Source organism: Equus asinus, chromosome 15 (assembly GCF_041296235.1).
Source record: "Equus asinus isolate D_3611 breed Donkey chromosome 15, EquAss-T2T_v2, whole genome shotgun sequence".
Classification (NCBI taxonomy): Eukaryota; Metazoa; Chordata; class Mammalia; order Perissodactyla; family Equidae; genus Equus; species Equus asinus.
In genome coordinates, this window is record NC_091804.1 from 16,939,531 (window position 1) to 17,516,246 (window position 576,716).

The window sequence follows — 576,716 nt, forward strand, 5'->3', positions numbered from 1 at the left end:
TTAGAAGAGCCTAAAATACATACTTTCCTCCAGGAGATCCTTAAATTTCTGTGCTTTTCTTAGCAGTTTTATTTCCCAGTAAGCCTCCCAGTCTGAAGTCTAACCTTCAAAGATTTACTCCCAATATCTAAATGACACTTTTAAACCACTGTCATACGAGTACCGGAGAATCACGAAGCCAACAGGCATTTAATGGGCACTTAATCTTTTCATAGTAGTGATCGATAATAAACGAAGCTTTGTTTTTTTAGGTTTCATCATCTAAAGTATGTTTTTTCTAAATAATATTGTTGAAATATAGAAAGGTTTGGTGATTTGTGCTATTAATTATCCATTCTGACAGAATATTACAAGATATATTTAGAAACCTCATACTATGCAAAACAATATGTGGAACTCATAATATGCAAAACAATAATATGAAGTAAAAAATCAAACACAAAATGATACAGATAATGTGAAATGTAGCAGTAGAAGAAAGACAGGAAAGAAACATTAAAACATTAACAGTGCTCATTTTTGAGCTGTAGGGTCAATGTTTTTCTTTTTCACACTTTTTATAAATTTACATGTTTTCCAAAATAGGGCATATATTATTTGAAAGTGGAAAAAATCATAAACGTCATTTTAAAATTACATGGTACAGGGTGATGAGGAACTGCCAGCAAAGATATGTATGTATTTTTACCTCCTATTTAACAAGTATCTTTGGTCAAATCATCAGAGGCCATTAAGAAACGGAAAACATAAAAAAAAGTTAGTCTTTATAATAATGTGGCACATTTTATAACTTTACCGTGTACCAATTCCTTGAGCCTCAATAAGGCAAATATGGAAAAATTTGATGAATATGCAAAACACTCTCCTTTGCATAATATCATAGGCTGTTATATACTTAATATATAATGTGAATATATATTCAGTGACGGCTACTAGTAAGTCTTCAATTAAGACCTTACTAGTTAAAATTCTATCCATGGGCACAATATTTGTTTATTCTGATTAAATATTCCTAATAAATCACCTTGCAACCTTATTCTACTGCATTGATTTTCCCTCTAAAGTTCACAAAACATCTTATAAACTTTGAAACCAAACTCATTTATTCCCCAAGTTCTAGAAATATGTTGGTAAATGGCAAGACACAAAAGCCCAAACTCGTCAAATAAATCAAAATGTTGAGCTATCCTGACTAGGACTTCATGACAGTTGTGAATGTCCACCTGTTTACAGGCCCATTCTCTCATTCCCGCGGTGAGTAGTTCTATGAGACAGCGTGAATGTTTCCAAAAGCCCAGGGGGTCCTCTCTTCATTTGCTAGTAGACAAAAATGACTACAGAGGTAGAGCAGAAGATCTGGTTTTGAAAATGATCCTTGTAGTGACTACACAATTCCACACGCCGCAAGAATCCTCTTTAATATTAGCTGTCACTGTGTTTAGTTTTAAGTCGAAGGTGATTTTCCTTCATGATTCTTTTTACCTGCTCTATTCTGCTATTTAATCTCCTTCAGATGATTCTGTTATCTGGGTCTGAGAAAAAATATATAATTTTGCCAATCGTCGCCACGTGTTCAGCTATTTCTCACCGCAATCCAGAATGTGGAGGTGAAACTAGGAGCTAAGACATTGCCAAGGTTAGCAAACTCCCTCGACATTCCCTTGCTTTTGATCAATTTGAAAGAGTTAAAGGATCACAATTAGGACTTCAAGTCGTCATTGAAGGCCAGCCTGGTGGCGTAGTGGTTGAATTTGTGCCTTCCGCTTTGGTGGCCCGGGGTTCGTGGGTTCGGACCTGGGCATGGACCTACACACCACTCATCAAGCCATGCTGCAGCGGCATCCCACACACAAAAAATAGAGGAAGATTGGCACAGATGTTAGCTCAGGGACAATCTTCCTCAAGCAAAAAGAAAAAGATTGGCAACAGATGTTAGCTCAGGGCCAATCTTCCTCACTAAAAACAAAAAAAGAGACTTAAAGTCATCATTACTGACAACACAGCAGCTGTCTGGTGTAGATACGTGCACTCCACCTGCCTCACAGTTGTTCACATATGTCCAAAGATTTGGACTTGATTCTTGGCTGGATTTCATAGTATTTGGACAGGTTCTTGGTCAACCTGTACTTCAGCATTATCGTCCCTAGAATAGTAGAAGCAATGATCAGGCTCGGGGATGCTTTGCGGACCCATGATGTCAATAAAAATGTCTACAATCAGACCTGAAAGAGAGAAACAGTGGTAACACGGTGCCCACGTAGACATCACCATAAAAAGTCATGTGCCTCATTTTCAGTTGGTGTATGTCTCCAAGTTGCCTAGACAGAAGTCTCGGCAAAGCAAATTCTTTTTCCTTTTCCCTTTGACTCTCTAACATTCAGAGAAGATTTCTTCCTGGAGGTGTAAAGTACAAGATCACATTTAAGAATGAGGTCAACCTCAAAAAATGATGATGTGAACTATTGTGTATGTGCATAAATGCTCACTTTCTTAAAAAAATATTAAGTGGACTATTTGGTCTGGAGAAGTAAAAAGTAAGGCATCATGTCACTCTCGGCTTTCTTGAGAAAAGGATCTTGACATGTAAGAGAAGAAAGAGGTAGATAGGACATTATTACACCATTAGATCTACCGCCAATGGGGACAATCCCAAAGAGTCAAATTTTAGCTGTATATGAGGAAGGACTTTCTAATATCTGTAACTATGCAATCACATAACGCCCCGTTTTGGAAAATAGTAAGGCCTGCAAGAGTGTTCCAACCAAGACCAGGTGGTCACTCTGAGGCAGCTGCAGAGACACAGACCCTAGAATCTCTTACTCCAAACAAAGGAAGACACGAGTACCCAGTGAATGTAGCTAGGCTTCGTTGATGCAATGCCCCAAAAATAAATTGAGAAAACTAAACCTAATATCAGGTGAACTAAATAGAGCTGACAAGTCACCCCTCATCTCTACCACTGATATTCCTTTGCCAACAAAACAAAACCCACATTCTTGTGGCTTAACCATTTTCTGAATGCCGTATTTGGAAGAATTCTGGAGAAATAAATGTGAATATGAGTAGGCCAAAAGTAACCATCCAAACAAATCACCGGATCTTTATTTTATGGAGTAACACTTTTTTAAGAGAAAAGGAATATCATTAATTAAGACACTTTGTGATTTATAATTTGTGACAATTCAAATATAACTTTGTCTATTATCTACATCTCTATGGTTTGCTTTCCTACCATCTATAAAAAATAGATTTAAAGTGCCCATCAATTGATGAGTGGATAAAGAAGATGTGGTAAATATACACAATGGAATACTACTAAGCCTTAAAAAAGACAAAATCATCCCTTTTGCAACAACATGGATGGACCTTGAGGGTATCATGTTAGGCGAAATAAGCCAAACAGAGAAAGACAAACACCACATGATTTCACTCATATGTGGAAGATAAACTAACACACGGACAAAGAGAACAGATTAGTGGCTACCAGAAAGGAAGGGGGTTAGGGAGGTGGGCATAAGGGGTAAAGGGGCACATTTATATGGTAACTGACAAATAATAATGTACAACTGAAATTTCACAATGTTGTAAACTCTTATGACATCAATAAAATCTAAAAAAATAGATTGGTTAAACAAATAATGCAAGTGGAATAAAAAAGTGGAAGTAGGAAGTGTTCAAATTTACCTAAGGGAACAAATTGTTTTCAAACACATTTACCACTACTCAACTGCATACAAACAGTGTGTTAATTATGAATGACCCTTATCTATTCGTTCAACCAGGTCAAGCAGAGTGGTTATTTGGAACAGCTTAGTCGCCTGCTTGCTATTACTTTATATACTGAAAATATTAAAACTGCACTTCTCTTAAAAGATTCCTAGATTCTGATTTTTCATAGTCATATTGACATCTCATAGTTATTTCATATTAGAAAGATAATATTCTCTAAAAAAATACCTGCATAATGATGCATATCTCTTCTGTAATAGAAAAAGATTTTCTTTTATAAAAATAGTTCCAGAAAAAAAAAGTTAGCAGACTCACTTAAATGCGTATTTAAGTAGTTTTAATTGTGCTATCTTTGTAGTAGGAATGAAAAATAAGTTATTAACCAACTTCATCAAGATTTAAAATAAATCTAAATCCTTTATGTGAGTGTGTGTGAGTGTGTATGGATGTGAGAGTTAGTGAGAGATGTGTGTGAGTATGCGGATTTGTGAGTATGTGTGTGTGTGTATAAGATTGTGTGTGGTGTGTACCTAATTGTAGGACTTGTTGTATTGTCATTCATTTACCAAATACTAAATTGAATGACTTTGTATGTCAGACACCTTCAAGGTACTTGAGATACCCCACTGAGAAAAAATCAAGCAAAAATTCTTGTACTTATAGAACTGATGTTCTAGTTGGGGGAGACGAGACAGACAATAAACTGTAATCATAATTAATAGGTAAATGCTTTGGAATACAGAAAAAGGAGAGCCAGTCATGAGTTATCAATAATGTTAAGAGTGTGGGTAGGGGGCACGTTGCAATTTTAAAAAGTGTGGTCCAGGTAGACTTCCTCGTGAAGGTGGCATTTGAACAAAGAAGGGGAAGAGGTGAGAAATTTCACCATGTGCGTCTCCGGAGGAAGAGCAGTCCAGGCAGAGGGAAGAGGCAAGACAAAGACCCTGTAGCAATGGGGCCAGTGTGGTGACAAGAATGAGTGAAAGCAGAGCGGGAGGACAGGAGGTCGGAGGTAAAGGAGTGGGATCATGTAGGGCCCTGGAGGTGGTGGTAGGACTTGGGCTTGTCTTTGAGATAGGCGGGTGAGGTGCCAAGCCACATGGTCTAGCAATTAGCACGTAAATGAGCGATAGTCCTAATTAGTCATTATCGTTATATATTCTGTAGAGTCTCCAAGGCAGGATGATTACCCTCTTTGACAGATGATTAAATGGAAAGGCAAAAATTTTATAACTTGCCAGAAGTTAAAATGTCAGTGACAGGCAAGCCTAAAGCCATAGCCTGACCTCCTACAATGAGATTTTTTTAGATGGTGAGATAAGTACAGTTTCCACCCTTTTAAAAATATGACAAGTCACTGGTCTTAGAGAGCCAGTGAAGTAGGAAGAGGCCTCATGGATGACTGGAACTGCATCTCAGGAAGCCACTAACAGTTCAGATTCTGAGTGGACTGGGAGGCAAGAGGTCTCTGCACAATGCTCACACGCTTGTTTTCAGAGGAATGTGAAGGGATCATTTCTAGAGTTGCCCCACTAAGGCTGTGCCTGCAAGCATGGCCTCACATTTTTGGGTTTATTTCCCTTGACACATTGTTATCACTGAGGCCTAACTAACTCATTGAGTCTATAAGGTATTTTCTAGCTCAGAGTAGACCCAACCACAGTGGCAGTTCATCCTCACTCATTTAGGCCTTGTTGCATCCACGGCCATCAAAGGATACCTTCCAAGGGTCTGTATCCCTATGGAGCAGATGTTCCCTTAAGCACACTCACTCCCGGTTGACCTTCCTCAAATAACCTTGCTCCTTGGACCTGAAAGAGAGCTTGAGACCCTCACTGCACATGCAATAAACCCAAACATGTCCACTCTGCCATGTCATGTCTGTCATGACACTAGTTCTGAAATCACAGCGAGGCCACTGCAGGGGGACAATTGTCTCTCTCTGAGATGGCATCCACAAAGAAAGGGGACTCTTCAACAACCAGCTGGAGTCGATGCCAGTGAGCTCCTCTGACCACAGCTGCTGCCAGCCTTAAAACTCGAGTTCTGTGGTTCTTGTGTGTTGGCAAATAACCCAGTCATCCCTTTCTTGCTTTCTGATACCCCATTTAACAGGGGCAAATTAGTTGGCTCTTGCTAAGTCTTCTAAGTAATAAATTATTCTTTGCCACTTGCTTTCAGAGTTTTTTAAGAGGCCCATAGGGGCAGGCAAGTCAGAAAATAAGAATTCTTTAACAAATGCTGGCAAACCACCCGCTCCTTGATGGAGAGGAAAAGATCTACAGGCTGTTAAAGGACCTCCCTCTGGTTAATAGAGTACTGACCAGTGGTCCTAATCAATGTTGGTGGAAGAAAGAAAACAGGCTTTTGGAGAAGTGGGATAGAAGGGTGAAGCACATTTCTTTCTAAATAATAGTAGTTGCTTCCCTTCTCTGTACACTGGCATGCCACCTTTCCTAATTATCCACACAGATCCTGACCTGGGGTTTTTCATTCTGTTGCACTCATTGTTGCCACCTGCTGGTGACATATCATGATCGAAGCACAGGGCATGGTGGTGGGGGTGTTCTCAGGGGAAGCACACATTGCAAATTTAAGGCCAAATCAAAAGTCTTCATTCTCTGGGGACACAGTATTCCTTGACATAGGAAAAGAACAGTCCAGAAAGCAAAATGGAAGGATCCTATTCACACTCAACTTTCAAGAGGTTCTGGTATGTTTCATATCAGAAACATATCATTATCCTATTATTTCACCAATACAAGAGATTCCAACTGCCATTCTCTTTCTCTTGACGGGGTATGTTGGACATGCTTCCTGTTGACCACTAGAAGCACAGTACATGTATTAATTTAGTATCTTGAAGACCAAAAGTTTTCAACATAATGGAACTTGACCTCAAATGGAAGATGCTTTTAGTTTTCCCTAAGCAAACTCTCAAGGTAAAAGATAACCTCTTCTGCCTTTTTACAAGGAGCCTAGGGGGTCACAAGTTTCTGGCACACCACAGCATTTATAAAAGACCCCTCAGAACAGTATGTACCGACACTTCTGGAAAAACTCAGGGTAAGCAAGTTGTTTGAAGTAAAGCAAATCTATTTTGTAAAGGCTCACACCAGGCTGTTGTTTGCCAGGGAGTATGAAATAGAAGTACACTGCCCTTGATTTCTCCACACTCATGAAGAGCTAATACCATGGTACATGTTTCCTTGGAAATTCAGACACATTGGAAGACACCGTGCATAGTTATACACATGTAACTTGTAAATTTATGGTCATACAATAGGAAGGTTTCAAGTGTAAGTATACCAAGTGTCAGGAAGTTGAAGAGTTAAGGTGCCATAGCAATCTTTAAACACACCCACGGTGCACAAATGCCACATCATAAAGAGCTTTAAAAGGTTTCTTCAGTAGGAATGACCAGTATTGAATAGGCCCAGCATGGACAGCTGAACACTTACATGTATTTTGAGTTTCAATTTGTAAAATGAGCTGTGTTTTAATACAGCTACTCAGTTTTCATTTCTGAGTCAATGTTCACAATAAGAACAGTAATGTTTAGGGGCCCACAGCCATGCCCTGTGCCTTTCTCATCTCTATACCTTCACTCTAGAAGGTTATCTCATCCAGTTCCACTGCCTTTAAATCTACCTCTAGAGATTGTTTTATTTTATTTTATTTTTTGCAGGGGAAGTTTCGCCCTACACTAACATCTGTTGCCAATCTTCCTCCTTTTTCCTACCCCACTCCTCTGACAAAGCCCCAGTACATAGTTGTGTATAGTTGTAAGTTCTTCTATGTGAGCCACCACCACAGCATGGCTACTGACAGATGAGTGGTGTGGTTCTGCACCTGGGAACTGAAGTCAGGCCACCCAAGTGGAAGGCACTGAAGTTTAACCACTAGGCCATCAGGCTGGCTCTAGAGATTCCTAAACCTATTTCTCAATTTTTGATTTCTCTCCAGAACTCCAGATTCATAGCCAATTGCCCACCTGAGAAATAATCAGCATCTCAAACATAACACTCCCCAAAGTGAAACTCTTCATTATGTTACCCAAATATGCTCTTCTCTAAATTTCCTCCTCTCAGTAAATGGCACTAAAATCCCCCCAGTTGCTCAAGCAAAAATTCTTGGAGCTAACTTTGATCAGACTCTTTTCTCTCACTGCTTATATATAATACGTCAGGAATTCTTGCTGAATCCATAGGCACATGTTCTCTAAAATTCTAATTCTCTCCATATCCACTGATACCATGTATATGAGTCATCTTTTTTGGCACAATAAATGATTCCAGAACATAGTGCTGTAAAATAACAAGGATTTATTATCACACATAGTTTCTGAGGGTCAGGAAACTGGGAGGGACTTTGCTGGGTGGTTCTGGCTCAGGATGTCTCATAAAATTACAAGCTGTCAGCCAGAGCTACAGTCATGTCAACTGGGGCAGGATTCACCTCCTAGGTCATGCAGGTAGTTGTTGGCATGCCTTAGTTCCTTGTTGGCTGTTGGTTGGAGGGTTCATTTCCTTGCCTCATGAGCTTCTCCTTAGGGTAGCTCATAAGATGGTAGTTTGTTTCTCCCAGAGTGACAGATTCAGGAAGGAGAGAGACCAAGATGGAAGCCATAGTCTTTTATAACCTAATCTCAGAAGCAGCAGAACATCACTTCTGCTGTATTTTACTGGTAACATTGACTAACCCTGGTAAAATGTGGGAAGTGACTACACAAGGGTATAATACCAGGAGGACGGAATCATTGGTGCAAGCGTGGAGGCTGGTTACCATATCATCCTAGCCCAAGCCTCTAGCCTCAATTGCCTAGGGGCCTGAAATATTCTCCTAATCCATCTCGCTGCTTCTCTTCTTGCCATCTCCATTCATTAACCACTCAGAAGTCAGAAGTATCGTTTTGAAAACATAAACTATACCTTGTCTTTCTTGTACTTAAAACCCTCCAGTGGCTTCCCATTTTACTTACAGTAAGATCCAAATTCTTAACCAGGCCCTGCCTACCTGTCAGCCTCATTTCCCATCACACCCAGCCACTGTGGATATATTCTGGTTCTCCAACATGCCAGGTTGGGTTCCTCCTTCTTGGGGGGATTCAGATCACTGCTTAAATTTCACTTCCAGAAAAGTCAGTATACACTACCCTATCTAAAGTACTCATTCAGACACTCCCCTGCCCAATTCATCCCTGCCCCCGGCCCCACGCACAAACACATGGGCGCATCTTACCTGCTCCAAGAATCCTGATTTTGTGCTCAAGAGCAGGCAAAGAGATCTTGTTCTTGGGGGACGCAGGATCCTCTCATCTACAGATAATGACTCATGATTGTTCTACAGTAAGCATGGCAATCCTTTCCCTTCAATGACGAAGCAAAAGGGTCTGGAGGCATCACACGGTCCCACACTAACTAATGAGGGGTGAGAGAACGTCTATTGGAGACTCCCCTTCTAAGACAAAAGGAACAAGTCTGGTGAGAACAGCATCTTTTTCTCGGGCCACTACTTTTCTGAATGTGACTACCATGAGGATACAATAATGTCTGGAGCTATGAGATAAGCAACCATCTTGTGACTATGAGATAAGCAGCATGATAATGAAAACCCAAAACACCAAGAATGGTAAAATATGAAGATACAAAAAGCTCAGGACTCTGATCTTTGAACCATTACAACACTAGTCCTGGTCTACCGGCCTCTAGACTCCTTGGCATGTAAAATAATGATATATCCTTATTACTTAAGACCCTGCTGGTCATATCTTCCTGTTACATGCAGCTGAAAGCATTCCTAATTGATATATTCATTCACAAAGAACCTTCCTGCTAAGTGATGATGAGTCATTCATTAAAAACCTTAGACTCTATAATGTAGCATACACTTAAAAATACCTGATGACACAGAACCAACAGAATTACTGAGGCCTATAATTTTCTTGCTAAACTTTCTTGAAGCTCATAAGTAGTAACCAATGAAAACTGAAGTATAAAAGTGACTTGTTTTATAAGCATTTCCATGGAAAGCTTGCTTTAATAAACTTAAGAATAATAAAAATTAATCTTTAATGAGTCTGACTACTACTGAGAAATGGTAGCATTTTGCCTCAATGATCTGAACTTGTGAATGATCTGACCTAATGAAGGAGTCGGTATTATTAACCCCATTTCACGGATGAGGAAACTGAGGCTCTGAGAAGTGAATTTGCCCAAAGTCTTTCAGCTTCCGAGAGAGAGATGAAATTCAAACTCAGGTCCATGGAGCTTGCATTCACAAATTTATCTCCAGCACCACTTTCCAGCCTCCAGCCTTCAGCAGGGATGCTCGGGGGTGATCAAATCTCTTCCTTCCTTTCTCTTTTGGTCCTCAGAGTCAGTATCTTACAACGTATCTTGCCTGAGTGACCTATACATCCACACCTAAGATACAGCTCACCCCTGGGGCATCTCTAGGCATCTGTATCTTAAAGTGTGCACATGGGAGAAAATTTAGAAATGGTTGCTGTTGCTCACCAGAAGAAATGTTTTGAACCCTTCTGAAGCTTATTAAACACCTGGCATGACAAGGAAAAAGGCTTGTGCCTTGAAGATGGAAGGTAATGCCAGAGCTCTTCAGTTTGTGACAGCTTTTCCTATTCCCTGCTATTTATCTTGGTCAATATTCAATTTTAGCATAATTGCTTGCCCACCTAATGGGCCTATTTGCACATGCCCCCTGCACACCTCTGATTGCTCTCCACATAACAGCCTGAGTGATCCTTCTCAAATGTAAGTCACATTACGTCACTCCTCTGCCCAATTCATCTCATGGTTCTGCATGTCAGTCAGGATAAAAGCTTAAGTCCTTACAGTGGCTGACCACATCCTCTAAAATAGTGCCCCTTTTGCATTCTGATCTCATTGCCTAAGATTCTTCTTGTTGCTTGCTTCTCTTGGGTAAATTGGCCTCATCACTGTTCTTCAAACAAGCTAGCACTCTTCTGCCTCAGGGCTTCTGCATATGCTGTTCCCTTTGCTTGGAAAGTTCTTCCTCCAGCTACCTGGCTCCCTCAATCCTCTACCCAAATGTTTTATTATCAGTGAGACATTTATTGCACACCATCTATAACGTGGCCACACCTCCCCTCCAACACACACACATTTCCTCTTCCCTTTTGGGGGGCTTTTGTTTTTTTAAAACATTTATTACAACCTGATAGAATATAAAATTTATTTATGTACTTATTTATTGACTACCTTCCTCCCATTGTCATACAAGCTTCTCAAAAACAGGGACTTTGTTTTGTTTAGTGTGTGTCTAGAATTTAAGCGTGCTTGTCACGCAATAGGTGCTCAAATGAATATTTGTTGAGTGGATGAATGAATGAATGAATGAACAAATTCATCTTGGGTAGAGAGGTCACATCACTTCTCTGTGACATAGTTTCCTCATCTATGGAACAAAAGAGTGAAGATTAGAGGATCTCCACATTTCCTCCTTGTTCTCTTAAAGCACATAAACCAAAATGCAGGCCTGCCTCCAGCTTGAGAACCAAGGGGATGAGCGTCGGCCCGGAGCCGAGAATGGGTAGCTTCTCTGGACCTTCTGCCCCTTGGCTTCCTGGGTGGCCCTGGGCAAGTCACTGAACTCTACTCTTTAAGCTCTCCATTTATGAAACAAGGCTAACACTTACCTACCGCACTGGAGAGTTGGGAGCATTAATTAATGCTTGTAAAGTGCCCTGGCATTTCTCGATTAAAAGATTCAATTAGAGTAAATTGTTACTATTAGGTAAATGAAAATGAAATAACAAGACTGTTCTAGGCACTATAATTCATACATGAAATCCAGCTTTAAAAAATAAGAAGAAACCATCATCTACTTTCTAAAACAATCCACAGAATGCTCACTTCGAAAGACAGTTTTCCCAAAATTTTAATTGTGTAAGAAGAAATTCTGTTTTGAAGAAGTAACAGGTCGTCTTTTACTAACCTAAAATGTTCTCTGGTGGCCAAATCTAGTTCTATATATGTGACTAAGGTTACAGTCCAAAATCTACCATTCAAGAACATGGAATATATTTTAGCACATTGCCTACTTTACCTATTTTATCCTTAAAGACAAAAAGGAAAATATATATTTTAAAGCACAAAGTATTTCAAAGAAAAATACATTACACTTGCTCATGTTTGTGAAAACATCCAGGATTATTCAAGAAAAAGAGAAAGCAAGAGCTGTATTTTGAAATACCAAGACTACAAAATACAGCCAGAGCTCTACTCACTGGGTAACTTTAGGTGTGTTGAGGCTCCTTATTTAAAGAGCTTTATTAAATTAAACCTCAAATCATTTTTAATTCACTTTGTCCAAAGAGAAAGTTTGCCCGCATCTTAGCTGCATTTTAAACAAACTTTCTTTATTCGATTGAATTCCCCTAAGACTACCCATGAAAGTCAGTGTCAGAGTGTTTCATCTTCCTTCACACCTTCCTTCTAAACTAACTTCTTTCCTTCCCTCTTGCTTTTCCTTTCTTCCTTTTCTCAGGGTCATGAAGGTCCTCAGAGTGGATCTACTCTGCCTACACTACAGGAAACCTAGGAGACTGCTTCTTTTATGAGGACCCAGTTAGCCCCTTGGGATGCTGGGGTTGACTGGTGATGCCCAGCGAGGACTAAGACTGGGAGTCAGAACACCTCCATGGGGACAGCTGTGAATGTGGTAGATGTGGGGTATGGAGGAGAGGGCCCCCTCAAGGGTTTATCGGCTCAAAAGGCAAGGAATGGTATTGAGTGTGAAGCTGAGCTAATTCACTTGCATTTCTTTAGACTTCATGCCGAAATCTCCAGTTTACCCATTCTAGTGAGTTCCTAAGGATAACACATGTGAAGGATTTTCTAAGCAATAAAAATCTATGTAAACCTTCAAAATTATTATTATCTACTCCACCTGCTTTTGATGAAATGGACTTCTTTGGTAACCGGATTAATATTATGGTTCCTCTTCCCAGAAAAATATAAATAAACATAGAATTTTATATATGATTTCGTGGGGATGGGATATCACCAAGATTCACGAATCCCGGACACTGTGACCAAAATGGACCAGATTAGGAAAACTATCTGATGAGGTCTACAGAGAGTTCTTGTGGTACCATGAATTCCCCATATTAAAAGAAAATTTTCCGTAGACAATTTACTGAACTCGTAAGCTTTTATTCAGTGATTTATGAATCGGGCAGCATCCAATCTAGCAGACAGAAAGGAGCTCCAAAGAGTTGTACAAGCCGAGTGATCCTTTTATAGACCGAAGTGCTCAGGATCAAGGAAGCGATACTGGGCATCTGCTGATTGGTTAAAGCAGGGTTACTTTCCTGAGATGCAGCAAAGAGAAGTCTTGGAACCAGATCAGGTAACGTGCTGAGCAGGCAAGTGCCAATTGGTTGACGTAGGCCTTCCTTTTCTGGGAGAGCCAAGCAAAGAATTTAAAAATTTAAGTTTTGGTTTGCTGACATAAGGCTTAGACTCCATCTTGGGCCTAATCTAGTTCCTTTAACATTCAAAATCGTGGACATTTTCCTGAGGGAGTTTCCTTAGCTTCCATCATGCTATCAAGTATCCTTGAAACGCTAATTTTGCTCCCCCAGCCAAAGTTTGAATTTCTCAAGAAGAGGGGCATGTCTTCAACATCTTTTTATTATGCTTGGTACATAGATTGTTTAATACAGATTTATAGAATGAAAAACCAATTCAATTAACCAATCAAAAGCCAAGCTGGTTCAGAAGAACAGTTGTTGGCATAAAAATAGAGGTAAAAGAATCATCAAGTAGGGATATAGAAAGCCGTATACAGTCCGCCCTCTGTATCTGCAGGGGATTGGTTCCTGGACCCCCGCGGACACCAATGACAACGGAGGCTCAGATCCCTTAGTTGGCCCACCCTCCGTATCCGCGGGTTCCGCGTATCTGCGGACTCAAGCAATCTCAGGTCGCGCTGGTTGGATACCGAGGGCCAACCGGACGCGCAGATAATCTCCTTCATTTTATTTCCCGGATGTGTCCAGATATTTCCCAGAGTCCGCACTTAAGTCCTATCAGGTATGTTTTAGACTATCGGCTTCATAATCAACATTTCCATATTAAGAAGTGCTATATAGCTCACCGCAGCTTCTCAAACCTTGATGTGGGTACAATTCACCCACAGCTCTTTTAAAATAGTTGGTTCTGATTCAGCAGCTCCCAGGTGATGCTGATGTTACCAACTTCCAGATCACACTTGGCGGAGCAGACATAGGAACAGAGGAAGTGGATGTTAAGGGTTCTAGTCTCTACTCACCCATTCACTACCTTTGGGACCAGGATATAATGGCCACTTATGGATGGATTTAAGGTATGAAAAAGATCCATAACAGGGTAATTGAATAGACTCTCATGCAGAAATGCCAAGTCTCCTCTCCAATCCAGTTGAAAGCACCATTAGAGTAAACCTAAAGTGAGACGTTGATTGAGTTTTCCCTCTCTCCATCTAATTATATTGGTGTAGAATAAGCAAAGATATGTCACTTGTATTTAGGTTTTTATTGACCAGAAACACAAAGGTTATTTAAAACATTTTATCAAACTGTCCAGTCTGATCAGATTGTCAGGGAAGGTAAAAGTTCTTAGCCAAAATAAGAATTTCAGGGCAGAATTTTATGTACATCATTTAACAACGAGTTGCCCTTCTTTCTTTCTTTCTTTCTCTTTTTTTTTTTTTTTTTTTTTAGCTCTGGGCCATTTTGCCCCATCTTCTCATCTGGGGAGAATTCCTAGGTGAGGCTCTATTACCCTCAATGTTCTCTACATGGTTTTTCCATGCTCCTGGAATACATTTGCCAAGGGAAGGTATTCATTGTCATCTGATGTACTTGTAACTCGCTGCATTAACTTTTCAAAGTTCTTGAAAGGGCAGATTGAAAGAGTTTCATACTCTTGCTTCAAGTACACATGTTAATGGGCATCAATAAAACCAGAGATTCAGGGGTTTTCTTCTGCTTGCCAGATCTTTTATTGAAAATAAATTCCAAGGGCTCTCCTTCCTCTTAGCCTGTGGTGAACTACTTTTCTGCTGTACTTTAAATTGGCAGCAGTTTATATCAAGTGAAAGAAAAATTTTAATTTTTCTATTGACAGGGTTATCCCAATTGCATTCTTATATATTGACCCATTTTCTTCCAAAGAGGTTTGGAATGGAATGTTTCAGAAGGACGATAGAGTGACATTGTAGCAGACAGGAAGGAGCAATATGGAGTCAGAAATTCTAAGATCTAGTCCCAGCCCTACTTTGGAGGAGTGGCACACACGTGGATAGGGAGCAGCTACCCCTCTCAGTTTCTGGAAATGGTGGTAACAGTTTAGAGTTAACACAAAATATGGGTGAGACCTTGGTTCTAGCTCCTACTCTGGCCCATGAGACTAAGAGGATTTATCTCTCCTCCGTAACTTTAGTTTCTTCCTTTAAAGAGGGAATGTGCTAGTCGGTCTCTATTGATGATTACAGCTCTAAATGTTGCTTCTATTGAAATCTGCCTGGAGGCACTTAGAGAACCCAGATCAGCAGACCAACTCAATGCTCAGTGGGTGCATTCCCATAACAAAGGTGTAGGGAGCTTTAGTTTTGCTACCCAATTTTATCAATTATTAGCTGAAAGTGCTACTGATAAATTTTGTAACACACGTTCCAATGCCTTTCTGATAATTATAGAAAACTTAACACAAACAAACAAAACACTCTTGCATCTAGCTTAAATTGAGTTTGCATAAAGGTAGAGGTCAAAGACAGAGTATTCAGAATTTATACAGATGCTTCATTTCTGGTACATCATGTGAGAGGTCTGTTGTTGTTTTTGTCTGCGGCCAAGTGTAAATGCCCGGGAGCAGCACATCGAGGAAGAAACATTACCATCTCGATGTAATTGTCTAACTCGTGTCCATTTGTCTCAAAAGAAGGGGGATATTCTTACTTATGAGATAAAGTATAAGATAAACAAACAGCAATAAAATGATGCTCATAGTTTTTCATGGTTTGTTTCAGTTCAAAAAGTATTTATTCAATTCCTGGTAAATCTATCAGAAGGACTCTGATCCATCCACTCTTTAATAAAGATTCGTTTGAGGTCGACACAAAACAAATGAGTATTTTATTTTCACAAAACCCTCTCAACTTCCAAATGATCAAATCTGTTTGGAAACTGTAACCCAAGTTTGTAGCTTGATAGATTGAAGAGGAGTTAACAGATACAAAGAAAAAAAAAAAACTAGACCATGCATAAAAAAATCTCCTAATCTGGGGCTGGCCCCGTGGCCGAGTGGTTAAGTTCGCCCGCTCCGCTGCAGGCGGCCCAGTGTTTCGTTGGTTCGAATCCTGGGCGCGGACATGGCACTGCTCATCAGACCACGCTGAGGCAGCGTCCCACATGCCACAACTAGAAGGACCCACAACGAAGAATACACAACTATGTACCGGGGGGGCTTTGGGGAGAAAAAGGAAAAAATAAAATCTTAAAAAAAAAAAAAAAACTCCTAATCTAAATATAAGTAAAACTTATTATCTTGATGAGAAAAACACTTAGAATAACAAAGATAAGCTTCAACATTGTGACTTCTAGCTTTAATATCTAAAGATATATGTTTTTTCTCTTTTTGCTCTTCTAGTAGCTGAAACTACCCATTGCTACACTGTAACTATAATGGAGGAAGCTTTTCAACAAGCCTCTTTCTACAGTGTTTAACTTTATTATCCTATTACAGTATATTGGGCACAAGGGGGCACTGAAGGAGTGAACAATTCCATCTACCATACTGGAACTGAGACACCTAAGTGTTCACCTTTCACTCTGCCACATTGTAGAAGCTGCTTGCTTTCTTACTTTCTTTTATTTTCTTCCTTTTTTCTTTTTTTAATCTCTGTAAGGAATATGTCCAGCCACTCTGGTTACATGAGGGAGAATTCATCCAGGCCACGGACAACATCTTGAATGGCCTTTTCTAAGAGTAAACATGTCATATCATCATGAAACAGCATCATATTTCACTAAAATGCCAAACATTTGTGGCAAGTCTACCAGTTCCCTACTCCATATTCATAATATCCTTCCTTCTTACTAATGAAATCCCTATGTTGGTGGAGGCAGCTACAAACTACATTTCCCAGCTTCCCTAGATCAGTGTGGATACTGAGAGGAAGAGGAAGTCATCCTTGTGTGAGACAGCTGGGAGAGTTATCCAAAGGGGGCTTGTTGAATTGGTGGGAGTCCTTTTCCCCTTCCTCCTTCTTCCTGCCCAGAGAGTGAATGCCGTAGCTGGTATGGTAGCAGACGTCTTTCAATTCTAAAAAGATGGCAGAACAAAGAAAGGACAAGCTAAGCCCTTGGTAGGGCTATGGAATTTCCACTTCGTCCCTGCACTGCCTGTTTCCAAACTTCATGATTTGTGAAAGAAAAAAAATTCTTATCTCATTTCATTCTCTATGATTTGGGTCTCTGAAGCATTAAAATAAAGGTATTTGAAAACTGCAGTTCCTAAATGATACATCCTGAAAGTATCACGGTTAGCAATGGAGATTCTTTCATTATTATCTAGCAAAGGAATTGGACCCAAGGAAATATTTCACTGAGCTTTCACCCAGTCCCACGAAAATTAATGCATGATTGTGAAAAGTCATGAGCTAAAATGTATATTTAAACATCTTTTTAATTTAATTGGACAAATATAAAATATCAACTAGTGTTCCCGACAGGAAAGTCTTGCACTGATTACAATAAATTTCAGTTCTCCTTGAAATTACTGCTGTTTCACCCACAAAAGCAACTGCTCCTGTTAAGTCATCCACTGGACTCCACACTGGACACCCCATTGGGAAGAGCCACAGTGTCAGTGCAAAGCTTTGTCCACCTCCATTGCTCCCTGGAATGGGCAGGCAGCTGCACTTTTAACAATTTCCTCTCAGCACCCTGGTCAGCGGCCTCACCCTGAACTCTCACAGCTCCCAACACCCTTAGCTCTCACCTCATCCTCACCAGGGACCCTGTCTCCAATCCTTCTGGTAAAAGAAGCCTGGAGAAGCCAAATATCTAAAAGCAGCTCCTTCTAGAGAGATATCCTGGGCTTCTGAGTTTATTTTACCCATGAAATAATTATTTTTATCATATTCATTCATCAAAATTTTAAACTTCCCCTACCGTTTATATTATTATTTCCCATGTTATCTCAGTAGGTGGAAAATTCAGTCAAGAATTTTCTTTAATGAGTGTAAATATTTTAAAAATGTGAACCTTTGAATTATCAAAGTTTGATGATCTGCTTTTAGAGAGTCCAGTCGAAGGACATTGTTATTGCAAAGTATTAGTCACTGTTTTACAGAATAAAAAGGGGGATGCTCTAATTATTAGATGAGTTCCAATGGAATGCCCTGTAACAGAAAAATAGCAATGCTTAGGATTATAGGCCATAATATTTTGATGCAGAGTTTGCATCATTAAAAAAATTCATCTTTTAACTCCCAAATGCCTTGATATATTGAAAGAAAATCACATGGCTTAGGGGAAATAAATCATACCCCACTGGGATTTCTTTAAATGGATAGTGGATTTGTATTTTCTAACTCAGCTGAGTCCAGGGACAAAAATCTTTTAAACTGCAAAGTTTAAATTAGACACAGGAACTGGTTTTTCATTGAAAAGATAATTAAATACTGAGCAGGATTTATTAAACAAGGTTCTAAAATTTCAGGTTGGGGGAGCTCTTTTAAAGTTCTAAAGCTATCAGTCATAAAAGAGCCAACCAGGAGCTGACTTCCTCACTAGTGATGCTCTCACCTGTCTTAGTTTCATCTTCGAAGTCTGCAGCTCCGACCTCAAACCTTGATATAAACAGTTTCAGTATTGCGTGTTTTTAATGTTAAACTGAAAATATACGTGCATGTATTATAAAGAGTAACATAAATGTTTTCACATTAAAAGTATTTTGTACATCTCTTCCAACGAGCTTAAACATCTATTTGTTGAAGAGACTTATTGACTTAGACTTTGTTTTCCCCCTAACACTTTGTTTTTGGGGGAAGAAACTGGAATAAATGCATTTTCAGCTATTAGCACAAAAAGGCAGAGGTGCAAGTAGACATCAGGACTACTCTTTTCTCAGTTCTCAATCCTTACTCCATTACACTCTGGCTACTGCTATGTAGTCTGCAGACCGACAGTAGCAGCATGACTTGGGAACCTGGAAATGCAGAATCTCAGGTCCCCATTCAGACCTACTATATTTACATGATTCCCCAGGGCATCCAGTCTCGCTGAAGATTGAGAAGCACCACTTTAGGCTACACCACCACCTAACTGAATCACCACTTCTTCCAGAAGTTGGATGAGAACGCAGTCAGAATGTCTTTCCTCTCTGAGTATGAATGTTACAAAAATGCAAGTTAATGCAAGAAGTATAAATTCACACCACTAATTTAACTCAGGTCTTGACTTTAAAACCTCACTGTGTGTAAGAGGAGGCTCTCCCATTTCTCTTAATCCTCATGAGCAAGAAATCAATTAACATAAATTAATATTGGAGATGCCTAATATTAAAACAGAAAGAAGTAAACTGATGGGCGCGAAGGACACTTTCACCTTCTCCATCCATTCCCCTTTCGCCACTAGGGATGTTTTAGAACACAGATGGTTTGGCTGTCCAGTTGTCTGCATAAAGACTCTTCTTTAATATCTTCTTTTGGTCTGGCTTAGTTGTTCTTTAATTTTAGCTTTAATAAGGATTATTGTTATATTAAACACACATGAACATGTATTCTTGAAGAATGATGTAAGAGATTTTCAATGGCCATTTTTACCATTCTCTATTTTTACTTTAAATACAAACTTGAGCACCTATTCCGAAGTAAGCTCTTATCCACTTACATTTTTGGAAAATTGTATTGTATAAATACTGTTAGGTTCACCAGTATTTCCTTATTACATGTCTTGTCTTATATTGATTTGTGTCACTAAGCAATAGTTCGGAAACATTTAAGCAACAATTAAGCCCCATGAGAGATGGCACTAATGCATTATAAATCAATCATATAACTCAAGTACAGAAGGAAAGATGAGTTTGAATGTTTAAATAGCTTTTATATGAGCTGGAGAGGAGATGGAGATGTTGAAGAAGAAAGAAAGAATAAAAAAGAATGTGTGTGGGAAAGGAAATATCAATGGAATGTTGAAATTGCAAATGAAACCCACAGAAGTCAGGAAATTCAAGAGTTAAGGCTCCCACTGCTCCCTTAATTCTGCCCCTGGTGTTGGGCAAATGCATTGTGTATGTATCTTTCATTACCAGATCCCATAACACTTAGCAACAGAGCCCATTTAGGATGGTGATGAAGAAGCATATGGCTCCTTATGAAATGAGCTTTAAATACATCGAAAGGTTAACAACTGGTATAACAAGATACTTTTTCCCATAAAAGTTTAATGTTAATTATAAAATCGGATAACATCGTTATGGCGTGAAATATGAAATACACAAAGCAGCACTCCCCTGGGGCACAGCTGATGTGCACTGTGTTCACAATGGAATTTTCCCACCTTCAGAGTATAAAAGTGGAAACAATTCTTTCTCCTCGGAAAACATATGAAAATTAGCTAATGAAGCAAAATTTCAGAATCTCTACTTTGCTTTACATATGAAGAATAAATTTCAGGGGCCGGCCCCATGGCTCAGTGGTTAAGTTTGCGCTCTCTGCTGCACAGCCCAGGGTTTCCCCGGTTCGGATCCTGGGCGCGGACATAGCACCACTCATCAAACCACGTTGAGGCGGCGTCCCGCATACCACAACTAGAAGGATCCACAACTAAAATATACAACTATATACTGGGGGAGATTTGTGGAGAAAAAGCAGAAAAAACAAAGAATATTGGCAACAGTTGTTAGCTCACGTGCCAATCTTTAAAAAGAAAATAAATAAATAAATAAATTTCTGAGGCTGCAAACTATAGTTAACAATATACTAACAAACCAATGTGGGGCAGGAGATGGGAAATAATAAATAATTTCTCCCTCTCCCCTTAAAAAACGTCTCTGGCTGATTTTGGCAAGCTGTGTAAAGCATTAATCTCCCTTCAGATTTATCTTCCTAATGGTGTTTATTCTTGACAAATCATTGCCTCTTTGAACACATTCAACTAGAAAAAGTATCCCAGGAGTGTGTCCACTTGGAGATTAAAACCAAAGCAGTGTAGGGTAAAAATTTCCACAAATCATTTGTAAAATGTTCCCCCTGGAAGGTACATCAGTGAGCGAACAGTGAAGAGCGAACTGTGTAGACGCATCAGTTTAGTGGTTATCAAGGCATTGCAGAAGCTTTTGAAGAATAAATTAACCCTTCTAGGAGTAGCTATATCATTGTGGGACCCAGTGCAAAATGAAAATATGGGGTCCTTCTTAAAAAATTTGTTGAGAATTTCAAGATGGTGACAGCAGAGCATTAAACCAAGCACAAGCACTTCTAAGCGTGGGACCCAGTGGGACTACATAGGGTACACGTCCTGACCACTTCTTTGATTAAACCAACTTCTCTCCTCTGCCTTTCTTATGGCACCTATCACTTTCTATTAATCTTAGTCCTTTGCAGCTCATCTTTAATTCTCCCACTAGCCTGTAAATTCCTTGTAGGCAGGGACTCTGAAAACAACATGGTTCTCTGGAATCTGACAAATCCGCCTTTACATTTCCAGTCTCCATCACTTATTAGTTGTATGAACTTAATCACATTAATGTCTCTGAGACTCAGTTTTCTCATCTGTAAAATGGGGATGATAGTAATACCTTCAGGACAGGGTTGCTGTAAGGATAAACTAATTCACAGTGTTTGGCTCATAGTGAGTACCTAAAAATAGTGGTTGTTCGTATTACTGCAGCATACGGCTGTTGTGAGGATTATGATGAGAAAATGGAAAGAACTTCACAATGACCAAGGACGTGGGGCTGGTTGGAAACAGTATGATAAGTTCATACAACGGTGTACCATGCTGCTGAAGTGCATCTCTGCATTTGCCTGGAGCTCTCTACCACAGCACTATCCAAAGGATGGTGCGCCAACTGGCACCGTCAGCGGCACCTGAGAGCTAGTTAGGAATGCAAATTCTCGGCCCCCAGCCCAGACCTACTAAATCAGGAACTCTGGGGCTGGCATCCAGTCATGGGGGGGGGGGGGGGGGGAGGGTGCAGTGTCAAACCATCCAGGTGATTCTGATATGCTCTCAAGTTTGAGAACCACTCATCTACTACATGAGTTAGATCTGTGAACTGATGAAGCAAGCCCTTTAAACTGTATTTTTACTAAATTACAAAGCAAGGTGGAGTCCCCAAATTGATTTAAGGCCAGAAACTTTCCAAAATTGAGGCTCATTTCTCCACCTGGCAGATACTAATAAGGGTGTTCCTCTAGCCAGGACTGGAGGAATCACACTCCTATGACCTGTACCCATTTTGCTTTTGGGGAGAGATTTTCCTTTTTGACTCTCTATACTGTTAGAATTTTTTTAACCATATGTATATACACAGATAGGCATACATATTACTCTTCTCATGTGGTTCTTTAAAAATATATCTGTTTATTTTTTAACAAATATTTTAAAGTAAATAGGCACACATCCTAAATCTGAAAAAAAAAAAGTATGGCTCTGGTTAACTAGAATGAAGCCAGATTAAAAGGTGTTTGAAAGTTAGGCCAGGTGGTGAGGGCTGTTCTTCTAGAAGCAGAGAACCAGCCCTAATCTGTGGACTTCCAACCAATAGAGCTGAGCGAACCCTCCTTGCCTGGGGAAATCCTGACAGCAGGGCCTCTAATTTCATGAAACAAGGCAGGTTGACCTCGAAAACTGTTAGCAAGGAAATTACACAGGAGCCAGGGCACTTCACACAATTCTCTTCGGGTTTTCATTCTTTTAGGGTTAGTTTCCATGGAAATCTGCACCTGCCAGTTCCCTTGGGTCTCTAAGCCTGAGGACCTTGAGGAAACAGGGAGGAGAAAAGTGGGGACAATGCAGATTTTATAGGCTTTTTGCACTGAGCATTCTTGCTTATGGTGTTCTCAGAAGCCTAACTGTGAGGCTGCAGAGAAATACCATTTGTAATATCCCCTTTATTTACCACTTTCTTGCTTTCTGGAACCTTGAAAACATAAGATAGTAAGGGTTCAGAGCTTAGTTATTTTGTGTAAAGATATGAAATTGGGTCAAGTGCCAGGAACAGCATTGTTTTCAGAATATTTTGGTAATGATAAGAATCCTTTATATTTATAGTGAGAAATTCTTATCCAAAGAATCCAGGGCCTTTAAAACCTTTAAAGTTTGCCTACAGCCAGAGAAGTAAGAGCACATATTTTTACTATTCTGAATCCAGAGTGTTAAAGTCATCAGGACAGGTGGTCACCAGCTGGGAAGTGGTGAGCTCAGCCAGGTGACCTCTGAAAGCCCCTTTTGGAGTAAGAATGTGTGACAATTGTAGTTACAGACCAGAATCGTCTCTGCTGGCCCATATATGAAGCTCCATCCTGATCAGCTACATGGCTCTGTGCCCTCCCTCCCCTCCCACAAGAATTTGGGTTGAGAAAGGATCACACGAAGTTCTGCTCCCACTGGGAGGGGACAACAGTCTCTTTCAGGGGCATCAGTCAACAATGACTGAGCTCTGTTTGTGGATTTCTGGGGGGCCATAGGAAGGTGACAGTAAGTAAATAGAAGAAATGAGTCCCTAGAGAAGCTTACAACTGTTCAGGAATACACAGTATGCGACGCACCTAACATTTTCGAAGGGTAGTGCACTTGTGTTCATTTTTACTCAGCAAGATTAGCCTTGTTTCTCAGACGCTATTTCAAAATTAACCAATAGGTTCAAGGCAAGGCTGGAATTTTAAAAAATTTTGTGTATAATATGTATTTGGCTTGCTTGCTTGTTGGTTGATTGGTTTTACTGAGAATATTTCTTTACATTTTTAACAGTTTTATTGATGTATAGCTCACATACCACAAACTGCCCATTTTAAATAATTCAATGAATTTGAGTAAATTTGTAGAGCTATACAACCATCACAAGCCAGTGTTAGAACACTTCCATCACCCCAAAAAGATCCCTCGGGCCCATTTGTGGTCGCTGTCTACTCCAGACAGCCACTGACGTGCTTTCCATCCCTATAGATTCCCCTTTGCTGAGTATTTCATATAAAGAAAATCATATAACATATGCTGTATTTTGGCTCTGGATTCTTTCATTTAGCATAATTTATTTATTTATTATTTACATATTGCTGAGGAAGATTCACCCCGAGGTAACATCTTTGCCAGTGTTCCATTATTTTTTTTTACATGTGGGTTGCCACCACAACATGGCCACTGATGAGTGGTGTAGGTCTGCACCCAGGAACTGAACCTGGCCCACCAAAGCAGAGAGCACCAAACTTAACCACTAGGCCATGGGGCCGACCATTAGCATAATATTTTTTTAAATTCATCCATGTTGTCACATGTATCAGTATTATTATTGCTGAATAGGGTTCCATTGTATGAATATACCACATTTTGTTTGTCCATTCAATAGTTGATGGGCACTTGGGTGGTTTCCACTTTGGGGCTATTATACATAAAGCTATTATAAACATTCACATAAAAGTCTTTGAGAGAACATATGTTTTCATTTATCTTCAGTAGACACATAGGAGTGGAATTACTGGGTTGTATGATAAACATGTTAAACTTTTTCCTTTTTTTTCTTTTTTTTCTTTTTTGTTTTTTTGAAGAAGATTAGCCCCAAGCTAACATCTGCCACCAATTCTCCTCTTCTTTTGCTGAGGAAGACTGGCCCTGAGCTAACATCCATGCCCATCTTCCTCTACTTTATATGTGGGACACCTGCCACAGCATGGCTTGACAAGCAGTACGTAGGTCGGTACCCGGGATCCAAATCGGCAAAACCTGGGCTGCTGAAATAGAACATGTGAACTTAACAGCTGCGTCACTGGGCGGGCCCCTATGTTAAATTTTTAAGAAACTGTCGAATTGTTTTCCAAAGTCACTGCACCAGTTTACATTCTTATCAGCAATGTATGTGGGTCGCAGTTTATCTACATAATTGTCACTATTTGCTATAGTCTTTTTTATTATTATTATAGCCTTTCCAGTAGTATCTCATTGTGGTTTTAATTTGAATTTCATAAGTGACTAATGATGGTGAACATCTTTTCATGTGCTTATTTCCTATTCGTATATCTTCTTGGTAAGATACCTACTTAACCTAAATACCTACTTTGTTTGTTGTTGTTAGTATTGAATTGTACGAGTTCTTTATATGTTATGGATACAAATCCTTTATCTCTGATATGCAAATATTTTTATCCAGCTTGTGGCTTGTCTTTCCATTTTCTTAGTGTGTCTTTTGAAGCGCAAAAGTTTTAATTTAGAGGAAGTCCACTTTATGAAATTATTTTTTGGATCTTGATTTTGGTGTCATAGCTAAGACATCTTTGCCTATCCCAAGGTCAAGAAGATGTTCTCCTGTGTTTTCACCTGGAAGGTTTATAGCTTTTTACATTTAGATGGTGTGTTACATTTATTTTCAAGTATTAAAGTAATCTTACTTTCCTGGGAAAAATGTAACTTGATCACAGAATATAATCCTTTATATATGTTGAGGGATTTGGTTTGCTAATATTTTGGAAATTTTCATATATATTCTCAAGGGATATTGGTCTATAGATTTCTTCTCTTGTGATGCCTTTGTCTGGCTTTAGTATCAGTAAGAGTGGCCTCATAGAATGAGTTGAAAAGTATTCCCTCTTCGATTTTCTAGAAGAGTTGGTAAGGGATTGGTAATATTGTTCTTTAAATATTTGATAGAATTCACCAGTGAAGCCATCTGAGTGTGAGCTTTTCTATGTAGGAAGACTTTTAATTACTAATTCCATTTCTCTACTTGCTAGAGGTCAAATTTGATTTTCTATTACTTCTTGAGTCAGTTCTGGTAATTTCTGTCTTTCTAGGATATGTTCATCTAAGTTATCCAATTTGTTGATCTAAAATTCTTTGTAATATTTCCTTATAAACCTTTTAATTTCTTCAAGGTTAGTGCTAATGTCCTCTCTTTCATTCCTGATTTTGGTAAATAGTGTCTTCTCTCTTCTCTATCAGTCTAGCTAAATAATTGTCAATTTTATTGATTTTTCAACTTTTGGTTTAAATTCCCTATTGCTTTTCTGTTTTCTATGTCATTGATTTCTACTTCATTCTTTATCAATTATTCTGCTTGCTTTGCATTTAGTTTGCTGTTCTTTTCCTAGTTTTTTAAGGTAGAAGCCTAGGTTATTGATTTGAGATCTTTCTTCACTTTAATATAGGTGTTTAAAGTTTTAAATTTCCTTCTAAGCACAGCTGTGGCTGCATCCCACAAATTTTGATATGTTGTGTTTTGGTTTTCATTCATTTAAATATTCATGAATTTCATTCATTTAAAATATTTTCTGATATCCATGTGATTCTTCTTGACCTGTGGACTCTTTGAAAATGTATTGATTTCCACATAGGGGATTTCCTAAATTTGTTTTTGTTGTTTATTTCTAATTTGTATTGTGTCCAGAAAACATAATTTGTATGATTTCAATTGTTTTAAATTTACTCAGTCTTTTTTTATGGCTTAAGATACAGTCTACTCTGGAAAATGTTCCATGTGTGCTGTTGTTGGGTGCAGTATTCTAACGATTGTTAGTTGAAGTTGGCTGATAGTATTATTCAAGTCTTCTTTATGTCTGTGGACTTTCTGTCATATAGAACACCATTTTGCAAATTATTGAGAGTATAATATGGAAGTTTCCAACTATTGCTGTTGAGTGGTCCATTTTTCCTTTCAATTCTTCCAATTTTTGCTTCATGTATTTTGTGGACCCATTATTAAGTGTTTATACATTGATAAGTGTTATTCTTCCTGATTAATTGGCCCTTTTACATTACAAAATGCCCCACTTTGTCTCTAGCAACATATGTTGTCTTAAAGTCAATTTTTTCTGATATTGGTAGAGCTATTCCAACTCTCTTAAGGTTATTATTTGCATGCATATAATTGTCATGCTTTTTTTAATTTTAACTTGTTTGGATCAAAAGTGTATCTCTTATAGAGAGCATATAGGTGGAGCTTGAAGTTTTATCCAGTGTGGCAATTTATGCCTTTGATTAGAGTTTTTAATCCATTCACATTTAATGTATTTATCTCTATGTTTTGATTTACAGCTGCCATTTTGCTCTTTGTTTTCTCTGTTTCATGTCTCCTTTGTGCCTCTGACCCTCCGTTACTACTTTCTTCAGTGGTTAACAGATGTTTTCGTATGCACCATTTTATTTCCTTTGTTAGTTTTTTCTCAAATATTTTGGAGTTTTTTTAAGTGGTTGGTTTAGGACTTGCACTGCAGGGCTTAACTTATTACAACCTAGTTAAGATTAATACTAACAATTCTTGTAAAATATACAAACTTATTCCAATTTAGCTCCATTTCTTCTTCCCTCCTTTTTGCTATTACTTTCTTTCGTATATATTACACCTTCATATGTTATAAGCTCAGTAATGCAGTTTTATAGGTATTGTTTTATGCAATTTTATGTATTTTCAACCAGTTAAGGGGGTAAAAGAGAAAAAAATATTTATACAGTCATATATTTTCCTGTATATTTACCTTTTGCAATGTTCTCTATTTATTCATGTGGATTCTAGTTACTGTCTAGTATAATTTCCTTTCAGCCTGAAGGAATTCCTTCAGTATTTGTTGCAAGGCAAGTCTGCTAGCAACAAATTCATTCTTTGTTTATCTGGGAATGTCTTTAATTTTTGGAATGTCAATTTTGAAGGATAATTTTAATAGATTAGAATTCTTGGTTGACAGTCAGATTCTTTCAGCATTTTGAATATGTCTTCCCACTGCCTTCTGGTCTCCTTTGTTTTAAATGAGAAGTCAGCTGTTAATCATATCGTTGTTCCTCTGTATGTGATGAGTCATTTTCCTCTTGTTCTTTTCAAGAATTTCTTTGTCATTGGTTTTCGACAGTTTGACTGTGATGTGTCTAGGGTCTAGGTGTGGCTCTCTTTGTATTTATCTTACTTGGAAGTCATTGAATTTGTTGGATCTGTAATTTTCTTTCTTTCTTTCTTTCTTTTTTTTGGTGGGGAAGATTGGTCCTGAGCTAACATCTGTTGCCAATCTTCCTCTTTTTGCTTGAAGAAGATTGTCACTGAGCTAACATCTGTGCCAATCCTCCTCTATTTGTATGTGGGACACTGCCACAGGATGGTTTGATAAGTGGTGTATAGGTCCGCACCCAAGATACAAACCTGAAAACCCCACACCGCCAAAGTGGAGCACATGAACTCAATCACTATGCCACTGCGCCAGCCTCTGATGATTAATTTTTAATTCAATTTGCAAAGTGTTTGGCCATTGTCTCTTCAAATATTTTTTCTGACCTTTTATCTCTCTCCTCTTCTTCTGAGACTCCAATAAGCATGTGTTGGTATGGTTGCTTGTATCCCATGGGTGTCTGAGGCTCTCCTCATTTTTCCTTATTTTTTTTCTTTCTGTTTTCCAGCTTCAATAATTTCTATTGATTTATCTTCAAATTTGCTGATTCTTTCCTCTGCAACCTCAAGTCTGCTGTAGACACCCTATCATAATTCTTTATTTCAGTTATTTTACTTTTCAACTGCATAATTTCCACGTAGTTATTTTGTAGAATATGTATTAAGATTAATCATTGTTATCATACTGTTTGTTAATTCCTTGAAAGTTACCTTTAGTTGTTTGAATGCATTTACAATAGCTGCTTTGAAGTCTTTGTCTACTGAGTCCAACAACTGGACAGCTCAGAAATAACAGGCATTCACTTTTTTTTCCTGAGCGTGGGTCACAGTTTCTTACTTCTTTGTATATATTGCAATTTTTTGTTGTTGAAAACTAAACACTTTGTTAAAAACAGGACGTTTTAGATAATATACTCATGCAACTCAGAATTTCTATTTTATCTTCTTGGGGGTTATTATTGTTGCTGCTTTTTTGTTTCTTTATTTGTTTAGTAATTTGCTTGAACTAATTCTGTGGAGTTTGCCTCCCCCATGGTGTGTGACCACTAATATCTTTGCTTAGATTTTTCTTTATTCTTGTTTTTATTTGTTGAGTCTGGCTTCCTAGGGGTTGCTCTTGTGCTAGCATAGCTTAGCAGTAAGCCAATAATTGGTCAGAGGTTGTTCTGAAATACCTTGAGCCATTCTACCACTTGAGGTTAGAGCTATGTGTAGACTAGGAAATGCATTTAAAGTTCAGGTGGTTTAAAAGACTGCCCTGACTTCCTTGCTGTGTGTGCAAAGCCTCTCAATCAGCCAGGATAAATATATAGCCAGGGACCTCTCCAGGCTCTCCTCAGTATGTGTACAGCCTTACCATGCACAGCCTTCCAGATAACCAGAGATATCTTGCAGCTTATCAAGGTCAACTATGGCTATCTCATTCCCTGGCTCTCCTTGTTAATTTTGTTTCTCCAATCGGGATCACAGCTTCAGGCTAGTTGCAATGTCAGTCTTCCTTGTTTGTTTGCCACTGAGATCATACTATTTTCAATAACACTCAGAGATGTGATTTTTTTTTTTTTTTTTTTTTTTTTTTGTACTCTGTTCCCAAGTCATCCCCTCCAGCAGTGAAGCTGCTGGTTTTTTAACTTGCCATGCCTTAACAGAATTCTGCACTGCCCCCAATGGGTCTTGGGGATGGGGTGAATGGAAGCATCCCTAGGCTAAAATGCCATAGATTTTCACAGTTCTAACCCAAGGTTCAGTAGATTTAAAAAAAAAAAATAATAATGCTTCTAAATTTGCTTTTATATCTTTGGTGGATTTATTTCAAGGATTCTAAATGAGTGTTTTCACAATTTTGTCCAGTTTTGTCATTTCCTTTTCTGGAGAGGATTTGCTGTGTTCCTCATTTCTATTTGGAAGCCCTGCCCTCTAGAATAAAATTGTGTGTCTTTGGAATCCCAGAAAAGAGATTATTGAGGGGAATAAATCTAGCAAATATCACTTTATTACAAAATAAAAGATAAATCAGCAATTAACTTGGAGTTTGGAAAATCTGAATAGCAGCAACAAGGAACAGTCAAAAAAAGTGTTTTCATCTAGGAATTAAGATGACTGGGTTCTGGTTCTGATGCTGCTGTCTACGAGCTGCAAATCCTAGTGTGTTGCTTCATCTAGCGGATCCTCGCATTCCTTGGCTAGCAGAAAAAACAGCTGGAATTAAATTCCACTTAAGGGTCTTTCTAGGTCTCATATCTGAACTTCTGATGAAAACAGCAAAATGTGACTGAAAGTTCTATAAGGACCGTGGCAATAGTGACAGTAAGGCAAGTCTGCTGCACTAAGACATGCGGAGTCACTTTCCTGGTCACAGCAGCTGGTGAGCATGCACTTGGCTCAACACACACTCAGAGAACGTGAATGTGTCACTAGAGCCAAGCACCCATAGCCCTTTGACGTGCTCATATAATCAAAATGTACAAACAATGGCCCGCTTGCGAATAGAGATAATAACTAGATAACCAGGGCCTAAATATCTGTCCATCTAAAGACAAGGTTTCCAGTCTCTGCTCCCCACTTAGTAACTGTGGGTAAGAATCCCTAACCATTCTAGCCCTCAAGTTCCTCATCTGAAAAATGAGTATACAATCATTTATTACTTTGACAGCTAAGAGGATTAAAACAGATGTGGCATTTCAAGTTCACAGCACAGAGTGTGGCACATAAATGCTCTATACATGGTAGTATTATAATCATTTCATATCTCCAGGGATGACCTATGGGTTGGCAATGGAGGCGGCCGTGTGTATGAAGGTGGGAATCCACACCAGATCTCTCTCCCCTTTACTAGATTGATGCTAGGATAAGCCATGCTAAGAAAGCCCTCCTTAAAACAAATATCAGTGCCCCTTATAGCCTCACGGCCCTCTGATGTGGAATTGGGAAAGTGCAATAGGATGATGTGGGAGGGGAAGTTGGAAAGATAAGAAAGGAGGGTACTAAACAGAAGGCCGCAGAGGGCCACTGATTTGCTTTGGGTGGTGGAAGAAACAAGGTGAGAGCAAGTGAGTGTGGCAAGCAGCAGACAGGGAGCACAGAAGACTGATTCCGCCTGAGGCCACCTCACAGATCCCATTTCAGGAATCCAAGGGCTTCTCCTTTCCCTCTTTCACAACAACCCCAAGCATCTGTATATCTCTATGACTCACTGCTCTCTCTTCTCTATCAGCAAAACATGCAGTTTCACTCCTCCACCTTGCCTCCCAAATTGGTCCCAAGCCCAGAGATTTCCCAAAACTGTGTCTTATTTATCCCCCTTGGCAGGCGGCACTAAGGGTGCTCTCCAGGCTGACGTGTTGCTGGCCAAGTTTACCCACTCTGGTGTATGTTGTTTTCTGACATATGGGCCTTTCTACCAAGGCTCTAGGAAATAGCCTCTCCAAGTGAATCAGTTGGGATGTTAGAAGATATACTGGCTCCTGTAACTGACAAAGCCCAGGGGTAGGGCGGGGAGCAGGCATGGTTCAATCAGATTTCTACTCCTTGTTCCCATGATACTCTCACCTCTGCTCATCCTCATCTTCACTGTGAGGCTGCAGCACTTCAAGAATCATTCCTAGAGCACATAGCAGACGGAGGGATAGAGCGACTACTCCTTCTGACTCTCTGGAAAAAAAGAACTTCCTTTACCAGCGTCTGCTTGAAAACACACCCATTTCTGAGCCAATTTCTGTGGTCAGAGGAATGCCATACACTTGTTGGCGATAGCCAGGGTTCTTACACTGACCCTTGGCAAACTTTTCAGACTTTCACGTCCACATGAACCCTCTGGGAATCTTGTTAAAATGCAGATTCTGAATCAGGAGATTTGGAGTGGAGTCTGAGATTCTGCATTACTAGCATCCCAGGTAACACGGACAGTCTGCACTTCGAGTACAAAGGAACAGTGGCTATATGGACTAGATGTGGAAGGGCTATAAGCTTCCTGAAAACGGTGACTTAGTTTTTATTCACCATTGAATTCCAAGCACCTGTAATACCACCCGGTACATAACAGCTATCCTACAAATTTTTGCGAATTTTTGAAGAATTATCTTCCAAAAAATTGGGAAATTGATGGATAGTCAGGTAACATCTTTCTAATCCATTATCCTTCTCCGGGAACAACGGTCAACCTTTGAGCCTTTCCAGTATTATTTGAAACACTCAGTAGATTCTGATAGCTAAAAGTGAATCAGTGAATCAACACTTGCACTTTGAAGCTGGGAAGTTACAGAAGTCTCCTTCTCTTGGGAACATTGGTTAAGAGATCAGCTCAATCCCCCTGCTGAGACATCAATATTTAGACATGGGGATCTTCTTTCTAGGTGCACAAAATTTTGCAATTAGAAGTACTGTATACAATATTACTGAATGTTTGAACCTCAAAGTAAACTTCATTATTCTTTGCAAACTTTTTAGCTCACCTTCTCACATGGGACAAGGTTAAGTGGCACGTGAAAAAAATTAAAAGGACACAAAGCATCTAAATTCAAACTGAGATACAGAAGTGAATGCTGCAATGAGACACTCTTTTGTTAACACAAAATCCTCTGATTCATTAGAAAACATAAGTGCATGTGATTTTTTTAGATGTGAAAGAACTTGGAATTGTTTCTAAGAAGTTTTTCTGAAAGATTTTTACATCTTTCTAAGTGTGTCTTACTGTTCACAGCAGTCAGAGTGGTTCTGTGTTCTGGAGAGGGAATGGACACACCCGGATAGACGCCTTCCTGAATTTCATACCTTCACCCAGAATGATGGATCTTGAGAGAAACCGTTATCACCAAATGAAAGACTTCAAATGGAAGATAATAAAACATAAAACAAAACAAAAAAGCACTCAGACTTGTGCCTCCTGGCACTTGCCAACTCTGATACCCTAATGAAGCAACTTTTCTGGAGTTAGAGAGAACGACAACCATCCTCACAGCAATCAATGCCAACGTTAACTCTCCAAGGACTCCTCTCTCATTTGCCTGCTGGGTAGCAGGTCTCAGATGACTGACAGAGGCCCCGTCTGCTCCTGTGAAAGGATTAATCCTCAATCCTCATTTCCTCCTCTCCTTTCCCTTATCAGGGGGAAATGCATTTATCCCTTCTGGCCTGATTTCTGGAGGTGACAATTGGCCCCAAGGAAATGACCGCAAACTTGTAACTGAAATTTCTCAGCTGCCAATAAACTCCAAGCCTGCCTCCTGCCAAGCTCACAGGACAGAAGTTTCCTCTTTGGCCAGGCAGTTTATGTGTGGCTGTCATTCTTCATAAGAGGAGGATACCTGGGGAAAAGAAAACAGAAAGCAGGACACAGAGAGCATCATCAATTCTTCCTTTCCCTAAGCAGAAAATGTTCTATGCCTTAAACTGAGGAATTGTAGGGAGCAAGACTTACTGATTTCCTGGCAGTGAAAGTAACAAAAGAGCGTCTGCACTACCTGAGACAACTTTGAAAGCACCAACGGAGCCAGGTGTACAACTGAGGGGCTGCAACACACCATGGGAAACTTAGAAGAAAAATTTTTGCAACTAAAATGTCTACAAAAGCCTAGAGGTTGCTGCCTTCAAAGAGACATTTTTCCCATCAAGCTCTGAGGGAACACCAAGGGACAGGATCGAAGACAGAGGCACTCCAGGAGATTCCTGAACAGCAGGTAGCTGAGGTGGAACCCCAAATCCCTAGGTAAAACCAGACTGTCATAACCCTTGACTCTTCCTGGAAGCAAAGAGAATTTTCCATAGGAATGACTATACCCTTACCTCATTCTACCCTGCCAACCGCCCTCTGCTGTGCCCCCATGTCCTTTTTAAGAACATACACAGTTTTGCCCACCCTCTCTCCCTGGAATATATGCCAGGGCCGAACCCCGAAGAACTGGATGAACCAAAATGGCCACAAAAGGATCAAGTGGATAGGCCAGCTCCCTTGTTCCTAAAAGGTCTTTCCTGTCTCCCATCCCCTCTTGATTTTAGAATCAGCAAGTTTTGAAGAGTGGTGTTAGTGATCGAAACCAAAATAGGGAAGGAGGGTCTGTGAATGCTCTATCTATTCGGAAACATATTAGAATGAGGAAAATTTGCTTGGGGAAGTTAATTCTCTGAGCTCATCATTGCCTTTGCAATTCTGGAAACCTTTCAAGGACTCTAGACAATGGGTTTTAAGAGAGCAGTCTAAAATCATTTTTTTTATTTGGAAATACAAAGCCATCTAGAGAAGTCATAGGACCAAAAGTGTTCACATGAAAATTTTACAAACTTTCATCACTGTGGCGTGATGAGGCATTTTCCCCATCCTTCCCATTGCTATGCAAATCTTTAACCAAGGAAGTGGCAGTGATTACTAAACGCGTACCCTACCACCAATGTTTCAGGACACAGTATAAATAAATGAAGTCATTCATTTACAAGACAGGACATAAACGAGGAACTATGAAGATCATATAGTCAATTTGTGGAAATTAACATTTCAAAGTTCAATAAAATCCTCCTGAAAAGTCCTAGTTTTGTAATTCTAAACAGTTGCTGCTTCCAAGCCAAAAAGTAATCCTTTAGTCCTCTCTTTGGTACCTATTCCTTCCTCCCCCAGGCCCAGCACCTCTACTCCCAGTTTTTTCCTTTCTAATAAACATAGAAAGAAAAAGGAAAAGCAAAATAATAACTGCTTAAAATTCCAAGGTTTTACTTCAGACCAAGGCCACATTTCTAAGCAACTTTGATCAGGGAAATTACCCCTAAGTGTCTCAATTTTTCCCTCTGGAAAATTGAAATAATTTATCACCTTTGATCTGCAAATTTGTAAGGGCATTTAGAGATTGAATGAAACCTACCTGCTGGGCTTTCTATTTCTAGGAAGATGGGGTAGACAGACTTTTCCCTATGCCTCCTGCTAAGTTCAATTAAAAACCCTGGACATTATATATAAAACAAACATAAAAAGATGTGAGAGGTGATAAGAGAAAGGCAGGCGAGCTAGGGATCTTGGGACCTGAAGAACATAGACGGTGAGCTCCTCGGAGTTTCTTTTTCACTTCTTGTATTCCAGTCTGGATACTAGAGAAATGGCACCCCAACAACAACGTCAGAGACCAAAAAAGAAAAAAAAAACACAAAGGAAAATCAGCTCTCCTTGGCCAAAGGACAAGCAGAAGGGTAGCCTAGAAAGAAAAAATTTGAGATAATAACCAGTCTACCCCAGCCAAACAATGCAGAAAAAACTGCAGCCCAATCCTTACTTCTTCCAGCAAAAGCCACGTGCAGAGCCTAGCATCCATCCCTGGCAGGTTGAAACAAGGCTCTCCCCCTCCCCCTCCCCCAGGGTCTGTCAGAGGAGGTCTGATGGAGAGTCAGGATCTTCACCAGTATTCAGTGGTAACAAGAACGACCCAAACCACAGTGCCAGTGGAAGCCAGAAGGGGACCCTGAAATCCCACCCCCTCCAGCAGTAACAAAGAGCCTCTCACCCGCTGGGTGTCAATGGAGGCAGAATGGAGACCCTGGTCTTCCATCCCCATCTGGCAGTAAGGAGGGGGCACCCTCTCACTTCGACCACCAAATCAGTGTGAGAGGAGGCCTGCTCAAGCACAGCATTTAAATAAGATCTACAATCTTATAATACCCAAACTGTCCAAGTTTCACTTAAAAAATCACTTTATTATACCAAGGACCAGGAAGAAACTCAAACTAAATGAGAAAAGATAATCATCAGACACTGCCTCAAGATGATACAGATGTTAAAATTATGTGACAAGGATTTTACAGCAGCCATCATAAAACTGCTCCAATGAACAATTATAAACATATCTGAAATAAATGAATAAATAGAAAGAGACATGATGTGGTCCATATAGAAGTTGAAATATAATGTACACATGAAGTTTATATAACGTTATAAACAAATGTTAACTCAACCAAAAAAGAAAGAAAGAAAGAAATTATTCCATCTAAACAACAGAGAGAAAACACACTGAAAAAAATGAAGAGAGTCTCAGGGACATGTGGAACTTAAAAGATCTTGTCATCAAAGTCCTAGAAGGGAAGGAGAAAGAAGATGAGGCTGAAAAAGTATTCAAAGAAATAATAGCCAAATATTTCCTAAATTTGCTCCAAACAGAGGGGTGGGGATGAACAGATTCAAGAAGCTGAGCAAACCTCAAATAAACAAACAAAAAGCCCAAGAAATCCATCTTAAAACACAGGGTAGTCAAACTTCTGAAAACTAAAGACAAAGACAGTCTTGAAGGCAGCCAGAGAGAAAGGACACATTGCTGATAGGGGAAAAAACAAACCAAATGGCAGCGTGTTTCTTACCAGAAACCACAGAAACCAGAAGGAAGGGACACAATGTTTTGTAAGTGCTGAAGGAAAAAAACCATCACCCCGGAATCCTATACCCAGTGAAACTACCCTTCAAGAACAAAGGGGAAACCAAGACATTCTCAGGTGAAGAAAACCTAAGAGAATTTGTTGCCACTTGACCTACCTTAAAAGAAGACCTGAACAATAGCATACCACTCACTGGGGATGAGCTGAGCACTGCCCTGGCCACCCGGCTCTAAGATGGTGGAGGCACTGCCATGGCTGCTGCTGCAGCTGAGCTCTCCCTCCTTCTGCTCCTGCAGCTGCCACCTCCCCAGGTGCACGTGCATCCAGTCTTCTCCGACCCCACTGCTGTCAACAGAAGGGAAATGATTTAAGAAGGACTCTTGGAACATCAGTAAGGAAGAAAGTCCACAGAAAGAGTGAATATATGGCTTAAGCACAATAGACTTCTTCTCTTGTTTTTTCTAAATTATGTTTGATGATTGAAGCAAAAATTATACCATTGTCTTATGTGGTTGCCAATTAATGTAGAGGAAATGTTTAAAACATCTGTACTATAATTGGGGTTGAGTAAAAAGACGTAAAAGGAGGTAAGATTTCTTCACTTTAGTCTCTCCATTTTAGTATATATGTATATACACTAAAAATGCTTTACAAAGAGATGCACTATTAAAAAAAGAAACTATAGATAAATCAAAATAGGATTCTAAAAGATGTTCAAGTAAGACAGGCAGGAAAAAGAAAACAAAAATAAAAGGCAGTGAGCACAAACATAAATAATAAAATGGCAGACTTAAATTATCAGTAATGTATTACATGTCATTAAAAAGACATTGGAGCAATTAAAAGACAGAGTTTGGCAGAGTGGATTAAGAAACATGATCCAATCGTAGGCTGCCTACAAGAGAGTAACTTCAGATATAATGATTTAGGAGGGTTGAAAGTAAAACAATAGAAAAAGATACATGAGGCAGTATATTTTATGCATATGATATATATGTGAAGCAAACCCTGATAGAACTGAAAGGAAAAATGACAAATCCACAATTATAGTTGAATACTTCAACACCCTTCTCTCAACAGTTGACAGAATAACTAGGTAGAAAGTCAGCAAGGATATAAAAGAATTCAACAACACCATCAACCAACAAGGGCTAAAGAAATTTACAGAACACTCCACACAACAGCAGAATTCACATTCTCTTCAAGCACACATATAACGTAGACAGGAGAGAATAAACCTTGGCTATTAGAACAAATGCTAAAAAATTTAAAAGATTTGAAATCATATAGAAATATTCTCCAACCACAATGCAATCAAACTAGAAATCAATAGCAGAAAGGCAAAAGGAAAATATTCAAACATTTGGAAACTAAACAGTACACTTCTAAATAATCCACGGGTCAAAGAGAAAATCTCGTTGAGAAACAAATGAAAATAAAACATATCAAAATTTGTGAGACATAGATAAAGCAGTGTTGAGAGGAAATTTGTAGCACATGAAGAAAGAGGAAAAGTCTCATATCAATATACTAAGCTCTTACCTCAGGAACGTAGAAAATGCAGAGCAAAAACAAACCCAAATAAGCAGAAGGAAGGAAATAACAAAGAGCAGAAGTTACTGAAGTTGAAAAAGATAGAGAAAATCAATGAATGAACAAAAAGTTTGGTTCTTTGAAAAGATCAATAAAATCTACAAACCTCTAGCAAGATTGACACAGAAAAAAAAGAGAAGACACAATTAATAACATCTGGGATGAAACAGAAGATGTCACTACAGACCCTGCAGACATCAAAAGGATAAGAAAGGAATATTATAAACAACTCTACACATAAATTTGAAAACAAAAAAATGGACCAATTCTTTGAGAAGTGCAAACTATCATAAATCACCCCATATGTAAAAGATAATTTGAATAATCCTATTATTATTTTAAAAAATTGAAATTGAATTCATAATTAAAAACCTCTCCAGAAAAGAAATCTTTAGTCCAGATGGATGCACTGAAGAAGTGTACCTAATTCTCAAAGAATTAATGTCAATTTTATACAGTCTCTTCTAGAAAATTCAAGAGAAGGGAACACTTCTTAACTCATTCAATAAAGCTAGTATTACCCTCATAAAAAAAACAGACAAAAAATAGTGCCAAAAAAATAAGAAGAAAACTGCAGAATATCCTTCATGAATATGGATGCACAAATCCCCAGTAATAAATTAACACATAGAATTCAGCAATGTATAAAAAGTATACCATGACCAAGTAGGGATTATTCCAGTGATGCAAGGCTGGCTGAATATTTGAAAATCAATGTAATCTACCACATTAGCAGAGAAAAGAAGAAAAATCATAGCATCACAGCAATTGAAGCATAAAATGTATTTTTCATGCATATTAAAAACTCTCGAAATACAGGAATAGAGGGGAATTTCTTCAACTCGATAAGGAAACATCTTTTTAAAAATACCTACAGCTAACATCCTATCTAGCGGTGAAAGGAATTCAAGATAAGGGAAACATTCATATGAAACAGGCTGTCGGACAGTCAGTCAACATCATTGAGAAGATCAGCTCCAGTAGAGACACGAGTGGGAGCGAGGAGGGGCAAGGTGGGAGAAATGCCCCTCCTCCTTTTTCTTCTTTTTTTAAATAAAGCAATAGTGTATCTTCTGTTTCAGAGGGGAAAAATGTATTCCACCCAGTGAATGTTTTAAGTTCCTAAAAAGTAAATAACTGTTTCAGCCTTTCAAATTGCATCTGAAATTATCAATGAGTCATGAGAAAAATGCTAACATCAAAATTAAAATCAAATGAATCACTGTTTCTGGCTGCAAAGCAGAAGTACTTTTCTCTGTCCTTACACTCTGCGGAAGGCCAATTGACTGCCAGCTCCCTCCCACACCACCCCACCACTACCCGCTGGAGCGGCCCTTCTCTCCAGCATCCCAGAGGCTCGGTTATGGATGAGAGGAGAGCAATTTCTCCCCAGCTGTGTGCATTTTCCACGAGGGAAGTCAGTGAAATTACTCCTCTCTCCAAACAGTCCCATCACCATGGAATAGGGAAATCACAATAGGATCTTGTTCCTTGTCCAAGTTGACATCTCAGAGGAGACCTTCAGCATAGTTTCAGTTGGGTTCAACAAACCCTCAGGTTTGTGATGACATAGGACCAAATTCCTTTCCCTTTGTATCAACTCAGGTTGGCTTCCCAGGTACTCTTTCCCTAATGCATTTTCTTATCTCCACAGAAGGTCCTGAGACCCAGAGGAAGGGAGAGACAGACAGACAGAAAGAGAGCTGAATGCAAAATAGAAATATAGGAAAATTCTAATTGGTTTTTTGAGGATTAGGTAAGTGATGGGGACAAGATTAAAGGTACCAATTTCTACTCCTACCAAACAAGGACCACCATTTATTTATTTAATTTTTTTTTCTGCTTTATTTCCCAACCCCCCCCGATACACAGTTGTATATCTTAGTTGCAGGTCCTTCTAGTTGTGAGGACCACCATTTAACTTACCTCATCACTGGAGCTTTGTGGGTCCCAACTCCTAGACAGGAGCCCTCCATAAAGTTGTGTTTTGACAATAGCTGCTATGTAGAGAAGTTCTTATTTCTATCCCACTGGGGCTGAAACACCACTATCCCCCTGAACTTCCTAGAAATGGTATATAATACATGGACTTGTCCCTCATCCTGAAAGTTTCCTTAATTAACTTCCTTAAGATCAACAGCAGTGTTACAGTTTTCAATGTGCTAACTTTAATAGTTCTTGGAAAGGGAGCGCCTTGAGACACCGCCCACCATTCTCTGAGAATGCACCTGTATTTTAGGACTGTCTGGCACACCCTCTCTGCGCCTTCACGCCATGTTCTTAAAAGCACCTTCGTGAACTGGTGAGTCCACCAAGGGGTGAGGTTAAAATAAGGTACAAAAGGGACCCTCCTCCTGACATCCAGAACTCAACCTGGCCCTGTCAGTGAAAGTGATCTTCAGGCATGAACGGTGCTCACAAAAGAGAGAGAGGATCTGGAATTTACTTATATGTTACCTAATCTGACAATCTCCCAGAGATGTATTTCCCCAACAAGGCAGGAATATATTTTCCTTTGGGTTGCTATTGTTGATAAGAGGATTCCAGAATTCTTAGCCTTCGGCTCTCTTTCAGCCAAGAGTTGTTCTTCTTTCTCCATGGTTCAATAAAAAGGGAGCCCTCAAACGTAACTACTGAGCCCTTCTCTATAAGGGAGAAGGCTCCGTAGCCTCACCAAGGAAGAGTTATTGTGCCCTGATAGTACTGATAGCATTTAAAGATCACGACTTTGCTCATGAAAGCTGCATTGATCTCACGCATGTATACATTTTTTAACCACAGACAATCCCTACCTTGTCCCATTCTCCCCATTTTCTTCTATTCAGCCAAGCTATCTTCAGGCAGTAAATACATACTGAATCCTATGAGATGAGAAAATATTGGAATATTCTCCTGGGCCTATTCTCCCATTTCTATTTGGCTCACCTATTGATTGTCATGAGGTTTGCCGTCTGATTCGTTTCCGGGCCTTGGTGTTTCAGCATCATTATTGTCGTGCCTTATCATATTGACAATACTAATGAGCTGGTGAGGACTGTAGGCTTACTGGTTAAACCATGTGACTTAGCAATTTTTAGGTCAGTCGTAAGGTTTCTTTACAGGGGAACATTTTGTCAAATTTATACGTGCAGGCCAGATGGGCTTCAGAAGATCCTAATTTCCAAGACAGTCTATGATGAACAAATTTCAGGGCTCCCCGTTTGATCCCCATGCCAGGAAATCCTGCCTGTGGAAGCATCAGTAAAGTGGATCAAGTTTTCCATGGATTTGACTGAATTCCAGCCTGGGGAACCCTGCGAAGAGGAGAGACAGAGGCAGCAGCTCAGAGGAGGAACCGGGGAAAGGGCAGACCCGGAGTGAGAAGGCATGTCGGCTACAAATCGTGTACACATGCAAGAAGAACTTGTGAACACACGTCTGACTTGGCAGATGTATAAAGATCATGTATTCATAACACGCTCCTCAAACATCTTACTGAAATGAGCAATTTAAATGACTTTGATTTAAAAATGAGGCTTTCAAGATTTTTTTTTTTTAACCTTTCCAATACTATCTACCGAAAAAGCAAATGCAGCTCCCTGGGAGACAGCGTTCTCCGCAGACTGAAGTCTTGTGTTTTTGATTGTTGCCTCCAAAAGCAATCTTTTCTCTCCATTTTTGCCCTGCAACAATCGAAGCAGCTGGGAGCTGGAGCTCAACTTTATTAGTGATTTAAAACACACCCTTGGAAACTAAGCTGGCTTTTTTTGTCCATCCAGGTGGGAAGCATGTTCCAGCAAATGGGAACAACACTTAAGAAAGTTCTCAAACAGATAATGCCCTGAGAGCTCCACTTCAAAAACTCTTCTACCAGTCATCTACCCAACAAAGGCCAGGGTCACCTGTGAGAAACTAAGCTTCCATATAAAGACAAAGATAAAATAGTTCAGCTGCCAAGATTCGACATCTTTAAAAATGCCTTTTCAATCTTTAACTTTTGTCTGCTCGGTTGTCTAGCAACCAAGTGCAGAAAAGACACTCCACCCAAAACAAAGCGAAACAATACAGACACTTCGCTGCAGGAGTGTGTGTGCGTGTGTGCTAAGATTCTCAGCGTGCAAGGATAGAAACTCGCCTTTACACAATTAAAACAGAAAAGGTCCCCATCGTAGATGGCAGGGAAGGAAGTCCGGAGTGAGTAAAAAGCAACTTGAAAATGCATAATGCGGGCTGAGGGTATAGTTTCCACACACCGGGCTAAAGCAAGGTTTACACTCTTAAGTAATAAAAACAAACCATTAAGCTCAGCCCAGCACTGTCAGGAAGTATAAAACAGTTCTTGAAACTTTGCAGTTACTATACAAAAGCTTTTCATAAACTCTGTTTCCTGATCTTCATTAAACGTTCACATCACGTTGCCATGGGGCAATTAGCTTGCCTCCTGAAATCAATAAAAAATCAACAATTTGGAAATAGTTGTACAGTAAAATAGTTCAATAATTATTCTCTCATAGTGTTGTGGCCAAGCAGTTCCAGTGTAAATGCAGTCCAGATGAGATCCTGCTCCTTACGAGGGAAGCTTGAAGCAAATCGCTGCTTTGCAGAGAGATCTCCTTGTCAGAACCCGCTGCAGCTAGGGGGCAGGGGGGCCCAGGGCGCGGGGCGGACGCAGGCTTCAAGTGGTGCTCAAGGCAGGGTCTGGCGTCCTGCTTAAGCACCTCAGAGGGACTCGATTCAAAAGTTAGAGACCTAAACGAAATGATGAACCCAACAGATAAAAAATTAGGCGCCCCACACTCAGCATTTGGATCCCAGACAGGAAGAAATCAAATTTTTTTTCCCTGGGGTATATATATATATATCTTCAAGGGAAAATATATGTATGTGTATATATATATATGTGTGTGTGTGTTTGTGTATATATATATATGTGTCTATATTATATATAAAAATATAAGGGGTGTGTTTCAGATTATGAATTCACTCACTCCGGCATTTCTTCAACAAATATTCAAATCTGAGTTGCTTGTAAGCAACCTTCATAGTGCTATCCTAAAAAGTAAAATCGGGCACTAAACGGATGACCCTCCTAGGACATTTTGCTAAAAAAGAGTGGTGCCAACACCAAGCTCTTTCTTTGCCGGCCCCCTTTGCAGAGGGAAACCAATCCTCCGGGCTTTTTCTGGCCTGAGCCCTTTCTCCCCAGCCCCTCCATCAAAGCCAACCTCAGCCTCACCAATTCCGATATCCATTAAGTCAACCTGCAAACAGCAGCTTGGGCAGCTTTCTATCACCCTCTGGGCTCAATGGTGTTGTACACTGAACTGTCTTAGAACTTTAAAAAAAAACCTCAAGCATCATTTTTAGTATAAACAAATGCTGCAAATGTATGACATCTATTTGCTGCCTTCAAAGGGAAAACTTGTAACTCAGACGCTTGGCACTAAGATCACACGGGCTCAACTCCGTGGACTGACTTAAGTGTTAAACTTTTTAAAAGTACGTTCAGGGCTTGCACCTGCTCCCCCATGCACATAGATGTACTGACACGTATTTGACTAAACTGACTGCGTACATGCCCAAGCAAGCAAGCCGAGCCGATTTTACAAGATAAGCAACCAAGTGTTTTCATGTCTGAGGGTGGCTAGAACACAAAATTGCCAGTCATCTTGCGGGGGAAAAGAATGCCTTTGAAAAAAATATGTAGGGCACCATTTCAGAGATGGTGAAATGTCTTCAGATGCCTCCTGTACACGCGTTTTGTTTTGCCATTAAGTACTGCTTCTTACAGAGGGGCCTAAACTTTGCCCAGCTTCCTGCTGCTGTGATCCAGGAGATATTTAATATTAGAGCTTTGCCACTCGAAGGATAGTCCTTGGGCCAGCGGTGAACAGCTTCACCTGGGAGCATGTTAGAAATGCAGAGGCTCAGGCCCCACCCCTGACTCATTGAAACAGAACCTATATTCGAACATGATGCCAAGGGGTCTGTCCACACGTTAACGCTGCATTCTCCTTAGGCAGTACTGGGGACTTGTATGCACACTAAACTCTAAGAAGTTTAATTTAGAGCATCGGTCCCTCAATTTAGTAGAAATTCACTTTGAAGTTTACAGGGTAGGGAGATGGCCAGAAAACTCTGCGCTGGAGAATGCCATAAGGCTGTAATTTATGTCAGCAGAGTGGAGGAAAGAGGAAGAGTAATTTCCCTGAGAGAAGCAGACTTGCATTGTACCCCCTATCTTTATCCAGCCTACCCGCCCCCTGCAAAAAATCAATCATGTCACACTTACTCTACACCTTACTTCATACTGCGAGGCTGTGTTCTCTCTGCCTTATAACAGACTGGGGAGCTATGGCATATACACATTCAGCGCAGCGATATGCTAGTAAAATAGAAATATGCAATTTTTAAAAGTTCTTTGAATTGCACATTTTTCCACCTCTAATAAAATATGGAGGGAAAAAATATGGGACATTTAGATTATCTAGTGATTATATAGCTTGCAACATAGACCAGATTTACAGATCATCCCTCCACTTGGCCTCTGGAAGTACAATTTAAAGTAGTGATTGGGTAGGAATTATGAAAAGATGGCAGCACAGATAAATTTGTAAACCACTCCTCCTCCCCTCCCCAATTTTGTAGGCAAAAAATGAGCAGAACAATCTGGACCCCGCCATACATATTAAAGCCGTGCCAAGGAGGCCGTCATGCAGTCCAGAAAAGCACAAAACCAGATGATACAATTTAATCAATTTAGAAAGGTGATCCCCCCAATTGAGAAACTACTATTCTTTTTAAAGCCGAGTCTAAAAGGATTCGAAGGTTCCTACAGAATAGTGACTGAAGATTCAAGATTCAGTGTCATGGGTTATTCATGATACTTTTTTTCTCAGAATGAAGATGGTGAGTCAAAATGTCTATAAGATGGTAGAATGTATGTAAGCAGACTGTTTCTCAAATGAGCCGCCAAGAGGGTCAGAGTCCTCAATGATTACAAAATCTCTGGAACTAAACTGAAACTGAAAATGCCATCATCTATCCATGTGTAATATATATTACATATATCTTCAATGTATATTTACACATATTACATATGTATATATATTTACACATATATATTTGTGTGTATATTACATATATATAAAAAACATGCAAGAGAACACATTTGAGTTGATACCATTGAAAACAATTTTAACCAAGAAAATCAGAACCAGTGAAGCAGAGAAATCAAGAATGGATACAACTGCCAAATGGATGGAAGTTCTTGTGCTATACTCTCCCACTCTCATTTAGAGTCTTTAGAGATGGGAAAACATGGATTACTATTTTCTAAGATGTCAAGACTGTGCAGTCTGTCCCACATTTACATGGCAAGAGAGTGTAGAATGGCTGGAGGACAGATGATTTTGCCCTCCAAAGTTGGGTCTCATACTGATTCTCCCCTATGCCAGAGCAACAGGGACAAGGATAAAAAGAGACTAAAGATTTTTAAACTGGGAGGAGTAAAAGATAACTAGTATCCATTTAAAAATAGGATCTACATAATCTCAAGGCAAGGGTTAAACCTATCACACCCAAAATGTAACTACATTCACGGTCATCCCGTTAATCCCTGCGCAGAATCTGATTATAACAGTCTGTTCCTTTACTGACACAGTATCTTTGCAGCCAATTCCAAGGCAGGGCTAGGAAAGGAGATTAGAACTAGGCCTCACCAAGCATAGCAGGGTCAAAGGTGACACAAAGTCCTAGAAACTGACCTAAAATACTCCCAGTAAAATAGCGGGGAGTTGTGAGTTCCCTGGCTGTCCAAACATACCTACTGAACTCTTCTTTGGGTCTGATTTCAGCCCAGAGCCCAGAAGCCCTGCCACTGGTAAGCATTCGTTCTGAGCAGCCTAATTTGACTTCATTGTGCTTGGGCGTCAGTCCAACTGGCAGATGTCCTTGTAGAGGCTGATCTCAGACACTCTCCCTTTCTAATTTTTTGGCACCATCGCCTCTGTTGCATGGGATATCATCTCTGAAACTTTGAGTTCCCCAGGTTTTGCTTGTTTTGTAGCTTTGGTTTCTCTTAAATCTTTCTGCCCCAAAGAGGCTCATGTGAAATGCTAAATCACTGGTAATTCCTTTGGTGCAAATATGAATTACCAAAGGACTTGCTTGCAAATTTCCAACCACTCCTTGCCTTTTCCCCACCTCCCTCCGAAATAACTTCAGAAGCAAAAATGCAAACACAAGGTGATCATTGTGAACGCTGTACAAACGCACCATTTTCTCTTATAGGTTGGATTTTATAGAATGAAATGCCAGAGCTTTGATATTTATTATCTGAAATAGGTTTAACATTTGGAGAAATGTGTTCAAACACACAACCTTGGAAAGAAAAGCAAGCCGATCGAACAGAGAACAGGGGGTGGGCGGAAAACATGATGGGCACAATTTCGCTATGTGTTGGGCAAAGTTAGAAAATTAGGTCCTTCTGAGCATAAAGAGCTCCCAGATGAGGTAAAAGTTAAATCCAAATCAATTTCCAACCCTCCATGAGGGCCACTAGATATCAGTTTTAAATATACATGACCACGATATCAATAATGAAGAAATCTTATGTTTTATTTAATACTTTGGCCAGACCAGCCCCTTTGAAGGGATCGCTAGAGTTGAGGAAAGAAGAACAAACCATCATTCACTTTCCTGCAGGTTCGTCATTTGCCGAATTATTTCTATTGGTCCTGCTTGATTCTTTCTGCAAATTAAGGCGTGGGGAGAGGGTTTCTATGTTAGATTAGCAATGGCTGGTTCTTACCCAAATATTCCGCCTAACAAGGACGTAAGTTCTCATGGACTGGACAACCACTCCGCAGCATTCCTGAGAATTGAATAATATAATAATCTTGAAAGTCAGCAGAGTGGATTATCCACTTTTTTTTTTCTGGACTTGAACTTGTGACCTTAACAGTAGCACTGCAAAAAAGCAAATGTGCTAAGCACTTTGCCAGAGTAACCTTCCATGTAGACTTTTCATCTTAAATACACACAACTGAAAAACAACTACAATTTTTGGAAAATTATGTACAAACCCAATACTTCTTTTGATTACATATAAATACAAATTAGCTATTTTTCCTAAAAAGTGGTTATAATAGTAAATAAATACAAAATAAATCTGACCATTATACTTCATGTGCTGGGGTTGAACCCATATAAAATGTACAACTAAATACATTTTAAAATCTTTAAGGAATAATTCTCTGATTAAAATATTTGTTTTCCCAACTTCTTTTCGTAGATATAAATATATTTTCAAAATAGCTGTGTTTTTTTTTTCTCCATTCCATTCCATAAATAAAGTCTTCATTGGGAAATATTAAAGTGTCAACTTGGTTTTGCTTTTTTTTTTGCTTTTTTCTAAAATATATATATATATATATATTTATTTTATTTTGCTGTGCTAACGACACCCACAACCCTCCACAACCATGTCCTGATAGTTCTTTAGTACGACCTTTTCATTTTCGTCAAGGTACAGCATGGAGATGGCGCTGAGCTCTGTTGGGACACAGCACGCCTTGGGAATCTTAGAGTTAACTGAGTTGACCAACGTCTGAACAATGGCGTGGTTAGTGGAGTTCAGGTGATCGGCCAGGGGAAAAGGACACTCCCCATGGCAGTAAAAGGCATGATAGCCCGGGGGGGCTACGATCCAGTCATTCCACCCCACGTCACTGAAGTCCACGTACAAAGGGTGTCTCTTACAGCTGGATTTAAGGCGTTTCCGCTGTTTATGCTTTGCTTGACGCTTCTCTCGTTTGTGGAGAGGATGTCCTTTCCCATCGTGGCCAAAAGTTACCAGCAATGGCCTTATTTGTGACCAGCTATGCTCATCTTGGTGCAAAGACCTGCTAATCCTAACGTGTCTCTTGGAGGCACCTCGGTTCTCCTCTAAGTGGGCCACTTCCACCACAAATCCATGGTTGGCGAGGCCCTGGGCAGTCCACCTCATCACAGCAGGGGTGACGTCAAATCTCTCCCACCTGCTTGCGTTCTGGTTCACCAGCCTGGTGTCCAAAAGTCTGGTCACCGGGAACTTCGAGTTGGCTGTTGCAGGTTTTATAATTTCATAAATATTAATTCGGTGATGGAAATTGCTATTGTTTTCCCAAGGGTCTTGCATCTGTTCCCGAAAAACCTGAAGTTCTGCTGAGGTGATAAACTCCTCAGTGGGGATAGAAGTCAAATTAAAGAAGAATCGCCGGGTTGTTTTTCCACTCATTTCTGGCAGTTCTTCCAAAGATTCTAATTTGATATAAAAAGGTGGAAAAAAGAAGGAAAATCATTCAGTGAGATCAGTAAAGACAATCTGATTATATATTAGAATTTGGAAACCTCACTTCAGGGTTTGACTTCACCCATGTTAAAATCTGCAACTGGAAAATAAAACTTTCCCCTTTAGATAAAAAAAGGATTCTCTCCTTTCTGTACGTTTATGGGAACATGCAACATGAAACAAAATTTCACAGTTTATTGTTATGTTTCCAATCCGATCCACGTACAGTGCAACCAGGTGGCTGTAATAATGGGGGAAATGGTGAAGCACTTCTTTGGAATTCACAGACTTTAGGGCAAAAGAAAAAAAAGTCAGCACTATAGTTAGTAGAGGTCTAATGAGTGAGGATTTGAGGAAATTATTGCATTTCTTAAAAAGAAAAAGGCTTTAATGTCAATCCCTTAAGCGGTATTCTAAAACATTACTCTGCAATTTAGATGATTTACAAATCTCGATATACAGATTTCAGGTTCCTAATTAAAGACTCCGAAACTCAACATCAACGATGACATTTTGCAAAGCACACCCTACTATTTTACTCAAAGGTCCAGAGACAAAGGCATTTACAGGGATCTGCTTCTTTGGGAACGTAAGAGTGGTCCTAGGACACTGCAGTAATTAAGGCGAGACAATTTCAAAAGAAATAACTTCCAAATTTTGCCTGTTCTCTCACCTCCTTATGACCTCAAAAATCAAAATCTCATTTTAGATGCTTTTGGGAGAAAAAAAAATGACTCTCTTCTGTTTGTAATTCCTTTATATTTTTTTTAAAAATATACAACTATCCAATAATAGGCTGCAAAATAGATTCAAAACCAAAAAACAATTTTTGTAAAAATCTACAAAAATACTGTTATGATATTCATGATGTAAGGGATAATCTCATCATTCTATACCTATTATCATTATTTCAAAACAGTCATTGAAGTGGGCTGCGCATAAAAGTTCCTTCTGACTGAAGATTCCTTAATTTCAATTTTAAGGAGTCCTGCTTCCCAAGCAAACGAAAACATGACATAGCACCTTGAATGTTGTAGTCTGCAAATCATTAAAGGTACATGCATTATTAAATCGATGGAAAACAGCACTAGGATTTGAGATTCGGGGGTTTATTTTCTTCTAGCTTTACCACATCCTGTCCTTTTCCTCTCCAAAAAATTTACCTGCTTCATTCAGGATCTAACCTAAGTGCTAACAAAATCTATTTGGCCACAGTTCCACCTCCTCACCAAAAGGGGAAACCATATTTTTGTTAATTTTATGATTGTATTTCCCCTAAATCAAACAGCTATACTTTGTTCACAGTATGAGATGCCTCAGCAGAGGAGAATCACCTCAGATCACTCCGTCGACGCTTCCACCTGTGTAAACCTTCATCATCAAAGCCACAGTCATCATTGTAAGCTTCGTGGAAGCACCGAGTTCAACCAGGGCACTTTAAACCAAATTATAGAGTGATGCTTTAAGGTGATGCTTCTCAAACTTTAACCTCCACACAAAACACCCAGAACACCTTAAATCTGCAAATGCAGATTCTGATTCAGTGGGTCTGGAGTGGGGCCGGAGAGTCAGAATTTTTAGCAAGCTCCCCGGTGAGGCGATGCTGGGAGCTGGGGGACTGCCCTTGGAGTGTAAAGGTTTTAAAGGATGCTTTGCATATTCAAGTATAGATTGCCAGGAGCATATTTTAAAGTGCTTTTTTGTCAAATAACTTAAACATGAGTAGAAGACCCATTAGCGCTGGCCAAGGAATGAGAGTTGAGGCCACGGGCGGGCAGCCAGGGACGCAGAAGAGATCTAAAGCTCATCTACTTGGATATCAAGACTCTTGGGCCAAAAAGTGAGCCCTCCATGGTCCCCTCGTGCCTGCTAATCCACACCTGTTGGGGACACCTTTCGGGAGTCATCCACATTCTAAACTTCACTGTAAGCTAAGGTACTTCAGCTGAGGCACTATTTTTAAAATAACCCTCCCACCAGTGGAACCAGGCCCCTCACTGGCTCCAGCAAGCAGCAAGGATTGTATTTAGCTCCTTCTTTCCTCTTCTCCCTGCAATTCAGGAGTCCTCTGATGTTTCCACCAAAGGCATTCTTTCAGCAGAGAAGCCAACAGCTACCAGGGCAAAAAGCAGCGAGGTAAAAATCAGCAGCATCTCCCAGACTCAATGACACAAAGCCAGACCTGGGCCTGAGTGACTGACTTCTCTGATACCAGCACACCTAAGAACACTCTCTTCTCTTTTAAAGAAGGGGAAGGATAGGAAAATTATCCAGAGCATTCGCTGAACAGCTATACTAATGAAGGTGCCCAGAGAAATCACAATGGCAACAAAAACCCTGAACTCAAATCCATAAATAAAAAAAAGAAATTATAAACACACAGACACAGGGACACATACAGACAGCCAGAGGATGACAATGAAGGGACAGTCTCCAAGGAAGGATGGGAGACAGGTAAATGAAGCGAAGAAAATGGGTATAAAAGAGGCATAAAATAGAACAACAACCCTCCAAAAGATAAGTATGAAGATGATATTGAATGATATAAAATTGCCACCGTTTAACCAGATTTGACCCATAAAAACAGCAATTGCATGGGCTTCAAAATCTTAATGGAAGTAGCTGAAAGGATAATCATTTAGCAACCTTAGAGAAGGAGGAAAATTGCACATTAAATAATAACAAGTAACGGGAAGACCTTTCTCCAACTTCCCAGCTGCATCTCAGTCAACCTGTTCCTTGAAGGATCCTTATCCCTCCTTAAGAAAAGGGCCTCCATGACCAATGGCACCCCTGACTGCAGACTCAGGTCACAGAGGGAAGTCAGAAGTTCACAGAAAGCCCCAAACCCAGGAAAACAACCGCCCGAGGTTAGACGGCCATCTTTCCCTTTGATCTCCAAGGAGGCAGCGTGAATCTTTTCTTGAGGGTAGAAGAAACAAAGTCTATTTGATATAAAGTAAATTAAAGAAAAACCTTCTGCAAATTATCACAGCAAGCCTGGGGATTCTGATAATACAGAGCATCTACCTAAGTAGGTAATGGATGCTTTTCTGGAGGTTTACACAGTTGTCTATTCTCTATAAAGAACCCTCGTTGAATAATTTGAACCTGACAATGGATTTGAGGAGTCCAGCCTATTTTAGAACTGAGTTCCTGAACCCCTAAGTTCTCAGCCAAACAAAGGTAGGCATGGATGCAAAAATGTGGGGTAGTTAAGAAAAACAAGGCAACAATGACATTTGACCTCTCCTCCCAAAGTCAAGTTCTAACTTAATCATCTACATCTTGTCAATTATTCATCTGTATCAAAATTATCCAAAAGATGAGACTGACTTCCTTCAGCCAGCCCAGGTCCAACCCTTCCCTAGACGAGGGGAGAACACGACATAAAAGAAGGAAGTCATCGTGATCATGACAGCTAGTGTGCTGAACACTTTTTTGTGCCACGTCTGGCACTGACAGCTTTATATAAATTATCTCAGAACAAATTGATTAAGAGGAAGGAACTGTTATCATCTCTGCTTTGTAAATGAAACAGTTGGAGCTCAGAGAGGTTATGTGACTTTCCTAAGGTCACAGAGCTGGGAAATGAAGAGCAGAACTATGAACTAGAGTCTACTGCAGTTCCCAAGTTTCTGGCCACTAGACGGCACTACATAACATACAGGAGGAGTCAAAAACTCAAACAAGTCAAAACCATGAGGGACACATCGATGTTTAATACAACGATACTCATAGGGTGAGTTCTTCCCCAACTAAAGGGATGGAAATATACTACTCAAATTTGGTGGAGAGCAGACAAAACTACAAGAGCAGGAGAGCAGAGTGGCAGGGCCCGCTGGTACACGCAGATCTTGTTTGGAACCACTGATATTTTGTGGCTGCATTTCTGTCCTACATTATGGCAATTTTTGGCAAAAAAGTGAGTTATTTCTATGTTTTGAGAATTTTGCCACACTCTGGGCAAAAAAAGATCCACTAAGGAAACAACCTCAAGGGGGGTTGTTCTAGAAAATCAGTAAGGTTGGAAATCACTGCCCTGAAATAAAATGAAATGAAAGTGACTTAGAATAATGAACAGTATTTTCTAGAATACAAAATAATGGTTATAGAATTGATACATCAAGGAGAAAAAAGATAAAATACGAAAGGTTAAAAGGAATCCGTTCTGTTTTTGTTCTTTAAAGACACTAAAGGAGATGGCAGCTAAAGGGAAGAGGATGGTCATCATCACTACCCCCGATTTGTCTCTGCCCACCCTTGGCCCCAATGCCTTGGAATGAGGGCATGCTCTCTTATTGTCTTCTGAGTACTTAGTGAAATACACAAAGGGCAAGTTTAAAAAAAGAGACAAAACAGCTCAATGAGAAGGGATCAAGAGAGAATGCAGAGGAACCACGCAAAAAGAGGCAGAACAGAAAATGTTAGTGCATGAACCATCATTGGGCACCAAAGCCACAATCTCTATGAGCATTTCCAAATAGCAGGCTGCTCTATTTAACGGGGCCCTTCGTAATCACTCTCAAATGTAGGGGAATGCCAGGGAAACACACCAGGTAGGTACTGGTTTTGGGGGTGCATGTGTCCAAACGCTTTGGCTGCACTGGGAATTTGTGATACAAGTTCTCCTTCACGGGGCAATGGTTGTTTCTTGAACTTTCCTATTATGTGGATATTTTCACGATAATTACATTGGTGGGAACAGGGTTAATCTCCATTTCAAAGCTTTAGTCATAGAGGCAAATAATTCAGTTATTTCATGCAAAAAGAAGACTGTGTCCTTAAGAGCCTGGAGAGCAAGCACGTGATCCTTCTATATTCCGATCTGACAGGAAAGCATAAAGACTTTTTTGCAGGGCTGATGAAGTCAACCAATTTCATGTGTTTTTAACTAAGGGAAAGCACAAAACACTCTTTCCAGTCGGAGAAGTGATTTTTCTATGCTCAGTGGCAGTTTTCAAGGACCTATGTGACTGAAGTACTTTTTAATGACTGAAAAAAGAAAATTTTCACAGCACTCGGACTCTGGCGGATGAAAGCCATTGTAGAAAGAAGACAGTTTCACAAGAGAAATGACAACTGCTAATTTTGTCTCAGATCGCCTACCAGGTGGTCACATTATCTTCACACATGGGTTGAAAGAACTCCATCATGATGTCTCTTGTCTCATAATTTCACCAAACCATCCAGAACCTACCCACCAATAAAACCAACAGGTATTTCTTGTAATGAGGTCTTGTGGTCCTTTAGCAAATAAATGCCCGTTAATGCTGTAGGAACCAAATTCTGCTCTTAAGCCAGCAGCTTAGTCACATGGTTTACTAAAAGATTTTTAGTGCCATGCATGCCACACAGATATTTATAAAAACCAAATCCTGCCTTACACAAAAAAAGAAATGGTCTTCAAAAAGTGTAATATGTGACCTAATGATGATACACAGTCATAACAAGAAAAGAAATGGATTTGTTGAAATTTGGGGCAAAAATTACATAGCTTTTCTCTATCATCTAATTGCATTAAGACCTGAAGTTACCGCAAGTTGATTTTAAGGAAGCTGGTAACTTCTGTACTATTTTGCACATAACATTTACACTTTTAAAGATATAAATTCTGACTTACAAATTCAAGCATGCTATTTAAGTTAAAATAAGACACTCAAATAATTTGCAGCCTGTTCAGTTTTGATCAAGCCACTTCTAGAGGAAGAAACGTGCAGACTCCACGGAAGGAGTCCTCACGCAGCTGAATGGTGTAGGTGTCAAATGACTTAAAAGTTCTTCCCTTTAAGTTATCAGAGACACACAGTAGCTTCCCGGCCTTCAAAATAAAGTTAAGAATGGTTTCCATGCTAAATTTCCAGGAAAGGTGGCTAACACAGCCATTCCTGTTACTTTTCTCTCCAGAAAAACCATTCTCATCAGCATGAGCTGGGAACGACGAGCTAGGTCTCAAATCATCCCAGCACTACGCTGACAGGATGTACACGACGAAAAGTTCTCTACATATGACAACTTCTGCTTTCCCTCGATGAGGCCTAAAGGAGTAAAATGAGATCTTACTGCCTTTCAAATCTGACTCTCCCAGCAGAGAGCACATCACTTAGAAATGTGCTGGAGAATTTATTGATTATCAGTTCTGTGTCCCCTTCATAACGTATGGCTTCCTTGATGAAGCAGTACCTTTTGTTATGTGACCTGCCTTTGGGACTACCTCTCACTATCAAGTGCTGTTCTCACAAGGCTAGGTCATCTTACACACCGGGAGAAAAATGTCTGGCTGTGACATTTCTGATTTGTGTACATCAGAGCGCAGATTTCCACTTGAAATTTACCAGCTCATCAGGGCAAGGCAAGAGAAAGGGAACCTCACTCCCATCTCCCCAATATCCTACAAGTGGTTGCCCTGTGATATACAGCTCTGTGCCCTTCTCTAGAACTTGAAGGAAACCTGTGCTCTTATTTATAATGTATTAAGCCAAAGGGGCATATAAAAGTATAGAAAAAGAATTGAGATGGAACATGTTTTTAACTAATTGCTCTAACAACTTGGGTACAACAGATTTCAATAGCTGCTCTAAGACATTTCAAATCCACTAAATGCCTTTCTGATGAAACAAGCAGAAATATCCTACCTTAGAAAAACCACATCCAGTATCATAAAAGAAAAAAAAAGTCCACAATGCACATGAAGGAAAACAGGCAGCTGCTGCAAAAGCTTTTATCTGAAGGCTTGCCTTGTCTGTACTGGGGAGTTCATCTCAGATTTAAGCACAAGACAAGAAAGTCATTGTGGAAACAGTAAGATTGATTGTGGAATTGATCTCCCACGGGGATTAGATAGGGATTCAAAATCTTCCCAACCAGGCCCAGATCAACTGTAAATTAGAAAGACTTTGGGGCCCTGGGCTTTGATTTTTCAATACTATCTCTGAAAATTCTGCCCTTGGCTCTGTCTAGTCTGAAAGCCCAGCCGAAGCAGGAGCAGCAGATTTATAGAGTGAAGGTTTCCAAACAGACTTCAAGAGATCCCAATCGCCCCCTCCTTCTCTTCTTCCCCTGTGGAATTCTTGCACGGTTAGCTGACTAGGGGCAGGCCTTTCGCCCTCATCCTCCCCATCACTTGATTTCTCTCCAGTTCCTGGAGGAGGAGTCGCTCTTCTGGCTGCAAGCCAGGAAAAGGGTGAGGATTTACCAAAGGGGAATCCCTGGCTCCCCCGCCACACAGGCAGCGCGTGAAAGCCAGGTTCCAAAAGGTTCTTCCAGAGGCAAGCATGGAAATGTCTCTGGCGCCCTGGCCAGGCTGCCCTTCCAGGGATGCCTGCCGTCCGCCCAGGCGGGCGCTCCGCGGGCTGCCTCCCCGCCCCGTCTCCGCCCCCCTCCCTGCCCCTCGCCTCACCTTCGTGGTGGAAGCTGCGCACCGTGTTGGCGAGGCTGGCCGCCCTCTCCAGCCGGTGGTCCGGGGCAGGCGCATCCGGCTGGCCCGAGTGCCTGCGGTACAGGTCCAGCATGTAGGGGGGCACCACGGCGTCCCTGCTGGGGGTGGGTCTCTGCTTCAGGCCGAACATGCTGAGCAGCCGCAACTCGAACTCGCTCAGGACGTCGTCCGAGGGCTGCGACGAGGAGTGGCCCGTCGACGCCGCGAACTTCCTCCGGCCCAGCTCGGGAATGAGGCCGGCCGCGCCGCCCAGGAGGACCTGGGGAAGCAGCAACGCTAGAAGACAGTGGGTCCCGGCCACCATGGTCGACCTGCGGACAGGGCCGACGTGAGTCACCGAGCTCCCCGCCCAGCCCTCCCCCTTCCGCCCCCGCGGCCCCGGCTCCCGCTCGGTCCGCTTGCTTCCTCCTCCAGGGTTCCCACCTGGCCTGCAACAGTTGCGGGGCTACTTCGGAGGAGCTGAAGCCCGAACGTTTCTGAACCAGAAGGCTTCCCCTTTCCATCCCACTCTCAATCCGTCTGACATGATTTGCACACCTCCCCCCCACCCCCACCAGCGCACCAGCGTCAATGGCTGTCACCTTTTTTTCTGTGACACTCGCGCCGACAGCCAGTTAAGGGAACCTGAGGAAACCACCGCTTGGTCTGACACCCCACCGTCCTCTAAACAAACCCAGACACACACTGCCCAGCTCTCGCTTGCACAGAAAGACGCACGAATGGTGCATGTGACTTCCTCAGAGGCACCGTATAGAACTTCCTGATACACACAGTCTGTAACTTCCAGACCCAGGAAACTCAAGGCCACAACTTCCGAAGCCACTTGCAACTCGTGGCCCACGCCTCTAACTTCAGGGGTGTCAGGACGGGCCACTCCATCCCTCAACCCCTCCTAATGAAGTCAAGATACACATGTATCTTCCTGGGATTACGTAAATGGCTAATAACTATTAATTCACGTGTCAGTAACAAGGTGGCACTGAAGTACTGCCCCCCTCACATTCCTGGAAACAAACTTCCAGTATTTTCCCAAATGGGACGTGGCGCTGAGTAGAGAGCAGGTCTCACGGAGAAAACCGAATGGAGAAAGGATCGCATCGCCATGGCAGGGCGTACAGGTTGGCAGCTAACGGGTAAAATCCAGGGGCCACCCTCTGGAAGGGATTTGACCTTTTTTTAAAATCATCTAAGTGTTAACAGCCCTAATAAAATGCCGAAAAGAGGGGAGGGAGGGGGGCGGAAGAGCGCGAGCCGGGAGGGCGAGGCTGACGGGTCGCCGGGGGCGGTAGGACTGGGGCATCCCCGCAGGGGCTCGGCTGCACGTGGACCCGAAGCGGGGTCTGTTTACGTCCGGCCTGGCCGGGCCCCGGGAGGGGCTCAGCCGCCGCGGCCGTCCGGGCCCCGCCACCACCCCTCAGCCCAGCCCGGGGCCCACGTCCTCTACCTTTAGGAGACCGCAGCCCGTCTAAGAAGCACGCGGGGACACGTCCATTGAGAGAGCCTCCACATGGAAAAAGCTCTGGCCGAAGGTGCTGGCGCGGGGACCGGTTCCCTTCCCTCGCCTCCTCCTCCTCCTCCTCCCGGCGGCAGGCCGGGCAGTGCCTCTCTTCACGCCGGGAACGGCGTCTCGGGCCCGGGCCCAGCCGCGGAGTGGAGGGGCGGCGGGCTTCGGAGGCGGCGAGGCTGCGGCCGCTGGGGCGACGGCACCGGCGCAAAGTGGGGAGCGCAAGTTATTCTCCCTGCAAGTTCAAGAAGTCTCCAGCCAAGTGCTGACACACAACAACAGCGAGCAGGGGGAGGAGTGCGGGGCAGGGAAGGGAAGGGAGAAAGGAAAAGCTGCTGTGCTCGTCGTCCTTAGGAACCAGCGCCCGCGGGACGCGGGGCCCGGCGCGGGGCCGGCTCCGGGACTCGGGGGGCGAGGGTCGGGCGCTCCGCGCTAGCTCCGCCGCGGCCCATGGCTCGGGGCTGCCATCCTGGGCGACGCTGGGTCCGGGGAAGGGCGCAGCGGCGATCTCGGTGCCGGGCGAGCCGCCCCCCCGCATCACTCTGCCTTCCTCCAGCGCGCCCCCATTAGCGCTAGCCAGTTGAAACCACCGCGGCTCCGGCGCTCCGGCGTCCTCGGGCGCATTCTCCGGCGAGTCGAGCTGAGTCCCAGGCCGCCGAGGCGGGTGGCCGCGCTCTCCCCTCGCTCGCCTAGCCCCCAGGCCAAGCTGTGGTGCCCTTTGTGGCCAGTCTGGAGTCCGATCACACCTCGGCCGGCGCGTCCCAGGCCCCCGAGCTCCGGCGGGAGGGCATCGGCATCGCGGCGCTCGCGCTCGGCTCCCGGCTCCCCGTCGCTCTGCGCGCCGGTCCTCGGCTCTGGCGCGGCCCGGGCAGCCGAGGCCACGGCGCAGCGGCGCGCACGGCCGGGCGCTCCAGCCCGCGCGGGGTGTGCGGCGCGCGGGTGCCTCGGAGCCCCCGTAATCCGCGAGGCGCTCGCCCCGGGGTCGCTGCGGCGGCTGATGTCCGGCGGCGGCCAATCCCCAGCGGGTGTGGGAAGCGGAGCGGCGGGCGCAGCGCGAGCCGGGCGCAGCGGCGCGGCGGGGCGAGGACTCCGGCGGCGGCGGCGGCGCCGTGGCGCGGCGCTCGCGGCTTTTAAAGGGGACGCCGCCTGCCGTCTCCCTCCCGGCAGGCAGAACACCTCCCCCTCGGCGGCGCGGCTTGCCGGGGATCCCCGAGCGGGCGGGAGCGGCGCGCAGGGGTGTGGACCGAGCGCCGGGGCAGCCGCGGCGGGGTGGGGCCGAGGGCGGGGACGCGCGGCCGCCGTTGGGGGCGCTCGCGCCTCCAGCCCCTGCACTCCAAGGGGAGGAAAACTGGAGCGCCGGACCCTCGCTGGGACTCCGGGGGCGAAATCCCAGACAAACACCGGGTAGAGCCTTTATTTCCTCACCCGGCCCGTTATTCAACTTTCAGTTTGAAGTTTTTCGGTCATAGACGATTAAAAAAAAAAATGAACTTAGCCAAGTTCCAGGGCATCTTGGCATAGACTTGGGTAGACACTTCTGTGTTTCCCCGGGGTGGGAGGAGGATTAAAAGAAAACTAGAGATTGGAAACTGGGTGTTAAACTTTAACACACAGATATACGTATTACATATGCAAATATATGCATACGCACTTACATTTAGAGAAATATATGTATACATTTATATTTATATAAATACGCACGTATTTATATTCAGATATTTATGTAATATACTAATATACCCGTGTATGTTTCTATAAATATATCCGTATATAAATATACGCTAATGAAGGCACACATTTCTATACATATATGTCTATATATGTGAAATTGACGTCATCCTGCCGCACATGACTCGCACAATGTGCACTGTGTGTCTGCGGCAGCGTGAAGAGAGGATGTGAGGGGTTTTATTTCTTTTTATGGTAGCTATCACTTCATGCCTTGTGATATTTATCTCGCCCAGCTCAGAGGCAGGCGATTAGCAGCTCAGGGGAAGGCAAAATAATGCGGCGTGAGCCAAGCATACAACAATTCCGCTTTGAGGCCTCAGCACTCTCCGCCCCACCCCCTTCCACCAGGCCCCAGCCTCAGCTCTAGGACTCGTGGTCAAGTCACTTGTCTTCCTCAACTGAAATAGTCCCCAAATCTGCGCCATGAGTTTTGAGGCCAAGGCTTTCCATTCCTCCTAGGATTCCAGAATCCTCCGTGCATAGCAGAACAAGGTTGCCTAAATGATCCCAGAAGCTACCGGCAGAAGATTTTCGGAAAAGCCAAATCGGCAAAATCAAATTTGCCTGCACAGAACCTTCAGCCTGCAAAGCAGAAGGAGAAAAGTCTGAATCGGGAGCTCATAACAATCTATTATACATGTGTATTATTTTTTCAGTTGGGAAACTAAAATAATTCTAGGTTCCGCTCACGTAAATCGGATTAGCAACCCACAGAGGGGAATTAGGCACTGCTGTTTCTGAAAGTATAAAGGTCAAATAAGGTATTTCGGAGGAAGCCTGCCTACTAGGAAAATAAATTGGGGGCGGGGGGCAAAATATTCAGGAACATGCTACTTTATTCACTGAAAATGAAGCGCTGTGGAAGTTGATTGTCACTCTGAATCACTGGACACCAAACTGGCGGACATTAGAACATATTCTACTCATAGACATTGTCAAAAAGTGTTTATTGTGCTTTTGAAACTATTTTCTTCTCTCAAGTTTAACTGAGAAGTTAACAATTGTTTCTGTCATCAGTGAGATTTAAGAAAAAACTTATATAAGACAAAAATCAGTATGTAACCTTTAAAGAGGAGAAAGTTGATAGCTGTTGGATGCTCTTCAAGTAAACATGGAAAATAAACCTCTGGGGCTGATATCAAGGATGCCTTGCAGCTTTAGGCCTTCATAACTTGTGAAATGGCAACCTTGTCAGTTTATCCAACAATCTTTGACAGTCAACAAGCTAAGCGGATATTGGCTCCTCTGCACACTCTATGTCATTTTAGTGTCTCCCATCACCGTACCTCGTTTATGTAGGATACGTGATTCCTGAGGGGCAGACAGTTGCCTTTCCCAAGCGAAACGTCCTAAATTTTGATCCTATTTCTCTCTTAAGATGCAGGCTCTCTAGTTGTTTTTTAGAGATGGCTGCCCTCTTGTGGTGGAAATGAGTTCAAACGCTTGGGAGAAAGAAGTCAATAAATACAGAAGTAAATAAGTAAATAAATAAACAAACTCCAAAGACTGGTTTGGGGTACAAACTACAGGAAGACCATACCTACCCACTTTCCAGGCAATAGGAATGATTAAAAATGATACATTTAAGTGGAGATGACCTCTTTTTATTCTCTTTGCTAATAGCCACGTTCCCCCTGCAACTCAAAAAGCAGGGTTGTTACTCTGAGCATATGTTTGCCTTGAAAATATCACTTACTGCTAGTCATGGTCAACTCTACTTTTTCCAAAGGTTCATTAAAAGTTTTTCAACCCATAAGGTGAGATTCATTCTTTTTGGGTGTATCAAATTTGGTCTATCTGCCAGATGTGGGGAGTGGCGAGAGTGGGGATGGGGGGTTGTTTAGGGGAGGGGTGATGGTAATGGCAAATTCAGCTACCTCAGAGGGGACAGGCAAGTGACGTAAAAGAGCAAAGCGTCCCAGGTAAGGATTCTATCTAAAGGAGGTTGCTGCTGTTCCCTTCTAGTGAATTCTTGCCAGTTTTCCAAGGGATACCGGAAATCCACATTTGATTATGTGTGGACACGACCTGAGATGAAATTAAGTGCTTAAAGAGTCATACTTTGGCAACTTTTCCTTTAGCAGTTCAGCCCAGATAATGTTTAATTTTATTGCATCCTGCAGCTATTAGCATTCACCATTGTTCCTGGTAGGCTAACCATTATGCAAATTAACATTAAAATGATGATCCTCACATATTGTAAAGGTCACAGTGGGCATTAACTGATCCATCTACTTTACAATTGTCATTCCACTGAAACCTGTGGCAACTCCCCTGAGAAACCTCTTAGCTTTTTGGGTATCCATCACTTTGTTACTAGTGTGACACCCAAGGCTAATTCTGCTTACTTCACGGATGAAGTTCTTTTGCAGGAACCAGGAGCCACAGCAAAAAAGCAGCACCTAGTCAATCACCCTTGTACCTGTTTGATATATGATTAGATGTGGTAGGAAGGACGGGCAGGGCGGAAGGACGTATTTGTAAAACTAGCCCTAGCAGGCCAGGTCAGGGTTATTAATTTTAGGCAAATATTAACTACATCTTAACAATAAAGAGAGAATGAATTTTGCGAATTGACTAGATTTTAGGATGCACACAGTGGCATTCCATAAACATGTTGATCACAGCCCAACACATAGTTGAATGACTTAGACTCCAATTCTGGCTTGGCTGGCTGGTTGGATTTAGAAGTCATCTCATGGCCTCATCTGTCGATCAGGTTACATGCATGTTCTGCTGCGTCAGACGGCATGATGAAGATCCAGAGCATAATGTGTGCGGACTTGGAGAATTTTAAAATGCTGTACAAACACAGAATCCTGACTGCTACTTACTCTATGTACCTTTAAATTTATTTTTCAGCTTTCTGCCTAAAATACTATGGCCTGATTTTGAGAGATGGGACTTTGTATGCCGTTCTTTTTTTTTTTTTCTAACAGCTTTTATCACATTGCCAAACAATGGGTATTTCTCGTCAGAAAGGTCACCACTTGGGTTGATCTAAGGCAATAACAAATTCTTATAGACTCAGCTCCCTCCCTCATGAATGATATGTAGAGATGAATAGCCAATCTCACAGAGCTGTTGTGAAAAATAAATGAGAAGATATGTTTCAAGACAAAAAAAAGTTGCAAAATTTGAATTCAGTACACATGCAAATTAAGATCATTGGTTCTTGGAAGACGGATTTTATGTTATTTTCTTTTGCATTTGGTGGATGCCAAAAATGAAAGTTAAATGAACACATGCTTCTGAAAAATAATTATGGTCTTCCAATAAACAGTTTTAGATATCCATTAAATATTATCTCATTATCACGTATCAATATATTTGCATATCTTGTCAATGATATTTAAATGTTTTGATCTTGTATTAATGAGATTGTGAAGAGTCAATGATAGAATTTCTCTTTACATATCCAGTCTCCAAATATTCAATGAGTGGCTATTATGCCCATGGAACTATGTCACTTAGGTCCCAGGAAATACAAAGATACATAATCTCTGCATATAATGCATTTAGAATTTGGCAGAAGAGATGTGACATATTCGCAGGTAAATAAAGACATACAAGAGGAGAACTTTACCAGAAGTGAGAAACAAGTCCTGCAGATTTAATGGAGAGCAATCTCACTTCTGAAATGTGAACTCACTAAATCCATAAAAGGGAGAGAATTTGAGAGGGCTACTCAGGGTCAGTAGAATTTCCATAGGATCAGTAGGCATCTTTATGAACATCAGCATTAGTAGCAGCAGAATTTCCTCTAACACCTTTAGTTACTGAGTTTCATGTACTACCTTTCATGTAGTAAAAGTGTTTACTGTTTCATTTAACCCTCAGAAGAACCTTGCTCAGTGGGTGTTATTTACCCCCATTTTACAGATGAAGAAACTGTGCTACAGAGCTATTTTCCCAAAGTCACACAAGAAAGTAGTACGGTCAGTAGTCTATTCTAGAACTTATGTTTTTGTTCCTTTGGGTCCCCCCCGCCACCACCACCACTACCACCACATGCCAATGGTCTCTCACTTCCAGACAGTAGGAGCAACCCAAAGCCAAGACATCACATGGGAAAATGTAGAATTGTGTTTTGAGGAGCATGGGCGGTAGCTCAGATTTGGAGGTGGGTTTAGTTAGGGATAAGTCTATTCTTCAGGTAGGGTCCCAGCAGGAAAGCGATGGCACATTCTTTAACAAAGAATTTAACAAAGTTTAACAAGGGGACATTGTACAAAGGTGTAGGCAGAGTGGAGGGAAAATGACAAGGGATAGTGAAGTACCCTGGCCCTACATTGGGAAGCCAAGCAAGGAGGCTTTACAGCCTGAGGTCTGCAGTGGCACAGGAGGAACAGTTGCTGGAGCCCTGAGAAAGCCTTGGCTGTAGAAGACAGCCATTGGCAGAAGTGTGTGTGTGGGGAGGGAGCGCTGGTACTGTGTCAGCTGGGAAGGAGCAGGCAGAGTGAACAAATATCTCAACCTTTCTTTTCGCCTACTCTCTGGACATCTGTTGATATCTCCCATTGGGCTCATTTGACTAGAAGGACAAGTGTATTAGTTATCTATTGCTGTGTAACAAATTACCACTTAGGGGTTACTGCCCATTTATTATCTCACAGTTTCTGTGGGTCAAGAATCCATGCCTAGCTTAGCTGGTTCTCTACTCAGGCTCTCGCAAGGCTGAAGTAAAGGAGTTGGCTAGGGCTGCAGACTCATTTAAGGCTCAGGGTACTCTTCCAAGTTTATGGGGTTGTTGGCAGAATTCATTTCCTTGCATCTGTAGAACTCACTCGTTCATCATGATCACTGGATCACTTCCTTCATCAACTCCAGCAGGAGAACATCTTGCTGACTACCAGACCCTCTTCCGTAAGACTCACCCAATTATATTAGGCCCACTCAGGATCTCCCTTTTGATTAACTCAAAATTCACTTGGTTAGGGATCTTAATTACAACTGCAAAAATCCCGTCACCCGTTGCCTTATAACATGGGAGTAATATCCCATCATATTCATAGATCCAGATTATACTCAAGGCGAGGGGATTATGTAGAGGCTGGGGATCTCAGTCTATGCAGCCCATAGAGAGTCACCTCTCAGGCAGAGAGCAAGGTAAAGAGTGGATCTGGGGTACAAAGAGAGAATATCCAACCTAGTAAGTTTTGAAAGGTAAGCAAATTCCAGGACCTTGAGACTCTGAACTGCTACTCTAAGGAATTTGGACTCGATCCTGTATAAATGGGTCACTGTGAAACAGTTTCCCAGAAGAATGGCATATTTGGAGATGCATGTTAGGAAAAAAAAAAATCTCACGTTTGGTAGGGTGTAGTGGTAGGGAGTAGAGAGTATAGAGAGAGAATGGAGATGAAGAGACTGGATAGCAGCTTTTGTAATTATACACCCAAGTGGTAATGGGAGCCTGAAGTCCACATGAAAAAGAAGCCAATGTGAAAGTTATAAGGCGATCAGATGGCCAGGTGTGGCATGGAGATGGGTAGTAGAGCTTTGGGGTGGGGAAGGATCAACAATATCTATAGATTTTGGAGCACAGGTGACAAAAAACTAGTGGTGCCATTAACAGAGAGGAGTGTGAGCAGGAGCTGGATTGGAGAAGGAGGCGTGGTCCTTTCTGGAAGTACCTATGAGGTTCTGGTTAAATGTCCTCACGGAAGTGCAGAGCAGGTAATGAAGCACTGGTGTGGAGTTCAGGAAAAGGATTAGGGGACTGGGGTGCAGATTTCTGAGCCAAAGCTTAACTATTTGGAGAAGAAAAGATTGACCAGGAAGGACATAGATGTCACAGAAAAAGTTTCAGAGAATTGAAAAACAGACAATGCTCATTTGTTTTAGAATTCATAAGGGGGATTTTTCCAGAAGAAGAGGGTGGCCCTCAGTCTTAAATATTGGTGAGGACAGGACTGATAGACTAAGAGTCAACAACAGCTCCTTGGTGATGTTTCCAGATCGCAGATACAGAAGAAGAATGAAGTGACAGCATAAATGAGTGAAAGAGCATAAAGAGAAAGAATTATCAGCATGTGAAAAGTATCTCCAAATAGTTCATGAAATAGTTGAAGTCATCTGAAGGCCTTTAACAAAATCAATGAAGAGTTTGTACACTGGATTTGTGGGAGAATTTCTGTGTGGTCATTTACTTTTTACAAGAAGACTCCAGGAGAATAGTATATTTGTAAGTTCTCATTGACACCTGGGGATTCTTCATCTACTTAAAACTTGATTCGCATGTTTCTGCTCCTTTCACAATTTGCTGGATCACACGAAGCTTAGTAAGCCTGGAACAGTTACCTCGAAACTGTCAGTCATGTTCATCTCTCCACAGGGCCCTCCTGGGACCGATTGCAAATTCTTTTCATCTCGGTTATCTATGAATTCAGTAAGAGAATTTCGCAAAGGCAAGAGGGGTTTGAGGGCAGCGACTTTAGAATTAAGATAAAGATACTCAGATTGAACAACAGCAATACAAATGAATCACTTTGACCAGTAATATTCTCACCCCGGGCATATTTCACAAATTGGAAACAAAAGATTTTGCTTTCTGCCCTAATTAATGTAGAACTTGCTCATTGAGCAAATAACATGAGGTTTACGTGACCTGAGAGATTTTGAGAAATATCATATTTCATCCTCTCATATTTACTGTACAATGACCACTCAATGGCACTGAAGACCACACGTAGCAGACATGTCAATGTCATCCCAGCCCGCTAGGCCTGACCACTCCCTTACACACGATTGCCGACTAAGACCTGCTCCCATCTGGGGGAGTTTGCTCTGCCCACATGTGCGGCTGGCCAGACGTGCTAGGGAATTAATACCTTCCAGAAGCAGCCCTCAACCACTGACCAATGGCAGTTAGCATATCAGTACCCCCCCCCCCCTTTCTCATGCTTCTGGGCTAACTTTGGGGTGGGCTAATTAGGAGGTGCATGATCAAAGCTCTGGTCACCCACAGTGATAACTGGCTTGATAAATGCATCCTTTATTGGCTGCCTTCCCTTCCCTGCCTCACTTCTCCACTCCCGGAACTGTGTTTTCTCCACCTCCCTGTAACCTACTTGTACTCAAATCCTTGTCGTAGAGTCAGCTTCTGGAGGAGCCCAAGATAAACACTGGATATTCTACCGATTGAGATGGTGCCTTTCTGAAGTGCCTCAAATTTAAGTCGTACTCTGCCAAGAATTAAATAAAATTGTTGTCTTTGGAGACCTATTTCCTGGGCTTTGTTCATTTATTCATTGAATGACTCTTACTTTTCCAGGCATTGCTAAGTTTCTGGGGCTACAAAGATGAATATGGCAAGTTACACAAATCAATCAAATAGAAGTTTACACAAGATACAAAGATTAAATCACGAATAGAGTCACTACCTCCCCCAGGAGGTCAGAGAAGGTTTCCTAGGAGGATATAATACTTGAGTTGAATCATGAAAACAGAGCAGGTGTTGGGCAGATAGGCAAGGGGGAAGGGAATTCTAGGCAGGAGGAACAGCAGGGGTAAAGGCAGGAAAGCATGAAACATCAAGATGCATTAAAGAAATGGCTGGCAATTTAGTGTGACTGGACAGGAGAGGAAGGGGGTGCCAGGATTTTGCTGGGCAAAGGAATTTGGACTTTTCCCCATAGGATCTACTATGAGAAAAACCTGTTTGGTAGAAGTGAGCATGATGGCTTGGAATAGTGCCAGATTGGAGGCAGAAGGACAAATTAAAAGGTGGTTGTAATTATTTAAGCAAGAGATGAGAGTCCTTGAACTCAGAAGAAGCAGAGGGTGACAGAGAAGGCTATAAGAGATCAAAAAGATAAGATCTAATGGCACTTAAGGGCCCAAAGAGGATAACAAAGGAGTTGGAATGACATTAACCAGTGTAGAAAGTGCAGGAGGAGGAAGATGCTTAATTTACAAACATACAGAGATTGAGAAAATTCTTGAAAAAACTCATGTGGCTTCCAGAGTCTAAAATTTCAATTCCCAGCTATCAATGATTATGTGTTCAAGATTATTCCCCCAAGGTCATCCATGCCAGTAAGTATATATCCAGGTGTCACCTAAGTCTACCTACAATGGGAAACGAATCATTTTAAGCTTAGGGTGCTGTTTGTGTTTGAACAATTAATTAATAAAAAAACCAATTCGCATGCATAAAGTAGCGAACAGATGGGCAATAGCTGGTCTAATCCAGAGTAGAAAAAGTTATGACAGCTAAGGAAAACAGCTATCATTACACTAAATGCCTCAAAAATTAATGTTAACAATAGACCTCCTGCTTTTCCAACAATTAATTTTTGCTAACTTGGTATTGATTGAGCAACTTACTGTTTCAGTGTCTTATCAGACAAGTACACTCCTGTGTAGAAAAGAAGGAGACTTAGGGGAATCAGTTATTTTAATATGCTGATGAATAGAACTATCACAGGTACCATTTCAAAGGTGAAATCAAAATGCCATTTTACATTTTCCTTATTTATACATTATGCATAATTATAAGAAAATGTCACTGAACACAATTTAATCTATTTTTGAATATTTTAAGTTTGGTTAGGTTCCTATAATGAAAACCTCAGGACCATGTTTATGACCAAGTATTATCCTTGTACCAGCTATTAATCTAAAAATATACAGAAGTTGTGTCATATTTGTCCCAACCATTTGAGATAATACGCATCGCGGAGTATAGTTGTTGGAAAAAAGGAAGGAAGCAAAGAAGGAAGGAATAGGTTCTACTTGTTTTTGTTTATTTGTCTTAAAAGTAGTAAAAGGAGTAAAGATCTTTGATTATTGGAGTGGTGTTGTTATTTGAATTCAGAGTAAGTCTGAGTTTGCTTGACTTTAGCTAGAGAGTTAACTGTGTCCCAAAGTGCCAAACATAGAGTCAGACAGAACCAGAACTATTTGGCTATTTTCAGGATAAGTACTTTTGCTGTATTTTACCTCGTTTATGTATTTGAAGTGATTTTCATCATGGAGCTACTGGGAGATGTCAGAATTGCATTCCCACACGTCCTCGTCCTCTTCGTTTTCAGCAACCAACCAATGAAGCCCTTTTAAATGGGAAGTAACTTTCAGATCAATCAACTCTTGTTTCATGTCCTACATCAGCAGTTAAAAATTGACACTGGCTGCTCCCTCCATTTTACTAATTTCGCTCCTATCTGCAATTAAGCCACAAAAAGATTTGAATGGTAGCAGCTCACTTGTCTTTCCACTTCCTTTTGAAATAACTTGAGCAAGGTGGACTAAGCTTAAAAACGGATGACTAATTCTTCCATGAAATCCTGCTTTAAAGAACATTTTCAGAACTGTACTCTAAGTTCCTTTTCCTCTTGTGCTTCATACTGTTTTCTGAGCTCTGTGGTCTCTCCTCAAAGTCTACTGAATAGGAAAGCCTCCAGGGAGAGCTGTTTTTAACAAAGTTTAAAGATCTCACTTTGGAGAAGGCAGGTTCGGAGTTGAGGAAGTAGAACTAGTGGAGGAGGCCATTGTCCTGTCATCTGGACCAGGCTGCCATCAGCAAAGAAAGAGCATGCAGATGGGAAATATTTGCCTTCCTTAGTCCTCAGAACACCGCTCACAGAGTAAACCACAAGCATTGCTCCCACTTTACTGAATACGTTAGGAAATTCACTTCCATTTTAAAGTAAGAGAAATTTATAAACTATTAAAAATTGAATAATTATATCATATTTTATTTTAAATAATATCTTGAAACATTTTAATAGAGGAAAGTAAAGAAAGAACATTATAATGACTCATGATTCTCTCACCCAGATAATGTCTGCTAACTTTAAAAATAATAATCCACACATATGTTAAAAAAGTTTAAATAGTATCAAATCGTATAAAATGAAAACAAAGGTCTCTTTCCTTTTTTTCTACCTTGAATGACTTTTCCTAAAGGTAACCAGGGTTAAGGGATACACACGTAACACTATGGAAATCAAGACATTACACATATGCTAGCACACGTACATACGCGTGTGTATGCAAATATTTTGCATAAAGAAGTGACGTCACATACCGATATACATATGTTCCTAGTTTTTTTTATTTTTTAATAAATGTATCTTGGAGATTTTTCCACGCAGATCTGTCTTATTGTTTTTAAGGGTAGTATTATTGCCATGATTTGTTTAATTTGTCCTTCCTGATGGACATTCGGATATTTCTAGTTTTTCGTTCTCTTATAAGAATGTTTCAATAATAAATTTATATAAAATTTTGCAAGTATATCCAGAGGTTACATTTCTAACAATAGATTTTCTGGGTTACAGTGTGTGTATTAAAAAATTTTTTTCAAGGATTGTAGATGAACTGTCCTTCAAAACAGTGTACACTGGGGGGCCAGCCCTGTGGCCAAGTGGTTAAGCTCATGCGCTCCACTTCGGCGGCCCAGGGTTTCACCAGTTCGGATCCTGGGCGTGGACAAGGCACCGCTCATCAGGCTATGCTGAGGCAGCATCCCACATAGCACAACCAAAGGCACTCACTAGAATGTACAACTATGTACTGGAGGGCTTTGAGGGGAAGACAAAGGAGGAAAGAAAGTGTACACTGATTTATTCTACCAACAGAATCCTCATCAACCTTGGGTGTCATCAAACGTTGGAAAATGATTTAAGGTAAAAATAGCATCTCACTTTAATTTGCACTTCTTTTTATTATGAATGAAGTTGAAAAACCTTACCTTATACTTACGGAACCATTATATTTCAGGTTTTGATCAGATCTTTTACCCCTTTTTCTAGACTGCTTGCCTTTTTCTTAATGACTTAAAAGCAAGCAAACAAAATCATTACAATACTATTATCACACCTAAATTATTCTTATTAATTTTTACAGGTTATTTACATATTAAAGAAATTAGTCCTTTGTCAGAAATGTATTATAAATATTTCTCCATCTATTGACTGTCTTATGACTTTATGATGTATTTTTTCTGTATAAAAATTTCAAATATTTTAATAATTAAATGTATTAATCTTTAATTTTGTGACTTCTGTGCTGTATGTCTTACCTCAAAAGGACTTTTCATACTCCAAGATTATAAATTCACTAATGCTTTTTTACAATATTTTAATGGATTCATTATTTATCTTTAAATCTTTGACTCACTGGAATCTATTTGGGCTCGCTAGTTTCCCATTACATTTACTGAATTATCCATGTATTATTACTGATTTGAAATGACATCTTTATCATGTAATCTCCCATTTATATTTGGGATTCTCTCATTGATCTGTCCATCTATTTTTTTTTTCTTATCTAATTGCTTGGACTAATCTCTTCCTACTAGCATACAGGGTATATAGGAGCAAGAATCTCAGATGCTTTGTTTGAATTTTTTCATATAATTCAGTTACCATTAAATCTATATGCCCTCTTGGCTTGGTTTAGGATTTTTATGTCACCTCCCCTTTATCCTACCTCCATCCCAAATAACTTGAAGACATTAATTCACTAATTCTGACAATAAGATGTTGACATGGAGAAGTCTGAGGCCAGCTTGACTTTTACCTTTATACTCAACTTGCTTCTTCTACTTGTATTCCTGAAGAAAATCATTTTAATCCTTGAAGTTGAAATTTTAGCATAATGTGTCTGTGTTTGTCATTATTTATTAGTTTATTCTAGAACACATTTCATAACAAATTTAATAGATTTGTTAATTTAAATAATTTTCATTCAGGTAATATTTTCTTGTATTATATAGTTTAGTCCTCTTTTCTCTCCCATTTGTTAGGATTATTTGTCAGGTTCTTTATGAGAAGTTTTCTTTGCATTTTCCCTGGGCTGCCTTCATATCCTCTGAATGCACACTTCTCCAATTGGAGACAGGTGTCCACTTGCAATCTTTCCTCCATCTGTTTGACGTAGAGTAGGTGTGAGGGGTGCTTTTGGCAGATGGGAGGGTCATCAGAGTCTCTAGTTTCTCTGACTGTCACATCTCAAAGACATTGATGTGAGCAGGGTGCCCTTTCCTTTATTTGATCCTTGGTGATATATTTCTTTCTTTCCCTCTTTTTTTCTTATTCTTATCCTTTAAAAAAAAACCTTATTGCTCTGTTTCACTCTTCTATTTCACTTTAGACTAAGTATATTGACTATTTATTTACTGGGGGCTATTGCACATGCGTTCTGTAGCTTGGTTTAAAAGCAGATGCCACCATGAAAGAATAGCCTTATAATCCCCAAAAGCCTCAGAACCTCACTGACAATAAACGACTTCCCCAAGACCACTAGACATTATGTTGAAGGTAGGATGCATCCCACTTTCTCAGTTGTGGTAGCTAGAGAAATTATGTTGATAAACCGGTGAGAATACCAGAAGCAGACAATAGCATAAGTGATAACCATGTTTATTGAGCACTTACAATGTGTCAGTGATGCTTCTAAACACTGAGCATAAATGAACTCATTTGATCCACACAACACTCTAAAGTATATACTTTTATTATCCCCATTTTATAGAGGGAAAATAAAAAGCACAGAGAGGTAATCTGTCCAGAGCCACCCAGCTCCAAGTAGTAGAAACAGGATTTAAATCTCCCAGGTCCAATCCCAGAAAAGGGGGTCTTAACCCTCACCTTATGCTGCCTAAACCCCAGTCCAAGTCACAGGAAACTTTCTATACTGCACATGTGGCTTCAAAAGGAGTTTGATTGTCCTAGGAAGGCTGACACAGCTTTCCAATTAAGTCAACCTCATCAACTCCATCCATTCATTCAGATACTCCATGTACAATGCTCATGATGCCTGGGTTTATTCAAGTTCTTGCAGAATTGACTGGATGATTTAATTCATACTGGCCCATCCTTAATCAATAAAAACAACTGATAGCCTCTTTAACATTTTTGTCTGCACGTTTAGGAGTTGCCATAATAATGTAGCAGTGAACTGTTCTGTCGCAGCAGGCCGTCTTTTGTCTGCTTACACCTTGGTGAAAAAGAAAAGGACAGATTTGGCAGCCAGCCACATAACAAGAATTAACCTTGGCCAAGAAGGAGCAACAGATGAACCAGCCTCATCCTTCCAACATTTGCCCGTCTGCATGTGGAATTCCTGTCTTAGACCATGGCACAGAAGGAAATGCTCCACTTTTACAATTTTTCTCTATGTACCAATCAAATTGTTCCCTCAGGACACATCATAAAGAAATGTCATTGAATACCCTAATTGTGGGATTCACCAGAGCTATTTTTTAAAAAGCACATTGGTCACAAACTCAGATTTTAATCAAAAACAGAATTCTGGTGAGTTGAGTGGTTTTTTCAATATTTTTCAGCTTAAATTTTTTGATAGTCAGTGGCCCCATAAATTGAACCTGTATTCAAAGATTTGAGCTAAATTAGTTCAGCATTTTACAGTTAAGTTAAAATAGAAAACCTGCATTTTTCTCTGAGGGCACACGCGCGCGCACACACACACACACACCCCCCAACATCACCTTACCAAAATACTTTTTTTCTTTCTCTCCACTGAGTATTACTCAAAAGTATCTGAAAGTTTAAAATTCAAAGTTGGCAGTTGTATAATCCTCCCAGGGGAGGAAATTCAGGAGAATTTGAAGAAAATTGGCTTAGCAATGTGTTTTGAATATAGGCAACAGAACATTTTCTATTTGGGTACAACTACATCAATGAAACTTGAGTCAGTGGAAGTCTTGTCCGATGCCATTTAGAAAGCTGTCAGAGCTAAGGGAGGCGTTAGAAGAATACCAGTTGGAACAGAGAACTGCCTTACGGAAAGACTCTATTTCCTTCCATTTCCTGCTGTAGATAAATGAGGACCAAATATAGGAAACCATAGGGTCATTTCAGCAAGTAAAAACCAACCCACTATTCTGGGTATCATATACTGTGGTTATTGCTGCTGAAACTTTGCTCACTGGGATGGCTTCAAAGCATGGCTGCAAATCTTTGACGCTTTGACACTCCCGTCACACTCCCGAATCTGAGTGGGCTTGTCACTGCTTCAACCAAGAGAGTACAGAGGAAGCTACACTAGGTGACTTCTGAGGCCAAATCATAAAAGGCCAGGTAGCTTCTACCCTGTTCACTGAAACACTCACTTCTGGAGCCCTGAGGTGCCAGGCAATAACTCTGACTACCCTGAGGTTGCCATATTGGAGAGGATGGCATAACTTACTGGTTAAGAACACAGATTCTAGAACCAGACTGTGTGGGTTCAAATCCTGGCTCTACCAGCTATATAGCCTTTCATCAGTTACTTAATATCTCTGTGTCTCAGTTTCCCCATTTATAAAATAGGGAGAAATAATAATCTAGTGCATATCACCAGTTGTCTTCCCTGTGCCTTATACAGCTGTTTAACATGCAACAACATCAAATGTGTTAATAGTTTAGAACAGTGCTAGCGAATAACAGACACTATGGAAGTATTTGTTAAATAAAACATGCATGTCCTTTCAGATGTGTCTTGCAGGTTTAGAAGCAGACTGCACACAATGCAATTCAAAAGCAAATCATTCTGCATTTTGGATCTCAGAGAACAGGTCCTCACGGCAGGCAGCACAGCAAGCGAAAAGGTTGTTTAAAGCTCTGATGAACTTGAGCAATTCAGACCAAAGAAAATGCTAGTGTCTAAAAAGCAGGGATGCTTCTGCAAAACCTCTTTTGATTGCATTTCGCTTCCTACATTCCGGGCTGATGTTTGCTGTGTTTACATCATTGAACCAGGCACTTCCTTACTCATGTCCTTGCACTGAGTAAGATACTTGAACTTATAAAATTTACAAGTCTAAAATAGTTACCAGCATGTACTCCCCCACTCCACAGCTTGCCTCACCCTGTGAGGGATTAGGTTATAAAAATGAATGAAATCATCACTTCTGTTTACTGGATAATCCCAAAGCTAAAATAAAAAAAGCAAAGGAGACAGAAAAAAACATTTAAGGAAAAATGAAGACATATGGGTACAGAGAGACGTCACTAGATATCTTGCAGGGTAAATTACTGGCAAACACATCACAGCCTGATCGTCTGTGGTTTTTCTTCATTCATTTTTTAAATGAAAATAAATTAAAAAGGAGGTAAAATTTGCTCATCAAAGTCCACTTAAAATATAAAGTCAATTAGCTAATGCAAATAAATAAATATACATGTTTTCAGAAATACCTAACATGCTAGTCATTTGCCAGTCTGCAATACTTCCCACGTACTGTCTGGAAACTACAATTCCCAGGCTCTCTTGCACCTTGACTTCTTGGTAGATTCAGTCAAAGGGAGGCTCTGATGGAAGACTGGGGGATGGGAGATGGGAGAAGCTAGGATATTTCTTCCCTGCTCTCTCTCCTTCAGACTGCATCTCTGGTGATGGCTATAGTCTCTATGATTTCAACTTTCACTGGGAAGACCTTGTCATGGTTGTAGCTTCCAATAGATGCACCCAGATTCTGGTCCTGGCAACATTTCCTTCTGCTAACTTTAAGGGTGGTATCTGCTTCTTGCTACTATGAATCTCTGGATTGCTTCACCATCCCCTGTAGAGTTTCTTATCTCCTCATCTCTGTCATCAAGTCCCTCTGTTAAATCCCTTCTGTTTGAGACACCTAGAGTGATTCCAGTTTTCCAGACTGGACCCTCATAAAGACCCATAAGCAGTTTGTTTGTTTCCGATCTAAAAAGTACAAGAGGAGTATTATCTTATTGACCTGATTTTTCGTAGACAACCTATACCAGTTACCTATATTAAAAATGTTATGACACTCATACTAATTTTTATTTTCTCTTAGGCTAACTTAGTTATGTTTGTGATATACATAGGAGTAATTCTAGTTGCTGACATGAGAGTTGAGTTGCGCAAGAGAATTATCTATTCAGATGCAATCAAATCCTTTTTAATTCACCTTCCTACGGACTCCTCATTGCACATTCTCTGTTTTTGTCATACCAGCTATGCAGTATGTCAAACTTATGAATGGCATATGATGCATAAAAACTCGTTACCCATTTGAAAAAGCTACTCTCACTACCATGATTTGGCAGGTAATAAATCTTTAACACTGATGTTTCTTTTCCTCAAGTAATATTTTTATTAACCTCAGGACCACCAAGACCTGGTAGGAATCCTTTCCCATAAACCAGTTTATCCACTTGCATGGTATCAATTTACAGGCCTGGATATAGAATTTGGGTGCCAGGCTCCACCGGGAAATGCCGCTGCACCCTCAGGGCTCAGAGCGTCAGTAGAGAAGCTGGGATCTGCAGTTAGAGCTGACTGTTTGCACGGAGGCTTTATTGCAGCTGCAGACTTAGCACATATGAAAAGGTTTTCTGTGCTCAGTTTCTGGATGAGGCAGATTGCATCACCAGGAATTCCTGTCCTCTAACACATAGTGACCAACACGCCTTAATAAGCATTTGCCTTTTTATTTTCAGGTCAATAACGTCATGCTTTCTGTTCATTATGGAATTATTTTTTTAAATCTTTTTTTTTAAACTAGAGGGAAAGACATAAAATAATAATTCCAGTGCTGTGGCTCTGGTATGCCCTGTGCACCAGTGGTCAGCCAGTGTAACTCAATGATGGGCAATGCTCAGGTTTAAACAAGGCAGGGTTTCCAAGGCACAGCATCTGGCAAGACGGGTTGTTGTCAGGGGAAGGAGCTTGTGTATCCTTCCATGAGGTAGATGCTCTTGGAGGGGGTGGGAAATTGGCCCCATGCTGTCAAATACAGCATCCTCTTAGCAAAGGAGTCAAGGGTTCAAAGTTAATGCACTTTGGTTGGAAACACTGACAGCAGAGCCTGAGGGAAGCAGATGCAGCAAACAGGATGCAGACCATCTCAGAAAGCCAGAGGATGTGAGTGTAGCCAGCAGGCCAACGCCAGAACAATAACAGCCTCAATCAGACAGTGCCAAGGTAGAAGGAGGGGAGATAGAGACAGCAGACTAGCTCACAGGCTATAAGTGAGGTGGGCCAAGAGGGAGCTAAGCTCAGGGGAAGGCTGCTTCTGGAATATCGTTCTCCCCCGACCCCAACCTAACTTCAGAGTTATCCTGTTTCCTTAAGGCACTCAGACACCAGAAGGTTGGGAAATGTCCCTTCCAGGAGCAGGAGCCACAGGGCTGCTCTGAAATGCCTTAAAGTACTGAAGGTTGTCTTCTGGTGTATCCAGTTCTTCATGCAGATCTCTTATTGGAGAAGCCTTTATCTGTACAATGAAAAACAATAATTTAGGTGGGTTTTCTCAGCCGGCCAATGGATTGTGCGATTTTCCTTAGTGTTTAGTACACGTTATGTTGTTCTCAATGAATCTAGATGAGTGCTTACAAATCAGCAATCAACTCACACTACTAGTAAAGAGGCACCTGGGAAATGCTTAGAGATCACAGGAGCCAGAGGTTTTCCATCGCTGTGCCAAGATGACTGAGAATCAAAGATAAGTTAAGAGTTTTGTGAACTGGCAATACAATTATAGAGATTTTTTCACACTCTAATAGCAAAATGCACAAGAAGGGAGTTAAGTCATCTAAACAGAGACTGGATGTCAAAAAAGGGCATTCCTGGGTAACTATCAGTGTGTGCGTATGTGTCTGGGGGTGTGTAAGAGTGGAAGTGTCTGTGCGTAGGGGTGATGAGGAAGAGGTGAGCCTGAGGGGTAGGAAGAAGGTGATTAGGAGCCAAGATTGCCCCAGAAAGTACTTAAGTACCTTCTTAGTGGCTTCTAGAACATTCTACAGTTTCTGTACTTTTATCATTGTAGAAGGACATCAGAGGAGCCATCTCTCTTCTCCTTATTCCATGTAAAACTCTGCCCAGTGGCCTTTCATTCATGGACTCGTTGAATCTAGCAGCTGCTAACTTGCAGTTAGTAGGTGATATCTAGCTTAAAAGATATTAGATTTGGCCTATGAAGTACTTTTTAACTTTTGCAAATTTGTTGCCAGTATCTAAACTTTTGAAAATCTCCCATAAAAACCCAGAATTTTGGCTTTTTGAAAGAGAGAGAAAGTTTGACAACACCAGGTTTTCATTTCCACATAGCATCAATGTGCTGGGCCCAAACAGTGGAGTATTCCTCTAAACAGAATACATGGTTCCCAGTTTTACACAGAGGCCACTACTCCCCATTGTCTCCTTGGCTTCTGTTGCCATTTATCATCACACTCACAACATTGTTTTTCTTAATAAAGAATAAAATAAAGGTAAAATATGTTTTGTATGAATATCTCTACCAAATGTAGGAAACGGAGATAGACGTAGAGCATCTATGCACGCCAAGAGATGTTTCCTTACACCTGTTTTACTTCAGTCATGTACGTTACCTGCATGGCTGCTGATGGCATTTGAGTTTGAAAGCCTGAATTAGACTTATGTATAATAGAAGGGTACAAACGACAGTGAGCTTGACAGTGGTCAATCTGTGGTACAAACATGATCACTTAGGAGAGCATCATTACTTCTGTCCTTGTTCTATAGACAGTACGTGGATATAGACATCAAAAATCTATGAGATGACTGGGCTCAAGAATCTATCTGCTCAGATCATTAGGATTTATTTGAACCATCAACCCTCCTCCTGAATTTTTGTAAGAAATTATTCCTGGAAATAGCTCTTAAAGGCTAAATGATACTATCCTTACTGAACTGTGTGAATGACAACAGAATTTTGTAATAAACAGTGAGTTGAGGAAAGAGTCAATGACCTCAGAATCTAACAGGTTTATAGAGACCCAGGTGAGAGAAGAAGCTGTTCCTGTCAGTCAAGACTTCTCAGCATATGGGGGCACGTGCTGCCTCAGTAGATGAGATTGTGTTTAAGTGGCTTTCCCAGAGCTATAAAATGTCTCTTTTTGAAAACAGATGGAAACCTTGTACTGGGGAACTCTGAGAACTTTAATACATTTCAGGTCCTGCAGATTTTTTTTAATAGACTACAGAAGTAGTTCAAAGGGGAGGAGAACGCTATTAGAATGGACAATTAAAGACCCCTAAAATATGAAACACACACATGCACAGACAAAGGCAATGACATCTACCAAAAGAAACATTTTCATAGAGAGGGAAAGTAAAGCAAAGGCAAGCACTGCATAAGACCAATACAAATCAATCAGGTAACAAGGGACCTTTCTCCCTGGGTAGTTTGGGGGACTACAAAATCATAGGATAATAGGCATTCTGCCAATCTCAGGTCTAAGCATTTTTTTCAATGCATTACATCAAATTTAAAGCATAATGAAGCCCAAGAACCAAACACACCTGTTCACACTGAGATCTTTCCCCCACTCTTGACAATTACATTTTTGAATAATTTCTTAGTCTGGATCTTCTACAGAAAAGAGAGGCCAAGAGGTGGATTCAACAGACTTAACATAAGCTTGAAAATTCAAATGCTGGTTCGTTATTCTCCGTTTGTTTCCACCAGCTGCTTCCTACCCTCTGAATTCATATTCCTCTTGGCTCTATCTTGCTTTGTGTCCCATAAGGTGATGTCTATGGCTGGAATCATCCCATTCCTTGTGTCCTCTGGCTTCTGGGCAGAATGGCAGAAGGCTCGCGGGCAGGAGAGAGATGCAGAGGCTGCTATTTATTTCCCCACACTCTCCCGGCTGGGCCTCACGTTTGAGGGTGGGTCCTACACCTATGGTGCAGTTCCCCTGGGGCTGCCCTTCTTGGTGTTACTGCTTCCTTCCCTTGCACCTTCAGAACCCAGGTGGTAAGGTTCCTTCCTGTTGGTGAATCCTGGGTATCTCAATATCCCTTATCTGTTCCCTTAACTATCCAGCTATCTTTACTCTCTCTGTAATCAAACCTTCTGTACGGCCTACCTGCTCTTGCTGGGACCCTGACAGGTGTAATTTCATTTGCTAGAAGTCCTGGACAACTTCCTAAGTGTTTGTGGCTTTATGATCAACAATAATGATCATTCTGATAATAGTTGACAATAGTTCAAGTTAGTTGAGAACTTTCTGTGGGCCAGGCAGTGTATTTTATATGCACTGTCCCATTTAAGCCTCACATTGACCCAAGAGGTAAGATACTATTTTTATCATCTCTATTTGCATATAGGAAAATTGAAGCTAAGAGAGAATAAATGATTTGTTTATGGTTCCACAGCAACTAAGGGACTGACCTGAGGCTCAAACTCAGGTTTCTCTGAAGCTGTCATAGAAAGACAAAGTGGACAAAAGAGTTGTCCTGAAATCTCTGAGAGGCTGCTATGAAGGAAGATTTGGACTTTTCCTATGTAAGGTCAAAGGGCAGAATGACCCCCAAAGGGTAGAAGGACTGGTGTGCTGATGAATGTTTAACAATCGGCTCTCAGTGCAGAGGGCAGGGAGAGAAGGCCTGATTTGCAGCTTTTGGAAATTTCTGTGGTGCAAACACACCCACCATAGCTGATTTCATTTCTGGAGGTAACCAGAAGCTCAATGAGCTGTCGTGGACCTCATAGAGGGAATTCCTGAACTTGATAGGCCCTGAGTTAACCTCTTAGGTCATGTCTAACTCTCACATTGATAGATTTGTGTCAAGGTTATGGGATTCTACATGGGAGGGCAGGAAGAAAGAGTTCAGGATTTGGAGCTACACAAACCCAGGATTCTTATCCCAACTTCAAAGAGCTGGGTTGACCTTGAATAAGATATTAAACTACTCTGAGCCTTTGTTTTCTCATCTGTGTAGAATGGAGATAATAATACCTCTTCCTCTCAGTACATGATTAAATGACAGAGCCTTGGAAAAGCCATCAAATGCATTTTTCATGTCTCTCCCTCTTAACATTCATTCCTCGCCGATTGGGGTAAAGAGCAAACATCTACTATATGGCAATTACTTTATAAACAATCTTGTTACAGGATTAACATCCAAGATTCCTACTTCATGGTTTGACCTTTGGTATTGAAAAATGTATATAATACATTGAGCTGAATTATAATGTAGGTCTGCTAAAATTGGCTGAAAATTAAAAAAAGAGAGAGAAAAAAAGGAAGTCTCCCAGAACCTTGACCGCTAAATCTAACTAAGGGCTGCGGAACCTTTTCGAGATACTCCTATCAGAAGTCCAGCCAGCTGGAATGTGTTTGTAACCCTGCCGCCAGTGTACCATTATCAGAGGAAATAAACGAATAACCTGCCAAATTGGTTTTGGACACATCAACCCACATGGGCACACCACAGTAATGTTCAAGAAGAAGAAAAATAGAGGCCACCATTCCAAGCCCTGAGTCACTTTAAGGGGCAAAGTCAGTACGTGACCTCAGAGCATGCCTGTCCATTGAAAATGGCTGCAGAAAACCTCCAGGTAAGAGCAAGAAAGCCCTAAGACAAATCCCTTCCCTTATTCACTCTTCTCAGAGCCCTTCTGGAAGCAGAAATTTCTGAACTTTAATCACAACTTAAGAGCCAACAGGGATGCCCCTTGCATCATCTGCACTCAAGGTACCTCCCTTGGTCATAGTGGGCTAAACAGATAGAGAGACGGAGATTACACAGAAGGCTGTGGATTAGCTTTGCCTCAAAGAAGAGTTTGCTGTCAAGGGAGCTAGTTAGGCTTCAAAAAAGACATTATTCTTAATCTTATTTCAAAAAAGCTATTTTTTTTTAAAAAGTTATTAAATGTACTTCAAAAGTCACCACCTAATTTAGGATACTGCTTGATTTCAGAGAGGCTGATGAGGAACGACTGGCCAATCCTAGACCAAATTAAAGGTCTACAAAGCTGTTTGAGCTTTATCTTCTTACAAGACGAAGAGATTGAGACTGCTCCGAAGAAGAAGGGCATGGAGAAAGGAATGGGCTTTTTCAGCACCTACAATGTGCCAGGCACTTTGCTATGTTCTTGTTGAGTCTTCACTACAAGTCTATTCTTCTTTTCCTGTATATGTGGAAATTGAGGCTCAGAATCATAAAGTAACTTCTTAAGATTACAAACAACCATATTGGTAGGTACGAGATTCAAATCCAGCTCTAACTTCATTTCATTTCAATCCAGCTCTTTTTTTTTTTTTTTTTTTTACCACATTACTCAATTTCCTGCCCTATTTAACTTCTTGAGTCTTGAGTGGTATTAATCAGTATCAGGCAACTAGGCTAAAGCTCTTGGACATCAGAACGATTGGGCAAAAAGTTCAAAGTCCAGTCCAATCAGGGCATAGCCCATGTCCATCTGAACTCAGCCCTGTGAGTTTGTGTGGGTACACATGGCCTGCTGAGCTGGACTCTGTTCTCAAGGGACTCTGCCTCCAGTTGACAAGACAGAATAACACAGAGAAATACTTAGAGCATAACACTACCCAGTAGCTACACAGGTGTACATGGGGTGGCTCCATATATAAGTTCAACAAGAGCTCAACAAAAGGAAAAGTCCATGTGGGTGGGTAGAGGAGGAGATGTGGGAACATCAGTATAGAAAACACAGGCTTTGTAGAGGGAAGACTTGATGGTCAGGTTGGCTCTTGTTAGGTTAAAGGATGATTAAAAATCAAAGCACAGAAATGAAAATGAATGGGTGTGGGACATGCAAAGTAAAATCACACTGTAATAGCACTACATACCCCCCAGAAGAGCTAAAATAAACACTGAAAATATCAAGTACTGACAAGGATGTGGAGCAACAGGAACTCTCATGCATTGCTAGCGGGAGTATCAATTGGTTACAGCCACTTTGGAAATCTGACAATTTATACTAAGATTAATCACAAGCACACCCAAATACAGCAATTCCTCTCTTCAGAATAAGTCCAGCAAAGATGTGGACATATATTCACCAAAAGATATGCAGTAGAATGTTCACAGTAGCACTCTTCATAATAGCCCTACTGGAAATTGCCCTAATACCTAGCAGTAGAATGGATATATAATTTTTAGTGCACTCACATCATGGAATATCAATGGCAAAGAGACTGGACAATCTACAACACAATATTGAGTGAAAGAAACCAGACACACAAAAATATATTCTATATGATTCTATTTATAGGAATTTTTAAAAATATTAAACTCCCTATGGCATTAGAATTGAAGAGAGTGGTTACCCTTGGGGAGACAGTGACTGGAAGCAGGTGTAAGGGGGGCTTCTAGTGTGCTATTGATGTTTCATTTCACAATCTGGATGCTTCCTACATAGGTGTGTTCAGTTTGTGAAAATTCACCAAACTCTATAATTATGATAACTGCAATCCTATGTAGATGATATGTCAATAAAAGGTTAAAAATATTAATACGTGTGTAGGTGACAATCCAGACTAGAATGGATTGTGCTCTAATTCCTATCATTGTCTAGATGCTCTTGTTAACTGGGAAGGGAGGCTAGCCTTGAAGAAAGATGTTCGTCATCTTTGTAGTCCCCACAGTCATGATGTTGCTCCTGGTGAGTTACTGAAAATCTAGCAATACAACCAGATAAGTGTGTATATGTTTCTACAAGAAGAAAAGTCACTTCCTCTTCTACTCCCCCTACCTTCTTCCTCCCACATTTTGAGTCCCCAATCAGCCTCCCACTGAGTATTCCTTAACCTCCTAAATCAATACATCTTGATCTAAACCTAATAGGAAGGAATGTTTGCTTTTGTATCTAGGTTCAAAGTACAGGCTACAGTAGTTGGCTTTAAGTTTATGTTATAGGCTTAATTTTCTTGCTCAAAACGGAATGAGGAATACATTAAGACTGGGAAAGGGAAAAAAAACATGATTGATGAACTGGCTTATATGACTACAGTTCTTTTAACAACAAAAATATTTGGTACGTTCCCTTATTATTGAGATCAAGCAATAGGCCTGGATCTAAATGACACAAAAATGGTTTGAATTAGAGTCAAATAATTGCCATTCTGAGTGAATATAAACTTTTTTGAGGGGGGTGGGGAATGGGAATAAAAAATAACTAATAAACTCTGAAGCAAAGCTCACTTCTGAGACTTAAGCTTCAAAGCTTTTAAAAAAGAGGCTTTTTTTCCCCCTTAAGAGAGAGAGAGTGAGATGCACGCAGCAGGAGGAGTGGTTTTCCCAAGCTGATTTTTTCTTACGGGGTGACCCGGCCTGGGTCGGAATGTTACCATGTGATCAGCGCAGACCATGGCAGCAACACAGGCTCAGCACAGAAGTCAGGACTTTCTGCAGCATCATTAAAATAATTGGGAGAGAAAAAAAATGTTAAGCTCCACAAGCTTGAATCACAAGCCTCTTGGAAAGGTTAATAAGCTTGCTGCTCTGCACCCTCCTCCCCTCTCTTCAATGCCTTGCCTCCCCCACCCTTCCCACTTGCAGTGACAGACTGGTTATCAGTTGGGAAAGGAAGATTCAGAATAAAGCCTTTGTTTTCAATAGCTGAATGGCTCCCATTCCACCACTGATGTTGCAGCGTTCTTGTTTATGACTACGCCATGGAGAGGAGATCCAAAAGGAAATCTGTTTTTGTTCTCATGACTGGCAGACTCCTGGGGTCTAAAAGGAAGTCAGGGCTGCAGTACGAAGGTGTATTTGACAAGAGGAAAGGAGAGGAACTGGGTGAGTGGGGTGGAGGCAATACACAGACTGAGGTTGGACTCTATTAATGAGAGGCAAGCAGCATAGATCCAGCAACGGGGGACAAGAACCTCCTTTAACTAGAGAAGCAGAAGCAATTGTAGTACAACTCACAGAGAAAGTGTTGAAAGTAAACTCAACTGCTGTGGGTGGTATGCCAGCTGGAGGAGGGAAGCAACTGGATAACTGGATTTGTGTCAGGAAAAAGAGAGACAGAACAGAGAAAGAGAGAGAGAGACAGGGAAAGGGAGAATAGCAAGGGATTGCTCTTTCTTCTTCCTCACTCCGATCTGGTCCTGGAATACTCTGCAGTCAAAGGTAGATAGCCTTTGGCAGCATACTCTGGCCTAGGCTACCATTATCCCCTCTCTTCCACCAAAGCCCTAAGCTTGAGACTGGGGTCAAGGTATGGTTAGTAACAAGGGAACAGTTCCCCGTTCCTCTTCATCATCAATGAGCTTAAGTAAGTATAGTTGGTGCCAATGCCAGTTACTAACAGAGGCCAAGAAGGAAGTGTGCCTTCCCCAGAGAGACAATGGGTTTTCCAATTTTGTTGAAACTGGTTGATTTTGGTGAGCAGAGCCCCTAAAGGAAAGAAAGAGAGACTTAGTCCTTAAGAAAGCTATTTCAGAGACCATGTTCAGGGGAGCAACAGGTCCACAAAGGAAATTCTTACTTTCCTATGTTAAATGAAAGCTCTCCTTAATGAGTGAGAATCGAAATGTTGACAACTGTTTGGAGTTGGAGCTCATCTTTCACAAAGGCCATGCTCCCTGACAGTTACAGTTGACTTCTTCCTGAACTCAGCCTTCTCAGCTAAGCATAGTATCAAGGAAGCCATCACAGGGAGGCACATTTGGACCTCTCCAACCGAAGTGTTTGCTCAGTTGATTAGCCTCTTATGCTTTGCTCCATTCCACATCCTAATCTCAATGACCACATGCCATCATCCCCTTTTGGGGGCAATTATTCTCTTCCAATCCTGCAGAATGACAGTCTTTGTTAACTGATATAAAAACAACCCCAAAATATTAATCCTTGAATGTTTATTTCTCATTCACAGGAAGCCTTCCAGGTGATCAGTCAGTGACCCAGGCTCTTTCCACCTTGTGGCTCTGCCCTTATTTGGGGTCTTGGAGTCCTCCTCGTTTAAGTACTGAATGGGAAGATAGCCCATTTAGTAGAAAAGGCACCAGTGTGTTACCCCCTTTGGAAGTGATACACATAATCTCTACTGTATTCCATTGGGGAAACTTAGTCACATGGCCCAACCTAGACACAAGAGGGACTGGGAAATGTGGCCCCTCTCTAGGAAGGGACCTTCCAGTCTAACAGCAGCTTTGCTCTAAAACCATGACTCTTTGGTAGACAACTAGCCATGCTTCCTAGAGGAAGTTATGTTATGTATGACTTCCCATCAGCCATGGCTGATTGAACCAGAGGTATGCACTTGCCCTGATCACAGACTAGTCACAGGCACCAGTTGTGGCCCATTGCAAAAATATATGCCCCAACTGGCAGAATGACTTCTAGCTGAGTCAATAGATGACGTATTTGAGGAATTTGAACTGCCAAATATGGAAAGCAGAGAGTCAAGTGGAGAAACAGACAAGCAAAAAGAAATGGACTCCCAATCATGGAAGAGTACAGGGAGAGATATCTACAAAGTCCTACTGATAAACACTTTTCCAGTTCTAGCATTCACAAGACTGCCTGTTGTTGAAGTCACATAATCAAACATTTTTTTGACTATTGATTTCTTTTTTACCTTATTATTACTACTTCCCTAGTCAATGTTTTAAACAGAAAATAATAGTATTTTTGGTAAATTGGTTCACTGTTCTCAATTCCCATGTCCTTCCTGTTTCAGAACTATATGTTTACACTCTTTGCCATGTAACTTTCTATTTCACCTCCCTAGAGTTGAGCTCGATTTCCGTGTCCATTGATGGTGGAGTGACCATGTGACTAACTTTAATCAATGAAACAGTGGATGACTGTGTGCCAGGTCTCAGAAAAGGCTGTTTCACTCACCCCCTTCCACTCCTGTGATCTCAATGAGAAAAGCACTACCCATGTAGCAACAGCCCCATCAGCCTGAGCCCTAAAATATGACACGTGGAGTAGATTTGAACCAAATCCAAAGCTTGAGCCAAGCCTAGTCAACCCACAGCCCAAAGGAAAACAGTCCCAGCTGACCCAGAGACCCATGAGTAAGAGACAAATGCTGTTGTAAGCCCCTGAGATTTGGAGTGGTTTGTTATGCAGCTTTATTGTGGCAAGAGATGATTAATACAGTGCTGAAAAGCAAATGTTTTTGCTACTTAACTCAACTGTATACATCTGCACTTTGTGAGCAACTACTATGAACGTTTCATATACCATATTATTATTTTTGATCCCACGTAAATAAATAATCCTTGCTTTAGCCCAAAGAGCAACCTCTATCTCTATGGCTAGCAAAATTGAGGTTCTTATCACAGATGAGGAAAAAAGTCACTGCTTACCACTAACAAAACGGATTCGTTTTTTTCAGACCAACAACCACATTTATTAAAGTTTAAAGATTTAAGACTTGTCCAAGGACTTTTCATACAGGTCATGCACTCATCAATTATGTATTGCAAAAGAGGGGTCACCATTTCTCTTTTGTCTCACTAACTAGACTTGATTTCTCAGTCCTGGCCAAGACCAAAGATCTCTTTGCTCAATTCTCTATCTGGTTTCTAGGTAAACAAGAGAAACAATTCAACAGTTGTAAAAGAATGACACCATCATTTCCTCAGATGCCTCTCATTCTCTGAGCGTCAGTCACAACTTCTGTTTGTGACACACAAGGAACATGGCACTAGAAAGAATGCTGAAGGGAGTAGGAGGATGGGCGGTATGTTGATGGTATTTACGTTAAAAGGACTTGCAATTCCTGAAGCAAATTATAAATGTGTTTCCATTGTTTAAGCATTAAACTAGAAGACAGTGTTCGAGTCCTTTATTTCTGTGTCACGGTAAAAATATGATTACACAGATGAGGAATCTTTGGGTTAGAAGTGTGCTGAGATGTATTTTGATCCAGGTACGTCCTCAAAATGAAATGCTCAGGTCTCTATTCAATTTAATCAGTTACTACAGAACTCCACCTGACATTTTAGCTGAACATTTTGCCAAGACCAGAAATGGCAAATACATAATGTCGGAGCTGACACTCCACTGCCCATCCCCTTCCCCACTCAGTACAAAAGCACCCACCATGGCAGACATTACTAATCAACTCCTGGCCCTCTTTCCTGCTAAGCCTGAAAGTGGCATCAGGTTCCTTGTTAGTACTAAACTGCCAGCAGTCACTACTAATCGCTGGAGTCGGTACCTGAGATGATAACTAGTTACCTTGCTTGACCTAGATATTTTGTGCATTTCTAATATCATCATCTGTGCTATCTACATTCTACCTTCTGTCAATCTCCAGTTTGTAAACCAATTTTAATATAAAAGTAACGCAGCCATAAAAGGACAAATTAGAAAACAGATAATACTCTGAATACACATTCCTTTTTTTTTTTTTTGACCTGAGACTGTCTAAAGATGGCAATACCACATGATAAACAAAGGGTCAGGGAGAATCAAAATTAGTGATTAAAGAGAACCAAGGAAATTAACAGGACACAGATCTCCTTGGTCTGTTAGAAAAATTCCTTAAGAAACAGGTCGATTCACTGCAGCTTCACAGAAAGTAGTGGAAAGGCCGTAACTGCGGCAGAAATGGTCTCCCTGATTTAGCTACACATTGGGGGAATCTGGCCCAAAAACAAGTGGCTCTGCTCTTTGGGCAGAAAAACAAATTTTGTGTTGTGACTGTGTGAAATTACTCATAGTAGACACAGTATAGTTTCAGACCAACTGGGGAAAATGTGTTAAAGAGAAAATACATATTAGCATAAGTGACTCATAGGTGTTTTCAGACTGAGCGAAATACACAAATCTGGATTTATCAGTTCAGGGCTCCCTATGATTTCCTTCGCCTCTTCCCCCCTGCCAGGCACCCCCTCCAATGTTCCCTTTTCTCCTATTCTGAATGCATCAGTGTCCTGGAAATTCTGGCAACCCTCCTAGGCCAGCTGCTGCCTCTGACCTGACATTCCCGGCCTTCTGCAAGGTCACAGGACATGCTGTATTCTGGGATTCTTCTAATGGAAGATGGGAAGGGCTTGAAACTACGTGTCCCCATGACCCTATGAGTCCCTGGCTGGCAGGCCCAGTTTACAAACGCAGGCTTTAACTTCCAGCCCTACAACAGAGGCTCCTGGATTTGAATTAAACATAATTCGTAATTGATAAATTTAGTACTCCATTCAGCTCAACCGACAAAATAGCTCATGGAATAAATATTAACATTCTTACTTCCTAAAGGAGAAAAATATAGACAGGAATCTTGGATAGGAGTGTTTGAGTTTAGATAAAATGAATTTAATGCATTATTCTCATATTCCACAAACAGGAATTGTTGCCTCAAATGAAGAATGTGCACATATGTCTCACACCTTCTTAAAGCTCCTCTTCAGCTTTCCTACAGCCCTGACTACTTGGTCTTAAGAGGACTAATGTTAGAGTGATGTTGGCAGTCCTCTGCCAATTATATCTATTGGCCTTCTAAGGAAAGGCCTCATCCTTTACTCACCCACAAATTCACTGGGCACCCCCAGAAGTGTGGTTGTGGGCACATAGCCAGTGTCCAGTCATTCTTTTCTGGCTACATCAATAATTGGAGCCTGATCACAATTCTGTTTGGCACAGGGCACATCAACAGTGAGAGATGGCATGCCTGATGGTGAGAGACCAGCAGGGAACTCATACTCCCCACCCCATTTCCTTCCTTTTCTTCTTTTGGAGAGAAAAGTGGCAAAAGAGTTGGAGAGTATCCCCAGGTCAATAAGAAGAAAAAAGTAAAGAAGACAAAAATAAATAAATAAGTGAATAGGGGAAAATGGGGGAGATTGGAGTTGTCAGAAAGGAGGAACTCTCAAGTCTGGCACAGACTCAAACCTGGAAACCCAGTGAGGTTTGCCCATCACTAATGATCACATAATAATATGTTCCCAGGGGAGGGGCTGGGAGAGGCTATTAAAATACCACAACTCTGGTGCTCTATGGGAGAGGAGCTTTCTGAAACGTGGTCCCTGTCAGGCTTCCCTTGGGAGTCAAAGGGAAAAAAACAACTGTAGTTTGGCTCCTGCAAGGTGAAGGGTTGGGAAAACGAGCTGAGAAGGCTTCTCTCCCCAGCCCAGGGTTGGACATGCCTGTGTTCTCCTTGTATAATTTAGATGTGGTGATGGGCCAGCTTGTTAAGTGTGCTGGCTGGCTCACTGGGTGACTGGCAGGCAGCCGTAAGTGAGCGGAAACTAAACCATTTGTGGGGTATGAGGTGGCCAAAGTAGCCAGAATCAGGCTTTTGTGATGTCTTCAATCAAAACAGTTATTTCAAAAGATGTTGGCGACTCTGCGTTTCCTTCTAGGGAGATACGACTCTCCAGTGAAGTACACGTGGGTCTTCGGGCATCTTGACTGGTCACTGCGGCCGAAGGAAAGCCCTAATTTGACCATATCCTATGGGTTACATGTGGTAGGGCTCAGTAAAACTTTCCTTTTTAATCAACTTTACTGAAGTATAATTTAATACAATTAAATTACCCATTTTAAGTGTACAGTTCAAAGAGTTTTGACAAATGTATACACCCATGTAACCACAAGTGAAATCAAGACAGAACATTTCCATCACCCTAAAACATTCCTGCGTGAGTTTTTTCAGTCAACGCTGTCCTCCAACCCCAAGAAACGGATGATCTCTCCTGTCACTATAAATTAGTTTTGCCTCCTCCAGAATTTCATACCAATAGAATCATATAGTATGTATCCTTTTGTATTTGGCTTCTTTTGCTTAGGACAATGTTTTTGAGTTTCATTGATATTATAGGTATCTAGACACCTTTTATTTTGATTGCTTGGTAGTATTTCAGTGTATGAATATACCTGTTGCTGGACATTTGGGGTTTTTTTAATGGAAGTAAGATACAGTCTTACAAGAGGTCAAGAGAGTAGAGAAAACAGAAAAAGAGGTTAAGACAGTTATAGAAATATGGGTAAAAGAATTAAACTGACACTTCACAAAGACAATATCCAAATATCCAACATTTTCAAATTAAAACTAAAATGAGTTACCATCATACCCTCACCAGAATGGCTGAAACGAAAAACACTGACATACCTAGTGTTGGCAAGGATGTAGGGCAAACAAAACTCTCACACTGTGCTTCGAGTACTGTAAACTGATACCGCCATTTCTGAAAACGGTTTGGCATTATCTACTAAAACATAACACACGTAAACCTGAGATCTGGCAGTTCCACTCCTAGATTTAGGTACAATACTACAGAAATACACATATATGTGCACCAAGGGACATATGCTAGAATGTTCATAGCAGCACTATTCAAAATAACCCCAAACTGAAAATTATTTCAGTATCCATCAACACTAGAATGTACAAATTTATATCATAGACTACTATGTGGGGAGGAGAGTGAACAGAATCCATACAAAAACACATACACCACATAAAAGTACACATATTTCATAAACATGTTGAGCAAAAGAAGCTAGACACAAAACAGTACATACTGTATGATCTGTTTGCATACAGTTCCAAAACTCATCTATAGTGTTAGAAGTTAAGGTAATGCTAACCCTCAGTAAGGACAGTGACAGGAAGGGAGTACAGCAGGAACTCCCATGAGGCTGGTAATGGTCTGTTTATTGATCTGGCTACACAGGTGTGATCAGTTTATGAAAATTCATCAATTTCTGCACTTAATAATTTGTGTACTCTTTCTGTATGTTATTCAATAAAGGGTATCAAAATGTAGGAAAGCTTTCATATTCTTAATATTCCACCCTCATTTACACACACACACATACACACACAAATATGCACACACACATCACAGGAACTGAGAAATCGTTGGCCAGGCATGCTGCCAACTGTGGTTCATAAAATGGGGTCATGGGGCAGGAGCAGGAGCCTAGCAGTCCAAGTCACTGTCAAGGAGGCCAAAAAGTTGTCACACTAGATTGAGGTGTGCTAGGTAAGCCATCGAGACCTACTTGTAAGTGGAGATCCTGTGATAACTAAATAATCATGTATCATAAAAACTGGTGTGATCTTTGGAAATGTCCATGAGGGTTCCAGTCCTCATTTCAGCAGGACAAAAAAGGAGACAAGGCAAATTGAACTCATCAGCTCATGATCTCCACTAATCCCTCACACCAGTTAGTCTTTGGTCCTGGTTTTTCAGAAAGTTAATTAAGCGGGGTCAAGAAAACTAATGGAAAGTTTGCAGTCATGGTTGTAAGCCAAATGGAGCAATCTGAATGGTCATATAAAGTACTCATTCCTTAAAATATCTCCTCCAATATTGTCTGAAACAGTACTATTGTAGATAAACTCATTTTGGTTAAGGCTTTTCATCTGTGAAAAAAATGGCTCATTTTTGAAAAGAATTACCGGTCGTAACTAGCCAACATTCCCACTCCTTATTCCAATGGTGCCAAATTTTACCTAGTCTCCAGGCCAGACGGCAGGACACGAGGTAAAACTTGCAACTATGGTTGTTTCTAGAGGCACTCAACTCTCCTAGACCTGCAGGCCTGGGTGGGTGTAAAGCAGACAAACACACAACATTTTTCTGTCCCTTTTTTTCCTCAATATATGCAAGACACTTTGGAATCCTTCAAAGGAACTGTAAAATTAAAGAAATTACAAAAAAAAAAATTTTAATGATAAGTATACAAAATACTCATGTCTGATTCTTAAATACCTAAGGGATGCCTGGTTTCTCTCTTTGTTTTGCTTCTACTCCAGTAAACAGCTTTAGATCGGTGAAATGAATCCTTGAGTTTGCATCAAAAGACGTGGATCTGAAGCCTCGGTCTTAGGTTAGTGTTGTGTGAGCTTAGACAAGACCCTCAGTCCTCACCAGCCTCAGTTCTCTCATCTGCTAATGATGGGTGACGGGAGACTTAAACGAGCTAAGCTGTGTGCAGGTGTCCTCTGAATTGTAAAATGTACTGCATCAGGGCTCTCATAGTGTGGCCTCTGGAACAGCAATGTCACTATTATCTGGCGTTTTTTAGAAATGCAATTTCTCAGCCCTACTGAATTGGAAACTCAGGTGAGGGGGCCCAAGAATCTGTGTTTTAACAAGCCCTCTAGGTGATTCCGATGCTCCATCAAGTTTGAGAGCCACTGTACTCCTCAGCCACATGCCTGCTTTTAACTAGAAAATTTCTCTTGTCTCCTGAGGTCTTGTCTCAGACCCTAACTAGACTACTTTGTCTTCCCAGAAAGTAGGGGAAGGAAGCTTTTGCCTTTCTCCCCTGGTTCTTCCCTAATTCCTCCATTGAGGGTGGCGAGTGACTTACTTCATGGTGAGATGGGGCAGAGTCTGTTCTCCACATGGACTGGGCTCTTGGCTCTGTCTCTGGCAGTTCCCTGCTCACAGCAGCTCAATGAATTTATTTTGCTTCCCTAGAGCAAGCACGCCAGGTGCAGGTCAGCTGCGGCTGGCCTTTTCCGACAGGCCTAGAAATTTGGGGGCTTATCCCTGGGATGTGAGCCAGGCAGGCAGTAACCACCAGTGCATCTGCCCAGCTGGTGTCTGCTCCATGAACCCAGGCTTCCTGCAGGTGAGTTCTCAATGAGGAAGTGAAGGAGCAAGGGGGCAGCTCACCTTTGCCTTCGGGCCCAAGCCATGCCTTCCTCAAATACAAAATACCAGAAATCCTCCATTTGGAGGTCAAAACTCTGATACTGGATTGAATTCTTGTCTCTTGGATCTGTTCTCAATTGACTCAAACGAAGAGAGAAAGAGAGGCAGGATTAATTGGCACCTCAAACCCCAAAGTTCATCTACTACAACAGACCAGCCCTGGGGACTAACTTTGAGGTTGGCTCTAACGGTGAGCACCATCTTTTCTGATAACCTCTGCAGGGTTCTGTCCCACTTTATCAGTCCAGTCTTACATGTTCTCACTTTGTTCCATATTCTCGTCTGTTGGACCAAAAAGCTACTTTTTGCTTCTCTTGTATTGTGGAAAAGATGAACACATGTCAAGTCCACTGAATGCTCCCCAGTCTACTCAAGCCCCTTTCCAACTCCACTTCTCAACTCTTCCCACGTTGCAAAAAATCTCATCTCTGGTCTTGGTCCCTACTCTAGTAGAAGTTTCTGCCATCAAAACCTGTTATCTATAGCTGTAAAACAAATCACCCCAGAGCTTAATGGCTTAAAACAACAACAATAATATTCTTTGCTTACACATTTGTAATTTGAGCAGGACTTGATGGGGCAGGCCATTTCTTCTCCATGTGTCTTTAGTTGAGTGGCTTGACTAGGCCTGGAAGATGTACTCATAAGATGGTTCACTCACATGGCTGGCAAATTGGTGCTGGCTGTCAGCAGGGAGCTCAGCTGGGGATATGAGCCAGGAAACTTTCTTCCTTTCCACAGAGCCTTTCCATGAGCTACTTGGATTTCATCACAGCATGTGGCTAGGTTCCAAGAGTGAGCATCCTAAGAGAACATGCATTTTTCAGTTCACAGCATTTTTCAGACCTGTCTTTGGAAATCACGTAGCATCATTTCTACCATATTCTATTGGTCAAGAGTTGCAACAAAATTTGTCCAGATACAAGGGGGAGGGTACACAGACTCTTGATGGAGGGTGGCAAGGTTCTAGAAAAGCATGGGGGATGGGAGACATTGTTGGGGTCATCTTTAGAAAATTAAATCTGCCACTGAATTCTCTCACAGCATCTTTAATATAATTTCAGTAAAATGCAAATATTCCTGGAAATGTAATATGAAAAACTATTACTGGTCATTAATGTGCTACTGAAGATGTATTTATTAGGCATTCAGCTAAAAGGAAAAAAGATATACACTGATTAAAGGTAATGACAATAGCTTTCAGTTCTGAGTACTTACCAGATGTCAAGGACTGTGCTACACAATTTACATGTGCTATCTTACTATATGCTTGTAACAAACCTATGAGGTAGTTATTACTATTCTCAACTGACAACTGAGAATTCTAAACTTAGAGAGGTTTGGGAAACTGGTCTGAGGCCACACAGTTTGGAAGAGGTAGAGCTGGGATTCCAGCTCAACTAGTCTGTTTTCAACTCCTCAATCTGATTTTGAGCCCTCTCTCTACCTGCCAAGCAGAACTTAAAAAAAAAAAAACTTCCATTTTGAAGTAATTTCACGGTTACAGAAAAGTTGCAAAAATAGTACAAAGAGTTCCTGTATATCCTTCACCCAGCCGCCCCTAATGTTAACTCTTTATATGACCATGATACAATGATTAAAACAGGGGAGTTGACATTGGCACAACAGTAACTCAACCATAGATGTTTTCGAATTTCACCAATTTTCCCAATAATGTCCCCTTTATGTCCCAGGATCGAATCTAAGATCCCACATTGCATTTAGTTGTTATGTCTCCTTGGTTTCCCCCAATCTGTGACAGTTCTTCAGTCTTCCGTTGCCTTTCATATTTTCACTTTTGAAAAGTACTGCCCAATTATTTTGCAGAATGTCTCTCCATTTGAGTTTGTCTGATTTTTTTCTTGTGATTAGATTGAAGTTATGAATTTTTGTCAGAAATACCGAAAAAGTGATGTTGTATCCTCCTTAGTACACCATGTCAGAGGGTACATCGTGATAATGTCTTATTACTAATGTGAACTTTGAGCACTTACCAAAGAGCATTTTTAAAGAAAGAGGTGAGAGAAAATGAAACATATGAATTTGACATGGCAGTAGGCAATTCTATGCAGAAATGCTGTTACGAATAGGGGGATGAATAATTATAATGAGCCTTCACGTGCCAAGCATGAAATGTATCACTTTATTAAAATTTACTAATTGAATATCCAGAAGAACTGCCTAAGATGTGGACGACTTCTTTGGGCACTGGTCTCCGTGGCCTTGTAGGGAATCTGGTGACAGAGGAAACTTGTGAGTGTCAATACCCATTCTTGCGGGGCTCAGGGAAGTCAAAGTGGAAAGAGGGTACGTCTAGAGAGAATCTGGATGTTATAAAAGCAGATCATTGTTTCAGGCCACTAGCTGAACCCTAGCTACTGAAATTTCAGTCCTTTGTGCACATAGCTTCCCCTCCATTGTTCCACTGAGAAACAGCCTGGCAGGAAAGGAAGGAGGCCAGGGTTTGTGGCCTGGAGACCTGGCTCCGCACACTAGCATCCTCACTTACTACCATGAAAAGGATCTCTCCAGCCCCATCTCCATTTGTAAAATGCTGATGCCTGCCTTCCAGCAGGAAGGCTGTGAGCACAGTGCTGCAAGGACAATGCTGAGCACTTTCTATTCTGCTAATACTCAATACATGGAAGCTGGTTTTCATAGAGCAGCAACGTGGTATTAAAAAAAACCCAGAATTTTAGAGTTGGACACTCCTATCTCTCAGACTCAGCTCCACTTCTTTCTAACTAGATGACTTAGTAAGTTATGAAACTCATAACATCAATTTCTGGAAAATGTTGAGAATCCCTAGTTCGTAGGGTATGGTAATAATAGTGTTAAAAATGTTCCTGGTATATAACAGGTGTCCAAAGCCAGTAATCTATATTTTTATTATTGTTGATTACATCTTTAGCTAGTTAGTTCTAATCTTGGCCTCTTTCCACGCAAAATCCTCCCTTTAGGGTGCCCTCGTGACCAGGAACCCAACTATGTGGGTTCTTGGCTCTTGAATTGGGTTCCTAAGAGGAACTGAAGGATTCAAGGGAAATCCACGGATCTCCCTGCTATCAGGATACAGCAACAATGAGATTTTCTTTGAAAAGGCAGAACCCTTAGCACCAGGGCAAGGAAGGGAACTTTCTTATGACTCAGCAGTGATTTGCCTCCAAATTCTCAAAATGTTTGCAAACTTTTATACTCTCTATGGATACACAGGTCTTGATACGTTTCTAAAGGAAGTATCGATACCGAATGTAGGCAGTTTGGAAATGGCTACTTGCCGAGATGATTAAAGTTTTATGACAACAGTTCAACTGGAATGGATTTTCTTCCTAGTCATATAATTGCTGGTGGCATTTCGAACTGGAAGGGAAGTCTTGGATTAAAATGAAACAAAGCTGTTGAGGAGAACATCTTCAGCCAGACTGGAATTTGGGTTGAGGATTACTCGTGTGAGAGTGAGGGGGGTACAAGTTGTACAAATTGATGTCTCTTTTACACAAATGGATATGAAAACGAACCATGGTGTTCATATTTTTTTTGATTGTAGGGTAAGCATAAGTCACCAAGAAGGACCAGACTTGGGTTCCAGACCCCTTTCTGCCATTTACTTGTTATATGACACTGGAAAGGTTGGACTACCTCTCTTTGACTTGCTTTTCTCATCGAGAAATTTGTGAGGCCAGTCCAGTGGCGTAGTGGTTAAGTTCACGCACTCTGTTTCAGTGGCCTGGGGTTTGCAGGTTCAGATCCCAGGCACAGACCTAGCACTGCCTGTCAAGCCATGCTGTGGCAGTGTCCCACATAAAATAGGGGAAGATTGGCTTAGATGTTAGCTCAGCAGCAGTCTTCTTCAAGCAAAAAGAGAAAGATTGGCAATAGATGTTAACTCAGGGCCAATCTTCCTTACCCCCAACCCCCCCAAAAAAGTTACATAGAAATCTGTGAGAACAATACCTATGTACTTGAACACTGTGAATATATCATCTGTAACCTCAAGGTGACTGTGGCCAATAGATGCACATGGTGGGTGCTTAAGAAGCACTTGATGAGTTTGGGAGAATTCAAACCTAGTCCCTGCTTGGTCTGGTTGGCCTTGGGCACATCTCTGGGCCTTCCCTGTAAGAGAAAGGTATTGAGCATTAAAGTCTGCAAGGGCTGCTCTGTCTCCAGATATCTCTGTATCTTGGTCTTCATGGCTGTGCCCACATATGTACTTCTGTGAGCATTCCACTATAGCTGCCAAGTACGCATTCTGCAGTACCAATCACTTGTCTCGAAGATACATCCTTTCGGCCAGATTGAAAGCCTAATGTCCTTTGCTTTGTAACCTTCAGAAGCCAAGCGCTTCCCAGGAAAATGCAAATAATGGAACATAAGGTTTCCACTGCAGCTGTGTTTAACACAACAAGCAAAAGCATTTTATTCAATCAAATGAGAATCTGTAATTTCTCTCTCTCCTTAAAGCAGTTATAACTACTACATATCTCAAGGGAGTTTCCTTAGAATTTCCAGAAATATTTACCTCAAAGTAGAGCTCAAATCTTTAAAACAAGTAAGATTTGCAATGTATACCAGACCAGCAAGGACAATTCTTACAAGTTAGTTTCACGAAGTGCATTCTTAGAGGCATGTTCCTTCATTCAAGACAAGTTATAGGAAGGGAGATGTTACTACAGTGAATACACATTTCCTGCATCTTCATAAGTGGCAGAATTCTGCTAATCTCTCAAACTGATGGAGATTTGCAGCCAGGAGAAAAAGAATCCTATTCTAACTAAAGTTACAACAAAGAAAGCGCACCTTTCAAAAACTACGTTTTTGCTTTTCAAAATGTCTTTCAGTGTATTAGTCTCCTAGAGCTGCTGGAACAAGGTACCATAGACTGGGTGGATTAAAAACAACAGAAATTTATTCTCTCACAGTTCTGGAGTTAGAATTCCAAAATGAAGATGTTGGCAGGGCCATGCTCCCTCTGAAACCTGTGGGGGACAATCCTTTGTTGCTTCCTAGCTTCCGGCAGTTGCCAGCAATCCTTGGCATTCCTTGGCTTGCAGCTGCAGCACTTGAATCTCTGCCTGCACCATCTCCTGGCTTTCTGTGTGTGTGTGTCTCTTCTCTTCTTATAAGGACAAAGTGTTACTGGATTAAGGGCCAATGTTACTCCAGTATGACCGGATCTTAACCACATCTGCAAAGAATCTATTTCCAAAGGTCACATGCTGAGGTACTGGGGATAAGGATTTCAACATAACTTTTTAGGGCACACAATTGAAACCATAACATTCACATAACTGAAAACACCTATTCAATTGGGAAAATAAAGTTGGGCACATTTGCAAGGAGTTGGAGAAACAAAAACAGTAAACAATGGATATATGCTAGCCAACATATTTCATATGATGATCATACAACTATACAATTTACTCTTTAAAGGGACAGTGAAGATCTATTGGCTTAAATTTTTATCCAGTGTATGTACTTTTCCATAGGGTTTTTGTTGGGTGATCATTTAGATTCTGCTTGAAACCTTCAACAGTGTTGAAAGTTGGTTGTTTCATGAAGACTATTATTCTGTTGTTGAACTTTCTACATTGTAAAAGATTCTTTTCTTAAGTGAGCAAAAATCTGCCTCTTAGGATCATCCAGCTACTGTTAGGAATCTCGCTCTCTAGACTAATCCAGGGCCTGGAGATGTCACCCGACCCCCTCATGAGAATCTCGCTAATATTTGATGAGAGTTAGGAGTGCTGTGTTGTGTGCTCTTAGTTTCTTATCTTCTGGTCCACATGACTTAGCTGCAGTGGGACGTAGTATCCAGAACCATTCTAGGCACTCTCCTATTCGTGTCACCCTAAACCTAGATTAGCCAAGTATAACCTGACCCGAATCTGGGCAGAAATGGGCTCAGCATAGGTAATGGATCCCTTCTCTCAAACATCTCCATTTTCCTTCTCAAAGTCACAAGGTGTTCTCATTTTCAACGATATCTGCAGTACTGGACAATGTGTCCACCTCTCTTTGGAATGTCTTCTCCTTTGACTTGCACTATAACTGGTTGATTTCTCTGGTTCTCCTCTTTACCTCTCTGAGACTACCATTAAGCTACTTCTTTACTTCCTTCTTTGGTTTCTCTTTCCCCTCCAATTAGAAATTGAGTGTGTTATCTGATCTTCATACATAATCTCAACTATTCCCACTGTGCTAAAACGCATTATTTGTTTGTAATGTCTTATTCCCTCCCATGCCCTTGCCATGCTTCCCCACACTGTAGACTTCAGGCTTGGCCATGTGACTTGCTTTGGCCAATGGAATGTGAGTGGTTATTACATATATCACATCTGAGCACAGGCTTTAAATGTGCTTGTGTGGTTGGCTCCATGCCTCCTCTTATTCTGACCTTTCACCATGAGAACAGAATGTATCAGATCCACATGTAGCCTGGAACAGAGCAGCAGAATCACAGAGCTACAGCTGACTTGCAGGTGACATGTTCAGTGAGCAACAATCGGCTTTTATTTGTTATAAGCCATTGAGACTTGGGGAATGTTTGTTATGCAGCATAATCTAGTGAAGTATGACAAACCCAATCACTCTCAAATCTACCATGGCTTCTTTCCAGCACCACACAGCCCATATTTCTAACTGTATGTTTTGTTGGCATCTCAAACCTAGTTTGTTTAAAAATTAACTCATCAGGGTTTTGCTTTTTTTTCTTTTCCCTCAAAGAAGTTCCTCCTTCTGACTTCCCTATTTCTATAAATATGACCTTGATCCTTGTAGTAACTTGGACTTCAAACTTTGGAATCAGCTTCCAATCTCTCTCTTTCTCACTACTTCCACATTTAGTTAACTGCCAAGCCTGCTGAATTTTTCCCTTTATTTCAATAAATGTTTATGAAAACCTACTATAGATCTATCATGGTCTTTGTCTCTGTGGGATTTAAAGATGAATAAGACACAGCCCTTGCCCTCCAGAAGTCTTCAGTGGGTCTGGAAGTAGGATCATAAAGATGACTTCAGCACTATACAATTCATGCTGTGATAAAATTATCTTGTAGGTGGAGAGGAGAGGCACTTAGCTCAACCTGGACATTCACGGAAGGCTGCCCGGGGGAAACGATGCCTAAGCTAGCGTTTCAGGAATGAGTAAGCAGTATTGAAGAAAGGAGGATGGGCACATGGCAAGCAGACAGACTATTCTGAGGAGAATCAGGAAGGCATGATTGAGTACGGTGGATTTGGGGAGCTACATGTAGATCAATATTATCTGAGCTTAAATTGTGAGGTTAAGGGTGGTAGGAGATGAGATGGGAGAATTCAGCAGGGTCTAGGCCACAGAGAAGTTTGTACACCATGTCACGCAGCTTAGAGTTCAGCCTACAGAGTTTGGGAAGAGAGGCACGGTCAGCTCTTGCCTCCGTAGTAGGGAGGGTAGATTATTTTTTATTTTGATTAAAACAGTAAACATTCTATAGCACCTATTACATGCCAGATGCCATTCTAAGTGCTGTATAAACATTAGCTCATTTAGTTCTCCTAACGGCCTTAGTAGAAATGCACTATGATGATTTACCATTTTATATATTAAGCAAGACAGGGAGAAAGAAATGAAGAAACTTGTCCCTGGCCGTACTGCTAAGAAGTGTGAGAGCCCAGGCAATTTGTCATCAAAGTTCAAATGCTGAACCACTACGCTGTTAGTTACGACCGGATGTGGAGAGACAAGTTGGAAGGTGATTGCAAAATGTTAGATGAACTAGGTAGGAATAGTTTGGACGTCACAAGGATTAGATTTAGGATGTTTTTACGTGGGTAGATAAGAAGGACTTGAGGTTGATTGGATGAAGGAGGGCTCAGAAGAGGAAGGAGTCAGTCTCAACTTGGAAGTTTCTGGTTTGGCTGGTACTGTAGGTAGTGTCTAAGTGAGATGTGGACTATAGGGGGAGGAGCAGGTTTGTAAGAAAGACAATAAATTCTGTTTGGGATATGTTGAGTAGAGCAAGCCAGATGACAGTAGGTTGAGAAATGACTTAGAGGAAAGAAGATGGAGATGGCAAGCTCCCATTATCACCACGTTAGTTCAGGTACTTTTATCTCACACCTGAAATGCATGACAATAGCCTCCTAACAGGTTCGTCTAATCACTGTTCCTCCCTACTCCAATAAATTCTACACTCCACATTAATCTTCTGAATGTGCATTTCGATTACACCTTTCTCTACCTCATCAAGGCTCCCCACTACCCTCCCAATACCTTTCACCTCCCCAGTCTGGCTTCAAAGTCTCAAAAAAATCAACCTCCACCTACATTTCTAGTCTTTTTTTTCCTCCATTTCTCCATGCAAAGCCCATCATCTAGCTTTATGCTCCCAGACATTCTTTGTTTTCCTATGGTTTTGTATTTTTTGTATGTCACCTCCCTCTCCCAATGTCTAACTAATACAAACCCTGCCTTATTTCAAGACTCATATAAAACACCCTTCTTTCATAAATCTTCCCTAATTACTCCAGCCAGAAGTGGCCTTTCCTATCTCTGCCCCAGCCATCTCACCTTGAACAGGCCAATGCACAATGGCCATGTAACTGAAGGATTCGTTTCCTATTATAAGACTGAAGCATTTTGTGCACATTTTATATTCTATCTATAAATATGTATAAAATTAATACATTCATCAAGATAAAGGTTAAAAATCATGTCTTTGGGTGTACCAAACTTAAAAACAGCTTACCTTGGGGCTTCACAGACCAATAGCCATCTTTTCCCTACACAATCTTATTGAAAGGTACATCAGTTGACCTTGCTTCTATCTTTATTATCTCAAACATAATATGGAAGGGATGGGTGGGGGTGGGGGGGACTCATGCCTCTTGAGTAGAAGAGGTTCCATAAATTCCACAAAATTTTGAAAGCAGTATGTTAACAGGATGGTTTCTCAGACTATGAAGAAAAGATTTACAAGAAGCAATATGATAGCAGACGTAAGAAGGAGTGAGAAGGGTCATTAACTTCCACCCAAGTTTTCCAGCTCAGATCAGCCTCAAGTTCCTTCCTTCCTGCAAAATCACAGAACCCATTTTGGCAGTACCAGTCACTGGAAGCCAAGATGCACATTGCTTGAAATGTTGCATGCGTGATTGTTTTGCACGGTGATTTCAGTTTTCCAATGTGCATGCATAGTCTCCCAGAGTAGATCCTAAGAGATGTGGGAACAGAGATTTACCTCCAGGCTGTGGGCTCCCTGTAGGACCTAGAGAAGGAAGACTTAGAGGAGGTGCTTTATGGAGGTTTACCGTACGAATCCCAGTCATCCCTAACATCCCAGGCATGTTTCTCAGGATCAGAATCTTCCGTGAGAAGAAAATAGTATTCCTAGTGAAATAATCATCTTTCAGTTATGTATTTTAAAGAAATTGTGATCCATGTTTTTAAAAAAGTAGTATATTATTTATTTTCATCCTGGGCCATTCCTGGGGAAGTTGTATGTGTGTGTGTGATTCAGCTCCAGTTTTCTACACAGCCATGCATGCCTTGTCTCTAGCAGTCCTAAAGAAATTCCCTTCCCCACATCTGTATTTAAATGAGGCACTGGCTAAAATCGGATATCATTATCCTAAGCTTCAGCTCACACTTAATGAAAGATCCAGTATAAATTATTTACTGAATGTCATACTTCAGGTTTTAAATTCAATATATTGTGATACATACACTACATAATTTAAGAGGTGGACAAATTACAATATGGCACCTGCCCATGCTTCTCCATTGGGTCATTTCTGCCGCCTCTGTTAAAGTCTCCCTCCCATTAATAATTTAGCAGAGACCCTCCAATTCTCTCCTTAAAAATAAGCCAGTATCCAAAAACCTGCAAGGCAAAGCGATCTGTTTAACTTGGGACAAATCTCATATGCTGAATGATTTAACAGTCCAGTTCTAAGCGTCAGTAAGTCACTGAAATGTTGTGAGCAGAGGATCAAATGTGAGAACAGAAGGCTTCCCCAACAAGCTGTACTGTGCGTCTTTTGGTCACTGCTTTGGGTGTATGAGATTTTTTTGACTGCACTTAACCCCCAGTCTGTTCCCCTCTTGTGGGCCAGAATCCATTCTGCCTGTCTTGCCTGCTACTTTGCTTTTTCTCTTTCCTCTGTTTTCTTTCCCATTAGTAATTATTTATTAGTCTCTGAGGTGCAGCCCAGGATTTTGCACGGTATTTCTCCCACTTCCTCCAGCCCATTTGGTCACTGCTGAATGTTCAGAGAGGAGGGTAGGCTTTGACATGTCCGTTATGTGGAGCTGGAGCCGTACACTGGAAAAGCTATACAATTACCGGTTCCTTGGCATCATTTCTTCTCAGCTCTTTGGCCAGGAGGGACTGACTGGCTGAGGAGGAAGTGTGGTTCGATGCTTAGAACACACAGTGGTGGAGAAGTCTGAGTTCTGGCTCTGTCTCCTGGCTCCCCCACCAACTCCAGGTCTGAAAGCAATGCACCCCTTAGGAAATTTTTTGTTGTTGCTCTCTGTCTCTGAAGTCAAGGTAAGGAAGCTGTTGGTCACCAACACTCTTTCACCTCACATAAACGAATGTAAGACAAGAACCGATTCACTGAGCCTCCAAGGAATTAAAACTGATATTTTTATGATACTGTTTTGAGAGTACCATTTTATTACTCCCTGGAGAAGTTTAATTTCTCAAGTGGGCATAGACAGAGAACTAGGATCATCGGAAACAACTTATATTCACCCTTCCCTTTCCCCTCTGTAATCACCCTGACTATTTTTACAGTAGAGCTTCTAGAATTCTAATTGGCACACAAATTACCTGGCGATCTCATTAATGTGCTGATTTTGATTCAGTAGGCCTGGGCTGGGGCCTGAGATCCTGCATTTCTAACAAGTTCCCAGGCGATGCCCATGCTGCTGGTCTTAGACCACACTTAGAGTAACTAGGTGTTCGAGAATTCTCCAGCGCCCCAGCTGTTTCCTTCCCCACCACATCTAGACTGTCTTCTCTGGCCAGTGCTCCTTTTCTCTCCACTCTCCATCAAAATGTAACCATCCTATGTCCCATTGTCTCAGATCCTCTTTGCTATGGTATCATGATAGTAACTTTTTCATGGCTCCAAAACATTTTCACTCTCGAATAAAAAAGCTCCTCTCTCTCTGAAGCTCAAGCCACATAACTATATCACCACCTCCCTGCCTTTGTCATTGTCATTTGTGATCTGATCTATCCCCTCATTTGGTAGAGATTGGCACTTGAATCATACCATTGCCTCCAGTCTACCTCTTGTGATCAGTCTGCAATATCCAGATAGCCAGCCCCTCCAAAACCTGCCCTCCCAATTTCCTTACTTATTTTTTAAAAATAAAAACGAACTGTACTTCCACTCCACTGCAGCAACCTATTCTAAGACTTGGCCAGAACTGCTACGTATCAGAGAATTTAAACCCTGATATCCCACTCCCTGACCTGCTGTCCTTCCAAGTCTCTTCTGCTCTCCCTCTGGTGATCTTTGATCTTTCATGCCTCTATCCTGGATGTCTGCATTGTCTCCTGACCTCTTGTCCCTGTGTCCATAGCCTGGGTCTGCTATATGATTGTCCCAACTCTTCTATGACAAGCACACTCAAGTTTCTTGTGTTCCTATTTTTTCCATGTTGCATCTGGAGCAATACCATCATTTGCCCTTATTTTCGCCAAACCTGGGAAACTGAACATGGCTGGAGGAAACTGCCCAGTTGCGCCAACTACTGTCACTCAAAACACATTGTCTTAACCTCCACTGGGCCTTTATACAACTTGACAATTCATTCATTCACAGGTGTTCAGTTCCTTAAACCACTCTTCCAGACTTTCACCCCCTCCTCAGATCTCCAGTTCAGTCCATGTCCATGTTCCTAATCTCAGTGAATAGCCTTGCTTCTATTACATTAAAATTAGAGAAGCTCCCCTAGGGGAACTCCTTCTATCGTCTACTGTCTATAAGCTTATCTTCACCCACACCCATCTTTACTTCCTCTTTCCTCTACATTCTCACATGATGAGGTGTCTCTCCTTCTGTTAAGGCCAGAGCTAATCACCTCTACAGTGATCACTTCTCCTCTTCTCCTTGTCTCATCCCATTTTTTCCATCACATCAATATTCCCACCACCTTCCTCATTCTCAAACTCTGCCTCCCTCCGCCCACCTCTTCCCACACCTGAAACTTATTATATGTAATTCTCTCATGTAATTCTCCAGCCTCGTCTCCCACAGTTCCCTGCCCCGCACATTCTGATTTCCACTCTTTTCACACTATGCTGTTTCACGCCTTGGTAATTTTGCAGAAGCTGTCCCTTTAACTGGAATATTCTTTCTCTGCTTTCCAGTCTAGAAAACTTCTACTCATCTTATAAGACTCAAATTGGGTGCTGCCTTCAGCACTCAACTTCATGACTCCCATAACCTGAGTCAGTTTTGCTTCCAGGTTGCCATCCACACTTTAAGGTTGCCATAGCAACCTTATTTTACTTCCTATATTTTATCATAAATTATTTATGTGGCTGTCTCCCTTATAGACTAGGAGCTCCTTGAGGGCAAGAACTCCTGCTCTATTCATTTTTGTATTCCGAATGACTGGAACAGTCCTGGAACAATGTGGTTGAGAAATAAATACTGGTTAACTGAGTGAATTAATGAATAGGAATTCCTCATAAAATGAACATATTAGCATTCATCACCTTGGTTTCAATGGCTTCATTTCACAGACCTCTTTTGGGGCATATATACATTTCATCACAGGGCTAGTTTTAAAGCTCACTCAACAATAATAACAATAAAATTTTCAACACAACACCAACTAAGCACTATGCTAGATGACTTAGACACGTTATGCCATTAATCCTTGTGGACAGCACTCTGAAGGCAGTACTATTATCATAAGTTTAGAGGTGAGGAGCTGAGAATCAGAGAGGTTCAGCAACATACCCAATGTCACATAACCAGGAGGTTGCAGAGCTGGTCTTTGAACCTCAGCCAGGCTGGCGGAAAGATTCATGCCCTGAGGCCCACATGTTACTTCCCTCCTAGGCCCTGGCTGCTCTTTCCGAGGCAAGGGGAATGAAAGTCTCCTTTGCCTGGTGACAATGGGATGGCTTACCTTAGCCATTCATTTCAGAGGCTGCTTTATATGTTGACTTTCTAGACTCTGGAACCAAGAGAAAATAGAGTTAAAAAGACTTAATTAAGGGATACCGGCTGATTGTTGTTTTTCTGTCAGTTAAATTGAGTAATATTTGCTTAAAGCACAGAATTACAATACAATTCTTACTGAAGTCTACTTGACTTGATGCTAAATATTTACCTCATGTCCTTTTATAGGACCACTACTATTTCCAAACCTTGTCCAGCTGTCCCTGGTCTTCAATGTTAAGGCATTATCGTGCCTGTTGGAATGTTAACAACATAATTCTTCAGGTGATAATACTTAAATCTGAATTTTACTTCCTACTCAACCCACATGTGAAGCCTGTATTCACTTGTCACAAGTATCTCACTTATTTAAATTGAAAAACAAAATCTGTGTACCTAATAAGTAAAAGCATACATGTATATGTGCATTTTAATAGAAATAAAACCTGAACAGAAAAGATGAAGTATAGATCATTTTGAATTGTCTGAATATTCATTAGGGGTCTAGGTTAAATTACTCTTGAATGTATATCTTCTGTATGTACTACCATAAATGTTATATTTGTCTTATTGTTGGTAGGGTTTTTAAATCTCTAATATGAGAGTGAATCATCCTGTGGAATTTTACATGTCCTCCCAAAGGGCTAATTTATCACTGAGGAACATCCTCTGGTTTGTTAAACGTCAAGTGCTTCCAGGATGCAATTGAGACCATCTCAATGGATAATTCACTTTTAAACCTTTTGACTTTAGCTTTCTCATTTCCTGAAATTAAGGTGTATACAGGAACAAGTCCTTTACTGGCTCATTTCAGAGAGTTATCACCTTCTCAGGAATACGTATGAAACAAGCTTCCCAGCCCGTGCTAAGCAGAGCACTCCTAAACCTCTGCAGGCAAAGCAGAGGACCAGCTGCTCTTTTCAGGTTACTTCTAGATCTGGGGTTCTAGAATTCAGTGGAGGAGATGGCTATAAGGAATACGGACATGAGGGAAAAGCAACTCTTGAGATCACTGATCTTGAGGATCCCTGGATGTTTGTCTCCATGATAGCACTTTGATAACAGTTGGTGTTTGAATTAAATCTAGAATGCCTTACTCTTTACCTGTATTGCTAAATCCTATTTCTTAGTGTAAACAGGGTCTATCTGCGAGTGTTCTTTTTCCATTTGAGGTAAAAATATTCCAATTGCGACATCACCATTGGTTGCTGAGGAAAGGATTAGGTTATCACAAATACAGTCTTATCGCCCTGGAATGAAATGATGGAGCAAATGAAAGCACAAGGAACAAAATGCTTGTTTCCTTCATAAATTCTTAGCCTTCCAGGTGGAGTGCAATAAAGATGACCTATGGAAAAGGAGGCTTCAGTTCAAGTTCTCTGGGAGAGGCTAGAAAAGTAGCAAATTAACCTGTCTGATACCTTATCAGGCAGTTTTGAGTAATCAGCTAAGTTAACATTCTTGCCTTCTACAAATCATTAAATCATACACTGTGGACCCGGAAATCTCCTAGTTCCTCCACTATAAGGTATGGCTGGAATGTGAGGAAACGTCAGATTAGGAAGACTTTTCCCAACAAAAGAGAGTTAGTGATTCTCTTGGAACTTTAACCCTTTTTAATCTGAGTAAAGTCCGTCCCAGTTAGAGGAAGAAGGCAAATTGCTCCCAATCTACGGTACTGTTTGATGGGTTAAATTGGGACCTAATGGAATTGCACTAAGAGCTCTAAAGGGAACAATGGTTTACACAATGCCAACACCTTTATAACCCCGGAATGTCATGCGTAGAAAAACACGATACCGGACATGGAAAGTGTGTTAAGCTTGGGCTCATTCTTCATGGTTTCAGTTAAAGAGCAGCAGGAGGGATTGGCTTGTAGAAAACCTATTCCCGCTCGCCCCTCCCCCACCCTGCCCCTTACCAAGATCCTGCTTTTTAGGGAATTAATTGATGATATAAATTTTAACTCTTGCCACAACTCCTCCATACCTCTGAGAAATCCAATACAAAGCCTGGAGATACCAAAACCTATTAGACATAGCACAAACAACAACAGCAAATTAAGAACTACCAAATGGTGCCCAGGCAAACACATCAAGAAGACCTCTATCCTTCCACAACTGGCTCAGCTTGGGGCTCTTGTAAAATAGACTCGATAAGTTCTTGCTGAATAGTTAAGTATTTCTCTATCCACTGAGTTGCTGAGGATAAATCTTCTGCTTGTAAAAAAAATGGGTATCTGAATTACATACAAAAACCATGCAGCTTTGTGCCCACTTATGTTGGGCACTCAGGCTTGAGTTCCCGTCCCAGAGGCTAGCAGAGCCTGGAATGGCTCTCCCAGAAGACATCCATCTCCCGGGCACGCTTTGGCTGGGGGAGATCTGATTAAAATTAATACCAAGGGTAGCTTTCAAAGGAAGACAAATAATAAAAGTATAACCCAAGATGGTGGACTTTTAGCAAATAGGGACTATGTCTTATTTATCTTTCTGTCTCTTTTAAGGTGATGATAGCCAAATGTCTGGCTCAAAACCTCCCTTAGTGTCTGGTTGGCAGGGATGGGCAGCTCTTCTGCTTTCCACTGGGCAGTGAGCACATGAGCTGGCGGTATGAACAGCTAATAGCTGAGATATGAGCTGTTAGTTAGGGTTAGTTGAGATAACTCCACCAGCTACTCCAGCATCCAGTCTACAGAGCCACCCACACCAGTTCCGTCCAAGACAGATGGGCTATTACAAGTCACAGCAGCAGCAGAGTGGGGAATGAATGCATCAGCCTCCTTAAGCTCTACACACTCTGTACTGAGGGCTTCTGCCTTTACACTCTTAATTTTGCCAGTCTTCACCCCAAAGAGCTGTGCTTTAGGAACTCTGGAGTTCCATTCTAAACCAGAAAGACCACAATGCTGGCACTTTTCTCCCTAAATGTCCCATTTCCAAACCTCACTTAGCACATTTGAGAGGTTACAATCTTCAATCCTGCCTGAGTTTCCCAGGGCCATTCAGACACAGTTGCAGTTATCTATGGCTGTGTGGTTCATATTGCCTGGGTACAGAGTGGCTTAAAATAAGCATCATTTTATTGCTCATGATTCTTTGGGTCAGGAATTTGGGCAGGGATGAATGGGATAGCTTGTCTCTGCTTCATGGGGACTTGGCTGGACTCATCCATGCAGCTGTGCTCAGCTGTCAGCTGGGCTAGGCTGGAGGATCCAAGATGGCCCCAGTGCTGGCTGCCTACTGGAACACCCTGGTTCTCCTCCTCCTGGCCTCTTCTCAAGAGACCTCTACATGGTCTCTCATCCTTCAGGGCCTCTCTCTCCACGTGACCTCTCTCTCAGCAGGATAGCTTAGAGTTTTTCATGTGGTGCTGCAGAGCTACAAGAGTTAAAGCAGAAGTTACAAGGTCTCTTAAGGCCTGAGTTTGGCGATCCCAGAACGTTCCCCTCTGCAGCATTCAACTGGTCAGAGCAAATCCCTAGGTCAGCCCAGATTTAAGAGTTGAGGAAGCAGACTCCCCCTCTTGACGGGAAGAGCAGCATGCATGTGCAGACTTGGGAGGAGTTGTGGGCTGTCATCTTTATAGGCAATCTACCACAGACCCTGTGGTTTGGACTGCTGCTTTCTGTAGCCAGGCTGATATGTAAGGTAGCCCCTAAATTCTTGCCTTGCCCAATCTCAGTTTCTCTCTTCACCAGACTAGGTACCTAATATGCCTTAGCTGAAACCTAGCGCACTCAAGACACGGCCTGGGGCAGACCCTGGGTATACACGCTCATGGGACATTCACTATTCACGTGGTGGAAAGGGAGCTCAGAGCTTATGTCTTCCAAAGACATCCAGACCATTTCCCAGAACTGTGGTGGGGAGTGATCCCCACTCTCCCTCCCTATCTCCAGTCATGATCTTCAGTCTGGGTCACTCTGCAGACATTGGTATGGACATGGGCCATTGAGTGTTCTCCACCCTTACTCTCTCAACTCAGAGTTTAAGTGTCCTTTTCAGTTGCTCTGTATGTCCCAGCCCCGTTCCAGGATCTACAGTGTCAGCCCGTACCACCTGTCCTTTCCCTAAAGTCTGTCCCTTGGGTAAAAATGCCTGTGTGGCAAGTTATACGAGGTGGAGAAGGGGAAATGCAAACTGATTAGAATGTATGGGTTCAGCTCCACCTCGACACTGACCCTTTGTCCCCACCTCCTCCTCCTGCAACCTTAAGTCAAATTCCAAGAGATGATCTTTACTCTCTACAGAGAAGGCCTATGATGGACACATCCCTTAGGATGCTTTTTTGTACATACAAGTGGATAAAAGGACCCATGCTTTGAATGTAACTTCAGACTTTGAGCAGGATTGTGACTGAGGAGGATTATAGGACAATAAAAAAATCAGGATGTGGCATCAAGGAAAACACATTGAAATAGTATCTGAAAATAACATGTCTGATGTGCATGTAGAGATAAATCTATACTGGACATAAATTTCACTCACATTTTTGCTCAAATACACATGCTTCCTCTACACTAGTTCACATGGCACAGTCGTTCCTAAGGGTCACAGACCATGTTAGAAATATAGTGAAAGGAGGATAAACTATCTCCCCAGAAAAAAATGCACAAGTGGATAACATTCATTTTCAAGACCTTTGCAGATCCCCTGAGTTTTATCATCCATGAACTTCTTGTAAAGAATTCTAGATGAAATGAGATGTGGCTTTTTGGAAAATCTCAAGGAAGATGGCAATAACTTAGGTAATTTTATTGGAGATTACGTAGTCAGGACACATGTATCTTCCTTCAGCATTCCATTTTAATTAATGTCTCACGTGGATCTTATTAAATAGGTGACCTCCTGCCCTTTGGTCATCTCCACCTTTCTTTCGAAAGATCTGATGGAAGTGTCCTGTAATAACTATGCAAGCTTTCAGGCCAGTGCCCCTTCCTTGGGGGGGAGAAAGCCGTCTTAATCTATGCCTCACATGCATCATAGTTCTGAGTTTTGTAAGAGGAGGATCCTATCCTGGAGGGATTTGGTGACTATCCAATTTTCACATGAGCATAATAAACTGAAATTACCAGTTACTAGACATCCTGTCTATTGTCCAGAGAGATACACAATATTCTAGGGGAAGAGAGACAAATCTGCAAAAGGTCATGTGTAGTGTGGGCATTTCTGAAGTCAGGTACTAAGTCCATTTTGATGGGTAATGTGTGCAGATGCTCTGCTCGTAATGATTCACCATTTCTGTGGAGGTCTAAGTAGAGTCATGAAATGTAACGTGATGGTTAAATCGGAAAGCAATTGAGATTTCCCAAGCATTGCTCAGCAACTCTTCTTATGTATATATTTCAAGGGCAATGTCCAGTCCAAAGGAAATCCAATTGTTAAAGTGGCCTTCACACCACACATTTTACAAATTTGTCTCACTTCTAAATTATCTCTGGCTTGATCCTGACTATGGAGAGGAAAATAAAATAATGTAATAACACCCTGGGCAGGTAGAGTGTCTTTTATCAGTGATCTCATAACACCTCATAAGCATTAATTACTTCTCCAAACATGCTGGGAGGGAGATGTGGTTATGACCATCGTGCTGATGAGGAAGCAGATGCTGGGTCAGGGATCGGTGACTTATGATAAACCACACATTCTTGACCAGGTCTGGATAAGGAAGGAGGAAAAACAGCCAACTCCAAGACAGAGTGTTCAAACTACTTGATCAGGTGTGCTCATCAATTGCCGGTCAACCCTACCCTGGCCCATCCACCATCACCACTTCCTGTTTCTTCCTTATCTGATCATCTTCAGTCTCATCAGCAGGTAATATAAGTTCCTCACTGAAGCAGATGTTGTCCAAGATGTTGTCATAAACTGGGTTTCCTGCAAACCAAATAAAAAGGAATCAGGGAAAATTGAGTATAACACATTTCTCAGGCCTTCCAGAGGATTCATTTTAAGGAGAGGCTGAGCTGTAAATATCAGACTATAATCATACCCGCTGTAGCCCTTGAAGACTCAGTTTTCAATGAGTTGCTCTTCCTGTGGGCACTAATGAGAAGATGCTATCTGGCCCCATGATGTTCCCATACGTTGAGTGAAGTGCAGCTAATTTTAGCCTTTCTTGTGGCACATTCCACACCATAACCTAGGTAGGCACTAGGTTAAGAAAGGAACTTCTGCTCACAGGGTATGCTTGCTACAGTTTTCCCCTTTTTCTCATTCATCCTCATTAATCCTCTAGTTTTCCAAACTTTCTCAGTAAAACACACTCAAGCCTCAGTTGGGGATTAACATCAGAGCTAGGACAAGGCCACATCAATGCTCACAAGGACCATTTTATCAAGGAAAATTCCAGAAGCTCCCTAACCTGTTAGAGCCCTTCAGTGGACAACACCTCTCTTTTTGGTATTAATATATCAAACCTTTGATAAAGCCAAAAAATATGCATCATTCTGGATATTTCTGTTTCCTTCACATCTTTTTGTGCCTTCTACAAAATAGGCAATAGGCAAGAGATTAGACTTAAACAACGATAACCACTGTGGAATGAAATGTGGATGACAAAATAAAATCATGATAAGTTAGTTCCATGTCACGTCACTAGAGAGAAAGGTTACACATAACTGGGAAAAAAATCTTTTTTCCATTGACCCACTCAAAACAAGCCATGACTTCACCGGGGCTGGATATCTGGTAAATTCCACTAGAATATCATGCTCTGGAATTTAGGAATTAGAGGAAGGGGTCAGAGGAAATTTTAAAATAGACCAAGAGGGTGGCGAAGCCTGGTTCACAGATCTGCTGCACTGTGTAACCCACAGCCCTCTGGGAGCTGTCGCAGTGATGTGTTCTACTTTTCTATTTCGAGCCTGTGACTCACATTACAAATATTGACTTCTGTTTCTCTATTAGCATCAGATTTTTTCTTGAATCCTCCAAATTGACTTTGACTATAACTTTGGTTAATATTAAACCTCTTGGGTCAACACATTTTTATAGCTGTGAGCTGCTCCAACCACATGGAGTGGGGATTGGCAAAGAAGCCTTACAACCAGGAGTAGGACACGGAGAAGGCTCCTTGCAGGCCCCCCGCCCCCCACCCCTCATCCTCCAACTACCCCAAACACTTCTTCTGGCAGATTCATCTTCCTCAAAGCATGGGTGGGGTCATGGTTTCCCAGCGTAATAGCCTTCCATGACACCCCATTGCCAAGAGAGGAAGGTCTGAATTCCATATCCCAGCACTCATGGGTACAGAAAGACCCTACCTTGTCAAAACCCAAAGACTTCACCAAACACATCACCTCCACACACATACATAATCTCTCCCTGGCTTTAATCTTCTAAGCACTTTGGGTCTTTCATATGATACATAAGTAAACTTGTACATAAGTAAATTCTCACTCAGCTTCTCCTGTCTCCTCCATCATAAGCTCTGACATACTCATCTTTGTAACCTCTATACACCTAACACAAGAACCAAGCAGATGGCAGATGATAAATAAACATTTGCCAAGCTGAACTGTCTCAAGCTTTATCTATTTCCTTTAGGCACATGGTTAATAGTCACATGAAGTAGTTAAAATAGCCACATTGCAAGGTGGCTGGAGCAAGATGTCTTAGGGATAATCAGGTAGTTTTTGCTAATGTCCAGCTAAAAGAACAAGTAATAGTATTACTCTTCACCTTATCTGGGATAATAAATTATAGCCAAACTTGCAAAAAACATGAAAATATAAGTCAGAGAGAGCAATAAAAATAGAAACCCACAGGGAACATAACATCCTAACAGTATTTCTACAATGAGGTCTTTTGGGGATACACTAAAGAACAGAATTAGGGCATGAGGGTATTTTTCCCTTGCCTTCGCCTATTTTCTGGTGGGTAACTATACAGAGAAAACAGCAGAAAAGCTGAAAGAACAGGAGAAAAATTAAAAAGAAGGAAAGCAACCTAAAAACCGGTATCTTGTACAGAAAAAAAGGAACCCCTTGACAACATAAAGTGAATTTGACTTCTCTCTTTCACTGAACTGGAAATAACCAGACAAAGCCCAAGCCCTTTGTTTGCAGAGGAGGCAATAAGGGCCAGGGGGACCAAATTATTTCAATTCCTCAGTGTACAAGAACTTCAGCTGAAGGCAGGCATCTTGACCATGACATCCGGGCATCTTAATCAAGTTCATTTAAAAAATAATTGGGCATCCGTGCTGCTGGGGTCCCTCCAGCCCACAAGTGTTTATCACGTCTTTATTCAACATCAGGCAGCATTATAGGTGCTGGGGATACAGAAGGGAATTTTTTATTTTGTCAAAATATAGCCAAAGACCTAGATATGCCCTTTCTATGCTAAGGAGCCAAAGAAAAGGCTGAATGATTCTAAAAGTTGGTTTGTATGTAGCATTCTCAGCAAAGTTGGGCAAGACCTCTAATTTCCCAAAGGTTTGATGAATATCTTTAACTCATAAGTTACTGCCCACGCCCAATCATTAACTTGCTTTTGCACAAATGTGGCTACGGTTTAAGAAAAGGCAAGGAGGGATTTCCAATCAATTGCCAGTAATATCAGCCTCTTCGGCCATGTAGGCCAAAAAGCGTGTGCAGGTGTAGGCAGGCTCCTGTGCACAGTGATTCATCTCTCATCCACTCTCTAGTGTTTCTGCAATAAAAATAACTGACCCAATGCAATGTGGGCCTTCCATCAGCTGCTTTTTATCAAACTTGCTTTTTTGAAACTCTAATACCCATTTCGTTTTAGAAAAATAAAGGGAGCAGGAGGCTTTTTGACAATCAACCTTTCCAGAAGGTCTGTGAGTGATTTGTGTGTTTTCTCATGGTTTCTAATAATGGACAAACAAGGGACGTATGTTTCCATTTTATCATATCGCTGAGGATGTTGAAAATCCATATTTTCCTGTTGCTAAAACTTAACACACACAAAAAAACCTAAAACCCCCTCAAAAGGAAAGCAGCAACACTTCTTTTATGATTCATTTACAATGTCAATTGAAAGACTTGTTTCTTCAGAAGGTATACTTTAAAAAGGAAAAACAACTGAAGATTCTAAAACAAAATAAATATCTTGCCACACATTTTAAGAGCAAGAGCATATCATTATAAGACCAAGAGAAAATGTTGCTCACCAAAATAAATCCATTCATTTGTTGGTACGTTCTCACTCTCCTTCTTTCTCTCAAAGCAAAAAACTGTACCGTCTTCGTCTTTCAATATGGGCGCGTGCAGAAGGTTTGTGACAAAACTGAAAACCGAATATTCACTTAGGTTTGTCAGCAATCTAGTCTGAAGTGTGAATACACTCGTCTACCAGGAATAAGTAAATCTTCCTAAAAGGAGTTAACCTTTCTTCAGACATTCGACAATAGGCCCTTATCCGATACAATTTTGGACCATTTTAAATAGTATCATCAACAATAACAATAGTTAACATTTACTGAGTGCTTACTAAGTGTCAGGCACTTTAAGTACTTCTGATGCACTGTTTCACGGACCCTCACATGCTCTCACTGAGCATGAACCATGAGCTTCCATCATTTCACAGATGAGAAAATAATATTTCCTCAGTGTTAATTCAAAGTGGAGCAGGTGGCAGGACAAATTTAGAGGCAAAACATAAAGTCTGCATCCTTAGCAAAGAAACTCCTATCCCCAGCACCTTGGATTTGAATTTACTTTGCTTCCTAGAGTATAAGGGAGAAAAACAGAAGGAGTTTGAGGAGTCATGATGGCCAGCTCTGAAGAGTCCTGAGAAAGCCAGACAACAGCTGTGAGTGACGGGAGGACACGCTCTGGGCCTCACCCCTCACCACTGCACCCCCAGTGCAAGGCGTATCCCTGGCATTTAGTGTATTTAATATAGATTTACTTGGTGGAGGAAAGATTGCCTCTCTCTTGCATGCTAAAGTGACTTCTGCAAGATTCAAAACCTCTGCTTCTAACGGTAGATGCCCCTCAGGACGAGAGAGAGAAACTGATCACTGGTGGAGAGAACAGGGAGAGATTGAGAAGATACTAAATTAGAGCACTGTTATGAGTACTTCTGTTTAACCTGGTTCTTCCTGGGAGTATTAAAGAAGTGGGAGCGTGCCATGGGAGCGTGGGACTCTGCCTTTAGGCAGAGTCAGGTGATGGACATGCCTCCCTCTGGGCTCAGGCCATCTATCCACTAACGCCTGTGACTTCAAGGCTGTCGAAAAGCCTTCACAACTTCTCACTTACAAGCACTAAATCGGTGCGATTAGCCCATGATCTATGTGGGATTAAATGCTCAGCTTCCCTTTCCTGATTTCTCCCTGCTCGTGAGATCCGCAGGCCAAAAATACACTGTCCCTGCTGCCAACAAGGCCGCGGAGCCCCTTCGTGGTTACTGCCCTCCCAATGCCCTTCCCGTTTTTGAAGATTTGCTATCAGAAGTTTCTTTCCTGTTGAGCCTTCTAACTCATCAGTTAGCACGGGAAAAAGGTCCAGCAACCAGCTGTGTCCCTCGTGCTTCCTGTGGGCCCCACCCCTGGCCTTAAGCTCCCATCTTGCATACTGGCCAGACTCCCTGTCTCGTTTTGCCCTCTCTGCACCTAGCACTGTATTCCCCAAGAGAAGACACACCCTCTGGCTTCCCAGGGTCCCTACTCTGGCTGCCCATTGGACCAAAAGCATCCCTTACATCAAGTCTTTCTACACTTTTCATCACACACATCTCATCGAAAGAAAGTATGATCATCCAGTGTGCAGTTTCTAGATCCTGCTTCCAGATATGGGACCACAGGTGATAACTAATCAGACAGGAGCACCTGTATTAATGTGATACTTGCCTTTTAGGCAACTTTGCCCTAACTTGGTGGGAAACCACACATTTCCAAAGGTTCTTCAAGAGCTAATATAACAGTGGGAATTTGGGCACAGCGAAAAGTCAAGGGCCAAGAGTCTTCTGAATGCCTCCCAGTCACATCAGTGGTGAGGGTTAGTGCTCTAAACTGTCGTTATACTTCCCGCAGCCTCAGCCTTCACTGCTGCCTCTCTGCCCTTAGAAGCCTGGCCTCCCTGTGGCCCTCAGTGACAACTTGATAAACCACTGACCTCAATTATTAAGTGTGGAGCAGAAACAATATTAAACCTGACTCTCCATTCCCTGGTGGCTATCATGTGTCTCTCAGTAACTTGGCAGGAACCTTTTTCTCACCCCATGTCCTTCCTATTACCCTGCAGTATGTCCTGAACCCTCCCAAGCAACCCCAGAAACTCAACCCCAGCTTCTCAACAGTGAAATGTTGGACATCTGCGCTGGTGCTTTTTGCAGGTCAGCACTTACTCAACAAGCTCCTTCCTTCCCCAGCAATCTGAGGATCACCCAGGGTCAACAGGGTCATTCCTTCTATCAATAATCACTGTTGATTCCTGGGAAGCAGAGTTGTGCTTTCCTAAAGGGAAGCTGAGTCATTCCTAAGCAAAGAGTGGCTTTCGTGTTTTTCTTTGTCTTAGAAACCTGAGTCTTAGAAGAGTCTAGATAAGGATTTGGAAGGGACTTCATCACTCTCAGCCAGCACAGCCTGCAATTTCTAGAATACCTGGTTGCTGTATCACTAGCCAAAAGAATCCCAAGGAGAAATTCCACTGACTATTACAACCATGTGCCTCATAATGATGTGTGGGTCAACAACGGACCGCATATACCACAGTGGTCCATAAGATTAGTACCATAGAGCCTAGGTGTGTAGTAGGCTGTACCATCTAGGTTTGTGTAAGTGCACTCTATGATGTTTGCATGATGAAATCACCTAATGGCACATTTCTCAGAAAGTAGCCCCGTTGATATGTGGCACATGACTATACAATAATCACAATAGCAGATCATATATATTTAGCAAAAGCCATGTGACACGTATGTCTTCAATATCATTTAGTCCTCACAGCAATCCAATGAAGTAGCTACTGTTTAGTTCTATTCTTCTTCTAGTTACTGCCATCGAGTTGCCTCTGTCTCCTAGCGATCCTGTGGACAGCAGAGCAGCACCCTTCCCCTCTTTTTGCACCATCCTCTCACCTTCCAGCGCTATAACAGACAATGCTCCACTGCTATTCATAGGGTTTTCATGGCCAATTTTTTCAGAAGTGGGTGGCCAGGTCCTTTTTTCTAGTCTGTCTTACTCTGGAAGCTCTGTTGAAACCATGGGTGACCGTGCTGGTATTTGACATATTGGTGGCATCACCGCCAGTAAATACTTTCAGCATCACAGCAACATGCAGCCTCCACAGTGTGACAACCGACAGATGGGTGGTGTGGTTCCCTGACCAGGAAATGAGCCCGGGCTGCCACAGTGAGAGCATCGAATCTTAACCACTAGACCACCAGAGTTGGCTAGTTTTATCCTAGAGGCCAAAGAAATACAGAGAAACAGGCAGCAGTGTGCCGGCAAATGTTAACAACTGATTCTCCAGGCAAAAGAGCCCCCATGTGTAACATCTGCCAATGTCTGTGGGCTAAATCTTCACTATGATACGGGAGAATTTAAACCACCAATCTGACGTCGGCGAATGCAGAGCTGGGAAGAGTTACACACACTTGAGTTTCTCAGGTTGGCCCCAGTACACACTGGACGGAGAGGTTAAGTTTCCTTCTCAAAGTCATGAAGCAAGTACGTGGTAGAGCTGAATTTTAAATGCAGGGCAGACTGGCTCCAAAATCCACACTCTTCACTACTAACAAAGCATAGCCAGAACCAACTAGAAGGGCCCTCTCTGATTAGCAGGTTGTTTGTAATGTTTATCTTAATTAATTAGGTAATTTCACAGATAACCACAATAGTACTTGTTGGCACAGATGAAATAACGACATCTTGATCATTTTTGTCTTCCCCGCACCTAAGGTAGCCCCTGCAGGTTCTAAGTATCCATACGTGTTAGTGGGACTTTACTGACTGACATTAAAGTGGTGTGAGGTGATCTTCAGTGGAGTCCTTGAAGCCTGAGGGTCAGAATTCTGGAGATGGGGAAGGTGGTAGTGGGGACTGCGAAGAGGCACATGTCACAGGGCGGAGACTGGCAGAGTGGAGTGAGGACTGTGGAGCAGGGCCCTTAGAGCAGCCTGTCCTATCTGTCTTTCCCTGAGGCCGGTCCTGGTGCTGTGCTCAGAACTCGAAAGTGGAGCGTGGCCGGGGCCACCCTGCGTGTTGAGAACTTGTTTCCCTTCTTTGCTGCATTAGGGCCCAGTGAGTCACTCTCGCTTGGCTTTCAAGTAAAAGGCGGAGGCAGGAGAGGCAGGGCATCCTTTGCAGATCAATGCAAGCAGCTGCCTGAGATATAAAGCTGGAATGTGGGATGTCTTACTGTTTTGCACCCAGGTCGAGGAATCGGTTTGCAATTTCACTGCCTTCAAAATGAAAACTGGAAGACTCAGCCATGAGGTATCAATTTAGCTGACCTGAGGGATGGAGAAGGATGGTTGGGGTGCTACTGTCAGATGTCAGCATGAAAACTAGGTAAAGCATAGCCGTGGGTGGGCCAAGTCTCTGTCATGACTGCTGGTTAAAATGAGCGCTCATCTGGGCCAGACACGGCAGGTTTACATACATGATCCTCATCAAAACCCGAGTAGACAGTTTTTATCCCCATTTCTCAAAGGGAAAACTCTGCCCTCAGTGTATGCTTCTAGCCTAGCAGGGAGCCCCCAGTGTGCTCAGATGGTTTAACTGAACAGAAGTACGGACAGCATGAAGGAAGAGAGCTGGGTGAGCCATCCAGGTGCAGGCAACAGTGGGGAGCCTTTGCTACCCCAGACTTAGAACAGAAGGAGGGAGCACAGTGTCGGGAATCGCCCAGGAACCGCAGCTGTGGGGAGGGAGGCCACCTCACTGGAGCTATGGCCATTCCTGAGGAGCACAGCCACTATGAAAACCATAACCTGACCTGAAGGAATGTGGAGAAAAATACCCCAACCTTTCTTCAGCATCAGCTAGAAGCTAGGAGGTGAAGGAAGTGACCCCAGCTTCCTGGACACAGAGCAGGGCAAGAAGGACAAAGGACACACTGAGAAAAATCAGCACGTATGTGGCTTTCCCAAGCGCACAGAGATTCTGCTGGTAGGGCCTGAGACAAGAACACAAGCATCCCAGTACAGAAGAGAGACCCCAGGAGACAGGCAGACCAGAGTCTGTGGGGCCTTGAACAAGCTACTTCAGTTGCCTGGGCCTCGGTTTTTTCACCTCTAAAATGGGACAGTGGACTTAACTGGAAGACACTGCCACTCAAATACTTACAATTCTTAGCCTTCCCCAAGTGATACTATTCACACCATGCCTTGCTGCTGAAATTGGAATTGATTTCTCTCCTGTCTTCTTTTCTCTCTTTGACTATAAAATGCTTACGGGCATACTAACATGAAACAACAAAACAGCACCACAGCATGAAAGCTTCTAAGCAACCATTTGGCAGCCCAAGGAACAGAACGGGTGAGACAGAGAGAATTCCTGCTCAGGAGTGACTGCACAGCTGTGGGATCCTGCCATGGGCAGCAAAGCCCTGGCCTCAATGCTTAATGCAGAGCATGGGGGCTTCCAAGGGGTTCACTGGGCTGGCAATTCCTGCGGGGCTAATATGCAAATGGTGGAAGGATCTAGATGCATAAACACACATGCATGCATACAAACACATGCACATCCATCACCACACACTAAATCTATGCAACATTCCCAGACGTATTTTTAGAACGCTCAGTGTGTCACGTTGTCATTCATTAATACTACAAAACAGACACAGGTGGCAAGGAAGCCTTGGATGCAGTGCTGGAAGCTCAGGAAGTTCTTGTCTGTCTTTAACCACCAGGCAACTTACTTCATGTTGAATAAATTCAGAGAAATGGAAAAGGCTGGTAAAACTTTTATATGCAGTAGAATATAAAATATTCATATTCTAAAATGGAATTATTCATTACTGAGAATTCATGTAATGATATAAAATGATGACCCTGTGTCTGGAACACGGTCAGACACCCAGCCTTCCGGAATTAATCTTTTGCCATTTACTCTCCTTTCAAAGGCAGGATAATTGACATTTTTATGATCATTTTAGTTACTGAAAGAGGAACAGTTGAAAGACAGATGTCCAATGAACCAAATCATGTCTGTATGCAGATAAGCCCCCTTCCAGAGTATTCTGGCTCTCAAGCCCGCCAATGACCCCTTGGTCCACCTGAGGTCACCAGCAGGCAGCTTCCAAAGACAGAGGTGGCCTCCTGTATGTCTCTCTGCCTGAGGTTGCTCTGTGGCCACAGGACTGTGCTCGACCCATGTGCTAAGGTATTAATGCCCCAGGAGCATCCCTTCCCTCGTGAGGGATGGGAGTTGGTAAAGAAATACTCAGGGTCTTGCCCCCCATTAGGACAGTTCTGAAGCATATGCCACACAGTCTGTCAGAGGGTCCCTGATGGGATTAAACCTCAGTTGCTCATAAGGGGAACCACTCATCAACCCACCCTTTCTTGGCCTTCCTTCCTTCCTTTTCTCACCTCACTTCCCCACCATGCTTCCTGGAATTACCTCCCAATAAATGGCCTGCCTCCAAATCTTTGCCCAAGGGCTGCTTTGGGGGAACCCAAACTAATATAATGCCTTTGTGCAAACCAAAAAAAAGATATGTCTTCCTCTAGGCTGACTCACAGCATGTTGGGCAGAACACAGGCTGGGTTCCAACACCCTCACCTCTCCCCGTGCCCCTTGTGCGGTGAACAACCTACACTACTGTACACAGATGCTCTCTGTGCATAGACCTCACTGGGTTACTGTAAAAATCGAATAAGATACACATGTGAAAATGTGTGACGCATAGTAGGTGTGCTCCATGTAGTAGTTTCCTTCCTCTACTTTTGACATTTTCGTGCTATTTTTCTCAACATTTCTGTATTACTTTCTAGCTTTCTCTTTGTCCCTGTCCTTTAGATGCTACAGCAAATGTCCTCCTACTGTTTTTTTCTTGGGGGGTGGGGGGTTGTCTAGTTTTAAAAGATCACATGTCAAAAATAAGAAAAGAAACAAGAGAAAGCTCAGGTCTTTGCATTCTCTTTCTAGCATCCAAGCATGACAAGGCAAAACTTGCTTGGGGCTGGGTTGAAGGTGGTCTGAAAAGGGGTTCAAAGGTCTACTGGGAATGGTAAAGAATAAGCTGCGGAGAGAAAATGTTGCCTTGAGCCCAAGGCAGTTCCTTTAGGATCGCCCTGAGAGCCGACCCTCCCTGTAATGAAGGCAGGAGAGATCATCCCAGGACACGCAGCTCTGCCTACTCGGCCACTGGCTCGCCTACTCCACCTGAACTGATTCGTTAATTCAGTGAAACAAATGGTTTGACTAATATTTTTTTCCTTGAATCAACCACTTATTTGGGCATATTGCAAACACAGGCTTTCTGTGCAATAAGATCAGGTAATGTCAGCCTGGCCCTGGCAGACACTTGCAGTCTGGGTGCAAAGCACATTTTGAGAGTAAAGGGAAAAAGGTAATTTAAAGTTTATTACTGTTTTGGAAAAAAAAAAAAAAGAGAGAGAGAGAATTAAGCATTTATTTGAGCTTGAGAAGGGAAGTCTCCTTTGCCTAGGAGTGGGTAACATCAACCTGAAATGTGTGGTTATTTGTGTGTCTGTACAAAACTGAGAAAGATCTGAATGCCCGGTGCTGGGATGACGAAGCACAGGTTCGCTTTTCATCTACTCGTTAAAGCGTGTGGTTAACAGACTTATCTGCTTGGGTTCTGTCCCTACCAGGATCGCCTGACATGGATTCTAAAAAGCAAAAGGGCAGTAGCTGGATGTGATCGTTAGCTGGGTACCACACTCTGTGCAGAAGGGAGAACCCGAAAGTGGCCTCTGCTGTGGTGCCGCGGAGCCTCCGGGGGTGGCATTACTGAACTCCAGCAGCGCCTGAGCTGTGACGCCGACGAGCGTGTTCTTCTGAGGATGGGTGATTGATGTGCAAGAGCTCCGAGGCCCAGGAGTAAATGAGTCAGCAGCAGGGAGCAGGAGCAATGAAACAGGGGTATTCTCTGGAATTCTTGCTTATTTTGGGACAGTATGATGCTCTTCTCAGAGGAAGCAAATAAAGTGTTAGTGGAGGGAGTTGGGCTTATGTAACTCATTTCTAAAACAAGTGGGCGACGTCACTGAAGGAATCAACACCTTCATTAAAGAAGGTGAACAGAATTGAGGTAAACACAGCTGGCCTCCTTTCAATGTAGACTGATACTATTCTTAGCTCTACCACTAATTAGCTGTGTGAATTTAGGCAAGCATTCTGGGCCTCGGTTTCCTCAAATATAAAGTGATGGGGCTGTCCTTGGCAATGTTCCAGGTACTTACCAGCTCTGACATCCCTCAATTCTATTGAATATTAATAAGAAGAGCAATTTTAGTGATACTTGCAATGACAATAGTAGCTAATATTTATTAAAAGCCTTCTGTGTGTCAGGAACCGTGCTAGATGCTTTAAAAACATTATATCAAAACACATGATCTCATCATTTCCTCCAAATAACTTTATGAGGTAGGAAACACTATTATTCTGATTTTGCAAATAGGGAATCTGAGACTCCAAGAGGTTAAGGTCCTTGGACAAAGTCATGTACAACTAGTAGATACTTGATTGGGTCAGGATCCCAGCAGAAAAGAGATGACATGTTCAAAAGGATCTAACTGAGAACCATTTAACAAAGGGGCTCTTTTTGGAGGTGTGGGCAGAGCTAAAGGAACCAACAGGGTATGGCCAGGCACTGGGACTGGCAACAGTAGGGAGCTGAAGGGGCACAGGGAGGAAATGGATGTCACTGGAGCCTGATAAGGCAGGAGGAGAGAAGAGGGGTCCCCTGGCAGGAGCTGTGGCCACTGAGAAGCACAGCCACCACCAGTACCACAGAGAAGCTGGGAAGAAGAGAGAGGAATAGTCCAACCTCTCTCTCTTCTTGCCTTCCTACATCCTGCTAGACGCTCCCACTGCCTTAACCCAACCAAAGCCAGAGGGTGAAGGAGCCTGAGAGTGCAGTCCATGGGGATCAGGCCCCTGATGTAGGTGCAGGGAAGAAAAGAAGAGAGAATGGGTCTGGGGATCAAAGGGAGAAGCAGCAGAGAGAGGATTACAGCATAGCAGTTGCTGAGTCCAAGACCTCAAACTTTCTCACTGGGTCCAGCTGGGTGATAGATGAAAAAGAAGCAACAGTGCATATTCTAGACAATAATAGGATCATTGGAGCTTGAGGAGACCTAAATTCATGGCCACTGCCCAGGTGGCCCTGCTTGTCAATGTTAATGGCATCATATCAACTCATACCATAGTAGACTGACTGCATTTGAGAGTTTCCCCTGGAGGCATATTAGTGGGTTACTAACATTACAGGACTGGGCATGCGGGGGGTGGAGAGACACTACTTATAAGTCTTTTCATAAATAACATAATAATGTTCAAATTTGGAATTTAAGTTCCCAGAAAGAAGGAGGCTCAGATATCCACAAACACATGGAAATGTACTCTTTACTACTCTTTGCATGGAATCGTATGTGCCTCCGACCCACCACTCACCCATATCTCTTTCCCTTCCATCCACCACACTCCGGACCCTGTGGCACATCACTATCAGCCTGTTTCTGTGCTGTCGTCTTTCGCCCGCAGAGACTTCTCCTTTCTTCACTTGATGAAACCAGATTTCTTCTCCAGAAAATGGATCAAAGTTCACCTCTCCTCTGTGAAGCCTTCCTCACCTCCCTGTTCACTCTCTTATCTACATTTCTTTGCACTAACTTCTATTGCAGCACTTATCGTTATGTTGTAAAGATTTCTGTTTGCTTCTGCGCTGGACTGTGAACCCGTAAGAGAGCATGTTAGTTAAAAACAAAAAAGGAGTAACACTAGCCAACATTTATTTAGCATTTACTATATACATCAGGCACATGTATCACCTCAGTTAAGCCCCACAACCACCCTGGGAGATAGGTACGATTTTTATTGTCATTTTATAAATGAAGAAACAGGCCTAGAAAGATTAACTTGCCTGAAAAGTCACATGATTATACATGAACTTACAGATGTTTCCGGAAGTCATGTAAGTCTGGAATCCCTCTCAAAAAACACACTATGACCCATTTCCTACAAAAACATAGGAAGTGAAAGGAATTTAACTCTACGAGCAACGTTTATTTATTTTGACACATACATTATTTTTTTTAAGAAAATATAATAAAAATGTTAACGTTTATTAATTCTGGAGTCTTATTCTATGGGTGTTTGTTATATTAGTCTCTGTATTTTTCTGAATTAAAAAGTTTCCCAAATTGAACAGAAGCACAGAATACTTACATGGTGTTTTACATGTAGTAGATAGGAAATAAATATTTATCAGTAATGATGACAATGAGAAGGCAAGCTATTAACATGCACAAAAAATTAACACAAAGCAAGTGAAAATTCAGACAATAAAAGCTACATGAATTTCAAAGAGCTGTTATAGAATATGAAAGGATGTCTAGTATCTGAAGTAAATCTTAAACAAAGTTCTCAGAATACCAAAAAACAAAAAAAAAAGCTGCACCTGGCTCTTGAAAAATATTCACTGATTAAATCACAATTCCATGAAAAATCCACAGTTGTTCAATTGAAAATCATTAAACATGATATAACCGTGTATTGATTATTTCATGACAAAAAGAAATAGTAACAACAACCACACCAAATCACACGCACAGTAGGTTGCTGGTAGCTTCTACCTAGTCCTGAAATCTTTAGGTGGCCACACTCCCTTGAATCTGATTTCACTCTTATTTTGTAAGAGAATGTGTATGTCTCTGACTTAGTAAACAAACACAGGGTGAAAACCGAAGTAGAAATTCTAGATATCAAAAACAAGCAAGATTTGGCTCCAAACTGCGATGAAATTGCAACATTCTTACCAAGTGTATATGAAAGCTGATTTGCAGGTCCCACCCCACTACGCGCACATAAAGAGTGGAAAGACTGCCACCCTCACCTTGCATTCTGTCCCTATGATGCCCCTGGTCTTCAAAAGGAATAAAAGGGAGGTTCGCTTCTGGTTTTAGACTGGGCAAGTTACATATGGGTTGACCTAAGTGAAAAATAGCCATTTAGAATATTTGTACACATTTTGCAGTTTACCATATATGAGTGGGACAGGGTGAAATTAAACCTGACAGAAACGTGAGTAGAGGGAAATGAGAAGGGTAACGAAGTAGTATTTAATAGTCTCTTAAGAATCTCTGTCTCAGGATTCTTTGCATTCTATCTCCTCATTGGATCTCCCAACCCATTCCCTTGGAGAGCCAAGGGTTATTACATATTTATAAAAAGCTTTTCAGGTAGTTTTGATCTTCCACCAATATCCCCCACTCCCAACGGGAACTGCCACTGAAATCCATTCTCCATAAGCCTACCAGAGTTACCTTTACATATCACTCAACCAACAGGAAATTTTCCTTGCCCAACTCCTCTGAAGGTTCCAAAGATCAATCCTTCACAATTTGGGTTCTGCCCACATTTCAATCTTCATCTTCCAAAAACTCCACCACTCTATCCATAGCTAACTATGAGGTCCCTGGATGCCCCTACAGGGAGATTTAGCATTCTTAGTAACAACAACAAAAGCAACATTCTTTTGAAGAAATTTGAGGTTTAACTTTTCAAAACAAAGCGTCAAATCCAGTTGTTAAAGGTCAATCAGAAATGTGACTCATTCTTACTTTATGGTTTAACACTGATTGATATCACATTACATTTGGGAGGGGCTTCATACCGTGGTCCTATCACTCCTTAGGTCCTCCAAGGGTCTTACTCCAGTCTTAACTCAAACGTATCAGGCTCTTTCCCACCTACAACCCTTTTCAGATCCTTCTCCCTCTGTCTGAAACATTCTCCCAGCCCCACAAGCAGGTACTCTGTGTCTACCGGGCCTGTGCTTACATTTCTTTGAAGACAGCTTAAATATCCCTGCTGCTTTGAAGCCTCCAGCCCCCTCCCATGAAATCACTGTCATGGCTAACACTTACGACCACCTACTATGTACTGGGCACTGTTCAAAACGCTTTGCATAAATTTCTCATTTAATCCTCAAACATTTTTGGGTGATGCTATTATTATTTCATATATTATTATGAAACACTTGAGGCTCAGAGAGCTTAAGTAGTTTGTTCAAAGCCACACAGCTAGCAAGCGATAGAGCCAGAGACAAACAGGGCGTGTCTGTCTCCACTACAGTTGGCCTCCTGGCCTCTGCCCCTTGGTGGCAGCTCTCATCTCACTTTGTCATGACCTCACTGGTTCACCTCTCTATCCATCTGTCTGTCTCTCTGTCCCACTAGATTGTAAGCTTCTTGGGTGCAGGCCCCACTGACAATACACTGTTAGTGTTCCAGCTCAGGGATCCTGAAAGCTACCTGGAGGAAAGACGGGAAAGGAAAAAAGAGTTCCTCCAATAACCCTGGAACCATTTGTCAGACCGTGGGCTGACGTTTTCCAGGGCTCTTCATATTTTCCATGGTAGCCTAACCCAGTTTCCCACTTTTCCTCATTAGTGTTCAATTCCACTGCAAGGAAACATCCTGACCCCACGCCTGAGCAGCCTGCGTGCGCTATGGTACATAAAAAAAGAAGCCTTACAAATAGCAAGTGTTTTGAAAACCCTTTACTATAGTCCCATTTCCCCTACCTACCTCCACCCAAAAAAAGCTGGAGTTATGAAACGCATGCTAAATATTGAGCCATTAAACTTAGGAATATTGAGAGAACTGTTTTCTTAAAAGCTTATTTTTTTCAGCTCTCCTTGTTTTGCCCTGAGTGTTTTTAGCAGTTCAAACAGGTTGGGTTGCCCACAAGGAGCAGGGCACAGGTTTTTTCCACCCCGTAGGTTGAGGTATTCATTCCCACTTTAAACCTCTCTAAATTTATGTGCCAGTATTTTCCAAGTAGATGTATTTGTAGGTATGTTCGGGATAGAGCTGGACATTCACAGTATTGACTGAGACTGGGAGATGACAGCTGGACAAATTCGAGGTTTCGAGCTTCATCCTCAGCCCGACCTTTGGCAGCAATGGAAATGTTTGCACTTTGCAAAGCTTGTCATTCTCTGTGTATGTGTGTGTGTGTGCACGCGCATGCGTGTGTGTGTGTGTGTGTGTGTGAAAGACTTTGCTTTTCAGAAAATATAATAATATTATAATAATTGCTAGAATGGGTCAAGCACAAGTTTCTGGGCTCCTGGGCTCCTGCTGTCCACGGTTTTGGCTCTGAGAGAGATATCATGACATAGTATTATATTATGGTTGTAGCTCTATATGTCTCTTATGATATTTCTCTCTTTCCAATCCTCTCCCCTATGTCACCACCACTTTTGTGACCTAGCATGCATTTACAATTTTTTCTTTCTTGGGGGGGGGGGGTGTCAGGTTTACTGAAGTATAATTTATTTACCTTTTTTAGTGTACAATTCCATGAATTTTGACAAATGCCTGTAGTCATGTAACCATTGCTATAATCAAGATAAAGAACAGTTCTCTCACCCAAAACACTCCTCGTGCTGCTCCTTGGGACTGAACTTCCCTAATCCCCAGGTCCTGGCAACCACTGATCTGTTTTCTGTCTTATAATTTTGCTTTTTCTAGAATATCAAATAAATTGAATTATACAGTGTGTAGCCTTTTGCGTCTGGCTCCTTTCGTGTAATATAACGTATTAGAGACTCACCCACGCTGTTGCATGTATCAGTAGTCCGTTATTTTTTTTTTTCTTCTGAATAGTATCCTACTGATTGGATGCACCACAGTACATTATTAGTATACCAATTATTCATTCACCAGCTGATTGTTTCTAGCTTTTAGCAATTGTGAGTAAAGCTGCTAGAGACAGTTACATTTGGCTTTTGTGTGAAACTAAGTTTTCATTTCTTTCAGATAAATACCCAGGAGTGGGATTTCTGGGTCATACGGTAAGTGTACGAATATATAAGAAATTATAAGAAACTGCCAAATATTTTCCAAATTAATCCACCATTTCTTCACTCATCTAAACATTTCAAGAGACCTTAGCAGGGTTTCTGATCCTGTCCATTAATGCCAAAAGAAAGTCAATGACATGAGTATAAAATGGATCAGACAACTCATGATCCCAGTTCAGTGAACACAGGAATAATGTATGCACTATTACCATTTCCCAGGGCTTTCAGGCTGGCCTTTGTCATGGGATGATGCCTACAAGAGTTAACTTACCTCCCGTGGATGACTCTGTCCCCACGTTGTGAATAAGTCATTCTGGCACATGGGAAGACCAGGCCTATTATTAACATCCATTTCCAGGAGGAGCTGGTGAGGCCTGGGGAGCTGAAGAATGCCCTGGAATTTAGATGTTCTAGCACCTAATTCCTACTGTGACAGTGACTCACTGGGTGATTCTGGTACATCCACTTGATGCTCCAGACTCAGTTTCCTAAAGTCTGAGATAAGATTGCCCTGCTGACTCAATTCATTGCTTGGGATAAAGTTGGTTACAAATAAGAAGAGTGTCATACAGGGGCATTGAAGCTCTGAGTTTCATGTCATCATAGGCCTGGGCACCCTTCTTCCCCAGAATGATAAAGCCTATTGTTATACCATTCCCTAGATGGAGACTCTCTCATAAAGAGAGGTCACATGGTTGGTCCTATGAGACACAGTGAGTCAGAGTTGTTTAAAGAGTCCCCAGGACTCTTCACAATCTTTCTGAAGGTATTCACTGACTCGCTGAATCCCTTCCTTCTAGAATAATTTTACAAGTTGAAAATATTGTTGGGCATATAACTTGGCCCTTCTCAAAGATGTTAATAGGTGAAGTCATCTCCAAATTGGCCTTCTTACCTTTAGTTGTCCATTTCCCCACAATCAGAATTCTTTAAGAAACTGGTCCAGGACGGCCTGTAGGCGATCAAACAAAAAAGAGATCCTGATATATCTATAGCAAACTCTACGTAACCATACTCTCTTGAGTGCTTTACCATTGCTGTGCACACCAGCTTGACTTCCCATGGCCAACACCTGCATCTCTGTCATGGGACTGCCCTTGGGCTGCCAGAACCCACTTTGCCCTGCACACTGCCAACAGATGTGCTGTGAATTCAGGTTCTACTGGGGGCAGCCCTAACCAATGCCTGATGAGCGCTGGAGTCTTTGGCTGGGATAATACTGAGGTGTGTGTTTTCAGAGTTCTCCATGGGTTTAAGCTTCAGTGACCTTTGTAGAAAGTGCCTTAATAATATACCCTTTATTGCCTGCCTGTTCTCCCCCATGTCAACCTCAGTACAAGTCCTTGTTCTGTCCAAATAAACTACTTTTTGCCCTCAAATCCTTGCCCTGGCTCTGGTTCTGGGGGAATCCAAACTAAGACGGTCATCAACATTTGATATTTACATACATGCATATGCATTTTGTGCTGAGGAAGGATCTGTAGTCTTTCTCAGACTCTGAAAGGAGTCTGTGACTCTTCTCAAATGATTAGGAACACTGCTAACACATTCTTTTACTTTTTTGAAAATCCCCTCTCCCTTTCTCCTTGCACTTCACTTCTCCCACAAACCTTTCAAGTATTAGCCCCTTGCTATTAAGCCAATCTATAGGAGAGAATCTTAAATTTATCCACATTAATATTTAACTGACAACAACTAATGGCAAATAATTACCAGGGACATTTGACTTGAAGTTTTATTGAAGCACAAAATAGAAGAAATAGATTTTGTATCTATAAGGAATCCAAATAATTCTGAACACCTTAGAGGAAAATTTTAGTCAAAGCAGTAAGGGAAAAGAGTCGGGTCAATTGTTGAGCATTCTGCTAATAAAACATTGCTTAATACATTTTCCTCACATACACGAGGCTCTGACGGTTGAATTTATATATGAACACATAGTCTCATATACACACCAAAGACAATTATAAATCTTATAAGCATATAGGACAGACACAATTGCTTTTAACTGTCTATAAAAGTCAAGGTGTGTACCTTTCTAGAAAAGGTTAGCAGCTAGGGGATGTCATTCAAGTCTTTTTACTTGCTGACTTATGACCTGTGATTCTTTTAGTGGTTCTTCGTCCTCAAGTTACTTCTAATGTACTAACCGCACACACATACACTGCTCTCAAATCAAATGCATAATATTCTTTCACATCCAGGATCAACATCAAGGAGTATCAAACACAGCGGCTGACAGTCCAAGGCTTCCTTTTTGCTTTCAAGGAGCTGCCAAAACATACAAAATGAAACACTCCGATTCACAGCAGGGCTCTTTGTCAGTTTACCCGATCTGAAATTCAACACTATCATAACTCCTAAAATTCTCACTTACTTGCCTTAGGAAAAGGAAAAAAAGTCATTTTCCCCAGCAGAGGACTACCGTCTGTTTGACAAAGCTTGCGTTTGATCTTCATGTGTCTACTCTACCCAACAAACACAGATCAAATCCTGCTTCTGTGACATGGGGAAGAAAAACAGCCTTGTGACTTACTACAGAAAAGGTATGAATGTGACCATTGCAATGTGAGTATTGTCAGACTGAACCACTGCCTTGTGAATAGAATCCAGTCATTGTAAAGTAGCAGGAGGTATGTGCACCTATCATTTCCACCATCTGCAAAGGGAGAGATGTCTATACCTAATCACATCCACTTCCTTCAAGCACAACTGACAATCAGGAATCCCGTGGCAAGCTAAATACAAGTACAGTTTAAGCTGAATGAGTTAGAATTGCCCATATGCTCCCTGGAAGCCATGTGGATGCTCAGAAGGAAATGTCCATTCTGAGAGGGCCACCTTGGGATTTACAAACATGGGGAATTCACTTGGATAAAATTTTAGCTACAAAACAAGGCTTGGTAAAATTCCCCAGCCAACTAAATAGGATTTTGTGCCAACTTGGATGCAGTTCTTGTGGTTCTGAACAAAGAGCTGAAGTAAATTGTAGGAGTTGGGAGTTCATAAAAATGCAGAACTTTTTTTTATTAACCTCACTTATTCATAAAATTTCTCTCTCTCTCTTTCTCCTTCTCTCATTCATGCCTCTTCCTTTCCTCTTATACTCTCTATCTCCACTTTTTATTGAAGTACAAAACGAACACAGAAAAGGATGACATCTTGATTAATTTTCACAAAGTGAACATAGTTGTATAACCAGCTTCCAGGTTAAGACCAAAAGATTACCCCCCTTGTGTCCCCTTCTAGTCACTACTTCTTCCACTAACCGTAACTACTCTCCAGACTTCTAACTCCACAGATTTGTTTTGCCAGTTTTTAAACTTTACACAAATGGAGTCATACAGATGGACTCCTTTGTGTTGGCTTGTCGTTGTTGTTGTTTGCAACATTCATCCATGTTATCCAAGTTCTAATTTGTTCACTCTTGTTGCTGTATAATATTCCCTGGTATGCCTGTACCACAATTTATCTATGCCTTCTACTATTAATAGGTATGTGAGTGATTTCTAGTCTTTGGCTATTACAAACAGTGCTACCATAAGCTTCTTAAACAAGTCTTTTGATGATCACACACACCCATCTCTTTAGTATACATACTCAGGAATAGAATTGCTGAGTCACATGGTATGTCCAGCTTCAGTAGCTACAGCCAGGGAGTCTTCCAAAGAGCTTGTATATTTGGTGTTTTTCATCTTTACATGTTAGCTGTTCTGGTGTGTGCATTCTTCTACTTTTAGCAAGTGTTTTGTTTGTTTGTTTTTGAGAATATAGCATGTTCCAAAGCAAATCCTAAGCACTGGGACAGGCACAAAAACCAGACCCTAATCTTAAAAATTTGTCTGATAAGAGAGACAGAGAAAGAAATCCTCACATAGAATTTACAATAGTGAGAGATATAATTAAGGCAAATATCAAACGCAGCAGATGCAGCAAGGGGGACTCAACCAGCTCCTCAGAGGAGGTGATAAAGAGTCTATGAGCTGGTGCGAGAAGGACAAGTAGAACCCAGAGAAGATGAAGAAGCAGAGAGAGAAAGAATCAAGATGTGTTTAGCGCCCAGCAAAAGGCTATGGATAGCTGGAGCACTGTGCTCTTGTCAGGGGACAATGGGAAAAGTGTGCTGGGGAGAAGAGCGTGATTGCTACAACAGGGAGCTAAGAATTTGTTCACGAGATCTTCATGAGGCCAGAGAGGCTTTTAAAAAGGGTAGTAACCTAATCAGATTTTTAAAATAAAATATTGGCAACCATACAGAGTCTGCAAGGGTAGAGGGGATATTGGTGGCATTTATATTAAACTTGCTGTAAGGTTAAGAGTGAAGGCTCTGCCATCTATGACTGGGTTCAAATCTTGCCCCCAGGATTGACTGACGGTGTGATGCTGGGCAATTCAGGTTCGATTTTGTCAAGTGTACAGTAATAGTTCCAACACCTCCTACTTCCTGGAGCAGTTGTGAGGGAGATTAGCCAAGCAAAGGCCTCCGCTGCAGTCTGGCAAAACAGAAGCACTCTAAAGGTGCTAATTACCAGGTTAAACAAGGAGATAAAAAAAGAACCAGACTGATGACTTATGCCTTTCCTGTGGAACATCATGGGTGTTTTATGTACAATGTGAAAAGGTGATAAAGTTGATACGTTTGAAAATATTCTCTGATTCTAATTATGCATTCATGTGTTCAACAAACAGGTATCATGGGTGTTTTATGTACAATGTGAAAGGTAAAAAAGTTGATGTTTTGCAAACATTCTAATTACACATTCATGTATTCAACAAATAGGCCTTAAGGCTCTCAAGGAGGTAAGCCCTATGCCAGATGCTCTACATACTAAAGGAAATCGGACTGCTCTTCCTCTGGGAACATAAGTACTCAGTGTGAATAAGCATAGAAGAAGCACTCGATCCTTTCTGGATGGCCAAGAGGGATGACGGAGATAATAAGTAGATGGAGTTTTGAAGGGCAAGCTGGACAAAGGGAATGTGTGGGGATAGCAGAGGATAGGGGACAACATGACATGCAAAGAGAACAGAATTTATTTGAAGTAGAGATAAAAAGAGGCTCTCTGAGGCCACTGATTCTGGTTATACTATGCTAATAATATGATAATAATAATCTGCTACTTCATTCAATAAATCTTTATTGAATGATGACTTTGTGCCAGGAAGTGTTTCAAGTACTGAGGATATAGCCATTTATCTAAGATGTCCTGCCATCTTGGAATTTATGTTCTGCTTTTTGAAAGAGACAACAAACAAATAAGGGAGTAAATAAATAAGAAAATGACAGATAGTATCAGACGCTGGAAAGGAAATAGAACAGGTGATGTGATGACATAAATGGTTTAGATAGGAGGGATGGGGATGAGAAAGTATCTCCAAAGAGGTGAGATTGGAGCTGTGGTTTCAAAAGATTGGGGACAGAACATTGCAAGGAGAAGGAATTATAAACCCAAGCCCTCAAGGTGAGATTGAGCTGGAGGGACTGAGTATAACATAACGACCAGGTCATACAGAATCTGGAGGGCAACGTCAGGCGCGGATTTTATTCTAACCACGGTGGGAAGTCTTTGAGTGAAATGGATGCAGGAAGATTAAGCAGAGAAATGGCATGGCCAAAAAGCATACTGGTGGCAAGTGAGGTCAGAGCAGGGCATCAGAGAAGAAAAGACTGTCCACTAGCTTGAAGAGCCCTTCACGGGGAAGTCCAGGGTCCCTCTTTCACGTCAGAGTCTAGACATAAATAACATCTATGTAGCCTCCAATTTATTTAGTCACAGGAGAGGGAGACCCATTTTTATCTTGGAAGATACCAGATCCTTCTGAAAACCTCCTAGGAATGTGTTGGTTTGAATCCCTGAAAAAAATGTATCCAATCAAAAATATCTGTTGCTACTTCCCTGTCAGCCTCCAGGTGGGAGCCGATGGCTCTATTTTTTTTTTTTTTTTAAGATTTTATTTTTTCCTTTTTCTCCCCAAAGCCCCCCGGTACATAGTTGAGTATTCTTCGTTGTGGGTTCTTCTAGTTGTGGCATGTGGGACGCTGCCTCAGCGTGGTCTGATGAGCGGTGCCATGTCCGCGCCCAGGATTCGAACTGACGAAACACTGGGCCGCCTGCAGCGGAGCGCGCGAACTTAACCACTCGGCCACGGGGCCAGCCCCGATGGCTCTATTTTTTTAATCAGTCCAAAAATAAATAAAAGAACATAAAATGTTAATCAAAAGTAAACAAAGGGATAGAATCAAAGGAACCAGGCACGAACAGTGACTTTATGGCCTTTGCTGTGGGGCCAGCAAGGGAATTTTAGATGAAATTCCCCCTTCAGCCTCCAGGAAACGGTGACTTTGTTCAAGGGAAGCAGCGTCCCTGCCCTGTGGCTCTGTGTGGTCCACTGTGACAGGGGCTGGCTTGTTCTCATCCTGTTAGAACAGTGTCAGAATAAGTGACCCCCCTCCTGCCTCCTTGATTTCTCAGTAGAAAAGAGACATTCACATGAACCCTCCACAGGACAGGCCCCAGGAAGTGGGCATAAGAAGCAGAGCTTAGGAATAAGGGTTCGTTTGGAAGACAGAGGTATTTCATCCTGGCTGTCTCTAGCATTTACCCCACAGGTGAGTCAAAAGATTTCTGTTAGTAGAATCTCCAACTGTCCAGGAAAGTAAGCTTCAGAGGGATTGCCGGAGGATGGGAGTCACTGTAAAAAAGCGATGTGATCTTATTTCTTTGGATTTATCTTATGGACCTTTGACCACACAGAGGAAGTAAATAACTCCTCATTTGAAGATGTCTTAGAACACTGGTGTCACTGAAGATAAAATGAGGACCAACTATAATTTTGATCTGAAAATACACACATGTCTTCCTGCCTTGGGTGTTTCTAATACTCAGCAGTTGATCCGGCATATTGAATTAGTTACCAGCTATGAATGCACTATCTAGCAACATTATGCTGCCTGCCCTTTGTCCCTCCACATAATTCTGGAAATCTGCCATTCACTGATCACTGAGGCTTGAAAAAATTTAAGTATTAAACAAAAGGTAATTTTACTGAAAAAAAAAATGATACAATAAATTCCAAAGCCAAAGATGACTAGATTCATAGAACATGCTCGCTGCTCAACTCCCCACTGACGTAGCTTAATAGTGTTTTAATTTATTCCTAAGAACCAAAGCTATGGAAACACCTATTAAAGTTTCTAAAATACAACCTGTTTTCAATATGAATGTTGATGCAGTTAAAGTTCTGTTTCTTCTCTGTGATGTTCTTATTCAAAAGAATGACTATTTTTCCTGATCTACCAAAACCTCAGGTCAGGGCTTCCACCCAAAGTAATCAGGGTCTTTTCTGTCTCAAACATTTTACCACTTTTTGTTTTGCGGAAGTGATGCATTCAGAGCTATGAAATATTTATCAACATAATAGCACTTGACAATTTTATCTGTAATGGTTAAAATTAGCTAATTCCTAGAGGAATAAATTCCATTCTCATTGCTCAGAAGGAAGCTTCTTTCGTTGATTTCAGTCGTGATGACAGTAACTGTAAATCTGATTTTGTGCTAAGAACATGGTTGTCCAAATCATTTATAAGTAACATCAACCTGGAGTTAGATGTGAAAGCAATACCTTACTACTTTCTTCGCTGCCTTCCAATTTCCTTTAACTTATGCCTCCCTACTTTTTAGCAATCCTGCATTTTTACTCTAATATTCTTTTAGATACCTTTTCATCTTATATTCAGAGATAATAGATCATCAGGCTGAATGTTATTGACATTAAATTAATAAGGGACCAGAAACGTGCTTTATCCAGAATCTATAGTAAGGTTGTCATGAAAACAGCTCAGAAATTCACTAGCCCTGCAGCCCCCAGGAATTTCTTAATAATATCCATTATTATGTCACTAAATCATTAGGCGAAGTTTCTCCTCTCCATAGTCTTCACTTCCCATTTCTCTCCCCTATCCCCACCCTCCCAAAAAACCACCATGAAGAAAAACTAGATCTTTCTTTTTGTGAAGCTTCCCCTGTTGGCTAACAAATAACGATAGACCTGTAGGGTTTTGTTTGTTTGTTTTTAGGTAAGAAATAAACACACATCCTTTATATTTTTTCTCTTAGAATTTGTGTTTGATATGGTCAGTAAAACCTTAAAATTTGCTGGTTATTTAAAAAAAGTTTCTCAAACTGAAATGTTTTATTGATTAATTTGATGTCTCACAAAGAATATTATTGATAAATTTGATGTACCATATATAGGCCACACAGGACATTTGTTTATTTACATGCACTTATTCATTTATACATTTATATGCTTAATCATCCTTAGAACTGAATCAATGTCTTGTTTTTACAATTTCTAGTGTGGAGGAAGTGTTTATAATTGAGACCATCTTATTGACTTCACTCATGATTTTAAATCAAGTTATTTATGCTCTTCCATGGGAAGTTTCCACGTCTATTGCTTTTAAGCATTGACTGAATTAAGCTATTCTTAATTCCTGGACAATCCTGCCTTGATTCATGTAAGCTTAAAGCATTAGCGTCAAGAAAATAATCTGTCCACCTTCACTTAACGCAAGCCTTTCATTTTATAATTGAGAAAAGTGAGAGGTGGGAAAGATAAATGATTTTCTTACAGTCTTTGTTAGTGATTCATTCTACATCTCATAAACACGGATTTAAAGTAACTTACAGATAGAAGACGAGAAAACAGAAAACAAATACCGTAGCATCTAAGCAGTGGCTCAGCTTGGCCACAAATATGCTTCTAGGTACGCAAGTGGCAAAAACAGAACACAACCTTCACAAAATCCAGGATGCCTCTGAGCTGCCATCAGATTAATTTACTTAGGTGAAGCTTTGAGTTCCTACAGAGAGCTAAGAACCATGCTTCAATCTGCTACATTCTTAATTAGAAAGCAAGCAGTTGACTTCCAACCTGGTTTCTTTCCTCCATGTTCCCGGTGAGTTATGGGAGAAAGATTATTTAAAATGAAACACCCCTCCCATTTGTTAGCATATCTTTTTCTTTGGAAATGACTGCTGTGTTACTCATTTGTCCTTCACGAAACTATCGCCTGTCTGGTTAGCACACACCTGCATCTCATCACTTCAACCACAGTCTGAGCTCTAAGGGAGCAGGGAACAACTTTAATGCGAACCGTCTTCCATGGTCACGGCAGAGCGTCCCACAAGTAGCACGTGTCAAAATGCTAAACATGGAGAAGGAGAAGGATGAAAAGAAAGAGTAAAAAATATATCTGTGGACTCATCATCGGTCTATGGACCATTTGCTAAGGGTTGGTGGATTGTGCATTTGTGTTTAACCTAGAATGTTTCATGCCCTTAAAGGCCCATGAATAAAATAAACGCTTATTTCAAATGTCAAAACACAAAGAGAAAATACTTATTTTTAAGGGTAACGTCTAGTGGTATTTTTATTTTGCTTTGTTTCAAACAAAATGTTTCAACAATCTTTTGAGCACTTACTCTATGCTGAGTGATTTGCATATACAGATATATTAATGACTAAAATCTTATAAGGCTTCATCCAATGCCCTCATCTGATCTGCTGCAACACTGCCCAGAGTTTCACAAAGCCCCTTCTTTGCCCTCTTACACCTTTCCCTCTGATGCTTCAAAATGTTCTCCATATTTTTCCTCTCCTTACTACTTCCTGTACCACTTCTGATATGACATTGCCAATTTTTATGCACCTTTGAGTGAGTTCTGATGAGAATATTTGGTAACTATATTGATGATTAAGGAGCCACATTTGCAGCATTGGTTTGATACCTAGAATCCCCTCAGTAAATGGCAATTAAGATGATGTCCTATTGAAATGAATGCCAATAGTTGTTCTATTGCAATTTAGAAAAAAACTAAAGGTTCACAACAGAAAATGTGTTGCATTGATAATTTGCTATTGGATAGTCTAACCCACAGCATTATAGTCACTGAAACATACTGAATACAACACAATGACCTAGACCTAGCAGAAGGCTAGGTAAATAATACCCCAGCTTCCTAAGGCAAATAATTAAAACCTCTTCTAAATAAATAAAACCTCTTCTAAAATCACTGAGGTATAAATGTATACTACCTACCAGGAAGGATCTTATAAACATACAGGTTACTATCTTGGGAAAATATATTATTTTAATTTTTTAAGATTCATGATACTGTATAGCTATCACCTGTAGAAAGAAACGAAATATATAATTAAAGTTTTTGAGGCTTAGACATATACATACATACATTTTCTATCTAGGTATACACATATACATGTATGTATCATATTGTATCAATTTTCTATTGTCACAATATTTCTACATAACAAGTTACAATAAAACTCAACGGATTAAAACATGTCTACAGGGGCTAGCCCCGTGGCCGAGTGGTTAAGTTCATGTGCTCCGCTTCCGAGGCCCAGGGTTTCACCGGTTCAAATCCTGGGCACGGACATGGCACCACTCATCAGGCCATGCTGAGGCGGCATCCCACATACCATAACTAGAAGGACCCACAACTAAGAATACATAACTATGTACCAGGGTGTTTTGGGGAGAAAAAGGAAAAATAAAATCTTTAAAAAAAAAAAAAAAACATGTCTACAGGCTGATGGAGTATTGGCTGATCTAGACTGCACTTGGCTGGGTAGTCCTTTTGGTCTCCCCTGGGTTATGGGGGTGGGGGGTGGCTCTGTTCCAGGTGACCCATCCTCCTCCTGGGAACTTCTGGGCTGGCCTGGCATCTTCTTCTCATGACGATGACAGAAGGGAAAGAGCAAGCAAACCCAAACACACTAGCACTTTTCAAGACCCTGCTTATGTCATAAATGCCACCAATCCCACTGGCCATGATATATCTCAAGAGTGGAAAACTCCAGGCATCCCACAATAGGAGGGCACTGAATATGTGGTAAAGAGCATGGATACAGAAAAGCGTAGAGAATTGGAACTAACAATGCAATTTATTATACATATATGTTTATGTATACAGATATCACCTCATTTACCTCCACAGACATCCATACTTTGTCTAAACATGATTGAAAGCTCACTCTTCTTTATCAATAATAAATGTGCTAGCTTCCTGAGTGATAATGTTAATAATAGCCATAATTTATTAGAAGTTTTACCAAGTATTAGACAGCATGCAAAGGGTTTTCCATTCATGACCTAATTTAATTTTTACCACTTAGAAATGTTAATTCTCACAACAGTGAAACGTAGGTAATATTAATTAATCTCATTTTAAAGACCAGAAACTGAGGATCAACCAGGTAACCTAGCCAGTATGTGGAAAGGTCTGGATTCAAATTCAGTTCTATATGCTTCCCAAGTGCGTGCTATTGTTTCTATGTACGTTACCTCATATTACACTGAAAGCCCTCTGCCACTGGTCCCAGCTACCCTTTCCAACACCACTCACCACTCCTTCCCTTCTTGCCCAGTAATTTCTAAACAGGTGCCACATTATAGTGTATCCTTTGTCCAAAGGTACTTCAAATTCTATCTTCTGATATCCCAGTGGGAAAAAGCTTTCTCACTTCTGGTCTACCCCAGCTATGATCTGTACCTATCCTGTAGACATCTCATCATATTCTCACTTAGGCTGAATGAACTATGCCAGCTGACAAGCTCTTTGAGAAAAGGAGACCAATCTTTATATTTCTTTCTGGCATGTAAATTGCAATCAGTAATTTTTAAATAAATGCATTAATAGACATCAATTTTCTCCTTGCAAATTTGGGCTGAACACCAAACAGTTCATGGGGAAGATACCTGTACTCAGAAGGTAATTTGTCTTGCACACAAGAGCCTTTCAGAATGGGAAGACAACTGCTGGAAAATTCTTTTGAAGAAGAAATTTCTTGCATATAAAGGGTGGTTTATAACCAAAGACCTAAGAAAAAGGGAAACAACGAGAGGCAAAAAGGGTGAAGGAAAAGGAGGAGAGAGTCTACAGTGGGAGAAGAAAGTGAAGAAAAAAGGTAGTGACAAGTATTGGCAAAAGAAAGAGGAGGAGAAAGAAGAGGAGGAGAAAAAAAAAGCAATCAAGTAGGGAGTAGGAAATTAGAAGAGAGATGACAGTCAGAGCAATACAGAACTAGGATGTTGAAAGTAAGTCATTTAGAGTTGATCCAGAGAAGGAAAAAGTGAGCAGTCTTATTATTTCAGTGTTTGGGTAGGTTTTCTAATTAATGCTAGAAACTTTACAGGTGTTATTTAAGATCCTGATTGCAGTGAAGATTAACCCAAATCCGAAACTTTTGCCTAAGTGTAAATAGCTTTTGTTTAATATATTCCATTCCTTAAACACATTTTTTTCTTATCTGACTGAAAGAAGGAAGAACACCATTTAACAATCATTTTGCTATGAAATAACATATGGTATCTCATCTTTTCCAAGCTTCCTTGCCAGTGTCAGGAAGGATTCATGGTTTTTGAAAGATCATTAAACACTCCAGTACTGGCTAATCTGAAGTGTCTGGAGGCAGGATGTGTTCAAGCAGTCCACGAGAGGCCTCGTATAAAATTCAATGCATCTTGAGGATGGAGTGTCTTCTCTGGTCTCTGGTTGAAATTCCACACTCTCCAAGAGCGATAATCTCCTTCCTTCCTTGGTTGTTCCAATCTTCATACACTTGTGGGCAGGAACATTTCCCTTGGAACCTTCCAGGGTTTTCAGAGTCTTCCTGAATGTGTCCTAAGATGATCACTGAGAGTTAAGATGCTCAGAAGGCCAAAAGGATTTGATTTACTTATCAGCGCACCCAGGCCCAAAGGCATTCCCTTGGGTCTTGTAATTTTAGCGGGGCCACGTGGTCCTCTACCATAACAAGGTGCCAAATACAAAGATGGTATTCCAGGTGAGGCCTTACCAGGATCCCAATGAGCAAAACTGTTCCTTTCATAGTGTGTAAAATGGAGATTTTCTTCCTGCTGCTGAAGGCAAACCAAGCTGCTTTCCACTCAAATATCATGTTGCAAACCCCTATGAAATTTGCCCTCTGTCATGTCCCTCTAGATCTTTTCTTGGCCTCACTAATTTCCAGGTTCTGAACTCCCATGGAATATCTGTATTTCTCATTAATTTCCACAAATGTATTTCCCTTTTCTCTGAGTGGAATCTTGGCATCTTGAGGTCGGTCTAGACTTCTAACCTACAGTCCTTATGTAGGTTTCTGTGGTCTTGGAGGACGTTCTCCTTTGCCTCATTTCATTACTCTCAAGTAATGAACTTGGTCAAATGAGGCAGTGTGAAGTGGAGCTCAGTCAGCAGCATATGTTGGTCCTCATTCACTGGCTTGGCTTCCTACTGTTGATCACATCCTGAGTCATTTGTAGATGAACCAGCCTTTCTCCTGAAAAGTTACATCAGAGGCAATCCCTTGAAGCACTCATACTAATGGGCTCTGGTTTTGAATTCTGGTGTACCAGAAACAACATATTTATTGAACACTCTCAGCCCAGCTATTTCATTCAGGTGCCACATTCAGGTACAACATTCTGCCAACCAGAGTGGAAAGGCAGACATTACATTCCTTTCACAGCTTCAGCCTAGAAGAGAAGAATTTTTCCATCCCCTCATAAATCCATGAAACATCCCACTCTGTGGGTCTACTATAACCTCTCTTAGGACAAACTGGCTAAATGGAATTTCCTAAATGGTTCCATAAGCTGTTCGAGGATTGCAGGCAAAAAGGGCTCCATGGGCAAACAAGATGGGGAAAAATTTCTACTGTGCCTCTCTCCTAAAGAATGTATATACACATATTAAAGTTTCTAAGAAGATACGAAATATAGAAAACTGTTTTACTTTCTGTAAACCAAAGTTTTCTAAACTTATTTGATAATGACTCATTTTAATTTAATACCTATCAGATACACAGGACAAAGACTACTAATAAACGAGTCTCTAGGCTTTCCTATCTGGCTGCTCACCAATGAGGATTTTGGGTTTTACCATTCACTTTCTTACATTTCTCCACTCTCTGCAGTTGCCTAATATGCTCTTTTGGGCTTCTGTTATGTAGAAACAAGAGACAGGTAGAAAAATAGAAGGACAGGAAGCTCACAGGATAGAGATTTATGGATGCTTATATTTTCCAACGAGTGGCTGCACTGGAGTATTGCATCCCACATGCCCTTCATGCACCTACACTGTGATTTCCAATGAGATGGGACCTATGTTCCCTTCCCTTGAATCTGGACAAGCTCTACTACTGCTATGACTGAAGAGTATTGCTGAAGTGATGTGATGTGTCTTCTGAAGCTGGCTCATCAAAATAATACAGCTTTCACCTGGCTCTCTCTCAGGATGCTTGCTAGCCTTCATACTATAAGAAAGCCCAGCCCCTTCAGAAAGGCTACATGTAGATTTTCTGGCCAACAGCACTAGCTAGGATCTCAGTTAAGAGCTAGTGCCAATCGCCAGACATGTAATGAGAAAGCCTGTGGATGATTCTAGGCCTGCTCTTTGAGCTTCCCTAGTTAACGGCAAGTCAAGCAGAGGTGAACTATTCCCACAGAGCCCTGCCCCAATTACAGAATCATGAGCAAAGTAAGTGTTGCATTGTTTTAAGCCACTAAGTTTTAGGGTAATTTGTTATGCAGCCATAGTGACTGGAACAAGTTGAGAGCGCCCTGGAGTGAGGCAGATGGGTCAACGTGATTTAGCTTGGTTTTAGAGATATATTATGATGGTGATAATTACCAATCAATATGAAATGACTACTAACAAGAGAGCAATTCTTTCTTTTCTAGATCTTGGGGTGCCCACAAATACTGTTAGAATGCTGAGTTCCTTTTCTCTCATCAAGAAAAATCATTCAAACACTTACCACATTTCTTCTTGGGACACTGTTTATTCAGTAGTTTCACTAATTCCTGAGGGGCTGAGGGCTGAACCTTCAAGATTTCACATGACTGTCTCCCTGTCCTCTTCAGAATTAGCTATCATCTCCTGAGAGAAGCCCTGCTTCTCTCCTATCCAGGGATTTTCTGTTATACTCTTCATAGCATTCACCATTATAGGAATTACTTTACTGATTTGATGACTTGTTTATTGGTTGTCTCTTCCCACTAGAATAGAATTTTCTTTCTCGCTTAGTCACCACTGTATTTTCAATACAGTGCCTAGCTGGAGTAGGTGTTTGCTAAATGAATGGATAATATTGAAGGGTAATGGGAAGGTCCCTGTCCTGTAAGTCAGAAAACTGGCTTTTGGGGCTGCCTTGTAGCTCTATAGGTATAGAAGCAAGGCCCCTGTGCTCCATGCCACCCTCACAGGGAAGGCAGTGCAGCCATGACCTCCAAGAGCCCCACAGCACGACTCTATGGTTCAAGTGCGTGAGGATCTCACATGGCCTGAGGTTCAACTTTAGCAAATCTTTATACTATTTAAGCTGATTTTTCACCACAGAAATTGCATTCAATCATTTTAAGATCTAGGTTATAGTTTCATCTGATAAAGCCATTTGTTTTTAGAACATTTGGTCCTTGCAGACATACCTTTGTTCTCAGTCTTGTCTATTTGTTCCAGACGTTGTCCAAACAGACAAAATGGGGTAAATATGACTCGACTCCGTTCATGGTACTTTGTAACTCCTCTTCTCTCTCAAGAAAAGGCTTAAAGGTACAACAATATAATTTATTGGCCAAACTAGAACATTTTTGAGAGTAAAATGGAGTTGTGTTAATAATTACATACAGGAAAACAGGTCTAAATCAGGACTGTCCCAGGCAAACCTGAATGTTTGTTCACTCTTTATTTTCTAAAGCCCAGATGTTATCAAGGAAACAAAGACATATGTCCCTGTTAATTAAATTTTCAGCATTGGTAAAATGAAGAGCCACCAAGGTTTTGATAACGTCATCACGTTATCTGTTTTCCTTATTTTCACAATGGCTTTTTGATGCAAGTGACAATAGTCAGGGACTGGGCAGGAAAGAGAATTTCCCTGGAAAGTGTTTAACTGAAGAGAAATTAGTATGGGGCTGTGCACAGAGATGTGGTAGAGTTTTTTTCTTATTTACATAGATATATATGTGTAGATATTGTTTAATATATATTCACCGTACTACACATATATGTGTATATATAAATATATTTAAGTAATATACTTTTAATTAATAGACTTCACTTTTTTTTTTTGAGGAAGATTTGCCCTGAGCTAACCGCTGCCAATCCTCTTTTGCTGAGGAAGACTGGCCCTGAGCTAACATACATGCCCATCTTTCTCTAATTTATATGTGGGAGACCTACCACAGATGGCTTGCCAAGTGCTGCCATGTCGGCACCCGGGATCCGAACTGACGAACCCCGGGCCCCTGAAGCGGAACATGCGCACTTAACTGCTGCGCCACTGGGCCAGCCCTGGACTTCACTTTTTAGATCAGTTTTAGGTTTACTGAAAACTTGAGATGAGAGTATAGAGTTTCCATAAAGCTCCTCTACCCACAGTTTCCCCTATTATTAACATCGTGCATTAGTGTGGTCCATTTGTTACAACTGATGAACCTATATATATTTTGTTGTTGTTTTGCTTTTTTTCAGGGAAGGATTCACCCTGAGCTAACATCTGTTGCCAATTTTCCTCTTTTTTTTTCCTTCTCCCGAAAGCCCCAGTACGTGGTTGTATATCCTAGTTGTAAGTCCTTCTAGTTCTTCTATGTGAGCAGCCGCCACAGCATGGCAACTGAGAGACATGTGGTGTGGTTCCATGACCAGGAAACAAACCCAGGCTGCCGAAGCAGAGAGCATAGAACTTTAACCACTAGACCATCAGGGCTGGCCCCTGATGAACCAATGCTGATACATCATTATTAGCTAGAGTCCAAAGTTAACACTAGAGTTCACCCTTCGTGTTGTAGATTCTATGGTTTTTGACAAACACGTAATGACATGCACCCACCACTGCAGTATCATACAGAATAGTTCCCTGCTCTAAAAATCACCTGTGCTCCACCTCTTCATCCCTCCTCTCTCTCCCCTACCTCTGGCAACCACTGATCTTCTTCCTGTCAGTATAGTTTGGCCTTTTCCAGAATGTCACATAATCAGCAGCACAGAATATGTAGCCTTATAAGATGGGTTTCTTTCACTAGCTAATATATATTTAAGTTTCCTCCACGTCTTCCCATGATTTGATAGCTCTTTTTTTTAATCATTGAATAATACTTCGTTGTCTGGATGTACCAGAGTTTGTTTACCCATTCACCCATAAAGGACATCTTGGTTATGTCCAATATTTGGCAATTAGGATTAAACCTGCTGTAACATTTGTGTGCAGGTTTTTGTGTGGACATCAGTTTTCAACTCACTTGAGTAAATACCTAGAAGCACAACTGCTGAATCATATGGTAAGATTATGTTTAACTTTGTAAGACACCGCCTGTCTTCCAGAGTGGCTGTACCACTTTGTATTCCCACCAGCAATGTGAGGGTTCCTGTTGCTCTATGAGATGTGGGTTGTTTTAATGGAAGCAACGAAAGATGTTGAGGAAGTCTGACACTAGCAACAGCTAGAAGCCGTTACCACTCCTAGACCCGAAGGGTAAAAGAAGGAAAGCAGAGTTGGCAGAGCCCAGGGAGAACCAGAACCATGCAGCAGCCATAATTATGGAGGCCTGGAGCCACCACCAGGAAACAGGTGCTAAGGCCACTTGGCGGCAGTGGAATAAGTATCCTGATGTCTTTCTCCTCCTAGAGGCTGTTCTCCTGCCAGTGCCTCCCATTAGCTGAGCCAGGTAGAAGCTAGAGAACAAGAGAATCCCCATGATTTGATCAGTAAGGGTCAACCCCTAGGACACAGAGCAAGGCAACAAAGAGGGGCTGATGGATCTGCAAAGGGGAGGGGTACACACAAGGATTACAAAGCATGGTCAAGGTGGTAAAGTAAACAATAATGTTATGAGCAGTGTTATTTTAGGAGTTTTTAAATGGTGCATCACTATTTTTCTGTAGAGCGCATTATTGAGTCATTTCTATAATGTTTTGAAACACAGAATCTGAAGCTGTAAGTCACCAGTGGAGTGGAGGAGCAGTACATCTCTCCAGGACTTCCTGTCCTGCCTACTCACTCTGGTGGACATGGCCCTAAGCATCCAGGAAGATTGGTCTCCGTGCGACTTCAGATATTTAGGAATGAGGGAGTCTTGTCCTCGTCTATCAGTCATAGTGCTTAATAATACTGCATTTGCATGATTATTTCCAGGTGAAATTCTATTAAAACCCAATGTCTGTTCTCTCAATCTAAACAAGTGTTACAGCCAGTAGCACTGTTGGCGATTACTTGTTAACTTCTCGTCTGAAACTCCCTTTTGTTCAATCAACTGAAGAACTTTCTTATGAATGTGGGGAAAACAAAACCAAAAATATTCATTGTCTTTGTTTTTGTTTTTTGTTTTTTTGAGGAAGATTAGCCCTGAGCTAACATCTGCTGCCAATCATCCTCTTTTTGCTGAGGAAGACTGGCCCTGAGCTAACATCCATGCCCATCTTCCTCCACTTTATATGTGGGATGCCTACCACAGCATGGCTTGCTAAGTGGTACCGTGCCCGCACCCGGGATCCGAACCGGCGAACCCCGGGCCACCGAAGTGGAACGTGCAAACTTAACCACTGTGCCACCGGGCCGGCCCTGTCTTTGTCTTTTAATCTTTGATGTGCAAGGTCCTCCAGGGCACAGGGATGGGAAGAAAGAGTGGGGAGAAATGCACCTCTTTCCCTAGTTTAGAGTTTCTCAACCTCAGCACTATTAACGTTTTGGGCCAGATAATGCTTTGTTGTTGAGAGCTGTCCTGTGCATTGTAGGATGCTTAGCAACATCCCTGGCCTCTATCCAGTAGATACCAACAGCATCCTCCCTGGTTCTGGCAAATCAAAAATATCTCCAGACATTGCTAAGTGTCAAAATCTCTCCCAGTTGAAAACTACTGTCCTAGTCTAGGGGAGGCACTAACTCCTGCCTGCCTTGTTGCCGTAACAGTGACCTCCATTACTTGACACAGACATGGTTTTCTTCTTTGTAACCAAAAGGTTTTAAAACTGGATCCCAACTTGTTATCAAATGTCAATTTCCAGAAAATTCTCCTGTGGGCAGGAGATGCCTTTACTAACCCAAACCATCCTCCCTACTTCACTCCCCTTTTACTCACACGCACATGATTCCAGGTTTGATCTTAGCTCTCCTTAGCAGATCCCACCACCCTTCGTGGCCAGATGGGTCGGGCCATTGACGATACACACGACTGTTGTGAAATTTCAAAAGGCAGTTAGAATAAAAAACTGGATGTTCTGGGATTTCTATGATGCACACAATTAGAAAAAAAAATAGAAGTAATGATTTGTGCCTTCATCCAATCACAAGTCACCAAATAATGACCCCTTGTAATTTACCATATGTACCCAATGGTCCTTGTTTGTTCTCTGTTCTTGTTTATACCTAGAACACAGCAGCTTTTCTCTTTTCTATCTTCATGTTCCTTCAAGTGTTTGAGAGGGAAGAAATCCTCAAACAACCCAATCTCCTTTTACATTGGATTTATTTATTTTTTAATATCCTGCCTCATTCCAAAAAAGGTTTTGAAGAGAATGAAGACATTGGATGGCACGGGTCAGTGAAAGAGCAACTGGAAACGACATTCCCCAATTTAACACTATTTTCTGAAACAATGTCAAGCCCTTACAAGGATGGGAAAATAACAAAGTCACATACCGTGAAAGTCAAGGATTCTCTCTTAGGGAATAAGTGTCCTCGAGCTACTGTCCTCCCAGTACATTTGTGAGCTTAACAGTTTGGAATGTCAACAAGAAGGGTGATTGGGGGCAGAGGCCAGCAAGAGGCTTCATGGCTCACTCATTGATCAATGTGAGGAAAGGAGTTAAAGCTAGAAGCTGTTGGGAAAAAGTGTGCAGACTAACCACTTTGAATCAACATGCAAGAGAGATTTATCTTCCCCAGACATGGACAAATTACAACCAAGAATCCTGAGCAAGCAGACCTCCTGAATACAATACACTACACTGGATGGGCTGAAAATCTGTTCAATAAAGGGCGAGACCCTGCAGTGTTTGTCTTTCAACATCCCTCACTAACCAACCTTCCAAATGTTCGGTTCAGCCAGAGAGATGCAATTGGTCACTTTATTTACAACAGTGTTCAAGGCCAAATCTAGGCTTGAACTTTTCTCTGCTGACTCATTGTTAAAGAAAAAAAAAAGAAAGGAAAAAGAAAGAAAGGAGTGAAGGAACAGTATGTAGTCGGTCCAGTTTGGGTTACTTAGTCTGCCATGTTCTTTCAAAAGAGGAAGTGGAACTTTGGAAGCCAGCTTTTGGGTGGAAGTTCAATCCTCAGGCAAGGTTTCGAGCTCGCTAGACCATAGATGTTATCAGAAACCCTTGCCACAAGTTGCCCAGGATGCTCTCAGTTATTAACATGCTTCAGAAGAATCTAAAAGAGCAGACTTATAAAATCACAGGCAACCACTCTGCAGAGTCAGCAGTCACTTCAGCTGGGAAAGCAGGGGCCTTGCAGCAGCCTATGTTGCGGTGACCCAATCACCTTGGCCAGAAACAGTACCAGAAGCATAGGTACAACCCTGACAGCCCAAAGATGTGGAGAATGAGGATGTTGGTTTGGTTAGTCTCAAGAAGCACTGTGCAACAGAAATACAATGCAAGCCATATACGTAATTTCAAATTTTTTAGTAGCCACATTATGAAAAGTAAAATGAAACAGGGAAAATAAATTTTAATGATATATTTTATTTAACCAAATATATCCAAAATATTATCACTTCAACATGTAATCAATACAGAAATACTTAATGAAATAGTTTACATTCTTTTATTCATACTAAGTCTTGGAAATCTGATGTATATTTTACATCATATGTCACTTACAACACATGTGGCTATTGGCATATTGGTCAATGCAAATCTAAAGCAGCCACATAGAAGTTCTAATCTCTTGATACCCTCAGACATCAGGACATGCCACAGTGTATCAATGGAGTAACTCCATCAACATGACTTGGAAACAAGGTACAGTTGCATATAACAACAACAGGAGAGTTGGATCCTGTCTCTGTGGCCAGCTAGTTGTGTGACCTTGGACAAGTCACTAGATTCCTCTTTCCTCATTATCTATCAACCGAGGCAGCCATGCTAGTTGATTTCCCAAGTACATTTAAACTCTCCAATTTCCAAGGTCTCTGGGATTGTGAAAGACACTGATGATGGTTTTAAATACCTGTTCACAACTTTTTTCGATACTTGTCCCCACAAGAGGTAGAGCCGAATTCTCTATCCCTTCAGTATGGGCTGGACTTAGTGACACGTTTCTAACGAACAGAATATGGCAGAAAGTATAGGATGTTACTTCTGGTATTAGGTTATAAAACGATCGCAGGTTTTTTGTTGGATTCTCTCTCTTTTCTCTCATTACTTGCTCTGGGGCAAGCCAGCTGCCACGCCATGAGGATGTTCAGACAGCCTATGGAGAGGCCCACATTGTGAGGAACTGAGGCCTGCCAACATCCACATGAATGAGCTTGGAAATAGATTATCCTACAGTCAAGCCCTGAGGTGACTGCAACCAAGAGAATAGCTTTACCACAACTTCATGAGACACCCAAAATCATAACCATTCAGTCAAGCTACTTGTGGATTTCTGACCTAGAAAAGCTGTGACATAAAAAATATGTGCTGTTTTCGGCTCAGCCCTGTGGGGTAGTGGTCAAGTTTGTTGTGCTCTGCTTCGGCGGCCTGGGTTCGCAAGTTCAGGTCCTGGGCGCAGACCTACACCACTTGTCGGCCACGGTGTGGTGGCAACCCACATCTAAAGTGGAGGAAGATTGGCACAGATGTTAGCTCAGGACTAATCTTCATCAAGCAAAAAAAGAGGAAGACTGGCAAGAGATGTTAGCTCAGGGTGAATCTTCCTCAGAAAAAAAAAGCGTTGTTTTAAACTGCTAAATTTGGGGAAATTTGTTACATGGACACAGCTAGCTAATCTATTATTATAACCTGGAATACAAAAGACAAGCTGAAGGAACTGAAAAACAGGTTGACTACCAGCAGGACAGCACAAAGCCATCCTTTCCATCATTCATGGGCACTTCCAGGAAGCAGCAGTGGAAAGCAGACCCACCAAGTGTAATAAATAACGTTAATTGAGCACTTCTGTGTGCTAGGCACTGTTCTGAGCACTTTGTACATCTTAACTCACTTAATCCTTGCAAGGACTTATGAGGTGGGCAGTACTAATACCGCCATTTGACAGAAAGAAAACACAAGCACAGAGAGGTTAAGTATTTTGTCCAGAATTATAGAGGTTGTAAAAGACAAAACCACAATTTGAACACTGACTGTCTCTACCCCTATGCTATAATGCCTCATCCAAGAAATTAGATGGATGTTCTCCCCAAGGCCTAGTTGACAGAAGAGATACACAGACACACAGGGAAAAACCCTGAAATAATGACTTCCCCTGGGAACAGCGTGCAGGGCTCAGGGCTAAACCATGTACAGCTTGGATATGTACATGTAGGGATCCCGGCAGCAGAAACAATTACATTTCTGGGGTGCTCTGAGACGGGAAGACCGACTAGGGCATGGGCCCAAATTTTCTTAAAAATAAGATCTAATATTATAAATGCTGATACAGCAATTAGCTACGAAGGCCTGATGTCATGTGAATTTGGAGGACTTGTTATTTTGGGGAATCGGTTTTTCAGGTAGCAACAATGAGGAATTGAGATGTTTTAAGAGCACGACATACAACGGACAGTGAGCAGAGCTGCTCTTTTAAATGGAACTGAAAAAATGATGTTAAATCATAGCAGATGACCCTAAAGGTCAAGGTTAGTGAAGATTTCCTGTCAGGGAAGGCTGTGAAATTGGAGCCTGTGGAGTTTCCTTCCCCAGAATTTCCCCTCTCAGGTTTTTAGACTATGACACTGGAAGAGGGGAGAGGTGAACTCTATTAGAGAGGTTAGAAGTATGACTTTGGGGTCAGAGTTGATCTGGAGCCCTTTAACTTTGTCATGTGTGAGCTTCAGAAACTCAGAAGACCACCCTGCCTACGCTCCAAATTCCTCAACTGTAAAAGGAGGATTTATAGCAGTATCCATATGTTACGAATGGTATTAATGATTGATACCTCAAACTGACCTAAGTCAATCTGATCTTTCACAATTACTGGTTCCTTTTTAATTAATATAGGTGGTATTCAGTAATTAGAGGTAGATGAGGCCACCTCCCCCTAACTTCCCCACTTGGTACTAAGTAACAATAAAAGCAATTCTCAAAGAAAACTTTGCCCCAAGTACAAATATTCATTTGCAAGCAGATACTAAGTGCTAGGAATTCTTGACTTGATTCTTGTTCTGCTAAGTATTTCTACAGAGCCTTGTCCAGAAGGTTCACTTGAAATACATCAAAAAATACTCCAGTGGCAGAATTCAGGCCAAGTCAGGTAACAAATTCCTTCTAAAGACAGCTAGAGTCAGGACCATTTCATATTCCTAAGCTAAAGATGTTATTCAAAAGTTTGCAGACTCTTGGACTCATACACCCTGTTCGTGCACAGTGGGAAGCCCTGCATAGCATCCACCCACAACCCACATGACTTGAATAACTCCAATTTCATTAATGAAAAACTATTTATGATATCTATTATGATAATCTACCAGGCCTCTGATGTTCACCAAAAATAAAGAGAGCTCCACAGCTTATAGTAGGGCTTTGGAAGTGCACTGCTGTGGTGGTAAACTGTATCTCAAAATGGTACTGTTTGCTGGTTTCCACTGAACAAATACTGCCACCCAACTGATTTCAAGTATTAACATAACATCCCTAAATGCCGTTAGGAAGAGATGCATACAACCAGCTCTCATAAGCTTGTTCAAGTCAGCTCCTCAGTACCACTGAGTGTGGTCTTATGATTTGAGTTTTCCTAATGCTGACTACACTATGAAACAGCAAATGTTAACAATAGCTTTGTGTTAGTTATCTCATGTTGCATAAAGAATTATCCCAAAACTTAGCAGATTAAAACAGCATACATTTATCATCTCACTTTCTGTGGCTCAGGAATCTCGGTATGACTCAACTGGTATTCCTTTGCTTCAGGGTCTCTTAGAGAGCTGCGATCAAGGTACTGGCCTCAGTCATGGTCTCACTGGAGGGCCTGACTGGAGAAGGATCCACTTCTAAGCTCAATCTAGAGGGTCTCGGCCTCAGTTCCTGCTGGCAGTTAGCTAGAGGCTGCCCATAGTTCCTTGCCATATGGATCTCTCCCGCTTCATCATTACAGCCAACCTGGAAGAAAAGCCAATGAGAGAAAGGGAGTGCCAGCAAGAAAGAGAGTGAAAGCAAGATGGAAGTCACAGTGTTTTTATAATCTAATCTTAAAAGTGATATCCCATCACTTTTGCCATATTCCATTTGTTGGAAGCAAGTCCCTTGGTTCAGCCCACACTGAAAGGTAGGGTTTTACACAAGGGTGTGAATATCAGGACGTGCGAATCATGGGGAGCTATTTCAAAAACAACATACCCAAGCTCCTATAGATGAAAATTAACTCCCAAGTATATGTCACATTGTCCATACTGAAAGCGTTTCGAATTAGATTATAAGCAATATAAACTAAGGCAATGTAAGTTCAGCAATAAGCCCAGTAAACGTTCAATAACTCCTTCTCCTTCTCGTCCCTATAGTATGGGAGTATAGGAAAGGCACAATTAGAGAGTGCAAAGTGGTAGCTCAAGAGCCCAAATTTGACCAATAAAATGTTTAAAACATTTCAAGTTCTTTAAGACATTTGCCCTCTTCTGTTTGCCACAGACTTCAGCATTCCCTCTTGCCTTCCATACAGCAGATTCACATTGTTACACAGTCTGGTCCTTGAACAATTTGCATTAGGGATCCTTTGACCTTGATGATTGTAACCTGTAGATAAACCTCATTTAAACACTATTTTTAATCTTCTCCTTTCCACTAAGCCTATCTGTCATTCAGCAAATACTTCTCAAGTGTTTCTTGTGTTTAAGAAACAGTACTAGGCAAGTCACAAGACACAGAGCTGGGTAAAATGTATCCCCTTGACCTGACCAAATGAGCTAGGTCTCATTTTATTTTCTCATTTCAAACTCTAGTGTTCCAAAGATGGTCAATCTGGTGGGAGAAGCAACAGCAAAGGGCTGGGAAAATTCAGGAAACAAAACTCCACTGAGCAAAGTCTTCCTCCTCACACTATGCTGAAGCTATGTAAGGTGGCCTGGGAAGTCTCCAACGCATAGCCAGGCATCATAGACTAGAACAGTGGTTGTCAAAGTGTAGTCCTAAACCAGCAGCTTAGCCACACTTGAGAACTTGTTAGAAACGCAAACTCTCAGACTCCACCCCGGAACTTCTGAATCAGTAACTCTGGGGGTGGGGTCCAGAAATTTGTGTTTTGCCAAGCTTGCCAAATGATTCTGATGGTTCCTCTAGTTTGAGAACTACTGCACTACAGCATGTCAGACCTGAAAAGTATCTTAAGGATCATATGCTCAAATCCCTCACTATACAGATGAGGAAACTGAAGTGCCAAAAAGTGACATGACTGGTTAATTTCACTTAAATAATGAGCAGCTGCCTCCCTCAGGCACATGCATTTTGAGTCCCGAGATTTCAAGCAGGCCAGGGGCTGGGCTCCCTGTCAGCCCTGGGCTCCCGCCTAAACCCATTCCTTGGCTCCGAGTGTACCAAGCACCTCCGTCCAGTCATGCACGGCACGTCCCGCCAGGTCTGCAGGTGTGGTCCATGTACTCAGAGGTGTGCCACTGGAAGAGTTAAACAATTACCAACCTTTGCTGGCCTTCCTGCTCTTTAATGCCACATACCTGCCCCATTACCTGCTAAGGTGAGCTCAGACAGAGGCTGGGCTCACTCACCTCCCTGGACACGTGCCAATGCTGAGGGGGCTGGGGTTGGGCTGCTGGGGCTGCTACCTTGTTCATGCAACTAACATTTGGACAGTAAACCCGAATTTCCCCAACATATGGCAGCCTGGAACACAGGATCATGGTGAAAAGCACAGAATTCCTGGTAGATTTCAGGTATAACCTTCTGAATCACCCTATGCAATGACCAGACCTCACATAGGTGTGAGTTGGTGACCAGGTTATAAATAAAATAACAACAAGCAGCAGTATTTATCAGAGCAAAAGCCCCGTTATTAAGTAAGAAGAGGGACAGAGATTTTTAGCTCCATCCTTCCACATACATGGGGCTGGGGAGAAAGAGATAAGAAAGAGGCCCTCTAGAATTTTTCCAAGGTCACTATTTCTATGATTGGGACTGGAGAACGATAATAGAACTATAAAGCACATGTCCTCATCTGGGCTACTGGATAGCTTTTAAGTTATTTTTGAATCTTCATGTCAATTTCTAAACATATTTAGAGGTCTTGATCATGAGGGATGAAGAGAGGTGCAGAATGGGTTATTCTGGTCTAGAGCCACATGTATTTACAAGCAAATGAAGAATGGGGGGTCCTTTTTCCAGGTTATTCTGATATACAGTGGCATCTAATCTCAGCACAGCCCTACCAACTCCCCTCCAACTCCAACAAAAGAACAAAAAACGTGAACATGTAATTCATAAAAATTCTAAAAATCCACAATACCAGACTCTGTTCCTGAAAGAGAGGAGCCAAATCGTAATCATTTCTTTTTTTTTTTTTAAGATTTTATTTTTTTGCTTTTTCTCCCCAAAGCCCCCAGGTACATAGTTGTGTATTCTTAGTTGTGGGTCCTTCTAGTTGTGGTATGTGGGACGCCGCCTCAGCGTGGCTCGATGAGCGGTGCCATGTCCGCGCCCAGGATTCGAACTGACGAAACCCTGGGCCGCCTGCAGCGGAGCATGTGAACTTAACCACTCAGCCACGGGGCCGGCCCCCCAAATCTTAATCATTTCTGAACTCTTACACCCTAAGACAGAGGTCTAAAATTAGTGGCCTTTTACTATGTTTAGCCTACAGACATGCCTTATACAGTGTTGTATACACAACGTTTAATTCACTTTTAAAATAAAGTTTTGAATTAGCTACTGTGGCAGATTATATTTTTCAAAGGTTATTGCAACACTATTTCCCGGCCCACATGCTCTTCTAGAATGTAACCTTGTCGCTACCCCAAGCAGAGCCTTCAATCTGGTGGGCATGTGACTGCTTTGGCCAATATAGCATGGCTGAAGTGATGATACTGCATGACTTCTAAGAGTGGGTCATAAAAGGCCACACAGCTTTCTCCGTTTGTGGGACCATGGTGCTTGTAGCTCTGAGCCACCATAGAAGAAGTCCCACTACCCTGAGGCAGCCACGATTTGGGGAAGTCAGGCTACATGGGAAAGCCACATGTAGTTGCTCCAATTGGCAGTCCTGGTCAGTGAGTCCTCCCAGTCCAAGAACTGGACATGTAAGTAAATGAGCCTTCAGATGATTCCAGCCCCAGCCTTTGAGTCTTCCCAACTGAGGCTTCAGACATGGTGGAGCCAAAACAAGACATTCCCACTTTCCCCATGAATTCCAACCCAAAGAATGCATGGGAACAATAAAATGGTTGTTTGTAAGTGGATAAGTTTTAAGTTAATTCGTTACGCAGAAAACAGTAACCAGAACAGTTTCCAACATTTATTCATACAGAGATTTCCCATCACATTTCAGAATTTCTTGAAAAATTGGCGGCTATGGCAGATGGACACCATGTGTCCCCAAAGCAAGGAGCCAGGTAGCCAACCTGGTGGCTAGTAGTTGGAAAACATACTCAATGGACACGTGCTCTCCAGTTTTGCAGAGTGGCCATCCCTGCCACTATGAACGAAGGTCCAATGGCATGAATTGCTAACACTTAGCTTGTTGTTTTACTTACACAGCGGAACTATGTGCTTCAAAGTGGGTAAAGAGAAGACAGAGAGGGCTCTGACTCTTTCAGATCAGCACCTTCTTGCCCGGTTCCTGTATGTTCTTTGAGTTTACAACCCCTGCCCTGGAACATAGTAAGCACACAATAAATATTTGTTGAATTTCTAAATCAATCCATCCTTCTTGCTGATTTTACATTTATCTCTGGATCCTGCTGATAAAAATTTCTTTTCCATTAGCTTTAATGGCACTTAAGACATCTTTTTCTCTTCCTTCCCCCCTCCCTCTCTTTTCCTCTCTCTCCTTCCGCCTGTCCTTCTTTCCTTACATTCTTCCTTCCTTCTTCACTTTTGCAGCTACAGCCTTGTCTGTATATCATACCACTGCACACTGGCTGTCCATTCACCTCTCACTCAGAATACAGAATAATTAAATAATAGTTTTCTAGCTGGAAAAGGCTTGTTCCTTAGCAGAAGTACCATTTAGTTCAAGGAGCACCTGCCTCAGAATCATTTAGGGAGTTCTTTAAAACATAGAAACCAATGTCCCTCCTTGCCTTCAGTAACTCAGACTGAGAGTGCCAAGACAGAAATATGGACCTCAGCAAGTGCTTCACATGATTTTGGTGCACACTGAAGCTTCAGAAATCAGTCCAGCCTCAAGTGGCTAAAATGGAAGATAGGTTCTGCCATCAAATGGGGGGATTCCGAAGACAAATCTGATGTGACCAGGGTGAATGGCCCGGGGGTATTAAGTGAAGGTTGGAGAGCACGCAGAGGTTGTACTGGAGACCATGGTGAAAATGAGGTGGCAGGACAATGTGAAATTAGGGCGTGGTCCTCCAATAGCACAGAGGCTAGGAGATCAGCTGAGCAAGGTGGGCTCAAGCAGGGTTCCATGTCATGGGGTCTGTGAACCTGGACAGGAAGAAAATTCCACCTTGTTTGTACTAATCCCTAAATGAAATGTAGCATACTTCCTTTGATTCTGAATGTAGGCAACAACTCAAAGTAGCATTAGTAGGACCGATGACTTTGTCCTAATAGAAATCACAGGTGTTTTTATATCACAGAGATACCTTATGATATCATTTTCACTCAGCTCTTCTTCAAAATTATGACCGTTTTTAGCTCCCTGCTAGATCTTGCTATTTAACGGACTATTACTGAAACACATCTATTATATATGGCAATTCAAAAAATTTTTGATATATGGTTTCCTTTGGAACCCAAATATTGTATTTTATGGATTTAAAACGTTCCTCAGGAAGGAGTTCACAGGATTCACCAGACTGCCAAAGATTCATGCACCTGAAGCCCTGGATTAAAGGAACAGGGAAACTAAGGAGAAGCCAGCCCAGTCCTTACAAGTCTACTAGAAAGATCCAGGCTACCACCTTCCACCTGTGCCTCTCCCCAAGGCAGGAGAGAGCTAAGGAAGGTGACAGGGAGAGGAGGGCCCCCAGGTGCACTCAGCATCCAGGCCACTCCTCCTAGGTACCTAGTGGCATATACTGCAGCTTCTACCCTTGGGTCCACTGGTCTGCCAGGCAGAATCCATGGTGCTGGGCCTGAATTGGGACATGAAAGGCTGAAGGTTCATCTTCTCCTGGATACTGGACTGACCATCCAGCCTCACGCCTGCATGTCTTCAGGCCCAAGACCCACCTCTGATGTCACTTAACCAGCCATCCTTTTTGGGCAGCATTGAAAGTGCCACATTTCCACAGGCTGGAATGAGACAGCCACACTGCTGACAAGCAAAGGATGTATTCCTCCACAGAGAGCCTGAGAAGGACATATGAACCTCACATTAAAAAAAGCGATCCTTTGTTACAAGCTGATGTACCAGCACTGTGCGAAGCCATTTATTCGTCTTCACAAAAGACGTTTTTTCCCAATGTCCATGTTAATATCTCTGCTTTCTAGATGAAGAAAAAGAGGCTCTGCAAGATTAACCACTGTATAATACTAATGTCTATTATTATGATTAATAGCCATTGTTATTAATAATAATTAATTATGGATTATGTTTTACTCTGTATTCTGATTTTACATCAATACTACTTAATATAATGTTGATCAATTAATTATAATTAATTACAAATAACATTCATAATAGCTGACAGTAATAATAATAATATTGCACCTCGCTGTGTACCAGCCCATAGGCTGTGCACTGTTTTTTCATTTCCTCATATAATCTTTCTACAACTCTCTAAGATGGATACTATTATTATTGCTGTTTTGTAGATGAAGAAATAAGGGGCTGAAGAACTTGCCCAAGGGCCCAGAGCAGGGAACTATTTCCTGGAGAACTGGAATTTGAACCCAGGCTTCTCCAACAGAAGGTCCACGTTCTCTCCCTTACATCCAGGGCTTCTGGTCCTCACTGTACCACTTATGTTAATACCCCACTCAACCTACACGTTCTTGGCTAGTAGGCATCATGGAAGCTTCCAGGGAAAGGGTGGGGCAGGGGTTTGAATGTCTCAGAAGTGCGAAGCCAGTAGGGCTGTTTCCTCAGGCCGGCATCTTGTAGCCCTCTCCCCACGATCCCCTATGTCTTCTGTAACTTGAATCAGCAGCTGAGCAAAAGCCACAAAAACAGTTCCAGGAGGTGTGGTGTGACCAGGAATAAACACAGGCAGGGAACATTTGAACCAAAACGCACTGAAACTTGACAACCAGGACATGCTAGGACACGCCAGCTCATGGCTCATAAAGGTTGCAACTTTTATTGTGAATGTTCACAGTCACTGGTTAAAATAATACTAATAATAACACTACCTGCTGACACTATGAGGGTTCTCTGGGATTTGCGGGTACAGCACTATGGCAGCTCAACTGCAGGGAAAGGCTGTGAAACCCAGGCAAATGGACCTTTTCTTGCCCTTGAAGAGAGGAGATGCCGGGTAGGGTTAAGGGGTGGAATTTCCCTGGCTCATTCCATGACGCCAAGACCAAGGTTAGAAATGAACTGAACCACCTTGTAAAAAGCATTATATATAAAGTCATCTGTTTACCTCAGCCGCTGCTGTCACAGCCCCATGTTCCTATCAAGGGTTTAAAGCAAACACTGTGAGCAGCTAAAAGAACAACATCGTTTCTGATTCTCTCCTAAGACCTGATTCACTTACAAAATGGTCTTATGAACTCAAAATTACGGGAGGGGAGGAGGGTAGGGAAAGACAAGAACCCTTTTATTTAGCATCTTATTCACAATGAAAATTGGCACAGAAGCCAACCACATACATTAACATAGCTCGGGCAAGTTTAAAGCTTATGAATACATTTCTGTGGAAAAATGTGAATATGGAAAATCCCCTCTCTTATTTTGCCCTTTCCAAAAAAGCAATGAGTTCTGGGCTCAAAGTGTATCCGTAACCTCACTTAGAAACAGGGAAATGCCAAGTGAGACGAAACTGGGGGAGTCCGGGTCTGAAGGGAGCCAAGGGTCTGCTACTTTGGAAACCAAAGGAGAGAGGAGAGAAAGGGAGGAGGCCCCAAGACTCACTTGCAAGGAAGATTTCATCCTAAATAGCAGAGGGACGCCCAGGTAGAAGAGACTGAGGTTCTCAGCATCACTCTGGTGTCTGTTGGAGAAGATATATACAATTAGAAGAGAGGGAGAGAGATTTGTTTCTAGTCTTGCTCAAAATACACCAATTAAAAGGGTACTTACAGTTAAAGGACTATACACAGCAATAACCAGGAGTCTGGGATGATGATCTTGTCACTGAGTTTTATTCACAGAGTTTTTCCTTGAGGAACCTTTAAGGATTGAGAAACACAAAGTAATTCATCCTCCTAAAAAGTGCCTTGAGGATAAAGTCTTCTGCGGATATTTCTTCTTGTTTTAGTTACTTTGTAGGCATTAGTGAATGCGTTGCCTGACAGTTGCCCTGGAGAATAGGGATTTAACTATCCATTCACAGACAGGGGAAATCAGTTTAGAGATAAACAGGCTGAGGAAAGTATCCACAACGGCAGAGCACCATCCATTAGTATATCTGCCTTCCACCCATCCATCCTTCCATCCATCCTCCATCCATCCATCCAACAACTATTTATTCGGAGCCCAAAGGACACTCAGCTATGCACATGCAAAAGTCTACAGAAGCCCTGGGGAAATACAATTCCTGAACTGAAACTCATCTTCACGGCTTCGCCTGAAGAGGTAGAGCAGTGTTGGTCCTAGAGGAGAAGACACAGCATGCAAAGGTTGAGAAGATGAAAAGGGATACTTTAAGAACCAAGCGAAATTCTAAGTAAATATATAAACCACCACTTTGCTAGAAATGATCAAATAAGGACATCTAACAATCAACAACTGACACATTTCTAGAAAGCACTCAGCAAGTAATTATTGAGCACCTACTACGTGGCCAACTCTGTACTAGACCCCGGGAACACAGACAAGCTCTTCCTCTGCTCACAGCACTCCCAGTCCAGCGGCAAAGGCAGACATGAAACAACGTCCCCACATTGTGGTAAGCGCTGCAGGCTTTGTGAGAGCTGATGGCAGAGCACATGGCTGGCCTGCAGGCTCAGGGAGGAAGCAGCCAGTACCAAGGCCTCATGGTAGGAACTGACTTCTGAGGAAATGTCTGAGTCTGGTGTGGCCGGAGAGGCTGGTCATCTAAGCCCTGCAGGCTATGCTGAAGGCAATGTAAAGCCACGTACGGCTTAAAACAGGGAAGACACTATCATGTTTGCTTTTTAAACTATGACTCTGGCTTTTGGGAGTAGAATGGCCCGCAGTGGCAAGTAGTGGAAGCAGAGAGACCATTGGGGCAATCACTCAGGCAAGATGCTGGTGGCACACAAATTAGGACCTTTCAGGTAGAGATGGAAAGAATGAGAGGTGGGCTTAAAAGTTATAAAAAGGAAAAAGCACTGGAGGAGAGAGTCAGAACCTCTTCCTGGGGAGCAAAGGAATGGGAAAGGAAGAAAATGCTTCCCCTGCATAGTTAATGGAGGTGTGGTGGGTACTGCAGGGGTCCGATGGGAATGCGGCAGAGGGCAGGCTCCAAGTCTGGCAGGCACACGAGGTGGCTGTTCAGAGAGCAGCTCCTCATCTAGCTCAGCTATGGGAGGAGAAGATTTGAATTGAACTAGTTTCCAGAATGTCAGATACGTCTCCACTCATTCTCAATTCTCATCTATCTGGTAGGCTAGATTTTTCCGTTCTTTCTGCAAAGTGACATTTCTAGGCCTGACATCCAAAAATGGAAGAAAGAAATGGCAAGTCTTTGATATTTAGGATTACGGTTTCTCAGATATATTTAGAATGAAATTCAGCAGTCATGGAAATGGATTGACATTAAAATATTAAATTTAAAAAATAATATTAAAATATTATAATTATTTTCAACTTAACTTTTGAAAATCACAAAAGAGCATTGGCAGCTTGAAATCGTAGTGCTGTTCCTTGTGGCCCAAACCACATACGCCTTACCTTTTCAGAGATTGTAATTTCCTTGTACGCACATGGGAATATGATGTGACAGCCACCACTGCCCACACTAGAGGTGTCACTCTGCCTTGCGAGTCACCCATCACTGCATTTATAGCAGTAAGTCAACAATTACCTTGGACTTCTTGTTAATGAGTTTCATAAACTACTAATCAGAGTCCCTTAAATGATTAGGAAGTTGGGCCTGGATATCACATCAGATGAATGTGTCACAACTTTATTAAATTTAGTGTATAAATTTGGCAAGTGATTTTTTTAAATTAAGAGAAAGCATCATTTTGTCAATCTTTTGTTCAAAGGATAACTTTGACCACCACTTCAAACAGCAAAATGGACCAAGATCTCTAAAAGTAGATAATGATAATAATGTTTATATATTTCATAAACGCTTCCCAATATCCTAAGTTGCTTTTGTGTGTGGGGAGGTTATGGAAAGAAGGTAGATATGCAGAGAATAGAAGGTGGTTCTTGTTATTTTTCAAAACCAGTTCATCCTTTCAAATGAGTCATATCCCTATGTCTAAGCCAAGTTCTTCCATGTCCCCACTGGCCTTGGCTTTGGGAATCCTGGGTGTGACTCATGGGTCATGATCCTAAAGACAGAGCCTTATACTTCTCCAAAAACAATTTAGGCCCCTCCACCTGTGATGCAATGATACAACTCCATATAAATCAGAGGGAGCTTTTACGGGTTGACTAATATGTTAACACCCTGTGATCCAGAAATGAAGTTGCCTAAGCTTTTTTTAGGCTGGGTCATATAAATTGTGTCTCAGGCAGTGTTCTAGAGTTTTCAGTGTCATCCAAGATGATGTGGCAGAATGGGACAACAAATGGAAGATTAATATGCATGACTTTGTGCAACTCTTAACCATTTTTTGTTGGAAAGAGACCAATTCCTGTGCGTTTATGTTGGCTCTCAACCTATGCCACCATTCTTGGAACTGCAAGAACTTCCCCTAGTTTCCAGAATAGGATCTGGAATTCATAATATTTGACCCTTATGACTTGTGAACATAATACCATTCAGCCTCATTTGAAGAACTGAATGAAATCCCTATTTATACCTTTTTCCTAACCCTTAAATTTAGCTTTGCAAAATTTGTTACCCAGAGAGTCTATAGGCTACAAGAACCACTTTTTGCTGTCTTAATAAGTTCTTCCAGAGGCCAACCAAAATCATTCAGTATAATAAAGACAGACAAGAAAACACTATTTGTAAGAAAAATAGAAACAAACAAAATCTTTTTTAAAAAACCAAAAGCTCTTTTTCAATTCAATGTAATTGTTACTAAAGGGATATGCTTTTCAAACTAACCCTGGATAGCAAATGTGTGTATACTACAATCAATTAGCTGCTGCCTGGAGCATTGAATTGAAAAAGATACTGGTTCTGAGGAGAAATGATCAGCTTGATTAGTAATATCTGCCATAGACTCACAATTTGGGGATAGTGGTTTTAGTGCCATCTATTTGCCATCCACATCCCACTTGCTAAACCAGAATATTAAAATTATTTTATTGTAAGTAAGACAGAACACAATATTAAGATAATGCATTATCTAATATATTCCCAATGCCATAAGTACTGTGTAGCACCTTCCTCACTCAAGAAAGCTCTATTACAAAAATCAGAGGCTGACCAGCGAAGAACGTCTTGACCTAAGCTCTCAGCCCCTCCCCCATGGCTTTGACATTCCATATATGCCAATGACTTCCTAATGTTTATTCTTCAGATTCAGAATCTTCCCTGAGCTTTGGATTATAGTTCAACTGTTTATTAGACATCTTCATCTCAAACATAGCAAACTCAAGAAAAACCTTCTTACTCTAAAAAGATTCCTTTTTGCATATTTTCTATTCCATTAATGGCATCATTATGAACCCAGACTAGAACCTTAAAGTCATTTCTCCTTTTCTTTCAACCACTCCACACAATTAGCCACCAAATCCTAGCAAGTTTAACACTTGACTTCTATCTGTATATTAAACTAATACCTTTCTTTTGGTATTAGTTTTCTACAGCTGCATAACAAATTGCAAAAAAATTTAGCAGTTTAAAATAACACAATCTATTTACTTTTAAGATTGGTACCTGAGCTAACACCTGTTGCCAATCATTCTTTTTTTTTTTCTTTTTCTCCCAAAGCCCCCAAGTACATAGTTGTAGATTCTAGTTGTGAGTGCCTCTGGTTGTGCTGTGTGGGACGCCACCTCAGCATGGCCTGATGAGCGGTGCCATGTCCGCACCCAGGATCTGAACAGGCGAGAAACCCTGGGCCGCCGAAGTGGAGTGTGCAAACTTAACCACTCAGCCATGGGGCCGGCCCCAGTATTAGTTTTCTACAGTTGCACAAAAAACTACCAAAAAATTTAGAAGTTTAAAATAACACAATTTATTCTCTCACAATTTCCTTGGTAAGAAGTCTGGGAATGGGTTAGCTGTGTCCTCTGATCAGGGTCTCACTGGCTGTGTTCTCCTCTGAAGGCTCTGGGAAAGCACCTGCTTCCAAGCTCTTTCATGTTCTGGACAGAATCCAGTTCCTCACAGTTGTAGGACTGAGATCCCATTTCCCTGCTGGCGGTCAGCTGGGGCTGCTCTCCACTCTCAGAGGCCCACACTCCATGCCACGTCGCCCCTCCGTCTTCAAAGCTAGCCATGGAGAATCTCCCTCATATCAAACTCCTCTCACTTTGAATCTCTCGCACCAGGAAGACCCCAGTCCCTTTTTAGGAATCATTTGAGTAGGTCAGTTCACTCAAGATAGTCTCCCTTTCTTAAAGTCAACTAATTTGAGGCCTTCATTATTTCTGCAAAATCCCTTCACAGAAGTACCACAATAAACACTTGATGAAACAACTGGGAGAAGGCATGTGTACATCAGGGCGAGTGCTGGAGGGATTACGGGCGGAATGCCATGGTCACTATTTTACTTGAGACTCTAACCATCTCTGTACAGACCACTACAATGACCATCTGACTCTGTCTTGAATTGGATTCTCCCAAAAGCAGAACGAGATAATGATGCAAGTGAGGGCAGTCTATTTGCAAGAAAAGCCCAGGAAACACTCATGAGGAAGCAAGGAAGTGAAACAGAAAAGGAAGGAAACCAATACAGGGTATTTTAGTGAATATGTTACCACTGCGAGCAACAGAGGTTCATCACTGCTGAGGAGCACAAGGAAGCTGGGGTATTTATCTCCCACCTCCCACTATTATTCCTTGACAGCTGCTCCCACTTGCTACATAAATGCTCTCCAAAATTTTCTTTTCTTGTCTAACTAAATAAAACACACATCTGATCCTGTCATTTCTCCTTCTAAAAGTACCTATCTGTTCATATAATCAACAAACATTTATTGAGCACCTATGATGTGCAATGCCCCATGATAATCACTGTGGATTCAACAGTTACATACACAGCTTATAATTGGAGTGGCCCCCCAAAATAAACCACAAATCCCTTAGCATAGCCCATAGGACCTTCAAAATCTGATGTGAACCTATTTTTGCAGCATCATCTCTCCGTCTCCATTAAAATCATCTTCCATTCAGGTCACCCAAAGTTCTCAGTGTTCTTGGAAAATGTTGTGCTCTTGCATACTTTCATTAACTTTGCTCAACCTAAAATGTTTTTCCCTACCTACCTTCCAGGGAGACTCCTATTAAATACCTGATTCAAAATCTACTTCTTCTGTGCACCATACTGACAACTCTGCCTCAATAGCATTTATCACTCTCATTGCTCACATCTCAGCATCTGCTGCACAGGAGGTCCTTCTAGAATAAATGCATTTGAAAATCATGACAAAATGCAACAATATTAGATTGTAGCCTTTCTGATATGAAGAACTGTTTTAAGATTTCTTTTTGTTTTAGATTTCCATATATGGTGTTGTTATTGGTTTCAGATATGTATCTATGTAGATAAACAGAAAGAGAGAGAGAGACAAAAGTTGAGATACATAGATATGGATATAAAGATAAGGCAAAAATAGTTAGTAAATATTTAGTTGATTTTTGATATTCTGGGATTCAACACAAGAGTCAGCTGGTCAATGTGTCCTTGGGGCTATTTTTTGGGTTATTTTGGTGAGGAAGACTGGCCCTGAGCTAACATCTGTTGCTAATCTTCCTCTTTTTTGCTTGAGGAAGATTGTCACTGAGCTAACATCTGTGCCAATCTTTCTCCATTTTATATGTGGGACGCTGCCACAGCATGGCTTGATGAGTGGTGTATAGGCCCACACACAGGATCAAACCCACCAACCCCAAGATGTTGAAGCAGAGCACACCAAAGCTAACCACTAAGCCACAAGGCCAGCCCCTTGTTTTTGTTTTTGTAGCTCTATTGAGGTATAATCAACAAATAAAAATGTATATATTTAAGGTGCACAACTTGATGTTTTGATATATGTACATTGTAAAATGATCATCACAATCAAGCTAATTAACATATCTATCGCCTCACATAGCTTTTTTTAAATGTGCGAGAACATTTAAAATCTACCCTTTTAGCAAACTTTAGGTGTGAATATATATGTACCTAAAATATATATAATATAATAATATATATGTCTAATATATATATAATACAGTATTGTTAACTGGAGTCACCATGCTGTACACTAGATTTCCAGAACTTCTTCATCTTGCATAACTGAACTTTTGTATCGTTTGCCCAAGATCACCCCATTTCCCCCACCCCTCAACCCCTGGCAACATGACTCTACTCTGTGCTTCTATAACTACTTTAGATTCCATATATAAGCAAATATATGCAATATTTGTCTTTCTGTGCCCAGCTTATTTCACTTGACATAATATCCTCTAAGTTCATCCATTTTGTCACAAATAGGAGGATTCTCTTCTTTTTAAGGTTGAATAATATTTCAATGCATGTACCACATTTCCTTTATCCATTATTGCTCAGTTGACACTTGGGTTGTTTCCATATCTTGGCTTTTGTGAATAATGCTGCAATGAACATGGGAATGCAGATATCTCTGAGATTACGATTCCATTTTCTTTAGATATATACCCAAAAGATGGATCACTGGATCATACGGTAGTTCTATTTTTAATTTTTTGAGGAATCTCAATACTGTTTTCTATAATGTCTGTACCAATTTACATTCCCACCAACAGTGTACAAAGGTTCCTTTCTTGCCACATCCTCACCAACACTTATCTTTTGCCTTTTGGATAACAGCCATCCTAACAGGTGTGAGGTGATATCTAATTGCAGTTTTGATTTGTAGTTCTTTAATGATTAGTGAGGTTGAGCATCTTTTCATACACCTGTTGGATTTCTGTATTTCTTCCTTTGTGAAATATCTATTCAGTTCTTTACCATTTTTAAATCAGGTTGTTTTTTTGCCATTGAGTTGTCTGAGTTCCTTATATGTTTTGAATATTAATCCCTTATCAGATATATGGTTTGCAAATATTTCTCCCATTCCAGACATTCCTTTTCACTTCGCTGATTGTTTCCTTTGCTGTGCAGAAGCTTGTTAGCTTGATGCAATCCCATTTGCCTTTTTTTGCTTTTGTTGCCTGTTCTTTTGGGGTCTTTTCCAAAAAATCACTGCCCTGACCAATATCAAGAAGCAAGCTTTTCCCTATGTTTTCTTCTAGTAGTTTTACCGTTTCAGGTCTTATGTTTATGTCTTTAATCCATTTTGAAGTGAGTTTTGTATGTTGTGTGAGATAAGGGTTCAACTGCATTCTTCTGCATATGGATAACCAGTTTTCCCAGTACCATTTATTGAAGAGCTATCCTTTCCCCATTGTGTGTTCTTGTTGAAGATGCATGGATTTATTTCTGGACTCTTTATTCTGTCTCATTGTTCTATATGTCTGTTTTTATGCCAGTATCATCCTATTTTGATTACTATAGCTTTGTAATATAATTTGAAATAGGAAGTGTGATGTCTCCAGCTTTGTTCTTCCTGCTCAGGATTGCTTTGGTTATTTAGGGCCGTTTGTGGTTCCATGTGAATTTTAGAATTGCTTTTTCTACTACTGTAAAGAATGCCATTGGGATGTTGGTAGAGTTGCACTGAATCTGTAGATTGCTTTGGGTTGTATGAACGTTTTGAACAATGCTAATCCTTTCAATCCATAAATATGGAATGTCATTCCATTTATGTGTCTCTTTTAATTTCCTTCATCAATGCTTTATAATTTCCTTCATCAATGCTTTATAATTTTCAGTGTATAAGTCTTTTACCTCTTTGGTTAAGTTTATTTCTAAGTTTTTATTCTTTTTGTTGCTATTGTCAATGTTTTTTTTTTCTTAATTTCTTTTTCAGAGTGTTCATTGTTTGTATATAGAAACACTGCTGATTTTTGTATGTTGATTTTGTATCCTGCAACTTGGAGCTGGTTTTAAGGCTGAAGGTCTTACAGACATCAAGGATGGATAAGCTATGCCAAATTTTCGAATTTGTGTAAACAATATCCCCTTTCTTTTGAGAAAGACTGTTATTCAACATATCTTCACGTGTTTTCTTTTTTATTTTTCTTCCTGGACCAAGTATTTGGAAGTATATTGATAAATGTATCTGTCTTACTGAAAAGACTACATTATCTAAAAATTCAGCTTTATTCCTTGAAACCCAGTGCATATTGTAAAGCAGACAGAAAGACCGTACTTTCAGGGATCATTTGTATACTTCATAGAGCAGATATAAGTAATTTCTATTAAGCAGTATAAAGACATTTAAAATCACAGAGAGCCTATAAAGTAAAAGATATATTTTAACCAAAAAAGTCCCACACTCATACTGCCACTAAAAATGAACTTGTGGACTGAGAAATTTGAGGTACATAGTTGGGATTCCTTTTGTTTCCCTTGAGTCCTTCTTGGTTCAAGAAAACTGTCAGTTCTAGAATACATTTCTCTTACTTGAAACTTTCCTTTTAATAACTGTTATTGAGCTCCTGTTATATACGAAGCATTGTGCCATGTATTGAGATTTCAGGAATAACAAGACTGAAAGAAATACATCAAGGAAGAAATGTTATTTGTCTCAGTAACTATTATACCCAACAGGCCCAGAGTTTTTGAACTTCAAATAGAAAAAGCCTGACTTAGTGAGATTTTACACTTACCTGCTAACAGTTACCCTTTTAGATTTCAGATAATCAGGAGGCCTATGTTCATAATACCAAAAGAATACCTTCCTGGATGAAACAGACAAGAGTAAGGTCTCCCAAAGGTGAAGAAAAGCTTATGACACATCCTTCTTTTTAAGTTCCTATAATATTAAAAAATGAAGAAATGTTATCATTTGATTACAAAAATTGCAAAATATTTTAGATATTTACCCTGAACGTGGTAACATTTTTATTTTTAAAATACAATGACTATAATTGTGATATTCATAAAATTAGGACATGTATTCATAAATAATATTCCTTCATTAGAGATTGCATGGCTCAGTCAACAGCATACAAGTTAAAAGCAGTAGAGTGGACATCCTTGGATTCACCTTTGACCTCTATAGCTGTACGCTTGGGTATACAACCTCACTTGGAGAAAATGTCAAAAGTCTTATTTATAAACTCATTTGAATGCAGAAAGTGTAAGTGTGAGATCACAGTGAAGGGCCCAGAGACACACCCTGCTCAAAAAGGGGAAAGTGGCTGACATTCTAGAGTTTTTGTCACCCAAAACCCTGGCATACATGAGGAGTATTGTATCAGAAATACTCCCCATCTCTCAAAGTTAAGACAAACCTCCCTCTCTGCATTCCCTCTCCTCATCTACAAAGCAAAATCTTTCCTGCCATTAATCATGACAACCCCTTTTGATGTAAATATAAAATATTTTATTATCACCTAAAAAACAATATACTTGGCCTATGACCCATAATGGTGATTCCCAATCAGAGCAGAATGTAACACCAGGGCTAGTGGAAATTAGGCAGACAGCCAGAAATAAAATCAGAAAGGAAAAGAGGGAGGGAAGAAAAATGAGGAAGAGAGGAAAGAAGAAAAGAAGGAAGGACGAAAGGAAGGGGAGGAGGGAGGAAGAAGAGACAGAGGAAGGGATGGAGGGAGGAAGAAAACAACCATATTTTGCAAGGAAGAAAGGATGGGAGATCTTGTCTAACAGGGCAGAGGTAGAAAGGTGCAAAATCTCCCGGGCCTTTCCAACACAGACATTGCATCTCTGGCTCTAGACCTTCCCGACAATGAAACGATAGGAGAATTCAGGGCTGGGCACTGCTCCGGCATAACTGTGGACAGATTTTCCCCCATATGTTTACAGAATTCCGAAAGTACAGAAATAGCTGTTGAGCTCTAAGCAGTTTTTGTAAAATTACCCTAGCTCGGAGATGTTTTCATTCTACCCTGGGGACTCTTTGGTGAAATCTAAATAAGTGGAAAGGTTCAGCTATTTTGGAGTTTTCCTTGTGCTAAATAATATTCTGTAGATTGGATTAAAAGCAGAAAAAAAATGTAGATATTTTCACATTCACATAAATCAAAATGGCTGAATGTTTAAAAACAAACAAAAAAGTGCCCTCAGGCTGAAACCAATTATGGAAATTCTTAGCCGAAAGGGATAATTTATTAGATCATTTATAATGAGCACAACGTGCAAATGAAAACTGGTGTCCCTGACCTCAGCTACCACAAACACTCTGATGTTTTCTATTTATAAAAATGATCACAATAAGGTTTGTGGAGGGCCTGTGGGTAGGAAGATCAGGCTGAGGGTCCACAGAAATCTTACCTGGTCAGCACCAAGTAGCATCTCGATTCTGGGGACAGTTGGCTGCATAGTGTAACAACTGTGGGTGACTTTTCTTTCTCCTGTGATTCTATTCATTGACTTCATTGGTTCTTAGGGGATTTTTTTTTTAAATGATTCTATTGAGGTCATTTTGGTTTATAACATTGTGTAAATTTCAGATGTACATTATTATCCATCAATTTCTGTATAGACTGCATTGTGTTCACCACCAATAGTCTAGTTTTTATCCGTCACCATACATATGTGCTCCTTTACCCTTTTCACCCTAGTCTCACCCTCTTCCCCACTGGTAACCACCAATCTGTTCTCCTCACCCATATGTTAGTTAATCTTCCACAAATGAGTGAAATCATCTGATGTTTGCCTTTCTCTGTTTGGCTTATTTAACTTAGCATAATACCCTCAAAGTCTATCCATGTTGTCGCAAATGGCATGATTTTTGTCTTTTTTATGGCTGAGTAGTATTCCTTTGTATATATTTATACCATATCTTCTTTATCCATTCATGGGATTATTTTTTTAATTAACTAATTTTCAAAAGTACAATCAGAACAACTCTCTTCACCTGGTTGGTTCCCACTCATTCTTCAGATAGCAGCTCAAACATCACTTCCTCCAAGAAGCCTTCTCGGACCACAAACCCCCAAAAACATCCTAACTATTATGTATTACAGCCCCTAATCAGTGTCTGTCTCTCCCTTACACTGGAATTCCCAGAAGTGCACAAACAATGTCTGTTATGCTCACCATGACGGACCCAGTGCCCAACCTTTAGTAGATATTCAGGAAACATTTGTTGAATGAATGAGTGAAAGAAAGAAAGCTACGCCTAATTTCTAGATAACATAATTGCATTGTTAGGAAGATTCTGACTGCAAGTAACAGAATACTCAACGGAACTTAGTAAGATGTCCAGAGTCACATGTTTCCAGAGTGGGTTAACTGAGCAGCTCCACTAGGTCTGGGCACTGAGTTTATTTCACTCTAAGTCTCTGGGTTTTCTCCTACAATTATGAGCACATATTCTCACACAGCTGGGTTTATAGCCAGTAAATATACAGGGAAGAGATCACTTGTCAAACATCAGTCTCTTATTAAGGAAGAAAATCTTTCCTCAGAGATCTTCTGAGCAAATTTCTCCTTCAGTTCCCATTGGCCAGGATATGGTCATATGCCCTTAGCCTACCTGTAAGGAAGGCTAGGAAAATAAGTGTCTGGCATTTTCCATATCTATAATAGGGGGAGGGCTCTGTGAGCAAGAAGAAAGGGTGGGCAAGTGGCTATTGGGTAGCAACCAAGAGTCCGCCAGAGGAGCCTATGATTGTATTCTTTACTCACCATTATTTTTTAAAATACGTAATTAAAGTATGAGTCCTGCTGTGCCATAAGAACATGGGAAGAACATATCCTGCATAAAGCTTCCCTTGGTCCAAAGAGGCAGATAAGCAGGTGAATCCAAAAAATGCTTCATGAATAATTACATCCAACATCTGATAAGAAAAGAACCTTGTCAACATGATGACCTTGAAGATTATTCTGAACTCCTATTAGATCAGAGAAATGTACCAGAAACGTATCCTGTTTCATCTTGCCATCCATTGGCTGATGTGATTCAACTGACGGCTGCTGTACATTCGTGGCTGTCATTATAGCAAAATGGTTTTGTTGGACCTAAAGAAGTGGTACATCATGCCCTTGTGAATTCTTTTTTTCCTAATAAATGTAAAAGCCTCTTTCAAGTACCTACCAGATCAACCAAAACACTCAGCAAGCACCATTAAATAGATGCTGTTTGGGAAACCAAAAGGATCACATACTGCACGATGTTAGGTACAGCATCTGTCGTGTCTTTGCAAGTGTACTCAAAGATTATTGAGAAGTCAAAAGATGCAGACTCAACCCATTTTATTACTGGAATATGGGCTTTTATTTAGTGCAGATGCTAGAGACAGATCTTCCATCTTTTACTTCTGCTGTCCTGATTAGGTCCACTTCTAAACCTAGTTTAAAAATTCCTCAATTAGCTACAAAGTACCGAAATTCCCCTTTCAGTTTTGTTGGCAGGAATTTGACATAGCTGGGAATAGAAGCCAGCCTGTGCAACTGACTTGGAGATGAAGGATGAGTTCCTTCTTCGACTCAGAAAGATAGGAACACGAAAGCCCCACTCAAGGTTTTCCCAGATCTGGAAGATCGGTGACTCCACCGTTCCTCTGAACCGTTAATCAGATCTGGCAAATCCATTCACTGGTTGAAGCTCAAATTAGTATTGTCAGAGAGCTGCAATTATGAGCTCTCCTCATCATGGGACATCTTTACAAACCGTGTCTGTTGGGATCACCTGAAATTTTGAGCAGGTATGAGGAGCAACCCCCTGGAAAAATCTGCCCAGTGGTTTGGTATTACAGGAAATTCCTGGTCTATTCTGTGGCTGTTTCACAGGAGAAAATTGTTGGCTGTATTATTTAGGCTTTTTTCCTGGCCACATCATTACCTACTATACTTCCTCTTCTCTTAAACCCATTTCTTGTATTTACACATTTTGCTATTTTCAAAAGTTTAAAACCATACCTCTGAAAGAATACCCCTGCCTTTTCCCTCCATCCTGCAAGGCTCCCTACAGATGGCCCCTCCCTCATTTGCAGTGATTTGCATGTTGCTCTAGGACTGTCATGTGATAAGCCTCTCAGAAGACTTAAATCAATACCAATGGAGGTTGGTTTGTTCATGTGTGTAAATATTAGAGATGGCAGCATTCCTTTAGCGAAATTTGGAAAAGGTTTAATATTAAAGATCTGACATTTCCCTAAGTCATTCAAAATGTTTGATAGAATTGAAATGTATTTAGGACACACTAAAAAAAGCAAAAGAAAGGTATGCAATATGTTTCCTCATGTTGTCCAAAGCCCACCTGCAACAAACTTAACTGAGGAGTTTGTTTCAAAAAAGCAGAAGAGGGGCCGGGCTGCTGGCATAGTGGTTAAGTTCGTGTGCTCCACTTCAGCAGCCCAGGGTTGAGGGTTGAGATCCCAGGCACAGACTAGCACGCTCATCAAGCCATGCTGTGGTGGCATCCCACATAAAATAGAGGAGGACTGGCACAGATATTAGCTCAGCAACAATCTTCCTCCAGCAAAAAGAGAAAGATTGGCAACAGATGTTAGCTCAGGGCTAATCTTCCTCTCACACACACACACACATACAAAATGCAGATTCTTGGTCTTTTTCTTAAATGCACTAAATCAGGATCACACAGGGTAGAACTTCAAAATATGGGCTTTTGAAATCTGTCATTTTGCCTCTTTCATATTGTTGGAGAACTGCTGCGTAAGGCATTTTAGGTCTATCAATTTCCCTGATTGATCAGTCAATCTAAAGCAGAGGAGGCAGGAATGGGTGATCAAAAGGAGGCAGAAGAAAGGCAGCAGTTTCTATAGTACCCTTCTCAGAGTAATGTTTTTAAAAGCATAAAACAAAATACGTATGATTATGAAGAAAATAAATTATATTAAAGTATAATTCTATCTATGGACACTTTGGGGATCTGTAAACACGAGATTAAGAATCCCTGAACCAAGAGACAAAGTAACCCAACTATCAGAACCTGCTAAGTGGAAATGACAGATCAGATTTGGTTAGGCACTATCTGATGCTTGCAGTCTAACTTAGGATTAGTTTCAGCAGGAGAATCAAAAAATGCTTCAGAGATAAGAGTCACTGAAGATAATAAAGAAGTGTTTAAAGATAGAACCTACAGCAAATGGGTAAACCATATACCCCCTCTCCTCTGTCTTCCACCTCTCCCTTTCACTAGATACTTCCTCTCAGCCTATACAAACAAAAAAATCTCTTCCATTTTAAAAGTCAAACCTTGGTCCTGCCTCTCCTCTAGCTACCATCATACCTCTGTCCTTTTTTTCTTATTGAAGCTTCTAGAAAAAGTCATCTCAACGTCATTTCTCTCTCCCCTATAATCTGCTGTCTTTCCTCATTTCACCAATGCTGTTGTTTCTGCCAAAGTCACCAACATCTGACACTACTGACCACTCCCTCTGTTTACAGTTTACTCACTCAACTTTCCTAGCTCCTCTCTTCCTGGTTTTCTCACTACTTCAGAGGTTCCTTTTCAGTCTGTCCTCCTACTTCTTGATCATCCCTAAAGTGTACATCATTACCAGTCTCTGTCCTCAATGCCTTTCCCTTCAAACTTTACCTGCCCCTCCTCTCCATTCCCACACGCTGCCTTATTTTAGGCCTCCACCTCTATCACGCGATCTAACTCACCTCCCTGTCTTCAGCTTCCTTTCTGATCCATTCTCTACCCATTCCCAAAGTGGAGGCATTTCTCCTCCTTGGAGTTGACCCTTTCTTTGGTTTTCATAGCACTGTTTGCCCTAGTTTTCCTCCCAAACATCCTCTTTGAAGCTGCTCCTGTCTAGGTGAGGTAACTCTCTGTGTGTCCCCAGAGTACCCTGAAATCTGCATGATGCTCTCAAAATTGCTTCATCAATGATCTTCCCTTCTACACTATGAGCGCCTAGAGGGTTCACAGGACTTAGATTGGGCCTTTTATGTCTCTCCTCCCACCATACAGAGTGGCTCAAAAATTCCCTATCAAATTAGGAAAACTGCCTTAAAGAAAAGCCGAAGGATTGATTTAAAAAAATGAGAGCATAAACAAACAAATGAAACAAACTAGGATAACCACAAACTACTACCACTAAGGCTCTGCCTCTCTGGACAATAAATGCTGTAAGAACGTTTATGCAACGACATAAAATAATAAAGGAAATGGTATAGAGAAGGAGATAGTTAATCATGTCTCCCATTTAAACATGGCCAAATAAAAATCCCTGAACCCCCTACCAACTGCTAACTGCCATACTAGATTCATTTCATTCATTCACCTTTGTATTCAGTCAACACACAATTTAATGCCCACCACATGCCAGTATGCAAGGCATTGGGAATTCAGTGGTGAACAAATATTCATAGTTACATCCTCATGGAACCACAAGTATAATGGAGAGGAAGACAATTAAATACATACTTACAAGATGTGATCAGTACATGAAGGAAAAATTTCTTGAAGGATCTATGGGACAAAGGACAAATATACATTCTATTTCTAGGAGGTCTCTAGGTCCCTGGAGAATTGAACTGACCCTTGTGTGAGTCTTGAAGATGTCTTTTGTCCTCTTAACTGAAGGCTTAAGCTGGAAGTAACTTAAGAAGTTTACTCCTTCTCTCCCCTTCAAACATTGGTCTTGATCCCCCCAAACAGAACACTCTCATGGCATGAGGAATGCCCTTCTCCCCTGAAAGTCTGGTGTGAGCCTGGCCCCCTTCACAGGCTATATTTCCTTTACCTGAATCCAACATGGCCTTCCACAATCAAGCGCAGTTACTGACAACATGGCAGGGGAACAAAAAAGGGCTGCTTCTAGAAAAAGCCTTTTTCATGGCCCAATTTTATTTCCATTCCCTGTACTCATCACTCTGAAAATGTTATCACCTCTTCAGGCCAAGTGGCCTCAATAACATCAACCTGGTTTTCTTGAGATTCATAGCAGAGCTCCTTCTCTGTGAGGTTGGCAGTGCAGTGGAGGAGAAAGATTTGTGCTCCCCTAGTCATTCTCTGGGACAAATAGTTAAGGAAACTATGACAGTCTTCTTCTTCTCCTTCCTCCTTCTCTGGAAGCATTTTACTTCCATCTCAACCTCCTAGAGTTAGCATATATCACACCAAGGATATCAGAGAAAGGGAAAAAGGAGTATAAAGAACAAGAAAGCGAGGAACAAAAATTCAAATAGCAAGAGACTGGTAAGTACAAAGGAACATTTTACATTGGCCTTCTCATGAAAAAGAATAAAGTGAAACATTGACATTGAGATGGAAGGTGTCACCAGCCCACTTCATCCCCTATTCTCACTCAACTGAATAAATGTTTGTTGAGCACCTACTATGTACCAGGCATTATGCTTAAGTCCTGATGTTGTACAAAGAATTCTGCAATTGTTAAGCACATTCTGTGAGCTTGGGAGGGGGTTATTGGCATATATGACCCCTATCTGCTATCATTGGTCTAGGCCAGTGACTCTCAACCTTGGCAGCATATTAAAGTCACCAGAAGACATTTTTAAAAAATATCAACGCCCAGGCTCCACCCTCAGAGATTCGATATACTGATCTTGGATGAGCCCAAGGCATCAGTAATTTTTTAAAAGCTTATTTTAAGGTATAGCCAGGGCTGAGAGCCATTGACCTAGGCAATAGTTCAAACCATCTGACAGGTAATCAGTCTAGATCTTCCAAAGTCGGAAGGACCTCCTTTCCTATACTCAACCTGCCTTCTCAAAACACTCTGACGGAGAATTTGGGGGAATTGCTCTGTCTCCAAAATCCTCTCCTCAAGCACTAATCTTGACTCTCATCATCTCAACCAGTCTAAGCTCTCGTGTGGATGCAATGCATGGACATTGTCCTCTGTTTAATAACGGGGTTCTCCACTGGCTGCATTCCCAATCAATAATCCTGCCCTTCTTCTCTAGAAGCCCCTCCCTTCACAAATAACGCACATCTAGGACAAGATGAAATCTCAGTTTCTGTTGGTAATCTATATAATTATATTACTCAGCTACCAAACCTACTCCTGTAAAAAAGACTTAAGAGATATTTTTTTCTGAGCCAGAAAGGTGGGACCGTGACACTCCCTCACAGTTACAGCCTGGTTTTGGAAGGAGCCTTTATTTGCATGACAATGCCTCTGCAAATAATATTCCCACCTCCTTGCTGGGCCTTCCTTCTTGGCTGAGCAGGTACTCATCAGGAAACAAAATCTCATCTTCATTGAAGGAACTGGCAGTACCTTCTAAGTAGGCCAAAGAATTTGGAGCTTGTCTAACCAGAAATTCTTACCCACTCCCAAAAAATGCATATCCTGTTCATGCAAAGGATGATAATTAGCACCTGCTTCCACCACTGAACTCCTGTAGGATCTGGCATGTTGCTCTCATAGTTCCTCTGATCCGTCTTGGCCACTGCTCCCTAATGAACCACGTCAGTCACATGATGTGCCACCTAATCTACCAGAGAGGGTGTTGCAGGACTCCTTAGACCTAGGTGTGACTGTCCCAACAAAACCATTAGAGAGCAAGTAAGAAAGGATGTAGCTGGAACTTGGCCAGGGACTTAATTCAATTAACTTGACAGCCATGGATTCCTCCCCAGAAAAATTATAGTATCATAGAATACTGAACCTAGAGGAGACCTTAGAAATTACCTAATCCAGACGCTGTTTACATTTTGGGACTCACAGCCTCTCATTAGAATCTGCTGAAATCAACAGACCTTCTTCCCAGAAAAATGTGTGTACACAGCTTTTCATAAGACTTCAGGAGGATGGATCACAAACTCCATGGACTGGGCCCAGGAGCCCCTGTTGAAGAACCTCATACACTCTAAACCCTCCCCAGCTCCAACACACACATTTTATAGATGAGGACACTGCGGCCCAGAGAAGCATGCGATTACCCAAAGGAGTCACAATTTAGTGGCAGAGACACAAGCTCCAACATCCTGATTCTAGTCCCAAAGGACTTACCCAAAACCACTGTTCTGACATTTCCTTAGAAAATGTGTTGGAACTGACTTTTTCTGAGACCGCTGTCCTTTATCTGCAGATTCCTGTTCATGGACTTTCCTGTCTGCAGGCTGTGTTCAACTGGCAAGATGGGCAACCATTTCCCTTTGATTGGGCAGCCTCTTTCTCAGGAGTAACAACTTAACCTACTCAAAATATTTCTAAGCATAAAGCCTTGGGGTTGGAGAGCTTTAGAGCGCCATGTCTTCACTAGAGCACCACCTGGTGGAGCATTGCAATAAGTCCTGCCTAAGCAAGGGGCAGATAGCTACGATGCAGCGAGCAGCATTTACCATTTCTTCCAAATTTGACGCCAAGAGAGCAGTTTTATCCATATTTTTTGCCTAACAGTTCTTTGAAATATCATCAACTAAAATCAGATTCACAGATTAAGTGATCACTCCAAAAAATCAAGTTTTTATTTCCTAGCTCTTTATATTAAGTTGATACTCTCGTCCTCCCTTTTAACAACAGATAAATCCAAATGCAATGGTAAAAAGTTTTTCTCTTGGAATAATAATTGCCAACCAAATTTGGCAAATAGAAATAACCTCAAGTTGGTGGGTTTTTCTTACATTGCCTCATTATCTAAAGGTACTGGGATCCTGTTTCTATCTCTGCCATCTAGGGGCTGCCTAATCTTGGGTAAATCATTTAATTGCTCTCATCTGTGACACAGAGATAATCTGAGGCAATGACCGCATTACTTACTAGCTACATGACTTGGACACATCATCACTTAACTTCCTGTGCCTCAATTTCCTCTTCCCTAAAATAAGGAAGACAATAATGTCACTCATCTCTTAAGGTTGTTGTAAGGATTTAATTATATATATAGTTCAGTTTTATGACATTTTATGTCTAATGGCATGAGATGAACTTTGTAGAACGAGCTTATCACAGTAACTGAGACATCTGAAGTGACCAACACGTTTTCCCAAAGACACTGGTTGTTGGGGAATTATATGAGATTATATGTGTCAAGCCTTCAGTATAGTACCAGCTTCATAGTACATACTTAATAGCTTTTGTTTATTGATTCAGTGGAAATTCCTTAATGGTTAGAACATAACCTCACAGACTGAAAGATCACATATGAAACTCGCATAATATTAACACCTAGAAAAATCAGATGTTAGTGAAGGAAGGGAACAAAGAGACTATCAACTTCTCTTTCTTTATAGATGGTGACTCTGAGGCTCAGAGGTGTTAAAGGATCACTCAAGGACACACAGCTAGGACAGGTAGACCAGAACAAAAATCCAGGATCCAAGCTTTTAGTTCTGTCTTGTAGCAAGACAATCAAATGAGAAAAAAAGAAAACACTTTGAGGAGTTAATTGCACAGTATAAGGCTTCTTAATAGTCCATTTAAATGGGTCTCTCAACTTCAAACACTGGGCACGATGTCTCAGGCTTCACACATGGGCTGAAAGGACCAAATACCCAAAGCCCCAACCTCACTGGCCATCAGTCACCTCTTCTATCCCAGGACCAATACTCACCTCTGTGTGTGGTCAGACCTATCTGCCCTGGCAGCATCTGGGCTCCAGGATACATGGCAATTCCCACCTGAGGGCTGGGACCACTTCAGTGACTGGAAGCTTCACACTCCTGAGATTGGAAGAGCAGCGGACAGGGCACCAAGCCTGGCACCGACAGCATGAATGGAGGAAGACTTGCCAGGAAGTTTAAGTGTCAGGGCCCTCACTCCTAAGGCCTCTTCAACCTCTGGAGTAGATCTCAAAAATGGTTCCTACTATCTTTTGCTTTTGCAAATTTTTCAAAAGAAAAAATAGACTAATCATAATCAATTAAGACTGCTATCTCTTTCTACTCCAACTTCTGCTCCATCACACTTCCCTTTGTGTTAGATGATGCTGAGTGGGTGTGAGTGTTTTGATGATCTGCATAAGGGAAAGTTGAATGGGGATATATTTAGTTTTCATTTTAGCAAGAAATAGTTAAGCGATTCACAGTTACTTGTATAATGTACAATATGTTACTGTTTTCCACCCCAGCATAGGAATGGTCCCCTGAAATACTCCCACTGCCCACTGTGTAAACTTGTCCAGTGTCATGACAAAAAAGTCCAGGATCTAGGTCACATGATAGCCTCCTATGGTGTACAGTACTTGGCACAGGAGCGATATGGGCAGTGGAGCAGAAATAGGGCTTGAATGGAGGGAGCCAGAAGCTAGTCTGTAACTTGTGAAGTGCTAAGTGGAGGACACCATTCTCCGTGAGAATCCACCAAAAGTGCAGGAAGACAAGTTCTTTCCTATCAGAACACACTGTTTTCCAGCATATACAATGACAAATGCACCTATATAATTTTTTCTTCTTTTTTGATGGGAAACAATGAAACAGAATTTATCAGAATTCCTGTGTTTGTAGGGCACAAACTTGGTGCAGTACTAAAAAGCATGGATTTATCTGTGGGTGAAGTGGCACGTTCTACGGATTTCATCGAAAACAAAACATAAGTTTTGATCAACCTAAAGATTAAATTATCTTTCTGTTCTCTATAGGAAAAAATATTACCAAATCCACTGCCATATGAGAAAGGAATAAAGAGAATGCAGCCAAATGTGTAGTGGAAAAAAGTGTAAAGCAGTTAATTAAAAACCATTGTATTATTTTTTGTGACTGTATGATGTTTGAGGTATTTTCAGCTTTCTAGAATTTGTAATTTCTGGGATCCAGTTTTTATTTTAAATAAACATTTACTTTATAACTCTTTTTGTAATCATTTCTTCCCTCCCACCCCCCGGCCCCTGAAAAAGACAGTATATGAACTTCAGTTCCACAAAATCTGTATCTGTACACTGGGTGGGGGCAAAGAGAAAGAGAGAGAGCAGGAGGGAAACGGAGGAGGGGCAGACAAAGAAGGACAGAGACAGAAGGAAAGGAAAAAACCCACAAGGATGAGAGTCAGTTTTGATGGGATCAACCAGTTCAAACGTGCCTTAACCTCTGAGTACGTCTCTTATCCCCCAGAAGACGAACGACCATTTACTTTTTCCCTGTCTCGTCTTTACATTTGATTTTCCCTAGAAGGAAAGGCAGAGAATTCTGGCTGCGAGTTTGTTTTGCCAATTTGTGCCTGGACACTTGAAGACATTGAATAACATCCATTTTCTTTGACCCATGGGCTGGATAGTCCATCAGTTACTCTACTGCAGGCATTTTCTTTGATTGATTTTCTCAGGGGTAAACACCCCAAGGTTAGAGAATGTCCCCATTGCCAGGCAAGAGTCAATAGGATTACAAGGCATCCCATGAGGAGAGCTGCAGCAGGACAAAGGAGATTAAGCTGGCAAACTAACACACAGGCCTTCAAAACTATGGTTCTATAGAATATTAAGAAAAACACATAGTGGCAATACCATGCCTCAGTTTCTACTGTCTCTGGTAACATCAACCCATCTTTCAGATTTATTCTAAAGAATAATTTACTTAGTGTCATTTTATTGAACTATAAAACGTACCCTCCTGAATTCTCCTGTGCTCTTTAAGACGTTATTTGGGTGGGAAAGCAGGATGTAGTTACATAATATAAGTGCGCACCCCCCACACTATTCTACTCTTACCAAGCAGAATTGTGTATCTGAAAGCACATGCCTACTGGGAAGAATTTTGCCTAAATCATAGTGGCTTCACCTGCTCCCTTATCTCAACTCAAATTTATCAACTAATTACGAAAAAAGAGAAAAGATACCTTGATTCTACAGTGGCTACAAGCCTGGAAACGGTGAACAGGCAATGAACGGTTTGTTGGTATTACAAGAAAACACATAAAAAGATAATATGTCTCTCTCCTGACTTTATGGCATTAGTACTTTAGAGTACTGCAAGAAAACGGCCATTCTGCAGCTCAGCACTACAGCATGCAAAGTGTTAACACCACATGGCACTGGGCTGAGGGAAGATTGCAGAGTGTAAGATTTTCAGATATGAGCAGTCACAGGGTAAAGACATAGGAAAGGAGAGAGGACCTGTCATCCTTTGGCCTGGTGCCAGGATCTAAGACAGTTGCCATATGGAACTCTGAACCCACTCAGCAAAACTCGGTGTTGTTCTGAAGTTCATTGGTTATGAAAGGAATGTCCCAGCTTGATGAGGGAAGGACAGGAAAGGCCTCCTCGGGGACTTCTTATTCCATGCCTGTGGTTTCTCTGGGAAGGACAGTTTCATGCCTCATTATCTTTCTTAGTCATGGCTCGCTTGATTGCAAGAAATAGAAATCCATTCAAACCAGCCAAAGCAATGGAGTAACATCCAGCAAAGAGAATGAACGAACTATGGCTGTACATAACTACTAGGCGAATTCCACAAGCGTAATGTTGAGCAAAAGATTCCAGAGACAAAACTGTTTGTACTTTGGGCTCCCGTTTACATGAAAATGCAAAACTAATCTACAGTGTGACAACTCAGAGAAGGCCATTGCAGTTGTCCGAGTGGCTTGGACAAGAGTGGGAGCAACAGAGATGGAAACAAGTTGATCGTTCTAACAGTTCTCAAAAAACAGGTCGTGGGCCAGGAAGGCATTGCAAGAGCTGCTCCTTGCACCTTCACATTTCCTTCCTGAGCAAAAGTAGGAAGTGGGAGTGGTGCCAGGTAGCGCCTGCTGCTCTGGGGTGGAGAGTCTTTTTATCAGCACTAACTCCTGCCACTCCTGCCATCCCTGCCCCTTTCCCCTCGTTTGTCAATCAAGTTATGAGCTCTGAAAAAGCTGTTTTGTCTCATAGCCCACCAAATGCAGTGTTCTGTACTGAGGGAGTGGGGACCCTCAGAGAAACTCACAATCCAGTTAGAGACAAAAGAACACTAAAAAGACCACAATGGAAGCAAAATAATTAATAACTCCTCCTGATTAAGAAAGAATCAACCTGGGAAAGTTACACCATATTGAAGGAAATGAAGGACACACACTCAGAGAGAGATATAGACAAGTATGTATCAAGAATCTAGCAGGGATGTTAATAATTCATGAACATTTAATAAGTTTTCATGGTAAATATAAATCACTTACATAGCCACATCTGCTCTTCACACATGGCTTAGAACCAGCAAGGAAGCAAAAAAGTTTCCATGAAGGTGAACAATAGAAAAGATAAAGGGATCATGGAAGGGAGAGTGGGGAGGCAAGAGGGGTCTACCAGTTATGGAAGTACTTTGGTGGACCAGGCAGTGACTGAAAGTGAAAGGTACACCAATGATTTACACCATCTTTGCTATCAATTGCAGGCACGCTCTGTTAACAGTCAACATTTGCACCAATGTGCCCTCCCACATATTATGGCCATAAATAGCTAGCTATATTTGGGTGGGGAATGGCAGGCCAGGGGTAAGGGTTGGAGGGTAGGGTTTACAACAGATTGTTAAATTGTGACTTGACCTTGGATAAGAAACTAGAGCAACGCTCTAGACCCATGCCTGTAACATTCCGCACCTGCACATCTTTTAAACCATTAGCAGAAAGAGGCTGGGGAATAAAGAGTGGACTCGGAGCAATAAAGGTTTTGTGGTAGACAGCAGAAATCTCAGAGCAACCAGAAAGTGTAAAGCTCAAGAATGAATGTAACAACCAGTACGCTGGGTCATTTGCTTGTTTGCTCTTAAATCTTTTCCTTGTCCTTCCTCTGCAAACTTCATTTCCTGGACTCTCTTGTCAACTAGCTTCCGGCTTGGTTTAGTCAACGAAAGGCACTGGGGAGACTGGAGAGCAGGAGGAAGGGGAAGCCAGGGTGTATTTTCCCTTTTCTCTCAGTTTCAGCCAGGGTCTCTGACAGTGGCTGTCTCCTCCTTGGTTCCTCTCCTACCGTGAAGCCTCTGTTATCAACTAGCTCCTGTGTGTGGCTCTGATTCTTGGGCTCTGATGACTCCACTTCTTCCCTTCATTCTCCTGGTCCTACTAAGAGTAGTAGCAGCTTCAAGCTGTTGCTTCACTGGCCTTTGTTTGGTTTTCCAGTTCTTCCAACACAGTTTTAACTAGTTCCCCATAGTAAATTCCTTCTACTGGAATGTCTTGCACGGCCTCTGTGCTCATGACTGAACCATGTCTGACATAAGCAGAGAGCCCTTCTTCTGCCATATAATGTATGATTATCAGGCTATTTCCCCACGGGAATTTCCATCAGGAGGTACTGGAGAAAGGGGTCACAGAGAATGGATTAGAATTCTATAATAACTGTTTTCATATTTTTTTTAAAAGTTAGACAGTATCAGAAGACACATCAAAGATCATTGGGAAAAATGACAGAAGAGCTGGTGAGAGGACCAAGGGACTCTGGATCTCACTGCCCACAATGAGAAGAGGGACAGACACCCTGTAACAAGCAACCTCTGCTGAACACCATCAGGTACCAAAGATGTATGGTTTCATAAGGGGTGTAAAAGCAAGTGGTACAGGGCCAAATAAACTGAACTGTGACTCTGAACACACTAGGCAGATGTTGTGAGAATAGAATGTCTCACCTGAGGGAACACAGGAGGATTACAGATAGCTTACAGGGCCTTTTCTTTAAAGTGGCCCAGGGAGGAAGGTTGAGAATTTGAAGGCACTTTTGGGAAGCTCTCCCAAACTGTAGAGTCACTCTCATGGATGCCATTGTAGCTGTTGCAGATGACAGAGGATTACCCAACCTGATTACAAATCCTCTGCTAAAGGGAGGAAGAGGCCAAAGATCAGGTCTAATAACTCCTTTTTTTGGGGTCAGTCTCAGACTGATCAGCCTGGTCCTACGCCTGTTTTCCCACAGATTCCTTCTTCACTCTTTCCTTGATCTGCTCTTTATCTTGGAAGGAGTGGGTTGATGCTATCAAGTTGAATTTTCCAGTATCCCACATCAGCTGGCTTCTAGATGGATTTAGCCATTACTAGGAGATTAGAGGGAGAGAGAAAGAAAAATCAGCGCATTTCTCCCCCTCCTTCTCAGCCTTGGGCAGCATCCCTGCCAATGGCTGCATCTTCCTGGTGGGCCCAGCTCTTTCTATGTAGCCTGCTGTGGTTCTGTCTTCCACTATGTGATCCCAATCCTTGGGTGCCAGTAAAACCACCTCTTCCCTCTGTCCTTCCAGCCTAGGGGTGGTAGATTCCAACTGTTGCTAATTTCTAGGTTGCCTCATTGCTCCTTGTTTGGCTTTTCCAGCTTCCATCACTTGTATAACTGATTTCTTGCACTGTATTCTTTATGTTTTAAATAATCAACTGGGTTCTGATCCCTAGTTAGACCCTGACTGATACCCTAGCCCTATTCAGATACTACACAGGCCAGAAAGAATTAAGACAAGCAAAGTGTTACTAGGCAACCATAGCTCTTGATGCCAGATCCAAAAAGCCAGGTTCATATACTTTCCCTGAGGTCAGCTGCATGGCTAATTCTCCTTCAGCCCTCCAAACCAGAAAGCATCAAAACAAGTTCTTAAAAAATTTCACATTTGAGGGCTTTTTCTTCCCATCTGAGAACCCCAAACAGTTGCCTTGAAATGAATCTTTTATATCTTCTATTTTATGAGTAAGGGCATGGTGGAACTTCAAGGCTCAGAACATTTAGGCAACGGTAAGTCTGTATGGCCCACCAGGTCAGATTTTAATATTATTAGGCACTGACTTTAATTTTTAATTAATTCAAGCTTTAAAAATTTAATTTTTAAAATTAATATGCAGTAAAATTGACTTTTTTTCTTTTGGTATACAGTTCTATGAATTGTAACACATAGATAGATTAATGTAACCATCACCACAACCAGGATTCAGGAAAGTTCCATCAGCCCAGAAAACTGTCACGCCACCCCTCTGTAGTTACACTCTCCACCTACCCCTAATTTCTGGCAGCCGCTGATCTGTTCTTCCATCTCCATAGTTTTCTCTTTTGGATAATTTCATAGACATAGAATCATAACAATATGTGATCTTTAGAGACTGCTTTCTGTCACTCAGCAAAATGCCTTTGAGATACACTCACTTTGTTGCACATACACTAATTTGTTCCTTTTTATTACTGAGTAGTATTCTATTTTAAGGATGCACCACAGTTTGTTTATCCATTCATTTGCTGAGGGATAGTTGGGTTGCTTATAGTTTGAGGCAATTATGAATAAAGCCACGATAAGTATTCACATACAGATATTTGTGTAAACATAAATTTTCATTCCTCTCAGGTAAACACCGAGGAGTATGAGGGCTGGGTCATGTCATAAGTGTACATTTAATTATAGAAGAAAATACCAAACTATCTTCTACACTTGCTGCACCATTTTGCATCCCCACCAGCAATGCATGACAGTTGCAGTTGCTCCACATCTTCGTCAGCACCTGATATCGCCAGCATTTTTTTTTAAATCTTTGCCATTCTAATAGGTATGTAGTAGTATCTCATGACAGCTTTAATTTGCATTTCCCTAATGGCTAATAGTGTTAAGCATCTTTTCATGTGTTTATTTGCCATCCCTATATCCTCTGAAGTGTCTGTTCAAGTTTTTTGTCTATTGTTTTGTAATGCAGTATTTGTTTGGTGAGTTTTGAGAGTTCTTTCTAGATTCTGGAAACAAGTTCTTCGTCCAATATATGATTTGCATCTATTTTTCCAATCCATGGCTTTTTTCATTTTTGCAATGGTGTCTATTGAAGCAAAAAAGTTTTTGACAAAGTCCAATTTATTTTTTTCTTTGATGAACTGTGCTTATGGTTTCATGCTTAAAAATTCTCCGTCTACTTTGCTCCAGGTTGCAAAGATTTTCTCCTACGTTTTCTTCTAAAAGTTCATAGTTGACTAAGATATAAGAGTTTAGTAAAAATTACCAAAAGCACTCTGTGATAGTCAATTGGTTATATGGAATTATAATAAAGGTTATCATATATTTTAATTATTTTAACTTGTATGCTACATATCCCTTATAATAAATATATGTGTGTGTGTGTGTATACATTTTTTTTTTTTTTCTGAATTGCTGGTTGTTAAACATTTACCAGCACAGCACCGCCCCGAGAGCACCGCTGTAAGGTACACACTGGTGGCTTTAATTGCGGAGTTTGCATTCTGACACACCTGCATACGAGGTGTTCTATCTGTACCATTTACTGGTTAACTTCATGAAAGTTACTTAAACTTTCTAGACCTCAGTTTAATTATATGTAAAATAGGTAAACGGGCAAAACACTGACTTTGCAAGGTTGTTTTGTAGATTACATCATCTAAGTTTTGTATAGCACTTAACACCATTCCCGGCCCACAACAAACTTTCAACAAGTGGTAATTCTTGTATATTGGACTATATTTCAAAACCTAATGTTCATAATGATCACACTAGATTATTTAGGAATGAACCTGTTTTGCTCCATATATTTTATTTAAAAAGATAAGAAAGTAAGCAATACGTTTTAGGTGGATTTTCATCCAAAGCGGTTCAATAAAAATTTAACTGTTTAGGCACTTTTAAAGGGACACTGTATACAGAAGTGGCCTAGAAATTCCCTTGTTTAATAATCACAAATTATTTCTATAGAGCTTTATGGCTCCCAAAGTGCGTTCAAACACACCAGCCTCATCAGGTCTCTGCGACCAGAAAATCCCTGGTGACCAGAAGCATTTCTGCAGCTGTCACCTGATTCAACCAGGAGCTCTTTTTATTTTATGGCAAACGAGAAGCAGCTTTTTCTTGTCTTCAAAAATCAATTAAAGCTGCCCTAGGACTTTTTGACCTCAAGGGAACTGACCAGCCCAAGGGCGGTCTGAGGAAGTCCTCTGCTGTCCTTATTAACCTGTAACCAGAAGGCTGGTTGCTTTTCCTGTTTGCCAATTGTCTTGGTATCAGAACACTCCCTCCCCTCAGACACCCTCTGAGCTTCACTCTAAAATGGGAGCAAGATAACAGGAAGTGAGGAAAACTGGTTTGTGCTGTAGTCAACAGCACGGAGGTTAATGTGTCACTGAAGGAAGGTTCAGAAAGAACATCTAAGATAACACTATCCTTCCCCATGGTTTAGAACAGTCCCAGTGCTTTTGTGCTAGTTATTCTTATGCAGAAATACTTTCCTAACAGTCCTGCTAAACGAATGCACAAATGTATACATCGGTTTGTATTTGTGTTTGTATTTGTATATATTTGTAAATGTATTCACAGCCACATTCATCCACATACATATAATGTGCAAGTATGTGTTAAAAAGACATTTAATAACTAGTTTCTCTTGCAACAAGGCCAGAAGGATTATCTATTTGATATGTGCGCTTACCAGAGTATGTATTTAAAGAATCGCTTTGCTTTTGGGCAATAAAGACTTAGCCAAGGTGTACTTTGCTTTTGCTTATACCAAGTATCTAAGAAGAAACTAGATAAACCAGTGGATAATGTATATACTCTTTAGACATGATATAGTCAACCGACTTGTATGTGTAATAAGGAGGATGTGAATTAAGAAGAAAATGTTTTCTATTGGTCTTTGGAATATATTATGTGAGAAATTTCCTCGGCAATAAAGTGTCTGTCCTTATGGGCACCCTCCTCTGGTTGTGTAGTCTGTCATTGTCAATGCCCAGAATTGAACATAGACACCCACAAATGACTCAAGCAGTGCATGGTACAATATGATCATAATCACTGGGACAATTTAGCTTTCATAAAGCAGACTAGAATTACATTAGCTTTTTAGATGGTTAAGAAATAACTGAATTTGTAGACAACTAAAACTTTCATGGTTTACTATTGAAGCAAATCACCCCATCATTACTTAGGTAACTGAGATTTTGGTGCCAATGTTGGAGTTTCCATCTATTCTGATTTAATTTAACTGTGTTAATTTAAGTCTACTCCACTAGCCCACTGAAATCTTTTGAACCTCCATTCTCTTAACATTAGCTATTTCTCTCGATTTTGTGCTTTAAAAGACATTGGTGTTTTAAAAGATGTCCATTGTTTTAGTCTGCTCAGAATCTCCTCCTTTTTTAATAACAAAATCTTTTTTTTTTCTTTTGAGAACCATTCTTCTCTATTCTCTATCCAGGTAGTTAGGGTGGAGCTGAGCGAAGATCCTGGCTCCATGGGTGGGTATGTGATTTTGGCCTGGCTAATCAGAATACTCCATCACCCTGGCACTGTTACTGATTTAGGATTAGATATGTGACTAAATCAGGCCATGAGAGTCCTCTCAGGGCTTCTGCTGGGAATTACTGTCCTCTGAAGTTGCTAACCTGACAAGAACGTAAGAATGGAGTCATGTGGCCATCTTTAACATCATATGGAAAAGACTATATATCATGAAGCCAACAGAGAGTAAGCAGAGCCATGAGATGGTGAGAAAAAGACAATATTTTATCACATTAGTCAAGTTTCATAATCCAAGCTTGCTTGTAGCCTCACTCCTGAAGTTTTCTGGATGAGTTTGTCACTTGCAACTAAAACAGTCAACTCTCCCCACCCCCACAAATGCCTTATTATCATGTTGAACTAGAAAAATGTCCAGCACTCTCTGTCCAGAGCTCAATTTTTGTTGAGGTTCAGTGATAGTTTGGATATTATTCTACCACCCATGAACATATTATCTGTCAGCTTCTATTTTTCTGTTTTGTTCTAAGGATACCTTGAGACTCTCCAAAGCATCTTGATGAAAGAATCACCTACATGATATTTAGTAGTCCAAAAATACTTTTAAAAAATGAAAGAGGCAAGCAAGTCATGAATCCAATCTGTTTTTCAATTGTAGAAGACAATTGCCAATTTTTCATAGTTAAGAATTTTGTTTTCTTTCCAAAAAGCACACTGATTTCCTTTTAGAGAATGAACTATAACCCTCTGTGTCTGTAGCCTTGGCAGACAGGCAAACCTAGCTTCCTGCCTCAGACCATGATCGCCCAAGGGTCCAGATCCTCTCTTTATCTGCCTTTATAAGTCAAGGGGGCAGGCATTGACTAAGCTTAGCCAATTGAAGCTTCTCTCTCGATCCTTAGAATTCTGAGTAGTTTACACCAGGATGAAGGCATGGTTGTGTGCTCTTTTGAATTAGGGAGCACAGATCAGACTTTCCCTTCTGTAAAATGGGCCTTCCAACCTTCTGTTGCCTACAAACTAACCAATACACAAATGATCACGACTTGTTTTTCTAAGAGCTCACCAATCTTCTGTTTAATAATCAAATCTGTAAATTTTTCCAGGAATTTCTTTGACTGATTGCTCTAACCTATCTTTTTCTCTCCTTAAAAATGTGTAGACATTTGATCTTTCCTGTAGAAAATCTCTTTCATGTAGGAACCTCTTTCATTATCCATGATTTCCCCAAGGCAGATGAGAGAGATTCTGCATACCACATACGGTTTTAATACCCCTGGATGGATTTCACTCAAAGATTTGAGTTTGTATAAAGAAATTTGATAATTTCTTCCTAGGTTCTTCTCTAACTTGGCTTCGACTGACTTAGGTTAGTTTTCTAAACCCTTTTGACTTCAGAGGTTATTATTTTTGTCAAGAAAAAAAAGGAAAAAGAGGAGAAAGAAGAGTAGAAAGCTTAGCTGTTGCTCCAATCTGAAATAAAAGTTCTGCCTCAATCACAGTGAGTTCACCACTTATTTGTTGCTTAATCTTGAGCATGTTGGTTTAATCATGGTAAGGTTCAAGTTGTTAATCCATGAATTGGAGATAGTGAACTCTACTTTTTACAACTTCCTAAAGATATTGCATAGAGTAGAAATTCACTCAAGGTAAGTTTCTATTCTCCTGTCCTGCAAGAAATTTCTGCCCTTTTGTCCTTGCTACATACATAGTTCTGGAAGCCCTTCTCTTATATTTGGCTTTTCCTTCAAGACATAAGACATTCCGGGATTCAGGTTTCCCTTGTTTAAGCTTGGACCAGAAATATGTTATCTCCTTGGTGTTTGCTCTGAGTTGTGAGCTCTGATTTCAGTGAGGAGTTTCCTAAGAACTTGGACATAAGAGGAATAAGCTTGCCATTCATAGCCTATACTATATAAATTTACGAATACAGGATCAAAGCAGAGATCAGCAAAGTCATCTCATACTGCTATAATGTCACTTGAGTCAGTGGTTCCCATACTTTGGGATTTCATAGAAAGGTAAAATTTAAAAATGAAATAAAATCCAGGGTTGCCAGATTATAAATTTGCAAAGGACATTAGAACTACAAATAATAAAATATCATGAAGGATGAAATCCCTCCTGCCAGGGACCAGGGAGTAAAATGGCCCGTGCACAGTGTTTAATCAAACCCTAACAAGCTGTTATGTCAGAGTTCTGCCTAGTCTTTGTGTTTCTGGAAGAGCAATAATGGGATATGGCTGAGCATGGCCACTTTCTTATTTAAGGAGGTTCGAGCAGTCACAATTTAAAGATGGGTGTGGGCAGAAGGCTGAGGTGCAGGTGACATAAAGGAAATGACCCTGCTCCACATAATAAAGGGAAGATCTAGTGACCCAGCTTGTTTGTAAAGAGGCAGCGTTACTCATTATGGGGTGGCGGAGGAATGCTTTTCTTCATCCTTATGGACTTAGTTCATAAGTTATAAACTGGTTGTCTACAGGTCTAATCTGGTGTGAAAATGTATTTTGTTGGCCTATATATTATTTTAAAAATTGAATGCTTTCAGACAGGTATGTACTTTTCAGCTCAACAAAATTTATATTGCTTTGTATATTACAGCTTTTTCACTTTATTCATCAACATTGCCTTTTTGGCTCCTTAGGCATATGACTCTTCTACCCTTTGTTTACACCAGGGATCAATAAACTATGTCCAGAATGGGCCAGATAATAAATATATTAGACTTTGTGGGCCATGTGTTCTCTGTTGAAAATATTTTGCTTTTGTAGCACAAAAATAGCCATAGCAATAGGCCAATTAATGGGTGGCTATGTTCTGATAAAACTTTATTTACAAAAATAGGCAGTGAGCCTGGTTTGGCCCAAGGGCCATAGTTCACCAAATCCCTGGTTTAGACTATAGTGCTTCTGAGATTTAATATTTGATCTTAGGAGATGTTATGTATCTTTGAAGATGTATGGGAATATGTGTGACATCAGTCCGATTGGTCAATCAGGAAGAACAAATGGATGTATCTCTAAGTCATCTGATTTAGAGAGTCAAAGGGAGGCCGGCCCGGTGGCGCAGCAGTTAAGTGCACATGTTCTGTTTCAGCAGCCTGGGGTTCACCGGTTCAGATTCTGCGTGCGGACATGGCACCACTTGGCACGCCATTCTGTGGTAGGCGTCCCACATACAAAGCAGAGGAAGATGGGCATGGATGTTAGCTCTGGGCCAGTCTTCCTCAGCAAAAAGAGGAGAATTGGTGGCAGATGTTAGCTCAGAGCTAATCTTCCTCAAAAAAAAAAAAAAAGAGAGAGTCAAAGGGCACCTTGGACACTTGACTATGGCCCTTACCTCAGAGTGGTATTCTAAACTGAATAAATCAGACCCATGAAAGTGCTACACTTTCGGTGGAGATCATACTGAAGAAGAATTCATAAGAAACAGAATTTAGAAAAAGTAGTATTTTGACGAAAGGCCTCAATTTCAAATCAGGAGAGTGATGCTACGTGATTCATTAAGTCTTTAAGAAGATATCACACAAAGAATTGAATTTACAACAGCTTTTCCCTTGAGGCCTACAGATAATCATACTTAGTGTGCAATTTTATCTTGGTTTTTTGTTGTTGTTGTTATTACTTTTAGAAATCTCAACTTCTTAAGAAAGCTCAGTTGGAGTTCACCAATATCAATTTTTCTCCTCTTTTGGCACATGGCTAAATTACAATCTCCTTGTAGTAAAGACTCCCTTGTAGTCAGGTGAGGGCCACATGATTGAGCTCATATCATTGGAATGTGGGTGAAGTGAGGTATGCCCTTCCCAGGACAGGCTAATAAAACATCTTCCATTTATGATCCTTCCTCATTTTCCCCTTCGGTAGCACCCTCAGAGGCCACGTGCTGAAGATGGCAGAGCTAAAAGATGGAAGAAGCCTGCATCCCTGAGGTACTTCATGAAAGGATCCAACCAACAGAGCTGCCCAGGACTTTACATGAGTGAGAAATAACTTTTTATTGTGTTAAGCTGTGGATATTTGAGATGGGTTGTTAGGCTGCTAACCTATCCAAACTAATAAATGGATAAACAACTACAACCTAGCGATGATGGGATAGGGAATAAGAGAACAAATGAAGGAGGAGAGGGAACTGTGATCTGTGCAAAGAGAGAGGTAGCCCAAGGATCCATGATCCACCTGCATCATGATCCACGTGGATATGGGAGCTGGGCAAGGCACAGGAGCAACGGACAGGTGGACATCTCAGCACAGACACACAAGAAAAGTAATTCTTGAAGGCAAGAAGCTGATGTATGATATGCTTATATATAAAGAATCAAGTGGGATACATGTGGTGGAGTTTGTGTGTATGTGTCCTTATTTTTCTTATTTTGGCACAGACCATTAAAAACTTTATCAGGAATCAATTTCTGTTCAGAGGACCACTTGAAAATCAACACCCCAGGATGACTAAATGGGTTTGTCAAAAAGGTGTTGTCAGTCATGGAAACATAGACTAAAAAGAGACCATCACTGGTTACGTCCACCACCAGCACCACTCAGGGAAGAAAGGGTCATAATCAGTCATCTTTGGCTATATCCCATCCCACTAGCAAGAGTATCCTTAACATGAAAATAAATGCAGGGGATGGCTTGTCATTGTTCTTTTGATGGTCTGATCCTGTTGACAAAAACATTCTCACTGTAGAGTGGATGAATCAGGCTATCTTAGCTAACTAATAATTTAATAATTAAATAATAATAATTTAATTAAATATTTAATTCATCCAGTTCCTCTTGTTCTGATTCCAGAATGTGCAGGTCATGATGATCTCAAAGTTTCTCACTTCGATATTTATAAGATTCATTGTAATTTGTAATTGGCATTTTACTTTAATGCCATCTTACAAATTTCGATAACTCATAAGAAGGCATAAAAGTTTTATGCATCCATCTTGTGAGGTTAGATCACAGAAATCTGCTTCTGAAAGGTGACTGTTTCTGGTGATTTAGCAAGTTCAAGTTTGTTAGTTTGCAAAGTTGAGTGCTAGATTCTAAACTGTGGTACTTTCATGAAGAAAGCAAATGTTGCCCAATGGGGATCTTTAGCAGACAGTCTTTCCTCTCATTTCTTATGTAAAGCATATATCACACAGAGCTGAAATGAGCACTCTTCTTATTTGCATTTCTACTGTTCTATCTTTCCACACAGTCTTCATCATTAAGAATGCTTCAGCTGAAGGTAACAGAAAACTCAACTTTAAAAATTAAGGAACTCCAGAATTAGGAGGCTATCAGAGACAGACAATCCCTGTGGGTCTTTTGGCTCTGTCCTCCTCTCTGTTTTGGCTTTATCCTCATGGTTACAAGAAGAGATAGCAGGACTCATGAACAAACAGACCCAGCAATATCTAGAGACCAAAAAGACTAAGTTCTCCTTATAACACCTTTAAGAGCTACAAAACCTTTTCCAGAAACTTCTCAGCAGGCTTCTCAAATTTCAGTGGTCAGAATTTTATCACTTGTCTATATCTAAATTTGCATTAAAAATGATACTACTTTATGTGGCTTAGAACAATCGCAGCCTACCTTTCCAGGGTTAGAGATGCAGCCAACCTCACCTGAAGCCCTTGACCACAAGGAAGAAGGTAGACACCTAAGCAAAATCAGAGTTCTGCTATTAGGGAGAAAAGTTATGAAAACCAATGGTTGATAATCAGGTAGATGTCTACAAATACGCCACAGAAAACTCTCTGTATGTGATCTTCACTTCTCTCATCAAGAAATGACTTCATTTCCCCTCTTGTTGAATCTGGCCTGGCCTTATGATGTGTGTTGACCAACCGAATGCGATGAAGTAACAGTCTGTGACTTTTAAGAATCCTGGAAGCTTCCTTTTTTGAACCCTTTCGGCAGCTTTATGTTACAGCTGCCATGTAAATAAGCTTGGAGAGAACTTGTGGAGAAAGAAAGGTCCAGCCAGCCCTCAGTTATTCTGGATACTCAAGCTGAGTGAAGTCACCTTCAGATGTGTGAGCGGAGCCATCTTGTATTTTCTGGTCCAAGCCAAACTCCTACTTGAATTTATTTGCTAAGTGAGCCCAGGTGACCCATATGGAGCACAAGAAGCACAAAGAGATGAGTCCAGCCAACATCCTGAATTGTGAGAAATAATGTTGATTTTTAAGCTAGTAAGTTTTGGAGTGGTTTTTTTTTTTTACATAGTAATAGGTAACTGTCTTCAAGCTGCTATAACAAAATATCATAGACTGTGTGGCTTATAAACAACAGATATGTATTTCTCACAATTCTGGAGGCTGGAGGTCTGAGATCAGAGTGCCAGGATGGTCGGGTGAGAGGCCTCTTCTGGGTTGCAGATTCCTCATTGTGTTTGCAAATGGCAGAAGGGAGCAATGGAGCTCTCTCGGGCCTCTTTTCTAAGGGCACTAATCCCACTCATGAGGACTCTACCCTCATGACCTAATCACCTCCCAAAGGCCCCACCTCCTAAAATCATCATCTTGGGGGTTAAATTTCAACATATGAATTTGGGGGTAGACTCCTTCAGACCATAGCAGCAACCTTGTAAATGTCCCACATATTTCTATATTCATAGGGGACTTACCTGTGCTATCACTTTTTAATATATGTAGGTCTTCTGTCGTTCTTTTTAAGGTTAATATCACTGAGAACATTAGTCACAGATTTAAAAATTTTCGTCAAAATGTCTTTGATTTCTCTCAGCCATATTCTTTTAGATTTGTGCCTATTTTCAGCCTCAGAGAAAGAAACGAAATTATGTTTTTTGAGGGGCATATATTTCTGGGGACTCTTTGCATTTGAGAAGAGCTCAGCTATGTTATTTGGAAAGGAATCCAAGTCAACCACAGCCCTGGACAAAAGCAACCAGCAACATGTCTGCACATAGGAGGCATTCACTCATGTCAAAAATACCAGCTGAGGAGCTGGCCCGGTGGCACAGCAGTTAAGTTGGCACACTCCACTTCAGCAGCCTGTGGTTCGCCAGTTCAGATCCCAGGCACGGACCTATACACCACTTATCAAACCATGCTGTGGCAGGTGTCCCACATATAAAGTAGAGGAAGATGGGCACAGATGTTAGCTCAGAGCTAATCTCCCTCAAAAGAAAAAAAATAAAAAGAAAATTTAAAAAAACCTAACTGAACTGAAATAGCCATGATGCACTGCCCCCTCCCTGCTATAGCCCTATTTCACCTCTGGGTGAGCATGAGGTGACAGATATCCTTATGCTGTCCTTGGGCAGTGTGATGGATACACAAACCTCCTAAAAAGCATTTTGAGGGGCTGGCCCTGTGGCCGAGTGGTTAAGTTCGCGTGCTCCACTTTGCGGCCCAGGGTTTTGCTGGTTCGGCTCCTGGGCACAGACAGGGCACCACTCGTCAGGCCACATTGAGGCGGTGTCCCACATGCCACAACTAGAAGGACCCACAACTAAAAATATACAACTTTGTGCTGGGGGTATTTGGGGAGAAAAAAGCAGAAAAAAAAGAAGAAGATTAGCAACAGTTGTTAGCTCAGGTGCCAATTTTTAAAAAAAATTTAAAAATAAAAAGCATTTTGATGTTTGGGACATATTCCTGATGATGAACAGTAACGGTTTGTAAATTTAGGATAAGTTTTACCAAGAAAGATTAATTTATGCAAATTTAGAGGCTATTTAGGTTTCTGTCTCACTTTACAGAAAGTTGCAGAATGAAAGATGGCCAACAGACCTGGCTTATCAATTCAGAGGACTAGAAGACCCCTGGATAAACAATGATCTTTACAATTAGGAAGATCAAAATCTAAACCATTTAACAAGAGCAGTCTCCCCTTTGGAGAATTCCAGAGAAGGAGACACCATCATTTCTCCATGTAACACAAAGACGTGTTAAAGGAGACACTATTCCACTCCATCCCCATTTATTCAAACTCCCAGTACAAACCCAGGCACACGTAAATGCACGCACATACACAGACAAGTTTAACTCAAATCTTTAGTGCCGTAATTTCAACCCATTCCATCTTTCTCTGGACTTTATAAACAAAAGAGCAACCTCCCTACTTTCTTGCACTACCTGTAAAGAGGTGATAGACAAGGGAATTCTACGGTAGTGAAAATGGCTGCAGCCTAACACTGAGTGACTTGTTACACAATGTTTTGTAAAATGCAAAAGATTACCCACAAACTCAGCTCCTCTCTAAACCACTGACTTATTACGTGACTTATAGCCTCTCGGAAGTTCCTCTTCCATAAGGAAGAGGCAAAGCTCAATTTAACAGTGAGCGTCTTAAAGGTGAAAATGTACAAGAAACAAATGGTAAGTGGGAAAAGAAAATTCTAGAATGGTCTATCCCTTGTGCCATCCTGGGTCCCAAGTCACAAAGAAAAGAACCATAGGCATAAACCAGACTCTTTTACAAAATTCATTGCACCCACAGTCCTAGCAAAACAGCTCCCTTTTGATAACAGGCACTAATATATTCAGTTGAAATGCTAATTTAGTTATTAAATCATTTTTCACTATTCCTGCTTGAGCTGAGAACAGACCCTCTAAATTATGACTGTCAAACAGCTTATGTAATTTTGGTTAAATGAATCCATTTAATTCAGGAAAGCAATTTCATTCATCTTTCTTTAAGGCCTGAGCATGAAGCTCTGAAGAAAAGCATGTGCCTCTAAATCCATAGGTATAGAGCCCCTGAAACTGATGGTTCTCCATAACTGTGAGTGCCAGCTAAACACATGATCCTATTTGACAATTATGCCCAAGCGATACGAACTAAAGTCTTGCTTTTCAAACTTGAATGTGCAGACAAATCTGCTGGGGATCTTGTTAAAAAGCAGATTCTGATACAGTATGTCTGAGATAGGGTCTGTGAAAAATCTTGCTAACAAGCTCCCATTGAAATGTACCAAGCTCTCTCTGAAAAAACTTCAACTACTCTATTGAAAAGTGAAATCTTTAGTCAAACCACTACTCAGTAAGATATATTTTTCACGACTTCAAGTTTCACTGTTCCATTCATCTGGGCCTACAGAATTAATACCCATTTGTTCATTAATCTTTCACATTTAATCACGTAGTTGAAAGTAACATTGCCGAAGAATTTGCAACATCAAAAATAATTGTAATGATGTAAAGGTAAGTGAAAAAATCTCCCAGAAACAAATACTATCTAAGGTATATAGACAGTATTTTTAAACCATATATGTAGAAATAAAACTGGAGGGAAATTCAGTGAAATACAATAAGGGTTATATATGGATAGGAGTATTGCGTGTGTGTGTGTAACTTTTGCATTTTCTTCTAACTTTACTGTATTTTCAAAAAAAATTTTTAAGATAGGCCATTTTTCATGAGCGCTCCTTTTTGATAACAGGCATTAATTATTCAGTTGAAATGCTAATTTAGTTATTAAATCAAGAGAGATTTAGTTATCAAATCAAGAGAGGCAAAAGCCTCTCTTTCTAGAAAGACAGATCAAACTAGCTTTATGACAGAGGTGCAGTGGTTGTTCTGAGAATTTTGCAGTAATGGATAAAGTTGTTTTGATACCTGTCAAACAAGAGGCCACAGATCCAAGAGAGAAGAAAAAGAAAAAAAAATGGAACAAGAAATTTCACAGTATTTCAAAAATTACTGGAGACATTATTCCCTTAAATCTGGAAAGTTTTACTTGAATGACCTGGAGAGAAAATACAATGTAAAAGGAAAATTAACTGCACCTGCTCGATTTTTAGCACTCTCTTTGGAGAAAATCAGCTTCACTGTGACCTTCAGCATCAACGCCAGCACCCAGGCAGGTGGTGGGAGGGGCAGTGAAGAGCGCAGCCTCTGCAGTCTGATGGCCTCGCTTTACTCCCAGCTCTGCTACTTTCAAGGTTTTCATTATATTATCACATAACATAATGAAAGTGATAATATCACATAGTATTATCACAGAAGATGCTTTATCTTCTGTGAGGCTCAGTTTTTTAATCTGTTAAAGCGTTTGTCTCATAATGTTGTTGTGAGAATTGTCAATATATGTAAAAAACTTAGTATAATTTTTGCTTCATAACTGTTACTATAAAACAAACCTTTGGGGCTAGCCCAGTGGTGTAGTGGTTAAGTTCACATGCTCCACTTCAGTCGCCTGGGGTCAAAGGTTTGGATCCCCAGAGCAGACCTACAAACCGCTCATCAAGCCATGCTGTGGTGGCATCCCACATACAAAATAGAGGAAGATTGGCACAGATGTTAGCTCAGGGCAAATCTTCCTCACAAAAAAAAAGAAAGAAAGAAAAAGCCTTTATCCAAGCATGATTAATGGAATACTGTTTGCAGTGGGTAAATTACAAGAGAAAAAAGAAACATGTTTGAGTAGAATATTTCATAGAGTTCCAGGACATACACAACTTTAACCTTTTAAGGATAAATATATTAAATGTTTAATGCCATACCTAACCTGTGAATTTCAGGGCAAATTTATAATATAATAGAATCATCATTTTTATGGTCACTGTGAGTACTTCACAATGTTTTGAGGTCCCCTGGTAATAAACATAATTTTATGTTTCTTTTGTTTTCCAAACAGATTTTGAAGATCTTACTGATGCACTGGTAAGTATTTTACAACTGGCCCTTTACAGGGAAACACAGCCCTGATTCGAACTGTTTGCCAAATTCCATGGGATAAACACTCTGACCATGGCTAATTTCAACCTACCAATGTGATGTGACTGAACCAAGAGTTAGGAAGAAACGCACAGTAGAACACCATTATACAGTCTTTCTACCCTACAGATAGAATAGACTTAATTCATCTCAAGAGTATAAATTACAGTAAAATGTAGTAAAAATTTAAATGATAGGATTTTTTAGAATTTGTTAACTTTTTTAATATAACTAACTTAATTGTAAGTTTATATGATTTAGTTTTTTAGTAATGGCTGTGTTTAACAATCAGCTCTCAAAATTCCTGAAGATGTAGCAATTGGCTCTCTTGAGCCATTGTGGGCTGGCTGCAGCACACCATCCTGTGCTAAGTATTGTACTGGATATGAAGATAAATGACTAAAGAAAGGAATATTCAAGCATTTACTGAGTGCCCATTCTATGGAAGTCACGTCCACAAACAGTACTTCTCTTCTATATACATGTGAGGATGAGTTAGGTCATTACCTCATTTCACTGAAGAGGAAACTGAGGCCCAGAGATGTTAATCAACCAACCAAAGTCAGGGTTACAAAGGGATAGAGCAGAAATCACAAACTGAGTTTCCAAAAGGGACCAAGCAGGTAACTCAACCAATTGAAATGAGCGATGTTGAGTGTAAGAAAAATCTGAGCCTGAGCATCTGGCGGTGGGTGGGAGCTATGCCAAGCAACATTAACAGCTAGAATTTTTAAAGCACTTACTAAGCGCTAAGTACTATGCTGAGTCTTTGCATGTATTAACTCATTTAATCTTCAGAACAACTATGAGGTGGGTATTTTATTACCCACACTGTCTAGATGAGGAGGTTGAGATTCAGATGGTTGCTAAAGTCACAAAGTTATTAAACGGTAGAGATGGAATAGCCCATCTGTGACCCCAGCCCACATTCCCATCGTCTATGAACGCCTCATTTAAAGGGAGCAGCTGCTAGTCAGTTTGGGTGGCCAGTGTTGCCAGTCCTTTCAATTTACCAAGAAAAAGGTGTGAATCTTGACTTTTATGCATAACTGACTGATCTTTACTTAGTTCTGAAAAATTCTTGGTCAAGTCTTTGACTATTTCCTTCCCTCCATTATTTTCTTCCTCTCCTTTGGAAATCCCATTACATGGATGTTGACCCTTCTACTTCTATCCACCATGGCTGTTAACATTAACATACATATTTCCATTTCCTTATCCATTCCTGATACTTTCTGATAGGGTTTTTTGACTTCCTCTTCTGGCTCAATTAGTCATTCTTTGGCTCTAACTATTCTGTAATTTGGTTCTCTACAGCAGTGATTCTCAAACTGGAATGCCTCAGAATCATCTAGGGGTGCGTCTTGAAACACAGATGCCTGGGCCCCACTCCCAGAGTTTCTGATTCAGTAGACCTTGGGTGGCTACAAGAATTTGTATTTCTAACAAGTTTCCAGGTGATGCTGATGCTGTTGGTCTGCGGATGGCAGTTTTACGAACCACTGCTTTACTGCAACTCTTCTATCTTTCATACTTTCTATTTACACTTTGATTTTCCTTATAACTGCCTATTTCTGTTCCATGATACCAAACCCTGCCATATTGTTTTGAATATATTCATTTTACTTATTTTAAATTCTTGTTCCGTCTAATACATTAATTCTATTTTGTTTCCTATAAGGTGTTCAGGAGTTTTGTTATTCTGCTTTTCTTTTTTCATACATACAGCCTCCCTATATACATATACATATATTTAAATATTTAGAGTTAAATATAAATATACATTTATAAATATACATATGTATACCCCCTCTTCTGTGATCTATTTCCCTGGGGAATATCAACAATGTGTACCTAGGAGAGGGGATAAAGGCAGGCCTAGCTGTGCTCTTCCTAGTGATTTTAGGGAATAGAGTGGGGGATGCATCTCAGAAGAGAGCCTGAAGCTCTGAGATGGACCACTCTTCATTTGCCACCTCACCACCAGGTGATCCTGCCACCAGTATCCGTGCTCTCTTTTCCAAGGTGCTTGTAAACACCTGTCACCGAGGTATTGGGGGTGGGGGGGGGGCACAAAGAAAGAATGCTCAGGTCTGGAGGTCTGCTTCAGCCTGATGTTAGTCATCGTTCGTCATTAGTCACATCAAGATTAGGATGAGGAGTTATTTGTCAGTTTTTAAATTTTCTTTGGTAAGTGAAGATTTTGGATTTTTTGGTGACTTGGTAATATTTTAGCAGAAAATTTGGAGAGTTTGCTTTAGGTGATTTAGTCAGAAACCAGAATTCCAGGAACTTGGGATTTTCAACCACTTTATAAAATTTGAAATCTGGACAATGGTTCTGCATATCTAGGCTATTTAAATCAGAGCTTTAGAATCTAGGAAAACATTGACTATTCAATCTTTTTCCATTAGAAAGAATCTTATGGGGTGTCAAAGATTTTCAAAACAGTAAATTATTGCTCATAAATCTAGATTTCTTATACACATCCAGGATAAGGAAATCAGTGGGTGGGGAACTCCTGTTCATGAAGGTGACAGAATGGAGTGGTGGTTATCAGAGAAATCAAAGAATAAAGATATGCTGGCATTATTCTCAGCCCTACTCCATGAGTATATGGCTAATCAGTTAACACCACTTCCCCCTACAATGAAGCAAGACAAATGTAATTTGCCACCTCACACAGCCTCACACTGTTGTAGTAGTCTTGATGACCCCTGGGAAGGCAGTGGAAATTGCGTGCCATTGTTAGTAAAGGGCTGATGCACATTTGATTCCCACATGTAGGACTTACAAATCACAGAAATCCAAGTAGCAGAGTTTCCTAATGGAGAACTGTGAAATGTTGCCAGATACACAGACCATGATAGCTATGCAAGGGTGAATTCTCTGGGGCAAGCGCTCACGGCACCACATGCTCTCTGTTTAAACAGTTTCCTGATATGATGTTTTTTCTACATGAAGGGCTATGTGTGTTTTGTTTGTGGTAGATTGCAAAAATCTTCTTCCACTTTGTGGTAGATTGCAAAAATCGCCACAAATTCCTCCCTGCTCTGCGTCCACATGTTTTGCAAAGCGACTTTGTGGCTCCTGCCATCAAGAATTGGAGCCTTTCTGCAGCCCCAACACTGGGTTGGCTTCGTCACTTTCTTTGGCCTATAAAGTAGTGGCAAACAAGATGCAAGCAGGGGCTTGAAAAGCACTTCTGCATTGAAGGTTGCTCTCTAGATTGTCTTGGGAACTCTTATCACCATGGGAACAAGGTTTGGGTAGCCTGCTAGAGAATGACCGGCCACATGGGAGAACTGACGCACCCCAGCCAACAATCAACAGGGCATTTGATGCATAAATGAGCTCTGCCAAGATCAGCCAAACCTCACCCAGATCAACAGAACCACTCAGCTGAACCCATCACGAATTGGTGACCTGCAGAATCATGAGCTAAAAATCTAGTTGTTGTTTGAAGCCACTTTGTTTGGAGTTATTTATTATGCAGCAAAAACTAACTGGGGACAGAAAAGCTCACTCAGATATAGAAATGTGCCTGTGAGAAATGTTTGAGATTTTTCTCCTTAGGTGACTCCTGAGAGCTCTTAGGTCTTCTGAGAATGTTGGATTAATATTCAATAAACACATGTCAACTACAATGACATCTCTATGAGGGTAAGAACTGGATACTTGTGTAGTGCAAGGCATATGAGAGATATAAATACTTACATCCTCTTTAAGTATTTATTGAATGTATGTTTATGCAGGAATCTGTGTGGATTTTGTCTCTTCCTCTACATTGTGTAGAAGTTTCTGTCAGTCAACCCCCTCCCTTTTATCTCCTTGGCATTTAATATTTCTGGGCACACCAGCCTAACTTCCAGCTGTGAATACGTCAATTCTTTGCCTTAAGCTCTCTCTGTCTTGCCTCCAAAAGCTGTTCTGCCCACATACAGGGAGCCAGAACTGCTGGGTAACCAGAGACCCCTAGAGCCATCCCTCTACAAATGATGAATGAGTGTGGGCAGGTAGATATCCGACCTCCCTCACAGAATAACTCTGAGCTAAGTGTTCTACACTGTCTCCCAGAATTCCCCAGGGTTTTACTCTCCAGTTGCCCACAGCGTACCTTGCTTGACAATGTTTACTTTATTGTCTTTTTTTTTTTCCATTGCCAGTGTTTCCCAGGACCATCTTCCAAATAAATTATTTGCACTTCAAACTTTTCTTCTGGGGTAAACTGAACTAGAAACACGAAGATTCCTAGAGCTCCAGGTTTGTTCTTTCCTATATTAAGAAGAATGGAAGGCTGAAGAAGACTCCCTTATCCCTTGGAGATAGATGGTACCTTAGGCATCTGCTATTCATGGAAACGTTACATGCCACAAGCATAATGACGACATGTACAAAGGCCCCTCTGTGACCCCAGGAAATCAACAGTGCCAAGACTATTTAATAACTATTAAAGTTTTAAAGGACCTTCGAGGGTAAAAAAAGACACATTGATGTTACCTAATGTTTTCTAAAGAATATAAATCTCATTATGAGAAAACAAGGGGAAAGAATATAACTTTACTGTGTACTAAGGTCAATGCAACAAAAGGCACCTGATTTTTTTTTCTCTGAAAAGAACTGCTTATATGCTTCTTATTTAATAATAAACAGAACTTTCACACTTCTGTTTGGTGCTTTTGTTTATCTTGTGGTAGAAATTTCACAACAGATCTCTAAGGAAACACAAAGATATGATAAGATACACCCACCATATGTAATAAGAACAAAAGCCAATTATAAGATTTGATTAACTATGAATGAATTTGACGTGAGATCTACTTTTTCATTATCGCCCTATAAAATATAATCACCTGTCTTTCAACATCTTTCATTTGTCCTATATATCTAAAGTCCTCATACTTTTTAATTGACCAGCTTCTGAGATTAATTCAATGTTTAAAGTCTCAGTTACTAAAGGAAGAAACAAATTGATGACTCTAACTTCATTGCAATTGCTAAATCTAACATTCCCTAAACGTCATTCAACAATGGGGAAGCCAAGCTGGACTTCGACTACGTAGTGAGCTTCGTGGATCCACCCACATTGGTTTAGACAGAGGGGGTTGGAGACAGTAGACAAGCTTTGATAGACCTTAACTCCAAGGTCTCAACTCTCAAATGGCATTATTTTTCGCCAAATTGGCTATAATTAATTATTACCAACATGAGCGATGAACATACTTTTCTTTCAAGGTATAATCCCTTTATAAAATATAACTGATCTCTGTATTCTCTAACTTCCCATCCTCAGGCCCCACTAGAATTAATTTTCTACACACTCGTTTGAGGAGATAATCACTCATTACTTTATGTTGTTACCCAATTCTTGCAGGTCTAGCCTTACCTAATGACATTTAAAGGTACTTAACTGAAAGACTATATTATACACATTTTTTAAAGTATCCCCTAATTGTAACATGAACAGTGCTGAATGTACTGTGGGGACTCAAATTTTTTTTCAATTGAATTAAATAAGGTTTTCCATAATTCCCTGGTCAAGCATGAAATATATATTAGGAGAAAAATTACATTGATATTAAAATACTGATATCATCTTCAAGTATTAGCCTCATCATAATTTTTATCCTAGTGGCATTTGTTCTAATTATAACACCTTTCTGGATAATGGAAATGCCATCCCCACTTTGGAAGTAATTCCAGCATAGCTGCATTAACTGCTGCTCCTTAAAAGCATGACAAAGCTTGTGTTGATCAAATAAAGAATGGCCCACATGGACACGACAAAGCAGCATGAAAAATCTACTGAGAAACACAAGTCAGTTACCAAATGCTAGAAACTTGGTGAAGGTGAACAGATGTTATGAGGTTGTATACGTACGTTTCGATTTGCAATCAATTTCCTTTTCAAATTCCCCTATAAAGTGTTCAATGTAGAGTGGAAATTCTCTGTTTTTGTAAGTGTGTCTCAAGGGAACCTGGGAGGTGGAATGGACAGTATCGACGGCAGCCTACTTCTGAAATCTTTTGGAATTTCAAACTACAAAAAGAAAATTGAATAAACTGGCATCATTATGCATCAGCATTAAGTCTCATTAAAAATACACAAATTTACCACTTTAATTAGAATAACGACACTCAGAAGCAGAAGATAATACTGCTCTCTTAAACAAAAAACAAAATTATTATCTAAACATTCAAGAAATAACAATCTAATATATAACTTACATTTCATACAAATGATTATACATGTAATTATAAAGCAATTTAGCCTTTCCAGATTAAGAACTGTCCAATAGTATTCTCTTTATTCCAAGTACTGGTATTCTCTTTATTCAAACCACTAAATGTTATTTTTATATTATAACAATATGAACAAACATTATACACTTATTAGGCAACAAGCTTTATTCTAACTATTCTATAATGTATTTTATTTTATTTTGAGGTGGAGTGGAGATTAGTCCTGAGCTAACATCCACTGCCAATCCTCCTCTTTTTTGCTGAGGAATATTGGCCCTGAGCTAACATCTATGCCCATCTTCCTCCACTTTATACATGGGATGCCCACCACAGCATGGCTTGAGAAGTGGTATGTACGTCCGTGCCTAGATCCAAAGCGGCAAACCCCGGTAGCCAAAGATGAGCACGTAACTCAACCACTCCATCACCAAGCCAGCCCCCTCTAAAATGTATTTTAAATGAACATATACAGATGAAGACCCAGTGAGGTAGAAACTATTATTTTTCTCATTTTATAAATGAGGGAACTGAGGCACGGACAGGTTGAGTAACTGGCCCAAAGTCATTCAGCTGGTAGATGTTAGAACCTCGGGGATACAACCAGGAGTCTGATTCACGCATCAGGTCTATAAGCACTGCACAATTCAGAAACCAAGGTCTGAGATCCAGTGGAAAGCACTGAGCAGACCGATGTGTAAACTAGGACAAGTCAACAATCTTCCTGAAATTCAGTCATTCACACATGTACAAATTGAGAGTGGGAACTCCAAGGTCCATGTAGCACTAACATAAGATAAACCTCTATGTACACTGTCCACCTTCACTAAAAGTGAGAGAATCTACACTGGCAATAGCCACTGCCCAGACTTGGCAATCTTGAAAATACAGATCTGCACTATCCAACATGGCAGCCACTAGCCACATGTGCAACTGAGCACTGGAAATGTGGCTAGTGTGATTGAGATATGCGGTAAGTGTAAACTACCACCAGATTTCAGACATACTACCAAAAAAATGTAAAACCACTAATATTTTTATATTGATTATGTTGAAATAATTTGTTGATAAATTGAGTTAAATAAAATATATTACTAAAATTAATTTCTTGTGTTTCTTTGACTTTATTTTTAATTTATTTACCATAAAATTTAACTGCATATGTGGCCCACATTAAATTTCTATTGGGCAGTACTGGCCTAGATGGTGAATGGGGACGTAGAGGAGGGTCTGATGTGTAAATTTTACCGCCAAGCCCAGATTTTACTTATGCTAATTTAGTTCAAGGTAAAATAAAGGGTATTTCTGAACTTAAGAAATTCTGAGTATTTTCTTTTTCAAAAATGGCTTTATTTGTAATACATTTACCTCTAAACAGATTTGAAACAATGTTGAGAAGTGATAAAATATTGAGAAAGTATCAAAGTCTCCAGGGCAATAATTTTCTTTTATTCTTTTCTTTCCTCCTTTCTTTCTCTGCTTCCTTCCCTTCCTCTCTCCTCTGTCTGCCTCTCTCTTTTTCTTTCTTCCCTGTAGGTGTGCTGGTAATTGTTTAACACTTGGCTCTGGGAAAAAACTGATAGAATCTGCCAATTTCAAAGGTGTAAATACTCCCACCATGGTAGATTTCAAACTACTAATGCAACGTCAGTGGATGCGGAGCTGGGAAGAGATGTGCAGGACTGCGCCATTAGATTCTACTTCCACCATCCAGACACAATAGATGGAAATAACCTTCAAAGTATATACAAAAGTAAAACGTAGTAAAATAATTGGGAAGGGGTGAGTTATATGTATTTTGTACCTTTGTTTTAAACACAATGTATTCAAGTATAAATTTGCATAATTTAAAGTTTAATAACAGCTGTGTTTAACAATTGACTTGCTGAAAAAAATCTAAACATTCAACAACTGACTCTCTCAGGAGCCGTGCAAGCTGACTCCAGCCCATCACTGCTGCAGCATTTACCTGAAAATCAGGTATAAAGGAACAAAACTTCTTCCTAGACTCAAAGAAAAACCTCAGAAATATTCTTACTCCCAATCACTCGCCTATCTACAAAGGCACAGCCCCGGTCGATGGTTATCATTTATAGAGATACAGCACTGAAAGGAACAGGGACAAGTTGTGTAGCTGAGTCTAACGCTATTAATCTTGGTCTCATATAACGCACCCCAGAGAGAAACAACAGAACTCTTAAGCGCCCTCCAGGGAAAAGTCCCAGCCTCCCTTGGTAACTCTCTCGGGAAGTTCCTTCTTACAACTAACCTAAATCCCTTTTGCTGCAGGAGAGGCTCACTCCCGTTTGCTTCTTCTGTAGTGAAGGTGGAAACAGCTGGTTACTATCCCCTGCATTATAACTCTTCATGTAAGGAAATGAAACACCCAAAACCAGCTTCCAAATCTGTTCAGCTGTAAAAACAGCCTCTTCTTGAGCAAAAACAAACAATAAATTAAATGGAATTGGGAGTTGAGAAGTGCTGCATATTTCACTCCAGGGAAACACCTCGGGCCAGGTTATACCCTAGTCAGCACCTAGTGATCAAAGGCACATTTTCCCTGGAAACAAATTCAAGGAGTGAAACAGATGGGATTATTAATCAAGATGCTGTTAGCATTTTGGGCCATCTTACAGAACATCCTTAAGCAGAAGGCGTCCTGGGCTTTATCTTGTACTAAGCTTATAAGATCTTGGCAAAACCATGTTGCCTCGCATGCTGATGCCTTGCTTGCTATGTCTAAGACAATAATTCAAAGTAGCTGCAGAAGCTACATCTTAGGTGCTACAAGCAGGCCAGGAGAAGCTAAAATGCCACTATATTCAAAGCTATGCCATCACATTTTTAACGCTAGGATTCTTCTCTCTCTGAAGAGACTTAAAAAGGAGAGGATGAGGAACTGATTCCCCAGTGTAGGGCTGGCCTAGCATGTAGCAAAGGGGGAGCGTTTGGAAAAGGAAGGAAAGAAACCATGGCCCAAGTTCTTGTCAATTCATGCTTGTGGCATAGCATCAGGGAGAAAACAGAACCGTGAAGTCACAAAACCAATGGACATTCAGGAGATGGTTTGGCGTTCGTTGTACCTGCACTCCACTCTCTCTCTGATGGCTGCTTTTGAGTTAACTGGTTCAACCTAAGGTTGCAGTTAGGATATTAGTGCCTGATTTACTCGCAAGTTCTCAAGGAGAAATGGGCCTCTTTATTTTGTGTAGTTCAAAGGGGTCATTGCTTTTCCATCTCCATCTCTCAACCTATCTCATCATTCCTCTTCTGCTTTGAGTCTGAAAGCCCAGATTTCAAAGCTGAATTCAGTTCAGACTGCCTCATCTGCCCTCGGGCTATGTCAAATCCCCAGAAAAGAATGGACTGAGTTTCTTTTTATTGGATCCCCAAGCTAGACATCGTTGGGGCTTGTTTCCTGCAATTGAAGCTCAGCCCTGCTTCCACCCAAGGAGCCTGAGAAATTCTGTGATCCTGACCCACAGCTAAGAACTGATGTCACCTCCTCTGGACACTGACTTGCCCTGCATTTCTTGAGGAAAGGTTTCTGATGTGCTAGGAGGAGGAAAAGGGTGGAAACATCCTTCTCTAGGGTCACATAATTTAATGCCCGCCCAGCCACTAGGCAGATCTATGATGAGCTGGTGTGCCCTGCAACAATTCCCACTGAAGCTCAAATACACACCTTTCATAAGCTTTAGGAGAAGACAAAAAATGGCAGCCCACAGCCCAAATTCAGCCTGCATGATGTGTTGGATGGTCCTCACAGTACCTTTTTTAAAATTTAAGTTTGTTGAAACAACATTTTAAAACTGGGAAATTTCACTTATAAATCTACATTTCTAGCTTCTCCAGAGGATCTTGCCACACTGTGCCACATGGCAACAAGTGGTCACAGCCAAGTGAGATTGCCCTCTCTAGACAGTATCTGCCTCTGGTCCATCACAGTCCCCACTGCTCCCTAGTATCAAAGTGTCCACTGCTATTTATCATTGCATCTGTTCTGTCAGGTCCCTATTTCCAGATCTTCTTTAGTCTTATGCCTTTCCTACATGCTACTGGCCTGGCATATTTTAAGAAATGAGAGGCAAAGCCATTTTGAGACTAAAGACATTTTACAAAGCAGACAAAGAAAGGGAATGTCCTGGAAACACTGCTGCTGCTTGGCTGTTGGCTTTCTTGTTATCCTCTGGACTGGCGATGGGCAGAATCTACTGATCGTGAAGGTTTGAGGACTATGCAAGGAACTAAACTAACAGACTTGTCAATAGTCTTCCTACGCCAGCCCAAAGATGGCCTTTAGCAGTTTGGTTTTTAATATTAATATTTCTTTTCCATCATTATTACAATGTAAATATGTTACAGAAGTTTGGGGAAAGAAAAGAAGTCTCCCTCTCAGCACAGTCCCACTGCCCTGGGCCCTCTTCTTAAGCAACCACTGTTTCTGTTATTGGTGAATCCTTCCAGAAAACGTCTAGTCATCTATATATATTTATATCCATTGTTTCATACAAATAGGGTTGTATCATGCTAATTTTTCTTAATAATATTAGCACATAGATTTCTTCATCATTCTCCTTGAAAGTTATCTTTATAGTTTTTGTAAAAATGATCCACATCCATAGTAAATCATTCAAGTAATTAAAAAAAGATTACAAATAAAATTTTAAATTATTTAAAATCATTTCACCTGGAAACAATGGTTATTAACATTTGAACATCTTCATCACAGACATCCTTCTATACATACAGACAAAAAGATAGATGGATGGATGAATAGAAGCGTGGATAGGAGGGAGGGAGGGAGGGAGGGAGGAAGGATGGACAACAGATTGATAAATCAATTGATAGATAGGAAAGTGGGATCATGTTATGATGGCATTTTGAAACAAAAGCTTTAACTATAATTCTTCTTGAATTTAAAAATGAAGAAAAAGAAAGCTAAGAAACAACTTAACTTCAGAAAAGAATGTTTCTTCACAAAATGGATCAGTTCCTAAACTTTCTCTCTTTAAAGAAATAATGTGAAAAACATTGTTAGAGAATATCTATTGACTGTCTTTTGTGAAAAATGTGGAAACTAGCATTCCTAATTTTATTATATATATATTTTATATTTGAGTTTTATGACACTTACATTCTGTTCCATAGCAGTAATTTCAATAGTTGTTTGGTTTTATTTCTATAATTTAAATAGCACAAATGCACATCACCACCAACCTTTTATCATGGCTGCTCCATTTCTGAATTTTTTTTTATTGGTTCATTGATTTATTCACTGGACCAAATAATCCAATAGTTGGTTTGGTCTTTTTTTTTCAAGAAGGGCTCTTGGGTTAGTATATGAATTACTGCTTATTTGAAAATGTTCATGTGTTGACTTTATACTTGAAGGACAAGTTGGCTGGACCTATAATTCTCAGCTCACATTTTTTCTCAGAATCCTTTGGATTTTGTTCTACTGTCTTCTGGCATTGAGTATTTTCTGTGTAGATTTTTTAGAACAATCTGACATCTCCCCAGTTAGTAATTGCTTTTTCTGTCTAGACACCTATGAAAGTCTTTTCTTACATTTGTGTTTTAATAACTTCACTAGGATTTATCTTAGTGTTGATTATTATATCATTTTTGTTTTGGACAACATGTATCCATTACGTCTCTTCAAGTCTTACGGAAACTTTCAGGAAACTGAAGACACACAGAAGTTAAGTAACTTGCTCAAGATCACATAGCTAATAAATGGCAGGCTCTGGGTTTAAATCTGGCTAGCTGATTCCAGAACCCAATCCCCCAGTAACTACAGTACAGTTTGTCCTGATGAAGAAGTGTGCTGTATACCTCCTGTCTAAGCCAGACTTCCGGAAGAAGAGAAAGGAGGTAAAGGAAAGAAATGGAAAGACAACAGTAATAAATCAAAGGAAGCAGAGGGGCCGGCCCCGTGGCTGAATGGTTGAGTTCATGCACTCCGCTTCAGCGGCCCAGGGTTTCACCGGTTCGGATCGTGGGCGTGGACATGGCACTGCTTGTCAAGCCATGCTGGGGCGGCATCCCACATGCCACAACTGGAAGGACCCACAACTAAAAATACACAACTATATGCTGGGGGGCTTTGGGGAGAAAAAGGAAAAATAAAATCTTTTTTAAAAAAAAAGGAAGCAGAAAAAATAAGCAGAGGGTGCTGATGCAGGCTGATGGAAGCAGATATGGTTCTTGCTACTACACATGCCAAGGGCAGCAGAACAGAACTGGCTTCATCCCCTGACATCCCCTCCTCTCATCACAACCTTCCGTAATGATACCAGGTTTCCTTCATTTCTGGACTCAGTACAGCAGCACCAAGAAGAGAACAGATGGTACACAGGTGCCTGGCAAGGCGAGCCCCTAGAAAATCAGCTTAGGTGGCAATTCACAAGGTGTGACTGAGCAGCACTGACCAGGTTTCAAACCCTAGCTCTCCCCTGACCTGACCGGTCGGATGCCCTGAAACCTCCACCTTGAGAATCACTCATTTGAGTTGACATTCTCTCTACAAAAGGCCATTTGTTATCAGGAAAGGATAAACTTTTGCCAGCATTTGACCTATCAGAACACAATAGCTTCACGAAGCTGGAAGGGGCTTCAGAGAGCAGGGAGTCTACTCTCTCATTTTAGAGGCACAGCAGCTGGTGCATGATTTTTAGATTAATGGACTGTGAATTTAAAGCAAGGGACATAGAGGCATGGGCCATAAGGCCCTGAAAAAAAATGAGCACGAGTAGAGGAATAACTGGAGCAGGGTAGCGGGTGTTGTGGGTGCCCTGCCCTGGCCCCTTTTACTGAGCAGGTGCATGCATCTCCCAGCTGCTGTGAGTGTTGGCTGGTAATCGCTCACCCTCTACCCTCGCCCCACCGTCTCCAAAGAGTCATAATGAAGCCCAAGGAGCCACCTTGCCTGGGAGATTCTGCCTCCTACCTAGGGTAGCCCACAGCTAATGACTGACTGAGACAAGAATACAAAAGAAAGGTTTCCTTACATCAAGGTGGGACCACTTCCACGGTGTAATTCATAAGCCTGTGCTCCCCATGGATCAGGCTGAAGCTGGATGACAGCTGGCTCATATCTTTGCTCATCTCCTATGATTGTTCACCCTGCTTCCCTTGCTTTCTTCCTCTTCAGAGCACTCCCTCAATAAATCAAATCTAGCTGAATTTTTGTTTTGGACTCTGCTTCTAGGGAAGCCAACCTAAGACAAGCAGGACACTCACTAGGGAGGGGAGCAACTAAGCTCCTGACCTGTTAACAACTGACCTCAAAGAGACTGTTTCCAGAATAACCAAAGATTTCCCTATTCTTTCCTTCCCTCTCTCCAGTGTTTCAGCCAGGAAAGACCTACAGAGTCTGAAATTCAACCCTTAATATATAAGCTGGGTGTGTGCTTAAGTCCAAAGAAGGGTTTGCATTTCTGTTGGGTGACACAGTGACCATTCACTGAGTCTCCAGGACAAAAGGATTTAGGTGATGCCTCTGGTGGGAGGCATCCCAGGACCTTCCAAGACTAAACATACAGCCCATTAGCCACGCTGCCTCATCAGAGGAAAATGATTCATTCATCTTCTGCTTTATTGATTAAGGCCCTGGATGGAAACTCGTCAACAGGTTCAGATGAGACACAGGAATTGAAATACCTAGAGACAATAAGTATTTTATTTAGAAGTAAAACAATCACAGGACCATGTTTGGGAACTGCAGAATGGAGTCTCTGAGTGAGGGGCGTCATCCTCAAGCTCAGGACGTGTCTAGTCCTGCCAAGTGACCAGGTTAGCTTAAAGCTTTTCACTGGTTGCCTGAGGACACCTTACTGGGATTGCTGTCTTCCTCCTCACTTCTGCCCTCCTCAGGCGCCCCTCATTCACACAGCTTCACTCAGGACACCCCAGCGGCAGTGCAACGTCCTTGTTAAGTCAGCTCAGCGGGGTAAGGCAGGGAGCACAATCAGTTCTCAAAAGCAGCGACTGAAGGAATCACACGATCCAACAAACATCCATCGGTGCCAGTCAGAGAGAACTACACAGTGTCCTTTAAAATGTGCTGCTTCATGTTCAGTTGCCTCCTCTGCTCAAAGGGGAAGCTACCTGGAGCAGTTTGATTGGCATTCTTAACTCATTACTGTTATTGAAGATTCAATTAACGTTCTAATAACAGACACTCTGACTGCAGACATTGTAACCAAAGATCACCACTGATTCAAGAGATGAAAATAGTATTATCCTCTTTTTTTTGGGGGGGGGTGGTGTTACCAAGAATAAACATTAGTAAAATATAAAGTTTACAAAGCTAGAGCCACATCATGAGAACCAACCTATAGTCAAATAGCCATGCTCTATCTGTCACCAGGGGCAAACATGCGCAGCAAGTCAGAGGCGAGTCAGCAGCATGTTATTGCTGCCATGACAAAGAACCCCTGAACTTCTGGCTGAAAAAACCAACGGATTATTCACTGCTCAGTCTACACGTCTATTACAGGTCAGCTGGGAACAAAGCTAACAGGAACAGTCTCTGTAAGGAAGATAATTAATCACTACGGTAGAGAATAAAAGACTGCTCTGGAAATTAATTTCAGGCACACCTCGGAGATATTGTAGGTTTAGTTCCAGATCACCGCAATAAAGTGAATATTGCAATAAAGCAAGTCACACGAATTTTTTGGTTTTCCAGTGCATATAAAAGTAATGTTTATACTATACCATAGTGTATTAAGTGTCCAATAGCACTATGTCTAAAAAAATGTACATACCTAATTAAAAAGCACTTTATTGCTAAAAAATGACAATCATCTGAGCCTTCAGCGAGTTGTAATCTTTTTGCTGGTGGAGAGTCTTGCCTTGATGGTGATGACTGCTGACTGATCAGGGTGGCGGTTGCTGAAGGCTGGGGCAGCTGTGGCGATTTCTTAAAATAATAAGACAACAATGAAGTTTGCTGCATCCACTGACTCCTCGTTTCATGAACAATTTCTCCGTAGCACGCAATGCTATTTGATAGCATTTTACCCACAGCAGACGTTCCTTCAAAACTGAAGTCAATCCTTTCAAACCCTGCTGCTGTTTTATCAACTAAGTTTATGTCATATTCTAAATCCTTTCTTGTCACTTCAACAATCTTCACAGCATCTTCACCAGTAGATTCCCTCTCAAGAAATCACTTTCTTGGCTCATAAGAAGCAGCTCCTCATCCGTTAAAGTTTTATCACGAGATTGCAGCAATTCAGCACATCTTCAGGCTCCACTTCTAATTCTAGTTCTCTTGCTATTTCCACCTAATCTGCAATGATTTCCTGCAGTGAAGTCTTTTTTTTTTTTTAAGGCTTTGTCTATTTATTTATTATTTATTTTTTTTTTGAGGAAGACCAGCCCTGAGCTAACATCTGCCGCCAATCCTCCTCTTTTTGCTGAGGAAGAGTGGGCCTCAGCTAACATCTGTGCCCATCTTCCTCTGCTTTATATCTGGGACCCCTGCCACAGCATGGCTTGACAGGCAGCACATAGATCGACACCTGGGATCCAAACCAGCGAATCCCAGGCCACCAAAGCAGAACCTGCAAACTTAACCACTGCGCCACCAGGCCAGCCCCTCTGATGAAGTCTTGAACCCCTCAAAGTCATCCACGATGGTGGGAATCAACTTCTTCCAAATTCCGTTAATGTTGATATTTTGACCTCTTCCTATGACCTATAATTGTTCTTAATGGCATGTAGAATGGTGAATCCTTTCCAGAAGGTTTTCAATTGACTTTGCCCAGATCCAACAGAAATCACTATCTATGGCAGCTACAGCCTCACAAAATGTATTTCTTAAATAATAAGACTTGAAAGTTCAAAATTACACCTTGATCTGTGGGCTGCAGAATGGATGCTGTGTTAGCAGGCATACAAACAACATTAATCTTGTACATCTCCATTAGAGTTCTTGGGTGATCAGGTGCATCGTCAATAAGCAGTAATATTTTGAAAGGAATCTTTTTTTATGAGCAGTAGGTCTCAACAGTAGGCCTAAAATACTCAGCAAACCATGTGGTAAACAGATGCGCTGCCATCCAGGCTTTGTTTTTCCTTTCATGGAACAGAGGCAGAGTAGATACAGCATAATTTTTAAGGGCCCTAGGACGTTCAGAACAGTAAATGAGCACTGGCTTCAACCTAAAGTCACCAGCTGCACTAGCGCCTAACAAGAGAGTTTGCCTGTCCTTTGAAACTTTGAAATCAGGCAGTCTCCTCTCTAGCAATGGAAGTCCTAGACGGCATCTTCTTCCAATTTAAGGCTGTTGCATCTAGATTGAAAATCTGTTGTTAGTGTGGCCACCTTCATTCATGATCTTAGCTGGATCTTCTGGAGAACTTGCTGCAGCTTCTCCATCAGCACTTGCTGCTTCCCCTTGCACTTTTGTGTTATGGAGATAGCCTCTCTCCTTAAACCTCATGAACCAACCTCTGTTAGCTTCACACTTTTCTTCTGCAGCTTCCTCACCTCTCTCAGCCTTCCTAGAATTGAAGAGAATTTGGTCCTTCCTCTGGATCAAGCTTCACCTTACGGGAATATTGTGGCTGGTTTGATCTTCTGTCCAGACCACTAAAACTTTCTCCATATCAGCAATAAGACTTTTTTGCTTTCTTACCATTAGTGTGTTCACTGCAGTGGCACTTTCAATTTCCTTCAAGAACTTTTCCTTTGCATCCACAATTTGGCTAACTGTTTGGTGCAAGAGGACTAGCTTTCAGCCTATATCAGTTTTTGACATGCCTTCCTCACTAAGCTTAATCATTTCTAGCTTTTGATTTAAAGTGAGAGACGCGCGACTCTTCCTTTCACGTGAACACTTAGAGGTCATTATAGGGTCACTAAGGGCCTAATTTCAATATTGTTGAGTCTCAGGGGATAGGGAGGCCTGAGGGGAGAGAGAGAGAAATGGGGAATGGCCTGTTAGTGGAGTAGTCAGAACACACACAACATTTATCAGTTAAGTTCGCCACCTTATATGAGCACGATTTGTGGTGGCCCAAAACAACTACCATAGTAACATCAAGGATCACTGATCACAGATCACCATAACAAATATGACGACAATGAAAAAGTCTGAAATATTGCCAGCATTACCAAAATGTGACAGAAAGACATGGAGTGAGTGAATTTTGTTGGAAAAATGGCACTGACAGACTTGCTCAATGTAGGGTTGCCATAAACCTTCAATTTGTAAAAAACACAATATCTGCAAAGCACAATAAAGTGAAGCACAATAAAATGAGGTATGTGTGTACTCAGCTCAGAAATGACACACGTGACTTTACTCACAACTCATTGGCCAGAACTGGTCTCAAAGATAGCCGGACATATTCAGTCAGGAGATTTACTAGCTGTACCAAATCTGCATTCTGACCCTTAGACTGGCCCAAAAAGAAGTCTATCCATCTAGAAAATTTCCTACCACTGAGTTGTACTCCACTAAATCTCTATCATGTGTCCAGCACTTTTTTAAATATAATATGCATAACAGAATAAGTTTAAAACATTTTATTTGTCTTCTAGAAGCTCCCAATATAACTAGAAAATGAATCAAGAAACAATAAAAAACATATACTAATCCAAGGTAGGGCAAAATTATATGCCAAATCATGTGATACCCAAATCAAAGCTATCACACTTCTCCTTTTTCTCTACCTGGACGTGGAAAACTTCATCTGCTACCCCAGCACTGTCCAACAGAAAGACAACATGAGCCACATTTGTCATTTTAAATTCTCAAACAGCCACTTTATAAAAAGCAAAAAGAACAAGAGAAATCAAATTTAAGCTTACCTTTTATTTAACCCAAAATATCCAAAATATTATTTCAACATGTAATAACATGCAAATTACTGAGACACTTTACATTACTTTCTTCATATTAAAGCTTCAAAATCCAGTGTGTCTTTCACACTTACAGCAGCTCTCAGTTCAGACTAGCCCTGAAGTGCTCACAGAGCTAACGGCTATTGTATTGGACAGAGCACTTCTATACAATAACCAAAATTAACATACGTATTGCTAACCTGCTTGGCCAAGATTTTTTTTAAACTGTCGGTACATGTCTGAAGATTTTTCTGGATGTTTTAAAATGATGCTTTTTCTTTATAGCCAGTATACAGCTTACTTTTACTCTGCAAAGTGATACAGCTCCAGGAACTTTAAGTAGTTAAGACTGCATAGAGTGTACGGGGAAGGGAACATTAATCCACCCCAGGTTAAGGAATTCAAGAAACAAACCAAAAACAAGTTCTACCAGGGCTGCAGGTGGGGAAAGGGGTTAAGAAGAGGGGCCGGAGTGTTGAGGATGTGCCTAATAAAAGGCTGCTTGTTGAGACTTGTGGGAGTGGAGCCCTTTCCTTAAAAGGTTAAATGAAAAGCAGAGCCACTGTATTTCAGCAGCCTAACTACCAAGAGTGACTCTGACCTTTTCCATTTCTGGAGATTTATGATAGAACATTTTCCCTTGACATGGCGCAGGACTCTTTGAATCCAGGTTCAGTGTGATCGCGTGTGCTTCTAGGGGAACCCTTTCATTGAATCAAGGCATACCCGTGTTTCCAAGCATACTCAGGAAGAGTCACACAACGGAAGACCCAACCCCAGGGTCCTGTCCATCAATTCCTTCGCAACAGCCTCACCCTTCTGAGAAGCACATTTACCTTTTGAGTTGAAGAAACACAAAAACAGACTATTTTCACAACGGGAACTTTTGTTGACCGTGAGGGCTGTGGAACCCGAGCCTTGAAAACGCTACCAGAGGCTAGTTAATCTAATAAAGCTCTTGACATTAATGGGCTTAGCTAGTGGGAAAGTTTGAAATTCCTTCTCAGAGTCAGCAGGGTCCCTTGGTGAGCCAGAGTCTTTCAGGTGGTTTTTTCTTTGGGCCTCGACATGCCAATTTCACACTAGATGTCTCGCCACTTCAGGACAGTCATTTACACTTCAGTTTTGCTTAATTCTGATCAGCTCACCCTTCCAAGCCAGGTGCACAAACTCACTGACCTTAGCTGTTGGCTGGCTCAGTTTCTTGGTGCTAATGAAGTAAAAGGTATCTTTCTAATCCCCAGGTGGGTTTGCTAACTGACTGACTCCAGTCACCTTGTAATGCTTGCAAGCCTAACAAAGAAGAGGAATCTGGTAGAGACAGGTCAATTGACCCAAACACTTTTCCAGTCCCAGAAATATAACTTGAAAAGTAGATACTAGTTGTAAATGGGCCATGGGTGTATCTCTATAACCAAAAGGCCGTGCTATTAAACTTAAAACCTTGCTTGCATCTGCCACTACAAATGCCAGACCTTCTTTTCTCTGAAAATTCCCCTTTCAGATGGAGCCAGCAGATTTTATTTTACCCTCATATACCTACAAACCATGGGTCAGTCTTGCCCCTTATTCCCACATTCTGAAACCTGGACTCAGGTTAATTGGTTTGTATTAATAATTTTGCTTAACCATAGTGAGAAAGATGAAAAATGTTTATTTGGAAAACCAGCTGGTGTCAGAGGTCACCAGTGGTTGGGCTAATGGAGGCATCAGTGATTTAGGATTCTTTTGACTCCCCCCCTTACTTTTATTTTCCTGAAATTTTGGAGTGAACACAGAGTATTAAATACAGCTAACTCCTTAATCATCCATGGACAAAGGACAATCAAACCTGGTGATAGGAAAAAAGCAGGAACTTCCATCTCTGATTCTGACTTTCAACATATCCAAGCTCTTGGAAAGATAAATGGAAGCAATGTTACTTTGCTACTAATTCCATTTTTCAGATCCACTTCTAACATGCTATTGAAAAGAAACTTTTAATCCAAACAAGAACCGAACAATGTTGCCTACATCCCCTCGGGCAGAGAAGCAGGGCATACGGCTATTTATAATAATGACAACTGACAGCAAGGGCTTTAAAAAATGCTTTCCCTCCTGTTGTCAGTTTTGGAATGGAGTTGGAGGCGAGCGAAGTCCTGATAACATTGGTGTATTGTTGCTGTAGGTCCTAACCTCTGCAGGCTACATCAGTATCTTCTGTCTGAAGAAGTCGCTCTCTTTTCATCAAACACATTCCAGAAGTCAGCAGTAAAAGCACTGACGGGGGAGAGCAGATTGATCCATTAACTCTCACCCAGTTCCTTGGCTGAACCCTCACTTCACATTCCAGTTATAAAGATTTGGTGAGTTATCAAACAGGAAATAAGCTCGGAAAGGAACTGCGTCTTTAGAGGTTCTCACCAACGCTCCCTGTTGCCTGTACATCCTGGGGAGGATGAGAGACCCACTTCCCTAACAGTTCTCTGAACTTCTCAAACTTTGTGCACCTAAGTTACGTGGGGACCTTGTTAAAATGCATATTCTGACTATGGAGTGGCAGAGCCTGAGAGTCTGCATTTCTGTGCTTCTCATAAACTCCCAGATGACGCTCATGCTTCTGGTCCATGGGCCAAATTTTGAGGAGCAAGGAGCTAAAAATGACTTTGGGAATCTGACAGAAGTCAAGATAACTGTATTTCCACTCATTCAAGTTTTGGCCTCAAAAGTTATCCAACCACTCATCGTATGTGCTTGCCCAGTGACATCGGGTTGGGTGCAGTGGGAAAAAATACACAAGAAACTACAAAGCGGGCAGTTATTCAAACACCTACTGCTCAGTGCTGAGATGAACAAAACACTATAGTTTTAAATCGACAGGCATAATGAGAAGGAGGAATCCAGGCAAGAAAGGTGCATGTCTCCAAGGTGAGAAGACAGAGGAAGATAACTTTCACATTAGCTGTACTCAAATTCAAAATTTAAAAAGGAACAATGATCCTTTCCCCTTTGCTAAGCTCTGCTCCAGGGTGACTTAAAGCACAGGAGGCATTACCGGTCCATTTCAGGGAAAACCCCCAACTGGGGTGTAGCCTTGTAAGGTGCCACTCCCTTGACTAAAACGAAGATCAAGGGTGAGATGTGAAGCACAAGAAAGCCCTGCCTTAACAGATCCGAGCTTGTGGCAAGCTACAGCTCCTCACCAGAGGCCAGGTTTTGCTTCTCTCTCGATTGAAGGGCCTGGGGTGACCGGTGAACTGAGTTTTAGTTTTCTCCAAGTAGAGTGACCCCCCCCCACCTTAAATTCACTAAGAAGGTTTGATGTTAGACCCTGTACTCTGGCATACCAGCCATGTCATCTTGAACATCATACTTACCTTCTACAAATGTCATTTTATCTTCTGTAAAATTGGAATGATGAAAACCTACCCCACAGCATTGCTGTGAATCCTAAATAAGCTAATGTATAGATTAAGCATGTGTAGTATAAATAAGTAAACCAATGAATGCACCTGTCCTTCCAATTGCTGAAAAAAACAAAATATCTTTGTCTCCAGAGCAGCTTGAAATTCTATTTGCAGTCCATTGCTACTAGGAGTAGAGCAAGCATTAGAAATGCTGAAGGACTTCCTTGAGTGGCTAATTTGACAGCTGGGAAATATTTTAGGAGAGAGAAACCCATAATTTAAAGTATCTTGACATCAATAAATATTTCCTTAGCATTTAGCTGTAAGAGTTCTGAATCCTCCATCTGTTCAGAAATTTCTAAATTCAAAATAATATGGTGCTTTGGGAGTTTGTGAATCCACACAAACGTCAGAAAGACCAGGTGCCATCGCAGTTTTCCACGCTTAGGGAGAAGTGTACACTACTCTTATTTCTTTGTAGAAGGAGGAATGAGGAAGAAAGACAAGTTGATCTCCACTACCCACTTTTAGCCCCATGTCCCTTTGATTATATCTGGAAGAGGCTCAGAAAGAACACTAATTCTGACCACGGGGTGAGGCTGGCATTAAGATGGGCCACTGCCCAACTATCCAGATGACGCCTTCCATATTCACTTGGTTGCATTCCTAAGCAACTGCAATGCACTTCCACCTCAACCAATTATTTTCAAGCTCAGATGATCGTGAGATTGTAGAACTGAACTAAGAGCTTGTTGCCAAATATGTGTTGAAGTGGTTAAAAACTCCTCAAATAAGTTCCAGATAAGTACTGAATTGAAAATAAATTTTCTCTTTTCTGTTCACTTCTGACTCTGGCCTAGACACAAATCCCTTGTGTAGATAGATGCTTTTCAGGACCATTACAGAAGGCTGCGTTCTTCTCACTCTACTTTCCTATGCCCATTCCAGACTTTGTACACTGAGATGACCAGGGTGACATCTGGTTGTCTAGGAAAAGGCCACTAAGATGATTTGCAAGTAAACATCTTAAAATGACAGTAGCCTTGCCTTTCTTCCACATAACCAGTCTCCTTACCTCCACTCCATTCCATCCTCCACCCTGCAACCAAATTAATATTTTCAAGAAACAATGCTGATTGTGTCACTCTCCTACTTAAAACCTTTCATTGGCACCCTGCTGACCCTGCAATAAAGTCTGAATGGCACACAAAGTTCTTCATGATCTGGCTTCTGGTTCTCTCTCCAGTCTTGTCTCTCAAACACTTCTTACCCTTCCCCCTTCCTTTCTCAGCACCCAATTCTCCACTGGTAAGCCAAGATGCACCCTGGACTGCCCTCAACATACACGCACGCTCTTCTGCCTGACAAAGTCTTTCCTGTCCCACCCCTCTCCCCCAGCATGGACTTACCCTGTGGTTAATTCTGACTCATCATTAAGGTATCCACTTGGACATCATTTCCTGGGATCAGTGGTTCTCCTATGTATTTCTGAATGTGTCCAGTGCTACCTGCTTACTAGCTGTATATTCCCTTTTTAAGCTACTAAGGATCATGTCTTATTCACTGTTGTATTCCCAGCATCTAGAATGCTGCACGTTACATAGTAAGAGGTTTGAAAACATCTGCTGAATGAATGGATGCATGAATGAGAGAAGAACTTTCTATATACTAAAGCAGTGATTCTTAAAGTATGGTCCACAGACCAGCAGCATCAGTTTCACCTGGGTACTTGCTAGAAATGCAAATTCTCAGGCCCCTCTGCCGATCTGCTAAATCAGAAATTTTGGGGTGGGATCCAGCATTCTTTATTTTAACAAGCCCTCTGGGTGATTCTGAGGCATGCTAAACTTGGAGAACCACTGTTTTAGAGCAGTAGTATTATCTGCACATAACAATCACCTGGGGTGTTTTTAACACTGCTTGAACTATCTTCCCTCAAATTTTTTATTCGGTTCAGTTACTGTGGATTCTAGAGTACCTTTTTAAAACTCATCAAATGATTCTGATATGCAGCTGGGATTGAAATGATCCCTGTCCTAGATTTTCCATATCCTTTCCCCAACTCCAACACACACACACAAAGTTACCTCTAAAACAGGCATTGGTCTAGCACCACTGCGCCAGTGCCTCTGGCCTCCCTTAGGACAATGGGGTAGGGTTTTGCATCAGATTCAGCCTAGCAGCCAAAATCTCACTATTCAAAGTGTAGTCCATGGAACAAAGTTTGCATGCCATGGTAGCTTGTTAGAAATACAGAGTCTCGAGCTCCACCCAGATCTAGTGCATCAGAATCTGCATTTTAACAAGATCCTCTGGTGAATTACGTCCACCTTGAAGTTTGAGAGGCACCAGCCTAGGAGTGCACAGTTTTACAGAGCACAGAAGTAAAATCATTTTTTGCAGGTATGTATAGTTTGGGTATACAACAGCATATAGTCATAGACTTTCAATAAAATTTCTGATCAGGGCCCGAAATGTAACTGTCAAGGTCAAAAGGCTTCATCAGTTAATAGCATAGAATGGACTTCATGAGTCGTGGCTTCTGGTGACTGTTGAGTAGAGAAGGTCATTTGTCCATAACAGCATTTGAGAAACCGGGCCATCCAGGAAGAGCCACACTACACAACTCAAAGTAACGAATTATGGGCGCTTCTAAGCCAATCACACTTATTGAGTGCTTACTATGCACCAGGAATCATGCTAAGTACTCAAGACATATTAACATTTAATCTTCCCTACAACACCCTGAAGCAGGTGCTATTAATTATCCCCATTATGGAAATGAAGGAAGCAGAGGCAGGGAGAAGTCAGGCACAGCTGAGAAGTATGACCCAGAACTGAAATCTAAACCCATCTTTCTTTGGAACCTGTGTTATTAACCACAACACTATGTTCAACAATTACTCTAAAGGAGAAGGAACAATGACCCCAAACAACTGTTTTTTTAAACATTAGTTTAAAAGCCCCTGACTGTTCCTCCAACAATTAGAAGAGCCAGAATTAAATAGAATGGTTGCTGTGCCAACCCACAGAAGTCAAATATAACTAGGCAGCAAATTAGGGTAAACATTTAGGAATCCCTTGCATGTGGCACACGACTCCACCCACCCTTCTTGGCACAAGCCAGGACGTTGATTATATGGATCCCGCTGGCATTTCATGTCCTCATTCGAGTCATACAGAGTATCCTCCTTACTGCTGTGAACATGACCAGACTTATTTGAGTAATTTGGCACATTATGGTGATGACTCAATAGTGCAGACAAGGGCAAGAGCTCCAGCTTTTGCATTCTCCCATCCCCCCTTACCCTTGCCATTCAATCACCTGGCGTAAATGGATGGAGGCAAGATGTTTGGCATCATGGTCAGAGCTGAAGCTCATTTTCAAAGAACTGGAATTTCTTGAGGATAAAAGTAACCAATTGGCCTGGAGCCATTAACTGCAACTGGTTAATAAGCTCTGAGAAAAATCTAAACAGTTTTTGCCATGGTAAGATAGGGCAGAGAAGAGAGGTAAAGGCACCTAGGTGGCCATATTTGGAGCAGAATTTATGCCCCCCCCCATGCCAATCAATCTGGTTTGGGGATCCAGGGGGTTCTGCAGACCCCACCTATTCATGCAGAGCTCCAGGATTAGAGCATACAACTAAAGCTAATGCAGTCAGTCCTTTCCCTACCCTGGCCACAGTGACTGGTTCAGAGGTAGTCCTGAGGCTAGGACAGACCAATCAGAGCAAGTCACAAGACTTTTTTGGACAGGGGAGGGGGATGTGGAATTCAGGAACAAAATGCTTTCTCTTTTGCGCTGGACGTGAATGATGAAGCATGTAGAGCTTCGAGAGCTGCTGGAAACCATATTGAGACCGTAGGACGAGCAAAATAGCAAAACATAATTGAATTTAGATTAGTAGGAATTTTAACTTTTAAAACCCCTTTATTTGGCCAGATGCATTGTCATTTATTCTCTCTTACATCCTATCATCTATCTATCCATCTATCTATCTAAACTATTCAAGAGTAGGTTATAGACATGATGTCCCTTTACCTTAAAATACTTCATCACATATCTCCTAAGAAAAAGGACATTCTCTTATTCCCTTACATAACCACAGTACAATTAATAAAATCAAGAAGTTTAACATTAATACAATACTATTATCTAAAACCACAGCTCATAATCAAGTTTTGTCAACTGTCCAAATAGCATTTTTTATAGATACTTTATTTTTCCTGCTCCAGGACCCAGTCCAGGATCATTGCATTTCACTGTCACCTCCTTTCATACTCTTTTAGTCTGAAACCATGGAGTCTTTTCATTATGACGTTGACATTTCTGAAGAGTCTAGGCTAGTTTTTATTAGAATGTCTCTCAATTGACATTTGAGGTACAGATTATTTTAAACATCCATATGCTTAATGGAGCTCCATGTATTTGTGTATATGCATGAGGGTTATAGATATAGGTATATTCTTCATGCATACTTTGATTATAGTATACAGTTTGTAAAAGTGGGAATACATTTGAAAAATATTATGTGAAAGAGAAATAAATTTGCCATTTTGGAAACAATGCAGTTTGACAGCCTATTCCCTACATTTTCCCCTAAATACCAACAAAATGAGGAAGACCAGAAACTGGTCTTATTTAACTCCTATAATTAAGGTGAATATGATGCACATTTATATGCAAATAAACAAGAAGCAGCTATATTTCGCCGTACTCTCCAATGAAAGGTACAGGATCAAAATATTAGAAACAGGATTTTACAACCAAGATGAGAGATCAGCAAAAATTATGAAACACAGGCAACAACGTAATATCTGAGTGGCGAAGTGGGAAGAATTTAAAACTAGGAGTCGAGAAGCCAGGATCCTAGTCCTAACCTGGCCATTCACTCTCTGAGTGATCTTTGGCGAGATGCCCTCACTCTCTGGAGCACAGTTTCTTTATCTATGAACTGAGGGGGTTGGACTCGATGCTCAGTCATGCCCCTTTCAGCTCAGTGGGTCTCTGAAAGGTTCATACCTATATCATTCAAACTCTGATCAAATGCCAAACTGGGCAGCAGTTCAGAGAAGGGGACTATCAACACACAGGGCAATAATTGGAGGTTCCCTGTGAGAGCTGGAGTGGGAGGTGGACTCATGAAGAACAGGAAGGAATCTGGTAAGTGGAGGGAGAAAGAGAGCATGCTAAAATGGAAAGCAGCTCAAGTGAATGCACAGATTCAAGCAAATGAGCAAAAAATGGGCTTGAAACAGACCTGATTAGCATAGAGGTGTGAACTGGGGACTTGAATGAACAGACAGCTCATGTGTGACAGCCTGCCTCTCTATTGTGGCCACTTTTAGGCCACTTGCATTGATGCACTTGTGACGACAAATAAGTACATAAAAGAGTCAATGGATACTATATAACCATTAGCTTGCAGTGGCTTCATGAGAAACATTTTTACTCTTCTTTGTGCCTTTATCTATGTGGAAAGTTGCTTATCTATAGATAGCAACATTTTCTCCACCTTAATTATCTGTCTTTTCACAGATAAGGAACACAGCACTGTCCAGACAATTCTGGCTCATGCACTGAGTGTCACTGCTGCTCGTGGTTTTCTCAGCAGTAGAGATTATGCCCTTTGTTGAAAACTGATCATAGGTACATTAGCTCATTTAATCTTCATTAGTACCTTGGGAGGAGTTATTATTTCCCCAGTTTTACACATGGTAAAACTGGGCTCAAAAAGAGTTTATGAACTTGTCTGGAGCTGGAATACCAATCTATGAAACTATGCCTTTAACCTCTGTGTCGATTTATGCACAGTATTTTCCTTGATCCTTATAAATCATGCTCTGCTTTGCTGAGATGAGCGATGGGGCTTGGGAGCTGAGGGCACAATCAGCTCTTCTCCAGGATCCTCCTCCAAGCAGGCCCATCCAGCTCTCATCAGACGGTTGGTGCCAACTTTAGTCAAAGGCTGTGAGGGTGATTTACATAAGCAGAAAAAGTGCTAATTAGAGAATGTCAATGATCTGGGTACAAATGTTGCCAGCTAAATATTATTGAAAACTATTTGTAGTTGGTTTGAGATGCCTTGACATGCATTTGGGACCAGAAAGGTTATTTTTATGTATCTTGGCAAAAAAAATTAAAAAGGTCAATTCTATTTTACACATAGATCATGAACCAAGGTTATGTACAGCCAGAAAAAAATATGAAGAAAAGGAAATTACTTAAAGGGGATGGGTGATAAATCCCACATGCCCCCTGGGGTAGTTTTTGAATGAGTAATATTTAATGGTAGCAGTGGTTATGGGCATGTGTGTACTTGGAGAATGTGCATGCATGTGCATACACTTTGAGGGCTTTTTTTTAATGTTTCATATCCTTTGTAGTGTTTTAAACTTCTATAGACTTAATGGAAGAAGATTATAAGTCTCCATGTATTTTGGGGTAGAGTTGTAAATTGTTAGTGATGGTTGTTAAATTTGTTCTTACTTGTAAACAGGGTTCCCTTCCCTCCTTTCCTTCCTTTCTTCCCTCCCTCCCTCCTTCCCTCTTTCTTCCTTTCTTTTTGTTACTGATTCAACTCCATTTTCCACATGGAGAGAAAGCTAGTGGGAAGATAAACACTATGATATGGACCATAACACAATTATCTACAAAATGCTAGGAATGCTTGACAGGGGTACATATTCCTTAAGGAAAGTTTTAGAGCCATATTTTCTAGAAGGAGTAGGAGTGTTGAGGGGCATGGCTTCTTAAAGAATATGCCAGGAGCACAGTATGCCCTCCAGGGATGGAGGGGTTAAATGTGGAGAGATTATGAAGTTCCTTTATCTATACTAACAAGTTGGAACTTGAGCCTATTGGCAATTAAGAACCATAAAAAGTTTTTAAATTGGAGTACAACAGCACTCACCCTAATATGACCAACACCTAAACAGCTTCTGCTACCCCACAAAAATTTTTCCACATGTCCATCATATTCTGCTCCCTGAAAAATGTTCCCAAGGCAGTTGAAGAAAAACCGGTGTCAGGGATCCCAGAATTCCTCGATTAAGACAGGTCAGAGCACAGCAACTGAAGGTTCGAAGTACCATCACCAGGGCTGTCACTTCCTCTATCCTAGTAGATTTTGCCCTGCTCCTTGTAGTCTTGGGAGCCAAGAGGGCTCAAGACTCTACCTTCCTTCAACCAAAGCAACTTGCTTTGATTAGTTACACATATTGGTTTTCCTCTATGAGATTTCTTCTGGGAAGAAAAGAAACTTGACTGCTAAAATAGACATTCTCACACCATCCTCTGTCAGTGGCGAGATGAAGCACCCACTAGAGACCTGGCTTCTGGTTCTCAGTCTGCCACTAATTAACACTGCATCCCTTGTCAAGTGGTTTGAAAGCTACATGTAGATCATTTTTTTTCATGGTTCCATAGAATCCTAGAGCAGGGAGAGTGCAGATGCCAGAGAAATTGAGAGTCTTACCCAAGATTAGTGCATAGCAGTGCAGGAGGATACTCTGGGTCTCCAGGGAACAAGCCCAGAGCTCATTCTACCACCCTCCATCTCCACAACTCCTCCCCACCTCCACACTTACAGGCCTGTAGCCACCATCTGGTCCCTAGACTACTGCAACAGCTTCCTAACTGGTCTGCCTGTTTCTTACCCTGACTGTTCTCAACAATGGCAGCCAAAGTCATCCCATCGCAACTTCTGGGCCCAAGACCTGAGATCAATGAGACCTATATTATGTACCTCACAGGATCGAAGGATCAAATGAGTTGGGACAACTTTTTGAAATATGGAAGACAGGCGTTGTTTTATCTCTAACCCAAAAGTTAAAAAACAAAATAAACTTGCTTGAGAAGCAAGGGAGGCTACTCGGCCTCCCCAAATGTTTGAGGGGGCCCTCTCATCACTCATTATTAACTCCTCCCTTAATTTCGTCTTCCACGATCACTTCTAGGGGAAAAAGCCCACAAGCTTTACAGAAAGGGTAGCTAGGCAAGGCCCTCCAAGCAGGGGAAAGAAGTACCACTGGGATACAAAATTGAAGACTGCCATCTACTGGGAGAAAAAGGCACATAGTGGAGAAAGCTCATGAAGCAGGCGAGGATGAGAAGAAAGGGAAGAGACAAAAGATAATTACTTAAGCTGAGCTGCTACGAGGGAATTGACTGGAGAGAAGAAAGTAAATAAAAAAGGTACAGGTGGCACAGCAGAAGCAGAAAGTGCAATGGATAAACTTGAATGGCCTTTAGGGGGCACCTTTCCCACTTCTTTCTTTTTGCGGGGGAGAAAGTAGAAGTCTAAGAGATTTGAGCAACTTGCTTGTAGTTACTCAACTAGTAAGTAACAACACCAAGACTAAATCCTTTGCTGAATTCTGGGTGCACTCTTTGATACTACACTTCCAACTACGCAAACACACAAATAAATGCAGAGACCACTGTATCCACAGTTTTGGTTACCTGGGAATCTCCGCATCTATCTATTAGGAATGTAGGTAATTACTCATATTCCAGTTTGTTGCATAAGGTATGCATAGTGGCTAAATGAGAACAATGTGGTGACTGGCACCAAAATCATTTATGGATGACGTGTATGGAGAGGAACTGGGCATACAGAAAGCGTGAGTCCTGATAAGGAAAGGCCACCGAGGACTGGCAGGTAAAGGCAGAGAGGAAGACCTGTACCTCACACTAACCTCTTAGCAACAGCATTCACTGGTTTCCATCAGTTATTCTTTGTTCTCTGATGAGTTCCAGTGACTTAGACTAACCCTGGAGTGAAAGCATTATCCCCAAATGGAGAAAGCCAGACAATCCCATTGAACCAATGTTTAAAATATATCCAGATTCAAGCCACTTCTTCCCACCTACATTATTATGGCCCTGGCCTGTGCCACCACTATCCCTTGCCTGGACATCTGCAACAGCCTCCTAACTGGTCTTCCTGCTTCTAATCTTGAGTGCTCTCAGCAATGGCAACCAGAGTTACCCCGTTACAACTACGGGGCTTAAAGACCTTCCAAAGCCCGTCTCCTCCCACCTCATTCACGAGCGAGAAAGTTAAAGTCCTACCAATGCCCCGCAAAGCCCCACACAATCCGGGTACCATCTCATCCTCTATCCTCTCCCCATTGCTTACTTGGTTCTATACACTGACCCTCCTGCTCTTTCTCTAATCAGACAAGCCCCCACCTTAGGGATTTTGCACTGGCTATTCCCTCTGTATGGAAGATTCTTCCCATAGATATCTACACAGACAACTACCTAACTTCCTTCAAGTCTTTGCTATGTTATTTTCTCAATAAAGCCTACCCACATTTAAAATTACAAACTCGCAATCTCTTGTACTATGCTTATTTATAGATTTTTATGGCACTTTCAAATATATTATATAATTACTTATTATTCTGCTTATTGTTCATTATCTGTCTCCCCCAGCTATAATGGCAGATTCTTGAGGGGAGGGCTCTTCATCACTTTTTTGACTAATGTGTCATGTGCGTAGAAGAGCACTGGCACATATTAGGCACTCAAAAAAGTTTTGTTGAATAAATGAAATATAACAATAATACTTGTATCAAGGTTAAACTTGCGAATGCTTGTCATCTATATCATTTTCCTCAGAGCTAAACTACCTAAGAGGTCATTTGATCTAGTCCTTTCATTTTATAGAGAAGAAAACAGAGGCTCGGGAAAGCTAAAATGACTATGGTTTGATGAGATGCCTTTGGACCCAACACCATGTTTTACTCCATCTACAGTTCTTGTCTCTCCAATGATGACGTCAACTTTTATAACAGCAAAGATCACACATTTTTCTTTTGGTCTCCATGATATATACCAAATTCAATAACTTAGTCAGTAATAAGCTCTGATTGGTGAATACTCAGAAAAATTTAAACTGCTTCATGTAATATTCCCATCGTCCAAAAGCAATATGCGAGCAGAGTTCTTCGTGTTGCTCCCCCATCCACTTGCCTGTCTCCTCAGAGGAAGTGCTTCCTTCTTCAAACCAAAATAATTAAACCTCAACCCAAACTCATAGGGCTGCTCTAGCTCCGGGGTTCACTGTCCTCTCCACACCAGGCCATTTGGGGTTTACTGGGGTAATCTTCAACAGGACATTTCCCAAAGTCTGAGTTATTCAGTCAGAGACAGGGTGGAGGGGGTAGTGAGGCTGGAGATTGAAGTCCAGGATGGACACTGGGATTCCATGACTGGTCACCTTCAGGATCTCTCCACCGATCAGAGAAGCCAAATAAGAATTCCTCCTGGTCATTCCTCCTCCAAGATCAAATATCTCCCAAACCAATATCTCACAGATAGTAAAGTTAGATCTAATTAAAGAAGAAACACATTTCCCTAAATATAATGTAATTGGTCCAGATGCCGCTCGCAATGGAAAGAAGCCTCCACCTGAAGACCAGTAGACTCCATTTGTCCAGCCTCTGGCTTCTAGGCTGTGATCTGCATGATGATGACTCCAGAGTCAGACTGCGTGGGTTTAAGTCCTGCCCTTGAATCTTACAGCTGTGTGACGTTGGGCAAGATGTTTAACCCCTCTGTGCTTTGATACCTTCATTCTTTAGTGAGAATAATAATGGCACTACCCCATAGAGTTGTTGGGTGGATTAAATAAATTAATGCATGTCGAGTTCTTATGAAAGCACCTGGTCATTGCTAAATTCTCAATAAATGTAGCCATTATTATCACTTGCATTAAAAATGGCAACCAGGGGCCAGTCTGGTGGCATAGTGGTTAAGTTTGTGTGCTCTGCTTCAGTGGCCCGGGTCTGCAGGCTCAGATCCCAGGCGCAGACCTAGCACCACTTGGCAAACCACGCTGTGGCAGCATCCCACATAAAATAGAGGAGACTGGCACAGATGTTAGCTCAGAGCCAATCTTCCCCCACAAAAAAAAAAAAAAAAAGGAAAAAGAAATGGCAACCAATTTCAGCACTGGTTCCTCATTCTCAGAAGACACAGCAGCCACTTAATTCATGTTCCTTTGCTCCTAGGCCTTCTCTTTTAAGATTCCGTTTGCTGATCACAGAACGTTCAGGCATGGGAAGGAAAGGATTTCGGAAGTCAGGTCAGGTTCAGGTTGCAGATGGCCTGGTATAGAAGCTGTGTTTATTTCAGAGGACAATGGGAGCCATAAACAGCCTTGATCTGAACCAGCACGGACAACTCCAGTGGGAAGAAGGAAGACACGAGAAGCCAGTAAACCCCTCAGTAAGCCGATGCCACAAGTAAGTGCAGATCAGGAAATGGGTGCCTCTGCCTGGGTCCCCCCTTTTAGAGAACTTAACTCTGGCCTTTCTCTGACTGTACCCTTCCCCACAGGGCAAAGAATCTGCAAAGCCCAGTGGACATACCTTCTGGGGCCCCAGGCCCCTCCTTCTACACCACACCCTGAGAATTCCCTGACCGAACAGACCTGAGCCTGCATTCAGGACCTGCAGGAGTCTCTTTCCCAGTTCTGTGCCCCTGAGGGGTGACTGGTTTGCACAGGTACAGGCCCAAGGGGTGGCAAGGGGCTGCTGTTTGGGTGTGGGGACGGAAAAGTGGGGTGGGGTGTGTACACACATGCGTGAGCCTTCACATGTGGACAGACCAGGGAGTAGGGAGAAAAGAGGCCAGGCCACAGGCTGACGGTTTCCATCTATCTTGTGCTCTGGACCCAAAAGTGTGAAGGGTAGGCCTGGCTGGTACAGCCCCTGGGTGGGAGATAATGAAAGGCTAACTCAGGATAGCCCCAGTGAAGGGATGTTGTAGAAAGAAAATCTTACAGCTTGACTGCTTGCTGGGGGCTGCCCTGCCCCTGTGTGGTATCTCTGAGGCTGCTTTTCAGGTCCAGTAATTACAGGTCTGGCCAAGGGATGGGATAGGGTGGGGCTGAGGTAAAGTGGGCGAGGTCCTTTCGGAAAAGGTGGTTAAGTGTCTGAGGCTGCAAAACCCAAGCACTGACCAGGTACAAGGAACAATGTTTGGCAGAGAACAAGGGGCGGGGCCGCTCCAGGCTGCCAGGCCTGGCCAGGTGCTGGGTCTCCTACAGACATGTGGGCATGGGTCCCCGCACTTTCCCTGTGATGAGCCATTCTGTGGCTCTCTGCGGGTGAGGACTGAGGTAAGAACACATCTGGGGACGCAGCTGACCTTTAGGGAGATGACCTCATCTCTGCCTCCTACTACATGTGTTCAAAGTGGCTTTGGGAATCGCAGCCCTTTGCTCAGTAGCTATTTTAATAACGTGATTCTTAGAAGCATCCTTGGAGGACAGCAACCCACACGACCACAGGCAAAATTTCCCCTGCCTTTGAGAAACACAAAATGCTTAATTCCAAGAGAATGTAGGCTGGACTGTCTGCCCTTGAGATCCCTTCCAAGGCTGAGATGCCAGGATGTTGCTCTCCTGTCCTTCCCTACCCAACTGTTCAACATCTTCATCAGTGTTTGTGATGGCTTAGCATGTCTTAGAAAGAGGAAGAGAAATCCCATGAGTCACTGTGTTGCTCCTGAAGAGGCACCCTGATAAATTCTGTAATCAGAGGTGGATGTTGATAAAGTAAGACTTGAGGCATTTTTGTGGGTTCCAATTAGGCTAATTAGTCCATTTAGATCATTCTTTTTATTCACAACTGTGTATAATTATAAGCCATCTTCATTCTAGGTTGTGTTAAGATGCTGCACAAGGAGAAAAGTTAAATACTGAAAAATTCAGATCAGTGAAGATTCTTTCTTTTGGAGAGATTATTGTAGATTTGGCATAAAACCATTATTGAAACATGCCAATGTCTTCATGGGAGAATTCCTTTGGAACTCTCTGGTTCCACATGTGGCATAGGGTTCAAAAGCAGAAGGGCTAACTGTGTAGACCAAGATAGAGACTCTGGTGAAGAGGGCACAAGAATAATATGCAGATTCACTGTGGGAAGTCCAACTTTAGGGGAGAGAAGGAAGGAGACAAAACTTCTCAGAAGAGGTGAGTAGCCACAGGAGCCTTCGGCTACTACCAAGTGGATGGGAAGTTTTTTGGTCAAGCAGAGATGCAGGGAGAGACAGCAGGAGGCCTTAGTCCATGGAAGATAGCAAGAATGTTTCTTTCTGGGTCCACTGGATCTTCTTGGTACAAGAAAAAGGAGCAAAGTGACGGGGCCATTGCTCAGGTAGCAGAGGAACAAGTGTCCCACTCCTCACACCTGGCGCAAAAAAGGGAAACAGGCTGCATGGTGGGTCTGGGCAGTGGCCAAGAGAAGTCTTTTAAGAGCAGTAGGCATAGTGTAGGATCCTCAGCAGCATGGTGATGACCACAGTGTTCAAAAGCAGGCAACCATGGTGGTTCTAGTTGCAAGAATTTCCCAGAAAAAACAACTAAGAGTGCACTATGAGTTGTGCAAAGGCAAAGACCGTCTGAGTTTAGATTCACTCACAAACTAGTGAGATGAGACAAGGATCTGAGTATAAGTAATTTATTTGGAAGGTGATCTCAGAAAACGCTGGTAAAGGAGAGGAAAGTGATACAGAGAAGGGAAGGCAGTCAATTTGGGTGTGCTGTCAAGCAAATTGCCTCTGCAGGCAACTGGAGCTCCGTTCCACTGGGCATCTCTGAGACAGTGCAGAACAGGCGCCTCAGCATTACCCTGCTCAAGGGCCAAGGGAGTTGAGGACCCACCAACTCCCATCAGTCATTGGTTGAGGGATTCTCTTAGAGAGTTCTAGTTTCTCAGCAATTTTGGCCTGCCCTGCACGTGAGGCATTTTTATCAAGTTCCAATGACGCCAGGCCATCCATCAGACAGAGTTCCCAGTCATGGTGGCATGCCTTCTTCTTCGCCCAACTCTTTCTCTCTCTCTTCTAAAAAAACACCTGATTTGATTTCTTAGGGATATCCACTCTACCAAGTGAGTAACCATGATATTTCTGTTACTCAAAAGGAATGCAGTCACAGAGACAGGGGACTTGGAAAGGCTATTTGAAATTTATTTTAGATACACAACGTTTATTCTTGGCCATTGGGCCACCCTATCTCCACCAGGACCCTGCAGCTACGGGTTAAGTACTTCAGAGGGGCCCCTCAATCACTAATCCTCACGCAATTCTACAAATTAGCTGCTACTGTAACGATCACCCTCACTTCGGAGATGAGGAAAATGCAGCTTGGCTTAAGGAGCTTCCCAAAGCCACACAGCAGTACTACTAGACCTGTCTACTCCCTGATCTAAGATTCTTAATGACCACTTTCTCTGCTTCCAGCTACTTGGGTGCCTCCATGGGACAGCATAGACACATTGATGGGCTTACTCCAAACAAAGCTGACAGAGAAAGAATACAAGAGATATTCTTCTTGACACATTTTTTAAAGAGTTTTTATAAAACTGCAAAATATACAAGGAAAACTGACCAAATCACAAGTGTCCAGTTAGCTCAACTGGCACAAAGCAAACACACAGTGCAGACTTCAGCAATGAGGACACGGCCAGAATCCAGTAGGACCCCCTCATCCCCTCTCCCATTTCCCACTACCCTCAAAGGCAACCACTTTCTTGACTTCTAACAACATAGATTATCTTTGCATAATTTTGAACTTTATATAAATGGGATATATCGTGCTATAGTTTGAGATTTATCCATGTTGCTGCATGCAGCTGTAATTAGTTCCTTCTCATCGTCTCAAGTATGAATATACCACAATCTACTCATCTGCTCTGTGGTTCATGGATGTTTGGGTAATTTTCATTTGGGGCCTACTGCAAATGGCTAATTGGTGAAATGTCTCGTACATATCTTTTAGAGCACGCATGTCTGCATTTCTGTTGGGAATGTATGTACCAGCGGAATTGTGAGATCATAGGGTATGTTCACCTTCAGGGCAAATTTGGATGCAAAAGTTAAGCATCCCTCAATGAGCTCTCCTTTACAGAATCTGACTGCTTAGACAGTTCTTGAAGGCCTTCAAACACACGGGTTTTATATTTTATTCAGCTTTTCTAGTTTTTCTCAGCAGGAGTACTTGCCTGCTATAAGTTACTCTCTCATACAGGAAGCAAATGTGTACTCAATACATTTTAATAATTGACTTACATGCATGTATTTAATTTCATACCCTGTTTATTAATGTGAAAATAATTACATGGACTAAGTCTTAAAAGAAAAAGAATTTAAGTACAAGTGATATTACTGTTACTGTTACTCTGTGACCAACATCTTTCCCAACTCTGGCTTGTTTTGTTTGGTTTGTATTTTTCACTGTCCTTCAAAGCTGTTTATAATCCATCCTTTAATTTCAGATTCAGAAACAGATGCATGTTGGAGTTCAGGTGTTAAATACCTGATTAGCACCCTTCGTGGTCGCTTTTGATCGCTATACAACCCCAAATCACTCCTCTCTGGCCTCTGGCCTTTCAAAGTTCCCTCCCTATTGCTACTCTTTCCCATGGTCTAGGTCTCATTTTTAGCCCCTTCTTGTGCTATCAGAATCCGTTGTTGAGCTGTCAAAACACAGATTGCAGGGCTCTAGCCCCAGAATTTCTAATTCAGTAGTTCAAGTGAAGCCCAAGAATTTGCATTTCGGACAAGTTCTCAGATAATGCTGATGCTGCTGGTCCAGAAACCACATTTTTGAGATGTGCTGTTCTAGTGCCATCCTTATGTTTCTCCAGTAATCGTGAACTGTCTTTTCAAAAGAAGTTGCTGTGTCTACGCCAGCTGTTTCTAATTTCCTCATGCTGGATTGCACCCATCAACTGGAGAGTAATCAAACATAAGACTGTAAAGGGGCTGGACCCATGTTCCTTCTGCATCAATTTTAAGAAAACAAAGCAATGGTATAAATAGTTAAACAGGTCTTTCCCCAATAACCAGGAATCAAAAGCTCCTTTTTAACTGAGAGTTATATTTAGAGGAGCTTTCTTTATCTTCTGGACATATTTGGGAGGAGGGGAGTTAAACGGAAGGTTCCTGTGCAACTCAAATCTCCCCCCTTCCATCATTTAAAAAAATGTCATTTATGACTGCAGGCCTGTGAAGCCAAATTTATTTATAATTCTCAGTAGCCCCTAGGTTCTGGGGCAATCTAAAGACACAAACCTTTCTTTGTTTTTAAGTGAAATATCTGTTGAATACACATTTTATGCATATTTGTCCAGATTTAGTCAAAACAACACAAACTCAGCTATCAGGAAGCGTACTGTGACGTACAGTAGGTAAAACAAACACAAGGTTGGCTTCACACAATGGCATTCATGGCATTTTGTCAACTTTGAAACCTTTACAGGATGGAGTGTACAACAGCAGCCTGAAGTTTTCACGTGCTGCCCTGTAATCAATGCCCCATCTACCCAGGGTGGAAAGGGGCGGGGGATTTCTCCCATGCGTCTGAGATGAAACAGGCGGGACCGTTCCTCCATCTCCCCGCACATACCCAGGGCGTGAGAGCTTCCATGTAAGGGAAAACTACTGCTTTTAACACAAGATAAATTAAGCCCTTGGGTTACAGTGAAACCTTTCAGGTCAGAATTCAGATGATAAAAGAAAACGGAGGTTTCCCCAGTTGTGTTAGAGGGCTAAGTAAGAGGTGAGGTTTATCGGCTTTCCTGCAAACGTGCTAATGAGTGATAAGGAGCTCTAATTTGAAGACACCCTGGAGCTGTTAAAGTGTGTGTGAAACGCAGACAATTCATCAGCAGAGCAAGAATCTCCCCCACAAATGGAAAAGTCAGTTTGGTGTCTCTGGGTTTCTGATTAAAGCCTGAGGGGAATAAATGGGAAACGGAAACTAAATTTTAGAACGTGTACAATGTGCCAGGCAATAGTCTAGTGCTTCAGCAAGGGTCAGTCATCCGATATAATCCCTATAATTACTTTCAAAACATGCTGCCATATTTTGAGGTGAGGAAATGAGACACAGAGTAGAGAGATGACACAAAGTCTGTGCCTTGGTTTCCTCATCTGTATACAAAGCTGATCAATGAAGAAATAGATGTTCAAACCCACAGCTGCCTGACTCCAAGCCAATTCTTCCCCTACTAGCCTTGTGTATATATATACACATACATATATAAATGTATACATATAAATATATTTTATACATATTTTATATATTTATAAATACAACTATTCTATATTTATACATATATAATAAAATATACTATTTTATGCATATTAAAATATCATATATTTTATACATATACCTATTTTTTTAAACTTAACAGAAACACACACAAAACAAGGTTATGTATTGATTGCTTGACAAAAAATGTGACCAGAGGCTCACAAGAAACTACCTCGGTATTTCCCCAGGAGTCCAGTGTTCCCTAATTCAGTTTTCACGGAGACTTTACAGAACTGAACAACCAGGACCAACGAGAATCACTTGTATGCATCCACAGCACAGAGGAGGAAAGGGCACTTGCAGGACAGCTTGATGGTTAAGAGAACGGGATCTGGATTCCAATCCCAGCTGTGACTTATCCTCCCCTCCCTCAGTTTCCCTATCTGTAAATGGCAACAAAACCATGGTTTCCCACTGAGGTGTGGGAAAACTAAATGAGAAACAGTGCATGAGGTGTTAGGGAGATTGAGATATATATCTATATATCACCTAATTAGTGATGTTTTTGTCAGGGAGTGGATTTCAGAACTTCTGAGCTAAGCCTATACAGGTTGAAAAAGACCCAAGGTGATTCTGAACCATGCCCCCGATCCGAGTCATGCCCTATTGCTTTCTTCTCCCCTGGACCAACTTAAAAGTCATTGGATAAATGACAAAGGTATTTCAGTCTAGTGGAAAATCATTGGAGAGGGAATTCGGAAACGTGGGTCAGCTCTGCCACTGATAACTATCACTTTAGGAAGCTGACCGAACACATGTGCTTCATTCAGTCAATATTCATTTACTGAGCAAACATTTAGTGATATTTCAAATGTTGCAGATTCTCTGCAGACGGAAGTTTGTATAAGCCATGCCCTGCACTTGCAAGTTGCCCATGGTCTAGGAAGGAATCCAGACATGTAAACATGTCTGGCATTTATAATGAAGTCCGATGACACAAATTCCTACGGGGGGTTGTGAGAACCTGGTTCCAAAATCACTTGCTCATGCCTGGACAAGCAGAGGAGTCAGGAAAGCTTCAACAAGAAAGCAGAGGGTTGAAGGACTTTACCAGGCTGACATGATGAAGCAGAGAGCGGAGATTCCAGGGTAAGCAAATGACATGTGCAAAGACACGGGGTCATGTTCATAGATCTAAGAGTCATTGGCTAGGGCTGAATCATAAAGGACATGGCATGCCATGCTACAGAGTTTGAACTTGATCTTGTAAGTGATGGTGAGACATGAAAGTTTTTGTGGGGTCATCAGGTGGTTAAATTTGTGTTTTAGGAAGAACACACAGTGGTGTGACAAATGAACTGGAGCAAGATGAGACTAGAGGTAAGGAAATCAATTAGAAAGCTGTTACAAAGGTTCCAATAAGAGATGACGTCAGCTTGATCTAGAAAAGGGTTGTGTGTGTGAGAGAGAGTGAGCAAGAAAGGTGCTGGTTCAAGAGACATTCTTAAAGTAGAATGAACAGACAAGTTTTAGTGGTCAACATAATGAGAGTCACGAAAAAGACAGTAGAATGAACGCCATGAGGACATGGATTATGTGTTTGCTTACCATTATGCATGCTGTGCTTCACATAGCATGGGCCATATACTAGTGGCTTTATGAACAAATGAATGTCTGGGTGAATGAATGAATGACGACTTCCAGGTCTTGGGCTTGGGTGACTTGGTAAATGCTTGGGCCATTAACCAAAACAGGTGGGTAATGATAGGCCAATTTGGAGTGTAAAAGAAACTGAAGTTAGTTTTGGATATTTGAGGTGCACATGAGACCCACACTTGTAAATCTGAATCTTGAGCTCCAGGGATAAAAATTCAAGACTGAAGATTATGGTTTGGAAGTCAGAAATAGAGACGGCATTTCAATCCACTAAAAAAAAGTATAATTACCTGGGTAAAATAGCCAATCACTCAAGCATTCATTTACGCATCTACTCATTTATTCCACATAGACTTAGTGAGAGCCTACTCTGCATCATGCTTTGGGTAACGTTTAGAGAATGAATAGGTCCGATTCAGTCTCTGCCTTCAGGAAGTACATCACAGTTGAGGAGACAGATAAAAAATAAGAAAACAAACAAATGAGACAATTTCTACTTATAGGTACTATGAAGGAAACAAGTGGTTGAAACAGAGAAGAAAGAAAGGAAGGCTTCTCAGAGGAGGTGACATTTAAATTGAGCCATGTATTAGTCCGGGTTCTCCAGATAAACAGAATCACAGGATTTATACACACAGAGAGAAACAGAGTGAGAGAGAGAGAGAGAAAGAGAGAGAAAGAGAGAGGGAGGGAGGGAGGGAGGGATGGGGAGAGAAAGAGAGAGAGATTTATTATAAGGAATTGGCTCACATGGTTATGGAGGCTGAGCACCCCTGCACCCCTGGCCCAGTCCAGCTGACACATAAAACCAACCATCACCAGTCTAAAGAAAGAGAAGAGTTCAAAATCCGCAATAAAGAGTGTTCTAGGGAGATGAAACAGCGTGTGCAAATGCCTTAGGTGAAAAAGAATTTGCTGTGCCAAGACACTCAAAGGCAACGCAAATGGCTGGAGTTTAGAGAGTGAGGTGGAAAACAAGGTGCAAAGAAGTTGATCAGATGAGCAAGACACAGATTATCCACAAGCTTTAAGGCCATGGTAGGGATTTGGGGCATTATTCTAAAAGTAATGGAAAACCAGTGAAGAGCTTTAAGTAGGAGATAATTAGATTTTGCTATAGGATTGTATTTTTAAGAACAGACTGTATGGGTCAGGAATGAGAAGATAAGACTGAGGATGGTTTCTTACCCTTTACTTTCTAGGAAGGTTTGGAGAATGAAATAACGCGAAAGATACGAATATATTCCGCAAAACAAAACAAAAAGTGATAAACATGTATGTGTAAAATGTAAAAACTCAAACACACAGAGAATATTATTTTAAGAAGGTACAGTTGTTCCACAGAAATCAGTTCAAGTGAGGTTGGGGGTAAAGAAACAATGCTAATCTTAGTAAGTACTGAATTCCTTTATAGTTTAGAATTTTTTAAATGATTATCCATCTTGTTAATATCTAAACGCTACTTTTTTTAACCTTTCTGAGTTGCATTTTGAGTGTGTATCTTAAGGAGCTTGGATTTTTACAACTACTATCTGTAAATGTAGAGCCTTTTAAGAGGTGAATTAATCTGTTTATATTTATTTTAATTACTGATATATTTGGATTTAGTTAAACTATCATACTGTTTTTATACTTACAAGATTTGTCTGCCTATTTTTTTCTCTTTTCATGCCTTCAAATATGAACGTATTTTTTTTAGTTTTCCCTATACTAGTTTGGAAGCTGCATATTATATAGCTAGTCTGTTTATTAACATACACAGTTAGCTTTATATATTTTTTTTAATTCTATAGTTAATCAGTATCTCTGTCCTTCTTCTAACAAGATAAGAAATGTCTTCTGTGTATGTCACAGTCCATGTTGATATTGACTATAATGTGCTGCTGAATAATAAAGCATTTTGACCAAACTCTAATTAAGGACCTCCAACATCCTTCCTTTGTCTTCCATGTTGATATTGCATAATATTTTATTTCCACTTGGTTTTAAGCACAATCAGTTATTACTGTTATCATTAACATTACTAACTGCAATGGATTTACCAAGATATTTCACAATTTCTGTGCTCATAACTGTGTCTTGCATCCTATTTCTTCCCTATGAAATCTTTTCTTTCTTACAAAATGCATCCTTTCCGTTTGTTCAGGAAGGGCTATGGATTTTTATGAACGTTAGTCTCTACTTCACCCTCATCTTGAGTGAGAGTGGTGAGCCAAGTAGAATCCAAGGTTAACAGCTAATTTTCTTGGGGCCAGCCCAGTGGCATAGTTAAGTTAAGCATGGTTAACTTCGCACACTGTTTCAGCAGCCCGGGGTTCACGGGTTCAGATCCCGGGCACAGCCCTAGACACTGCTCATCAAGCCATGCTGTGGGGGCGTCCCACATACAAACTAGAGGAAGACTGGCACAGATGTTAGCTCAGGGACAATCTTCCTCATCAAAAAAAACCCAGTTAATTTTCTTTAGTACTTGGAATATACTACCCCATTTTGCTCTAGCACCATTTGTCGCTGATGAGAAATGCCTCTTAATTCCCTTTTTTTCTTTTCAAAACTAGAAACAAAAGTAAATAATTAAAATGCTTTTGAAGGTTATCACACTGGACAGCCATATCTTCTCTGAGGAAAGAAACAGTGATAATGAGTTTCAAAATTTAATGGGCTACTTTGCTCAATCCACCTGCTGAGGGACAGCCCATGATTGCCTAAGATGCCTCTCCATGCCGCTCAAAAGTCTTGGCAGGTGGTAGAACACGAATCTAGAGGCTTCCTCCCATAGCACTGTACTCATGTCTTTTCAAATGGCAGGAAAGGATATCGTGTTCTGTAAGTTTTCTATAGTTTTCCAGACTTTTACAGAGCTAGGGAAAGATAATCAACAAGTCACAGAAAGGTGGAACTCGAAGGAATTCTACAGTTATTTTATAGAGATTCAGCAATGTCTTCAGTTGATGCTAGCACTAGTAGACCCAGCCTTACAACCCAATTTCTCAGCTTCCAGTTATGTATTTTTTCTACAACCCCACAATACTCCTCATGACTGAGAAAGAACTGCTGCAGGAGACTCCCCTCCCACTATGGGTAGACACTTTGCCCTTCTGGAACGGGCAAGTTCATACAGTCTTTCCCTGTCTCTCTGCTTTGGCAGTGGTATTCAGAGTGGACACATTATATCCATTTTCCTAATTATAAGAACCCACTAAAACTAACAAAAAAAATTATAGTAAGCCAGAGTTCTTGTCATTTTAATTAAAATTGTGTTTTCATAATAGGTGCATTGCCAGTAGATAATGACAACTTAATCCAGTGCAGGTGACCTGGCACAGAACTGGAATTGGACTTCTAGCACCCTGAAATTCTCTCATCTCTACTTACTTTACATTTGAGACTTTGCCAATAAGCCACCAAAATAGCCAGGTCGAAAATGAAAAAGCTCAAGGCTATGCATGTGTGGGGGCAGAGGGTATATGGGAAATCTCTGTGCATTCCTCTCAGTTTTGCTGTGAACCTAAGACTACTCTAAAAAAATAGTCTTTAGATTAAAAAATAAAAAATCTCAAGGATTCAGTTTTTAACGTATTTCAGTTTTTGAGATACATTAGAAAACACAAAAATATCTTGCCAAAGCATTTAATGCTGATATTTGGTATTCCATGTGCAGAATATTCACACCCACGGCATTCCCTGTGGAATTTTTGGCATGGAAGAGGTGGTTTACAGATCATTTTTATCAAAAGTATTGATGTAATACCACAAACTATTGCTATATCAAATAGTTATTATCAAAAATAAAATTATGATTTATCTATCTTGTATCTTTTTCAAACTCTAAATAATTATTATTACCTAAAATCTACCCACTTGTCATTAACTTTAGTGGCACCATCCCAGTTTTAGCCACCATCTTCTCTCTCCTATATTACTGCAGCAGCCTGCAAATTGGGTTCTTGCCTCCTTTCACTCTCTTCTCAACCAGCAGCCAGAGTGATGCTAGTAAAACATAAGTCAATCAACTGCACAAAATGTTCCACATGGTTTCCCATCTCAGCAGAGAAAAAAACCTACTTTAATGGCCCACAGGACTCTATTTGCTCCAACTCCCCATCACCTTGCTCGTCTAACCTTCTCTTCTCCTTGCTAAGCCCTCTCCAACCATACTGGCCTTCAGGGTGTTCTTCAAACTTATTAAACACATTCCAACTCCAGGGCCTTCGCATTGGCTGTTTCCTCTACCTGAAACTCTCTTTCCTCATCTTTGTACAAGGCTACCTCCCTCACCCCCTTCAGGTGTCTCACCAAATTTACATTATCACTGAGGCCTGCACAAAACAATCCCATTCCAGAATTCCCCATCCCCTCCCCAGCTTTAGTCTTCTCCACAGAACATGGAGAACAAACTATATACTTTATTTAAATTGCCTCTTCCTACTAGAATGTAAGCTGACACAACAGTAGTTACAAGATAAACATTTGTTAAATGAATGGATAAACAACTGGGTTTTTTTTTGCCAAGCACTGTGCCAGGTGGTTAATAGACATCTCATTTAATGCTCAAAACAGTTCTCACATATAGATACTAACTTCTTCATTGTACAGATGAGGAAACTGAATAGCAAATCAAATAACACCCTAAAATTCACTCAGCTAGCAACAGCTGGAGACTGATGCCATGGCCCATGGCCTTCAAGCCTCTTCACTCCCTTTGCACTGAAAGGCTGAAAGTCAAGGTTGCCCTCAGAAACAGGGTGACACATAAAGCAAAGCCAAATGAAGCACATTTCTAGAGCAGTATGTGAGTCTACAGAACACGAATCACAGCTCAGCATAAAGAAAAGCGGATGTCTTTCTCCTAGTTCTCACTGTTAGACTGCATAAACTCCAAATATGCATCAAACATCTACAGTGACATAAATATATATTTATCATCTTAGAAGTGGACTACTTCATGGTATGTGCTTCCTTAGAAAATAAATCAAATATATACATCTTTCCACATGTAACAACACACACTGTATATTTGTGTGTGTTTTCTCTCATACCCACACATTATCTGTGCTCCAATTGACACTTAATGGGGTCTTGCTCCTTGTTGAGGGAAAGATATCACAGACCTTTTCTAAGGTAGGAATGACCCTTCCGTCTGACCTGAATATAGACATTCTCTTGCCAACAATGTCTAAAGCTGTCTCTAGGCAGGATGTGTTGGGAGAGGGGGGCAAGAGAGTGAATTCCTTTCCACACTTGGCTCTACAACACCCTTGGGTCACACTGGGTCAAGGAAGTGAGCTGAGGGACCGTATGACATTCCTGACCTCCTTTCATCTCAGAGACCCAGTAATGACGGTGTTGAGGAAAATGAGGTACCCATTCATCCACACATTCAAAAGTGTATTAAGCACCTACTGTATACTCAGCTGTGTGCTAGACACAATGAGGGTTACACCACAGTGTATGAAACATCATCTATGTCCTATACAGTAAGCTGTCAGAGAAGTGTTATGACCTAGAGAAGCTTATCAACTTAGAACTTAAAAGATAACTTGAATATAATCCAACAACAAACTGCACAACCAAGACACACTTTAGTTATTCAGAAGATGATAACATAATTGCAGCCTAGAGTTTCTGGAAAAGTTTTCATAGTGAACTTTTGGCTCAAAACACAGATAAGTATGTGGATTTTCAAAATGACAGACTCAAGTTATTGCAAGTAGAAGCAACAGTTTAAGTAAAGTTAGATAAAAGTTAGTATAACTTGATTAGAAGAGAGAAATCCATTTTCCTGCTAATGGAGACACTATAGAGATTAGAGTTTTAACGTCTACACAAGAAGCTGAGTGCTTACATTTATGCATCAATCTAGAAAATTATGAGAATTTTATCCCCACTAGAGGCAAAAGACTCATACTTCACCATCAGGGAAGTTCTAAAATACGTTTCTAAATGCTGCACCTCAAGACATACTTCCCTGTAGATGATATCTGCAGGAATTCATTAGAACACACCGATGATGTCATGTCTGATCCTTATTAAATATATTAACGACGCATTACTTCATTCCAGAACCTAAAGTGCTCTCACTGTCATCAGCCAAACATGAACATTATAAAAACCAAGTAGAGGTTCCCTTGCTGACCGCACCCTGGGAATTTCTGTAGCAAATTTTGGGGACATTCAAACCAAATCAATGGCATCCCAAATTGCTGCTGTAGAGTGTAATGATTTGAAGCTGACTCTGATTTTTTTCAATCTTACTTCTGAGAAATGGGGCCAATTATGGTTCTCCCTTCCTATCTCAGGGGTTTTAAGGAAACAACAAAATCACAGTGGGAATACTTCTCAATGAAAGTAAGGAGAGCAAGATTAAACAGTCATGACTACTTTGCTATGTCCCAGGTACTATGCTAAGCTGCTGCATTAACAAGTATTTTATTTTATCTTCAGTTCAACTTGTATTAACTGCTCATGGAATGCAATATTATGGTTCGTTTGCATTTTTTCATTAAAGGGAGCTTCTCTGATGGTTAAATACATAAAATATTTCCACCCATCTTCCTGTTTAGTATATGGAGATAAAAACTTTCCTCAGACAATGGAAAATCACAAAAGGCCCCTCGATCATTCTCAGTGTAAAGTCCTGAAATATAGAGGATTTGGGAAATTAAGGAGAGCATTCACTAATGTGGGGAAAACTCTGGAATTAGATTTTTTTATCAAATTGAAATTATGGCCCTATTTTCTAAAGGTTTGCCTCACCTCTGAAAAAATGAAGTGAAGTAGAAGGGAATGCATGATGATTACATACAGTCTCACAACTTTAGAAAGTAAGGTGGCTCATGGTCTTAGGCCTGATTCTCTAGAAGCAGAATCTAAAACAAGGATTCCAGTGCACATGGTTTATTGCAGAGGTAGAGAAGTGCTCTCAAGAAAGGGAGAATGAGAGAAGCAGGATGGGCAAGCAAGGAGTTGAGCTAGGGTTTAGACTCAGACTAATCCCACGGGGAACTCTGGAGTGTGAACTGAAGCACAGAGTTCACCCCACCTTGGAAATGGCCTCTTTTACTCATATGTCAGTCAGTCATTGGCTATCAGTTGTCCCCAGGGTGGGGAGAAGGTCATTTAGCCTCCAAGGCAAAGTGGCTTCAATTTGGTCAAGGGCAATTTTCCAGAGAAGAGAGCAGCCTTTAGCAGCTGACTTCCATAGCGGCTGGGGGACAGGTGCACCAGCCTGGTGAATGTGATCTGAGTGGGGAATCAATCAACAGCACCCACATATTCAATATTCTCTAACAGGTTGTATGAGATGTACTTGATAGGGACTAGAGAAGGCACCATGGAAAAAGTAACACTTAAAACTGAGCCTTGAAGGATAAATAAAACTTCAGTATAGGCAGAAATCTATTGGGAGTTTCTTGTTCTTTTGGTATTAGATGATGACACCACAGATATTGCCCACAAAATTCTGGTATTTCCAATTTCTCCCGTGGCAGTGGCTAGTTGCCCACTTCCATCTTTCTCCTTTCCCATAGAACACAGTTGTAACCAGGAGGCGGGTGCCCAGCCACAGGCTACATTCCCCACTTCTTGCAGCTGGGTCTGGCTATGTGATGAACTCTCACCAGTGGGAAATAGGTGGCAGGGATGAGTGACATTTCCAGGCCAAGGCTGTCAGAAGCAAATGTGTCTCTTCCATGCTCTCTTTGCCATTTCCATCAACTGCCCTATGGAATGGCAGAGCCATAAAATAGAGGGAGACGAGCCCTCTTTTCCCTGTGTTAAGAAGGACCATCTGCTAATTAGAACCTTAGATATGAACCTTATACATTCTATTGAAGTAAAGCTTCTAACTGTCACAGCAATATCTTAACTAATAATCCTCATTATTAAGAAATTAACAAAAATTATTTTGCCAGATGAAGCTAGAAAATAATCTCTCTTCTGATGTAATAGGTATTTCATTTCTAGTAGTGTCTTGGATGTTTGCTCAAATTTTTCTGTGTACTTTCATATTGTTTTGCCATGGTCTGGTCACTTTCTTGTATCAGGACACATTTTAAGTTGTAGAAAATTCTGTTTCCCATTTACATTTGTTCAAAATTTGCACTAAGAGTTCATCAATGGAATGTTAAGGGGGCTTCACTTTCTCTGATACCCCACAAATTCCTGTTGCCAGTGTTGAGTCTTGCCAGGCGTACATCTCTTTATTTGTAAAGGCTTGTACTGCTTTGTGATATCAAGACAGTGTCTTCTACATTCTGATTCCAAGCTATCTCAAATAAGAAAAGGATATTGGGGCATTGGCATTGGGAGGGAGGGTGTTATCCTCTGGCATCTTGGAAAGAAATGTTACTTCCCATTTGTGGATCCTACTAAAAATGCATGACTGTTTAGAGATATGCATTAGGTCCATGATACTTCCAGAGAAAGGAGTAACTCAAGGATTTGACTGTTTATCAATTTCACACTCAATGTAGCACTGTGTTGGCACACAATGAATACTATCATTCAGTCAGATTTGATATAGAGTTTTAAAGTTTCTTTCAAATTAACAGCGATTTCATCACTACTGTCAGAGAAAGGACAACAAGATTGCCTTCAAACTTGGGTACAAGCTAAGTAAACAGCATGCATGAAATCATTAGAAATATCTTAGGATGACGAATCTTTTACACTTATAAAGCTTGTGAGTAATTAAATGATAATGTCAACATATCTATAAACAGTTTTAAATAGTAGACTATACCTGGAACAATGATTACAGGCATTCAGATACGTGCTCTCTCTAATAAAACAACATTTAATGGAGGTGGCATCTATTTTCCAGGTTTAGCTCAGACAGAAATTGAGTCAGAACATACTATGTAACACATATCATAATTTTTGGAGATATGATTTAATATTTTATATTCAATCCTCAAATGAATTTAATATATCATCCAGAAAGAAACAGGCATGGAGAAAGAAAATAAATCAAAGAAACCAGGCCAATCCATACAGCAGAAATATGAAATATGCCCATGAAACCTCAGTCCAAAGGGTCTCTAATATATACATTATTTTAAATATTTCTATGGGATTCTAAAATTTATCAATAAAATAAGTTACTATTACCAAATATGGATTAGGAAAAAAAACTCACAATCTTTTTGTCTTCCAGGTTAGAAATTCTCAGTAAAACTGATTAAATTAGAGTGACTTCTTTTGAAGTTCTGGAAAAGAATTCTTTAACTAGAAACAGATACTGTATTTTCTGTCTCATGAAGGATGTTTTTATAGTAACAATTTGCATTTCATAAGACACTGGAGTTTTGTCACAGTTTAACTTAACCATGATTCACTAAAAACAGGTAACTTCTCCCCCTAGCCTCCACCCCTGCTTGTCACACAACTATTCCTTCAGACCACATTTGAAAAACACGTTTCCTAACACACAGCTTGTCTTCATAAAAGTCTATCTGGGTAATCCGTAGTGTCTGAGAAATGTCCTATGACCGCTTTTTGACCCATTGATACAGCTGTAGGTTTTACCATTTTCCTTACTACAATGCCCTGGATAGCATTTCAAATACATAGAGTTACAACCTTTATTGTTTGCCAGATGGGCTGTGAAACGTATGCTAATGTTCATAATAGGATTAAACAAGGATGTTTATTGTCTGAAAAATAATATGAGCATTATCCTCTATTTTTCCCCCAATGGGTTTTCCCTTTAACAGGTATTAGGAAGTCTAATTTTGATTAAGTAAATATCGGCTTTCAGCTTTACAAATGATGGTTCATTTAGGCACATACTTTAATGGTATTAAGGGTGGAAAACAAGAATTAGCCAGGTAAACTGAAGTACAAAGAACATATTATCATTTAGAACCACGCATGGCAACCTGCAGCACGTACATACTTCATGCTAGAACTGAGCACGGTGATTCAACTTCATTCAAATATGGGACAAAGGACTGTATGCATGCTATGCAAGCGACACTTAAAAATACAGAAAACAGGGTGTAACTATAGCGCCACTGTCCTCAAACCTTTGGCTTTTTGCTTTGTATATACTTGTTCAGGTGTGACCCAATCTCTTTTCTTAGTCTGGGTCCCCACCAAAAACAGATGCTCAGTTTAGAATTTCAGTTCAAGCAGTTTATTTGGGAGGAGATCACAGGTCACACAGCTGAAAGAGTGAGGAAATGAGATGGGTAAGAAAGAACACCAATAAAGGGTGTGTTATGGAGTAGGACACTGCTGTGGACAACTGAGGCTCAAGCCCACTGGGGATACGTGAGAGGCTCCGTGGAACATTCCTCCAATGAGGGGCAAGGTAAGTCAGGTATTTATTCCCCAATAACCTTCCCTCATTGGAAAATGAGGGCTTACTTCGGAGCCTTTCCTTCCCTATGTGCAAGCCAAACATGCCCAAACTGTCAGAGAGCACAGTCAGGTAGAGAAATGCAAGAAGACATAGGCACACCCAGCAACTCTTGGCAGTGAACTCCAGTACAGGTTGAGGGGATGTGGGCAGAGATCCCAGAGACTCTGCTACCCATGCCATGGCCAATGTGTCCCTGTGAATGTGGCTACATCTTTGTTGTGGTATGCTGCAGCCAGGGCTTGGGATCTGAGAGAACCCAGCTTGAATCTTGTTCTACCATTCATTTATGGCAAATGGTTTTTGTATGCCTGGAGCTTTGGGCCATATTTTATCAATCTGACTTCTTGGGGGCTGCAGACTGAACATCCATTTCCTCTTCTGTAAAACTGATATGGTATGGCCCAAGGCTACGGGCATACAAAAAGCATTCACCACAAATCACATCATTACCACAAACTATTTGGAATGGTCCAAAGACTCAGATATACAAAGACATTCTTAAGAGGCAGGATATTCCAGGGGCTCAGAGGTTGTCTCCCAAGAGCTTATGAAGGGCCAATAGGCCCTTTGGACCTTTGGAACATGGAGGGTTTGGGCAATCCAAGCCCGCTGAGTTAACCCATTTCTGTGTAAGCCATCACACCCTCTCTCTGGCTCCATGACATAACTCCTTATTCCAGAGTCCATTAGTGCAGAGCCTTCCAGATGCCCAGTGGTTTCTGCAAAAACCACTGCCTGATGCCACTGGAGTCATCCTAAGTCCTGTCTCCAAAATGACCAGGAGTATCTCAGTCCAGAAGGCCCTCATCAAGGCTCAGCGCTGCTCACTGGTCCGCCCTGCTCCACATCAAAAGCAGCCAGCCTAGGCCGTCCTGGGATATGAAAGACTGACAGATCACCCATGGACACACACATGCTTCTAGGTCTGCTCTGTCCAATACGGCATCACTAGTTATGTCACTATTGCACACTTGAAATGTCACTAAACTGAGATGTGCTGTAAGTGGAAAAGACATACCAGATTTTCAAGACTTAACACAAAAAAAAGAGAAAAGAATGTAAAACATCTTAATAATATTTTAAAAGTAATTACATGCTGAAATATTTTAAATAAATCAATTAAAACACATCATTAAAATTAATTTCACCTTTCTTTTCCCTTTTCTTAATGTAGCTGTGAGAAAATTTAAAATTACATATGGTTCACATTATATTTCTATTGGACAATGCTGTTCTCCATGGAAATATGAAGCATGGGATATGAGACTCTAAATACACTCATCACATCTTTTGATTGCCTCTCTGGACAATGTGACATGTAGCATGACTGTTTTATTAATATATCATGGAAAATTATAGATGGAAACAAATAGTTTACAGCTAATGACCCTCAAAGTTGTCACCACAGAAGAACAGCAGTTTTATAGATCTGAGAGCAGCTGATGTGGAATTTTTTAGGCACACATATGAGTTAGAATGATTCAAATCTTTGGCCCAACTATGGTACTTTTAATGGTTTCACAGTAATTTCCACCAGGTATTTATAAGTAGGTTGTGCATCATGCCCCCCCCAACACACACCGTGACATCTGCTTCTATTATTCTGTAGCCTTGAAGAGCTCCGAAGTGTGGAGCCATCATCAGAAAAACACGACGTCAGCAAGATCCAGATGGACTTCAGAACTCCACTTCCAAACAGCTATTTGTGCTCTGCCTGGTGCCATTTTCCCCAAGTAACATTAGATTGTTGCCATCCCGGCTGCAGTCATCTGAAGCCCACAGGACACGGAACTGCTTCCCCTCCCTCAAATATCCAATATATAGGAGGAAGGGTAAGACAGGAACTACAGGTAATATCTCAAATGATCCAGCGATTGAGGGTCTTTAAAAATTGTCTTCAGTGAAAGAAGAAAAAAATGGGAGAAGAAAAGAATCTATCCTGTGAGAAAACTGGCAATGATATTGTTCACAACAAAGAGAAGTTTTATTTTATGAAAGACCCATAATGGTCTTTATTCAAGGATGCTTAATTTCTAAAGACCCAAACCAACAAAGTTATAAGATGGAAGGACTCTAAGAGTAGAATCTCACATTACAATGTAACCAGGGCAAATGTACAAAAAAGCAAAAGATAGGAAGTTTTCCAGAGACACGTAATCATTATGAGGTTTATTGATTTTCCTATTAAACCGTACTGGTCCAAGACGAAGCTCTAAAACAGTGCTGTCAAATAGAAAAATAAAACAAGCCACAAATGTGAAATACATCTGGAATTTAAAATTTTCTATTAGCCACATTTTGTTTAAAAAAAAGTAAAAGGGGGCCTACCCAGTGGCATAGTGGGTTAAGTTCGCGTGCTCTGCTACGGCAGCCCAGGGTTCACAGGTTCGGATCCCAGGCACAGACCTAGCACTGCTCATCAAGCCACGCTGTGGCAGCATCCCACATAAAATAGAGGAAGATTGGCACAGGTGTTAGCTCAGGGACAATCTTCCTCAAGCAAAAAGGGGAAGATTGGCAACAGATGTTAGCTCAGGGCCAATTTTCCTCAAGCACATACAAAAAAAGTAAACGACTACATCAAACTAAAAAGCTTCTACACAGCAAAGGATCATCAACAAAATGAAAAGCCAACCTACCAAATGGGAGAAAATATTTGCAAATCATATATCTGATAAGGGGTTAACATCCAAAAAATATAAAGGTCTCATACAACTCAACAGCAAAAAAACAAACAATCCAATTAAAAAATAGGCAGAGATCCGAACAGACATTTTCCCAAAGAAGACATACAGTTGGCTAACAGGTACATGAAAAGAAGCTCAATATCACTAACCATCAGGGAAATGCAAATCAAAACCACAGCGAACTATCACCTCACACGTGAGAATGGCTACTATCAAAAAGACAAGAAATAACAAGTGTTGGCGAGGATGTGGAGAAAAGGGATCCCTTGTGCACTGTTGGTGGGAATGTAAACTGGTGCAGCCACTATGGAAAACAGTGTGGAGGTTCCTCAGAAAATTAAAAATAGAACCACCATAGGATCCAGCAACTCCACTTCTGGATATTTATCCTAAAGAAACGAAATTACTATCTCAAAGAGATATCTGCATCCCCATGTTCATTGCAGCATTATTTACAATAGCCAAGATGAGAAAACAACCTGAGTGCCCATCGATGGGTGAATAAAGAAAATGTGATATACACACACACATACATACAATGGAAAATTACTCAGCCATAAAAAAGAAGGGACCCACAACTAGAAGATACAACTATGTACTGGGGGGATTTGGGGAGAAAAAGTAGACAGGAAAAAAAAGAGAAGAAGAAGAAGAAGACTGGCAACAGTTGTTAGCTCAGGTGCCAATCTTTAAAAAAAAAAAAAAGAATGAAATCTTGCCATTTGTGACAACTGGGATGGACCTTGCGGGCATTACGCTAAGTGAAATAAGTCAGACAGAGAAAGGCAAATACCACGTCACTTACATGTGGAATCTAAAAAAATAAAACAGAAACACCAAACTCATAGAAACAGAGAAGAGACTGGTGGTTGCCAGAGGTAGGGGATGGGTGAAATGACTAAAGTGGTCAAAAGGTACAAATTTTCAGTTATAAAATAAGTCTTGGGAATGTAATGTACAGGATGGTGACTACAGTTAAAAATACTGTATTGTATATTTGAAAGTTGCTAAAAGGGTAGATCTTAAAAGTTCTCATCACATGGGGCCAGCCCGGTGGCGCAGCGGTTAAGTTTGCACATTCCACTTCTCGGCAGCCCAAGGTTCGCCAGTTTGGATCCCGGGTGCGGACATGGCACCTCTTGGCAAAAGCTATGCTGTGGTAGGTGTCCCATATGTAAAGTGGAGGAAGATGGGCACGGATGTTAGCTCAGGGCCAGTCTTCCTCAGCAAAGAGAGGAGGATTGGCAGCCGTTAGCTCAGGGATAATCTTCCTCAAAAGAAAAAGTTCTCATCACAAGAAAAAAAATTTCTAACTATGCGTGGTGAATGATGTGAACTAGACTTATTGTGACGATCATTTCACAATATATACAAATAGTGAATCATTATATTGAACACCTGAAACTAATATAATGCTACATGTCAATTATATCTCAATAAAACAAAAAAGACAGGTAAAATTAATTTTAACAATATATTTAACATGTCCAAAAAAAATCATGTAATCAACATTAAATTATTAATGATATTTTATAGTCTTCACATTCTTAGAAATCCAGTATTTACCTGCAGCACATCATAATTCAGGCTAGTCTTTGAAGTGGAGAGTGACTTCCATATTGCATAGAACTGAAAAACAAGCATCTAGTCAGTAGATCTGCTAAGGGCCTCCTATCTGCACATTTCACTAAACACTGTCAAATGTTCAGTGGAACAAAAACTTACAAAAACTCTAGTTATCCTATTGGGTACCATCGTTCTCTTTCCCTTAATTGTGTTTGCTCAATATTTTATCAAATTCTCTCACATACAACTACTTGAATATGTAGCATCTTATTAAATATTTTAATGATTATTAGCCCCACATTAAACATCAGGAAATAGGTTCAGAGAAATGTTCAGACAAAATGCTCAATATTTTATCAACTTCTTTCACATACAACTACTTGAATATATAGTATCTTATTAAATATTTTAGTGATAGATTATTATCCCCACATTAAACTTTAGGAAATAGGTTCAGAGAAACATGGCAACCTGTTCAGGATCTCCAAGCTAGGAACAGGCCTAAGGGTCAAAACCTTAGTCTGTTTCTCAGCTGAGCCTTCCTATGCATCCCCACTAAAAGTACAGAGGTAAAAAGAGGAATGGCTTATAGCCAAGGTGAACTGTGGGACCTACAGTGATTCAGAAAGGCCTGGAAATAAGGGGGCAGAGCTATAAGCTTTTCAGAGCTCTTTCCTCCAAAGGGAACAGAATGAAAGCCCTTGGAAAGATTTGCAATTCCATTTGGGCCTTAATTTTTTGATAAGATCTAAGGCCACCACCTTACACTGGTAAAGAATGAAACTATTATTTACAAGTCATTTGCAAACACATTTCAATTCATAAGACACATTTCATGTTAATTCCTGGGAACTTCAACCAAGTCTCCAGTCATTTTGGGGAACTGCAGTGTTGGAACCCAGAACATCTCCTGAATCAGCCTAGTGTTTCCAGATATGTAAGGCCGTCAACCCCGCAGAATGTTTTTCACCCTTCACCAACCTGAACTTCTGAGACAAACTACTGAGGAAAGTAACTTGGTCACATGTTTTGACCCCTGAAAAGTATGAGCAATTGGTTGACTTCTTTGTAAACTAGAGATAACTAAATCCTTCACTAATTTACCACAGAGCATATTGGTTTTGGTCACTCCTGGGCCCACTTTGCTGACTTCAGTTATTTAATCAATTTCCAATAATACTAGCACTTTAGATATCTATGCTATATAAGTTGACTGCAACTCAGCAATTATCAAAGGTCCATTGAGAAAAAGTGATATTTAAAATGAGCAGACTAATGAACACAGTAACTACTCGGTCCTTTACATCAGTGATTCTCAACTTTGCCTTCATTTTGGAATCGCCCAGGGAGCTTTAAAAAAATGCCTGGTCTCCCAGCAGAGATCCTGATTCACTTGGTCCAGGATGTGGTGTGGCATCAGGAACTTTAAAGCTCCCTCAATGATTCTAATGTACAGCCAGGGTTGAGAATCACTGCTCTATATTCTCTAAACATTAACCCTTAGTTATGTTAGCAGTGTAAGCTTAAGCAAAGTAAATGGACCATATTTCCTAAGATTCACATAAAAATGCCTTTAGATAATAAATATGCAATGTTATGCCCTCTGTTTTAATGGAGAGTAAATAAAAACATCCAGTCAAATAATATTTCTGCTATGGGAATTTTGCAACAAACTGATGATATGTGATAAATTCTTCCTTAGATTAAATCCCAGGAAAAATAAGTTTATTTTTTTTCTACAAATTGGTAGACTTTATTAATCAGATGAGATAAAATGAGCTTTTCATTTTGGGCACCTGAATACTTATACTTTTGCTACTTGAAATTTTCTTCCTTTAGAAAAAAATGTCTTTGCCATGTGTTGTGCTCAAATCATAAACCACATCCACTTATTTTTGCAAGTGGACAGAATATAATAAAGAATAATAATTTGTGTTTCTCTCCATTGAATAGAATCACATTAACCTTCCCCATCCATTTGTTTTCCTCCTGACCTTTCCTGTGACCCTATCTTTGTTACATTTTCTCCATTGTGCTTCAAGGTCACAAGGCTCAGTCCTTCTTAGTCGGCATGCCATGCTCTGGATCTTTTTCTGTTTATTTACCGTGCCATCCATTAGATTTTAATTGTCCCGGATGTCAATTTCCTCCCTAATAACATGCTACACACTAAACCTCATGTCAGTCTGCTTCTTCCGGAATCCCATCTGGAGCAAACCCATGAGGTTGGTACAAATACTATACCCATTTTACAAATGAGTAAACTGACACCTAGTGAGATTAAGTTACCTTCCCAAGCTACTACAGTAAATAGATGAGAAAATCAGGATTTGAACCCAGGAAGTTTGACTTCAGAGCCTACAGCCACAAGAGCATCACTACCAAACCAAGGCTACCAGATGGGGTGTTTTCGGATACTTTAAAAATAAGCATAGGCATTTTGCTTCTGCCTCTAAGAAACCTTTGTATAGCTCTTGGGAGCCACACCTGTAGAAGGGAGGGGAGGGAAGCAGGACTGGAAAGAAAAAGAAACTGAGCTGCAATGAAGCTCTAACAGAGGTCTCAGCCCTCGGGGATCTCAGGACCTAAGGCAGCGCTTTCGTCGGAATGAGGGGACTGGGCCCTTATAACCCCCACAGTGATCAGTCATTGGATGCAGGCTGCCCTTGGAAGGAGATTTGACCTTGGGAGAGATACCGAAGGGCCCTTTTCTACAACATTTTGGTAGCTGTGGAATAAGTTCTCCATTCTTGAAGGGGGATCTTTGGGGAGCACCACAGCATACACCCCAGGGTTGTTCTAAGGAAACCACATCCCAGTGGTTAACCTAGGGACGCTTGCCCCTAAAGAGTACTCACCAGGCTTAACATGATGGAGCCAGGTAAACAGAACCCACAGCAAAACAGAGCAATCCTTTTTCTAGCAGTGAGCTTGGTAGCAGTGATTAGGAGTACCCGGGCATGCCCAAGATCCCAGAGAACCCTGCAACCTGACTGTGCCCACTAGCTGCAGGGCTCTCAAGAAACAACTCCTACCAAAGTACATTCTAACTGTTTGTGATCTAACCTCTCCCTAAATAATACCCAAATACTCAAATAAGCAAAATATTCAAATGAACAGTAAAATTTAAAATATATACATCCTATTTTTTTTTCCACCATCAGCTCTCAATTAGTCTTACCAATGAACTATAAACTAATGCAGTGTGTGCTTTGGAGGTTCAGCCTCAGGCTCCATGTCCCAGGCTCCCTGACCTCCTTTTGTAAATAAGTAAGCAACCATATCCAAGCAAATTCTCCTGTATTTGAAATAGCAGTTTAAATATAAAATAAAATTTTACTTACATATTTATTTTCCTTACTTTCCAGGAACCTTTTCAACATCTGACTCCTGCTGCTACTGGGAACAAGAGTTCCAGCTAACAGAGCAGAATTTTGTGAACACACATTTGATTTATGGTGAAAGCAGATTTGGGAGGCCTGGAGGACCATATCCCAGTGGGCATTAAACTTATCATTTATTAAATGGAATTAGGTTATAGGCTGCACATTGCTTCTGGACATAAAAGCATATGGAGCCCCAATTCCTTACACAGGAGCCCCAGCACAGGTGGGCTTCTGCAGGGATAAGTAATGGCCATAACTTTTGGGGTAAGGGATGTGTATGGTTGTGGGGCAGCAGAATGATACACTGATGAGGGAATGTGTGACCACAAGAAGAGATACTAGATGGGGGTGGCCTCTGGAGTCACTGCTACTATTCTTAGAATTATGGTCAGATTGATATTTTGGGAGGATAAAGTTAAACCAATATGACAAAGCAAATGAAGATTATAAATAGATGTATTAAAAACAAAATTTATAAAACGTTTATAATCTGCTGCAGTAGACATCATGACCCCTCTTCAAGGAAGGACTTGCTCTCTTGCTTCTGGGAGTGTGGGATGGTCTTCAGCTCTCAGCACCTTCAGGGATTGCCTTAGTCACACAGAACTGTCCTGTCCAAGGTCACAGTCCTTCTGGACAGCCCAAATCCAATGAACGATCCATATGGCGGAATAAAGGGCTGGCCAACTTGGCCCAATTTGGTACAACTCTGAAGGGCCCCTCTAGCTCCAGAGTTCCCCGTAGGGATGGCCAAGGCTGTTGTTGGGTCTGCATTACTCTTAACTTCTCCCTCCACTCTTGCTTCCTTCCCCTCACAATCACAGTGTCTGCTTCCCAGGAAACCCAACCTGTGACAGGAGCTAAGACAAGGAGCACTCAGGAAAGGATAACTTCCTTTGGGTCATTTTCCAACCAATCTCAGAATGCCTTTTACACACTACTTTTAGGTAAAACGATCTCCATTTACCATTCCATCTTTGGACCACTGTGACAGAGAGTAAATGCTCCCTGGCAAGCTGAAATTGATATCCCTGTCACTTTCAGCCTTTACGACCTCTTCCTCTTGCAGTGATAAAGAACCAGTTGAATTTTACTTTCCAAGCAGTACTTCCCCACACCTGTTATGTAGGTTTTTTCAATCTAAACATCTCCATATCTTTTAACTCTTCCTCAGATGTCAGGCTTTGGAAATCTTTCAACATCCTGGATGCTCTTTCCTGAACAGACATTAGTTGTTCCAAACCTTTCATATGATGTGATGCTCAAAAAGAAATGAACTTCTCTTTGTAAGGTATCAATATCATAGAGAGGAGCAGGACTGTCACTCACTTTGTAATAATACTTTTAGTAAGGATGCCTTGAACAGCATTAGCTATTTTAGCAACCACATAAAAATATTTACTCATATTGAGCTCATGAAATTATGAGTATAGAAAAAATTAATAAATGAGACTGCATTAAAATTTAACACTTCTGCTTATCAAAAGACTTTATTAAGAGAATGAAAAAGAAAGCAAGAGAAGGGTACAAGATAGACACAAAACATAAATCCATATCCACTATATATATATATATAACTCCTACCAATCAATAAGAAAAAGACCAATTTCCAAAAACAAATATGAGTGAAGGACTTGAGCAGACATATCACAAAAGATTATACCAAAACAGTCAATAAACATATGAAAAGTAGCTCAACTTCATTAGTAATAAGGGAAATGAAAGTTAAAACCCCACAATGAGATAGAACTATATACCTACCCGAATAGCTAAAATGAAAATGACAGGAAATACCCTGTGTCATCGAGCAACTGGAATGTTTGTGTACTCCTGGTATGGTACATGGTACAAACATCATTCAGGAAAGCTGAACATATATATGTCCTATTATCTATCAACTCCACTGCAAGGTATGCATTCAACAGAAATGCATACATATATTCACCAAAAGATATACAGAAGAATGTTTATAGAAGCACCATTCATAATGGCCAAAATATGAAAACAACCGAATACCTATGAATAGTTGATTAGATAAAATGTATAATCATACAATGGAATGCCATACAGCAATGAAAATGAATAAACAATTGCTACACAGGACAGCATCGATGAATCTTACAAGACTGGATGAGAAAAGCCAGATTTTTTAAAAGCATACACTGTATGATTCCAGTTACATAAAATTCAAAATTAGGCAAAACTAATTTACAGTGGTAGAAGTCAGGGTGACCCTTGGAAAGGGATAATTCCTGGAAGGAAGTGCAAAAGGAGCTTCTAGAATGGTAATAATATTCTGTTTCTTGATCTGGTATGCTGGTAACATAGGTGTGCTCACTTTGTGAAAATTCAGTGAGCTATATTTTTTTTATTACTTATGCATTTTTCTGTAATAAGTAAATAGAAAGGATTACTTTAAAATGAAATTGTAGGGTAAATATTTGATAATTGCAGTGAATCTAGGTTTATTTTAGAAAGCAACTGCTATTTCATAGCATTGGCTGTACCATGCTGTGCCTCATTTGTGTTTCTTTCACATAAATACTGATTTCATGAACAGTCAGGTGTTAATGGCAACAAAAGTAAAGCACACAGAGGGCTCCTAGTAATAAGGAAAAGTGTTATCTATTTACCTATGCAGTCATCATTTCTGGTGCTCTTCACTCCTTTGTGTAGATTCAGATTTCCATCTGGTATCATTTTCCTTCTCATTGAAGGACTTTATTTACCATTTTTGTAGTGATGGGTCTGCTGTGATAAACTATTTCAGCTTCTATATGTCTGAAAAAGTCTATTTCACCTTCATTCTTGAAAGGTATTTTCATTGGGTTTACTATTCTAGATTAACAGGGTTTTTTTAATCTTTAAAAACACTGTCTTCTTGCTTCTATTGCTTCTGATGAGAAGTCAAATGTCATCTTTATCTTTGTCCCTCTATACATAACGTGAGCATTTACTCTGGTTGTTTTTAAGATTTCTCATTATCACTAGAGTTGAGCAATTTGATTATGACATGCTTTGGCGTAGTTTTCTTCATATTGTTTGTGCTTGGAGTTTGTTAACCTTCTTGGGTCTGTGGATTTATAGTTTTCATAAAATTTACAAAATTTAGGCTGTTATTTATCCAAATTTTTTTCTGTCCCATTCCTCACTACTTTCCTTTGCAGACTCCAATTACACATATATTAGACCACATGAGGTTGTCTCACAGTTCCCTGATGCTTTTTTCCTTTTTTTAAAATTAATTTTCTCTATTTGCTTTCAGATAGTATCTATTGCTATGTCTTCAAGTTTACTACTCTTTTCTTTTTCAATGGCTAATCTGTAATTAACCAAATCCAGTGTATTTTTCACCTCAGACATTGTAGTTTCATCTCTAGTAGTTTGATTTGGGCCCTTTTTACACCTTTCCTGTGTCTACTTAACTTTTTCAACTTATATATTAACAGTTACACCTTCAATGTCTGTCTGCTAATTCTAACATCTGTATCAGTTCTGGGTCAGTTTCCAATGACTGATTCTTCTCCACATCAGGGGTCATATTTTCCTGCCTCTTGCATGCCTGTGATCATTGATGTGGATACCAGACATTGTGAATGCCACCTTGCTGGATAGTGGATATTGTTGTGTTTCTATAAATACTTTTTAGCTTTGCTCGGAATGCAGTTAAATCTCTTGAAAATAGTTTGATCTTGTCAGGTCTTAAGATTCATTAGCTGGGACCAGAGCCATGTTTACTCTGCTGCTAATTATTCTCTCACTATTGAGACAAGATCTTTCTGAATAATTTACCGCAATACCCTGTGTGGCTGGTGGGAACAGGCACTATTTCTTGTCCTATATGAGTGCCAGACACTATTCCCTCTCATCCTTTCAGATAAGTAGTTTCCTCACGTACATGCATTGATGAGTATTGAGTTGAGGAATACTGATAAGAATTGCTGCATACTCATGGTGGACCCTGCGTGGATTTCTGGTTCTTCTTCCATGCAGCTGTTGCCTCTCTGATGCTCTGTCCTGTAACTCTAGCTGCCTTTGGTCCCCGTGGTCTCTCAGCTCTGTTTCCTCACCTCAGAGAGTCTGCCAGGCTTTCCCTGGGTTCCTCCTACTGTGCTACGGCTGGAAACTCTCTCGAGTAGTGGGCTGAGTCAGTAGCAGGGTTTACCTCACTTGTTTCTCACCCCTCAAAGATCACAGTCCTCTGATGCCAATGTCCAGTGTATTTGAAAAGTGTTGTTTCAAATGTTTTATTTGGCATGGGGCAGAGAAAGAGGAGGGTTGTTTCAGTTGTGAAGATAAATGCAATTCCGGTTACTCCACCTTGGCCAAAAGCAAATCCACTATTTTGTGTGAATAGTATCTCTCTGAAAAACAGCTCCAGAGAATATATACATGCAGTTTGTTTTAATAAGAAAAAACTCAAAATGGGATAAACCCTGGCTAAGAACTTAGGGACCAAGTACTAGCCTATTTTCATCAACTAAAAACTATGCTGAATACACAAGTGAGTTTTTGAGGAGAATTTCATTTTATTTGACCTGACAGATTACATGTGAAGCTTACACAGGTCAGTGTTCAAATTGGTAACAGTGGTTGCCCCTGGTTACAAGAACTGAAGGACTAGGATCAGGGGTGAGAGCAAACTTGCAGTTCACCATATAACTTTTGCTTTGTTGGAATTAATTTTACCATGTACTTGTAAAATCTCTTCCAAAGCAAAGTCAAATTTTAAGAAAGACGCATAACTATAGGTATGATATGGAATAATCTCCAAGATATTTTATTAAATGAAAAAAGCAAGGATCAGAACAATATGTTGTATATGTAACCACTTATGTGAAATAGTGAGTAAATATTTTAAAAGAGAGTATCCTTGTACACTGATACACGTGTAAGCAGGCAAAATTTCAAAAGGATATGCTGAAAAGTATAGAAAAGGGTTTTCTTTGGGATTGGGATGGTAGGAAATTCAATTTTGAGTTCAAAAGTATTAACTTTGATCTGTTTGAATTCTTGGCCATGTGCTTATTTTTAATAATAAAAATTATCAGGAAAAAGCAGTGTCTGTTCTTCCATTGTCTCATAACAATATACATGCAACATACATTTTGCTATAACTCATGCTAGTTTATTAAGTTATATTTATGTCACCATCTCAAGTGGCATTAGCTGCTTAATTCTATTCTTATTATGTCTGTTTTTCACTTGCCCAGACGTATGCAAAAGAGCCTCTCTTAGAGGACAAAGCCCCAAGTTTATCAGGAAGAACACATACAGTTCCTGAATCATTATTAATGCTGGCCTATGGCCACGTTTCTGATTTGAGTAGCTGCAGAATAATACAGCTTAAGTGAAGGGACTAGGAATTTCTTCAGTACCCCTTTGTATGTCATCCTCCTTTTGGATTAGTATGCTAGCACTGTGATTAGCTACCCATGGAACATACGTCCTTTGAATTTCAAAACTCTTAGGTGAAAATGAAGATCTTTAAGGTGGTTTAGATATCTGGTACCTGTTTGATTCCTGTAAACACTTAGGCCTCACAGGCCTGCCCTGAAACAAAAAGAATTAAGACAGCACTTGTGGACAAAGGGTAGCCCCAAGGATCAGGTCAAGATAAATTTTTCACATATGGTGAATCACAGCTCTTAGTAATTTTTTTTTTTTCCCTGAGGCAGATTCATCCTGAGCTAACATCTGTGCCAATCTTCTATTTTGTATGTGGGTCACTGCCACAGCATGGCTGCTGCCAAGTGATGTAGGTCTGCGCTCAGCAACTGAACCCAGGCCACCAAAGCAGAGCATGCCAAACTTAACCTCTAGACCACAGGGCCAGCCTCCTTAGTAATCTTTATTACACAATTTGACACTGAATTCTCTCTCCCTTCTATTGCTCTCTAGCTGTTTCATGGATGCGTGCCTCACTGTCACCTGGAGCAGAGAAATCTTATTTCATAATTCTCTAGTGTCTCTCCTTACAACTCTCTGCCAAATAGTAAACACTGAATATATGCCATCAATCTTGACTTAGTGACAAAAATATAGAAGTGTCACTGGGCACTTTTAGCCAAAAAAATGCTCTGAGAGGCAAAAGCTACTAATATCTCTAGGTATGACTGGCTTGGTCTGCTGGAAAAACCTAAAAGAGAGAAGCTATAAATCAATTAATCACAATAGAAATAAGAAAAAAGTGAAAAAAAGAAAAGTAAGGGAATGCCTTTTGTGTCAAGGGTAGTATGTTACTAGCAATTGCCTCAGTGCCTAAGACCAAGAGTCCAGCCTAGCTGGGCCCACAGTGGCACAGGCATCCTCCAGCAGGATGGAGACCTTCCACGACCTTCAATTATAGGCAGAATTTGTTGGAGGCAGAAAAGTGCTGGTGACTATGAAAGCTATCAGGGACCCTCTCACTGTCATTTACATTTTTCAATCCTATATATTAAACTTTTAGCCAAAAGAAAGTCAAATGTAAGAAATCAGTGCACAGATGTAAAAGGCGACTTCAGGGTTGGGAGAAACCCGGTTTATGACAACCACCACCACAAAAAGCCACCCAAGACCACGAGGATGAAGTCCACCTCTTTCTCTTTGGAATAAGTGGCCCTTTCCACTTAGCTTTCCAAGAGGGCACTCTTCTGCCTGGTGATTATCTGATTAGCTTTCTTCGGGAAAAGTATCTAAGAAAGCATATTTTCTACTGACTAACAGCCTCGTAGTAAATACATTTTCCTGCAGAAAGCTGGGGATGTCTCCTTTATAGTAAAGTATAAGTGCAGAGGCATCTGTGGGGCGAAAGTGTCTAACACTGATTCTGCCTGTTTTCAAGTTCCATATTCCCTAGAAAAGTAAGTAGTCCATTCCCTCTTCTTATTAATTTTTTCAACTTTAATTTTTATTTAAATTTTAGTAAAAATAATCTCCTTTCTCTCCCACAGCATTTTATCCCAAATTTCTGAATAAAACAGAAAGTAGGCATTGACAAAAGAAGACTGGGCAATACTTAAAATGCCTTCTTTAAATAAGCAGGGATCATGCGATGAGTGACCTGGAATTTCCCCAGGTTTTCATACTTGCTGACTGACTACAAAGTAATTGTGCAACAGCTTCATAAGTCAGGAAGATGTAGTGGCTGTGCCTCTAGACCCAGGCCTAGCTCATCGTAACCTCCAGCTGCTGGATGATGCACGTGGAGAGCTTCAAGGGAAGGAGAGAGCTCCATCCAGGAGTCCACACAGCTGGGTACCCTAGTCTGTGGGCAGAAATGACTCAAAGTTATTTTAAGCAGAAAGGGAGGATGGAAAAGATAATGAAGTGGATGCTAGGATCTCTCTGCAGACTGGGAGAGACTGTGGTCAACCAGGAGATTGGGTCTACAACTTCATGTGCAAAATGCTGATGACCACCAGTAGAAGTTATCACTCAGGGGAATAGAGCATAGGGCAAATTACATAGTATGGGATTCACAGGATATTTTTATACAAATGAAATCCAGTTAAAATCAACAGCAATGACGATCTTCACAGGAAAAAGGGGTAACACAAAATTAGCCTGAAAGATGTCTTTTATCTGATTACAGTGAAAGAAATGTGTCTGTTCCTAACCAAGAGGAAAGCCTCTGTCAGTCCTCTGGATCTCATCCCATCCCTCTACAGTCTATATTTTCCGTTTTAACAGCTCGTGATATAATTCACATACCTAAAAACCTCTCCATTTAAAGTATACAAGTAAATGCTTTTTAATATTTGAAACATTGATATTTGCACAACTCTGTACTATACAAAGTTGTGCAATCTAATTTCATATACATGCAATCTAATACAATCTAATTTTACAATACTTTACCACTCCAAAAAAGAAACCCCATACCCTCGGCTATCATTCCCCATTTCCCCCTTCCCCAGCCTCTAGCAACAACTAACTTTCTGTCTCTATGGATTCAACTACTCTAGACTTTCATATAAAATGGAATTATACAATATGTGGTGTTTTTTGACTAGCTTCCTTCATTTAACATCATGTTTTCAAGATTCATCCATATTGTATATACGAATACATATATCTCACTCTTTGCTCATATATGCATACTTTGTGATGAGGCATATATGATATATATATATGTACATCAAATATATGATGATATATGATACAAATATGATACACATGATATATATACTATATACTACAGATATAGATTTATATGTACATATCTCACTCTTAGCTGACACAATGTATCCTGTATGTATATATGTAAATACATATATTTAACCTGTCATACCATATCCTGATAGGATGACAGGCTGAGTATACATATTCATCTCCCCATCACTGCCACTCTTCAGGGAAATAACAGAATACACATGTAATGTAGAACAAATCTAAAACAGTAAGGAGAAATGAGAATGTAAGTGAGGCAAATTTCTGGAAAGAGAGCAGATGAAAACAAGTTTAAGACAAATAAGAATGACAGCAACTTAACGAAGGAAGCAAAAGACTTGAATACTGAAAACTACAAAATACTGCTGAAAGACATTAAAGACACAAATAAGTGTCACCAAAGCACAGGCAACAAAAGTAAAAATAGATCAACAGGACTACAACCAAATTTTAAACTTCTGTGCAACACAGGATATGATCAACAGAGTGAAAAGGCAGCCTACAGAATGGGAGAAAAATTTGTAAATAATACATCTGATAAGGGGACAATATCCCGAATACATAAAGAACTCCACCACTGAACAACAAAAAATCAAATAACTACTAAAAAATGAGCAAAGGGCTTGAATAGCTATTTCTTCAAAGATGATATACAAACGGCCAACAAGCATATGAAAAGGTGTTCAACATCACTAACCAGCAGAGAAATGCAAATCAAAACCACAATGAGGTATCACCTCACACCCATCAGAATAACTACTATAAGAAAGAGGGTGGGGGGGTAGAAAGGAGGGGGAGAGGGAGAGGGAGGGAGAGGCAGGGAGGGAGAGGAAGAGAAAAAGTGTTGGCAAGGACGTGGAAAAATTAGAAGTCTCGTGCACTGTTGGTGAGAATGTAAAATGGAATTACAGGGCCTGGCTCCATGGCCAAGTGGTTAAAGTTCCTCATGCTCTGCTTCAGCAGCCCGGGATCATGGGTTCAGATCCCAGGCACAGACCTACTCCACTAACCAGCCACACTATGGAGGTGTCTCACATATGAAAAATAGAGGAAGACTGACAGATGTTAGCTCAGGGCTAATCTTCCTCAATCAAAAAAAGAGGAGGATTGGCAATGGATGTTAGGTCAGAGTGAATCTTCCTCAGGTGAAAAAAAAATGGAATTACATATGATCCAGCAATTCCACCTCTTGGTATATATTCAAAAGAATTGAAAGCAGGGTCTCAATGAGATATTTGCAAACCCATGTTTATACCAGCATTATACACAATAGCCAAAAGGTGGAAGCAACCCAAGTTTCCATCAACAGATGAATGAATATACAAAAGGTGGTAGATACATACAATAGAATATTATTTCAGCCTTAGAAAGAAGGAAATTCTGACATATGCTACAACATGAATGAACTTGAGGACATTACGATAAGTGAAATAAACCAGTCACAAAAAGACAATACTGTATGATTCCACACATATGAGGTACCTGGAGTAATCAAATTCATAGAAACAGAAAGTAGAATGGTGGTTTCCAGGGGTTGGGGGGAAGGAGAAATGGGGAGTTGTTTAATGGGTACAGAGTTTTAGTTTTGCAAGATGAAAAAGTTCTGGAAATTGTTTACACAACAATGTGAATGTACTTGACACTACTGAGCTGTATACTTTAAAATGGTTACGGTGGTAAATTTTATGTCATGTATATTTTACCATAATTAAATTTTTTTTTAATTACAATGGTGACAAATAGAAATGGCAAGCAACAGGATATATTGCAGTATATGAGGAAGCCATTTGGTGTAAACCTAATTCAGCCTGACCTTGTTTTTCCAAAAGGGCCTGAGCGTGACCGTGGCCATTGAGCATGCATTGTATATCTGCGTTAGACATTCCCTACGGCAAGAACAAAGGCCCTTGAGATAAAGGTGCAACTTCCTTACCCCTCCCAACGTTGGCATTTCCTTAAGGATTAAGCATCTTTCCTTAGGCTAGGAACTGATTACTGCGCTCACCTGTGACCACCCAGCTCCAGACAACAGACTTGCTTCCTGCTGTGTCCTCCGAGATAACAGACCCACTACCTGCTGTGTCCATCAGGGCAATCTTGTGACTATCGTGGGAGGGACATTTCAATCATATGTGAAACATCCTGTTTGGGGGTATATAACCACTCTGTATACCTCACTTCTTTGGTGCCCTTTCTTCCTTCAGGAAGAAAGGCCCCAGGCCATGGTCCTCAGATTTTAGCTCAGAATAAACTCTCCCAAATTTTCATTTATAGATTGGTTATGGATTATTTTTGTCAACAATGGGAACAAGCGGTACAGGATGATGTGGATTAAGGCTGCCCCAGCTAGAGAAGCCCAAGGTGACCTGACCTACATGCCAAACTATACGACCCAATGGACTTTTTTTATGGTATGAATTAGGACCGCCCCAGGGAGAGAAGCCCAGGGCATCCTCACCTACGTGCCGATCTATATGGCCAGATTCGTATCTAAAGTTATACGACTGCACAATAACCAGACCCCATCTGCACTGAAATCATTTAATGACTTTTTACATCATCTTTTCTTTTCTCCAGTAAAAATAAGTCACGTACCCATGCCTTATAAAATTAGCCCTAACCCTCAACTCGGGGCAGCAGCACCAGCTCTGCCTGCCCATGGGTCCTGTCCCCATGCCAGCGGGGGCAGCAGAAGCGGCAGCAGCAGGAGCTCTGACTGCCCGTGGGTCTTGTCCCCACGCACCAGCTCTGCCTGCCCATGGGTCCTGTCCGCATGCCAGCAGGGGCAGCAGCAGGAGCTCTGACTGCCCGTGGGTCCTGTCCCCACGCACCAGCTCTGCCTGCCCATGGGCCCTGTCCGCATGCCAGCGGGGGCAGCAGAAGCTCTGACTGCCCATGGGTCCTGTCCCCATGCTATTCCACACTATTCTCTAAATAAAAGAGCACTACTGCCAGATCTTGAGAGTCTAAGAAATCTTTCTTTCGACTCCTCGGCTCACCGACCCCACATCATTTCTGGTGGCCCGTATGGGGATCTTGCTTCATCGGCTTGTGAGCTTGAGTTCTGAAAGTGCCCTTTTATTCTCTAAATAAAAGAGCACTACTGCCAGATCTTGAGAGTCTAAGAAATCTTTCTTTCGACTCCTCGGCTCACCGACCCCGCATCACAGGACAGGCTATGATGAGGCTGCATGGAAGTGGAAGCCAATCCATCAAGGAAACCCAGAGAAACTTCAAATGCAGAATCAGTAACCGGGTCAAGAAGAGAGGCTGAAAATAAGGGAAATAACATGATGAACATGATTCTGTATGCATAAAGCTGCACATATTGTCAGCCTATCACAGACAGAAGATCTAGTATTTAGCCCCATGCAAAAAACAGGGAAAGGTTCTCTGTAGAAATTGAACAGGTCACCTGGGAAGAATTTCATCTTCTCTTGTAGATGTTGTTGCCCAAGAGGAAAGAAGCTTCCACACACTTACTCTGGCATTTGGGTTATTGGGAGCTTGAGAGCTGGCTGGCCCCCTCACACCAAGACAGAACCACATAGTTAACACAACCTATGGATGTATAATGTTCCTATGTAGTCTCATCAATCAAGGAAGATGTGTACTGGAAACAGATCTACCTATATGACAGCAGGGCAATCTTATAATCACTCTGTAGAATCATAAACCACGACTTTCACTTTTCAAAGTGAAAACAACAGCATGAATAACAAAGACCAAGACAAAACACAATATCCAACCCTGGAGAATCAGATGTTATTCTAAGAACAAAGGTGAATTTATCAACAACATTTGAATCAATATTAATAGACAGATACATAGATAGTTCATCTATGAGAACAAAAGGCTATGAAGAATAAACAATCAAAGAACAAGAAAGAAGCTTAAAAATAAAATTGTGATTTTATAAAACAGAAACCATAGAAGAACTTTAAGATAAGTCTAAAGAAATTTCAAAGAACATAGAGCAAAATAAAAGTAGAAATTATGAGTGAAAGCAAATGAGATACAGAGGCCCAACGGCCAACAAATTTGTCCCATAGGAATAGGACAAAGAAAACTGTAAAAGGAAATTTTCAAATAAACAATGGGAAATTCCCCTGGGTTAAAGAAAAATTGAAGATTGAGAGATCCCAAGCCTCCAGGAACACAAATAAGCAAAAACCCACAATAAAGCCCTGACTTGGATATATCTTCAAGAAATTTCAGCACATCAATGACAAAAAGAAGATCCTAAAAGCTTCCAAGTAGGAGAAAAACACCCAGATCACCTATAATGGAACTAAACATCCTGAGCAATAAGAAACTTTGGGGCAACGTCCTTGAGCCCCAAGGTAAAATGATTTTTGATCTGGAATTCTACAGCCAACCTTTTTATCAATTGAGTCTGAGAGCAGAATAAAGACATTTTAAAAGCATGCAAAGACTCAGAAAGCAAAAGCTTCCATGGTCCTTTCTTAGGAAGTTACCTAAGAGCCAGAAAACCCAGAAAGAGAACATGGGATGCAAAAAAACTATGTGACAATCCTGGAGAGCAGACAAGAGAGGTAACATGTTGAAATCTCTGAGCAGATCTAAATGTGTTCTTTTGAAAAAGGAGGAGGGAAAAAACAGAAAGGAAGGAGGGAAGAGAGGAGGACAAAAGGAGGGAGAGAGAGGGAGAAACCCTGTAATATTCAGACATCCTATGTGAATGAAAGCTTGCATTAACTTGGAGATACTATAAAGACGTTCTCAATAAATATAAAGGAACTTATAAAATATAAGAAAAACAAAACACTGAACAATAAAACAATTATTATAATATTAAAACAACTTTAAATGGGTTATTTTAATTAAAGGAAAGAAAATATATTTGATCTTGATGTTAAGAATATTCTCCTTCAGTATCCTCAGAAAATTAAGAATAGATCTACCATATGATCCAGCTATTCCACTGCTGCGACAAATAAAATAAAGTGGGATAAAAAAAATAAAGTGTTCATTGATTTTATCCAATATTAAGAAAAACAACCAAAAGGTCCATGTGTCAAAATGGAGAACAATCATAAGCAGAACCTAAAGCTACGTCCTATGGCACAGAGAAATGCAGAAAGTGAGCACTTAAGTTTTACTGATTTAAAGGTCCTGTGCAATTCACTCATCATTTTTTATTCATTTATTCAATAAACATTGCCAAAAAGGTGAATCTTTATGAAGAAGCAGCCAGATATAATGCAACATGTCTCAAAAGTTTATATAGATTTACCCTGAACGAAAAGAGATTGAACTCCTTGCTCTTTAGTCCCCAGAAGCATCTGAATACTCAAATCCCATGAAGACAATTTCCTTTGAAGCATTCCAATTTTTAGCTCAAAAACTAATGGAAGAGTCCTAAGTATGTAGCCTGATGCAGTTGATGAGAATCATTAAAGAAGCACATTAGATGCAGTAGAATCCAATCTCAGAATAGCTGCCTGTGAGGTTGGCTCCAAGAAAGATCTAGATTCTAACTACTAGATGAGGGTAAAATCTTAAGGGATGAACGAATAATGGAAGATTGCTAGAGGCCTTGTCTCTTCAGAGGGTAATTAATATTGATTAACACCAAGATCAATAGGAAAAGTGTTAACCAATTTAAGAGTAACGTCTAAGACAAAAGAAACAGATATATAAATCCCAAATATTAAACAAAACACTGCAGCAGTCCTGTTAAAAACAGTATATAAAAAGAAACAAGGAAATATCGAGAGAGTAAATTTAAAAATTGCAAATAAGATCTTAGAAAAATGATCAAATATATCAGTTATCAAGATAGATGTGAACAAAACTGATATCTGATTAAATAGGGAGGCTAAAAGGCATTTTTGCTTCTTGATAAATGCTGAAAAGAAGGAAAAATAACAAAATTTAAAAACCAATTTCATCTTCAATGTCAGACACTACCAGAAATGAAAACTACAAAGCAGATATACCCACAAACAATGATATTTGGATGCTAAGGTAGAACATTGGTGAATGGGACACAGAACCCCTGAGATACATGAAGAATCTTGTGATTCGTTGTTAGTAAGGAAATCAAAGTCTGTGGACTGAGCATGGGAAAAGGCAGATAATGGCCCTAAAGAGACTCCACTGAGCCCAAAGAACAGCAAGAGAGGTGAAGCCGAAGGAGAAAAAGACATGCCATTTCAAATTGTGTATGCCCTATCCTGGGCGCCTGGGGAGACTTCTGGAGGTGAGGCACAGCCAAGGAGGAGGAGAGAAAGTCATCCCCAGGTTACAGCACAGGGAGTGTGACTAGATGGGCACTGCTATGATCTACACAGAAATTGAGAGAGACGTGCTCCCCAGCAAAGAATTTTCAAAAAGAGATTTGGTTAGGAGACGTTCAAGAATATAAATCCAAATGGAAATGTAGAGCTGCTCCACTTTCAAAACACACTTGAAAATAGTCTAACTCCTTTAAAGGGAAGTAATAATGAGAAAGGGACCAGCTATGAACTTATTAATAGAAACTGCAAAGGAAAAAGAGGGAAGGAATATAAGTAAACGACAGATGAAGCACGTACAGGCTAAGAGAAACTATTGAAGGAATTGGACACGCAGATCCCCATACTCAAGCAGATTATGAACGTGATTTCAAAAAATTAAGAAGGGCACAAAATATAGATACAGGTATTCAAGTAATAGGAGGAAGTAAGAAGCAAGCCCTCCAAGAAGAAGATAAAAAGAAAAGAAACAGAGAAGAGAGAATAAAATAGAGCTGCTCCTTAGCTCCATATAACTATAACTGTGAAAAATATTTCTTTAAAAACTAAATTCTTCAGAAACTATCCTAAGGGTATACAGCAAATGGAGAAACACCTAAGAAAATCTATTATCTTGGTAACAACAGTGAGAATGTGTGTCACTTGAGCCATGACCTGCCACCTCGCTACCCACCCCCAGTTCAGGGTGACAGAAGCTCCACTCCAGCTCACAGTCAAGGGCGACAATATCTCTCCACTAGGGCCAGCCCGTCAGCATTTCTCATCCCATCCCAATTTCACACTGCAGAAGCCAACTTGCAGCTGAGTTCAGTCAAGGAGTCAGGAGCTCCCTCCTCCACCCAGCCACCAGTCATAGGATAGAGGCTCTACACCAGGCAAGCAGGCTGAGAGGACTGGAGCGCTCACCCCAGTTCACTCACAGCATGGAGGTTCCAGACCAGGAGAAGCAAGCTGAGAAGACAAGAGCCTATTGCTTCTACATAGTTCCCTGCTCACAGATCAGGAATGTCACTCTAAGAAAAAAAAGACATTGTCCCCACCACCTGCTTTACAGCTGTGGCTCAGAGATTTTGTCCTGGGGAGAGACAGGCCATAATAATAGAGAGGTACCTGACTTTATTTGAAACAGAGTATGGGGAAGTTCAAGCCTAAGGGAGCTCTCAAAAACAGTGGAGATTTGGGTAGTAAACAGTGAGGAAGAGACTGACAGGTCCATAAGACCAACAAGCTAAACTATAGGTCAGCTAGGTTACCTGGGAGAACCAGGGCAAGAGTGAGCTAAAAAGAGCCCTCCTGTGGTCAGCACAAACCTCAAAGACTGACCTAAAAACTCCCCCTCAAAAGGGGTGTAAAATTAATTAGATGATATTTAAGTGCAATTTATGCCCCAGGGCATTGTCAAAAATAAGAGCCTAACAGCCATGTGCGCTCAATCGCAGTAGGGGCAGGTAGTTCAACAGAGATCAAGGAGAGACATAGTTGAAAACAGCCCTGCTAAAACCACCTGTCATCAAAGGGTGACTGTGTGTGTGCTGAAGGCTGTGCCCTCTGAGGAGCAACACTAGGAGGAGGCGGAACAGACTTCACTAAAATAGTCCCAACCAAGTCACTAAACAAATACACAAGCAAACAACAACTCTGGAGGGGGGGATCAATATCCACAGTTGCTAAAATACATGTCTAAATATATTATCTAAAATGCCCGGTTTTCAACAAAACAATTATGAAACAGGAAAGTTTCTTTGTATGTACCCCATACACAGGAGGAAAAAAAGCAAGGACCAGAAACTGCATGTAAAAGGGCCCAGATGTCAGACTTAACAAAGACTTCAAAAAAGTCACTATAAATGTGTTTATACACACACACACACACATAAACACATCATAATGTTGAAAGGCACCGTTGAGGCAAGCAAATATTCCAAAAAAATTTTTTTTAAAAAAACCTATGGACATACAGGACAGACTGATGAAATCACACAAAATGAAGAGGAAAATAACAACTATTAAAAGATAATAGAGGCAGAGATCTCGTCAAGATGGCAGCGTAAGCAGACTCTCAACTCATCCCCTCCCATGAACACAACCAGGTTACAACTAATTTTGGAAAAATTACCCTGGATAGAAAACCGAAAACTGGATAAAAAGAACCCTTACAATGGGGCCGGCCCAGAGGAACAGCAGTTAAGTTTGCACATTCCGCTTCTCAGCAGCCCAGGGTTCAGAGGTTCCGATCCCGGGTGCAGACACGGCACCGTTTGGCAAAAGCCATGCTGTGGTAGGTATCCCACTTATAAAATAGAGGAAGATGGGCATGGATGTTAGCTCAGGGCCAGTCTTCCTCAGCAAAAAGAGGAGGACTGGTGGCAGTAGTTAGCTTAGAGCTAATCTTCCTCAAAAGAACAAAACAAAGAACCCCCACAACAAAGGACAGTCCTGACTAAGGTGGAAGAGGCAGAAATTCCTGCTGGAGAGGAAAAAAGCTACCTTTGAGAGCAGCAGAGCTTCTCAGCTGGTCAGGCGGGAGCCACCCTAAGGTACGCAGCCCTCCCTTGAGGGGTGAGGTCCGGAGCCGGGGCGATACTGCTATAAGCATCCTTCAGACTCAGCCCAAGTGAGATGGCGTCTTAATGTCTGGCTTCTCTGGATTTTAACTGCAGCGAGGATACCCCCAGAAAAGCTATCAGCCGAAAGCCCAAGAGACCCAGGTCTTAAAAGGGCCCACGCACAAACTCACTCATTGCAGCAACCGAAAATCACCAGAGAGAAGGCTGACAGTCCTTTGGTGAAACGAGACTCACTGGTAGGCTCTGGGGGCATCTTGGTGAGAGGAGGGACCTCTCAAGAGACTAAGACATTGGTGGGGGCCATTGTTCTGACCTGGTCCAGGCGTGCTGGCACAGACCCCGGTGGGTGCCATTGAGGTTCTTCCCTTGGCCTGTTAGCCCAGGGGTCTGCCACACCCACTAGAGCACAGATTTAATCCAGTTCAGCCAGGGCAGGCAGCCTGCCCTAGGGACCAGCCCCACCTAACAGCAAGCCCTCAGGATACTTTTCAGACTGCACTGACTCAGTGCCTTGATCCTCTACAGGCAGGCGAATGTGTCCCCCTCTGTGAGGCAGGGCCTGTGTGAGGACCAGGTGAACTGTGGGGGGCATTGGTGGAGAGGTGGAGGCCTCTGCAGCGCGGCATCAGGATGCACTCCAGGGAGATGGGAAGTGTGCACAGACCGGGACTGTGTTGATGGTGTGTGTGGTCCTGTGGGGGGTGAGGCTTATCAGTGCCATAAGACCTATGCTTCACAAATAGCCATAAAAAGGATCAGCCCCACCTTCCAAGGCCTAAAACAGTTGAGTGCTGCCATGCCTAGGGCCAGCCCCACTCAGCTGCACTCCTGAGAGAACTGACAACAGCCTTGTGGGTCTGAGGCCTATAGCAACTGTAAGGCCTTGAGCCTAGCAACTAGCTACACTGGGTACCAACCCAATTAAGAAGAAAACTGCAATAGGAGTGTGCTGATAGATGTTACAGCCAACGGCACTGAGGCTCCCCAAATCGGGTTTACAAACAGCTGGCTAGGGAACGAAAGACTAGACTCCCTGGGTACCTGGAGTAAGAGCAACCCTGCCACAGCAGAAGGACACAAGTAGCCCACAAAGGGGTCACTCCTGGATCATTTGGACTGGTGACGAGAGGGAAGTTCACTGCTGGGCCTCATAAGGCATCTCATACATAAGGCCACTTCTCCAAGATCAGGAGACATAGCCAACTCACCTAATATGTAGAAATAAGCACAGAGAAAGAGGCATAATGAGGAGACAAAGGATACTTTCCAAGCAAGGGAATAGGACAAAACCCCAGAAAAAGGACTAAATGAAACAGAAACAAGAGACCTACTTGACAAAGAGTTCAAACAAAATATCATAAGGATGATCACAGATATTGGGAGAAGACTGGATGAACACAGTGAGTTCATCAGCAAAGAACTGGAAGATAAAAAAAAGAATCAATCAGAAATGAAGAATACAATACTGGAAATGAAAAATTCACTATAGGGACTCAACAGCAGAGCAGAGGATGCAGAAGAACGGATCAGCGAGCTAGAGGAAAGACTAGAGAAAACCACCCAAGCTGAACAGAAAAAAGAAAAAGAATTAGACAGAATGAGAACAGTCTAAGGGAACTCTGGCACAATATCAAGTATGCTAACATTCAGATTATAGGTGTCCAGAAGGAGAAGAGAGAGACAAAGGGGCAGAAAATTTATTTGAAGAAATAATAGATGAAAATTTTCCTAACCTAAGGAAGGAAACAGACATCCAAGTACAGGAAGCACAGAGGGCTCCAAACAAGATAAGCCCAAAGAGTACCACACTAAGACATATTATAATTAAAATGTCCAAAATTAAAGATAAAGAGAGAATCCTAAAAGCAGCAAGAGAAAGGCCACAGGTGACATACAGAGGAAAGCCCATAAAGCTATCAGCGGACTTCTCAGCTGAGACCCTAGAGGCAAGAAGAGAATGGCAAGATGTATTTAAAGTGCTAAAAGGAAAAAATCTACAGCAAAGAATACTCTATCCATCAAGGCTGTCATTCAGAATAGAAGGAGAGATAAACAGCTTCCCAGACAAACAAAAATTAAAGGAGTTTATCACCAAGAAACCAGTTCTACAAGAAATGCTGAAGGGACTTATTTAAGTGGGAAAGCGATGACCACAAATAGAGATTAAAAAAAATTATCAAAAAACAACAAAAAAACAGGCAATAAAATTACCTGTAAAGGTAAAAATATAGTAAAGGCAACAGATCAACTACCTGTGAAGATAATATGAAGGTTAAAAGACAAATGTACTAAAATCACCTATTTCAATGATAAGAGGGTAATGGATAGACACACACTAAACAAGAGACTATATACGATTTGAAAAACATAAAATGTGGGAGGAGGGGAGTGAAAAAGTAGAGCTTTTAGAAAGAGGTCAAGCTATAGAGTCTATCAACTCGATATAGATTGTCACATACATAGAATATTAAATAGGATCCTCATGGTAATCACAAATCAGAAACCTATAAAAAGCAAGAAAAAAAGTAAGACAAAAGAAATCAAACATACTACTAAGGATAACCATCAAACCACAAGCATAGAGAGCAAGAGAAAAAGAAAGGAACAGAGAAGAACTACTAAAACACCCAGAAAAAAAGTAACAAAATGGCAATAAATACATATTTATCAATAGCTACTTTAAACATCAATGGACTAAATGCACCAATCAAATGCCATAGGGTGGCCAATTGGATTAAAAAAACAAGACCCATGTAAACGCTGCATACAAGAGACACACTTCAGACTTAAAGACACTCACAAACTGAAAGTGAAAGGATGGAAAAAGATATTCCATTAAAATAGCAAAGAAAAGAAAGCGGGGGTAGCAATACTTATATCAACCAAAGTAGACTTTAAAACAAAACTTAACAAGAGACAAAGACGGGCACTACATAATGATAAAGGGAACATTCCAACAAGAAAATATAACACTAGTAAATATCTATGCACCCAACATAGGAGCACCTAAATATATAAAGCAATTATTAACAGACATAAAAGGAGAAATAGTAACACAATAATAGTAGGGGACTTTAACACTCCACTTACACCAACGGATAGATCATCCAAACAGAAGATCAATAAGGAAACACTGGCCTTAAAGGACACATTAGACGAGATGGACTTAGCAGATACATATAGAACGTTTCATCCAAAAACCACAGAACACACATTCTTTTCAAATGCACATGGAACATTCTCCAGGATTGATCACATATTAGGCCACAAAACAAGTCTCAATAAATTTAAGAAGATCAAAACAATAGCATGCATCTTTTAAACTAGAAATCAAACTACAGGAAGAAAACCAGAAAAGCCACAAAAATGTGGAAATTAAACAAAATGCTACTGAACAACAAGTGGGTCAATGAAGAAATGAAAGGAGAAATCAAAAACTTCCTGGAGACGAATGAAAATGAAAATACGACATGCCAAAATCTGTGGGATACAGCAAAAGCAGTTCTAAGAGGGAAGTTTATAGCAATTCAGGCCTACCTCAACAAAGAACAAAAATCCCAAGTAAACAATCTAAAAGCACATCTAAAGGTACTGGAAAAAGAACAACAAACAAAGCCCAAAATCAGCAGAAGGAAGGAAATGATAAAAATCAGAGCAGAAATAAACGACATAGAGACTAAAAAAACAATAGAAAAAATTAATGAAACCAAGAGCAGATTCTTTGAAAAGATAAACAAAATTGACAAACCCTTATTAGCTAGACTCACCAAGAAAAAAAGAGAGGAGGCTCAAACCAAAAAAATCAGAAATGAAACAGAAGAGATTACAATGGACACCTCAGAAATACAAAAGATAATAAGAGGATACTATGAAAAGCTATATGACAATAAATTGGATAATCTAGAAGAAATGGATAAATTCTTAGAAACATACAACCTTCCAAAACTGGACCAAGAAGAAGTAGAGAATTTGAATAGACCAATCACCAGCAAGGAGATCAAAACAGCAATCAAAACCTCCCAAAAAATAAAAGTCCAGGACCAGACAGCTTTCCTGGTGAATTCTACCAAACATTCAAAGAAGACTTAATACCTATCCTTCTCAAACTCTTCCAAAAAATTGAAGAGGAGGGGAGGCTTCCTAACTCATTCTACAAAGCTAATGTTATCCTGATACCAAAACCAGACAAGGACAACACAAAAAAAGAAAATTACAGGCCACTGTAATGAACATTGACACAAAAATCCTCAGCAAAAATACTAGCAAATCGAATACGACAATACATTAAAAAGATCAAACATCATGATCAAGTGGGTTTCATTCCAGGGATGCAGGGATGGTTCAACATCTGCAAATCTATCAACGTGATACACCACATTAACAAAATGAAGACTGAAAATCACATGATCATCTCAATAGATGCAGAGAAAGCATTTGACAAGATACAGCATCCATTTATGATAAAAACTCTAAATAAAATGGGTATAGAAGGAAAATACCTCAACATTAAATTAAGGCCATATATGACAAACCCACAGCAAATATCATTCTCAATGGAGAAAAACTGAAAGCTATCCCTCTAAGAATAGGAACCAGACAAGGATGCCCACTGTCACCACTCTTATTTAACATATTATTGGAAGTCCTAGCCAGAGCAATCAGGCAAGAAAAAGAAATAAAAGGGATCTACATTGGAAAAGAAGAAGTGAAACTGTCACTCTTTGCAGATGACATGATTTTATATCTAGAAAACTGTAAAGAATCCACTAAAAAACTTTTAGAAACAATAAAGGAATACAGTCAAGTCGCGGTATGCAAAATCAATGTACAAAAATCGGTTGCGTTTCTATACACTAACAACGAAGTAGCAGAAAGAGAAATTAAGAATACAATCCCATTTACAATTGCAACAAAAAAAATAAAACACCTAGGAATAAACTTAACCAAAGAGGTGAAAGATCTGTACACTGAAAACTATAAAACATTGTTGAAAGAAATTGAAGACGACACAAAGAAATGGAAAGATATTCTGTGCTCTTGGATTGGAAGAATTAACATTGTTAAAATGTCCATACTTCCCAAAGCAACCTGCAGACTCAATCCAACCCCCATCAAAGTTCCAACAATATTTTTCACAGAAATAGAACACAGAATCCTAAAATTTATATGGAATAACAAAAGACCCCGAATAGCCAAAGGATTCCTAAGAAAAAAGAACAAAGCTGGAGGTATCATACTCCCTGATTTCAAAATATACTACAAAGGCATAGTAACCGAAACAGCAAGGTATTGACACACAGATCAATGGAACAGAATCGAGAGCCCAGAAATAGACCCACACATTTTTGGACAGCTAATATTCGACAAGAGAGCCAAGAGCATACAATGGAGAAGGGAGAGTCTCTTCAATAAACGGTGTTGGGAAAACTGGACTGCCACATGCAAAAGAACAAAAGTAGACCATTACCTTACACCATGCACAAAAATCAACTCAAAATGGATTAAAAAATTGAATGTAAGACCCGAAACCATGAGACTTCTAGAAGAAAACATAGGCAGTATGCTCTTTGACATCAGTCTTAGCAGCATATTTTCAAGTACTATGTCTGACTGGGCAAGGGAAACAATAGGACTACATCAAACTAAAAAGCTTCTGCACAGCAAAGGAAACCATCAACAAAACGAAAAGACAACCTAACAATTGGGAGAAGATATTTGCAAACCATATATCAGGTAAGGGGTTAATATGCAAAATATACAAAGATCTCATACATCTCAATAACAAAAAAACCAACAACGCAATTAAAAAATGGGCAAAAGATCTGAACAGAGATTTCTCCAAAGAAGATATACAGATGGCAAACAGGAATATGAAAAGATGCTCAACATCATTAGCTATCAGGGAAATGCAAATCAAATCTACAATGAGGTATCACCTCACTCTGCTCAGAATGGCTATAATTAACAAGACAGGAAACAACAAATGCTGGAGAGGACAGGCAGAGAATGGAACCCTATTACACTGCTGGTAGGAGTGCAAACTGGTGCGGCCACTATGGAAAGCAGTATGGAGTATCCTCAGAAAATTAAGAATAGATCTACCATATGATCCAGCTATCCCACTGCTGGGTATTTACCCAAAAAACTTGAAAATGCAAAGGCATAAAGATACTTGCACCCCAGTGTTCACTGCATTATACACAATAGCCAAGACTTGGAAGCAACCCATCAAGGGGCGAATAGATAAAGAAGATGTGGTATTTATACACAATGGAATACTACTCAGCTATAAGAAATGATGAAATCTGGCCATTTGTGACAACATGGATGGTCCTTGAAGGTATTATGCTGAGTGAAATTAGTCAGAGGGAGAAAGTCAAATACTGTATGATCTCACTCATAAGTAGAAGATAAAAATGACAAACACACACATAGCAATGGGGATTGGATTGGTGGTTACCATGGGGAAGGGAGGGGAGGGCAAAAGGGGTGATTATGTGAGGGGATGGACTATAATTAGTTTTTGGGTGGTGAACATTATGTAATCTACACAGAATTCGAAGTATATTACAATGTTCATCTGAAAGCTACATAATGTTATAATCCAATGTTACTGCAATTAGAAAAGCAGAAGACAGACAAGGTTTATCACACATATATAATTGAATTCTCTGAAAAAGAGAACAGTAAAAAATCAAACAAAAAATGAACATAGAAATAATAGAAGAAAACTTGCCTGAAACAAAGTAGATGTGGATCTACTGCTTAAAAAAGACACATCATGTTCCAAGAAAAACAGATGGAAGCAATACCAGTCATACCCGGTGCAGTTAATGAACTTCAAGGAAAATGAAATTATATAGACATCCACATTCTCTAAATCCAGTGAAAGAAAAATATAGTTTAACAATAAAGGTATTATTCATAAAACCCTTCAATTAAAAATTTTCAAAATAATTTGTAAATAACTTAGGATAAAGAGGAACTTATAACTGAATTTCTAGGTACCGGAATAAGGATAGACAATGATCAATGGAATGGAGATTCCAGAAATAAACCCAAATAGCTATGGTCAACTAATTTTCTATAAGGATGCCACAACCATTCAATGCAGGAAAGAACAGTCTCTTCAACAAATAGTGCTGGGACAACTAGATCTCCAAACGCAAAAGAATGAAGTCTTTACCTTACACTCTATACAAAAATTAACTCAAAATGGATCAAAGACCTAAACATAAGAGCTAAAATTATAAAACTCTTAGAAGATAACATAGAGTCAATCTTGTAGACTTTGGATTTGGCAATGGTTTCTTAGATATGACACCAAAAGCACAGGCAAAAAAATAAAAACAAATTGGACTTCATAAAAATTAAAACTTGTGTATCAAAAGTCATTATCAAGAAAGTAAAAAGACAACTTACAGAATGAGAGAAAATATTTAAAACATATCTAATAAGGGTCTAGTACCAGAGAACATAAAGAACTCTTACAACCCAGCAATAACAAAAAAAGTCAAAGAACCTAACTTAAAAATGGGCAAAGGACTTGAATAGACATTTCTCTAAAGAAGATATACAAATGGCCAATGAGCACATGAGAAAATGTTCAATATTATTAGTCATAAGGAAAATGCAAATCAAACCCACAATGAGAAACCACTTCACACATATTAGGATGGGGCTAGAACAAAAAAGACAGACAATAACAAGTGTTGGTGAGCATGTGGGGAAATTGGAACCCTCATACATTTGCTACTGGGAATGTAAAATGGTGTACTTGCTGTGAAAACAGTTTGGTGGTTTCTCAATAAAAACACAATTATCATATGACAACAATTCTACTTCAAAAGAACTGAAAACAGATGTTCAAACAAAAACCTGTATGTGAATATTAATAGAAACATTATTCACAATAGTCAAAATGTGGAAACAATCCAAATGTCCATCAATTGATGAATTGATAAACAAAATGTAATATTCATACAATGAAATATTATTCAGCCATAAAAGGGAATGAACTATAGATACATGCTACAACACGGATGAACCTTGAAAACATTATGCTAAGTGAAAGAAGCCAGACACAAAAGGACACATATTGTATGATTCCGTTCATATGAAATATCCAGAATTAAGGAATATCCATTGAGGTCAGAGGGAAAGCGAGAGGAGGCTAGGCAAGTTTCTTTGTTCCATTTTCTTTGTCTACAAGATCAGACATTTAGAGTAGTTTATACAAAAGGTCCGTTCCACGACTAGCATTTGTCATCATTCTGCAAGTGAGTACCACTGCCATTAACAAGTCTTTTTTCTTTCTTTCTTTTAAGAAAGTAGGACTGCCTCACACAAGGGTTCCATTTTTATGTCCTAACCTGAAAGAAACATTGGAGGTGTGGGCAGACTGGAAATATGAATCTCATCCATTGTTAGGTAATCACTAGGCAGAGTAGTCCATAATTTTTCTCATATGGTTTCCTCTTCTTCCCTCGTACAAGCACTTCAATCTATCTCTTTCTCTCTCTCTCTCCCTGTCTCTCTCTCTCTCTCTCTCTCTCTCTCTCTCGATGTAGATAGATAGATTTCAAATCTAGGCTCTAAGCACTCTATCAGCACTTTATAACAACTAATTTAAGACCTCAGGTATTATATGAGAAACTTGCCTTCTCTCTCTTCTTAATACTTTTCCTTACTCTCTAATTGCTTTACTATAAAGGGAATATGAGCTCTGACTTGATGCTGAAAAAAAGCCACTGTTGTCTGGTTTATGCACTGACAGCAAAGAAATACAAAAGGGGAGATCGATAAGGTAACACATCTTAGCTAAATCAGAAAGTCCATTCACCAATTCCACTTTCATGATGTTTCTCTCCAAGGGCTGCAAATCTTTGAATCCAACAAATACCTAGCCTGGTACAAAGACAGCTCTGGACTGAGGCAAAGGAGACCATGTGCCTCTATTTCATGCCCAAATTATCAAAATCTCAACCAAATGTTGTCTTTGGTCAAACACAGAATGTTCACTTTTGCTACCTCCTGGGAAAATGACCTAGTTTGTATTTGTGATGAAGCTGTGGAAAGAGCTGTGGCTTCCCCTCTTTCACTTTTCAAAGACTCGCTGACACTCACCAAGCTCCACAATAGCTCTCAGTTCCAACCCGTTAGTTCTGAGACAACTTTACAAAGCCACATGCTGAAGACAGAAAACAACAGGCCAAGTCCCCCCTTTGCTCTGCAGACAAAATAAAATAGAATCATCTCAGAGGGCAGAAAAAACTACATGAACTCAGACTGCTCAAATGATCCAGTGCATCCCAGATGACCTGAAACCAACAGGCATCAAGCAACACTAGTTATTTATAAGACACTGTCGGAAAAAAAGCAACCTAGAGTCAGGAAGAAAGCCTGCAGCACCACTGGTCCCAGCCCCGCGCACTGCTCCACAATGCTCTCGTGCTGTTGTTTTGTGCTGAATGCGCACAGTTCGCGGAGCCTTTCATCGGCTCTTAAATCCACTGCTGCTCAAGCATGAAATATCTTTGGGTTCCATTAAAAAAAAATAAATGTGCTAACAAGCTGTTAAACCACATTTTACAACAAACGCATCAAACTGATGACTTAGTTTCAAAAATATGAACTAACCGGAATAATAAAGGCTTTGTGGAACTTGGATAAATGAAGTGATTACCTCACAGTGAGGGAAATCTGTGGGGCACATCCATGTAATCAAAAAAATAAGTTCCCGGTTCTCAGAGGGGAATTCAAAATGCTCTGCCTTGCCTCCCAACAGTCCTGAGCCCAAAGGGTTTGGACAGGAGGAAAAACAACACAGGTACAAAAACAGCAGCGGGCAGGGGTGGGAGAAAGAAAGAAATTCAGTCAGTTCTTTGATTAACAAGACTTTTTGCAGGACTTAAGTACAAACAGCTGCCTGGACTCCAACAGCCAAGCCTAAATCTAAACACTCCACTGTTTACATAACCCAAACTTAATCAAGCGACCATATAATCCACCAATTTAAAGTATCCCTAAGAGTTTCAATGTAATGTTGGTTTTCTCACAAGCCAGTCCGTCAACAAGCTGTTTAAAACGCCAGCTCTTTCAGCTTCATCTCTGGTCTTGCAGCATCTCCTGCCTGGTCACACTGCAGGGCTGTTCAAGGAAGAATCCTTAGATGATCTGGGATTACAAACTATTTCCTGTTATTCTTCTGTTGGCATAGTATACAATATTTGCTTAATATCCAGAATCCAGATTGTATTTTTTTAAAGTTTGGATTTGATAGGATTTAATATTACAAGCAACAGTGTTACTAATAAGAAGATAAAGAAAACTTTTTTATTCTTCTATGGTATTAAACACTATAAAAGATGTGCTCTGAGATAGAGAGATAAACGTGATTTTCATGAGGAAAGGGATGCGAAAAGGGAACTTACCAAGAGAAAGAGACTAGAAAAAGTAAACTGCTCATGAGCATTAAACCGAAGCTCAAAAATCAAATGCCAACAGAGACCAGTGACATAACAAAAATGAGAGAAGCCAGCTGGGTCCCAGTGTGGTGGAATCAGTACAGAATGAGAGAGACTATGGCAAACCAGAGTTCACGTACCCCATCTAAAGAAGGTATATGGTACCTGGCTCCAAACCATTTTTTAAAATAACAACTATATTTAGAGGTGAGATATAATTCACATACTACGTAATTCACACATTTGAAGTATACAATGATTTTTTTAGTATATTCACAGATTTATGCAACCATTACCGCAATAGTTTTCTGAACATTTTCATCCCCCAAAAGAAACTCTGTACCCTTTAGAACCACTCCCCATTTTCCATCAACCTCCCTAGCCCTGGAAATGCACTAATCAACTTTCTGTCTCTCCAGATTTGCCTATTCTGGACACTTCATATAAATGGGATCAAACAATATGTAGCCTTTTGTGACTGGTTTCTTCCACTTAGCACAATGTTTCTAAGGACTCCAATCCATTTTGCCTCAAGTACAGGCCCAGTGTGGCCAGAACTGTCAAATTTTAAGAGAAGTTGGAAATCTGGATTCTTGACCAAAATTTCCCAATGTTTAAATACTGGCCTCTAATTCAAATTAAATGCAAACTGTACAAGCTTCCCCACAGGGCAGGCCAAACAAATATGCCTGCACACTAGATTCACACATGGGCCACCATTTTGTTTCCTCTGGGGTTCCTGAGACAGAGGGAGGAAAAAATAAAGAGTGAGGCAAAAGTAAAGAAAACCAAGAAACGGTCAAACTCACCTAGGCAAGGAAGGAAGAGAGGAAGGTGTGGAGAGAAGAAATTGGGGACTTCTCATAGAGCAGGGAGTCTGAATCTGAATCTGCTATGCAGCCCAGCAAAAGCTCACAGTCTCCTCAACCTGCCACAGCCTCAGCCAGGCTTGCTCTGGCTCTGCCCTGGGAGCTCGCCATCTGGGATGTCAGAGAGTGAGCTCATTTTGTCTGTCGCACACACAGGCCCTGAAAGAACTAATTCAGATTGTCTCTAGAAAGAATGAGAAAATCCAGCACCTTTAACAGGATAATTCATTGAAATACTTATTTGTGTTTCCCATCCTCTTTCTCTTTCTCTCTCTCTCTCATAACACGTGCACACGCCCCTCAAGTTGGCCAGGCCCTTTCTGCTCTCTTGCCTTCAGGGATGTTTAGGCTTATGTGCCAGCTGAAAAGGGAAGTCCTTCCAGATCATCTTTCTAATTATCCTTGTAAAACCTAAATTCTTGAGGTAATAATGCAGATGTTCAGTACACAGGGAAGAGAAGAGAGTTCCTAAATAAGGGAGAAGCCAAAGGAGTGGTGCAGGAAAGACTCCTAGACTGGGAAAAGCAGGACTAGTCAGTGGATCCCAGGAGCAGCCCATTTCATCCACACACTGAGAGCACCACAGGAAGACCTCAGAGGAGAATGACTGCTTACCTGGGAAGGCTAAAGCTCGATATTGGAGTTTCTAACGTGGGTAAAGAATTCTATGCTTAAATTTATCACGAAGGGTGTTTTTCAAGTCCCATGAGCGCTACCCAAGTGAGGAGATCAGCAGTCCTCTTTAAGGCCTACAGTCAAGAGGGCTCTTGACTGAACTTCTAGATTAACGTACTATATCCTGGGAAGAAGGTTATTTCAATAGCACGATACTTGATTTGATGGACAGCTATTTTTTTAGAAATAGTAATCTCCTATCTCAGGCTCACCAAATTCAACCCAATGTCAAGACTGAGTTCTTCATAGGACAACCTTATGGGGTAGACAGAAAATCTGTACATATTTGGGGAGAGAAACAGTGACTGGAACCATATCTGAAGGCCTGTCACTTTCTCTTGATGACCATAAGTCTGGCATCAAGGACACAATGATTTTCTTTACTATTTCTGGGATTTACTCTCTTTGGGAATTTCCTCTTGCAGGTTTGCACTAAGTTGAGTGCAATTCAACTGCATTTTCAAAGTGTTTATTGTCTACAAATCATGTGCCAGGATAAGGTCAAGGAAGGCATGAACTTTACCCCCAGAGAAGTCACAGTGAGGCAACAACTGTAGACATTTCACTATAATTTGATTAGTGAACACCATTAACACGAGCCAAGTGCTAATAAGACAGATAACACTAGAAAGAACCTGGGATATTATCCCCAAATGAAAATCTTACAAGTAATATTTTAAAGTTTATTAAACTTAACCATTTTTAATAAGAATTAGAATTATCATAGATAAGTTAAACAATAAAACAGAATTGAATGAATAGTTGTATATCTTTGTATCGTGTAGGTATAATATATACTTTCATTCTAAGAACATATTAAACATTAACTAAAGCTAAGTTCATATTGAGTTATAATGGAAAACTTAACAAATGACAAAACACAGAAATTGCAGAGGCCATAGTCTCTGGATGCAACAAGTTTTTTATTAAAGATTGGAAATTTAAAAGCACCCTCCTAAATAAATCTCAGCCAAAGAAGCAAATCAAAACTATAATTTCCACTATGATAAAAGTGGCAATTTAAATCAGTGGGCAAAATTAACATCAGTCAATGGTTTGGGGACATTAACTGTTTGGAAACATACAAATTTGGATCACTACCTTATAATATATATTAAAACATTTCAGAGTGATAAAAGGTTTAAATGCAGAATTGATATCATAAAAGAAATAGAGAAAGATATCAGTGAATATTAACTCATCACAAGTTGGGTAAGATTTCTCCAAGCAGGAAAGAAAAAGGGAGAAACCATTTAAATATTGATATTTTTATTATATAAAACTTAAAATTTCTGTATATCAAACAAAATTTTAAAAAAGAACTCTTTTGAAAATATATTTGTACATAATGACAAAGAGTTTAACATCCTTTATATATAAAATATCATATAACCTGCTAGAAAAAGATGAATGCCCCAAAAGAAAGTACATAAAAGATAGGCAAGGACTTAAAAAGAAACACCAACAAGCATAAGAAAAACATATTAAAACTCACTGACACTAGAAAACAAATTCAAACCAAGACAAGGAGGTACCACATACCACTATCCAAGCTGGCAAAGAGTTCCTTTCAACTGTTCACCTTGATAGGAAATGCACATTCTTACATGGACAGCTGGTGGCTGCATAATTTATACAACTTTTCTATAGGACAACTTAATATATATCAAAAGCCTTAAAAATGTTCATCTCATTTTGCTCGACAATCTGTGTCTGGAAATTCATTTTAAGGAAATAATCCTAATCCACTCTAAAATTTATGTACAAAGACATATATTATTTGTAATTTATAATAGCAAAACATAGAAACAATCTAAATAACTGAAAAGAGGGGGGTGACTAAGTAAAATATATGCACATGATGGACTGATACATAGTTAATAATACTGTTTTCTAGAAGAACATATGACAACATACAAAAATACTCATGATGTAACTTAAGATAGAAAACCTTACATATAATAGGATCTCAATTTTGTTTAAAATAAACATAAAAGTTTGTGCCTTCTGGGAAAAAAGACTAGAAGGATATACATAAGAATGTCAATGGTAGTTCTCACAGTAGAGGGAGAGCTGGGGTAATAATTAATGTTTATTTTCATATTTACTTAAATATATTTATATTTATCTATATATACCAAATATTACGGTATGTGCTTTTTCATATTTATGTATACCAGTTTCCAAATGCATATACTTTTATAATTATTTTATCATGTAAAAACTTACAAATAAATACTATTTAGAAAAGACAAAAGTCATTATAGTACTATCAAAACTTCTAAGAAGCAGCCAAAGTTTGATTTGGAAAAAAATAGGTAACATTTTATTATTTTGTTAATAAATTTTAAAAAATGAAAATCAGTGAAATACAAACTCGAAATATTTATAGAAAGAATAAACCATGGAGCCGGCCTGGTGACACAGCAGTTAAGTTCACGTACTCCACTTCAGTGGCCCAGGGTTCGCCAATTCAGATCCCAGGTACAGACCTACACATCGCTTATCAAGCCATGCTGCAGCAGGCATCCCACATGTAAAATAGAGAAGATGAGCACAGATGTTAGCTCAGGGCCAATTTTCCTCACCCCCCCCCAAAAAAAGCATATCTTTAAAAAAAATACAAAGCAGAAATCAACAAATGAAACACAGAAGAGCAGCAGAATTAATAACTACAATGAGTCCTTCTTTGGAAAAGAAAGCAAGGGGCCAGCCCCATGGCCTAAAGGTTAAGTTCGGCATGCTTCACTTCAGCAGCGCAGGCCCAGTCACTGGGTGCAGACCTACACCACGCAGCAGCAGCTGCGCTGTGGCAGCAACCCACACTCAAAAATAGATGAAGACTGGCACAGATGTTAGCTCAGGATGAATCTTCCTCAAGCAAAAAGAAGACTGGAAGCAAAAAGAGGAAGATTGGCAACAGATGTTAGCTCAGGTCAAATCTTCCTCAGCAAAAAAAAGAAAGACAGAAAAGAAAAAGAAAGATTGTTCCTAATCTATAAAACAGCCATGTCTATATTTACTTTTAGTTGAGGGATGTCTACATTTTATCATGTTTTAAAAAAAATTAATTTAATTATATTTTCTCCAACTTTTTATTTGAAAATTATCGAACCTACAGTAAAGTTGAAAGAACAGTACATGAAAGCATGAACCCAGAGACATACCGACAGCTTCCCTGAGGGCATCTTCCAATCAGGTCTCTGCTTCTCTGGTTTTGGTTTTGCGCACTTTGGGAAAGAAGGTAAAGACAATGGCCACTACAATGTGGTAAGTCAAACGGAGAACTCTGAACGGAGCTGGTACTCCAAGAGGCATCAAGAATTTCCATAAAGAGAGTTTCAAGTGTCATGAGATCACAATTTAAAATCACAAAACACATGAAGAAATGAACCACCCCAAGCTCAGAGTTAGCAAGGAAAACACACACACAATCTGGCCCATAAAGATGAAGGATGTTGGGATTATCAGAGTATATATCATTCCCAGAAAAATATAAGGGTGTATCAAAATTATGATCTGGAGCAAGTGACCAGTTAAAGTTGAAAACGAAACAAAAGTTGTAAAAATAAAAAATATTATCACTCAAATTAGAAAATCAATGGACACACTGACTGAACAGAAAATAAATTAACTAAAAGATAGATCTAAAAAAGAAGATCACCAAGAATGCAGTACAGAGAGATAAATGGTCAGAAAATGGAAAGAACTGCTAGGACACAGGGAAACTAGAATGAAAAAGTCTAACATACATTTGATCCAAGCTCCAGAAAGACATGATAGAAAGACTGAGAAAGAAGTAAAATCTAAAACATTTTCAAAATAAATGAAAGACACATGTCCTCAGATTCATGAAGCTGAGGGTATCCTAAAAAGGATAATTAAATGAAATACACACCCAGGGCTATCATAGTTAAATTACAGGTCACTAAAATTAAAGACTTTAAAAGCAACTGGGGATGGGTGGGGTGTACTGCGGGTAGGAAAGAGATCATCTACGAAGAGATGACAATTACACTCCTACCTGGTTTCTCAACAGCAACAATGGAAACGTAAAGCGGAAGACTTTTATCTTCAGACTTCTGTCTGCTGAGACAAAATATCTGCCAACCTAAAACTACTTTCAAATAAGTCATTTTCAAAAACGCCTCCACGTGCAGCAGCAGTCCTGGAGAGTCACCGACTCACACTGGACTTTGCAAGACAAAGAATAAGCCTTGTGTTAAACAACTGAAATTTGCAGGTTTCTTCCTACTGTGGCATAGCCTAACCTATCTTAACTGATACATAAAACATTTACTACCAACAGATCCTTCATCCTATAGAAGACAGAGAACAAATCCAGAAGAAAAGACTGCAAAAAATACGAGGAAAATGAAGATAAAACTTTTTTCATAAATATGAGGCAACATTTGAAGGAGGAGGAGGAGGAAAATTGGTAGTGGTGGAATTGGTCTATAAGATATTAAAAATGTATTATAAAGCTATAAATAATGGTTTATAATATAAATGTATTATAAAGCTATAAATAATGGTAACAGTTTTCAGTACAGATCAAATGTGTTGAATATTCTCTCTTTGCCTTTCCAGATCGACTCACCGCCCTTCTCCCTCTTGCTGAGGGTCCCAAGAGGCTAATCCTTACGCATCACATCAACGGCTCCCTTTGCCTCTAGTTTCTGGTTAAGTTCAAACAATGGGAGGCACCATTGGAGATTCAGGTTGGGGAATTTTTTCTCCCAGCTTCCTCCCTACCAGATTGTGAGTGGCCAATAGATCTGTCCTTTTATGGAAGGCACAGCTCCCGTCAGGTGGTCCTCTCTTATACTCTCTCTGTGTTCTGTAACTACTCCCACCCCTTGCCCTTTGGGCCCAGATATGATCATCTTCCCCACTCTTACCAGCCCAGAGGGGCTTCATCACCCCTTACTGAATTCCCTTATGACTGTCCATATCTTTGTAAACAGTTCTCTCATTACACTCTCCTCACTTACCCCATTTAAGTACACCATCTGCTTTCTATCAGGACCCTAACTGATGCAATGACTTACTGGTTCTTAACTGAGGCCTCAGGGGACATTTGGCAATGTCTGGAGACACCTTTGATTATTACAATTCAGGGGATGCTATTGGTATCCAGTGGGTAGAGCCCATGGAAGCTGCTTAACATCCTACAATGCACGACAAAAAATTATCCAGTCTAAAATGTCAATAATGCCAAGGTTGAGAAAACGTGCAATACCTGAATATACGAGTATATATAAGAAACAGCATAAATTCATGATATATAAATGGCCTCTTTAACAAAAGATATTAGGGACAACTAGAGCTTAACCATTTTAAAACAAATATCACTTTATATCATATACCAAAATAAATTTCACAGAGATTCAAAAGGTCAAAGACTCAGCAGATATGACAACTCTAAGCATACTAGCATTTTATTGCAAAACTCAAATTTCAGTTTTAGTTACTATAACTTATTATTAATTTACTTTTATCTTAAATTACAGGTACGTCAACTTAGCATCAATTTTGTTTACGAAAATCAGATATTCTGTGCAAACAAGTATTTAAATAGTAAAAATATACGTTAATGTCAACTTGAAACCCCCAAGCATGGCAAAACATAGTTAAAATGCCTATAAGTAACAAACTATTGTGTTATGATGTAAATGCTTAAAACATAGCTTCCCACTCTCAGAACAATTAATGTGGTTGTAACAAACAGTTGCTGTGAATGGAGAGTAGCATGGCCCCTCCTAGCTCAGCACCTCCGTCGCCTCGACATCTGGCGCAGTTTCCCAAACGCCCACATGTGCTTCTGGCATTCTACCAGTTGCATCTAGAATATACCTCAAACTTTTCCTGTCTCATGTATTGCTAATGTTGTATTCAGCTTTGGCGATGTAAATATAATTTTTTCTATAAGTAGCCACCTGAAAAATATTGTATTAAAAGATTTGTACATCCTGTGACATCTGGCTGTTAAAAAACAGGAAACCATTAACTAGGTAGATATTCTGAGGATGATAATTTTTCACCTCCTGGTTCAGTATCCCATTGTTGGCGGAGGCAATCAGCTCTAACAGACTCGAAGCAAGCAACACAAGGAGTCTCTCTGGATGGCAGGATATAGTATCCTCACACAATTAGGATTGCAATACACTTTGATAATTTGCTTGGCTTTTCACTGGAAAGAAACAAGAGCCCAAGTACAACGTGCATTATATTCATGGCCAGTTCATCAAAGCAACAATGAAGGGGACTGTTAGTGGGGCTACATAGGGAAACACCAGCACATGCAATTAATTCCTACTTTTCTCTTAATGAAGGTGTTTCCCTTGTCTGTTGTCTTTTTTGATTAATCTTTGCATTCTGAAATGATGATAGCCACCAAGAACTATTATAAGAGAGGAGGCAAAGAACAACAATATTGCAAGGGGAGCAGAATCCATTTGAGGACATCTGATAATCTAGTTAAACGTGAAATTTCTGGATTGTTAGCATACTGCAACCAAAGCACCAATGTTCAAATGTTACCACTAAAAACCAATGGATTATTAATCTTTACTTGTGTCCCAATATTTTCTCCATAATCACATAATTTCATCTTCCTTTCACCTGTTTTGATTAGTGCTATATTCAATTTTGATGATTTCTGTTATGACTTCAATGCCCATATTCACCTAATTAGTGGTGAGAGGCCAGGAGTTACATTAGAAACCTTGGTTCCTGTGGTTTACTGACTAATGCAGCTTTTAATTACCCCTGCTTGCACTTGACGCGCAGCTCATCAAAACCTGAGTCCAAATATTCCCCTTAGTCAACCTGAGGCGATCTACAGCTGTCAGGTGAATTTCTCCTCCAAGGAAGGTCCTTGCTAGCTGAATAGAATAAACGTTTATCGAAAAAGAACAGTTCTTCAGTACATGCTTGTTACCTGAGTGACGATTCTTAGCTTCTCTGTATCAGATTGCCACTCATTCATGAGTTTTGAAATAAACTTAAAGAATTGCTTACCAGTGTTTGCAGCATTTTTTTAATGAAATAATATAGAATAGGACAGAATAGAAAACATCAGATTGTATCCAAGGAGTAAGATGAACATCAACTCAAGAAACTTGTTTTAGATAGACAGAGAGATAAATAGATAAAATATCTCCATATAAAATGTATATATTTATAAATATGCATTTTTTAAATTCTATATCACAATAACAGAAATTTTCAAAGTCACTTTTAAAATTTTCTCCTACACTATATTATAATAAATACCACGATATCTGATACATTTCCCCAAATTTTCAACTGACCACAGCTTCATCCACTGAACATGCACCCCATTGCTGACAGACATTGTCAGCGGCCAGAACATTGTCTGGCACATACTATGTACTCAATAAATATTTGTCAAAGGAATTCACAGCTGGGTGGGGGTTGCAAATCCAGCCAGGCAAAGACTTGGGGGAAATTCTTGACTTCAAAGGTTAGTATTTTACTGACATGAAACATTTTCTCGCTGTTCCTAGTCTTGGATAAAAAGAGAACTAATAATAGTAAAACCTGGATTAACTAGTACCCAACTGGTTCTGGGCCCCTACCAGGATTCTACATTATTATCTGCTTTCATCAGGAGCAGACAAGCACAAGGCTAAAAGCCCCTATTGAAATTTTAGTTGAGAAATAGTTCATGGCTCTGGAATACAAGAGTCATTAGAGATATCTGCCGAATAATCCACATCTACAACACTATAAGGATTATCATCTGTTGCTCAAAGTAATCACGCTGGGCACAGCAAGAGATCCTTACTTATCAGAGAAATATTTATTTGTGTTTAGCACACTCAACTGTAAGGTAAGAAGGTGGACCAACATACTCTATAACGGTTTCAGCAAAAAATGTCAAAACACAAAAGGTTTTCCATGCCACATTAAGTTAATCAGAATCTGTCATCCCTCCAGTGGCAAGGATTAGAAGTCAGTACAGATGCTATGTTTATGAAGCACCTACCCACTGGGCAGACAAGAACTGTTCAGGAGCTTTCCACATTTCAATTTAGTCTTCAAAAAAAGTATGAAACATGGGTATTTTTATAGTCATAGCAAAAATGGGAAAATGAGGTTCAATGAAGTTAGGTAACTGCCTAAGGTCACACACTTAACAGGTGACATATCCTGGATTTAAAGTTTCCCTTGAGCCCATTTTCTTTAAACCATACCATGACGCCCACAGACATAAGAAAACTGGCTGGTCCAAGCAGTACTGTAAGAGGGTTAAAAGCTTTGGCCAGGCTGATATTATTTTCTCCAAACATGCCTTTTCATACATTTGTGCCTTGGCCCTGCCATTCCCTCTGCCTTAGAAGACTGCCCATTTCTGAATTTCCTCTATTCCACCCACTTCTGTGATATTAGTCAACCCCTACAGAACCTTTCTTAATTGTCCAAGTAGAATTAATTATTATATATTCCAAGAATTTCTTGATTGCAAGCAATCAAAAACCTAACTCATGCTAGCTTAAGCATAGAAGTATTAACAGCTAGAAATTTTAGGGTCATCAGGACCTAGTCTCTCCATTTGTCTGCTCCATGGCACTCTGTGCTGTTTCTACTGACCAAGAGAATATTTTCTCATCATGGCAATATAGAGGCTAATAGTGTCAGGCTTCCATCCTCACAATTCCAAGTCTAGGAAGGAATGAAAATAATCTGTCCCAGAAGTTTAAACCAAGTCCTATCCCTGATTTTCACAGTTATATGTCCTCCTCTGAAACAAGTACTATAGTGAATAGGACACAATGCTCTGATTGGCTAGGCCAGAATTAAGTACCCAACTTTGGAGTCAAAAGTAAAGTCAAGATCACCTAAGGGTGGTTCCCCAGAGGAAGATATGGGCACTATTCCAAAACATAAGTCTCAAAAATTATGGATATCCACAATTATCACTGGGCATCCCAGCCGCTTGTTCATACCTCTAAGATCGCCCCTATCTTATTACATTGTAATGTTTTATGTGTTTGTCTCTCCTCTACTGTCTTTAATTATAATTTTATTTAGATAGATAAAATAGAAATTGGAAAACATTTTTTCTCAGGTTACCTTATAAGCATTCAAACTTTAATTCAATTACCTTCTACCATAGTTGATAAATGTCAACTCATACTACTGAAAAACCCTGGGGTCCCACATCAATAATAATAATAGTAGCGGTAACTATTATTATTATTGTAGGTAGTATATTTAACACTTACTATATGCCAGATACTACGTATGCTAAGTGTTTTGTACATATTCTCCTTTTTAAACCTCACTACAACCTCTGAGGTAAGTACTACCATTATCCCCAAGATACAGATAGGATAACAGACTTAAAGGTTCAACACACCTGGGGCCAGCCCCACAGCCTAGTGGGTAAGTTTGACACAGCCTGCTTCAGCAGCCCAGGTTCACGGGTTCAGATCCCAGGTGCAGACTGACACCACTTGTCAGCCACGCCGTGGTGGCAACCCACATACAAAGTAGAGGAAGACTGGCAACAGATGTTAGCTCAGGGCGAATCTTCCTCAGCCAAAAAAAAGTTCAACATACCTAAGGTCACTAAACCAAGACATGGTGGAGTCAGATTCTAACTGAAGTCTGAGTCTAGGGAGCCCTCCTGTTAACTAGTATATGATAGTGCCTCAACCAATATGTAAACTTCCTTTGACCTATTCCTTTGTTACTGTCATCAATTAAATCTAAATAGTCCCTTCTTCTCAAAGATCTCCAAATACCCCCACAGGCATCGTGTTATTAATTTCACAACATCAATAAAGAGTTACCTTCTTTGACTTATAAATGTTGATACTGAGGCTTTTATTTTTTTTTCTTTTAAAGATTGGCACCTGAATTAACAACTGTTGTCAATCTTTTTTTTTTTCTGGTTTTTCCTCCCCAATTCCCCCCAGTACATAGTTGCATATTTTAGGTGTGGGTCGCTCTAGCTGTGGCATGTGGGATGCCACCTCAGCATGGCCTGATGAGCGGTGCCATGTCCATGCCCAGGATCTGAGGCTTTTAGATAGAAAGAATTAGACTTCATCTGAACCAAATCCCATGTTTTCTGCCTCCCATTTCTGTACTCTTCACTGGAACATTAAACATACAATATTTATATACTTATGTGCTTAAGAGAGACATTACACATATAATGTTATGGAGAGCAAAACACTAATAGGGTAAAAGTGCATTTAATATACTAATTTTGAAAATGTTTTGACTTTCAGGCCATCTATAAAGTGTTTCTTACTGTGAAACCTCACTCCTTCAGAAGAGCAAATGCTACTAATGGAAAAAATGATTCAATTAAAATAAGAACATTGTACAGGAGAAAACAAATCTGGGATCAATAGGGGGAGGGTTTTTTACAGTATTTCAAAGATCCCTGGTAATTACCAAATGTTTCAGTAGCAACAGAAGTTAGGTAAACAAAGGATAGAAGTGTACCTTACTCTCAAAATAATCTGAACAATTATGACTCAGAAAAGAGTCATACTGCAGACTTTAAGAAATCAGCACAATGTGCTCTTGTGGCTGAGAAGGCTACAGAATCCTGAGCATCATCAGAAAGAGTATTGGAAAGAGAGCAGGAAACTTTATCCATCCCATCTATGGAAACGTGGTTTACCCACACCTGGAGCATGAGTATCATTTGGTTATTACAGCTCAAGAAAACCAAGAACTAGCATGGAGACGACCAGAAAAGAGCTACTAAACTGAACAAGGAGCTTCTTTATGAGAACAGACTGAAAACAGTATTCTTCAGTTTATAAAGACAAAGACTCAAAGAATATAGTAGAGTCTAAAACCATAATGTGTTTGGCTAACAAGAATACAAAGTTTACCCTCAACATTGAAAAAAGTCAAATTTAAGAGTATTAGAGAAAAATTCTCTGTGATTAATAAGGATATCAAGTTTATTATCCCAAGAGATGTCATGGGTCACAAAAATAAGTAATTTCAAAAGATTATTTCATTGGTAACACCACGAGTTTAGTCAGAGGCCAAGAAGCAATTAATGTGTGGATGGTAGATTTATGATGTTACTAAGTGGACTGGAGATTATTAGCCCAGGTTTTTAGTTCTAACAGTGACATGAAAAGCAATTGTGAAATTGCTTCCACGACTCATTCTTACTATTGATAAAAACAGAAAATGATACTCTTAGGCTAGCAGACTAAGTCAACTAAAATTAAATTAAGAAACTCTAAGACTCTGTCAGGGACCCTCTGAGGACTTAAGTCCCTCTACCATATCAGTACGATCTGTCCCTAACTAAACTCAGCTCTGGATGCTCCTTTTTCCAGCTCTCATTCAGAATAACATTAATGCAGGCCCTTCATTTTAGTACTAAGCTTGGTGAGCAATTACACAGAACGCATACTAAAAGGCCATCTAACTAGTTGACCAAGTGGAATGACCCATGATTCCCAAAGATGTCTCCTTATTTCTGTGCATGTTCTCTTCATTCCACTGCTCATCTCCTGGTGGAGGTATGAGAACTGTAACAAGGATATTCAGAGCCCTTCCATAACATTATACAAGTTATCCCAAAAGAAAACTCATAAAAGAGGCCAACCAAGTAAATCACATTCTTGATGGTCAGTTATCCAAGCGTCACTATGTCTTGGCCCTATGGGCTAATGCTTCTTTTCACAGCAGAGACAGAGGTAGGAGGGAGAATCTTGAAGGGCAGATCCAATCATCAATTTATATTTGTCTTCCTCTGTCACCTGAAATGCTATTGTGCCAGTAGACATTTGATGAATTGAATTAAGCAAGGTCAGAAGTGAAGCCAGTCAGAAGGTGTGAAAGGAAAAGAATCACAGAGAAGCTGCGATAAAGGAGCAGTCAGAGACAGAAGCAAGGAGACCAGAATGGACGTACATAAGAGCATGAATTTTTTAGCTTTGCATGCTATTTTATTTTAATTGAGTCCCCTTTTCTTTTGAAGATCACCTGGTGACAATTTAAGGAAATAATGAAGCAATCGTTTAGTTCCAAACATTCCTCAATAAAACAAACTCCAGGTTTCAGGAGTGTGTTAGCCACTGTCATTAAATAGAAGGAACAAGCCTGTTATAAGGAGAAATCATGTGTTTGGCTAACATCTACATGTTCTCTTTAGTATGCTGTGATTAAAATGATATCTCTAGAGGTGGACTTGTTTGTTTGTAAGACTGTTGCTTTAATTTGGCCATTACTTCTAAAGTTTCCAGGGAAAAAGCCCAAAGGGTAGTTTTCCCCTTAAACATAATGTGTTTCATTCTTTTAAACATTTATTACTTCTAGCCCTAGAATCTAGCTTCTCTATTATTTGGGGGATGGTTGGCTGTTTCCCAAGAATGCAGTTTGATGACTCCAGGACACCAAGCACCCAGAATGGTTCTACTGGGTAATTCAGTAAGTGCCAGGCACTCTCCCTCAAGACTATTAAATGTGAACGTTACATTCTAATGTAAATGGACAGAAGCTATTTTAATAGCGGACTTTTAACAGTGAAAATTGCAGCCACACAAATGGAAGAGACTGACAATCCAATAACCAATTACATTTAGTTTTGAAACAAGTTACACATTCATTTCAAGTAAACTGGCCTTTCTGATTATGATTGCTTGGGAATGGGGCCATAGAAAGGTAGAAAGTAAAAGATCTCAGGAGGATTCCAGGCAATGAAACCAGATTGCAATCCACTAATTGTGCTGTTAGAGGAGGGAGCACAAATGCAATAGCACTACATTCCCAGATATTTCAATCCTTTTGTATGTATGGCCATTATTTCCAGTGTTTTTGCCCATCAGCTTACCATGAAAGGTTTCTGCTAAGGAATAACACTAGCTGATTAGATTTCACTGCCTTTCCATTTGTCAATCTGCCCTACAAAGAAATGATGCTACTAAAGAGTGACAAGCCCACTTAAAGAAAGTCAAGGCAGCCATCTTGCCTTAATGAGGCTCTGGGACCTTGAAATAATCTCATCTGGAAAATTCCAAATTGACTCTAAAACCCTTGCCAGTTTCCTTAAGACTCTTGGGTAAATTTTCTCCAGCTTCAAGTTAAATTACCAAAAACTTACAACTCAAGTAAAACTTTCATTTCTACATCACCTCAAGGTAGCAGCTAAGATTTGTATTTACTTTGTACCAAACAACTCCATGAGGCAAGCATTAATCATAATTTTATGAACATTGACTAGGAAGCAACAGCCAGTATTATTATTCCTTAGCAGAAAGCTTTCATGGTAAGTTGATGGGCAAAAATACTGGAAATAATGGCCATACATACACAAGGATCAAAATATCTGGGAATGTAATGTTGGTGCATTTGCACTCATATTCCATAGGGTAAGAATTATTCATAATTTTATGAATATTGAATATGAAGCAACTGAGACATTAAATAACTTGTCCAGGGTCATACAGCTAATTAACAGCACATCTAGAATTTGATTCCATAGTTACATGCTCACCATCAGAAGGAGAATCACTGATTTTTGTCAATAAAGACCTTGGTATGAAGAGCATTCCCAACATTTTAGGGTTCCTTTTGACAAAGGCTGGCTTATCCAAAGTCAATTACATTTGAGTGCCCTTGACAATAATAAACAATACAGTCGTGCATGGTATAATGACGTCTCGGTCAATATGGACTGCATATCCGACAGTGGTCCCATAAGATTAGTACCATATAGCCTAGATGTGTAGTAAGCTATCCCATCTAGGTTTGTGTAAGTACCCTCTACGGTGTTCACACGACAAGGAAATCACTTAAGGACACATTTGTTAGAATGCATCCCATGGTTAAGTGATGCATGACTGTATTTCAAAAAAATTTCAGATGTTTACTGAGTACGTGCTACATTTAAGGTACCATTCAAGACAGTGACTTGAGCACCATGTAATATACTCTCTGGACTTTACAACTTAAAGGGACCACGAAAATTATCAAATTCGAACATCACATTTTCATATTAGAATATTTAAAATTCAAGACACTAAATTGCTGGCTTGTAGTTACAAAGCCAGTTAGCTGTAGAAGTGAGACTAGAACTCTGATTCCTGAAATCTAGAACAGTGCTTCTTCCATGACACAATTCTGAGATGTACAAGGTAAGTCTATGCCCTGAAGGAGCTTCCAGTCTAAGTAGGAAGATAGAATGCAAAACCATTAAATGATAAATAATGGCACAAAATTCAAATTCCAACAAAGATAGTAAGTCAAGTTTTCACAAGAGTACATTATGCCCTAATAAGGGTTACAGTTCAGGAATGAGGGCTTAGCATAATAGGCAGGAAAGGAATCCTCTAGGAGAAGATAAATGGCCATGTGGAAAGTCACTGGTGGAAGATACATGGGAAATTACTTACGTGGTGGGAATTATATATTAATAAGTAAAAGTACAGCAGCAGGAAGACTAAGAAACAATGGGGATACAAGTAGGGCTTCTATGAGCCTCCTATCCTTGCTAACAGCATGTATCACTCTGATTGACCCGCGTTTCTACAGACTCCATCCACCAGTGAACTCTAAGTCATTACAGTACCTGGTACATACTAGGAGTTCTACAATATCGCAGATGACTGACTGACTGAATAAACGAATAGCTGTGATTAGAATTACAGATTGAATAACACCAGAAAAGATAAGAAAATAGTCCCCTTGGGATTAAAAATACATAAAGGACTTCACTCACTCTCTGCTCATACTCAAAGTTAAGTTATCAACAGTCCCAAAAAAGCATAGCTAGAGGCTGCTATCAGCACAGTACTAATAACAGCACACTTATCAGCCCACTGACATCGTCTAATAATGGTTAATTCCTTCAGACTGTGGAGGGCATTCACCAGCTGAAGGCCCTTTCCAATCTGAGGTAGCGAAGAGGTGTTTAAGAGAAGGCAGGAAGGAGTTTGAGGATGTGTGTTAATGAGGGATTTTTCAAACATCTATACACACTTCATGATAAAATGCTTCTAAGCTAGGGTCACTTCCTGTACAGACAATGTAGCTTTTCTTTAGACTCATGCCAAACTGCTGCCTGGCTGAATATCTAAACTAATATAAGGCGGTATCCCCTCAGCAGGTGAGGGACAAGCTGAGCACCAGTTAATCAGGCATAATGGAAGGCTGAGCCTATGAAGTGGGGCATGATTAATCATTTGGAGGCATCCTGCCAAGGCCACACGCTAGTGGTATAGCTGTGACTCCACACTCAATGCAAATGCAATTCACTAGTAGGTACTTAGTGCTAAACTGTGCTGAAAAGACAGTCTTGGTGCTGCACTATGCTGAAAAGTTGATGACGTTTGGCACTAAATGATTCATTTTATCTTACATTATTTTGGAAGACCAAAATAATCACCCTTCTTTTAACAGGGATACGGGGTTAAAATTCTTCAGTTCAAATGCAGATGGTTTGAGAAATCTTCACGGGATTTCTAGCTAAAGTGGGAATGAGACAGAGTCCCTCTGAGACTTCTGGTTAAATAGATATTGGGGTAAGCAACACCCAGTTATCATACCTGTCTGGGGACACATTCAGATTGGAGCCCAGACAAAGTCTCTTAAGAAGTCTTGGTACCCCTAAGCTGAAGTCCAGCAGCGACATGGAGCGCTGTCCATGTATTTCTCAAGGGATGCCGTCAGCAGCCCAGGGAATCAGAGAGGAAAGTGCGAATGTTGGGGTTGAACAGGTCAAGACAATCATAAAGTGGAGAGCAGCAGACCAATCAGAGGTAGCGGGAATAATTGTGCATGAAGATAACTGCATGTTTTTTCTTAGAAGTGAATTTATGAACTCCAGATGGATGAAGCAGGCTGAAATAGTGACCCCTAAATCCAGTTAAATCCGGCAATGCCCTGGAAGCTTGGGAGTCCTTGCTGAAAACCATTTTTTTTTTTTGAGGAAGATTAGCCCTGAGCTAACATCTGCCACCAATCCTCCTCTTTTTGCTGAGGAAGACGGGCCCTGAGCTAACATCTGTGCCCATCTTCCTCTACTTTATATGAGGGACGCCTGCCACAGCATGGCTTGACAAGCAGTGCGTAGGTCCACACCCAGGATCCGAACCTGTGAACCCCAGGCCACCAAAGCAGAACGTGTGAATTTAACCACTGCGCCACTGGGCCGGCCCCCTGAAAACTTTTTAATGAAACTGCTTTCTTAATGAAATTGCTAAAAGAGTGTGTGGGGAGGAGTAATTTATTTTAGGAGGATAGCGCCTTTCATCCACAGCTAAAAACTTGTGGCTTGTTTCTCTGATACTGGCCAGGGATTGTGTTACACAGAGTTTCCCTGGAGAAATACTGAGCAGTCACTTGCAAACTCTAAGGCAGAGCCAATCAGCACTGTATGAAAAGAAAATAAATGTGGCCTTAGTTGAAGAACACTCATGTAACCTGTGCACATAGATCTCCTCAGCATTGCCGGCTGGTAGGTCTTTGCCCCAGAACTCAATTTGCTTTCCTCCTTTATGCATAGAAGCTGCCTGTATCTTCAAAAGTACATAGAGTCACCAACCCCTGGCTCAGGAAACAAATGCCTTTTCAGCTACAGAGACCCTCCCTCTTCTCCCATACCCTTAGAAAGCAGAAGGGATTATAAAAAATAAAAATCTTGTCCCCTCTTTGCACAAAGATTTAACTTGAGGACATCTGCTGAGTCAGCACATGGTCTGTGAGGATGTCCTGGTGTCCTCATTAGAGGCTGGACTTCATGCACAGTCAGGGAGGAGGAAAGCACACTAAGCGTATAGGCAGTCCACAGGTGACAAACCTCTGAAAGACGGCGCTTAGTTAGAATAAATTCTTGCGTACATCATTATAATACCTTAGCTATAATTAATACCAACCACTCCTCTCCTCCTGGGGAGATTTCCTCTGGTGTGACACATATCCAGATCTACCACCAGAGGGGCCCCATGCCAGCCTCATGCATAGAGCAAAACCCCATAAAGATCTTTTAATCCAACAAGAAAAGTTTTCGGCACATTCTCCCAGGTATCCAAGAGATCATTTACAAGGATTTCCTTCTTTTAGATTCTAAACCCAAAGCAGAGAACTGTTCATCTTCTTTAGTAATTCCCCGCAGGCCTTTGACTATCAGGGGTAGGTCCTGTGCATCTACTGAATTTCCAGGTTGATTATTCAGGTTCATGCTGCCCTTAGAGTCAGGTAAGAAATGCACTGGTTTTTTTGGGGGGTGAGAGGGAGGGTCAATATATCTATATTTTTTTCTTTTTTTCAAACTTTTCCTATTTTAAATGATTTCAAATTTACAGAAAAATTTCAAGAATAGAACCAAAAAGTTCTATATACCTTTTACCCACATATACCATTATCAATATTTGGCTACAGTTGCTTTATAATTCTCTCTCAGTACACACATACACTGTAATTGTTTTCCGAACCATCTGACAATAAGTTGTAGACATTATGCATCTTTACCCCTAAATACTTCAGTGTGTATTTCCTAACAACAGGGACATGTTCTTACATAACCACAATATAATTATCAAAATTAGGACATTTAACATTGATATAATAGTATCATCTAATCCACAATCCATATTCAAATTTCAGCAACTGACCCAATAATGCCCAACAGTCTCTCCCTCCCCGCCTTACAGAGTCCAGTCCAGGGTCACCTGGTGCATTTAGTTGTCATGTCATTTTAGTCTCCTTTAAGAGACTAAACACGAAGAGCTCCTCAGTCTTTTTTCGCCTACATGACATTAACATCTTGAATGAACAGAGGACTGTCATCTATAGCTTGTCACTCAGTTTGAATTGATCAGTTTCTTAGGATTAGGTCAGTTTCTGAAAATTTGGCAGGAATACTCCACAAACGATGTAGACTTCTCATCAGATTCCTTCTGACATATCTATTGCTAGTTTGTTCCATTGCTAGTGATGTCAGCTTTGAACACTTAGTTACCATGGTGCCGATCAGGTTTTTCCATTGATAAATGACTGTTTCCTTTTATAATTAATACATAAAATCTAGGGATTATTTGAGACTACATAAATGTCCTCTTTCTCATCAAGCTTTCACTTTTTTTAAGTATCCATTGATGAGTCTCATAAAATCGTGATTGTCAAACTCCCTCATTCTGGAGAAGGGACAGCTCTTCCTTACAATAGAATGCCACCTAGCAAATTCACTTTTAAATGTTAGGGTTAGCAAACCACCTGGCATCTGCTTTAGTAGCTAATCTGTTATACCAAGATTTTCTGGCTGGCCTCTGTTATTTTTCTAGAATCATAATTGGGCCTTTTGTTGAGGATTCTTCAGGGTACAGCAGATTCCTTTTGTATAGCAGTGTTGTGCTACAACGGGGATACCAATATATGTATTTATCTATTTATTTTAATTTGACAATACTTATGCAGCATATGCTACATGCTGGTCACTCTTTTAAATACTTTACAAATATTAACCATTTTAAGACATTATTTTAACCCAGAGGTAGATACTATTATTATTCCCATTTTACAGATGAGGAAATGGAAGCAGTGGGCTTGAGCAATGTGTTCAAGTTCAAGCAGCTTATAAGATCAATGTTTTGAACCAAACTAGTCTGGCTCCAGAAACGTGTACTCTTAAACCATTATAACATGCTGCACCTCAGCACAGGTGCACAAATTCTTTCTTCCCAAATTCTACAATGCTTTAACTTCATATCAGTGAAAAGAAACTACCTACTTTCAACAGCAAATAAGTGGCATGGCATTTTTTAACTAAATGATACTAAATAATGTTGTCAATGCTACCCCAAAAGGCAAGGATCATAAAGACAGAGCTAACCCAGAAAATTCAGTTGCTGGAGGGAGTTAAGGATTGATAATGGGGCTGGGTCAGGAAGGTGGCAGCACATCTGTCCTGGAGATTTGAGAAGGAATAGCTTCCACATGGCCTCAGGACACCTACCTTGATCCCTCCAGAAGTGGAAGGAGATTCTGAGTTTCTGAGGGAGTCTGCTGGTGTGCTGAGGCTTGGGGAAGAGACGATGCCAATTTGGGCAGTTCATCCTCAGAGACAGGGATGCACCCAATGACAGGAGAAATGTACAGTCAGGGAAGGTGGCAATGGACGAGGGGAGGGACATGAGACAAGAATGTCGGTGGCGAGAGCACCAGTGTGCCATCTGGATCACTGGTAACCTGCTCCTCAGTCTTGTCAGCCATAAATGACTGCTGGTGTCAGATGGGATTCCAACAATTTTGCTAACGGAACTCAGGAAGAAATGAGACCTCTCCTAGCCCATGGGTAGGGATGCTCACGTACATCTTCCCTTGCCTTTCCCCCAACAACGTAACAGCTATTACAATCAGATCAGACAGGTTGTATTCACTCAGGGCAAGTGGTTTAAAATGCTGTGGAGCACAGGTTTACAAACCGTGCTCAGTGCTCTCACTAGACATTGTGAGTTTGAAGGCTTAGGAGAGGCAAGGTATCATGCCACTTCAACCACCCAGCTCGACTTTTAATTGCTTTATATTCTGAACTTCTCTGGAGACTTTTATTGAAAGAAAAAGAGGTGGAGTAGGACTTTTTAAAAAACACTGTAAAGCAACTAAAATATCGCCATCATGCTTTGCATTAGAATGTATTTAATAGAGTAAAACACAAAGCACAGAGAAGAATTTGAGAACGTTGTGTTCTAATTATTTGTGGCCTCTCCCAAGGTGAAAGATGACAGATAAATGGAAAATTCCCTCTGGGCCTCCACCATATGCAGCCAACTCTCTAAGTTGTAAATATTTGGTGTGGTAGATATAATAAAGGTCACCAAATTGTCCAAAATGCTCCCTGATAATCTCCAGCCCCATTGTATTCGGGAATGGCCATGGGGCTAGATATAAGAGAGGAGTGTCACTTCTGGGCCAAAGCATGTAAGAGCCGGTGTGAGTTCTCTGTATTCTTTCTTAATACATTTCCGTAACCACAGAAGCCTCGTGTTGTGATGGTGGAACCCACTGGAAGCAGATTGGGCCATTCAATCACTACATGGGGGACAGCTCCCTTGGAACAAGAAATACATTTGTTCCATTAAGCCACTGGCATGTGGAGTTTGCTACTGCAACTCTACCTATCCCACCCCGCCTAATACAACTGAAAAACACATTGATTTGGGGCAGAGAGAAGCATTAGACTCAAATTACCACATACATGTGCCCAAAGCAGTGGTTCTCAACCAGGTAGTGTATTTATTTGCCCCTCTACCCCAGGGGACATTTGGCAATGTCTAAAGACATTTTTGGTAGTCACAACTGTGGGGGGAGGGAAGATGTGCTACTGATGTCTAGTGGGTAGAGGTGAGGAATGCTGTCAATATCCTACAAAGCATAAGACAGCCTCCACAACAAAGAATTATCTGGCCCAAAATATCAATAGTGCCAAGGTTTTAAGAACCCCTGGCTAGTGCCAAGGTTTTAAGAACCCCTGGCCTAAAGAAAAAGGCTAGCATCTTCATTTTATGCAGGGAATTATTTACTTGCTACATAAAAATCTACCAAAAAAAGATATACTTATGCCTATAATGTTTTAAAGCTTAGTCAAAAATCATATATTTAATAGAATTTTAAAATTTATCCTAAATACAAAATTTCTATTTCTTTAAAAAATTCACTACTCTTTTTTCCCACTTTGATAAAACAAGAAAACATCAAACAGCAGTTTAAATAGGTCCATATTGTATACTTGTCTTCACTTCTGCCTTTTCATATATCTAGAAATTCTTGTTCAAGAGAGGTTTCTTAATCCAATTCCCTGATTTTTTTAGAAAAATAAACTGTAGTCCAGAAGGGTTAAGTTGCTTCCTAAAGAGTGTATATACTAGAAGCAGAAACTACAAGGGTTAATGAGTGTGTATATGAGACCCAGAATCTACATTTCTCAGTTCTCATCTCACTGTTCTTTCCACTACGTCACACTGTTCTCCTTCATTAAAAAATGCTAGGTAGAGGTCTGAGGAGGGTAAACAGCTGCTCAAGCCATAGGCAGTGCTGGAAGGGTGGTGGAGCATCATGCTGGAGAATGATGCATAGTTTCCAGGTGAGAGTGTTTGGTTTCGACGGGAAGGGCCGAATAGGAAAGGCAGAAAGCAAGCCTCCCCCGTGAGCTCACCGACACAGCATGTCCCCATTCAACCACTGCTCCACAGACCCATTTGGCCACGTCTGTCTGCATCTTCTTATCTCCCAGGTAAGCATACAGACGTACAAGGGAGAAGTGAACCGCAGCTTGGCAAGAGCTGTGAGAAACTTCACAATGTAATTGAATGAAAGCTGGCTTCAGAGTTGAGATATGTAATGCCAGCTCTAATTCTAACTAATTAACTATATGTCCTTGTTTAAGCCAACAGGAGCCTAAATTTTCTCACCTTGAAATAAGAGGCATGAATTAAATAATAACAATTACATTATCAATAATAAAATAACAGCTACTATTGTTGAGTGCTTTCTATAAGCCAGGAACTGTGCCAAATGCATTTCGTTACATTCACAAGACCAACCCGGACATTATTACCCCTCTTTATAGGTGAGGAAACTGGGACTTGCAGAGGTTAAGCAACATGACAAACACGATTAATAAGAACCAGGATTTGAACCAAGATCTTCTTGACTACAAAGCCAACATTTTTAATGACTATACTTGCTGCCTCTCACCCCCAATTCTCCAACCCTGCATTTCTAGGATTCCTCCCCAAATTGTCTAAGTTTTGGTGAGTGACTTGTGGGATCTTAATCAATTTGAAGCATAAGCTGGGGTCCTTTGCCTGGGGTTAACCAGCTCAGACATTTTTATTACTCATCCACAAACCCCAAAGATGAAACAGGTTGTTCATAAACCTCATTGGGTTTAGTTCTCATGCTGTCTAATAAACAAAACGCAAATAAAAAATTTAGCAGCCAGAAGCCCATAGGATCCAAACTTAAGTGAAAATTTTGCAGAATATCCAGGTGAGCTGGAAATACAAAGGGTAATTGAATTACCAAAAATAGTTCTAGTCGATGGTCTTTGTTTGCAGAACAGACAATAGGGTTTATATTCTATTGTGCTCTAAGTGCGCATTCTACTGTGCCTTTAAAAATAAAGAAAACGATGGTTCAGCACAAAAATACAGCAGATACGACCTCTTGGATATCCACTAACTTTGCCAGACAGCAAGTGACGCCCTGTAGCACGACATTTAAAAAGGATGTCCAAACCCACAGCATTTAAAAGGATATCCCAAACTCAAATTCCTTTACCTACACCTTCCAGATATTTGGGATTCCTCCATGGCAGTGGGGGATAAGGGAGGAGGTGGTACGGGTTATCCTTCTCCTACTCATCTTTTGTTCCCATATTCTTCTTCTGACGTATTCTCAAACTCTCACATCTCATAGCCCCTGGCTGGCATTCACTTCCCTCCATCCCATGTTAACCCAAATGTTAACCTACTTAACTAATTTCCTAAATATGTCACTCATATAAAAGGCAAGATTTATGCAATAGAATTGTATTAAAGAGTGAGGAAAATGGTGGGGAGGGGGAAACACAAACAGAAAACATCTTTAACATTAGTATAAGCCAGTAGTGTTCTTAAAAATACATAAGCCAGACTTACACCCTGGAATTGGCCATTGTTTGTCCTTGGGGCTTCAGGCTCCTCTAATTGCCCCGCCTTTCCCCCATTTCATGAACCTTGCCCCGCCCCCTTCCTTCTTGGGCTGCCTGTGAAAACTATAAAAATTCCTTTTATTATATGGTGCAATTTTGTTCTTTCAGTCTCAATCTAACCCATCTTGAGCAAGTCTGAGGTTGTGAACTTTGTTTAAAAGGTTCGAGGTTGTGAAATAGGTCACCAGACCAGGTTGGCAGAGCCCAGAGAATCACCTTTCTCGGAAAAGTTGGGCTTCTTGACTGGAGGATGTTTGTGGTTAAGGTGACATATGTTATTACAAAGCCTTGCAGAGATAAGCGTGACAGAGGGGCTCTGTGGGACACCAGGCAGCCTCTCACTGCTCGGGAAGTTCCCTGTTTTCATCTAATGCTTTCAGCACTTCCCTGGTGTTCAAATGCCATAAAGCATCTCCCAGCATTAGATTCTGGTGGGAAGGACTCGACTTCAGCAAATAAAAGCAATCCAACAATAGGAACATACAAGGTCTATACCAAACACCAACTGGATTCACTTTCATCATTTAGCAGAGAGTGTATATTTTGGTTTTTACTTACTGACTCATAAATATAATTGGAAGTAGGTGAGAAGCAAAATAAGATAAATAATTAAATAATAAGACAGAGCAATTATTGGAATTATTTTATTCTGAATTAAGGTGAATTAAAAAGTAGATATATATATGTGCATATACACAAATGCAATCTGAGCCCAACTCAGGAAATCCTTTGTTTCAGCAAGAACTGTTTGGCTGGGATAAATGAACATGTGCACCATACCCTTTCATCCATTCTACTTCTGATGACTTCCAACTTTTGGCATCTTATCTTCTGAGCAAAAACAGGGGGGAAAGAAACTAGTTTTCCGGTAAGAGGTTAAACCTTTTGGAGGCGTGGAAGAGAAGAGCCCCTGAGAGGCACTGGATTACCTGGTGCCATCTCCCTCAGGGATGCTCTCTGTAACTCTTCTCTTCATCTACTCCCCCTTTTTCAGCCAGCTCCTGACATGCAAACTCACTGATAAGGAGAGGGGAAGCCAGCCAATTTTCTTTTATCCAAGTCAGTGACTGTGAGCCACTCATCATTTACAGCAGTTCTCTTGAGACCTGAGAGCTGACCTCATGCTTATAATCTGTTGGAAGGTTCCTGACCTCATTTTGGTCTCCATTCCAGCATAGTTTCCCCAGCGATAACTAGCAATGGCTGAGATAACTCATATTCCATAGCCGGTAAAGTCTGAGTTGAAAAGTCCCTTCTCTATCTTCTCCCCAATTCCCAAACTACTAGCTTCTCTCTCTTAGTTAGGGGTCCCAACCAGGCACTGGTGCAAACAGCCCTCATGGCCCATTCAGAGGTCACTTCCAGAAGGTGTTCTGGGAACCAAAAGAAAGAATAACCCACCCTCTCTTTCTGTTCTGGTTCCAAGCAAATACACAGTAGAGTGTGCGCCAAGAGTCCTCTAATAATGAGATGGGGCTTGGATTCCAGGCCAAACTCTGCCCTTTATTTGATGTGTCACTGTGACCAGGTCACTTAACTTCTCTAGACTTTAGATTCTTAATTTTTAAATCAGCAAATCAGAGTAGAAGACCTAGAAAGGACTGACCAGGGCCACAAGCACATATAATAAGAGCATCTACAGCTGTCACAAACAACTACCCTCACAGTGAGTCAGTTCCGTTCCTTATCATGGGCAGTGGGAAGCACTTCAATAGTCTCAAGTCTAAATCAGAATAAACAACTATGATTTACCAGAAAACTACACTAAACCCTCAAAGCCCTCAGCCATGGACAACTGGAAAGACTGTTGGACTGCTGATATGAAATGCAATGGTTTATCGATTCTCTGTGACTTTACTCACACTGTTAATCACTGAACCATGCTTCACTTGTGCTCAAGAGTTTGGCAAAGAATGGCAGGACAAGGAAGGATGTTTTCTTCCTCTGCCCCAGGATTCTGAATCATCAGGTGTCTTTCCAGGCCCATTTGTCTCCTAGGAAAGACTGTGCTCTCTGGTGTATGAAGCCCTATTATTTGGAGCATGTTAATAAAATTGGCCTTTCAGGGACCAATTACTGGACCCATCTGAAAAGTTCAGGATGAGCTAGGTTATGCTGCAGTAACAAAAACAAAGAAAGCTCAGTGGCCTAAAACATCAAAAGTTTAATTTATTGTTCATGCTACACAGCCATCATGGGTCAGCTGGGGGCTATGTTCAGCATTGTCCTCATGCTGGGAACCAGGCTGACAAAAGAGCCTCTATTTGGAATATTACTGGTCACCATGGCAAATGCAAAGACAGAGTATGCGGAATTATACACTGACTCTTAAAGCTTTCTCCAAAAGGTAATGTGCAATCACTTCTGCTCACATCATTGGCTAAAACAAATCACATGACTATATCTGACATGAAGACCTGAAAGGGAACGAGAAACATTTACAAATAGCACTAATGATGACCTCAGGGATTTTTCTCTGTTTCATCAGACTCAGGAGCCCTGATCTCGTGGGGACAAACCTGTGCAGACAGTGCCCACATTATGTCCATGTTACTCAGCTGAAAAGACCCAAAAGATTTTCCATACCCTTACATAGTCCTCCATAGCCCTCAGTAGACCTAAAGACCATGTCTCTGGCAAACAAGAAGAAAAATATTAACGGATTACATTTGAGTTCCTAAAAAGGTACACCTAGAAACAGCTTGGGGAAAATGAAGCTGACAAAGTTGCTTCAACAAAGACGGATAATCACATATCTCGAAAAAACTTTCTACTGCCTTTGAAAATCAAGTTCCTAGAAGCTTATGCTCAAAGATGAAGACTTCCACCTATTAAAAATTCACCAGATACTAACTGGTCCTGCTTTTATTATTTAGCAGTGTGCATATTTTGGGTTTTACTCACTAAACCATACATATAATTGGAAATAGGTGGGAAGGGATGTAACATAAATAAGACCAAAAAAAGTGGAATTATTTTATTCTGAATCAAGGTGAATTAAAAAGTAAATACAGGGGCCAGCCCAGTGGTGCAGTGGTTAAGCGCCCACATTCCACTTCAGTGGCCCCGGTTTCACCAGTTCAGATCCCAGGTGCAGACATGGCACCGCTTGGCACACCATGCTATGGTAGGCATCCCATATGTAAAGTAGAGGAAGATGGGCATGGATGTTAGCTCAGGGCCAGTCTTCCTCAGCAAAAAGAGGAGGATTGGCAGCAGTTAGCTCAGGACTAATCTTCCTCAAAAAAAAAAAAAAAGTAAATACATACACATACACAAATGAAAAGCAACTAACAAAACAAGGCATTTGCAGCAGGAATGTATGAGAGTTCCAGGTGCTTCACAACATTGGGACTACTTGATGTTGTCAGCGTTTTACATTTTGGTCATTTATAGTTTTCTCTTCCATTTCTCTGGCAGCTAAAAAAGTTCAGTAATCTTTTGTTGAATGAACTGAAGAAGGATAGAGCAGGAGATTCCTGGAGGATGAAAGGACCAGCAAAGTCTTCTCAAAGGTGGGGGATGTCATTTCAAATTTGGGACTCTCAGAGCTACCTTCAGATTTCACTTCAGAGCCGGGCAGTTCTTTGCAATATTTGTGCTGAAGCTTTTCCTAATCCAGAAAGAGGTGGAGAGAAGTGGGAAGAGCGTGACTGTCCCAAGTCCCATCTATAGACTCCTAGGAATGGCCTGATTCCTGCCACCACCATGAAAACACAGAAGAGCTTGATAAGAAGTAAAGGCAATGTCAGCAGCTGAAACAAGAGCTGATGGTGCCAGCACCTTCCTTTTTGCCCCCTCTCACTCCTGGTCTGCCTCTGTACTCTGTCACAGGTGAAGTAGGACAGGCTGGTCCAAACAGAGGACCAGAACTTATTTAAAAATCCTGGACTACAAAAAGATCATGATTTTCAAGTTGGACCAGAATTTTGAAGTCAAAGGAGCTTTCATAAAACAATAACAAAGAATCTTATTTTCAGAGTAGTGATTCCTCCTGGAAATGATAGAGTTGGGGAAAGTTCACTGACAAAATTGATACTCATTTTTTCTATGAGTAATAGGTATGGAATTTTAAAACAAAGACTATGTTAAAGAGAAAACCACAGGCCCAAAATGGCATCACTTGTGCTAAAGCCCCTGATACCAAACCTAGATCTAATACCCAATTGCAATTTCAACCTTCCCCAGAAATGTAATCTTAATCAACCAGTCTGGAGTTTTCTAGTCCATACTAATGAGGTAATCTGTCACTTGGGCCGCCTCCATCCTCCAGAGGAAGAGGAGTCAATCTGCGTGATGAAAGCATTGCCATTCCCCTCCCCATAAAGAGATGTCCTAGCCCAAAATAATATTTTATTTTCTTTTGCTAGTAACTTCCTTGCCCCAACCTCCTTCCTATAAAAACTCTGCATTTTGTATAACTCCTCAGAGTCTCTCTCTGCTTGCTACACGAGTTGCTGCCCAACTCACGAATCACTGAATAAAGCCAATTACATCTTCAGATTCACTTGGTGAAATTTTGTTTTCAACAATCGAAATGTATGTGGATATTTTATTACTGTGCATATTTGAGAAACAGCCAATTACGAGTGATTCAAAGAGCCAGCCCTGATGGCCTAGTGGTTAAAGTTCAGCACGCTCCACTTTCGTGGCCCCAGTTCAGTTCCCAGGTGTGGAACCACACAACTCCGTCAGCAGCCATGCTGTGGTGGCAGCTCACATAGAAGAACTAGAAGGACTTACAACTAGAATACACAACTATGTACTGGGGCTTCGGGTAAGAAAAGAAAAAGAGAGAGGAAGATCAGCAAGAGATGTTAGCTCAGGGAGACTCCTTCCCAGCAAAAAAAATGTAATTAAAGAAATGTTCCTTATTTACAAAAAAAAGAAGAGTGATTCAAAGAAAACTGGATTTTTTTTCATTTTTTTTAAAAAAATGTATTTTTTATTGAAATATAATTGATATGTAACATTATATTAGTTTCAGGCATACAACATAAGTTTATATACATATACATTACAAAATGTGGATACCATTTTATAGACAGTCTAACGATTGCCTGTTAACTTCCACTGTGAATGACTCTCAAAATTTGTAGAATTTGGGCAACTTGAAGAAAGAATTACCTTGTTATGCAAAGGTGAAGAATTTTGTAATTTTGAGTGACAATGTTAACACAAAAAAGACACATCTCTGTAAGCTTAATGTAGGGAAAAGTTACCTATCTTCATTCTGAAACAAATGCAAAGTGGCCACTGCTGTGAGTTCAGGCTTTAGGGAAACAGTCTGGAGTGTTCTTGCTGTCTATAATAAGTTGGAACAATATTTAAGCATTTCCAAAACCTAAGACTAGCTCATCTTTCACGTGACTGCTAAAGAATTCACCAAGATAGATCTAACCAACTCACCTAAAACATTAACTATTCAAGGAAAAGGAGTTTGTCTTATAACGCTAATAAATAAGCAAGTATTTCCATTTTTAGAAAAAGTAATCTCATGTAAATATAGAAACAGACATAACTATGGCTATGGATACAGATTTATTGCTGCTTCATTAAAACATAAGAAAAATGAAACATCAACTGAGAAATCTATGTATTGCATGAAGGCACATTACATTTGTGAAATTAGAAAAGAGTCTAATAACAATATATATTTAATGTAAATAATGTAAAAGAACAACTACTAAATAAGACTTTATTTTACTTAAAAGGCTTTTTAACTAAAATCAAATTTTTGGATGTTATAAAAAACGTAATTTATAAACAAAAATTAGAATTTAGGTCGGATTTATATAGCTAGTCCCCCATCCATTCTTTCCTCTGGTTAAGTCCTAAAATATCTTATTAGTTTTGCATTTTCCAATGCTCCTTACTGTACTAATAATGGTTGGTAGACCAGATGACCCATTATTTCATGCTCCGCAAATGTAAGGTAATAGATAAATATTAAGGCCAAATAAAACTGAAACAGGTAATAATGTTGGGAGAAGAAAGCAGAGGGTAGAAGAAGACAATGGGCCCTTGAGAAGGTCAGGCGCCTCTGCCCATATCCAAGAGCACCACCCAGAGGGCAGAGAAAGGCCAAGTGGTCCTTAAATACTCTTTAAAGTGCCACTTTCTAGGCTGACCCACTCATCCAAAGGGCAAGGCACTGCTGAGCATTATCTGCTGAGATGCCCTCCTCAATGAGCTACGTGTCAGGAAATATCATCAGGCAGTTTCTAAACTAGTCCATAATCACTATTCCCTTGAACTCTGAGGCCCAAGCAATCTCCATCACTGAACAATGTTAAGCATCACCATAAGATACCAAGCAAACAAACACAACAATGCCTTTTGAGATATCCTAACTCATCTTGGGTCAGTGAGTTAGTGGCCTCTGGAATTGGGACTATGTAGGCAAGGAGTGATGATGAATTCTCTTGGTTTGGTCCCAATGGCTGCCCAAAGGATGTTTTAATATTTGGGAAAATTTAGGATCCAGAGATTCAGGTTGTAGAGAAGATTCTCATTAGAAGTAGAAGTAAGGGACAGAGCAGGAGGCAAAGGCAGAGGAGAAAAAATGGGATGAAATGGAGGTCTCGAGAGCAGAGAGAGGGTAAATTTATCAGCACTTAGCAAAGTGAGTGAGTCTAACTTTTCTTCACTATCTTACAGAGTATGGAAAAAAGAAGAGCAGTTGTTCTCGTAAGAATCAAGAGATTACAGGAACAATGAAACATACCTTCTTAACAGTTGGCTTACCACCTCATAATAAAGGATGAGTGGTTACACTTAAGCTGTTCTGAATTATTTTCAATGTGCTACAATACCAATGAATTTCTAGGTCTAAGTGATATCCACAATGGAGAAATAAAGGAATAGAACGGAGTAGAAACCCAGCTCTGGCCAAAGTTCTTTCTGAGATGGAATAGTAGGTACTAGAGGGGTTTTGTCCTGCATGTACACATGGGGATTTGGACAAGAGAGACTGGGAACAACCACCCTGACAAATGGAGGTTTCAGGTGCAAGCAGATGAAGGGAATCTTGAGGGTCCAGCTCAAGTGACATCCATTATAAAACTGTTCAGAGCATGTTCTAGGGACTCAAGTAAATATTTTGTTATTGGGGTTATATTAAGCTTTATACACATTTGGAACTCAATCTTGGTTACTTACTAAAAAGATTACCTTGGGTAAGTCTCCTGTCCTTTCTAAGCCGCCACTTCATTATCTAGAAGTTGAAGTAATAGCAGGGCCAACTCCATAGGGTTTTTCTAAGGATAATGTGTGATAACATGCTAAAGGTTTAGCATATACAGTCCTCTGAATTATTCCTAATGCTTCACCTCTTTCTGTATCCACACTTTTTCCCATGTGACTTGGAAATTCTTCCCACAAAAGGCATAGTTTATTTCCCTCTACCATTGATGCTGGGCTTGGCTGTGTGGTTTATTTGACCAATGGAATGTGGGTAGAAGTTTCCACCATATGCCTTCAGCGGAATCCCCTATATAAGTTTTTAACCTCTGCCTTGAGAAGAATATGCCCCCAGTGACTGCTGCCTCTTTGGTCTGGGTCTCAGAATGAACACACAGGAAGCATACCGGAACAAAACGTGCAGAACTTTGAATGTGTGAATAAATGCTCATTGTTGTATGCTATTGAGTTTGGGGCTGGTTTGTTAAGTAGCAATAGGTGACTAATACAACAGAGTCCTGGGACATAGCCTGGGAATTTGCATTTATAGGTTATGCACAATAATAGATCTTGTGAATTACTTCAATATCCTTACTGTTCTAAAACTACATCACTTTTAAAAGAATCACTTGAAACTAACCTTTGAAAAGTACAAATTCACTGCCAGTTGACTTTGTGGGAAAATTATCCTTTCTTTTAAAGAGTTCTTGAATTTCCTCGCGTATGTTTTTGCTCAAAGCTTATCCTATCCCTTCTTTCTCCAAAGACCTCTTATAAATAGACTTCCCCTTTTTCCTCTCACCTAGATTCCTCCGTATCCTTCAATACCAGCTTTAAACCTGACTGCTTCACAAGCCTTACTTGACTACCTCAGCCCATACTGATTGCCCTTTTCTCTGCACACCTGCTGTTTCTGTCATCAATGCTGTATGGTTAAGACTACCTCCATAATGATTTCATGAGTTTCTTTCCTCCTCTGGGCTAAACTGATAACTGCTCCAGGCAGGGGCTGTCTTCGCTCCTCCGTATCTCCCACGATCTCTAACATAAAGAGAGATATACAGTCAAGGCTTTCATATCAAGTCAATAGATATTACTCTATTGACTTCATGGATTTTTTAAAACTGAATGAAATTCCTGATGAAACTGAATGTTTCGTTTACAAGAGAGGTTAGATTTATTCCTTGAGAAAACACATGAAATTACATCTCAAAACTGCAGAAAAGCACCTTTCCTCTTCCTTTTTTTAAGGCATTCCAACCTCAAGTTTTGTGTTCTTCTCACTTGCCAGCAGGGTTTGTGAGTTTCACAGAAACATAGTAATTGTTTCCAAGTTGGAAAAAGGCTTCTGTTTCCAAAGTCTCACTTATCCCAAATAAATCTGCCCCACCTCATCTTCTTTACCTTGAATGATGCAGAGCTGCGTGATCCTTAGTAGGATTCAAACCTTCAGTTTCAGGGAGTAGTGGTATTTCACGCCTCTGCCAACATCTTAAAATGCATGGAGATAATGAAGTTGAAAGTTATGAATCAGAATCAGCTGTATGACTTTTATCTCCCTTGTAATCACATGGACAACTATTTATGAAAAATGGCATTCAGTCATCATCTAATTTGCTAGCTGTGATTTTTTAGATTGCTTGGGAATAAATACTGAGAGTGGAAATTTCCTCTAGTCTAATATTGCGAGTAAGCTAAATGTTTTAAATCTATCATTTCGTATGTCTAGATTAAATTTACATTAATAACTTCTTAAAAGAACATTGAACTGTTAGGCAATATCTCCTAAAACTAAACATATGTGCCCGCCCTACAACTCAGCACTTCTGAAACTCTTGGGTATATCCAACAGAAATAATTGTATATTTCCACCAAAAGACTTGTATAAGAATTCTCACTGAAGTTCCAAACTGGCAACAATCCAATGTCTATCAACAGTAGAATGGATAAATAAATTATAGCATATTCATACAACAAAATATTACACAACTATTTCAAAAATAATTCAACAGCATGGATGAATCTCATAGACATAATTGTGAATGAAAGAAGCCAAAGCCAAAGGAATAAATTCTGTATTATTCCATTTATATGAAGTTCAAGAAGAGGTAAAATTGATCTATGAGAATAGAAGTTAGAATAGAGTTTCTTGGGGCAGGGGTGGGTCTTGACTGGGAAGTGGTAGAAGGCAGCCTTTTGCACTGTTAGAAATGTTCTACATCTTAATTTGGATGGTGGTTACATGGCTGTATATATTATAAAAATTCACCAAGCTATAGATTACCAATAGATGTACTATATATACGATACCTCAATTAAAAATAAACACATAAAAAAGAAAATCTCACCTGGAATTAGGGAAAAAAAAGCGCATGTTCAAAATGCCAGTATTCATAACTTACCACATTTAATTTATCAAATCTTTAGCATGGCATGATATTAAGACAAATAGATATAACTAGTCAATGAAGGATTAAGCTGGACATCATGAAACATGGTGTCTGATAAATGTTTCAGTTACTTATATACCTAAGTCCAGGAATGTACAAAGATACATATCAACAAGGACAAGCCATTTGGTACGCTGACTGGCTAAATATCCATCAGTGGTTATGTCCTATGCCAACCTGTCTCCAGACGGACAAGATAGTGTTAATGCTGAAGCAAGGGAAACAGAAACAAAGGCAGGTGCTGATGCTGCCTTAACAATGAGGGCCTATTCTCTCCCCTGCACCTGAGAACACCAGTGAACTTGGTCATTGTTCAGCAGCAGAAACCTTGTGGTTTCTCTCATCCTTGGCTCCTCATCATGTGACCACATTATTTCCTTACGGGTGATCCTGCCCTGTGCTCTTGACAATGGAATCCTCCAAACTCATAAACTGTGTCATCCTGATTGACCAATCAGAGGTCATCGTTCCTCACCCCCCTCTTATCCCAAGCTGTTTGCTCTTATTGTTCATCAGAAAAAGAATGAAAGGGAAGGAAATACAGCAATCCAAGTCCAGTAACAAGCAGCACAAAAGATTCATTTGTGAAGGGCAAAGATTAACAGGACTAATAGCTCTAGGGGTTTGGGGAAAGCCTGTCTGCTTCAGAGCACCAACAGGGAAAAGTTGAGTGCAGACAAATTGCTTGCTCCAAAGGGAATACTATGTGGGTGGGTATGGAAATAACTATGTTCTGAGAGCCTGTTTTACTTTCTGTGGTGCTTCACCAACATGAGATGCAAGGACAGCCAGAGTAACAGAATAATACACCTGTGATAAAAGCAGTTGTCTCCTTTCCTCCAGACACTGGAAGTTTGGCTTTTGCTTCAGATCTATATATGGTGAAGCCTCAATTTACCAGACTTGTTAAGTAACAAGTCTTTATAAAATTGTTTTTCTTTTTTTTCCCCCAAAGATTGGCACCTAGGCTAACAACTGTTGCCAATCTTCCTTTTTTTTTCTTTTTTTTTTTAAGGATTGGCACCTGGGCTAGCAACTGTTGCCAATCTTTTGGGTTTTTTTTTTTCTGCTTTATCTCCCCAAATCCCCCCCTCCGCTTCACCCCGTACACAGTTGTATATCTTAGCTGCCGGTCCTTCTAGTTGTGGGATGTGGGACGCCGCCTCAACGTGGCCTGACGAGCGGTGCCATGTCCGCGCCCAGGATCCAAACCCTGGGCTGCCGCAGCGGAGCGCGCGAACTTAACCACTCTGCCACGGAACCAGCCCCTCAAATTGTTTTTCATGTTGTACTTTCATTTAAATAGGAAAAAAAAGAAAAACTTTCTTGAGAGGTTACACAGATATTTTCTTCAACCGTAACCTGAGTTCTAGCATTTTATGAGAATTTATTCTCCATAAAGTGACCTAAAGACATCATAAAAACCTCACTAAGGCTTTCTAGATCAATGCTTTGGAGAAATGCCTAATAGCTAGGGCTAGAACAAGAAGGGTTTGCTGATATTTAGTTAATTTTAATATCTCCATTCACACAGCTCTCTGGATAATAAAGAGGAGATGATTATTTTTACTCTTTTGTTGTTATTGTGTTTAAAATACTAAATAAGCAGAACTGCACAGAGATAAAAGTAAACAACATACGAAATGACAATAGGATCAAGTCATCTTTTCGCTAGTTTGGGGGAGAAAAGACTCCCAAAACTAAATCTTTTCATTATTTTTCTCCAGATAAATTATTTTCATAGATAAGCGTGGATATCCTTCCTGGCACAGTTAAAACAACACATTCTTCTAATCAAAGCAGAGGGACATGTTTTATCTTTACTGATCTCACTTAGAATTACCATTTGGCCCTCTAGAAAAGTGATCTTCAAACTTTGGTATGAGTTAGAATAACTGGAAGTGCTTATTAAATGTACAGACCCTTCAGGCCTCATCCCAATATTGTGAATCAGCAGGTCTGGGGTGGGCCTTGGAAATTTTATTTCTGTGAAACATTCCAGGTAATTCTCATGCAGGAAGCTCACAGATTGCACTTTGAGACTCCATAACTCATTCCTACACTCCACTGGTTCTGAACTGCTAAGTCTTAGTCCCAATGCCATTGATTTTAACAGTTCCAAAGTTAAGATGGAAGTTTGAAAACTGCAAGACACATAAACCTGGTCCCATTGTTTCTAACACTAAGCTAAGGAATGCTCCAGTGCACAAACAGGGACATGCTCATCTAGAAGGCCACTCACATAAATCAGCCACCATCCTGCTTGCCGACTGGAGTTGACGCAAACCTTACCCCAGCTGCCATTTAGTAAGTATCTCATTGAGAACACGCAAGTAACTTAATCGCATGGGGATAGTGAAAGGGTTTGAGAATTATCAAGAAAAGCTAAGAACCTTTTTATTCCAGTGCATTTTGCCCCAGGGTTAGAAACATCCCACAAATACCCATAAGTTTAACAGAAGCAGCAAGTGTAAGAGGCCACCATCATCTGATTTAGAACACTCCATCTTCCCAGCAAAGACTGGGTTTCCACAATTCACCTTTGCTTTGTACCAAAGAAAGTCCAATTCTACAGTGAATGCTCTCAAGATAGGAATGTGAAACTATGATCCAGGGAAGAACTCCCTATCAGTAAAAGCTCTATCAGGGTATCAATTAAACCGTATTGAACTGAATGCAGTGGTTTGGTTTTGTTTTCCCTCCAGCTCTTCTACTTGTCCTGTGCAAATTGTTCCTACAGGCTTCTCCAGTGAAAGGACTTCAGAAACAGGAGCCGTCTTCAGGGGAGGAAGAGTGAACTGTTGATATGCTGACCCACGGGACACAAAAGCCCACTGACAGATGGGAAGAAAAAAAGGAAAGTGCTGAGAGGATTAAACACAAAAGAATTTTATAAGCAGTAAAGGCAATAATGAGTCCCTCTGGAAAGAGGCCACTACATATTAACAGGGGTCATCTGATCTGTTAGAGGGCACAGACAATGAAAGGGGTAAACAAAATGCCCAAAACACATTTGGGTAAATAGGGGAGACAATGGTCATATGAACAGCCAAGTACAAGTGCTGCCAGCACGTCTGTTGGGCCTCTGGAGGTAGGATTTTGAAAGCCTAAGAGGGTTATGCCGATTTCAACATACGTTCTTATCCTTGGGATCTGGAAGGCAATTATAAAGTCAGCTTTCATGAGCGGGCTATCCCACAAACATTACTTGGCTGCTATTATGCCTGACAGTTGGGCCAACTTCTGGTTCAAAAATAGACCATTTGTCAGTTTCCTCTACTCCCTGCTATTGTGAAAGAGGCAGAATTAGAAGGTATTGCTGGGACACCAGTTGAATCACTTTGAAATTGTGGCATTGGTTTGTCAGAAGAAAGAGCGGACTTCGGGCCCCAGGGGCCAGGAAAGGATAGTGGGTTGCGCGAAAGGAAATGCCCACTTTGGGCAAGCTGTCTGCGGAATTCCCTGAAATGAGCTGCACGTTGGAGCTACACAAATACTTCAGAGATCTTCTAGATTCAAAGCCCCCTACTCTGTCTTGTTTTGCCAGGCCTCACTCTCTCTTCTCTTACACTCTATTTAAATAGAGTGATGAAAAACCAATAAACAAAATAGGAATTTGCACCATGCCCTCAGGAGCAGCACAACAGCCACTGATAAGTGCTCATGGAGCTTCACATAGCCTGTTATGAGCTCACCATGTGCCTGTACTGATGCCGTACTCAATGGCTTCTGAATCACTCCCCATAAAGAAAACTCAAACATGCCTTTCTCCTTTTAGACTGAGAGAGCCCAGTGGGGAAATGCACACAAGTAGTCAAACACAGACAGTTGCCTTTCTAAGAGACAGCCACTCTACACAAAAACAGCATGACAGCCCCATAATAGTGGCAATTACCAGGGGCTTCAAATCTTTAAAGGAACTCCTCAAAAGGTCTGTGTTTCCTCTCCTCGTCTAGATATAGAGGGGTCTTTAAGTCAAGCCTTTGCTCTGGAACATGCTCACTATGGACCTCTGAAGACACTTCGGGTCACAATCACAGCAGCAGGACGACAAAGCAATCACACATCCATGATGGGAAAACACTGCAGTGGCAAAAGGCATGATGCAAAAATATTTCAGTTATCATAGAGGTTCATGATAAATGCACCTTATTGATAGGTTGAGATTAGATAGATAGATTGTACCTCATTTGGAGAAGGTTACCAGCTTCCTCTGACCTAATTAAGTATGGAAATGGCTCCCTCCACCTTAAATATCTGTTTGATTATATGTGTATGTATATATACATTTATAAGGTATGAAAATTTATAAACACATGAAATATATTTTAATTATATTTAAATATATTTTAATATAATATGTAAGTCTGAACCATACAAAATTGCCTTCTTTTGTAGATTAAAAAGTATTTTAGTGGGGCATCAGCAATTTTACATGGTTCAGTAAATACGTAAACATGGCAGTCATTAAGCCAGTGTTGTTTCATCTCCAAACCCACCTTCTAAATGCTGGTTTGGATGCTGAGGTTGGGACTCAGCACACCACGTTTCTGTGCTGCCACTTGCTCTCTGCTGGACTGGTCAGTAAGGGGCGCTAGAGGGAGACTGCAAGATGGGAAGAGAGAGGAAGTCTTGCCTCGTCCTGTTGGCTTGCTATTCCAACGAGCATCTCCCGAGCCTTGCTTGTTCACCTCTTTTGAGTCCGGCCTCCAATCCTATGGTTTCACGTATTTATTTTTGTCTTACGTGCTAAGTACTACACTCATTGCATCCCCTCAGATCCAGCTCTGCAAGGTCCCTTCTCTAAGCTTCTCATAACCCTAGCTCCTTCTTTTTTCCTGTAGCCTGAGAGGTAGTAGCTGCTTACAATATCTATTATTTCTTTAGCAAATTTCAGGCTTCCAATATCCGTTTAACAAATTTATATATGAAATTTTCTCTGTTAAAATAACTGGCATGGTTTCTCCTTTCTTGACTGGCTCTTGACTGATACAGTATGTACACATATTTAAAATGTCTTTTATGTATATATGCTTATTTTATATAGAGAGAAACAGGGACACAGAGAATCAGAAAAGCTTAAAAATGACAGTGATGCCATACACATTTTAATATATTCAGACAATATTGGCTATCAGAATTATGTATTTCCTCAAGCCCAATCTCCCCGCAAGCCCACAGAAAATGCATCCAAGAGGCAAGAAACAATGTATAGCCTCTATACCAACACAGTTTAAAAATCATTAGGCTGTCAACCTGCCAAACCAGAAAGACTCTGATGACGAACAGTGAAAAACGATGAGTCCGTTTTTTGCCTACGGGTCATCTGAAAAAGTGGACTTGTTGGCTGATTCATTCGGATATTTCACCCATATTTTTCAAAAGTCTTCCCAGTTTTGACACAGACAGCTTCCTAGGATGCCCGCCCTGATTAATGGGGCTGTTATCTTCAACATTAGGCCCTGCTGGGTTGTCTGCCCTTCCCTCGGTCACGTGGGGCAGAGGGGGCGACTTTAACACAGTTGTCCACATCAGCTTTCACTCCTCATCACCATTACCAAGGGCCTCAGATTTCCACAATGCAGGAAGGCCTTTGGTGTGGTTAACCTTTCTGTTCCTAATTTTAACACACAGACCACTCAGTAAGAAATAGGGTTTTTAAAAAGGCGCGAGAAAAGCACACGGTTACCATGGAGTGGCAACTAACCTCAGCCTCATTTCAAAAAAATTTTTTAAATATTATACATATCACACTGGGTAGAAGGGCAACTTTCTAATCAAGATGTTTCACTATTTTCTCAAAAGTTCACATGCTTACAATAAGCATGGTGTTTTATATTACATACGCATTGACATGTACAAATGGTCTTCCCTCAGTAACTAAGACTTATGCATACTGACAAGCATGCAAGCACACACACCCTCCCACACAACACACACTATAGCCTCCCAATCATGCAAACCAATTTTAAAGTATTAAATAAGCTCAAGGGCTTTTTTAATTAGCATATAAAAATTTTCCAATGCCAATATCATCCATTAATAATGGGAGTCATTTGCAGTGTACAAATATTTGGGCAAGCTGAGTATCCCACCATGCTCAACTCTGTAGTGAGCAAAGTAGCTAAGCTGTCCACCCACCTAGCATATCAGAGGCACATCTAGGATTAAATTCTATGCCCTAAGGACTTCCCAATGATATTCTTAGCAGATGCCTTCCACCCACCCTGGAAGGCACCTGAAGCTCCCAGAGTTCTCATACAAAAAACAGCACAGGCATCTCTCTGCTTGAGGGTGCAATAAGGGACGAGACTTGGGAGTTAAATAACCCAACTTTGTCCCTTGGTTGAGCAATTCAGAGGGTCCCCAACAGAAGTGAACCCCATTGCCCAGCCTAGTAACCCACTCATGAACATATCCTATATTGGCTTTCCTGTCTTACTCTCCCACTCCCACACCATCCTTCCTGGCATCACCTCCCAAAGAAATATTTGGACCCAAATTCCTGTCTCAGAGTCTACTTTTGGAAAATGCAAAGTGAGATAGCCACTCAACCCCGAGCACCGCCCCTGGCCCAAGCACTGCACCATCACACATTAACTAGTCCTTCTCAGGCCAGGACACAGCAAAAGCCCAAAGGTCTCCTCCTTTCCCCTGAGCAGACAGTCTTGACTCTGCCACAATCACCTCAAATTTTAGGTGAAGCAGTTTAGGTTCCTAGTGTGTTCTTCGCCTGTAAGTTCTGGGATGTAATGTACAACACAGTGACTACAGTAACAATACTGTATTGTACTCATGAAAGTTGCTAAGAGAGTGGATCTTAAAAGTTCCCATCACAAGGAAAAAATCTGTAACTATGTGAGGTGATGGCTGTTAACTAATCTTATTGTGGTAACCTTTTTACATTATATACATATATCAAATCATTATGTTGTACACTTTAAACTTACATAAAGTTTATCTCAATAAAACTGGAAGAAAAACTTAAAAATATTTTTTAAATGCATAGCTGTGACAAACAAAGAGAAATAGACAGTGGTAACCCGGGCAAGAACATTTGCTTCCCTATACCATACTGAGAATCAAATATAAGAACTGCAGCCCCAGCCAAAGGAAAATGCCCATGTGTCAGATGGACACTTGATCCCATCTTTCTAATAAAATGAACAAAATTCACACAAAAAATTATACGTGGTATATATACACCACTCAAGTAACTGCAAGCATTAACCAGACTTTGACCTACCTTCTTTATTTCCAAAATGTGCAATGAACCAATACAGCGAGAGTTCAGACAGTGTCCATATGTTTACTATACTTTGTAACAAGCTTCATTAAACTACCTACATAAGGAATGACAGTAGGTACTCATAATCTCAATCTGAAGCAAGCCAATGGCCTCTATCTTGTGCTGGTATCCAGATATATTTCCTACAAGAGCCACCAACTCAAAGTGTCATTTTTTTTGTCACCTCCAAATATCTCAAAGAGTGTCAGGGTCCTCCTGTTTCCTTAGCAGATGACAGTTAACATCTACTTCACACAACCCATTTTAAACTTTATCTTCCAGGATCATTCTTATCTGTGTGGCCAAGCTGGTGCTGTGCTCTTAAGAAGGTGAATTTGACAACGTGCTGCCCAGCACTGATAAATGAAGCCAAGTCAACGGCATACGCTTTGGGGAGGAGGGTCTCAACCCTGCGTACACAAGAGAAAATCCCAGGTGCTCAAATTTCACTCAAGACTCAACATCAGAGAATCTCTGGGTGTCAGTCTGACCCTGTGATTTCGAGATTCTGAAAACTCTCCATGGGAAATTCTCCACACATCACAGCTTCCATGTACTGCAGAGAACTATAAGAAAGAGACCATTTAACTGCATTGCAATTTGATCCTCATAGAAACCACTCACACGCCTTTAGATAAATCTTTGTCTTTATCCCTTAGACTCTCCATCTGTAAAATAGATATAATACCACCCACCCTACCTACCTCATAGGAAGGGAGCAAAAATCTTACACAATCTCATTTTAAAATAGAAAAAAAAAGAAATCATTGTTTGGAGTACAAGGATCCTGTGGTGCAGAAATGCCATAGAGCTTAAATAAAACATTTTTAGAGGTCCTTTCCAGAAGAACAAACATTCAAGAAAAAAAAAAGGAAGCAAGGGAGAAACACAAGACAGAATAAGAATGAATATGTGAGTATATTTTGTTTATGAGAAAGACAGAAAAGATTGAATAGGAAGTTTTAAATTTTTTTCCATAATTAGGAAATCATTGAAATTTTGCAAAACTCAGTGAAATAGAATAATGAGCATAATGCTCTAGTACATTTAGAAACATGAAAGATGCTGTGTGAACATTATCACACATCACACTATAAAACTGATACTGTTTGACATTTGCTGGTGCTTTGATTAAATTATTCTTGAGAATACTGGAATATTTATCGGACAATAACAATAGAATCAGAAATATCAATTGAGCACACATTTAAATTTAATTTTGTCTTTATATTGATTTCTAACAAGCAATGAAAGAGGTGACCACCAGGCATTTAGTTTAGTGTAAACTGATGACCGCAAATTTCTCAGGTGTAGTCATGGAACCCGTCTCAAAGTTGAGCCCCTCTACTAGTGCCCAGGCCAAATCCTGGCCACAGTCTTTTTGAGCACAAGAGGCCTTAGTTTTGCAGTAAGTATCTTTAGTATGCTACTTGGCTTTTACTTGTTCTGCAAGCACTTGCAACTGTTTTAATTCCAGTGCTGCTGGGATCACGATCCCAGCCTCAGCTCTCTGTCCAATCCTTTCCCAGAACTGGAATTCCAAGCTTGAAACTCAGGTCTCACAGCTTGGTCCTCATCATGTGACAGCAGATCTTTCTGATGAGGACAGGCTTTCTGCTAGCCCCTACTGCTGGCCACAAAACAAGTTTCACTGCTCTTCTCTCACACTGACCCGTGCCTCCCTCTGCCATGGGATCCCTCTACTGCCCTCCTATCAAGCCACCTATGCATCAACTGCTGCCTTGATTTCCTCTGTCACCTTCTTCATTGTTGCACATTTATCTGGAATATTGAGCCCAGTTGTGTTCACAAGAGGGCTCTCAGTACTGACTTTGACAACATACTGGGCACCAAAATAACCAGACTCCTACGAGTGGCATCAACAAGCCCTTTGTAAAGCCACTGACCTTTATGTTCCCAATCTAGACACAGCAAGATTGAAGCCAAACCTGTATTCTCGTGTCTTCAAACACTCAATGACAGAGGATTTTGTCCAGAGCATAGGAGCCAGGTTTCTAGGCGGAATTCGAGTAAACCTTTGAGTATAACCATGGACACAGTTTCCATGTGAATGTCTTCTGACATATTTCTATTAAAAAAAAAAAAAAAACAGGTGAGCATCATCACACTAGCCAATCAGTAACCCTTGAAATTTAAAGCTGAGAAAATGCCAGGAAAAAAAATTTCATCTTCTCCCTCCAAGCGTTTCCTACCCGGGCTTTAATGATATTGCTAAAGACCTGTGGCCAGAGCCCACTCACGTGATCAAGCCCTGTCCCAGCATTTCAATATCCACACAGCTCCAGAGGCGCCAGCTTATTCTAAAAGTGCTTTCCCTTTTTGGTCTACCTGGACACTAAAATTTGGAGCCAGCATAGATCAGCCAACTAGCCACCATATGTGTCAATCCCATGATTTCCTAAAACAATTCAATGCACTCTCAATAAGTATTTAAACAACAAACATTTTTCTGTGGCCAAGTATCTTGAGGAAACAGGTTAAACAAAACCGAACCAGTTTATCTATTGCAAGCTTTCAATACATTTTCAGATGATAATATGTCTCTCCATGAGAGAATAAAATGAAACTTTTTTTTTGAGGGGCAGTTCACAAGATTAGTCCTCCATGAAACACACTTAACGGAACTCCTCGTGAGCCAACAGTTCGCCTATTCATCTTTGGACCACGCCACTAGCACAGCTGTAGCTCTGAACAGAAACGAAATAAACTGGAATGGAACGACGTGGAGTGGAGAGGAACCAAATCAGACGAAGCAGAGGGGAACGCCGAAGAATACCGGCAGCTTGCCAAAAGAATACAGCAGAACCCCAGCTGTAATCTAATTTCAGCTTCTAGGCCAAATTATACAAAAATTTCTATCTATTCCCTGTCCTCGCTATCAAAGCAGGCTATATCCTACCTGGCTGAGCAGACAAATGTTTGGTAAACAAATGCACTAATGAAGCACGATACCCAACAAATACAACAATGTGTGCTGGATACACAATAAGCAGATTTTGCTAGAATCATGGAAGCCTTCAGAGATCTGCTTCCATAGAAACAGGGAGACCTAGCCTTGCTTTGTCCCCAGTTCCTCCAGGTTTTTCTCAGTCTCCCCTGAGTGTTCAAATCCTGTGCCAATCTTCTCTGAAGCCTGACCACATCCTCCAAACCAGCCAATGCTGTCTCTTCAGAGCCCTTGTGCTGCCCCAACCGGTCCTCTTCATCCTTGGATTCCTACTCTTTTGTTCTCACTGGAGCTACACTAAGAGGCCCTTAGTACAGTTCAAGTTCTAGAAACTTCTCTCTTACCAGCTGTATCCAGTTTCAGCCAGTTCTCTGACTTGTCCAGGGCTAGATCCAGCTACCCATTCCAGACCAGGCCAACAGCCAACCATTTCCGCTCTATCAAAGGAACTTTCATTTGTTTATTCCAGAAGGCAGGAGGCCAGGGGAAGAGGCAAATCTTTGGAATCCAAGAAAGTTCTTCACTAAGGTAAGTCTCCCTGAGGCTACCCCTTGACCCTGCAACTTTTCAGGACAGTAGGCCTGAGCCAATCTGTTTTCAACATCCTGGAAATAGACACACTTGCTAGAATCCAAGAATCAAGGCTATCCTGCAAGAATTCATGATTGGATCTAGTTGCATCCTCTAAGTTCAAGAGGTTTTTTTTAGCAGTTCCTTTTTGCCTGTAAAAAACAGTACCTGCCAGGGCTGGCCCAGTGGTGTAGTGGTTAAGTTCACTCCCTCCATTGAAGAGGCCCTGGGTTTGCAGGTTAAGATCCCAGGCACAGACCTATGCATTGCTTGTAAAGCCATGCTGTGGAGGCATCCCACATACAAGATTGGCAGAGATGTTAGCTCAGGGCCATCTTCCTCACAAAAAAAACACAGTACCTGCCATATACCTGGTTACTCAGAAGATAGCTAAAATGACATTGCTCTGGCACCTAAAGGGTGGAAGAATGCTTATACTGAAATCCTTGGGTCCATGCAATCAGCTCTGGTCGCTAGGCTTTATTCCTTTCTGAACAAACCTTTCCCACTGCATTCACCATTCTAGTAAACAAAACTTTCTCTGGCCCCCATATCTGAGTCCCAGAGTTGACTGATGTCTTCTATCTTTTACCAACCCCCAGCATTTCTAGGAAATATAGTTTACTCATCAACTCCATCCAGTCCCTACATAGGGAAATATAGCAGTTCCTTATTCTGGGCTCTGTCTACCTTCTGAGGCCTCAGATTTTGCCTCCTGCCAGAGGCCCCTGATCCTCACTGATCATCAATTTCCTTGGACCCACTATGCTTCCAGGTGCTGGTAGAACCTCCCCAGACAATCTCCCGAGGCTGCTGCTCAGCCTGGACCCAAGCCTTGGCCTACTGCACTTTTGATTAAGCCCTGCTTTCCCCACATCTCACTCCACTCTGGGCATATGTGCAGCAAAGCAGGTAGGTTTTGAAAGGGAAGACAATTAAATCCAGATTCTAGAAAACCCAGCTCATATTGTATATGTGCACAACTTCTAAAGTGGTCAATTCTTCAATGTCACAGACACACCCACCAACTAGCCAACAGATTCCAGCTCCAGAGAATTTGGTTTCACAACAAGAAAGGCTTTTCATGGGAATGATTTATGTTCACAAAGCACGAGCACTCTCTGTTGAGATCTGAATTTCCAGGGTGAAATGTATCTCTTGGCTGCTTAGAAGTCTCCATGTCTCTAATTGTGCTCCTAGCTTGGAAGCTGTTGGGGTGCTTGGACCAGCAGAGAATTCCTGATGTGTGATGCTTCCATGGGAAGTACCATTTCAATAGCAGAAGTCTAACACATCTGATGGGCAGACTGCCCACTGGGCCATCTTGTCTGCCAACACTCCCACATTTATTAAGGTTCTTTTGTGAGATAAAGAGGTTGGACACCTGGATCCTTCCAAAAACAAAACAAAATTAAAGCTGCAATTACCTGTCTGTCCTGTGGAAGGCAATCTACCCTGCTGTCCTTTTGGTTTCACTGGTGACAAGCAGATGTCACCCAGAGCAATTTGGAAACCTGAGCAAAGAGAATTCAGATAAGACTCAAAAGAAGAACTTAATCCAAAAGCACAACCCACCCGCCAGACAGTGAATGTAGGAGCTAATAGACAGGGAACTGGCAACAAGTAAAGAGGCATCATAATGACCCTGCCGGGCCCCTCCCCTCCAGTACTCCTCCTAGCTGAGGCTGACTGGGTCCCAAGCTGCACGCTAGTCCTGCTCCAGATTCTGGGATCTTGATGGGAGTTTAAGGTACTCTATAAACTCCTGGAATTAATTTTAGGTAAAATTTGCTGCTTCAAGTTTAACAATTAATCTTCTGTTTTGTCCCTACAATCAAGCCATCATCTTGGGTCCCTGTCTTGAGATCCATGCCTGATTTTCCTGTTTTGCTCAGAGCATAGAGACCTGAAGAAGTACTGCTATATCTCCTTGATATGAGCCGACACTTTGTCAGCTTGAGCCCCATATAATGACCTCTTTGTCAATCAACCTCTGTACTCTGCTCACTTGATGAGAAACACCTATATCTCCAGAGACTTCACTGAGTTTAACCATAGAACAAACAATCAGTTATTGCCCGTACTCTAGGCATTCTGCTGGGCCTGGCTGTTGATCCCATCGCCCACATCTGGGTCTGCTCCCAAAGGTCTCCCCAATTCCTGGCTCAATCTTCTCCGAGATTGCTTCTTCTGTTTTCAACAACACGCGTAGTTTCCATCTTCCTGAGAGAGCTACAGTACTCCATTCTGCCTTGCATTCCAGTGAGTAGTTTACCAGGCTGTCTCGTCCATTCTTTTTTTAAGATCCTTAAAGAAGGAAGCCAAATCTTACTCTTCATTACAGTTGCTACAATGTTTTAAAAGGTTTTTTTACATAGTAGATGCTTCGTAAGAGTTTGTTGAACAAATGAATGAATGAAAACATAACTATCAAAAAGAAGTATCCAACGTGGCTTTTGATATGCTCAAGTACACTGTGAAATATGGACTACATGCAGTACTACAAATACATGTCCAATAGAGTAGAAGGTCATCAACACTGGCTCAGGAAATCTAAGATAGGCAGGTCATCCAAAATGGCCTAGAAGCTTATCCTATTTTCTAAAGGATCATAGTGAAAGCAAATAGACTCTGTACAGAAAGAACAATGAGCACTAAATTGGAGAGAAAGAGATTTAAGTCTAAGAAGCATAAAATTTGAGAGTGAGACTGTTCTGATTATGATTCCATTCTAACACTTGGCCACACCTTAGGTATGAGATTGGTCATCTATAACAGAGAAAGTAAAAATGGCTAAAAGTGCCAGATACTGCTCTAACTGCTTTACATGGAATAACTCATTCTACCCTTCCAAACTTCCATGTGAGGTTTGTCTTATTCTAAAATGCAACTTAAAGCCTTGGAAGTTGATGCATAGCAACAAAAACAAAAATTGGGGTGGAGAATTACCAGTAAGGAGTAGAATCTTCATGTTATAAACCTTGACCTTAAAAATGACATAATTCACAAGTATCTGGAGGAAAAAGACAGTGGAAATGGAGGAAGTATAATTTTTTTTAAATATTTCATAGTAGATATGGATAGAGTCTCAAACTGAAATATTAGTTTAAAAATTTTTTAATTCCAACCCCTTAATATTTTTCACATTTTTTCCTGAGAGGATTATTTTATGAACTAACATCTGTTATTAAAAATGTTTTTCTCAGTGTTCAATGCAGAATTATTTACGATAGCTAAGATGTGGAAGGAACCTAAGTGCCCGTCAACTGATGATTGGATAAAGAAGATATGGTATATATATATACAATGGAATACTACTCAGCCATAAAAAAGAATAAAATCATCCCATTCACAACAACATGGATGAACCTTGAGGGTATTATGTTAAGTGAAATAAGCCAGACAGAGAAAGACAATCTCTGTATGACTCCACTCATATGTGGAAGTTAAACATGTAGATAAAGAGAACAGATTAGTGGCTACCAGGAGAAAGAGGTGGTGGGGGGTGGGCACAAAGAGTGAGGTGGTGCACCTACGACACGATTGACAAACATTAACGTACGACTGAAATTTCACAAGGTTGTAAACTATCATAATCTCAATAAAAACTGTTTAAAAAAATGTTTTTCTGAGGTTCAATAACTCACTTTCACCTTAATTACTATTTCTTTTTTTATTTTTTTTACTTTTTAAAGATTGGCACCTGAGCTAACAACTGCCGCCAATCTTTTTCTTCTTCTTCTTCTTCTCCCGGAAGCCCCCCAGTACATAGTTGTATATTCTAGTTGTGAGTGCCTCTGGTTGTGCTATGTGGGACGCTGCCTCAGCATGGCCCAACGAGCAGTGCCATGTCTGCACCCTGGATCAGAACAAGTGAAACCCTGGGCCGCCGAAGCAGAGCGCACAAACTTAACCACTCGGTCACGGGGTGGCCCCATTAATTACTGTTTCTTCTGATAAATTCAAGGAAACACTTTTAGTTCACACAATACATGTTGTAGTAACTAACCTCTGGCCCACTCGCTCATGCTCCTTTCCTCTTGAAGTCAAGTACAGTCAGTATTTTCTTATTCTATGTGTTCTATACTAGGTGAGGTGAGTTCAAAAGAAATATAAGATGGATGCACACTCTACAGATAAGGCCTATGTCTGGAGAAAAAGTGATGTCTTACATTTCATTGTTTAAAGAAAGCAGCTGGAGAGTGGAAACAGCAACTTTCAGAGTTCTAGCTGGAATTCTTCCCCGCTTTGTGAAGGGTGTTCTGTATATGTACAAGCTTTCATACCCCTCTCAGGGAAAGTCAGGTTAAGCACTAAAAATATGATTTTATACAGTAGCCCCCTTATCCACAGTTTTGGTTTCCCCAGTTTTAGTTACTCTCAGTAAACTGTGGTTTGAAAATACTAAATGGAAAATTCCAGAAATAAACAATTCATAAATTTTAAATTGCACACTGTTTTGAGTAGCATGATGAAGTCTCGCACCATCCAGCTCTGTCTCACCCAGGACGTGAATCATCCCTTTATCCAGTGCATCCACACTGTGTACACTACCCGTCCATTAGTTACTTAGTAGCCGTCTCAGTTATCAGACGGAATGTCACAGTATCGCAGTGCTTGCGTTCAGGTAACCCTTATTTTACTAAACAATGGCCCCAAAGTGCAAGAGCAGTGATGCTGGCAATTTGGATATGCCAAAGAGAAGCCATAAAGTGTTTCCTTTAAGTGAAAAGGTGAAAGTTCTCAATTCAATAAAAAAAGAAACAGAATTGTAAGCTGTCTTTGCCAAGATCTACGGTAGGAGTCATTTTGCAGCAGTGTCTGTTCACCTGTTCCCTTCTGACCCAGTTCACAAGACAACATGTAAGGTTTCCTTGTCTTGGACACAGAGGTTTCAAATTTGAGAAGAAAGTGTTTAGCAGGCACCCCACTGTCCCAAAGTTAAGGCATCAAGAACTGTGGAATACTGCCATTTCTGAGACTAAGATGAGGGGAGCAAGACGAAGACTGAGGTCTGAGACTTGAAGAAAAATGAGAGTCACTGAGGATCAACACAGAGATACACACAACACCACACACACACACACACACACAGAACAGTCTCATTTTAAAGTTCAAGGCTCATGTCTTCCATCACTGCATGACAGAAATGAAACAAGGCTTTGCCCCTATGCCATGGAGAGTTATCACCCAGCCAACAGGCCCGTTTGGGAAGAGAATGGAGCACATTTACAGTGGAGTCCATGGGGCGTACATTACTCACTGATTTTCTAACAAGACTTCAAATTATTGATAACGTAAAAAAAAAAAAAGGCAAGACAAATCATCATTGGGTCTTTCCTTCACCATCATCTGTTCTTCAGAAGCCCTTGGGTTATCATTTTCAATAAAAATTGATTTCATCTACACATAAAGTAACAAAATATAGAAAATTTACATTGTATAAAAATCACTATAAAACCTATGGTTTATTTTTGGAGCTATATTATAATAAGAGATCATTCTTTAAATTATATTCTGCCATTCCTTCATGTAAGGAATTCAATTTGGATTTATGAAAATAAATAGTAATTTACAAGATGGATCAGATTCAAAATTTTAAACATGAGGAGATCACCTAAGACACTACATTGAGTAAGAACCAGGGTATTGTCAAAGGGTATGAAAAAAAGACTATGAGGGCATAAAGGCTAAAATAATAAGAAATTATGTGTGTCTGGAGATGGGTTAAAGAAAACTCAGGAGTTACTGCCCGGATATACTCATATGCTTTTATGTCTCTTACAAAAGGAACTGCCCAAACACAAAGTTCTCTGGATATTTCGGTTCCCAGCTAAACACCAACGGGTCACAGCAAAAAGCCTCCAATGCAATGCATCGCAAACATTTTTCATCAGGACATACATGAAAGATATGCAAGACACAGCATTTCCCAGGCAGCAACGCAGGTAAGATGAGCTGAGGGAGGAGTAAAAGTCGGTCCAGTAGCTGGCCAACAATTCCTTTCTTTCCTTTACCCTATGTATCACTATATCTGGTGGGATGCCACAGCCCAGTGAGTTTGTCTTCATGAATCAGACTGGGTGGACAGCATGTCAGGTTGGGACCATTATCACCATGCTCTAAAACCACTTTGAGTTCCTAATATATGTGGGACAAAGGGAAGCTGCTGGACACTCTGTCAACAATTCAAGTGCTACAATCTAAGGTGGTCACATTGGACATCAGATGTCAGGGGATGAAAATGTTACACCACAACATCAAGGAACAAGGAAGCACTCCACCAACTTCAGAGTGAGAAAAAGTATTAGATACATGGCCTAGAGCAGTCATAGAGAGAAGCGGACACCTGACAAGGCAAAATCAATGCTGATCCATATGTGAAGCAAACTGGAGGATCTGGTTGGTCTTTTAAGAATTCTTCCCTTTGGACACAAAGCTACTTATTCCTTGGTCTAGACGGCCAAGGAAGGTCACGCAGCATGATGTATGGAACCAGGGCTGAAAGTTACACCTGAGCTCTGTTCTTGATTCTGTTGTTACCCTGTCCTGTCATTTTAAACAAGGTTTGTGCCTCAGTTTACCAATGTGTTCAATGAAAGGATTGAGCCAGAACAGACATTTCCAAATTGCTCTGCAAGGCACTACTGAGGCTCATATGAAGTCCACCTAGGGCTGGACTAAATACAAGGAAGGAGACAAGGCCTAGGGGAGAAGAAAGAGAGGAGGGAAGGGAAGAGGAGATGCTAGAAGGTTATGATTCCATCCTCACCTCAGCCTAAGCTTCTTTTTTCTATTTCAAGGAAATGTAGAAAGAAAATAAAATTTAGTGAAGTTTTAAGCCATTGTGCTAAGTGAAAAAAGCCAGTCACAAAGGACCACATATTGTATGACTCCATTTATACTAAACGTCCAAGATAGGCAAATCCATCGAGTCAGGAAGGAGACTAGTGGTTGCCAAAGGCTGGAGTTAAGGGATAAGGGAGTTGGGGTTAGCACAGTGTGTGAAAGCTAATAGATGCAAGGTTTCTTTGTGGGGTAACGAAAATATTTTAATATTAATTGTAGTGATAGATGCACAACTCTGAACATGCTGAACGTCAATGAACTGTGTACCTTGAGTGAATTGTACAGTATGTGTATTGTATCTCAATAAAGCTGCTTAAAAAATTCAGTTAGTTTTACTTCATGCATATTCTCTCTAAAGAAAGACATTTTAAAAGTTACAGGAAATGACTCAAGCATGATGTTTCCCACAATATTTCTTTTACACTCTCCATCCCTCTGCAGAGAACTTACGTAAACATGGAAGTAAGCGACGGGCATATCATTCAATAAATATTAGTCCCTGCAAGCATGGCTCTTTCAATGCAGAAGTGTAGACAGATGTTAAGCAAATAAACACTCAAATAAAAATGAGAGTACAATATTGTGTTGAATGATAATGGCACAGATGAATTACTGGGCATTTGGTCAACTCTGCCTCTTCATACTGAATTTCCACTCCATGCCTCTGTGGCCGTCCTTATCATATTTTATCACTGACACTCCAAGTGCCTTGAAGGTAGAAACTGTGTTTTATCCATCCCTGGGCACAGCACTCAGAACAGCAGCACGCACAAAATAAATTCGTAACATATATTATTGACTGAATAACCCAATAAAAAAATCTATCACTACCAGAAATACACAGACTTTGGCTGAAAATAGTGAAAAGATCTACCTTTATCAACTGCATTCCTCAACTAATTGACTATATATACCAAAACAGAGAATACGTACTTCTTCAATAGGCCACTTTCAAAATTTCTTGCTAGCTATTACTATTGCGGATGTCTATGACTTCTGGAATATTCTTTTTTCCTCTCCATATAAGTAGACAAATTACAGCTGCTGCATTTAGAGTCTGATTTTTTTTCCCCTCAAGAGGCAAACTCAAGCAAAGCTTCTCAAACTTTAACGTGTATATGAATCACCTGGATATCTTTTTATAAAGCAGTTTTGAATCAGTGGTTCTGGATGGGCCTGGGAATCTGTGTCTCTAAGGAGTTCCAGGGCGATGCTGATACAGCTGGCCAGAGACCACCCTTTAAATAGCCCAGGGTGAGCAGAGATATCTGATGGTGCTTCCTTTACAAAAGATTCCTTTCTTTTATTAGGATTTCAAAGTAGCCTTGAGTCTCTAAAATACAGGTTGGAAACTAGTGACCAAAGTGTGAAATCAAGCTCCAGGATGGAGATTTTTCTCACACAGTGATTTTAAAACATTGCAATTGGTTAGCCATATTAAATAGAAGGAAATTTCACATGAAAATCCAGATTCTTGGTTTCTCCTAACAAGTCAGAAACCCTCCTTCACTCCCCAAGACACACTCCCCAAGACGCCAAGAACATACACGCTCTTGTTGTCCATAGTCCCCCCAGGACCACTGGCCACAGCAGATGTTGGGTTTTTAGCCCCCTCTCTAAACATGAAGGAAATAAGAGACTGGCCCAAAAGCCCACTGACCCTCTCCATATAACAAGGTTAATAAGAGGAGACAAAATGATGGGGATCATTTATATCCCAGGTGTCGGTCATGCTAATAATAAAACACTGGGTGACCTTACAGAAATTTGGCTCTGAAGTTTAAATCTGAGTTCTTGGAAACTCTGTTTGATATGTTACATTATCAAAAAGAAAATATTCTGAATTTCAAAAAGAAGAGTAAAGGGAAACACAGACTCGTCCAAGAAACACTAAACAACTTCTAGAAGGACCAAAATGTATTCAAATTCCCCTGGTTCATACTCCCCTGGCTGGGAATCTAATTCTTCACACTCTGGGGGCTTTGCTCAGCCATGTTGATTTACTCACGGTTTCACTTTGATAAAATTTCAGTGTGGTTCGAATCATGGTAAATAAATTCCTTCTCCCCCTATCACTTCCTGTTTTTCCTTTGCTTACAACCTTGTTCTTTGTTTACGGAAGGTTTTGAAACACTCTGACTCTAACGATGCATTCTGCTTCCCCTTTCACAGGGGCCCTTCACCCAGAGACTTTCTCCATCATCACTCCTCGTTAGCAGAATTTAGAACTACATCAAAAAACCTTCTAACAACTTCCTCAGATGCTCAAATTAACAAGCATGTAGTGAGTCCTTACTGTGTGATCATTATTTAAACAACATATACAACATATGTTATTCTATCTTTTCCCTGAAAGAAACAGAATTAAATAAAAAGCACACCGATGGAATGTGTAATGTGGCGGGAAAATACTATGACACCATAAACCAAGGCAGTAAACTCCTGGTGACTTTCAGACAGTAAGTACAATTTGAGTATCAATACTTGAGCATTTATTCATTCATTTAATGAGGACTGTCTGAGATTGGATGTCCCAAAGCAAGGGGATTTGAGAAAAGGATCCAAGCACAAGTAGGGTGGCTGGGCAGTAATCTCAGGAAACACTCCTGGGGGTGAAGAAGTGAGGTAGGAAAAGAAAGGAAGAAAATTAAGACTATATGACACCCTCACCTGCCTAGTGCATCGGCTAGCTAAAGGTGCAGGGCACCTCTGCTCTGCAATTGCCTGGGCACACACAGATCTAGCACCGACAAGGGATGGCAGGACTCCACCCCGACACCGAGAGAAAGGCTCCCTGAAACTGTCTCCACAGCCCGCAGGGTGCCTACATTTCACAGGCACACACAAAGGCTGGAGACCACACTCACCCCCCCGACTATGGAACTCTGGCACAGCAGATGTTCCTACAACTAGACCTGGGCGCCCTCTCAAAACAGCTTGGGTCCAAGAGAAAATCCAGCCCATACTCCCAGAACCCAAGGTATACCCAGGAGTACACAGGCTACAGCTGGTTCTAAGGCTCCTGGGCTACCCATCTCGAACACTGCTATCCAGAACTTAGTCAATTTAGCGCCCTTCACGCAGTGGGATTTAGAAAAACAGAAACAAACATACGAAAACATACACGCGCTCACAAACACACCCAGGCAGTCACCCACATCCTCCTGGCCAGCAGCGGCGAGGTGTCTTGAAGTGGACCCAGGAAACCATCGCTGCCTGCTCCTCCAGCCTTCCCCCGAAGAACGGCCTCAGCACATGGCTCTCTCTTTCCGACCACTCCAACCGCCAGCACCTACCTAGAGAGCTGGCCCCTTCACCCAAGCCCCTCGGTCAGGATACGTCCTCTTTGAACACCAGGAAGGACTGTCGAGCCAGGCCGGGATGGGCCAGGCCTGGAGGGGGCGGGGATGGGGGGAGTGGAGTTCGGGGTTTCCCAGGAAGGCAAATAGAAGCCCGCAGGGTACACTGCATAGCTTAAGGTATATGCAGGGGAGTGAGTGCGAGTCCTGATGGAGAGCAGGGAGAGGATGGGCTGAGATGCGCCCGGCATCAACCGAGGCTCGGGTAATGGTGGCTACAGGCCCACAGCACGGCTGCCTCCATCACTCTTTCCACAGGAAGCCGGATCTCGCGGGATCTCGGGAGACCTATGGGGGCCGGCAGGGCATCGCTGGGATGAGAAATCCCAGAGTGCCCGCGGGTGCGGTGCCCGACGCCCCTCGTCCCAGACTCCTCCTTAAAGAATCTGGCTCACGCAACCTGTCAAGGAAACCCTAGTTCTCACCGACGCCTTGTCCCTCACCCTCCCCCTTAGAGTCATGGGGCGGCATTGACTCGCCCCAGGGGCCAGGCCAAGGCGGCAACCACCCAAACGCGCCTTTCCATTCTGAAGTCAGAAAATAAGGTGTCAGGCTAGCAGAGGACCTGAACGGGAGCCCTCGTGATAATCCCAGGTTTCATCCACCGCCTGTCGTCCACAGCCATCCTCATCTTTCTCCTCTTCCTGCAGACCTGAGTATGGAGCCCTCCTATCAACATGCTCCCATGTCCCCGCATGTCCAGGTGAAGAGGACGTTCATCATGGCTTCAACCGTTTATTCTAGTTCATTGCTGGCTGTTGCTTGAACGGTATAGTTCATGTTCCTCCAAAAGCACAGCCTGAGATAAAGATCCCAACCGAGAGAGAAAGTGAGGACAGTGACACAGGAAAGGAGGACCACCAATATAAGGGGCATTATTGAGGTCACTGCTACGGGCAATGGAGGTTTGATTTTGACATTCAGAGGAGGTGCTTAGCAAACATATGTTTAGTGAATGAATGGGCCCACCGAACTGGCAATGGAGATAGAAATTCTTTGACCTTCCTAATCCAGTCCTTTATTTAAGTACAGATGCCACAGGGTTACAAGTAAAGCCAATGGAAGGGAATGAGAACCAAACAGTATGCATGTCAGAGTATTTATACGCAAAGGGAAACCTAACTGTGAGTGGCTTTTCATGGGCAAGGATTCTGTCATCTGAGACCGATGTTAGCAGGTTCCAACTTGCAGGGATTTATGTCCATGAATGTCTAGGTGATGAAAAGTAACAGCTACCACAGCTGTTGTTCGTTGAGCCTCCTGCTGAAAGAAACATCTCCACATGGATGTTTTGCAGACATCTTAAACTTGTGTCCGAAACCAGACTCCTAATTTCCATCCCACACTTCAAATATTCTTCCCTGAGTCTTTCCCATCTCAGCCAATGGAGACGTCCTTCACTCCCCTCTCTCACACGCATCATTAAATCCTATCATCTCTTCCCTCAGGCTATAGCTGAAGTCAAACCACTTCCCCTGACTGAGGCCCTCCGTTCTCCATTCCAAGACACCATCATCACTAGCCTAGATTTTTGCAATAGCTTTCTGCTATTCCCATCGGAATAATCATATCCCACCAAGATCACTTTCCCAGAAGCTTTCTCTGACCCATACCTTTATGACAATATCAAAGGTCATGATTCCAAGTAAATGGTCTCTAATTAAGGCATAAACTCTATTTATAGCACCGCTTGGGCCCTTCTTCATTTTACTCCCAGCTCTGTTCCTGGCTCTTGGTTTCCACTTGGCTCTGAGTTTCACCTCCTAATTCCAGATTTGCTCATGCCTCTTGGACGTGTTGACTGAGCCTGGTTTCCTTGGGTGGATCTTTGCCATTTTGGAATACTAAATTTAGCCCACACTGATCTTCCTGGGTCATCATTCCTTAAGTCCCCTAGAGTAGACTAGTCCGTCTTTGCTCCTGTTCTCTGTATACAAACTAGATGCCACCCAGATTAACAAACATCCGGGCACATTCTGATTCCCTGGGAGAAAATCACATGCACAGGAATGAGGACCAAGGTGAGGGTTTTCTTGAGATAAAAGGCGATTAAGACACTTGGTGGTATGCCGTTCTCAACTTTAAATGGGAACTCTGGTATGTCAGGAACCAAATGTTTGGGCATTTCATGCCCTAGAAGACCTCTCCAGCCACCAGGAATTACTAGAATTACAATCTTTTTGAGGGAGGTCTGTAAAAAGACTATTACCGCCAAGACTGGAAAATCGAGCATCAACAATTAGAAACTCTTAAACCTGCTAAATATCATTCATGTTCTGAGGGACCCTCCATTATAACATTGCATCATTCTCAATTGGAAGCACCTAAATTGCCTAACATGAGATGTTGGACTCTAAAATTCAGGAAGAGTGCAAGCAATGTACTTAATTTTGCACCCAGGTAACTCAAAATTAAAGAAGGAAGAATTAGGTATTTTGTGTGGATACTTAATGGTACCCACAATCCAGTATATCATGGAGAACAGCATTCCAAATTTCTCAATCTGTAATGATAAAGGAACTCATGCATGTTCAAAACTGTTTTTCCTCAAAATGAGTACAAATGAGTAGAAAATTCCTGAGTCAAACTTCTTTTCTTTGAAGATTTTGTAGGTTTTATTCTCCTGAATTACACTGTATTTCTTATGATTTACTCCTTTATTCAAGATTATGTTTGAAAGGCTTATCCATTCTGCTGTAAGTAGCTAGGATTCATTATTCATTTTCATGTTCCACAGTGTTCCAGAGTATCAATAGTCAAGGTTGATTTAGCCATTCTACTATTAATGGACATTTGGGGTATTTTTCTTTGGCGGCCAGTGCAATACAAATAATGCTGCTGTGAATATTCATATTATCTTCTGGGGTAAACATGCAAAAGTTTCCCTAGCATCAATGCCTAGCAATAGAATGGCTAGGTCGTAGGATGTGCCCATTTTGGACTACATCAGATGATGCCAAAGTGTTTTGCAAAGTGGGTATAAAAATTCCCAATCCTGGGTCCATCCCACGATGTAGTGCTTAAGTTCGGCATGTTCCACTTTGGCGGACTGGGTTTGCAGGTTCGGATGCCAGGCGTGGACCTACACCACTTGTATGTGATAGCCCCACCCACGTATAAAGTGTAGGAAGATTGGCATAGATGTTAGCTCAGGGCTAATCTTCCTCAAAAAAAAAAAAAATTCCCAATCCCACCTATGGTGTAAAAGAGTTGCCATTGCCCAATTTTTGGCAGCACTTCATATTATCTGATCTACGTGTCTGTTATATATGTGATCTAGTTTATATATAGAAGGGTAACTCATTATTTTCATTAGTATTTCCCTGGTTATTTATGAGGGTCTTCTTTTTGGATTTCATCTTTTATGAAGTGCTTGTTTAAGTCCTATGCCCACTTTTCTTATTTTCTTTTCATTGCAATTATGTTTGTCTATAATGGCGATCCTCCTGAAACCCCCACACACTTACCAAACTCACAGTGGCCTTGTGTGTGCACCTTCGACTTCAGAAGATGCTCTCAGCCAGTGGGGGAAAATGGAATTTTATCAACCTCTGCCACTTTTCAAGTATCCATATAAGCGTGGGTCTGTGGGAGGGCTCTCTATTCTTAATATATTTGGTAGAGCAGGTATGTTTGTCTATTCCTGCACCAAATCACACCACCTTAATTGCCATAGCTTTATGAGCCTTGATACCTTGTTTTTCTCAAAAGTACATTATGAATTCTTGTCTTTTTGCCTTTCTGAATAAATTTTAGAATTAGCTTATAAAATTCCACAGTTTTAAACTGGACTACGATGATTTTTTAAGACCTTATTTTTTAAGAGCAGTTTTAAGTTCATAGCAAAACCAAGAGGAAGGTACAGAGATGTCCCATACAGCCTCTGCCCTCCAACGCATGCATAGCCTCCCCCATTGTCAGCATCCCCCACCAGAGTGGTACATTTGTTACCATTGATGAACCTACATTGACATGTCCTTATCACCCTAAGACCATAGTTTACATTAGGGGTCACTCTTGGTATTGTACGTTCTGCAAGTTTGGACAAATGTATAATGACATGTATCCTTCATTACAGTATCATATGGAGTAGTTTCACTGCCCTAAAAACCTTCCGTGCTCTGCTTACTCATCCCTCCCACTCTACCCCAACCCCTGGCAACCACTGATCTTTCTACTATCTCCATAGTTTTTTCATTTCCAGAATGTCATATAGTTGGAATCAGAGTATGTAGCCTTTTCAGATTGGCTTCTTTCACTCAGTAATATAAATTTTTTTCCTCCATGCCTTCTCATGGCTTGATATCTCATTTCTGTTTAGTGCTGAATAATATTCCATTGTCTGAATGTACCACAGTTTATTTATCCATTCATCTATTGAAAAAATCTTGGTTGCTTTCAAGTTTTGGATATTATGAATAATGCTGCTATAAATATCCATGTGCAGGTATTTGTGTGAACATAAGTTTTCAGTTCCTTTGGGTAAATACCAAGGAGCAGGACTGCTGGATCGTATGGTAAAGAGTATGTTTAGTTTTGTAAGAAACTGCCAAACTGTCTTCCAAAGTAACTGTACCATTTTGCATTCTCACCAGCAATGATTGAAAGTTCCTTTTACTCCACATCCTTGTTGACATTTGGTGTTGTCACTGTTCCAGATTTTGGCCTACTAATAGGCTGGTAGTGGTATATCATTGTTGTTTTAATTTGCATTTTCCTGATGACATATGATGTAGAACATCTTTTCATATGCTTATTCGCCATCTATACATCTTTGGTGAAGTGTGTGTTAAGGACTTTGGCCCATTTTTTAATCAGATCGTTTGTCTTCTTACTGTTGAGTTTTAAGAGTTCTTTGTATATTTTGAATAACAGTTCTTTATCAGATGTATCTTTTGTATATATATTCTCCCAGTCTGTAGCTTGCCTTCTCATTTTATTGACGTTACCTTTCACAGAGCAGTAATTTTTAATTTTAATGAAGTCCAGCTTATCAATTATCCCTTTCATGGATTGTGCCTTTGGTGTTATATCTACTACAATGAATTTTTAGATTAATTTGGAAGAAATTTATGCATTTATCTACTCAGTCATCCAACTTATGAATATGGTACATCTAAAAAGATGTCTTTAACATCTCTGAATTAATTTTTATAACTTTAGCCACCAAGATCTTTCACATCTTTTGTTAGATCTCTCCCTAGTTACTTTATATCCTAAATATATTGTCTAATTTCTTTTTCTTTTTATTGTAATTGATTTTTATACACCGATTTTGTATCTGGCAACTTTGTTACACTCTTACTGGGATATGGTTGTGTATTTCAAAACAGGGGTTTTTCTTGCCAATTTCAACCATTTAGGTTGTCTGTTACCTCCATTGTGAGGTTGCCAAATACCCGTTGGAAATTAACATGATACTCTCCCACTGCTCAAAAAGGAAGTTCTGTTGAAGTACATAGTTACCTACTCTAGCTTACAAGCCCTTAATTAGAAATTAATACAGAAACTGCTAGCCTTCATGTAAACTGGCATTCTCAAACTTTAGTGGGCATCAGAATCACCTAAGGGGCGTGTTAAAACATGGTTGTTGAACCCCACATCCAGAATTTCTTATTCAGAGGATCTGGGGTAGGAATTTGCATTTCTAACAAGTCTCAGGTGAGGCTGATGTTGCTATTCTGGGGACCACACTTTGAGAGCCACTTGTGTCGACTCTCAGCTGAACCAGAATCCCCATCAAATTGAAATAAAAGGAGGATTCACTGCCAGAGTAGGCAAGATTGGCATATCTTGTACTCAGGACTTGGTTTTCATCCTCACCTGTTAGAACCAGTTCCTGCCACAAGGATAAATGTTCAGTAAGCAGAAAAGGGAGATACTTTACACTCTTTATGTTTCCTGGAAGTGGGAAAGGTTTGGCAGAATAATGTCATGACTGGCTTTACAAAAGGATGTAAAGAGAGGGGAAAAAAATTCCACGGCCCATAGGACAGCAGGAAATCAGTCACAGGACAGGTTCAGTTTATAATCTGAGGGCATTAAAGTGAATCCAGAGAAATATCAGAGATGAGAGACAGTGACCTTTCAACCCAATGATTTGAGTCCAAAAAGGTATTAAGAGATGAGAAAAAAGAATTGGTTTGACAGGAGTTTTCTTACCTAGTGCTACTCTTAGCAGGCTGTCCACACACCTGGCTAGAGAAGTTTCTTATCTGTTCTAAGTGGACATATCAGAGGAGCTCCATGGTGAATGTTGGGCTCCAGATAGCTCTTGAAGAATCAGGAGGATTTCCCTGACCAGAGAGCTCTGGGTGGGGCAGAATGGGGTTATATGGCTGTCAGACAACTCACACTCAAGAAGACCACCAGACACTTTGGCTGGAAAAGGCTATTTGATTGGAGACTTCATAGGAAGTAAGGCAAGAGGATAGGCTGAGCTGGCATTTGGGATGGATTTAAATGCTATGAGACTAAGGAGTTTTGAAATTATCCTACATTTTGGCAGCATTAAAAGTTCTTGAATAATGATTAAAACAACCCAAAGGGTAACATTTGTAGACCACTGTGGCAGAATTGTGTATGCTGTTGAAAGAGGGAAGCCTGAGAGGAGGCTGTTGAAATAGCCTAGGGATAATAGACAGTGAGGACTTAAACTCAATTTCATCTATTTCATCAAGTGTTTATTGATGAAATAGACATTGATGATGGGCATGGGGCATTTGCTGGATAGTGTTGCCGGTGGATAGACTCTTAGGAGGAGAAACAGTCAAGACACTATGTCCTGGAGTCCTAGACACTGAGCAGCTTACAAAATAAACATCTCGAGAGTAACACCTTTATGGAACCTTTACATTTTTTCTGGCAGGAACATTCACCAAGGAAGTTTGATTTATTCCAGAAGTTGCTCTCTTCCTAAGAACACTTCAGTAGATTTTTCCTTTTTGAGTATCTATCTCCCCTGGAATTCCTGAAGACGGTGATGCAGAATGGATTCTTTCTTATAAATACTCAAGTCCTACTTCCTAGAAATATCCTAGGGAAATATATTTTTTTGCTGAGTTGACAACAGAGATCCACATGGAAGAGAGAACAGAAGAGCTAGAAGTCAATGTAAGATCTAAAACGACACATGGCATTTTTATTTGTAAGTGGCATAGAGGCAGGCTCCTGGGTACATTAAGAGAATTAGAACCAGCAACTCTGTTTCGGTGGGTGAGTTACAGTATATTGACATGACAAATGGGGACTGAGGGAGCATTCGGAGTTTCAGCTAACAGTCTGTGGGCCAAACAGTGAACTGATACCCACCACCCTGGGTTCTTAACAAGGCCCCGCACTGTATACTGACTCTATTATCCCAAGGTTCAGACCAATCAGATGTTAGACTGCAGTACAGACTAAAAGGCAGGCATATGGATGGCATAGCACTGTTAAACAGACCTGAACTCCAGAACATTTTAATAAACTGAGTTACCCACATGCTTGGGCACGGAATGAACCACTTAACAGGAGATTAAATAGGTTCTTCTTACCTCCTGGTTTCCTGAAAAAGCCAAACCTAATCAAATTCCAGTGGCACAAACAGGGCCACATGGATAATTTGAGGGTAAAGAATGCTTTTATATCAAAGGCAGTGTTTGTCTCTAGCATTCTATTACCTACAAACCAACATGGTTTCAATTTAAGCTTCTGTTAATCCTGACCATTTCTTTCAAGTGTTTCTTATTTAAAATAGAAATTCCACGTTGAACATTTTAATAACATTAACTGTCAAAGGCAGCTGTGATCAGTTTTCCTTTCAATCCTCTGCCAGATGTAGATATTTGTAATCATTGATGCCTTTTGTTTTCCTCCTTCTCCCTTATTAAATATATCATTAGTAAAATGCAAGTCTAAGGGAAATCACTTTTCACTGAGACTCGGCTACGAAGAGGTGAGGAAACAATACCCAGAGAAACTGAAGGATCACTACAGCCAGCCATCACCCACAGAGATGGATGCCAAGAGGGTTACATTATTGTGCTAGTAATTTAATGAGTTACTACTTTATGGTTCCTTCCATTGTCAGAGCAGATGTTTTTGCCACATAGGCCACAAAAGACAGGATAAGAAAAATGAAAGTCAGCTTACTGCCTCAAAATAAACCACATGCTTCAATGTATGTTTAAAGTGTATTAAAACATATGAACTTCAAAGTGTTCCCATAGAAAAGCCAATAATTAGGTGGGCCATGTTAGAAGGAATGCTGGAGAAATCATTTTCAATGAGAAATGAGCATACCTCCCAAAAGAAATCCTAAGACTGTCTTATTATAAAGAGAAAGCCAGATATTTTCCAAACAGTATGCTAGGAGGTGCAACTGCTTACAAACTTCGTCTTTCTGATGGATACTTAGAGTAACTGAAACTGATGAAGACAAGTCTGGAGACAGCAAGTATGCAGGAACCTTCAGCCTCTTCACTTACAAGCATGGGTGGATTCCTTTGGCCAGAGAACAGTTGCTCCTTTTGAGAACACTGCCTCTAATATTAGCATCACACAGGGTACACTGATCCACGTTTCTGATTTCATCATCAACACTCTCCTACACACAAGCTTTGTTCCTGGAAGTTCGTCTATATACCATCACCAAATGTGACCCTGCTGTTCCTGTCTCTTCAACCCAGACTACATGACCCTCTCAAATGCATGCCCCCCTTCCCTCTATCTCACCCAACTCCAGGCAACCTTCCAGACCTGCCTGACTCAAATTCCACCACTTCTATGAAGACTTCAGCAACCACCCACTTCTGGGCTTGTAGGTCATGTATTGTCTGAACTCTTTACATGGCATATAAAGCACACTCTTGGGATATTATCTATTTTTTTTCTTATACATATTTTGAAAGATTGTTATGACTTTCAGATTAGTTTCAAATGGAGACATTGAAATCAAACATCACATGGACACCATGTATGATAGTGGCATAGTTTCCAAACTAGTAAATGACTTATCAACTGATTGGCAGTGTAATGTTATTCTTGTATCTTCTTTAGCCAAGACTATTTATCTACTGATCCATGGTATGATAGCATTGCTCCAACTAATACTAGTAGTAAAATAGATCGGTTACAAGAAAAAATGCCACCAAGAAGCTAGAATGTTGGATCAAATCTAAGAAGATGAAATTTCACATGAAAAATATTTAGTCCTGCGAATAGTCCAAAAAGCAAGTGTAAGTTACATATGTTAATAGTAGCAGGGGTGAAAAAGACCTAGAGATCATAAATTACTGTAAACTCCTTACAAGTCAAGCAATGGTGTGGCTGCCAAAGTCTTTGAGTCTTGGATTGCATTAAAACAGTGTGTCCAATACAGAAGAGATTGTCACATTCTCTTGGGCCCTATCCCATTCCATGCTGTTCATATATTGAGTATGAAGTTTGGTTCTTTAAAAAGAAACAAAAGCATGTCCACAGTACAGTCACCATAAAAGTAACAAAGAACAGTGTGGGGACCGTTGAGGTTTTAGTCAAATGAAAAGAGGCAATGGGATAAAACTATCTTCAAATACTTAAAGGGTTGTCATGGGAGTGAAAGATTAGACTCGTTTCAACTGGTTTCATAGGAAGTAACTATAAATAATTGCAGAAGACATGATAAGACAGATCTAAGTTCAAAATAAATCTTATGTAACTTTTAAATCGTCTCCAAACTAACGAAGTTATATGAAGCTCCTCATTGCTGCAGGCAGTCAAGACAAAGGCATCTAGCCATAAGATGGGGTTATAATAGAGGACATATAGATGGAAGATCTCATCCAACCCTGAAACTCTCCTTTATGAGTATGGATGGGGGGAAACCATATAAGAAATTGCTATGATCTGAATGTGTCCCTCCAAAATTCACCTATTGAAATCATAATCCCCAAAGATGATGGGATTAGGAGTTGGGGCCTTTGGGAGGTGCTTAAGCCATGAGGGTAGACCCCTCATGAGTGGGATTAGTGCCCTTATAAAAGAGTTTCCAAACAGATCCCTAGCCCCTTCCACCATGTTAAGATACAGCAAGAAGTCGCCAGCCATGAGCCAGGAAGAAAGCCCTCACCAAAACAGGACCATGCTGGCACCTTGCTCTTGGACTTCCGAGCCTGCAGAACTGGGAGCAATAAATTTTTGTCATTTATAAGCTACCCAATCTGTGGTATGATCCTCACAGTGCTCCTATAAGGTAGAGACTATCACAGGAGAGTGTAGCATAGGAGGTTCTTAAACTCAAGGATACACAGACTCCTCTCAAGGGTTTCATGAAAACTGATTTGAGGGATTTTCTTATTCAGTAGGTCTGGAGTGCAGCCTGAGCATTTGCTTCTCTAACTACTTCCTAGGCAATGCCGCAGCTGCATGAAATGTGTATGATAATAGTACCTGTGCTCTAGGGTTTTGAGGAGGCTCTCCTGAGCTAGACGATGACATTCATGGCATATAGCAGGTACTAAGCAGATGTTTACCAAATTATTTTACAGATGAGAAAACTAAAGCATCTAGAGATTAAGTTGCCCCCATTTCACAAGTAGTAACTATAGAGTCTGTACTTGAACCTGAGTCTATCTTCAAGGTGTTTTTTACTGTAGTAAACTCTCTCTCAAATAATGTGTTAAAAAAAAATCTTTTCTAAGTACCTTAACAAAAATATCTGGTATGCTAGGAAGCTTTGAAGAACCCTGATGCCCAGAGCGCACCTGTCAATTATGTCAGCATCTCTGGGAGTGGGATCCAGGCATTGAGAGGCTTAACATCCCTCCCAGGTGATTCCAGTGTGAGCAGTGGTGCTTTGGCTTTGACTCACAATGAGGTTCTTTGACTCACTGGGCATGGGGCGTGGGGGGGGGGGGGAGGATTTAAAAGGTCCCTAGATGATTCTAATGCACAATAAGGCTGTGAACTAATGATATTCTAGAGACATACGTTTGTTTCACTGCCTAGAAGGATGTTTCAAAATAATGAAAATGGAAGTCCCTGACTTGAAGTTATTTCAATCGGATATCAAAGCACCAGTGAATTTCAATTCCATTTTAGAATATTTTAATGAGAGAAATGCTCCTGTAAATATATATGCACATGAACAGAGCAAAATGAAATTAGCCCAAACCATCAAAGGCATCCTGATATATATGTTTGTACCAATATTACTATTCCAAGTTTCTAGTTCAAGGACATCACTGCTTATAAATTTCTCTCTGTAACTGTTTATGTTATGCTTCTACCGTAATTTATGTTCTTCAACATTTGTAATGTTTGATATTCCTAGCAGTATCTTCTAGTATGGGACTTAGTCTGCTTTTGCCATTAACGTTTGGTTTTGTATTATTGTTTTACCATAGGCAAAATTGTGGCAATAAGGTTTAGATTGACTTATAGCCCACCTATAATTTCTAGATATATATTAGCAAATTATTAAAAATTCAGTTTCCTTAAACTGAAAGAACAATTACCTCTTACAAAAACCTAAAATCAATGCTCTTTCCATGGTCCTTATATGCCAGGACATACAGAATTAAGAAAATGGACTAAAGATAAAGTTGGTTTGTGGACATACAGCTGGAGAGTCCGGTCTACCTACTGTCAAAATAGAATATTTATTAAAAAGTTACTTATACAAAGACAGAGTAAGTCATGTCACCATCCCTTTAGGCTTTGCATCTAATATTTTCTTTTAAAAATAGATTTGATTTTTTTGGCTTTAATATAAAAGACTACAAATACATTGCAACTTCCGTCACATCTCAAAAGAGATGGCAGGAAAAACGATGTGCGTGTGCATGAACACACGCACACACACGCACATAGTTGTGCTCAAAAGAGGAAAGATATAAAATAAATAAAAATAAAATATATATTTTTAATTTGGGTAATTCAACTATTTGTTAAGAGAAAAAAGTAGACATGCATATACTTATTTGGAATAAAATCCAAAAGATAGAAAGTTTAAAAGGCAAATTGATAGAAAAATACAGCATGAAAATATAATATGTTCCCATAAAAAAACCAACCTCTTAGTTTATACATTAGTAAAAACATAAAGGGATATAAAATACTATAAGGGATATATACCAAACTATTAGTACTAGCTATCTGGGTTTGTGCAAGAATGGCGATGGGAGGGGTGGAATTCTAGGAAAAAAGAGGTCTTTTTAATTTATATACTTCTGAGTCATTTGAATTCGCAAAACAGGCACATATTGTACAATCTTTAAAATAACAATAAAAACTTTTTAAAACATGAGGCTATGAAGAGTTAGCTACATGAAAATTTGGGAAACATACTATAATGGAAATAAAGATCATTGAAACTGGAAGCAAAAGACTTAACCTCCCGTTTGTGCCCATTGCTTTATTAGTTAAGCAGCAGTGGGCAGGCCCCTTAACTTCTCCAGGCCAGAGTCTACATTTATGAAAATTTGTGTGATTGACACAGGATTACTGTCAGGAAGAAATGATAGCATGGTTATACTATCTGAAAGCTGCAACGTACACAATGTGAGACACTGTAATTGTTGCTGAGTTTAGGATATCTTACCACTCCACGGAGACAAAGTATTTCAGAGACATAGAACTCATGATTAATAACCAATGCAAGATAGAGTTATAAGTTGCTACAAGAGATACAGAGAAAGTACCAGATGAGCTCCTGTAGAAATTCTCAAATTGGTCTGTCAGTAGAGATCTTGGCCTGTTTGAGATGACAGTACCTACATAATTCGCAATGGAAGGTGGGAATGTGCTGGGCCTCCTCAAACTGGATTCATGAGCTTTGAGCACAGGAGTTCCCATGAAAGCCTTTAAGAGCATCAGCTGTATACTAGCCGATCTGAATCTATCTTAAGATAGATTAAATCTCTTAAATCTTAAGAGATTTTCAAATCTCTACTGTACCATGCCTATCCATGGTACACAGTAAATATTTGTGGATGAGTGAAGACTAGAATCTAATAGGGAAGAGAGACTAGAAAAGAGGCCATTATATTCAATAAAGATAAATGTCACAATAAGTTGCCTTGGAAGGTTTTGCAAGTGGATTAAATTGTTGGTGTTTGGTAAAATACATTTGTTTGAAGTTCTAATTAATTGTTTTCTGAATTCTCATCCATTTCTTCTCCTGTCTCCCTTTTTTTCAATCTATAGATTTGCTGTGGATTCCAAAGTCATCCAGAAGAGTGCCAGAAAGCAAAGCAGAACCAGCATTGATGCTTACTTGCTGCATCTGTTTTATGATATACTGGAAAATGGGAAAAGAGGTTTAACACAATCCCTACAACCTCCATTACCAACCTTATTTCCCCAATATTTACTTCATTTATATTAATTGCTCAGAGGAAAAAAAAGAGTTCAAGTTAAAAATACTGCTTAAACCTGTTAATGTAAGTCAGGAGGGAAGGATAAATAAGAGAATATTCTCAGGGAATATGAATTAAGGAAGGGAATAACATGAATATTTACTGAGAGTAGTCACCAAACCACCAAACACTGAACATGGGGTGGCTGCTGAGCAGAGATATTATTTAATATTCATTAACTGCCCTGTTAGGCATTTTTATCCCCATTTTACATACGAGAAGACTAAGGCTCGCAGAAGTTCAATAACTTATCCAAAGGAGACTATTTGGACCCACCCTATGTTGACTTCCGAGTCCATTCTCTTTTCAGGCTGGCTTTCATTCTCCAATTCTCTATACAACACCGTCATTCCACTTAACTCATCTGGATTTACCTTATGCAAACGAAGGGATACCCATGTTTCCAGGTCCTAAATTAACAACTCAAACGTACTCAGGTGCAACAGAGATGTATAAGGTTTTAACATTCTTTATTCTTCTACGACTAAATTCTACTCATTCCTGATCCCTATTCTAGTTGCCCTGGGTCCAAAATTTATGTCCACCTGGAACTTCATAATGTGACCTTATTCGGAAATAGGGTATTTGAAGATGCAATCAAGTTAATTTGAGTTCATCCTGGATTAGAGTGGGACCCAGCCCAATGGCCGATGTCCTTATAAGAAGAGAAAACAGACACACACACACACAGAGAAGACCATATGACGATGGTGGCAGAGATTGGAGTGATGCGTCTACCGGCTAAGAATGCCAAGGATTGCTGGTAACCACCAGAAGCTAGGAAGATGCAAAGAAGGATCCTCCCCTAGAGCCTTCAGAGAGAATGCAGCCCTGCTGACATCTTGATTGCAGACTTCTAGCCTCCAGAACTGTGAAAGAATAAAATTCTTTTGTTTTAAGTACTATCCAGTTTGGGGTAGTACTTTGTTATGGCAACCCTAGGAAACTAGTCAAAGTGGAAAATCTTGATTTTGCTAAGATAAGGAAGCTTAGTAACTTCTAGTTCAAAACTGGTTCTTTTGGAGTGAATATTCACTCGGGCTTGGGGTTTTCTCTGCCCCTTCTTTCTCCTTCACTCCTGAGTGTGATCTAAGTTGCCCGTTGGGGTGTCTAGTCCTCACATTTCCCTGGCCTCAGCTGAAGTCTCTCCTTCCCTTGGTGTCTGAATTCAACCTCTGCCCTACTGCTTCCACTGCTAATTCAATTTTCTTAGCTTGTGGAATGTGAGGGCTCTCTTCAGAGACTCAGGGACATTCCCTCATCCATCCCACATTGATGATAACTCAGGACCAGATAGAGAGGATCAAACCAGCCAGTGATAAGAAGAAGAAAGCCTAAGAAAAATGTGTGCAATGCTCAGAGCACTGTAGATGACCTCAAGTCAAGTAAGCGACCCTACAAGCTTACCTCCACACTCACAGCAGAGAGGGGAGCCAAAGGGAGCCTCACGTGTGCAAGCCTAAACCTTCATACCTTGCTGGACAGAGAGAAAGCTCCCCACCAGTCAAGAGTTGAACTCAATCCATCCCTTGGTGGGTCAGGATGGGCACCAGAGATGATGGGAGCCTATACTCCAGCTTGAGATCAGCAATCACCATGCATAGAAAGACTTCTAGTGTCCCTTCCTCTTTATCACAGTACACACACACTCAGCATCATAAGATTTTCTCAGGGTCCCAGCTGCCTCCACTACTGTATCAGCAAAATTCACATTGGTGTTAGTGTACGTAGAATAATGACAACTTGTATCATTTTGACTTAAACTCTTCAATATGTAGGGACTGATGCTGGGATGTTAGTTCTTCAGTCAATCTGCTTTCATTGTTTTGGTAGTTTCACATCATGGGACTGTAAAGGGTTGAAATGCGTTTCCCACCTTGTGTGTCAAATATATGTTTGATCAAATACACACACCCAGCAAAAGGAACTTTTCGACGACAAAACCAAGCAATATATGCTTCCCTGGCTTTGAAACTTCAAATGCAACATGATATTCTCTCAAAAAAATAGCCAAGATAATGCCAAATTATTACTTTTAAAAGTACCTGTATTCAATCCTAAAACAAATAGCAAGCAAACTAGAAGAGAGAGAGAAAGAAGGGTGAGGGGAGGCAGGGGAGAGGAAGGGAGGGAGGAAAGGAAGAATTACAACTCAACATTCCATTCTTTGATATGCTGTATGATACTTTTATTCGAGGCAAGCATATTTTGGACATGATCAAGCCTTCTTCCTTGATTTCCTATCCTGGGAACATTGATAGGATAAGACAATTATTTAGTTACGATAAATTATTTCCCTCAAGATGCTTGTTCCTAGACACCACCACGAGCAATGTGAAACAGCTTTGGTGTACTTGCCAGGTGGTGCAATTGAAATATTGTATTGCATATGCAATTTCTGATCTTTGCACTTACTCGTCAAAGCAAAAAATGAAACCAAATCTTTGAAATGACACTGCAAAGCCCATTTTTGAATCAGGGCTATCCCCAAATGGAAACAAGCTGGCTCTACCCCTTACTACAATTTCATTCCTGATTTCCATCTAGCCTGCCTTAAAGTTTGGAATATTTTATGGCACAAGTTTGGAATGAGGGAAGAGGGAGCCAGACAGTTCAGTAAACAACAGTAAGTGTCTAATCCTCAAAGAAATTAGCTTCTTTAAAAATGACCAGTTTTTCTGTCAGATTTCATCTTCTTAAGTCTCCCAGGAGACAATTCTAGCTAAATAAATCTCAAGGCCCTCCTTAATTATAGAAGTTCACTCATGTGCCCAAGGAGCAGTGCTGTCATAGTGGAGAACCTTGAAAACTTTGAGGGAAATGCAACTTTCCATTAAAGATCCGAAAACAACCTCCCAGCTAATAATTTCAGGGAGTAGAGACTAGAGACTGCCCTTGATCTTTCTTTTCTAAGGTGGGAGGGGAGTGCCAATATCAACATGGCTGGGCTTTTTTTTTTTTTTTGGTTAAATTCATGAATTCTTATGAATTTAATCTCATTAGGGTGAGCCATTGCTCCCTGGAGCTTCTCAATGGGGCCAGCTCTCAGGGAACAGTGCCCTATTAAAACCTGCAGGCCTAGTTGGTTCAGGAGCCAGACATCAGGTTTATATTTCCAACTAGATTCATGGACCCAGATGTCACCTTACATGATTCACTGTCCTTTGGTTTTCTATGTGTAGGAGAGATGACACATGATTTAAAGAGAAAAAGAGCTCCCGGTATTCATAGCCAGTCTAGGATATGCTCACTGAGAAATGTTCATCTTACTTACATAAGCTTTAAGCGAAATCAGGAACATATAAAAATGTAGTGAAAATAATACAAACTTTGGATTTAGATAGAAAAGAGTAAAATACCAATCTCAGCAGATTTTTTATTTACCAAGTTGGGATTATAATAATTTGGGTGGCAGGAAGGGTTAACATTTTATGTAATGTCTGACAAAAAGAAGGTCTTTAATAAGTGACAACTATTGTTATTGTTACTATGATTATTAAAATGTAAAATTTGAATATTTTCTCTAACTTTTCCTTTAAGAAAAACATGAATCTCTTTCCTCATGTAAGGTTTTGCCAAAATTAGCTGCTGGTTACATAGATTCAAAGCTAAGTCTTAAGTCATGTTCTGTGTAGAAATGCATTTGAATTGCTACTTTAAGAGATTCCACAAATATGACTTTAATGGTGCAGATTGCTTAGGATTCATTATGTCTGTTCTACTATATCCCATCGCTGTTCTTTACTGCAACTTCTTTGAAAACTTTCCTGTAGGGTGTTTTGACATGGTAGTCTGCCCTTCTCTTGGCACCAATATATTATATACAAATTTAGTTGTCTCTGTGTTTTTTTCTCTTGAGGATGGAACAATTATAATAGTACTACTTTCCTTTATCCCAATTATTCAAATTGGTAATAGTTACTCAGAAAACATTGTGGGTTGAATTGTGTCCCCCTAAAAGATGTTGTAGTCCTAACCCCAGTGACCATGACTGTGACCTCATTTGGAAATAGAGTCTTTGCCGATGATCAAGTTAAGATGAAGTTATTGGAGTGGTCTAATTCAATATGACTGATGTCCTTATAGAAAGGAGAAATTTGGACAGACACACATACAAGGAAAATGCCATGTGAACGTGACTACCGAGATCTTTGGCATCTGCAAGCAAAGAAATACCAGAGATTGCCAGCAAACCACCAGACGCTAGGAAAGAGGAATGAAATAGCCCTGCCAACACCTTGATCTTGGACTTCTAGCCTCCACAACTATGAGACAATAAATTTCTGTTGCTTAAGCCACCCAGTCTAAGCACTAGCAAACTAGTACAGAAGATGACCATCTATCAAGCTTTGAATGTGTTCGTGTAAATTTTTCTTCTATCATCCTTAAAATTTGAAAAAAAAATATAAGAGCTCTTGTGTCTCTCTGAAAATATGTCCATAGGCCACAGGGATCTATAGTTTCCAGCTTGAGGAACAATGTAAACCAGAACTTAATAATATTAATACCACATGTTACATATGCACCGCCCCATCTCACTGGCAGCATAATCCAAAGGCAAAAGACTTGCATTAGAAGCTCTTTGGCATTATGCCAGATCCATGCAGAAAATATTCTAAAGGGCAGAGTTCAGAGAAAAAAAATTCTAATGATGTGCTTTTTCCAAGCAGTCACATCCATTTCACTGTAGCCCTTGCCCATGGTCCGGCAAGACCACACACTGGTTGCCATTTACCAAGATAGCAATGAGTTACTGTACCATCACAGGCTGACTTCGGTTTTACAGTCTTAAAGAAAAAAGAAATGTTTTTAAAAACCACCAAAAGATTTGAGAAGAAAATCTGATATTCATCAGTTTGTTTCCTGCATTTAGCAGAAACCTGCTTATTTGTTTAGTTCTGGGCAGGAGATATTACTTCCCTGTAATTTTTTTTTTTTTTAATATTCCAAAATCTTTGGTCTGAAGCCCTCAGGCTCTACTGCATTCTGTTTAGCCTATATTTAGAACAAAGCAAACACATGTGATTCTTTAGAGCTAAGCACTTCTGCCAGTGGGTCCTGGAAAATTGCTAACCCCAAAATAAAACAATACTGCTTTCTTTAAATACTTCTGCTTACACTTACAGTGAGGAGATATTGACAGCAAGCGTCAGTTTGAGTGACTGAAAATAAACAGGAGTGAAGAAAACAGGGACTTTGGGTATTGAAGCCAGATTTATTTAGAGGAAATAGATGACAAGTATCATTATTTTCTCAAATAGCAATCTCAGGATCTCTCACCCATGAAGAAAAGTTATGATGTCACTTTCATGACTCCTAAAGGCTTATTGAGAGCTCTCCCCAATCTGATTCTAAATTGGGGCCAATATGGAAAAGCAAGGAAGATAGCTTGGTTCACCCAGAGAGACAACCCCAATAAGAGGAAAAGACAACATAAGTTAAAGTGACCCTGTCACTGCAAAGATCTAACTTTACACAAGTAGCCACATCTACAGACATCGGGCATGCCCACTATGAGGTAACCCGTGCAAGAACAGTGGGAAATTCCATTGACTGGCCTTCGTGTTTTTCCTACAACTCGGAACCTACCCCAAGTTCAAAGTTAAGAACGTGGGCAGAGAGTGAGGTGTGTATTTTTCACTCTGATCGCATCCTTGTGTGAGCTTTGAAAACTCACGAGCTTTCCAGGCCTCAGTTTTTCCATCTGTAACATGACTGCATTGGATCAAAAACTCTCTAAAGTTCATTCTAGGGTTACAATTTTAGGGGGAAATTTAATTATCCAACTCATAGTTGCCAATTAAATTTGCTGTGACACTCTGTTTTTATTCCTTTCAACACTTCCATTCTTTCAAAGTTTGGGTTCAACCGTCATATTTATTTAATTAACACTTTGATATATAAAATCATATAATTCTTAATGATTTCCTCAAGGCACACAAAAGATGAAAACTTCCTATTAGCTTCGTGAAAATTACAAAAGTTTCTATACATTTAAAACCTGCTATAGAACAGAAAAAAAAACCCCTGGAAATATATATACTGAGTGTTAATAATGGTCATCCTGGGTAGGGAGAGTATAGATCATTTTTATGCCCTTCATTGTACATATCTAAATTGTCTAAAATTTTCGCAATAGACATGTATTACATTTGTAATCAAGAAAAATAAGTAGCATGTTTTAAAAGTCTGTTTTAAACAGTGCCACAGATCCCACCATTACTCAAATTCTCTCTTCTTAGAGCAGTTGGTTTTTATATTTACTTTATCTATACTACTAACAGTACTATAAAAGTTTTATGTGAAATTATTTTTTTACATTCACCCTATTTGTTCTTTAACTTTATTGAGGTATATTTTTATATATCATAAAATTCATCTGTTTCAAGTGTATAATTCAGCAATTTTTAGTAACCTTACTGAGTGGTGCAATCTTCACCACAAATCAGTTTTAGACCATTTCATCTCCCAAATAAGATCCCATTTAATCCTGATAAGCTCATGCCAATTTGCAGTTAATACCTATTCCCACCCCAGCCTCAGGCAACCACTAATATGCTTGTTGTCTTCATAAATTTGCCTTTTCTGGACATTTCACATAAATGGAATCACACAGTATGATGATTGTGCCTGGCTTCTTTTATACCACATGATGTTTTAGAGTTTCATCCTTAATGTAACATATGTCAACAGCCCATTCTTTTTCATTGGTGAATAGTATTCTGTTATATGGATAGACAACATTTTGTCTCTGCATTTACCTTCCAGTTGTTGTTATGATTGTTTACTCGTTTTTAGATAATATTTATTTTTAACAACATTTTTACTTCCACTGTACTGCTTTCCCTCTCCCGCTCTCAGTTTTCATTGTTTATTAACATTATCACTCCTAGCATATAATGTCAAAAGTGATTCTTTTCCAGAGTTTTTGGAGGGGAACTGAGGCTTCCTGCCAATAACTAGAACCAGCTTGCCAGCCACATGAATGAGCCATCTTGGAAATAAATCTCCCAGCTCCAGTTAATTCCAAGTTGACATCTTGGCTGCAGCTTCATGACAGACCCTGAGCCAGAGCCACCCAGCTAAGCTGCCTTCAAATTCCTCACCCCTAGAAAATCTGTGAGATAATAAACACTTATTATTGTTTTAAGCCACTTAAGTTTGGGATAATTTATTATGCAGCAATAGATAACAAATATAGACACCAGATGGTCTGTCACCCAGAAATTAATCAAAAACTTTGGTTTGCTTATGTCTTTCTACATCCTTCCCCCATCTACTCTCAGCAACTTTATGAATTTATTCCTTTAATTTTTAACTGCCATTTTAATAGCTTTGAGGAAAGAGACAGGAATATTTGTACGCAGTCCATCATCTTGTACCAGACCTCAGACAATTTTGTTTGAAATGATGCACATTTTTCTAAATGAAGTCTGAAAATAAACTTCTAGGAGGGGCTGGCCCCATTGCCAAGTGGTTATGTTCGCATGTGCTTTGGCAGCCCGGGGTTTCACCAGTTCACATCCTGGGTGCAGACACAGAACCACTCTTCACGCCATGCTGAGGTGGTGTCCCACATGGCACAACCAGAAGGACCCACAACTAGAATATATATAACTACGTATTGGGAGGCTTTGGCAGAAGAATTAAAAAAAAAGAAGAAGATTGGCAACAGATGTTAGCTAAGGAGCCAATCTTTAAAAAAAAAAAACTTCCAGGAGAGCTGAGGACCACCATTCTCCCCATACCATAGCTGTTGATCACAATCCATCCTTTTGTACTTGTTGACAGGCTACTTTCTGTGGGTGACAAGGAAGTTTGTTAAAATTCCTGAAGAAATTTGAAAGGAACAACTATGTGGGAATAAAAATCACCTGGAGAACTTATCTAAAATGCAGATTTCCAGACTACCCACAAAGATTTTCGAATGGGGCATTTTTTAAAGGAACACCATAGACAATGGAAAACAGCAATGTAATGGACTAAAGAGTCCAGAAATAGATCAAAGGAACCATAGAGCTTTACCTAGTGATGAAGACAGCATCTTAAATCACTAGGGCCAAGATGAACTTTTGATAAATGGTGCTAGGACAACTGATTTGCCATTTGAAAAGACATAAAATTAAATCCCTACCTCACACCATACATAAGAATAAACTAATAGTAAATGGAGAATCTAATATAAAAAATAAAATCACATAAGTTTAAGAAATAAACATAGGTGAATTATTCTATAATCTGGCCATAGGGAAGGTTTTCTGATTATGACTAAAATCCAGATGCAACAAAAAACACACCAGATAATTCTGCTGCAGGTTCTCCCCAGAAGTGATGCAGAAAGATATTATAGATATAAGAGGCTGAGAAAATATCTTTGTGTATCATGTCTATTAGCTTATATGAAAACCTGCAAGGACTTCTATAATATATATTGTGTACTTTATTTGTACAAACGGTTTTTCTTTCCTAAAAAGACAAGGTCTGTCCATTACTTAACTCTTGTCTAGACCACTTATTAAAATCCTCTAACCTTAGCTAAATGGAACCCAGAAGGACAGGGCCTGTCCTACATTTGCCAGGGTCAAGATTGTGGCCCTCCCTCCCTTTGAGTGTGTCCACCAACTCTGTGAAATTGTCTCCTTCACGCCATAAATGGCTTGTTCTATAGTTAAAAACATCTGAGTTTTGCTGTGTAGCTTAGGTTAAAATTTCTTACCTCCTCTTAGAAAACATCAGCCTCCAACAAAACATAAAACCTACCACTTGAATTCATCAACCAGGCCAGAAAAAAAACCCTCCTCCAATTCCAGTCAATACTTATTACATGGCTTTGTAGCTAGGTATTACTTTCAAAGCAGTGAATTGTATAGCTTTACATTAAGAATTTAATTACAGTTTACGTATGTACTTGTAAGAGTTGCCTTATTTCACTTGGCAAATGGCAACAACATTAGCACTTAACCTTTCCTTAAAGGAAAGGAAATGTACTTAGAAGTGACTAGGGTTCCAAAATGTTAGTTAGAAGCACCAGGGAATTGAATTCAGTGTTTATTTGTATATGCCCTTTATAGGACAACCAACTGCTGAATTGCTGAAGAACTAAATCAGCTTGCCACCGCTTGGTAGCTCCTAGAATTTTCTCTATTTAGGGATTTCCCACCACGAATCTCTAGAGAAACCCCTTGTCGTGTAGAATAAAAGTAATGACATTTGCCATCGTCCCAGTGGTCATTGTGACAGAAGAAAGCCCCTCAGAAGCATTGAGGTCAATAAGACAAGCAAGTTGTGCATGGTGTGAGGCAAGGATACAATTTCATTTTCTTTTTCCTTATGGATAACCAATTGCCTCAGCACCATTCAGTGAATAATCAATCCTTTTCCCATTGATATCCATTGCCAGCTGTGTTACATAGAGGACCTTGCATGAATTGTTCTCCATTATCTTCATTTTTTCTCTCTGTTTATCCTTGTACCATACCCCTCTAAATTATGTAGTTCTATAATGTCTTCATAGATTAAGGAGCCATTCCCCACTCCATCCCACTCACATATACCTTATTTATATTCTTCAGGAGTCTCAGGTACTTTTGGTCCTTTTTTCTTCCATATAAAGTTTAGAAACAGCTTGTAAAGTTTCACAAAATATCTTTTTCTGTTTTAATTGGAAGTATACAGTATCTGCAGATAATTTGGGGGACACTTTACATCTTAAAAATATTAAATATTCTCTTCCAAGAACATGGTATTTCTCTAGTTATTTTGTTCTTCTTAATGTGTTTCAATAAAATTTTATAATTTTCTTCAAAAAAATCCCACTTTAGATTTAACTATAGATATTATAGATAGAGTTAGGTAGATAATAGATAGGTAGGTAGGTAGAATTACTGTGATAAAAGTCACCTTTTGCATTTTATTTTTTATTTTCTGCAAAATATATAGAAGCAAATTATTATATATCAACTTAATATCCAATATCTTTGTTAAGCTTTTATTCATTCTAATCATCTTCCTATGCTTTCTTTTGGATTTCCTTGTAGACAATCATATAATCTATGGATAATGATAGATTTGGTCTTTCTTTCCAATCTTTATACCACTTATTTATTTTCTTCTGTTAACTGTTTGCCCAGCTGATTTTGCTTTGTATTTGCCTAACAGGTCTTTTTGTATCCAAATGCCCTTTAATTTTAACGATGTTACATGTAAGCCATATATTGCTGTATTCCGTTTTTTTATACAGTCTACTATTTTTGAAATGGTTACTGATATATTTGGGCTCATCACTACTATCTCATTTTGTGCTCTATGTTTTCTTTTTACTCTCTGTTTTCTGACCTTCTTTACTATTAACTTTTCCTCACTCTATTTTTTTCCTCTCTTACTTTTTCTCTTCCTTAGTTGTTTCCCCAGAAAATTTGAATAAGGATATTTAACTCAACACAATTTAAGTTAAATCAATATAAAAACAAGGGCTTAGAACTTACCATTCCTCTCTTGATTATGTTTCTTATTCAATATTTTACCTTTGTCTTGTTTTTCTAACCTATAAGTTACATATTATGTATCTTCTAAGATCATCAATTTTAAGTCGACAGTAATTTTCTCTCAGAAAGTTGAAGATACTGTTTATTGTCTCCTGTTTTATATTGTTGCTGTCAAGAAGTCAGTTTTAATCTTATTTTTGGGATTTGTAAACAGCTTCCTTTTTTCCTCTGGCTGCTTTTAAAATAATGTTTTTGTCTTTCATCCTACAATTTTACAACGATTTGTCTAAGTATATCTTCCGTTTTATTTATCCTGACTTCCTAAAACTGAAGATTTATGCCTTGCATCAATTCTGGAAAATTCTTAGCCATTATCTCTTCAAATATTGCCTTTCCTACATTTTTTGTATTCTTTTCTTCCAGAATTCCATTTATAAGTATGCTAAATATTCTTTTTCTTTGCTCCATTTTTCAAATCTTTTATATATTTATTATATAAATTTATATATTTTCTATATGTTTTATGTGATCTATATATATATAGCATGTGCATAATTTACTCATTTTTACATTCTAGTTTATTAATTTTTTCTATGCATGACTAACAATGCATGACTTGTTGCTTATCAATACATTGAGTTTCCATTTTTAATTATTATATTTTTCAGTAAAATGAGTCTAGTTGAAAAACTTGCCTGGTCATTTTGATAGTCTCTTACTCTTGTTCTTATTCCTTAATTATACTTATAATACCCTATCTTATTTATTTAAACATCGTCATGGTCTATTCAGGCTGCTGTAACAAAAATACCATAAACTGGATGGCTTATCACAACAAACATTTATTTGTCACAGTTCTGGAGGCTGGGAAGTCCAAGATTGTGGCATTGACAGATTCAATGGCTGGTAAGGGCCTGAGTTTTAGACCACAGTCTTTTCACTGTAACTACACATAGCACAAGGGATAAGCTATCTCTCTGGGTCTTTTTTATAAAGGTGCTAATCCCATTCATGAGACTTCCTCCCTCATGACCTAATCACCTCCCAATGGCCCTGCCTCCTAATACAGTCACCTTGGGGGTTAGCTTTCAGCATAAGAATTTGGCAGGGACACAAACATTCAGACCATAGCAAACATATTAAGTACTTATGTTATATTCCATACCTGATTATTGCCGTGATTCTAGCATTTAAACATGTGATTCTGTAGTTGCTCCTCTGACCTCCATCATGGTGGCTTTTTCCCTCATGTGTTTGGTGATTTTTGATGCAAAATTCGAGCTCCTAGGAACTTCATATTAGGAAGTATTTACCTGGAGGACCTGGTAAATCGCCATTCTTCCAGAAAAGACTTGAGTTTGTTTCCACCAGATATGTGGGAGCAACACCAATCTGAGCCCACTATAAATTTTTTTAAAAATTTGAATAAATAATGCCTGAGAATTTCCAAAACTAACATGACATCAAACAACAGATCCAATAAGTTCAAAGAACATCAAGCAAGATAAATACCTACACACACACACACGCATACACAGAGCTAGACAAATCATATTTAAACTTCTAAAAACCATAAATAGAAAATCTTAAAGGCAGACACAGAAAAAAGATGCATTATCTACAGAGGAATACAGATAAGATTTCTCATCAGAAACCATGCAAGCAAGAAGTCAATAGAGTAGTATCTTTAAAGTGCTGAAAGAAAAAACTGACAAGCCAGAATTCTATAGCCAGCAAAAATATCTTTAAAAAAAGCAAAGGAGGAAAAACACACTTTGTCAGACAAAGAAAAACTAAGGGAATTCATTGCTATCAGAACCACTTTACAATAAATATTACAGGAAGTTCTTCAAGCAGATTAATATGATATCAGTTAAAACCTATATCTGAACAAAGAAAGGAAAAATGCTGAAAATGGAATGAATGAAGGTAAAATCATTTTTTCTTATTTTTAATTACTATAAAAAATTTATTTATGCAAAAATACTGACAATGTAGTGTGCATTTTTCACATATGCAAAAGTAAAATATATGACAGTAATAGCACGAAGAATGGGAGAGAGGAATTGGGAATATACTGCTTTTAGGTCCTCACACTACATGTGAAGTGGCATAATATTATTTGAAGATAGACTCAGATCGATTTAAAATGTATGTTGTAAACCCTAGGGCAACCACTAAAAGTGTAAAAAGAGTTAAAAATAAGGTCAATAGAGGAGACAGAGTGGAATAATAAAAAATGCTCAATTAACCCAAAAGAAAGGAAAAAAACCAGGAAATTAAAAAACAGCAGAATTTAGATTAGAATATTAGATTTTAATGGAATCATATTGGTAATGATTTTGAATATGGCTGATCTAAACTCCCAGTTATAAGACACAGATTGTCAGGGGCCGGCCCTGCGGCATATCGGTTAAGTTTGCATGCTCTGCTTTGGCAGCCCAGGGTTTGCTGGTTTGGATCCCGGGTGTGGACCTATGCACTGCTCATCAAACCGTGCTGTGGTAGGCATCCCACATATAAAATAGAGGAAGATGGGCACAGATATTAGCCCAGGGCCCAGTCTTCCTCAGCAAAAAGAGGAGGATTGGCAGCCAATGTTAGCTCAGGGCTAATCTTCCTCAAAAAACAAAAGACGCATTGTCAGAATGGATACAAAAGAAGATTCATTTATATTCTTCTTACAAGAATGAATGGGCCCATTCTAGCCTCTGAAGGCCATTCCTTTGTAAGATCTACTCCCATAATGATTAAAGAAGACAGAGAAATCAGATGGTATTGCACAAGAGGTTGATGCAAGACTTTGGTATTTCTTCCTAACTTCTGTAGTTCTCCATGTTCCACCCAATTCTGAAGATAACAAGACAATAGAGATCTTGTCAAAAATGAAAAATAGTTAAGAAATTACTTTGATTCATATACTTCCTCTCTTCCATCACTGGCTTACAATTCAGTAGGATATTACTAGATATTTATTTCATTTCCTTTCAACAGAATTTATGTCAAGGTTTATTAAGGGTTAAGACAAGACCTTAAAAAAAATATCTCTTTGCTCAAACTCCTAAACCCTAAAGAGTAGACTATAAATAGCTGACACAAGAGAAGGAAATTAACAAAGACTCAAAAATTTCATGTGAAAGAGGGAAATGCAAACTCTTGACCAATTATGTCACACAGAATTGAAGAATTATCCATTCAGAGGAATATAAGCATATAATGACTTGTTAAACAAGGAAGATGGGTTCCACATTTTTTGTCAGAAACAATAACTAAAGGTAGAAAACCTAAAACCTCACGATGGGACTTGAGTTAAGGGGAATCATAGCATAAAAATTATTAAGCTCAAACTAAAGTAACATCAAATGTTTCACACAAGTTAAAAATACTTGTGTGTGCAAAAGTAGGGGAATGGAGACCAAGAATGTAAAGTTTCTGAGAGCTGAAAGAAGGGGCCAAATTGTGTTCAGGAAGAAAATAATTAGAAAAATTAATAGCAAACATTTATGATGTACCATTCAGTTATATGAACTTATTTAAGGGAAGAAAATGACTGCTGAGTAATGCCCAGAGCCCCCTGACACTATTAGAATATTCATCACTCTTTATCTTAATGACTTGTTTTAATTGCCCATCTCCCCTACTAAGCTGTGAGATCTATCTGAGAAGAGCTGTATCTTTGATATCCCCAAGGTATTCCCTGGCTTTGTTAAAGAGAACACTTGTGGGATAGGAAAGACATGGTACCTATCTTCTGCCTCTTCATTACTATGGTCAAGTCATTCTAAAAGAATTGAATCAGAATAACCATCAAGGCCACCTAAGCAAAACTAGTGGGAGACACTCATTGCTTCAACAGATTCTCACAAGACATACTCAGCCCAAGTTCTGCATCTGCTGGCCATGCCTAAAATTCCTTCAACAAGTAAAAAATTCAAAGACTGGTTGAGAATATTTTGATATATAATTAGCCAATCAACCAGTGAGAATAAAGAACAACCCTCTGTATTAGTCAGGTTTCTACTGCAATTATGCTGCATAATGTATAACCCAAAAAGCACAGTGGCTTATAAAAAAACATTTCATCTCTTTCACTCTAATGTCTGTGGTTTAGACTAATGGATTAGATGGATTAGCCCACCAGGATGGCTGGTACCAATCTGATTTCATCTTTGATTAACAGTATTTAGCTTAGGCTACCAGTTGGGTTTAAGTCTCTACCTCATGGTTAAGCAGGAGCTATATAGACCAGATTCTCTTCAAGGAGGATGGCAGAAGTATTAGAGATAAAGTCAAATAATAAAAGTACATTCATACTCTCTGCTCACATCACATTGACTCCCATTCCTTTAGCCAAAATAAATTACATAGCCAAGTCCTGTAACAATGGGGTAGAGAAATAGACTCCACGTACTCTGGGGCGCAATAATACAATGTCCCATGGCAAAGGGTGTGAGCATATAATTCTATGACAGGGGGGCAGTGAAGAATTGGGAGCAGTCATTCCATGTATCACTCAAAACTTACCTGTTTTAATAAGAAGAAAGGAAAGAAGAGAACAAGAGGGAGCTGTGTGTCTAAGGGTCGTTACACCCAAACAGGGCAAAGTTTCAGATTGTGAAGAAATCATTCATACACACACATTTGTCTCCACTTCATTCCCTAGAGAAAAATACAAGTTGTGCACATCCCAAAGCCCTTCTTCCAGTTCCTTAGACACAGCAAGCTTTTGGACACATCAAGGCTGCTCTCTGCTAGAACACTCCTACCTTTACTCTTTCCTTTGCTAATCCCTATTATTGGCCTTTTTCTGCCACCTCCCCACCATTCCCAACCTGAGTCAGACATCATTACAATCTTTTGAAGAAGCTTTATCCCGCTTTATTGTGTCCATCTCAATTTGCAATTGTGTGATTTTCTTTTAATTACATCACTCATTGTGAGCCACTTGAGGACAGGACCACGACTGTGTTTCCACCAGTGTGGCTAACACTAACCCCAGAAGAGAATAGGTAATAAATAAACATGTGTTGATGCAATGAATGGACAATTTTTTCCCAGATGACAATTTTTGTTAATAAAGACAGTTCAGAATTCAATCACATAAGCTAAAGCAAACATTTTCCCCAAACGAATTAGCCACATGTTCAGGATGTTGACTTAGAGATCCTTTAGTGTTGCCTTGTCCGATATGGTAGCCACTAGTCATGTGAGACTACTTAAATTTAAGTTTAAATCAATTTATATTAATTAAATTTAAAATTCTGTTCCTCAGTTACACTAACCATGTTTCAAGTGCTCGAAAGCCACATGGGTAGATACCCAGAAGTAGGATTGCTGGTTCCTATGGTAATTCTATTTTTAATTTTTAAGGAAACTCCATACTGTTTTCCCAGCAGGTACACCAATCCCACCAACAGTATACAAGGGTTCCATTTTCTCCACATCTTCACCAATACTTGTTGCCTTTTGTTCTTTGGTAACAGCCATCCTAACAGGTATGTGTTGATATCTCATTGTGGTTTTGATTAGCATTTTCCTGATGATTAGTGATGTTGAGTATCTTTTTATATACCTCTTGGCCCTTTGTATTTCTTCTTTGGACAAGAGTCTATTCAAGCCCTTTACCAATTTTTAAATTGGGTTATTAGTTTTCTGCTCTTGATTGTGGGAGTTCCTTCCATATTTTGGAGATAAACCCCTTATCTGATATATGGTTTGCAAATATTTTCTCCCACACTATAGGCTGCCTCATCACTCTGTAAATTGTTTCCTTTGCTGTGCAGAAGACTTTTAGTTTGATGTAGTTAAACTTGTCTAGTTTTGCTTTTGTTACCTGTGCTCTTGATGTTATATCCATGAAATCATTGCCAATTTTAGCACTCCCATGTTCATTGCAATATTATTCACAAGAGCCAAAATATGGAAACAACCTAAACATCCATCAGCAGATGAATGGATAAAGATAATACATACATACAGTGGAATAGTATTTTCAGCCTTTAAAAAGAAGGAAATTCTGCAGTGTGTGACGACATGGATGAATCTTGAGGACATTATGCTAAGTGAAATAAACCAGTCACAGAAAGACAAATACTGTATCATTCCACTTATATGAGGTATCTAAAGTAGTCAAACTCAGAATCAGAGAATGGAATGGTGGTTGCCAGGGGCTGGGAAAGGGGGAAATGGGGCATTGTTAATCAACAGACTTAAAGTTATAGTTATGCAAGATAAATAAGTTCTGGAGAGTTCTACAGGCACAACATTGTACCTATAGGTAACAATACTATATTGTACACAAAAATTTATTGAGGGTAGATCCAATGTTAAGTGTTCTTATCACTATAAAATAAAATAAAATATTTTAAGAAGCCATATGGGATTGGTAGAGAACATACTTAACAGCACAGATAAAGAACATTTAAAAAGTTCTTTTGGACAGGGATGCTTTGGAGGAAACATTCAATCCCATAACCAAATTCTTCTCTTTTAAGATGCTCTAAAGCTGCGTGAAGCTTCCCAAAATGTCTGATTTCTAAGGACTCATTTATAGACCCCAAGATTCTGACTCTGCTTTCCCAAAGCACACTTGCTCAGCATGTCACTGACTAGTTACCCCAAGGAACTCAAGGCTGGGTTTGGATATTTTAACTGTTTTACCAAACTGTTCTTTTTCCTTTTGTTGTGTTAAGGAGATGCAGTCACCAACCTCCCTGAACCAGACTAAGCCTCACCATGAGAGCTATGCCTGTGACCTTTGCCTTATGTTGAATGCTAAGATCTCTCCAGGAGGAGCTGAGGCCTTATTACCGTAACCTGCAGTGTATGTGGAAGCATGTTTTCCAACTGAGTCTGCACAGGTGAATACCCTCCTCTCCCTTTTGAATATTCATTCCCCATCTGAAATAAATGTCCCTGCTTCCGTTTGTTCGGGGATGTGCCATAACTCTGGAAATGAGTCCTCATGGTCTCCTATTTGCTGCAACTATATCTTACTTTGTGAAACAACTACTTCTGGTGGAGAGTCTGATTTAACTCACCAGGAGGGAACCCCCTTCAGTTTTGGTAGCAAGCGTACAACTCCTTAAAAGGTGTTTACACTTGAACTGGGTAACCTTCTTAAGTTTCAAAAAAGTATTTTCCACTAATGTTTGCAAAAGGACATTGTAGTTCACCAAGTCAAACTAATTATCTGTCCTTGCTAAAATCAGTTCACCCAGGTTTGCAAACTCCACAGTTGATTATGATTCTCTGTCCTCTTTTTTGTCCATTGTATCCTGGTAATAACCCAGATCTGTTAACTATTCTCTCCTTAATCCTCTTTGTGTGTCTCTTTTCTTCCACACGTGCTGTGGTAGACATAGGTCAGACTCTTGGAAGCCCTTGCTTGGATGATTTGCAGTTGATCTTGCTTCTAGACAATCCCCTGCTATTCCATTCCATAGTCAGTTGCCAATCAAATATAATCTTATTGTGTCACTTTCCTGCTCACGTAACTTTCAAAGACACTTATCAGCCACTATTTAAGACTCTCAACAGGCTATGCTGTACTTCCCTTTCTAACAATATTCCCCACCACTCTCAATTGCTGCAGCCAGATTCATCCACTCACCTTCCAAGCACACCAAAGGCATTTCTGCCTCAGCACATTTCCTCTCACCGATGCTCCCACTGACAGTTCCTTTTCTTCCTTTGTAACTTCCTCAAATTTCTCTATTTCCCACTGTTTCCTCTTTTTAATAACTTTCAAAAATGTTCTTACTTATATTGCTATTTTAGCTTTGAATCATATATGGCCTGTATTATCACTTGTATTACAGCATAATCACAAATTATTATCATTTGTTTAAATAGCAGTATGTCGATATGTCTTTTTCTCTCTTACTATAAAGTGAGCTCTTGAGATCATGGATTTTGTATTACTTCTTTTATTTCCCACAGAATTGAGTACTATCAGGAGAGAGAGAGAGGAAGGCAGAGAGAGTGAGAGCTCTGTGTGTGAGTTTGTAATGCACATTTAACAAATGTGTATATATATTGTATATGTATGCATGCATGTGTGTGCATATATATATAAATCCCTGATGAATGAATGAATAAATGAATGAGCCCTACTGCAATCTCATAGGTTTGCCTTGACTTCTTCGCATGTGTCTTTAATTTTTCTGGTAAATATTCAGGATGTCATACAGGAAAATCATGTATCATGCCAGAAACCGCTTAATAATGTGGGTTCAAAACTGCCAAGCAAAGGCAATTACTTCCTTTAAAATATTGCCTTATTTGGTCTCTTCCTTTTTCTGTAATAGTTGTTCACAGACCTACTGCTCTGTCTTCATTTAAAAAAAGAAAATCTTAAAACCCGAACTCTGTGGTCTGAAACCTATTTTGTAAGAAATGTATTTCTTTTGGCAATCAGAGATTAAGGAAAAGTGCAAAAAAAGAATTTGAGACTATATCAGTATTCAACTGTGTATATATGGCCAAAAAAAAAAAAAAAAAAAAGAAAAACTTAAGCCCTACATTCACATAATTCAAAGATAAACTTTCATGCAGCTTAAAGATGGATAAGACAGCAAAATACATGCAGTCGTGCTGGGGCCACCTTTGGGCATAATGAATCCCTTCTTTCACCGTGTTGACATCTCTCTTCTAAACTTTCCAATCTTAAGTTCTTTGGAGAAAAGCACTACAGTCAATTCTCAAGTATTCATATTGAGGAAAAAAATAAGAAGTTTGGATGACCTCAAGTTATAAATAAGCTAAAATTATTAAATTTGATACTAAAATATGTTCTGACATTTTAATATGTGTTCACCAAGCTTTCTAGGAATTCTACATCATACGAAACCCCAGCACCACATTGTGAAGGCTCCAGAGGGTTTAAAAGTTGTCCAGAATCTTTCATACTTGCTCTTTTCTGACCCTTTCCTTCCACTCTCCTCTCCCTGATTGGGAATAAGCTGATAAAAAAAAATCTGTCTTTTCTCAAATCTCCCTTGCTTAAGAGAAAGTAGAAATGATCAAGTATTTAAATTTCAAGGGACTTTTCTCAATAAAAGCAAATAGATATTTGAGATGTCAACAACATTATATTTGAGTATATTGGGTTCAATCACCTGAGTAGCTCTCCTCTATAATTCTCTCTCCCATCCTCCTTATCATTTTTATCCAGAATTTTAGTTCCATCTTTAAGAAAATTAGTGACTACTTTTCTTACAGTCAATATTTTCCAATGCAGTTTATGCATTTTCTTATTCATAGTGGCTTTTAAACAAAATTCTTCTCCTTAGATAGTATTTTCAGCAAAGAATTGGGAATGATAAACTCTCTTAGTTTTTGCATATCTGGAAATTTGTTCGTTTGACACTCATTTTCAAGGGATAGTTTAGCTTGGTATAGAATTCCTAGGTAGTAACTTCAGTGAAGGAATGTGACGGGTACACTCCTGGTTTTTGCACATCTGAAAATGTGTTCATTTCATACTCACTGTCAAATGACAGTTTAGCTTGATATGGAATTCTAGCTTCTTTCCCTTTGCACTTTGATGATACTACCCCACTGTTTTTAAGCATTTATTTTTGAAGCTGAGACATCTCCCATCACTCTCAGTGTCATTTCATTGTAGGTAATCTGTTTCTTCTCTCTGGCAATTCAAAAATTTTTTCAATTTATCCTTGATGTTCTGCAACTTCACTTCAATTGATCTTTCTGAATTTATGTCACTTAATCTGATCAGCATTTGGTGTGCACTTTCAGTCTGAAAACTCATGTCTTTTCTGGCAATATTAAAAGCATCAGCCATAATCCATTTTAATATTTCCTCTCAACCATCCCTCTCTTCTCTCTTTACAAAAATCATGTGTATATATGTATTAAGAGTCTCTCAATCTATCTTCCATTACCCTAATTTCTCTTCTAAGATTTTACTCTAACTCATAATTTGCAGCACTATGAGTAAATTCCTCAGTAACATCATCCAATTCACAAATTCTGCTTTTACTGTGAAGAACCAACTGGATTATTTTTAAATTTCACTGATTATGCATCTCTTTCATATCCAGGATTTCTAACAGATTATCCACTTGCTTTAATGCATAGCTGACTGTATTTGTATTATAATCTTTTGTTACTTTCCTTAAACTTATTTACTATAAAGTCATTTTGCATTTTATCAGGAGTTAATTTGTGTTCTGATTGTTGATCTTGTTGGCTACCTTTTTTGGTGCTGGCTAGGCACATGTGCTTTAGCATTTCAGTTTCCAGGTTTATTTTAAGGGTGGGAGTGGGTAGAGTTATTGACTGTCCTGATTTTCCCAGCACTGATGGTGTTCCTGGAGCATGGGAACATCAGTACTAAAACTGGAAAAACCCTGGGAAAACCAAGAACACTTGGTGATCCTTGAGGCGATTTGCTTCCCTCTCTCTGGCAGATGGTTTTGACTTTGCCTCCCTCCAGTCCCTGAGGACTGGTACATCCAGAACTAAGTCTTCTGTTGGCAGCAGAGCACTCTTATCCTACAAAACGGTACATTTTCTGAACCAGCAAAAGGCTTAGCCCAGTCCTGGTTGCAGAGACGTCTCTTTCCAGGAGCTTTATAAAAACCTGAGATGCAAGCACTGATCCTGGCTCTTTTGAGCCTTTTTTGTGACATAGGAATACCAATGCCACCTCCAACTTCATGTAAGGAGAAAAACTCAGTCCCCAAACATAAGTTGATGCTACAACCATCCACCCTCAGAAGTCAAACTCCTGGCCACCTCTACCTGTCCCCAGACCAAGAGCTCAGTGAGCCTATCACTTCCGCTCACCTTGCCAGTTTCCCTGCTCTCCCTCTGTTCACAGTGTGCCTACATCTTGTTAATTCATAGGAAATATTGTCTACTTTATCTTTTTCTGGAACAGAGGATGGAGTTCAAAGTTCAATTTCACAGAACCATTTTGTCTGAAAATCTCTGTCATAAACCTGGAACATTTAAACACCATGCCAGTAGAAGGCCTCGTAGTCTTCCAAACCCTGCATGGCCACCAACTCCTCTCAGCGTTTTCTCTGCTCATCCTATTATGCAATGGCCATTAATATGTAAAAGGAATTTGTCAACTCCTGGAAGTTTAGATATTCACCAGCTTCAAGTGGTGAAAATGCAGATGGGAATCAGAAATTTAGAAAGAATCCTTGACAAATAATGAAAACAGGTGTCTCAAAGTTTACAGAAGAAATTACAGGCCTATTAGCCACGGGAAAGTTTATACTTCACCAGCATGCAGGGTCCTTGGGACTAGAGGTTTCATTCATCTTTATATCCTGAGCATTTAGCACAATGCCTATCACATATTAAGCACTCAACACATTTTGAGTGAAGTTGTTTGAACTATAAGGAGAATTCCTTGGGCTTCTACTCAGAGCCTAGTTACTTTTACTTTATAGATGTTTGTAACAGGTTGACAGCACATCAGAAGACAAATAAAAGCAAGAGAGAAAGCAGAATAAAACTTTAAAGGCAGACACGGGATTCAAACAGACGAACACAAACAGACGGTTATATGTTAATAGATCCCAAGAGCATCCTATATTATGACATGATATAAAAACTAAAATGTATAATGATTCTCTTGATTCAGGGAGAAAAGATTAAATTACATAAGTCTGTTTTGCTTAAAAAGACAGAGTAACAAAATGTGTATTTTAGAATAATTCCCATATACAATGGGTAAATTTTTTAAGGAGGTGTTTATGCTCGAAGGTATTAAACCCTCAACTTTTTGGAACATGCAGCTGCTGCAGACAATGCCCTCCTTGAAAGCTGAAAACAGTTGAAATCTTTCTGCATAATGAAATCTCAGTTACCCACCATGATTATAGAATGACCAGTTCCAGAAAAGCATTTTCTTCCCATGAATAAGAGTTTAACTCCTTCAAGCAAACCACATGCTACCCTTGGTGGTACTTGAGCCATAAGTAACTTTTTGGTGCTGCACACCTCTCTCAGAACCACAGCTGTGCCTTGAGGATTACAGAAGTAGAGGGAGCTTTTTGCCTCTGCAAAAGTGTTTGGTTTCACTTTTCATCATGGAATTTCTTCTGGGTTGCTTGCCCATCTCAGTAGCCTTTTCGATTTCCAAGTGTCCTGCCAGCCACTTGTCTCCACGGCTGCCACCACTTAAATCTCATCCAATCTTTTCCTGAATTAGGAGGACTAATTAAATGAGACCCCCTATATGACATAGCTAATATGGTGGCTGGCTCATGACAGACCCTGAACTGGAGTGAGAGGATTATTATGATAATTCTCATACCATCATTTCATAGATGGAGAAACAGAAACTGAGAGGTCAGTAACAAGTCCATTTAGATAGAAAGTGACAGGGTGAGAATTTAGCCCACTTCTGAGTGATTCCAAGAACTCCAGGTGTCTTTGCCTCAGCATAACGTCGCTTCTATCCATCACCAGATCTGCCTCCTTTGAAGTAAGCAGGAGAATATTTATTGTGGGCTGCTGACAGGAAAAGCAAGTGTGAACAGAGTAGGAGAAGAGAGAGAAATAAAGATGGGTAGCTATAACCATGGGTACATGAGCTTTGATTTTCAATATCCAGAAGATATAAAAGGACTTTAATCAAAAACATCCATACTTTTGTGAACTGCCTAATTGATAAGACGATTTTGTTTTTCAGGTGAGAATTCTACACCACTTTCTATACTTCTCTAAAAGTTAGATTTTGTAGTCTGTGGGCCCAAAAAGGACCTCCAGCTGAAGAAAAGAATATTAGGGTAAACGTTTTTTTTGAATTATCAGTTCTATTTCTAGGTGGGGAAAAAAAGACATTCTAGGAAGGTAAAATGGTAACACCAGTTGGCCTTTTACAATCACCCATAGGACTGTTTCTAAGACTCTAATAGCTGTCTGGGTTCTTCTCTACATTCTTCAAAAAAAAAAAAGATAGTTTTCACAGTTTAGATTTCATACCTATGAAATATCCTCAAGTCACCTTAGAATTTTAAACTTTTGATAAGATTTTCATCATGTTCATGTTAATAACTTGCCACTAAACATGAATGAAGTTCACTTGGGTAAATAAATAAAATACTTTAATACACATATTCATAAAATTACAATAAATTGGTCCAAAGACCTCTCCAAATCAATAAGGAAAGATAAATAACAAGCACAAAGGATTTGGAGGCATTTCACAGAAAGAGAAATCCAAGTGATCAATATAATGATCTCCAACCTCACCAGAAATCAGTGAAAGAGTGAAATACAAATTAAAACAATGATGAGATGCTACTTTATACCCACCAAATTAACCAACTTTAAAAGTCTGAAAATGCCAATTCTTGGTGAAAACAAGGTAAAAATGAGACTCATATGGCTGATAGCAGTGCAAATTAGTCCAATTACTTGGAAGAGTAATTTGGCAATAGCTAATATATTTGAAGATGTTCCTATAATACAGTCCATCAATCTAGATATCTACCCTAAAACAATTCTCAGACATATTTGTAAAGCAACATGTACAGGATGTTTGTTACAAAATCATCATAATCGTAAAAATTATGGAAACAACTAACATATTGCAGGCAATAGGTTAGGTAACTGTGGATGTTCATAAATGGCATGCCATATAAGAGTTAAAATGGATGAACTAGACATATATGTACCAATGTGCATGCATTTCAAATACTTTATAATGAATTAAAAATGCAAGCTGTAATGACAACATTTATGTACATTTTAAACACACAATACTATAAATTGTGGAATCATATATTTGTAAGAAAAAGTAGGAAAGCATGGATGGGAATAGAGAACTATTTCAGGAAGGAAAGAGAAGGAAGGTATAGAATGAAATTTGGTGCTATATTCGCAACATTTTATTGTTTAAAAACAAAAATATCTGAAACAAATATGTCAAAACTTATCTCTGAAATCTGAGTGATAAATCCATGATGTGTCTTAGATTATTTTCTATACTTTTCTGGAGGTCTGAAATGTTTCATAATTTATCATTAAAAATCTAAGTAACATATTGATATTACGCACACTGCATAGTTAAAATCATAATACATAAAAAGGAACATACACAGAAAAACCGCATCAAAATATTAACCATAGTGCTATTAGTGAGGGAAGCGATTGGTGACCTTTTCTCCTCTTTTCTCTAGTGTCCAAATTTTGTTTACTGTATATATACTACTTTTAAGTTTTAAAAATGTATTGATTTGATTATAAAGCACAATTAGTAGATTTTCTTATCTTTTACTAGGAGAAATTTTGTCTTTTTAAAGAGATAAAATAAGTGACTCATACTCCTTTTGAGGCTACACATTAGTAATGAATGCCTTTAAATTTAGCATTGTAAATATTGAATTCAGTAGTTACAATAACTTAAATGAGTCAGTGTTTGTTTACACAGTCAAGCCAATGCTTCTAAAATAGTGCTAGCTGCCGTTTAAAAAAGAAATGCTACTGCAAGTTTTGGTCATCATGAATTCTTTTTTCAAGTAATTGCATCCTCCTCAGTTTGTCAGTTTCTAAGTTATACCCAACCTGAAGCTGTATCAGACTGGAAAATCCTTCATACTGATGAGTGGACAACTAAAGAAATGCATTTTCTAAATAAAGTTGGATTAAATGGCTCTGGTTTTTAAAAGGCCAACAAGTATCCTAATACATATCTACAATGTCAGCACTAAAAGGGAGTTTAGAAATTAGCTTATTTAACCCCACAATTTTACGAAGGTAGAACTGACATGCAAGGAGGTTAAGAGGTTAATGTCACACAGTTTATGAGAGGCAGAGCCACTATCACATGCCAGCTGTTCAATCTTATCATAGAACACCCTCTCCAAGCTACCAACCTGCTGGGAATGACTTTTAACATCTCCTCAGAGTTCCAGACTATAATGCTCCTTAAAAAACACTCAACTGTATCATGTCTGAAAGCTCGGACAATATAAGAGAGCAGAGACCCTGGAGAGAGAGGGTTAACAAATTTTTAAACTGAGGTTTGGTCCTCCAAAATCTTTGATGTGAGTTACTGCTTTTAATTCATTATTATAGAGCAGCAAATAACTTCTCCACCCCAAGAGGTACACCACCCTTCCAAATTCTCAGCCAAAGATTTGCCTACTTGTGAGATTGCACCATCTTTCCTCCCTCCCACCTCTCTCCCTTCCTGCCTTCCTTCCTACAACAAATATTTCTTGATTTTACTATTATTTGGGCTGACCTATACGGTCCCTACCATTACAAAGCATATGGTCTAGAACTCTAAGGTCCAATATGGTAGCAACTAGCCACAAGTGGCTATTCAAATTTAAATTAAAATTAAGTGAAATTAAAATTTCAGGCCCTCAGTCACACTAGCCACATTTCTAGTGCTCAATACCCACAGTGCAGATGTAGAATATTTCCATCATTACAGAAAGTACTATTGGAAGTGTTGGTCTAGAAAGAGGAGAACGTGGGGCTGGCCCCGTGGCCGAGTGGTTAAGTTCGCGCGCTCCGTTGCAGGCGGCCCAGTGTTTCGTCGGTTCGAATCCTGGGCACGGACATGGCACTGCTCGTCAGACCACGCTGAGGCAGCGTCCCACATGCCACAACTAGAGGAACCCACAACGAAGAATACACAACTATGTACCGGGGGGCTTTGGGGAGAAAAAGGAAAAGATAAAATCTTAAAAAAAAAAAAAAGAAAGAGGAGAACGTAAATTAAGCAATCACAGTGCAAGTTGTTTGTACTATGATAGGGGAAGTTCAGGAAGCAATAGGAGCACCAAAAAAAAAAAAAGAGTTAAAGATGGTGATGGGAAAGTATCGGCTCCACCTCTATTAGAATTTCTGGCTGTCTCTCTGGCCTTCTCTCTTTACCTTACCTCTTCTTGTCCTTTATCCTATTTGTTATCCTGGCTGGTGGGAGCATGAGGTTCAATCCTAGTAGACAAAATAAAACACCACCTCCTCAATCCTGTCCAATCCACTCCTCAAGTCTTCTCTAGTGACTAAATCCGCCAGCTTAATACTTGCCCATTCAAAACAAAATACTCCCAACAAAGGTTCTAGAGGAAGCTTTTTGTCCTGTGCATGACCCCGTGGTCTCTGGTGCCAAATGACCAGGTCAGGCCTGAAAAGGTGGGAGTCCATTAGGTTCTCAAAAGGGGTGCTTCCTTTGAGCTCCTGTAACAATACAAGAATCTCTTCTGTCAGGCTACACAGGCAGTCAACTAATTATGAGATCTGTTTACTCACTGCTTTTTAAATATTCTAATCGTCCCCCAATGTTCTCGGAGCCAAGAGTTAACTCAAACACAGGTGCAGAAGAGCTAACAAAAGGAAAAGAAATAATACACAGATCAAGTGAGAAATCAGACCCTCAATGGTTTGCTTATGTAATGGCTGTTGTCATGTCCCTAATGGACACACATGTGACTGCAGAAAATCCCTGCCAGACAGGTTGGTTTGGGGAAGCCAAGTGGATAGTAAAAAGTGCATTCAAAGAATGCTTTTTAAAGCAAGACATATCACATTGATATCTAGACAAGCAAAGAAGGATTCACAGGTCTCTGGGGGCATGTTTGCTTTTTTAAAAAAACGGACAATAGTTATTTAAAATGCCAAATCAATTATTATCATGTAAATACCTTCAAAGTCCTTTCTTCTTTTTATCAAGAAGTTTCAGCGACACCATCCCACCTCAAAGCAATTTTATTTATGCTATTCAGTTACACAGAGCAAACCTTTCTCTTTTTTTTTTTTAAAGATTTTATTTTTTTTCCCTTTTTCTCCCCAAAGCCCCCCGGTACATAGTTGTATATTCTTCGTTGTGGCATGTGGGACGCTGCCTCAGCATGGTTTGATGAACAGTGCCATGTCCGCACCCAGGATTCGAACCAACGAAACACTGGGCCGCCTGCAGCAGAGCGCGCGAACTTAACCACTCAGCCACGGGGCCAGTCCCAAACCTTTCTCTTTTTAACAGAACAAAGTTCAGCCTAATTCTGGCTTATTTCTGAAGGATCACAAATTCAAAATTATTTTGATTGTTGGAGGCATTATTGTTAATATAAAATTAGTGTTGCTAAAGGTAATTATGACCTGGAAATTCTCCTTTTGCCCCTCTAGATCCATCGGGCCCCTTTTTCCACTCTGCTCTGTACTCCTGAGGCCTACTTTTATGAACTACAACAACGGGCTCCTTTGCCTTCTGGTTTCTAGTTGGGTTTGGCCATCTCCTCTGACTCTGACACTCCGGCCTCCTTCTTTCACTTATAAGGACCCTTGTGATTACATGGGGCCCACCCAGATAATTTAGGATAATATCCCTATCTCAGTGCTCTTAACCTAACCTCATCTGCAAAGTCCCTCTTTCCATGTAAGCTAACATATTTACAAGTTCCAGGCATTAGGACATGAACATCTTTAGGGGATCATTTTTCTGCCTACCACAGTCCACACTCTGGCCTGAAAAGATTCACATCTATCCCATATGCAGAATTAATTCACCTCAACACAACAGCGCCAAAGTCTCAACCTGCTATGGCATCGCCTCAAAGTCCCAAATCTCATCTAAATCTCATCAGCTCAAATGTGCCATATCTCATCATCTAAATAGGATATGAGTGAAACTCTGAGTATGATCCATCCTGGGACAAAATTCTTCTCCCTCTGTGGACCTATGAAACTAGAAACCAAGTTATCTGCTCCCAACATACAACAGTGAAACAGACATAGGATAGCAGCTATACACATTCCTGTTCAAAAAAGGAGAAAATGGAAGGAAAAACATGAGTCACTGATGCCAAACTATTTCAAAAGCCAGCCAGGCTTTTTGTTGGAAGGCCTCGGAATAATCCTCTGTGCCTCTGACCACTGAGTCATCCTTCCCTTTTCATGAAAGGTAGCACAGGTTTTCAGCTGAGTAGTTTTATTAGTCTTTTTCTTGCCTATAGAATTATGGGGGTCCAACAGCCTTCTTTCATTTTATCTTCTGTCAGCACCTTTTAGTCCAAGCTGGCAGTGTTTCTGCTGGTACCAAATTCTCAAGAATCTTGTGGATCTCCTGTGTATGTCACTAGGATTCACTCCATAGACGCACAGCTCCTCTACATATCTTTCCTGGATAATCCCGTCTCTATTCCTGGCTTCTACTGGGACAGCTGAGATGATCCATGAGTCACACGTCTAATCTCTTCAAAAAGTCCTCCATATGACTTAATACTCTGAACTTTTCATCCTTCTGAGGCACTAACATAAGGCTGTTTAGCCACTTGCTTGGCCTTCTCTCCAAAGCACACTTTCTTGACACTGAATCTTTTAATAGCAGCAATTTTTTTTGCAATCTGTATAGGCTGAGAATTTCCCAAGTCCTGGTTCTTTTTTGCTTAACAGCTCTTTCAACCCATCTCCTTCCTCTTGTGTTTCACTATAAGCAGCAAGAGGAAACCAGCTTGCACCTTCAACATTTTTCTTGGAAATCTCTTCAGCTAAATCTCCAAAGGAATCATTTACAAGTTTTGCTTTCCACATAACTTCAGGACACAATTCAGCCAAGTTTTCTGTCACTATACAAAAAAGGATTTCCTTTCTTCCAGTTTCCAAAAGCTTGTTCTTCTTTCCTTCTGAACCCTTTCTAACAAAACCTTTAACATCTGTATTTCTACTTATTCATGACAATTTAGGTATCATCTACCATGCTTCTCACTTCCTTCGAAGTCCTAACAGAGTCACTAACATCCATATTTCTACTAAAAGTCTGTTCAAGGCAATGTACGATTTTCCTATTTTACTACTCAATTTTCCTCCAGCCTCTGCCTACTGCTCAGTTTCAAAGCCAAATCTACATATTTGTTACAGCAGCACCCCACTTCTGGTACCAAAATCTGTATTAATTTCCCATCTTCTGTAACAAATTACCACAAATTTAGTAGCTTAAGCAAATGCATGCTTAATATCATATAATTCGGGAAGTCAGAAGTCCAAAATGGGTCTCATTGCGCTGAAATCAAGGGGTTAGCAGGGCTCCATTCCTTTCTGGAGGCTCTAAGGAAGAATTCGTTTTCTTACTTTCTTCACCTTCTAGAGGCTTCCCACATTCCTTAGCTTATGGCCCACTTTTATTTTCAAAGCCAGCAATAGACAGTCAAGTCTTTCTCACATGGCATCTTGCAATTACATTGGGCCCAACTGAATAATTCAGGATAATCTCCGCTTGTCAAGATCCGCAACTTAATCACCTCTGCAATGTCAATTTTTCCATATAATGTATCGTCTTCACAAGTTCCAGGGATTCAGATGTGGACATCTTTGGTGGGGAGGGGAGCATTATCCTGTCTACCACATCCTCATCCTGGGATCAGCCCCTAATAAATTACTGGCATGAATTGGTATATAAATAGTCCCATCCCTTCAGATCCTATGCCCCTCAGATAGGGTAAGTTTGAGATGCATGTTTTACACTGGCTTAAATTTCCTTAAGTTCCCTAGTAGGCTTAAATTTAAGTTCAATCACTGGTGAATTGTTTAATGTATTGATTGCCTACCTTTCATTTTTTGCTTTCACAACTGAAGTTTCCTGAGACCATCTCCCAAACAAACTGCTTGCACTAAGATCCATGTCCCAGGATCTTCTTCTGGGGGAACCCAAACTAAGACATTACGTGATTTGAACCCCACTTTTCCTCTGTCTCAGTTTCCTTGGGAAAGAGATATAATACCATCTCCCTGATTTTCTCCCAAGGAATGTATATGAATATGAAAGGAATAATGCTTCTGAAAGTGTTTTGGGAAAATCTTAAACAAGGGTGCGCAGATGAGTGCTATCTTGATTTAAATCTAGCCAACATTTTTTTCTTGATATAGTGAATGGGTAAATTTCAGTCAATGCTTCTAAAGCAGTGTTTCTCCACTGGACGCAATTTTGCCCACTGGGAACATTTATCAATGTCTGAAGACATTTTTGATTGTCACAACTTTGGGAGATGGGTTAGCTACTGGCATCCAGCTGCACATCCTACAGGGCAGAGGACAACTCCCCACAACAAAGAATTACTCAGTTTAAATGTCAATAGTGCCACTGTTGGGAAACCTTGCTCTTAAGTCAGAAGATTAAACTGATTTATGTCATTCTTAGGTCTGTTTACAATAATTTTCTGCCTCCTCAAAGTTTATGATTGCTCAGTTCATTCTTTGAGAATTAATTTTACTCCAACTATTGGCTAGAGAAGCCATTATGTAAACAAGCTAATGTCACTCTTCATAAACACCTTATTTTTTTTTTGGTGGCATTTGCTAATGTTTTTGTCACAGAACCATAGCAAACCACGTTGTAGATGAATCCCAAAGCCATTCTAACTACATCGTAAAAGTCGTCGCTACTGTATAGTAAACAGAGGCCAATTCACCATCAAAACCAGGTTCTGCCCAACCCAATGGAATAGAGCAGAGTTGAACTTGCTTAAAATATTTCCTTTCCTTTTTTCCCTGAACCATTTACTTTAATATAACACAAAGGAATTACAACTGAAGCATTCGTTACTAGAAAATCTGAGCTTCTTTGCAAGTCTTTCCTTATTTTTCATTGTTGTTTCCATATTCCATTTTCATTTTCCTTCTTTCCTCGGTTCATTTTACTTCTTCATCTTCTCCCATTGCCAACTTCAGCATCTTTTCATTTTACTGTTCCTCTTTTCCTTTCTCTCCTTCTTTTCCTTCCCACCTGTCCTGTCCCAACCCTTTTCAAGTTTTTCTTGCCCTCAGAACTGAAACTCTTCTCATTAACTGAGTGGCACTTGCAGGATTTAACTGCCTTTCCCAGCTCCTCTTTAAACATGTCAAGTTGAGCCATCTGGGCTTTTGAATGTTTCCTGTAAAGCCTGTCACTGCTTCCATCGCCTATTTTGAGGGGCTGCACAAGAAGTCATTGTAAGTTAATTTTTCCCTAGGGCACTCCAGTCACTTTATTAATTGTTTTCTTCCTCACGAATGTCTTTTAGTCAATAATAGCCTGATTTTTTTCTTAAACACAATCCAAATTCCCTCCTAATTGTTTACTTGTTTTTTTAAAACCATGCCCTCATAGCTTAGAATTACAGAAATCTTAACAAGGAAAGGATCTTCTATTTAAAGAAAATGGCTTAAAAATCAGAGGATGAAACAATCTCTAGAAGATTCCCACCCTGTCAAAGAATTCAGAAATATTTTTTTTAAAAAACACACAAGGTAAAGATCTAAGAGGACCATGACTTTGATTTTCTATGATCCTCCCCTTATTCTCACAGATAAGTATTATTTTTGTATTATTTATTTATTTATGGTGTTCACCTTGGAATTATTTTTAATGAAGGTAAGAAGTCTAAGCAATCTCTCTTTAAAAGTAAACATTTAAATAATGCTTACCTTGCAAGAATAATTTGAAAGTAGATAAATAGTTTAGTGCAAAAATATCCCATAGTTGCAGTCATTTGGACAAATTATGTGTTTCAATCTATGACTCCACATAGAAACATAATTACAATAACAGTAACAGCAACACCAATTTATTAAGTATCTCCTTCAAGCCAGAAATAGTACTTTTCATATAGTATCCCCAATTGTCACAAACTTTTTTCTACCTCATCACTTCTAACTTTGTTTTTATCTTTCTTCTTATCTCTTCCTTCTTCTTTTTCTCTAGATTAACTTTTCTTCTTTATTTTCTTCATCATCTTTGTTGCCATGATCTTCTTCTTCTTCAAGTAACTATTATAATCAATAGTCTTTTGACATGGAATAAAAAGCTTTGGCATTCAGAGAAGGGAAATAACTTGTCTAGAATCATGCACATTTTAGGTGAAACCCAGGTCTGTCTGATTCCAAAATCTGTAATCCTATTATAAGAATGCTTTTAAAGGATCATGCACCTCACTTTAAAATCTTTGCTTTGCTTACTTTAGGCATTCATGCAATATCCTTCTTTTCCGAACACATAAATACTCACAATCCTCCCCCTATCCCATTTAATTGGTTTTCTTGAAATATTCCTCAGTCTGTCTTTTAATTGTCCACATTGAACAAGGTGAAGAATGCTCTCCAAGAGTAGAAGATAGATCCACGCAGCGTAGAAAAAAACTGAGGCTAAACTTAATCTCAAAGGTACACCTGCTACCTTCCATTTACAGACGCCCTGGAGAAGGCAGTGGGCCTGAGATCACTATGATCAACCAAGAGGATTAATGACCAACAAAACCATTCTTTAAATTATTGGAAGCTTTTTAACAATATAATTATGTGTGTGTATATAAACATATATACACAAAATATCTAATATCTGATGACATCAAACTACAAAATATATCTTACTTTTTGTTGATAAGCTTTCCCAATTTTGAGTGTAGTTTTATTTGTGTTTCTGACTAATTCATATTCTAATGTGGTTACAGGGGAGGAAGACATTTCCTCTACTCACTCTAGGTTCTTCTGGCCGGGCTATGAATTAAATTGACATGAGACAGAATAACACGAGAAAATCAAACAAAGCTTTATAAAATGTATCCATGGGAGAGACTCAGGAAAACTGAGTAGCCCACCAAAATGGCAGAGGTTCTCATCTTAAATACCATCTTCAGCTAAAGACAAAGGAGGATGTTGGGGGTGGTGCTTTGGGTCTTCAAAGGGGAGGAAGGCAATTCACATGGAGATGGAAAAGCAAATGTTTGATAAATAGAACTTTGATGAGAGTGGGCTTAGCAAGGGTCCTCCCAGTCTACCAGATACCCAGAGTTATCTATGGTGACACCCTGTCCTGGGGACAGGCCTTTATTTTAAATTTCTTTTAGGCATTTAGGGGTAAGGTCAAAGTTTCTTTCAGAGTCTTTTGTTATTAAAAATAATCAAGGCAAGGCAAAGAGATAGCTTTTGGGGTAGCCAATTCTGATCCCCCACATGCTGTTCTCCTCAAAGTAAGTAATTTTTTGAACCCCTATTAAATCCACTTTTTAAAGACAAAATCTCTCTCTGATACACAAGCATTGTGTCCTCCAGCCCACCTCTCTGCAATAACTGTGAACTCTGAGAAGCTGCAAGAAAGATCAGGAAGTACTTAAAACACTGATATGACTCAACTTCCCTAAGTGAATCTGGCCCAAGCACCAGATTCATGTTCTTTGAAGCAGCTGATAGCAAGAATTTCAGCTGACAATAGAAGCAAACCGAGGAAAGAGCAAAAAAATTAAAAATTTTCAAGACAGAAAGAACACAAAAGAATCTCTTTGAAATAATAATACTCAACTGCAATAAACAATTTGAATCCAGGAAGCAGTGCCAGGAGTACGTGCACTTGGCAAAGATTTCATTTGTTCTTTCCCAAAGGGGGTTTTTAGCCAACATTGAGTTCTGATCCCCATCTAATATAAAGCACCAATAAAAAAAGAATGGTAATGCATGAGTGTGCCAATAGAAAGAATTGACATAGAGGTGGAGGTGAGTATACTATGTTGGCTAAAACGAGTTAAATAAAACTCACATAGAATATCCTATTATTTCCTCTTTCCTTGTCATTCCACTAAACACATCCAAATGAGAAGACGAGGAAATAAGAGTCTTTTCACTTCTAAAAATTTAATTTCACTTCATAAATGATCAAACTTTTAGAGAGGTATATAAGACGAGGAGCATTCAGAGTAAGTGGTCACCAACTTTGAATATAGGACATTCTGGGCCACCACAACAAATAACATGCTTTGTTAAGCAACCCAAGCTGGGTTTGATTTATTTTCTCTCTCCTTGTTTCTATAGTACCCTTTCATTTTTTTCCCTAATAAAAACAATTTAGAATAAGAAACACTGGTTCTTTGAAGTTAGTTTATGTAATTAATGCCAGGACTCCAAAGTACAAACAAACTAGACAGAAGTTGTCAACAGCTGCATGGTTCAGTCAAAGGCTTTGCATCTTCCCTCTCCCAGTCCTCGTGTGTTCATGAAGGCAGCCTGCCCACATTCCACCCAGGTCTGTTAGGTTCTCCATGTGGACCCCAAAATACATAAAAATGAAGGATTAATTTCTGTAACCCTATGGCAGTAATAAAGGTTTGGTCATTATTGTATTCTAGAAGAGGGAAATCTTTAGCATCTGAAAACTAAGGTTCCACTGCAGGGTTCTATTCTCAACTGTCTAGCTCTTCTCCCTGGGTGGCCTCAGGCAAGCACTATACTCCACATCTTCCTCATTTAGAAAATCAGCTACTCCCTATTCCAAAAGATTTTGTGAAACTAAACAAGATTAAAGTGCTTATGACACTTGCCAGATATTCATGAGTGAATGAACCCATCAAATGTTCTCTTATAAATTTGAAACAGAAATATGAAGAAATATGAAGATGATTTAAGATATGAATAAAACATTTTTTTTCAAGAAGCTCAGAAGTCTAAGGTCAAGAAAGCCATGTAAACAATGAGATTTATGACTGACTTATTGGCAGAAACAATGGAAGCCAGAAGATAGTGGAATATATTATTTGAAGAGCTAAAAGAAAACTGCAAGCCTACGGGCCAGCCCAGTGGCACAGCGGTTAAGTTTACATGTTCCACTTTGGCGGCCTGGGGTTTGCCGGTTCAAATCCCAGGTGCAGACATGGTACCGCTTGGCACACCATGCTGTGATAGGTGTCCCAGATATAAGGTAGAGGAAGATGGACATGGATGTTAGCTCAGGGCCAGTCTTCCTCAGCAAAAAGAGGAGGATTGGCAGCAGTTAGCTCAGGGCTAATCTTCCTCAAAAAGAAGAAAGGAAAAAAAATGCAAGCCTAGATTTGCATATTCAGGGAAAATATCCTATAACAATGAAATAAATACATCTCCAGACAACTAAAAACAGAGAATTTGTCACCAGAAGCTTTGTACTAAGAGAAGTCCTACAGAGGGTTGTTCAAGTAGAAGGAAGATAATCCCAGATGGAAACACAGAAAAATGAGAAGGAATGAGGAGCAATGGAAATTGTAAAATTAACATTAGTTTTATTAATATTATACAAAACAGTAATGTCTTGTGGGATTATTTTACTAAAATGAATGAAAGTAAACTGGTTGTACCATTTTGCACTCCTAGCAGCAATATAAGAGAGTTCCAGTTCCTGCACATCCTTGTAAGAACTTGGTTTTGTTGTTTTTATTTTTTAATTTTAGCCATTCAAATAGTGTGTAGCAGTATCTCATTGTGGTTTTAATTCACAGTTTTCTAATAACTATTAATATTGAATATCTTTTCATGTGCTTATTTCCATCCATGTATTTTCTTTGAAATGCCTGTTCAAAACATTCTCCCATTTTCAAATTGAGTTGTTCATTTTCTTATTATCAAGTAGTGAGAGTGCTTTATTTCTTCTGGACACAAGATCTTTATCAGATATGTGTTTTGCAAGAGGAATGAAAACATATGTCTATACGTAGCCCTCTACAGAATGTTTATAGCAACTTTATTCAAATCGCTAAAAACTTTAAACACTGTGGACCAACCAGTGAATGGATAAGCAAACTGTGGTGGATCCACACAGTGGAATACTCCTCATTCATAAAAAGGCCTGAACTATTGATACAAGCAACAACATGCATGAATCTCAAAAGCATTATGCCATGTGAAAGAAGCCATACACAAAATATTCTACTGTGTAGCTGTATAATTCAGTCTGGGTGACATTCTGGAAAACATAAAACTATTAAAAACCAAAATCACATCAGTGGTTGCTAGGGGCTGGGGTGAGAACATTAATCATAAGAAAGCACAGAGAAATATTTAAGATATTTGTGGTGATGGCAATATTCTGTGTCTTGATTGTGGGTGTTTAAATGACTGTATTTGTTTGCCAAAAACGTAGAACTGTATCCCTAAAAAGGGTGAATTTTGCTGCATGTAAACCATATTTCAATAAATCTGGCACTAAGAAAACCAATAATATAAAACATGGGAGTGATAAATGTTCTGGGAAGTCATAAAAATATGAATATGTATTATAAATAATGTATACAAATATATAATTTATATTAAATGGAAATAAGTCATAGATATATGTTGCAAACTCTCAGATAACTACAAAATATTACTGAGAGAAATTAAATGCCCAAAAAAGGAGAGGAATAGATTTTATTCACGGACTAGAAGACCCAATATAGTAAGATATAAATTCTCTCCAAATGATCTATAGTCAGTACAATTCCAATTATCCTTTTCCTAAAGTTTTTTGTGGAAATTGACACGCCGATTCTAAAATAAAGATGGGAATGCAAAAGACCCAGAATAGCCAAGAACTGAAGAGGAACAAGGTTGGAGGACTTATACAACCAGATATCAGGTAGAACCTAGACCTAAATGCGAAAGGGAAAACAATAATGTTCCTGGGAGTTAGTAGAAGAATATGTTTATTCCCTTGGGGTGGGCACAAAAAGCTCAAACAATAAGGGTAGAGATTGACAAATTGGATTTCACTAATATCAAGAACTTGTGTCACCAAAGGATAACATTAAGATAGGGAAAGTAAAGACACTGAATGGAAGAAGATATTGTCAATACAAACACATGAAAAAATACTCCTCCATAATATACAAAGAACTCCTAGCAATCAACAAGGAAAAGAGACAGTATGATTTCTAAAATGGGTAACAGACTTGAACAGATATTTTATAAAAGAGAATATCCAAATGACCAATATTCATATAAAGATTTTCTAGGCATCACTGATCAGAGAAGTACAAATTAAAGCCACAGTGAAATATCATTTCATACCCACCAGCATAACTAACATTACCCAGCGTTAGTGAGGATGTGAAGCAACAGGAACCCTTACACACTGCAGGAGGAACTGTAAATGGAAATGATCACTTTGGAAATCTCTTTTGCTTAATTACTAAAGGTGAACATGTGCCTGCTCTATGATCTAAAAGTTCCATTCCTGGGTGTATGCTCAACAGAAATGAGTACTCTGTCTAACTAAAGACATGTACAAGAATGTTAATTAGCCAAATGTTGGAAACAATTCAGACATTCATCAGCAGTAGAATGGATAAATTATGATATATTGATACAATGGAATACTACACGGCAATGAAAAAGTATGAACTATTGATACATGCAACATCATGGATGACTCTCACAAATACGATCAGAATCCAAACACAAAAGAATATGTACTATATGGTTCCGTTTATATGAGTTCAAAACATGGCAAAACTAGTCTATGTGGATGTATGTCAGAACAGTGGTCACCTTTCCTCAAGGTAAAGGCTGAGGTGGGGCACAGGGAAGTCTGACAGGGACCTAGCAATGCTTTTTGTCTTGATAATGGGTATTGTTTTCATGGGAGTTTCCACTTTGCAGAAATTTATGAAGATGTGCACTTAGGACTTGTACTCTTTTTGCGTGTATCTTATATTTCAGCAATAATAACTTTACTAGAAAAGAAAATACTGTGGGTTTCTGGAAGATAAATCGAAGTACTGTGAAGAATGACCATTGGCCAAGCCAGTTTCCTAAAGGGACACAGAGTTCCAAATATGATACTTATCAAAGTAACATTTTTGTACAGTAACTCATTTTCCCTACAACTGTGTGTGGCAACCTCAGAAACAGTGTCTGCTCAAGTGTGGAGGGACTTTAGTTAGTATTCCTCCTCACTGTATTATTTCACAAAGGGACTGAAACTTCTAGAGAGATTGATTTTAGTAGGGGAATCCTCACCAGTAGAATAATCATTTACTGGTAGTTCCTGAAGCCTACCCCACAGATTTTCACACTTGTTGCTCTTTTTCTCTCTATGCAATCCTCCCTGCCTAGTTTACTGGAATTCCCACCCAGAAGGGAAGTGCACGCGACAGAGACAGTTACCCCTTCTATATTTAGTATTTCACCACTAGCCCTTATTCCTGCTTACCACCCATTTCTTGGAGATTACGCAGATTTAGGGAATTGAAAAGTTTGCATTCACAAATTAAATCACTTACGGTTTTCCTTCGATGGGTGTCTAGATCACCTACCATCACATGACACTAGTGAAAAGGCTAAAGGGTTGTCATTTTGCGATTGCAGAAGCCTCACAACATTGGTCACTTTTCTTCATTTACTGGATTCAGTCATCCTGCAGGCAAGTGATTCATCCCAAAATATTTTGATCAGTAGATAAATCCACCAATGAAAACCTTTCCTTAAAATACGGTCCATTCCAACTGCCAAAGGAGATACAAGCTGCATAATTTCTAAAGTTTACCATTTCTTCCCATCATATAGAACTTCTACCTCCGTTTTTCTTTGTAAAGGGAAAAATGGAGGCTTTCTGCCTGTTGTACATTTACCAGAATCATACAATCATAAAAGTATTCACACACACACACACACACGAAAATTGTACACAACATCATTGCCTTGGGCCGGCCCCGTGGCCGAATGGTTAAGTTTGCGTGCTCCGTTTTGGTGGTCTGGGGTTCGGATCCTGGGCGTGGACATGGCATCGCTCATTAGGCCGTGCTGAGGCAGCGTCCCACATGCCACAACTAGAAGGACCCACAACTAAAATGTACAACTATGTACTGGGGGGATGTGGGGAGAAAAAAGAAGGGGAAAAAAAAGAGATTGGCAACAGTTGTTAGCTCAGGTGCCAATCTTTAAAAAAAAAAAAATCATTGCCTTATACTTCTTGAAGTGTTTCATCCAGGAAAAATATAAATAAAGAGAGGTTATTGGGCCTATCAGAAAGATAAACAGAGAGCTGAGAAAGCCAAGAAGGGAATTCTTTAGCAATAGCTTGGACTACATTATTTACCGGATGACCTGACTCCATTGCAAGGCTCACCTACCCACCATCTCTGATGTGAAGGACTCTTACCCGACCAAACGTTCATTAAGGACCTGCCACCCATCCTGGGTAGATTGGGAAACAAACATGGTACAAGACTTCTTTATAAATACGTATAAATTATGTAATCTACTCGAATGGAGAATGCAGACTTGCATGTCAGCACCTTACAAAACCCAGGTATAAACTAAAACATGAGCTGTGCAGGTTGGTGTATCTGCTAGGTCTCTGCTGGTTATTTCTGGATTGACATGTATCTTAACTTCTTCCCCAGAGATTCCACGACTATAGATGAGCCCAGGTATAAATTCCACTTTATCAGCTGCGGTAGTTGCAACCAGCTGCCACACCTAAAAGATTAGGTAGATCAAACTCGGGCACATCACCAGCCCTCCTCTTTTATCCCTGGCGTGCATCTCTGGAGACCCTGAGGGGATCCTTTGGAAAGGAGGTATTCTTAGCCACTGAGCTAGTTTTCCTCGTCACTACCTCTTAACCCAGGATACCTTGTTATAGTGGTTACAGGCATCAGATATATGAGCTCCAAACCCCAATTTCTGAGTGTTTCTTTACATCAAGTCGCCAAACATATAGATCACAGCTACATATCCTTGTGGGTGTACAAACCACGGGAAGAACTGACTGGAGTACTGGTAAAGGGACAAACGAAACAAAACAGCAACAACAAATAGCATAAGAAGTAAGATACAGGACAGCTATTACTTTCGTTTGTTCATTTGCTTTGTTTTAAAGTGGCTAACTGGTTTTTTTATTTGTTGGCCATTCTCATTGACCTTTTTTTTTTTTTAAGATTTTATTTTTCCTTTTTCTCCCCAAAGTCCCCCAGTACATAGTTGTGTATTTTTAGTGGGACACCGCCTCAGCATGGCTTGATGAGCGGTGCCATGTCCACACCCGGGATCTGAACTGGTGAAACCCTGGGCCACTAAAGCAGAGCACGTGAACTTAACCACAGGGCCGGCCCCCTCATTGACCTTTTGATGTTTGGCCATTACTTAAGATTGACTTTGTGTCTCACTTACTTGCAAATATACCTCTTTACAGATCAGGAAGAGGCACCCAACAACAGACAGGCAATGTCTCTCAAAGCCAGCTCCCTAGGCTGGGCCTCTGGATGCTCCAGTCAAATCATTCACCCATCTGGATCCAGGACAGTACAAAAGGTGAAGATCAAGCCACGGGTCATCCCGTAGTAGTTCACACCTGTTTCTGTGGTTTGCAAAGTCAACTCTTAAAGGAACTGTTGCAATCTTTAAGATTCCGAATGCACACTTTATGAGCAGAACTTGCTAAAAACTACTATTAGAAAAAAAAAATGGGGGGGCTGGCCCAGTGGCGTAGTGGTTAACTTCAGCAAGCTCCACTTTGGTGACCCGGGGTCTGTGGGTTTGGATCCCAGGCAAGGACCTACACACTGCTCATCAAGCTGTGCTGTGGTAGCATCCCACATAAAAAATAGAGGAAGATTGGCACAGATGTTAGCTCAGGGCCAATCTTCTTCACCAAAAAGAAAAAAGAAAGAAGAAAAAATTTTGACTGAGTAGGGATTTGTAGAGACCACTCAAGTCAGAGGTTCCTAATCTCTTGGGATCATGTAGCCTTTGAAAATCCATGGAAAGCTATGGATCCTTTTTCCTCCAAACTGCATTTAAGATCTTGCATAGAACTTTAAGGAATTTTAGATTTAAGAAAAATCTATATATATTATGAATCTCATCCATGAATCTTCTCAAAGTCCATGGGCTCCCCATTAAAAATCCCTGATTTAACCCAAGTAGGAATAGGAGGTCTGGAAAGGTTAAGTAGTTTACCTAAAGTGACAAGAGTGATGAGAGCAGAACAGAGACTAAAACATGGGCACCCTGGCTCAGAGTCTACTGCCCACACCACTGCTCTGGAATAAAGAAAAATCCAAATTTAAAAAAATACAATTATTCTGGGGCAGGTTGGACTTTCTTGAAACATATATTGATTGATATAGGAAGTTGCAGTGGAGACAAATGGTCTTGAATATAAGTGAAAGTCAGCTTTCCTATTTCAGGTCTAAATTAATTACCTTTCTTTTTCTTTTCTAGACCAGCTTTAAAGCTAGGTGATCAGGTGATTGGAAACATAAATTCCTAGGAACAGGCATTATGCTGGTGTTTTCCTCCAGTATATCCAGGCTGACATGCAGGAGAAGAGGGTCCCAAATTTTGAAACCACCGTTATTTATTCCAAAGTCTGTAATACAAACAGAGAGTAAGAGCCTGTTTTATTTATTTATTCATTTCAGGAAGTTAGACCACTATGTATTTCTTGCAACTTTAAGCATCATGCTCTTTCTATTTCTAACAAAATTTTGGAGATGCTCACTCCCAGAGTTGCTGGAAATGTCTGGCTTTGATACCCCACAATGAAGTAGCAACCTGTTAGTTATAGTGGAACTGCCCTTCTATGGGATCTATGAGACACCCTGTCCTGGGTGCTCCCTCTTCCCTCTGTTCACACAGAAATTGATCCTATTAGCAAGAGCAGCCTGGCAAGGATGCCGCATTGCCTATGTTTAAAGTGGTTCTGATTCTTCCTAACTGTGTGACTCTAAGCAAGTCTTTTAACCTCTCCGAAACTTGATGTCCTCATGAGTGAAGCAGGAATAACAATCAAACTGGATTACAACGTCACTGAAGGTAAAAGGCAACCAGGCATGCAAAACAATTAACCCAGTGCCTGGAGCACAGAAGGCCGGCTGCACATTAGTGAGTGTTGCTGTTATTAACTTCTCAGATTAAGGCACAGAGCCAGGAGAGGAAGGGCCAGAACGGAGCGCTAACCAATGCCTGAAATTGAAGAAGACATTATAAAGCAGAATGGCTTGGCCTTGATTAAAAATACAGAATCAAGGGGCCCGCCCAGTGGGGTAATGGTTAAGTTCACGCACTGTGCAGTGGCCTGGGATTCGTGGGTTCAGATCCCAGGTGCCGACCTATGCACTGCTCATCAAGCCATGCTGTGGTGGCATCTCACATACAAAATAGCGGGAGATTGGCACAGAGGTTAGCTCAGGGACAATCTTACTCAAGCAAAAAGAGGAAGATTGGCAACACATGTTAGCTCAGGGCCAATCTTCCCCACAAAAACACCCCCCCTAAAAAACCCAGAAACAATTGAAGCCGGTCTAACCCTAGTTACTTTCAAACAGAATACATGAAAAGGTTTCTACCAAAGGGTCTTAATTAAATACAGTATCAAAAGGACCTCATTAAAAAGATTCTATTATAAACTGCAGCCCCAGGGGTAGTAACAAGGCAAGATTCCAGTGTCCTTGAACCCCCGGGATAATGATTTTCTGGTCTGTTGTGGGAAGTGATTCCTCCTGGGTTCTGCCTGTGGCCACAGAGCACAGCTGAAGCTCAGCTACTAGTCAGCTTCCAGCTTCTGAGAAGAGAGGCGGAAGCTTGTGACTGAAGAGTCCACATATTACAAGCAGAGAGCACAGGGGCTTTCTCTGCAGAGATTCTGTTTTTCTTTTGTGGCAGTCATTTTTGGTTTTAATATGCATTATTTCTCATTCGTGCAGAGGATGTCAATCTTTCTAATCAGAGCTTAGGCTGATTTTTTTTTTTTACTATAATGGAGACTCAATAAGCACCTATTGTCTTCCTATTATTTAAAAAAATAAAACACGAACTGTCAATCTTCTGTGTGTCTTTTTGCTGCTTACCCTTGTGCTGCAAGAAATCTACGGGGGCAGAGCTTAAATGTCAGAAACCTGGTTGGCTCCCTAGAGACATCTGGAGGCCACCTCTCCTTCTGGCTTCTCAGCGCTCCAATGGTGATCCAGATGGTGAAGCGAACTCTGCAGATTGGGCCACAAAATTCCATTTCAAAAATAAACAAAGACATCTTGCTTCCTACCTTGAGGTTGTGGCTCCAATCGCTTCAAACAGCCTGTTTACATAACAGCAGGGATCTAGCCTGAGCTGAGATCCCTTCCCTGATAAGAACCTCAGCATGTTCTGTGTCCAAGCTGTTTGGGTTCAAGTATAGGGCAAGGCCCAGAAGGGGAAAGCTCACTGGGTCCCTGTAAGCACGGCAAAGAAGTTGGGCCTGTTTTTTCAGGAGCTGCCACCCAGCAACCCCATCCAACAGCCCCCGATTGCCCAGCACCGCTAGACAAAAACATACACCAGATCAACAGGCAGGAGATAATTTTCACGCTTCCAACTCCAGGAAACAACTCATCAGTTGTCGTTAACCTTCCTTCCACCTCTTAACTTACAAAAATATTTTAAGATACTCTCATCCTAAAACAAAGTTGTTAAATTTTAAAACTTTAAACCTTTACCTAAATTCTGCAAACGTCACAAACTACTCCGTGTTCTTCCTCCCTTCTCCACCTCTGCAAAGGGCAGTCATCTATCGGCAGAGAAATATACTTCGAACCTCAGGAAATTGTCAATACTCAACTGTCGTTGACCCACAGAATCTTTCATATGGTTCAAACTAATGCCCTCAATCTGTTGACAGTGTTTATTACGGAGGGATCTTAAGTGATCATTATTTTCTGCTTTATACTTTTCTATATTTTCCAAATTTCTTCAACCAGCATTTATCAGTTTTAAACTCACAATTGAAAAGAAGTGGTCGAAGTCTCCATCTCCGCTTTCTCAAGACACGTTGATTCCACAGCCTCTTGACATCTGCTCTTTGCAGTTGCCCTCTTTCTTCTCTCACTGAGGACAGCAAAGTGACCCAGTGACTAAATTCAGCCAAGGCCCCAGATGAACCTACTGTGACATTTGACATTTTCTCATTTCTACACTCTCTCCTTCACATGGCCCTGGTTTTCTTGGTTCTCCAGCCTTCTGTCCACTCCGTCACAGTCTCCTTCTCTGGATCACTCATTGGACAAATATTTACTGAGTATTACTATGTGCCAGGCACTCCCTAGAGGCTAGTAAAATGACATGAACACAACACAGTTTTTACCTCTGCTCCCCCCTAAAATGTTGGCATTCTCCAAGGTTCTGTCCACTTCTCTTATTTATTTTTATTTTTATTTTTTTGCTGAGGAAGATTCGTCCTGAGCTAACATCTGCTGCCAATCTTCCTCTATTTTGTATGTGGGTTGCTGCGACAGCATGGGCGACGAGTCGTATAGGTCCACGCCTGGGAACCAAACCTAGGACACCAAAACATAGCACACTGAACTTAACCACTAGGCCATTAAGGCTGGCCCCACTTCTCTTATTTTTTATCTTCTCCCTGGACCATCTCTTCACTTGCATGGTTTCATTCTCTTCCTTGACTTTTGTGCTGATGACTCACAAACCCCCCATTTCTCCCCACCATACCTCTTCCGATGAATAGTCCAAAGGCACCTCAAATGCAATGCATCCTGAACCAAAATTTAACTGCCACTTTGTTCTTTTTCCAGCACTTCCTAGGTAGGTCCTGGTTTCCTATTCATCCAGCCATGCATTCTAGAGTTTTCCTTTATTACTCCCTGTCTTCAACTAGGTCCCACTAAAAGCAGAACCTAGGACCAGGAATTGAGTACAAAGAATTTATTTGGAAAGTGAACCTAGGAAGCAGGAGTGAGAGACCAGGGAGTGTGAGGCCGGGAAGGAGAAAGGACCAGTGACGGGTGCATTACTGAGTGGGCTCTTGTGGTTCTTGTGGTGGGCAACTAGAGTACCTTCCATATGGGACTTTCTGAGAACCATGTGGAATAAGCATCCAGTTTTTCCCATTGAAGGATGAGAGGCTGCAGCGTTTTTACAAATTCTCATTTCCTAGTGGTTAAGGGTTGTTGGGAGTGGACATGGGTTGGGTGTTCCCTGTGCCTCCAGTGTACGTAAGAATCATCTACCACAGCCGTAGTTGAAATCAGAAGTGAGGCAAAGAGATATTGCAAGAGGCATGCATACATCTGCCACCCTCCTTCTGTCCCCACATCCAGTTTCCAACTCCTAGTACTTTACCCTCTTAAATATTGTTTAATTTGTCTCTTTTTCTCCATCATCACTTAGTTCAGACTCTCACATCTTATTAGCACAAATGCAACCATCTGACAGCTATCTTTACCCACAGTCTCTCCTCCATACTGCTGCCAAATGTATCTAAAAATATTCCTGATCATATAGATTCTTTGTTTAGAAATTCAAGATGACCCCCACCCCCACCCCGCCAAAGCCTACATATCAAGTACCTATACAAATGGAACCTAAATTTCTTTTGATGGCATAGCTGGCCCTTCACATTCTGTCTCCAGAATGTTCACCTCATACAATGTAGCTGGCCTACCCCACCCAGCTATATTAACTTCTCACTCTTTCTCAAATTTGTCAGGCCTCATAATTTGAACATTCTACTTCTTCATGATGCTTAGAAGGCACTGTGTTTATGAAATGCTACAAGTTCAAGTCACATAAATTTGAAAATGTTGAAATAATATTTTAATGTTTAATGGAATAGAATTCAATTTTTTTTAGAGCTCAATTATGTTTAAGTGTCCTTGAGTAGAACCCATTATTACTCTCATATTCTAGATAAATAAGCATTTCCCTACTTTGTCTTATACATTTGTTTCCAACGGTTACAAATTTTGACTAAGTAAATGAGCAATAGAAAAAACAGAAACAGATGAAAGATGATAACTGATGTCACAGAGTTGAGAAAATCACAACCTAAATGTCTGCAAGAAGGGAGAGAAGAAAGAAGTGAGGCGATTTGCCGCTGCTGAACCCTAAGAGACACAGCACTCGGCAACACGGAAGTCTCTGCTCAGATGTAGGTCCGGACGAAGAAGGTATGGGTTACTTGTTTATAGAAGGTTGGAATTTTCCCACATGCCTGATCCCCTCCTTCATTCAAGGCAGCTAAGGAGTCTACCTTCCTCCTACATCTCCTGGAGGACAAAGCGTAATGTTCTGGATAAACAGAAGCCTGAAAGGAGAAGTGGGAAGAGGAGCTGGGCTTGAACATAAGAGCATGAAAGCAAACGTCCACTTGCTGAGCTGTGTGCCCTTGGCCCCTGTCCTCCCCTCTGCTCGCAGAACACCAGCAACCAAGTGTTTACACCACCAACACTATTCCTAGCCTCAGGACAGAGGATTGAAACTCTTATCTGGAGAAGCTGAACAGCACCCAGGAGAAATACTTCACACAGAGATAATTGGGGACCACCTGATGGAAAATCTAGGTCACCTGATTACCTTAAATGGCATTTCACTAGCCAACAAGGCTGCCTCCACCCCTCACCTACAGACAAAGCCACCAATCAGTTTGTTAGAGCCTCACTGAAATATGACTAGACATTCAGGAGTCACAAGAAATTGAGAAAATCTTCTAATATAAATGAAGGATTCTAAAAAATAAACTGAAAACGAAAGACAGAAACAATATAGGATATAGAAGAAAGCTACCCAAAAACCATACTTAATATCTTCAGAGGGATAGGAAAATATTGTATCCATGAAAGAAGAATAAGATGTGATAATAAAGGAATGATCAGAAAACAAGAAAGATATCTTGATTTTTTTTAAAAGATTTTATTTTTTCCTTTTTCTCCCCAAAGCCCCCCAGTACATAGTTGTATATTCTTCGTTGTGGGTCCTTCTAGTTGTGGCATGTGGGACGCCGCCTCAGCGTGGTTTGATGAGCAGTGCCATGTCCGCGCCCAGGATTCTAACGAACGAAACACTGGGCCGCCTGCAGCGGAGCGCACGAACTTAACCACTCAGCCACGGGGCCAGCCCCAATATCTTGATTTTTTAATGCTAATTGAAGAAATGAAATAAAAATATCATAACAAGGAAATCTCCTAGAAAACAGTTTTTAAAAAGTCAAAGATACAAGAAAAGGGAGAATATATAAGCAAATAAGATCAGTCTAGAACATTGCTACTCAAAGTATGGTCCACAGACCAAGCACTGGCATCCCTTGGCAACTTGTAGAAATACAGATTCTCAGGCCCCACCCCAGATCTATTAAGTCAGAATCTGCGTTTTTATAAGATCCCCCAGGTGATTTGTGTGCACACTAAAGTTTGAGAAATTTATAGATGAGATCCAATATATTAGCCAGGATGCTTCGGGTTTCAAGTAAGAGAAACCCATCTCAAACCAGCTTTAAAAATAAGGACGGTTTTTATCTAAAAGTTGGACTAGAGATAGGGTGGGCTCCAATTTTTATTGATTGGGGTATTTATCCCTGTCGTTAAGGTCCCATATTCTCTTAGCCTCTTGATTCTGTCAACCACAGCCCCATCATGACCATCTGTCTGGTTCCTCAGGTGCCATAAGACTGGAAAAATGTAAATAAATAGATAAAACATTAAATAGCATGCAAAATAGTAAAAAAGAGTAGACAGAGGCTTTCTCTGTGGACTAGGTCTGGAAGTAAGGGTAATGGCGAAGTCTGATGTTTTTCAAAATCAGACTTTCAGAATTCAGGTATCGTTTTACTATTAACATAAATTTTAATTAGATCAAAGCATAGTACTTTGATTATTTAGAACCAGATGATTCAGATGATTTCACTATTGTTAAAAGAAAAAACTTAACAGGTATAGAGTTACCAAGCTTCCTACTTAGTCACTAAAAATTCTCTGGCTGCTAGAACCTACTTATATTGTTGTTTAGCAACCAGCTCAATAAGCTAGTACCTTGGATGGTGCAGGAAGGCAGAAATGTGTTCTGTTTTGTTATTGACATGGATGTAGGTTAAGAAGAAAGACTAGAAGAGAAATACTGTGTTGATTCATTCAACAAATATTTTTGTTGAACTCTGAGGGTAAACCACAAAACATAATGCAAGATCTCTGCTTTCAAGGAACTCGTATTCAATTTCAGAACTCATATTCAATCTCAAATTCAGTTACATACTGAATAGTAGGCTACTAAAATACACACCACCATCAGAGATATTATCTTGAGTGGAAAATGCCAGACACAGAAACACGTACTAAATGATTATTTTTATATCAAGTTCAAAACTAGACAAATCTAATCTATGGTGAAGGAAGTCAGAATTTAGGTTACCCTTGGAGACAGGGGTATGAGTGGACATTCTTTCCCTCTTCCAGCCTCATTAAGTTAGAGTGAGCAAAAAGATAGTAATCAATAAGACCAAACTGTGCCATGTAGGCAAGGGTAACTCGTACGTCACAGGTATTCTCAAACTCTTTCCCATATCAATAGGCATTTGAATAAGAACTCTCTCACAACACGAGAAATTGTGGGGTAGGTCCACCCCCAGATAAGATAAGCTTGAGTTATTTCTACTTCCCTGAGCAAAAGCTATAACTCAACTTCCTTCCCATAAGTAATCATAACATATTAGCATGTCAGATACGTGGTTGAGGGTGTTCAGAGAAACACTGCACAACCCATCCTCATCTTTCCAACTGTGTAATGAAAAGGTGACTTTTTCAAAAATGATTTATTCCATGACTTTGTCTTCCATAGCAGCAACAAAGGAAACTCTATTGCAAGCCTTTAGTTTCAATTAGTCAGCTGAAACTGAGCTGATGCTTTTGTTGCTTAAAGATAATATTGTATGGCCAAAAGCCATGTAGAAAATGCCCAAACCCTGCCTCTGGTACTCTTTCCCCAAATTCAAATTAGAACCAGCCCGAATAGACTATCACCATACTGTCCAGATATCCTCTTATATCTAATCAATTCCGTCTTGCCCTGGTAATACCAAGATGCTTTTTTTAAATAGAGAAAACTGACTTTTTATTAAGTTCAGAAGATTGTTCTCATTTTGGCCTCCAATTTCTGAGCAATCCAAGAAGTGAAGAAATTCACTCAACAGAGTTTTTAGCTAGCGCTCTAGAGGGTGACCTGGGCTCACCTCCACCATCCCAGATGAGGTGTGAATAACACTATCTACACATCGTGTCACTTGGGATTCCTCACAGCATGGTGGCCTCAGGGCAGCAGGACTCCAAGAGAGTGTTTCCAGCAATCAAAATGGAAGTTTCATGGACTTTTGTGATCTGGCCTCAGAAGTCACATATCGTTACTTCTTCAGTACTCCTTTGGTCAAAGAAGTCACAAGCCTGCCCAGATTCAAGGAAAGGGGAAATAGTTTTCTCTCTTGCTGGGAGAAATGTCAAAGAACTTGTAATTTAACGCTGCTGCATGGAGGGGAGAGAAAGTGTCAAGTGGGCCACATTTGGAAAGCACAGCTCATTCACATAAGTTATCCTATCTCTTTGCTGCCAAATCTGAGGTTACCAAAAACTCAGCCTTGGTGATTCTCCTACTTCTGCCACTGAGACTCTTTGCGCAGCTGAAAAATTAAGGAAAGAAGGCAAAAGAGATCTGTTTAAGTGGCACTGTTATTTACCTGATGGGAGTGATTTTAGAGGCAGACGAAAGGACCTGAATCTCCAAAAAGATATTTCCCCCAACATTCAGGTGGAACCTGAAGTAGTCTTCTGAAAGCTTAAACTTCTTAATTCGAGCCCCCTCTGCCCCCTCACCTCCCTACCCAGAGAGGTGGTGGTCAACCTTTCTTACTTTAGTATGAATTAAGAATTAACTGAGCCGTGCAAAAAGGTGTGATAAAAGGCTTAGGCCACAGGGTCCTCTGCCTAAAGTGGGGCCCAGAAGCAGAGAGAACCAGAAATACTGTATCTTCTTCTAGGTTTTGTCCATGGTAGTTCTGAGGAAAGAAATAACGCAATGAAGTAGGATAATATAACCATGTGTTTCAACCTTGTTGCTTCATACCACTTCCAATGATTTGCAGTGGCTTGTCATAATCTAAATTTTAAAATAAGCTTCTGTTAAGAGTAAAATTTCCTCTTAGAATAGAAGAATCTGGAGATCTTTTTGTATTGAGCTTTTCTGAATTATGAAAGGTGGGTTAAAGACATATAAATCAAGCCTAAACTATAGCCTGAAAAATGCTTTTCTCCCTAAAAATGGAATTCAGGGGGAAAATTGGCTTTACAATAAAATTTTCTTTTCCTGGTTGCTTCTTTAGAAAGAGCCAGAAGCATGAGTCTAGGTAGAGAGAGGAGGGCCAAGGGGAGGTCAAAAATATTGGTCTCCTAAGTCGTGGCCAAGCACGAGATGGAATCCCATAAACACTAAGAGTCGCTTTCTTTTTTCTAAGTATGTCAAGTTTCCTGATGCTGAAACAACACCATCTGATGGTCGCATGCCTACGGTTTGGGACAGTGAATTGATGCATATGTGGAGAGGGAAAGGAAAAAAGTAACAGGGAAAGTTTTCTCCTTTTCTCTTCCTGTCTATCTCCATTTACATCAATACAACAAAAAAGGAGAGGGAGGGGCAGAGAAAGAAAAAGAAACAACTTTGCAGACAGCATCTGCCTTTTGGAAGTTTCTAGATCCTAGATGCAATTCAGTGAAGAAGTTGTATTCCTCCATTGCTTCAGAATTCCTGAGTCTTAAGGTTTGTTTGCAGAGTGGCTCCTCCCAGGGTTGGTTTGCATAAAGTGCCTCTTGGTGGAACCAGCTGCTCATTCAGATCCAAATACTTGAGTGTCCTAAATCACCAATGGCTACTGGGTGCTTGACAATTGCAAAATCCCTTGGGTAAATTCCCCGTGGATTGATGCCAACCAGAGAACCTACAAGTGATCCCCCTGCCTAGGAATCATGAATTGAGGTATATATCAGCCAGTAGTTAATTAAAGAAGTAGAACCACCAGGAGGTAGCTAATAAGAGATTTATTAAGGGATTTGACCTTACACAATTGTGTGAGTTGGTTAAACAGCCTACATGAGGCTATACCTTCTGTGTCTGGTGCTGAGGCCTAAAGTCAGCAGGGCCAGCAGGAAGAAAGGAAACATGGGTATCAAGTGGAGAAAATAAGGACAAAGTGGAACCTGTAATGATGGGCTGGAGTCCTCAAGAACAGATTAGAATCTATGTTGTTCTCTCACCTCCTCGAAGCCTCCACCTTCAATGAAAGAGTGTCCTGCAGCAGGTGATGATGTTATTCATCATGGAAGTACACTCTGAGCTGGCCCAGGAGGCAGAGCAGCTGAAGGAGGATCCAGCAGGAGCAGCAGCAGCAGCCGGAGCTGCAGGACCAGCTCTCAGGATGAGCCTGCTGATAACTGACGGCATACGTGAGCAGCAATAGTGCCTTGGGCCATGTGCAGACCTTCCAAGCATAAAAAGAACACGGCTGTTGCTTCACTTCCACCTCCTAGATTTTTCACAAAATGTCTCTTGTGGCCTATTTTAACCCAGAACTATGCAAGGAAGGGAATTCTGGGAATGCAGTTCCAGCGAGCTAAGTTGACACAACACATCCCAAAACGATTGGTTTTCTAGCACCCACTTACCACCCACCAAGCTGGCTTCACTCAACTGTCTTCTCTGCCATATGACAAGCAAGGGAGAGCGGAAGAGGACAGAGGAAGGAAGGGGAGAGAGAAATGAGAGAAGGGGTAAGGTGCACTATCCAGAGTGACTGAAACAAGAAGAAAGAGGAAGTGCCTCTTGGCTTCTTGTGATACAAAGAAGAGATGGACAATCATAGCTAATTAATTGTCTAGGCAAGGAACAAAGTTCATTGCACTGCAACATCTTAACTAAAAGGCTGCTGTGATACCTACCAATCTCCACCCTCCAATCTACTACGGCAATGCCTATTGAGCTAAAGCCATCCAGCGGGAAATAGAGGGTCTGGCATCTCTGCTACCTGACACAGCATATGTATTGAGACTGAAGTCCTTGAAATGTCATCCAAAACCACATGCAAGGTGAGTATATAACAAATCTTTCATCCTGGGCTCGAGGAGGACTTTTGAAATCATTAAACTGAAAAATAAAAACCTTCTCTAATATTTTGAAGTATTTTCAAGGATAGTCACCAGCTGGATCTACTCCAGTCCTCCAAGTCCACCACTCCCATAATGGATCCCACAGTTCAAGGCTTCCTGGATTCCCTGGGGATCTGAGCCAGTTCCCCAGGAAGCCCAAAAGATAACAGGGGGAAAGCACCAATGACCGCGTTTAGGCTGCATACACCAACCACTTGGTCCTCATTAGCCTGGGTCCAATTACTCTCAGGACATGGGTCACAGCTTATTTTCATATGTCCATGGTGCTGTGACTCATACTCTCATTGAACTTTTAGGCAGGAAATCTCTACTGGGGGTAAATTACAACCAAGTGTCCTTCACTTTATTACCTCCTGGCAAAAGTAGGCAGAAGAAGAGCACTGTTGTTCATGTTTACTGGGTATGGTGGAAAAACGGAATCAAAGAAATGTGAAGGAAAACAAACGTGGAGCTCCCTCTTCCAAAAGAAATATGGCTTCCCACAAAAGCTAGTAAATTCTGCACACAATGTGAAATTTAGGCCTCAGGGTATGTGTAATTATGTGTAGGGAATGTCGGAGAACAAGAGATGGTCTAAAATGTGTGACAAAGGGCTTGAGAATGCCCAACACCCTTAGGAAGATTGGTGGACTGGGAGTAATTTCAAGGATGTAGGTCTAAGGTGCCACTGTAACATAGTCAAGAGAAGCTAATCAGTTATATTGACTCTTACATGGAGGTTTGGAGAAAGACAATGGAATGCAAGTTAGTAAGTCTTAGATCACATGAAAAAAAAAAATAATCTAAAGCCGGCAGGGTCCATCAGGAAGGCCCAGAGGAGACAGGATGATATTGGCTTTGTAAACACAAGCACTTGTTTCCTATAATGGTTGAAAGCAGTATTTCTCAAAGTGTGACCTCAGACCAGCAGTGTCAGCATCATCTGGGGACTTATTACAAATGCAAATTCTTACCCTTTTGTGTGCACACATGAAACTCTAGGGGAAGTGGAAGTCAGATTAAGGCAATTCTGATACATACGAAAGTTTGAATCACTGGTTTAGCGCGTATGGATTTATTTTGGCTCAGGAATACTGCTAGGATGAAATGACTTTTGGTTCTGTTTCCACGGTCTCCAAACACCCAGGAGATAATTTGGTTCCCAGGTAGCTAGCCTGCTTTCAGGGAGTGAGTGCCCTACCCAGGCTGACTAAGGCATTCCAGTCCTCTTGGTGCTACATTTCCCAAGCTAAATTAATAAACTAGTACTGATTTTAAAAGATCAGTCACCTCTAGGGTGCTTTTGACCTGAGCCAGCACTCCAGTCTGAAATCTGATGCTAAGGAGCCCCACTGACAACACCACCCTCTGGAGTTTAACCACTATCCAAATGGAAAATGTGAAGCTTTTTTGAAGCAGAATCCCTATATATTAAAAAAGAAAAAGAAAAGTAGAACTGCTCTAGAGGAGGCTAGACTGAAAAGCAAGAACCCCCTGTGTCTCCCCTTCACAGCTTCCTGGTATGCACTCTCCAGAGATCTCAGACTTCAGGTTCATTGGAAAACCAAGTACCAGAGAAAGAAATCTCCTGGGGGAGGCTTCCCAGACCAAATAGGACTAGGGTTAGGACTGGAAGGATGGGGAGGATAGAGAGAGGCAGAGAAGAGCATTGGACACTTGAATGAAGGAAGCCATGTGAACAAGGGTCTGCAGAGGAAGTAGGGAAATAGTAACACCACAGTTTGGAGAATCTTCAACTCTGGATGAGAGAGCTTGTATTTGATTCAAAAGTCAAGAGGAGCCAGTATAAATGGCTGAGTGGACAGGTGAGATGGCAGGCAGGTCTCATCACTTAGTAATCACTGATTACTAAGAGTTTTGAGGAGGCCCTGATGTTGGTTGGCTAAGAAATCTCACCAAGCGATTCCAGGAGGTTCTTGGGAAATCTTGAATCCTGAGCGTTCCCCCTAAAAATTGACTCAATACTTCACCACTAACATGGCCTCAAGTTAACACAAACCACCCAAAAAGCAGTGATTTTCTTTGTAAAAATCTAAAAAGGGGAGTTAGAAACTTTGAATGAGCTATGACTAGCCTCTGGTAGTTGCCTCCTTCACAGGTCACGTGGACGGGTAGGGGAAACATCAAGAAGACTTGGTTTTCAGTTCCCCCTCCACCTCAGGTTGTTTGGCCTTGGGCAAGTTACTGAAACTTTCTCAGTCTGTTTCTTCATCAATAAAGTGGAAACAACAATATCTTATCACAAAGTTGTTGTGAAGATTAAATGAGAAAGCAAACCCAAAACATCTAGCACAGGGCTTGATATGTAATGGGTGCTCAATAAACATCATCAGAATCTAATTATGAAAATTCTGGAGGCGAAGTGCTACAAATATCATACCTGAAATCTTCAAAATTCTGAAGAGAACAAAAAGGTCAGCATTCATTGTGTAAACCCACATTTCAGCATGAATATTATAACGCCCTTAACCACAGATATTGAAAAACACTTGGGGAGCCTGGTCAACACGCCAAATGTTATCATTTTATGCGCATTTTCAGCCAAACCCAAAAGAAGAACAATGTCTACAGCAGAGCAGTGATGACTTTGCATCCACGTGAGCTGGGTGTGTCCACAATGGACAAATGTCGTCCTGTGCCACGTCCATACAAAGCTCAATCACACAGGAGCATGATTGTTGCCTTCAGGTTCCCATGGCAATTATCTGTGATTGGCTCTCTGGGATGGCTCACTTTGTACTGCCAGGATGAGCTCATGGAAGAGGCAGGTGATTTGAATGCACCCATCACCCCTAGATAATTAAAATCCAAAGCAGATGAGAGAGCTCCATTCCACAGACATGAGTCAGCAAACCGTGGCTTCAGCAAGGAGTTCCTAGTTTTTTTCTGGAAATATTTGCTGGAAGACCAACAAAACTGAGCAGTCTTCTCAAAGCATCCAAAGCCATCTTGACCTAAGTGATGACCAAGAGAAATGCAAACATATGACAAAATCAAATAGAAATGGGGCCAACAGCAGCCTAGTGGGATACCTGAAATGAAATAGTAGCTCTGCTGGGCAGAACCATACAAGAGGCAGCCACTGTTTGGGGCACGTTTAAAGAATGCAGACATCATTCCTGTAAACATCATCAGGTCAGAGCTAGGCGTGGCTCCAGAGATCTCAGGAAACTACTGCTTAGCTCTTCAAAGCCCATCTTCTCTGCATGTACTTTCACTCTGTCTGTTCCTCTCTTCTCTGTTTGTTTAAATCACAAAAAACATCAAAAAATTACTTCCTTTAGGTACTGAGATTATATGTATTCCTTCCTTCTTCTCTGAGTTTTTAAAATTTCTACATATTACTTTTACAATGAACAAAAACAGTTTTTAAACTCCAATCTTATAGTCAGAGATAGTTATCCCCTTTGTTTTAGAAAAATTTATTTTTTTTCACTTTTCCACCAATAACTCTGGACCAATATTGTTCCCCATCTGGAATGTCCACTTCCTTCTTTGCTGCTAGATTCTCCCCTCTGTCAATGCCCACTGAAGTTCCACGCTCAACAAGAAGGCTTTGCTGACTGCTCAGCCCGGCGTGTCACGCCCATCCCAGAATTCCTACTACCACATTTCCCAAAGTGTGTTCCACATGAATTTTAATTCTTCAGTTTAATTTTTCAGTTTAACTTTCTAGAAGAGGTCCATGAATAAATAAGTTTGATAAATGTTCCCTATGATATCCACTTTTTTAGAAAGTCACAATTCACAGTTGTACATTAAAGGCTCTGAGAAGTCCTGCAGCAAGGCAACATTTTCTGCTTTTCCCCACCTTACCTTTTTGTTTCTTTTTCACGCACAAACATACACAATACTTATTACCATCTAAGAGTTAAATCCACAAAACTCTCTTTGGAGAACACTTTTCCATAGCAATGCATTTGAAACTCATCCGTCTAATAAATCCACTTTGACAAATACATTTGTCAGAAATTAGCTGATCTTCGACTTATTGAAGAATCTAGCAGAATAAAGAGGATGTTAGAGCAGAATAAAATCTTGGAAAATTACAAATTCTTTGAACTCTCTCTGTAAAGACATCAAGAACTCTGGGTAATGTTGTTATATGAGGACAGACTTCATCATTGCCCTCTTTTCAGAGGATAATCACATACTACCTTATATTGCAAAAGATATTGATAACTGTCTTTTCATAGATGGGTTAGAAGAAACCATTTCCTCCGCATCTCTGCATTTTCACCTTGACTAATAAAATAGGAACTTCAGGTTTGGAGGAGGTATCGGAAAACCGGGTATTATTCCCTTCCTCTGCCCACCTCGCTCCTCTCCCAAAGGAAATGGAATCACCCATCTCTCAGGGATATTAAAAGATATTTTGACCCTTGCTGAGATCTTCCTTCTGGGACCAGCCAACTTGTAGCACACCTTCTCCCTGGGGGAGAGTAAGTTCAGTGAGACAGGCCTTCTGCACCTTCAGCTGGCGGATGGGCGCGTGTCTACTGGGTAAGCAGGTGAGTATGTTAGGAAGCTAGATTGCAGCTACATGTCACCGTGTTCCCCAGTCCAGGTTGACCAGCAACAAGACTGATATATTTTATCCTACACTGAGTTCTGCATCTATTTCTCAACTAGTTCAGGATCCCAAGAAGGAGTTTGGAGAGTTGGAATCTGCAAAATAGACCCCAACAAATATGAGCACACAGGCCACTTTATATCTCTCTAACTCTCATAGGATATGTACCAGTGCCTTCCACCAAGATGATGCCTAATAAATATTAATTCAGCCAATGAATACGTAGTAAGGAATTAGTATTTCTGATTAATGCCCATATCTCATCACATCTGACAAATGATATGAACATCTGTTTCTGAGTGCCCCCAAAACGTCATGGACAAAGGCACAATTCTAGGTATTTTTGAACACAACAAGGTAGAGAGAAGTTCACAGTAAGACCTAAAAAGAATTTTCAATTTTGTATGGATTGTATTTATTCTCTAACTCTCTTCATCCGGCTGGATCTCTAAATAAGTCACAGATCTGCTAATGACTGATAAACGTATGTTGGATCAATTGGAGGACTCGGACAGCTTTGCCACTCATAGAATCCCAGGTCTGTAATTCAGTTCCTCATGTTAGTCCAAACAGCTTCATGAGCAGGTGGCCCAGGACAAGTTGAGACTTGAAGACACTGAAAGAACTGTTTTTCCCTAAAACATCTAATCCACTGGAACACAATGGTGCCTGAGATTCCCACCACTGGGGACATGGTACTAGATTAAAGTACCTTGGTCATTCACATAGATTACAGATACATTAGCCAGCACTTAGCAGGGGCAGGCTCTGAAAGAACAGAACGGAACTGACAACAGGGAAGCTTTCCAGGGCATAGGAAGAGTAAGCATTAGATACAATATGATGCTAGAGACTGTGGCAGACGACTTGATTTCAAAGCCCAGCTCACCACTTACTGGCTCTGTGACATTAAGCAAGCCACTCACCTCTCTGTTCTTTGTTTTCCCATCTGTTAAATGGGGCTTGGTGAGAAATAAGTGCACCAGAAGAGAACATGCAGGTGCTCTACATTATTAGAAAGGGAGGAATGAAGCATGAGTTTCTTTTTAGGAAGAGCAGGGCAGGGTAGCATCCTAAGACTGAAAGTTAGGAGAGGAGGCAGGTGGCTCTTGGAGAATTCATCAGGAAGAAGAAAATCATAATCAGAGAACAACAGTGATTTCTGCCACCTTTGTGTCACTCACAAGCTGTTGAAGCTTTTATGGTGTTGTCAGAAAATAAAAGCAAAACTGGGGACCAGGCCAATGGCTCTTAACTTTATTTCAGCTTATTTGTTATAGACAAGAATTTGGATGAATCATGCACTCCATCCAAAGAGACTTGATTCTTAAGTAAACAGCATGACTCTTTTATGATACAGTGCCATTCAATAAAAATTTGAGTACTTCACATGTGCGAGACAGTTTGCTAGTTCACGTTTAAGAGACACAAGACATATCCCGCATCAGTAATAAGTAGATCGTCAGTGAGGTCAGGGAAAGAGTAAAGAAAATATATTCAAAAACAAAAAGAGAACATGGTAATGACAGCAAAAAGTAGGAGAAACATCTAAGTGAAGAAATAAAATAATTTTGCAAGAGTTGACAACTCAAAAAAAAGAGTGTGTATTTCCTAGAGGCATGATATGCTTTCTTGCAAAGGATATGTCTAGCTCTCAAACAGCACAAGTAATGGAATAGTGTCACAAGGCTAAATGAACAAAAAGCAAATCCCAGTGCCAAGCACAGTGCCTGGTACAGAAGGTACTCAATAAACCTTTGCTCAAATTGGCATACATAATATACATTTGTGTTTGTGTGTTAACTGTTAAATAACATTTAGCTTTCAATGATTAGACACAGTGTCATAAGATCTTGGACTTCCAGGGAGACAGTGGCTGGCCTTTGGAGTAAGATCTAGTCTGTGCTTCAATGAATAAAATAAAAACAATCCAAAGATAAAAATTGATACTTGGATTTTTTTTTTTCTGGAAGTGAAAAAGATTTGCAGAAATTCTTATTCATATTACCTTAGTTTGGCTTCGCCTGAAAGCAGACCCTGAGACAAAGACTTGGGTTTAGGTGGTTTATCTGGGAGATGACTCCAGGAAGTGGAAGTGAGGGGGTGGGGAGAAGGAAAGAGGAAAGAGCGAAGCCAACAGAAGGAGGCATTATGGAAGTCACCGCAGTACGGAAGTGGAAGTGACTCCACTAGGCCTTCCTGAGAAGCGTTCAGAATGCTTCCTCTGATTGTCCATCTAAGAAATGGAAAGATGGGGCTTTAATCCTCCTGCTACCCTCCCCACTGGCTAGGATTTGACCCCAAGTACAGTAACTCATTGCTCGGGCTTCCCTTGGAGCTCCCAGGTGTAGGAGAATGTCCCAGGATAGAAATCGGCTCACACCAGGAGGTGCTTGAAGAAGGATGCTGATTGCTGGAGGAACTGTCTACCCCAGCTGCAGCCAAAACTCAGGGTAGGCTGAAGGAGTGTGATGCGGGAGCCAAGGGGGGTCTCCTACAGTACCTTTACTGTATAGCTTTATGAATAATATAAATTACTCCATAGATGATAATCAAAGCCTGTCGGATCCTTGACATAAAAAATAGCAGCAAAACTATTCCTCTCTCTGCAAATACCGCTCTTCCTCCTCACTATAACAGTCTCTTTCCTTCTTCAATATGCTGTTTACAATTCACAGAGCAACCTCCCTACACCAGGACATCTCTTCATCTACTGTCTATATGTTGTAGCTTATTTAAATAATATGAGTTTATATTACTAGTTTGAATTTAGCAGGGTCAAAATATGTCCTCCAAAACAATTGTCTATAATAAAAGGTTGTTCCAGCAATGTCAGCTAACAGACAGATTTTAGGACAATTTCCTTATACTATTATATTAGTTAGGGTAGCCTTAGCTGGTGTAACAAACAAATGCTAACATATATAATGGCTTAAACATGACAGAAGTTTATTCCTTGCTCATGTTAAGAACAAAATGCGTGTCTCTGATTGGCAGGTTGTATACTTCCAAGGTGTGCTGAGGTCTAGTCAATCAGAGACCCAGGCTCCTTCTATTGTGTTGCTCTGCCATCTTCAACATGTGGCCTCCAAGGTCACTGGGCTCCTCTGCATCAAAGCCAGTAGAAGGCAAAAGAATCCAAGAGGGGCACGTGGAGGAGTTATTTATGCACCTAGAATTTAGTCACATGGCCACACCAAACTGCAAAGGAAACTGAGAAATGTAGAGGAAATGGACTTGATGAACAATGGTTTGTGGTCAGTCTCAGTCCCAGTCAGTATTATAGAGCCGTTTTCTGACTTTCTGTCAAAATTCAATATATATTTTCTTTGTATATTTGGTTTTGCTTGATCTGAATGCAACAATTTGAGACTAGAATTAAGCCTCTCTAGACTTCTCCACAGTTAAGGATTATATGGATCTTGTTAAAAACTCCTGTTGGAATACTTTTCACACCATGTGGTGCTCTGTATGTGTGACTGTCCTACGGGACCGTGAGTTCTTTAGTGACTTGTACTGTACATCATTTTCATTTTTGAAAATTTAACCATGCCTGGTATAAAGGAGTGCTTATTAAACATTTATGAATAAATGAATGAAAGAATTTTATCTGTCATTCTCCAGAGTTACTTGTGCTATTATCCATATATATTAAATATCATTACTTGTTCTGAGTAAGACATTGTCATATAGGCATTATTATTTAGAAGCAGGGTAACTGAAGGGAAGACCACATTCTGTGGTCCTCCTCTTGGCCTCTAAATATTGGTGTGCCCCAGGGTTCCAGTTCAGGCCATATTTTTGTCTCTGCGTGTGCTGTCTCCCTATGTGATCTCATCTAGCCTTTTATCAGTTATCTATTGCCACAATAATGCTGTGTAACAACTACCACAAAGCCTCAATGTCAGGCAATGATAAACATTTATTTTTGCTAACAAATCTAGAGGTTGTCTGGGCATTTCTACCAATCCGGGCCAGGTTTAGCTATTATCTGACGCACTTACTTCTGTGCCTGTGGTCAGCCGGAAAGTCAGCTGGGCCTAGGTGGTCTCAGATGCTCACAGCTGGGGCGACTCGGCTCTGCTCCGTTCGGTCTCTCGTCCTCCCACGGACCAGCTTAGGTCTGGCTTTGCTCTTGTGACAGAGACAGGGGTTTGAGAAAGAGAGGAAGCACCAAAGCCTGTTTAAAACTATACGAGCTAATTCTCATCATGAAATAAGAAATGAAAAAAGCAAGAACAGCCAGGAAAATCCATTCTAAAACAGAAAAGTGATAAGAGGAAACTAGCCCTCTCAGAAAATAAAACATATTGTAAAGCTAGAATCGTTAAAACAGCAAGGATCAAGTGAAGAAAATAAAACAGTCAGAAACAGCCCAAAGAGTGGAATTTAGTTCATGACAAAGATGGTGTTTCTAATCAGTTTCCCCAAGAGGAATTATTCAGTAAATGTACTTCAGGCAACTGACTAGCCTTCGGGGAAAAAAAAACAAAACAGTAAGGTTGCATTACAACAGCATATCTTACAGTAAAACTCTAAATGGATCAAATGTATAAACATTAAAAGGTAAAGAATAAAAGAACAGTGGGTAAGATGTTTATAAATATGAGAGAAAATCTAAAAGCACAAAAGAAAAGATCTAAATCCTCATTACATAAAAATCAAACATTTCTGCACACAAAAAATAAACACCATAACCAAAATTTGAAGAAACGCAACAAACGGGAGAATATATTTGCTACTCACATCACTGAAAAAAAGCTAATTTTTTCAAGAGAAAAACAGGCAAAAAATATACATACAAAAATATATAAGATTTTCAGAAAAGAAGATAGAAAAAAATTTCCAACCTCACTCATAAAATGAGAGAGACAAATCTATAATTTTCTCTTACATCAGATTGTCAAGGATCAAAAAGTTCGATCTCCTTCTGTGTTGACAGGGTATGGAGCAGGGATTGGCAAACTTTTTCTGTAAAGGACTGGAGAGTAATTTTCAGCTTTGTGAATCATGTGCTTTCTGTTGTATCCACTCAACCCTGCTGTTTGAAAGAGGCCATAGACAATGGGCATAGTTGTGCTCCAACTAAATTTTATTTACAAAAGCAAGCAGCCATAGTTTGTCTACACCTGTGCAGATAAACAAGCATTCATGTATAGCACCATAGGACTGTGAGCTGGTACCACCTTCATGGGGGCAGGCTGGTATTATATACCATCAATTAAAGGACACATTTTTGGGTTTTTTTGGTGAGGAAGATTGGCCCTGAGCTAACATTTGTTGCAAATCTTCCTCTTTTTGCTTGAGGAAGATTGTTGCTGAGCTAATATCTGTGCCAATCTTCTATTTTATGTGGGACACCACCACAGCACGGCTTGACAAGCGATGCTAGGTCTGTGCCCAGGATCTGAACCTGCGAACACTGGGCTGCCAAGCAGAGTACACAAACTTAACCACTATGCCACTGGGCCTGCCCTGGGTGCATAATTTTTGATCCAGCAATTTTAATTCTAGGCCTGCAGCTCATAGGTATACTCACACATATGTGAAATAATATAACAACAAGGATTTTCACTGCAGCCAAAAATTAGAAACAATTTAAAGGTATCTATCCTGTGGACTAATATTCAACTGTTAAAAATAGGGAAGCCTCACTTACTAATAGGAATGAACTTCAAGGTACAATGTTAAGTGAAAAAAGCAAGATGCAGGACAGGACATAAAAGAGACCATCATTTTGGCAGGAACGCATATACATGCGTGCGCACACACACACACACACACACATTTACAAATGCATGAAATATCTTATCTCTGGAAGGATACCCAGGAAATTATAGGAAAGCTTCCTTCTAAGAAGATGAACTGAGTGACTGGGGACAGAGTAAGAATGAGACTAACTTTTCACAGCATGAATACTTTCGAACTCAGAATTTTGAGCTATGTTCTCATATGACTTGTATAAAAATTAAAGTTAAATATAAATGCACATCAGCTCACCCAGGCCCATTTAACAGTGGGTAAGCAAGACATGAGGTGAAAAGGAATCTCTGGATTCAAGAAAATGTACCCAAGAAACCTATATTTCAGATTGTTCTTGCCCAGACTTTTTCCTTGGATTTTGTTGTTCTTTCATCTTCCATCTTAAGGGTCTCATACCACCTTTGTTAAATCTCAAATGTTCCATCTCTCCTTTAACCTATGTGCACAGTGTGTCTGAGTCACCCAGCCCTGCTTCCTCCGCTTTTTCTCTGCTGAGGGTTCACCTAAGGTAAGGAGGTCACCAAGGATTCCTTTGTCAAATTGAGTGGGTCTTGCTCGTGAGTGTCAATGCCAAAAGAATAGGGCAGACGAGGCCACTTCTGACGGGCAAACCCTGGCCAGACCAGCTTCCATCACTCACCTGATTGAGAAAGGGCGTTCACAAGTCTTCTCACACACCTGGCCCCAGTTTGGAAAGTTCTGGATGGAATCAATGAGAAGATGTCTACGGGAACAAGGTCAATACACCCCTCGTGACCACAGAGGCAGACACGCTTGTTGGCTGACTACTATAAGGGCAGCAGATGAAAGAGAGTTAGTGCACAGGTCAACTCTGTGACCTCAAAGATTCAGGTTGCCACACCTTAGCACTTGGCCTCACTCAACCATGGCCCTACCTGCACCATGTCTTCCTTCCCCTTTGTCTCCTGTGTTAAGTGGGATGGCTCTGCTCTTTCCAATTTATCCAGGAAAGAGGCCTGAAAGGTCTAAGGTCTAAGGTCGAGTTCCCCCAGGAGCAGAGCCTGTGTCAGGGACTTAGTGAGGGTGCACTCTCAGAAGGGCAGCGAGGGAAGCAGGACAGGTCGGGGGAGGAGCTGAGCATGGACGTGGGCTCAGAGGGAGTCTAATTTCATCGTGATCCTATGGGCAGCTCTGAAGCACAAATGACATCACAAAGTTAGACCGCCTTAAGGCTGCAGACTAGAAGGGGAAGGGAAAGGCATAGCTTGCCTGATCAGGGGGCTTCTATGGCTCGGAGCAAGCCTCCGGAACAGCCAACAACACACACAGCAGCTGGGAAATAAGTTCCCCAGCCTGGTAAAGAATCTCAGGCAGGGCACTAAAAGCATCCACTTTTGCACGACTGGTGAACCTCTGCACAGCAGAGGGCAGCTGTTCTGACTAGAATGAATTTCCCAGGGGAAGTCATGGTTTCACCATCCACAGTCTTTCTCCATCAAGAAACAAACATTCCCGTGTTTGGTTAACACCATAGCATGCATTACCCAAATGTCAGCAGCCTTCGGGTGATGTAGCAGTTTGCTACAGCTGCTGTAACACAAGTACCACAAACTGAGTGGCTTAACCAACCGAAATGTATTGTCTCACATCTCTGGAGGCTAGAAGTCTCAGCTCAAGGTGTCGGCAGGGCCATGCTCCCTCTGAAACCTGTACAGGATCCTCCCTTGCCTCTTCCAGCTTCTGGTAACCCCAGATGTCCCTTGGCTTATGGCAGCACAACTCAACGCTTCTCATGGCATGCTCCTTATATGTGTGCCTATCTCCAAATTTCCCCTTTTAATAAGGATATCAGTCCTATTGGATCAGGGGCCCACTCTACTCCAATATGACCTTACCATAACTAATTATATCTTCAACAAGTCTATTTCCAAATAAGGTCACATTCTGAGGTACTAGAGGTTAGGACTTCAGTATATGGATTTAAGGGGCAGAGAGACACAATTCAACCCATAACAGCTAAGTTTGCAATCATATTAGCATTTTCACCTAAAGGTTTTAGCTTCCAGTCTGGGGCTGCTCCAATTATACCATACTTCTGCCTCGAGCCTGGTCATGACAACTCGGCCTTGCGTGACCCATTATTTGATTGTAACCCCATATTTAACCTTAATTATAATTAACTTAGCCATGGCAATTCCAATGGTAATTCCTGTGTGATGGCAGGCCTACCCCTGACATGGACACAATGCAATGATTCCTCTCATTTGTAGTTTCCATCTTGATCTGGCCACTGTCTAGTCACACCACAGAGCAGAGAAACTATCTCCACGTAGATAAAAAAATTTTCATTCTTGGAGGTGGGGGAGCAGAGGCAATGGGCTATATGTAAAACTTTGTGGGCAAAATGTTTGTTCTAACATTAACCATGAGGTACATGCGTTTGTTGTTAAGAAAAGTTCTGAATTTTTAGAGACAACACAGAGGAGTTAGGTTCTTGTGCCAATAGATTGGATATCAGGAGAAAGGGACCATAGACATGAATCATAATTGTTCCTGGATGCTAATTAAAAGGTCACATGAAGTCACTGGAGGCACACCTGTGCAGAGGTGCACCATTAAAACTTCCATTCTAGAGAGAAATGCTAGGGAGGTGCGACATCATCAACAAAACTCTTAGGAATGTGGGTGGCAAATTTCGCATGGATCACCAGCGGATAAACAAGGAGGCTGAAGATAACGTGTGCACGTGATAGTCATTAAAGAACAAGGCAAGAGTTACATGTATGAGAGAAAAGATGAAGTGGCCCCCGCACCAAATGTTGTCTATGTCTACTCTCAGCAGCCTTCACATACCCCTCTCTCCAGCCAAGTGCTTTGCTGACCCCAGGTTTAGGTTCGGAACATCCCACGCTGCCGTCTGGGGCAGGGACTTGCTTCATTATCAAGGTGATGTCACGGGCTCCTGGCAATCAGCTCACCTGTTAACTTCTCCCACTTGTCTTGAACTTCCTGACCCATCACTTGGCCCTGCTCTCTGGAAACAGAGCACACCTTGCTCCCACTTGCTTGCCCAACCTACTGTTGCCTGAGCTAACCTATGCCCTTTGATCTTCCATACAGTGTTCTTGCAACTATCAAATATCTTGTGTGGCCCACAACTTCTACCTGTTGTCAAGTTTTCTAGGCCCTTTGAATCAAGCAGTTTTCTTTCAACCAATGGCTGTATCCCAGCTATGCTGCTTGGGATTGAATAACATTGGGCTAGGACATTTCTTTTAAATTTTGTTTTCAAAACTTGTGTTATGGCAGAAAATACATGCATGTAGAAATAAGTGTCACATACTACTTCTTTATGACTTCACATAACTGTCCTGAGAAGTAACTTCTTATGTTTGCAGCCACACCTGCAAATAGTCAGTGCACCAAATTATGTTTTACAGGTGGGGTAGCTTTGTTGCATGAATGGTCCCAATTCTTTACTCTTTCCCGTATACATGTCCTTTGTAACCTTGCAGTGTCCTCCCACTGTGACTCTGGGCTGGCCAAGTGTCTTTTTTTTTTAAAGATTGGCACCTGGGCTAACATCTATTGCCAATCTTCCTTTTTTTTCCTTCTTCTTCTTCTTCCCAAAGCCCCCCAGTACATAGTTGTATATTCTAGTTGTAGGTCCCTCTAGTTCTGCTGTGTGGGACGCACCTCAGCATGGCTTGATGAGTGGTGCTAGGTCCACACTCAGGACTCAAACCAGCAAAATCCTGGGCCATTGAAGCGGGGCACTCGAACTTAACCACTCAGCGCCGGGGCCAGCCCCTGGCCAAGTGTCTCGATGTGGCCAGTAGGATGTTGGCAGACATGCTACAGAGGCTTGAAAAAAGCACTTGTGTGTCTACTCTCCCTCTTATTCCTCTATCACTGCTATTAGAACATTCCTGGGGCTAAGCTGGAGGGTGAGACACAGAGAGAGGATCTGAGATGTCATGCCTACTGAGGCCATCCTAGATCAGACACAGCCCACAAATCCCCCAACATGTGGGCAAGTCCAGCCCAAACCAGAAGAACCACCCAGTCAATATGCAGACTGAATGCATCTTATTTGGGGCCACAAGTTTTAGACGGTTTGGTACTGACACAATAGCTTGCAAAGTATCTTATCATATGTAATCCCATTCCATAGCAATAATTTTACTAGAATATAAATTCCATGAGAGCACAGATCTTATCTATTTGGGTCATGAGGTTTCCTAGGTATCTAAGAAAGTGCCTGATATATAGTAGTTTTCAATAGACAGTTATTGAATGAATGAATGAATGAAAATAATAATAGTAATAGTAATAACAATAATAGGCACAATTTATTTAAATTCTATTATGTTCTAAGCACACTACTAGGTGCTAAAGCAACTGCTTCATTTGATTATTTTCTCAACTCTGTAAAGTGACTATTATTTATCTCATTTTCAAGATGAGAGAATTGAGGTTCAAAGCAACTGAGCAACGTATTCAAGACCACACATCTCCAAAGTGGTACATTCAAGACTAAAATGCAAACCCATGTTATCCATAGAAAATACAGGGTATTGAATTATTAAAACTATTAAATAGATATGTCTTAGAGAATTTGAATGGCTTGACTGAGTTTTAAAACAAGTAAATTACAGAGTTGACCCTGGAACCTTCTTCCAAGCCCAGCTGCTTTCCAATAATCATAAATTTGGAGCCAAGTGAGCACAATCCTAAGGTCCCTGTATGAGAATATGGAGTCATCCTCTGAGAATATGATGGTAAAATCGGAAGCAAAATTAATAAAATAAGAAACATACAAAGAGGTCTTAATAAAATTACTACACACTCGAGCAAGACATGGACATAAAACCTAATTGATATTGTTAATAAAAGTAACGAAAGAGAGATGAGGGGCTGGACCCATGTGGAAGTGAGAACACATGTCTATTTTCCTTCTTAAATTAACAATAAAGAGATTTTAAAGAATGTAAATTAATAACAGGAGTAGAAGTTTAAAAAAAAGATCAAGGAGTGTATCAATCAGGGTTCTCCAAGGAAACAGAACCAATAGGGTGTGTGTGTGTATGTGTGTGTGTGTGCATCTCAGATAAGGAATTGGCTCATACGATTACAGAATCTGGCGAGTCCAAAATCTGCAGTGTGGGCCAGCAGGCATACAGAACCTCCAGGAGAAAATGAAAATTTCACCTCATTTCAAAATATTTTAGTATACCTCCCTCAGTAAATGATAGACCTACAAAAAAAGCAAAAAACTACATTTGGACAGCATAATTAATGTTTCATCTAATGGATATAGAGAAAATATTGTTTTCAAAAATGAGAGAATACACATTTTTCCAAACACACAAGGAACATTTATGAAAACTGATCGCATGATAGACCTTTCTGTAAAGGACCAGATAGTAAATATTTTAGGCTTTGCATGCCATACAGTCTTTATCACAACTGTCAACTCTGCCACTGGAGTGAAAGAAGATATAGACAATATATAAAGGAGTCAACATGGCTGTGTTCTGATCAAATTTTATTTACAAATAGAGGTGGTATGGATCTTGTTCTAAAAAAGAAAAAAGGAGGGGAAAGTATTAACTTATTTTATGTGACTAACTCAACCTTGACAACAAGTAGAAAACCAGACAGGAACAATACAAGAAACAAGTCAATTTCACTGAAGATCCTAATGCTGAAAAAACCTGATTATCCATTAGAAAAAGATAAAATTGTATCCGACCTCACTCTGTACACAAAAATAAATCTCTGATAGATTATAGACCTAAATGTCTATAATAAAGACATTCAGGAGGGAATATGAGAGAATATCTTTATGATTTCATGAGAGAATATTATTTCTTAAATAAGATGCAAAAATATGCAACTCATAAGAGAAAATTTTGAAATATTCAGCTACATTTACGTCAAGAGCTTCTGTTCAACAGAAGATATTGTAAAGAGAGGAAAAAATAAGCCACAAACTGGGAAAAGACATTTGCAGCACGTACAATTGAAAAAGAACAGATTTTTATGATATATAAGGAATTTCCACAAATGAATGCAAGAAAAGATAACAATAGAAACGTAAGAAAATGACTCAAATAGGTCTTTCATAGGAGCGGAAATATCGATGACCCATAAACACAAAAGTTAATCAACCTTATTAGTAAGTAGTGAAGTAAGCACTAAAAGCAAACAAAGACATCATTTAATACCTATAACATTGGCAAAATCTTACTCTTGGAAAATACCAAGTGCTGGAAAGGATATGGAGCAAAAGAAAATGCCATAAACTGCTGGCCAAGTGTAAGTGAATAGAATCTCTTTGAAAACAATTTGTCATTACCTAGTAAAATTGGACATTTTATTCTCTACAGCCCAGTGTATTGGTCAGGATGAGTTAAATTTGTAATAATCAACCCCAACTTTCAGAAACTTAATATAATTAAAGTTCATTTTTGCTCACAACGTAGTCATGTGAACAGCATGGGGGTGGGCGGTAACTAATCCACACAGCCATATGGGGGAAGAGTTTAAGGATTGCTGCCTGGAGGTTTTCACCGGCCAGGCCCAGAAGTAACAAATATCACTCGTTTACATTCTTTTAGCCAGAAGTCAGTCAAAGGCTTTATCTAACTGCAAGAGAATTTGAAATAACATAGTTTGTATTCCCAAGAAGAACCAAAGAACACAAATATTTGGGAGCACTAGCAAATTCTGCTACCCCCAGCAGCTCCATTTCTAGCTATTTACCTTGCCTGACAAACTTTTGCATAGGTGCACTATTATATGTATAATGGAAGTTCATAGTATCATTGTTCTTGATGACAAAAACCCCACAAAACTGGAAACAATCCAAATGACTATCAATAACAGAATGGGACAAACTCATAATGAAGGAGAGAGTAGGAATAATTTAAGGAGCAAGCTGCTTGATAAGGCAAGAGGATGGAACAGAGGGTGGTCTAAGATAAGAGCAGGAATACCTTACACATCAGAGTCTGTTAGTAGGGAAGCAAGAAGATTGGCAAATTTCATATTTAGAAGATGTCATTCTCATTAGATTGCCTCCACTTTTTCTGTAAAATATGAGGCAACTTTACAAGCTGAGATGCAGTGAGATGGGGAGGTTGAAAAGAAGGTGTGGAATAGTCATCTCTGAGAATTGGAAACTAAATTTACTAGGGATATATGGTAGAATTGTCTGGAAGAATTTGAGTGCCCATTTGAGATTTGTGGTCATAAGTTGAAGGGAGTTCAGATGACAATGCCACTTGATTTTTCTCTAGCCATGTTCAGCTGCTTGAGTGTGAGGAGGCAGTGAATGGATAACTGAGCTTAACTAGGGTGAAGTTTTGCTGAGGAGTATCGTGGAGAAGTGAGAACAAGAACATCAAGGCTGTTTTCCTGAGAACAACTGTAATTCTATACCATGAGATCTAAGTTAGATGAAGAGAGAAGTGAGAACCTGAAAGGGGTAATAGAGGATAAAAAATGGCAGATGGAAAGAAGCCCTAAGGAAAGACGAGATGGAAATTAAAAGCTGATGCTTAGAGTAAGCAAGATTTGAAACTGAGATTTCAAAGGGCTGCAGTTGCTGTTGATGACAAGGTCCAGGTAATAACCATGGTGAGGTGGCTGAGACGGGATGAAAGAAAGGACCATTGCGTGAGGAGGCATCAAGGAATTGAGGAAGCAGGGTGTCAGAGTGATCACCTATGTCAATACTGGAGCTTTCAAGATTAATAACGAGTAATTATAGAGAGGGAGACAGCGATCCAGGTGCTAAAATAAAAAATTATCAAAGTAGTGTGACCTCAAGGAAGATATTGCTACATATATAGCAGATAAATGCTTAACATCCAGAATATATAAACAACTTCTATACATCAATTTAGAAACAAAAAAATGAGCCAATATAAAAATGAGCAAAGGCTGAGAACAGGCAATTCACAAAAGAAGAAATGGCCCCATTCAATAAAGATGTGGAAAAGATGTTATGCTCACTTGCAATAGGAAAATGCAAATTAAAATGACATTACTTTTTTTTTTTAATTTTATTTTTTTTTCCCTTTTTCTCCCCAAAGCCCCCGGGTACACAGTTGTATATTCATCGTTGTGGGTCCTTCTAGTTGTGGCATGTGGGACGCTGCCTCAGCGTGGTTTGATGAGCGGTGCCATGTCCGCGCCCAGGATTCGAACCAATGAAACACTGGGCCGCCTGCAGCGGAGCGCGCGAACTTAACCACTCGGCCACGGGGCCAGCCCCAAAATGACATTACCTTTTAAACTCCTTACCAAAAAAAAAAAAAAGATTAAGAGATTGGCTATATACAGTATTGAACTTGGGGTGAAGAAATGGGTACTCACAGTTCTGGAGGTTGAGAAGTACAAGACCAGGGTGCCGGCAGATTCGATTCTTGGTGTGGGTCTGCTTCCTGGCGTGCAGACAGCCACCTTCTCACTGTGTCCTCATAGGGCTGAGAGTGAAGGAGCTCTGGTCTCTCCCTTTTCTTAGAAGGGCAGTAATCCCATCCCGGAAGAACCAGCAAAGGAGACTGAGAAGGAGCAAAAACAAAGTAGGAGATCAGAGCATAGTGTCTGGATAATTGAGTGAAGAATGACGCTGATAGACCTAGTAAGATGAAGACTGAAAATTGACCATCAGCTTTTTAGCAATTGTTGTCATTGGTGACTTTGCTTGTCACTTATGATCTTGACAAGAGCAGTTTTTGTGGAATAGTGAAGGTGATAACCTGATTGAAGTATATTTAAGAATGAATAGGAAGAATGAATCAGAGACATCAAATGTAGACAACTCAAAAGAATTTTTCTGCAAAGAGAAAAAAAAGTATTTAATGGGAGAAGTGGAAACAAGAAAAATGCTTCTTCTTAGGATGGAAAAAAATAGTAGGATAATTATATGCTAATGAAAATGATTCAGTAAACTGATGAGTCGGGAGAGAGTTGGGAAACTTTTAAGAGCAATGGACTGGGATTTGGTGTTTCAAATGAAGTGTTTGGTTTCAGATAGGAGCGTGGATAATACATACAGAAATGTACAGAAAGAAATGAATGCAAAAGCTACTAGTAGTGAGAGAAACATGGTGGTAGTAGGCTGTGGAGTTCTAATGTCTCTTGGGAATTGAGGTCCAAGCCAATTTCATTTAAATCTCAAAGGACAAGATGGTCTGAACAGACTTCTTCATTACTTCATACATCTGATTACCAAGTAAGTGTAAAAATGGTGGCATATGAATATTGTCAAATAACTAGAAAATAAGGTCCCCTCTGCTCTGTGCACAATCCTGATTCCTCAGATATCGGTGCCTTCCCTTACAATAAAAATCTGCACTGATCTCATCTTTTCTAGTGAGAACTTCAATCAAAATAAGTCTGCTCATGCTTTTCACCATCATGTCCTGTTTAGTTCTTTAAACAGGGCAAAGTTCACACTTAATTGGTATAATTAGAGAAAGGCATTGAGTAGATAGGAACTTCAAGAGGTCATGGTGTCCATCCCTGTGTCTCAGGAGGGATGATACCCAAACCGTGCCAGAAACAGTCTGTTTCAAAAGTAAAGAGTGCACAATTAGGCAAGGAAAAGAAATAAAAGGTATCCAAATTGGAAAGGAAGAAGTAAAACTCACTATTTGCAGATGACATGATTATATATAGAGAGAAAACCTAAAGAATCCACCAAAAAACTGTTAGAAATAATAAAATATGGTAAAGCTGCAGGATGCAAAATCGACATACAAAAATCAGTTGCATTTCTACATACCAATGATGAACCAGAATAAAGAGAAATGAAGGACACAATCACATTTAAAATTGCAACAAAAAGAACAAAATTTATCTAGGAATAAATTTAACCAAGGACGTGAAAGACCTGTACACTGAAAACTATGAGATATTGCTGAAAGAAATCAAAGAAGGCACAAAGCAATGGAAAGATATTCTGTGATCATGGTTTGGAAGAATTAACATAGTTAAAATGTCCATGTTGCCTAAAGCAATCTACAGACTCAATGCAATCCCTATCAGAATCCCAACAACATTTTTCACAGAAATAGAACAAAGAATCCTAAAACATATATGGAATCACAAAAGACCCCAAATAGCCAAAGGAATCCTGAGAAAAAAAACAAAGCTGGAGATATCACACTCCCTGATTTCAAAATATACTACAAAGCCATAGTAATCAAAACAGCATGCTACTGGCAGAACAACAAACACACGGATCAATGCAACAGAACTGAGAGCCCAGAAATAAACCCACACATCCATGGACAGCTAATTTTCAACAAAGGTGCTAAGAACATACAATGGAGAAAAGAAAGCCTCTTCAACAAATGGTGTTGGGTAAACTGGACAGCCACTTGCAAAAGAATAAAAGTAGATGATATCTTATACCATACACAAAAACTAACTCAAAATGGATTTAAGCTTAAATGTAAGACCTGAAACCACAAAACTCCTAGAAGAAAATATAGGCAGTACGCTCTTTGACATCAGTCTAAACAATATGTTTTTAGATGTGTTTCCTCAGGCAAAGAAACAAAAGAAAAGCAAACAGGACTACATCAAACTAAAAAAGCTTCTGCACAGCACAAAAGACTATCAACAAAACCAAAGACAATCTACCAATTGGGGGAAGATATTTGCAAATCATATAGTCGATAACGGGTTAGTATCCAGAATATATAAAGAACTCATACAAATCAACAGCAAAAAGACAAACAATCCAATTAAAAAATGGGAAGAGGACCTGAACAGACGTTTTACCAAAGAAGATCTACATATGGCCACAGGCACATGAAAAGATGTTCAACATCACCAATTATTAGGGAAATGCAAATCAAAACCATAATGAGATATCACCTCACGCCCTTCAGAATGGCTATTATTAAAAAGACAAGAAATAACGAGTGTTGGAGAGGATGTGGAGAAAGGAGAACCCTCATACACTGCTGGTGGGAATGTAAACTGGTCCAACCACTATAGGAAACAGTATAGAGATTCCTCTAAAAATGGCAAATTGAACTACCATACAATCCACCTATTCCACTTCTGGGTTTTTATCCAAAGAACATGAAAACATTAATTCAAAAAGATATATGCACCTCTATGTTCATTGCAATGTTATACATGATAGCCAAGACTTGGAAACAACCTAAGGGCCCACCAGTGGCGGAATGGATAAAGAAGACATGGTATATATACACAATGGAATACTACTCAGCCATAAAAAATGAAATCTTGCCTTTTGCGACAACATGGATGGACCTTGAGGGTATTATGCTAAGTGAAATAAGTCAGATGGAGAAAGACAATTACCATATGATTTCATATGATTTCATTCGTATGTGGAAGATAAACAATCAAACAAACATAGATACAGAGAACAGATTGGTGGTTAGCAGAGGGGAAGGGAACAGGGGGAGGGTGAAAGGGATAAAGGGGCACATGTGTACAGTGACAGATGGCAACTAGACTTTTGGTAAGGAACATGATGCAGTCTATATAGAAGTTGAAATATAATGATGTATATCTGAAATTTATATAATGCTGTAAACCAATGTGACCTCAATTAAAAAATAAAAGAGAAAGAGAGTAAGGAGTACAGGAGACAAACCTTCTGTATAGTGAGCTGCACGATGCACTTCAGTTTAGGTAATGGGGGATTATCTGCTGTTTAGGGAGTTAATCTACAATTAACTTCAACTGGATCTCCTTCCTCCACCACCCCCCTTCCCCACCATTGGGCTCTAAGAACTACGAGAGCAGGGAACATGTCTGTTTTGTTCATTATTGTACCTTCATCATCTGGCATATGCCTGGCACAGAGCTGGCATGTAATTAATATCTGTTGGATAAATAAGTATTGTTAGGATCACAGTCCCTTAATTAGTTGTGTCCAAAATAATATATCCATTGATTCTATACATTGTAATTACACTGCGCTAGGCACTATGCTGCTTAATGGGAACACTGTGATAATTAGGACTTAAACTGTCCTCAAGGAGTGTTCAAGTCAAGTTAGTGAGAAGCAGTGATGACAGTGCTTGATGAATAATGAGCTTGAGAGAAGAACTGGGTGCCATAAAACTCCTAAGAGGAGCACCTAACCCAGCTTGGGCTCCAGAAGATGGGAACGTTTAACAGAGACACAAAGCACACGTAAGAATTAACCAGAAAATGAGAACAAAGTGAGACCGAGAGAACAGCATAGTACAAAGACCGGGAGGCAAGGGTATCCTCATTCCCTTTGTAGCGAGCTTTTATTGAATATGCTTTGACTCATGATGTGGTAGGAACAGCAGCAAACAGGGCAGATAGTCTTTGCTTTAATGGAGCTTATCCTATACTAGAAGAAAGAGGCAAGGAAGAATTATAGTGCATACTCCACTGGGGAACAAATGGATGTTCTGGGATGCCCACAGCTCCTAATCCAGACTTGGGAGGACATGGCAGGCTTCCAGTATGGAGCTGAGACACAGAGGATGAGCAAGATTATCCAAGAGAACGGAGTAAAGACTTTTGCAAGAACCAGGCTCAGAGGAAGAGACATCACGGAAGATTTTGTAGACTATGTAGCATTCACTACGGCTGGAGCAAAGCATTGAAGGAAGTGGGAAATATGGAAAGGCTGGACAGGTTTGAGATGAATCCATTGTGAAGGCCTTGGAGAGCCAGCTAAGGATTCAGACTGTATCTGTCTACGTTATTATTCGAACTGGATTATAACCTAAGGGACAGAGGACTGTGGTGTTGTTATGAAAAGATTATGTTAAATCCTTGCGCCACCACTCCCTAGCTGTTTGTGATATCTGTCTTTGGAAAAGTTTATTAATCTTTCCATTCTCAGTTTTCTCACCTGCAAATTGAAGATAATGATAACAATTATTTCATAAAATAGTTTTGAGTACTAAATGAAATGATTAAGTAAAGCACTTGGTGTGATGCCTGGTATACGGTCAGTGCTCAATAAATGTAAGTCTCCTTCCTCCTACTTGCTGTTTGCTCCATGACCTCCTGCTTCCTAGCCTCTCAGTTGGTAATTTATCAGCTCAACTTTTTTCTTCCCAGCACTCTGGAGAACCCAGTGACTTCCTCACCCTCAGCACTACACAGCAGCCACAGGGACACGTGCTAGGAATATTGTTAAACCTGAGATGAGCTCTTACCTATAAAATCGTTTGCAAAGACTGAGGGGAAAATAACAAACACAGGGTTGTCAGATATGGATCATGAACACACTTTCACAGGACTTCATTTTCCCCTGCTGTAGTTGAGAAAGAGACAGAGGGACAGAGGCCTGAAACGGCATTCCATCCAGGGCAAGGGGTCTTGCTCTCCTCTCAGCATCTAGCATGTCTTTATTAGTCACAAAGCACAGAAGTCCTCACCATGAAAATGAAGGCAGAGACAAGGAGCAGAGCTTCATCTTCATTAAAAGCGCCCACAGATGTGGTCAGCCAATCCTGCTGAAAGATTGGGAGGGGACAAATCCATAGGTCTGTGTCTGGTAGAATAAATATGTAGGAACAGGAGGGATCTGGAGGCAGGCAGGGATTGACTCTCGCCTCTATCACTTCCAAGCTGTTTAGCCTCAGGCAAGTTCCTGAAACTCTCTAACACACATTCTTCAGGATAAAATATGATGACTAACAGAAACTCTTTGCTGGGTCATGGTGAGAATTAATTGAAATAATGTAAATATAAGACTATACAAATGGTAAAACTCTGAACAAATAATAGGAGTTGCTGCTGTTTATATTCTTAAGAGGTTGGATTGGAAAGTGAGAAGGGAAGGTACAAGAAGATCCTACGTGGTTCTCAGTGACACAAAACGCAACCCAATGTACTTGATTATAAAATCAATGTATCAGAAAAAGCAAATGAAATTCCATGAACTGTCACTCCATCTTTCCTTCTCTAGTTGGGAAGAATGACTTCAAAATGCAAAGGTACTCCACAGCCATATGTATATGACAAAACTCTTTCCAAAGAATTTTTTTTAAACTGATTCAAACAGTAGAACTTTTAAAAACCATGTAGACTCCAGGGAATAAAATAATATCCAGGTTTCATTCAGAGGGAATCATAGAAAGAGTGTTTCTGTTTTTATGTGACAGTTTTTAATGTGATCCTAACACACACCCATCGTTAGTTAGGGCACAATCACTTACTACTTAATGAAACGTTCCTGGTTGGTTCCTGAGAATGAGTTATCTGAAAAATTCATTCAGCCCATGGGGAAAGATCCATGCTCTGTCCACTTACAAGTTCTGAAATAATGGCTTCCCTGCTCAGGTAGGAGAAACCACATTTCCTTCTCAACACTATAGCGCACATTTTATGGAGTGAAAACCACCCATGAGACTTCTCCAGCACCAGAGAGGTGGGGAAGTTTCATTTTCTCTCAGAATTTTGGCACAGTTGACGTCAGACTTGGAACTTGCAGCCGCAAGAGGTACTTCATCATTATCTAGAATGAAGTTATGGATGCTCTGTTAATACATCTCTCAATGGACAATACATAGTGGGGATAGAAGTGTGTTGAAAATGTGGTCTTAGCCCTACCAAAAAATGTGGGCAAGAATAGCTTTTCAAAATCAATTATCTCCCTACCTCCGCATTCTTTAGTCTGGTCCTGTTGGAAATAAATTTGCCAAAACGCTAATGATTCTTTCTATATTTTCAGAGTAAGTGTAGAAATAAGAATGCAGAAGAGAACATGCTTTAAAAGAAAAAGGAAAACTTTCTTATTTGCAAACTCACTCCTGTCTGCTCAATGTCTTCTCAATTTCTCTCAATATCTTTTGACCTTTTCCAATCAACAGGATTCCATCTTCTTCTTCCCAACTCAGTCACCTCCAGCCAAACCCACACTCCTGAGACACAGGACTCAAATTTGAGTCCTTGGCCTCGTACTTGTGGAAATTTCCCGAAGTTAATTTAAAACAAATCTCCCCTCAGAGATTCTATTTCCAGATTTCCTTTCCTCTCTGATGTTCACAATGTTGCTAAGTAGTCAAAAGTCATGAAGGGACAGAACTGTCAAAAAAGGAAGGAGGCACATGACGTCTGTGGTTCCTACTGTTTGGGAAACAGAATCTGGGGAGTGGCCACGCCTTGATCCGTACACATACACTGGTCCAGGGTACTGACTAACTGCCCTTTCTCTCATTCACATTTCAGTCCTAGCCCCACGCCCTACCACTCATTTCTCAGCCTCATCTATAACTTGCCTGGTTAACCGCTACTTACCTGTGTCAGGCTGAGTCCCACCATAAAACGAAATGCTACTCAGACAGTTCAACTCAGTAGTATGCTCGAGCCAACTTACACTGACCCACATGTGCTGATTGTTAATTCTCAGGAACTTTGCAAGCGGGTTGCTAAACAAAGTCATTATTAAAAACTAAATTAACTTACAATTACTTAAATTATATTAAAAACAAATGTATTCAATATTCAAACCCATGCCTTCCTCATTATTTTACTCTTATGTACAATCTTGACATTACTTACATCTAATGTATCTGCAGGGTGGAGCTATTTAGCATCTTTTTCAATTCTGTGTTCAATGGCGTCACATTGGGCCCTGGTGGGCATATTCACCCCACAGAAATTGTCAAATGCTACAAGTCAGAGCTTTTTTGTTTTTTGACAGGGACCCACTTGTTAAATATTTACCAGCATAGCACTGCTTCAACTGAAGGATGAACCAAAGGATCTATTTGGTTTAAGAAATAGCATTAAGGAAACCATCTAGGGATGTTGAAGCCTCTGGAGATTAACAGCAGAGGGAAACATCACCACTCCTAGCCTGAATGAGGGAAGGGAGGAAATAGTGAGAGCTGTTACCAGGGAAGAGCCATAGTCCCAGGGGACCAGCTACTGCAGAGAACAGCATGGAAGCTGGGAGGATGCATGGAGTAAACAGTTCTCTCTCCTCCCCACCTCTGATCATATGCTACTGGTTGAATCCATCAAGAATCCAGCCAGCTCAGAAGCTTGGGCACTGCAGTCCACAGACATCATGGGTTAGGTTCACCAGAGATGGAGGTGACCATGAACGACATTTATTAGGCTGTGCTCTTAGTATAATCATCTGTGCAAAGGAAGGGAAGGAAATGAGATTGGGCAGAGGACAAGGTGGCCTGTGAGGCATTCCCAACACAGGCTTCAGATGAGTCCCTGTGAGCTCTGGAGCTGGGATGAGCCTTCAAGTTTCTTTCAATTTGGAGCAAGGGGGGCTGGATTTTCTATCTTGGTAATGATCAGTCATTAACCGCGGGCTGTCTCTGGAAGACAGCCATGACCTTAGGGGAAGCAGTTTTCTTCAGGAGATGCAATCCCCAAAGAGGGCTGATGCCTGAGGTTTGTCTTCCAGCCACCGAGAGAACAAGTCCTTCATTCCTGACATGAGGGCCTGGTGGCAGATGACAGTATCCCCCACTGCAGGGATCAGCTTCCTGGCCAAAGAAGGGAAGAGAATGGCTCCGGGAGTGGTAGAGAGGGGAATGAGTGATGACCACACATTACTCTTCAAAACCCAGCTCGTGAGTCAGCCCCTCTCCGAAGCAGTGCCCACTGTCCTGCTCCATGTACCCCCATAGTCCTTATGCAAACTTATACTTCTCAGCAGACAATATGAGATGAGTCTGTTCATTAGTCTGTCCCACTGTGAGCTCCATGGCCACAGGAATTGTACCTTCTCTATCCTTACCCTCATTCTGGCCCAGCCTGGAACTCCACAGACGCTCAATAAAATTACTTGTTAAGTTGGTAAACAATTAACAAAGTTTAACAGGCCCATCCTTCATAATTACCAAGACATCTTGGATGAAAAAAAAAAGTGATCTAGGGAAGGAGAAACCAAGCTACTCCAAGAAAAAAAAAAACCACAACAAAAACATTATCCTATGACAATACTCCATGGCATGTTGCTGTCTAAGTCATCATTGCTGATACAACCCTAAAAGGTTTCCAACAACCTAGCAAGGCTGATTTGTATCTCCAGCCACCAACTGATTGATTTGTCAAGGCATGTCGGGGGAGGGAGGGAATAAATTCAGTGGAAATAATTGTATTTTTAGGGTGAAGTCGGTGGAGGGAGGGAGAGTCAAGGGTGGGCAGTGCTGCCCTGTGGCACCAACATGACAAAGATTAGTTTGAGCGCAGCCATCACATCGTCAAAGGCTTCCTCTGAGCTTCCCCTTTAAGGAGACAGATAAGAAACAAGACATCAAGCAGCTGACGGGGTCGCCTGTGAGTGCCTCTCTTGTCCAGTCGGCTTGTCAGTTCTGGCATCCTCAGAAGACGTGTGCCACCGCAGTCAGCTTTGTGTCACCACGCTCCTCTGTCTTTCATCACCTTCTGGAGCATGAATGGTGCTTTTCTTTCTTTCTTTCTTTCTTTTTTTTTTTTTTTATTTTCTTGGCTTAACGTAAGGGACAACACTGTTTTCCCCTGGAGTCACGTGTTTGAAAAAATACATTTGGCTGGCTTTGGGCACTGCTGAAGGCTCTGGAGAATTAAGCTGACTATTCCAGGCAATGGTGGAATCTATTAAGTTGCTTGGACCCTATATTTTCGAGGAAAGAAAGGAGTTGGAGGAGGAGCAAAGTGAAAACTTGAATGGATTGATGAAATGAATAGAGAATAGTTGAAACAGAAAAATCCACGCTGATGAGTGTTTCCTGCATATGTGTGATTAATCTGTGCATATATCAGGTTTTATTAAGTTGTTAAATACTTCGTGTGCAGCAACTTTACAAGTCATTTAATCTTCATGACAACACTGAGAAGTAAAACCATTCCTATCACTACCTACAGATTAAAAAACAGAAGCTTTGAGAAGCTGAGAGATTTGCCCAAGATAAGGAATAGAGCTGAGATTCAAACTTGTATTTGATCTGACTCAGAGTCATGCAGGGGAGTGAATGAGAGGACAATTAGGATAATTGGTGACAAACAGTGACTCCTTTCCGTGACTGGCACTGGAGGACCAAGGAGGCTTGGCTGAAGGATATATCACCTAAACCAAAGATACTGTCATAGTCCAGAATAGTGTCTCCTCCCTTAGCCCAATCAGGTTAAGAGGAAGCTCTAAAAAAGCCAGAAAAAAAACCCCTGCAGTCCTTGGCTTGATGGCTCTTGGTTTTAATGGCATTTAAGAGAAACCCAGAGAGGAGGACACAGGGAAAGTCATCACCACACACTAAGTGTGATGAGACATTCTCCATAGAAGAGAGGACTCTGCCCCTTTTCCCATTAGGAGGACAATTCCAGTCCCTGAAGGGGAGGAGCTTTCCTTCCCAGTGCATTCCCTGATCAGAGATTGGAAGTTTCTTGAGCCATGGTAGGGTTGCTCTGCTTAAAAACACCATCTGCCTGCCCATTCCTTCTTTCACCCCCTGCTTTCTGGTTGAACCTTTTGGAAGGATACTTTTAGAACAGAATGAGGATTTTAAGATGCAACTTATAATGGAAAGAGAGCCAAAGGAACTTCTGAACAAGATAGCTCAAGTCAACCCAGGTTGGTGTCAGTCAATCGGCCAATGATTCTGAATATATAACGGCTAATAATATTATACAATTATGTGCATCAGATACTATGCTAAGCATATTACAGACATGATCTCACTGAGTCCCCATAACAACCCTATTTATAGATAAAGAAATAGAATATCAGAGAGGATATGCAACGTGCCCAAGGTTACATATCTATTATTTTGAGGAATCATTGTAATTCTGAAGCCCATATTCATAATCAGTAGGTGTATGGTCTCCTAGAATCTAAGAGAACTTCCAGAAGCAAGAAAAGTGGAAGAAACAATGACTCCACAGAGCAAGACATGGCAATAAAAAGCAAGTTTCTGGCCCATGCAGTAAAAGACCTCTGTGCCTTTGAAATGTCAAAGTCAGTTGTTTTCTTTTCATACAGCCATATGTCATGCTGGCCAGTTGTTGGTACTTCCAATATTTAGAACTTCAGTTAGAGGAAAATAATAGCCAACTGGTCTAGCACCTTCCAGGGTGATGACTTCAACCAAACAAGTGTCATAAACTCCTAAAATTATTCCACCAAGGTGCGCCAATCACAATTTGTTATAGATGTGAAGTTTATCACTACCCAAACAGTAATTTGACTAGACAGGAACCTGAATAAATATTGTCACTCAAAAAATCGCTTTGGCAGTGGTGTGCTGAAGCCAGTTCATACTAGCTCACAAGAGCCAATGGCTAAATTTTCAGGAATTTTTGTGAGCTGATTATTAAATATAACCACCTATTAAAAGTTAAATTATACGAGCTTACCATTAAATAAACTGTATTAAAAATAAGAGTAATAAATATTCAAACCTTGTCACTCCCCAATTATTTTACTACCTTTTCCTATTATCTATGTTATTGAGGTTGTTTACAACTATTGTATCTCTATGGTGGAAATTCTATGTAATTGTGTGTTACTCTGCTTCTCTTCCCAATTCCATGTTTAGTGACGTCACACTGATAGCTTGAAATCAGCCATGGTGGGAATATTTACACCGTGGAAATTGGCAAATACTGGAAGTCAAGGCTTTGTCTGTTTTGGAGAGAGCTGATTGTTAAACATCTACCAGGACACCACTACCTGTTTGTGTTGAGAACACTCTGAACTAGGAAGAACCATATCAGACTGCTCCGCATCCCCAGGAAGGCATAAATTGCTGGCGAAGAGCATTAATCTTCTATTGCTGTGTAACAAATTTCCCCCAAAGTTAGCGGCTGAAAACAATAAACATTTATTGTCTCTCACAGTTTCTACATGTCAGGAATTTGGAGGTGCTTAGCTGGGTAGTTGTGGCTTGGAGTCCCTAATGAGATTACGTTCAAAATGTCTGCCAGGGCTGCAGTCAAAGGAAGTCTTGAAGTCTTGCCAGAGCCTTGTCTTGCGGATCTATTTCCAAGTTGCCTCACTCACATGGCTGGCAAGTTGTGCTGGTATTAGTGGAAGGCTTTAGTTCTTTCCCACACAGGCCTCTCCACAGGGCTGCTTGAGTTTCCTGACAACTTGGTGACTGGTTCCCCTACATCAAGCAGTCTAAGAGATCAAGACAGAAACCTCAATGCTTTTTGTGGCTTCACCATGAAAATCTCACACCATCATCTCTGCCATATGCGATTGCTCACGTGGAGCAGATCTGACACCCGTAGAAGGAGACTTCACAAGGGCATAAATAGCAGGAGGAGAGCATCATTGTGAGCTGTTTTGGAGACTGACCACCACATGAGGTTATTCAGAAGGAAGGACAATGACATCACTCCTCTAACCCAGTTTTTGATGAATGTGGAGATTTTGACTGAGGGTACAGCTATGCCTTGTGCAGGGAGAACCTAAGTGTGCCTTACATCAGATACTGAGGGTTTAAAAGATGATGATGTTGCTGTGTCAACAGAATGAAGCACATTAGCTACCGTTATGATCCCCAGGACTTCAAGATGCATGCCTGACATTACAGTCCTGAGGAAGCCCGTCGAGTACTACCTGTTACCCAGCTTTCTATGTCATCATAAGAAGGCGACTGATAAACAATTGTAAAAAGCCATCCCACACATCATCACGTCAGCAAACAATGCAGAAGGAATAGACATTGTATTAGGGAGCTCGGGCTGCCCTAACACAATACCACAAACAGCATGGCTGTTTACAACAGCAATTTATTTTCTCACAGTTCTGGAGGCTAGAAGAACAAGACCAGGATGCCAGCACCCTGGTGAGAGCTCTCTTCCTGGCTGCCTTCTCACTGTGTCCTCACATGGCTGGGAGAGAGAGAGAGAGCAAGCTCTCCAGTTTCTTTTCTTATAAAGACACTAATCCTCTCAGATCAGGGTCCCACCATTAGGGAACCCATGTCCAAATATAGTTACTTTGGGGGTTATGGTTTCAACATACAAATCTTGGGGGACATAAACATTCAGACCATAACAGATATTGCTATAATGAAGGCTCATTTTGAAAATGAGAAAACCAAGACAGAGACACTTGACGTCACGTAATAAGTGGTAGGGTCCTTTCTAAAAACCAGGGCCTGTGGTTCTGAACCCCAGGATCCTCTTCAATAATATTCAAACCTCACACATTGCACATTTGGTACAGTTTGCCCTTCTTCCACTCCCGTGGTGGTGGCATGAACAAACATTACACAAGATCATATACGGATAAAGATCTTACAAGTGGTGGCATTTACATAGGGCAAGGTTTAGGGACTAAACATACATACCCATTACTCTCTAGCTTCATGATTTAAGGCACATTGATTAACCTCACTAAACTGTTTTCTCATCCGTAAAATGGGAATGATAGTACCTACCTCAGAGGAGCTTTATGAAGTCTAACACAAGGTAAAGCTTGGTAGGGTGCCTGCACATTCTAAGCTCTCAATACTTGATAGCTGCTGCTGTTTATTTGCTAATAAAATGATGACAAGGCCCTGAATATGAAAGCAAAATGGGTGAGCATGAAAGTTGAGATTGTACTGCCCACTTAGTAGGTAATAAAGGGATCCCACTAAGTGCCTAATTTCATTGTTTTTCGTATTTAACTGATGCCAGGCAGAAAACACCCAGAGAGCATATGATAAACAGGATAATCCATCAGCAAATATCTATTTAGTGACAACTATATTTATGGCACTGTGCTAAACATTGAGTAATTGTCCCAGTTGTCCAGAAAGTAGATATTGACTTGGGAAGACAACGCATAAAAATGCAAAAAAAAGAAAAACAAAACAACAGCACAACCCCACCAGATAACATCAGGCAATAATGATAAAGGCATATGAGCAGCTATTGCGGCATCTGTATCACTTACAAGCATTTGAGGGTCAATCTGCCTATTCCTTATCTGAACAATATTACCTACTCTCCTAACCTTCCATGGCTGGAAGTTCTAAAGCAATAAGGAGCTCACCTAAAGTCACACGGTAAAATTTTTCACCTTGGCTGATGTCAATTCTACATTCCTCACAGTTTCTACAAAATCATCTCTCAAATGTTAGAGTTGCAAGAATTTCCGAGCTGTTCTAAGCCAACTCATCTTTAGGAAAATAGGACCAAGATGGGTAAGTGATTTCACCAATAAAGCAAAGGTAGAAAACGATAGCATCAAATTTAGAGCTAAAATCACTTTCTAGATCTCCATATATTTTTCTTATTAGGGAAAACCCTGGAAAAAACCTACTTCCTATTCAATGAAGACTTATGATGATTCCCAAATACTATCAAAGTTCTGTAACCAAAGACCACCAAGAACCACATCACAGCAAAGCATGGAGGGTCCCAGTAAGAGAGTGTTCAAAAGAACTTCCAGGGTTTGGGCTCCTGAGAGGTGATTTTGGAAAGGATTCAAAGAAGTGGGACTTTGCTCTAGGTTGCATGCTGTCAGTCAGTGGAGTAACTAAACAAATCTTATCTAGGAAGAGAGAGGAGTGAAGCTACATCTGTGATTGGTAGAGAAGCAGCAGTCACTTGCATCAACCAGAATAGGGGGATGTTTGTCTTTCTTGTGGTTGGAACCATGTTGTTTTTGTCTGTGCTCTGGCATGCTATGAAGTGGTCTTGATTTGGCTTGCTTCATCAGGGCCCCAGAGTGGCTTTGTCTGATGTCTGTGCTCCGTAAAATTATTTATGTTCAACAGGAGAATACCAAGGCCGAGTTATGAGGCCCAGGCCTGCTCCTGGCTGTTAGGGGTTAGTTTTCCCTTCCTCAGTACACAAGTAGAAAGGAAACAAAGGAAGGAAGGGAGGAAGTTGATTGAATCCTACTATATCCCGTAGACTTTATCTTATTTCATTTTCATCCTCTAACTGAGGAAATGTAGAGTGCAAGGAGTTAACAGATTTTCTGAGGGTCACACAGAATAAAGTTGTAATAATTAAGGCAGAAACTAGTAATTTCCCACTAATATTTTTAATTTCTAAACAAACCAGAGAAATGAGTTTGGTAGACGGTCATATAAGCTTCTGAATCTCTAATTCTTTGCTTTAGGATCAGACACAAACAAACTCTGTGTGGGCTTACCTGTCTGTTTGCTTACAAGTATTTCTCAACACTGGTGTTCAAAATCCTCCAATCAATTGGTCCAAAACCCACATACCATTGTTGATAGCACCGTATTTGGAACATTTTCTCCCAAAGTAGTCAACTCTCACCATAAAGGGAGAAATTGCACACGTAAATTAACACATCAGAGAATCTTCAAAACAAAAGTCCATTCTCACTTTGGAACATGGACTTGTCACTGAAAATTCCAAATGATGTTGGTCTTCAGTTAATTCCAAGGAAAGTTTGAGCCCACGGGAACTCTCCAACACCTAGCAAAGGAAAGCAGCCTAGAGACATTGCAACAGGAAGTCAGATAAGATTAAGACTTGCCTTAATCTGCAAAATGAATGAACCACATATAGTTTAAAGTGAAGCTAAAAATAGAAAATCCCACACTCTTGGCTTTGTCAAGACACATATGGTAACTCAATATTTTGTCATTATGTCCACATTCATCTCACATTTATAACATCAAGGTGAGAATAGTGCATCTATCTGGATTGCATGCACTGTTTTAGGTTTTCAATGCTTAATAATAAATAATCAAAATGATTCATGACTGTTAATATTCTGAGACTGATATATCAATTAATAAATTAATATATCTACATCCTATAATAGATCCATGGGAACATTCCAGTTCTACAGCAAAAGTTATGGCAGAGCATAAATCCCGTAATTTACTACATAACCTCAATACATTTATTGCTGTGTATTAATGACGTTCTTTTTAGTTAAGGAAAAATGAACTCTTTACTCAGAAATAAATTAATAAAATGCTAGTGTTTAATGACTTTAATTCAGAAGCTAATCTGGGTACTTTTTATTTTTAAAAAAAATCAAACCAGCATTTGAGTTTAATGAACCCAAATCCAGACTCCTCCTATAAAGTCAAACAGTTAACCTGTAGCCAAACTAAACTCTTTATTTAAAAGAACATAGTAAATTTGCTAAAACATTCTCTTTAAAGCAATTCTAACACACCTTCTAAGTTTTAGCAAGAATTCCAGCATGTAAACTATAAAACAGAATCATTTCAAGAGCTGCTTCTTTTGTACGGGTTGGTAATAACATCTTCTCCTTGCAGAATCTCACCACACACGATTTCAAAGGCAGGAAGAAAAAGGGAATACCTAAAAGGCTAATTACAGAGCTGGATAGATAGACGATAAAGCATTAAAATAAATGAGATAGATGAATTATCAGAGGGCAGAGCTGAAGACTGATGAACCATATTTAGTACACTAATCTCAAGTGTTTATTTTGCATTCTTCTGGCCTTTAAAGATGACAGGTTGTGATCAATTGCTTCCCTTGAAGGCTGGCTGTTTTCCTGCCCCAGCGTTTAATTTCTGTTTGATGTTCTTCACTTTGTGTCAATGTATGAACTACTGTTAAGATATATAGCAGCAATTAAAATAATTCATCCATCTGCTTATAATTAAAGACCAAGTTAAACGTAATGACAACTTTATCTAGCGAGCTCGCTATCATTTAAAAAGGAGGTTGGTCCCTCAACAATTTCTCCAGCAGATGAATTATTCTAGTGAACAGTAGTTCAAAATTTTTCCTTCAAAGAATGGAGATTTTCATCAGTGATGTCACTGGATAAGCGAAATGGGAGAAAATATAGAAATATCTTTAATTTCTTTTTTGGATTAACAACAAAAAACTAATCAAATATCTTAGTAGCTAGCTCAAAGATTGGAGGATAAGAGTGGCTTTTGAATTAATAGTTTTAAATTAATCTGTCACAAAGATGAGAAGCCACTAGAAGAAAGCACACTAAATTAATTTAAAAAAAAAGAATGAGACCTGCTTTATCATGAAGTGATTGCTGAATATACTGCTATTTTAGATAAAGAACAAATCTCTTAGAGTATTGTTTTAACTTATTGCCATTCTAGAGTAAACAGAATACTCTAGTTATATTTTTAAATAAATTTTTAGACACAAAACTCAGGAGAGAGGGAAACTAAAATATTCACTCACATTCCTCACTACCCTGAAAATAACTGAAATTACTGATTCATATCTTACTTAATAGTCTTTCTGTCTTTTCTTAACTAGATATATACACATATACGCGCACAGATCTGTTACAAAATTGGAGTCATATCATCACACGCTGTTTTGAAAGTTGCTTTTTTCACATAACAATATATTGTGACTATTTTTAATATATTTAAAGGATTTTAAAAACCAAGCTAGCAATTTTATATTTAATAGAATACAGAAACCAAAATCTGGTCTCAAATATTCTTTGATCATTCTCTGATAAGCACAATTTGACTAACTAGCAAAAGAGCCAAAGACCAAAATGAAAATGCTATAAAAATATATCTAGAAGAGTATTCTGGCATTTTTTTCATAGTCATAATTGACCATCATAAATTTAATAGAATTGCACACCAGTAAATCACTCATAAGTGACCTCATTCAAATGGCTTTGCCAAGTCACGTGAGCAAGTTGTTTTAGATTTTAAAATTACTATTCCTTTTGAGATGATGTTTCAAAGTATATCTTCTGGTGACCAAGAAATCCAAACCTGAGACCCCCTAGAAAATATTCTAGTTTAGTACGCCAAAGGGATTAATATGAAGGTGTTTTATTTAGAAGAGCAACAGTTAAAATTACTTAGTATAAAATAATTATGCTAAAAATCTTGCCTAATATACTGTATCAAACATGATAGATAATTAAGAAATGTTTAGTGAAGATTGAAAATCTGCATTCTTTTTTTGCTTTCTTAGGTGTTAATAACTGTGTGCTAAAGTAATGTGGCTCCAAGAACTTAAACAAAACCAGTCTTCTTTGGAGATAAATACATATAAGAACAGTAGAGATAAATACATATAAGAACAGCCTACCATGAGACAGTGCATAGTTAAATCAAGTTACCTGATTGGCTCTCAGGCCAATAGCCTTCACTATAACCAGATGGACACATTACTACATTCAAAAAATGAATGAATATGTCAATCAAAGTAGGAACTGATTAGACAGGAAAGTTTCTTGCTAGTGCCCAGCAAAGCACAGTCTAAGAGAGAGGACAGTCTAGCCACTGGAGCTGTGTTTCTAATCTCAGTGGTAAAGTTACTTCTCGGATAGAAAGGGATGCAGCATGAAGTCAACAGACTTGGTTATATCTGGTCCAATGACAAGGCCACTTGAGCCGTGAACTGGAGGCATCAGACTACCTTGGCCCACTGCTGTTAGCTGTTTGTTCTTCCAACTCTCCTTGTCCTCATGACTTGCTCCCCAGACAACCTGCAAACTCCCAAGTCAGTCAGTCACAGAGAAACAGAACATTTCTGGTCTATACAGCAGTGATTTCCTATGGTAAATGAACAAAATGAGGAACCACATAGCTTGATGATAGGGAAAAAATGAGCTGATCATAAATCTTCATTATCCTGGCGCATGTGACAGCTCTATTCCTCATTGTAGATTAATACATTATCATTCTTAACTTCATGAGTTTTTAGTAATGAAGAGGCAGTGTCTTGAGGCCTCATGTTCTCTGAATAGATAAGATATCAGGTCATTCAGAGGCCTGGGTAGCCTTCCCTTGGAGGCCTCTCCTCACTTCAGCTTCTCTCATCTGATATAGACACCCGTAAATAACACATGGAGACCATCTGGCAGTGAAGAGATGAGCTTCTTTTCGAGATGACACAAACAGGTCTGGAATTAGGACATTTTAAGAGACCTCTACTGTTAAAACTGGAGCATTTTTATCACGTATACGGTGTTCTCCCTTACAATTTCATGATGGAGGGATAAAAATAAGTTCATGATAAATTTTAGATTTTGAATTCTGTAAACTACCAATATGTAGTGGCACCGAGAGTACCAGCAGGTTCTCTCATCCTCCCAGATAAAGTTTGTACCTGACTCACACAAGGGAGTTACTCAGGGCTCCATCCAAGAAGCTGAAGTCTCCCTGAGAAGCTAGATGCTTATTGGCTGCGGCGACACTGAGGGGCAGTTGCTACAGTCGCATGGAGGAAAGGGGAGGGCACAGCAAACTGGACCACCATAAGAAGTGTCGGGGCATTGCTGGGGACCTTGTTAGGAGCAGATAAAGGACACTCTGGGAGTGCACAGAGACCTGAGCCCAAAACAAAGGACAGCAATCATTCTGTAAGTTATTACAACTAAGAAGGACACACAGGATGCTCAGTGCCCTTTGAGGAAAAAGACAGTAGAATGAGTTGAGTTGGTAAAAATGACACTTTGCTGTTCTCAGTATCCTCTTCATCCACACCCAAAAATACTAGTTCCAGTGTGAATTCTGTAAGATGCAAAGGCTCCCTAAAGACAGTGCACTTCACTCCTTCTGTCTACCAAAACTTCCCACTCTTGGGCTTCATTCTTAGGCTATGAATCCTACTAAAATATAAATGTTCTAAGGCAGGATTCAAACTTAAACTGGTGTCTTCAACATGGAACCCCAAGGGAATGACGGTCAGCAGCTTACTAGAGTGGGATTTGACAAGGGATAAAGAAAAGACTTTCTGTGGGTTGAGGAACTGAGGGATAGGGAATTGCTCTCTAAGATCCCCAGACATCCATCTCTGCTTTACAACTTTGTGAAAAACATCATACTTAACACTCTGATTTCATTTTTCAAGATAGCTTATACCAGAACCTACAGCAGTTAGACATTTTTCTTCTGATTAAGGCTACAATGTGATGATTTTCAATAAAAATATTAATCTTCTCTGGTTATACAATAAAGTATTTTGTTCCTGTTCTTCATGTAGTAGAACGAACTGCAAAAATATTTTGGAGTGGTTTCAATTTGTTATAATTATTGCTCACCCTAAAAGCTTGAAGAGGTGCAGCTGACAAGCTCAAACTTGTTTCTGCTTAAACTGAGCTAGGTTCAAACCAAAGGCCCCAAAGATGAAAGGCTAATGCCTAAAAGCCTTGTTCAGTTTCAAAGACCAATATATGTTTAATCATTTTTTAAATGCAAAAGCAATGTTTAAATGAAAATAATTTTAAATTGTGAGTAATGTGAGAAATGTACATAAAGAAGGAGGCACCTTTTCTTGTCCAAAACGATCATTTCAACAAGAAGAACAAAAATGCCAGTCCAATAGAAGGTGGATCTCCCCATCAGAGTTTTCAACGTAACAGATTTTGCCTCCTTTCTCCTCTCAAAAAAGTTGTTTCACTCACCAAAAATAGCGACTAACTCAGAAGTTTTTAAAAAGATACTAAACCTTAATCCAATAAATATCTGTTTTAAGTGGGTTTTTAATGACCGTCAGTCCTGTATTCTTGATAATGTTAAACTGAAGTTTGGCTAATGTCCAGAGCTGGGAGAAACAGTGGGCACACCCAATGGGCATGAGTTATGCTTCTGTTTATATTCCCATCCCAAAGCTATGATTTAAGCAGGAGGTTCTGCCTTAATCACAGACACTTAGTAAATGAAAGTTGCTTATATTTCTCAAGTCTGTTTGAATCTCTTTGGTTTGGCAGAAAGTCAAACTTACCAAATATTTTCATATCGAACCATCTCAAATCAAACAAAAGGTATAATTAGACAATCAAATAAAGGTCTCCGTGAATGCATAAAGAACATCTGGGTAATTTGTTAACTACTTGATATTTAGTCTTTCAGTTATAACATAGATTTTATGCGGTATACATTTTATATCTAGTGCATGTAATATTACACTATAGCATGTAATATTAAGAATTTTAAAGATAAATAATAAAGATTGCATACCCTTATATTCTTTCCTCACTAAAAAAGCTTCATACTAAGAAAATACATCAACAAACTGTCCTCATTATTGTTCCCTATCTGGAAAAAAGAAACATTGTAAAATTTCTCTTCCAAAATTAAGCCAAACAGTACTAGATAGGTTTGGGTTAGTTTTCAGATAAGCATCTAGGTCTGAATCTCAAACTTAATCATTTCAACCATTTTTGTGAGGTTGTTGCTACATTCAGATACTCAAATAAAATACGGTCTCCTGATGCTTGCACACAAGATACATAGATGCAGAAAATAAGAAGAAAAAGTCACCAAGAAATGACACAGATCATAACAGAAACTGACCCATGAGTTTGGATCCATGAAAAGTTGAAGATGGTTTATATTTTTAAAGACCGGATGATTAGAAATAGAGGGCAAATTTATTTATGCACATTCACTAGCATTTCCTGAATAATGTAAACTTTACATTCCAAGTTAGAAAGGCAGCTATATAGGGAGACTTTTGATTCTCAAGAAGAGATTTGAAAATCTGTTTTGGCCCTAGCGATAGAATCAAGGCAATACTGTGCTAGATCATGCCCTCCTGCTACAGCAATTGAGCCTGGCCTGCGTCCAGTTGTAAAACACAGACTAGGATCAACCAATTCAGAGGCAAACACAAAGCAATGATGGTTTCCTCAAGAGATCCAAGACGGTAAATGCAGCATCACTGAAGCCTCCTTCAGAGCCAGCTTTATGGACACGTGACATTTGAAGTCACATAGAGTCCCATATGCAGAAGGGCCCTGCTCTTGGTTTACTGCTGTGTTGTCACCATCATGAAATTCATAATTTTTAGTTTAACCTTGTGTCTTGTAAGTGAAGTCTGATGGGACAATGGAGCGTGCATGTGAGCAGAGGAAATAGACCTGGTAGCCACGCACGCATATGCAGAATCAAGCCCTGGAGTACGGCAGGCAGCAGCGTGCTGCACGTTGGCCTGGCCCCCTGGTGCACACACACATGCCCAGGGCAGTCTGTGATCCTGCAGAGCCCCCAGAGGGCAGCCGGGCCAGGACCTGGGCCCAGACTGGGGTGGCAGAGGCAGCAGCAGCAGAGGCAATGGTGGCAGAGGCCGTAATCTGGAGACAGAAGAGAGAATATACATGGAGTAGTGCTGCGACCCTTGCTGGGAGGCCAGCTTGTGGGTCCCCTTCAGAGGACAACCCTGAGGCATCAGTGCGATTACTGCCTCTCCAGCCCGAGGCCAAGCCGAAATGGCCGGTTACCTGGTCAGTAAACAATTACAAAAAGGTATACATGGACATTACACAATACAGTACTAGGTAGTTAGATCTGCAAGAGATATCACTAATTTTGGAAATTGCGGCAACATTGTAAAATGAATATCCACGGACTTAGAAATTAAATGTAAAGATTGCCACATTTCATGGAAAAGAACACTATTTTCATAAGAAGCTTCAGACAACAAATTTTTAACAGGAAAGGCAATTTTCTAATTTTTCCTTGAAATTGAAGATACAGTGATAAGAAGGCAAAAAAAAGGCCTTTTGAATTATAAACAAATCACTAAGCCACTTTCAGTTTCTTGTACAGCCTCCACAAGTTCAGGAAATAGCAGAGGAAACATTAAAAGGCCATTGTATAAACTTACATTTAAAGTTAAATTCAAAGTTACACAAAACTGATTTGTACAAAGAGTTAAATCTATTTAGAAAAATTGTTCCTTAAGATCTTTTTGAATATACTGTCTACTCAGACAAGGGAAAGGAAACAAAAGAAAAAATAAACAAGTGGGACTTCATCAGACTAAAGATCTTGGAAGGCAAAGGAAACCAAGATCAAAATGAAAAAACAACCCACCAACTGGGAGAAAATATTTGCAAATCATATATCCGATGAGGGGTTAATCTCCATAATGTATAAAGAACTCGCACAAATGAACTACAAAAAAATAAACAACCCAATCAAAAAGTGGGCAGATGATATGAACAGACATTTTTCCAAAGAAGATATATAGATGGCCAATAGACACATGAAAAGATGCTCAGCATCTCTAATCATCAGGGAGATGCAAATCAAAACTACGCTTAGATACCATCTTACACCCATTAGAATGGCTGTAATCAATCAAGACAAAAAACAGCAAATGTTGGAGAGGATGTAGAGAAAAGGGACCCTCATCTACTGCTGATGGGAATGCAAACTGGGGCAGCCCCTGTGGAAAATAGTATGGAGAGTTCTCAAAAAACTAAAAATAGACATACCATATGACCCAGCTATCCCACTAATGGGTATTTATCCAAACAACTTGAAATCAACAATTCAAAGAGACTTATGCATCTCTGTGTTCATTGCAGCATTATTCACAATAGCCAAGACGTAGAAGGGGGGTGGAGGGTGGGCACAAAGGGTGAAGGGGCATACTTACATGGTGTATGACAAATAACAATGTACAACTGAAATTTCACTACGTTATAAGCTATCACGACCACAATAAAAAAAAATGTTCCTTAAGAATCATCAGTTATACGTACACAAAAAATTATATTTCAAAGTAACTTATCAGAAGCTATTCCAATGTTGTCATAGCGTTAAAATACTCTTAACAGGTCCAGTGACAGTTACATTAACAAATTATCCTCCTCCAAATGAAAAATTATTTCTGATCTTGCGTTTGTCAAGAGCAACTAATGTTACTTTCAATTATACCAACTGAAATTGAAATTTTTAAAAGTATAAATTTTGATGACAATAAATTAATTTGCAGAAAAGTGAATGAGAAAAATTTTATGTGCAATAAAGATGTCACATTAATAAAGTATTAGTATTTATTGTATTACATAAAAGTATGACACCTATATTAGTTTCCTAGGGCTGCCATAAAAAATTTCCCTGGAAGTAGTCTGTTGGCATTTTATATTAAGCTTCCTTACCCAACTCGAGAAGCCTCATTACTCTCCCACATTCACATTGTGAGTTTGGCTCCTGCCTTCACTTCTTTCTTAAGGTATTTTAGTCCCTAAGCCAATGCCAGGAAGTGGAAATTAGCTACTGAAATGTTACAACCTCCAAAAGTGCGTTATTCTCTAAGTCCATGCGAGATATGGTCAGGGATAATACTGGCTAAGACAGATGCTCCCAGCGGACAGGACTAGACACCCTGGAGGACAAGGGACAAGAAGAATCTTTTTACGGCCTGTCTTACTGGCTGGCTGACCAAGAAAGTCACTCCAATGTCAGAGCAGGGATCCATGCTATTCCTGAAAAGCAGGTGAGAATATATGTAATGGACCAGTGGCCGCTTCATTGTTTCCCATCCTTCCCTTTTCTCAATGGGAGTTTTTACCGTAGTTATGTTGTTCTCTCTACATCACTGTTTGCATTGGGATGGATGTCTCATCATTAACTATAGATCTTCAGGCCGCTAGAAGCTGCATATGGGCCTGATGTAGGACACTGCACATCAGTTAGAGATCCTGAAATGCAGATAGTGGAGTTAATGGAATAGATTTGTATTGTTTTCCTTTAGGAATGGGTTGAGTTCATTTTATGTAGTCTTAAGAACTTTGAAACTATATATGAGAAGAAGGGCACAAATAGATGTTGGGTAACCAAAAGGGTAGACTATAATGAGAACCTTTTGGTTGCCTCCCCCAAATCCCTAACTCTCCCTTTCCTTCGGGGATGCATGTGATTCAGGGTAAGTTCATTCTGCCCGCAGCACCAGGTGTGGAGGGCATGCCCTAACCTAAGCCATTCAGAACATTCCATCTCCCCAGTCACAGTGCTTAGTTGACAGGTTGGCATGTGGCCTAACCCAGTCTAAGTGGAGTGAATCTCAGGACGTTCACAGGGAATTCTAGGACACAGACACCCTCTCTTCCTCTAAATGGCATGGTTTCCAGATACGGGGCTTGAAAACACTGAAACTATTTTGCTAGCACAAGAGAATTCAGCCTGAAAATATAGCCAACACACAGGGGAGAGCGTTACTGAGAGAATTTCAAATACAAGGAGCTGAATCTCTCATCAAACTGTGCCTGAATCCTGCCTTGCTTCTGCACTTTTTAATTATACGAGTTAATAATTTCCTTTTATTGTTTAAGGCAGATACAATCCAAAGGCAGGGTTGTCAGGTTTGCAAATAAAAATGCAGGATTCCCAGTTAAATTTGAATTTCACTTAAATAATAATAAATAGATATTTGAGATGTACTTAAAAAAATACTCACCGTTTATTTGAAATTCGAATTTAATTGGGTGCCCTGTACTTTTATCTGGCAAACTCATCTTTTAGAGTTATCTAGTTCAAGCTTTGTGAGTGATATAAACTCCAATGTTCCTCAATAGAGAAATGGATAAGTAACTCACAGTACAATTAAACTATCAAATATTATGTTGTGGCTAAAAAGGATGACGTGGATCTCTATGCATTAATCTTAACATGGTAAGATCCATAAGGTATGTGTGTGAGTAAAAAAACAAGTTGCAGAACAACATTTATGGGAAAACATTTTATGCTAAAAAAACTCCCACAAAATAGTATATTTTTGTATTTACAGGTATTGGGATATAGATACATGAAAGTTTTCTAGAAGGAATGAAACTAAACCCAGAAATTCTGAAAACACGTTTTCATCTCAAAGCCTTTGTTTTTGCTCATCCCTATACCGGAAACTCGTATGGCTGAATCCCACATTTCCTTTGGGTGTGCTCCCTCCCCACACCCTGCGTTCACAACTCCTCCCACACTTCATAAGGGTGTGCTCCTCGCTTTGTACAGGCCTGCTCCCTCACTTCGTTTGGCAGGGGCTCAATGCTCTGCCCAGAGAGACTCGTGACTGCCCTATCTCAAATGCTATCTCCTTTCCTTCATTTACTTCTCTTCATACTGTCACTTTCTTAAATTATATTGTGTGTTTATCTGTTATTATTTACTGTTAATCTCCGCAAGATGACCTCCACTCATATTTAAGTGTGCACCTACATCCCTCATATTTTTAATACACGTGCACAAATAGCAATGACACGGAGCTCAGTGATTAATATTTGGGCCTCTGATGCAGAGATGCCTGTGGCTATAGTCAGAATTGCCATCCGCTCGATGTAAGTTAAAAGGCAGAACGAGACAGCGCTACTCACACACACTCAGTGAAACCAGCAGAGTATCTACCGGACACGTGTTAAAAAGATCACCTTCATCATCCTGAAGGCTCCATGCCTAGGCTTCCTTTGGCTGAAAATATTGGCCCTTAAAGAAATTCAGATACTTCTCAGAGAGGCAGATCTTGAAACTTCCTAATTAACATCCAAGTTTTAACAAAGGACCCTAGCAAAGGATGGGAGGAGAAGAAGTTTTAGTGGTGTGTGGGGAAGGAAATTCTCATGAAGGAAGAACAAGGAAGGTAGAAAATAAAGATAGACTGTCAAGATTGCAATTTGTCCAGGAACTGCCATGTTCTAATGACGTATTTCTTTTAAAACAGTATAATACAATGTTAATCACGCCAATGGCACTGTGTTTCCTGCAAAGAACCAAGCAGGCCCATGACGCATGCTGTGATGCCACAGTTCAGGGTTCAGTATTCATTATCTAATCATCTTCATGAAGAAATTAGTTCTCAGCTAATACTTTCCTCAAGCTTTGCTATCTGACTTTCACTGGAAACTGTAAAATCTTAGATGAAGTTTTGCCCTCTATAGAACCTGAATGATAGTCTATTTCTCTCTCTCCAAGAATATGATAGTAGATTTAACGCCCCAATGGCTACAAGAAGACTTTCACTACACACACAAAAAAAACCCCACAAAAGAATCATGAAGCTGATTTTCAACTTTTATTAATGGATTCCATCAAATCCAGGAAACTCACCTACTTAGGCCCCTGCAATCTAGCTATTTAATATATTTCTCAAACATATATCTCTGGGATGAACACACAGACTATGTGTGTCCACAGATAGACGGCACTCATATTCATGGATATCTCAGAAGCATAAGAAGTACTACCACTATTGGCAACAAAAACAAGAGATGACACAAAGAGTTTGTTGCATTAGTTGCTAGTCAAAGACACAAATAAATGCCAAAGTGAGAATTTTAGATCTTAAATATACAGAGTCAAAATCCATGGGACCGTTGAAAAGGAACCAAGTGGTGTCCCTGAAATGACTAGATCTTTTTAACGTCTGCACAGTCGTAAACATTTTGAAACTCTGTTTCAGGTCTTCCGACAGATAATAATACATCTTTAAGACCAACTAAGTTGTTTCCTGATAAGAAATAGTATGAAATGAGATCATTTTTAAAAATCTTTAATATAGCTATCCTTTTTTGAAAGTTCACTAAGCTAAAAGAAAAAGTCAAGGGTGAGAAAAGCATAAGAAAAACTGATTTCTTTATATAAATTGATGCTAAACTTTGTTAGTGCCTTGAATAGTGACCCACAAATAGATGCTCTATGTGCTTAAATAGAATTTCACATCCTTTAATGAATTTGGGGAATTTGCTTTAAGAAAAAAATAACACTTTGACCACTAATTGATTAAAAATTACTATGCAATTTTAAGCATAATTAGAAATGTCACTATTGACCCTCCTGTGGTGGCCTTGTGTTTCCATATCCAGCAAAGTTTAGAAATAGGAAAAAGATGAACTGTACATAATTCCTTTTAAACTTCGAAAGGGAAAGCTCAGATCCTTTTTTTACTTGAATTGTTTCCATTTCCTTGAAACAGATTTATTTATCTTTAATGTGAAAATTTACAGAAGATAGATCTTTAGTCCAGCTAAATGAAACCCAGAGCAAATTGCTGGCAAGAGAAAACTATCAGAAGAGCACCCACTGGCCCCGTGATTGACTTATTATGGTATTTCCCTTAAACTTTCAGAATCACAATTTCCACACCATTGAGAAGAAGAAAAACAATTAAGAAATTACTATAATAGGGCTTTGTTTTTTAAACAGTACTTATGTTTAATGCCTGGACTGTTTGATAATTCTCTTAAAGCAAACTCAACTGATAAGATGATCAAAGTGAGCATTTCATTCAGAAAACTCCAAAAATAATTTGCTGACCCAAAATCCTAAGTTTTGACCCTAGAATAATATCAGAGTAATCTATCATTTCAATGTAATATGTTTTCTGATATAAAAGTAACTCCTAAGTTGTTTTGGAAATGCCTACCTGCAAAAAATTTATTCTTCAACTGTTCCCTAGCCTCTCCTTAATCAGAAACAAAGGAAGTTGTACAAGAAAGAAATAGTGCCGACAAAGGAGATGACACCCAAGAGAGATGAAGCTTACGTCCACAAAACAACCTGTATAAGAATGTTCACAACAGCTTATTCATAATAGCCCCATACTAGAAACAACTCAAATTCATCAGCAGGAGAATGGATAAGCAAACTGCGATTTATCCATACAATGGAATACTACTTGGCAATCAAAAAAAGAACACCGGGGCTGGCCCCGTGGCCGAGTGGTTAAGTTCGCGTGCTCCGCTGCAGGCGGCCCAGTGTTTCGTTGCTTCAAATCCTGGGCGCGGACATGGCACTGCTCATCAAACCACGCTGAGGCAGCGTCCCACATGCCACAACTAGAAGGACCCACAACGAAGAATATATGACTATGTACCGGGGGGCTTTGGGGAGAAAAAGGAAAAAGAATAAAAAAAAAAATCTTTAAAAAAAAAAAAACAAAAAAGAACACACTATTGATATACCCAGCAGCATGGATACATCTAAAAAGAAATTGAGGCTAAGCAAAAGAAGCAAGACAGAAAAGAGGACACACTATATGATCCCATTTATAAGTTTAAAAACAGCCAAGATTAATCTGTGGTAATAGAAATCAGAATCTTGGTTGCCTGATTTGGGGACACAGGGCAGAAATTAACCAGGAAGGAGCACCAGGGGACTTTCCAGGGTTATAGAAATGTTCTAAATCTTGGTTGTCATGGTGGCTACACTTGTCAAAATTCATCAAGCTATTCACTAAGATGTGTGCATTTTACTATCTGTAAATTAGGCCTTAATAAAAATAATCTTTAAATTTAAATAAAATTTACATGAATAAAATTAAATTAGCATCGGGGTCTGGCCTGGTGGCATAGTGGTTAAGTTCTCGTGCTCTGCTTTGGTGGCTTGGGGTTCGCCAGTTCAGATCCTGGGCACGGACCTACACACCACTTATCAAGCCATGCTGTGGTAGCATCCCACATAGAAGAAGTAGAAGAACTTACAGCTAGGTTTTACAACTATGTACTGGGGCCTTGGGGAGAAAAAAAAAAAGAGGAAGATTGGCTACTGATGTTAGCTCAGGGCCAATCTTAAAAAAAGAAAAAAATTAAATTAGCTTCAAACATCCATGGCAAAAGAGGGGCTAGATTAAACAAGTAACATGGGAAGTTGACAGTTGTTGGAGCTAGATTTGAATGTATAAGGTATATTATTTACCATTTATGGTGAATTTTAAAACTCACTATTTTTGTAATCTTATAATAATGTTACAATAAAATAATAAAGTATAATAAAATAATTATAGAATTACTTTATCCAAAGTCCAACCCACTTTAATTTAAGCCCCTGCTCCATTGTTCTATCTTCTCTTGGGAGGGATCTCAAAAACCTAAGATTTTGCTTAGATAAATAAATTATGGTAAATTCAAATAATTAATACTGCTCAATACTCTGTCAATTTACTGTTATAGGAGAATATTTAACAACATGGAAAAGCAATCATAATATAATGCTAGTGGAAAAGCAAGTCAAAAATCAGCAGACCCCCAAAATTCTGTTTTTATAATTATAAAATACATAGGGCATATGTGTAATACAATATGTCTGATATATGATTTCTAGAGTAAAACAGCATGGAAGATATAAAATAAATGCTAACAGTGATTATCTCTGAGTTAAAATATTATAGGTAGCTTTTGTTTTCTCCTTTTAGCTTTTTTGCATTTGCTAAAATTTCTGCAATAAACTTGTTAGTTTTGAAATTTAAAAAATACATTTAAAGCATAGAATAAGTGACCAAGTACGAGAAGGAGATGCCTCTATTAGTCTTTGAAATCAAAGAAGTTCTAAAGGAAACAAAGATAATTTTTACATTTTAGGATGATACAAACTCTAGCAAATAAACCACTAGTCAATGTTATGTGTAAACCTATTATGGGAGGATTTAGAAATGCTAACTCTATTAGTACTTACTTTTTAAATTTCTTACATTCATATTATCCATAGCATAATCACATAATTTGTCACCTACAAGGGAGAGGAGATGCTATCAATAATAACACTGGGACAATAAGCGTAAATCAGGACTGTCTCAGGCAAACCAAGGCATATGGTCACCCTAGTTATCAACAACAGCTGTTGGGGAACAGCACTGCCCCTTTGCTGGTAATGTTAAATATTTCCTTTTGAGAAATTAGGAAGCATTTTTTAAATGTAGGCCACACATTCGTTTCTTAGACCTCAGTAGGAGACTGGCTTTTGAGCAAACTAAGAGAAATAATATTCTAATTATAAAATTTGCTTCCATAGAAGAGGGATCTTTTTCCAAAAATCAGAAAATAAATTTCAAGCAGTGAGGTTAACAATATCCAAACAAGATCAAACAAGGTGCACATCCCAACGGAGAAGCCCAGAGCCAAGGGCAAAAGAGGGAGATCCCCATAAAAAGAGAAAAGGAGAAAAATCAAACAGAAATATGCAAGCAAATTCTGTCGAACTGGAAAGGAAATCCCAGAGGGGGTTATTTATTCAAAAACATGTTAAACTACAAGACAGAATTCCTGAGCTTTGATAAGACAACGATTTTTCCAGTGGCTTCCCCCTTTGTCTCAGTGAGTTAGCAGCCAGGGAAGCCAGGGTGTAGGAGTTAGTATGTTGAGCAATGTGTCTTCCAGGTCGTTAGTCTCCTGGAGGATTCCCCTTCTCCCCCTGCCTTACTGAGAGCCATTTAATCAGTTTTACCTGGCCTCAATCTAGTTACCCCAAACTTAACTCATATGACATATCAATTAATTCTCATATGCTTAATTAATAGCTAATTTTGTTCAACGTCATACCACTTGAATTTTTAATGAGAGCAATCTACATTTTAATTCAAAGGGATTCATGACTTAAGGTCAGAAAGTGAAGAGGGGCAGGGTTTCTGGGCATTTCTCAAATTATTGGTTCCCTTTCCTCTACCAGAGTACCCAGGATATGGAAATCAGGCCCAGTACAAGCCCCTGACAGAGAAGAGAAGAAAGTTCCACCTGCTTGGAAGCCTGAAAAACCACTGGACCACACATCTGGGGATCTGGGGTCTAGTCTTGGCTTTGTTATGGACGAGCTGTAAAACCTATTACCAATCTCTGAATGGCCCACTTATCTCATTTGCTTTAAAAGACAGGTAAGTGGGACCAGAGGATTGCTATTAGAATTATGTAAAACCAAAAATATGATGTCATCAGTGTAGAGGCAAGAATATTGACATTTATCAGTGACTTACCAATCATAACAGTACAGTCGATCTTCACTATTCACAGATTCCATATTTTGAAATTCACCTACTCACTAGAATTTATTTGCAACTCAAAAATCAATACTCACATTTTCACCATCATTTGTGGACATGTACAGAACGGCAACATATTTGAGTTGCCCAGCTCCCAAGTTCCCAGCTGAGGTGGAAAAAAGCAGCACTCGATCTTCTTGTTTCAGCTCTGGTACTGTAACTCTGCACTTTTCACGCTCTACTGAGTGCCACATTTTTTTATTTTTGTGCTTTTATTGGAGATTCTTCTATTTAAGATGGCCTCCAAACATAGTGCTGAAGTGTTGTCTCCTAGTCCTAATTGCAAGGAGGCTGTGATGTGCCTTCCGGAAAAAATATGTGTGTTAGCTAAGCTTTCTTCCAACATGACTTATAGCACTGTTGGTCATGAGTTCAATGTCAGTGGATCAACAATGTATATCAAACAAATATCTTCAAACGGAAACACATGAAACAAAGTTATGTGCTGATGAGTTGATGAAAATATGACCAGAGGTTCACAGGAACCTAACCTTGTATTTTACCTCAGGGTAATAGTTCAGTTTGCCAATCCAGTGTTTGTGGAGACTTTTAGAGAACAAACTACCACGAGTGAAAATCAGTTGGGCTTTATGGAGAGAAAACTAGAGAAAGAATGTTGATATCACAGTGGAGAAGAAAGTAGGAAAAAGCTTTTAATTTTCTTGCTCAAAAACAGCTGGCTTCTAAACATTTACCACTCTTGTTGTTATTGCTAGTTCAGTTATTTTTCAAGGGTGTGGTTTCCCTTGAAGCTAAAAGAACCAGATTTGAGGAGGTTTTCATATTGTCATTTGGGCAAAGAGAATGCAGGAGATGACAGGTCTTCACTTGCCTTTGAGGGGCAGAAGACTAGGAATCATATTCAGGTAACAGTAAAAAAGAAAGGAAGGAAGGTAGTAAGGAAGGAAGAATAACAGAGCTGATAGGTCATGCTTTAAATAAGCAGGTATACCCCAAAAACCAACTGAAAAACATATGACTCAACTGGCAAAGTTGCCGTTAGAAACACTTGCAATATTGCGTTTTGTCACCTCCCCTCAAATCTTGACCAGCTCTTTGTGGACTGGACTTGGTGGCAATCAGCCCCTCCCCACATAACATCTTTCAAAAGCTCAGACACTCAAAGACACAGTATCCATTGAATACCAGACTCCACCATCCCCAGCCTCTTCTATACCTCATTTCTCTTAAACTCTTACTGTATTAACGAGGTAAGGCTGAGATAACACAAAATTAGGCATGAAAACTATACCAGATACATACAGCATAGGCCTACTCTCCAGCCTAGCAAAGAAGGATTTAAAAAATTTTTAATCAAGTGATGTGGCCCATGATAATGGTGTTGCATTTGTTTATTTATGTATGTATGTATGTATGCATTTTAGTGAGGAAGATTGGCCCTGAGCTAAGATCTGTTCCAATCTTCTTTTTGCTTGAGGAAGATTGTCCCTGAGCTAACTGGGATGCCAATCTTCCTCTATTTTGCATGTGAGATGCCACCACAGCATGGCTTGATGAGTGGTGTGTAGGTCCATGCCTGGGATCCAAACTCATGAACCCTAGCCGCTGAAGAAGAGCACACAAACTTAACCATTATGCCAGCAGACCAGCCCCAATGGTGTTGCATTTAGATTGCCAAATACCACCTTCCTATTTCACTACTTACATCACTCATATTATTTGATGGAGACGTAAAGGATTATTTTCCAGATCTGAACATTTCCATTACATTAAAGATATTAAATCTTTTAATGTTTTTTTCTAAGACTTATCTTTAAAGAAGTAACATCAGAGATCGAATCTCATAGTTACAAGTTATTTTGGCTGCGACTCTTTAGTCTGGTTGATATGTGTCCAGGAAAGTGTTATTTTTTTTAAAAAAGATTGTATTTTCTTACAGCTGCCCATTACTATTGTTTACTAAGAAGGAAATCTCAGTCTAAATTTCTAAAATCTATGGTTCCATCTACTGGCAACCTCCAGTACTGCTTTATATTGCATTCCAACATTTCAATCAACCTGTGTAGTTCTTACATATGCTACCTTTTAAAAAAAGAGTTTCATTGCCCATCTGTAGGCCCAGACGAAAACAAATGCTGAGTACAAACGTTAATGTATGCTTGTTATGATAGACATAAAATACTTTTGTATCTTAATCAAAATCACATCATTAAAAATAGAAACCTTTACTAGCTTAATGGCTTCCCCAATTTCCATGGTTCTCCATGTATCTACTCCTTCCTTCAGTTCTCTATCAACTCTGCTACCTATTGAATAATTCAAACACGCTCTGTATGAATTTTAGCTGCTACTCTATATTCCATCTACTGTCTTTGCTAATTGTACAGCATAAAGTAATATCTTGGGGATTAAATTCATCTGGTTTACCATAGAGTAAAATTGTCTTCTGCTCTGAACATGGTGCACATTCATGAGATGTTCTCCGATGATGACAACAGTATCAGGATGATAATATTCTATCTTTTTCTCAGTGATAAAGAAGGCAAGCAAAGTTCTTGCCCTAATGGAGATTGGGGTATAAACAACTACAAGAACCCTAACAATTATCTCTGCTGTTGTTGTAATTTTTTATTAGAGTTTATAATTATGAGGAAAATAGATTCCTATATCGTTTGATGTCTGTCTCCCTGGACCTTGGTTCACACCTGAGAAATCTGAGGAGGAAGAATCTGGCAGAAATGCCCTAGGAGCATGGAATGGAGGTGCCTGAGGGGAGAAGAGGAACCAGTGGCAGGAAAACAGAAGTCTGGCAGGCCCACCCCCTCTCTCCACTGCAGACGTCAGGAGCAGGCCCACGCTCAAGAGGGAGAGTAGTCTTAACCGTGAGTACAGCTCAGAATTTTAACTATGACACAAGACTGGAAATTTTAATTATAGAAATTAGACTATTCTTGAGAGTCATAGGTGGCATAAGGAGTGTTTATTTTGTGTAAATGGCTATGAAATCATGGGATCTGCTGTATATTTCTCAAGGGGCGGGAGAAATCCTAGCACCACAGTGGGGAAAGAATGGCTGTTTTCTGACTAGCTGTTTTACTCTAGCAGGCCTACTCATTCAAAATACCATTCCCACTAATACTTTATTTAGAATTTGTTCAGTTTATTGATAAGTGTGATTTACCCATAGTTTTCTTTGCTCTGACTATCTTACCAAGTTTTGGTGGTAAGGTGTTGTTAACTTTATAAAATGAATCGGTGAACTTTCCTCCTCTGTCTGTAATTTGAATGATCTAAACGATTTGGAAATTGATTGTTCTTCAAAAGCTATACAAATCTACTATAAAGTCACTTGACCCTGTTGGCTTTTTTAATGATATATCATTATCTTACACACACATATATGGCAATTAATTGATTCAGGTTTTCCACTTCCTTTCTGGTCGATTCAGTTGATATTTTGCTAAGACATCATGCATCTCCACTAGATTTTTAAAAATTATTTCCAGAGAGTTATACATAATACTTTATCATTTTATCACTCCATTCTACATCCATGACTATATTTCGTTTCTCATCCCTATTTTTGTATTTCTTCTCTTTTTCCTTAGTTATGCTTGGCTGAGGTTGATTTATTTTGGAAGTTAGTTCATATAGAAGAATCTATTTTTCATTTTATTTATCCTTTCTACTCCAGTTTCCTTCTCATTCTATTTAATATCAGCTTTTATCTTTATTAACTTGCCTTTCCTCCTTTTTACAGTTGTTACATTTCTTACTTCCTAGGTTGTTGCTTCCAGTTTCCTCCCTCCTCCCTCAAAACACTCAGCGACTGTCAGCAGTTTTCCATGCACAATCCTTCCTCATTGTCAGTCCCCAATCCCCTCCCCATCATCCCTGCTCATTCCTCACAGATTTTAGAACTTGGCGCACCATCTTTCCCTCCACCACTGCCTGTCATTCCATTGTGGCTTCACCATCCATGTAGGCGATCCATTCACTGCCCTGCATATTGGAAGTGGGCAGGCCCAACAACCTTTTTCTCTACCTCAGTCCCTACTTTTTATCACCTCATAGAATTTGTCATTATCAGTATTCGCTTTGCCTCCAAAACAGATCTCCAGAATGACACTCTGATAACTACTTCTTATCTTTCCATCTTCTTACATATAATACTGCCATTCCATTAATTCTTCAATCCCATTGACCTTACCATGTGTCCACAGTCTATCACCTTCTTCGTGTTCCAAACTCTCTCATTACCCAAGTTAGAGTCTACACTATCATTACAATTATTCCTCTATAGACTCCCTCAATTTCTGTTACAGACCAAATGTTTGTGTTCCCCTAAAATTCACATGTTGAAACCCTAACCCCCAATGTGATAGTATTAGGAGGTGGGGGCTTTGAGGGTGAATAAGCTTGAAGGGTGGAGCCCTCATGAATGGGATCTGTGTCCTTATAAAAAAGACCCAGAGTGCTCTCTAGCTATCCTTCTACCTGGCGTGGATACAACAAAAAGTCAGAAGTTTGTAACCCAGAATAGGAACCTCGCCAGACCTGACCATGGTCTTGGACTTTCAGCCTCTAGAAGTGTGAGAAATGAATTTCTGTTGTTTATAGGCCGCCGAGTCTCTGGTACTTTGTGACAGCAGCCCACACTAACTAAGGCAATTTCCCTGATCTCTACTTCTCCCTGTAGCCACTTGGAAAGATTCAAATCCCAAACTCACTTCTGTATATTCCATGGCTGCCTTTGAAGAAAACCTCACAGCTAATCACATTTATCTCTCTTGAAATTCATATTCACAGATCTTCAGTGGGCCTGTGGCACTTCTCAGCAGTTCCACTACATTTCTCCTAATCTCCAGAACTACATCTTCTCTCCTCAAATTTCCAAAACCCTTCCACACTCCCCATTCTCAGTTGATGGCATCATCTCTCATTTCATTGAAAAGATAGACACAATCAGAAAACCACTAAATATGAAAACCTAACTCGTGGCACTAACCAATTTCCTGTCATAATGGATGAACTGGTCTTGCTCCAATTGAAAACCAAGCTTTCCATTGGATACCATCCTCTGTCTCTTCTTCAGTGATCCATTCTCTCTCTCCCGCATCATTAATTTCATCATAATTCTCATCAGCATAATGGAATATCACAAATCTTTAAAAAAATTTTATTTAAGCTTCTCTTGACTCCAGGTCCCCTTGCAACCCCTCCAAATTTCTCTGCTTCCTCTTACAGCAAAACTCCCCAAAAAGATACCTTTACTTGCTTTCTTTATTTGCTCATCTCCCATTTTCTTCTTTACCCATTCAAATCAAGTTTTTGTCTCCAAAAACCTACCGAAACTGCTCTTACTCAGCTAAGAGCAACTTAACTCCCATCTAGCCAAATCCGAGTGTCCATTTTCATCAGCATTTAATATGGCTGATTTCTCTTTCCTTGAAATATTTCTTCCTTTGGCTTCAAAGCCTCCCAGGATGGTATGCTCCAATGTCTCATGGGCAACAACTCTGGTATACAAAAATACAAATTTAAAATTTTTTTGTTTCTATAGCTAAAGTTAGTCTCTTTTTGAATACTTGTTCTGTCTGATGGCAGAAAGTATAATCTCTTTGGCTCCATGTAAACTCAGTCATTTGAGCGTCTTTTGCTGGTTCCTTCTTGAATGTTTAATCACTAAATGTTGGAGAGTTCCAGGGTTCAGGCCTTTCCTCTTTCTCTCTTCTTTGTCTGCACCAGAGATTCTTAAACTCTTTTGTGCCACGGACCCCTTTGACAGCCTGGTGACAACTCTGGACCCCTCCTGAGAAGAATCTTTCTAAAAGCATGGAATAAAACATATAGAACTATAAAGGAAACAAAATGCATGGAAATGCAGTTGTCAAAATACTTTAAAAACTATTTTATGATATGTGGCATGCTTTTTAATGCATTAAATTACAAGATCAAGAGGCAGGTTCAAAACCCATTGCAATCTCAAAGTAGTAATGATGATTTTACAAAGAAGCAATATTTCAGGATACCTGCAACAACTATAATGCCATATAAAAAGATTCCTGATTTCTATTGGTGACAAAGTCATAGGTCCTGCAAATATTGCTGTAGTTTGTCACTTATATTCATAAAGAAAGGAAATGCTCATTTTCAGTGAGAGGTTAATGAAAAGAAAGATGTACTTTTTATCCAGGTTCACAAGACCTCCTAAATTCTATCCACAGACCTCTTGGGGATCCATGAACCCCATTTTAAGAATGCCTATTTAAAGCCAGCCCCAGCAGCCTATGGGTTCAGCTTGCTCTGTTTCCCTGGCCTGGGGTTCACCAGTTCAGATCCCGGGTGTGGACCTATGCACTGCTTGTCAAGCATGCTGTGGCAGGCGTCCCACATAAAATAGACGAAGATGGGCATGGATGTTAGCTCAGGGCCAGACTTCCTCATCAAAAAGAGGAGGATTGGCAGCAGATGTTAGCTCAGGGCTAATCTCGCTAAAAACAAAACAAAACCACATATCTGAGCCCCAAAACAGGAGAGGGAAAAATTCAGGTGCCATAAATTAGGATGAAACTCATCCAAAGCCAGAGAGCTGAGCAAGAGGTGAAATGTGTGGCATCTGAAGACATGCAAGCTGAAAAGATGCTTTAGGGTGTCAGTCTAAAGCCGGGGGCCAAGAAAGACACCCTAACCTTGAATAGAGCCTAAGAAAAATCAACCACTACCTCAGGTTATCGAACAGAAGTGAACCACAGACTACAGGCTGTAGTGGGGACAAAAAAGTTACCAGAGAGAGTTTTGAAGCTCTTGGTCATGCTGCACACATGCAAGTCTAAATGGTGCATAATAACTAAATGAAAACACTAGTATAAAAACTATTTTGGAGCCAGGAAACCAAATAGAACCACAGCAGAAACTATGGTATAAGCACCTAGAGACAGCTGCACAACATAAGGCACTCAGGGCACTTTTGAGTAAAATATTCCCCACCAAAAATGTGCTCACTGATAAACACCATAAAGCACACAAAGGGAACACATCACCATTAACAATAACCAGCAAATGGAAAAAGTGGAGGATTCACCCATAAAGAACTGGAGATCATAAAGCTATATCTAAAAGAGTCTTTAAAATAAATATGTTTTAAAATGTCTAAAGACATATTGGAAAGAATAGAATTTGTAAAGTAAAAACAAGACTTTTTGCCCTCTCCATGATAGACATCCCAGTTGCTATAACTTTTGTCTTTCATTCTGTCTTCCTGCCATATTTTATGGCCCCAAATAGTTACCATGAAAGTAACTGTTCATGGCTCCATTCTTATATGGGGGCATGGTGGGTTATCAACATGGGAATGGTAGAATTCTGTGGAATGGAAATTTATAAAAGCTGTGAGATTGATCTCATCCTATTTTAAGGTTTATGGGCCTAGGCAATAGGTCTGTTCTCTCTAGCTCAGTAGAAACCACTGCATGTTAAGAAGTAGAATGCATAACTTCCAAACTATTATTGTTTTTAAAAATAAAACTTAGAATAAAACATTTGAATGTTAATAATAACTGCAAGAGACTTCCCTAAGTTGTGAGCTAATCACAACGGAGGCTGGCAACACTGAACATAAAACATCAAACAGCTTTTAAAATGAAGAGTGCAGTCCAGGAGCCCTTGACTTAGGCTAACTCCAGTTCTAGACTTGGTTATTTACCATGTTAGCAGTTCTTCTCAGAAGGCTAACAAAGCCAAACTACCACTGTGGTTTCCAACCACAATTCAAGAAGAATTACATACATTACTTGAGACTATCAACTATGTCATTTTTCAGGATGTTATAAGAAAGAGTCAAATAGAAATTCTAGAACTGAAAAATGAAATACTAGAAAATAAAATGGCTGGACAGTAGACTAGAGATAGCTGAAGAAAGATTTAGTGAATCAGAAGACAGACAAGAGGAAATCATTCAAAATATGGCTCAAAAAGGTGGAACATATAAAAAGATAAGAAAGAAATTTATATCTCTAGAGGCATATTTTTAGAAAACAAGAAAGATTGGGAATTAATGAGCAAAAAATTCTATTAGAGAAGCTAGACAAACAGTAAACACAAAGAAAATAAAAGGAAGGAAATAATAAAAAGCAGAAAATAATGAAGTAGAATACAAGGGAACTCTAGAGATAATTGACAAAACTAAATGCTAGATTTTTGAAAAAACTAATAAAATATTTCTTGGACTAAAAAGAATGTAGTTTCTGTTTTCAAGGTAGGACACAAAGTTTCCTACATACCTCTACATCTATTAAGCTGAGCTTTTGACTATAATCTTCAAATCTTTTGTATCCTTGGTCAGTTGCAGTTTTATTTTACCTGTAAATATCTCACCATAATCTTGTTTAAATCTCCTTTTTCTTGTATTTTTAGGAGTTTTTATTTTATATTTTTGAATGTGATATTTTTGAAAAATAAAGTCACGGATATGGTCACTCACATCTCTGGGTCTCAGTATCCTCATTGATGAAATTAAGCAACTTGTAATCTCAGATCCTATCTTATGATTTAATTCAATGATATATACATTTCTCTTCATTTTACTCAAAGTCACACACAGAGAGAAAGAGCTAAAACCATATTAGCTTCAAACCTCATCACAATTTCTAACCAAAGCATAAAGTTCTAGTTGAGAAATTAGGGCATTTCCTCATCTTTTTTATTCTTGTCCTTTGTAGGAACTACAAATATGAATGAATACAACTCATTCATGTAGACTTCAGCTTTTTGAAACGTGAACTGAAAAACTATAAAATCCTATATCCAAGTGGCCAATTTATTAATGAAGAGGAGCAAGAATTCATCAGTGTTATCAACAAGAGGCAACTTTTTATTTTTCAAAATATAAAATCTCTGTGTATATTGATTGCTAAAAATAGCATCAACTCTCCACCCTTCCCTGATCCATGCCCTTTTCAATATGTCTTTGTACCAACTCTCATCAAATCCTACCCCTTGAATTTGAACTTGCCTTGTGATTTGCTATAGCCAATAGAATATGCCAGAAATTACATTGTGTCAGTTCCAAGCCTATGCCTCAAGAGACCCTGCACACTTTCGTTGTCTCTTGAACCCCCACTTCCACTAGGAGAACAAGCCCTGATGAACCTGCTGGAGGATGAGAGACCACATGGAGTGAAACTGAACTGCCAGCTAACTGCAGATGCATGGGTACAACCGGACAAAATCACCCAGGCCAACCACCCAGCTGTCCCATGGATGCAAGAGAAAAATAAATGTTTACTGTTGTATGGCACTGAAGGTTTGTGTTTGTTTCTTTTGCAGCATTAGAGTGACAATAATGGGAAAAGTTTCCAAAACACTTATTGCATTGAGTGTAAATTCACTTTTCATGAAACTCATTCATATATTTACTGTTTTCAACATTTGCTTTTGTTTCTATTTTGTTGAATAAGATCTTTGCTTTATTGAAAGTTCTGCATTTGTATTTAGTCTGTTTGTCTCTGTGGCTGGGGAAATAATTTTTCTTCCTACTTCCTTAACAGGTGTCATGTGAAGACAAGTTGGAGGAACATGGTTGCAGGACAGTCATCTCTATCATCTAATTTCTCAGACATCTGATGGCCACAAAGGCAAAGATAGCTTCCCTCCTTGCTATGTGGATCAAGAGAGTCAAACACAAACTTAGGGGCCCTGCACTGCCCACCACAAACATGCCTTGGAACACAGTTAAAAGCAGCCTTTTTTGAAAACACTCATATCTCTAGAAAGAACACATATACCATCATCCAAGCTCTGATGGCAGAGCTGAGTCTCAAAAAAATAAGGTGGGAATGGAATCAAGCTGGCTGATCACACTTATGATGGACAAAAATTGGTGAGGGTCATGTGATTCCCTATTTCTTAACAGATACTGGACACAACTTTAGATGGCACTTCCCCTCTGTGGGGTAAATAGTATTTTCCAAGTTGGAAAAGGAAAATAAAATGGTGCTGAATAGAATTCTCAGGAAAGAGGTTCAAGATTAGATTTACTTCAGTGTTGTTCCACAGGTACCTACAATGCCTATCACTTTGATAATCGTACATATTTCACATTTGACTTCCATGAATAATTTTAAGCAGGACATATGGCAAAATGGAAGCAGAACTAGGGTTGAAACTGACAACATAAATCACTTCACATGCATCTCAGCTAATTGTTCTTACATTTTTCAAAATTATTTTTGAAAAATGAATATATGTTTACTGTAGAAAATCTAGAAAACATAGGCAAGTAAAAAAAGGAAATTAAAATCACCCATGATCCTATCACCTAGATTTATTTTATATAAATCTATGCTTTTTTCTAAACACATATCCTCATAAATATACTGATACTGAATGTATTTCACCCAAATCGAATAATATTCTATATGCTCACGTATTCTATGCAACATTATATTGGAAACCCTTGCCGAGTCATTGAAAACTGTCTGACAAGATCATTCATTATATGGACATGTTATCATTTGTGCAACCAATCTCCTGTTGCTGAACATTGAAGTCATTTAAAATTTTTTGTCATGAACAGACATCCTTATAGCTGTCATTGAGCATATCTGTGATCCTTTGAATGAATTCCTTGAAGTCATCCCTATTAATATATTTTCCCAGCTATTCTTAGCATTTATAAAACAGTCTTTATCTCACAAGGTTACATTACGTTTGTCTTTGACAATCACTCTGGTGTTGCCACATTGATTCAAGTGTTGCTCTCCTTGGCCCTCTGCCTTTCATGACTTAACCTCCTCTGAGTTGTTTACATTTCGGAAGGGCACTCTACAAACTTGGGAAGCAAGAAAAGTTTCCTCTCAGCCCCTCTCTTCCTGGTCACAACAACCTTTCTCCCCTAAAATCCCAAATCTCTTAGGTTCTCATCAATCTCTCCCCTTAGATTAGAAAGTTAGATTATTAACTAATTCATACTAAGTTTTAGAAGGCCTAAGGGAAAGGTAATGTGTTGTCTCTTCAGTGTTGCAGATTTTATATATGAAAAAATCTGTTGTCCAATAGAAATGTAACTTCCAAGCATCAGAAATAGGCCTATTTAGGAAATTTAGGTAAAAGGAGCTTTCCTGGTATGCTTAAATTTATGGGTTGTGTAACGTTAAGTAAAAAAGTGCAAGAGGCAAGTGTGAAACAGCAGGTATAATATGCTCCATTTGTACCGAATGTTGGGGGGAAAAGGATTGGGGGGCTGTGGATGTGTACTTTGCTCCTATAAGCATGGAATAACTCTACAAACATACACAAGAAATAATAGGAGTTGATTCTGGAGAAGAAAATTCAGTGATTTGTAGACAAGAATGAGCAAAAGATACACTTGACATCTGAAATATAATGAAATACGTTTATATATTTATGTTTCATTACATATATTGAAATGAAGTATAAAACATTTCTTGCTTTAAAAATTCTATACCTTTGAATGCATTACATATTCCCCCCAAATTTTTAGTTAGATTAAAAACTAATTTCTTCACCTTATTTTGTGAATAGACAAATTCTACAAAGGCTCACAAAGAATTTTTATGATAAATATGTCAACTCATTCCCCATGCACCCAAGAGAAAGACAGGAGCCAAGATACTTTGGCCAGAGAGGGTGTCATCTGACTTACAAAAAAAGTCATCAGATCAAACTCAGTAGAGAAGGGGAGCGATTGTTGGAAATAAAAAAGACCAATGGAATAAAGTCCCTTCGTCTCAGCTTGAAGACCATGCACTCTCTCATGCCAATGATTAAATCAAAACTGTTTTCTTTTGTTCTGTCTATAGCAGCAATGCTCTGTTTATGGTGGAATGAAGGCAAAAAAGACAAAAAGACAAACTGGCATATTATTCTGGCAGATAACCATCAGTATAAGAGAAGGGAGCATTCAGAAGATCATTTTTCAGCTCCCAAGACCATTTATTTCACACTTCTGTCATCTCTGGTTGCCTTTCCAGCAATCTGTCAACAGTTTCTATCTGCCAAAGACACACATTTAGCATCCAAAAGGAATGATAAAGGATATCCAGCTCCAACCTATGGAGTTTAGGTTTGGTTCTAAAAATAAAACCATTTGTATATTCTCAAAGAACAAAAGCTAATCAGCCCATTTTTCAAATGCACAATTTTTGTATTTTACAAAGCAAGTGACTAGCATGTGAAGATATCTGTTGATGTCTTAGACATCTTCTCAGTTAATAAGATTCAGACATTTCTTCAGTTGTTTATTGACCTCCTACTAAAGAGAAGTGCTGAGGACCGGGGATAGAAGGATGGTTAAGAAACGGTCCTTGCCATCAAGAAGAGTTGGGGCTGATGGAGAAAGACAAAGCAGTAAATTGTCAATTACAATTTAATGTAATCTATACCCTAATAAAAGTGTTCCCAGGACATTATGGGAGCACAAAAGAGGTGGACCACGGACTAGTAGGGTCAAGAGAAAGCTGTCCAGAGAAGTGACACTGAACACAATTCTAAAGGCAAGTAGGAAGTTGCAGGATGAAGAATTAGAGAAGGAACACCCCAGTACGGATTCTATTGTGGATACTGATAACCTGTTATGATGGCCCTGACCCTCTTGGCCCTCCTGCCATCCAGTCCTCAGTGCTCCCCTTCTCTATACTAAATCTCAGGGGATGGCCCCTGCAAGCTGCATTTCCCAGGCTCTATCGGCCCCTGAATTCAGAACAGAGAAAAGGAGATCTAAGAACTAGATCAGAGGGGAAATAGGCCCTGGGCTATCACAGCAAGGAAGCGATAGCCACAAAAGAATCCTTACTGGGTTTCTTCAGTGGGAGGCAGTGGCAGGAGATTGAAAGACAGACAGAAGGGAGAAGGCAGGGTCTTTTTTCTCTCCCTTGGACAGTATCTCTGGCACAGCCAAGTCCCACTGTGATTCCTGCTCCCACCGAATAGACCCACTTGAGGTTCTAGCTTCTAAGAGTTGATCCATCTAAGCCAACTCTCCCTCCTCCTTCTCCCCTCCCTCCCGCCAAGTGATGGTGAGGACTTCTTGCTATTACTAATCTCTGGTGGCTTCACTGACCACTGTTTGGCTTCTCGGCTCTTCAGTAACCTGCTCCTACAATTCCCTGCTATAACTACACCTCGTGTCACTAAAGCCCTCTGTTTTGAATACTCAAGACATTTTCTGGGGAGACTCTTGAGAGATAAACTGCCCATCTCCCTGCAGAATCTGAGCTACTCCAGGACAAGAATGGCCTTTGAGTCATTTTGTCCCTCACAACTAAATAACCAGACACACGAAGAAAAGAAGGAAGAGAAGGGATGGAGAATGATATAGACGGAAAGAAATGAACAATCAAAGTGAAGAATTCCCTCACTTTCAGACCAAGGGAACTATAGTCTTTAATAGCCACATTTATTTACGTGACATCCTGACGTAGCATAAGCATCAATGTCCTGCGTGACTGAGGCATGATTATAATGAACAGTTGTCCAACGAGATGAGTAACACCTAATTAGTGGTGAGAAAATGTGACCTTGAAAGACCTTGTCGTTCAATCAGTCATTCTGTGATGTGGACACCTCCTGCCCTATTAAGAAATGGAGGAAAGTCCCAGATATTCTTGGTTGACCAGAACTCAAAGCAAAATCAAGCAGCTGCTAAAATCTGGCCTTTCTTAAATGTTCCATATACTGCCCTAACGTGAAATAACCTCATCTGTATCGTCCACACTCTTGATGACAAAAAAGTACCTTGTTTATCAAGGCAGGTCAGCCGGTCACTGATCGAGTTCAAAAGTCAAGTACTTAATACTCATGTTCTGTTCATCCTTTTTCCATTCTGCCTCAAGAAGCAGAGGAAGGAATAGCCAAACTAAACTACTGACAGTGAGCAGCATGAAGTCACATTAAGATAATGACTCTTCTGAAATGCAGGAGTAAAACATAAGGATCATGTTTATCCCACATCGGTTTCCTGTCTACACTGTTTATTTTTAAGCAGTAAACACACTTGGAGGGTAGTGATGTAGCCTCTAGAAGAATTACTAAAAAATCAGACACAATTTCTGTAAATCTTCAGAGGGGTATCGAGGCAAAATTCCAGACACAGTGCGAGCACATTTGGAGGGGTGGGGAGGACGGGCATAGATTTGTGAAAATGCCTAAGAGTTTCCAGTGACAGATCTGTGGTGCTTGTCCAACATTAGCAGAGCCAAAATATGAAGATTATTGTTAATTTTGACTAGCCACATCTCCAGTTGTTTTAATGGAAGGTTTTTAAGTCTTTTCTTGGTCACAACCAATTAGTTGTGTTTTCAGAAGCATCTAATATTTCTCCATGCATCTTTTTTCCTCTCTTCACTCTGCCTTGGATCAAGCACCAATGTGCTGTGGCAACATTTTGGGGCTTTCCCAGAGACTACAAAACAATCCAGGAGTTTGGAAGCCTGCGAACATTTCTGGAGCCATGAGACTCCTCAGTGCATCTCAAGTTCACCCCACTGCCAGCAGAGCACACCCTGGGACCTAGCTCATGCCCAGCCTTCACTGCCAGCATGGTTATTGGAAATGCCACCAGATCCAAAATAGACCAGGAGCCCTGACTCCACACCTCCCTCAGCCACCCTGCCGTGAACTTCACCCAATCTTATGTAACTTTACTGAGATTTAGATGGTACAAATCCTTATTTCCTCATCTGTAAAATGGTTCACTCACATATTTTTTAACATTAGAATTATTACAACTATATTCTTCTTATACTTCTGCCCAGTCACCCACAGGTCCTGTTCAATTGACTTTCAGCGAATTGGCCTGCCTGCTCCCCCCTACAAATGTATGCGTGCTGATGGTATGTCATGGAACCCCAGGAATCAGAGTTGGAAGGGATGTCAGAATCTTCCCACCCCATTAAACCAACTGCAGCATGAGTCATTGAGCCCCTCCATCACACTACCCTTGGTGAGGTCATATGTGAGCTCTTGAGGCTGCCCCTCCTATCTCTGGGCAGCCATGATCTTCAGAAGCTCTCCTGGGCCCATCACCCTCACCTCTGGAGCCTGGCAGAACACCCACACGGGCTCCAGATGCTGTTCCCTCAAGTGGTGGGAGGAGCTCCCACATGCATCTAAGTCTCCTTGTCCCCTGATTAAAGCTCCTTCCTAAAACCCATTTTGCACAGTTTCCAAGTCCTTTCCCTTCCCAAATGATCACCTCCAAATCCTTTCTAGTGTTTCAGCTCCCTCTTATGGCGTTGTTGTTCTGCCATATTTTTTTCCTATCAAAATAACAAATTTTAAAAGGTTTTATTATAAAATACATATATATGTAACATATACCTATGTTAAAATAGTTTTTTAAATGTTTGCTACAAAAAATTTAGAAATCGCAGATGAACAAAAAGAAAAGCATCCGGGATCTGCTGCAGCCATCTGTTGTCTTAGCCTTGCCAGCACGGCTCCCCCTTTCTTTGGTGAGAGCACCGGTTTCCCATCAGTCAAAGCGTCCCACCCTCCTCTAGCCAAGAACAGTCATGTGACCCAATCTAGGCCAATCAGATTCTCCTCTCCTAGGATTTTGAATCTCGAAGGGAGACGCGTTAGGATTGAAAAATGCTTGGCGCTGATGAACTCCAGCACCAGGGGCTCTCCTCTATTTTTGATCACCTGTCTGGAAGCCCTTTTGATACTGACCTTCCACTGCCCAGGTGTTGGGCTTTTCCTCAGGTCTGTGACCTGCCCCACAGCTTCCAGGACATTTCTACATTTACTTAAGGTACCCGGAGTTGTTGCTTGACTGAGACGCTGTCCCAACACCCAAAGATAAGTAGCGTTTAATAGTGTGTGTATAACCTCCTTGGTTTTTTGTTTGTATGGATTAAAGGAGACAGACAGCAAGTAGGATGAAAAGGAAGGAAGGCAGATTATATAAAGATATTTTTTCCCCAAAAGTGGCTGGAATAATATAACTAGTTGATACGCTCCTTCTTTATTAAACAAAATATGGCGACCATCTTGCCACGTTCTCCCTCTAAAGTCTTCTATTTTGTAACCATGGCTCTGGAATAAAGACAGAACCCAGTACTTCCCAGATACAAAGACAAAGGTACACACTCTACTCTCCAGGAGCTCACAATTTGATTAAGGAGTTACTTGTGCACACACGCAATAAAAGAAAAGTCTACAAGAGTTTTCCAGCAAAAATCAAGGCTTCAGGCACATGTGCAGGGAGTTCTGTCTTCCACCACAGGCTTTGTTGCTTGAGAAAGCAGAGGCAGAGTGCTTCCTTCAGGGGGCTGGATCTGGCCATCCGCTGGGCAGGCTTAACCTAATCAGCCCGCCTCTCAGCCCCTCCAGCAGCAGCTGTGTTGTCGGGTCTGGCCCCGCTCTGATCTGTCACCACTGGGAAACGTGGAACTTACACCTTCTGAGATTCGAGTGTGAAGGGAGTGGAGGGAATTGAACTTTGGTCCTTCAGAGCTCCCTGGCCCCCGAGGCTATCTCTAGAACAAGGGAGATTTCTGGGAGAATCAAGTCGCACCTTGTCCTGACACTCGACTCACAAAGTGCTGGGGTGCTGGCTCACATCCAGTATGAAGAGAAAACGTCAATGCCCACAGATGCCCAAAAAGGAGGGAGCCGGAGGGGGGACAGCAGGAACAATGATGGGAGCTGTGTGTGAGACAGTGGCTGGTTGTAGGGAAATGTCCTGGGGATGTAATACAGAATCTTCTATAGAACTGTCCTAGGGCCTCCTTACTCCTCCCTACCTATCACTGCCCCTGTGCCACCTCTGTGTGACCACCCACCCAAAGCACATCTCTGACACTTGAGGGTATTTAGGATGGCTGGCAGGCCAAATCATGCCTTCTGAGCACCTTCAGTCTCCAAATCACTTCCTGTCTTAGGCTGGAAAAATTGGGGAACCCTCTGCAACCCCCCATCAAGATGACACTTGATGAACTTCCAGCTTTTGTCCACTCAAAGGACCAGAAAACTGAAATGCAAAGGGTTTCTAGAAGGTAAGTCCTCCAGGTGTTGCTGGATCTGGGAGTGTACAACCTGAGGCACCTGCCTCTTGGCCAGAGCAGCCTCCCAGCCTTCAACCCTCCATCCAGAGGAGCTGCAGAGTTTCAGAAATTCCCAGTGGCCTGGAGCCTAGGAGTGGCAGCCCAGACATGAGGCTTCTCACAGTGGTTGAGGGCAGTTCAGGTGAGAGAAAGGCGGAACAGGCTCAAAATCTAGCTGTATGATCTTGGGAGAGTTACTCAACCTTTCTTATTGTCATCTGTAAAATGGGCACAATAATAGTCTACCTTCTAGGCTTATTTTGAGATTTCAATGAAGTAGAGCATACTGTAAGCACACTGCCTGGCATCTAGTAAAAGCACAGTAAATGCCAGCTACTGTTACTATTTTTTTCCATGTTCAGTTTGGCAAAAAGTCCAAAATATGAACTGGAGAGGCTATTTTTCCTACCTCTTCCTTCCCCAGTGCAAATGTCATAAATCAGCTCTGTCCAATAAAACCTTTTGTGACGACAGAAATATTCGATATCTGCATTTTCAGTAGAGTAACCTCCAGCCACCTGTGTCTAGGGAGCACTTCACATGTGGTTAATGTGACTAAGAAACTGAATTTTTCACTTTAGTGAGTTTTAACTCATTTAAGTCTCAATAGCCACATGTGGCTAGTGGCTATCTTATTGGACAGTGCAGCCCTCAATGACCAAACAAGAGGTGACAAGGCTTTTCAAGTCACAATGATGGGGATTAAATTCCAAATTTAAGTTAAGAGAGACGACCAATGGCTTAAGCAACTGATAGATCTTTTCCGAGGGCCAGGAAGGACCAAGGATGGCACCAGGTATCTGAAAGACTGTTCAGGGAAAGGAAATGGCCAGAGGGGGTGGCTGGGGCATCAGTCCCCCGATCCGATCCACAGAGGACCGGCCTTGCAGACAGCTGGCTGGTGCAGGAAAGATGAGGTCTTTGTGATTCCACATGTGGTTAATTAATCTCTTGGGGCCAAGGTGGCTGTTCTTGCTATCAGGCAGATTAACTGTGTATTTATGGCCCTGCCTGGAGAGTCCAAAATAAGTCGTAAACAGTTCCAAACAGCATAGTCAGATCCTGTTGAGGGCCTGCTTTTTCTGTATACAAGAGACCAACTTGTTATAAACTGCTAAAAGGGTAGAGGCGGGGAAGGATGGGGGAAGGAAATAGACAAGCTCGCCTCTTCGTGAGATGCTATGCCAGAGTGATAAGGTGAGTGGGTCCCAGGCTTGAGAGCAGACGCCCTCTTGGCTCTGCACTTTGGACAAAATGAGAAACTCGAGATGATACAGGCAAAGGAATGATAGCCAGCAAGGAGGCAGCTGCCGGCTCAAAGGCACTTGGAACTGCTCCTCTCTTATCAGGAGCAGCTGTAAGTGACGGATTCAACCTCCGATTTATGTGTCTGCTTGTCTTGCTTTGACTTAGGATCTAAAAAGCAAATCATAGAAAAAAATGTTTAATCCCACTCTGGTTTGACTGACTGAGGATTTTGTTCCCCAAACTAATCTCAAACTGCCCAAGAATGCTACCATTGAGGTTTCCCTCATTAAGAAATTGTGTAAAACAGCTATTATAATACTACCCCTGGTAACAAAACAAGAGAACGCTCTTATCTACACAACCATCAGATGCCATTTCAGGGCTAATTTCGTGTAAATTCAAATTCCCCTTTTTAATCTGCCCAGAGAAGATAGAGCTGCTTGCCTTAAAAATATTTGTATCTTTAACCAATAAATTCCACTTTTAGGAGTTTATCCTAAGGAAAAAATTCACAGATATACACAAACAGCAATGCACACAGATGTTTATTACAGCGGTATTAATAACAAAAGAAACTATGTAACTATCCAAAATAGGGATTGGTATATTCCTACAATATAATCTTACATGGCCATGAGAAATTCTTGATTCCAGAGACATTTAGAAACACAGCGAAAAGCACATTTATATGGTGTTAAATTTAAAAGGGAGCATTGTTTATACTGTGCGATCCCAATGTTCTTAGATACATGGCTTTGGCTGTGGGTATGGCTGTGTAGAAAGAAACTGAGAAAATATTTCAAAGTATTTGTAGAGGTAATCTTTGGAATCATCTTTTTTTTTTTTTTAAAGTTGGCACCTGAGCTGACATCTGTTGCCAGTCTTCTTTTTTTTCTCCCCTTCTTCTTCTCCCCAAAGCCCCCCAGTACATAGTTGTATATTCTAGTTGTAGGTCCTTCTGGTTGTGCTATGTGGGACACTGCCTCAGCATGGCCTGATGAGCGGTACCATGTCCGCGCCCAGGCTCCGAACCAGCAAAAACCTGGGCATCCGAAGCAGAGTGTGCGAACTTAACCACTTGGCCACAGGGCCGGCCCCCTGGTATCATCTTTACCTTCCTCTTTTATGCTTTGCTGAAGTTTCTAAAATTTGTATAATATAAAACCAGAAGCATCCTGCATTTCATATACTCCCACCAGCCAGGAGAATGAAAAGGACCTAGGGTCACCTGACTGATAGTAGCACCTTGGAACTTCCTGGTCTGAGTTTTCTCTTTTCGGACCCAGTGAACACAACAGTTAATTTCATTCACAGCCTCTTGGTAAATTTAAAGTCACTTTAGACTTCCAGAAGAGTTTTCCTCAACATTCACCAATAGATTTTATTTTCCCCACATGAACAAAAAGAAATGGGCTTCCCCCAATGTGTTTATGTGCTGGTTAAGAGGGAATTATTTCTCCTCTTACCATTACAGTCTTACAAACATTCTTTTTCTATTCCCAATTCTCATTAGTCATAACTGTCCCTTTGCCTTTTTCTCAGCTACTTTTCAATCAGGAAACATGGAGGCTGTGACCTCCATAAACCCAGGGACTTTGTCTGTATTGCTCAACGATATAACTCCACCACCTAAAACAGTGTCTGGTACAAAGCAGACACTAAATTAATACTGAATCAATGGGTAAAGGGATGGATGAGTGGGTGAAACCCTTCTTGTCAAAACTAAACAAAGTGAGCTAAATTTTAGGTAAACCACTGAGTCAAATTCTGCAGCTTGGAGCCCTAAAACAAAGTGAGTTTTTCAGACAAAATATAAAAATGCCAATCAATAAATAAGCCCAAGGTACACTACAAGATCAGACCAAAAATAAAGAACTAAGCAGCCCTAATTCCTTTAATTTAGCAAATCACCTTAACCTTTTGAGTCAAATGACCAATCGTACTTGGTCTGGAGTCAGTGATTTTGATATTTAGGTCAGTTTTTCTTTTTGTCTGCTTTGTGACCTTTCTGTTGCCTATAAAGGCGGATTTTATTTCCCAAAAATGCCTAGAACAACGTCTCCCATTCCACATGCTCTTCTGAAATGTGATCTTGCCCTTCCCCCATCTAGAGGTAGAGTCTGTTTCTCTGTCCACTGGAATCTGGGTGCACCCTGTGACTGCTTTAGCCAGTAGACTGTGGAAGTGATGAGCTGGCATGTTTCTACATGGTCTGTCCTAGAGACCCAGTGGAGAGGCCCAAGACCACGTGGAAAGAGAGAGAAACCCAGCTGAGCCCAGTCTTCCAGACATCCCTGCTAAGGCACAGGTATGTAAGCGAAGCCATCTTGGACCTTCCAGGCAAACCCAGCCACTAACTGAATTCCACTAAGTAATTTGACTCCACACCACATGAAGCAAAAGAATCGCTCTGCTGAGTCTGCCCAAATTTCTGACCCACAAAATCATCATAAGATAGAATAAAATAGATGGTATTTCACTAAGTTTTGGTGTAGCTTGTTACATTGCGATAGATAACTGGAACATTTACCTTTAATCATATCACTACACTTCCACCAAGAGATGGCTTTAATTCATTTAGTCATAGTGGCAGTATAACTTAATGGAGAAATAAGCTATTTTCTTATCCACTTATTAGAGTAAGAAACCAGTGGTATTTTCTCCTCACAAATCCCTCCACCCGAGTCACCCAAAATAAGAGTGGTGTGGGGGAGCAAACGGAACTTTGCATCCTAAAAGCCCATGGTACGCTTGCCTAAAGAATAAAGAGGCTTTTGTTTCCATTGAAAGGTGAAGAGTGTCTCCTACCTTGAAGCTAGGTGGATCTTTTTCTGTCTTTATGCCAGTACCGTACTGTTTTGATTAATGTAGCTTTGCAATGTTTTGAAATCAGGAAATGTGAGACCTCCAGCTTTGTTCTTCTTTCTCAAGATTGTTCTGGCTGTTCAGGGTCCTTTGTGATTCTGTATGAATTTTAGTATTGTTTTTTCTATTTCTGTAAAAAAATGCTATTGGGATGTTGATAAGGCTTGCTTTAAATCTGTAGATCGCTGCAAGAAGTATGGACATTTTAACAATGTTAAGTCTTCCACTCCATGAACATGGGATGTCTTTCCATTTATGTGTGACTTCTTTAGTTTCTTTCAACACTGTTTTGTAGTTTTCAGTGTGGAAGTCTTACACCATCTTGGTTAAGTTTATTCCTCAGTGTTTTGTTGTTTGTGATTCTATTGTAAGTGAAATTGTTTTCTTAATTTCATTTTTGGGTGATTTATTGTTAGTTGTTTGTTGTTACACAAATGCAATTGATTTTAGTATGTTGATTTTGTATCCTGCAACTTTGTTGAATTTATTAGTCCTAACAGATTTTTTTTCTTTAGAATCTTTAGAGTTTTCTACATATAAGAGCATGTCTTCTGTGAACAGAGAAATTGTACCTCTTTTTTTCTGATTTGGATGTATTTTTTTCTTTTTCTTTCCTAATTGCTCTGGCTAGTACTTCCAAGTACTGTGTTGAATAGAAGTGGCAAGAGTGAGTATCCTTGTCTTGTTCCTGATCTTAGAGGAAAAGCTTTCAGTTTTCCACCATAGAGTATGATGCTAGCTGTGGGCTTTTCATATATTAGCCTCTTTATTTTAAATTGTCTGTGTTTTCCTTGTTTTGTCCTACTTGTGGACATCTGGAATTATGAAGAGTGGTAGAGTTTGATTAATGCTTAAATTCAGTTACACTCACAGGATTCAGTTCTAAGATCTTTCTAGTTTTCCAATTTGGACCTTTTCTTAGTAAATTTGATATGAAAGAGAAGATTTCCAATCCCCTTATTCTTCTCTTTAAAAACTTTTTTGAAAAACATGATATTTAATAGTGCATTATTTTACAGCCCTATCTTATCACAAATGCAGAACAGAACACATTAAATGAGATTCCACCTAAACTGGCATAAGTTTGTCCTGGCACCGTTCACTTCCTGGGAGCCTGTGTATTTGTTATGCAATTCAAAAGACTAGGCTAATTGTTGACCTAACAAATAGTGCAGCTGCAAGCTGAAAAAACACCCAGGTCCCCACAGGACAGCTATAAAAAAATGCAAAAGTACATCATTTGTAGCAGGCAAAGTGACTAAGTTCAGCCCCATGGGCAAAATCAAGAATTTGACCCATTTTTCTGAGGAAAAAAAGCTTTTCTTTATGCGTGGACTATGTCTGCAGGTTTAACGGGCAAATGTGATTAATGTCATTCCTTTAAGTACTGCAACGCTGCTAAACAAAGAAGAAAACCGATTGATTAATTCTATGCCAAGGACCCATCTTTGTCCACAAACCTCATGACTTGGGATCCACATTACCTAGAAATTCACTTGGGTCCAACACAACACGTGGCTGTTAAGCCTTGAAATATGACTAGCACAACTGACAAACTGAGTTTTAAATTTTATGTCATTTTAATTTATTTAAATTAAAACTTAAAAACTTGTGATCTACTCAATTACTGAAAAACTTTTAAGCATGTTTAGAACAATTTGGTATATGAATCTACTGTTCTGTTTTTCTTTTTGTTTTTAAAGATTGGCACCTGAGCTAACATCTCTTGCCAATCTTTTATTTTTCCTTCTTCCTCTTCTCCCCAAAGCCCCCCGGTCCATAGTTGTATGTTGTAGTTGTGAGTGCCTCTGGTTGTGCCATGTGGGACGCTGCCTCAGCATGGCCTAACGAGCAGTGCCATGTCCGCGCCCAGGATCTGAACTGATGAAACCCTGGGCCGCCAAAGCGGAGCGTGCAAACTTAACCACTGAGCCACGGGGCCAGCCCCTGAATCTACTGTTTTAACCATAAATTTTTATAAACTCAAACTACAGATCACATATTTCTGATGTAAATTTAGGGCCCCAAATTGAAATATACTCTAAGTGGAAAATTCACATCAATTTCAAGGAGTTACTATGACAAAGAGAATGTTAGAAATCTTATTAACAATTTTTAATACCCATTACATTTTGAAATGATAATATTTGGGACATCAAATTAAATAAAATATGTGGTGGAGATTAATTTCACCTATTTCCTTTTACTTTTTTTTAATATGACTACTAGAATATTTAAAATTACATATGAGGCTTGCATTGTAGCTCTACAGGACAGCCGTACCTACCTAATTGCTTTAATTCAACAATGCACTTTTGGAATGGGAAGCCAGTCAATGAATAAAAGATTCTATGTTTTATTTTTTAATTAATTCTGTATTGTCTAAATAGGTATCCATTAAATTTTTAACTTGTTCATTCAAACTTTTATCTGTGTCTGACATGCTCCAAGTACTATGTTAGTTCCTGAGGGTATAGAAATAAAAATCACATCCACGATATTCCAGGACCTTAGAGTCTAGCGAGGTAGTGACCAAGTAAACTAAAACTTTGGAACAACGTGATGAGTTAGGAAAAGATAGACCCTGGAGGTCATGGAAATCCAAAGGAGAATCATTTGACTTGGCCAGCAGGAGGGGTAGGAGAAGACATCTGGAGGCAAGGACAGTTGAACAAGGAATTGTTCATGCTATTTGTTTATCGCCTCCTTTTTTATTGACAGTCTGTGCTCAGAGCCCATGTGGTATGCATGTTACAGAGCCATATTTGGTTGATTACTCCTTTCTGAATGGATTCACATCTACTTGGCATACAGTTTATTCAAATATAGTGAAGAGAGGAGACGGGAGCACACACTGCTGCAGCCTGAAGTTTTAATTCAAGTTTGTCTCAGAAACCCAATGTGTCCTCTGCTCTGAGGGAAGCATCTCCTCTCAGTCTTCAGGATTCCCTGCTTAGGGGTAAGCAGATGATTCCAGAAAGCAGGAAAACACAATGAGAACTATTAAAATCATATCAAAAGCACTCAGGAGCCAGCTCGAAGAGGTGCTCGCTGACAAAGATGGAACAATTTGAGTACCAATAAGGATAACTATAATAGGTTAAAATTGAAGTGTTAAAATAAATGAGATTTCAAAAATACTTAGACTAATTAGCCACCATTGGAGGATGCTAAATCAAGGAAAGGAGAAATCAAAATAAATAAAGGAAAAGAAACAAGCACTTATCCTAGCTTTTCTGTATGAACTGTAGCAACAAATAACCAAACAGCAGCTGCAGCACTATTCCAGCTAACAAATGAAGAATGGATGATACAGTATTGTTTTAAAAGCCCCAATAAATTAATGGATCTGGTCATTGAGCACCAATGGTGGCTAATATCACAGAAGAAGAGACAACCAGATATTTCGTGCCACCTAAGAGAAGAACCATCACTTCCCATGAAATGTCTTGGCAAAAGCATCAAACTGGAGCTGACTAAGCCTCCAGATGTAACTACCTATTTCAGGAAATACGAGGATGTAGGAACCGGTTAAACCACACCATGGGATGCAATCAACAAAATCCAGACAGTCAGGAACTCCACAAGGCAACCTGTTTTCTTCTACAAATACACTTTAAGGAGAAAAAAAGAGAAAGACACATGGAGGAGGAACTTACAGATTAAAAGAAATTCGTGACATGAACAAATCACAATGGTTCTTATTTAAATCTTGTTTCAAATAAATTGTAAAACCAATTATGAAAATATTGCATATTGGATATTTAATGATAGTAGGAAATTTTTGTTAATTTTTAGGTATCGTGACTTTTTTTAATCCTTTATAGATACTGAAATATCTAGAGATGAAAAGATTTGATGTCTGAGATTTGCTTCAAAATAATATAGAGGAGAAGAATGGGTAAGGATGAAGCAAGATTATCCGTGAGTTCAATATTGTATTGCATATTTGAAAGTTGCTAAGAGAGTAGACCTTAAAAGTTGTCATCGCAAGAAAAAATAATTTGTAACTACATGTGGTGACGGATGTTAATTAAACTTATTGTGGTAATCATTTCAAACTATATACATATATCAAATTACTATGTTGTACACCTAAAACTATTACAGTGTTATATGTCAATTATATCTTTAAAAAAAATAGCCATGAGTTGATAATTGTTGAAGCAGAATGGTAGTTACGTAGAGGTTCATTGTACTATCCTCTCTACTTTTGTATATGTTAGAAATCTCCCATTTAAAAAATGATTTCATTTGTTTTTGGTTTTATTGAAGTTTCACTATGTCTTGCCACTGGGTAAGGACCGGGCATGAATCCTTTGGGACTGCATCCTCCTGACCTACAAGGACACCAACAAATTCTTTGCTGTTTTCAGTACAAAAAACCCAGAGACTTAATTTTTAAGTCACTTTCGTATATCATCAGTGTTAAAAATGGTGGTTACATGATAGTCCACCAATTAAATGCAATGTGGTCAAAATAGTAGACATTTGCAAGTGTATCCACATGAGATGACCGATAATTAAACAAAATAAGAAAAAAATGGAATCTAAAGTGTTTTTGTGCACATGAACACAGTGAAAGAAAAATGCACACTTCACTGGTTGGTCTCATTTTCAGCTCATTACAACACATATCAATTGGGCTCTTGTCTGGATGTTGTCTGCTATCTGGTTATGCGCACCTGGTCCATTTGCTATCCTCTCTCCTATATGCCTCTAATGTGTTGAATTGTGCCCCCCTAAAAAGTTATGCTGAAGTTTTAACCCCTAGTACCTAGGATATGACCTTATTCTTATTTGTAAATAGAATCCTTACAGAGGTAATCTAATTAAAATGAGGTCATTAGGGTTGGTTATAATGCAGTATGACTGGTGTCCTTATGAAAAAGGGAAATTTGCACACAGAGAGACATGCACACAGAGAAATCCAGTAAGAGATCAGGGTAATTCTTCTACAAGCCAGGAAATGCCGAAGATTGCTGGTAAACCACTAGAAACTAGGAGAAAGGCACAAAACAGATTTTCCCTTGCAGCCCTCAGGAGGAACCAACCCTGTCAACATCTTGATCTTGGACGTCTAGCCTCCAGAACTATGAGACAAGAAGTTCCACTGTTTAAGTGATCGAGTTTGCGGTATTTTGTCATAGCAGCTCTAGAAAACGAATGCAATGCCTGTTTCACACCGTCTCCTCTGTCCTCACTCTGCCAGTGCCTCCCCTCATCCTCGCTCTGCCTGACTATACCTCCTTCTTCACCGAGAAATGGCAGCCATCAGAAAAGAACTTCTGCAGAATGCCACCACCAAGCCACCAAGTGGCCATCATGCCTTGTCCCATAGTTTTGCTTTCTCACTGTTATTACTGATAAACTATTTGTGCTTCTATCTTTAGCCAGTCCCTTATTTTTCTCACTAAACCCCATTTACCAGAGATAATTTACAAAATCCTAAGGGCAGAAAAGAGACAGATAAACATGTGTCAACCTGGTACTCCCATTAACCCCTTTCTGTGGATGTGGATGCGAAGGCTCAGCCCTTCAGCATAACTCAGCCATGAAGTGGCAGAACAAGGACTAAAATCCAGGGATGTTTAATATCAAAAATTTATGCTTTTCGCTAAGAACGGTCCTCAGACCACATTCATCAGAATCACCTGGGATACTCATTTTAAATGCATCCAGAAAGAAGGAGAGAGACAGACAGACACAGAGACACAGGCTTGTGTGAAATGCTCCAGGTCTTACCAGACAAGGATAGAAAGAAAGAGTTTAAAGTGTAGGAGGTTGAAGAGGGTGTTAGCCTGCATGTGAGAAAAACTGTCTAAAATAAAATCAAAGTATGAGCAGAAACACACACACACACAAAGAAGATCTTAGCGTAGGTGTAGCCCCCATGGGGGGATGGAGGATACAACGGGGATAAGTATGAGGACCTTGTGGTGATAGAGTCAGCCAAGAACTGTTTAGTAGCTGTGTCTATGATGGGGACGGGTTAGGAAGAAGGGGCTTAGAGCTTTCAATAATGTGTATAACTGTTCATAGCTTGTGTTTAACCTAAAGGGGGAGAGGGTTTGGCATTGATGCGGCCCACTTTTATCTATAGCTGCCTTTGCCCTTAGATTTGTAAAGTGTCTCTGATATAAGTGGAGAATTGTGCTCTGGTCAAATATTCAGATTACAGTAAAATCACCATACAACTGGTTAATCTATTTTAAGAAATAGACTGTGATTAAATATATATAATACTAACCATGACTAAAGTGAACATAACTTAATCCATTTTTGGTTCATTCCATAGGCATTTTGTGATTTTGCAATCATCAATAGCATCACTATTTTCAGTATGTAGAATGGGCCTTCAACACATGCTTGTTAAATAGATGGAAATAAAATCAGGGTTTCCTACTTAAACACAGGGGTTCCATAGGGGAAAAAGTTAAGTGCAGGATAAGCCAAAACAGAAAATCATATGATAACAGAACTAGAAGAAAGAATAATAAGTAGAGAGAAAATTTAATTTTATATATGACAGGTATGTATTGCCAGTAAACAAAACTTTAAGATAGAGAAATTAGAAGAAAAAAGAAAAAGAGACTATAACTTCATATGGTTTTAACGGGGAAATTAAGCCTGGTGTTTATTGGGGTTTCTGATCATCAGACTGCCTGTAGGAGAATTTAAGCATAAGAAGAAGCTGTGGGGGAAGCGAGGGGGGAATAAATTGTAACAGAATTCTGCCGAAGTTGGCTAATAATTGGTCAATGCTGCGGTGAGGAGGGACCAGTTGGTATTCTCCCAGCAATCAACCAAAACTTTTTCTTTGTTTTACTTTTTAATTGTAGTAAAAAAAAAAAAACCCACATAACATAAAATTTACTATGTTAACCATTTCCAAGTGTATATAATTCAGTAGTAAGTATATCATATTATCGTGCAAAAAACCTCCAGAACTTTTTCATCTTGCAAAACAGAAACTCCGCCCCCATTAAATAATGGCTCCTCATTTTCCCCTTCACAGGTTCCCCTGGCAACCACCATTCTTTCTGTTTTTATGAATTTGACTACTCTAGATGCTTCATATAAGTGAAATCATAACTGTCTTTTTGTGACTGACTGTTTCGTTTAGCCTAATGTCCTTGAGCTTCACCCATGTTGTAGCATGTGTCAGAATTTCCTTCCTCTTTAAGGCTGAATAATATTCCATTATATGTATATACCACATTTTGTTTATCCATTCGTCCATCAATAGACACTTGGGTTGTTTCCACTTTTTTTCTCAGAATTTTTCCTTGAGTGCTTTGGTCGTTGGTTACTTCACCCTGTTCCAATTTGTCATTAAGGTTACTGCTGGATGCAGCCCAGAGTCTGGAAATGCGATGCTTGTACATGAGACAAGATGACTGCAACCTCTCATTCATAGGTCTTTATCTTCCCACCTGGTTTCAAATGTGGGTGGGCTTTATGTCATGTAAATGGAAGATAGCTATATAATTGGTGGCACAACCATGGTTTAGAGTTGCACACAATATCAGGCACTGTCCTACTGTCTTAACCTGAAGCTCGGGAGTAGATAGGCCACACTGGTGATTCAGTCAGAGAATTTATACTGGGCCTTTTCAGATCATGTTACTTTTGACAGGTGACAGTCTCTGAGCCTCACTTTTTTTTTAGATTTTTGTTTTTTTCCTTTTTCTCCCCAAAGCCCCCCAGTACATAGTTGTATTTTCTTAGTTGTGGGTCCTTCTAGTTGTGGTATGTGGGACGCTGCCTCAGCATGGTTTGATGAGCAGTGCCACGTCCACGCCCAGGATTCAAACCAATGAAACACTGGGCCGCCAGCAGCGGAGTGTGCGAACTTCACCACTCGGCCACGGGGCCAGCCCCTGAGCCTCAATTTTCTCAGCAATAGAACAGGGACATGGGGTGAGCTCTGGCATCACTGGCCACCTCCCTCTTTAAAACGCAACCTCATTGACTTATTATGAAATGGATATTAGTAATAATGATAGTAGTGGCATGTGTCAGTCAGCTTCTACTATGTAACAACCATCCACAAAGTCTCATAGGATTGTTGTGAAGTGAAAGTTGGTAGTAATGGTAGTCATGTTATGTAAATGTCAGCTATTTCTGCATAACAAACAAACAAAGTCTCTGAGGCACACAACAGTAAGCACTTATTTCTTGCTCATGCATCTGGAGGTTGGCTTGGGTTCAACTGATCTAGACTGGGCTCAGCTGGGCTTGGCCTTGGGCTGGAGATGGTTTCAGGTCTATTCCATGTTTCTCATCCTCCTGGGACCAACAGACTATGCGATAGGGAAATAGGGATGTTCTTGGGCAGAAGTGCAAAAGGAAGGCCATCAGCCCAATCACATCTTAGGCCTCAGATCAGTTAACATCCCATTGGCCAAACAAGTAAGGTGGCCAAGTATAAAGCCAAGGCATTGGGTAATGCACTCTGCCTACCAAAAGTTCATGGCAAGGATGTGATATAAAGTGTGACCACAAGGGAATAAAGAATTGGGACCAATAGCCCGTGCAATGACCTAAGCAATCATGGCTGTATAGGGGCAGGAGGCAATCGAATGTCAGATGATCATTTATTCCACCTTCATCTTCAGAAAGCTATTTTCTAACAGAAAGTCTCTCTTTATCCTATTCTACCCTGTAAGTTTCCCCAAAGTGTTCATTCTTTGTCTCACACATACATTATTAACACGCTTATTATTGCATTATCTTTTTTAAAAGTCCCAAATCTGAAAGAATGTAAGGATGTAAGCACCAGGAGAGGGGACATCTTGAGGGTCTTGTGCAGCTCTCCATCCTGTCCCTGTTACCCAGGAGAGGAGAGAAGCTCAGTGTGCATGCACTGTTGTCTTCTTATTGAAAGGCGCCAAGGAGACTGGAAGAGTATTTAGATTTGGATTGCCTCCTGACTGGTTGTCCAAGTCACTGAAGTCTGTGACACTTCAGGGTACACCAAAACAGCGCCTCAAGAGATTGGGGGAGGAAGAAGAGCATGTAACCTCGCAGTGAAATCTGCATGAGTCCTAGGCATTTCCAGAGAACTCTGCGGCTTATTTCTGTTCTCCCTTTCTTCCATCAGAGAGGAAAACTTTCCTAGCAAACACACTCACAGACAGAGACATACACCCCTCAGGCTAACACCAGGAAAACTGCAAAGACAAGGCTTTGTTGACACGAGAGGCTGTGATGTAGTGAGCCAAAATCACTGCCTGCTGGGTCGAAACAACAAGGCAGTGTTAAGGGGCTGTATTTAGACAAGCACTTGAGCCCACCAAGAGCAAGAAAAGCCTACCACTGTCAGCCGGCCCAGTAGATGCACCCGACTTCCCAAACAACAGTATCCCCCAATGCAGCCCAACAGAAATGTTGACTTAAATTATTCGTGCTAATGTGAGTGCGGGATAAGGTGATGTGATTTTTGGCTTGCTGACAGCAAGCTGTGAATGATGTGGTAATGGTATATATATATCCCAGCCTGGATGCCCGAGAAGAAAGGCAGGACTGTGAAATCACAGCAGGCCCCTGCCATTTGCTGCCCTGCTGAGTGTGACAGACACACACAGGGCTGTGTCCAGGGCTGTTGGGAGAGGTAGCCAGACAAGCCCTGGGAGTCCAGAAAAATCTTCAAGCTCCTCCCGAGAGATTGTGTGGAGAATATCAAGCAGAGGAAAATGTTGACTCTTTATATTTTAATTACAGGGGATAAAAAATCACTAAATAGATAGTGTCTTGTCAGGGTCTAAGGAAGAGCTTGAAAAATGGCCACAATATGTGGATTCCCACTTTTGTCACTAATTTCCTGTGTGACCGACCTTCAGTGTCCCCAGCTTTACACTAGACTGGGTGGTTCTGAGACACTTAGTTTCAAGAAGCCAAAAAAAAAAAAAAAACCGTACATTGAGTTTTAGGAGAAAGTAATGGCTCCAAAATTATGGTCATTAATCTCAGAATGATTATAATATGAAGAGTGTACTTAAAAAACAAATTCATGTGGAAAATACAGTGCAGCTGCCTCTCAAAATGCCCATAATTTCCATCATGAGAGATCTGAAATGGTTCACTATATACAAGAGAATTACTTTGGGATGGAGTTAGAGGACACCATCTTAAAAAAATCATATCTGCTTGGCAGATGACATGGCAGAGAGGTCGTTCCGTATTTAGCATTTCTTTCCTATTTTTCAGTCACATGATCCTTTAGCCATGGAGCGTCCCCCCTAGTGTTACCAAACTAGGACAGGTAAAGAGATGTCACGATTGTGCAAGCAGGGGCTTGATTTTTCTAATTTCGACATAAGGAATAGTCTGATATTGAACCCACTCATGGTCGCCACACAAACCTTCCAGCAGCTTGAAATAAAACAGAGACGCGTTGCTCCATCCTAACACACTCAGTGAGAACATCTTCTGTTGCACCCCAATGCCCTCACAACCAGCCTGGCACAATGATGTCACCTGTGTTGCTTGAGCACTCGGTGAAATCAACACATCTCCAAAGCGACATGAAACATCTTCCAAATGTTTCTGCTCTGGGATGGGTCTAGTTTGAATCCCACACACAGCCTTATGATTTGGAGGCAGCCAGGTGGCCTTTTTATTCCTGGTCTTGGGCTGGTGAGGCAAAGAAGATGGCTTTGTCATACAACACAGGAATAACTCCAGTTCTGCTTTTATTTTTAAGTTTAACACAGCCAACCCTCAGCACTTTTGCACTAAGCCTGTTTCTTTCCACTCCCTTGGAAACCTCACACCTGATCCTGACCGCAGCAGTAGTTCAGTAGATGTAAGACCCGGTAAAGAAAGGATCTCTTAAACTTGGCTTGTAGAGAAGAGGGAGAAAACCCACCATGTTGATCTGGAAAGACTTATTCTATTAAAATGCCCACGAAGAACCCTGGCCCTCTCCCACACCTAGGATCCCAGAAAGTCTGTACAAAAAACATGACAAAAACACAAGCTATAGCCTGGTGTTTTCTTAAAGCATGCATTTAGCCTGGGGATTGGTAGGGAGAAAAAGCTGTATGAAGTTGAATCAGATTTTATAGTAAGGTGGTAAAAAGCAAATCCATTGGGACTGAATTAACTCTGGCAAATTACAGAAGAAAAAAAAATCAGGTAAGTCGTTTTAAATTTATACCCGAGCAAACAAATTAATTTTGTTGTGATTCCAGACCACTTTTTGCCCTCATCTGAGGGAAAGAAGTAGCTCATTTTTACAGCCTGGGATGTAACAACTGCTGGTCTTTATGCTCTCGATAATTCCTTGAGGTTGCTTTGTTTTTGTTTTTGTTTTTGTTTTTTTTAAACTCTAAAAATGTTTGAAATGGAACTACACCCTCATTAGCTGGAAACCTTAAATTGGTAGCAAGGCCCAGCTTCTCTCCTAGAAACCTTTTTTTCTAACATCTGACCCCAACGGCTCCTCCCCACACGACCAGTCTCATTCGATCCCATAAAGACAGGCACCCACAGCTGAATTTGAGTCCAGACACCATATTTTGGGGAATGACTAAAAATACCAGCCCACCTATTTTTAGCTTGGAGAATAAACATTATCTGTGTGTTTCTTTGGCTCCCAGGAGATTGTTTTTAGTCACAGAATTGAATACCCCTCCTTCCCGCCATGAATTATTTTTAAAACGCGGGCTCAGAAATAACCCACATACACAACATCGAAGTCCTGACTGCCCTCAAAACTAGAAATATACCATCCAGAATCAAAGCTAATGCGTTAAATAGGCGATCAGTGAATGTCTGAGGCCTAGAGAACCAGCACATTTTTATTGAAGACTTGCCACACTCTGATATTGGGCTAAAGACCAACACTTCAGATTGTAAAAAGCAGAAACTCATTAATCTATAAAATGAACTGAGTGAAAAGCTGTAATGGGAATCAGATGTGAAGAGAGAATGAACTGATAAGGATGACTATATTGGAAGGACTATTCAGAGGATAGGGAAGATCCTTCATTAATTTGGCCAACTGGGGAAATTTAGAGAAAGTTAGTTTATGCCCTTCCTATAGTTGGAGCTTTCCACGTCAAAGACTGCAATGATATTGGTGATAAGGAATTTATGCCCAGCACTTCCATTAGAGCGTCCCTGCCACAGACCCTAAGCTTTAGAGAGCCCCACTCTGGATCTTGTCCTGCCACACCTTCCCTATAGGATGAGAAATCCATGAGGCCAAGGGGATGTGCCCACTGGGAGCCCACACTTCCCCTCTGTTATAGGTTGAAAAATATCCTCCAAAAATTCATATGTTGAAGTCCTTACCCCCAGTACCTCAGAATATTATCTTATTTATAAATGAGGTCTTCGCAGACATAATCAAGTTAAGATGAGGTCATTAGGGTGGGCCCTCAGCCAATATGACCGGTGTTCCTATAAAAAGAGGCTGTTTGGACACAGATGCGAACGCAGGGAGAGCGCCACGTGAAGATGAAGGCAGAGATTGACGTGATACATCCACAAGCTAGCAAACCGTCAGAAGCTGGCAGAGAGCTTCCCTCTCGCAGCCCTCAGAAGCAACCAACCCTGCTGACACCTTGATCTTGGACTTGTAGCCTCCAGAACTATGAGACAATAAGTTTCTATTGTTTAAGCCACACAGTTGGTGGTATTTTGTTAGAGCAGTCTGAGCAAACGACATCCTCCTTCTAGACTACACCCCAGGACCCAGGGCCCCAGAGTCTGCTGAGCCCCTTTCCAGGGCCTGTGTTGGCCACTTCCCCAAGCCCATCCTCTTGAAGGCAGAACGTGCCACTGATATATGTCCCTCTACACCTGACAGGTGGCCAAGGGGCAGCTATTCATGTGGCATGTATGTACCGGCTTGCACATGAGAGGCCTCTGCTGGTGCAGGAGCTGGAGGCGGGAGGGAAAGGGCTGCAGGCGTGGGGCTGAGGTCAGCTCTCCCCAGTGAGCACAGTCCAACAGAGAATCCAAGGATTTTAAGAATTCTAAATTTAGACCTTGCCTTCCAGGTAAAGATGAAGATATATTTGTCAAAATAGGAGGCTAAATTATATTTCTTTTTAATGGTTTGTTAGCTTGATTTCTAACTTCTAAATATTCCCACCTGAAGTATGTGCGCCTCCTTCTGTCCTCTGGCCTCAGTCTCGTAAAGGAGACGAGGGGAGGGCGCATCTGTTGATTTCATCCCAAGATGCCACCGTCCACTCCCCCAATCTGAAATAACCCCCCACCGAGCCTCAACCCTACATTTGGAAATGCAATCATCGTACATCCAAGGGTAAGGCTTGTGCCCTCCTGCCTGATGAAATTTTACTGGCTTTGCCAAAAAAGACATGTTGAATGCAAAGCCTAAAAATAAAAATTCTTTAGCTAAAATTTCCCACCAGAGCTGATTATTTTTTAAGAACTTGCAAGTTCTACATGAAAAAAGAAAAGAGGCTGTGGGAAGGCCCAATGTTAGACAGCAAGGCAGCCTGGGTCCCTCTAGCTTCACTGAAGATCAATTCCTTAGAATTACACAAATATCAGTCCTGAGACCCTTACCTTCCATTTCAGAGTTCTGCTCCCAGCTCACCCAAAGATCTGCCAGTCCAAACGCTAGATCTTTCCATTTGGGGAAAACCATGTGAGAGGATATAATATAAGTATACATTAACTGATACCATAATCTGAAGTCCTGAAATATGGAGTTAATTGAATACCTCGGACACACAAATCTAAGCACATAATGGTGCCACTTGGCTCATATCTTCAGGGGCTTAGAACTCGATTTCAGGAGATTTATAACTAAAACAGAAGCATTTTTTAAAAGGAGAGTCTTAAGAAAACTGTGGAAGTAAGGATAGTTAAGCCAATGGCTAAATCAGGCCATAGTGGCCCCCAAGGCTATGCATTAAAGGAGAATTACACAGCAGCATTAACCTGGGCCGCAGTAATGGTTTTTTGTGGGTCACATGTTTAGGTAACATTCAGAGAGCAATAACTAAGAATGTTCTGGATACAATACAGGGAAAAATCAACTTTATGGAAATGTTTTGAGACTTGCCTGAGAGATCCCAATTAGCATTTCAATGAAGAGACCTGGCTCTGTTGACAGGTAAATAAAACAATCCAGGTTCAGGACAAAATCTTGTAGAAATAGATGCTAGGATCCCAGTCTATTCAATTATTTGTTTCTGTCTTTTTTTTTTTTAAAGAAAAAAACTTTGTTTGCTGACCATGTGCTCGGCCTATGAACAGTCTGCCCAATTGCCTTGCAAAGCAGGAAATGGTTAATAAAAAAGCAGGCCAGTTCATAAAAGTGGGCAACAGACTCTAACACCTCATATTCTCACTACTTTCCCTTATAAAATAATAGAGAAAGCATCATAAAATCAATATTAACTTATTTAAGTAGCTGTAAAAGGGCTCTCTGGTCATTCAGTCCAACTATAAAATTATCTCACCATCTCAGTGAACTGCCGATCCTTTGAGAATATCTACCATGGCTGTCTATTAGCCCTTAACGATAAACACTTTGATTCCTCCTGGCATGTCTTTCTTAAGGTTGGAGAGGAGTTTTTAAAGCAAACGTATCAGGTATTGCAGTGGAACTCTTTCAAAGGTACCAAAAGTTACTCTATATATTCATGCAAACACACAGTGAGAAAGCAATAAAACTCAAACACCTTTTCCCAAATAAAATGCCACAAAGTGTTGCATAGCCAAGGCAATATCTAGAAACTATGCCCCAAATTTTCTTGTACTTTTCTCTACATGCTAGAAATATTAAATCATATTAACTTTAAGTCATGGGTTCCTGCTCATGGTGGGTCAAAGAATAATGTATATACATGATTTCCCGGCTTTTATGTTTTATTTTTGTTTGAAAAAAATAGCTCTTGGCTTCTCCCAGCTCACTTGTACTGCCAAGATTTTTTTTCTACCTATTTACAGTTCCTAAATCATACTCCTCTAATTTTGCAGACCCATGTTAGAAATTTCCATCAGTTCTCATGGTCAGGAATGGCTCTGCTTTTCCTAACAAATGGCTGGTTTCTTATATTATGGACACTGTCATTCTTAATGACTGATGGTGTTTCTCTCTTTGCCTTGGCCACCAGGCAACCTGTTAATCTCTCTTACTACTGCTAGATGATTTTTCTACCTTTATTTCTTCCCTCACTCTAATTATCTTCAATCATCCATGTTATATTCTAATTGCATGATTTTTTGCCTTAACTTCTTCATATAAAAAGGCAGTCGTAAAGTTTTTGTCTTCTACTGCCTTAAAGCTATCACATGAAATTATTTTCTCTAAGCTCCAACCCTTCCCCTCAGCTTAGAGCAGATTTTTCCAGGAAACTCTTCCAGATAACCTGAATCAAGTGTCTCTAAAAATATACCCACTCCTTACCTCAACTTCTTCACCTTCATGTTAAATCAGCACTTATAAGTGCCCATCCCCAACTGGTGGCCAGATCTCTAGAGTGCTATAGTTAGTTGTGTGTAGTTTACCTTATTCTTCCATATTTGTATTTAGTTACAGTATTTATTTTTTCTCTTCTAGGGGAGGTAAAGTTCCTTGAGATTGGAGTTTGGACCCACACAACCATCACTTATTGGTTAACGACTTCCTAATTACTGGGTAGTTCCCCATTGCCTAGAAGGCTATTGTGTATACCACTAGCTTTTAATAGTAATAGTCAGGATAAGATAGGTTATGCTGCAGTAACAAAACAAAACAACATTCTCAGTGGCTTTACACACCAAAAAGTTTATTTATCACTCAAACAAAATAAACTTCAAGTCCAAGTGACTCTCCAGGACAACCATCCTCCACATGGTGCCTCAGCCATCCATGCTGCTTTGATTTATGAGGCAAAGTTATCACAACATGAAGGTGTATTCATGATTAGAAAGACAGAGGAAAAGAGAAACAGAAGAATTGCATATACTTCACTTATGCTCATGTTTCATTAGCCAAAATATGTCACATGGCCCTGCCTAATTTCAAGGGGGCTGGAAGATAGTCTCCCGTATGCCCAGGGAAGAGAGCAGAGCCAGATATTAGTGGGCCCAAAGAACATCTACCACATATGCCTACTTTTCAAAAAAAGGAAAGAAAGAAAAGAAGAAGAAAATTCAGGTTGCTAACTTGTCTCAAGACTTAGGAATAAATTCGAGCAGTTTTTAATAGATGAAATTATTTTAAGTGATTAAACCCAATAATAAGTGTCAGCCATTACAAGACATATTTTATAAAATCAAGCCCATTTATCTAAACAAAAGTGATCATTTCAACCAATCAACAAATATTTCATGATCACCAACTGTATATGAAAGCCAATGTATACCATTTAAACTAGCATGCTTATTGGAAACACAATTGAGAAGCCAATCTATTGCCAGTCCTAGAAATAGGAATAAGAGGAAACTAGAATGTCAGACCATCCCCCCCAAATTTGAAGCCATCAAGATGTAAAGATTCTAAATAATTAGTCATTCAATATAGGCATAGTGGACATGTGCCCATGAGTGTGAATGATTTAAAGTTATCCGAAATATATTTTTAATATTTAAAGAGGTAGAAATTAAGTTGAAGAGACACAACTAAAATACCAAAAATAGAGAAAGCAAATGAAGAACCAAGAGGTACGGACTCCTGCAATAGATGCTCAGAAAAGAGAGTTATGAAATACAGATTGAAAATAGCCATGTGAGGTTTCATTGAGAACATGATAATAGGTCACAGATACAGCACATTTAAGATAAGGAGTAACAGAAAAACATAGCAAGAGAAATAGGTCTAAAATAGGTCTCAAAATCTTGAGAAATGCAATATTGTTTAGCAGCTTAGAATCTGGAATATTGTTCTACTAATTATCCTCTCTTCCTGGAATTTTGAGTCTTCTTTCCCCTCGTGCCAGCATTTCTTTGATTCAACCCAACCTACAGCATCATCCTCTTTTATTCCCTGAACCACTAAAATGTCTTGAAGGCTGCCCTTCATCATATCTACTTATATCTCTGCTTGTTTCAACTGCCTTCTTCCTTACCTCTCCATTGAAATTGTGCTCTTGGCTATGACTAATGGCCTGGTCATTGTCAAATTACCCCTTCATTATGGAAATGTCCTCCTCCCTTGGCCCCTGTGACTCTTCTCCACCCTTATTGCCTATTTCTCTCCCTACTCCGCTTCAGTCTTCACTGATTCCTTGTCTACCTACTTCCTCCATGAATGTAGCATTTCCCAAGGTTTGGGCACTTTCCTCCCTTCAAAGTCCCCCTCCCCCACTCGGCCTCCCACCAGGAAATCCATTCTATCCTATGGCTTCAAACATCACCCCTGAATATACCAAACTGAATCATTGGTTTTGGTGTCCCTTTTGAGCTCTTTCCAATGGTCTAAGGGCCTCTTCCCAGGTGTTCTATCAGCACATCCAAGCTGAACACATTATCTCCAAGGCCAGTGCCAACCTGGCTCATATTCGCTCTTTGTTAATGGTATCAACCTCCACTCTTCCCTCTCCTTTGACTCCCCTCCAAAGCTTCCCCAAATGTTTAGGTCAACACTACCTTTTCAGAGGCTTCTGCACTCAAACTCTGCTTTCCTCTTGCCTAATCTTTTGTAGCCGTCCCCTGCTTTGATATCACCCCATCTGACTCATCATATACATGCAGTGAGAACAGGTGTCCTCACACTCTGGTTGACTCTCTCTCCTCCAAAACCTTTCCTGGCTTCCCATTGGCTCAATATGAGTCCGTACCTCTCAGCTATGCAAGCAAGACCCTTCCAGCTCAAATTCTCTTCCCAGCTTTATCTGCAAGTATTCTTCCAGTGAGCATTTTGCTATAATTGAATGAAATGATTCATGGTTCCCTAAATACACTTTGAGCCTCACATTTTGAAATTCCATTAGTTCATGTAAAGTTTTCACAAAAAGCTTGCTTCCAGTGTCATTTACCAACCACAAAACTTACCTATTCGACTTGCAGGAAACAAACAACTTAAGTCCTTTTTTTTTTTGGAAGCTTACTACCTCTAATGTTTTCAATAACTGTTCAGAATTATTTCCTCCTCAATATGAGGAACACTTCAAGATGCAAGATACTCTCCTCAAGAATGAAAAATAAATTTTAGAAAAGCTTGAACAATCTAGACCTTACTTTTTGATTTATTAGTCAATCCTTAAGATTCTAAAAATAATACATACTTGTTTCAAAAACTCCAACCATGACAGAAATAGGTAACATTCATAGCTACTATTTATCATGTGCCAGGTAACATGCTAGTGCTTTATGTGAATCATGTCATTTAATACTCACAACAACCTTCCAAGATCAGAACTGTTATTATCTGTATTTTATAGGTGAAGAAATTGAGGCTTGAGGAGGTTAAGTAAGTTGACCAAAGTCAAGAAGCCAATAAGTGGTACAGCTGCCATTTGACTAAGCCACCATCCCTGGAATCAGAAATTCCTTATAATCCCACCCTCCGATTAAAATCCTGTCCTCAGTTAAAAATTTCAACTTGGGTTTTTAGAGAGTAAATAAAAGATAGTGAACTCCTTCCAATAAGGACATTGATCTACCCAAGAAAGAACTGGAAAGTCCCTGGCTCACTCAACTCTGCACAAAAGTTAAGTTTTCGAGAAACACCTACAGCACCACCTGTCCAATATCTTCTCTCCCCGAAACTAACTCTCCTGCCTGACATCCTCTTTCCGTTTAAGGTACTGATCTCTCCCTCAGGTGAGAGTACTTCCCAAATGTTACTCGTTCATGTTATTATTAATAAAAATAAGCTTATCGCCTGGCATGGGTAACACAAATAACTACTAAACCACCATAAACAATATTCCACATATAATTTCAGGAGGTTCCTGGACACCAAATGAAAAACCAGCCTTGTAATAAGGAAAGTAAATAGTGCCCTTCTGTCAGATATGCTCCCTGTACCTTCACAGTGCCAAATGGAGAACAAAGATTTGTAAACCCACTTTTTATCTTCCTAAGTGTCTTTGGATTAGAGAGGAAGAAGAAGATTAAGGAAGACAGATAGACACGCAGCCACCTCTAGCTGCTAGGCTGCTTTGTGCAAAGCAGAGCAAGTTCCCCCTCGAGCCCTCTAGACTCTTTACTACCGCCTGCCGATAAATTGTTGTTGTGATTATATCACTCCATAACTTCTACCTGTGAGCTGTGTCCTCTAGGAGGGTCTCAAGGACAATTCACACATCCTATGTAGAGCCTGGAAGCTAAATAGCCAGAGAATAAGATTCAGGAGGACAGTCTAATTAAAGAAACATGGTATATTAATCCAAGTACAAAGCAGGACCATCATCTCTTACACAAAAGGCAACAACCAGCGCGTTTGTCCGTTTGAACCGGGGACAAAGTGAAAGGCAGAAGGCTTTAGGTAAAGTGTGAAAAATTCAGGCTACAGAGAGAATCACCACCCAAAAGGAGTGATGGAAATATTCTAGCTGGGGTTGCTTACGATCATCTAGCATTTCCTTTCTTGGGATTCAGAAACATATTCATTTGCATGTGCATACCTGCCCTTGTTTACACATTCACAACTCTCCCTCAATTTTGAGAAGGAATACCAGATCTTTTTTGTCTGACAAACTTCTAAGCTAGGATAAAGATTAGCAGATTGGAGTCCAAAAAAACCTGGGTCCACATCCCAGCTCCAGCTCTTACTTATCAGAGGAGGGTTTAGCCAAGTCAATTAGGTGCATTTATGTCTCAGATTGCATGTCGCCACCCCACAGAAGGCTTCCTTATGAAACAACTAAAGTAGGTCTCCCACCATCTCCCCAGTCAGTTCTATCTCAGCCCACTTATTAGTGTCTTTCCCATCACTTGCCACAACTTGTACTCTTCTATTTATTTGTTTATTTACTTGTTTTGTTTTCTGTCACCCTCATGAGAATGTTAGATCCATGAGAGAAAGAAATGAGTGTGTTTTAATCACACTTGTGTATATTCCCAGCATCCAGAGCACTGCTCAGCATATGGCAGCTGCTCAATATTTGATGAATCAATGAACCTTTCTGAGCCTTCTTCCTCATCTATAAGTCAGAAGTTGGCTGTATTCGTTGTGAAGGACGCAACATAAAGGAAGGCAAGGGCTTCTCTGGTGGCCAAGTCTGTCCCAGATTGTTCTGGAGTCAGGAGGCACCGTGGCTTCTCTTTTCCCAGCTACAAGTCATCACCGACAGCAGCATCTGGAAGAGCTGAAGGCAGATAAGCTGGTGTTTGCAAACTTTTATCCATCAAATCGGAGCAATTTCTCCCTTTTTGTCTCATCACTACTTTTGTGTCGTAATTTACTGTGCCCGGGAGAGGGTGGGGCCAGCAGGCTGGACTGGGGGTCTCAGTGCTTCCACTGCAGTCATCCTCGGCCTTCTCCTAACACAACATCAAGGGCAATGGTGTGCTTGAAGGTATTTTTTATGATTTCTTTGTGAGGCTCCTCTCGGACCAGATCATAGCAATGAAGTCTGTGATAGTCGACTTTATATATCAACATGACCAGGCCATGGTGCCCAATTATTTGGTCAAACACTAGTCTAGATGTTGCTGTGAAGGTGTTTTGTAGATGTGATTGACATTTACAATCAGTAGATTTTAAGTCAGACTGATTACCCTTCATAATGTGGTGGGTCTCAGCCAATCATTTGAAGACCGTCAGAGGAAAGACTCAGGTTTCCCAGAGAAGAAGGAATTCTGCCCCAAGACTGTAACATAGAAATCGTGCCAGAGTTTCCAGCCAGCTGGCCTGCCTTATGAATCTTGGACTTGCCAGACCCCACAATCACATGAGCCAATTCCTTAAAATAAATCTCTCTCTCTCATCTCTACGTATATAAATATATATATATATGCATATAAAAATTACTTGTTAAATTTTGTTTACGTGTATTTTTTTCTGGAGTTAGGATCCATTACTTTCAGCAGATTCTCAGAGTGATAGTACCCCCAATTTATATATATATATATATATGCTATTATATACATTATTGATTTTCTTTCTATATATATAAATATACATATAAATATATAAAACCATTAGAACATTTCTCAGAACTTGTGATTTTTACGTGAAAAGAATCTACCTTTTTCATAGTGATGAAAAGCTGTTTTTTTCTTCTCTGTCAGGGAAATGGTCAAGAACATCAGAGTTCCCAATGAGAGGAATGGCCCTTGAGAGTGACCTGTCATAAGTGCCTTCTGGTCTCCTCAGAATCACTTAACCTAGGCCACCCCTCTGTAATTCAGAGAAAATCGAAACCACAGTTTAGAGCCTCAAAAAAGTTCATCGAGTGGGGAAGTGAAGAGCTCCTCAGAGTTCTGACGCAAATGGAAACAACTTTTTTCCGCCCCCAGTTACCCCTGGGGGCCCTTTCACCACCTGGAAAAAAATAGTGGTACACGGTTGAGCAGAATAAGTGCCTCTCCTTCCCTCTTGAACTCCATTTTTTAAAGAATCTCTTTTCTAAAAATACAAGGAATTCTATGAATCTTTTTTCTGCTTCTGAAATATTTTCTACAGAATCTCTCTAGTACTCGCAAAGCGGTGATTATGAATGACTAAACAGTCTTGCATATATTTCTGGAATACTTGGAAATGCCTCTGTTATTTTTGGAAATATGTGCTTGTTCAGGTTATTCCGGCAATGGGCAGCTACTGAAAAAATTCTTTCGTGATAAAAAGCCTGTAGCTCCACCTACTGCTTCCTCAAAGATGACAACTGGGCTTTCGGCACTAAAAAACAAAAATGAAGATCCAGTGACACAGCTCCAGATTCAATATAAAGCTCATGTACTTAACAGCCTTCAGTAAAAGTTAGCTGGCGAAACAAATGTATATAGCCCATACATTATGTATTACAAGTAAAAGAGTGGGAAATACAAGCAGGCAAGGAACATTTGTTTGAGTATTTGGAAACACCTATCAACGTCATTGCCAACATCTGCTGAGAAGCGAGACGGATCAGAGAAGTCCTTGGAGACTACAGAACTTTGGGGAAAGAATTGACTGTATAATATAGGCGAAATAATCACAAACATGAGGCCTGATGGTAACAGTGCATCTTGTTTTGCCTGGATTTGAAGGAAATGGTGACATGGAAGCTGAAGGCAAGAGAAAAGTGAGAGACTCCAAGTCTTTAAATGAATGTTCCTTTTAAAATGGTCCAGCTCCCCACTTCCTTGTCCTTCTTCGTGGCTCACTCACGCAGGATCTGATCCAAGAAACAATTTCCGATGGAATTAATTCTTTTGTTTTGACTTTTTTCTACTGCTACCAAACCCTTCAAATCAACACCCCTGCATTACAGCAAACTTTCTCTTCCTATTTCTAGAACTTCAACCACAATAGATTATGCTAGTTTTCTCTCAATGGGGGATTAAGAAATGCCAACAAGGAAGCAGTTTTTTTTTTAACTTCTCTACCCTTTTATTCTTCTTATGAGTCTCAGATGCTTTTCAGGTAAAATCCAGTTTCTCTCTATCACAGCTAAAAAGAAATACATATTTCCCATTTTCCATTTCTGACAGTGAGATATAACAACTAGGACATAAAACTGGGAAGAAAACTGCTATGTCAGTCACGTCCAGGCAAACAGCCTCTTTGTTGCCAGGCCTAGAGGGTTCTTATTTTTCTGCTTTCATTCATCAGACGTACCCACTTAAAAGTATATACAGCTTTGGTTTCATGGTAACGCAATATCTTGCAATTATATCATCAATAACATTGGTATTTTGCAGCTTACATTTTGGGTTGGGTTTTTTTTGGGGAGGTGGCAAATTTTAATTTGATATAATTTTAACCCTCCAAAGAAGTTGCCAGAATAATACCAATGCCTCCCATGTACTCTTTACCCAGATCCAAAATGGAGCAAACTGTAAAAATTTTGTCTCATTAGTTTTATCACTCTCTCTATATATAATTTTTTCCAACCCATTTGAGAATAAGTTGCAGACATCTTGCTCCTTCACTCCTAAATATGTTAGTGTGTATTTCTTAAAAGAAGGGTATTCTCTTACATAACCACAGTACAAATACCAAAATCTAGGAGATTTAACATTGGTGTAATTCTACGATCTAATTACAATCCATGTTCAAATTTCATCAGTTGTCCCAATAAAGTCTCTGCAGCTATCTTTTCTACCCCAGTCCAGGATGTGCTCCAGACTCACACCTTTCATTTCATTGTCATATATCTTTGGTCTCCTTTATTTTGGAGTTCTTCAAGCTTTCTTTATCTTTCATGACCTTGACGTTTTTAAAGAGTCCAGGCCAGCTCTTGTAGAATATCACCCTTTTGGAGTTATGCCTCTTCTGCTTTCTCCTACCACAGAAATGATGCTGTGCTCTCAGTGTATCCATCAAGAGAGACATGATGCTGGCAGTGCTAACTCTGATCACGGTGTGAAATGGTGCTTGCCAACTTTTTCCCTCCATGGTTAATAAATAATTCATGGGGAGATACTTACTTGGAGACTATGAAGATGTCCTGTTTGTCATCAAATTTCACCTACTAGTTTTAGCATGCATTGATGATTTTTTTTGTGAATTCATTATTACTAATGATTGTTGTAAAATCATGATTTTCTAATTCCACCATCCCTTCTACTTTTACTAGTTAGTACATTATCTGCAGCCTCCCTCATTTCAATATCATCCTTTTGCAATTTCCATTACCAGAAGCCTATTCACAAACACCTAAGCTGCTTCTTGATTTGAAAGAGAATTCTGAAAATTTTGTGGGTATTAAATTCTAAAGGAAAATATTAAATATCCCCCCAAAAAACCCTCCAAACCTTTAAGTAAATTGTTCCAAAAACTATAAACCATCAAATCATAACAAAAGCAAAACTGCCCCTAAAAATAACATGGAATTATTTGATTGGGAAAATGAGAACTGTCAAATTTCAAATAGAGTACAATATGAGTCTTCACTTTTGATGCATGAGAAAAAAGACAGCAAACCTCGAGGGCCAGCCCCTTGGCCGAGTGGTTAAGGTTCTGTGCACTCCGCTTTGGCTGCCCGGGGCTGCCGGGTTCAGATCCCGGGTGCAGACATCCTCCGCTCATCAGCCATGCTGTAGAGGCATCCCTCATACGAAGTAGAGAAAGATGGGCACGGATCTCAGCTCAAGGATAGTCTTCCTCAAGCAAAAAAAAGAGGAGGACTGGCAACAGATGTTAGCTCAGAGTGAATCTTCCTCACACACACACACAAAAAGACAGCAAACCTCAAGTCTCACAGAGGCCGGGAAAGGTGTCTTGTCCCTCTGAGTATCGAGGGAAGCATTCATCCCGAGATGTTGCTATCTGGGGCCACTGTTCAGCCCATACAGTCCTGTGACTTGAAGACATCTGAAAAGATCGTGTAAGTCGCCTCCATCCTTGCCCCTTCCCCCCAGTAAACCCTCACCTCCCAGTTTCCTCAGAAGAAGAGTGAACCTACCATTAGCTGTCTCCGTAAGAAATTCCAGTTCTGCTTTGTGACTTAAAGAACACCCTTCCTCCAGAAAACCTATCAAAATCCCAGGCAGCCTGACTTGGAGGCATTTGTTTGGACTTACCTCCTGGCACCAGAACTCAAAAGAAGATTGCATAAGGTAAAAATCTGAACAAATGGCAGAGGAGATAGAATGAAATTACCTGCAAAATGGACCCTCCAAAATGAAAGATCTTATAAATGTTGAACAGTCTTTGCAACTATGATTATGACAAACCTGGAAGGAAATAACGTAAGTATTATTCTACTCAAGGCCAGCTTCAGGGGCATGAGATCTGTGCATTCACACAGGGCCCCATGCTTAGGAGACCCTGTGCCTGCGTTAATGCTCTGTTGTCACCATCTTAAAATTCTTCATAGTTTTCAGAAAGAGCTCCTCAATTTGATTTCACACTGGGCCCCACAAATTATGTAATCAATTCTGATTCTACTTACAAGACAAATCCCATCCCGAAGTCTGCTCCTTCATTTTCTCTGCTGAGGCCTCTGTTTAGGCTCTCACCTCCTCGTCCTCGGATATTTGCAAGTGTTGCTAATTAGTCTACTTGCCTTTTTTCTCTCTCACTTGCATTTTCTCCTCCAGAACACACAGATTGTATCATGCCACGCCCCGAAAATCTTTCAATGAATCTTCATTGCATCCGGGGGAAAGTTCAAATTCCTTACCAGAGCATAAAAGTCCATTACAGGATGGTGCAACCTCTATTCCAGCCTCTCCACTCTCTCCCCTTACCTCCTTCTCTGCCCCAGAGTCATTGCCCCAGATTCCCTTGTCCTTCCCTATCTTTGCTCATCCTTCTGCCTGGAATGCCCTTCCCCTCACTCCTCTTATCTTGAGAGTGCTGGACCAGATATGACCTCTAGTCTTCCCTGCCCTTTCTTTCTGCTCCATACAAATTCTTAACTTCTCATTTGAGTATCATCTGAGCATGCTTCTATTATACCACTTAGCATAAGCACCATCATGGTTTTTTACTCCTTTCCAAACAATCTGTGAGCTTCCAGAGTCAGGAATCATAGCCTATTCTTTTTACCCTTAGCTCAGTGACTAGCACATAGAGGGCACCAACAGCAGGCACTCAAGAGATCATTGAATTTGAATTGTCACTTAAGTAATGAGGAAACTTAAACCCAAATCTTTTAGTTATTCATTCAAAGTCACCCAGTAAGTTGATGGCAAAGCCAGGATTCCATCTGGGTCACCTGATTCTTGGTTCAATACACCATGTTGTCTTCTCCTGGTGGATTTTCCAGTAAGATCTCATTTTCCCCACCAGTCCATGAAGTAACTCATCTCTTTTGTGCTTATCCAAGATATAGGAGAGAGCAGCAATGCTGTGCCCCTCCTAGAAATTCTTCCGAGATAGAGATTGTCAGATCTGCATGAGTTCTTAGAGATTGCAACTCCAGTTCCTCACTCCACCCAAGAGAAAGAAGAAACCAGAGAGGTGAAGAGGCTCTCCCTGGGTTGCACAATTAGTTACCAGGTGTGCCGAGGCTCAGGCCAGTGCTAATTCCACTGACCACATTGCCTTCTCATTAGAGGCAAGAATCCAGATTAACATGCTTGATCACTGCAAATAAATGTATTGGTTCCCTAACAGCTGCCATTGGACTGATTTCCTTCTCCCTTGGGCCGAGCAGAGGACCATCTGAGATGCACACAGTGCCATGAAGTCCTTCAGCTTTCATCACCTTCAAAGTGTAGGTTCCATCTAAGCACATTTGAGTTCCACTTCGCTCAAACAGGGTGAAGTAGCCTCCATACCCCCTCCCTTCTCTCATGCCCTCCCCCATCCATAAAAGCATGTCTGAACTTATCCAATTTCTCCATTCTAAAAAACCAGCTCTACGGGGAAAGTTCATGTTAACAAAACCTGAAAGGGGGTTCCATAACTACTTCCAAATATTCAAAGAGTGTTGTTCAGAGAATAATTATTGCCTCTGTTCCAGCAGCTCTGAAGACAGAATGAGGAAATTGTTCCAACTCCAGCCTGAGGGATCCAAAGTAGACACCAGGGAGAATAGAGATGTGGGACACAGAGTGGGAGAATGAAAACAGATTTCTGATAATACAAACTCAGGACAGAATGGATTAAAATTTCATAAATCAACAAAAGGTTAAGCAAACAGAATATTCCATGTAGCCTCATCGGCAAAATTTGGAAACACATTTAAAGGAAATGATGTTTGTTGGCCTCTGGAATTAATACCACAGAAAATTTGGGGTTAAAGTTGCTGATTGAGGCCACATAATCTAGGAAGAAGAGTTAACTGGGGGCCAGTGCTCTTGATCAGCTGATGCCTGCTTCCTCCTTTTCCCTCCTTGTGGGCACATTCAGTATAATGTAGGAGAAAGCAGACAGCCATGGCTCCGAAGTCTTGGTTGAAACATATCAGCCCTCTGGACCTTTGCGTCCTTATCTGAAATATGGGGGTTGGGAAAGAGCAAAGGCTTTGATTATGGACAGACCAGTTCAAATCCCAACTCAACCACTTTCCAGAAATGGCATTTAATGTCTCTGACTTTCACTTTCCTCTTCTCAAAAATGAGAAATATATCATCTATCTCACAGGAATTTTGTGAGAAATCAACTTACTTAAAGGTACAATGTATCCATTGTACTCAACTTAAATATATTTCTACATTCCTTCCCACCTTTTCCCACATGGAGTTTTTGGGAAGAGTAAATAACACAATAGACATGCCTGATGCATAATCATCACATAATAATTGTTCATTTTCTTTTCTCTCCCTTCCCACCTCATCATTATTATAATGAGGGTTTTGTAATAGCTAATCCCTAAAACCCCTTCTAACTCTGCAATTGTGCTAATAAATTCTCTGCTTCACCACCTTGCTTTATTTGTATATCTTTGGATCCAGCACAGTATGTTAGCACAGTTTCATCCTTTAATTAGTATTTGTAGCATTGAATTAAGTTTCCCCAATATAAACCAGGTTTGGAGTAAGACACATACACTCTGTGTTTCTAGAACTATCCTGTCTAAAAGAAGTGACTCTGCTTGCTAACTGACGGGGAGGTTACGAGAGGTAAGTTAGAGTCTTGCAGAGCACCGCACTGACACAACACACTTCCACAGGAAAGAAGTCCACACCATAAGCCCCCTTGCACTTCACATGCGGAGCATCTTCACGAAATCAGATGACTGCCTTCTAGAATTCACCAGCAATCTCTAGCTGTTAGTTGCATTTCAAAAGTACCATTTCAATGCGCTATTTTTACAGCACCCACAGCTCAAAGGGAGCCATCAAGGATCTTCCTTTAAACCCATATTTGGTCATCGGCCAAATTTTCCATATCCTGTTCTAGGCTGCTTCAAAAACATCTGTTTTGATTAAAGAGTGATCAGGAAAGTGCTCCCACATTATAGGGGAAATAGGCTTCATTTAGTATGAATTGCTGGCACTACAAAGTCTGTTTGGAAGCTGAAGGAGTGATCATCAACGTCTGTGTCAAATCCAGCAAGACAGGCTGGACCACTGACCACATGACTCAATTCTGGGTAGAATCGTCCTAAAATGTGCGACTGGTGAAGTTACACAGGAAGGACTCTATCACCCAAGTTTGGCATATATCACCCCAACCAGATATGAGAAAAGAAAAGGAAATTCATGGAGAAACCATACTCCACCCCATGCTGGGGGTCTCTTGATCCTCATTAATCTGCATTAAGATGATTCTCAGATATACTTCCTCCATCATCATCTCTCTTCTTCCTCAGCCTCTTCTTCAAGTATTAAATACTGAATTTGAGTCAATTCCCAAAAATTAAAGAATTCATCTTCTCTCCTGTCCAATTTCCAACCTTATTGTAAGTCAACCAATAATTTTGATTGTCTGATATCTACACATTTTTGTTAAAAGTACGAAAGATATTCTTTGTGCATCTACAGTATATACAGCACTAAGAGCTTCGGTGTATGGTCTTGTAAAGAAGCCAACAGGCCTAGAGAAGAACTGTGACATATACAAGAATAACCACCACGCGATGAGGCAAAAGGAAGTGTCCTCAGAGTGGTAGAACTCAGAAGAGAGAAAGATGATTTCCAACTGGTCAATCAGTAAGGGAATGGCTCATGAACAAGCTTTTCAAGGATTTTAGCAGGTGACAATTGTTGGGGGAAGTGCTTTGCAGGTGACAGGAATGCCATAAGAAAAGAAGTATCCTAAAAACCAAAGACAAGACGTGAACTTGACCACCAAAAAAATTCCAACCAAATCCTTTCAGTAATGAGTTATTACAGATAAATACACAAAGCCACTTGGAAAAACAAGGGTTGCAGGCTTCACATATTCATAAGTGTTAAAGGGCATTGTGCCTGGGAAGTTGGGAAGAAGATACCTGGCAGAAGTAGGTAACGAACTGACACTCAAGAATGGACTAGGATTGGTGTGGGCAGCAGAGACAGCATTTCAGGTAAGGAAAATGATTGATACACGATGTCACCTCTCTGAGCACCTTCCTTCCATTTTCCTAAATGCACTCACTTATTCGTTCATCAATATTTACTGAGCACCTACCACGTGCCAGAGAGATACGTGGCATTAGAGAGACAGAGGTGCTTCTATGGTACTGTGAGCATCCTTGTGGCTTTTACAGCATTGTTGAGGACATGACATTAAATAAGTGCAGAAATAATTACAATTTAATTGAAAAATACGGTGAAGAGAAAGTCTAGGCTATTTTGAGCATCTGTAATTGGAATACAGAACTTGACTGCCTCATTAGAGGTTGCTTTTCAAATTCTAAATAGTGCCAGCCTATCCCACCTTCTCCAAAGCAAGTCCCTGACCCAGGCGATCTTCTCACAGCACTCTGAGGCTCTGCGGACCTCCTCTGTGGTTCCCCAGTCTCCTTGCCCTGTGATCCCCCGAAATGGCAAACCAATTTGTCCTCAACACCTGTTTCACCGGTCATGTGACTGCCTGCAGGAGCTGTCGGTGCCCAGCCCAGATCCTCCTTACACGCTAGGTGCCCCCATCTCCCAGCTACCATCAGTGTTGGCTGCTGACAGCTCATGGCTGCTCCTGTCTGAGGAAAATCACCTCAGCTGACGGGATCTGCCTCCCCAGGAAATGCCTAGAGGTTACCGCACATGCACATGCACGCAAGCACAAGTACCCGCAGGGCAGTCCCCCTAGTGATGACAGACACAGGGGTACTGAAGCCTGACCTTCTTACCTCCAGGTGAAACAACGCTGTGGTGCCATTCATGCTCCAGAGCTCTCTGTGGGATCAGGCTGAGGCTAGACTCCAGCCCAGGCCAGCCCAAAACTTTGCCCAGCTTCTTCCTGCGCCCCATCCTGCATCCCTCACTCTCTTACAGGTCCACCTGAGACCTCTCCCTCAACAAATCACTTGCTCAAGAATCCCCACTCCAGTTCTGCCTTTAGGAAACCCACCAAAAACTCTGTCGCTCTCTGAATGCTACAGTGCCTTCCAATTGCAAATTTCAACCCTTTTGATTTCTCTTCCAATGCTGGGCTTACGGTGCCAATAAGCAGTGAAATCAGGAGACCAGCAGCCAAACAAGGAAGAGAAAGAAACAAAAGGTCCTTGGCTCGTCAGCCTCAGAAATAAATCCTGGTTAACAAGACAGCAAGACACACTATACAAGATTTCTCACTATTAAAGCCTTCTTATTTGATAATGTATTTTTAAATGTTCTTTTTCACTTCCCTCATAAGTTTTTATAAAGATTTTTAATATGCTAATAGTGCTTTATTGAGGTATGATTTACATACAGTAGCACACACAAACCTCGAGACTACAGCTCAAGGAATTTAAGCAGGTAATTCATATGAATATCATCCAGATCAAGACATAGCACTTTTCCTGCACTCCAGAAATTTCCCCAGTACCCCTTACCTTTAAATCATCCCCCAACAGAGGCAGCCTCTGTTCTGATTTCTGTCACTACAGCAAGTTTCTATATAAACGGAATTATACACTACATACCCTTTTCTGTCTGGGTATTTTTGTTCAACAAAATTTTTTTAATCTCCATCCATGTTGTTGTGTGTGTCAGTTTGTCCCTTTTTACTGCTGAGTAGTATTCCATTGGATAGATATGCCACAGTTGGTTTCCAAGGTTTGTCAATTATGAATAAGCCTACTAAGAAACTTTTTGTACACCCCATTAGAAGAGTTTATAATTAGCTAAACAAATTCTATGCAGTGAATCCTCCTTTCCTATTGCTCAGTCAGAAAGCAATAAACCCATTCCACTGGGGGAAAAACATCAAAGGTAACAAATCTTCAGACTGAAACTATGGGAGGGAGATTAGACCTGAGTTCAGTAAACAGCTTGAAGACACCCACGAGTCAGGAAAGTAGCTCTGGAAGGCTGGCACAGTGTGGGTGTTCCATCCCAATGCTTCCACATGTTGAGGGCCCTCAGCCCATTGAATATTGCTCTAGTGTACTTGATCACAGCATGCAATTGACAGCTATCTGTGTTAATTTACCTCCAGTTAACAGATTATCAAAGCTTGGGTCTTCCACTAGAACTGCATGGGGATATCAGATTCAGCACACAGTAGAGTCAGAGATTCAAATACTCACATGGTCCAACACGAAATCCTGATCTGGACCTCCAGGGGACAGCCCCATTTAAGGGATTTATTTTCCAATGAGGGAAATTCTCAAAATCCCATATGAGTTTTTACCTAGCCTATCCTAAACTCACTCCTTACTTTACCAGTTCCTTTAAAGCAAGTTCCGCATATTGGGTATCACATATTTGTCTTGCATTGTAAATGCATTGACTTTACAAAAACTCAATCATTTAACCTTCGCGGCTACCCTATGAGCTAGATCCCATTATTATTCCCATTTTATAATTGAAGAAATAAGTACAGAGAGGTAAAGTAATTTGCCCAAGTTATATAGCCACAACAATGAACAATGAGCAACAACAATGAACGCTTTCGCCAAAATTTTCCTCCTGCTCCTTCTGCCTCTGACTATGATGCTTCCCCATGGGGCCCTGCAAGGCACACCATGCCTCCTATTTCTAAAGATCTGTAAGTATAAAAACTACGTCCCAGGGCTGGCCTGGTGGTGCAGCGCTTAAGTGCGCACGTTCCACTTCGGCGGCCCAGGGTTCACCGGTTCGGATCCTAGGTGTGGACATGGCACCACTCAGCAAGCCATGCTGTGGTAGGCATCCCACATATAAAGTGGAGGAAGATGGGCACGGATATAAGCTCAGGGTCAGTCTTCCTCAGCAAAAAGAGGAGGATTGGCAGCAGATGTTAGCTCAAGGCTAATCTTCCTGAAAAAAAACCTGCTTCCCTTATGACAGTCATTTCTGTTTCTGCAAGTTTTATCATATCTGATTAAAGCAAATCCAGGGTACTCTTAAAACATCATATTATATCATACTGTCTAACATGAAATTCATAAATCCTGCACAGTAGAATCTAAATGACAAAGCATGAAGGTATGTAATCCATTCTATATAAATATGATAACATTTCTTTCTGATTTTTTTTTTTGCTTTCCAGCTTTTGTTATAAAAGTGGTACATGCTCATGGAGAAAAGATGATAGATAGATCGATAGATGATAGATAGATAGATATAGCTCTCTAAACAGTATAGAAAGATATAAAGTGTATTAAATGAAAAACAATGGTTCTCCTCCACCTACTTGCCACCCCTATTCTCACCATTAACAGTGTTTTGTGTATCTTCTCAGACATTTTCATATAAGAACCCGTATTTCTACCTTTTTTCACTTTTACCAAATCGGATGGTACTACACTTATTGTTCTATAACTTACTTTAATTTACTTAACAATAATTCTTGTTAATCTCTCTTGTTTTTTGTAATCTTAGTCCCTGTAGATCTACACTTTAGAATGTGAATTAAAAGTTTTGAAAGTAACGAAGCTTAGGTGCAGATAGCAAGACTGTATTGCACAGCACAGAGCACGAGAAATCTCTTTAGTCTTTTCAAAGCCAATTTCAGAACCTATTCCTGGATTTCAATGGCTGTATCTTAAGCAAGATTTAATTTCCACTGTCCAATACAGTAGCCACTAGTCACATGTGACTACTTAAATTTAATTTGAATTAAAAATTCAGTTCCTCAGTTGCACTAGCCATATTTCAAATGCTCAATGACCACATGTGGCTAGTCACTACTATATTAGACAAGGCAGATATAGAAAGCCCATTTCATTATACAAAGCAGATACGGAACACTCTATTGGACATCCTTGATATAACCTTTATGCATTTACTATAGACAGAATTTTGTGCAGGATATTGATAATAGAGGAGCTAAGAAGCCAAATAGGGCCATAAAAGCACCCAGGTACTGGGGACAGCAGGAAGCCGCTTCTGCTAGAGTTCGAGAATCCCTGGGCTAGCCTGGAGGTGGGAGGACCAGACGAGATCTAAGTGGGAGATGAGGAAGGCTCTGTTAAGACCTGGGACATGGAGTGGGTGCTTGGAGAGTATCTAAAGACTGGCAGGGCTGGTGATGGGGCAGGCGTGGCAACAGGGAGGGAGGAATCCATGAGGAACAGCGCAGGAGGAAGCTGCCCATGTGATGAAGTTCATGCGACACCAACCCAAATACATTTAATCATTGAGCAGCTCCTGATTGCTCAGGATTCTGCTCCAGGCGCTGTGCCAGGGAGCTGCAGAGAAGGCGAGGGCTGAACAATCCAGGGCTGACAGCTGACATTGATCTCTCCAGCAGGTCGTTGATGTCTGAACTCCCACCCCAAGATTAAAGCATCTGCCTTTCGTTAAAATGCAGATGCTCTCTACAGGAACACCCACAGGGTTGGTATCCTTCATGAGCACCAGAGTCCAGAAGAGGCAGTGCACTCCATAGGCTTGGGAATTTCCTCAGGGCAGGGCTGTGCCTCTCTCCTTTCTTTACCCCAAACAGTGAGCACGGCGTTTGGAGCAGCACTGTCCAATTGAAGCATAACGCAAGCCACATACGCAATTTTAAATTTTCTAGTAACCTCATTAGAAAAAGTAAAAAAAAAAAATCTAAAATTCATTTTAATAGTTATTTTACCTAAGCCATCATTTCAACCTGTAGTCAGTTTAGCAAATTATTAACGAAATGTCTTACATTCCCTTTTTTTTGCCTGTACCAAATTTTGAAATTTGGTGTGCAATTTACACTCAGAGCATATCCCAATTCGAACTTGCCCCATTTCAAGCGCTCAGTAGCCACATGGGGCTGGTGGCTCCCAAGCTGGGCAGTGCAGGAGAGAGTAACTGCCTATTTGGGCTTTCCTGAATAAATAGGTGCATTCTTTCCCACAAACAGACAACCAAGGACTTGTTATCGGTGTTGGTATCATTGTTACAGCTATCGTTCTGTGGGGACCAGTGGAGGTGAGAGAGAGAAAAAGAAAAAGCCAACAAGCTGGGCAGACAGAGGGGCACGAAAACAATTTGCCTGGAAATCTAAGGTGGGAGAGAATGGGCGCAAGAATATCCCAGGGAGAGAGATGAATGTGGGTAGGAAGGTAAAAGGCATCTGCATCCATTGTCCTTTGCAACAAGTAGAGTAGGCCCTCAGCAGCACAGCTGTATCCACCAGAGGATCTGCCAAGTCTACAAAATTCCTGGGGCTACAATGTTTACATTTATTGAGCAAGGAGTGAATGATGGGAAATGCTTATAATGCTTCAAATGAGCTGTCAGCCCAGCTTTTCCACTTACTATGTGACCTTGGGAAAGTTACTTTAATTTCTCTGTTCCTCTTCGGCCTTGTCCCTAAAATGGAGTTCATAGTGATACCTTCCTTACAGAATTGTCGCGAGGATTAAACAAAATTATGGAAATGAAGTGCTTAACATAGGACAGAGCCACATGGAAAACATTTTAGAAATGTAAACTCTTATGATTATTTTTGTTAAAACGGCTCTTCAATACTTCTCAAAAGGGAGCAAAATAACCAGATGTGTTGTTATCGTTGATGGAATAATTTTTTTGGTCTTTGCTCTTAGTTTTTAAAAAATAGGCTTTATTTGAGAGCAGAGATGAAATGCAGCGGTTGAGGCCAAGCCCTCAGCCTGGAACTCAGGACTCACCCCTTTCCAAGCTCAGATGGGCCTGGGGAGGGTGAGAAAAAACATGAGAGGACATGGCACACCAAGCTCCCCATGGAAAGAGTGAGGAAACCAATACCAGAAAGCGAAACCCCAGCCCAAGAGGGTGAGAGCTGCTGTGCTGGGAACTCAAGCAGGGAGACAGGCCACTCGCTGTGTGTGGGAACTGGACCCTTGCACTCTGCTCATGGTTAGTGACTTCCCAGTCTCCTCTATGCCTGGTCTTGGCCAGTGTCTCCTGTCTCCATTCCTCGGGGTAGACCCACACCTCTGGCTTTATTTGTGTTGCAGGGTACGCCTATATCCCATCACACAGGCCTCAGGGCTCTACCCAATTAAAATGAAGTTTCCAGGCCCTTGCAAGTCTGGGAATACCCAGCTTCCCATCCTGCCCAGGAGACATGTCCCAGCCATCACTATAGTGTAGCTGTGTATTTCAATACAGCTAGGAGGTAGCTGTGGTGACCACAGTTGACCTCAACCCTGTTTGATGACTGCTCCTTCTCAACTCTTATAGATACCCGTGGAGCTTCCATGGAGACACGCATGAAGTGCCATCTTTCTCCATTCCACCATAGTGCCCTGTCAATAGGAAGTTCTAGGGGGTGATGCTGAAGTTATGGACAGCAGCCTCAAAAAATAGAATCAGCTCACCATTCTAGATGATGTATAAACTATGGAGAAATTTGCCTGCCCCACCCCTTCCCTGGGACAGTGGATGGGAATCTGGCTTCCAGAACGCAGGAGTTTCCATAGGGAAGGGAGCCAAAGCCCATACTCATCAACAGCACCAAGAAAACAGGGTCCTCCCCACAAGTCCTCCCTCAGAAAGAACAGAGCTGGGCATTTTGGCTGGTCATATAATGTTTCCCATCGAGGTGCATCTAACCAACAGAAATCCAGGTACCTTCCAAGCCAAGATGGGACAAAACTGAACACAGCTTTATTTTACTTTATAATTTTTCTTTCCCTTGACTTTAATGACTCCAAGTCTTAACAAAACAAATCTGGGGGTGGGGGCAAAATAACTCCCAGAGAACTGGAGTTTCCCACAAATTTGCCTCCATTCCCTCCTACATGTTCAGCAAGGGCTAAGAAGTATATCCATCCCAAAGAAATTAAACGTGGCAGAATAAGTAGGTTTCACAATGAAGCATCAGAGTAACACTTTTTAGATTTAAAATATTTAGTGACTATTTTAATCACATTCTCCCACCAAACCTCTGGGTCACGCAACCATCATCAGCAATTTGTCTTTCTTCATTAAGCTGTTATTAGTGTTAGCAAAATAGAGACCTCCTCCCAACCCTTGGCCCCTCCATATTTTTCAGAGCAGACTTCCGAAAGACAAATTGAATGGCCAACTTGTCCTTGTTGGGATCAAATGTTGCTTTTATGCCTGGGGCTGAGCCAGGGACTGGGAACTGTATGTGGTTTCTGCTCTCAAGGAACTCGCAGTTGAATGGTAAAGGTTGATAGATTCACACACATAAACAGGGATAGAGGCGCTTACGGAGATGTGTACAAGGCAAAGGGATGGGACTGAAGAAGCCACCACTGGGTCCAGTGAAGAAGAGTTCCAAGAGACAAAGTGAAGTTTACTTTGTCTTCAAAATTGTGCTCAAGTGGAACATGTGCAACAGTATGGGGCTCAAGAAGAGCGGTGGATGTGTGAGCAAGGGCTGGGTGGTGAAAGGCAAGAGCCATTGAAAGGGTGGAAGCTGGGAAGTAACAGGATCAGGTTTGCCTTTTGGAAAGGAATCTCTGGCAGCACTGTGGAAGACTGGTTATGTGGGAATAGATTAAAATGGAGAGACCCATTAGAATGCCACTGTAATCAACTAAATGAGATACTAAGGATTTGAACTGAGCTCTGGAAGTAGACAAGGAGACAACTGAAGGCTTATTTAGGAAGCAGGGCCAAAGCACTTGAAGGAATGTAAGGTGAGGAGAAGTAGAGATGAAGATCCTGGGAAGCTACTATATTAGATGCTGCCATAGTTTGAGTTACCCCAACAAGAGATCCTGAGATGAGAATATGGGTGCAGGTAGTTTACTTGGGAAGTGATGGCAGGAATCACAAGGGAGGGACTGGGGCAGGTGAGAGAAGGAATGAGGACAAGGGATGAGTAGCACACGACTGTGGGCGCCAGGGCTCAATCCCTCTGGGTACCCTCCTGGACACTACGTAGAATACAGCTCACTCCTGACCCAGGAAGTAGGGAAGCCTGGGTTCATATCCACCAACTCTCATCCCTCAATAGCTGAGAGTCAATCCTGAGGGTGCTGATTTCCCCAGTGCTTGTGCCCTGCCCCAAGCCAAGATGAGCAAGCCCAAAGGCCAAAGAAAGCTCTCAGGCAGAGGGACAGAAGTGCTTGAGGTAAGAAGCCATTGGTGTGACAGAAAGTGTCCATCAAAGTTGCATGCGACCTCTAAGGTGGGGGGAGAGGGTAAAGACAGGGCACAACATAGTCTGCTAGATGTCTAGAAAGTCATAGACTCAGATTGCCTAGCAAGGCAGCAGTAAATAATTTCTGAGTTATGTCAATTTCAGCCCTTAACAAATTTTTAAGTGAGCTGTAATACACACTAGCCAGGCCACTTTAAGGAAGCCCTGTAAGCTTGCTAGGTGAGTTCCATCTGGTCATCTCGTATGTATTAGAGTACTGTCCCATGGCCACAGAGGCTCTGAGAAACACGTCCATAAGGATGGACCAATAATAAAAGCATCAAGACTGAAACCATAATCCTATACATAACTAGTTACGATCAGGAGCGTGAGCGAGAAATTTGGTGCAGGATCTGAGAATGTCAGTAACACAAGAAGCTTCCAAATTACAAACTGATTCTGGGTAAACGTGGATGTCTCATGCCTGGAAGGAGGGAAGCCAAGCATTGTTTGATACTCATCTTTTGAGGCTTGGAACTGTCGGATTTGCTCTCTAGATCAACCACACTCTGGCAATCTTCTGAGGACGTTTTGAGATATATATATATATATATATATATATATATATAATTTTTTTGAGAGATATATATTTTTTTGGCGTTTCTATGGATCCCAGTCTCTCCCTACATTAGAGAAGGTGGCTGCCAAGAGACCTCAAGGGAACATCCACAAAGAAACACATATGAATGTGAACAGGATTTGTAGCCCTAGAGAAACCTCCGCACACTTCTAAACTTATCTTGGGAAAGATCAGACGTTTCCTACCCACAGATTGGAATCAGCCTGAACCTAAAGTATTTCATTTCCATATTTAGAGCAGTAGCTGCCATTGGTATATAATACAAACCATCCCACGCAGCTGGGATTCAGGCATATACTGATTACTGCTAAACTACCCAGAATTCGAGCTCAATTTCACAAGACAGAAATATGACTTTTTTTTCTTCTTTTGGTCATAAAAAATCACCCAAGGAAGTAGCATGACAAAATGTTTCCTGATGCTGTTTCAGGCATATGGGTGAAACTCAACCTCACACACATCTGTACAAGAACGTAGCGAGCAACCCACAAATAGCTGAGTTTTCTGGCAACATTAACACCCGAGCATCAGCAAGCCTTCTGTCGCTAATTATTTGAGACATCTCCTGCTTTGCTTTTCTAACATCCTGAGCTGTTTATCAAAGAGGTCATAACATGAGAAAGTATTCGTGCCATCTTTAATAAAGAAAAAATCTGACTAGACAGGGAGAGAAGGAAAAACACTGTTGCAATAGAGCAACAATCAAATTATGTCCATAATGGGCTTTCAATCTTTAGAAGAAAAGATCTACAGTTTAGCAGTACAAAGCAGTATTATTCCTGTTGTTATTAAAAACTGCCCTCTAATCCTTCACACATATGTAATACATCTCATCCAAGGATCTCAAAGTCCATTATAAATAAACAAGAGGCTACACTTTATAAAATCCGGCCAAGGCCACAAAAGAGATGGAACTCTCTGGTCATGAATCAGCCAACACGTTTAGAACAGCTCACCAGCTAATGATATAAAGTCTCTTGGTCTCACCAAAGTTTGGGGAAATCACTAGTTCTTGGTATATACAAGGCATTCAATAAACGCTTGGAGATAACAAAGATCAAGAAAAGATTTGCTACAGGAACGTTATGGAGATTAGTTAACTCGTGAGTTTTTAAAATAAATTATGTATAAATGTTACCTTGAAACACATAACCCCTTATAAATTCACTGTTATTCAGAGGACCTGGTCATCTCAGCATCAAAGTAGAGAAATATTAGTTAATTACCTCCCTGCTGTCTGTAGCATCATTCCGACCTTCCCTCATCTCTGCAGAATTTATCTCCTGGGTAATTGCAAGTCTGAGTCCCACTGAAGGAGGAGGAAAGCTGTCAAAACTAAGGCAAGAAAACAGAAAGCTGACAATGTTTGAGAAGCATGACCACTGCCATTAGCTGGTAAGGTTAGCCCTTCACTCATTTAGCAAATGCTCACCAAGAGTCAGAGTCAAGAAGTATTTGAGGATCTGCTATATGCCAGGCCTTGTGTTTGACACCAGCTTAGAGAAATGTGGACTATAATACAGCAAAGGTATAGGATAGGGAGGTAAAATTTAAACATTTAAACCGATTAGTGCAATCCAGGGTGATTGTCAGCCGTACTTGTAGCCCTGGACCAGGGGTTCTCAACCTTGGCTTTATTGACATTTGGGGCCGGATAATTCTTTGTCATGAGGAGCTGTGCGCTGTGGGATGTTTAGCAGCATCCTTGGCCTCTACCTCCTGGAAGCCAGCAGCACCCTCGCCCACCCTGCCCCAGTCACGGCAACCAAAACTGTCTCTAGACATTGGCAAGTGACTCCCGGAGGGCAAAATTACGCCCCCATGGAGAATCACTGCCCTAGGAGTCTCAGAAAATAATTAACTTTCTTTCACTTACGTATTGATATTAACTGAAGAATTTTGGTTAAAATACTTAATTGTATCTTCGGCCAACACATTTCCAGGCATTTTTAATATCTGTGGCGTCTGGATCAACCCGTGTACAAGGGCTTCTTGTATAATGAGCCATCCTATTCCCACAAGGCCTCTGCCTTCATTTCTGTATTATAAATCCAGGCTTTAAAAGTAGCATTTATTTTGAAAAAAATCAGAACAGAACATTTACTAATATTGTAAGGGACTGCATTTAAGATGACAGTAAATCTCCACAATGTCATGTGTCAAAGAATGACTCAGACATATAGTTTATTATCTGCATGCCAAATAATTCATTTGTATATAAAGGAGACAGCCATTAGACCGTTGTTAGTGAACAAAGGTAAAAACAGGATTTATTTTTTAAAAAACAGAGGTGGGAGAGAAGGAGGAGGAAAAAGCAGCGAGCTCAGCAAGCCTTATTTTGCATTTTGGAGGTAAATTAATTAGCTGGCAGCTAGCAAAGAGGTCTGTCTGGGCCATCTGCCACTGAACAGGTCATCTAAGGCTTCATGCAAAGCAATTTCGGTTGATGATGGATTCTCCAAGGAACCTTGAGGGTTTAGCTGTGGGGTGTGCGTGAAAGGCCGCCCAGGAGATGTCACACGGATCCCTCATCAGCATCTCATGGCTGTTAGGCCAGGTCTGTGCCATTTTTCTACTCAGAATTACTCTCACAGGAAGGCTGATTTTCATATAACAGCCTTGTTTTTATCTCTATAACTAGACCGAAAGGAAGTGCTACATAAAACCAGCTTCAAATCCTCAAGAGCTAGAAATCTTAGGACTGGAGATTTCTTTTCAGGTGTGGAATTTTCTGCTCTTGTAAGTGACAGCTGAGCACACACTAGGCTTTTCCACCTGTACACCAAATGGCAGAATCAGCAAATCTCAGCCTCATCTGCTCTTCCCTCTCAAGTTGGAGAAGATTAGAAGATTCTAGTCCCTGAAAGGGCCACTGAAAAATGACAGGAAAGAGCTCCTTGAGGTGCCACAGCTTGTTGATGTTTCCAGAAAGGCTACCCCTCCTTTCTTGCTTCATGCTGAATTAGTTTTGCGAAGAAGCCCCTATTATTTGGCATCCACGTTATCCCTGAGTACAGTTCCTGGCACAAAGTGGTCAATCAATAAATGGCAAGTGTTGTTGGAGGTTTATTAGTACAGTTACCGTTTGTTGAACAATTACTATGTTCCAGGCATTTGTCCGAGCACTATGCATATTTTATTACTCTTCACATCCACCTTAAAATTATTTTAAGGGCTATTATTATCCCCATTCTACAGATAAGGTCTAGGAGGTTAGATATTCCCATTGTTGCAAGCTCATTTCAGTAATCTCAGTATTTTTCTTTGGAAATAACTTCTCTTCTCTTAACTAGAGTATCTCTCTCTTAGCCTCCCACCCCTCTCCCGTGGCCTTTAGTCATAACCTCTCCTGAAAATGTATTTCACATTTCTTATTTCCCTGTTGAGTGGCAGAGTCCAGAATTAGAAGTAATTGATTCCATTTTTGAGTGTTCGTCTGTTCTAAGCCATGGCTCTATTTCTGAACATACTACGTGCCAGACACTAGAAGTTGTTCAAAGATATGACTAAGATATGATTTTTGCCCTTTGAGATCGTCCCAAAAGGAAACCAAGAAATGCCCAACACAACAATGAGACATGAGCAATAGACTAAGGGAGCCAGGAGGAGAGAGTAACCAGCTCTGCCTGAGGCCATGAAGGAAATGGCACTTAAACTGAGTTTTGAGGGGGAGTGGGAGTTAGTGTAGGGAAAGAGGAGAAAGTATTCTGGTCAAAGGAAATGGTCTTATCCAAAAGTCGCTTCTCGCTTTTGCACTATATATCCATCCACTTTTGCAACAAATATTTTCACAGCATATGCCAGATGCAGCAATGGGTACTATGGATCCAATGGTGAACAAGAGAGGCAAGTTTGGGGTCCTTGTGGACCTAATATGGTAATGAGGGACAGTGTGACAGCTGGTTTCCAAAGATGGCCAACATCAATTCCCTCCCCTCCTGCACGCACATGCCATTTCTCCTTCCTCTCAGCAGGAGGTGGAACTTACGTCTCCTCCCCTGGGCTGAGGGCTGAGCCTGTGACACCTTTGACCAATCAAAATGTGGATGAGGTGGCATTCTGGGACGTCCAAGCTGAGGCATTAAAAAGGCCTGGAAGTTTCCACTTCTTCCCTTTTGAACCCTGAGGAGCCATGTGAGGAGTGCAGGCTCCCATTTTCTGGAAAGAGAGCTACATAGAGGAGTCCCGAGGCACAATGTATCCAGCTCCACGTGGCTGCCTGACTGCAGCCGCATAAGACAGCCCATTCCGAATAGCTTACTGCTGCATAACAGACCACTCCAAAACCCAGTGGTTCAAACAATAACATTTATCTTACTCACACATCTTCAAATTGGGAAGAACTTGGCATCTCCACATGATGCTCCACACAGCATCAGCTGGAGCAAACTTGACTGAAGCCTAGAGGCTTCACATCCAAGCCGGCATCAGAGGTGGCCTTTCTTATAAACAAGATTTTTTAATGTAAGCTGGTGGAATTAGATTTATATAGAAAACAGAACAGAGAAGAATTCCAACCTAAAATAGAACGTGTGGAGGAATGTATACAGGTAAAATAACTTCTTCCCCAAAAGCCCCCAAGAATCTCCAAGTTCTGAGTTAACAAAGAGGAGAGTGGGAACAGGGAATGGTGCAATGTTGCAGGAGCTTAAATAAAGGCCGGCCCAAGTGGGTTGGTCAGGCCCTCAAAGAAGCTACTTTTAAGGTCATTCTGTAAGGCAAAAATCGCCCTTGGTCATTATTGGCCTTGAAAATACCTTCAGTCACCATGGAGACTACAGATAGCCTGCCTCTTGATAAGGCTCACAGTTTATCCTCCGGCGTTAGAACAGATCATAATTTTTCACTTGAGCATCAGATAAAGTTTGTGACTTGCCTTGAGACTGCACATTGTATTGAACACAATATATATCTTTAAATGTTAGAATCACACTCAGCCTGATGAGACGCTCAACTTGAGTGGCACGTGAGAACAGAAGCACATTGAAGGAACAGCAGAATCGCAACACCTGCCCTGCTCTTCACCAATGAGTGGACTGGAAAGTTCATTGCTGTAATATTTCTAGTGCTGCGCTTCTCTCTCTCTCTCTCTCTCTCTCTCTCTCTCTCTCCGGATAGTTGATATCAAAAACACCAAACGTACGTATGTCCTGACTCCTGACTCCTGTGTGCAGAGCTGCTGTCACTTTTGCCTCCAGGGCATTACAATAACGTCTTCTAAATAAAGTGTGGGGGGAAGTCTCCACTGTAGAAATCAGATCCAAAGAGAGAACTCCATCACTCCACAATACACATGAAGAGAAAAGCAAAGGGCAGCAATGTAGAGAAACTAAAAACCATCACGTGCCTAGAGTGAAGCCATCTCAGCTTTGGATATGTTAGGGCTCTTCAAGTCTGCTTGTCATACAAATGGGTCATGGATCCACAACATAATACCGTGTTTTATAGTTTATGAAGTGAAAAAAATTTTAAGTAGAAAAGTGTACACAATCTCTGAACCTCTCATTAATCCGTAGCTTAGTCCAGGCATGGATAAAGTATGTGAACATGGCCAACATGCCAATAGAGTGGGACTCTGACACCATAATGTGCTTCATTATGGGAATGTTCTACACCCAGGGCAAGGGAACAGCTGTGATACTGTTACATGGAATCTTCTGGCCAGGGAAGAGGCCTTGTTAGAAGAAACCGGGGGAGGTTGTCTCATGAGCTGAGTGCCTGCCATCAGCCTGTTGAGCTCACTCAGGTCTACTGAGTCAGCTCTTTGCTAAACTATCAAAAGGAAATGGACTCCAGGTTCATCCAGATTTGTCTCTCCTCACTGCTTTTGGTTCATGCAAGTTAAAAATGTGTGCCTACTGTGGAAAGAAACCTCTAGATTGTCCCTGTGCATGATACTTTTAGTAACCAATCTAGTCCTCTTTTTATGAACAGGTGGTCAAATGTCACCAGATATTTGAAGATACTAAAGTACAAATGGTATAAGCAGAAATAAATAATACAAGAAATACATGAGAATTGTCTAAAAGTTCTAATTATGAGACGATAGTGGACCCATAAAATAAGAACAAGATGCATTCAAAGAACAAAAGGGAACTCTTTAACATTAAAAACATGATTTCCAAAATAATATATTGAACAGAAGGCTGAATAATAGAATGGGTGTGGTTAATAAATAAACCAAAACTGTATAGTAGATGATAAATCTCTCACAATCCAGCACAAAAAGAAAGAGAGACAGAGACAGAAAGAGACAGAGAGACGGTAGGAAGGAGAAAAGGAGGAAAGAGAAAAGAAGGAAAGAAAGAGATTAGATTGAAAGTGTAAAAATACGATTTAAGAAATACCGAAGAGAGTTACAGGATACCAGCATTCACCTCTTAGGAATTTAGGAGAGAAGAAAGAGAATGAGGGACAGAAGAAATGAAGAAAATATTCCTGACCTAAAGGACTTGCGTCATCAGGCTGAAATGGTCCACTGAAGAACAAGCAGAAATAATTTTAAGTCATATGTAGAAGTACTGATTAGTAAAATATTTATATTAAAAGATAAACTGAAAACTCCAAAAGTGAAAAAGTACCTTATAAACAAAAGTACAAATCTTGAATTGGCATCTGGTTTCTCACAAACAGCCAGTATGAGTAGGCAATGGAGCATGGTTTTCAGATTTCTGTCAGAAAATTATTTAGAACTGAGAATTCTATTCCCAGCCAAACCATCATTCACGTGTGAGAACAAAATCAAGGCTTTAGATAGGCAAGGGATCAAAATGTTCAATATTCATGCATCCTCTCTGAAAAATGATTCAAACATATATCCCAGTGAAAAGAAAAAATAAATCCAAGAAAGAGAAAGACGTGGAACAGCAGACCTAGCGCGGCCGTGAGTAAGATGCATAACGAAACCCACACAGCTTACGACTGAATCTTAGAAACTGTCGGCAATATGCCTGGAACACAATGCATTATTACTAATAAAACATCTTAAATAGCAGGGACATAGTGTAAGATAAAATCACAATCTCAAATTTACTTCCAATAAACCGAAAGAGAGGAAGAGGTTAAGTACAAATTTGCTAAACATCTTGCCTTGTTCAGGTTATAGATTATAAATATTATTTAATGCTTGATGGTGTAGTCATCTATATAAATGTAAAAATATTTTAACTAACAAATAGAAAAATAAAAATAAGATGTTGATTCTTACCTATTCCTGCATTGGGTCTATTGCCGTGACTGAAAACAATGATAATAATTTCTTTTTTCTCTCTCATGGTTTGGGGCGTGACTGGGCATAACCAGGCATGAAGGCTCCTCACCTACACAGCTGTCAATTGAAGCCGACTCTAGCTGGGACCTCAGCTGGAGTTGTTACCTAGAACACTACAAATGGCCACACCATGAGCCCTGAGCTTCCTGTTGGTGTGGTGTCTGGGTTCTAACGGTGAGCATCCTGAGAAAGAGAGAGAAATTGAGAGACAGAGTACCAGACAGAAGGTATAATGCCTTTTGTGAACTAGCTTCAAAAACCATTCATGTCACTTCCATCACATTCTATTTGTTAGAAGTGTGTCATTAAGGCTGGTCCATATTCAAGAGAGGGGAGTATAGACTCCATTTCTTACTGAGAAAGTGTAAAAGAACTTGAAGGCAGATTTCTATGTTACTTCAGATGTATTATTTCCAAAAAATAACTAGTGGTTTAAAAAAGAGAAAAAAAATTATAGTCATATCAAAAGTCAGGAAAAAAATGAAGCAATAAAAAAACTAGTAAACACAAAACAAAATGGCAGTTTTAATATTGCAAAAATCACAATAAGGGGCCAGCCTAATGGCACAGTGGTTAAGTTGGCGTGCTCTGCTTCCACGGCCTGGGGTTCACGAGTTCAGATCCCAGGCACAGACCTACGTACCACTCGTCAAGCCATGCTGTGGTGGCATTCCACATACAAAAATGGAGGAAGATTAGCACGGATATTAGCTCAGCAACAACCTTCCTCAAGCAAGAAGAGGAAGATTGGCAACAGATGTTAGCTCAGAGCCAATCTTACTCACCAAAAGAAAGAAAAAAATTTACACTGAATATGAATGGCTAATTTCTGGTGTTAGAAAAACGGACTTTCAAATTAGATTTAAAATTAACAAAACGAGGGAATACCTACTGTAAGCTCTTTTAAGAGACATACCTGATGTACGAAAGAAAATATGAAAATAAAGTGATGAACAAAAATACATCAAGCAAGTTAAATATCAGCTAAAATAGAATTAATGGCAAAAATAACATTAACTGGGAATGATATAAGCTAACAAAATACTATGTATACTAATAAAATTATCAAGAAGGTATAATACTCATGAGTTTTTATGCAAGGGCATAGTTTTGAAAGATACGAAACAAAAATGTTGGAAACGTGAAGAACAATTGGCAAACCACAGAGCGGAGTCTTTCACGCCTCTATAATCAGAAACTAGCAGATCGAGCATGCAATAAATAACTGAATTAACAAGCCTGACTGAATAGATACAAACACATGTACTCAAAATGATATGCATTCTTTTCCAAAACCCATGAAACATTGTAAAATTGGTCTGGGACTCAAAGAAATTTTCACTTGAATCCAAAAACTAAAAATCATCTATCCTATATTATCTAAATGCAAAAAACCTGGAAATTAGCAACAAAAAATCAACCAACTTGGAATTTTAAAACATTCCTCTATATTACCTTTAAACTAAGAGGTAAATCAAAATTGAAAGTACATATTATTTTAAGTGAGTGAAAACACAGCAATTCCTATGGGATGCTATAAATCAATATTTGGAGAAATATTTATAGCCTCAAACTTGGCCATGCGTCAGAATCACCTGGAGAGCTTGTTAAAACACAGATTTCTGGGCCCCACTCTCAGTCTCTGATTCAACAGTGCTGGGGTCGGACCTGAGATCCTGCACTTTGAGCAAGTTTCTAGGTAACACTGAGGCTGCTGGTCCTGGGACCGCACTTTGAGAACCGCTATTTCAGAGTTTCATTTAAACCTCCTCTGCAGAGGAGGCCTTCTCTGACTACCCTCACCCAGCACCTGGTACATTTAATCCATTTTCCATTTTAGCCTCTTATTACAGGTTGTTTATTTAGTTTAATTGTTTACCATCATTTTTCTTCTAAGGGCATAAGAGATGATAACCATAATGATATGATGGTGATGATGATGAACTTACAAAATTTTGTAAATATACAGTAGTGGCCAAAAATAGCATGATAAACTGGGATGAAATCAAACGCCACAGATGTCAGCAAGTCGGTAGGTGTTTCCATGTCTGTAAACAGAATTTCCTGCGATGGTCCAGTGGTTCTCAAACTTGTCCGCACATTGGCATCACCTGGGAAGCTTTGATAACAATTGATGCCTGGGTCCCAAACGCGGAGGTTGTGATTTAGTTGGTCTGGAGTGCGGCCTGGGCATTGGGAGTTTTGAAAGTTCCCAGGTGGTTTCTATATGTAGCCAAGATTGAAAACCACTGATCTATAACAAGAAAATCAAATCATAGATGTCTACATCTTTCTCTTACTCTTAGAGGACAATCAAGCTATACATAAGTTTGGATACCAATCCCTGCCTTCTTATGGATTCAATAGGAGTTTTGTCTGCTGAGGAAAAGCAGATACAGCCCTCCAGCCCCTTCCAGCCACAGTTTCCACTGAATAGACACTGCTTTATGGTATGTCGCCTCCCCACCCCCAACATATTTCACAGCAATTGTAACAACGGTATGAATTACAAGTGATATGCTTTGAATGTTATTATCCATTTCCCCATATCTTGACATTTGAGATGTAACCAAGAACTTTGCATCCCCTTGGACTGGTTGAAGGGGGAGATTCTGATTAATGTCCTTTCAACTCCCATCTGAAACACATGGCTTGTATTAGAGACAAGATGAATGAATTGATACATTGGGAACGGCCTTCACATTAGACGAGCACGGCTTACTAAAGCTAGGAATGTCCTAATGATTAAATCTATCCATGTATGTGAATCAACGTATCTCCTTTGGGGAACAGCTGTTTTAAATGGGTTGTGTTCACCAGCAAAGGAAAAATCCTCCCCATCATTGAACAGAAATCATCATCTACGCACATAACTGTGAACATTGGAAATTTAATGAGCTGACAATGCAAAAATAAATTTACCTTATTCTTTGCTCTGCTCACTTAAATTTACTCTCCTTCAAATATTTAGCTGAAGAATACAAAAATCCACTGACAAAATCTGCATTTTCACTAATGTTAAAACTTCCCAGATAAAATACAGGACACTCAGTTGAACATAAACTTCAGATAAACAACAAATAACCTTTTCAGTATAAGTATGTCCCAAACCTTGCATGGGAGATAATTATACTAAAAATATATTTGTTTCATCTGAAATTCAAATTTAACTGGGTGTCTTCATTTTTACTTGCTAAATCTGGCAACACTAACTACTGTGGACTCCACATGCTGGAGTCTCATTCTTCAGTTTTAGGGGACTTTGGTGGATATTTGGTCAGAAGACATGGTCTTATCACTAAATCATTGTATTAAATTTCCCTGCTGGTAGAAAAACTTCTCTATAGACAGACAGTACCAACAAGTTAACCTCAATCTGACATGAATGAAAACCGTTTCTAAGTGGTTATGGTTTCTAAAACAGAACTCCATCTACAATAAATGTAATTATTTCACTAAAATTGTTTGCATGTGTTTCTTCTCCACACCAGGCCATGTTTCTGTACCATCTTAGTTGCCTTCATCTGTTACTTTGCAGATCTTTCTTTGCCCGTTATCTTTGATTTAAATTTATCATGACACATTTTTAAACAATAGCAGGAAACCTCACTTATGACTTTAATTATGAAATGGTGTTATAAAATTATATCCACATTTTCCTCTTGGCAGGCGGCCGGCCTCATTTCACATGAATATCTCAACTTGGCCCCTGCACTTCTCTCTGGTTGATTTCGCTGCTTACTGTATGTAATTGATATAAAAACACAAGTTTAGGAAGCAGTTATTGGAACTTGTTAAAAGAAGTAGCCACATTCATAAATACTTTCATTTCACTGTGTAACATGCCAAGAGAATTAATAACACACTTGCAGGAATCTGGGAGAAATCCTGACTTTTTAAAGACAAACTGATGTTTTCTGCTCTTACATTAATTGTTTGACTATAAGATCTATCGCTTCACTTCTCTTCAAATCCCAAGTGTGTCTAACAAGGGATAAAAGGAAGAAAGTGAACTAGACCCATACGCATCTCTGTAAATACCTGTTGGCACTTCAATAATTCTATTGTCCTTTCTTAGTGAAAAGAAATAGAAATGTGTCAGTCCCCTAATAGGTGTAATAGAAAAGACCACAATAAAATCAGAAAAAGCCATCATTGGAAGCTTCAAGTTTAATGCTGCCTGAGATGATCTCAATAAATTTCAAAGGAGAAACTTTGAAAAAGAAAAACTGGTGATTCTTTTCCATTAATGTAGGCAAGTTTCCACATTCCTCTGGCTTGAAGGCAAATGTCGTTTATAGCATAAAAGGGCTGCCTTGTTTGCATTTATCATTTACATACTACCAAAAAAAAGGTATTTTCCTTAGCTTAGAACAAACAAGTAGAGGGAAAAAACGAAAGAGACAGAATTCAGTAAATTGTAATTCTAGTCCTAATAAGGGGTGGAGGGATTCATAGCCTTCCACTTTTAATTTTTAAAATACCCATATTATACTTTGGCAACTTTGTTGCTGGTGCTGGCAAGTCAACTCCGACTGCTAGCGACCCTGTGTAGAGTGGAGGGAACCCTGCCCGGTCTTTTTGGCCATCCTCTCACCTTCCGGTGTTCCATCAGACGGTGCTCCACTGCTCTTCACAGGGTTTTCATGGCCAATTCTTTTAGAAGTGGGTGGGCAGTTCCTTCTTCCTAGTCTGTCTTAGTCTGGAAGCTCCGCTGAAACCTGTCCACCATGGGTGACCCTGCTGGTATTTGAAATACCGGGAGCATAACTTTCAGCATCACAGCAACACACAGCTGCCACAGTATACAACCGACAGATGGGGGGTCAGTTCTCTGACTGGGAAACGGACCCTGGTAAGAGCACCGGGGCTGGCTACTTTGACAATTATATGAGCTAATAACGTGTGAGCTTAGGAACCTGGGAAATATGTTTCAGGAAATAGAATCTGTGAAAAGCAATAGCATGAATTTGATTGATATGAACTATGAAGTTTCTTCAAGATATGGCCCCAACTTTCTAGCTGTTCACCGTCTAACTTCAGCGATACAAGCAGGGAATAATAAAGAGCTAAATGGTGTGTTACAAACTCTAAGAACAATAAAGACCAGAAAGAGGAGACAGCAGTGTAACTCAGAAGGGTCTTAAGGCCTAAATACTATTTAGACAAACATAGATGAGATAAGATAGCACTGGCTGTTGCAGATAATCCATTACATTGATGATGGCCAAAATAGCAAAAAATCAAAAGAGTGAAACCGAATACTATAAAAATGGTGCTTTTACTATACAGTACAGGCAGGGCATCTTCAAAGAAGAACTATTTCAAGGGGAAGAGAATATAAACCAGAAAACTCAAGGGAATCACATTAACTACTGACTTTCAGAAATGGAGTGACTTTTAAAAAAGACAATTTAGTCTTGGAACCACTAAAGAATATGTTAGAGGAGCCACTGCTCCCTAAAAGGTACCCTTGAAGATGCACTTTCTTTGCTTCTCTTTTTCTATTCCCACCTTACAACTTCTCACAGCTCTGATCAGCAGGCCATCTACAAAACAAACCCACAGTAGACAGCAGCGTTGCAGTTACGCTAAAGAGCTTCCCTAACAGATTTTCATACTTGCACAGATGATGGTAGCTGCCATTCTAAAAGTATAGTCACTGTGTACCAGGAATTGTGCAAAGTGCTTGAGCAACATTCTCTCAGATTGTCAGCACAATCCTATTTAATCCTGATTCATTTAATTCTGTTTAATTCATTTTAAAAGTGAGGAAACCATGGGCAGAGATAGGACGTCACTTGTCTAAGGCCACACAATTAGTAAGAGGCGAACTGAGACTGAAATCCATGTCTGCCCAGCTCCCAACTTCACATTCTTTCCACTACATTTATGTTACAGAAATTGCCTGGAGAGCTTTCATTTCCCCAACATTTTGTTATGAAAATTTTCAAACATTCAGAAAAGTTGAAAGAATTTGACAAACGCCCATATATCTACCCAGAGTCTACAATTAACCTTTAACTATGCTTGCTTTGTCACACATGTGTCTATCCATCCCTCTATCCCTCCAGTAATTTATCTTATTTTTGATGTGTATAAAAATAAAATGCAGGGGCTACCCAGTGGCCTAGTGGTTAATTTCGCACACTCTGCTTCCGCAGAGTCCGGGGTTCGCTGGCTTGGATCATGGGCATGGACATATGCACCACCTATTGAGCCAAGCTGTGGGAGGCATCCCACATATAAAATAGAGGAAGCTGGGCACAGACGTTAGCTCAGGGCCAGTCTTCCTCAGCAAAAAGAGGAGGATGGGCAGAAGATGTTAGCTCAGAGCCAATCTTGCTCAAAAAAAAGAAAGAAAGAAAAATAAATAAATTGCAGACATCAGCACATTTCACCCATAAACATTTCGTCATGCATACCATTAATTGGGCTTCAATGTTATTTTCCAGTGTCTTCCTTTTGAAGTAAACTTAAATACAATTAAATACACAAATGTTCAGTATACGAGTCAATGAGTTTTGAGAAATGCTTATATCTGTGCAAACCCCTATCAAAATAGAGAACGTTACCATTACCCAAAAGGTTCCTTCTCCCTCAATCCCCACCCCATCCCATAGGCAACCATTATTCTTATTTTTTTCTACCATAGATTGTTTTGCCTGCCCTTGGAGTGTGTTTTTAATGTCTAGCTCTGGCCTGCACTCCAATCTACTGAAAGAGAATTTTTATACAGGAAGTTTAGAAATCTAAGTATTTAACAAGCTCATCTGAAGACACAGTGAAGTCTGAGTCACTGTCCTATGCCAGTCCACCTCTCTATGTGAGAGGTGCTATAATCTGTTTTATTTACGATCCTTCTGTGTTACACTCCCTAAAAGAAACTTTAATTCCAATAGTTCTTTTCTAATTCATTTTCATTCTCGATAATCATGTTCACAACAAATCACACCTATTTGGGGTGAAGAAGAATCTGATTTATGTAAGTACTACAGAAAACAAAGTAGAGGCTATGACTGTGAAAATGGGGCAGGAAAACAGTGCTGCTATTGGAAGAGGGAGGGAGAAAGGTGATTCTAGAGCAATGGAAGCTGATCTAGAAAACAGGAAGCAGTTCTCTCATGGAGCAAACTGTCTTCTGCTTAAGGAAAATCAAGTTAGTCAAATATTTAGAAGGTAATAGGATTATTTTAGCAGCAAGTGATAAAAATCTAATTGAAACTATCTTAAGCAAAAGAAAAGAAAATTTATCAGCTCATATAATTGAAAAATGTAAGGGTGGAAATGGCTTCATCTGAGGAATCGAATAATGTCTTCAGTACATAGTCTGTATCTCTGTGTATGCACGTGTGTTTTAGAGAGGGGGATTATCTTGGCTCTGCTTTCTTCCACTTTGGTTCCTTTCAAACAAGGGCAATGTTGGCCACCAGCCATGACTGCTTACTCACAACGGCCTTAGCACTCATAATCTTAAAAGGAAAGAGTACCTCCTTTCCAAAAGTTCTAGAAAACCACTATGACCAGGACTTGTGGTCATATATCTACCCCAGGAACTGGGGAGCGTTGTGCCTCATGTGATAAGTCAGGTGACCAAGAGTCAGGAGGTAGTTCAGCAAAGAAAAGTACTATAATCAAAGACAGGGAATGGACGGTGATCAAGAGAAGCCATGTGTGTTGACTACAATCACAAAAACAGCCAACACAAACAATTAGGCGAAGTTACACTATTTGCCCCAGAAAAGGAAATACTGAGTGATAGGCCATGTTTTTCTTCAAAAACAAGGAATGTAAAATAAATTAAGGGTGATAACAAACAGTACCTCCCTCAGATCCAGGCAAGGCAGGCCCCTGTCCTGGCTCTAGAGGGTTCCAGATAGCACAAAAATGGAGAAATTTATTAAAGAACACATGGGTGCCTCCATCACTCAGGATCTAATGTTCAGTGATGGCAGAGAGCAAGCAGAATGCCAAACATCCATTCTCATGATTAACACTGTTCAGGCCCCAGGAGAATCCTTCCACATCTCTCACCTCTGAGCTCTAAATAAAAGGCGACTGTATCCACGTGCTGGACAGGTACGTCAGAGGGAGGAGGCAATTTGAAGCTTTGAGTGCAGAGACACGGGTAAGCAGTGAGGCAAGTCACCTTATCAAACCCTCCTCTGAGAGAAATGCAGTCAACAGACCCCTGATAGTGAAGAATCATTTTCCTCAATGCCAAAGTAGTTTTGTTTTAGTTTTGCATCTCCAGAACGAATTCATGGTTCTGGTGGCATTCATGAACTCAGTGTGGTATTTTCAACAGTTGCATAGGCAGTGAGGAATATTTTGTAACATTAATTTGTATGACTCTTGAATTTGCATATTTCAGGTCTAGATGAAGTTTGGTGCAGATACTTTACACTAGCAACTAAACAGTCATTGAGCAGCAGACCTGAAAATAGTTTCTTCTTTTTCTTTTGAGGAAGATTAGCCCCAAGCGAACATCTGCCACCAATCCTCCTCTTTTTGCTGAGGAAGACTGGCCCTGAGCTAACATCCATGCCCATCTTCCTCTGCTTTATATGTGGGATGCCACCTCAGCACAGCTTGATGAGCGGTGCCATGTCCACCACCAGGATCCAAACTGGTGAAACCTTGGGCTGCTGAAGCGGACCATGCAAACTTTAACCACTTGGCCATGGGGCTGGCCCCTTGGCTACTAATTTTGATAAATAATTTTTAATATTTTAGAAGAAAAATAATTTTTGAAAACAAATGAATGAAATTTTATTTTTGCTTCTTTTTTTCTTTTTGGCTGAGGAAGATTCACCCTGAGCTAACATCTGTGCCAATCTTCCTCTATTTTGTATGTGGGTTGCCACTGCAGCATGGCCACCAACAAGTGGTATAGGTCCGTGCCCAGGAACTAAACCCAGGCCACTAAAGCAGAACATGTTGAACTTAACCACTAGGCCATGGGGCTAGCCCCTAAATTCTGCAATTTTTTACACTTACTTTAACTTACATTTTGGTGAAAATATTAAAATTTTGTATACCGATTACAATTACATTTTATTTTTTAATCTTTTAGAGGAATCCAATACCAATTTTGTCCATTCAATATCAATTTTGTGAAAATCTTGATTAAAAAGCAGTGATTTTGCCAAATGAAGGCAAGAAAAATAAATTTTATAAAGTTAATTTAATAATTATGTACATCTTAATTACTTATCCAAACATTGCTGATTCATCAATAGAAAACTTAAACACAGGCAATAATAATTAAATCCATCATCTTTGATATTTTGTAGACTTTCAATCATGGTTGTTAAGATAGGAGGAGAGAACATATTTTAGAGTGTTATTTTGATTTATTATTTCCAGTTCTAGGAACTAACTTAAATACAGATGAAACGGATGCAGATCTTCTCCCACTATAGACAAAAAAATGTCTGCGTAGGGGGCTGGCCCCGTGGCATAGTAGATAAGTTCAACAAGTTCTGCTTCAGTGACCTGAGTTCACGGGTTCAGATCCCGGGCACAGACCTACACCACTTGTCAGCCATGCTGTGGCGGCAACCCACATACAAAATGGAGAAAGACTGGCACAAACGTTCGCTCAGGGCTAATCTTCCTCCAAGAAATAAAAAAAAAAGTGTGGATAAAATACAAAAAGAAAAAGAGAGAAAGAGAGGAAAGGAAAATAAAGAAATCCGTAGATGCAGAAGGTAAAGAAGAGTAAGTATATGTGTTGACATCAGGCCTGTATCAAAATCCTTTATTCACTCTCACAGCTAGAATGATCTTATCATCGATGAGAAGACAGTTATGATCTTGGACACAGATGAGGCAAGGTACTTCTGGAACATCTGCATAAAAAGAAGATACTGGAAAGGCTGCTCCTTTAGTGAAAGAGGAAGTGGGGGAAAAATCAGCTTTTTGGCCTAGTGAAGGATCAAGGAAGCTTGTCTTTTCCCAAAATTTTGAGTAAAATAAAATAAAATTTCCCATAAAAAATTAAAATGTCAAGCCTGAGAAATTCTAGAGTTTATACTATTCCATTGATGCCAGAATTCCAAGCTGACTGGATAATCTAAAAATCCCAAGGCCCTTAAGCAGACGCAAAGCAAAACTCCTTTGTAGGCTGCACATAACACCCACAAACACACAGGCAAAAAAAATTTTAAACCTTGATGAAGATAAACTCACATTCAAAAATTACTCACCACATGAGGAAACAATCCATCATCGGAGGAAGTCAGCAGATACAATAGACTGGAATATGTATCACACCAAGAATTTGAGATAATAGAATAAAGCTGACAACGATGAAAAAATAAGTATGTTTCTAATAAAGAACTAAGAGAAGAAATGAAAACTATAATGAAAGAGCAGAATACTCTGGGAAAAAATAGCTGAAAAATTTGGACCAGTAACATTGAAGTTAAATCTCAACAGATGGGTTAAAATACACATTAGTTAAATTGAAAAAGGAAAAAAGAACCAGAATCATAGAAGAGAGAACAGAGAGAACTATCCAGAAGTAAAAAGCATATATATACACACATATATGTATATATATATATATATATAAGAAAGAACAGAGGTGATTTTTGAGAAGATAATGGCTGAGAATCTTCCTGAATTTATGAAAAACATAAATCCTCAGAATAAAGAGGCACAAAAACTTCTTAAGCATAAAAAGAAAATTCACTCCTGGATATATTATTGAAATATTGCAAACATAAAAAATAAAAGTAAATCCATACCTAGATATATTTTAATAAATCTGGAGAACAAAAAAGATAGAGATTCTTAGAAGGAAACAATGAGGAGAAACTAACTACAAGGAACCATCACGAGCCTTCTCCACAGTAACAACAGGTGTCAGGAGACAATGAAAAATGTCGTCATTGTGTGGAAATAGGTAACGAGGGCCTTCAAACTCTATAACCAGCTAACCAAGATTTAAAATGAAAGTGAAATAGATACATGTTTTTTGTTATCTGAAGTCTAAGAGAATATATTATTCAAAGACTTTCACTGAACAAAAACCACTAAAGCATGTTCTTCAGTAATAGGCTAACTGAACCCAGAAGGAAATGTGAGATGCAAGAAGCAATTGTGAACAAAGAAATTGTTAAATAAACAATGACAATAATAATATTAATGGTGACTAATCTGGGCATTTAGAAAAATGCAGAGTGAAACACAAGACAAAGTAATCCTGAAAATCAGGAAGGACGGTAATCAAGAGTCGGTAATAAGAGTTAATCATTCTAAGGGGCTTGTATTGATCAGGACAAGGGTAGAGATGTTGATTATGTTTAGACTTGGTTAAATCAAGTATGCAAATTTAAAATTTAAGTGTAATCCCTAAAACCACAGAAATAGAATCTACAATTTCCAAACTAATAGACAGGAAAAAGCAGGGAATAAGGAAAACCCAATAAAATAGACATCAGAAAAAGAGAGAGAAGTAAAGAAAAACCATGGTATACAAAAATATGAAGTATGATGATGGAAATAAATAAATTCAAGTGTGACAATACTCACAATAAATATAAATGTGTTAAACTCGCCAGTTAAAAATAAAAATTCTCAGATTGGATTTTTAATCAGATTTTTAATCCAGCTACATATTGTTCCTAAGAGATACTATGACACAGATGACACAGAAATCATGAAAGAAAGGAATGAAAAAGATAAATCAGGACTTCCAGTTAAACAGTAGAAATTTAAATCAAATATTTATCCTTACTCTCCTCTGAATCCCCAAAAAGGAATAAAGGAATAAACCCACAAAGACAACAGAAGAGATGGAAAATGTCAAGAAAGCTTTGAAAGAAGGAAAGCAGACGGATAAGTGGTAACTGACTCAGCAGCACAGAGAAAGCTGAAACCCAGCAGCCAGTCTGCAGGAGGTAAGCAGGCAATACGAAACGTCTGACTCACATAGCAGAAACCCAGAAGGGAGTGAAATGGAGAAATCAAGTACCTCTGAAAGCCCAATGAGGGGAGCATTGAAAAGAGCAAGTCTGGTTGAAATTCTGCATAAGAAATGGTCCCCTCTCCAAACACACAGCGCCTCTCCATCCTAGTAAGAGACAAATCTACAGTCTGGAAGGGTTGTACCAGACAGGCTCATAACTGGGAGAACAGGCACAGAGGAGGGCAGGTATGAGTTGCCAAACTGAAACAGGGAGATCATTCAATGATGAGATTACAAGTGCCCTTCTTGTCTTTGCACTGAGAACAGCGACTGTCAGGCCTAAATGTTCCACCCTGGGGAAAATGAACAGTCCAAAAGAAAACCTACAGGCATCTACACTTGGTTGTCAGGCAAGGATTTTAACAACTGGGTACCTACCCAATCATCTACAGTAAATATCATTCTTAATTGAGATAGATTAGATGCTTTACCTTTAATACTCAGGGCGAAAGCAACGATTTCTGCTATCGTTGCTTCAATGCAATATTGGTCTAGATATCTGAGCTGTACAATAAGATGAGAAAAGAAATAAGAGGTATAAGTAAGAAGTAAAATCATGTCACGTATGATTGTCCACACAGAAGATGCAAGAAAATATCCAAACTATTAAAAGTTTTTAAATAGAAAAATCTAACAGAAGATATGAAAGTCCTTAATGGGAAAAATTAATAAATGTAGTGAAGGGCTGGAGAATATTATTTAAATTAAAGAGGCTACCTTGGATGGGAAGACAATATAAAAAAAAAAAGTCAATTCTCCTCCAAATTAACCTACAGTTCCAATCAAACTCTCTGAGCTAAAAAAACTACCCAGTCCTCCCGTGTGTGTCTCCTGTACTGCCCACAAAGAACACTTCACTTCTGACACTTCTGGTCACCAAGTGTGTGACCAGAAGCAATCCTCTGTGACACCGTCTGGGTGTCCTACAATTTAACTCAATTCTGATACTATCTACCTGGAGACAGTATCAGATCCCACAGGTTAAGGGCCCAGTCCCACAAAACTGCTCTCCCCACCCCACTTCAGATGCCAGTCAAAAGTAGGAGGTCCCCAGTTACTGGCAACTTCTGTCTGACTTGCCTGCAAATCAGAGGTTCACACGACCTCCCACTCAGGTTTGATTAATTTGCTAGAACAGCTCACAGAACTCAGGGAAACACTTATTTGCCTTTACCAGTTTATTAAAGGATATGATAAAGGATACAGATGAACAACCAGATGAAGTGACAACATAGGGCGAGGTCTGCGAGGGTCCTGAGCTCAGGAGCTTCTGTCCTCACAGAGTTGGGGTATGTCACCCTCCCAGTGTGGATGTGTCCACCTACCTGGAAGCTCTCTGAGCCCCCTACTATTGGGATTTTTATGGAGGTTTCTTCACATAGGCATGCTCAATTATTAACTCCATTTCCAGCCTCTCCCGTTTCTGGAGGATAGGAGGTGGTGCTAAAACTTCCAAGTGTCTTTCTAATCATGGCTTGGTCTTTCTCAAGATGAGCCCTCAACCAGGAACCATTCAGGAGCCTATTAGAGTCGCCCCATTAGAACAAAAGATGCTCCTAGTGCTCTTATCACTTAGGAAGTTAAAAGAGTTTTAGGAGCTCTGTGCCAGAAACTAGGGGCAGAGACCAATACACATATGTTCTATTATCTCACAATCTCAAACAATGTTTTTCAAAGAGCTTGGCAAGCTGATCTTAAAATTCATTTTGGAGGATCAAAAGACAAGAAGAGCCAGGACAATTTTGAAAAAGAAGAATAAGAAAGGGCACTCATAAAAGTTACTAAAATTTAAATAGCTAGAGTCATTAAAGTCATTGGTATCAGCACAGAAAGAGAAAAACATCTGGTTTTCAATTAATGTCATTTTTAAGCATTCCACTTTCATCCGCCACCCCCCATCTTTCCAGCTCACCCTCTCTAGTACCTCCAAGGAGAACAATCCACTAAACCTGTTGGGCCCTAAAATTTGTTGATTTTACCACCTTTTCACTGTCCCTCACCATCCTTGTGTCCTTTCTTCTCTTTTCCACCACCTTAAACCCACAAGACCCTTATTCCTCTCACTCTCCCTCCTTTTTATTTCTGTTTTTTAAATAAACTCACTTAGCAAAACTCATGTCTTGTTCAATCTAACTCTTCACTTCCTGTGAACCTATATTTGGGTTGACCAACACGGGGAGCAGAAAATACACAACCATGCTAACTGGTAACTTTAGGTGGCTCCTGGTATGCTAGCAAACATACAACAGCTCCCTAACTCATTCATGGTCTTACTCTGCCCAGTGACTGTTTCTTATATTTTCTTCCATCTTCAAACCTCCAATACTTCCTCCTCCATCCTCACTTAGGAAATCACCACACTTCCTGGTGTCCTGAAGAAATTATTTTATTAAAATAAAAAGTCAGATTTCTTTTTCAAGTTATCTACATAGAAACAACACTTTGAAAGTAGAAATTTCAGCAACTACTATGCAAATTAGAAGACAGTAGTATAATGCCATCAAAATACTAAGAGAAAAATAACTGTTAACCTGTCCTACACCTGGCTAAACTTTATTCAAGAATGAAGGTAAAATAAAGACTTCAGAACATCAAACTGAGATTATGTACTTCTTAGGAGCATTCTTTACAGGAACGTACTCTAGGAAAAAAAGAAAATGACCCATAAAGAGAGGTGTGCAATGCAGGAAAGAATGGTGAATAAACAAATTGGTAAATATATGTCTCTACAAATAGGAACTGTAGAAAATAATCATAATAACATCTAACCTGGAGGTTAAAATTAAAATATAAATAAAATGCTGGAAAATAACAAAATGTATGATGGTGGGGACGATTGGAGTTAAAGTGATCTAAGATTCTTGAATTGTATGGAGGAGGATAGAAAGTAACTTTAGACTTCAAGTAAGCATGTTATTATTTTAATAATAACTATTAAAAGAAAGCATAAAATTTTCAAAGAGTAAAGAAAAAAATGTTGCAAAGTTTACTGATGAAAAAGAGAGCAAGAAAGCAAAAATGTAGCAACTTAGAAAAATCAGTTCAGATTCAAAATACAAATTAAGATGGTAAAAATAAATCAAATATAGTAGTGATCATAGTTAACGTTACTGGACAAAACTAGCCCATTAAAAAAAGAAGGTTGTCAGATTGGGTCTAGCTGTCTGCTGTTTACAAAAGACATATGTCAGATATAAGAACATAGGAATGCTGAGAGTTAAATGATGTAAACATAAACAATTCGATCCAAGTAAATATCACTCAGAAGAAAGCTGGTATAGCAATACCACCATCAGATGGTATAAGATTTAAAACAACACTTTATCAAAGAAAAAGAGATGATGATGTCATTTACCTAACCAGGAAGTTATGTAAGTCTAAACTTATATGCCCCTAAAAACAAGGTCCTAGAACATGTAAAGCCAAAAGTAGGGAGGAAAAACGAGAAGAAACGGAGATTTAAACACAACTCTCTCAGTAATCAGTAAACTGTGCAAAAAAAAATTTAAGTATATAAAACATACAAACAATCCAATTAACAAGTTTGATCTAACAGACATATATGGATCCCATTAAATACACATTTATCTCAAACACGTGGAACATTTACAAAAACTGACCACATATCAGGCCCTGAAGCAATTTCCAGTAAGTTTCAAAGCATCTGTTTTGCACAGATCACGTCCTCTGGCCATGATATAATTAAGTAGAAATATGTTTTAAAAGGATAACTAAAATGTTTTGGAGATTAAAAAACACTTTCCTAAATAATCCATTGTCGAAAAAGGAATTATAGGAAAAAAATTTAAAATACTTGGAATTAAACAATAATGGGAATACTACATTCCAAAGTTTGTGAGACATATCTATTAATGATAATATGAGAGAATTATTTCCTTGGTTATAATTGTTTATCTTAAAAAAGAAAAAAGATTTGAAATTAAGATGCCAAGCCCTCATCTTAAAAAGTTAGAAAAAAATAAAATAAACTCAAAGCACAAAGAAGGAAATAATTTAACAAAGAGAGGAAACCAATGACATTTTTAAATGAACATATAATAGAATGGATGGCTTATCAGGAAAAGGAGGGAAGCTAAAAAAAATCTGTTTAAGAACGAAAAAGCTGGCAAAACCGTAGATAAAACACAGACTAAAATAATCAAAAAAATTACATACAATTTTATGCCAATAAATTTGAAAACTTAGATGAAATAGACATTTCCCATAAAAATGTGACTTACCATAACAGACTCAAGATTCAAGAAGTAGAAAGAAAAAGAGTAAAGAAACTGAATCAGCAGTTAAAAGAAAATCTGCTTATAGAAAAAACACCATGTCCAGATAATTTTAGATACAAGTTGTACAAATAGTCAAGGAATATTTAATTCTACATTACACAAACTCTTCCAGAAAATAGAAAAATTGGAAATGGTCCCTAATTCTTCTTACAAGATTATCACAATCTTGAAACCAAAATCAGACATGGAAAGCAAAAGAAAAGAAAATTATAGGAGAGACTCCTTGTGAACATCAATACAAAAACCCCCAAAACACAAAGTACAGATTGAACCTAATAATGCATTAATAACAGATAAATCATAACCAAACTGGACATGAGAGAATGGTTTAACCTCTTAAAAATCGAGTGGGCTATCACTCACTACATTAACAGATTAAGGAGAAAACCCCATAGGATCATCACAATATGTTATATTGAATATCTTTTCTCAATATAACACCCATTCAAGATTTTTCAAATAAATAAATAAAATCTCTTAAATATAATGGAATTGAGCGGAATTGACTTAACCCAACAGTAATAGAAATTTCCCCCAAAATCCATAGCAAACACCATACTTAAAGGTGGAATGTTGGAAACATTTCCTCTAAAATCAGGACCAACCAACACAAGTAAGCTACTATCCGTTTCTGTTCAATCTTATCCAGAAAAAGAAATTAAAAGTATAAGGATTGAGCAAACTGCACACTGTATGCAGAGGCCCTAAGGATTGGAAGGAAAGAAAGAAAACTGTCCTTATTAGTAACTATATGACCAGAGTACTAGTTTTCTATTGCTGGGTATCAAATTACTCCAAAATTTAACAGCTTAAAGCAACAAACCTTTATTACTTCAAAGAGGTTCTGACGGTCGGGAAACTAGAAGCAGCTTAGAGGCTCAGGGTCTTTCAAGAGGTTATAATTATGTCTGCTGAGGCTGCACTCCTCTGAAAACTTGACATGGACTGGAGGATCCTTTTCCAAGATGGCTCACTCAAGTGGCTGTTGGCAGAAGACCTCAGTGCCTCTCCACAGGGACCTCTCCACAGGGCTGCCTGTGTGTTCTCATGACATGGCAGTTGGCTCCCCCACAGTGAGTCATTAAAGAAAGAAAGAGAAAGAGACACAGAGAGAGAAAGAGGGTGAAACATAAGCTTCAGTGTCTTTCATGTCTTTCATAACCAAACCAACCACCATGGCTTCCTCATTTTTTTATTTCTTAGAAGCAAGTCACTAAGTCCAGCCCATGCTCTAATGAGGGAGATCAGGACCCACTTCTTGAAGGCAGAAACATCAAAGAATTTGCAGACATTTTCAAAACCAGTACAATTACTGAGGTAGAGAATCCAAAAGAACATGCACACGATTTATTATAATTAATAAGAAAGTTTAGCAAGGTTGCCAGAAACAGAATCAATATACAAAAATCAGTTGCATTTTTATGCAACAGTAATAGAGTTAGAAAATGTGATTTTTCTCTAATTTATTTCCTTTAGCATAATGCCCTCAAGGTCCATCCATATTATTGCAAATGGCAGGATTTCCTTCTGTCTTATGGCTGAATAATATTTCGTTGTGTATATATATTACATCATCTTTATCCATTCATCTATTGACAGACACTTAGGTTGTTTCCTTATCTTGGCTATTGTACAAACTTCCAGTTGTAAGACGAGTAAGTTCTGGGGATCTAAGGTAAAGCGTGGTAATTATACTAAATATTACTGTATTATTTATTAGACAGTTGTGAAGAGAGTAGATCTTAAATGTTCTCACCACGAAAAAGAAATGGTAATTATGTGATGTGATGGAGGTGTTAGCTAACACTATGGTGGTGATCATCTTGCAGTACGAAGTATATCGAATGAACACATTGTACACCTTAAACTTACACATTTCATATGACAATTATATCTGGAAATAGATATTATATATTATATATATATGGAAATATAATTTTCCAATTATATACCTGGAAAAAATAAAAATAAAGAAAATGTGATGTTTTTAATAAGATACGTTATTAATTGAAGGAAGACTTGATTTTTAAAATCTGAATAGTCTCCAAATTAATCTATAAATTTTCACTGTACTTGATAAATTCTAAAATTTTCATAGAAGAGAGAAGTCCCAAAAGTAATCAAGAGGAGCCAGGCTAGTGGCACAGCAGTTAAGTGCGCACTATGGGCTTCTCGGAGGCCTGGGGTTCACCAGTTCAGATCCCGGGTGCGGACATGGCACTGCTTGGCACACCATGCTGTGGTAGGCATCCCACATATAAAGTAGAGGAAGATGGGCACAGATGTTAGCTCAGGGCTAGTCTTCCTCAGCGAAAAGAGGATTGGCAGCAGTTTGCTCAGGGCTAATCTTCCTCAAAAAAAAAATCAAGAAAGATTTGAAGACAAATAAAAAATCTGCCTTACCAAATGTCAAGGCTTATTTTAAAGCAATAGAAATCTCAAAAGCGTGTTTGATACAAAGATAGATAATTGACTAATTGTTTAAAATGAAGAGCCCAGAAATAGACCCACATATATACAGAAAATTAACATTTGATAGAAGTGGACTTGCAGATCAATAAGGAAACAATAGACTAGTCAAGAATTTCTGGGATAATTAGTTGTCCATATGTTTTTAAGCAGATTAGATTTCTACGTCATACAAAATGAATTCCCGCTGAATTAAAGACATAAATACAAAACCCAAAACTTTTAAAAAGTTAGAATAAAAGGTAGAAGAATGTATTTATGACCTTGATGTAGGAAAGGATCTTTTTAAACAAGATTTACAAAAGCACAATACAGATAATAAAATACTGACACACTTACTACATTAAATTTGTTAATTCATCTCTGATAAAAGTCACTATAAAAAAGAGAAATGACGAGCCATAATCTAGGAAAAGTCTTTTTCCACGCATAACACCAACAAAAATTAATACCCAGAATATATACAGTACTTCAACCAAAAAAGAGAAGCAACTCAATGGAAAATTGAGCAAAAGATATTGATAGGTAGTTCACAGAAGAAAAAAACGAATATACAATGAACATACAGAAGTATCCTCAGTCTCACAGATAATCAGAGAAAATCAAAATAAAAGCAAAATGAGTTACCATTTCACTCCTCAAAGTGGTAAAAATGCAAACCTAATATTTCAAATGTTGGAGAGGACGTAGAAAAACAGAAATCCTTATATACCGCTGCTAGGAATATAAGCTGGTACAACTATTTTGGGAAAACAATTTGGCAAAATCTAGTCTAGCAGACACTATTTCCTACCCTCCTCTATGGTCGCTTAATCATGAGTCTTAGGGAGACAGAGACATCTAGAGGATTCCCAAGTTTCTGGAAGCTGGGGAAAGAGTGGAGGAAGGACCAGGAGTTCAGTGTGGGATAGGTTGAGTTTTGAATACCAGTGGAACATTCAGCTGAAGATGCCAACGAGCAGATGGACATGTCTAAGGGAAGAGGTCTATACCATGGATAAAGATTTGGGAGTCTTCAGTGCATAGGCTGAACAGAGAGTAAAATGGAGGCCCATGAGCCTCGAATACCTGAGAATGTGTTTGCTTCACATGTGCAATATTTTTAGCTAGGCAGGGACTAAGCGAAGTGACTATTCAAGCAGTTGCCCCTCCCCACCCATTACTGTGCTTTAAACAATCTGGCTTCACCTGTTTGGGATTGAGTTGGAAGCTCTGATGTGGGAGATATAAGGAGCCATGGGTCTGCTTGGACCACCAGGGGGCCCCAAGTGCTTGGGTTTGAAATTTTAATTTTAAAATACTTCCATAAGCCGAGAAAATCAATTATAACATATATTAATTATTCTCTTGTGCTTATTCAAAAATTCAGGCATTGGGGGCCATCCCTGTGGCCGAGTGGTTAAAGTTCTGTGGGCTCCACTTTGGCGACCCAGGTTCCCAGGTTTGGATCCCTGGTGCAGACCTGCTCCACTCATTAGTCATGCTGTGGAGGCAGCTCACATACAAAGTAGAGGAAGATTGGCACAGATGTTAGCTCAGGGCTAATCTTCCTCAAGCAAAAGAAAAGAGGAGGATTGGCAATGGGTGTTAGCTCACAAGAAGAAAAAAAATTCAGGCATTGGATTCAGCATACATCACTGGACTGCCGCTGCCTGCTACATTATGTCTGTGCCCCACAGAGTCCTATGAACACACTAGGAAATTAGCAGAAAGTGAAGACCATTTGCTGATAAAAGGGTCTTAACCAAACTGTAAATCCCTGCTCTTTATTCTACACACAGTCAGGATTCCATAATCTCCAAAGCTGGCAGCCAGTGCCTTTTCCCTGGTTACCAGGGCAAAGGACAGTGTGTTCAGGCTGCACAAGACATTTGGAAAGAACAGCGTGGGAGGACGCAGGCATGTGTGTTAAGTACTTTTGACACAGTCTCCATGCTTATTGAATCTTTGATACCTAAGTATAATTTTTACATCAGTAAGGTACGTAAAAATCTGCTTTGATAAGGAAAATTCTGCAGGATGGTGGTTTTCAAACTTGATTGCACATAGGAATAGCCTGGGATACGCCTGGGTGCCGCCCTCAGAGATTATGATGATGTCATTGTCATGGGTTGTGTCCTGGACATTAGGAACATTACAAGCTCTCTAGGTTAATTAAATATGCTGGAAAGTTTGAGAACCCCTGCTGCAGAAGAATTATTCCTAGCGCTATCTTGGCCATCCATAGGGTTTCTTACTTTTGGAGGTCTCCATTCACAAGAGAAACAGCATAATGGATCTCAGCCTAAACTGGCTTCTCCTTCTGGCCTTCGGTTTGGCTTTAAATATCTAATTTGATTTAAATTCTTTTTAAAGTCTCAAGCAACCACAGGTTCACAATTCCCTTTTCATCACCCTGAAATCCGTAAAGTTCTGAAAACAAAAGTTTTGTTATAACCCATTTGATGGTTAAATCTGAGCTCGGCTGATGTGGGACTGTTCATCGTCTTCGTTCGGCTCACTTAGTGTGAATATTCATGCTTCTCTACAGAAATAGTCGTGTAATGGATTACAGATTCCTGCTTCAGTGTCAGGAACTATGCAATATATTTACCATAATAGCTTTCTACAATCCAACAGTTTGGGATAAGAGAGGCATTATGTTAGGTGAAAACAACAGAAAAATAAATCAAGATGTGGTCCCAGGCCTCAAATAAGTCACATAAACACAGACTGCACTGCAATATGGATATCTTATTGAAGACAGGCATACAAAGTTCTCTGGAAATGTGAAAGAGGGGGCAATTGCTTCTTGAGTGAGATGAAGGGGAAAGTCACAGAAGAGGTGGCATTTGTGCCAGATCTTGGAGAATGAGTAGAGTTTGCCAGCTTGAGACCCTCCAACCAGCAGCAACTGCTCATGCAAAGGCCTTATTTCAGGAGACAAGAACTGGGTGAGATGCATGGGCAAGGGTGGTGGAGACGGACTTGAAAACGGGGACCCCCAGGTTCTTAAGGGCTTTGTAAGTTAAAGATTTTGGACTATAACCCAGTGGTTCTAAAACATTAATGTGCATAAGAATCACTGGGGAATCTCAGATTTAGATTCGGGACGTCTGGGATGTGGCTGGGGGTTCTGCATTTCTAACAAGGGGATGTCAGTGCTGCTGGTCTGAGCAGAACACTTTTTGAATAGAAAAGCTCTAAAACTGAGGTAACCAATACAATAGGCACTGCTCACAGTGCTGGTTAAATTCAAACTGTAATTATTTAAAATTCAACAAAATGTAAAATCTAGTTCCTCAGTTTCACTAACCACATTTCAAATGCTCAATAGGCACGTGAGGCTGGTGGCTACTGTATAGGACAGTGAGAAATAGAACATCTCCACCATCACAGAAAGTTCCACTGGTCGGGACTGATTCTAAAAGACAACATGGCACCACTAAGCATTTTCAGACAGGGATATGAGGCCAGCTAATGAAAATAACTAATATTTAACACATTACTTATCATGAGCCAAAAACTGTTTGTGGTGGTTTTAAATTATGTCCATAAATAAATTCCTTGATACTCCTCCCTTTAATAGATGAAACCTCATTCTCCTTCCCTTGAGTGTGACCTCACTTCTAATGAATAAAATGTGACCGATGTGATTGTGTGACTTCTGAGACCCAGTCATAACCATGTGGCTTCCTCTCCTCTCCTCTCCCTCCCTCTCATTCTCCCCTCCTTTCTCCAACTCCATCTCTCTGTTTCTCTCTCTGTCTCTCTCTGATTGCTCAGTCTGAGGGAACCAGCTGCCATGTTGTAAGGACATTAAAACAGCCCTATGGAGATGCCCACGTGGTGAGAAACTGAGGCTCCAGCCAATAGCTATGTGATTGAGCTGTCTTGGAAGTAGATTATCCTCCAGTCCCTGTCAGGATCACTGCATCCCCAGCTGACATCTTGATTCAACCTCATGAGAGACCTTGAGTCAAAACTACCCAGCTAAGGTACCCCCAAATTCCTGACCCACAGGAACTGTGAGGTAATACACGCTTGTTTTCTTAAGCCACTCATTTTGGGTAATTAGTGACATAGCAATAAATAACTAATATACAGCTCTAAGCACTTTGCACATTTTAACTTACAATAACCCTTAAGAGAACATTCCATCTTATCTCCACTTTACAGATTGGGAAACCAAGCCATAGACAGGCTAATTAAATTGTCACAGCTAAGACGCATGGGAATGGGGATTCCAATCCAGGAGGTCAGGATCCTGGGTCTTGCTCTCTACCGCTACACTGTTCTATTTCAGATCAGTCGGAACACATCTCTGGGAGAATATGGGGTACAGTTTCAGGGAGCCACCGAGGGAGATACCATCTTCATATTCTGGCTGCATATTAGGGTTACCTGCAGAACTTTTACCAATGCCCATGCCCCATCCAAGATCAACTGAGACACAATCTAAGAAGTGCAACCCAAGCATTGGAAGGCTTTAAAGCCCTCCAGGTGATTCCAACGAGCAGCCAGGGTCAAGGACCATCGACAGAGCGTTACTATTGCAAGTGTGGGCCCAGGAGCTTGTGAGAAGCGAAAGTTGTATTTCAACAAGATTGCCCAGGTGCCCAGCACAACAATAAAGTTTGAGAAGCGCTGCTCTAATCCTTCCCCCAGGCCACACCTGGTGAAGGCAGCAGCTGAACATCAAACGGACCGGCACATATGGTTTTGCTGCAGGAACTGAAATTGAGTGCATACAGAAAAACGAAGCTTACTATTTACAAAGTGGTTCTTCAAAATACCAAAAAGACAGGAGGAGTGAAAACCTGAAAAGACAGGTGGAAAAAGCAGAAGAGAACAAATAACTTCTCTCAGTGTCAAAGAGAAATGAAGAACTCCAGGGGGTGATCAGCAAAAATTAGGGTGTCAGAGAAGAACCTGCCTTAAAAGACAAAAATCAAACAAGACAGCAAAATTACCTCTTATTGGTTTGAGGCCAGGGGTAACACTATCCTTACCGTATGGCTTTGGAGGTTTTGTAAAAGCAATATGAAAACTGTTTTATTCTAACCTTATCCGTCTACAGTAAATATCAGGCCAGTAGAAGTTAACAGTTTAAAAGAAAGGGAACAAAATTTCTTACTTTTTCCCTATTCAGTTATCAGCAGTATAATTTTAGGTAATCCTCAGTTACAGATGATCCCCTTTATGACTTACCCATGCACTTGAAATTTTATCAATGTCATCTGTCATTTAAAAAGCCAATCACATACAGCATTTCCTTCGTCCTCCTCAGTTTCCAGGAAGGTGGGAAGAGAGCGCTGCATCAATCTATCAACAAGAAAATGAAGAGCTAGGGAAACTGTTGGTAGCATCATCCTGCCTCACAACAGGATACTGGAACCCGCTCCCCAAGTGGATGCTTAGACAGTAGAAGTTTCTCCTGCTTATCCAAAAGGAGACATAACTCAAAGGGTTAATCAAAAATTGCTTGCTATGTAGACGGCAGTCTTGCAGTGGTTGTCAAACGTTGGCATGCATTGGATTACCTGGAGGGCTTATTTCAACACAGATTACTGAGTCCCATCCCTAGAATGTCTAGTTTAGTAGGTTGGGCCATGGCCAGAGGATTTGCCTTTCTATCATGTCCCCAGGTGAGGCTGAAGCTGCTGGTCCCAGCCCTGCGGTATAAGATGGTGGGCAACGCTACATAGTGCGAAGGAGCTGGAACGCTGAGCCCGTGTCATGGTTTAACTCCCAACTCTGCTGCTTCCAAAATGGGTGACCGTAGGCTAGTTACTTAACTCTCTACCTCCATTTCTTTATTTGTAAAGTGAGGAAAATAACAGGGCAATCTCCTTGGGTTGTCATAATGATTAAAGGTGTTAATTCATATAAAGAGCACAGAACAATGCTTAGTAAACTAAAAGCTCTCTCAGTGTCGCCTATTAGTATCAATGCATGTTGAAAACAAATTATTTTTGTACCAACTTTACTCAGCATAATGTGTGCTTCACTAGCAAAGCTAAAACATAATAGTAACTCATTTTATTTACTTTCTTATTCACTTATTTTATTGTAAATATAATTATCAGTCTTGTTCTCAAATACTACATATGAAAGAGTGATCCCTCAAATGAGAGAATAAATTCCAGAAGGTATAGGCAAATTTCGTTACGAGTCTGTAGCTACAACAGTCTCAGAAGGAGATATAGTTCTTTAAAAAACACTGTAATTAGGGGCTGGCCCCGTGGCTGAGTGGTTAAGTTCGCGCGCTCCGCTGCAGGCAGCCCAGTGTTTCGTTGGTTCGAATCCTGGGCGCGGACATGGCACTGCTCATCAAACCACGCTGAGGCAGCATCCCACATGCCACAACTAGAAGAACCCACAATGAAGAATATACAACTATGTACCAGGGGGCTTTGGGGAGAAAAAGGAAAAAATAAAATCTTTTAAAAAAAAAAAACACTGTAATTATTAAACAAGAGTTTAATACTCATGTTAAGATATAAAAGGAAGAATTATCTGACAGAAAAAGTAAGTGGAAAAAGTCAGGACAGAGCACTCTGGAGTCTGAAGTAGACAGAACACAAGGGAGGAAGTCGAAACAACCGGCCCCAAGGTGGACAGGACACAAGATGGCGGCTGCTGCTCTGAGGACTGGAAAATGGAGCCAGCAAAAGAGCCATGTCCAGAACACTGGCCCTAGAATGAGCTAAGGAGGAATCAGCTAAAAGAATTTGGAAAGAAACATTCAGAAAGACCGAAAAAAGCAAACTCAGAGCTCAAACAAAAGGAAGAGTAGGCAGGTAAATGGGAGGATCAGGCATTGAGTGAAGGATCCTGTCCCGAGGCAAGAGTTTTAAGTCCATATGCAAGTCTTAAAAACGTAGTACTTTCTCTCTGTCATGAAACTATCACAAACTGAACTCTTGGTCCTCTATAATCCAGCCCTGTGCCCTTCCAACTGGATCTCCTACTTCCTCTCAACCACTTTTTGTCCTAATCAAACCCACTGCTTATAATTTTCCTAAAACATAATCTGATGCTGCAGCAGCCATGCCTGTGCTAACACTACTCCCTCACTGAAAACAAGCTGCTCTTCTTAACTTAATCCTTTCTGCCCTTTAAAGTCAAATCGAAATCCATCTTCTCTGCTCTCTCACAGTAAGATTAATTTCTCCTTCCTCCCTGCTCCTGTTGCTTCTTTTTAGCCATTCTTTTAACATACATCCTGCCTCATGGCAAAGTGAATCAGTGCTTGCCTGTCCCCCTTCCTCAATCCTGTGACTGGAGGCACCCCACCAGCACGCTGGACATGATCACAGTGGATACAGCAGAGTTCTTTACACTTGCCATTCTCCTACAGGTCCAGACTTCCTCCTGTAAGCACTTGTGAATCTGCCCCCGGGCTCTTTATAGTGGCTGGATGATGCCAGCTCCTGTAGAGGAAAAACTGGAACTAGACTAAACGCCCCTGGGAACAGTCCTCAACCAATTGTGGTCATGGATTGGTAGATTAATACGCCCAGTGCCCTTGCCCCTGGGTAGAACAATGCTGAGTCTCCCAGAGGTCCCCGGCAGGCTGGAGCCCCAGTCATCTTAACCTGCTCATTAATGCACCCTGTGTTGACTTTCTTCCCATCTCTTTCTCACTTCCTCACTTCCCTGTAGGTGTTTCCTAGGATCACCTTCAAATAAATACCTGCTCTAGAATCTTGGCCTAAGAGCCTACATCCACAGGAATCCAATCTAAAGCAACGCTCAATAAATATCAGTATTTGGTTAGGTGACTTAAGCTCATGGAAGAGAAGAGACCAAAAGGAAAGGGAAGAAACCCCAGGAAAGGTGGCTATATGTTAAGATGTTAGGATGAATTTTCAGAGGTAAAAATGAGCAGGTGGGCACAGAGCTCTTACAGGCATGGAGGTTACAGGCTGGAGAGAGAGGGCAGTCAAGGCTGAATAGGCCAGATGAGATCAGATTTTTATGATGATGATCTTCCCTAAGAAATCCTCAAAGGTTTTCTCGAGGGATTTCTCTATAGAATAGCTACAAATTAATTCATTTATTAACATTATCTTAGCATTATGGGATTAAGACACACGGGTACTTACAGGAAGTGTGTAGAAATATACCCCCAAATTAAACCTCAGTTCTAAGGGTGACAGCATATTGAATGGGAATTTTCCTCTTGTCTTAGAATTCTGTGGAAAGCCCAAAGCTGAGAACTGTATCAGTCAGGATGGGCAAGATAAAGCTCCAGAAACAACCTCAAAATCTCAGCGCTTTAAAACAAAGGGTTTTTTTGTTTGGACTACATGTCTAAGGCCGGTTTATGGGGGGCTCTGTTCAATCTTATCATTCAGGGACCCAAGCTGACAGAGGCACTATCCTCTTACAATGCTGATATCTCAGAAACAAATCTTCATGGTTTGCTATACAGAAAAAAAAAAATAAAAAGGGTGGGAGTCAAGTTCGGCAATTAAATGCTTCCACCCAGAAGCAAAATGAGTGTTTACTACTCGCATTTCATTGGCCAGAACTAGTCACATGACAACATCTAACTTGAAGGGGACAGGGAATTTTAATTATCCATGCCTTGCAGGGAGATGAACCACATATTGGAGACCATTAGTTATATCCCCACAATCATAGTTAGCCGAATAATGCCCCCCAAAGATGGCCATGTCCCAATCCCCGGGATATGTTGCTTTACACGGCAAAAGAGACTTTGCAGGTGGGATTAAATTAAGAATCTTGAGATGGGGAGATTATCGTGGATTATCCCAGTAGGCCCAATATCATCACAAGGGTCTTTATAAGAGGAAGATAGGAAGACCAGAGTCAGAGAAGCTGATGTGATGATGGAAGCAGAGAGAGAGAGGTTTGAAGATGCTATGCTGCTGGCTTTGAAGATGGTAGAGGAGGCCTCCAACCAAAGAATGCAGGTGCCACAAGAAGGAAGGAAATAAATTCATCGCTAGAGCTTCCAGAAAGAACTGCCGACACCTTGATTTTTAGCCCACTGAGACTGATTTGGGGCTGATTTTGTCCCTCAGTAGAGGGACAGGAGATGGGAGAGAGAGAGTGCATTCTAGACCTCTATACAGAGACCTTCTTTCTTTCCTAGAAGGCTGCCCCTGAGGCCTTGTACTTATCCTGAGGACTGGCTGACTAATCATCCAGAGTTTTAAGATCATAAATTTGTGTTGTTTTAAGCCACCAAGTTTGTAACAACTTGTTATAGTAGCCATAGGACGCTAACAGGATGACCATCCCTCAGGACTTTCTAAGAAGTGGCCAAACTGCTGCTTTGATTATCAATTTCTATCCCCCACCTTCATCCTAAATAAGAAAAAAATAGAAATTTGAAAGACCATGTTGACAGGAATTCATTAGAGTAGGAAATGCTTTGTGTTTGCTCCCTGCATCCTACCCCAAACCAAGTGAAGAGGAACACCTTATAGAACTCCTCAGAGATAATGTGGTGTCAATGAAACTGGGGAGACTGGCTTCTCACTCCCTGGCAGAGCAAAAACTAGAAGGCCCATTTGGTCTGGCCACCATGTGCAGAAGATGTGAAAAAGTTCATAGGAGAACTTAACATATATCACCAGGAATTTGGAGTGTACGAAAATAGAGGCTGGTGTCTGCTTCCTGCCAAGACAAATCTGAATGTAGGGTTAAGGGACTGGCTGAAGTTGTCTGCAATGAGAAAGGCAAAGAGAAAGAGGTCAGCAGTGGGCAAGTTTCAGGTCCTTTGGGTGGAGTAAGGATGCAGAATGGGTTGGCCAAGGAGATGATGTGGAAGATAACGGGCTCAAGGCATCTTATGGTACCCCAACAAGAGGTCAGCCTTTTGGAAAGAAGAAGAGGCTATCTCTGATATAGAGCTGGCAGAGGGAGGGCAGGAGCTGAAGAGGGGTTCAAGCAAAGAGTGAATCAGCAACTCTAGGAATGCAGAAGAAGAAGAGTTCCCCAGTGAAGGTGTCCAAGGTGCCCACAAATGTGTCCTCCAAAAGAGCCAGCATTTGGACACCAGCCACAATGGAGGAAATAGTGGCTAGGAGGTGTCGAACAAGAAAACTACACTGAGTACCTGAGCACCAGCCAAGTTAGAAAAAGAGACCATGGAGAACAGGATGCAAGAATGGGACGGTGAAAGAATAAACCATTACTCCTTCCCCTTTTCCAGACCCCTGTTCTTCCCGCCTGAGCTCTAGGAAAAGAACATATTTTTAACTGAATGCAAGATTGAAAGTATTGGCTTAACTTGCACTATATTTTGTAACACAAAAATGATACTGTTCTTACAGGTTAAAGTGAACAAAAGCTGTTATTTCAGGAGAGGAGGCAAGGGAAATGCAACATAGAATGTTTGAAGTCAGTGATGGAAGAAAAATAAACCCATTTCCTGGTTTTGATTCCATTAAATTAGGTCCATTCAATAAACCAGCTATACAAGCCAAAACAAAATATAGCACAAATTCCTACCAGCCCATTCTTCTCTTTATGATAGAAAAATAGAATGGAGAGTATCAATTACTTTTTTCTATTGTGTTCTCAATATCATTTGTTCATTAGAAAGTAACTTTCTTCAAGGCTAGCTTTCAATATCTAGAGCACTCTCCTTTACAAACAGCAGCAGAGTCAACTAAAGATTGTTTAAACAAATATGAACGTTTGTTATTTTATATAACTACAAACGGGGCAGCTCCAGGATTGGTTAATTCGATGGCTCGAGAACTTCATAATCCTCAGAGTCTGAGATTATTTTAGCATCCCCTCATGATCACAAAATGACTGCTGAAACTCCACCATCACATTCTCACTTGATAATATCCAGAGATAGGAAGGCAAACGTATCTTTTCCTTTGCTCTGCTTTTAAGATCAAAGAAAGCATGCCCAGATGCCCTTCAGCAGACATCTCCTAGGTGCCATTGACTGGATTTGGGTCGCATGCCATTCTTAAAGAACTCTTTGGAAAGGAGAGTGAAGCTACCGTGTTTGGCTTGGATTTAGTAAGATTCACCCTTGGGGACCAGAATGGATTGAAGCACGTAGCCACCTGATCGATGAATAAAATGTGTTCTCTTAAAAGGGAGAGGAGGTGACTGCTGGCAGGCAACCAACACATTATGTAAAGTAAAGTAGAGTATTTGTCCTATCAAGTCAAAAGAGGTGCAGTCTCAGGTAAGGTTTCTAGAAGCAGAGACTGAGGTGATTTATTGCGGGAACGCTCTCAGCAGAAGGGGAGTGGGGGAGGCAGGATGGGGCAAGGACAGTTGCTAAGCAAGGACGAGGTGGTCTCAGCTGGCCTTTGCCTTCAGCCTGATTCCATGGGGATCCCTGGAGGATGAACCATACCACAAAATTGGTTCCTGCCTTGAGGAAAGGGGGCTGACTTTTGCACCCCATTTTCAGTCAGCCATTGTTTGTGAATTGCTGAAAGGGACATAAACTCTATAACAAGATGACTCCCTTCAATGGGGGACATTTCTTTGGGGAAAGGTGCGACTATGGGTCATTAGTAGCCAACATGCACAGCACCCGGGGATTGTTCCCTTCTAGTAAAAGGAATCTGGATGAAGCACTAACGATGTCCACCATCAGTGCTGCCACTGGAAATAGACCTGAGGACTGAGACAGAACGGCACTGTCCCCAAGATGCCTGGCACACTAGGCCATTCTGGTCTCTCCCATAGCAGGACAATTACAGGAAGCATGGTCGCCCTGGGCCACTGAGCAAACACCTGTGTTTCCTCTAGAGGATCCCAAACATACTAGCATGTTTCCAAGGTCCACCACTTCGCTCCGTGTGTTAAAGCCTGAGTTTCAGGTACTGCTTCTAGAGCTTTTACATGACATGGAGCCCAAGATGAGAAGCGTTCCCGTATTCATATCTGCCCTGCTGCCTCCCTCTGCCCACCCTCAGAAGGTGCTGCAAGCTGTACTATCAGGATAACAAGCTGCCAAAACTGCTGGCTCTGGTTCTCTTTGTAGGTCTGAGTGGTCCCATCCATGAGGTAGAGAAAGTATCTGGACTTGGAAAGTGGCTTGTTTCTCATCTGGTGGTATCGGCCTGCAGTGATGAAATGAATCACCCAGAGCCTGTGGCCTGGTCTCAGGCCTATAGCATATCATTCAACCCACACACTTTAAAGAACCTTCCACTGCCAACACTCTGATAGGAAAAGGTTAAGCCCCTCTCCACTTCCAAATTTCACTCTAAATTTCCTCTGGGTCAAGGAGAGCCGAGTTACAACAATCGCCCTTTTTCACTAGAAATGGAAATACTTTAGAGGAAACCAAGACAATGAATAAGTCTTTCCAAATAATCTATTTTAAAAATTATGGGTGGAATTGCAATGTACAGATTAATTTCCTCTTAAAGTGTAGCTGGATTTCAAAAGTAGGAAGAAAGGAGGCTGAACAAATCAATTTTGGCAGAAGCTAAAAGATTTGAAAACAACTGGAATATTCTGGCCGCCATCTACAACAGGAAATGGAAAAAATTCTAAAGCCCACCAACAATTAATATTAGGAAAGTCAGTGTTTCTAATAAGCAACCATTTGAAACAAGAATAAATATTTTGTCTTGTATTTTCACTTCCTGCGTTTATGTCTTATCCACTCTATATGGTGCGGATTCTTTTCCAGGAAGGTTTGACTCAGGCTTACCCGTGCAGACCCACCCCCGCCCCTGGACCTTGCACACAGAAGGCACTCAATCAATATTTGTTGAATTTATGAGTAAATAAAATCAGCAGAAATTTAGTTAAACCATTTTATGATCTGCTACCACCATCATTAATAGTACAACTTATCACTTACTCAACTAAGAAAAATATTGGAACAAATCTTCTTAACGCTTTAACACCTTATGTATAAATGACCTGCCAAAAACAAGCTAAACGGCAAAGCCTTTAGAAGCAAACTCTGTTCGCTAATGCACATCAGTATCTGCAAATAATTCTGAGGGTAAAGAGAAATTCATTACGTAAGGATGCCCTCTGCTGGGAAACAGTCTTTTCCACTAAGCTCAAAGGATAAACGCTTTCTTCATTGACTCACCTACCAATTACGCTTCTTTCTTTTTTTTAATTATTTTACTGAGATCACATTGGTTTATAACATTGTGTAAATTTCAGGTGCACATCATTATATTTTGGCTTCTGCACAGACTGCATCGTGTTCACCACCAAGAGTCCCCCCTCCATCCGTCACCATACACGTGTGCCCCTTTTCCCCCTCCCCTTCTGGTAACCACCAATCTGTTCTTCTTACCTATGTGTTTGTTTGTTTGTTTGTTTATCTTCCACATATGAGTGAAATCATGTGGTATTTGTCTTTCTCTGTCTGATTTATTTCACTTAGCACAATACCCTCAAGGTCCATCCATGTCGTCACAAATTACACAATTTTGTCCTTTTATATAGCTGAGTAGTATTCCATTGTGTTTGTTGTGTGTGTGTCTATATATATACACACATACATTCCATATATGTGTATACATATATATATATACACACACAATGGAATTCTAGATGTGAGATACAAATCTATCACATCTTTTTTATCCATTCATCTGTTTCTCATCAGAGGAGAAAAAGTCCACAGGCCAAGCATGAGATCCTAAAGTGTTGAAAGGCTTGCAAACACTGAGGAGAAATCTTAAAATGCCATAGTTCTCATTTTAGGTAAAATAACTTTGAATTAAAGCACGGGGTAAAAACAATTTTGGGAGCTAAACTTTGGAGAGAAAGGTGTCCAGGTTCCAGCACTCAGTGAACATCTCGCATGTGCCCAGTTTTTCCCATCAGTATTGTCTTCTCAAACGGCCTGACTTTGGCTGGTTTGTTTAGGATCAGAAGCAGTAAGGCCTCGGCTTCTCTCCAGCACCTTTGCACATCTCTGCTCTGGTTTTAGACTTTGTCTCTCGGAGGGAAATCTGAATTGCCTTATTTCCTAGTTCTAAAGAGATGCCAACCGGTGTTCCCAACAAAGGTTGGTACTTAGCTGTTATTCTTTTTTGCCGAGAAGGACTGTATCTGAAAGCAAAGCTAGAAGAAACCAGCAGTATAGTCATGGTAAAGGAGAGAGGACAGGGCAGGTCAGTAGCCAGACCAGGAAGGGGTGAGGGCTCAGGCTTGCCAGAAAATCTGCCCATCCTTTCAACCAACAGGGAATCAATCCATACGCATTCCTGACTAGATTAAAAGCACAAATGAATGGAAAGAGCTAGAATAAAACAACAGGCAGGTGTTCTCACTTCTTAAGAAAATGTAAAACTTTTTGAAGGAATGTAAACTGAGTAATTTTATTCTGTTTTGCCAAGTTACTGCTTTCTGAACATTTCCTCATTTCTTGGCCTCATCTGAAAGAGAGATGCTCGGTGTCAAACTCCATAGAGAAAATAGAAAGCAGGTGGAGGCGTCATCACCTTTGCACAGCCCAAGGCTCCTTTCCCCTTACCCCCTCCTCCTGTTACAATGCAGGAAAGATCAGACATCACCCCATATGTGTTCTGCAGCCCTCTTGCCTTCGGGGGTCCTTACTCTGTCAACATTCCCCTTCTTTCTTACAACTTCAATTTCTCTCCTCCTAAAGCCTTCTCTTCAACAATAAAAAATGTTCTAGTAAAATATGCTGTAGTCTACCATCTTGAAATAAAACCACTCTGTCCTGACTCCCTCCAGCTGTTGTGCACTCTCTCAATCTCTCTCTCTCTCTCTCATTGCCTCTACAGGCAAAATTCTCAGGTGTCATCTACATTTGCTGTCACAACTTCCTCATGTCTCGTTCTTTAGCCCATTTTAATCACACTCTGCCCCCACTGCTTGTCTAGAACAATTCTTGCTAAGTTACCAAAGGCCTTCATGTTGCCCTATCTGATGGTCGATCCTTAACCTTCGTCTTCCTTGACCCTCTGCATCATTTGACACAGTTGCACCCTGTCCCTCTAGAAACACTCTTCTCTTGGCTTCTGTGATACCTGGACTACTTCCTACTTCTCCAGCTATCTCTTCTCAGTCTCCTCTGCTGGCTTGTCCTCCTCTAACTAAACCTCAAGTGTTCAAAGTCCTCAGGGCTCTTTCCTTGACTCTATTCTCTTGGCACTCTACATTCTCAATGTAGGTGCTCTCATCGCTTCCCATGGCCTTGAAGATCTTCTATGTACTGAGTACTCACACATCACACCTCCAGACCTCTCCATGGACTCCAGATCCATGTGTCCAACTATCTATTTGACATCTCTACTTAGATATCAAACTAAACCTGTCCAAAACAGAATTATCGATCTCTTCTCAACCAATATGCCCCATTTCTATAAATGATGGCGCCATCCATCCAGTTGGTCATTCTAGGGACCTGGGAGCCATGCTGGGCAGATCTGTTCCTTGTAAGGTCTGGCCTACTCACTGCTCCAGCCTCCCCTCACCATCCTCCCCCTCACACACTGTGCATCAGCCACCCTGGGCTTCCTTCAGATCTTTAAACATATTAAGCTTCCCCCCTGGAGACTTTTGCACTGCTGTCACTTCAGCCTGGAGTGCTCCTAAATTTATCCACCTCCAAGCCAATGAGTACTAGTTCTTCAGTTTCAAATTAAAGGTCACTTTCTCAAAGAAATCTTCTCTAAACCTCCAACCAAAGTAAAGCCCATCTCTGCAGTACAGCCCAGACATTTCCTTCAGATTGTGACTATATTTTTATTTGGATGATTATATGCTTAGTGGCTATTTTCTCACTATTTCATGACTGGGTTCTGCAGACTGTAATGTGTTCAGATGTCGAAAGAGGGTCTTCAAGGCTTATACAGATCTTAATAGCTTAATGGGAAAAATAGATATAGCTATTCACAAAGTGAGTTTTGATACTTACAAGAAAAGAAACAAGACAGATACAATTTTGGGAAACACTGACTTTGTGTCCTGAGATTCCTAGTTTCTTCTGAGTAGTTTATGATTTAAAGACCACACTGCCTAAGAACTTTTGTCATCTATTTTTTTGTGCGAATGAATGGTTAGTTGTGGTAGGTTTCACTGGGCCCAAGTGTTAGCTCTACTCAATAGCCAAGGTTGCCCAAACCACTTTCGCCCTTGTTTTGGCATTAATCTGGCAAGGGGCAGAGAGAATGAGATACAATTCAGATAGACATCAGTGTAAAAGTTTCCTGTAAAGGAGTCAGAAATGGAAATCTCACCTCAAGAATTCTGGAAAACCAAGGCAGGTCCCCAGAAGAGCTGATTGCATGAGATCAAGGCACCTCCTAGAGGAAAAAACAAGGAAGATGTTGAGGATGCTGGCCAGAACCTCAATAATGCAATGGTAATGGGATTTTTTTTTTAAAGATTTTATTTTTTTCCTTTTTCTCCCCAAAGCCCCCCAGTACATAGTTGCATATTCTTCGTTGTGGGTCCTTCTAGTTGTAGCATGTGGGACGCTGCCTCAGCATGGTTTGATGAGCAGGGCCATGTCCGTGCCCAGGATTCGAACCAACGAAACACTGGGCTGCCTGCAGCGGAGCGCACAGACTTAACCACTCGGCCACGGGGCCAGCCCCAGTAATGGGATTTTTGAGGCATGAATCCACAAGAACAAAGAAGCAGAGGAGACTACAATAGAAAATTAGCAATTTAATTTCTAGAAAAGATGAACTGGGAGAGCCCAGGCACAGATGAAGTTGAGGTACCATATTGAAAACAGGGGAGTTGAGTACAAGTCTATATAGAAAAGTATAAGAGTTCCAGCTTCCTTTCCTTTCTCAGCCAACCTCCAACTAACAGCAGTGAGAAATTGAGGTTCTCAGTCCAGCAACCCATAAGGAACTGAATCTGCAAACTACCTCACTAGTGAGCTTAGAAATAGATCATCCCCCGATCAAGTCTTGAGATGACTGAAGACACCCTGCTTGCAGCCTGTGAGACACCCTGAGCCAGATGCCTGATCTGCAGAAATTGTGAGATGATAAATGTTTGTTATTTTCAGCCACTAAATTTTGGGATAATTTGTTATGTCCCAGTAGTTAACTAACACAAAAACCAAACTGTCAATCCAATGTAGGGTTAAACTAAAGACAATTTCAAATATTCAAAGCCCCAAAGAATTTACCTCCTTTGCTCCATTTTTTCTTAGGAACAAGAAAACAAAGACATGGAATCAGGAAAACAAGAGAACCAACACAAGAAAGAGGAAAAAGGAATCCTCAGGATGATAAAAAGGGAGATTCCAGGACATCAGCTGAGTGACAGGTCTAGAAAGCAACTAGCTCAAGTTGGAGGACAAAGAAAAAGGGCTCCAAGAGGGACATCTTCAAGAAAAAAAGCAATAACATTAGGAGGTTATCTGATCTTTTTAATAAATTAAAAAGAGATGTACATTTCTCTTAGAGAGTTTGGGGTATATGGGTAATTGATATATAGAAAAGTAAGAAGGGGATGGTCCTGGAGGGTATGATGCTAAGTGAAATAAGTCAGACAGAGAAAGATGAATACCACATGATTTCACTTATATGTGGAATCTAAAAAACAAAACAAACAAACAAAATAAAACCTAGGCTCATAGATTCAGAGAAAATATTGATGGTTGCCAGAGGGGAGGAGGGTTGGGGGGCGGTGAAAAGAGTGAAGGGGATTAAGAAGTACAAACTTCCAGTTATAAATTAAATAAGTCATGGGGATGTCATGTACAGCATGGGAAACAGAGTCGATAAAATTGAATTAACTTTTTAAGGTGACAGATGGTAACTAGACCTACTGAGGTGACCATTTTGCAATGCGTACAAATCACTTTGTTGTACGCCTGAAACTAATATAATACTGTATGTCAATAAAAAGAGAAAAGAAGAGTAAGAGGGGAGAAAGAGAGAAAGAAAGAATGATTAATGTTTCCCCTCCCAATAAAGGCAGTTCAAGACAGGAGCTATACTAACAGCATATAATATAAGGCTTGGTGGATTACTTCGCTAGGGCTGCCATAACAAAGCACCACAAACTGAGTGGCTTGAACAGTAGAAATTTACTGCCTCACGGCTCTGGAGGCTGGAAGTCTGAGATCAAGGTGTCAGCAGGATTGGTTCTTCTGAGGCTGTGAGACACAATCTGCTCATCCCTCTCACTTAACTCCTGGGGATTTGCTGATAATCTCTGGCATTCCTTGGCCTGTAGAAGCATCACCCTGATCTCTGCTTTGATCTTCATATGACATTCTCCCTGTGTGGCCGTGTCTAAGTTTCCCCTTTTCGTAAGGATGTTGGTCATATTGTGTTGGAGTCCACTTTATGACCTCATCTTAAATTCATTACCTCTGTAAAGATCCTATCTCCAAATAAGGTCGCACTCTGAGTCCCAGGGGTTAGGATTCCAATGTATGAATTTTGAGGGAGACACAGTTCAACCATAACACTTGAATTGAGCTAACCAAAAATTATGTTGTACGTATTTGAAGAGGATGAGGGAGAAAAATATGTGTGTGCAGGCATACACGTTTGTGTGTGTAAGAGTGTGTGTGAAGGGAGAGAGAATTTAAGACATCTTAAATCCTCATATTCCACAGTAGGAAACGAGTAGGTTATATATAAAATGAAAAAAATAAATCAGATAGAGCTGTATATACACAATATTTAGAAACATGGAATCACGTACCTTAGTCTCTCCTGATTTGGTTAGACACCTAATATCCTTTAACAAATCCCTTTGCTGCTTGAATGAATTCTGTTGTTGACAATCGTAGTACATTGACTGCACTGATGGGCCCAATTAATGGCATCCCCATATCCACACCCTTTGCAATATGACTTTGCCGCTCTTCTCATCAAGAGGGGGAGTTGTTTCCTCTCTGCTTGTATTCTCTGCACAGTGGAAGTGATAGTGTACTAGCTCCAAGCCTAGGCCTCAAGAGCCCTTGCTCACTTCTGTTCTCACTCTTGGATCTCCGCTTCTGCCATGAGAACCATCCAAAGCTAGCTTGCTGGAGGATGAGACACCACATGCCAGATAGCCTAGTTAGGTCAGCCAAGATCAACCTACACCAGCCTGTGTTAGCTGACCCCAAACGTGTGGAGAAAGAGGTGCTCACCAGACACACAGCTTGCTTCAGACATGGGAGCAATCTCAGCCAAGACCAGAATAACTCCTCAGACAACTAATAGACTCTAGAGCAATAATAAATGGTTGTCATACAAATCCACTATCTTTAGAGAGATTTGTTACACAGCAACTAAGAACCCTGCCTGACACAATGGCTTTCCATACCTCTTCGTCATTTCTAATAGGTTTCTGGAGCTTAAAGTAGTAAAGATTACACATAAAACATCTGCTGGCCCGTAAGAGGAACTAAACAGAAATAAGTGTGGTGGGAAAAATTGTGACGATATTGTGTTTTGTTTGTTGAAGAATCAAGTAAGGTGTATTTTCTGGCCTCAGTACAGGAGGTGTATAAAGACATCTCCTTGTTTGGCCTTTGTTTTTGAAAGCCTGAGCTCAGTGAGAGTAGGAGGAGAGACAAGTGCCATTGGTGCAGTGAGGCAGAATCTGAGAGAACAGAAAGAATGAGTTTATTTAAGCCAAGGAAAAACTAAGGGGTTGGGGTTCCCTTGCCACGCCTCGGGCTGGAGACAGACTCTCAGGAGAAGTGGCTGCTTGGTGCCCCCAGGGTGACTGGACTGTGAGCACCAGGGTTTCACAAAGATTCTCATTCCTGCAGAACAGATGTATGTCCACACTTAGAGGGTGGTGTGGACCTGAGCTATGGGTGTGTTAATGGTCACGATGGGAGTCTGAAAATTTTCTGTTCTGTGTAAAGTCTCCAGGACCTATATCTGACTCAGGATGGGGTGAGGGGAAACCTCCAGTGATGACTCGAATTTAATTTCCCAGCAGCTCAGAGGGATGGGGGCTCAGATACAGAGTTAAATGGATTCTTGAAAAATGACATGACATGTCTTGCATACCTGAGTTTGCAGAGTAAAATCCAGGCCCATCTCCGCTCCAGAAACCTCTTCCAGAGGGAAGATTAACATTGTAACTGCAATCTCAATCTATTTCACTCCAGTCACCTTCTAGATTATTATTGATGACATGTTTTGGTGCCTTAAAAGTAGTATTGAAATATAAATGAGCAAATGCTAGGCAAAGGAAGACTCCTAAGCTTATGATGTTAGTGCACTGAGCAAAATAACTCAGAGTATAAATCCCCATGACATTGCTCCAGCTGAGAACTAGATACTCTGATTTAGATGTCACGAGGATGGTTATCTCCAGATGTATGAGTACGCTACTTGGGTGGTTGGTTTCTGATACCCAGAAAGAATTATTTAGCAAAAATTCCTTTTATCCTAAGCTCACAATATAGAAGGAAGGGGGATAAGAATTGGCTTCATTGGGAGAAGAAATAAACTGGTAGGGCTAACCATGCAAGTGAACAATCTCCTTTAAAATCTACATTAATTTAATGTAACTTGGTACTCAGCCTTCCTCCTGAACAATAGAAAGTGTTCCTCTTGGCATCTAAACTGCTTCAGTCATACTGAAAAGTATTTTAGCTATATCTATTAAATTTAAAATACACATACCCTCATCCCTGGAATATATAAAGCACTCCTAAAAATCAATACAAAGAGTTAGACACTCTAAGAGAAAAATAGGCAAAAGATTTGAATAAGCACTTTACAGAATAGGAAATTCAAATGGCCAAGAAATATACTAAAAGACGCTCAACTTTATTAGTCATCAGATCAAAGCATACTGATATCATAATGCAACCAAGACATGCTCACCAAAATAGCTAAAATAAAAAAGACCAATAATACCAAGTGTTGGAGAGGAAGAAGAGCAACCGGAACTCTCATCCATGGCTGGAAGGAGTGTAAATTGATACAACCACTTTGGAAAACTGTTTGGCAGCATCTGCTAAGGCTCGGCATATGCTTACCCTGTGTTCCAGCAATCCCGCTTCTAGGGCATACACCCAACAGAAACGCACACATACGTTCACCAAAAGACTTGTACAAGATTGTTCATTTCCGCACTGCTTTTATAGCCAAAAACTGGAAATTGTGGTAATAAAATGGATGAATAAATTGTGGTTTAGACACACAATGGAATATAAAACAGCAGTGATAACAGAGGAACATGGATTAGTCTCACAAACGTAATGGTCAGAGAAAGAAGTCAGACACTATAGAACGTATTGTCTGATTTTATTTACATAAAGCTCAAGAAGAGTCAAAACAAACCCACGGTGCTTGAAGTCAGGTAGTGGTTAGCCTTGAGGGGGAGGGAAATGACTGGAAGGGGCATGAGGGGCCTTCTGAGGGGCTGACAATATCCGGTTCCCTAATCTGGGTTCTGGCTTCATGGGTGTACTCAATTTGTGAAATTCCTTAAGCTGCTTTGTTATGATATGAGTACTTCCTTTTATTTATATTATACCAATAAAAAGTTAAATAAATTCCTAGACACATATATAAATACATACATGCCTCATGGCCCCAAAATTTTATTTCTCTGAGATTTTCCTGAAAGAAAAGCCTACCAATGTGTTCAAGGGGTGAGTCAGTTCGGGTCCCCTGAGAAGCACATGCCAAGACAAGATTGGACGTGAAAGAGATCCACTGAGGGAAACACTGTGAAGAATACAGGGCCTTCCTTCGGACAGGAGAAGGCTGGGAACTCCTTCAGCCTAGGGCGCAGATCTGACATCTACGAAAGGGGAGAGAAGGAACGAGGGATTGGGCGGGATGATCCTCAGACCACAACACAATTCTGAGAAAATATAAGCCGGATCACTGGGGAGACTCTCAGTCAAAGTCACCCTGGAATCACATACCAGGCAGGTATAGTACCCCTGCCATATTCAGTCGCTGGCTGGGAGCAGCCTGGTGGCAGTGTGGTCTGGCTGTGATGAATGCAGGCGTGGCAGCTGGAAGTGTCCATCAGCTCTGCCTCCTGCAGCAGGCTCTCTTGAGGAGTGAGAAACCGCCACAGGAGGCATGCACACGGAATGTTCTTCATGACATTGTTTGTACTGGCAAAAAATGTAATCAGCCTCAATGGTCCACTGGTAGGGAGGTAACAAAATAACTAACTATCCACACCGTAGAATATTAAACAGCAGTTAAAAGGAACCAGATAGATCTCTATGTACCAACATGAATAGATGTTCAAAACATACCACAGATTGAAAAATAATAATAAGTTGCAGAACACTTTTCTTTCTTCTGTGACCACAAAACACCCTGCTTTAATTATGAAAAGCACTTTTCCTTATGACTACATGTAAAAGAATTCTGCTAAACTTTCTATCATTATTTCCCTGCTCTTTGGATGCGTTTTTAAATATTGCACGTTTTAAGCAAGTATACACATAAAACATTACTCCTTTAGCTGCCTTTGCAAAGCCCATGAATTGATGTGCTAATTTATTTTTCATCATGACCTTTCCATTCTTTCTTTCTAGGCCACTGTTTGCCTTAGGCCTTTGAAAATATATTTCAATAGAAGTTTGTATCTTTCAAGAGGAGAATCAGCCATTGATCTCAATGGTCTCTCACAGATTTGGTGTTTGTGTCCTGGCTTCCACCTTTGAAATCTCATCTTTTTGAGATTTCAATCTTGTCTTGGCATCTACTTCTCAGGGGACCCGAACTGACTCACCCCTTGAACACATTGGTAGGCATTTCTTTCAGGAAAATCTCAGAGAAATCATCTTTTCCCTTTGTCCAATTTTCCTAGGAACAAGATATTCGTATTACTTTGGGGTCTTTGAAACCCAAAGTACTGTGTTTCGTTTGCAAAAATTATGCTTTGTATTGGTAAGCTCTTCTCTCTGATTTTTTTGGTTAGTTGATTTTTTTCTAACAACTTGGAAGAATTTGCTCTGGGTAGCTCCCTTCTTTCATCTGATTGGTCCCTGCCACACCTTCCCCTCTCCTCCTACCATGACCAACTTTACGCATCTCCCAGGTGGCTTGCTGATGTAAGTGGCCAAGAACTAGAGTCACTTAACTTACAATGAATCATGGATAATAACAGTACGAGCCCTGGCGTCAGACCTCCCTGGGTTCACATCTTGGCTCTGCACTTACGAGCTCAATGGCTTCAGCCAAATTAGCTAACCAGTCCTCACCTGAAAATAGGAAGAGTAATAGCAATAACCTCCAAAGTGTACTGGGAGGATCAAATGGGAAAAATTCACATAAAGTGCTTAGAGCTCAAATGATTACCCAACTGATCGACTAGCTGGAGAACCAATTTTTAATAGTACCAGACATTAAGCATCTAAATTACTAGAGGTGGGGCCCTGGTGGGAAAGAAGAAAGTGCTTTGCATTGCTTTAAAGCAAAAAGTTTATAGTCGTTCTCTTATTTAGCAATAGGCACTGGGAAGGGTTCCAGACACCTGCAAAGTGACCAAATTCTAGTTCTTAGGTTTGTGGAGACCTGGACGAAGTTAAGAGAACCATGACTCAGCAGAGTGACGCTCACTCTGCCAAGTCAGAATGTCACCATTACCGAATCTCAGCAGGAAACAGAATCCAGGGTGCCTCAAGTTCAACGAATTCCAAGTAATTAAAATCAAGAGCAAAGGATTGAGATTTTAACACAACATGTTTATAATGTTTGTCACTGAAATGGGTCAGCTGCTTATGGGGACCATAAATAGTTCTGTCGTTTCCCAATTTCCAACCCTCACATTTAAGAAAGATTTTTTTTTCGAGATCAAAACAATAAAAACAGAAAGATCAGAAGATGATATATGACAGGATGTTAAGCAACGATGGATGACCTTTTAATACGCACACTTACTTAGTCATTGCTCTCAGATGGTCGGCCTTTCAAGTTGGAATTACAAATAATTCCCTCCGTCAGCGAGTCGCAAACAACCCACTTATCAAAAATTGTCAAATAAATCTGTCACTCATTAGGGGTTACAAGGCATTCGTAAATGTGGCAGACTTCCCAAAGTAACAAGCCCCCCAACGCCCCTGACTGTCTCTTAGGAGGAGAAAAAGCAAACGATTGAACGAACAGTTGCCAGAGACTTGGAGATTCCAAAGACTGACGTGGCAGCCAAGGGGTCGACAGAAGCCAAGGAGGCCAGCTGCAGGCTGCAGGCTCAGCACTTGGCCAGCACACACAGAGACTGTTTATTCTCAGGGCCCACCTGTCAGACAGGCTGTGCAGGTGTTGGCTGAACAGTGGCGTTGCCTCTCTGGTCCTTCCATTGTTCCTAAAGAGAGCGGGCTATAAAACAGGGACCAGAACACCCATCTGGAGTCGTGGACTCATTGAACTTTTAACCCAGAAGAATCCTTAATGACCGTCTAACCCATCCCCTTTCATTCAATTCTGGAGAAAATGGCGCCCTGGGAAGATCACAGGATTTGCCTGGGATTCTTAAGGGCAGAACCCAGAACAGACCCTGGACCTCCCAATCGCAGCCATTTAGTATTGGGCACTGTGGAATAAAGCAAGGGAAGAGACGCAACCTGTCTTCAAAGATGGACTCATGATTCAATGTGAAAGACCCAGCATATAATGCTGCTTAAGAAATTATAGTGCCTACCCTTCCCCCGGGTAAAATATTAAATTCCAGCCGGTGAATTATCATTTTAACAATTGCAATGTCAAATAAATTTGAAATAGATTGTTAACTCACATTTTTAACCCCCAAAAAATCATTTCATTGAAATAAACTATCAAATCTTTAGATCCATTTATAGAATTTTTTTTCATGATTCCAATGACTGCCAAAAGAAAGAGTTTCTAACTGATTCGCCAAAACAAATATTAACGTAACCAGTCCAACCAAATGCGTTCCAGAGCCAGCGTTTGCCATTTGAAATTGCCTTCCAGAGAGTTCTTGCCTGAAAGATATTTTTTCAAGCTCTCCTTTTTACAGGTCCCTCAAGCGTGCTTCTCCTTTTTCTTCTTGTGAAGTTCTCATAAGATTGTGTGGTGTGTTCATTCTTATCTCACTTCCTCACCCAGCAGGAGGATTTATATTGTGTCAGTTGAAAGCATGGGCTTAAGAATCAATCACTCAGATATGGATTTCCAGTTAGGGGAACTTGAGTGAGTGGTTTAAAGTCTCAGTTTCTTCATCTGTAAAGTGGGAATAATAACAGAGGTTTTCCATGTGGCTGTTGTGAGACAAATTAAAATAACGCCACCAAACATTTGAGCATTTACTCTATGCCAGGCACTGTACTAGGCTCTAAGAATTCAGTAAGGATGAGTGATCCAGGCCCTCATTGGAGCCTAGAACAAGAGAAAGATGAGCCCTAAAAAGTAATCACATAAATAAATACCTAAAGACAACTCATCTCCATGAGGGGCAAATGAATGTAAAGGAGGGGATGCCAATGAGAATTTTCAGAACACATGCATAAAGAAGAGGGGGGTAAAGATCCATATTTCCTTCCAATGATGCTTTCTCTGGGAGAGGCAGTACACTGGTGAGACCCATAATTGTAGATGGATCATGGCAGCATCCACAAGATCTGTTCTTAAGCAGCTCCTCGCAGGAAGTGGGTCAAGAGTCCCCTCAAAGTGGAAAATCTTGAAGAGGCCACACCTATTCCCCAACCACATGAAGAAGCCATCTCATGTTCTCACCTGGACTCTAGGGAGTCTGCTGTTCACCTAAATGGCACCAGTTGGGGCATCTGACTGACCTTTTTCTGCCTTGACGTGGCTTACATGGGAAAAATGACACAAATCCAGAAAATGAAGGTGATGGGGGTGATTGGGTCACCTAGGGGCCTAAAAGGAAGGCTTTTGGACAGGTGGTCTCCAAGCAGAGTTGTGAGAACCTCTGTAAGTGATTCAAGAAGCAGCCTCACCAGGAGGGGCTTGCAGAAAAAGAGAAAATTCCAGGGTTTAGTTTTTTGGGGTTTTTTTTACAAATTTCTGACCTATTCCACTTTGTTTTTAAAAACAGTTAAATTGAACTTTTAAAAATAAAACATGCCCAAATGAAAGAGAACTTTTATTCAACTGCGGGGGGAGAAAGAGGGGGCTTATTTTGAGCAGAAAATCTTTCCATGTCCCTTCCTGTTTCTAATTTCTCTGCTTTAGGACCAGGAAATGTGTCCATCCCTTGGAAGGCCCCATTTGAGAGAATTCCCTGGCAGCCAGTTCTCAGGAGCTGACTTTGTAGGTCAACCAGTCTTCTGCAGCTGCTCTCCAAGGCCCACAGGCATGGAGTGAGGAAAGGTCAGGCAAAGAGGGGAGGTTTGTGGCATTGCCTTATGTTGGCATCACTCAGGGTCCAGGGAATATCCAGCAGGAGCAAATTCCATGAGCCCAAATCCCAGAATGAGTATGTTTTCCCAATGATTCCTGTCAACTCCCCTTTAAACTGACAGGATACAGATTTCTGATGGCTGGAGGCCAGCCAGTGCTGGAGCAGGATGTGTGAGGATGTGTGTGTGTGTGTGAGAGAGAGAGAGAGAGAGAGAAGAGCAGCAGCCTGAGAGAAACCAGGTCTCGGCCTGATGTTTTATAAATGTGGGGCTGATGACATGACAGGGGGGCAAGTCGGGAGAGACAGCAAATTCCACAGAAAGCCGAGTTGCCTTTCTGCCATACTAGAGCCAAAGGTTCCAGGGAAGAAGAGTGTGGCTGTCTTAACACTGACAGAAAGACCTTGTAACACTTCTCATCTGTCACATTTGTTCTCTCCCAACACTCTGGGGCAGGTGGTATTGCTCTCATTTAACAAATAAGGAAATGATGTCCCCTGAGGCAGTGAGAGGTCCCCCAAGCCAGACCCAAATCTTCTGGCCTTGTGCCAGTGTGACCCATCAGACCACCCTTATCCCAGTTCCTAAGCATCTAACCGAATGTGCTTCTCAAACCTTAAGGTGGCTCCGATTTCAGCCCCAACATGTAAAGAGCTTGGAAGACATCACTCCTGTTCTTACAAGATAAAGCTGGACAAACTGAAAATCAACACTCTACTTGGACTCATTGGAAAACTGAGGTCCCAAGACAAATCACCCCTCAAAACATAAAGAGACAAACACATGCAGAGAAATACGGCAACTGACATCTGCTTACCTGAAGCAGAAGCCACTGGAGGCAGCAACTGGTAGGAATATTAAAGTGGTGATTCTGATGAATCAGTCACTAGAGACCGAGTGTGGACTAGCATGAGAGTAAGAAACTCCCGGGGCCGCAGTCCTGGGGGGCCACCACACTCTCGTGAGTTTTCCCTCCAGGAACCCCACCAGATTCTCATATTGAAGATTTGAGAAGGATCTCCTCGTAGCTCTGGTAGGGGGAGGGGAGGATTAATGATAGAGAAATATACTCAGAGCCTTCTCCATAACAAGGACCTACTCTTCAGGGGAGAAGACTTTGCCAGAGCCTTATCCCAGCTGAGAGAAGAGCATTCCTCCTACTCCAGCCCCTCCAGCTCCTGAATCATCTAACGGGGAAAAAAAAATAGTCAACAGAGGACAGGGTGTGAAGGAAATAGCTTGAGAATGCTGCCGCCATGGAAGGGAGTTGGGGATGAGGTAGGTGCGGGAGCGACGTCACTGGAGGAGGGACAGAGGCACTCATGAAGGTCATAAACCCAAGACACAGGCCAACTAAAAGAGAGAGCCTTCCTCACAAGATTATAGAAAACTCCCCCTCACCGCAACCTACCACCGGAAGGCTCAGTACAAAAGCAATGGATTACAGCTGAAGGAGTTGCAAGGCACAGACTCTTTCTGAATAAACAGGGAGATGCTCCAAAGCCAAGAGAAAAGACAAAACAAAGACACTAGAAGAATTTAAAGCTCTGGTACCTATAGCTACAAGAAACAAACATAGTCCAAATCTTGGCCCAATTCATATAAAAACCTCATGCTAAAGGCCTATTTATTTGAGTTCCTGTTACCCAATACAACATGTTCAGCATTCAACAAAGAATTATAAAGCATGCAAAAGACAAGAAAAAGCACAGTCTGAAGAGGCGAAGCAGACTCAGATGAAACACAGATGTTGGAATTATCAGACAGAGAATTTCAGATAACCATGATTAATACGTTAAGGGCTGTAATGGAAAAAGTAGACAACATGCAACATGGGTCAGAGAAGTCGAGAGATGGAAACTCTTAAGAACAAATCAAAAGGAAATGTTAAAAATCAAAAACAATACAGAAATGAAGAATGTCTTTGACAGTGTCAAAGGCCAAGGAAAGAATCAGTGAACTTGAAGATAGGTCAATAGAAACTTCTCAAATTGAAATGCAAACAGAGAAGAAAAAAAAAAAAACAGATCAAAACATCCAAAGACTGTGAGACAATTTCAGAAGGTATAACATATACTTAATTGGAGTACCAGAAGGAGAAGAAAAAGAAAATGGAGCAGAAGAAATAGTTAAAGTAATAACGGCCAACAACTTTCAAAAATTATTGATAGACACCAAACCACAGATCTAGGAAGCTCAGAGAACACCACATAGGATAAATGCAAAATAAAAAATTTATTATATTATACTATGTTATATTCAAACCGCAGAAAAACCAAACACAAAGAGAAAATCTTGAAGGAAGACAGAGGAATAAAAAGAAAAACCTATCTTATGGAGGAATGTGGATAAGAATTACAGTGGACTTTTCACTAAAAATCATTCAATCAAGAAAAGAATGAAATTTTTAAATTTGGGGGGAAAGACATCATCAAACTAAAATTCTATATCCAGTGAAATTATCCTTCTAAAGTAAAGAAAATAAAGACTTTCTCAATAAAAAATAAAAGAACCTGAGGGAATTTATTGTCAGCAGACCTTCCCTGCAAGAAATGTCAAAACAAATTCTTCAGGCAAAGGAAAAATCAAATAAATCAAAACTTGGATCTGCATAAAGAAGGGACGAGTGTCAGAGAAGGAAAAAATGAAGTAAAATAAAACATTTTATTTTCTTCATCCTTAATTCACCTAAAATATAACTGTTTCTTTAAAGTAATAATAATAACAAAGTATTGAGTGATTATGGCATATGGATAAGGGAAATGAATAACAACAATGTCACAAGGGATGGGAGAATGGAATTGAGGATACTCTGTTAAAAGGTATCTACAATACATGTGAATCAGAATGTTATTTGAAAATGTACTTAGATTATTTTAAACTGTATATTGCAAACTCTAGGGCAACAATCAAAAAAAAGTTTAAAAAGAAGGATAAATAATATGGCATGAGAGGAGATTTCATCAAAAAATTCTCTGCTAAAACCAGAGAATGCAGAAAAAGAGGGGGGAAAGAAACAAAAAACAAATACAATTAATAGAAAACAGTTACAAATACTGTATATATTAATCCAACTATATCAATAATCACTTTATTGTGAATGGTTTACACACACTAATCAAAAGATAGAGAGGCCAGCCCAGTGTTGTAGTGATTAAGTTCACGTACTCCGCTTCAGCGGCCTGGGGTTCACAGGTTCAGATCCCTGATGCAGATCCACACACTGCTCATCAAGCCATGCTGTGGTGGCCTCCCACATATAAAATGTAGGAAGACTGGCACAGATGTTAGCTCAGGGCCAATATTCCTCACCAAAAAAAAAAAAAAGCTAGAGATTGTCAGAGCAGATACAAAAATACAACCCAACTATATGTTTTCTACAAGAATCTCATTTTAAATATAAAGTCAAATGGGTTAAAAGTAAAGGCTTAGAGAAATATATACCACACTATCACTATCAAAAGACAGCTGGAGTAACTTTATTAATTTCAGACAATGTCAACTTTGGAATAAGGAATATTATCAAGGATAAAGAGGGTAATTGCACAATGACGAAGAGATCAGTTTTCCAAGAAGACGTATAATACTAAATGCATGTGCCTAACAATAGAGCATCAAAATACATGAGGCAAAAACTGCTATGGGGGCTGGCCTAGTGGCCGAGTGGGTAAGTTCGCATGCTCTGCTTCGGCCGCCCAGGATTTCACTGGTTCAGATCCCAGGCACAGACTTGGCACTGCTCATCAGGCCACGCTGAGGTGGTGTCCCACATGCCACACCTAGAAGGACTCACAATGAGAATATACAACTATGTACTGGGGTGATTTGGGGAGAAAAAGCAGGAAAAAAAAAGAAGAAGATTGGCAACAGTTGTTAGCTCACGTGCCAATCTTTAAAAAAACAAAACAAAACTGTTAGAACTGCAAGGAGAAATAGGCAAATCCAATATTTAGTTGGAGACTTCAACACGTCTCTTTTAATAATTGATATATCAAGCAGGTAGAAAATCAATAAACTACAGATGACTTGAATAGCACTATCAATCAACTTGAACTAATTGACATTTGAATATTCTATGCAACAACAGCAAAATACATATTCTTCTCAAGCTCACAAGGAACATTCTGGGCCATAAAACCTACCTTAAAAAATTCAAAACAATAGAAGTCATACAAAATATGTTCTCATATCACAATGGAATTAAACTAGAAATCAATTACAGAAAGATAGCCATAAAATCCCTAAATATCTGAAAATTTAAAAACATACTTTTAAATAATTCTTGGGTCAAAGAAGTTGCCTCAAGAGAAATTTTTAAAATATTATTTACTAAATCAAAATTAAACTACAGGGGCTGCCCCCGTGGCTGAGTGGTTAAGTTTGTGCACTCCCCTTCAGTGGCCCAGGGTTTCACCGGTTCAGACTCTGGGCGCAGACATGGCACCGCTCATCAGGCCATGCTGTGGTGGCACCTCACGTAGCACAACCAGAAGGACCTGCAACTAAAATATACAACCATGTACTGGGGGGCTTTGTGGAGAAGAAGAAAAAAACACACAAAAAAGAAGATTGGCAACAGATGTTAGCCCAGGTGCCAATCTTTAAAAACAAAAACAACAAAAAACTACAGCTTGTCGAAATTTGTTGGATGCAGCTAAAGCAGAGCTTAGAGGGAAATTTACAGTATTAAATGTAAATATTAGGAAAATCAAAAAACCTAATATCACAAAGCTAAGCTTTCACCTTAGGAAACTTTAGAAGGAACAGCAAATTAAAACTAAAGTAAGTAAAAGCAAGGAACTAATTTAAAAATCACAGCAAAAATCAACAAAATTGAAAACAGGGAAACAAAAGAGAAAATCAACAAAACCAAAAGCTGGTTGCCAATATCAGAAATGCTCACACATTTGATAAGTTAGGTGAAATGGACCAATTCCTTGAAAACTTAATGTACCCACAAGTTCTCTAGGGGTCTTGTTTAAATACAGTTTATGATTCAGGAGATCCAGGATGGTGCCTCAAATTCTGCATCTCTAACACAGTCCCAGGTGTTGCTGATGCTGCTGGTCCAGAAACCACACTTGGAAAAGCAATAATTTAGAAGACCAAAGAGAGTGCATTGCTTTCATTTCACAGTGCAGAAGTGATGTGGATACTATCAACTTCCAGGTGTTTAGGAGGAAATTTTTTTAATTGATCACGTGTTCAGGGCCAAATCTGTCAGGGTTTTCTCCTTTTCTTTTCTTGGCCTTCTTTTTAGCTTTTTAGAACCTCGCCAACAATAATGCCTAACAGATGTAGATGATGGAAGGCAGACTTACTTTTCATTAAAGTCATACAACCCGTAGAGATTGAGAGAGAAAGAAAGGTTAAAACATTTAGAAGCCATCAGTGACTACTTTAATATTTAGATTGTTTTTGCCCCAACCTCAGTGACCAAAATAAAGTTACAACTCCATGGCTATGTCTAAATTATCTGGGTGAAGCTAAGTGCTGCTATATAAAGAACAGGTTATTGTCTTTTAAGGTAAAGAAATGGGATGTTGGAGAACACAAATGCAACGTACTCAGAAGTTTTCAGAGAAGAAATTAAATACCTCTAGCATCGTAGTCTTAGCCATGCTATTTAGATATACATAATCTTCCCGCAATGATTGTGAACGTGTCTTGAGACTACTAAAGATAAGGCCTATGTCCCATTCATACCTAGTGTTAGTTCACAACCTAGGGAGGTCCCCCAGTGAAATCTGAAACTGGCCCCATCCATGGAGGGCAAGGAGAGACTGAGAAAGAGACAGACCACTCCAGATCATCAGGTGGCAGGATTAAAAAGCAAGGGAACTTATTTACGAGACAAGTCCTTGGCAGCCAAAAGACACATAGAGCTCCACATCCACCTGCCAGAATCTTAAAAGTTTACATAGAGGTCTTAACTGGGTTCAATCATGTTTATTATCAGAGGGTCTCAACAACACATTGCTCTCTCAAGGTTGCATCCTTGAAAATATCTCTCACTGTGGGAATGGCGGGTGGATTGTACATTCAAGGGACAGAGGAGGGGTGAGGAGCATCTGATTGATGGGGTCCAGCTTGAGGGTAAACTAGGCGTCACGTCCTCTCGACCTCCTCCAACACTCTACCTCTCGTGGCCAGCTCTTACAATCTTAAATGCCCCCTCTTCCGTAATGGCCCTGAGCAGTCAGCAAGGGGTTTCATTAACATGGAGGTGGCTCATTTGGCGGCTATGTAGCTGCAATGGAAGCAGATACCATAGCAACAATATAGGTACACGTAAGAGAAAACACAGATTAAGATGATTCCCCAAATAGGTAACAATTTTTTCCACCGAGAGCCCCATGATCTGAACCGCTGACTTATTGAGTCCGCTAGGATGGGTATTGGATCACTCGGGGCATTCACTTGTGTGCTCATGTGATTTAACAAAGATGGTACATTAGCAGAGTCCTCAGGCATGAACACACAGCATTCTGTTTGGATAATGACACAGGTGTCTCCTTGTGAAGCAGTAATAACATCAAGTCCATCCTACTGGAGGACAGCTTTTCTCACTAGTGACATTTCAGTTTCGGTAAGAACAGGCTTTGTCGGCTACCACTTAAGGTTTGTTGAATGAATTTAGTAAGGGCTTCTACATGAGCTACAACGTCCTCCAGGCTAATGGAGGGAGAAAAGATGGCCAAATGATCGTACCGGTGGAAAACAGACCATTCCCATCTGGCCTTGAGGACAAGGAGGTTGGCAATTTTTGTTACTGTAGGCAGATTCTCTCCTGTGCCTAGGAGAAACCAAGGGTGCAGCAGCCCACTCACCCAGGTGGAAGCCACAGCCAAAGATTTGTGCCACATAACCATTGGGTCCCATTTGGGGTTACCCAATAAATACCCAGGTGGCGTGACCAGTCAGTGAGAAACCAGTCACTATCCTTTAACATGACAAAATGACTAGACAGTTTCAGTGATATCCACCCCCTATTCCTGGTTGGTTCTATTTAGAGTGATTTTTCTGTTTCCAACATAGGGATGTCTGGATGTCCATAACCCAGGGTGAGCCACACAAACACATCCTAAGTCTTAACACAGCCACCCTGGCTCTGATGGTGACATTTTTAGGAGCCTTCCAGTCAGCAGTTTGGTGGGCTGCCTGTCTAGTTTCATTGACAGAAAAAGAATACCCATGCCCGGTGTTATTGATAGTGTGTGCTTCAGGCCAGGGTCTGGATCATCGTTGGTAACATCAGATGAATTAAGAGTACTAGTCCCAGCATGTTCTTTCTTAATGCACTGCTTTAGGGCCCTCCAATCCCCTCCCTGGAGTGGTGATACCCACAATGCAATCCTGATGAGCTACAGAGGAGCAGCTGCTCACATACCCAACAGCTGGATTGATTCCTTTGTCAGGCATATGAGTGGGCCTATTGTTGAAACGTCTTTCCATCGTGTGCCTATCCCATGATCAGACACCGAAGGACACCAGAAGTCCAAGGTTGAAAAGACAGATATTCAGCAGGAACTTGTATGGGATGGTCTTCCCCTTCTACTAGAATTACATTTGCAACTTGATCCTTAGATGTTAGTGTGGCTGTGGCTCTATGAACTTGATCTGGTTGTGCATACTATATATGTTGGCCAGAGGAGGCAACACTGTCAGGCGTGAGGAGATGGACTGGGGGCAGGGTAGGCCAGACCAGGATTCCCACATTCTCCCTTTTTTCAATGGCATGTGTTCCATTCCAGGTATAGTGCATTTTAACAAGCCCAGCTTGTAGCAGGACAACAGGATCCTGGTGGAAATTGAGTAGTTCCTCTTACCCCAGGGTATGAAGTAACTCTCCCATCCAGTGGGACATCCCATTGCAAATTCCAGTAGATAATGCCTTTCCCAGGCACAATAGGACTTGGTGTTCTCAGCAGCACAGCAGGTTGATCCACAGTGAGTGTTGGGGCAATGAGTGTCTCCTGAGACATCCATACCTTTACAGTGTTGAGTGTCTTGTCAGAGATTCTCAGTCCAGCATATGGGACAACAGGCTCTTTGGGGTATATCAGGTTTCTGCCCTCTTCCAGAGCTAGGACCAAAATCCTGGGGGTACTCTCTCCTTCTGTAGTCTCTGCCACAGCACCCAACCCATACCTTCCAGAGTCTCAGTTACATCTAACTCAAATGGTAGCCCTACTTGGGAGATGCCTGGAGCTTTAATCTGCTTCATTGGTGTTTTTGCCTTCTCAAAGCAAGCCTGCTGCTCTGATCCCCAGTCCCACATGTGCCCTTTCTTTACCAGGCAGTATGAGGTACAGAGGCACTGTGCCCGGCAGGGACAAAATGCCAAATCTCTACAAAGGTTTGCATCTCTTCCTTGTTCTTCGGAGTTTACTGGGGTTGCAACTTATCAATCACAACTTCTGGGACAGCGCACAGCTTACCCAACCATATGACTCCCAAAAACTTTGTGGTGATGCCTGGGCCTTGAATTTCCTGTGGATTCATTGCCTATCCTTTCCCTCACAGAGGTTCCAGCAAAGTTTTCAGAGTGTTCTGTAGCAGAGGCAAGACTTCACATGTTAACATTCTATCATCAATGTAATGGGCCCATTTCACTGATGTGAGGAAGAACTGGGATGGATCTTGGGCTTCCATCCCATGATATATTGTGAGCTGTGCCGGTGGCCTTGGGGAAGCACTTGGTGGGTCCATTGTTTGCCCTCCCACTTGAAGGCAAATTGACCTTGTGACTCAGCAGCCAGGGGTATACTGAAAAAAGCATTTGCCAAGTCCAGCAGAGCATGGTACATCCCTAGGACCGTGGCCAAGGTATCTAAGATGGCGGCAATGTTAGGCGCAGCCACATGGATGGGGGGCACTACCTTGTTCAGTGCTCAGTAGTTCACAGTCATCTGCCATGAGCCATCTGACTATTTTCCTGGCCATACTGGGCTGTTGATAGCACTATGGGCAGGGCATGCAATACCCACCTGGTGCACTTCTTGGATAGTTTCTCCTGTTTCCTTATGTCCCCCAGGCAATTTATATTGTTTGCTATCATTCTTTGTAGGGGCAGCAGGCTTACTGGCTCCCAGTTTGGTTTGATTATTCTAACCCAGAAGCAGAACCCAGAAGCAGATAAGAAGTTTTTAGTGTTTGACTTTGTAGGATATCAACATCCAATATGTTCTCTGGTATTGAAGACATGAAAACCTCTTACTCTTGTGGGGAAGAATGCCCGATTTGCAGTGTCTAAGGGACCTTCCTGACCATGCCAATTTGCCCTCCATAACCATCAATGACATCAAGGGGGCCAGAAAACCTCTGAGGGTTACCATGTCTTACAGTCCATCCAGCTCCAGTATCCACCAGAACCATCACCTTTTGTTAATTTCTGGGAAATCAGTAAATAGTGAGCTCAAGAAAAGACCTCTGATTGCTCCCAATGGCCCTCATCTGGAGGCAATCTTGACCTGCATCCTATACCCGGGATGTGGGAGGCACCCACCCTGAATAGGACTGTATCCCTGAGGCCTCTGCTAGAGCAGGCATGGCATCAGGGATGTCAGGGAAATATGGGGCAGGTCTGAACTATTCAGGATTTAAGCCTTTCCACTGGCCAACTAACACAGCATTGGGTTGCCAGTCTATCTTTTCAGGTAGGGTCCCAGAAAGGAGGTTAAATCACATTTCCTTCCGGGTTATTTTTACCAGACCCTTCACAACTGATTGGGACAGCCGTTTGGCTTTTCGAGTTCCCTCTCTGTCTCGGGTCTTTCCCACAGCCCGTGCCCATTCCGGGGATCTGTCAGTTTCCCCCAGATCAGCAATGTATTGCCCAACATCACAAATGTCTTGTCCTATGACTGGGCTAAGCATGGTTATCAGTGTCCATACCAGGTGCTGGGGGCAGACTGGAGTATCTTAACTTTCATTCCTGGGGTGAACGTGGCCAGATCAGGCCTTCTAAGACAGGGGCATAGATAGCCTGTCTTATTCCCAACTCCCTAAGAATTTTTTGTACCTCCTCTATAGATTTCAAGGGTCCCATGTGCCCAAGAAGTTCTCCCTCCTCGGGCCAAGCCT

At 40.3% G+C, this 576,716-nt stretch overlaps 1 protein-coding gene and 3 long non-coding RNA genes across 5 annotated transcripts; 1 reads left to right on the forward strand and 3 right to left on the reverse strand.

Annotated features, from left to right (window-relative positions):
• Positions 1-28,641: 28,641 nt before the first annotated feature.
• Positions 28,642-39,925, reverse strand: LOC139040307 (uncharacterized). The gene is made up of 3 exons (XR_011494567.1): positions 39,711-39,925; positions 36,349-36,536; positions 28,642-35,023 (listed from the first exon to the last, which is right to left on the reverse strand). It is a non-coding gene; the product is annotated as an uncharacterized lncRNA (long non-coding RNA).
• Positions 39,926-46,061: 6,136 nt separating this feature from the next.
• On the reverse strand, positions 46,062-58,144 carry BMP2 (bone morphogenetic protein 2). 2 transcript variants are annotated; one of them, XM_014828745.3, is made up of 3 exons: positions 56,979-58,144; positions 55,496-55,845; positions 46,062-48,065 (listed from the first exon to the last, which is right to left on the reverse strand). In XM_014828745.3, exons 2-3 carry the CDS (start codon positions 55,836-55,838, stop codon positions 47,221-47,223), a joined length of 1,188 nt encoding a protein of 395 aa, XP_014684231.2. In that variant the 5' UTR covers positions 55,839-55,845; positions 56,979-58,144; the 3' UTR covers positions 46,062-47,220. The 2 variants fall into 2 exon arrangements, with proteins under 2 accessions (XP_014684231.2, XP_070341681.1); XM_070485580.1 differs by having other exon boundaries at positions 55,496-55,793; positions 56,979-57,269.
• A 13,024-nt stretch (positions 58,145-71,168) lies between these two features.
• On the reverse strand, positions 71,169-332,456 carry LOC123277371 (uncharacterized). The gene is made up of 11 exons (XR_011494568.1): positions 332,207-332,456; positions 331,550-331,636; positions 328,534-328,673; positions 159,840-159,928; positions 159,672-159,750; positions 156,163-156,279; positions 129,133-129,189; positions 111,009-111,135; positions 96,041-105,272; positions 92,636-92,890; positions 71,169-75,957 (listed from the first exon to the last, which is right to left on the reverse strand). It is a non-coding gene; the product is annotated as an uncharacterized lncRNA (long non-coding RNA).
• On the forward strand, positions 192,942-204,425 carry LOC123277406 (uncharacterized). The gene is made up of 3 exons (XR_006514330.2): positions 192,942-193,076; positions 199,679-199,704; positions 203,925-204,425. It is a non-coding gene; the product is annotated as an uncharacterized lncRNA (long non-coding RNA).
• Positions 332,457-576,716: the final 244,260 nt, after the last annotated feature.

Excerpts from the sequence above, each read along its gene's own strand:
- BMP2 (XM_014828745.3), bottom strand. The coding sequence starts at position 55,838 with ATGGTGGCCGGGACCCACTGTCTTCTAGCGTTGCTGCTTCCCCAGGTC. Across the intron at positions 48,066-55,495 it reads GCGCAGCTTCCACCACGAAG|AATCTTTGGAAGAACTGCCA; the intron begins GTGAGGCGAGGG and ends ATATCAAATTAG.